The sequence below is a fragment of the Canis lupus genome, chromosome 25 (assembly GCF_048164855.1).
Source record: "Canis lupus baileyi chromosome 25, mCanLup2.hap1, whole genome shotgun sequence".
Lineage (NCBI taxonomy): Eukaryota > Metazoa > Chordata > Mammalia > Carnivora > Canidae > Canis > Canis lupus.
Window position 1 is genome coordinate 10,792,842 of NC_132862.1, and position 562,479 is coordinate 11,355,320.

General features: G+C 37.7%; 2 long non-coding RNA genes and 3 pseudogenes across 8 annotated transcripts; 3 read left to right on the forward strand and 2 right to left on the reverse strand.

Annotated features, from left to right (window-relative positions):
* The first annotated feature begins 6,165 nt into the window (after nucleotides 1–6,165).
* LOC140617250 (uncharacterized) lies at nucleotides 6,166–138,258 on the forward strand. Of its 2 annotated transcripts, none has more exons than XR_012017478.1 (3): nucleotides 6,166–6,303; nucleotides 81,095–81,191; nucleotides 138,079–138,258. It is a non-coding gene; the product is annotated as an uncharacterized lncRNA (long non-coding RNA). The 2 variants fall into 2 exon arrangements; XR_012017477.1 differs by lacking the exon at nucleotides 6,166–6,303 and adding an exon at nucleotides 72,716–72,841.
* LOC140617249 (uncharacterized) lies at nucleotides 31,254–358,164 on the reverse strand. 6 transcript variants are annotated; one of them, XR_012017474.1, is made up of 9 exons: nucleotides 334,321–334,633; nucleotides 294,082–294,237; nucleotides 212,633–212,709; nucleotides 95,832–96,017; nucleotides 90,207–90,318; nucleotides 59,366–59,854; nucleotides 39,234–39,338; nucleotides 34,684–34,781; nucleotides 31,457–31,742 (listed from the first exon to the last, which is right to left on the reverse strand). It is a non-coding gene; the product is annotated as an uncharacterized lncRNA (long non-coding RNA). The 6 variants fall into 6 exon arrangements; XR_012017472.1 differs by lacking the exon at nucleotides 334,321–334,633 and adding an exon at nucleotides 358,034–358,164 and having other exon boundaries at nucleotides 31,458–31,742; nucleotides 294,111–294,237; XR_012017470.1 differs by lacking the exon at nucleotides 334,321–334,633 and adding an exon at nucleotides 358,034–358,164 and having other exon boundaries at nucleotides 31,458–31,742.
* Nucleotides 110,077–112,333, forward strand: LOC140616912 (serine/threonine-protein phosphatase 4 catalytic subunit pseudogene; annotated as a pseudogene).
* A 12,585-nt stretch (nucleotides 358,165–370,749) lies between the features above and the next one.
* On the forward strand, nucleotides 370,750–371,093 carry LOC140616818 (large ribosomal subunit protein eL33 pseudogene; annotated as a pseudogene).
* Nucleotides 371,094–437,115: 66,022 nt separating this feature from the next.
* On the reverse strand, nucleotides 437,116–477,731 carry LOC140617035 (dnaJ homolog subfamily B member 6-like; annotated as a pseudogene).
* Between the last annotated feature and the right edge of the window lie 84,748 nt (nucleotides 477,732–562,479).

Sequence of the window (562,479 nt, forward strand, 5' to 3'; positions counted from 1 at the left end):
TAAAAGTCAGTTGTCATATAGAATCTGAAACCATATTCGTAATTTTTTTTTTGGTAGTCTGTTACACTGGCCTCTCTTGCACCTTGAATATGTTTTTTATCCACGAGTGATTTTTATAACATCATGACTTGTTATTTGGAACATATTGGTTCATTCTTTTATGTAGATCTGCCAAATGTACAGTAGAAAACTCCACTATACACTCATGAGAAAATGGGCCTTTATAGGCAAATAATGTACTAGCATTATTATAAAAATTATTTGACTTCACAGATTCCCTGAAAGAATGTGGGGTGCCCCAAAGGCCCATGCTCTTGGCTGATGGCACCCCTATGCCATTTTTATTTCCTCTACAGAGTTTAAACCCATTCATTACCCCTTCTACTCTTATAGGTACCTTGCTATCACCACTTTGAACTTCCTTTGATTCACAATGTCACATCTCATTTCAGAATCTTTTAATGCCTAGTTGGCCTTCAGTAAAATTTTAGTTTAGATGCTATTTTTTTCTAAGCATCCTACTCGGACTTTCCTTAATCTGAATTAGGTGCCCTGTACTAGAGGTATTACTAAAAATGACTTTTCTACTTCCCTGATTATTTCTTAAATAGATTTAAACCCAAGGGCAAGAATTGTAACTGTCTGGATCATTATGTAACTTATATTTTTAATAAAGCTGGGATTTTTCTTCACTTTGAAGAATAAAGACCAAGAAATAATGGTATGGGGGAGACGTAAAGAGATGTTTTTTATGCTACATTAAATTCTACTTCCTTTGGTCTAGTATTATATTCTTGAACTAATAAAATCTAGTATTAGATTCTTCAGATATAGCCCAACTATGTTATATGGAATTTTCTCTTTGTAGGCAAAGATAATCTCTCTCCTAAATCTTCCCATTCTGCAAGGCATAGGTCAGCTTACACAGCCTCTTAAAAAAAAAAAAAAAAAAAAAGAGTGTTCCTGACCACCTCCATCCTACAGCTATTGTTCATTCCTTTGAACGTATGTAGCTCTAAAATATTTTCATACTGCTTATTTGGCAACTTACCATGTATTCATTATTTTATAGCACTGGTTATTTTGGGTCTATATTTTTCCCACAAGCAGTGGGCTCCTTTATCTTTGGAGCCTCCCTGTATAATTCATACTTCTTGACACACACAGCAGATGATTAGTAATTGATTTTAACTGACTGGCTGATTTGTCATCGGGATCTCAGGCCTTCTTTTCTAAAGGACCATTCCAAAATAATATGTCATTGATTTTTGAACTTGCAGTACAGTCTTATATTACACTTTGATCTAGAGAACCTGCAAACTGCAGGCAAAAGTTGTCTATATAAAAAGAAAAGCACATTCTAGTTCAAACTGTTCTTGAGTTCATTCACTGAGTCCCTTCATTAAATTGAATAGACCTGTGCCCCAAATAAAGTGTACTTTTCTGGACACATCTGATTGTGTAAGTAACAGTTGCAAATGACAGAAAAGCAATTCAAAACATCTTAAGTAAAAGGGAAATTTATTGGCTCATACAATTGTTAAGTCCATGGGTGGAGATGTTTGCATTTAAGCCTGATTAAATCCAGAAGCTCAAACAATAATAGCAGCTTATCCATCTCTTGGATCTATCCAAACATCTATTTGTTTTTTCATCTTTCTTCCTGTTGGCCTCATTCTCTCATGCCTGAGACAGGATATCAAGGAAGGTCTGGTCTCCGTGCTTACAGCCTACAATCCTCAAGGAATAAACACACTCTCCTACATCTACAGTTGGAGTCTCGTGGAAATACTCTGATTGGCTTAGCTTAGGTCATGTGATCAACCCATAGCCTCATCATTATAGATAAAATATTGGAGTACCATGGTTGGATGAAGCCCAGTTTTATCCCCCACTAAGTTGTTCCCAGGCTAGCCATAACCAGACAGGATAAGGGGAAGGTAAAGCCTAACAGCAATTGAGATGCTAGACAGAAAAAAGATTAGAAATAGCGGCTGCATCAAGGTTCACAGATTCCCCCCCCCCTTTTTTTTTAAAAGATTCTATTTATTTATTCATGAGAGATACACAGACGGAGGCAGAGACAGGAGCAGGCTCCCTGTAGGGAGCTCAATGAGGGACTCGATCCCAGGCCCTGGGATCATGACCTGAGCCAAGCCGCTCAACCACTGAGCCACCCAGGCGCCCCAAGGTTTACAGATTTCTCTGCAATAATAACGAATTGGTATTTGGTCAAGGCAAGAAGTATTTAAAATTGGATAGAAAGGAAAAAGTTATGTTTGGTTTATCAAATGTTTTCTTGGGAAGAAAACAGTCTTTCCTCTTTAAAAAAATAACTAGATTTGAATTTGGAAGAGAAGAAATATGTACTTATCAACATATTAGCTTAGATTATAGGCAAATCATTTACTCTTTCCGAGTTTCAGTTTCCTTTCAGTAAAATGGAAGAATTTTTATTTTTCTTTTATGCTTTTAGGAGAAAATTAGATAATGTATTTGAAGTACCTAAAATGGACCTGCCATCTAACAGTTACTCAATACATTATATCTATTATTTTCCTTCTCTCTTTTCCCTCCTCTCTACTGCAAAAGATGAGGCATAAACTGGCCAGCTTTAGAGTATTAAAGGTCCAAATATACTAGTCTCCACATGTCCTGTTCACATTTGCTCTAAATTAGTGGTTTTTAACTTAGATTATACATTAAAGTCACCTAGAGAATTCTTAAAGCTCCCGAAGCCAGCTGCACCCAAGACAAATTAAGTCAGAATCTGGGATAGGGATGTGAGTAGTACTTTTACAATTCTCTGGCTGATTCCAATGTATAGCCGTGGTTGAGAAGTCTCTCTCTAAATTCCTCAATTTCTTTCAGGATTTGTTACACCTATTAGTGATAAACTGTGTTGTTAATATTTACCCAGTTTTGGGTTGTTTCTGTGTTAACCATGTCTTTTATTTTCTGTGTTCTGGTGCTTTGACATCTGGGGCTTTCCTGACCCTGGAGAGACTGCCTCCCTAGGTTTAGCCAATTCCTAGAGGCGGTAAATACTCACCTGCAAGAGTGCTTTTCAAATACAAACCAACCAATTCCTTCATTGCGCTTTTACACTCTGAGCACCTTCTACCTATACCCCTGAGCCAGGTATCAGACACCTGGGGAGAGCTCCTACGTCTTAAATATGCTAAAATCATTCAAACTAGCCAATCCTACATCTGCTTACCCAGTCTCACCTGTTTCTTCCTGTAGAAACTGCGGTAAAGCTCCTGGCCCCACTATTTTGCTGCCTCCTTACAGATGCTTCTCGGAGTGGGCCTTCATGCTGTGTATGCCCTCCTTTGCTTGGCAACCGTGGGTAACAAACTCTTTTTTCAGTGGCAACTGTCTCCTGATCTGTTGGTCTTACTGTGCTGCAAAATTTCTATTAATACCCTATCTTTTAAAGCAGTTTCTGTCAAGTGGACTATAAGCATTTTGAGGGGAGTGACTACACTTCACAATTTCTTAGTATCCTCATAGTACTTAATTTAGTGTGGTTAGTGTTGGTTTTCCCAATAAATACCTGCTACTTGATTCAATTTAGGACCTATGGATTTAGAACATTGTGCTAAATTAAAAACTATTCACTGGGGCGCCTGGGTGACTCAGTCGGTTAAGCATCTACCCTTGGCTCAGGTCATGATCCTAGAGTCCTGGGATTGAGCCCCATATTCCTACTGAGCAGGGAGCCTGCTTCTTCCTTTCTTCCCTGCTGGTCCTCTCTCTCACTATCTCTCTCCCTCTCAAATAAGTAAATAAAATCTTAAAAAAAAACAAAAAACAAAACACAAAACTATTCACTGGAGAAGCCCAATTATTTACTTAATGTGAATTGCCATCTATGTTAGTCCTTTAGGAAAATTGGTACTGGGCAATATGAAAGATTAATATTAGGAGCCTCTAATGAACTTTCTGGTTCTTTCTTTTATATCTCTCATTCATGTTCCCTTAAAAAAAAAAAAAAACCTAGGCTCATGATTTGATGTTTTTAATAGCCTTTTAAAAACAGGTTCTCACCTGTTTTGAAAACCAACATCTATATGAGGCCAAGAACAGGTTAAAACCTGGTCACCTCATTAATACCTCTAGCAGGGGCCAAAATCAGGTTAGGACTTGGTCACCTCATTATTACCTTATTTAGGCACCTCCAATTTACTAGCCAGGCAAAGTATTAATGAGGTGGCTGAGTTCTAATCCACTTTTGGCTCTAGGAAAGGCACAGCGTGTAAGGCAGATTAGGGCCTGTTATGAAAAATCCCCGTTAGACATCAGTAATGCAGCCTACTATTAAAAATAGTATTAATGCCTCCTTACCGTGTTTCAGACTTGGAGCAAAGCATTTTGCTGGTAATTCATTTCGTACACAGAACAAATCTGTACGGAAGAGTCTATTAGCATTTGGCAAGTGAGGAAATTAAAACTCAGAGAGCTTAGGTAACTTATCCAAGGTCACTCAGCAGATAATTGGGAGAAACAGTCTGGCTGCTTTTAGATCAGTCACTCCCCATTCTCCCCTCTCCGGCCCTGGCTTCTTGTTTTAAGAACACTCTCCAGGTGATTTTGATGCACAGCTGGACGTGAAACGTAATGAACTTTGGCAATATTTTATAAACTGTGGGTCATGATGTATTTGTATGTAATGAAGTCAATTTGGTGGTCTGCAAAAACCATATAAAAATTAAGCAATATAATAAAATGGAAACTATCAGAGTGCATCACATGTACTAAAGGTAAATATTTTTCATGAAGCTCTTGCTACAGTTTTATATGTATACTGGATCTGGATGAAAATGGATTTCTTGCTGTGCTTATGTGTTCAAAAGCATTTGAACACTAGTCTCGGGGTTATGAATTAGCAGTAGAGGCCAAAGAGCAGGCTCTACTTTTCTCTTGGAGGAGAGCCCTGTATTATTGGAAGCAACTACCTAACCAATTTCTGGTTGGAGAACCTTTGAAGAGAGGTAAGGGGGCAATTAAGAGCTCCAGGAATAGGACAGGACAGGTTTCTGGGGTAGAAACTGCTCTGTATGAAGAGAATGCCTCCCTCACTCATTTGTCCTTGAAATGTAGAAAGCCTCATGGTTTTTGTGGTTACGTTTCTCTGCTTATTAGGCTGGAAGGTTTTCAGCTAACATGGCTCATGCAGAGACATGTGACTTTGATTCTTACATGATAAACCCGAGATAGTCTGCATGAAGCTGGCTTGCTGGGAGTTACACTCTAATCCTCTCATGGCAGCAGACGAGATGTTTCCTTATTTTTGCAGCTGCCACTGACTCTGGTTTGAACCCAACCGCTATCAGCTGCAGAACTGACACAACTGTAATTTTTAATACTAATAAAACAAATATGGTTCAAGAGGATGGGAAAAATAAGTTTTACCAAATGTTGCAGTTTTATTTTTTCTGATGACTATTTCCTGGTACTTGGGGAAGTTGGTTTCACTTTGAGCTTTACTTCAGGGAGTTTCTTTGAATTATTCCCATTTACAAGTTGACAAAGCTAAACTAGTATAACCTGACATACAAGCGCACACCGTCAAACTTGAGGTTTAACAAGGTAGCTGTTACTTTAAAACCAAACAAAACAAATGCCAAAGGCTTTGTATTTACTTCTTCTTAGAAGAAAGAACATTAAAAGAATTAAAAGTAGTGTTGAGCAAATATTGCTGTTGATGTTTCCCTGGAGGCTCTGTTGCAAATCCTATAAACATGTTGCCCAATACATGCTCATCTTGCCAACATCTTGCCAACACCCTTCTTCCAACAAGGTGCATACACATGCCCCCAAGACTGCCTACACATGTCCATTCTGACCTAATCGTTTTATTAGTGCTTGTGACTGGAGTATTGTTTCCTCAGCAATGTTCTGGCTGGCAAAAAAGGTACCCATCACACCGAAGTTTTCAAGTGGAATCACAATAGGCAAAATACAGCATCTTACTCTATTTTGAAAATCGTTATTAAACTCAGACATTGGGTTAAGGATTACAGAGGTAAATATTAGCCTGATCTCTTTCCACACTCTTCCCTGACTCCACCCCAGATGACATCATGCAATCCCTGAAGTTCATTAAACTATTTATTCCATTCAAAATTATTCAGTCTGCTAAAGGAACAAGTAGTCATTGAAGTTTTATGTAGAGACCTGTTTATGTAGTGTTTCAGACGTGCTCACACAATCGCATACAAGTAAAATGGGACTAAACCACTTCCATGGTATTTCCGGTCTTGCCCAGCATCTGATGAAGTTCCCAGAACTTAATAGGTCAGTAACTTTCGGTTACAAAAAATAGATTATAATCCTTATATACTAGGGCTCTTGGGTGGCTCCATTGGTTGAGCAGAAGACTCTTGATTTTGGCTCGGTTCATGGTCTCGGGGTCCTGCATCCAGCTCCACGTGGGGCTCTGTGCTCAGTGCAAGTCTGCTTGGGATTCTCTCTTCTTACCCTCTCCCTGTGCCCCTTCCCCCACTTGTACATGCACGTGTACTTTCTCTCTAAAAATCTTCAAATCCTTATATACTAAAACTATGAAGTGTTTTCTTTCTCTCTTCCTCCCTGTTGATGTAAATGTTCATAATAAAAATCCAAAATAGAATATTAAAAACAATAAATCCTTCATTACTAAGAAAAATAAAAACCTACCAAGATTTCTAACCTTTATCAAAATTTTGTGTTAAAATTGGGCAGCCTGGGTGGCTCAACAGTTTAGCGCCGCCTTAAGCCTAGGATGTAATCCTGGAGACCTGGGATCGAGTCCCACATTGGGACAATAAAATGTTTTAAAAAATTTGTCAAAATAAAACAACAATAATGAAAATTTGTTAAACAACTTGCATGTCTTTGTGTGTTTGGGGTTGACACTATTTGGATCTTTTGTTATGGTTGCCAACTGTCTGTGCTTATATAGAATTACAGATGCCAATATGAAAAAGAGTAGAATAAGCTTACTTCTCAGTGCTTGTTATTATGAATCTATAAAACGCTTCGTATTTTTTAAGTGATGGTCAGCTCACGTTTTGACAAATGGTCTTATTGAATGTACCAAATTGTGCCAGAAGTTTTAACTAAATTGAGCTTAAAAAAAAAAATAAACTTTTAGAGACCATATACTGATCCCCTATATCATCACTACCCAAAATGCAATGTATCCATTCTATTCAAGCTTTATAAAATATATTCTTATTTAGATTATTCCATATGCTTTAACTAGAAATAAAGGTGCAAGCACTAAACTAGAATATGTGTGCTCTTGAAATAAAACGATAACAAAAAACTAAAAACACAAAATAATTCTCTGTTGTCCGGAATCTAAGACATAAGAAGGAAATCAAAAGACCTATTCATGGCATAATTATGAAGCAAAATCTGCCAATAGTGTCAGGATTCTACTGAATTCGCCCCTTGGTTGTAAAACTTATCCTTGCATGTTGTTCCAGGTGTCTATATTCCATGTATAACTTGGGAACAGTACTTTTTTTCTTTTTTTGGAATAGTACTTTTCATATAGGATCACAGTTGCTTATATGATTTCCTACATTTCTTGAGAGATTGTTCCTTACTAACTTTTGTATCTAGTGGCTGGTATATAATAGGTACTCAACAGGCATTTGTCAATTAATGAGCTCAAACCAACACACACACACTTATATACGTAGTTACATATACATATAAGTATGTTATATACATGTGTATACAATACCATCCCATTCACAAATGAGATATCCCATGGAAAGCGTTGTCCCACCAGAAATGTGTAGGTTTCTTTTTTAACAAGAAAAATCGCCAGTAATATCAAGGTGTGGAGAACAGGAAATCACTTTGGGATTGCTGAAGGCAGTGTCCCTTTGAAGGAGAGTTCTAATAGTTCTGGGTATGAAGATTCACCAGTGGAATGCATGTGGTTGCCAGAAAGAAATAGAGTCTGAGGCTTCTAGGTTTATGCAGTGGGAGCTTCTGGGAAATTTGAACTAAAAGAGAGGAGTGCCTAAAGCTGGACACACAGGAGCTCATGCATGTGTAGGGCACTCTTTACCAAATTACCAAGGAAATGGAATCTTCCAATTAGTGGACAAATATTATCTGTCAGGATATTTGAGAAAATAAAACAAGTAAGAAAAGATAAGAAGTAGTGAGCCCTTTCAATAGCCCCTAGAGTTTTTAGATAAGAAGTAGGTAGGAAATGGGACTTTCTGCTACTGTTGCATGTAAGGATCAAAGAAATCTAAAAAATAAAAGAAAAAAAATAAAAAATAAAAGATCTGTGATTGTGTTTGTAACTAAGAAGAGTATGAAGCTATCCATATGGGGGATAAGTGTGTGTGTTTTTGCTACCAGTAGTGAGAAATATACAAATAAACTCTATTTATGACTCATAATTTTACTTGAAGAGGATAGTTTTGAAACTCTCTCATATTTGTAAAGAAGATGAAAAACATTTTATGACTGAAATATGGATTTTTGGAATATTGGAGTCTTACTTTGAATGAGAATCACTGACTCATCATTCAACTACGTGTTAATTTTTTTGCTAACGCAGAGAGCATACTAGGGAGGAAGCCTGCAGTCTGCTGGGAATCTTAATTCCCTGAGACAGAAGGGAGTTAAAGAGCTTGTGTTCCTCAATACGTTTGACATTCCAAGAAATTTTATAACAAAAGAGGAAGCAATTAATCTATGAAAGTTTTTTCATGAAAGGAAAAGCACTAATACTTTGAAGGGAAAAAAGGTTGTCGGGCTCAACAGTAAATGCTGCCTAGATAAAATACACTTGCCCAGGGAGGGGGAGCAAGTGGGAGAATTGGGAGCTGTGGTCAAAGGAGAGCAGTAAGGTCACTGCCAAAACCCCGGATCCTGGAGGGAGGAGGAGTCTGAGGCGATACGTAACCCTCCCCAAGAGAAGGGACTGGGTGATCCTGTCAACAGAACATTATCACAATGGTCAGCTGCTGCCTTAGATCAGCCAAGGCTGAGATGTTCACGTCCCAGAGTAAGACAATCATGTGACTTGTTCCCGTTTTCACTCTCCTGTCCTACTAAAGGAGAGGTAAGGGTGACATGTTCAAATCTGAGTTCCAAGTAATTTCAGTGAAGATGAAATAGTTACAAAAACCGAGTGCTTCCTGGAGCATAGCCCTCTTAGCAACAGTGACAGTCCTAGGCACAGGGCATAGCTCTGTGAAGAGCATTTGAACTGAATCAACAGATCACTGTATATTGAGTTACCTAATAAAATGAGGAATGGGCTAATGTCAAATCCCCACTCCGCCCACTATACATATGGTGCACTTCCAAAATATTTTGAACATTTGCCCTCGTGGTAAAACGATTACATGTTTATGGGTCCATCTTTTTTTTTTTTTTAGATTTTATTTATTTATTCATGACAGACCCAGAGAGAGAGAGAGAGAGAGACAGAGACACAGGCAGAGGGAGAAGCAGGCTCCATGCAGGGAGCCTGACGTGGGACTCGATCCTGAGTCTCCAGGATCACACCCCAGGCTGAAGGTGGTGCTAAACCACTGGGCCGCTGGGGCTGCCCTGGGGCCATCTTTCAACTAAAATTTGAGGCACAGGAAGATCAATGCTATGATTAATTATTGTATCTGCATTATCTCGCACAATGTTAGATATACATAATAGCTACTCGGTAAATACTTGAATATATTAAGATATCAATAAATGCATTAGTTTCTTTCCATCTCCTAGTCCTGCCTTCACTGCTGTGGGATAATGTAAAGTGACTCAAATTTGATGTGTTTAGAGTAATAGTAACTTGTTGGATTTTTTTTTTTTTTGGTCTGAAATGTCTTATTTTAGAAGACTTCTTTGAAGTCGGCTTCATTGATTTATATACAATAAAATTCAGTTTTTTTAAAAATTTTATTTATTTATGATAGTCACAGAGAGAGAGAGAGAGGCAGAGACACAGGCAGAGGGAGAAGCAGGCTCCATGCACCAGGAGCCCGATGTGGGATTCGATCCCGGGTCTCCAGGATCGCGCCCTGGGCCAAAGGCCGGCGCCAAACCACTGCGCCACCCACGGTTCCCTAAAATTCAGTTTAAACTCTACATTTCATTATATTTGGACAAATATATACAGATTTCTAACACTACAAAGATCCCTTATGCCCCTATTATAGTTAATTCCTTCCCTCCAGTTCTGGCCTCTGGAAACTACTTATCTACTTTTGTCACTAGAATGTGATATAAGTAAAATCATACAGTATATGCTTTGATTTAGCACAATGCTTTTGAGATTGATTCTTGTTGCTTGTATCAGTAGTTCTTATTGCTGAGTATTTCATTTTCTGGATAAATCATGATTTGTTCAGCAGTTGATAGGTATCTGTTATTTTGGCTTTTATGATAAGCTGCTATGAACATTGGTGTATATCTTTGTGTGAACATAGGTTTTCATTTCTCTTTGGCAAATACCTAGGAGTTGGATTACTGGGTCATTTTATAGGTGAATACTCAATGCTATAAGAAACTGCCAATCTTTTTTTCAAAGTGACTATATCATTTTGCATCTCCATCAGCGATGTATCAGAGTCCCATTTGCTCCCCATCCCTGTCAGCATATGATATTATCAGTCTTTTTCATTTCAGCCATTCTAATGAGCATGAAATGGTACTTAGTTGTGTTTAATTTGCATTTTCCTAATAACTAAAGATATTAAGTATGGTTTCATATGTTTATTTGTCATTCATTGATCTTTGGAAAAGTGTTCAAACCCATTTTTCATATTGTGTTACTTGTCTTATAACTGAATTTTGAGATTCTGGAATAGGTCTTTTATCATGTATTTTTTTTTAAGATTTTATTTATTTACTCATGAGAGACACAGAGAGAGAGAGAGAGAGAGAGAGAGAGGCAGAGACATAGGCAGAGGGAGAAGCAGGCTCCATGCAGGGAGCACGATGTGGGACTCGATCCTGGGACTCCAGGATCACACCCCCCGGCCAAAGGCAGATGCTAAGCCGCTGAGCCACCCAGGGATCCCCTCTTTTATCATGCATTTTGAATATATTTTCTTTTACTTGGTGGATTGTCTTTCATGAAGTGCCATTTGAAGAACAAAAGTTTTTAATTTCAATGCAGTTCAATCTATTAATTTTCTTGCTTATGGTTCGTACTTTTTATGAGCTATCTAAGAAATCTTTGCATACTCTAAAATTCAAAGGCTTCCTCCTGGTTTCTTCTAGAGAGTTAATAGTTTTAGCTTTTACATTTAAATTTATGATCCATTGTAATTTTTAGGTATGTTGTTAGGTAAAGATCACAGTTTCTCCCTCCCCTTGTTTCTGTCTCTCTTTTTCTCTCTACCTTTCTTCATTTCTCCATATTGATGTCTATTGTCTCAGCATCATTCAATGAAAGGACTATCCTGTCCTCACTACCTTAGAACATGTGTTGAAAATCCTTTTATCAAATACTTGTGGATCTATTTGTGATATCTCTGTTCCATCCATAACTATTCTTATGCCAATCATATATTGTCCCAATTACTAACTTTACAGTAAATATTGAACTCAGAAAGGTACATTCTCTAACTTTGTTTTTTTTTTTCAAATTTGTTTGGACTATTCTGTATTCCTCACACTTCCTCATGTATTTTAGATGCAACTTTCAAATTCTACAATATAGCCTTCTGGTTGGAATTGCACTGAATTTATAGATCAAGAGAGAGAGAACTGACATCATGACAATGTTAAGTCTTCCAATCCATATACATAATCTAACTCTGCTTACTTAGATCTTCAGTTTGTCTCAGTGATATTTTCTAGTGTATCATGAATAGATAGATCTTCCACATATTTTGTTAAATTATTCTTACATATTTAATTTTATTGATGCTGCTCTAAATGATATTTAAATTTTTTAATTCTAATTTTTGTTGGTACCTAGAAATGAAAAAGGTATTGATCTTATATCCTATGAACTTGCTAGACTCTCATTTCTAGTTTTTTTGTGAATTCTTTAGGATTTTATACATAGGTGATTATATTGTCTATGAATAAAAATAGTTTTATTTCTACCTTCCCAGTCTATCTAGGGATGAGAGCCCTCCCCTACCTCCTTGTTTTACGGTAGAAAACCATTAAATATGTTGCTGTAGGTTTGTGTTAGACGGCCTTTATCGGGTTGCAGAAGTTCCCGTGTATTACTGGTTTACTATTTTTATCATGAATGAGTGTTAAATTTTTCCAACCAATTTTTCTGTGTCTCCTGAGCAAATATGGTTTTCCCCTCTTGTTTGTTAATATGGTAAACTGTATTGATTTATTATCAAATGATATAATTACCTTGTATCTCTGAAATGAACTCTACTTGATATACTTATCTGCTAAAACTTATTTCTGGATTCCATTTGCTAACTTTTTTTAAATGCAAAATTCTTAAGTTTACAAAGTATATTGGTCGGTAGCTTTCTTTTCTTGTAATGTCTTTGAGTGGTTTGGTATCTTAGTATTTCTGGCCTCATAGAATGAGTAGGGAAGTGTTCCCCCCTCTTAGAGTTTCTTATAGAATCCTTTGAAGCATATAAATTCTATTAGTACCACAGATTTAGAAATTAATGATACAAAGAGAGATTCAAGTTCTGTGTCTCGTAATGCTTTACAATATACACACCATAATGTTTTATATAAAAGATATGTCATAATGTAAAAAGTACAGATAAGCATTAAAGTTAATAAAACATGTTATCTAAATACTTTTGTTATGCATTCTACATAAATGAATTATAAATCAAAACAACCTGAAAAGGAAGATTTCATGTATAAACCATTTAATAACAATATTTTAAAACAACACCCTATGTTACATCAACAAATAATGGTAAATGGGCAGGATGTGGAGAGGGAAATGAAAATATGTTGAATTTCTAATGTTCTATAGGATAAAGTTAAGCTAAACTTTTTCATTCCTGGATTTCAAATTTATAGAAACAAGGTTATGGAATGTTTTACAGTACTTAAATTTTATTATTATTAGAACTAAAAGCAGTTTATATAACTAGCAAATTTCTGCAGAGTTTAAAAGAAAATAAAAATGCTCCATATGTTTGTACATACACATATGTGTATCCATCCACATAGAGTATTAGTAAGTGAAAAATATAAAACTCAAGATGAAAACTATAATTTTAAATATAGAATTAATAAAAGAAAACAGTTTTAAAATTTATAAAATTTTATTTTATTTTATTTTATTTAATAATAATCATGTTTACTTAGAAAAGACTTTTTAAAGTAGAAAAATCTAAAGACAAAGTGTTAGAGAAATTAAATAACCACCAGAATGACAAAAAGATGCTCAAGAATTATCCAGCAAAAACAGAAGAAATAAGTGTGGAAGTTAAAACGTAAGGCAAAAATTAAGTGGGACTAGAGACCTGTCAATAAAATATTGTATACACATAAATGAAGAAAGAACAATAACCTATTTTATTAGAATAAATCACCTAATTTCAGGGTAAAACAAACAAAAAACATCTTGGAAAAAATTTAAACACAGTAGTTTGAATAACTTTACACACCTATTTCAGCTTTAGCAGGTCAAACCAGCATAGAAATAAATGAATAGAGAAATTAAGTTGAAATTAGTGAGGTGAAAGGTATTGATAAATGTATGTAAAATATACCACAAATCCTAGACTGCAACTTAAAATATTTTAAACCTTTTATTAAAAAATAGTGTGTGAACCTCTGTGTATCATGGTTCTTCTTTAATTGTTATCTTCACATCATCCCACTCTGGAATATTTTATTTATTTATGTATTTTTAAGATTTTATTTATTTATTCATGAGAGACACAGAGAGAGGCAGAGACATAGGCAGAGGGAGAAGCAGACTCCTCACAGGGATCCTGATGTGGGACTCGATCCCTGAACCGGGATCACACCCTGAGCCAAAGGCAAACGCTCATCCACTGAGCCACCCAGGCGTCCCCCCACTCTGGAATATTTTAAAGGAAATCCAAGTCTTCATACCATTCCAACTATTCAAATTTACTTTTTTACCTTTAAAACATAATTTTAATAACATTATTACATTTAAAACTTAACAATTTTTACTAAATGTGATCAAATATCTTTTCAGTGATTATGAACCAAAACATTTATTCAAATCAGGATGATTGTAGATGTTATTTTCATTTAGATTCGCAATCAGAAAACCAACTGCACACTCCATCTCCTAGGAAAAATGCTAGAATAAAATACATCAGAATGCTAAAATATTTATTTCTGTGTGGCAAAATAAAAGCTTTTAAAATTGTCTCTTGGGCAGCCTGGGTGGCTCAGTGGTTTAAGCGCCTGCCTTCATCCCAGGGCATGATCCTGGAATCCTGGAATCGAGTCCCACATCGGGCTCCCTACATGGGGCCTGCTTCTCCTTCTGCCTGTGTCTCTGCCTCTCTCTCTCTTTCTCTCTGTGTCTATCATGAATGAATGAATGAATGAATGAATAGTCTTTTTAAAAAAAATTGTCTCTTTATGTCATCTAAAAATTTTCTAAATTTCCTAGTGTCCAGGAGACTACTACAGTCATTCATGATCATAAATAATAATGCATCTGTGAATCTGTTTGATCAGTTAATAATGGTAACAAAGTTATTAACTGTTGCTGTAGTTTTTCTTACTACATTAATTTGTGAAGGATTTGTCTATGTGTAACATACAAATGAAAAGGGATTATCAATAAAAACATTATTTTTCACTATCCTTGTCTCTAAGTAGAATTGTAAAGCATGGTTCCATTAGCCATAATGTTCATTAAAGTTCAAAAAGCAATTCTCCTTAACCAAGTGCATTGCATTTTCAGATTCTTTGCAAAGCGGAGTCCGGAAATCTTAAAGTTAGGTTAGTAAAAAGTATGTATATTTGTATTACTATGCTATTTATATCCAAGAAGTTCATTTCAGGAAATAGTCTAGATACTCACTGGTATGTTTGAACCATAGGTCTGTTTCATGTCTTGTCCCTGCTGAGTTGATGTTCCTGCATGAAACTGACGGAGCTTAAACTCTTATATTTATTTTTCTGTCCCTGGGTGCTGTCTGAGGCTTCTTAAGATATTGTTACAAGGATCTTCTATGTGGACTGCCTAGAGGTGTCTCTTATTTCTGTGGTATTAAAAGGCAAAGTGATTTGGCTTGGTGTATAGCAGAAATTCAAATGTGTAGGCTCTGACATTCCTCTTTTTTCTCCTCGTACATGTCCTCACACCTCTCCCCACCACCCCACCTCCTACCTATACCTTCTTTGTTCTCTGAGGATCACTGATGAATCCAAGGATCTAAGGACATTTCATTTTCTACTGGGCTCAAAGCTTAGGCTGAGGAGAAATACTTCAGAGAGGAAAACAGAGCTGTGTCCCACATATCCCAAACCTTTTCTAGACACCTAATTTCTTCAGACTACTACTCTGTTGTTAGCAATCTAATTTGTCATTTTTCCTAGGTGTTTACAAATTTAAAACTTGAATTTGAATTTTCAGTGCAAAGAAGGCATATTTAATGAACTTTCAGTTCTAGAATTTGAGATTCAGTCACAAAAAAGTTGGGAAAGGAGGGTAGGGCGGGATTGATGTATTTGGGGCCAGCAGGAGGGGAAATTTGCATCATCTTCCCAAAATCATGCAACATCGTAAATAGCCAATTTTTTGGACCCGGGTAGGGAAATATTTTGCTATTGGACCCTCCAAACTGTATGTCCATTTACTCAAGGGCATATACCTTGTATATGGCAAGGGTTTTGATCAAAGAAGGGGTATTGTAAGGAGAAGCCCTGCTCAACACAGAAAACATGAGCCCTGCTCACTCTTTCTTGAGAGAAATTAAGTGTTTTTGCTAGCCTTGTTGTGGTGAATTCCATTCAATGTTTTTATCTCCAAAATAAGTTTAAAATTTGGTCAGGTTGTTCTAGGCCCATTCTCTTGCCACCTTCCTTTTCATTTCTCAGTATGTTCCTGTAACAGTTTATTTGTATGTTCTGGTGACTTTAAACCTCAGGAAATAGTTTGAGCATGGAACAAAGTAGAGGTCTTTTAGTGGTACAGACTGTAAATATTTCCAATAAGAAAAATGAGATGCTTTCATGTTTTGAATTCAAGTTTGATGTAAACTGTGTAACAAAATAGAATAACTTGTACATATAACACCCTTGCTTATACAATTGTGAGCTCTAAAGTTTTTTTGTATACAGACACACAGATCTTAGCTGAACACAGCGTTTATGTTGGCTTTTTTCTAGAATAGGATTCCCTTCCATCTGTATATCCTGAGGGCCTGAATCTGACTCTCAAACTCTGAAGAGAGAAATATGGAAAGAGAAGGAAGTTAGCTCTCCTGGAATCATGACCTCAACTACTTGTTTTTGATTCTTACTTAACATCTGCTCACCAAAGATTTAAACCTACTACAGTCCTTTGAAGCAGCAATGAGGATTGCTAGCTGAATATGGAAAATCTAAAATGCTGGTTCCTAACTCTGTCAACTCTTTCCCTTGAATTCCAGTTAAAATGTCCATGGATATATACATTAAAGACCAAAACTGGCATCAATCCAAAGAAGCATGGAAAAACAATGTGTCAAAAATCCAAGTGAAATTGACAGTAATTGTGTCCTTTTTGTAGTCATGGATATACCCAACCTTCATGATCCTGAATAGGAAAGATAGCCCCAGAAGGCAGCATTACTCTTTGACATATCCACTGACTCAAGTCCCACAGACTTTACTGGGTCATTTTATGGATTTTTATCTTTATCAAAAATGTTGTGAATCTATTGAAGGGTTTTAAGCAAGAGATGTTTACACTTTTAAATAATCACAAGGGCTGCGTTGGAGAGACTGGCTTGTAAAACAACAAGAATGTGTTCAAGACCAGTAGTAGATGGGAGAGGGCAATAGTATGGGGGATTGAGACAAATGGAAAGCTTTAGGAGATAATCTAGGGGGGTAAAATTGGGAACCCATGTAGATTGACTAACTGTAAGTGATGGCAAAAAAGGGAAATTAAAAGAAGAAAATAATAAATATATGCTTATCTAAAAGCTATAATAAAATTATTTAATCCAACATCTCCTCCTATTTAAAAACAACAAAATAGATAAAATTAATCAAGCTAGGAAGGGACGGAATCTTCTTCTTAGTGATAGTATTCTTAAAACAATAGCCCAACCTCATAAGTTAATAAAACATAGTATGATGCAGTATAGTTTCAATTTTCAAATCCCTATTTCAGAATTTAATATTTCTGACATCAGGTGTGTCCTGAAAGTACCAGAAGACTTCAACTAACTGGCCATCAATCAGAAGACTGTCATGTGCTATCTTAACTGTATAGAACAAATCTTTCAGGAGAATTTCTCAGTCTTTCTTCCTTATTTTTTTCTAGTTTGGAGATAAAATCCCCCATCTGAAGTAATGCTCCTCTAATAGACTCCCAGGACTATCTTCTTCTCATCATATTTTAGTTCTTCTGTCTAATGAGGTCATGTAGACATAGATTTAAGTTCTACATTTCCTTTTTATTAACATCACGTTGATTCGATAATTTAACCTATCAGAAGTTTAGTTTCATTGTCTTAAAATGGAAATGGGTGAATGTTTATATTCTGGAGTTGTTTTGATGTTTAGAAGGGATGCATCTTTAAAACATCTTACATTATAACTGATAAACAATGGCTGTTCAATAATGGTAGTTATAATTTCACCAGGATGCCTCTCTATCATGATATGCTACAAAGGAGAGAATGATGTTAAGTCCTATGAAAACCAACTTAATATGTACCAAGCTCTACTCATCATATCACCATTTAGACATTTTTTTCCATGACCACTTCATTTCCTGATTGCTTTATTCCCATCTGCCATGTAGACTTTCCATCATTCTTCAATTTCCCCCAACCCACTAGAATTCCAGTATCTGCTCTGTTGCTAAGTCTTACTGCCACTAACTACAAAGTATTGCTTGTGTTTATCTCTGCATTTCCACTTTCATTTATTTTTATTCAAGTTATCAACTCTTAAACCATCATCAACTTAAATCATTGCAGTAGCCACTTAATGAGTTACCCACTTTTACTCTCTCTCTATCCCCTGCCAGCATCTATCCTTCTACCTGTAGCCAGGTTGCTATATACTATATCAAAAATTTTAGAAGTTTTCCAATAAATAGTCAAATCCACCCCTTAAGCTATTCCATGTCCTGTTTATATCCAACTCTTATGATTTTATTTCCCGCTATTCTCCTACAAAAACTTCATACCTCAATGTTAGACTATCAGCTTATTCAAAAACACTCTGAATTTTCTTCTGAGTCTTAGCTCATATTTTCCTTCTGCCCAGACATCTTTTCTCATGATTGAAATATTATTTCTTTCTGAAGTTTGAGCTAAAGTATCTGTTCTTTTATGATGCTTTTTTCTGTAATTCAGTCCATTTCTGTAATTCAGACCAACTGAATAAAAAGTCTATTTTCCTTGGAAATTTCATAGCACTTTAAGTCTCAGAGGTACCTCTTAGCCTATAGGGTTTTGCATGAGGACTTTACATTTCATATATTATCTCTGTGACTAAGGGTTATCATAAAACTTGTAAATGCCCTGGGAAGCTAATCATTTTGTGCTTGCTCAAAAAGATACTCTTAAGGTAAGTTTTCACCATTTATTTGGAGAACAGCATAAGTGTTACATGGAGAATGGAAAGAAGTAAACCATCATCATTGAAACTGTGCTCTATAAAAATTTAGCCATGGATCCCTTAAATCATATCTTACTCCATAAACAAAGCCAATACACTTATCAAAAAAATCACTTGAATAGGAATCTCTTATTTAAGTATGCTCCTTGAGAGTGTTCCTCATCCTATACCCAAACTTCCTAATCAAGAATCCCTGCTGCCATCTATACTTCTCTCTATAAGGTTTCTGGTATACATATTTTCTTTATCTTATTACATGTATGATTATCCCATGGCATTTTATTTTTTTATATTTATTTTTTAAAGATTTTATTTATTTATTCATGACAGACACACACACAGAGAGGCAGAGACACAGGCAGAGGGAGAAGCAGGCTCCATGCAGGGAATCCTGACATGGGATTCGATCCCAGGTGTCTAGGACCATACCCTAGGCTGAAGGCAGCGCTAAAACACTGAGCCACCCAGGCTGCCCTCCCATGACATTTTAGTACCCTGTGTAGACTTGTGTCCTAAGCAGATGCCTGACTATCTTATTTATACTATATTTTGATCTCTAGGGAACTTTGAGTTGCTGAAAAAATAATTGCAAAAAAGATCCCCAACTCTTTGAGGCAAAAGAAATTATGTCATAAGTAATTGCATGTTTTTAGTTTATACTGACTCAGTATCTATTTGGGAGAAAATATGAGTTCAGTGAACATTGCAATAAGATATCTGAAAATAAAGAATGATGGAAGGGAAAACCAACTTAACCCCAAATACCAAATTATTGCCTCTCTTAATAAGGCGTAGCCCAACCTCGACACATCTTCCTTTTCTCAGTGATGGCTACCATTTTAGTTTTATTTTATTGCATATCTAAGTTTCTGGACATGAACTACTAAGAATACCAATGTTACATATAAATGACAAGCTCTTCTGAAGGATTTTTAACATGCACACGTACAAATTTTTTTAAATTGGTATACTGCAGTATTTGTAGTGCAAGCATGAAAACAGTTTAAATTAATGACTCTCTCATCTCCCATCTTGATAGCCCCCTTTTCAAAGCACTAGTATTACCCACTTAGAAAGTGGATTGATGCCAATGCTCAGAGCACTACTTCTTCCTTCAGCACACCAGATGGTACTAAAAATTCAAAATATTTCCTACAACAACTGTATCTTTGACAACAAAATTAATACCAGCTGAAATACCACTGCTACGTGAAGGGCATAATGATCAGGCTCTTCAGTCTAATGTAACTAGCCATATTCCAGGGGATAGAAAGAAACAAACAACAAAAAAAAACCCACCAAAACTTGATCTGATCAACTCTAGCAAGAGTTGCTAGCTGTCGATCAGGTGGTCTGTCATCTCAAAAACCAGAAGTGTAACTCCCGGTACATTTATCATGGAACAGCTGCTCCTCTCAGAATGTGAATTACACCTTCCCCTGGAGCAACAATTAATCCATTAACACATTTTCACCACTAAGCTTTCCCAAAGAGCATCATGTTTTTTAAGCTCTGTCTTTATTTGTTTGAGGAAATAAATCTTTTAAGAAGGATTTGACTAGAAATTAATCTTGAAAATTCCTTAGGTTATATAGTATCATCTTTTTTTATTGTAAGACTTAACAGATCTTATGAAGAAGTGAGGTTTTAAAGCCTGGTATAAAATAGAGTTTGAAATATATAATTTGTATCCAGCAGTTTGATGAAACTATATATCTGATTTGTGCATATCTACAAAAATATTAAAAAGGTTAAGAGTTTGAAAGTCAGAATCAGAAGGTAGGGATGATGAGTATTAGTGTAAGTGTAAGGGTAATTAATTTGTAAACACCTTTGATGGAGATGCAATAATATTAACAACAATACTTTCCTTCACTTAGGTAAGTAAAATAATGCACAAGGTAGGGGTTCTATATGGCTGTAAGAAAATACAGAATGCAAAATTATAAGTGTTAAAAGTAATAAGTGACTACTATTAACTTTTCAAGGGAAGTTTTGCTTCAACATAAGACTAATTGTTAGGTTAGTTAGCAATCTGCCCTTATGAGTTTAAAATATGCTTGTCTCACCTGAAGTCAAGCATATCATTGTGGTTGAACAGATTATTTTTAAACTGACTCCTATCCAATAGACTCTAAATACAAGAAATTTGCTGAGGGACTTACATAAAGTATAGTTTAAGTGTCTTCATTTGCACTTTTGTCATCAGGAGTCAGATAAATCAGATATCCTCAGATATATTTTGAATGATAATTAAGAAATAATAAAATATCCTTGATAAGGGAGTGAAGACAGTCAATTGTAAGCTTGATATCAAGGTCTCTCAGCAGTGTTGATTTGGTGGCTGGATGAGTTTTTGTTGTTGGGAGAGAATAACAACCCTGTGCATTTTGGGGTATTTAGCAGTGTCTCTGGTTTCTTCCCACTAGATGCTATTAGCATCCTCCAATTGTGACAACCAAAAATAGCTCCAGGCTTTATAAATATCTCCTAGTGTACAAAATCTTCCTAAATTAAAAAACAGCTTTAGACCAATAGATTTCAGTCCTTCAGTGTGGATTTTACTTAAGTGGATTAAATAATAAAAATACCACCAAACTAGAGACTCCTTGAGGGTGTGGACTATCTTTTTTTTTTTTTTTTTTATCATGACTTTCATACTACAGCTCTTGTCTAAAAGAGGCAATTAACGAAGGAGGCAAATTACAAATCAAGCTGAAAGAGAACTACAAAGAATGCTAATTTGTATCAGTAAATATCTGGAACGTATTTGTAAAAATGAATTAAAAGAACGCTAGACAAATGAGAGCGAAGCATTGTTTAGTTCAGGGTGAGTTTGCACATTGTGAGCACTTATCAGAAATTCCATGTGCTATTTAAACATGTAAAAGTAGTTCTAATTTACTTAGCTGGTTGACTAAAACCTGGATTCAAAACCATTACAAGATGAAGATGACAAGAGGATGCACCAAGAAATGGTCTCCCCCTCTAGACAAAAATCTCACTGGCAAAATCTGTCTGGTGTAATTATTTTGGAATTTTGCAGTCCAAAATAATTACAGGAAGGGTTTGCATAATAATTGCATTAATAATAATTTGGAAGGGTTGCAACTTCTAATGGAAGGCTTGGATGGTAGGTTGTAGTTAATTTTGGTCAATTTTAGCTCTTAGCACAGTAGCAGCTACCCATCAGCCACATGGTAGGCAATTGTGCGCACATGTCACAGAGTAGCAAATTCATAGCATCTGAGATCCAAGAAAGGTAAGAAGGACCCTATCCTCCAAAGAGCAGGGATCTGTGCTCTGACTGCTGTTTGCATCAGGTCACGGAAGTGCAGACAATGAGGCATCCATTGTTATTGTACCCCTCCCCCCAACCAACGTTGTAAGTCCTTTCCCTCCTCCCTCTCCCACTGAAGGGACTTCCAGGGAATTTAACAGCCAGCACTTTTTCCCCTTCCTTTTTTCTCTCTTTCCCTTTCAAGAGCCAGACACTGAAGATTAGAACATTCAAAAACTGCATATATAAGGAAAATTTGAAAGTGACCATATGTACTCAGGAGAAGGCTCAGAAAAGACTTTAAAAGACCTTACATTTATACCTCAGGCTGATCCTCGGCATGGAGATGCCATACAGCAACAATAAAAAACAAAAACAATAACCAGCAAACCCTAGGGGAAGGGGAGAGTCTGGTTTCTAGGGTTAACATGATATTACATTCAAATGTCCACTGGTCAACAAAGAAATCTCAAGTCATACAAAAAACAGGAAACGTTCATTCATTCAGAAGAAAAATCAACAGAAACTGTCCCTGAAGAAGACCCAATGGCAGATATACTAGAAAAAGACTATTAAACATTTTTTAAAAAGACATTCAAAGAACTAAAGAAAGATAAAGAAAATCAAAATAATGTGTGAACAAATAGAAGTATCAAAGAGCCAGAAAACCTAAACAATTTTGAAAAGCCGAAAAGTACAATGACTGAAATAAATTCACTAGAGCAACTCAAAGACAGACTTGAGCAGGCAAAAGAATCCATCACCTTGAAAAAAAGAAAATGGAAATTATCAAGGCTGAGAGCCAAAAAGAGACTGAGAAAAGCTAACAGAGCCTAAGGGATCTGAGAGATACCATCAATTAGTCCAACATATGCATGTTGGGAGTCCCAGAAGAGGAAGGGAGAGAGAAGGACAGAGAGCATATTTGATCAAAATAAAATACTGTATGAAAGCTCCCCAAATTTGATGAAAGGCATGAATATATACATCCAAGAAGTTCAATGAACTCCAAATAAGATGGGCTAAGAGACCCACACCACGACATAAAATCACATTTTCAAAAGCCAAATACAAAGAACCTTAAAAGCAGCAGGAGAGGTGAATCATCACATAAAAACTAGCTTCAATAATATCAACAGATTCCTCATCAGAAACTTTGGAGAATAGCGGGCAGTGGGACGATATATTCAAAATGCTAAAAACAAAACAAAACAAAAAACAAAACAAACAAAACAAAACAAAACAAAAAAAAACCCAAGACAGACAAACAAACAAACAAAAAAACCCCAGGCTGTCAGCCAGGAATCCTATATCTAGTAAAACTCTCCTTCAAAAGTGAAAGTGAAATTGAGACATTCCCAGATAAACCAAAGCTGAGAGAGTTCAAGACCCGTAGACCTGCCCTGCAAAAAATACAGGAGTCCTGCAAAGTTAAATGAAAGGACATGAGACGATGACTCAAAGCTGTATGGAGATGGACATGGAGCTATAGAGAAACAGGCTTCTTATGAATGTTATTGAGGTTAAGCTGGTATAAATTCAAGTTAGAGTGTTCTACCTTTAGGATGTTCAATGAAGTCTCCATGGCAACCACAAAGAAAAGAGCTATAGAATATACACAAAGGGCAATGAGAAAGGAACTTAAATATTTACTACCAAAAAAATCAACTAAACACAAAAAACAATCTGAGAAATGAAGGGCAAAACTATAAAACATATAAAAAACACAATGACAGGGATCTCTGGGTGGCGCAGCGGTTTAGCATCTGCCTTTGGCCCAGGGCGCGATCCTGAAGACCCGGGATCGAATCCCACATTGGGCTCCTGGTGCATGGAGCCTGCTTCTCCCTCTGCCTGTGTCTCTGCCTCTCTCTCTGTGTGTGTGACTATCATAAAACAAACAAACAAACAAACAAACAAAAAAACAATGACGGGAGTAAATCTTTCCATATTCATAATTAGCTTAAATGTAAATGGATTAATCTCTCCAATCAAAACATGGAGATTGGCAGAATGGATAAAAACACATGATCCAACTATATGCTGTCAATAAGAGCTTCACTAGAGAGCCAAGCAGGATGTAGGTACCGGTAGCTCACAGTATTAGCCCTTTAAGCAGTGCTCACAGGCTGTTTAAAAAAAAAAAATGGCTTGGCAGATTCGACCTGTGGGCTCTAGTTTGCCAATCCCTAATCTATATGGTTAGGGCATGTAAAGATGTCCCCTTTAAAGTTAGGAGGTTGCTACTCTGAAAGACAAATCAGTGAGTTTCTTTGCATTTTGGAAGTGAGGTGTATTGCACTGAAGTATAAATATAAGCTTTTTACCTTTGGCCTAAAAGGCCAGTTTTGATTGGACCCGTGGAAAAAGTGCTCCAGTGGAGGGCCCTCGGATTTCAGAACCCAGCCTTAAATTCTGTGGCAACTGTTTAGCTTTGAACAGTGTTAATCTAGTACACATTTAACACCTAAGTGACCATTCAACCTAAGGTTCCTAACATGAACCCAGTGCTCTATAATCTGCATAGACATACAGTCAGACATTCTAAGCAGTATTTCATCAACAAGTACAAGTGAAAAAAAATAGGACTAGATCTGGAATGGTCCTGTAGAAAAAAAATAAATTGCATAAACCAAGTGCTTACTTTTTGCCTTCCTATATCTGCTGCTTTGTGAGTCCTTATTCAACACCACTTATGGTTTCATGGAGGAATTCTCCAAGATGAGAAGAAATAATTTATTTTATAAATACAGCTTTATGTTCTGACACCAGCTGGAAATGGCCTGTGGATGCATTAGAGCCCATTAAGTATGATAATGAAGAAGGGATATTTGGCTAGTGTAAGAATAAGTAAAATATTTTTTCTTTCTTTTTTTAAAAAGCTTTTATTTAAATTCCAGTTAGCATACAGCATAATATTAGTTTCAGGTGTACAATTTAGTGATTCAACACTTCCGTACATCATCCAATGCTCATTATAAGTGTACTCCTTAATCCCTATCACCTATTTCACCCATCCCTCCACCCGCCCTCCCTCTGGTAACCATCATCATTTTTATTTTTCGGTGGAAGTAGAGATGATAGCTAAATCAAGCATACATACAAATCTTAAGTTTGTGACTCATGAATTTTTAGGAAGAATATGGAGATTAAAATTCCTAGAATAATCCTAGAATGTGTGAGTGCCCACCAAAAAGCCCACACTTGTTGACAAGTTCTGTAGATGCTGTTAAGCCTCATTTCTCAGTCATTGCCAATGGTTCATGGCAGAGTAGCAGAAGTTCCGAGTGGAATAACTTCATGTATTGCAATCTAGGCTAAGTAAAAGTCCTTTCCTTCTCTCGATCTGGACATAATCAAAAGTGATAGCCTTTCTGATCAGAGATAAAGTATTATAACTCTGTGTAACAGACATTGCCTTCAAATGCAAAAAAACTCCTCTGTTATTGCCTCAGAGTAGATGAGGGCCTTGATGGAAAGCATCATACTCTCAGGGATAAATGGCTTGCGTGGACTCAACAAAATGACTTGCTTTCACTACGATTGACTCAGCTACTGCCATCCCTGATTTCTCACTTTATAAGCAGTAGCAACCTACCAAGAGATTCCATAGTCTTAGAGCAACTAGTTAGTTACCCGATGGCTGGTTGATTATAATGGACTGCTTTCCTTATGGGTGGAAGCACTTATTTGAATTTCTTCTCCTTGGAAGATACTTATTCTAAATGTGAGTTTGCTTCCAGCACCATTATCAGTGGACTTACTAATGCTTTATCTGCCATTATCATATTTCATACCACATGTATTATCCTCATTTTACAATTAAAGATTCAAAGCCTAGAGCTGAGCCCTTAAATTTGCTGTTCTTATGAAGACTCCATTTCCTATAAGCAGCTGGCCTTATGAAATGGCTGAGTGCTTTGTAAAAGACTCCTATATTCCACCATCTGGGAACAATGCTTTGTGAGGTTGAGATGCTGTCCTGCAGGCAAGGGTATGTTCTGAACCAGTGACCAATATAATTATAATGTTTCTTCTGTAGACATGATATAGGAGTCAGAGAATAAAAAGGTGGACATGGTAAATCTCTCATACCAATAACTCACTCACAAAATGTCTGTTATTTTCTATTCCCAAGATTTTTGGCTCTGTTTTATTTTTTTAACCAAATGACACACAATGTCTCTATTGACTTGGAAAATAAAACTGCTAGCTATCATTTGGGGGTTTTTCACACCATCGGCTGAATAGGCAAAAACAGATTTAAGATGTTGGTTAGGTAATTGATCTTTACTGTCAGAGAGAGATGGGGTAGCTACTAGTCAGTGAGGATGAAGAGGACAATGGGTGGAACTCAGGTAATCTCTGGGGATACTTGCTTTTATTGCCACATCTGATACAAAATGTTGAAGAATACTACAATAGGATTACTATTAGATTAGATCCCAACCAATTGAAGTGTACATCAGAGTTAAAGGAACTTGGATTATAAAGTAGAAAAAGAACTTAAATATGCAGCTAAGACTTGACAAACCGTAGAAATAAGTTATAGTCACTTCTTATATGCTTATATATGTGTATGTTTATACACATACACATGCAGTATCCATGTGCTTGTGTGTGCACTTCAGTTTATACACGTGTGTGTGTGTGCATACATATACCTTCATATTTTTTTTCCTGTGTTGTCATTGTATATAGCATACATATTGGGATAGTTATTAACTTTATAATTTTGTCCATAGCTGGTATAATATTTAATCAGTATCTTGATGGAACTAGAGGAGGAACAGACCTCACTCTCAAATTCTGAACATGGAATTGAGCTCCTCCTAATGAGGAATTGAGGTGCTTCGTTTGTTGAGAGGGTAAGAGTGCTTGGATTTATATGAACAATGTTGCATTTTGTTACAGAGGAGTCATTCTTAAGGTTTCAAGTAGGAAAAAACCAATGATCTTACTATTGTGCCAAGATGAACTGAGGTGGCTGGTTGTTGGTTTTAGGGGGAAAGAAGAGTTCATTGTCTCCTACCATAGAATCTAAAAAACAAAAACAAAACAAAACAAAACAAAAAAACAAAAAAATCCACCAAACTCCCTACTTACTTTCACAGGCCCCTGTGCAGAGATGACGGCCAGTTCCTTTGGGGACAGTGGTGTTGGAAGCAGTGTTCAGTTTCTAGGAGTTAAGTGACAGGAGTGTTCAGAGTTGCAGGGGTGATGTCCAGGGCTCAGCATTGTTTGTGCTAGTGAAGCAAGTTGAACCTCCAGTACTCAATGTTGCAAATTTATAATCCTGCTGGTGTGTGGTGGTGTGGCCTGATTTGCCTTGAGTTCAACCCATCCTGCCTCCCTTTGATTTGAAGGCTCCATTCTCTAGCCTTCCACATGATTCGGAGTATCTTTCAAAATCTCCCACAGAAATTGTTTTGCTGCTTTAACAGGCCTAAATCAATTTTTGATAGTTGTCTTAGGACCCTAATAAGCATAACAACTCTTTGTTCAAAAGATCTTTTCTTACATGCTATGTCCTAAAAATTAAATCACAAAAGAATGTATTTGGGTTATTTTCCAGTTTTCTAGTAGAGACACTTATTTTCTATGTACTGATGTACTTCACAGTAAAAAATTCTTCAGAAGGAGAAGGATTTATATAGTTCAACTTTTCTTTGTCACAAACAAGGCATGTAAATTTTGAAGTCAAATAATCTTAGTATATCTGATAAGATATAAATCCACTCACAGTAAAATTATTAAATTATATTTCACAAATAATGTATCAGTCATCTTTTTCTGGTTTCTGGAAGTCTTGGATTCCTCATTAAAAAAGAAACAAAAAATAAGAATAAATTAATTCTACGATTTAGCAATTAAAATGTGTTCATTGTTTCAGTAGGTGGTCTGAGAGTAAGCAAAACAAGCTACTCATTTCTGAAAATTCTTGGCAGTTTTTCTTTGACTACTGCTTAGAAATAAATAGTAGCTCTTCTTGTCATCTGCTTTAATGCTCTTGTTTCCAGGGTCACTTTGTTGTTTTCACTGAGGCCTGAACTAGTTTGCTGTCATTACAGGGGAGGAAGTAGTCAACATAAACCTATCGTTGATATTAATGAGTATCAACTTTGTGAGGACCTCAAAACTGATAGCATACCGATTTTGAGATCTGGGCTATTGTCATCATTCCAGACCTAATTGCTTGGCTTAAATCATTTTCCATGAACATATAGGACCCCCACTCTCAGATTTTATGGGTTTGCACCAGTGACATAAGAACAGATTGAGCACTTTTCAGCTGGAGGATAAAGTGCCCATGAGAATAACACTTGCACACCTGCTCTCCATCCATCTAGACGACGGGCACTCTTTATAGGCTCTTTGGGGATTCAAGACAGAGTCCCAAAGGCTAAGGCAGAGATGAAGACATTGTTGTTTTTCATAGTGAGTGGTATTTGATAGTGGAGTTTCAAGGGAAAGATGAAACACACATATCCCCTCTTAAAACAGCTCAACAATGAAGGAATGCTATCTATATACTAATTATTTTTAGCCTTACTCATTTAATAGATTATGCCTCTCTCAACAAAAACAAAAAGCAAAGTTCTGTTGGTCCCTTAAGAATGTGACTCCCAAATGAGCAGATGGTGACGAGAACTCCATATGTGGCACCACTAGAAATAATTTGCTTTATTTCAACAAAAAGTAGAAGAACATTTACACTATTCATTTTCCCTTCAAATATTTTACTGTATTCTTTCCTGCTTTTAATCAGGTTGCAAATCAGTTGCCTTGACTACTTTAGGTAAGGGATTGCATAATATTTTGAACAATATGTCAGAGGACGGGTCCCCAAAATGTGGATGTCACTGTTTATTGGCTTATCTGTAACTGGCACATGGATGACTTAACTGTGAAATAAAACATTTGTGGGATTTTTGTTTTCTGTTCCTGAGGTATATTTATAATCAGATCGAGACTGAAAGTAGATATTTTATATACTTGATATTTTAATGGATCAGACTAATTTGATATTTTTAGGTCTGAGTTAATAACTGCTTTAAAAAACAACAGAGGTCAATCTACACCATCCATTCAGTTGGAATAAGGAGGCAACTATGTGTAACTTTCTCTGGGCCATTTTTAAGTTAAAGTCTGATGACAACCCTAGGAGTGAGGCTTATCAGCTCTGTCAGAAGCAGACTTATAAAAAAGGTTAAATAATTTATTCAAAGTTACAGAGCTGAGAAGTAGCAGAGTACATTCAATGTATTCAAACCTAGATACATTTGACTTCAACATATGCTATTTCTACTCTATCATTTTTATCAACTCTCTAAAATGTATTTTTGTTCCATATTTAATGGACTGAGTCATTGTTAAAAGAAGCAGTTAATTGTAAACATAAAGGATAAGAGAGGAAATTGTTGTGTTTTGAATGGCAAGGATATTCACATTGGTTTTGACCTATTGTTTCCTGTCTAATCATCACAAAAATCTTACAGATAACATTACTTTATTTTATAGATGAGGAATGAGATTCATAGTTACTTTCACATATTATATAGTTAATAAGTTAGAGACTAATAACTCAAACCTTATGTGTTTGAACTATAAAGACTGAGCTCTTTCCACTAATGGGATACTATTTTCATTGATTTTTCAAATGTAAGATAGAAGAAACATTTGCACAGGTACTGATACAGGACCAGTGTATAGAGAACTGAAGTAAATTGCTTGCAAATTTATCTTCATGATGTTAAGGTAAAATGTATAGATTTTAGGAAAGGACCCCAAAAAGCTCATACAGTATGTGGTAGGTTTTATCCACGTGTCTAGAATGGTTTAATTTCGATGCAATAAGTAGTATAAGAATGCTGAAGTTCTGCATTACAAGATCAAAGTGGAGAAATAAGAATAATCTAGTGCTGGGATCCCTGGGTGGCGCAGCGGTTTGGTGCCTGCCTTTGGCCCAGGGCGTGATCCTGGAGACCCAGGATCGAATCCCACGTCGGGCTCCTGGTGCATGGAGCCTGCTTCTCCCTCTGCCTATGTCTCTGCCTTTCTCTCTCTCTCTCTCTGTGACTATCATAAATAAAATAAAATAATTAAAAAAAAAAAGAATAATCTAGTGCTGTCACACAATTTGTAGTAGTAATGTGGACAATGTATAATTTCTCACTTAGTACTTAGATGTATATTGAGGTTCTTCTACATTCACATGTTACCCTAGTTAAACCTTACAACATCTAATGTGATCATAAATTTCAATACTGTTTATGGATATAACTGCAAGAGGCTGAGTTTGAATGTCCCATCTATTAAATCGCTAGCACTGTAATTAGAGTCTACTCATTGAAGCTCACTTGAAAATACAGGGATTGGTTCAAATTTTCATAATGGTAGTTTGGTATGTGTATCAAAATGTAAAAGATGAATACCATTTATATAAGAAATTTCTAAGAAGTTGCTCTAAGAAGTTAAGCATACAAGAACCAAACAAGAGGATATTAGGGTAAAAATTAACCCACAGGACATAATCCTACCAATTTTGAAAATAATCTACCCTTTAGGAAGGGCTGTTTGATAGAAAATACCATAATTGTTCTAGTTGGGTTGGAGGTAAGGTCACAATGAGAAAGCCATCTGTCAACAGTGGGAATCAACAGTAATATGGGAATGCGGGATAAAACTCAGAAGAATTGAAGAAGTGGCATGATGGAACTTTGAAATCTGAGTTTAAGAATGGCAAACCCATTTTTAACAACATGGACACATAAAATGTGGACTTGTCTGACTTGTTATGATACAGTTCCTTTCATCTCCTCAAATCTTCTATGCCTCCCACAAATGTAACTTGCTAGTAGGATATTTTGGAAGAATATTTAGGAAGATGAATTTGAACAGAAGAGAAAGAACACAAACAATGATGAAACGATCATTAAACCAAGTCAGTGGAAGCAGGAACTCAACCTACCACTAATGATGAAAGTAATACTCTATCTGAATATGTAGAAATCCTTGGAGAGGCACTGAACTCCCCATAATTTGTGGAATATAAATCGAATTAATTATGTCTAGATCTTAAGATGAAACTTGACACATGTTGAACTTTGAATTACAGATTATGCGCAAAGGTGATGATTATATACATTAAAACAACAACAACAAAAAATCACCAAAACTTCAAATTTCCATTCAGTAGGGAGTGGTAAAGACACTTATATTCAATTCCATGATATATGTTTATTGACATATTTAACAATTTTTTTTTATTTAACACATTTTTAAATAAAACGTTAATAAAATGTTAGAGTACTGGATTCATAGTCTGATCCCAAGTAAAAATAATTCTGCAAATTTAATTATACCTGAACATATGTATAAATATATAGACAAAAGGTGTTGCTCAAAATTTTAAGTGTTTATCTAGGGTGAGGAATATAACATAATCAATACAAGCTATTCTAATGTATATTTTTCTACATTTAAAATTTTAAACATTTTATAAACAGCATGCATTATATTTTAAAAATTCAGTATAATTATTTTCAAAAGTAAGAAATCTGAAAAAATTTACTTTTAATGGTTGCCAAGGGAATTGTATGTTTAATGAAATATAGAACCCTAGTACAGTTCATAATAGGTGCTCAGTAAATGTGAATTTGCTTTGCTCCTCTTCTCTGAATGATTTTACTCTCAGCTTCAGCTTTCTTTCCTATAAAATGGAAGAAATCAACAGTTATAACCTGGAAAGTTATCAGAAACTTCTGGGGGAAATTAAAGACCAAACCAAACAAAAAAATTTAGTTATAACAAAAACCACAAACAGTTTCCTGGAACTCTAATGCCCGGAGTTTCTGATTTGGGTAATTATTTATTTAGATGGGGAAAATGTTGACTCTGATGGTTCCTAAGATGTCACTCACCTCTAATATTCTAGAATGCATTTATTATATTGCCATCCTATTTGGCATGTCTGATTATTACTTCTACCTAGTTGAGCATTGGTGTTAGATTTTATCTGATGTGGAATGAAAAGGTATTTTAAAGTTTTGGGCAAGGGAATTGGTTGATACTACTTATGTTTTGTTCTAGTTTATTCTTTACTCAAATATTTCAAACATACAAGAATATGAAATTATATGATGAACATTTATGTATGCAGCAACATTTTGGTCAAATCTTGATCTATCAGAACTTAAAGAAATAAACCACTGTTGATGAAATAGAAGTTCCTGGGTACTCCTGTTTTCCTCTGTAAAAAGAAACAACTATTATTAAGTGAATGTTTATCATCATCATGTATAGTTCCATAATTTTACAACATGATTATGCACTAAAATTTATAGCAGTAGTTTTCATGCTTTAAAACTTTATATAAGTAGTACCATACTATAATGTTTTGTAACCCTTTCCTTTTTTCATAATTGCATTTTTGAAATTTATTTTACTGTGTATCTCAAGTTTGTTTGTTTGTTTATTTATGAGAGACACAGAGAAAGAGGCAGAGACCTAGGCAGAGGGAGAAGCAGGCTCCCTGCGAGGAGCCTGATGGACTTGATCCCAGGACCCCAGGATCATGACCTGAGCCAAAGGCAGACACTCAAACCCTGAGTCACCCAGGTGCCCCTCAAGTACATGCTTTTCTATTGCTTTATAAGAATCTACACTATATATTTTTAAAGGATGCCCTCCAAAAAGCATCCTTCTGCCTCACTCTAATAATCTACCAAATAAAAAATAAAACAAATTAATGAGTCATAGGGAAGATCAAAATATCATCCTTATTACTAATAAAAGCTGAGTTATAAGACAAAGCCTAATATGAGGCTCAAATGGTCCTGCTATTTTCTGTGTCCCACCTGAAGACAAATTTGAATCTGTAAAGCAGACAAATGGACTCAGTTGTTTGACCTGACCTGCTTGGGGAGAATAATGGAAAGAAAGAAAAAAAGACCAAACCCCCTGTGCTAGGACTTCAGATAAATTAGTCCAACTGAGGTGAGAAATGTTGACCCATGTTTATCATCAGTTACCCAGGTAACACAGCTCATTCCCATGGGGAAAAACATGAATAGGGTAAAATGCTATAGTTTTTATTAGTATCTTTTAATAGCACAAGTTCTTTTGATTACATCTAATTTTTTTCAATTTTATGGTTTGTGTTTTATGTGTCCTAAGAAATCTTTTTAACCCCAAAGTAACACATAATACCTTATGTTCTTCTTGAAGTTTTATATTATTAGATTTTACATCTAAAACTATAACCAAATTTTAGTGAATTTTTGTGTATAATGAAAGATATTTTTTCCCCATATGGGTATCCAGATGTTCCATCCCACAGTGGAAGATACTCCAATCAGAAGACATTTAGGAGAGAAGTGGCAACATGGATTGATCTTAAAAATTTAGGGCAGCCCGGGTAGCTCAGTGATTTAGCACCTCCTTCAGCCCAGGGTGTGATCCTGGAGACCTGGGATCGAGTCCCATGTTGGGCTCCCTGCATGGACCCTGCTTCTCCCTCTGCCTGTGTCTCTGCCTCTCTCTCTGCGTGTGTCTATCATAAATAAATAAAAAAATTAAAAAAAAAGAAAAAACAATCCAAATAATACCTTTAGTTTCTAGCATATGATAGAATAAGTTATCTGATTAAACTTCCCAACGGGAAAAATGCTGAATAAAAATATTTTAGAAATGTTTTTCTTTAAATGCATTGCTGATTAGCATGCAGAAAATTCTTCAGAAACCAAAAATAAAGCAAAAGCAAATATTCAGTAAGATAAGTAAATACCAAAGATTAATTTTGCTCTAAGCATTTCAGCTCAGCTCAAGGAATATTAAGTCAGCTCGTTAGCTGAAAAGGAAAAAGGACAAATGATAAGGATTAAGGCCCTTCCGGGATTAGGATTCTAACTGGAGACCTCATCATAAAAGCAGAGCCTAAAAGGACAAAATACTTAGTATCAGAAATAAACCAATTGTGCAGAAGATGAGGTGAGGAAAATCATTTTCAGATTTATATGCTGTAGAAAGGATAACAGACAGTCTCCTTGAGAATTCATGGCCAGAAGGCAGCCTTCTAATGAATTGATAACCTAAATTAATACTTTCTATGGGGTCTGTGAGAGGTGAGGATATAAATTCACTTTAGAATCCTTTTGGTTTAGTTGAAAGCCAATTTGCCAAAGCAAAGGTGAAATCTATTTGAGGAATGCTGTTTCTAAAGTTTAAGAAGTTCTAAAGAAAATGAATAGTTTATACTCAAAAATCATAAAACAGATGGAAATCATTAAGTGAAAGACAATGAAAAAGGCAAGGAATATCTGACTCTCAAATATAAAATATTGAAATCATGAGAAACAAATTTACCTAATCTGTTTGCAGAAATTAAAGAGAAGCAAGATAGAAAAAAAAAAAAGAGAAGCAAGATAGGATGACTCAAAAATGAAAACAAACAAACCAAAACCCCCCAAAATTCTAGGAATTTGAGAAGATATAATGGTAAAGTAAAATAACCAATGAAGAGCTAGTTATATTTGATATAGAAAATTGGAAATTATGCTTGAAGAAATTGTTCATAAAACCAAGTAGAAATGTTGATATAAAATTACAAGAACCTAAGAGTTGAAGATAATAAAATAACAAGGTTAACATACATTTTATTGAAGATCCAGAATGAGATAACAGGAAGCAGTAGTCATATCTGTACAGATAATGGTTGAAGATTTTCCAGAATTATTGAAAGTCATCAACACTGCAACACAGGAGCCCAGTGAAACTTAGGTAATAAAAGTAAATTTATTTCATAAAAAATCATAGTAAAACTGAAACAAAAAAGGCAAGGTCATAAAAGAATAGCAGTTATATTGATGACCAACTTCTTAATCACATCAATGAAAACCAACAGATTTTCATGAAAGCAATTATAAATGAGGAGTTCAAGCTAAAAAAAAAATCCCAAATAGTGTATTGGAATGCAAAAAAAAAAAAAAACAAACCTAAAGATATTGGTAAATATGTAGGTAAATCATAAAACAATAGTAATACTGCTTAATTTATGGAAAATGAAACGGGATAGAAAGAAAAGCTTTGGAAGATGGTGATACAAGCTAACAATTGGGATTCACTCATTCTTTGTTTTTTATAAAATCAACTTTATTTTTTGAGTATACTTGACACACAATGTTACATTAGTTTCAGGTGTATGACCTAGTGATCTGACACGTTTATGTATTATGGTATGTTCACCACAAGTGCAGCTGCCCTCTATCCTGTTACATCACTATTACAGGATCATTGACCATATCCCTTGAGTCGTGTCTTTTATTCCTGTGACTTATTCACTCCATAACCGGAGGCCCGTATCTCCCTATTTTCTTCACCCATTTTTCCCAGTCCCCTACTCCCTCTCATCTGGTAACCATCAATTTGTTCTCTGTATTTATAGGTCTAATTCAGCATTTTGTTTATTTATTCATGTGGGTTGTTTTTTTTTTTTTGTAAATTCTACTTATGAGTGGAATCATATGGTATTTGTCTTTCTCAATGTTATTTATTTCAATTAGCATTATACCTTAGGTCCATCCTTGTTGTCTCAAATGGCACAATCTCATCCTTTTTTATGGCTGCATAATATTGCAGTGTGTGTGTGTGACATTTTCTTTGTCTATTGATGGACACTTAAGTTGCTTCTATACCTTGGCTATTGTAAATAACACTGCAGTAAACATAGCACATGTCTTTCTGAATTCCTGTTTTCATTTTCTTTGATCTGGAATTATTGGCTTTACTGGAATTACTGGATCATATGGTATTTCTATTTTTAACTCTGTGAGGAATCTTTTTTTTTTTTTTCTGTGAGGAATCTTGATACTGCTTTCTATAGTGGCTGTACAAATTTATCTTCTACCCCAACAGAGCACAAGGGTTCCTTCTTCACATCCTCATAACTACTTGTCATTTCTTGTAATTTTTATTTTAACCCCTTTCTGTATAAGATGATATCTCATTGTGGTTTTGATTTGCACTTCCATAATGATTAATGGTATCAAGAGTTTTTTCATGTCTGTTGGCCATCTGGATGTCTTCTTTGGAAAAATGCCTATTTAGATCCCTTGTCTATTTTTAAATCAGATGGTTCTTGTTATTGATTTGAGTTGTATAGGTTCTTTACATACTTTGGATATTAATCCTTTATTGGATTTTTCATTTGCAAATATCTTCTATTCTGTAGGTTGTCTTTCTGTTTTGTTGATGGTTTCCTTTGCTATGCAAAAGCTTTTTATTTTGATGTAGTCCCAATAGTTTAATTTTCCTTTTGTTTCACTTGCCTGAGGAGACCTATCTAGAAAAATGTTGCTATGGCTGATGTTAGAGAACTTACTGTCTATGTCTCTTGTGGTTGTAGATCTCACATTTAGGTCTTTAATCCATTTTGAGTTTATTTTCGTGTATGGTCTTAGAAAGTAGTCCAGTTTTCCTGGCACCATTAATGGAAAAGTCTATCTTTTCCCCATTGTATATTCTTGCTTCCTTTGTCATAGATTAATTCACCATATAATTATTTCTGGAGTCTCCATTCTGTTCTCTTGATTTATGTGCCTATTTTTGTGCCAGTACCATACTGTTTTGATTTCTACAGCTTTGTAGTAGATCTTGAAATCTGAGATTGTGATATCTCTAGCTTTGTTCTTTTTCGGGATTGCTTTGGCTATTTGGGATCTTCTGTGGTTCCTAGAAGACTAAATAAATTTTAGTATTATTTGTTTTAGTTCTGTGAAAAATGCAGTTGGTATTTTAATAGATCTGTAGATTGCTTTGGGTAATATTGTCATTTTGACAATATTAATTTTTCTAATCCATGAGCATGGATTATCTTTCCATTTGTTAGTATCATCTTCAATTTCTTTCATCAGTGTTTTATAGTTTTTGGAGTATAGATCTTTCAACTCTTTGACTTAGTTTATTCTTAAATGTTTTATTCTTTTTGAATCAATTATATATAGCAGGGTTTTTAAATTTTTCTTTGTTACCTTTTTATTAGCATATAGAAATGCTACTGATTTCTGGGTATTTTGTATCTTACCACTTTACTGAATTTATCAATAGTTTTTTGGTGGAGTCTTTAGGATTTTCTATGTATAATATCATGTCATCTGCAAATGGTGACAGTTTCACTTTTTCTGTACCAATATTGCTGTCTCTTATTTCTTTTATTGCTATGGCTAGGACTTCCAGTAATATGTTGAATAAAAGTAGCAAGAGTGGATATCTTTGTCTTGTTCCTGACCTTAGAGGGAAAACTCTCAGTTTTTCACCATTGAGGATTATGTTAGATGCAAATTCTTTACATTTGGCCTTTATTATGTTGAGGTATATTCCCTCTAACTCCATTTTGTTGAGAGTTTTCATCATGAATGGATGTTGAATCTTGTCAAATGCTCTTTCTCATTGATTGAGATGATCATATGATTTTAATCCTTTGTTTTGTTGATGTTGTATATGAGGTTGATTTGTGAATATTGACCTATCCTTGCATCCCGGAAATAAATCCTACCTGATTTGTGATGAATCATCTTATTGTATTGTTGTATGTGGTCTGCTAATATCTTGTTGAAGATTTCTGCATCTATGTTCTTTGGGGATTTTGGCTTATAGTTTCCTTTTTTGTTCTATCTTTGTCTAGCTTCGGTATCAAGGTAATGATGTAGAATGTATTTGGAAGCTTTTCTTTCTCTTCCTTTTTTTTTTTTTTAATAGTTTGAGGAGAATAGTTATTAACTCTTCTGTAAATGTCTGATAAAATTCTCCTGTAAATCCCCCTGGACCTGGGCTTTATTTGTTGATAGTTTTGAAATTACTGATTCAGTTTCTTGTAATGAGTCTGTTCAGACTTTCTATTTCTTCCTGGTTCAGTTTTGAAAGATTGTACATTTCTAGGAATTTATCCATTTCTTCTAGGTTGTACAGTTTGTTGGCATCTATTTTTTTTTTTTTTAGTATTATCTTAAAGTCCTTTGTATTTCTGTGGTGTCAGTTTTTATTTCTCCTCTCTCATTTTTAATTTTATTTGGGGCCTTTCTTTCTCTCTATATATATCTTTTTTATGAATCTAAGGGTTTATCAATTTTATTTATTTATTTTTTTCAAACAACCAGCTCTTGGTTTCATTGATTTTTCTCTACTTTTTTTTTTCTCTATGTCATTTATTTCTGTCCTGATCATTATTATTTCCTTTCCTCTACTCACCTTGGACTTTGTTTGTTCTTCTTTTTCTAATTTCTTTAGATGTGAGGTTAGATTATTTTTTAAGTGTTTTTCCTGTTTCTTGAGGTAAGCCTGTATTGAAATATAGAACTATTTTGGCCGTGTCCCAAAGATTTTGGACCACTGTGTTTTCATTTTCATTTGTCTTCATGTATTTTTTAAATTTCCTCTTTGATTTTTTTGACTCAATGGTTGTTTAGTGTCATATTGTGTAGTCTCCACGTTTGCATTTTTTTCCAGTTTTTTTCTTGTAATTTATTTCTAGTTTCATACCATTGTGATCGAAAATGATATATGGTATGATTTCAGTCATAAATTTATTTACGACATTATTTAGATCTTTTTTTAGTGGCCTAATATGTGATCTGTTCTGAAGAATGTTCCATGTGTTCTTGAAAAAAATGTGTATTGTTTTGGGATAGAATGTTCTGTGTATATATTTCATATCCATCTGGTCCAATGTGTCATTCAAAGGCATTGGTTCCTTATTGATTTTCTCTCTGGATGATCCATACATTGATGTAAGTGGGGTGTTAAAGTACTCTACTATTGTATTACTCTCAATTTATTTCTTTATGTCCATTAATATTTGCTTTATTTAGTTAGTTGCTCCAGTGTGCTCAATATTTTCAAATATACGTGGAACTTATGAAAATTGTGTTTAGCTATTAAGATAGCATTACCAAATTTTAAAAGATTAATATCGCACAGAACTTATTTTCTAATCTTAGTATAATTAAGAAATCAATGACCACAGAAACCAAAATTAGGAAAATGCCATACATTTGGAAAGTTTTAAAACATATAAAGAACTCAAGGGAAGTTAAAATACATGATAAGTAAATGTAAATAAAAATTTTATGTACTAGAACCAAGTAAAAATATTGATAAAAAGTTTACTATTGGGGATCCCTGGGTAGCTCAGCGGTTTAGCACCTACCTTTGGCCCAGGGCGTGATCGTGGAGTCACAGGATCGAGTCCCGCGTCGGGTTCCGGCATGGAGCCTGCTTCTCCCTCCTCCTGTGTCTCTGCCTCTTTCTCTCTCTATCACAAATAATACATAAATAAATAAATATTTAAAAAAAGTTTACTACTTTAAACACTAGAACCACAAAAGAAGCAAGTGAAACAAGATTAATGTCTTTGTTTCCACTTAAATTTCAAAAACAGGCAAAACTGTACAATATATTTCATATATTAACAGGTTTGTCCAAGTCTGTAAAGACAAGTAAGAGACTTACTGATATAAACTGCAGAGTAGTGGATTCCTCTGTTGAGGGGAAAAGGGATGAATCTGAGAAGAGCTATGTAGGGATTTCTAATTCCTTATAATTCTCTATTTCTTAAACCAAATAGTGGATTCATGGATATTCATTATGTTATTATTCTTTAAACTATACACATGTTTACATATAATATGCAATAATTTATAACACATTTTAGAAATAGAATGCCAAAGCAAAATTTGAAATGAGAACACAAAGCAACTATTCTGTATACTAATTCTCCCTTCTTCCCTCCCCTGTTTTTCCCCTCTTCCCTCCACCTATACATACAAACACATGTCTAAGGAAACATCCCAAACACATCAGAGTATCTGTTTTCAGTGTAGCTGAAAAGAACATGAAATGAAATTAAACCATGAGCAGTGGAAGGACCACCAATGATATTATGTCATAAAGTGGGGAATATGTATCATTGAACCCTCAACCCTTGTGTTTCAGCAAAATATTAGAAAACAGAAAACTCAAAACAGAAATAAGAATGTAAGAAATTTCCTTTCAATGAGGCTTTGCTAGACCACCCTATTTAAATTACAGTTGAAATCAACTATCAACTACTGTCCTCTATTCACCTTGTTGCATTTCTCAACATTTCCTTTTTATTGTGAGTTTTTCTCACAGATCTTTGAGTAGTACCTGGCACATAATATTAAATAGTACTTAGTACAAAGCACACACTCAATAAAATTATATTTGAGTGAATGAAAAAAATGCCTTTTAAAATTTGGTTATGAAGTGAAATAGAGTAAGTAGGAGTCATGTAGGTCCAGGACTGATTAAAAAAAATAAATAAATATGGGAAGCACTAATTTTCAAGTGCTCATGGAAAGGATCCTTTATAGGGAGAGGTTGAGGAAGCATTAGTTAAAAATCAGCAATGAAAAAAAAATCAGCAATGAAGTGAGGTTCCTGATGACAGAGGTGGTGGGAACTTGTTCACATGGTAAAGAGTTGGCCTTTGAATAGAGAAGGGAAACTTCCTTTTATTTAAGAAAATTGAAAAAATGTGAATACACATGAGGGTATATAGATTTAACTGGTGTGAGGTTGAAGGACAGGGAGGAGAAGTAAGAAATTGCCAATTATGTCCTAAAAAATATAATATTTACATGGTGGAGCTTAGATTTGATGCCTACTTGCGGCCCTTGAATAAATTTTGTAAGCTGTTACAGAAAGAAGAATCAAAAAAGACAAAACATGTTTCTTTAGGAGTTTTTCCAATGGGAGAACACAGAATCATTCTCTAGAGCTGAGGAAAGAATAGTACCTATGCTAATTCATGTACCTGGCACTGAGAATTGTTCCTTGTGGATCTCAAACCTAATTATGTTGGTGCCAACCTAGAGTTTTTCTGGAATTCATTCTTACCATGGTAGTGATGACGTGTCACACCCAGAAACAGCAAGAACATCATTAGAAAGTAAGTACCTCAAATAGCTCAGGCTTGAGAAACTCTGAATTTCTTCAATTACCACCCAACGAGACCAAACTCATAATGAATGTTAGAAAATCGATTTTCATTTTTAATTATATGTTTGTATGAGTTTTATAATGATCTTTCCATGCTAATCATTTCAATTTTTTTGGATGGAATTTAGATTTTAGCTGGCTAAAATCCAAATAATGTCCTTGTTAAAAATTTCAAATATATTCAGTTCTTAAGAAAAAAAAAATTAAAAAGTAAACAATCCAATTTATAGAACCTCCCAAATCTTCTTTAGAAAAAGAGGTTTCTGAAAGAAGCCATTCATGAGACAGATAGTTCCTTATGAATGTAACCCCACCGCTAAGGGATTAGAGAGCCCCTCCCAATGCTGGAAAACAGGTATCGAAGAGCCCTAGGGAGAAAAGGTAGGAGGAAGGCTAAAGGAGAGACATCAGCAAAGCCTACCCTGAGGGAAAGAAATAATTCAAGGTACAAAACCATCCAAAAGAAATATCTAAAATTACTGTTTAATTTTTTTCATTCCAGAGGTGTTAGAACTCAACAGCAATCTAAAAATTTTTGTGCTGTTGGATCTGGAGTAGGAGTGTGGAACAAAGTTGTAAGCTTTAAAATAGGCACACAATATTTCAGAAATTATTACTCTGTGTAGGAATAAACTTTATAAATGGAATTAAATTTAGGGCAGGAGAGACTAATTATATGTTTTTCTCAGGCCCTTATATACTGTATTTTAAAAAAAAGTTTTTCCTCAACTTTTTGTTAAACTAATTTGTAAGGAACAGAGTAATCAAAAGAAATAAGTGTTTTTGTTTTAAACATGTTTGCTCTTCCTGGGTAATAAGTACCATATGTTCTTACATTTTTGATCTGCTTTGTCAGGATGGAACTATAGGACTCAAAAGATTTCCTTGTTTCCTGATGTTTTAAGTTTTTGAGTTGCTCGATATCAGTAAGGTCACATACTCAAGCAAGGCTAATTGTATCATATTTACTTCATTTGGTTCATAGATGATATCCATATTGATATGCATAGATAGAATAGAATTAATATACAGATAATGGCCAAATCACATATAAAAATAGAACTCTGACCCACAATCTTTAGTCATCAGCCCAGGAAACTAATCCATTATCTACTGTAACCAGCCCAAGTAGAAGGCAGACTTGTAGAATATTGGATTATTATCTATAGCTACTAGTCCAGGAAGCCAAACAATAACCCCTGCAACAATTGGCCCCAAATGGCCCAGACTTAATTAATAACTGATTTAATTTCCCTAATGTTTGCCCCTACTCCCAACTTGGGACCAACCCAAGAAAGCCAAATACACATTCCTAATCAATCACATAGGATACTCCATTTCTAATTAGCCTGCCTCCCACTTCCCCATGTCATCAAACCCCAATGAGAGCACACCTGAAGCCTTCCCTTTTTTCCATTATAAAGCTTTCTCCTGTGCCTGCCTTTGAGTCTCTGCCAAGACACCAATGACAGTAGCTAACTCTCTTGCTATGGCAAACTTGGAATAAATAGCCTTTGCTTGTTCTCATGTAGTTGTTCTTTGTTTATTTCCATTATGGTCTGTCATAATTTTCACTCCAACCAGTTCCTACATACCTGTTCTTTCTTCAGTAGGGCCTCTATACCTCAATCTGCAGATAGACTCTCCTTTATGCTTAACCATTACTCACACTTTAGATCTCAGGTCCACAGCACCTTCTATTAGGTCAAATCAATGTAGGCCATTCTTCTAGCACCAAGAACTTCTTTGAAGATGTTAGAATTGTTTGATTCAAATTGATATTGATTTCCCTTACTATACTTTAAGGTTCCCAAGGGCAGGAACTGTACGGTTTGCTCATCATTATATTCTGAGATCATAGCCTCTAGATAGTAGGTGCTCGATAAATGCCGACTTGATTCCTATACTACTGCTTTGTAAAAGAAATATACTACTTAATAATGGGACCTGGTAATGATTAACCTCAGGAGGCCCTAATTTTTTGAATTATTCACCTTTTGGGCAGCCTGGGTGGCTCAGTGGTTTAGCGCCGCCTTCTGCCCAGGTTGTGATCCCAGAGACCCGGGATGAAGTACCGCATTGGGCTCCTGGCATGGAGCCTGCTTCTCCCTCTGCCTGTGTCTCTGCCTCTCTCTCTCTCTCATGAATAAATAAATAAATAAAATCTTAAAAAAAATTATTATTCACCTTTTACATAGGGCTTATGAGTTTAGGCCCTCCACATATTGTCGCATTGGAAAGATCCCCCACGACCTCCTTTGGATCCACATGAGTGTTTTCATCTTTTCTTAAGTATCAGACAAACTTTTCATCTCTTTTAAGGCCCTGGTATAAATGGTGCTCCCTCAAATGGCTTTGATGACTCAAGGCTGGTTGGTGTCCTATATGGCCCCTTACCTTGTCCATATTTCTGTATATTTTGCTGTGATTATTTATTTACATCTTCTCTCCTTCAGTTCTGAACTCTTCAGAATAAAAGCCTTTATTCTATTCATCCTTCACAAAAAAGAAAACTCTACGTACTTCTTGTTAGACAAATTACTAAGCCACAGCAATCAATTAGTTTTTAACTGTGTGCTAACCAAGTACCAATTGATCACACTGTTATTTCAGTCAAGCTCAAAATAACCCTGTGAACTAAATAGTATTATCTTCCTTTTGTAGGTGAGAACGGTTGAGTCTGAGAAAAGTGTGTGTCTTGTTGAAGGTCACACACCAAATGCGAACTGAATTCAGACATGTTCAAATTGCATAATCTAAACTTCATGCTTTATTAAATATAGATTCTGTAATCCATTATCTAAAGTCCTAGTCTTGTCTAATTTCTTTTTGCCATATAATATAGCTCCCATTTATCCCTGAAAATCTCCTTTCATTGTCTAGATACCATGTGTAGGGAGCTCATAAAAATTAATAAACGAAAATGCTTAATCCAATATCATCTTCCACATTTACATTAAAAATATTGCCTAAAATATAACTATTTGAAAAGTTGCACTTTTCTAAGACATAAAATCATTCTTTAAAATTCTACTTCCTAAAGAAATGTATTTATGTTTAAAATATATATATGAACTACTTCATGTTAATCTTTACTTATTATATTCTTCTGCATTTTTTTTACAAAGTTGACATGCCTAGTCAATAAATCATTCTCAGATTTATTCGCTTAACTTCTATATATAAGTGGGTTTCTAGATGGTTCTATGATAAGTTAAGGCCTTAGAGGTGATTTAACATCATAGAACATCAAAGTTCATTGTTGACATTAATGTGATGAAATAAAAAGCGGTAATGTTTGAACTGTTCTCGGTGTGCTATTTGCGAAATGTAAAATACTCATTAAATGTAACCTAGAGTTTATAAATTGATTTATGTCAACACATGAACCAAACACTACCATTTACTGTTACATGCTTTTTATTAAACACATCATGAGATCAAAATGACAGTTAAAACAGTTTATTCTTTCATATTAAGTGGAGATATAAAGCTGTTGCCTGTATTTAAGAAGGTAATAACAGTCATTTTGCATTTCTTTTCTAAGCACAATACATCAGCTAGAGCTCAACTAGTATTTCCTACTGAAAAAAGACCTCAGTGTGAAGAGAGAAGCAAGGAAGAAGAAATAGTTCTTTCCTCTGACAGTAAATTACATTTCTTGGGTGTCCTTGTCCTAAGTAAAATGAGAATCATGTAGATTTTAGACTTTCCTCTTTAAGTCTTGGAATATCTAAAATGCATTTTAACTCTTTCTTCCCATTATTCATTTTCTTAGCATAGACAACTTGTAAATTTTTTAGATTTATGTAGTTTTTTAAACATCTGGTAAAGGCTATAAAGAGATAGTTTATAAAATCCTCAACAGAAAATAGACCGGATAAACTAGGACCGTATTTGCCAGCCAAAGATGTGATGCCAGACAAAGGTAGCTTGGTGATATTTTCCTTTCTTCTTTCTATTTTTTTCTATCCTCCAATTTTTCTTCATGATCAGAACCAAAGTAAAAGACCAAGCATCCGCATATATGCAATATGTAACATTGTGCACATACTACATGCTGTCAAAGAATAATGAGTTGTTGTTTGCTTTTGTTTAATATGACTGTTAAGTAAACTACCATGATAATGACTGTGCCACTCTGCCCAATGTTCATGTTTTAGCATTTTCATCGTAGGGAGGCATTAAAAAAAAAAAAAAAGAGACTAGAGGGATGCAGGGCAGTGGTATAAGAAAGCTTCTGAGTCAGAGATCCCATTGGGAACTGTTAATCAAGACAACGGTGTTTTGCTTGACCCAAACAGCATTTTGTGATTTTTATTTTTATTTTGTTTTGTTTTTCTTTTTTCATTTTATGATTTTTAAAACAAAACTTTCATATCCCTAATTTCATTGAATCTAAGATGTCAATCATTTATAAAACACATCCTGACTTCTGAGTTGTTAAAGTGTGAGAAGATATATTTTAGAAACAACGAAATATGGTAAATATCTGGACTTCTGGCTTCTTTCAACAAATTAAAATATTTGACCACACTAGTGCTGTGAACCCATATGGTAACCATAGCTTCTGTCAAGTAGCGGCTGCTCCATTTGGGTTTCCTTTCCCTCCCTCCCTCCTTCCTCGTCATGTCATTAATTCCACACATACTCATGTAGTGTCTACTAAGAGCAAAAGCATTATGCTTCCGGGAGACAGTTAATGAAATAGGTAACATCCCTGCCTTTGAAAGAGCTCACCTTTCAGCTAGGAAAGACAGGCTTTAAATGAGTAAATCAATACTGGGATCATTTCAAACATGGAAAGTGCCATGAAACAAATGAATGCAGGACATGGAATAGAGTGATTTGGGAAGTGTGTGTGTATTATTATATTTTTGTGTGTGTGTATTATTTTTGATGATGTGATAAGACCTCCTTGGAAAGGGGAACTTTGACCTAAGCATTTAGTGATGCAAAGGAGCCAGTCCTGTTGTAAAGTCTTTCTACCTTTCTGACTCATCTTTTTTTTTTTTTTAATTTAAATTCAATTTGCCAACATATAGTATAACACCCAGTGCTCATCTCCTCTTGTGCTCTCCTTAATGCCTGTCACCCAGTGACACTCCCCGCCCCCCCCCCCCCCCCCCCCCCCCCCCCCCCCCGCAACCTTTGTTTCTCAGTTGGGAGTCTCTCAAGGTTTGTCTCTACCCATCTTTTTGGGGACTATTTGTTTGGTTCCTCTGGAAGACCCTCTCTTTGAACTGAAATGTTAATATCTCCAGGCCTTTAACCTTAAGTCGTTTCTCATTTCAGTCTTTTTTTTCTTTTGATGATCTTATCAAAGACTTAACTATGACTTAACCTTTTCAGGATTCTAGTATTTTTATCTTAAATCCAATCTTAAATCCCAGGCTCTAGAACTATTTTTCTAACTGCCTATAAATAGCCATCTCCAACTGGAAAGTTCACAAGCACCACACACTCCAAGAAGATACAAACTGAATTATTTCACCCCTAAGTTTCTCCTTTTACTGAATTACAGTAATGACTATATTGTATGCACTATTTTAACAAACATTAATTGTTTTTACTATGTGCCTGAAACTATTCCAAACACTTTACAAATATTGTATGAAGTATGACTGTATATTCATTGAAACAAGGAACTATGTTTTTTTCATCTCTTTATCTCCTACTCTTGAAAGGACATTCAATAATGCTTGGTAAGAAAAAAAAATCAATAAGTGAACACAATAAATGTAGAGAGCTATTAAGAAGACTGAGAATGGTTGTTGATAAGACACAAGCTACATGATTGCCAGGCAGCAAGAGTCATGTTGATGCTCTGAATTTGTAGAGGTTCCAATTTGCATAGTTACATTCAGTTCTTTATCTGTGTCTATGCATAAGAAAAAATAATAAGGCATGTAACATTGATTTAAAGTTAGATTTTGTAGAGTACATGTAGTGGAAAGATAATAGCACATGGAAATAAAGAGACCTGGAGAAACTGGAGGTCAGATGCATTATTCTTAGGTCCAATCAGAGTGGGAAGAAACATCAAAATTACTGATAAAGAAATACAGAAATAGAATTAAGATAAAGGAACTGAGACAATGAGATCAGAATAGGATTAGTAGAATAAAAGAGATGTGAAATGTGTGTAAACACACACACACTTTATCGTATAATTATTATTGATTACAACTTGGATTATTAGAGTTTAAGCTTTCTCTAGAGAAATTGTTACCCTAAACTGCACGGTAAGATCCAGAGGATGGCTTGGAGAGAATGGAGATGAAACTCTAGAATAGTAACATCCATAACAAATATAATAATGAGTCACATATCTAATTTTAAATTTTCTACTACCACATTTTAAAAAGTAATAAACATGAAATTTGATCATATATTTTATATAATACAATATATCCAAAATATTATATATAGTGAATATATAACAGTATATATCATAAAATCATAATGAGGTATTTTACCTTCATTTGTAATCATGGTGTATTTTATACTTAGCACATCTTAATTTGAGCTAGCCCTGGTTCTAATGCTCAGTAGCCATATGTGACTGGTAGCTACCATATTGGACAGAGCAAATCTTGCTAGAACTAAGAAAGTCAGGGAATGATGAAGTTTGGGGGTGAAATGTGTTCACCACCTGGTTGCTAAAGTCTCCCTGAATCTTGATGGAATTTAGGTATCACACAAGAATGTCTCTGCCTGCCTCTCTCTGTGTCTCTCATGAATAAATAGTCTTTTAAAAAAATTGGGTTTTAATATATGATTACATCTACTCATTATCTTCCATTATAAAAGCTACAGGCCAAGTTCTTTCAGTACAGAATTTTAATTGACTCTAGGAAATGAAAATAAGTTTCTGATTCCTCAAAACTACAATCATGATTCCAAATTTTTAAAATGTTTTGATCTTCAAATGCTAGCAACTGGGAGTCACCTTCAAAAAAGACTTTAGTGTAGGGGCACCTGGGTGGTTCAGTCAGTTAAACATCAAACTCTTGATTTCGGCTCAGGTCATGATCTCAGGGCTGTGAGATAGAGCTCCACAGCAGGCTCAGCACTGGGTGTGGAGCCTGCTTGAGATTCTCCTCTTCCTCTGCCCTTCCCTCCTACCCTCCCCACGCCCGCACTGGTGTGTGTTCTCTCCCTCTCTTTTTCTCTCGCTCTCCCTTCTTCCCTTCCTCTCTCTCAAAAAAAAAAAGAAAAAAGAAAAAAAGACTTTAGGGTATTTGACTGGAAGCCACATAGAGTTTTCATGAGCACATTGTTCATCATTGTATCTCTGATGCCAATAATCAATTCTTGGCTATATGATCAGAAAGGGAACGAAAAGTTTCCAAAAACATGTTTTAGACAATTGCATCCATGCATTTACCCAATTCAAGAAAGTGTGTTAATTATAAAAACAAAGATGGGTCTGTTAAAATTCTGTTTTTCTTCACAAAAATCCATTCATTGCTGAACCACTTCATTGCCTACTGACACCAAAAAGAAGACAAAGCAAAAGCAAAACAAAAACAATAAACATTAAGACAGATTTTTGGGAACATTAAGCAGTCACTGGCTTCTGGTTTTGTGCTAGTACATTATGATAAATATAAACTATTATTTCTCACTGCTGGTATTTCACCTTATGGTGTTGCATCTGTGTTTAGCCAAAAAATGCCAGATGGCATTGAGAAACCAATTGCTCACTATGCAAGAACAATGACATATACATTACACATAAACTGACAAAGTTCCAGCAGTTATTAACAGAGCCAAAAATCCCTCTAACCACTTTTGTCAGGCTTTTACAATTAATGGAGTACAGACCCCTTGGAATATTCTTTGGAGATTCTTCTCTTAAGATAATCATATACCCTTAATTATGTAACCATGGATGCAGCTTTGAACTTTTCTGCCACCCACATCCAAGCTTAGAAGACTATAATTTCAAAAGCTCCTGCATTATATTAGGTCTTCAGATATTGGCTTCTGATTATGTTGTTCTTCTCCCATCATTTGGTAGAACATAACCTTTGCACACCATGATGATGAAATGACCAGTAGAACGACTACCCAAGAAATCAAGAATGCTACTTTTCAATCTGATTTTTCTACTCATAATTGACTCTGTTTCTTGGGAAGCCTTTTTTAAATTGGTTGTAGGAAATTATTTTTGTTAGATTGGCTATATTCAAGGAACATATTTAGAAACTTTGCATTAAAGCATTAAGAATTAAGTCTGGGGACTAAGAATAGACTAAAATATTAAAAGTGATATAAATGTTTATAGTATATGACACATGAAGATGCTTGAATAAAGGAATATTGTTCAACAACTTTGACTTTTCCTAAATTGTTCTAAAGGACAAACTATTATTATTTTAGATACCTTCTATCATTCATCGTAAACCTGACAGTAACAACCACAGGTGCATACTAATTATATACAGCATATGGATTATCGAGTGATCTTATTTGGGGGAATAACTTTGCATTTACTAAAATTGAGTCTTGAATTTTTCAAAAATTTGTGGTCATGGTGGTACTATGAATTTATGCTCTCCATCCCCAAACAAACATATGGCAATGATAAAATACTAGAACAAAACCAAAAAAATATATATGTACTTTAAGCTAAAGTTTTTGTGAACCAGGAAAAGAACAGAAACAAGCTACATGGAGAATAAAGCCATAGGCCTGGGAATCCCTGGGTGGCACAGTGGTTTGGCGCCTGTCTTTGGCCCAGGGCGCAATCCTGGAGACCCGGGATCGAATCCCACGTCGGGCTCCAGGTGCATGGAGCCTGCTTCTCTCTCTGCCTGTGTCTCTGCCTCTCTCTCTCTCTCTGATGACTATCATAAATAAATAAAAATTAAAAAAAAAAAGCCATAGGCCTGCTGGATCTTAGGTCAAAAGACCCTGGGAATTAGATATTTCCAGAATAACAAGGACAAGAAACATCTCACACAGTTTGAGGAACTGGATCCAAGTTCATGAAAGAAAGTCTGGGGCTAGGGTAGGACTTTTCTACCCTTGAAGAGATGGAAGAAGGTTGTGACTGCTGCCTGGGGCTGTGGTTTTGAAGGTGGCTGGAATGAGCAGATGTGGCTGAAGAAGCAGCACAGACCTGGGCCAAACCACCTGCTGATTCAGCCACTAAATTTACAATTTCTCCAGTGTTATCATGGGACAAAAATCCACCTGTGGGCACAGAAGGAGCATTTGGAGAAAGTGAATGGTAAGTAATTTCCACTATTATGGCCTCAACATGAATCTTCCAATTACATATAGAAAATGTAACATTAAGAAAGAGAAGTAATAAAATTAGCAAAAAAAAAAAGTGCTATATTCACTACTGGTAGAATGCAAATAATAGGGAATTTTAAAATGACTGAAATATATGTTAATCCTCAAACAGGTAAAGATAGAAAAATAACTATAAAATATAAAATATAAATAGCTATAAATTAAGGTCAGATCAATATGAAAAATAACCCTTTAGCAATCCTTGAAATAAAAACTATAGCCCCTGGATTGGAGAGTTCAACAGATAGGAATTCTAGACTGGATCTAGTCACAGAAACAATGTGATAGTACCTAAAATTTGCCCAAAATGAAACAGAAGAAAAATATGAAAATTGGAGACATGATCGTTAGATGGAAGAGTTCCAATGTATTGCTAAGAAAAGTTCCAGAAGTAGAGGATATGGGAAATTGTACAGACACTGTCAAAGAAATGATGGTTAGAATTTCTAGAACTGGAAGAAAAAACCCCTAACTTTTGAGGCTGAAATAGTACATAAAGAGAAGAATGAATGAATGAATGAATCAAATCTACATGCACTTACATCATAATGAAATTCCAGAACGTCAAGCATGAAGAGAATCTTAAAAGTTACCAGAGAGAAAAGACAGGTTACCTGTAAAGGGTCAAGAACTAGACTGCCAGCAGATTCTCATCAGCCAAAATATATTTCAAAAGTAGTTTGAGGTCAAGGTTATAATTTTTTAGTTTATTATTATTTGGTGACTTATTTTTTTTTGAACAGTTTAAATTAACAAGCATAGAAAAGGAAGTATAGAGATTTCCCATTTACCCCTTGCCTGCACCCCACCCCCCCAAGCATAGCTTCCACTTTATCAACATCATTCACCAGAATGGTACATTTTCTACCAAGGATGAACCTACATTGACACATCCTAAATAACACTTGTTATTTACTTTAGGGTTCCTTCCTTGTGGCTTCTTTCACTCCAATTGTATTTAAGTTTCTCCATGCCTTCTCATGGCTTCATAGTTTATTTCTTTTTAGGAGTGGATAATACTCCATTGTCTGGATATACCACAGTTTATTTATCCATTCACCTACTGAAAGACATCTTGGTAGTTTCCAAGTTTGGGTAATTATGAATGAAGCTGCTATAAACATATTTGTGTGCAGGTTTTTGTGTGCACATAAGTTATCAATTCCTTTGGGCAAATATCAAGGAATACAATGGAGATCTCATGGTAAGAGAATGTTAAGTTTTATAAGAAATTATCACATTGCCTTTCAAAGTGGCTGTACCATTTTGTATTCCTATTGTTCCACATCCTCACCACCATTTGGTATTGTCAGTGTTTAGGATTTAGGCTATTCTAATAGGTACATATTGTTGCTTAGATTTGCATTTCCATGATTATATATGAAATGAAACATCTTCTCATATGCTTGTCAGTTGTGTATCTTCTTTAGTGAGATATCTGTTAAGGTCTTTGGTCCATTTTTTAAATTGAGTTATTTTCTTATTGCTGAGTTTTTAGGGTTCTTTGTATATTTTGGGACACCTGGGTGGCTCAGTGGTTGAACATCTGCCTTTGGCTCAGGACGTGATCCTGGAGTCCTGGGATCGAGTCCCGCATCGGGCTTCCTGCATGGAGCCTGCTTCTCCCTCTGCCTATGTCTCTGCCTCTCTCTCTCCTTGTGTGTCTCGTGAATACATAAATAAAATCTTTAAGAAAAAAAATGAGTTCTTTGTATATTTTGGATAAACAGTCCTTTAATCAGTTGTGTCTGATATTTTCTCCCAGTCTGTGGCTTGTCTGGTCATTCTGCTGGCACTGTCTTTCACATAACAGAAGTTGTTAATTTTAATGAAGTCTGGCTCATCAATCATTTATTTTATGAATCACGTCTTTGGTGTTGTATCTAAAAAGGCACACCATATACAAAGACATCTACATTTTCTCTCATGTTATCTTCTAGATGTTTTAAAGTTTTTGCATTTTCCATTGAGCTATTTTTAGTTAATTATTGTGAAGGGTGTCAGGTCTGTGTCTAGATTCCTTCCTTCCTTTCTATTTTTTTCTTCAATCTGGATGTCTCATTGTCCCAGCACCATTTGTTGAAGAGGCGATCTTCTATTGTATTGCCTTTGTTTTTGTGTCAAAGATAAGATGACTATATAAACGAGGGTATACTTCTGGACTCTCAATTTCACTGCATTGATTCATTTATGTTATTTCCCCAATACTACACGGTTTTGATTACTATAGATTTATCCTAAGTCTTGAAGTCAGGTAGAGTTTGATTGAGATTGCAATGACTCTATAGATTGAATTGGAAAGCATTGACATCTTGACCATATTGAGTTTTCCTGTCTACGAACATAGAATATCTCTCCGTTTATTTGGTTCTTTGATTTTGTTCATCTGAGTTTTTTAGTTTTCCTTGTAGAGATTGTCTACCTGTTTTGTTAGATTTATACCTAAATGTTTTCATTTCTTTGGATGCTAATGTAAATAGTATTGTGGGGGGTTTTCCAGCTTAATTGAGATATAATTGACATATAACATTATATAAGTTTAAGTTCTACAATGTGTTGCTTTGATACATTTATGTATTGCAAAATGATTACCATCATAGCATTAACTAACACCTCCACCCTGGCACATAATTTCTATTTCTTTTTTTGTGATGAGAACATCTATGATCTGCTCTTTTAGAAATGTTCAAGTGAACATTACAGTATTATCAGCTATAATCTCTTGAATTTGTTAGTTTCCACATCAGAAGTTTATTTCCTTTGACCAGCATTTCCCCATTTTTTCCATTCCTTAGTCCCTGGTAACCATCACTCCACTCTGTTCCTCATAGTTTAGCTTTTTTAGATTCCACATGCAAATGATATCATATAGTATTTATCTTTTTCTGACTTATTTCACTTAGCATAATGCCTTCAAGATTCAACAAAGTTACTTGCAAATGGCAGGATTTCCTTTTTTCTCATAGCTTAATAATATCCATATATTCATATATGAATATATTGTATACAATATATTACATATGCTCAGATTTGAATATTTATTTACATTTCTATCTTTATTAATATATGTGTGGGGAGTGTGTGTGTATCATCTCCTTTATCCATTCATCTGTGGGTGGACATTTAGGTTCCCATATCTTTATTATAGTGAATAATGCTACACTGTGGGTATGAAGATATTTCTTCAAGATCTGGTTTTCATTCTCTTTGGACATATACTTAGAAGTGGGATTGCTGGATGATATTATAATTCTACTTTTGTATTTTTAAATTCCATGTATTTATTGTTGATATTACAGGGATGTGAGTAACTTTTGTATATTAAACTTGCATCCTGCAACTTTGCTATAATCATTTATTAGTTCCAGCAGAGGGTGGAAGTTGTTTTTGTTTTGCTTTGTTTTGTTTTGAGATCTTATTTATTAAGAGAGGAAGAGTGTGTGTGTGTGTGTGGGGGGGGAGTTGCAGAGGGAGAGAGAGAGAGAATCACAAGCATACTCTTCAATGAGCACAAAGCTTGATGTGGGGCTTGATCTCATGACCCTCAGAACATGACCTTAGACAAAACCAAAAATCAGATGCTCAACCAACTGAGCCACTGAGGAACTCCTGTATTTGTTTTTTGGGTTTTTTTTTGGGGGGGGGAGGTAGAATCTTGTGCATTTTCTACATAGATGATCATGTCGTATGTGAAAAACAACTATTTTGTCTTTCTTCCTAATCTGTATAACTTTCATTCCTTACATTAGTAAGGACTGCCAGTATGGTGTTTTAAAAAGGAGTGGTGACAGAGGACATCTTTGCCTTGTATTAGGTGTTAGTGGGAAAGCATCAGATTGCCTACCATAGGGCATATTGTTAGTTATAGGGTTTTGTTTTTCTGTTTTTGTTTTGGCTAGACTTTATCAAGTTGAGAAAGTATCCCTCTATTCCTACTCAACTGAGGTTTTTTTTTTTTTTTAATCATGAATAGGCATTGGATTTTATCAAATAATTTTTTTTTCTATTGATAAGATCCTGTGATTCTCTCCCCTTTTTAGTCTGCTAATGGTTTTGAATTTTTTTGAATCTTGCATACCTGGGGTAAATCCCACTTAGTTGTGATATATAATTGTTTTTGTACCTTTTAAGAATTCAGTCTGCCATATTTTGTTGAGAATTTATATTCTTGAGATCTAGTAGTCTGTAGTTTTCTTGTAATATCTTTGTCTGGTTTTGGTACTGAGATAACACTGACCTCAAAGAATGTTAGGAAGTATCCTTTCTGCTTCTATCTTTTAAAAGAGATTGTAGAGAATTGATATAATTTCTTCCTTAAATGTTTGGTAGATCAGTGAACCCATCTGGGCCTACCTAGTACTTTCTCTTTTGAAAGATTATTAATTATTGATTTGGTTTCTTTAATAGATATAGGTCTATTCAGATATTTAATCTTATGTGTATTTTTGTCTTTTAAGGATTTTGTATTTAAAAAATTAGTCCATTTCATCTAGGTTATTAAACTTATGGGGACAGAGTTCATAGTATTCCTTTACTATCCTTTTGATATCCATAGGGTCTGTAGTGATATCCCCTCTTCCATTTCTGATATTAGGAATTTTTGTCCTCTTTTTTTCCCTTAGGCTGGCTTCTCAATTTTACTGATTTTTTTCCAAAGAACATTTTGGCTTGTTGATTATCCCTACTGATTTCCTGATTTTAATTTCATTGATTTCTTCTCTAATTCTTATTTCTTCTGTTTACTTTGGATTTGATTTACTCTTATTTTCTAGTTATCTTACATGAAAATTTAGACTATTAATTTTAGATCTTTCCTCTTTTCTAATATATGCATTCAATGTTATGTTTCCCTCTAAGCACTACTTTCACTGCATCCTACTAATTTTCAGTTCTTTTCAGTATCATTTCAAAATATATTTTAATTTCTCTTGATTTCTTCTTTAACCTATGTGTTATTTAGAAATGTATGGTTTAATCACTATGTATTTTGGGATTTTTAAGTTATCTATTATTGATTTCCATTTTAATTCCATCATGTTCTGAGAGCAGACCTTGTATGACTTCTTTTGAATTTATTAAGGCATTTTTCATGGCTCAGAATGTGATCTATCTTGGTGAATGTCCTTTGAATGTCCATGTGAACTTGAAGGTGTGTATTCTGCTGCTGTTGGATAAAGTGGTATATAGACATCAATTATATCCAGTTAATTGATAGTACTGTTGAATTCAATCATGTCCTTACTGGTTTTTTTCCTGCTGGATCTGCCCATTTCTGAAAGAGAGGTGTTAAAGTCTCCAATTGTGATAATGTATTCATCTGTTTCTCCTTGCAATTCTTTCAGTTTTTGTGTCACACATTTTGATGTTCTGTTGTTAGGCACACACACATTAAAGATTGTTATGTCTTCTTTGAGAACTGACTCCTTTGTCAATATGCAATGGCTTTCTTTTATGCCCAATAATTTTCCTTGATTTGAGAACTGCTCTGTCTGAAATTAATATAGTTGCCTTCTTTTGATTAGTGTTAACATGGTATATTTTTCTTCATTTACTTTTACTCTATATGTATTTTTTAAAAAATATTTTATTTATTTTAGAGAGGGATAGAGAGCACAAACAAGGGGAAGGGCAGAGGGAGAAGGAGACAGAGAATCAAGCAGACTCTGCACCAAGCATAGAGCCCGAAATGGGGCTTGATCTCATGATCCTGAGATTTAGATTTAGATCGAAATTTATATTTATCGATTTAGATTTATTTATCAATTTAGAGCCTAAATTGATAGTCTGATGCTTAATCAACTGAGCCACCCAGGTACCTCTATTCTATACGCAGTTTTTTTTTTTTAACGCAGTTTTATATTTAAGGTGGGTTTCTTATAAATAGTTGAGTCATGTTTTTTGATACACTTTGTTTCTTTTAATTAATGCATTTAGACCATTGGCATTTAATGGGATTGTTAATATAGTTGGATTAATATCTACCATACTTTTACTCTTTTTTAATTTGTTGTCCTTTGTTTCTATTTCTGTCTTTCCTTCTTTTCTGTCTTTGGTAGTTTTAACTAAGCATTTTCTGTGATTCCATTTTGTCTCCTTTCTTAACATATTGGTTATACTTCTTTTTGTAATGTTTCTTAGTGGTTGCCTTAGAATTTGTAATATACAACTAATCCAAGTCCACTTTCTTTTTCTTTTAATTTATTTTTTTATTGGTGTTCAATTTACTAACATACAGAATAACACCCAGTGCCCGTCACCCATTCACTCCCACCCCCCGCCCTCCTCCCCTTCTACCACCCCTAGTTCGTTTCCCAGAGTTAGCAGTCTTTACGTTCTGTCTCCCTTTCTGATATTTCCCACACATTTCTTCTCCCTTCCCTTATTTTACCTTTCACTATTATTTATATTCCCCAAATGAATGAGAACATATAATGTTTGTCCTTCTCCGACTTACTTCACTCAGCATAATACCCTCCAGTTCCATCCACGTTGAAGCAAATGGTGGGTATTTGTCATTTCTAATAGCTGAGTAATATTCCATTGTATACATAAACCACATCTTCTTTATCCATTCATCTTTCGTTGGACACCGAGGCTCCTTCCACAGTTTGGCTATCGTGGCCATTGCTGCTAGAAACATCGGGGTGCAGGTGTCCCGGCGTTTCATTGCATTTGTATCTTTGGGGTAAATCCCCAACAGTGCAATTGCTGGGTCGTAGGGCAGGTCTATTTTTAACTGTTTGAGGAACCTCCACACAGTTTTCCAGAGTGGCTGCACCAGTTCACATTCCCACCAACAGTGTAAGAGGGTTCCCTTTTCTCCGCATCCTCTCCAACATTTGTTGTTTCCTGCCTTGTTAATTTTCCCCATTCTCACTGGTGTGAGGTGGTATCTCATTGTGGTTTTGATTTGTATTTCCCTGATGGCCAGTGATGCAGAGCATTTTCTCATGTGCATCACTTTCTTTTTTTAAAATTTATTTGACACAAAAAGTAGGGGGACCAGCAGAGGGAGAAGCAGGGCTTGATCCCAGGACCCTGAGATCATGACCTGAGCCAAAGGCAGACACTTAACTGACCAAGCCACCCAGGCACCCCCTGAAGTCCACTTTCTTTTTTAAATATTTTATTTATTTATTCATGAGAGACAGAGAGAGAGAGAGAGAGAGAGAGGTAGAGACACAGGCAGAGGAGAAGCAGGCTCCATGCAGAGAGCCCGACGTGGGACTCGATCCCCCGTCTCCAGGATCAGGCCCTGAGCTGAAGGTGGTGCTAAACCGCTGAGCCACCAGGGCAGCCCTCAAGTCCACTTTCAAATAAAAATATATCACTTCATGGGTAGAGTCAATAGCTTATAATAACAAGATAATCTTAATTCCTTCTTCCTGTTCCTTGTGTCATTGCTATACTTCATTTCACTTATATATAAGTGCACGCGCGTGTGCACACACACGCACACACACTGTTGTCAGATCAACTAAGAATAAGAAAAGTAAAGGTTTTATTTTACCTCACTTATTCCAGCTTCAATGCTCTTTTTTTTTTCCTTTGTCTACTGGCAACAAATTCCCTCAGTTTTTGTTTCAGAAAGTATTTCTCCTTCACTTTTGAAGGATAATTATGCAGAGTACAGAGTTCTAGGTTGATGGGTTTTTTTCTCTTAATATTTTAAATATTTTGCTCCACTTTCTAATTGCTTGCATGGTTTCTGAGGAGAAATCAGATGCAATTCTCATCTTTGTTCCTTTCTAAGGTGTTTTACCCTCTTCTCTTTTGGCTTCTTTCAAAATTTTCCTTTATTTTTGATTTTCTATATATTGAAAATGATATGCCAAGATACAGTTTTTTTCTTTTTCTCTTGGCATTTATTCTGTTTGGTGTTCTCTGAGCTTCCCCGATGTGTGTCTTGGTATCTGACATTAATTTGGGGGAAATTCTCAGTCATTATTTCAAACTTCTTTTCATTTCTGTCTTTCTTCTCCTTCTGGCATTCCTATTACATGTATGTTACATATTTCATAGTTATTCCACAGTCCTTGGATATTCTGTTTTTTCCATGTTTGTTCTTTTTGCTTTTTGGTTTTCAAGTATTCTGTTGGTATATTATCTAGTTCAGATTCTTTCCTCAGTCATGTCCAGTCTAATAAACCTACCGAAAGCATTTTTTAAAAAATTTCTGTTATAGTGTTTTGGATCTCTAGAATTTATTTTGGGTTCTTTTTTAGAATTTCCATCTCTCTGCTTACATTGCCCATCTGGTTTGTGCATGCTGTCTTTGTCCATTGGAGCCCTTAGCATATTAATTATAGTGGCTTTAAATTTCCTATCTGATAATTCCAACATCCCTGACATGTTTGGTTCTGATGCTTGTTTTTCCTCTTCAAATTGTACTTTGTCTTTTGTATGCTTTGTGATTTTTTTCTTGATAGCCAGACATGATGTGCTAGGAAAAGGAACTGCTGTAAATAGGCTTTTAGCAATGTAGTGGTGAGGTATGGGGAAGGGGAAACATTAATAGTCCTATGATTAGGTCTCAGTCTTTTAGTGAGCTATGCCTTTGGACTGTGAACTTCACAAGTGTTTCTCAGTACCTACCCCCCTGCCCCCACTTTAGGTAGGATGCGATAGCTAGAGTGGTCTGGAGTTGCTCCCCCTTGGAAAGCTAGAGCTAGCTGTAGTCAGGTATTTCTTTTCCCAGATTAGTTAGTTAGGCTCTGATAATACCCCAGAAAGTTAGGCTCTGGTTAACTAGTTTCCCCTGATGAGAGGCTTTGTGGAGAATGGAGTTCTCTGGCATATTTCAGAATGGTTTCTTTTCCTCTTCCCCTTTCAGAAACTGGAGGTGACTTTTCTCTGATATTTACTATGGAAATCTAGTCTAGCTCCTGGAAATAAATCTCAATATTGAAGGGACCTCTCTATGACTGGGTCCCTTTGGAGTTTTTCATTCTCCAACTTGTCCACACTGAGTCTCCAGCAATTTATCAATTACAGATCAGATTTTCTTACCCCAGCACTGATTCTGGTGAAGTTTTCTGCTCCTGGGTCTCTGCTCTGCTAAGCCATTACTCTCAGTTTTTCTGTCTGACTCTTCAACCATGGGGGCAGCAGTTTGCCTTGTGTTTTCTCCCTCTTATGGAACCAAGGAATAGCTCATTTTTCAGTCTGTTTAGCTCTTGTTGTTAGGACAAAATGCAATTTCCAAGCTCCTTCCATGTGGAACTTCCAATCTGAAAGTCTGAAGTCAAGTTTTCAGTCCCAAGAGACTGAGCAAAAGTAGTGGCATCTAGGCACAAAGCCAAATGAGCATGATATGAAGGGTAGCAGCTGAAAGGAAGGAAAGGCTTGAGGTGAACAATGATTCTTGGATCATTTCTGAACTGAAGCGAAGGCAGCTAAGGCAGTATTAATTAGTTCCCGCTGTTCTGAACATTGGTGTTCCTTCAGTGATTAAAGGAGACTTCTGCAAGCTCTCTTCTACAGCAGTATTTTCCAAACCTGTTCCATGGAACAACAATGAATAAATAAAAATTTGTTAAATGAACAGAGATTTTCCATTGTCAAATATTATTGGAAATTTCTGAGTAACACAAAATTAGGTTTCTCCACAATAAAATTTATCAGACCCTTTGATATCAATATGCCCTATACATCTCCAAGACAGGTATTTAGAATGCAGGGTGTTTAGATTTTCAAACTTTGAATTTAGGTGGCTATTTCCTTAGAAAGGCTAAGGAGATTATCCATAGGATGTGCTTTGGAAGACAAGCTTTATACTTAGCTAGACTTAACATTTTCACTACATCCTCTGATAAGTCTCTGGAGATACATAGTAAAGTAAAAAATTATTCTTTAGTCACTATAAAACTCACCACAAACAGCTTATCCCTGATAATTAAAGACCATGTTAGTTAAGGTAGAGTCCTACATATGCCAGGTTGACCTGTAGTCCAGTCATGCTTTTGTCCATTTTGCCTTCCAGACCTCTTTGCCTTTATTGATTCAGGGTGGAGTGGTTTTTGCAGCTATAAAGGTCACTCATTGAAGACTTGGTCATTCTTTACCTGTTTTACACCTTGAGGAACCTTCTAAAAGTATGATTGAAGGCAATCTCACATGTGTTTAGGTATACATAATAAATCTCACATGTGTTTATGTATACCTAATACATAATGGTTTGCTTAATAACACTTTGTATCACTAATGTAATAGTCTACCAATAGACTCCGGATAATGTAACAGAGTCTACCGATAGACAATGGATAATTCATCTGGTTCTCTGGTTAACAGCTTAGAAGTTACTTTCCTTGAACAAGCAACTAAATGCCTCTTGGAAAGAGTATTACTTAAAGGAACAGAACTTCTGTTTTTTTATCATCTTAATAGAAAGTGGTATTTTATACAATGATAACATATTTGGGATCCCTGGGTGGCGCAGCAGTTTGGCGCCTGCCTTTGGCCCAGGGCACGATCCTGGAGACCCGGGATCGAATCCCACGTCGGGCTCCCGGTGCATGGAGCCTGCTTCTCCCTCTGCCTGTGTCTCTGCCTCTCTCTCCCTCTCTGTGACTATCATAAATAAATAAAAATTAAAAAAAAAACAATGATAACATATTTGATACCCAGAGGAAAATATGCTTGGTTAGGGTAGCACTATATAAAATGAACCATTCATGTGATCTACCATTCTGGCCCCTAGAATGACAATTGCAAAAGTCAGTGGATATACCAGTCCATATACACTTGTATAACGAGTCCTGATGAGGTCTTTTATTTTTAAAAAGACTTTATTTATTTACTCATGAGAGACACACAGAGAGAGGTAGAGACATAAGCAGAGAGAGGCAGGCTGCCCACAGGGAGCCCATTGTGGGACTTGATCCCAGGAACCCGGGACCATGACCCAAGCCAAAGGCAGATGCTCAACCACTGGTGCCATCTGGAGAGGTTTTTTAATGTGTGACTTCCTATAGAATGAAAAAAAGATTAAAGCCACAATTAGGAATAAAACTAAGTCCATCCTTCTATGTAAATTACAATAATGTCTAGCACTTACATAATGCTCACCATGGCCTTGATATGTAAGCACTTTCAACACCTGAACCCATTTAACCTTTACAAACCACCTATGAGACACAGAGGTATCCTACTGTCTGGAAAAGACATTATAAATGACATATAGCTCTTATAGTATATGTGTTCAATGTGCTGTGTGAAGTTACAATGGATGTGGTATATTGATTCATTCCCATCAGTCTGCACATACATCTGTGATGTGTTGTCTCAGATGATGTTTTTTCATTGAATAAACCTGAACTTTTAACAAACTCCAGAAGTTCATCAGAGGGGTACAAAGTTTAAAAATGAAGTACAATCACATAATAGCATCTATGCTTCTCAATTTTATAGGTACTGTGTATTACTATCTCCATTTTATTTTCTTAAAAATTTATTCAAATTCAATTTACCAACATACGGCATAACACCCAGTGCTCATCTCATCATGTGCCCTCCTCAGTGCCTGTCACCCAGTTACCCTATCCCTCCACCCACCTCCCCTTCTGCAACCCTTTGTTTCCCAGTGTTAGGAGTCTCTCATGGTTTGTCTTCCTCTCTAATTTTTCCCCACTCAGTTCCCCCACTTCCCTTATGGTCCTTTTCACTATTTCTTATACTTCACATATGAGTGAAACCACATGATAATTGTCTTATCTGATTGACTTACTTTACTCGGCATAATACCCTCCAGTTCCATCCATGTCAATGTAAATGGTAGGTATTCATCCTTTCTGATGTTTGAGTAATGTTCCATTGTATATATAGACCACATCTTCTTTATCCATTCATCTGTTGAAAGACATTTGGCTCCTTCCACAGTTTGGCTATTTGTGAACATTACTGCTATGAATATTGGGGTGCAGGTGTCCCATCATTTCACTACATCTTATATTTAGGGTAAAACCTGAGTAGTGCAATTGCTGGGTTGTAGGGTAGCTCTATTTTTAATTTCTTGAGGAACCCCCACAGTCTTTTCCAGAGTGGCTGCACCAGCTTGTATTCCCACCAACAGTGCATGAGGGTTCCCCATTCTCCACATGCTGGCCAACATTTGTTTCCTGTCTTGTTAATTTTAGCCATTCTTAGCAGTGTAAAGTGGTATCTCGTTGTGGTTTTGATTTGTATTCCTCTGATAGCAGGTGATGTGGAGCATTTTTTCATGTGCTTGTTGGCCATGTCTTCTTTGGAGAAATGTCTGTTTCATGTCTTCTGCCCATTTCTTAATTAGATTGTTTTTTTCTTGGGTGTTGAGTTTGATAAGTTCTTTATAGATTTTAGATACTAGCTCTTTGTCTTCTCCCATTCTGAAGGTTGTCTTTTAGTTTTGTTGATTGTTTCCTTCACCATGCGGAAGCTTTTTATCTTGACGAAATCTCAATAGTTCATTATTGTTTTTGTTTTCCTTGCTTTCATAAAGGTGTCTTAAAAGAGGTGGCTGTGGCCAAGTTCAAAAAGGTTGTTGCCTGTCTTCTCTATGATTTTGATGGATTCTTATCTCACATTTAGATCTTTCATCCATTTTGAGTTTTTCTTTGTGTATGGTGTAAGAGAATGGTCCAGTTTCATTCTTCTGCATGTGGCTCTGCAATTTTCCCAACAATATTTATCGAAGAGACTTTTTTCCCTTGGATATTCTTTCCTGCTTTGTCAAAGATGAGTTGATCATAGAGTTGAGGGTCCATTTCTGTGTTCTCTATTGTGTTCCATTGATCTATGTGTCTGTTTTTGTGCCAGTACCATACTGTCTAGATGATCACAGCTTTGTAATACAGCTTGAAATCCGGCATTGTAATGCCCCCGGCATTGATTTTTCTTTTTCAACATTCATCTGGCCATTGGGATCTTTTCTGGTTCCATACAAATCTTAAGATTATTTGTTCCAACTCTGTGAAGAAAGACCATGGTATTTTGATAGGGATTGAGCTGAATATGTAAAGTGCTCTGGGTAGCATAGATATTTTCAAAATATTTATCCTTCCAATCCATGAGCATGGGATGTTTTTCCATCTTTTTGTGTCTTCCTCAATTTCTTTCAAAAGTGTTCTGTAGTTTCTAGAGTGCAGATTCTTTACCTCTTTGGTTAGGTTTATTCCTATGTACCTTACAGTTTTGGATGCATCATAAATGGAATTGATTCCTTAATGTCTCTTTCTTCAGTCTCATTGTTAGTGTATAGAAATGCCACTGATTTCTGTGCAGATTTTATCCTGCCACATTGCTAAGTTGCTATATGAATTCTAGCAGTTTTGGGTGGAATCTTTGTATTTTCTATATACATATCATATCATCTGCAAAGGGGATGAGTTTGACTTCTTTGCCAATTTGAACGCCTTTTATTTCTTTTTGTTGTCTGATTGCTGAAGCTAGGACTTCTAGTACTCTGTTGAACAACTGTGGTGAAAGTGGGCATCTCTGTCATGTTCCTGATCTTAGGGCAAGGGCTCTCAGTTTTTCCCATTGAGAATATTTGCTGTGGGCCTTTCATAGATGGCTTTTATGATATTGAGATATGTTCCCTCTATCCCTATACTTTGAATGGTTTTCATCCGGAATGGATGTTGTATTTTCTCAAATGCTTTCTCTGCAACTAATGAGAAGATGATATTGTTCTTGTCTTTTATTAATGTGATCTATCATGTTGATTGATTTATGAATGTTGAGCCACTCTTCCATCCCAGGAATAAATCCCACTTGGTTGTGGTGAATAATGCTTTTAATGTACTGTTGGATCCTATTGACTAGTATTTCGGTGAGAATTTTTGCATCCGTGTTCATCAGGGATATTGGTTTGTAATTCTCCTTTTTGGTGAGGTCTTTGTCTGGTTTTGGTATCAAGGTAGTGCTGGCCTTATAGAATCAGTTTGGAAGTATTCCTTCCAGTTTTATCTTTTGAAATAGCTTTAGTAGAATAAGTATTATTTCTTCTTTAAATGTTTGATAGAATTCCCCTGGGAAGCCATCTGGCCCTGGACTTCTGTTTCTTGGGAAGTTTTTGATGACTGCTTCAATCTCCACTCTGGTTATTGGTCTATTCAGGTTTTCTAGTTCTTCCTGTTTAAGTTTTGGTGATTTGTTGGTTTTGGGGTGTGCATCCACTTCTTTCAGATTGCCTAATTTGTTGGCATACAGTTGCTCATAATACATTTTAAAAATCATCTCTATTTCCTTGGTATTGGTTGTGATTTCTCCTCTTTCATTCATGATTCTATTGATTTGAGTCTTTTTTTTTTCCTTTTTAATAAGTCTGGTAGGGGTTTATCTATCTTTTTAATTCTTTCAAAGAAAAATTCCTGGTTTTGTCAATCTGTTCTACAGTTCTTCTGGTCTCTATTTCATTGAGTTGTGCTCTTATCTTTATTATTTCTCCTCTTCTGCTTGGTTTAGGCTTTATTTGCTGTTCTTTCTCTAGTTCCTTTAGGTGTAAGTTTATCTCATGTATTTCAGATTTTTCCAATTTTTTGAGGGAGACTTGTTTTGAAACGTATTTCCCTCTTAAGACCACCTTTGCTATATCCTGAAGATTTTGAACAGTTGTGCTTTCATTTTCATTAGTTTGTGTGAAACTTTTAATTCTTCTCTGATTTCCTGGTTGACCCATTCATTTTTTTAGTAGGATGGTCTTTAACCTCCAAGCACTTGAGTTCCTTCCAAATTTCTTCTTGTGATCGAGTTTTAGTTTCAAAGCATTGTGGTCTAACAATATGCAGGAAATTATTCCAACCTTTAGTATCAGTTGAGACTTGGTTTGTGACCCAGTCTATAGTCTATTCTGAAGAAAGTTCCATGTGCACTTGAGAAGAATGTATATTCTGATGTATGAGGATGGAATGTTCTGTATATATCTGTGAAATCCATTTGGTCTAGTGTCATTCAAAGCCCTTTTTTCTTTGGTATTCTTCTGCTTAGATAATCTGTCCATTGCTGAGAGTGCCATGTTGAAGCCTCCTACTATTAATGTATTATTATCTATGTGTCCCTTTAATTGTTAATTGGTTGATATAATTGGTTGTTCCCATATTACGGGTATAAACATTTATAATTCCTAGGTCTTCTTATTGAATAGACCCTTTAAGTATGATATAGTGTCCCTCTTCATCTCTTAGTACTATTTTTGGTTTGAAATCTAATTTATCTGATATCATGATTCCTACCGCAGCATTCTTTTGAGGATGATTTGAATGGTAAATATTTCTCCACTTCCTCATTTTCAGTCTGGGGGTGTCCTTAGGTCTAAATTTAGTCTCTTGTAGACAGCATATAGATGGGTCTTGCTTTTTTATCCAGTCTGATATCCTGTGTCTTTTATCCCATGGGATCATTTATCCCATTCATGTTCAGAGTAACTATTGAAAGATATAAATTTAGTGTCATAATATTACCTATTCAGTCCCTGTTTCTGCAGATTGTTTCCTTGGGCTCCCTCTTTGCTTACAGAGTCTCTCTTACTATTTCTTGCAGAACTGGTTTGGTGGTCATATATTCTTTCAGTTTCTTCTATCCTGGAAGCTCTTTATCTCTCCTTCTATTCTGAATGAAAGCCTTGCTAGATAAAGTATTCTTGGCTGCATGTTTTTCTCATTTAGTACCCTGAATATATCCTGCTAACACTTTCTGTCCTGCCAGGTCTCTGTGGAGAGGTCTGCTGTTAATCTGATATTTCTCCCCATATAAATTAGTAATCTCTTATCTTGAGCTGCTTTTAGGATTTTCCCTTGATCTCTGAAATTTGCAAGCCTCACTGTTATATGTCAAGGTGTTGATCAGTTTTTGTTGATTTTGGAGGATCCTCTCTATTCTTGAATATGAATGCCTGTTTCCTTCCCCAGATTTGGGAAGTTCTCAGCTATGATTTGTTCAAACATACTTTATGGTCTTCTCTTTCTCCCCATATTCTCTGGAATCCCAATAAGACAGATGTTATTCTTTCTCAACATATGACTTCATTCTCATAGTCTCTCCTTTTGGGCTCTTAGTTGTTTTTCTCTCTTTTCCTCAGCTTCCTTTCTCTCCATAAACTTGTCTTCTAAGTCACTTACTCTCTCTTCTGCCTCAGATACCCTACCTGTTACTGCATCCAGTTTAGACTGCATCTCCATTAAAGTATTTTTAATTTTGGCCTGATTAGATCTCTTCTGCAGTAAGAGATGGTCTAGAATCTTTTAATGCCTTTTGCAAGAGGCACCAGTAATTTTATAATTATAATCCTGAATTCTACCTTTGACATTTTACTCAAATACATACCCATTAGGTCTGTGGCAGACAGTATTACTTATAGTCCTGTCTTTTGTGGTGAATTCTTCCTTCTAGTCATTTTGTCCAGTGGAGAATGGCTATATGAGTGAGGAGAGTCAAAAATATCAACCACAACCCAAGCAAAATACACCTTGCAAGAAGTGGTCACTTTTTTTTATAGTGTTCCAGCTGTTCTTTCTTTATATCTCAGGTTGAATTCATAGGTGTTCAAGATGGTTTGAAAGTTATCTAGCTATATTTAGGGGACAAGAGGAAGACCACTACTCTTCCACCATCTTGCCTCTATATCTCCATTTAAAAAATGAGGATATGGAGGCTAAGAGGGGTTAAGAAATTTGTCCAAGGTCACAGAGCTATAAGTAGTGGGGAATTGATTTAAATTAAGACTGTTTTACTCTAGAGTCCATGCTCTTATTGGAACCATAAATAAATAAAACAACCTATAAATAATATATAGTAGAGTTTTCATATGAATTTGCATCATCTATGCTGGTCCAGTGCAAATGTCTTGTCTCTTATTTTCCAAATTACTTGTCTATTTATTTGGGTCCCACTCTGTTCCATAGCAGAGGAGTTATTTCTCTGTATCAGGTTTTTTTATTTTTTATGATTGCAAAAGTTTTTAGGCTTTCTCAGAGATAGTTCCAAGGATGTTCATAATACAAAATGACTGCTGCAAGTCACTCAAGAGCAATAGGACTGTCCTTTCCTGATACTTTGAAAGCTACTACAATAATATTCTATGTATTTTGTTTGGAAAGAGTAACTTCCAGTGGGGTTCAGGGTGAATAAGAACTGAGTACATGTGTGGATACCATTATAATTCCTGTCAGACTCTATTAAATGGCCACCAAGGTTCTGATATCTTAAGTTGACTATTACTTTCATGACTACTGTCATGCAGGTCACGCTATATGTCATTATATTCATTTATATGTACACATACATTTGTAGCAAAGTGGAAAGAATTGCAAAGAGAATAGTCTTCTGGTTCCTTTTCACATGTTAACATGATTTCCTAATTCTATTTTTTTTAATGGCAAATTCCTGAATGGTCTTCCTCTAAAGAATGATGCCTTAAACCAAAATAAATTTTGATGGCCCAGAGCTGTCAGCTTGAAAAGTCAATTTATTCGAATAGGATTTCTTATAGGTCCATGTACAATTATGAGACAATTACAATCAGCTGTTAAATTATTAGTGGTGGACAGTTTTCAAAAAAGATATCATCAAATATTTAAAATCTAAAAGGAGTATGAGTTGATGTGAGGGAGGAAGAAAGGAAGGTGAGAATAAAGGGACGGAGACAGAAAGAAAAGAGGAGGGAGGACAGATTAAAGATTTAGAGAGAAGTGATGGATGTCTATGGATTTGGGGGCGGGGAGTGAAGGTAGTACCTGGCTTCAATAGGGCACATATAGTTAGAAAAATAGAAATTGGGGGTATTGTTTTTAATATAGATATTTTTTATTAGTTGTGAAATTTAATATCTATGGCCAGAGAAAACTCACTACTTTGAATAAGAAGGAATGATGGGGCTGGATCATCTTTGTCAGTGACTTGACAGACATATTCCTAATTATCAGGAATGAGTTACAGAAATAGCTAGATCTGGAACAGGAGAGGGAGTGGGTATCCTCTAAGGAAGGTTACGATTCATGCTTAGATAACCTGTTTCAATAGCCTATTCTTGGATAACAAAGAATCTTAATAGGTTTGGACCTATAATATTTAATGCTATTTTAACATATATATTTGAATTTTTTATTTTAGTGACTGAAAATCTGGATGCTAATAAATTTCTCAATTTCTAGAGTAAATAAGTTCTATTATAGAGGGGATAGACATACAGGGATATGTTGTTTCTGAATTTAAAAAATCCTGAGTCTAAAGCATTAGTCAAATGTCCAAAAAATATTTTACGTGGAAAGTTTTACTCTGCAGTTTTAAAATAATGAACTATGTCTCAGCCATTAAAGTAGCGGCTTAAACTCATTTTCTTTTTTCATTAAGGTGAAATACTCATAAGAAGATTCTATGGAAAAACAAATATGGAATATTAGAACAATATTAGAACTATAAGGAGCAGCATAATATTTTAAGAAATGAGCATATTGCCTCTCAGCTTTGCAATATGGTATGATATGCATACCTGTGGTATGCAATATGGCTAATAAGAAGGTAGAAAATAATTTAAACTAGCAGTAGTATAGTAACTGTTTCTTTGGTTTTTATCATTGTTACTTTTAATTTACTGTTGTACCCCATATGTTTTATGATGTTACATATAACTTGCATTTTTTGATGTGTACATTCAGATATGAGACTGTGACTTAGTTGACCAGACTTGTCATTAAAATTCATGGGAGGATGCTCCCCTATGTTTATTGCAGCATTATTTATAATAGCCAAGATATGGAAGCAATTTGTGTTCATCTATAGATGAATGGGTAAAGATGATGATGATGATGATGTGTGTGTGTGTGTGTGTGTGTGTGTGTGTGTATGGGATATTACTCAGTTCTAAAAAGAATAAGATCCTGTCATTTATGACAACTAGGATGGACCTAGAGTGTATCCTTAGAGAAAGACAAATAATATAATATTTCACATATATGGAATCTAAAAATCCAGAGAGAAACAGACTAAAAAATATAGAGAACCAAACTAATGGTTGCCAACGGTAAGGTTGGAGGGATGGGTGAAATAGGTGAAGAGGATTAAGAGGTACAAACTTCCATTTATAAAATAAGTCACAAGGGATAAAAAGTATAGCATAGAGAATATAGTCAATAATACTGCAATAAGTTTAGATGGTAACAGATGGTACAACACTTATCATGGCAAGCATTTCATAAAGCACTTAATTGTTGAATCATTATGTTGTAAATCTAAAACTAATATAATCTGTATCAACTATAGTTCAATTAAAAATTAAAAAGATACTTGTGAGGATTCTTTCTTTTTGGATTACAGAAGATGATTTGGTTTTATTTATATGGTATTAAAGAAATAATTTCCGATCTTCTTATTGATTTGCTTTCCTAATTTATTTTGAAAATCAAAACAGAACACTAGCTTACCATTGAAAAATCCTTAACTTGATACTAATGACATCCACTTAATATGCAGACACACATATTTTCTAAGATTACTAGAAAAATTAGATTACTAGTAGAAAATTTTTCTTTGAATCTCCCAATCCCTGTTTCCCACAGAAAGTAATGTTTTGTGTTAAATTGTCCTCTCTTTTCCTTAATCCAATGACAAATGGGACAATTACATTAAGGCATGCAAAACTATTCTTGTTCTTCCTCTGCCATATCACATTTTCTATTTTAGGGATGGACATCAGAGATGTGTCTGTTTTATTCATGCAATGCCTCAAATAGCACCATATGCTTGTGAGTCTTAATACATGCCATTTGATGATTGATTTATACACTCCATTTACAAAGTGCTAATGTAACAACTGGCCAAATTCAGTCTCATGTCTCATATTAAAATAGTTTTTATGTTTATCCAGTAATGTCTTTTGTAAACAATACTAAATATTACTTTAAATTCACCAACAGCTCTTTATGATTAGCTGATATTCTATGACAATGGAATGTACATGAGGTATACAAATAAATATGTTCTGTGTTAGATGAACAATACACAGATGGTTTTAAATTTTTACAATGGATTCATGGCCTGTATATTTTATAAAGACTATTGCAACTAGTCTGGAGAGTTATTCTGAGAGCTAGAACATTACAAGCAGAATTTAATAGAGTTTTAGAAAGAAAAGGGAGAAGTAGAAACACTTTGCTTCATCAGTACAAAAAAACTCTTCCTTTTGCCTAGGATATATGTCCAACATTCATTGTATGCATTAGAAATGGCCCTAACTTTTTGCTAATTGTTTGCTATACAAATGATTATTTGAGAGTGAAACATTTATAAAGCACATTCAGGTGACTTTCCAGGTTTAGAAATATGGGAGACTGAAAACAACATGAGTTTTTTAATCCATCACACTAATAAACCTGCCACTGTCTCTGATATTCAGATTTGTCATTTGTAAAGAGCAAGAAATATTACCTCCCTCAAAGGGTTAAGAGAGTGAAATGAGATAAATTATTACACATGAATGATGAGATTTCAGTGGGTTAAATGAGATAAATGAGGTATTCAGTAATGATAGTTATTACCATTTTTATTATGTCAGTTTCTCTCTTTCTAAATATGTGGAACTGGCATGGCAAAGTCATGGGGAATAGAAAATGCAAAAAGTTGAATGTCAGATAAGAAACTTGGAGTTTTATTCAGTAGGCAGTAAGAGACCATTAAAAATGTTTTAGAAAGAGAAAATAACTTGATTTGGATTCTACCTTATAATAGCAAATCTCAAATTTTGGGGTACATGAGAACCATGGTGGTGATTGTTAAAAAATGCAGATTCGGGGATGTCATTCTAAGAAGTTATGACTAATCAGGTCTGAAATAAGATCTGATTCTACTATAGAAAACTCTGGTGTCACATTTCATAAAATACAACTTCAAAGAAATTAATCCAAATGTAATACTAAGGGTGTTTTAGAAGGGGAGAAACTAGACATAAGATCACGTAGAAGCTTGCTACTCAAGGCATGGTTGGCAGCCAGCTGCATTGACAGGACATGGGCACTTGGTAGAAACACAGAACCTTGGGCCAAATGTAAAACCTACACAATCAGAATCTGCATATTTTTCAGCTTTATTGAGGTGTAACTGATAAATTGTTTATACTTAGAGTGTACAATTTGGTGTTTTGATACACATTGTGAAATAATCATCACAATGAAGCTAATGAACATACTCACATAGCTACCATTTTCTCTTTTCTTCTTCTTTTGCCTTCCTCTTCCTCCCGCTCCTCCTCCTTCAGTGAGAACACTCAAGATACACTCTTTTAGCAAATTACAAGTATACTATACAGTATTGTTAGCTATAGCTACATTGCATTTTAATAATATTCCAACATAAATCCTCTACATGTTAAAATAGGAGATGATGGGCCTATAATAATTGATAGTATAGAAGGAAGCCACCAGAAACCTGGAACCGGACAGTGCCAGAGGGAGAAGAAAGGAAGAATTAAAAAAGAGAGGATGTAGCAGTTGATATTATAAATTGTCAGCCTAAAAATTCAGACCAGTGAGGTCCTCCCTCTTTGGGTCAGGCCCAGTTCATAAGAGAGGCTCTAGGACTCACCCCATGCTTTGTAGATAGAACTCAATGGATATGGAAGGAATGGATGCTTATCTTGGATCCTCCTCTGCTGCTCTTGCACACAGCAGAAGTGGAGTTGAATGGTCTCCCTAGCAGCCGTAGGAACAAATTTTAGATTTAAATAGAAATGTAATGGAGTAGATTTAGTCTTTTGAATAATTATTTTTAACTATATGATTTATGTTGAAGAATTCCTTAGTTGTTTCTCCTGGGAGCATATTTGTCCTTCTATTGTGGTTGTTTTGATTCTGGTGTTTAGCAGCTTTTTCTTCAAGGAAACTCTGCAAACCAGGCTGAGACACTTTCAAATAACCATCTGGCCTCACTTCCCACCCTGGTGTGGCATAAACATGGAGATGATCGAGAAGAGGCAATTATCAGATTCAATTTAGGGAAGCAGGACTAGATATCTGAGAGTAAACGAGGACTTGGCAAAATTTGGGCATGAGGTATTGGGCCCTTTTCAAAATGCTTTCTTGCTATAATAGCTTCACAGAAGCTGACAAAAGTATTCACATCTCTTCCTTTGACTCCTTGAGCAATTCTCATTTTCCAAACTGATGTTCTGAAGGTGCTAGGATATTGTTTCTATGACGATGAAATATATTACTGCCCACCGAGTTGAGCCTGGAAGTTTGTAGCTGTGCAGCTGCCTCACTAATTACTCTCCTAATGCGATAGAGGGAAAAGTACACTGTAATCCTGATGTATGGTTGTTTCATGAACATAGCATTAGTGCAGAACTTCAGGGGTGCCTGTATCAGCCAGAGAGTGAGGCTGAATTAAATACACAGTCACTATGGAGCTAGCAGAGGTGTTCTATTAGCTGAATGGCAGAGCATGCAATTTAGAAGCTGTAGGCTCTGAGTTTTCTCTCAGCAGCAATGTCTAAACATAATTAATCAGTTGCTTCTCCCAGTAAGTGACACTAATTAGTTGCATTCTAATTGCTGTGTGTGGCGTAATGTTACTCCATTCTAAGTGCTCTATAGAGCAGCGACATGAGATCTTTAATACATTATCATGGATTTCCATGTAATTACAGTCCTTTCCAATGGAGCAAAAGGAAAATATTGTAGGCGATTTCATCAGGAATCAATAAATAACTTATATCACCTCTATTATGAAATAGATTGAACCCCTTCCTTGTTACTAGCATGTATATGATTAGAATTGTGTGTAGTTGTAAGTGCCAGACCTTGGACTTGAAAATATGCCCTTTGCTAGCTACATTCTGGCTCAAAGATTTTCTCTCCCAAAGGAAATTATTCTAATTTGTCTTGAATTTTCTTAATTTCCTGAAATCAGACACATGGAATTGACTTGATTTGATAAATGGAGAAAAGGAAATATGAGCTTCCAATCTAACTTCAACCCTCGGTCCTTAGTCCGTATCTGGTTGTAGCCTTTATTCTTTGTGACACATTTTCCTCCTTTGTGGAAGATTAACTCACTTTATATATTATATTTTGTGCTTTATGCTTTAGAATTGAAATTGGCTAAGCAATCCTTGAGTTTTTTTCTCTAGAAACTTCTTCCAAGCATTCATGATTCTAGAAATTCATTCCTTAGAAATTATTTTAAGCAACAGTTGAAAAGGAAAAACGTTCTTGGATTCTCTTTGAGTTTGAATCTTATAAGGTAGGGATGCCTGGGTGGCTCAGTGGTTGAGCGTCTGCCTTCAGCTTAGGTCATGATGCGGCGGTGCTGAGATCCAGTCCCACATTGGGCTCCCTGCATGGAGCCTGCGTCTCCCTCTGCCTATGTCTCTGCCTCCCTATATCTGTGTCTTTCATGAATAAATAAAATCTAAAAAAAATAAATCTTATAAGATACAGAATATCATGTGTGCTCTAAAGAAAGAAATGTGTTGAAGCAGAAGAATGGAAAATATCAAAGGAAACAGAGCTTTATAAATGTACTAATGTATTAGAGATGAGAATAGAACCTTGAAATTGTATAATTTAGGTAACTTAGGTAACTTCTAAAAGCCTCCTTCATGTAGATTTTAATTATTCTGATTTTGTATGGATTTTTCTCATTCTTTTGAACAATTATTTTTTCATTATATGATTTATTTTGAAGAATTCCTTAATTGTTTCTCCTGGGAGCATATTTATTCTTCTGTTGTGGTGGTATTGAGTCTGGTGTTCAGCAGCTTTTTCTTTGAGGAACTCTTTTCTTCCTATATCTGTCAAGTCATTCCACAGATTTGAGAACTTTTCTTCAATTCTGAGATTTATGCTATGTACAAACTGTAGATTTCCTCCAAAATACATGTGACTAGTAAAGAACTTAGTAGATGGCCTACTGTAAGGATATTTCCCTATTAGGACTTCCTGTGGTTTTTAAGTTTGCTATTGAGTGGATCTATTTATCTCTCCATTAGAGATATAAATGACTGAAAAAACTTGCAAATTAAATTTTCTTTTCTAATTTTTTTTGGCTTTTGAAAAAGGAAAAAATGGTTGAAATTGTTGGTAGAAAACACTGTTTTCCAGCTTTTCATTTTCCTTAGTACTATTAATATATTTAAATCAAAATAAGTTTTAATGATTTCCTTTTCTAAAACATAATGCTGTCTCCAAATATGCCCCATACTTTTTTGACCTCAGGAATCTCTTTCCAGCTGTTTATATTTCTGTTATTCATTGAATATATGTATACCACAGTTAATGTTGTGCCCTTGTCCACTCACTGTCAGAATCGTGTCAGTATTCCTGCTAACTCCATTACCAGAATGCCCTTTTCTCCCTGTCCTCTAACCTGCCTCGATCCCAATCACCTCTCCCATGCACCATTACAGTTCAAACAGCATCATACTTTAAAACCACATTGGTAATGTAAACAATGTACATAAGGAGGAGAGATCAGGCCTGAAGTCCTCACTGTACCAGTGCAGGTCCCTTAGCTTCAGTTTCTTCATTGGAAACATGGAAACAACAACTGAGTAAAGTGGATCATTTTCTAAGACAATATATTACCAAAACCGACTCTGGGAAAGAAAGAAAATTCAAAAATTCATGTTTAATAAGGGAGGTGGAGAGAAAGGTTTCATGGGGCAACCCACCTAAAGCACCAGGCTCAGATGACTTTATAGGTTTTATAGGGTGATTCAAGTAAACCTTTAAAAGGCACATAACTCATAACTTTTTCTGTGTTCTGTTTCAGAACACAGAAAAAGAAGGAAAATGACCCCAAGTTTGAGATAGACTGTACAAAACCAATTTACAAGTCAATTTCATTTTTGAATTACAATGTCCAAATGTCCAAAATAAACACAGAATCCTTAAGCAAATTAAAAGAGTAACACGCTAGGACCACGAGGAATTATTATAGGAAAGTAAGGATGGCTTAGTGATAAGAAATCTGTTAATATAATCTATCATATTAAAATATCTAAGAAGAAATAACTTATAATACTAAAAAGGCTTAGCATCTTCCACAGTTAGAATTTAAAAAATAACATCAATAAAATAAGCTAAACTAAATACTGTAAACATAATAAAATATATCTTAATGAACTTTCCACTAAAGTCAGGAACAAGATAAGGATGTCCACCCTCACCTCTATTATTTAACATTTTACTGGAGATAATAGCCAAGATAAAGACAAGAGAAAAAAATCAGAAGTAAGCAAAATTTCATGGAAGAGATAAAACTCACTATTTGCAGATGTAATATATACTACAGAAGGCAGAGATGATCAAATTTAAAACTATTAAAAACAATGAAAGAATTTAGGAAGCTTGTGAAATGGAAAATAAAACAAAATGCAGGTATTAACTGTTCATATATACAATATAAAATTTAAAAAGTAATGGGAGGTATTGGCTATAGCATTCCAGTTTTGCAGGATGAAAATGTTCTATAGATCTATTGCAAAACAATGTGAATATACTTAACACTACATTTATATATATGAGACATATAAAAAATATATTAATATATATATATAAATGGAAGAGTAGTTACTATCCTGTTTTAAAAGCAATGGAATGTTAAAAATATAACCTTAAAAATATTGTATTTCTATATGAAAATAACTTAAAAATGCTATTTTAGGATACAGAAGACTTGGGAAAATGGAAAAACCATGCTTGGATATCATACACCTGTCATTTCTCCCTATATTAGTGCGTATATTTATTTATTTTTTTAAATATTTGTTTATTTATTTATTTATTTATTTATTTATTTATGAATGATAGACATAGAGAGAGAGAGAGAGACAGGAGGAGGTAGAAGCAGGCTCCATGCCGAGAGCCCGACGTGGGACTGGATCCCTGGACTCCAGGATGGCGCCCTGGGCCAAAGGCAGGCACTAAACCACCGAGCCACCCAGGGATCCCTACCTAGTGTGTATATTTAAATAATCACTGTAGTTAATGATTTTTTCCCCAATTTTATTGAGCTATTATTAACAAACTGTATATATTAAAAGCATAAAATGTGATTTGAAATACACTGTGAAATGATTACCACAATTTAACACATCCATTACTTTACATAGTTACCACTTTTTTGGTGGTGAAAATACCAAAGGTCTACTCTTAGCAAGTTTCAAGTATAAAATATAATATTAACTATAGTTACCATGTTGTACATTAGATCATCAAAACTTATTCATCTTGTAACTGAAAATTTATACTCTTTGACCAACATCTCCCCATTTGCCAGCCTCTGGCAACTATCATTCTACTGTTAGTATGACTGACTTTTTTTTTTTTTTTTTTTTTAGGATCCATACATGAATAAGATTATTCAGTATTTGTCTTTCTCTGACTTATTTCACCTAGCATAATGTTGTCCAGATGGATCCATGTTATTGCAGATGTCAGGATTTCCTTCTTCTTTGTGGCTGAATATTATTCCATTGTATATCCAGATATATACACCACATTTTCTTCATCCATTCATTCATCTATTGACAGACACTTGGGTTGTTTCTATATCTTGGTCTTGTGATAATGTTGTAAAAAACATGGGAGTGCAGATATTTGATTAAGGTAGTAATTCCATTTCCTTTCACTTTATACCTAGAGGTGGGATGGCTGATCCAATGCTAGTTTTATTTTTAAATTTTTGAGGAATCTTCATACTGTTTTACATAAAGGCTGCATCAGTTTACAATCCCACTAGCACTGGAGAAGAGTTCCCTTTTCTCCATATCCTCATCAGCCTTGTCTCTTTGATATCAATCATCTTAACTAGTATAAGGTGATATCTCATTGTGGTTTTGATTTGCATTTTCTTGATCATTAGTGATGTTGTGCACCTTTTCATATACCTTTGGCCATTTGTACATCTCCTTTGGAAAATGTTTATTCAGGTCCCTTGCTCTCTTGTAGTCAGATTTAGGAGGGGGGCAGCTACTGAGTTATAGGAGTTCTTTACACATTTTGGGTATTAACCCCTTATCAGATACATGGTTTGAAATTTTTTTCTCACATGTCATAGGTTGTCTTTTCATTTTGTTGTTTTCTATTGCTGCACAGAATCTTGTTCACTTGATATAGTCCCATTTATTTTAGTATTTTTTTGTCTGTATTTAAGGTCATGCTCAAAAAAAGTATTGCTATGAACAATGTCAAGGAGCTTTGTTCCTATTTTACTTTAGAAGTTTTATGGTTTCAGATCTTATATTTAAATCTTTAATCCAATTTGAGTTGATTTGTCAGTGGTGAAGAATAGAGGTTCAATTTCATTTTTCTCAACGGTACCTTAAAACAATCAGATACCATGATAAAGTGGGATGCAAGATGGTTGAACATATGAAATCAGTGGGATACAGCATATTAGCAGAATAAAGGATAACAGTCACTTGATCATTTCAATAGATACAGTAAAGGCATTTGACAAAAATCAACACCTTTTTATGAGAAAATCTCTTAACAAATTAGGTGTAAAAGGAATGTACCTCAACATAATAAAGGCTACATGTGGGAAGTCCATAGTTAACATCATACTATTTGGTGAAAAGTTGAAAACTTTCCTCTAAGATCAGGAACAAGATGAGGCTGCACCTTCTAGCCACTTCTATTTAACATAGCACTGAGGGTTCTAATCAGAGCTCTTACATAAGACAAAGATATAAAAGACGTCCTAATGGGAAAGAATAAAATGGGAAGAATAAAATTGCCTCTGTTTGCAGATGATGTGATCTTATATATAGAAGAGAAAACATTAAAGACTCCAATAAAAGGATGTTAAAACTAATAAATTTAGTAAAGTTGCAAGATATAAAATAATACAAAAATTAGTTGTCTATGCACTAACAATGAACTATCAGAGGAATTGAGAAAACCATTCCATTGACAATAATATCAAGTATAGTGTACCTAGGAATAAATTTAACTGAGGAATTGAAAGACCTGTACACTGAAAACTATAAAATGTTGAAAGAAATTGAAGATGACACAAATAAATGGAAAAATATCCTGTGTGTGTGTGTGTGTGTGTGTGTGTGTGTGTGTATGGACTGGAAGAATTAATATTTTTAAAATTCTATACAACCCAGAGAAATGTACAGATTCAATGAAACCTCTATCAAGACGTCAATGGAATTTTTCCTAGAAATAGTAAAATCAATCCTAAAATTCACATGGAATCACAGACATAGAATAGCCAAAGCAATCTTGAGAAAGAAGAACAAAATCACACTTCCTGAGTTCAGACTATGTCACAAAGCTAAAGTAACCAAAACAGTATGGTACTGGCATAAAAACAGACACACAGACCAATGGAACAGAATTTAGAGTCCAGAAACAAACCCACACATATATGGAACTAATAGAACTAATCTTTGATAAGGGCACCAAAAGGGAAAAGGATGGTCTCTTCAATTAATGGTACAGGGAATTTACAGGGGAATATTAGCCATAAAAAAGATTGAGATCTTGAGATTTACAACAACATGGATGGGCTTGAAGGATATAATGCTAAGTGAAAGAAGTCAGATAGATAAATACCATATGAATTTCCTTATATGTGGAATCTTAGAAACAAACCAAACAGACTCCAAAATACAGAGAACCAACTAATGGTTGGCAGAGGGAAAGGTGGTGGGGGCATGGGCAAAATGGGTGAAGGGGAATGGGAGGTATTGGCTTCCAGTTATGGGATGAATGAGTCACAGGGATGAAAGGTGCAACATAGTGAATATAGTCAATGGTATTTTAATAGCATTGTATGGTGACAGATGGTAGCTACACTTGTGAGCATAGTATAATGTATAGAATTGCTGAATCACTATGGTATACTTAAAGTTAACATTGTATGTCAACTATACTTCAGTTAAAATCAATAAAATAAATAGTATTGGGAAAACTTGGCATCCACAGACAAAAGAATTCTTGATTTCTTTATTGTTTTGTTTGTTTGGGCTGATACAATCTGACTCACTGGAAGGATAAAACAAATAGCCAGGAATAGTTTTTATTTTTATTTTTATTTTTTTTTCAGGAATAGTTTTTAAAAGGGAGCAATGAATGTGAATTAACTCTACCAGATATTAAAATACATTACAAAACACGACTAGAAAGACAATGAAAAAAATTGGAAGTCCAAAAATAAGCTGACATTTATATGAGAATTTAGTATTTCACAATGGACCCAGAAATGGGACAAAATGAAAGGAAAAAGTCCAAATGACATTATAATAAGACTATTAGAAACAAACATCTGAGAATTCCTTTATAACTCTATAATGGAAACAGTCTTCACACCTCTGCATCAAAATCCAGATGTCATAAAAGAAAAGTTTGGCAAATTCAAATACATGAAAATAAAAATGCATGGGGGAGAAAGCATTAGAGGCAAATGATAACCCAAGAAAGAACACTTGCAACCCATATTTCTGAAAAATAAGCTAATTTCCATATTTGAAGAACTCCAAAAATTTATGAGGAAAAATAACCCCTGCCCCTAAAAGACAAAAAATATAGACATCCAAAACAAATGGCTTTAAGACTGATGAAAAGAGACTTAATCTCACTCATGTAAGAGAATGGAAATTAAAATGGTAATGAAACATATATTGCTAATTTTTTATCTAGACCAAAATCCAAAAGTTGATGACCTCATACTCCGATAATAACATTGTGGGGAAATAGACCTTCTGCTATATTTCTGAAAAAGTATAAAATTAGCTCAACTCCCATGAAGGACAATTTAACAATATTAATAACCATTAAAAATCCATATATCCTTTAGGTATAAATAAATTAGCTCAATTCCCATGAAGGACAATTTGACAATATTAATAGACATTAAAAAATCCATATATCCTTTAGCTCCAAAGTTCTATTTGAATATTTGGGCTATTAATAATGTACTTAAACAACTGTAAAATAATGCAATAACTGAATTATTCTCCCCAATAACTGTTAAGACTATAATCCATCTTTATGTCCCTATGGAGGTGACTAGTGCGATGGTGTACCCATTGAATAGGTGAAAGGGAGCTATAAAAAATGAGCGAATTCTTAGTTTGATATGAAAATATATAATTTACATCTTTAAAAACAAATTAGAAGTTTTGTAGAAAGTATGCTATTTTTTGGAGAAAATAGTAAGTTTATTGTGTAATGAAACTATATGGACATAGAAGAAACTGACAGTAGTTTGATGGAGTGGCAGTGGGATGTATAGTCGGGTATGAACTAAACAGAACCATTAGCCTTGGATAAAGAGATTGAGAATGGGGCGAGGGGCATCTGAATGACTCAGTCAGTTGAGTGTCTGCCTTCAGCTCATGTCCTGATCCTGGGGTGCTGGGATGGAGCCCTGTATCGGGTTCCCTGCTCAGTGGGGAGTCTGTTTCTCCCTTTCTCTCTGCTTCTCCCCCTGCTTGTGCTTGCTCGCTCTCAAATAAATAAAATCTTAAAAAAAAATTAAGTATTTTGTTTAATAAGTGAGAAACTATTACTATAGACTTTTTAGTATGTTTTTATTTTTGAACCATGAGAATTAAATGTTTAAAAATTTAGGTGAAAAATTAACATTATAAAATCTTTAACATGAAAGAATGTGACAAGGGAAAAAATGTTAACTCAGTGATGCAAAATAATAATAGCAGGACCCCTTGGAAAACCAAAGTGGTATCATCAAGGAGCCTGCTGGGACTCTGTTAGCGTTGGAATCATCATGGTTTTCCCCATTTTGCTTTAGTGGCTGTTGGGGCCCAGAATGGAGATGCTGTTTGTGAACAGAACTGGACTAAGTGGAGAAAGAAGTGTCGTGGGATTAGAATATCTGCAAGAAAAGAGTAAGTAAGAGGGTCTCTGCTCCCAGGAAGAGCAGAGAGCTGTTTTATGTGCTTATTTTATTTTACTGAGCTATGGGATACCTCCTGGTAACTTCAAAATTAGTTGGTTTAGGCTAGGGCTGGACAAAACTGATTTTCAACAATTAAGATGACCCCTGTTTTTACTCTCATGCTCACTGGCCTAGTTAAATCTGGATTAGCAGGTAGAGACATGATCTGTGGCAGTGCAGAGAGAATAGATTAACCTCAAACCATCACAAATCTGAGGATCAGAAGTCCAAGGATCAGAGTCTGAAGCTGCTCAGAGAGATTTAATTTTCTTTACAAGATGAAGATCTGTTTACCAAGAAGTCACAGATGGTTCAGTTGGGACAATCTGCCTATTTCTATTTGACTAAACAGGAGCAGAAAGGAGGAAGGAGGTGTCTTTGTTTTCCTCCTTTTTTCCTTCAAATGCTCATTTGCTCCCTTCTGTGAAACTTGTATCCAGATCCTGGTGGTCTGTCTCCCTATGAAAGTCTCATCTCTTATTAATAACTTTTCCAACTACTTGATTTGGGTCTAGTCTTATTGAGGATGTGTGTGGGTCACTCATCAAGTTTTCTAGACATATTCTTCCAAAAGGATACCAGTGTTATCATCGCCAACCTCATAAGTGAAGAATAATAGTTTATATGTACACGTGCATCTTCAGTGCATATTATTGGCTCTTGATAAAAGGCAAATAATAATGATGAACCTTGAAGTACGCTTTTCCAAGATACCAGCCAGCAAACTGCATGAGCCATTTTGAAAACAGATTCAAAGGAAGATGTCCTGAACTTTCATTTCCCGTCTGCTGGGTTTCTTTGAAGTGGGAGTTAACCCTGACATGAAACAGCTCCAGAAACTGAGCCATGCCCAGTTGTTTTTGGCCTGATAATTCAACCCCCAGTGATGACTCCCACACACAACTGGGTGTCTTTGATGACTCTGTCTTCTTTTAGACATAGGCCTCTTACACATTTGTGTTTCCTATAGTCTGCATTACAGCCTCTGTGGAAGAAGAAAATAATAACTTCACTTAACAAATAAAATAAAATGAATTATCTGCTCCCTCTCTAACATGAGCCCTTTTAAAATAGAACCTTCCCTCCTTTGTTCTTGTTTGTACTAGAGCTCTTTCAACTCAGAGTCTGCTATTTGACTGAAATAGAGAACTCCCCTTGGATGGCAAAAAGCTGAAGGAAGATGTTGGTACGAATAATCTAGGAAGAGTGATTTGAAGCTGTTTTTCATTTTTTTAAGGACAAAATAAGAAAAAAAATGGTTTTGTTTGTAAACACCGTGGTATTTGGTAAAAAGTCTTTAAAACTGAAGCCTATTTTACTGTAGCTTTGTGGAGGACTGAGGTACTAGGGTGGGGATAGAGTGTTAATTTGAGAAGAATCTCAAAACTGAACCCCCTTTTATTGCTCCACACACAAGACTCTAAAAATTCTAATTACCTTCTGCTTGGAAAAAACAATCTTCAAAAAGCAAAATATGATCCTTAGAAAAGATCCACATTCTGTTAATCATTTTAAATCAGGGTCAAAGTGATTTCCTTTAGGAGAACTACATTACTCCTTTTGAAATACATTTTTATTTCCTTCTCCTTTATTAAATACTGTATTTTCAATACAAAAGGAAGTCAATGAACAGGAATCTCTAATATTATATTTCTGCCATACACACCAGGCATTCTATCTTCCTATTTCAGCCTAAAATGTATAAGATAGATATTATTTTAAAAACATGCTTATTTTTCCCTTTTTTACAACCATGTTGAATTTATGGAGCTTTTATTTTATGTATATGCTTTATTTGGCAATATGCCCCCAAATATTTCATTTTTATAAGTGAAGAAATTCAGTTTCTCAAGATAGAGGTTCTATATAGTCAAATAAAAAGTCTAGAGGTCCTATAAAATCTTCACAGATGCTCTAGTTCTGTACATTCTGTGTTTGGCCACTCAGCCAGAATAAATATTTAAAAGATTTTTCTTGCAAATGGAACACTGGATTTTAATGTGGCAGATTTTTACGTAACTCTCTATATTGACATATTGTTAACTATATATTAGTAAATATATATCAGATGCACACTTATTCTCTAATCATCTGATGTATTTTGTTTGTTTCCCTCCAAAGATGATAGGCCCCTGGGGTCAAAAGGCCATGTCTTATGCCTCTGTCTCTTAGAGAACCTGATTCAGTGCTGAATAGTAGACATTGAGTAAATATAGGATTACAATCCCTCTACTCAACTCCTAATTCTGCTCCTCACTACTGTTCAGGTTCCTTGACTATAAAATGGGAATGCATTTCCATTGCATACGGTTGATGAGACAATATATGTAAAAGGACCTCATGAACTGTAAAGCTCTACACAAATATTTGTCTGACCCAAAAAGGGTGAGTAGCACTCAGCTAGATGAAAGCTTTCGAGAAGAGAAGGAGACTCTGGGCAACACATAAAAGAGTGTCCAACCTTAGCTCTCAAGGCCCTAGTGTTTCCTGGCCAGTTCTTTCAGGGTAAATCACTGATGTTCATGCTGCTCCTCTGGCCTCTGCTTGGAATAACATCCCTTTGTCTCCAGAGACCAAAGCTATCAGCAGGTTTTTGCCAAATAAATAGATCAGTCTCCTTATCCCAGAAAGCTGTCAGGGTCCATGCTTTGCAACCATCTGTGTGTCCTTCTTATCCTTTCTTCTTCCTCCGGCATGAGCAAGGCTGATGCTCATGTGATTATTGTTCGTTGCCATTTCTTTCTTTCCGTGTTCATAGTTACCATCTTGTTCCAAGCTCTCATTACTTCATATTGAGGATGGGAGACATACCAGAGGACTGGAAATAGGCAAGTGTCCTCCCCAAAAAAGATGCAGAAAGATTCATAAATAATAGTTTGGTGATTTCAATGTCAACCCCACCCCCCAAATTATGAATTTATTATTAAAAAATTAGTAAGCATCAGTAGAATATGATACTATTTATCTCCTAGCATTATTAGGCAGCAATATGTGAAATGCTATGGAAACTTTGTGTGTGAACTCAACACACACAAAAACTCATTCTTTCAAGTCCTTGCATGCATTGGAGTTAGAAGTCAGTACTTATATTAATCATATACAATAGGCTCATAGACTAATGATAGAGATAGCTGCATTTGTGTAATATGGTACAGATTAATATAGTATGATCCAGAGTGTCAAGAATGGGTATGTGATATTGCAGGCAACCAGGAGAGGAGCAGCTCACTCTATTGGGACCAAGAGATCAGAGAACATTTTCCAGTAATGGGGATGCCTAAAGTTTGTCAGGAGATTGTTGATGGAGATAGATGTAGTCCAGCTGGAAGGGAGACCATGACCAAAAGCAAGGGGACAGGTGACAATCTGATGTTTGCAAATGAACTGCAAACAATTTAGTGTTTCTAAAGTCCACAGTTCCTAACAGGGCATGTCACATCTTGGGAGCAGGAAAGGCCTTACTACTTTCATAATATTCTGAAATCAAAATGAAATACATAGGATACAAGTGAGTAAAATAGAAGGAATTAGGAACCAGTAGAACACTTCTGTCCAAAGATGCTGATTAGTGGCAAGGATGAGGAGTTATATGGGGATAAACTACAGGACAGTTTTCCGCTGTCCTGTAGCGAAAATTATTAATTCTTATATTGAACCAATAATTATTTACTGAGTACCTAACCTGCTAACATGCACTAGACACTGAGATTAAAATGGCATTGAACCCTTGAGGGCAAGGATTCTGGAGTCTACCAAGATGCCAGTTCAATATAGTCTGAGCAGTGACTTAAATTGAAGTAATGAATGCAGGTAAAGTAAAACTGGAAGAAGTAATTCATATGACTTAGCAGAACCGGTGTCCTCAAATGTTCTGATGGGCTTCATTGACAGGCTGACTCTAGAATCAGCCTGTTGATAGTAATGTGTTGATTATTTCTGACTTATAGGGGATGATATCAATGTAGAGGGTGCTCTTTCCACCAAAACATTAGGGCCTAGGACTTCTGTATTCTCACAGAGAGACAAACACAGGGACATCATTCATACGGCACTTAGAAAGGAACTGAAGAATACTGAGGAGAAGAAAACCATTCTGAGGTAACATTTTTATTATCAATGTATATCCAGTATGATATCGTACATAAAAATGGTGACCATTTATCTAAACTAGAAAATATAACCTGCAATATTAATGTGCTTTACTCTGATTGATATGATATGGGTAAGGCACTAGAACCTAATATTTAACACAGCTCTTGGGTTATTTCTATGCAGGAGGTCTGAATTACTCATTGGGAGAAATATGGCTTAGGAATTATACCCTGAAGGTAAATTCGTTTTAAAATGAGCCAACAGCCTGAGTTTTTAGTTATCTGTTTATTAAGTTTGATATTATCAAGGCCTAAGTTATATACAATAAAATGCAGATCTTAGGTGGTATACTGGTCAGTCAGTTTTGGTAATTATAGAGCTCCATGTAACTGCCAGTATATAAAAATACAGATTATTATCTTTCACCCCAGAAAATTCCTGTGTGACCCTTTCAGTCAGTTACCACCACCATCACCACTTTCTGATTTTTATCGGTATGAGTTTTCCTTATTCTTGGGCTTAACATAAGTATAATCACACATCTGCATTCCTTTTTTTGTCTGGCTTCTGAATGTTTTTTGAGATTTATCCATTTTGCTGGGGGCAGTTGTAGCATTAAACATTTAATTTATAATGACTGAGTTGTGTATCACAATTACTTGTCTATTCTCCTGTTGATCAGTATTTAAGCTGTTTCAAATTTTAGGTTATTGAGAATAGGGTTTCTATGAATATTGATTCCCGATGGACCAATATCTAGATGTGGAATTCCTAGGTCATAGTATTTAACTTTACAAGAAACTGTTAAACAGGATTTCAAGGTGGTTGTACCATTGCATGTTCTACTAGCAACATGAGTTTCCTAATGCTCCAAATTCTCAAAAATATTTGTTATGGTCAGTTGTCTGGCAGCTCAAGCAGCTTTTATTTAAAAAAACACATAGTCTCAGGGGCTTTAATAGATATTTAATTCTTATTTAAATCATCTAAATAGATTGAATATGTTTATATTTCTTATTCATTTTACTATCTCCACTCAAAAGTTACATCCTCATTTTTTCTTTCAATCTCACAGAAGAAATGTTGACATGTATAGTTGACAAAGACTAAAGAGTTATTTACCCCACGAGCTTTAGAGGATTTTAATGCAATTACTTCCTTCCTGACTTAATAGAATCATTATCTAGTATTTTTATTTTTAGTGGTATGATTAATTCAATGCTACTATTATTGCTTTATACATTCATTTCTATTTGTTTAGATTCATCCCCCTGTTTAACATTTTCTTTGTTCTCAGAAGTTTCTTCTGAGACAGAAAAAATCATGTAGGTCTCTATTTTGATCACTAACACTTTTTTCCATATTCTTTAAAGTGTTTTACTCACTATTAAAATATACAGTTGCTAAGCTTTGAATTCTGGGTTTTCAATTTAAACATATCACTCCAGTGTTTCCTGGCTTCCATCTTTGCTATTGGGAAATAAGCTGCCAATCTAATTGGGATTGTTATTATTTTTTTTTTTAGGAAAACTCTTTTCTGGGGACATCTGGATGGCTCAGTCGTTGTTAAATATCTGCCTTGGGCTCAGGTCATGATCCCAGGATCCTGGGATTGAGCCCCACATAAGGCTTTATACTCAGCAGGGAGTCTGCTTCTTCCTTTCCCTGTGTGCGTTCTCTATCTCAAACAAGTAAATACATTTTTTTTTAAAGAAAACTCTTTCCTGTCTTCTTTAGTGATATTATTTTTGATGTATTGTACTTTCACTATGATATTTCCAGATGTGAATTTTTATTTATACCTCCTGTTTGAAATTCTTAGGACTCCTTGAATCTAAGGATTCATACCCTTTATCAATTTTGAATAAAATTTCCAGTGTTTTCCTTTTACATATTTCCTCCTTCATCTCTCTTTCTCTCTCTCTTCCATGTTCATAAATCTTTCTTTCATATTTCCCTTATTTAAATACTCTGCTATATTCTGAGAAATTTTGCGTGATGGTGTGGTTCACTAGTTTCTGGACTTTTTAAATGGTTCTTTTATAAATTTTCCTGCTTATTTTGTAAGCTTCCCTTATTATATTTCTATCTTTTGTTAATGTATAAAGCATAATTGTTTTTCATATTGTAAATGATAATCTCAACGCTGGAAGAGGTGCTTTAGAAGTTGTTTTTTGCAAGAATTTTTTGAAACATGAATAAGACTTCCTCCATAGATGAACTACATTTCTTTTTACTATGTGCTGAAGAGCATTACAAACCTTGATCTACTTTATAGTTTTTTGATCTGTGTTTTTAAAATCATGCAAATTATATTGATTTAGCCATTACACTCATATAAAGCTAGCCAGTGGTCCTGTAATTGATCAGAAGACTTTTCTTAATTGCTACCTAGAGTGAAGGGCAAGAAAGGCAATTTTCCTTGCAGTTTTGTGTTTTAGCTCACCACTTCATTGAAGATATAGTATCTGTTGGCCCAACTACATGCAGGACGGTTCCCAGTATGGGTCCAGGCACTGCTAAGTCCAAAGCTTTGTTTCCAGAATGCTTTGCTCTAGAAGATCAGTATATCCAGAAGTTTTAGAGCCTTATCTCTCGGCAGTTTTGGTCTTGTTTTGATCCTGGCACTGGCACGTTTTATTATTATCTCACAGGGTTGTTTATTCACTTGAAAGTCAAATTTTATCAAACGCTTTTATATGTTTACAGCAGGAGGCTTTCAGTGTCTCTGGTTTGCCATATTGCCAGTAATAGAAGTCTAAACTGAAGAATATTTTCCGTATTTCAGATATCATATACTGGTCAGTTTAAGTATTTTGTTTAACTCTGCTGCAAGATTACCATTTTGCTTTGTTTATAATCATTTTAACGTATTCAAAGTTTTATTAATTACTCAAGCTTTTGGATCATGATTGAAACAATTTCCTATGACACGTTTATAAAAAAGTTTTTATATGTATTTTCCTAAAAATGTTTAAAGTTTTCTTTCTTCATTTCAATCTTCATTCCAATTGAAACTGACTTCTGTGTATGAAATGAAGTAAGGATATTATCTTTCCATATAAATAACCAATTACCAAGTACCTGTCATTGAATAGTTCGTCATTTGGCCATATAAGTTTTCATATGTATGTAAATTTTTATTAGAGACAGGCTTTCAATTAATGACTAAATGTATTTTAATGGTTATCTTTCCAGGTTCTTTCTTTCTTCTCACATTAATTTTGTGCTTTTTAATTTTATTGGAAAATTGACTCTTTGAAGAAGAGTCGATTCATATTCTCTCTTTGAAGAATATGTTAGCATAAAGTCTATAGCAGTTTCTTATGACTTTTTAAAAAATTTGCATTGTTTTTCATAATTACAAGGGTTTATCTTCTCTCTGAATTCTGATATGTCTTTTTTTCGATTTAGTCTAACACTGCTCTGGGTTTGGGCAGTACCTTCAAGTTTAAACTGAGTGGGCCATTTTGACCTGAACTTCTTACTTTTTAAAACAATTGTACACCTTTATTGTTGCTAGGGAAATGTTTTCTTGATCCCATATTTTAATTTCTTTGATTATTACCGAAGATGACTATTTTGTTTCTTTTATGTACACTTCCTTGAACCATCTCATGTTCTTTATCCCCTCTCCTCATTATATTTTTTATTAGCGTCTTGGTATTTTTCTCATGAATGAATACATACTGTTTACATATTAAATATATTAACCCTTTATTGGTCATAGTGATTATTTTCCCCAGATATTTGCTTAATTATGTCTTTAATTGTACTCTGTACTTTCTAATCTGTATTTTATTCTTTGTTTGCATCACATTACCCATATCCACATATATGTGTAGTGTATATTTATATATGTGTGTGTATGTATACATATGTGCATGTGTATACTCTGTTACTGACTGAAAAATGTCTGGAAATGGATGAACTCCTTCAGGTAATAGACTGTTTTGAAAGGATTTTAGAATTCTTTAAATTAAACCAGATAAGATTTTCATTTAAAATTTCTCTGAGAACTTATTAAGATGCTATTATAACATTAAGGGTTTGTTTTATTTTTTAAAAATATTTTATTTATTTGTTCATGAGAGATATAGAGAGAGGAGGGCAGAGAGAGAAGCAGGCTCCATGCAGGGAGCCTGATGCAGGACTTGATCCCGGGCCCCCAGGATCACACCCCGGGCTGAAGGCAGTGCTAAGCTGAGCCACCCGGGCTGCACACATTAAGGGTTTATGTTACTATCTTACATGATACACACACACACACAAACACACACACACACATACATATTCATTTGGTATACCAGTTGATTTTGCTGAAGTTGCTATACAATAATGAGTGACAAAAGTGCTTACTTCCTAATTATTTTCTTTTGAAAAAAATTACAAATGTACAATAAGCTGACTTTGTTTGCAAAGAAAAATGTCAGAAGTGACATTTCCACATTTCAGTATACTAATGATCTTGGCCAAAAGAAATGTAAAATCAGCCAAGGCTACTGTCATTTTTAGGGGCTCACAATTGGAGGAATAAACAATATGTTAAGATTATTCACTGTTAACATATAATTATGATCCCTAAATATCAGCCTAACCATGTTGATTGAATCCTGCTAGAATGGGCAAAAGTGTCATTTAGTTAGCAATACAAAATTATCAACAAGCTAATAAAAATGGCATTCTAGAATGTCAGATTAGGAGAGTGGAAGGGGATGGGAAAGGTCTGTATATAAAGCTAAAGTGGGTTTGGTATGCAAACTGTAGCACTGACCCAGTCAAGGGATCAGTTTAAGTAAAATTAGTCATTGTACAGTACAGACTAATCAACGTATTTCATGTTTTCACTTCCATCTCATCATGAACCATTTACCTTGACCCCTAAAAGCATTCTCTCAGCAAGGCTGCCTCATAGAAGAAGCTGTTTAGGGTAGATGACACTTGATACTTCAGAGAATTCAAGGAAGATGTTTTGTTCTTTTGATCTGCAATTTAATTGAAACACAGTAGTACTTAACCTTGAAATATTATGCCTTGCATTTGTCCATGTCACCATCTGTAACCAATCATATCAATGTAGTTAATTCAGCAGTTCCCAAAATATTTTTGCTGAGTTAAAACCCTGTGATTTTTCCATATGAAAGTTTGAAATTATATATTATGTATATACATACATACATATGTGTGTGTGTATATATATAATTTATATCTCAATTTATCTGTAACAGTTCTTTTTTTTTAAATTTTTTTTTATTTATTTATGATAGTCACAGAGAGAGAGAGAGAGAGGCAGAGACATAGGCAGAGGGAGAAGCAGGCTCCATGTACCGGGAGCCCGATGTGGGATTTGATCCTGGGTCTCCAGGATCACGCCCTGGGCCAAAGGCAGGCGCCAAACCGCTGCGCCACCCAGGGATCCCCTGTAACAGTTCTTAACTTATTATTGGTTTGCACTTTTCCACCCTGAAGTATCAGATTAGAAAGTTGACATAGAAGTAAAAATTATAGATAGCAACTGAAAGAAAATTGCAAGTGCTTTATCTTAGAATGCCCAGCATAGGCAGTGATAATTCAAACAAGACTCCCCTCCTTTTTTTTTTTTTTTAAAGATTATCGGGCAGCCTGGATGGTTCAGTGCCCGCCTTTGGCCCAGGGTGTCATCCTTGAGACCCGGGATCGAGTCCTACGTCGGGTTCCCTGCATGGAGCCTGCTTCTCCCTCTGCCTGTGTCTCTCATGAGTGAATAAATAAAATGTTAAAAAAGAAAAAAAAGAGAATATCAACTGCTTGTCTCCAGTGGAAACTGCCCTCCACATCATCTGTACTACTTTGGAGTAATTTATTCATTCATTCATCTACTGTGTTACTGGCACTACACAGAATGCTAGAGATAATATGATAAATTTAAAGAGACACTGTTTCCGCTCTCATGAAGTTTACAGGCTTGTGGGAACACAGTCATAAATCAAATAATCAGGGTAATGAGTATGTAATTACAAACTGAGAAAAATGCTCTGAAGGAAAGGAACAAGATTCTAGAACATAAAAGAAGGACATCTAGACTGGTGAGGAAAGGTGGATTTCTCTGGTAAAGCAAACCTTGAGGTAGAGTTAACTGGGAAAAGGAAAGGGGAGCATTCCAGACAGGGAAACAGCCAGTGTATAAGGGCCATGTAACTAGAGGAAGCCCAAAGCCATTCCTCTACTTTCTCCCCTCCAAATCCCCAGGGCTGGTGGATTACGGCCAAAGAAGAGTGCCTTGCCAATGCTGTTGCTGCTGCTACTTAGGGTTTAAGGCTGAATCCATGACAAGGAGATTTCTGGTTGGGCTGAGACAAGTTGAATTGCCCTATGCCTAGGACTAACCACCTGTGCTCTTCTCCCAAAACATACCAGGAGAGACATGAGCTTTGGCCCTTGTCTAATAAGAATAACTCTTACATAAACAATAATTGAACATTAGGTGATGCCTGAAACAAAATTATTGAAACCAACAGAACAAAATTTTAAATATAATAAATATGTACAAAAAAGGACATTAGAAATCTAAAAGAGCTCTTGCATAGTATATGTTCTTTATAGACTTCTCCACCTTTATAAGGCTACCTTCCTATTTCTAAGCCTTCCCCCACTATTTGTAACAACCCTGTATACCTTAAGAACTTAGACACTAATCTCCTTATGTCTTCTATCTTGTTTATATTAATCACTATAAGAATCCTAGGACTCCCAGTTTATTCCACATATCCCATAGCTTATATGTCACTTCTCTGACCTGTTTCCCACCCTTTCCTAAAGTCTTGAAACCCTTCCATTGGGCCCTGCAGATATAACAATCAGTCGTCAGCAAATCACTCCTATCCTTGACCTATGATTCCCTTCTAAGTGTATTGGATTAAAATTAAAATGGTCTACATTTAAATACACTATTTCATTTAAATATATCAGGAAATTAAAAAGAGGCAGTACAAAGATAGAGATGATAATATAAACAAATGCTGGCTCACTGAAAAGTTTAAGATCGACCTTTGGTAAAACTGATAAGGAAAATAATAAAATACAGAATGAAAAGGCAGAAACAACCATAGACATAATACAAATAAAAAATGGTGAGAGTATTATGAATAACTAGCTGCTACTACGGATAAATTTCAAAGCTTAAATGAAATGGGTCAACTTGTAGAAAATTGTCAAAATGTGAAAAGTGTCATAAGAGGTTCTCCAGTAACTAATTAACACTAACAAGGGTGTGTGTGGAGCATATTTCTCTAGAAAGTTTATTTGCTGGTCAGAAGAATTAGCAGAAGTTGGGGCACTTGGGTGGCTCAGTTGGTTGTGTCCAACTTTTGATTTCAGTTCAGGTCATGATCTCAAGCCCTACACTGGTAGAGCCTGCTTAATATTCTCTCCCTCTCCCTCTACTCTCCCCTCCTCCTTTTAAAAAAATTAGTAAACATTGCTGTGAACAAGAATTGGTCTTTATAATTTAAGTAAAGCCTATGTGAGCTTATAGCAAGAGAAGGAGAAAGAAAAAGAGGAAAGAGCAAAGTCCAAAGACACTGAAATAGCAACCAAAAATCTCTACTTCCAAAAAGCTTCAGTTCCAGATAGTTTTGTAGGTAAGTTCTACCAAACTTGTAAGGAAGATTTAGTTCTATTTTGTGAGAAGTTCTTTCAGAAAAAAGTAAGAGTGAAAGCCTATCTAGCTCATTTTATCAGACTAGCATAATCTTATACAATGGGATAAAAACAATAAAAGTAACAGAAGATAAAGGTTAATTTCACTTATGAACATAGATGACCTAGGAATAAACTTAACCAAAGAGGTGAAAGACCTGTACTTTGACTATAAAATGCTGACAGGAAAAACTGAAGACAACACCAACAAATGGCAAGATATTCCATGCTTATGGATTAGAAGAATTGATATTATCAGAATGTCTATATTACTCAAAGCAATATACAGATTCAATACAATCCCTATCAAAATACCAGTAGCATTTTTCACAGAACTAGAACAAATTATACTAAAATTTATATGGAACCAGAGAAGATTTCCAAATAGCCAAAGCAGTCCTGAGAATGAAAAACAAAGCTGGAGGTATCACAATTCCAGATTTCAAGATATATTACAAAACTGTAGTAATCAAAAACTGTAGTATCAAAATACTTGCACAAAAATAGACACATAGATCAAGAGAATGGGATAGAGACCCCAGAAATAAGCTCACATTTATATGGTTATTTAATCTATGACAAAGGAGGCAAGACTATATAATGGGAAAAGATAGACTTCAACAAATGGTCCTGGGAAAACTGGGCAGCTACACGTAGAAGAATGAAACTGGACTATTTCCTAACACAATACACAAAAATAAACTCAAATGGATTAAAGACCTAAACATGAGACCTGAAACCATAAAAATCCTAGAAGAGAACATAGGCAGTAATTTCTCTGACATTAGACATAGCAACATTTTTCTAAATATGTCTCTTAAGGCAAAGGAAACAAAAGCAAAATCAAGCTGGTGGGGTTTACATCAAAATAAAAATACAACCTTCTGAATGGAAGAAGATATTTGCAAATGATATATCTGATGATGGATTAATATCCAAAATATAGAAAGAACTTCTATAACTCAACACCAAAGAAATCATTAAAAAAATGGGCAAAGGGGATCCCTGGGTGGCACAGCGGTTTGGCGCCTGCCTTTGGCCCAGGGCACGATCCTGGAGACCCGGGATCGAATCCCACGTCGGGCTCCCGGTGCATGGAGCCTGCTTCTCCCTCTGCCTGTGTCTCTGCGCCTCTCTCTCTCTCTCTCTCTCTCTCTCTCTCTGTGACTATCATAAATAAATAAAAATTAAAAAAATTTAAAAAAAATGGGCAAAGGACCTAAATTAGACACTTTCCCAAAGAGGACATACAGTTGGCCAACAGACACTTGAAAATATTCTCATCAGTCATCATCCGGGAAATGCAAATTGAAACCACAATGGGATATCACCTCACAACCGTCAGAATGGCTAGAATAAAAAACACAAGAAACCAGAAGTGCTAGTGAAGATGTGGAGAAAAAGGAACCTCCCTTGCACTGTTGGTGTGAAGGTAAATGGGTGCAGCCACTGTGGAAAATAGTACGGTGGTTCCTCAAAAACTTAAAAATAGAAATACTTATGATCCAATGACTCTACTATTGGGTACTTCCCCAGGGAAAAGGAAAACATTAATTCAAAAAGATATATGCACCCCCATGTTTATTGCAGTATTATTTTATGCAGAAGCAACCTAAGTGTCCATCAATAGACAAATGGATAAAGAAAATGTGGCATAGACACAGAACCCCCCCCCCCAACACACACACACAGAGTAGAATATTACACAGCCATAAAAATTGAAACCATGCCATTTGAGACAATATGGATGGACCTATAGAGTATTATGCTAAGTGAAATAAAGGAAATAAAAAAAAAAAAAGAACCAAAATGAGAACCAGAGAACAGATGGTTACCAGAGAGAAAGGGCTTGGGGATCTGGGCAAAATGGGAGATAGGGAGAGGGAGATACAGGTTTCTAGTTATGGAATAAGTCATGGGAATAGAAAGAGCATAAGGAATACAGTCAATGATATTCTAACAGCAATGTAATGAGACAGATGGTATCTATGTATAACATATCGACTTGTCAAATCATTAAGTTGTACACCTGAAGCTGATGTAACATTGTGTATCAATTATACTTAATTTAAAAATACATGAAACAATCCTTAAAATGTTAACTGGATCTTTCAGGGTATTTAAAAATTAATACATTTCAAACAGGAATTGAAGATCATCAGAATTACTACCAATGTAACTCACTATATTAACAACCATGTAAGAAAAATCATGTCAATGGATAGAAAATATTTCTAAAATTCAAGAACTATGATTAAAACTCAGAAAACTAAGAATGGAGGGCTTCTGTAGTTAAGGGCTTAGTTAAGGACTTCCTTAACTTGATAAGATTACATACAAAAAACCTACAGTAAATGTTATATTTAATAGGAAAACATATCTCTTCCCTCTAAGATGTGGAATGACATGGTTGCCTACTATCACTGCTGTTGTTCAACAGAGTGGATCCTGGATAACAGGATAGGAAAAGAGAGAAAGAATAGGTAAAAGCAGGACAGGGCAGATGTTAAACTTTCATTACATACAAACTATAAAATTACCTGCCTTTGGAAACCTACAAGTTTCAACAACTAACAGTGGTAAGAGAATTCAAGGGTATAAAAAAAGAACTCACAAAAAATCAGGAGAATTTATCTACCTCAGTAGGGATTATATATCAGAATTATATATCCATATCCTCTATTGTATAACTAGGCACTGTGATCCTCCAGTCCCATTATGGCAGAGGATACTTCATTCCAAAATTATGTTGGCATTGGCTATGGGACTTGTTTTGGTCAATGGTCTGTTAGTGGACTGAGAACAAAAGCTTTCCACCTACTTGAATGGTTCAGTTTGGTTCTCTTGCACTCCTGCCAGTCACCAAGAGAAGAATATTCCTTAGGTATCTCCCGTTTCAAGGAGAATGGAGAGCCATATAGAGTGGACCTGCAGCCAACCTGTAGCCCAGAGCCAAGATCAGTTGTTCTTCGTCCAGTCCTGAGAGCCCTAGTCAACCTAAGGACACCTGAGAGAGAAATAGACATATTTAGTTTTGTAAACCATGGAGTTTTGGATTGGCTTATTATACCACATTGCTGGAGTTACAGCTAATAAAACCAGCGATAAGTAATTTGAACTATAATCAAAAATAAAAACCAAGTCTCTATTATAGTCACTGAGCTTGTTGTTATTTAGGTTCTTATTAGCATTATTGTGGCAGTAGCTAAAAAAGCCCAGCCAGCAACAAATGGAAAATATAATAAAAATGAGATTCCAAACTTCCTAACAACCAAAAACTATATTACTACATAAAAAATAGAAAAATAAAAAAATATCTAGTCATTAACCTAATGAAGAACACTGAAACTTCCATCATGTAATTTCTGTCGTGTAACATTAATTCTATCATGTAGTATAAAAGATAATGAGCGGAGGAATGTTCATTAATTTAAATGAATAATGCGGGCCCACGTTTTATAAGAACACATCCAACTAAAATGATTTATATGAATGGTATTAGAATGGTAGCATGTGAGTGGAGGGAAGCAAATGGATGTGGGAAAGGGAGACAGAAGGCAATCAGTCCATTGAATCAAAGCCTTTCGTTGTCAATTGATGGTGAAAGTCATAAACCAAGAAGTGTGTCACCTCAAGCCTCCATACCCAAAGTCCAAAACAAAACAAAAAACAAAGGGAAAATTAAAGCATCTCTTCTAGAGAATACTGAATACTAAGAAGAAACTATCACGCGTAATGTACGTACACAGAATACCATTTATAAAGTGAGAGAGAAAGTAAGCTTACTTTTTGATCAGTTAAATGTCTTCCAAAGCAGAGAGCAATAAGAAAGGGAGGGAAAAAAGCAGTATCTCATTTCTGTTTTTTTTTTTTCCTTAAAACTTCTCATTCTATATTTGTACATATGACTATCTGTGTCTGGCTTTCCAGACACCTGGCTCTCTTCAACTAAGCACCAATAATTTCTACATCTGTACAAGTTGATGATAATCCTCATAATCAGCCAAATCCCTGTGAATGATCTTTGAGGATTGCAAGGGCCTACTTTACATCTGAGTTGGATTGCACAATCCATAATGGCCCATACAGCTGCTTAGGAGGAAGAAATATGTGCTATTTTGAAGGTGAAAAGGGATGAGAAGATAGGCCAGTCAGGAGGAGCACTGGGCAAGTTCCTTTGCATTCATGCTTTCCCCAGTGCTTGCTCACTCCTGGCTCTGGACCTTTAAGATAAAGAGGCTTCCTGGAACAGAAGTACATGGTGGGCAGTGGGCAGTGGGCAGTGTGGATCCTGGAATCCTGATCACATCACTCCTGCCTTTCCTTGGGAACCAATTTGCATCTACCTCGACACAACAAATACTTTCTCCCTGAAAAGTTATATATTAATAATAAGTGCAATGTAATGTGTACATTCTGTGCTTGGCCCAAGGCCAAGTACTCAGCTTATTCTCCTGTGGGTTTTTTACAGATAAAGAAACTGAGCTCAGAGAAGTTAATTTATCCAAGGCCTTGCAGTTAATTTTAAGAACTGGGGTATGTCTGATTCCAAGGACCCCGTGGGCTAGAGGATCCTGCCTGGGATCATTTACCATAACTGGTAAATGGCAGAAACCAGATTTAAATTGAGGTCTTGACTTCCACATTTTGGTTTTCACCACTCACTGAATAGTTGAGTTTATGAACAATGAGCGAAGCGATCAATCAGTGCTGTTTAAAGAGAAACATACTTGATTAATTTTGCCAGTGAATATTAAGAAATATGCTAATATCATGCTTTTTATTAGATTTGAGTTATAAATGTTACTGTTGCCAGAGGTTAAAGGCAGCATCAAGTCTTAAAACAACTGATTCAGAATAGGTTTTGGGTAGGGTACGACCCAGGGCAGGGACTGAAAGTAGGATGCCAAAGGGAGATTATAGCATAATCCTCCCACATAAAATATATTTTTTAAAAGATTTTATTTCTTTATTCATGAGAGACACAGAAAGAGGCAGAGACACAGGCAGAGGGAGAAGCAGGCTCCTCCCCATGGGGAGCCTGATGTGGGACTTTATCCCAGGACCTCGGGATCATGACCTGAGCAAGAGGCAGACACTCAACCACTGAGCCATCCAGGCATCCCCCACATTACCACTGTACATTAAGAAATATATTAGCTGGAATTAGAAACATGAATAGGAGTACTCTAAGATTAAATATTTTTCTGTGCCTCAGCTTATCCATATAATGAAAACAGTACTAGTACCTATCTCAGTGTTTAGGGGAAGGATTAAATGAGTTAACACAGGCAAAGTGCCTAGAACAGTGTCTGGCACATAGTGAGCACTTAATAATAGCTGTAAGTATTAATAATGTTATTGTTTCAGCCCTGCTTTAAAGGAACCAAACAGTAGGAGTCGGGGGGCGTAACAGTGAATAGTGCTTCCTGAAATGGCAAAGGGTACGTCACATCAAATTAAGAAATGAAAAAAGCAAAATTATATCCCCTCTTCCAAAATGTTTATTTTTCTAACATATGGATACCAAAGCTTTGAGAAACTAGTTTTTAAAAATCCAACAAAAATCTAAAGTGTGTCTCTATTCTTTAAATTCACAACCACTTCTCAGGCAGAGAGAGGAGTGGCTATATCCAGTCCTTGTGGGAAAAGCAGGCCTGAATGAGTGTCCTTTCTAAGGTTCTGTTCCACATGACCTTCTTGCGACCTGAGAATGTCACTTGATGCCATTTTTCTCATTCAAATCCACTGCGAATCTGGATAAAACCAGTTCCTTACAGAAATCCAGATGCTGCCTCTAACCCAAACTGCGCCCCATGAGTACATCATGGCCTCCTGCTCCCGCTCTGTAGTCAAGGCAATAGCAGTTGATATCTTAATTGCTGCTATCTGGCAGAGAAAGCATACACCTGTTGACGGACTGGCTCAAAACAATTTTCAAGAGGAACTTCAAATGGAAGACAAGATTCTTCCAGGCCAGCACCACCTCAGCTAGGCTACTGAAAGGAAGACCCAGTGCCCCGGGTTGATAGGATGCCTTTTCCAATGAGCACAGGTGCAAGTCACCATTTCTCCAGACTGATGTGTGGTCAGCACGTCCTCAGACAATATTAGAATAGGAAATCCCACAGAGACCTGCTAGAAATCCTCTCACTAGGACAATAGTTCCAGTCTGTGAATAATGCCTGGATAATATATTTATAAAAGATGTTGGAGATTTTCGACCTTGGCAAATGATATATGTTTAGAAATCCATCCTTAAGTGAACACATATTGTAAACAGGCAGGTCAGCTTAACAGGGATATCCTGTAAAATGTCCTTAATAAATATACAATTAAGGAATAGGGCTTGATGGCTTTTCTAGATGGAATTTTGTTATAGCTACCTTCAAATCCGATAGCTCAGGTTTGTTTGTTGAAGCTTCTTCTGACCTCAGGAGAATTACTTTATTTCCCAACTGCTACCACAAGCATTTATCTCATTCGGTTTTTTCTTGGTTTTCCAAAGTCTAATTGGGCCAGCTCTACCTACATGTGTTCAGCTTTCTAGTGATTTATTTCATATGTTCCTTCTGCTTATTTCAATTTGGCATTTGTTCCTATCATTCCCATATGTCAACAGGTTACTTTAAATTCAGCTATCTTATAGAGGCCCTGAAGATAACCATGATTTTCATACCAGTGAAAATAGTTATAGAAAAATAACTTCGGTATTTGGATGAGCTAATTAATTCCAAAGTGTTCATTTCCCACAGATCCTTAATTCCTGCACAAATGAAACTTGAGAAAACTTTCTCCCCATACAGGCCCTAATAGTATCAACTCCTTCTGTTTCTCAGACAGATCTTCTGTTTTCTTTTCTGTTCAACCCCAACTCTTTTTGGAAGAGTGATGATGCTGAGTGCTTCATAAACACCAGCAGCCAAAAGTGGAAGCATATGCTACTCAGAAGCCTTTATTGCCAAATTATATAGATCAGCTTCTTGACACTATTCTCTCACACGTATGGATCCCAGGACCAGCTGCACTCATTCATCTCCTTATAAAGGACTACCGTTCAACTGTTTTAATAAATGAAATGCTTTGAAATGCCCCTTTCTTTAAGAAAATGATATATTCTTATTTTATTTTTAAAAAAGACATAGCATCATTTAAATATGAAAATGTATTAATTTTACCAGTGAAATGATGACTAAATCTTCAAAAGACTTAGTTCCCATAAAAGATATAACACCAGCACTCTTGGTGGTGCTCAATTAATGAAGCATTTGATGGATACGGGGTACCAAGGCTATTTCAGCACAGAATAAGAACATCTGGGTACAAAGTGAAAAAGCCAAATATCATGATGCTTCAGTAGTTGACACCGAGTAGTCACATTTCGGGTAGAAATATTTCTCTTTTAACAAATCATTTCGTTATCTTAACATCTATATTAATAAGCTTATACAGCATTTGGTCTAAAGCACTTTCTAAACCCTTGGGTTCCCGTAACAGCTCTCCTGTCAAAGTGACATTAAATACATTTGACAGATGCAGCTGATGCCTACAGAGCCAGCTAGGTTTGACTGCCTCGTATCCCAGACCAGTGAGCGGGATGGCTTTGGCTTGATTTGTCACTGGAGCATCTCAACTTACTGCAGTATTACTAACAACGGGTATTGTACAACGTTCTGGTGTCCTCTTTTAAGCGGGGGATTTGGCTACACTTCAGAGCAAAGTAGTCATTTCTTTTCTGTGGCTAGGGAAGCTTTGCAACCATTTTGATTGCATCGTGTTACCTTGTTAGTTCTTTGACAATAGCAGACAAATATTGCATTTGGGCTTTCCGTGTTGCTTGTGAGTAGTTACTGAATCTGACCTGCTTTTTAATGCAAACATTATGCAGACTGCAACCAGACAATGGAAAGTCTGTTTGCAACCTGAGCAGGGCTGGATGCAATCTTTCCCAGTGGGTATCTATCATTTCAGGTGCTGCTGAAGAATTCATTGTAGAATTTTCATTTTTCAACTGTTTGTTAGAATCACATACCAAGTCAAATTTAATTAGTTATATTCATCCGGCAGATGGTACAATATTCTATAATAAAGCCTAAATTCCTTTACTTAATTGAGTAATGCATTTCATATGATCTCTTTCACAAATTTCAAAACTGATTCTCCTTAAGCAGGCCTGCACACTATTTGGATGCAGGCCCAAACAGGTTAAAATTGATTTAATACTTTCCCTCCAAAGAACATTATGTAAATGAAAGGAAGTCTGCCCTGAGTGACTTATTTTAATGTCTGCTTCTACATAAATTACATCTGCATCTGGGACAAAGAAGTGGGAGTAAGATTATGTGGGAACAAATTTCTGAAATTTTGAATGCAACATGTTACAGAGATGGTCACATTTAAATGAATAAAATTTGTTTCACACTGGAATAACTTAATGTCCATTATCAGTTTGTTGAAACCGTCTTTGATAATATTAAACACATTCGTCATAGCCATACCGATTTTGCTTCCAGGACAGCCAATTAATCTGAACATTAGAACTAGAGTGGAGGGTCTATCTCTATATATTATACATTATTATAGGCATTATAGGCATCTGTAGTGCCCAAACCATTTTTGGACAACACGGATCAATGGAATATTGCATTCTTGGTAGATCTTGAATTGCTGCTTTACCACCTAACAGTCAAAAGGGATTTCATTCTCCCCTAAATATTGTTACCATTACATCAGGCATCTGCCCACTTTTCCCTCAAGTGAAAACGTGATTTGAAACATGCTAAATTTTCCCAGCCTATATCAACAACCCATAAAAAGGTATGAGCTGATTCATCAAATGCCGGAAGTGGAAGAAATTTTATGCGTCTCTTATTCCAGAGACAGTAAATATTCTGCACATATGCTGGAATTGCTTTGCTCTAGCACCTACTGTAATGATGGTACATGTGGCTTCTCACCCTCTCTGCCAAAGCCCTCCAGTCACGAAGTGAATCCTATTTGCCATACTTTTCTCTTTTATTATGCTCATAAGGAAATTAAGGCACGGGATCCCTGGGTGGCGCAGTGGTTTAGCGCCTGCCTTTGGCCCAGGGCACGATCCTGGAGACCCAGGATCAAATCCCACGTCGGGCTCCCGGTGCATGGAGCCTGCTTCTCCCTCTGCCTGTGTCTCTGCCTCTCTCTCTCTCTCTCTCTATCATAAATAAATAAAAATTGAAAAAAAAAAAAGAAATTAAGGCACAAAGACTTGCAGTAGAACCCTTTAACTTAATGACAGAGGTGACTAAATCCAAGAAAAGACTAATATATATCTCAACTCCTAGCTAGATATCTTCCCCACTGCATTATGTTACCTCCTGAATGAAAAATTCTAGGGTCCAGATTGATGGGGAGGAAACATAACTTTCCTCTATGCTTTTATCTTGAGTAGCTGGGGCTTACAAATTAAACTGACACAAAACAGATTAATGGGGGAAAAGGTTGCAGGTTTTATTTTTATTCATTTATTTGACACAGAGAAAGAGAGTGCAAAAGCAAGGGGAGTGGCAGAGAGAAAGGGAGAAGCAGACCTCCCACTGAGCAGGGAGACCAATGTGGGCTCTATCCCAAGACCCTGGGATCATGACCTGAGCTGAAGGCAGACGCTTCACTGACTGAGCTACACAGGCACCCTGGATGCGGGTTTTATTGTTGTGAATATTTTTTTAGGTGCGTAGCAGAAGTAGCAGAAAGGAAGTGAAAACTCGAAGAACTGAGTAGTCTAGGAAATTATATACCATTTTAACAAAGGGCAATAAATTGTGGAGAAGTGGCTAGAAAGTGGAAAGGGGACTCTGGATTCTAATGGTGATAAATTGTGAGAGAGTGAGTAGGAAATACACAGGAAATAAGTATCATGGAAGATAAAGTTTGTTTATATGGATTTATCTTAGTATGACTCCCTGTCTCTGATTATAAGAGCTGGGCTCCTCTTCCTGGGTACCTTCCTCAGAGCAGAATTTCTGCCCCAATTTTAGACATATAAGCGGGGGGGCAGGAACTCTTCTTGCATATCTTTTAATTCTCAGTTGCCTTCAGCTTAAAATAATTATTATGCCAAAATGACATATTTGGGGATAGCATAGTCTGATCCCCTTTAAACTCTAGACAGTGAGGATATATAACCATTATGGTTTCAAGTTTCTTAGCTAACTTAGTGAACAAAGTAAGCAATCCTTCCAGGCACAACCACCAGCCATTTGCCTACCATCACACCACCACTCCATGCCACCCCCAGCCACTTAATCTCTGGGTTGTCTTTCTGGGTCTTGCCACTTAAAGTTTCTATGTTACAGCTTTACTTGTCATCTTTAAATTATCTATTACTTTTAATTCTTTTAGTTTCTAGATGGAAAAGATTCTACTTATCTGAGCCTTTTGTATGTCTCTTATGGACCTATTGCTTCAAGTTCTTCATCAAGCAGTTCCCTGACTCCAGGTTTACTGTATTAGAGTGTACTATACAGGCTGATCTCTGAGAAACCCAAGTGAAGTGCAAAAATCATGTATTTAAGGAGATACCTTTGAATCCATTCCTTGTTCTGATAAATACTGGCAGCAAGACTTTAAGCAGAACAATTATGGACACTAAATTTCCATGCATGGATGTCACCTAGGCCAGAGTTGAGGCTCAGTTAATGGTGCAAATTTGATGATGTTGTTGTTGATGATGATATTGACTAGTGGCAATATACTACTCTGTTTTACATAGTTTTCTCCGAAAGAACCTAGTTATAATTATCTATAGATTTCTTCCTTTCTCCTACTCCTTCCCCCATGCTTCCCCCTTATAAACACATCAGACACAACCATACTTAAATACTTACAATATTCACTTATTTAGGAAAGGCAACTCTGTCTAGGCCCAGAGAGATTTCACTGACTTTATTACATGCTAAGATGTAACATTTAAATATCTTACACAAAAGTCAACTTAGTTATCTCTTCCTCTAGGTATCAGTACCTAACAAGGTAGACGACCAGCACCTGGTGTCCAAAGGCTGTACTAATCTCTGTTGTCTCTTTAGTCATATTTCTTCCCTCTAAATTCTAATCTCCTTTGGAAAAGAGTTTGTGTTTAGTGCAGTGTGTCTTGCATCATAGTAGGCAATTATTTCTTAAAGAATAAGTGAATTAATGTTATCTGGGATGGAAGGTAGGGAAAAATAAGGAGGCCAATTCCCCAGCCACTATGATTTGGGGATAATGAATATTTGGAAATTACTTGGACAAAAAATGAAAATTATTAAATTTATAGTGATTAAATTGAAGCTATCTAATTGACCCTTTTCACTTTGAAAAACAAATAGCTGATATAACAAGTTCCCATTTAGTTGCATTTAAGCAAAAAGATGTGTTTTCTTTTCTTTTTTTTTTTTTAATGAAAAGCCAAAGCACTGGATGATTCATATTTCTAGGAAAATATTCCTATAGGCATTTTCATCTCTGAATAAACATTCATCTTCAAAAGTATGTTTTTAATAAAATGGAAGACCAGTGCATTTATTTTATGATGTTTCTTGATGAACAGGTTCCAGAGATTTTTTTAAAAAAGGTCTGTAGGGCTCACTCTAGGCAAACATGTGTCATAGGGAAAGCTTGTCTTTACTTTCTATACACAGAACCTGAACCAATCAATCCTACTAGCATTAGAGAAGATTGTACAATAGTGCTATGACTTAGAGAGATACCAGGAAGGGCTCCAGTGAACTTCTTGGCATAATGAACTGGTAATAAAAATCCTACCATTAGACTTGCATCCTTTTGACAACCCATTTATCTCTCTGTTACAATGAAGATAACTCTGTTCTAGGAGGGAAATATTTATTATGTTCTTTTTCAGGAAACATTTTGATTGAGGGCAAGTTCAAAAGCATGCCACAGACTGGGAGAGGGTATTTCCTATATGCATTCAATAAATAGTTCATAGATACAATGAATATACTAAAAATATTTAAGGAAACGTAGATAACCCAACAGACAAAAAGGGCAAATGGCTTGAACAGACATTTACAATACAGGCTATTCTGGCCAGGCCTATCCTAGCTTAATAGGAAACCTTCCAAAAGATCAAATTTGTCTCCAAGTCAATCACTGCATCCTGGAACAAACCTCCAAAGTAATTATAGAAATACAAAAATATCCAGCACTTGAAAGGCTAAAATTTATACTATCTAGCATTCAATCAAAAATTACCAAGTGTGCAAAGAAGCAGAAAAATATCCCTAATGCAGAGAAAATGCAACCAATACAAAAAGACCCAGGAATTAAATTGCTCAAGAGATAGTATAAAACAATATTGAAATAGCTTCTTTTTTTAAAAGAGAGAGTAGGGAGGGGCAGAGGAAGAGAATCTTGAGCAGACTACCCAGTGAGTGCAGAACCCAGCTTGGGGCTTGATCTCACCACCCTGAGATCATGATCCAAACTGAAACTAAGAGTCAGATGCTTAATGGACTAAGCCACCCAGAAGCCCCCGAAAGAGCTTTTAAAACTGTATTCCATATGTCTAAGAAGGTAAAAGAAAGCATAGTATGTTAATGAGAGACTGGAAGATAAAATAAAAATGAGCAAAATGAGAATTCTAAAATTCTAGAGAGAAAAAAAAATTGGGGAAAGAAAAATAAACCAAATGGGATTAATAGGATGTTAGGGGTTGCAGAAGAAAAAAAACACAGTCGACTTGAAGGCCTAACAAAAAACTTTGCAATAATATTCAACACAGAAAAAATATGGTCAAAACAAAAGTAATCTGTGGTACAACTTCAGCCACCACAAGAAATATGAAGAAATTGACACCAAGACATGTTACAGTCAAATGACTTAAAATGAAAAAAAAATTAAAGCAGTTAGAAGAAAAACTACAAACATTATGTACATGGGAACAGAGATATCAGTGATTGCTCTGGTGGAGGGGAGGAAAGGAGGCACAAGATGGAATAATTACAAAAGGACATAAGGAAAGTTTTAGCAATGATAAATATATTCATTGTCTTGATTGTGATGATGGTTTCATGGGTGTATACATGTCAAAACTTATCAAATTGTACATTTTAAATATGTGCAGCTTATATATCAATTATATCTCAATAAGGCTATTAATAACTTCATAATGAGAAATTATTACACAGCTACTAAAGTAGATAAAATTAAAAAACAGTACCAAGTATTAGCAAAAGTGAAATTCTCACAGTTATGAGAGCATAATAAATAAACTACTTTGGGGGTGACTGGGTGGCTCAGTTGGTCAAGCATCTGACTTGATTTTGGCTCAGGTCATGATCTCAAGGTCAGGAGATTGAGCCCCTCAGCGGGCTCTGCACACTGAGTATGGAGCCGCTAAAGATTCTCACTCTTCCTCTCCTGCTGTTCTCTTTCTCTAAAAAATAAATAAAATAAAACCACTTTGGAATATTCTTTGACTTTGTATCCTAAAGCTGAACTTGTAGCATATGATATCCGCCAATTATACTACTAAGGATATAGCCAGGAGAAATAAATGTATATGTCTACCAAATTACTTGTGCATGAGTAGGACTACTCATAATAGTTCCCCCCTTGGAAAATCTCAAAGTCCAACAAAAATAGAGCGGGTAAAGTATGGCATATTCATAATATAAAAAAAAAAAACGTACGGAAAGTGAAGGCAAGACTGCTAAACATAACCATCTGGATGACTCTCAGAGACATAATGTTTAGCAGTAATGAAAGAGTATATATCATATGATCCCAACTATATAAAGTTCAAAATAGGCACAACTAATTTAGGTGATAGAAATCATAATGATGGTTCCCTTTATGGGAGGAAGTAACTGGGAGGGAGAACTGGGGCACTTGGGGCGATTATGTTATATTTCACGATCTGGGTACTGGTAATGCATATGTGTCTAATTAAAATTTAAAAGTAAAATACATTTTATAAGAGATCCACAAAACAAAAGAACATAAAGTAGACATTTAAAATTTTTTGTTTATGGTGGGGAGGGGAAAGAGAGAGATGGAAATTTTTAAAAGTGGAAGGAAGGGATTTAACTGTGGTTTGTCTCCTTATGAAGAAGAATAATTCACATTTATAAAATGTACTGTTAGGTATGAAGTAGTATGTGCCAGGCATTCTTAGTTTTTCAGGCCCAAATCTATCCTTACCTAAATGTCTATGCTTGCTACATGCCTCCCATCCAATCTTTTTACTACCGTATTCCCCATTAACAATGACAAAAAAAAAAAAAAAAGTCACATTAATTATTTGGTAGTAAAACTAGATAATAGGTATAGTTTCAAACACATTTTATTATTTTTTATTTTTTTAAAATATTTTATTTATTTATTCATGAGAGACACACAGAGAGAGGCAGGGACATAGGCAAAGGGAGGAGCAGGCTCCCTGCATTGGAGGGAGGACTCGAGTTCCATTGATGTGGGACTCGATCCCAGGACTCCAGGATCAAACCCTGAGCTGAAGGCAGGCGCTTTAGCCACCAAGCCACCCAGGGATCCCTCAAACACATTTTAAAGAAATCCTGAAATCCTTCAACCAATTTGGCAATATCCCTAGAATTCTCATGTATTTAATTACATAATTTGTCCTCAAAATCCATACTCCATACTTTCATACACCTTTTTTATAAAATTCTGAAGCTACTACATGTCTCAATAATAGACAGCACACTAATTAGGAATTCCTAAAGAAAATTTCAGATTCCTGAAGAAAGTTTAACTGTGAGCCCCCTTAAAATCTATAAAGTGCACAATCATGGGTGCCTGACTGGCTCAGTTGGGATAGCATGTGATTCCTGATTTTGGGGTTGTGAGTTCAAGCCCCACGTTGGGTGTAGATATTAGTTAAAAATTAAAAAAAAAAAAAAAGGATGCCTGGGTGGCTCAGTGGTTGAGCATCTGCCTTCAGCTCTGGGCATGATCCTGGGATCCCAGGATGGAGTCCCACATCGGGCTCCCTGTGGGGAGCCGTCTTTCTCTGCCTGTGTCTCTGCCTCTCTCTCTGTGTCTGTCATGAATAAATACAATCTTTAAAAAAACTTAAAAAATACACAATGAGAAACAGAACTTATAAATCCTAAATCTAAACGAAGATTTCCTATTGAGAATGGAAATATTTATAACTCCCTAAATTTCTAGTGTACTTTTAAATGTTCAGACATGGAGAGCCTGGTCATACTTTTGACTCCATTCTCATCCTTCTCCACCATTCACCTTCAACAGATGGATAAGGATGTGTGTTATATATGAGTATATTATTTAATGGAATATTATTCAGCCCATGAGAGAGATTGGGTATGACAACATGGATGGACCTTTAGGGCATTATGCTAAGTGTGGTAAGTCCGAGAAAGACAAATACTGTATGGTATCACTTACACGTAGAATCTATAAATGCAAACTCCTAGAATCACAAAGTAGAAAGGTGATTATGACAGGATGGGGGGAATGGGGAAATGTTGGTCACAGGGTACAAACCTGTGACTATAAGATGAGTAAGCCCCGAGGATCTAATGTACAGCATGGGAACTGTAATTCATGATACTGTATTATGTACTGAAGAGAGTACATCTTAAATGTTTCACCATCAAAAAGAAATGATAATTATGAGACGTGATGGAGTTGTTAGCCAACACTGTGGTGGTAATCACTCACTTTACAAGATATAAACGTATCAAATCAACATGCTGTACGCCTTAAATTTATACAATGCTACATGCCAGTTATATCTTAGTAAAGCTGGGAAACAGTAGGAAAGCCTAAATACAGATAAATGATAGGAGATATATTCATGTGCTGATGGATCATACAGCCATTAAAAAAGAAAAGAACTGTAAAAAATTTAGAATTTTATGGATTATCAGTCGGAATACCAAACAGAAAACTAGAGTCAAATAATAATGGAATTTTTTCCTATACAAATTCAGCTGTGAACTTATTATGAGCATCAAATTGCAGAAAAGAATACTTAAACTATTATATCAAAGTTTGAAACAAGTGAGAGTAGGCTCCTATTCTGACAGAATCAGATTACATATTACAGTATCTTTAATCCTCTAAGGCAAGGCAAGAAGTAACATTAAAGAAAGGTGTTTGTACAGAATTCCATGGGAAATTTAACTCAAGTAATAGATTTCTATAATAAAATGACACTTTATTAAATTACCGCAGTGTTCACTGCCAGGCATGAAATACATATTCAATATTATAAAATCAGCTTAAATTTGGGTGCTATAACATTCCAGCACTGAAAATATAGTCGTGTCTGCCTTTGAATATAATCCCCCTATATAGATGTCTGCCATCTAGTCTGGCTTTAGATGTCAAATGCAAATATTTCAAATTTGTTAAAATGAAGGTTTCCCTAATGGTGAATGAGGTAATTTTGTCCTTATACTTCCTTGTCACTGATAATTAAACTTAGCTTCTTGCAAGACGATACTTTTAAAATGACTTCCTTATACCCACACAAAACACTTATTAATTCAGCTCAGAACATTTTATGACTTTATGTGAGCTCTAAATCCTAGCAGTTAGAGATACATAAACAGCACAAAAACCCATGTCTTATGCAGTGTTTAGCAAACCATAATTGTTCTCTCTTTGGCATTTGCTTCCTATCTTATATATCTCCTAATCCTTGATGTGCACATTGAAAATGTCACCAAGTCCTCTGAAATTAATCACATCTCCACACTTGAACCAGACAAACTTTATTTGCCTGAGTCACACATATTCAGAGACTTCCAAACTCCAGAAAGTTCCTTAAATTTGTATTAAGTGACTAAAAAAATAAGACAAAAAGACATACACTTGCCCTGGTAGAAACAACATTGTTTTGTGAGAAATGTTTTCTGGAAGATTAGGAAGAAACCTTTAAAACAAACATACTTTCCAACATATTGCAGAATTATTAGACTTTGGTTAGATTATTCTTTTGTTGGGGTAGGATAACGTATTAGAGAAAGTAGGCCTCTCAAGGCAGAGCAGTAAGAAGAAAGATCAATACATATTGACACTCTTCTGTGAAGATGGTATATAAAAAGAAGATGGGAAAACAAACTGTGGACCGAGACACCATCAATCTTTTTCATCATTGTGCCGTCAGATCTGGCCAAGACAGCAAAGCAAAGAGATGAGTTCCTCTTCTCTTCTGATGTTATGAAGGTAGTTTGCTTTTAAGCTATTTTGTTGAGTGCTAATTTATTCCCTATGTAAAGAACCTAATTTACATCATGATTATTTGTTATGCTCTAAAGATAGATAATTGTTCTCACCTTTTCTCTCCCTTAACTTAGCTTTTTAGTACCTTTTCTGGAGTCTCATAGATGATGTTGTCGTTTTAAAAATACTTTCAGGAAGCTATCTATCCATTTTGTGAGTCAAAGTCCATGAAATGTGTTACTATCAGAATTTATACAATTGTTTTGTCTGTATTTGGCTACCATAAATTTTGTCAACAGTCACTGATACTGAATGTGGACCATCCTAGACAAATGGTAGGTGCCAACTTCTAGTCCAAACAGTAGACACGCATACATGCACACATAGACCCTACTGAAAACATTTATCATAACAGTACAAAATTACTTGGCAGAATTAATTTCAATTCTCTGAAATTTTGAATTACCTATTAAACCCTCTTCCTCTGCAAATTAGCAATTAAGGAAAAGAAGAATGTATATGCAATGCATCATAATTCTATTTTTAACCTTCATTGAAAAATATGGCCGAACCCATTAATTCAAATGAGAGGAAAATTGTTCCATGCCATTGTTTATTTTCAGAAGAACTTAATATCTTCATTTAAATTCAAAACACGATAATGTAAGACAAAGTCTCATCCCTTATATTCATATATGTTAATGTAAGTTATTGCCTAATCACCTACTTAGGATTATCTATACATTTTTTTTTTGTTTTCTTGTTTCTTACAGGAAGCCATTTTTCAAGGAATACAATTCTCTGCAGTATTGGCTTTGATAAAATGCATAACATGTGTTCCTATCCCTTATTATTAAATTACCATATTGTATTTACTTATAATATTTTCATAAAATATAATATTTCCTTGTAGGTGGGCATCTGTAAATGGTTTTTAAAGAGTTATCTGGTTTTTGAGGGGAGATAACTTGATGAACAAGTGATAGAATATAGGACATTGAATATGGACTAATAACAGAACCCACCCAAAAGAAGAAGAAATGGTTAAACAAAATCTGAAGATGAATGGAAATCAAGAGAAGCAGGGTGAGGAAGACTAGAGGTAAGAAGGAAGAAAAACTACAAAAAGATACGAGATGGAAGGTTAAGCAACATGGCAAGGGGTCAAAGTGTAAGGAAGCAGAAGTCAGGGAGCCTGAGAGCCAGAGTCAGAATCACACACCATGGTGTGTGACAGCTTTGTCTGACCTGTGCAGAGGTTCCATTTGTGGGGCCAGGGTGAAGATCAGCGACCTTTATGGGCAGTCAGATGCCCTAAGATTATCTAAGAGAGTGAAGTCAAGAATCTGTGCACTAAGACAGGAGAGATCTTGGTAGAAGAGAGCAATGGGCAGAGGGCGGAGTCACCAGTCACAGTGTGGTGACGTCCTTGGACAATTCTGTGATTTTAAGTAGCTGTTTGGTGTGCATGGTGAGTGCCCGAGAGCAATGACCTTTCCTTAGGAGACTATGGATCATGGATTCTGGGCATTGAAGCATTCCTCCTGCTGCTGGTACTCAATGTTCAATGTGCTGACTATATCACCAAGATCCTGGGGAACCACAAGAGTCACCAGATCCCCTGGTCATATGGCTTCTATGATGAGTGCCTGCACAAATATGGCTTGGTCACCATGTGGTGCTACTGACCTGAGATCTTTGACTATCTTAGCCTCTCAGTCTTTGCATGCATGGGTGCTCTCTCCCTCCATCTAGACTCTAGACCATATTCAGATGACTGATTGAAAACAAGGGGTGCCTCACCATAGGGCCATGCTTTTGTCTGTGTGTGACCTGTTCTTGTCTGACCCTGAAGACAGCCCATGGGACTGGCTACCAATTTGGCAGTAACATGCAGCCAACAACATTGGCGTGATCTATTATGCCCACCAACTGGTGAGGGAAGGTTACAGGCAACACTTTAACGAAACTGTGCTCACTAAGCTGTTTCTATCATTGTGGGACTGCGGCAGCTATCTGGGAGCCAGATAAGCATCTCTAGAAAGACTTCATAATCTTTCAGGCTGCCTCACAAAAACATGGGGCATCCCCTCCTAGAAGCTTGTAGCCAACTACTGCAAGTGACCCTTTGGCCATTCCAGCAGGCCTTCAGACCACTGTGACTTTGCCTTTTTCTCCAGACAGAGGCTGGGCATTGGGACTGAGGGATTGTCCCTGTCTCTACCCTCCTGCTCAAAGAGGACACTTCAAGAACAAAGACTTTCTCTGGGGAGGCTTAGAGCCTCAAGTCCATGCTCCTCTCCCTTCTCCTTACTTGAACCATTAAGTTTCCAGTATTTTTTTCTTTTTCTGTTTTTAGATTAAAGTTTTGAGGAGAAAAAGTCATTGATTAAATTTTTAAATGAGTAGATTTAAAGGCAAATGCTAAATAAAAATATTTCAGGAGTTATTTCAATATGGATAATAATGAAAATGTGACTCTAATGACTATAATTCAGAATACCCCCATTCTGTTCCATACTTCTTTCTAATCAGGATCCCTGCTTTGAGATTCCCTGGCTTGCAAATTACTCTAGAATTATTTCCCATAAACTGTTAAATCTCAGTCTATCAGATAAATTTATTTAATATTTATATTGCACTTGGGAATACATATTTCAATCATCAACTTCATGATAAGCCCTGGTGGGAAGTGGTACTGGTTACTAGAGATGAAATAAAAGGATGTCTATAATGCTTACATCTACTTACAGATTCTAGCCTAGAGTCAGTTCCAGTGCCCACCTCCAATTAACTTTTACCTCTTCAACCACAAATTTGATGACTGTATTATGACATTCATCACATTCTCACTGTGGTAGTTCATGGAAATGTGTGCACAATAGAAGAATGAATAATCTTGTTACTTTTTAAAAAAATATTTATTTATTTGAGAGAGAGAGAGAGACTAGCACTGGGCGGGGTGGGGGAGGTAGGGGCAGAAGAAGAGGAAGAGAACCAGACTCCCTGCTGAGCAAGGAGCCCAATAAGGGGCTCAATCCCAGAACCCTGAGACCATGACCTGAGCCGAAGATAGATGTTTAACCTACTGAGCCACCCAGCTGCCCCAATCTTGTTACTTTTAATACATGTTTGAATGTATAGTTTTACAGGACTCTGCATAAGTGGCATACTATTGGTCAATCAAGAAGTATTTTGGAGTTCTATGGGCAACAAGTTGGTCACCGAACTTCCCATTTTTAATAACACAAGCATAACGTCTAGATTGTTCTTAAGGTGACTTCATTACCAAAATTCAATATTCATATCTACCTGCATCCTTTCTCAGATTGTAGCTTTCTCCAGGATAGGAGATTTTGTGATTGCAATGATGCCTTTTAGCTCAAGTGTAATTTTAGAGAGAATCAAAGAAATTCTGCTCTGGAACATACATTGTGACATAATGAGATTCAGTCTCTGGCTTAATTTAGCTTTGAGGTGGGGGGCTGAAATTTTCACTGCTTTAGTATGAGGTACAATAGTTTACAGAACTTTGAGATCTATGCTAGAAAATAATTGCGGAAGAAATAGGAGATATATCACATCTTTACCCTCCCCCATCCCCAAGAAAAAAGAGTTTAACAAGGCTAGGAGAGTGATATGCATAAATGTAAGAATAGTTTGTATGTAAAGAGTTCTAAGTTTGGTTCTGAATTCAAGAGAAAACCTCTAGTCTACATAAATATCAAGACAATTCAGAGAAAGGAAAGTCAGCATAAACCAAAGCAAAGAACAAGAGCTTTGGAATAAGACAACCCCAGGCTCACATTGTAACTGGAATTTTCATTTCTCCTCGAAGCATTCTTGCCTTCTTTTTTCTTCCTTTTCCTCCTCTTCCTTTTCCTTCTCCCTCCTTTTTTTTTTTTTTTTTTTTTTTACAAAATCTTTTGACAAAGATGAACTGTATTTCTTCTTATCCATACTGGTGTGTGGCATTTTCTTACTCTCCTAATAGGGCCAGGACAGTACTTGTAAGCTCTGGGTTTTCGGTAGGGGACTCAATTCCAGCTTTTGCCTCCATATGCTATAAGAGTCATTTCCTATGTCCTTTTCAATATTAAAACTCCAATGACTAAGATATAGAGTAAGTCCTGGAAGCAGCTAAAATATAAATGTACTTATCTTTTTGGCTTAGATTTTTTTTAACTTGCTTTCTTTCTTTTGAGTTAACCTATATAATTAATTTTTTTTAAATTGAAGTTCGACTTGCCAACATATTGTAAAACACCCAGTGCTCATCCCATCAAGTGCCCTCCTCAGTGCCCATCACACAGTAACCCAACCCTCCGCCCACCTCCCCTTCCACAACCCTTTGTCATTTCCCAGAGTTAGGAGTCTCTCATGTTTTGTCACCCTCTCTAATTTTTTCCCCACTCAGTTCCCCTCTTTTCCCTTATAATCACTTTCACTATTTCTTATATTCTCCGTATGAGTAAAGCCATATGATGATTGCCCTTCTCTGATTGACTTACTTCACTCAGCATAATACCCTCCAGTTCTAACCACATTGAAGCAAATGGTGGGTATTCATCCTTTCTGATGGCTGAGTAATATTCCACTTGTATGGAATTCCACTTGTATGTATATATATATGTATGCCACATCTTTATCCATTCATCTTTCGATGGACACCGAGGCTCCTTCCACAGTTTGGCTGTTGTGGACATTGCTGCTAGAAACATCGGGGTGCAGGTGTCCCCGCGTTTCATTGGATCTGTATCTTTGGGGTAAATCCCCAACAGTGCAATTGCTGGGTCACAGGGCAGATCTATTTTTAACTCTTTGAGGAACCTCCACACAGTTTTCCAGAGTGGCTGAACCAGTTCACATTCCCACCAACAGTGCAAGAGGGCTCCCCTTTCTCCACATCCTCTCCAACATTTGTGGTTTCCTGTCTTAATTTTCTCCATTCTCACTGGTGTGAGGTTGTATCTCATTGTGGTTTTGATTTGTATTTCCCTGATAGCCAGTGATGCGGAGCATTTTCTCATGTGCCTGTTGGCCATATGTAGGTCTTATTTGGTAAAATTTCTGTTCATGTCCTTTGCCCATTTCATGATTGAATTTTTTGTTTCTTGGGTGTTGAGTTTAATAAGTTCTTTATACATCTTGGATATTAGCCCTTTATCTGATATGTCATTTGCAAATATCTTCTCCCATTATGTAGGTTGTTTTTTAGTTTTGTTGACTATTTCTTTTGCTGTGCAGAAGCTTTTTATCTTGATTAAGTCCCAATAGTTCATTTTTGCTTTTGTTTCACCTTGCTTTATAGATGTATCTTGCAAGAAGTTGCTGTGGCCAAGTTCAAAAAGGGTGTTGCCTCTGTTCTCCTGTAGGATTTTGATGGATTCTTATCTCACATTTAGATCTTTCAACCATTTTGAGTTTATCTTTGCATATGTGTAAGAGAATGGTCTGGTTTCATTCTTTTGCACCTGGCTGTCCAATTTTCCCAGCACCATTTATTGAATAGACTGTCCTTTTTTGGTGGATATTCTTTCCTGCTTTGTTGAATATTAGTTGACCACAGAGTTGAGGGCCCATTTCTGAGTTCTCTAATCTGTTCCATTGATCTATGTGTCTGTTTTTGTGCCAGTACCACACTGTCTTGATCATCACAGCTTTGTAATACAGCTTGAAATCGGCATTATGATGCCCCTGGCTCTGGTATTCTTTTTCAATATTCCTCTGGCTACTTGCAGTCTTTTCTGATTCCACACAAACCTTAAGATTATTTGTTCCAACTCTATGAAGAAAGTCCATGGTATTTTGATAGGGATTGCATTAAATGTGTAAATTGCTCTGGGTACCATAGACATTTTCATAATATTTATTCTTCCAATACCTGAGCATGGGATGTTTTTCCATCTCTTTGTGTTTTTCTCAATATCTTTCAGAAGTGTTCTGTAGTTTTTACGGTATAGCTGTTTTACCTCTTTGGTTAGGTTTATTCCTTAGTATCTTAGGAATATCTAAGTATTCCTAAATATCTTATGGTCTTGGGTGCAATTGTAAGTGGGATTGATTCCTTAATCTCTCATTGTTAGTGCGTAGAAATGCCACCGATTTCTGTGCATTGATTTTGTAACCTGCCACACTACTGAATTTCTGTATGAGTTTTAGCAATCTTGGGGTGGAGTCTTTTGGGTTTTCTATATACAGTATCATGTCATCTGTGAAAAGGAAGAGTTTGACTTCTTTGCCAATTTGAATGCCTTTTTATTTCCTTTTGTTCTCTGATTGCTGAGGCTAGGACTTCTAGTACTATGTTGAATAACAGTGGGGAGAGTGGGCATCCTCGTCATGTTCCTGATCTTAGGGGAAAGGCCCTCAGTGTTTCCCCATTGAGAATGATATTTGCTGTGGGCTTTTCATAGATGGCTTTTAAGATGCTGTGGAATGTTCCCTCTATCCCTAAACTCTGAAGAGTTTTGATCAGGAATGGATGCTGTATTTTGTCAAATGCTTTATCTGCATCTATTGAGAGGATCATATGCTTCTTGTTTTTTCTTTTGTTGATGTGATCTATCTTGTTGATTGTTTTACGAGTGTTGAACCACCCTTGCATTTTGGGGATAAATCCCCCTTGGACATGGTGAATAATCTTAATGTACTGTTGGATCCTATTGGCTAGTATCTTGTTGAGAATTTTTGCATCCATGTTCATTAGGGATATTGGTCTATAATTCTCCTTTTCGGTTGGGTCTTTCGTTTCGGAATCAAGGTGATGCTGGCCTCATAAACAAGTTTGGAAGTATTCCATCCCTTTCTATCTTTCAGAACAGCTTTAGTAGAATAGGTATTATTTCTTCTTTAAATGTTTGATAGAATTCCCCTGGGAAACAATCTGGCCCTGGACTTTTGTGTCTTGGGAGGTTTTTGATGACTTCTTCAATTTCCTCCTTGGTTATCGGCCTGTTCAGGTTTTCTATTTCTTCCTATTCCAGTTTTGGTAATTTGTGGTTTTCCAGAAATGCATCCATTTCTTCTAGATTGCCTAACTTGTTGGCATATAGCTACTCATAATACATTTTTAAAATCGTTTATATTTCTTTGGTATTAGCTGTGATCTCTCCTCTTTCATTTGTGATTTTATTAATTTGAGTCTTTTTTTCTTTTTAATAAGTCTGGTAGGGGTTTATCTATCTTATTCATTATTTCAAAGAACCAACTCCTGGTTTTGTTGACCTGTTCTACAGTTTTTTCATGTCTTTTTCATTGAGTTCTGCTTGAATCTTTTTATTTCTCTTCTTCTGCTTGGTGTGTGTTTTACTTGCTGTTGTTTTTCCAATTCCTTTAGGTGTGAGGTTAGCTTTTATATTTGAGTTTTTTCCAATTTTTTTAGGGAGGCTTGTATTGTGATGTATTTCCCCCTTTTTGGACTGCTTTTGCTGTATCCCAAACATTTTGAATATTTGTACCTTCATTTTCATTAGTTTCCATGAAACTTTTTAATCCTTCTCTAATATCCTGGTTGACCCATTCATCTTTTAGCAGGATGCTCTTTAACCTCCACATGTTTGAGTTTCTTCCAAATTTCTTCTTGCAAATTAGTTCTAGTTTCAAAGCATTGTTGTTGAAATATGCAGGGGACAATCCAAATCTTTTGGTATTGGTTAAAACCTGATTTGTGACCCAGCATGTGCTCTATTCTGGAGAATGTTCCATGTGCACTTGAGAGGAATGTGTATTCAGTTGTATTCAGATGGAAAGTTCTCTCTCTCTCTCTCTCTCTATATATATATATATATATATATATGAATAAAATGTATATTTATATATATATATATATATATGAAATCCATCAGGTTCTGTGTATAATTTAAGGCCCTTGTTTCTTTGGTGATGTTCTGCTTAGAAGATTTGTCATTTGCTGAAAGTGCTGTGTTGAAGTCTCCTACTATTAGTGTATTATTATCTAAGTATGTCTTTACTTAGGTTATTAATTGATTGATATACTTGGCAGCTCCCATATTAGGGTCATAAATATTCATAATTGTTACATCTTCTTGTTGGATAGATGCTTTAAGTATGATACAGTGTCCCTCTTCATCTCTTACTACAGTCTTTGGGATAAACTCTAATTTATCTGGTATGAGAATTGCTACCCCAGTTTTCTTTTGAGGACCATGAATGGTAAATGGTTCTTCACCCCTTCATTTTCAGGCTGGAGGTATCCATAGGTCTAAAATGAGTCTCTTGTAGACAGCACAAAGATGGGTCTTGCTTTTTTTATCCAGTCTGAAACTCTATGTCTTTTGATGGGATCATTTAGCCCATTCATGTTCAGAGTTACTATTGAAAGATATGAATTTAGTGTCATTGTATTATCTATTCAGTCCCTGTTTTTGTGGATTATTTCTTTGAGCTTCCTTTTTATTTTATGGGATCCCCCTTAATATTTCTTACAGAGCTGGTTTCATGGTCACATATTCTTTCAGTTTCTGCCTATCTTGGAAGCTCTTTATCTCTCCTTCTATTCTGAATAACAGCCTTGTTGGATAAAATATTCTAGGCTGCATGTTTTTCTCATTTAGGACCTTGAATATATCCTGCCAGCCTTTTCTGGCCTGCCAGGTCTCTGTGGAGAGGTCTGCTGTTAATCTGATATTTCTCTCCATATAACTTAAAAATCTCTTGTCTCACGCTGCTTTAAGAATTTTCTCTTTATCTTTGAAATTGGCAAGTTTCACTATTAAATGTCGAGGTGTTGAATGTTTTTTATTGATTTTTTTTTTGGAGGGGGGAACCTCTCTATCTCCTGGATCTGAATGCTTGTTTCCTTCCCCAGATTAGGGAAGTTCTCAGCTATGATTTGTTCAAATATACTTTGTGGTAGTCTCTCCCTCTCAGCGTCTTCTGGAATCCCAATTAGATGTATATTCTTCCTTCTCAAGCTATCATTTATTTCCCCAAGCCTTCCCTCAAGGGCTCTTAATTATTTTTCTCTTTTTTCCTCAGTTTCCTTCCCTACCATCAACTTGTCTTCTATGTCACTCACTCTTTCTTCCACCTCATTAACCCTAGCAGTTAGAATATCCAGTTTGGATTGCATCTCATTTAATCTATTTTTAATTTTGGCCTGGTTAGGTCTCAATTCTGCAGTAACAAAGTCTATAGAGTCCTTTATGCTTTTTTCCAGAGCCACCAGTAGCTTTATAATTGTATTTCTGAATTGAATTTCTGACATCATATTGAAATCCAAGTTCTGTAACTCTGTGGCAGAGAGTACTGTTTCCGTTTCTTTCTTTTGTGGTGAATTCTTCCTTCTAGTCATTTTGTCCAGTGCAGAGTGGCTGCATGAGCAGGCTGAGTCAAAAATATCAACCACAACCTAAGTAAAATACACCCTAGATGATTTCAAAGAGGTCAGAAACCAGAAAATGAAAGAAATAGAAGAACAGAAAAAAGTAAAACAAAAAGACCACTAAAGTGAAAAACAAATTTTAAAACAAAGTAGTAAAAATAAAAATCCAAAACCCAAAAACAAAGAAGAAAAAAGGAAAAGAAAAAGAAAAAGAAAAAAGTTAAGAGGAAAAAGAGAAAAAAAATAAAGGGTGGTGGTGGTGATGAGGAAGTGGTAGTGAAGAGAGAATGTAATCTACCTGAGGGGTCCTAGAGCATGATTCTCTTGGTTCTGTGTGTAATGTGTTCTGTATGTTAGACGATGCTCAATTCCAAATTTATATAAACCAGCAATACTTATAAAAAGCCCCAACATGGGCCACAAAAATTTAAACAAGATAAAAGAGGGGGGCAGAATGGGAAGGAAGAGAGATTATAATCTCACTGAGTTAACAAACACAGTGTTCCACTTGGTTCTGGTTGTATGTTGGTCGTGTTTTATAAGGTCCTAACTTCTACCATTGTAAAACAAGATGAGGCAGAAAAAACAAAAACAAAACCCCATATTTTGTATATCTACCCAAATTAAATTGAATACATTCAAGGGAATCCAGAAGTGAAAAATATATCTAAGAGATCTATTTTTTTTAAGATTTTATTTATTTATTTATTTATTTATTTATTTATTTATTTATTTATTTATGAGAGACACAGAGAGAAAGAGAGGCAGAGATACAGGCAGAGGGAGAAGCAGGCTCCATGCAGGGAGCCCAACGCCAGGCTTGATCCGGAGTCTCCAGGATCATACCCTGGGCTAATGGTGGCGCTAAACTGCTAAGCCACCCGGGCTGCCCTATCTAAGTGATTTAATTGTAGAAATATGAAAGTCAAAAAGGAAAGAAACTTAAAAATGATAAAATACTCTAGTTAAGGTGGGAAAAGAGAAAAAAATATTGGAAATTTTTAGTCCAGTATAAAAACGAGTTGTAATGGGAAAAAGAAAAATAAAGGAGGAAAGAAAAGGACCCCCTAGTCTTATATACTATTTTCCCTCAGTCCTGGAGCTTTCCAGTGCTGCTCAGTCAATAAACTTGCTCTTCCCTTGTACTTTCAGCAATTCTTCTGGGGGAGAGGCCTGCTGTGCTGAATCTCAGGTGTCTGTGCCTGGGCGGAAATGGCCCGCCCCTTGCCAGGTGCTAGACTTAGTATGAACTGTTTCTCCTGTGAGGCCTTTGTTCCCCAGAGGCCCCGCCTCTCCCAGGCACAAGGTGAAACAAAGAGGAAAAACAACAGTGGTGGTGGACAGGTTTCTAGCTCCCCGTGAGTTAGTAACTAACCGCAGTCTCCGTGTCCACACTGGCCTTGATGCTCCTGGAGCTTGGTGCCGGTCCGCTGATCTGCACAGCTTTTGGGGCACCCAGCAGCAGGAGAGTTCTTGCTTTCCTGTGCTCTCCTCAGTTCTGCCTGCCCCAGGGGGATTGCAGGATTGCTGGCTTTGTCCACTTGTGTGCCCTGGGATCCATGGCCCTGTGCCACGGGAACCATGCTCCCAGGGACTGCCTCTCTCCAAGGGATCAGAGTACAGCCACTTCTGTCTGGATCTGCCCCCACCCCCCCCCCCAACAACTGGCTTCTCCCAAATGCCCCAGAGGGCTTCGGTGCTCCAGCCCTTTACCAATATTGGACCACAGTTTTTGGTGAGTTTTCCCCCTGGTGCACTTCCTCTTACTGTGACTCCAGGAATCTCAAGGCTTCACTGCCCCTCCTGGGATTTTGCCCCATTTCCCTGCTAAGCATTTTTCTGTCAGGGAAAACTCTGATGTGCGTTTTTAAAGTTCCCATCTCCCCAGGCCTGGGCTTTCCTGTCCCAGAGGCTTTCATCGCTCACTTTTAGCCCAGCTACTCGTGGTTCCCCTCTCCCACTTTATTCTTTTTTATATATCTATTTTTTATTCTTCCTACCTTGTTAGAAGTAAAAACTTTTCTCTCTCTAGTGTTCCAGCTGTTCTCTCTTTAAATCTTAGGTCGAATTCATAGGTGTTCAGGATGTTTTGAAAGTTATCTAGGTAAGTTTGTGGGGCCAGGAGAGTTGAGGACCCCTATTCCTCCACCATCTTGCCCCTCTGTAATTAAACTGTTTTTAATTTAAATCTTCTATTCATGGTTTTTTATGTGTTTGTGGAAGAGACGTGAGCAACTGCTTAATTTCCATACTGCCAGCATCTTCAGTAAGAGACATTTTGAGGCCTCTGTATTCCTGTTACACTTCTCTGCTTTTAAAATATTACTGCTGTCCGTTTTGTGGTAAACCTACAGTAGGCAGTTTTGTGATGAATGGGTATAAAAAATTGGAATCTGTCTGGTTTTAAGTGAATGAACCCATTACTGCAAAAGGAAATTGAGGCAGTATTTCGACTCAAATATTATTAACAAACCACTAAATAATATACTATATAATAAACTATATTTTATTGAGCAATGAACCTGAGAAACTTATTATCGAATTTTCATATACTGAGGAGGGCACTTGATGGGATGAGCACTGGGTGTTATACTATATGTTCGCAAATCAAACTGCAATAAAAGCAAATGAAAAATAAAGGAAATATGTGTTTCTTAAACTAAATATTGTCTGATACAATGAATGAGAATTCATAGGATGAACCTTGGAGGTGAAGAATAGCCTAAAAGATTCTCATAAATAAACCAATTTTTAGAAAAAATTATCTTACGATGGGAACATGGATTAGGAAATGCAAAATCAAAAGTATATATTTCTAGTGACTTTGAAATTAATTTTGTTACATCAGATAGTCTATTATAATTAAAATGATCTCTCCTAGAAAATATGATACTATTAAGATACCAAATTAGTACTTCTCTAAACAGGGTATTAACTTCATAGAATTTTTCACTAATTGTATCTCCTTGATTATTGTCTGGATTGATCCACTCTTTTCTGTGTCTAATCCCTATCAATAATATCTGGTTGATAATGAAAAGACAATCTCTTCTGTTTCACAAACAACAGCGAGTTTGATTTATTAACAAATTGACTAATCATTTTGGTAGTCACAGAACTGCCTACTTCTGCTGGATCAATATGTTGTAATAACCATCCATGAGACTCAGTTCTGATATTGTTAGTAACAACACAACTTAGTGAAGTATTTACATACTATTTTTTACTTTTATTCAAACTCCACAAATTATAGAAACTGTTCTTTTCATAATAACATGATCTGAATGTCTAAATAGTATCACAGCTTTAAGAAGTGTTTTTGCACACTACAAGTGTTTTGCAATGTACAAATATGAAACTATTCTTTAAATTTAGAACTTGTAGAAGATTGCTGAAACTCTCAAATCTATACTTTCTCTCTTGTCCAGGCTATTTGCATGTATTGATCAAGTAATTGAAAATATTTTCAGATAACTACATTTGACATTTTAAAAACCTGACTTCAGACTAATACACGATTTAAAAAACAATACACAAATTATGAGTTGCAAAATTATTAGCAATGGAGGATTTTAAATTCAACTTGCAAGTATATATTCTCCCATTAAAACCTCAACAAAGGGATCCCTGGGTGGCGCAGCGGTTTGGCGCCTGCCTTTGGCCCAGGGCATGATCCTGGAGACCTGGGATCGAATCCCACATCAGTTCCTGGTGCATGGAGCCTGCTTCTCCCTCTGCCTGTGTCTCTGCCTCTCTCTCTCTCTCTCTGTGTGACTATCATAAATAAATAAAAATAAAAAAAATAAAACCTCAACAAAATAAAGGCCATATAGAAAACACCCACTGCTAACATCGCACTGAATGGTGAAAATCTGAAAGCTTTCCCTCTAAGGTCAGAAACAAGACAAGGATGTCCACTCACCACTTTCACTGAACATAGTGCCAAAAGTACTAGCTACGTCAATCAGACAAGAAAAAGAATTTTTCCATATTGGTAAAAGAGAAGTTAAACACACACTATTTGCAGATAACATGATACTATATATATAGAAACTCCTAAAGATTCCACCAAAAACTAGAAGTAATAAATGAATTCAGTAAAGCAGTAAGACATAAAATTAATACCCAGAAATTGGTAGCATTTATATACACTAATAATGAAGTAGCAGAAAGAGAAATTTAAAAAATAACACCAATTATAATTGTACCAAAAAAGAATACCTATTAATAAACTTAACCAAAGAGTTGAAAGACCTGTACTTCAAAAATGATAAAACACTGATGAAAATAACTGAAGATCACATAAATGGAAAGATATTCCATGTTATGGATTAAAAAATTAATATTGTTAAAATGTTCACATTATCCAAAGTAATCTACAGATTCAATGCAATCCTTGTGAAAATACCAATAGCATTTTTCACAAAACTAGAACAAATAATACTAAAATTTATATAGAATCACAGAAGGCCCTGAATAGCCAAAGCAATCCTGACAAAGAAGACCTAAGCTGAAGGTATATCACATTCTCAGATTTCAAGATCTACTACAAAGCTATTGTAATCAAAACAGTATGGTACTGACATGAAAACAGACACATAGATCAAGAAAACAGAATAAAGACTCCAGAAATAAATCTGTATTTATATGGTAAATTAATCTATGAAAAGAAGGCAAAAATATACAACGGGGAAAAGATAATCTTTCCAATAAGTGGTGCCAGGAAAACTGGACCATTTCCTAACTCCATACAGGAATAAACTCAAAATGGATTAAGGACTGAAATGTGAGATCTGAAACCATATAAATCCTAGAAAAGAAGATAGGCAGTAATTTCTCTGAGGTTGGATGTAGCAACATTTTTCTAAATATATCTCCTAAAGCAAGGGAAACAAAAGCAAAGTTAAACTATTGGGACAACATCAAGGTAAAAGCCTTTGCACAGCAAAGGAAACCATCAACAAAATAAAAAGACCACCTACTGAATGAAAGAAGATGAGTATCTTCTTCCAAATATATCAAATGATATATAAGTGATTAATATCCAAAATACATAAAGAACTTATACACTCAACACCAAAACAACAATCTGATTTAAAAAGGGCAGAGGACCTGAATAGACATTGTTTTTTTCCAAAGAAGAGCTACAGATGACCAACAGATACATGAAAAGATGCTCAACATCACTCATCATTAGAAATGCAAATCAAAACCACAATGAGATATCACCTCACACCTGTTAGAATGGCTAAAATCAAAATGATAAGAAATGGTAAGTGCTGGCAAAGACATTAAAAAAAAAAAAAAGAAATCCTCATGCTCTGTCAATGGGAACCTAAATTGGCACAGCCACTGTGGGAAACAGTATGGAGGAATATGATACTATATCCTACTACATGTATTCTGATCATATAATATTCAATAGTATGATCTAATAATTCTAACATTGGGTATTTACCCCCAAAAATGAAAACCCTAATTTGAAAAGATATATGCAACCCTATGTTTATTGCAGCATTATTTACAATAGCCAAGATATGGAATCATCCTAATTGTCCAACAATAGACAAATGGATAAAGGAAAATGTGATACATATGAACAATGAAATATTGCACAGCCATAAAAAAGGATGAGATTGTACATTTGAGACAACATGGATAGACCTAGAGGGTATTATTCTAAATGGAGTAAGTCAGACTGAGAAAGACAAATACATGTGATTCCACTTATGAGTGTAACCAAAAAAAAAAAAAGAGTAGAAAACCCAAATGAATAAATAAACAAGAAGGAGAATTGAATCTATAAATACAGAAAACAACTGATGACTGCCAGAGGGGAGAGGTGTTGGCGGTTGGGCAAAATGAGTAAAGAAGAGACAGGAGATACAGGCTTCCAGTTATGGAATGGGTAAGTCAGAAAATAAAAGGCACAGCATAAGGAATCAATGATATAATAGCAACGTAATAGGACAGATGATAGCTACACTTGTGAACATAGCATAACGTATAAATCTGTCAAGTCACTAAATTGTATCCCTAAAGCTAATCTAACATTATGTGTCCACTATACTCAAATTGAAAAAAAAGAAGAGAAGAATTTTGATACATGTTATGAAAGAGGGAGACTGAAAAGAAAGAGAAGGGGAGAGGGAAAGAGGAAGGGATGGAATGAAGAAGGAGGGGAGGAAGGCAGGAAAGAAGGAAAGAAGGCAGGCAGATTTCTTGCCAAAAACTGACTAAATACATAAACCTTATCTTTTGGTAAAGCGCGTTGGCAAGACGAAGTGTCTTGGTTTTGATTATGTCTTCCGAGTAATGGCAATTAGTTGTGCTAACTTAACCACATTTCCTTGCTTTGTGACCAGTGATGTGCATTTATAAGGCAGAGTTGTTGTCCTAGTTAGCAGCCATAGAAGTGTCTTTGCTTCTTGGGATACTAGAGGGTTTTTAAGGTAATTTTAATCTGCTATGTGACCCTCATAAACATCACATTCACAAATGAATTAGCACATGAAACCCCACACCCTATTAACTCTGGAAGACAGAGATAAAACATGCTATGTTTTCAGTATTTGCAAGTATCCTATGCAGGAGTAGAAATTAATGGAAACATAACACAGAACATTATATTTTCAGCTTTGTCATCAATAGTTACCTTATTCCATTTGAGTCTGTGCTTTTATAAAATGGAAATCTCATTTAGAATATGAAATAGGATCTTCTAAATAGTGAGATTTCAGCTGCCTTATATCTGTTTTCACTTGGGGAGCAAACGAGGTTAAGGATGGGATTGGTGTGTTATGTGTATGTTATAGAGTGGTTCTCCCAAGGCAAGAAGTCAGGTCCAAACACAAATAAAATTCAAGAACCAAGAAGTTGAGCCCTGAAACTATGTTTCTAAGCCAAAGATAACTCAAAGATGACAAATTCAAATGGGAAACAGTGGGAGAAAGAGCTAATTTTGAGAATAGACCAGGAATATAGATTATGGATAATTCAAAACCTGGCAAGGGATTGATTTTACATTGTAATTTAGAATCCAGAGGTGTTGGGGGGGGGGGGGGAAGGTGACCTGTGGAAGAGTAGAGACATATATTGCACCAAAAGTATCAGTGGGGAGAAGACATTGACTTTAAAATGCTAAGCATTCAATAAAAATAAAGATATAAGACCTCAAACCAAAATGTCCAGGCTCTGCCCTTTTTTTTTTTTTTCAGTTAGGACCATAAATAATTTTCATAAGCTATTTGTACCTCGGTGTCTAGAATTCAAAAACCAAAATAATAAGCTGACTTCTGTAACATTGTGAGGATAAACTGGGGAAATATCATTAATCTATATCAGTATGCAACAAATTATTTTTAGTTATTTGTCATATTTTTCTCAAATTGATTGGGTTTCTACATATAGCAATAAAGGTAGTAAGCGTATACATTATTTTCATGAATTATTGAAGCAAAATTTTTCTGCAGCATAATGAGAATAGAATTTGACCTCAATAATATTGACTCACCCATCATGGTATCCTTTAGTTTAGGGCAGTGATTCTCAATCCTGATGACCAGCAGAAGTATTATGTAAGCTTTTAAAAAGTATCCATGCCTAGGTGCTAATCCAGAATAATGAATTTAGACCTAGATTAGGTCCAGGAATCTGCATTTTAAAAAAGCTCCTTCAGTGCTTTCAATGTACACTAAAGGTTAACAACTGCATTTAGGGATACTAACACATTAACCAAGGTAAGAATCTACTTATGTTAGCTGGGCTGGTCTACCATGTTTTCTCTACAATGCCTTATTCTGAGAAATCATCTGCTGCAGGATAAGAATTAGGAAAAGCAAACTCTAATCCCTTTAAATTCACTTTGGAAAATGTTATGCCAATCTGATGTTGCCAAACCTCATGAGGCATCTGAGACTGGCAAATTCTTCTGATATTAAATTGAAACTGCATTCTTTTTCTTGGAAAAGAAGCTTAGAAAGTACTCATGTAGCATACAGTCTACCACAAAATTCTAACAGAATTTCAGCCAAGCTAGGCAAAGAAAAATTCTTAATCTACACACATTTTCTATAGACACATGATATTTTTAGAGTGCTTTTTTGGCAAACACAAATACAGCGTCAATATACAGCCACTTTCTACTTTCCATCCTATATACAGACAGCATTCAAATAGATCCAGTTTCTCTTTACCTTTCAATACAAGCAAGAACTCTGTGGGAAGGAAAAGGCTGCCTGTAAATTATAAACATAGCATGCATGTGCCATTGCTTAATCATCAGAAGACATTCTCTGGTCTGGTCTTTGAAACAATGGGCAAGGCACTAACAATCCCCCAGGCAATTGGGAGTAAGCTGACTCTTCTGCATAAATCACTGAAAGAAAGTTGTATGCAACTCCAAAGGAAAAAAAAAAAAAAAAGCTAAAAAAGCTGACTGAGATGACCACCCAGGGCAGACTAGTAACTAAGTTTTGGGGGAGACATCAAGGCATGAAAAATATTCCTTCCACATAAATCTAGTCCTTTAGGTCAGTGTTACTCAGAGTTTGTGGGTAGACAAAGGTGGTGGTCCAAAAACTGTTGCTGATCGAAGTAAAGAAATTAAAGGAAAGCATTTAGAAACTTCATAGTAATTTGACAAAGGAATTTTACACCTATTGAATCTAATAAAAATTTGGCTTGTATTTTATAGATTTTATAGATTTTTTCTTCATTTCTTTTAATTTCTTTGGAATGTCAGTAATTGGCAAATTGGAAATGAAAAAATAAAATGGGTTCTTTACCACATGTAGTTCTAGAAACACTAGTCTATGCTTCAGTAGGAACTTTTGTAAAAGCTAGTGCTTAAATTACAATGTTATAATGAAATGAAAGATCAAAATTATGTAGTTGCAATTCCATCATGCTGTTCTTGAACTTTAAAGTCAAAAGGTAATTTATCCTGATTATTATCTTTATGAAATTTAAATGTTAATGCCTACACCACACGATAAATATAAAGGTTAACTTAGATAACAAAAAGTGGATCAGTCCCCAGCAGGAGATATATGGTTTTTCTGACTTGACCCCTGACTATCTTCACATCTTCATCCTTTGCCCCTTGCTCTACATGGATATAAAACTCAAACTATAGTCACCTACAAACAGAGTTCAGTTTACTCCGTGTCTTCTTTAGAAATATTTTTATGTAACAACATAAAAATATTCCAAGTCACCAAACTTAAGATGGAAATACAATTACATGATTCTAGTGACCATAAAATAAGAATATACCAATTACTCAAAAGAAGAAAGATTTTTACCTGACAGTTACACCAGAAAGAAATTTCTCCCATTATAACTTATAGAGAAAATACTGTAGTATAATTATTAAGCATTTTATAATATGCCAAATGTGGAGATTTAAATAAATGGTTACAGATTCTTTAACACTCCTGCCGTGAAAAGAAATAAATGGTTACAGATTCTTTAACACTCCTGCCATGAAAAGATGGGGTATATGACTGTTTTATTTCAGCTGGGACTATATCAACTAACAAAAGATGGAGAAAATGACATTTGGTGACATCTGATGTTTCCTCTTAGGACACTCCCTTTTTGAACCCAGCTTCTGTACTGGGAGAAGCCTAACCAACCTAGACAATTCACGTATAGGTGCTCTGGTTGAACACAGCTCTCAAATTATCTCTGCCTTGGTGCTACACATCTGAGTGAAGAAGCTTCCAGATGATTCCCAGCCATTTAAGTCAGCCCAGCTTTCCAATATGCCCAGTTCAGTGCCTGGATATCATGAAAGAGAGTCAAGCCCTCTCTGCTATTCTTCAAATTCCTGCCCTATATAATACATGGGCATAGTAAAATGGCTGTTGCTCTATGCCTTCAAGTTTAGGTGAATTATTTTGTTGCCATAGATAACTCGAGTAGCAAATGACATTTTCATAACGTCCTTTTGGGTAGAGATGGTGAGATCATTTTCCCCCTTATTAAACCTTTCAGTAGATTTTGTTGCCTAAATATGAAACAAAGCACAATCAACATTGATGAAAGCTCGTAAATGGAGAGGTGCTACTTCTTGAGGAAAAGATTCTTTTTAATGACTCTATGCCATTTTAGATAACTATCTTTCTGCCTGGACTACCCATGGTCCCACCTCCACCTCTATTTTCAGGAATTTTCCCTTTCAAAATTCATCTTAAGATGTTTCTCCTTCTGTGTTACTCCTTGAAAATTTCACTCTACTCCAGGAGAATTAGTGGCTCTCTCCTATCTGCTCCCAGAGCATTCTGTACTTTTTTTAATTGAGGTATAATTAACATGCAGTGTTACTATACAGTATAATAATTCAACAATTCTATCCATTATCAGTGCTCATCACCATGTGTATGCTCTTAATCCTCTTTATCTACTTCACCCATCTCCTCACTTCCTTCCTCTGGCAACCACCAGTTTCTCTCTATTTATGAGTCTGCTTTTTGGGGGGGTTTCTTTTTTTATTCACTTGTTTCCTAAATTCCACATGTGAGTGAACCCACGGTATTTGTTTTTCTTCGTCCAACATATTTCACTTAGCATTACACCCTCTAAGTCCATTCATCTTGTTTCAAATGGCAAGATTTCATTCTTTTTCATGGTTGAGTAATATTCCTGTGTGTGTGTGTGTGTGTGTGTGTGTGTGTGTACATGCCACATCTTCTTTATCCGTTCATTTATGGATGGATGCTTGGTTTGCCTCCATATCTGGGCTATTGTAAATAAGGCTGCAATAAATATAGTGTATGTATCTTTTCAAATTGCTGTTTCTTTTTTCTTTGAGTAAATACCCAGTAGTAGAATTACTGGATCAAGTGGTAATTATATTTTCACTTTCTCACAGAACTTTCATACTGTTTCTACAGCAATTGTACCAATTTGCATTCCTACTAACAATGCACAAAGGTTCCTTTTCCCAAACTATTGGAAACTATTCCAAAAAATAGAAAGGGAAGGAAAGCTTCCAAATTTATTCTGAGACCAGCACTACCCTAATATCAAAACCAAATAAAGACACTACAAAAATTTTTAAAAAGACTACAGGCCAATATCTCTGATGAACATAGATACAAAAATCCTCAACAAAATATTAGCAAACTGAATCCAATAGGACATTAAAAAAATATTCACCATGATCAAGTGGGGTTTATATTTCAGGAATCCAAGGGTATATCACATTAACCAAAAAAAGGATAAAAATCATATGATCATCTCAATAGATGCAGAAAAAGCATTTGATAAAGTAAAATATCCATTCATGATAAAAACTCTCAAAAGGTAGGTTTATATGGAACATACCTCAACATAATAAAGTCTATATATAAAAACCCCACAGCTGACATTATATTCAATGGCAAAATACTGAGAGCTTTTCCTCAAAGATCAGGAAAAAGACAAGATGTCCATTTTCATTGCTTCTATTCAACATAGCACTGGAACTCCTAGCCATAGCAATCAGACAAGAGAAAGAAACAAAAGACATCCAAATTGGTAACAAAGAAATAAAACTTTCACTATTTGCAGATGGTTTAATATTATATGTAGGGATCCCTGGGTGGCTCAGTGGTTTAGCACCTGCCTTCGGCCCAGGGCTTGATCCTGGAGACCTGGGATCAAATCCCATATCAGGGTCCCTGAACGGAGCCTGCTTCTCTCTCTGCCTGTGTCTCTGCCTCTCTCTCTGTTTCTGTCTCTCATGAATAAATACATAAATAAATAAATAAATAAATAAATAAATAAATAAATAAATCTTTAAAAAAAATATCAACGTGGATGGAACTGGATGGTATTATGCTGAGTGAAATAAGTCAATTGGAGAAGGATAAACATTTTATGTTCTCATTCATTTGGGGAATATAAATAATAGTGAAAGGGAATAGAAGGGAAGGGAGAAGAAATGGGTAGGAAATATCAGAAAGGGAGACAGAACATAAAGACTCCTAGCTCTGGGAAACGAACTAGGGGTGGTGGAAGGGGAGGAGGGCGGGGGTTGGGAGTAAATGGGTGACGGGTACTGAGGGGGGCACTTGAAGGGATGAGCACTGGGTGTTATTCTGTATGTTGGCAAATTGAACACCAATAAAAAATAAATTTATTATTAAAAATAATAATAATATTATATGTAGAAAACCTTAAAGATATCACCAAAAAAACTACTAAAACTAATAAATGAATTCAATAAAGTCACAAGATATAAAATTACTATACAGAAATCTGTTGCATTTATTTACACTAATAATGAAGTAGTAGAAAGAGAAATTAAAAAAAACAAACTTACAACTGCACCAACAAGAATAAAATGCATAGGAATAAATTTAACAAAGGATGTGAAAAACCTGTGCTCCAAAAACTATAAAATGCTGGTGAAAGAAATAGAAATTGACACTAACAAACGGAAAGATATTCCATGCTTAAGAACTAGAAGAACCAATATTATTAAAATGTCCAAACTACCCAAAGCAACCTACAGATTTATTTATTTTTTTAAAAAAAGATTTTATTTATTTATTCATGAGAGACACAGAGAGGGAGAGAGGGAGAAAGAAAGAGGGAGAGACACAGGTAGAGGGAGAAGCAGGCTCCATGCAGGGAGCCCGACGTGGGACTCAATCCCAGGCTAATGTGCTCTCTCCCCCACAACATCCCCCCCAAATAAGTAAGTAAAATATTATTTAAAAAATGGGCAGAGGATCTAACCAGACATTTTTCCAAAGAGGACATACAAATGACCAATAAGCACATGAAAAGATGCTAAACATCACTCATTAAGAGGGAAATGCAAATCAAAACTGCAATGAGATATCACCTCACACCTGTTAGAATGGCTAAAATACGATAAGGCATAACAAGTGTTGGCAAGGATATGCAGAACACTCATTTTATAGCACTCGTAACATTATAATGGAGTGTATGTATCTGCTCTCCCCTTCCCTAGTCTAAGGACTCCTTGAGAGTGAGGATAACTGTTTTCTTTTCTGGTTTATCTGTTCTACAGGGTACCTGTTATGTAACAGGTACTTAAAAAATGCATGTTGGATTAATTGATTGTGAAATATATTAGGTGAACATCCTTCTCTGACTTCTGATTCCTGGGTTATAAATGAGCCAGCAATGTTTTACATTTCCATACAAAGTATTGAGAATCTTAATAAAAGACCAGTAAGCCCAGATTTACCATATACAATGTTTGTTCAGCTAACCATTCTTTGCCATAATGATTCTTGAAAAGTTGTCCTATTTCTAAACAACTCTCTTTTTTTGATATAGTGATTTTTATTTCCTTTTTAAAAAAGATTTTATTTATTTATTCATGAGAGACACAGAGGGGGGCGGGCAGAGATACAAGCAGGGGGAGAAGCAGGCTCCATGCAGGGAGCCCATCATGGGACTCGATCCTGGGTCCTTAGGATCAGGCTCTGGGCCCAAGGTGGCGCTAAACTGCCGAGCCACCCGGGCTGCCCCGTGATATTTATTTCCTAAAGCACAGAAAGCAGATAAGCATAAGAAATGATATTTTGACATTGCTGTTTTTGACAAAAACAAGCTATTTTATGTGACTCAACAGTTATTAGTCATCAAACATCAGATGGAACAAATTTGAACTGTGCACCATATTTGGATAAACTAAAGATTTTATTTTGCCTAAATATGCCTAGTTAAAAGGATGAAGAGATAACATTTTTTATGACTTTTCATTCTCTATGTACTAAATAGACTATTTCATCTTTCCAAGTTCTCTCATCTTTAGCTATTATTTTGACTAAAGATATATTTCTATGCTATAACTTTAAGTGTACTTTGAGTGCAAAATAACCATGATCCTTCAAATTGTTGAAAACATTAGCAAAAAAAAATTGTTCCAAAGAACAACCGCCTTCAACACTCCTCCACCAACCAGCATCCACCATCAAGTCTTTTCCTCCTTTGTTGAGTGCAATAAACTTTTGTGTCATTACATTTTATCCACAATTTATTTTCAATTTGATGTTAATTGCTTATGCAGTGTTTATGACAATTGAATAATATTCTTATTGTTCAACTAAAAAAGTTCCTCTCTTTATGCATTTTGTGCGTAGTTGGGCTGCAATGAAATTCATCATAATTTTTCTATTAAAATTAATGAAAACACTCTTTCTTATAAGACAGCATGGTTTCACTTAGTAGCAGGGTTTTTAGGAACAAATTAATATTGCTAAACAAGGGACAGATCCATTATGGGAGTTTGGTTAACAAACTCTGAGACTACCCTTACTAATTAATGTGTTGAGGAGAAAAGGATAAAAACAGGCAGACTCGTTAGATTTCTTTAAATGTCCAGAGAAGAAATGATGGCAGCTTGGATGAAGGAGGTAGTAGTGGAAGTGATGAGTAGTGGTCAGATTCTGGAGATATTTTAAAGATAGCACCATGGAGTTTTGCTGCTGGACTAAGTATAGAATGTGTGAGAAAAAAGAAGAGCCAAAAATAACTTCAAATTCAGAGATATCCAAAGTTTACCTCATGCCACATAAAAGGTAGACTTGAGAGTTATAACTAGGATCAAGGACTTTTTTTGATGTCCATTCTAGAGTTCTGTTCATTCCCTCCTGCTACTTCAAAGGAGATCATTTTGTATTTGAGATGTCAATAGCCATTTTGTAACAAAAGAGCTGGAAGCCTTTTTAGTTACTGGGGAAAAGGTCTTTATCAGGAATTTTTCCTTGAAGGACTTAAAATATCTATTCTGGAACATTGAGGGCTTGCAACTGCTTTGAAGATTTGCTCCAAAGCATTCTAAAGCCTTAACCAGTTATTACTGAGGTCAGAGGAAGAAAGAACATTATTTTGATGTTCTTGCAGATTTTCTAGTTGACTCAAAATAACTCCATATGGAAAGAGCATTCAACTGGGAAGCAAACTAGTTTTTAGTTCTCAGCAGCACCACCAACTGGTTGTCATAAATTCTGAGATCCAGATTCCTCATATCTCTAAAGTAAGGAGATTGGGTGGGTAGGATTTTCCAACTAGGTTGATATCAGTCTTGTAGAGCACCCATAACCCTGCCTGAGAGCTACCTTCTACACGGTTTATGGGCCTATAGAAATGTCTCAGACACCTTGTTTTCCTGGTAATCTGAAGGTTCTAAAGACATTAATGTTGTTCATTAATGGAAGTTAATGTTGTTCATAAAACTGGAAGAAAGCTTTATATTCAGTGGTTCCAAGGGTCTTCTCATTCTCGAGCTCTGATTTGATGTTGCTAAGTCACTTCTTTCTTTTATGTCTTAAGATACTTTTTTGTAGTAGATGAGGTATTGATAATTTTCATAAAAGAACTTTGAAATGTTATGTGTCAGACAGTAGAATAGTACTTTAAAAATACCGGTATATCCTCACAATAAGTAGGTTTTCTTATCTGCTGTTTCAAAGATAAGGCCACTAGGACTTAGAGGAACCAACCCACTTGTCCAAGACCACACAATGGTGGAGTTGTAGTTCAAACCCAAGCCTCTCTTGGCTCCCAAACCTCTTCTATTACACCAAACTGTTAATAGAAATAATAGCAATTATAATTATTACTATAAAATATTACCAAAAAAAGAAAAGGAGAAGAATTTACACTTCTATAACTTTATTACTCACAAATTATACTACGGATAGTAATAGGACATATGGACCTTGCGTTAATTCCTAGGAGACAAGCATTTATGTCTGTCCTGTTCATTCTTTCAAGTTTCTGCCAGCTATCTTAAAGCCACACTCACTCTTGGCCATGGCAGTTGGGCAGTGGCCCTTTCCTAAAAGTTAAATGTGTGTGACATTTTCCAGTCTGAGGCAATTAATTGGGTGGGAACAGGTTATTTTCACTATAACTTGTATAGAAGTTTTTCTAAGTGTAGATAAAATTTCCTTTTAGATTTTTGGCCAATAATTGATAATTATATACTTATAATAGAAAGTAAAGAAAAATTTCCAAAATTTGAATGAAATATGAATTTAGAAATGGAAAATTATTTTGTTTTTAGAATTCAGGTAGTACTCACTGCAGAGTGGCATGAAAGAGACCATAGTCAGTTTAGACTTTAATAAGACATCAAAAATATTAAAGGACAGAAAATTCAAGATTTTAAGAAGTTTTAGGGAAAAGTGGCAATGAAAATGAGCCAAAACAAGGTAAAAAATGAAGCAAATGGGCACTAAAGAGGGGGAATTTGTAAAGAAAATAAGTCTAGAGTTATTTGTTTGGGCAGGGATATCTGAGCCACTTGAAATACAACTATAAGAAAGAATTTTCCTACATTTTAGGAATAAAGAATAAAATGGAGAGATATTGCTAATGGGGAAGTGGCATAAAGCCTGAAGGATTTTTTATCTGTATTTGACTAAGATTGGAAGTCACATAATTTTACATTATAATTTGCTGCATGACGACAGTTATGTTGGCTGTACAGAGACCCAGCCCATATGGCCTAGCAATATTATATTTGAATGTTAGTAGACCCTGATTGGAAAGTATTTGAGAGATAATTAAGTCACTGCCCTGGGCTGGAAAGAATGTATTCTATCATAAATAGTGATTATTGTTTCTTTCACTTGGAAAAAAAGAAGAGTGACTAAACTGTAGTGGTGGCAGTGGGCTCTGAGTTTGGACAGAACAGGGAAATAAGGGTGGCCCAGAAATGCTCATTAAGGCAGGTATGAAAATCTGCCTCCTTTGAGAACAGGCTAGACATCCATATGGAATGGTTTAGGGGAGAGAATTAGAAACTGGCAGGACTTTCCATCATGGTGCTGTGGCAGACTGTCTAGGGGACTTTGTTATATTTGCCATTTTCTCTTTAATTCCTCATTCCGTAACTGTAACTATTTTAGTGCTATCTCTGACTCAGATTTTTTGGCTCAGATATTTACTTCTGGTCTTCAAGATTCATTGTTTGATTTTTCTTTCGTTCCCATCTTATGTTCATTCTAGGTGGGGGAAAGGGAGTGAGAACAGACGCTGCATGCAGGCATCAAGAACTGTCTTCCAGGCTAAGTTCAATATAGGGAAGAGAAATGCCCTGAAATGTTTCCCACAAGGTGGGAAATTTCCAACTCACCAAAACAGATGTTTCATGCATTTGCTCACCAATGAAATGTTATTTATTACTTATTAAGAAATAAAGTTGGAACTAAATAATTTGGCACATTAAGACTGAACAAAAAAATAACAGAGCAACAATAGAGGATTATATTGGAACATATTTCAGCATTAAAAGATATTAAGGGTATTCATCACTTTGAATTGAAAAAAACCTGAGCATTGATGGTTTTCAATGACTTAAGTGAAAAAAGGATGAACCTATTGTGGAAAGAGATGTTAAAAATGAAGGAGATTTCCAGCTTCCTAGGAACTATAAAAGTCCATTTAGATAGAATGCAAACCAGACCCCACCCCTTCAATTATGCAGTTTTGCAAGAAGAATGCAATAGTGTGGTCACCAAAATAATACCAACACTTCTGGCTTTTAGTTAGTAGTTAGGCAAGAAGATTTAGAATCTCAACCATCTCTTTTATTACTTGGCAGCTTTGGGGTATCCGATTTAAGCCATGAATAATCCCCTTTGAAAACAAAACATCTCCTCCAGAGGGATAATTAGACTATTACTGAGGACAAACTATCCAACATCAAAAGCATAGACCCTAAGAAGTCACACAACAGGCAGTCCTCTCCCAAAATTAAAAGCATGCTTAGTATTAGAGGTCACTACAATAAATAAAGGGATGTGAAATAATTACTTAGCAGTTTCAGTCAAAGCACTACAGCACAAACTATAACAAAAAAGTGGCTTCTGAAAAGTGAATATGCTAATTATATTCAGTGTTCAAATTGGTGCTTGGAAGCCTGTCCCCCATTCTCTGATTAGGAGTCATTAATCATTCCTCTGAGGTCACTATTATTCCAAGGGATCCTCAATAACAGAATCAAGGATATTGCTGGTAACAGTGTTAGAAATGGGGAGGGGGGGGACTCAGTGAAAGGCCCAGATGGTAATAATTACATTAAGACTACCCCCCAAATTACAAGACTATTTTCTCTCAAGGTCAAGATGTGGAATTTTCTTTGTGCACATAATACATAACCAAGTGACTTATTAATCATAACACCAAGCCTACATCCACTTTATTCATCAATTGAATGACAGTAAAATAATCGGCTCTGCTTATGGCATTTTTTTTTTGAGTTGGCTGCTAAGTTATCCACAGTAGCCCATTCTTTGAAAACTGACTAATGAATGATCAGAGTGCAGTGATTTTCATTTCAGTATTTCAAACTCATCCTGCTAAAGGATTCTTTTATGCTATCAACACTCAGTTACTTGTGGCAATAGAAGATGATCACTAAATAAAGACTTTAGATTTCCTGAATATTTTATTTAGACCACTTTTTTTACATCTAACCATTTCCGGGGATCTGATAATGCACGAATGCTCACTGAATTTCTTCTTTTTTCCCTTTTCCCTTCTGAAGGAGATATTACACTGCAATGAAATCATCAAAAGGAAGACATTTGAAGAGAAGAGTACATATAAAAGGTTCTGGTCAAGAAGACACTGATTGTAGCACTCCTTAAAAAGCTACTCAACTAGAAATTGTCCTTATAAATTAATTGTTATCCATAAAGTTGTTATGAAACCTGAAACTACTGAAGTCAACTCTTTGGAAAGTAATAAAATTAAAGCACATTCCTCATTCAGTGGATTTAATTGGCTTTATCCAGCTTTAAGTAAGACTTAGATGTTTTGTGATCAAGATTTATTAGGCAGCTCCTCCCCATTCTACTTGTACCCTCTCTGCCTCAGTTTACTTCTCTATTAAATAGAAATAATAAGTGACTTTCTTACATGTGTTTGAGTATTAGAAGAGCTCATGTAAATCAAATGCTTAGAATAAAACCTGGAACTATATAATAAGCAGAAAACAAATGGTATCATCATTGGTGGCTATGCAAAATTTATGGGTAGAGATCATGAGAAATGTGTACTAACCTCAGTTTATGCACCACTCCTACTCAGCTCAGCCCTGCCCACTTCCTCATGAGTGTGACCCTAAAGATTGCTCACAGCATCCTTCACGGTCACAAAGACCCTGTTATGTCTGCTGCCACCCAGTGAGAAGCTCCTCACACGCAGCTGTCACCAGGACCTGCCTAGAGTCGCCCAGTAATACAAGGCAAAGTTTCAGGGGTGATAACACTCCACGGGGCCGACAAATAAGAGATATGACACTGGAAAGAACCACCAGATAAATGGTTTACCCCTAGTCCTCCTATAATGTATTGTTTTGAGATGCAGCATATGGCCTCTCAGATGTCCCATCAGACAAAGCAGTCAGCTGTGCCTTTTGTGACACTGTGGTCAGCCTGGTAACAGACATCCTGGTTTTTGTTTTCCCTCCTTCTTCTCTATCTCACTTTGCCTTTTCTCTAGCTCTGGATTTCTTGGAATAATGCCCTGTCAGTATAAGATTAATAGATAAATGTTTGCTCAGCTCTCTCCCTCTTTCCTTCCCTCCCTCCCTCCCTTCCTCCCTCTCTCTTTCTCTCTCTCTCTCTCTCTCACACACACACACACACACCCCTTCTTCAAATATATCCAGAAGCTCACTGCAATGCCTCTTGAGAGCCTTACATTTGGGGGTTTATTATGGACCTTTCCGAACACCCACTCTCATCCCTTGAGTGGCAAAGAAGCTGTCACAAGATAAATAGGGTTAGCAAATGAAGAAGAGAAATTAATTTGATTTCATTCTGTATTCAAAATAGACATAGCTAAGAGTCATTTCTCTGGAAATTTCTACTTTTCCTTGAATTTTATTTTTAAAGATCATTCTCATTTTCTTATTTTTACTTGTTTAAATATAGTGTAATTTTATGCAGTATTAACTTCACCATCAAGTAGTTTCTAGCTGAACATTTGTTAAATAAGTGATATTTAAATATTTTTCAATTCTCCTCTAATTCAGTTTCTATATATTTATTTGGCATACTGTAAAAATAAAATTACAAATAAAGATTTAGAGGGGCACTTGGATGGTGCAATCAGTTAGGTGTCTGACTCTTGGTTTTAGTTCAGGTTGTGATCTCAGAGTACCAGGACTAAGCCCCAGGTTGGGCTCCACACTCAGCGTGGAGTCTGCTTAAGATTCTCATCTCCTGGGATGCATGGGTGGCTCAGCAGTTGAGCGTCTGCCTTTGGCTCAGGGCATGATCCCAGAGTCCCAGGATTGAGTCCCACATTGGGCTTCCTGCATGGAGCCTGCTTCTCCCTCTGCCTATGTCTCTGCCTCTGTATGTGTGTGTGTGTGTGTGTCATGAATAAATAAATAAAATCTTAAAAATAAAAAGATTCTCATCCCCTTCTACCATTCCCTCGATCTCTCTCTCCAAAATAAAATCCTCACAAATAAAGATTTAGATTTTATAGTTTTATAAAGAAACACACATGCAAAATACCACGGGGGTAAATTCCTTTACTAATTGTGAAAAGCACCTTTCTAAATATTATCTTTCTTCTATGTGTTAAACGAAGATGTGGCTTAAATTCATTTTCTAACCTCCCCAAGATCTGTTCAATACAAGTACAAATACAGGCAACAGAAGTCCCCAGCTCACAAATAAATTTTGCTCAGAAAATTTGCTATTAAGGCTATTTAAAACTTAGAACACATTTTTCATAGAAATAACATCACAAAATTATGATTAGTCACTTAAGTTCAAAAATTATACTTATGTGTCTAAAATAGATACTTATACTTGTATAGATACCATATAGAGTGGTAGTAATATTTTTACCACATACAGCTACAAGTTAGAGCATTGTTTTTGTGGGAGTTGGAGTCCTTGTGCCAGGCTGAGGTGCCAGGAATCCCTTGCCCCAGGCTCAAGCAGCAGAATCAGACACACCCTCTGCTAGATCAGCAGTAGCATAGTAAGGTTTGTGGTTTGAGAATGGGATAAGATGTCTTCCCTACTCTCTAAGTTGCTAACCCTCTGTGACTACATAATTGCATAATAGAATTAGGTATCTCTTTTCCATGAGTCCTCCATAAGCATAGCTATATCTATTTACAGTACTTAAAAATAGTAATGATAATAATAATAATGCTATTATTATAATTATAATAATAATGCAAATAATAATAATGCAATCATATAATAATAATGCAAATCTAGAAGTAGCTACCTTATCCCAGTATAAGTGAAAAATTGACCAATAGGTCTCTTGCACATGCTCACTTAAATTTTTTAAAATTTATTTTGGTATTTTATTTTATAAATTCAATTAATTAACATATAATGTACTCTTAGTTTCATAGGAAGAGTTCAGTGATTCATCATTTGTATAAGACATCCAGTGTTCATTACATCACATACCTTCCTTACTGCTCATCACCCAGTTAATTTTCATTGATTTGTACCCCGTTATTGTTCTCAAAATGGTTTAAAGCAAGTCATGGATTCATTTAAAACAGCAAGATTATCCATGCTATCAAAATTAAGAAAAAGTGGGCAAAGGGAAAATAAGTTTACAAGAGTTCAGTGAGACCTGGAGTTACCCAAATGCAGATCATCTAATGCCACAAAGTCATTTAACACTTTGTAGAGTTGAGTCACTGCCTGTAAACTTGCTATTGGCTCACAGAAGAAAGAAATCTGACCAATCACACAATTCATGGTGTCCACAATACAAAAAACTAGTCACTTAGGAGTGAACAACTATGTGAGATTAAAGAGTAATTTATCATTTGATATGCATAGGGAGAACTTTGTATAATGTACTCAGCAGTCTTATTTTGTGGCAGGGAGTTTATAAAATCGCGTCTTGTGATAGGGAAATCTATGATTCAATATGATGCATTCTAAGACAGATAGTTTTAACTTGTCCGACTTAACCAACGGAAAGAGAAGCACATTTCTAGATGATAGGGTGGTGTTTTCCAGGACATCCTCCACAAATATTATTTCTTTCAGTTGAGCTTTTAAAGGTATTCAGTGGCAAGGGATAATATGTACTTCCTTCCAAGTAGCTGGAAACAGCTGTATTCTGTTGCCAGTTGAGTTCAGGTTTTAGCAACTGAGCTGTGGTAGGATTGATATTCTCCCCTGAAGACTGAGAAAACAAACAAATATAAGCCCCTGGATAGAAGACCACCACAGAACCACTGAATGGTGTTAGGGGAATAAATAGGCAGGGCAAGATTAACCTCTGAAAGTCATATGTGAACCCTTCAAACAGAGACAAATGAACTAACAAGAGCACACACAACTCTGTGAAGTATTGGCCACAATACTTTTAGCTAGGAAATATGTAAAAATCAGATATTCTTAACAGCACCCCTATGTATAGGCAGTGGAAAATTATCTTTGACATTTTCCCCAGAATTTTAATGAAAATACTTATGAAATGTGCTGTGTCCAGCATTACTCAACAGAATGCATCAAACATATTTTAAACTTTTAAGTTAATTTTCAGGAAACTTGTAAAGAAAATTTATAATGGTGAAAATCGCCTCTAAAATTACTAAGATTCTTTCCTTATTTATACTCCAAACTTTACAAATATACAGCTATAGATATAGATGATTTACGACATTGGGTGGAAGAGGTGCCACCGCTTGTAGAAGTCATGAAACACATAAACTTTATTAGTATTAATTATCAATTTAGTTAATCTCTTTCTTAAAAAAATAGAGGTTGGATACAAATATCTGTGGGATATTAAAGATAGTCAAAATCCTTTGCTTTTCTCCCAAGGAAAAGTCTTATAGGTAAATCTAATCCCCTTTCCTTGGAATCTCAGCCCGCCTTGGCTACTTGCTTGACCAACAAAATGCAGGGGAAGTGAACCTTGTAGTTTGTGTCTTTATTTTTAATAGCACTTTTTTTTTTAAGATTTTATTTATTTATTTGAGAGAGAGAGAAAGAGCGAGCACAAGTGGGCAGAGGGGCAGAGGGAGGGAGAGGGAGAAGTGGGCTCCCCACTGAGGAAGCAATCCTGGCCACCAGCTATTTCAGCCACCCCAGTGCAGGAGCCAAACGTGTCAATGAAGTTGCCTGGAATGCTCCAGACCAGACCAGCTATGCCTGGTCCCAGTTGATGTCACGTAGAATTTAACAAGCCATCCAGCTGAACTCTGCTTAAATTCCTAGCTCATGAAAATCACATGATATAATGATATAGTTCTTATTTTAAGCCACTAAGTTTTAGTCTTACAACAAAAGATAATTGGGACACGTGAATCACATGCTACACTTACATCATGACTACTTTCTAGAGAACTATTCCACGAATCAAATGCATTTGCCTATTCACTTGCACAACACACACTTACTTGGCACTATCAATATGCCAGGCAGCTTGCTAGAGACAGGGATGCAATATTGAACATGACATGATTCTTGTCCTTAAGTAGCTTTCTCTCTAGCAGGACAGACGGAAGTTCACAGTTATGGTTCGATGACATAAGCAGGGCCACCACGTCGTGCAACTCCAGGGGCACATTTGAATTCATTACAGGCTGTGCGAGTGATGCCCACGGGAGTTGAACACGCAGTTACTCAAAGGGCCACAGTGTGAATGCCCTATATAGTTGGGCAGGCAGCAAGGAGGCCATGGTGATAAGCATCAGGCTAGAAGTAGGCACAGAGTGCTAGAGAAGTGCAGAAGAGAGGCAAAATATGATCGATTGTATCTGGAGTTTTTTTTATTTTCATCAATAAGACATAAGGAATTAATGAACTCAGTGAAATACACTGATATTGATAGTGTCATTTAGGAATGGCGACATTTATCTTAATATGTATAACACAACTGAGCTTAATTACATTATTACTAAACACACATTTCATGTCCATGTTAACACACATGGAAAATCTCTATCAAGTAATAAAACCACAAGTTTTTGTTTAAAGAAAAAAATCTTGAAAACATTCTAATTATACTTTACTTTCATAGGGATTGAATTGTAATTTCAAGTGATCATTCTTTTTTTTTTTTTTTTAATTTTATTTATTTATTCATGAGAGACACAGAGAGAGAGAGAGGCAGAGACACAGGCAGAGGGAGAAGCAGGCTCCATGGAGGGAGCCCGATGTAGGACTCGATCCCGGGACTCCAGGGTCATGCCCTGGGCCCAAGGCAGGAGCTAAACCACTCAGCCACCCAGGGATCCCCTCAAGTGATCATTCTCAGTTGAAAACTATTTGACCACAGACAAACTATTACACTAAATTGGGAAGAAAACTCATTAAAAGTTGAAGAGAGTGGTACCAGTTTGAATTCCAACAGGTGAGAATAAAGAGTCAATAAACTCAAGAAGGGAGCAGGATTAATATCTGGTTGGTCAGAGCCTCACTGTTTTCACTCGGTTCATATATTATTCCTTCGTTTATTTATTCTTCCTCTCAGTAAGTATCAGGGGAAAGGGAAATGGTGAAAAAACAAAAACAAAACAAAACACCCCTACAAAGATAGGTTTCCTTCACACCATTTAGTACCTGAGGACACCATAAACTGGAGAATCCACTCTCAGTAGACAAAGCACCCACCCGCCCTATCCGATTTATGATTCTCTGGTAGAGCAGATCTTATTTTTGAGTTTTTATTGGGTTAGTAATAAATGTGTGTCAGGATTGGATTCTCCAATGTTTAGTTTTTTTGTTATAAATCAACAAACGCAGAGCTCTGGGATGAGGCCTACAAGCTTCTTCAAATATGTTAACCCAACTTAAAAAAAATATTTGGGAGCAGCTGCAATATTTTTTCTTGTGATTGTATTCATTTCAGTTAGTTTAATTCTAAGCGGTTAGACAAAGCATGTTTGTAAATTTGAAAGACTCCTCCAAGTTACATACCAAAGAGACCAAGAGATTCCTGTCTTTTCATATTTTGAGAAAAGCAACTGTCCCTGAAATTTTTTCCTAAAGTGAGTTGCTACTATCCTAAATCAGAGCGTATGAAGGAGCAGTAGTTACACCTGTCGTCTGTTCTATTCTACTAATTAATTTACACAGGGTCACTAATGGTTCAAGTTAAAATATATCTATGTGTATAAGATTGCTGTGACATTGATATTTTTCTCCAATGACCTATTTCAAATTTCAAAATATGAGGGACTGCTATAGCAAGAAGAAATCAATTCAGATTACCCATGGTTATTAATTGTGTTCAAAGATGTCACAGAAATCCATATTTACTAAACTATTCTAAGTCACGTAAGACTGTTTGAAAAAGAAGAATACACATTTAGTTTGAAATAAAGTGTAGTCACTTTTCCATCATCCATGCCAATGAAATTGGATCAACTAGCACAGACATATAGAGATATATTTCAAATTTCCCAAATTTTTATCATAGTCCATTCTTAATTCAAGACTAGTAACTTCAGGAGCTTATCATCCATCTATTTACTTCCTATGCTCCAGAGTCACCCAAAACTCAACAAATTTCTTGTTTTTATTCTTCCAGCTGCTAAAAAAAGAAATTCCTTGGTCCCATTGACTTGTCCCTCTTCTTCATTTCTTACAGTTAATTAATCCCCATAACCTGTGAACGGTCTCTGAAGTCAGCAGTTCCTGCATTTGCTTGCATTTGAGAAAACATATGAAGAGGGCTCTGAAAATGCTTATTCCAGGTACTCAAACCCAGAGATTCAGTGGGTTTTAGATTTATACTCTGTTTAAAGCTCCCAGATAATTCTCATGTATAGTCAAGTTTGAGAAACATGCCCTTAAATTTCTGATTTCTTTTATTCTCTTCATCCCTATTGGAAATACTTGTAATTCTTATCTCCTACCTAGAGTATTCCAATAGCTTGCTAATTTCTTTTTCTTTACTCATTCATCCCTTTCTATTTTGGTTGATCTTCTGCACTAATTGTCTCATTCTCTTTTTAAGCCTTTTAATACAATTGTGGCTACTTTTGCAGGGAGGTAGTATCTGGAGAGGCAGAGGAGGATTTCTGGGTTGTTGATAACATTCAGTTTTTTATTCTGTCTGTTGGCTACGTAGGCCTGCTCTCTGTGTGAAAATTCACCAATGGCTACCTTTAGATCTGTGCCTTTTTCTATTTATATATATAAGATTTATTTATTTGAGAGAGTGAGAGAGCAGGAGGAGGGGCAGAGGGAGAGGGAGAGAATCTTAAGCAGATTCCTCACTGAACGAGGGCCTGTCACTGGGCTTGATCCCAGGACCCTGAGATCCTGACCTGAGCTGAAATCAAGAGTCAGATGCCTAACCCACTGAGCCACACAGGCATGCCTCGATGTTATGTTGTATTTTTTTTTTATTTTTATTTTTTTATTCATGATAGTCACAGAGAGAGAGAGAGAGGCAGAGACACAGGCAGAGGGAGAAGCAGGCTCCATGCACCAGGAGCCTGACGTGGGATTCGATCCCGGGTCTCCAGGATCGCGCCCTAGGCCAAAGGCAGGCGCTAAACCGCTGCGCCACCCAGGGATCCCCGTTATGTTGTATTTTAATTACAAAGTTAAAACTGATAGCTCCTCTTCAAGTACTTCCTCATTCTCCTCCCTGTATTGCCTTTTGGGCTATGTTTCTAATATGATTCTATCCTTTAGGACACACTGTTTCCTTTCCTTAGAACATATTTTTTGCTTCTGCACCTGGTAGCTCTGTTAGGAATAGTCTTACTTTTAAACAGAGTTAGTTGCTTCGTACTCTATGTTTCCATATCACTTTACTGTTTTTATCACTTGTTATTGTGTATTTTTTTTTCACCTTAGTAGCACAGGTTATATGCAAAGTATCTATTTTAATCATAGTTGTGTTCCCATGGAAAGATAGTAATTTCAGGCACAGAAACTGTTGTATAGTATGGGCTCAACAATGCTTTATAAATAAAAAGGATGTCTGTGTGAATGAATGCTGTGGTTTTATTGACCACAAGATTTCCAATAGGAAATCTTGTATAGGAAAATAAAGAAGACCAAATCCTGTTGTTAGGCGTGAAGCTGTGATTCTTAGACATACGGATTTTGAATGTGGATGAAGCCCAGCACAGATAATGAGTTAAATGTGATGTATCACAACTACAATAATCTGAATTAAAGACATTCCAATCTAGGAAGCAAAAGACTTGGGTTATAGTTCAGGCTCAGCAACACAGGGCTGTGGATAAGCTATTTTTATCTAGGAAGTCCTCATACTTTTCCTTATCTACTTTAAAGTGGGAGTGGGGGAACGCCTGGATGGCTCAGTGGTTGGGCGTCTGCCTTTGGCTCAGTGTGTGATCCCAGGGTCCTGGGATCGAGTTCCACACTGGGCCCCGGCATGCAGCCTGCTTCTCCCTCTGCCTGTGTCTCTGCCTCTCTCTGTCTCTCTATCTCTCATGAATAAATGAATAAAATCTTCAAAAAAGGTGGGGGGGGGGCGAGTGGGGGTGGTGCTACACAAGATGATCTCTAAGATCCTCTGAATCTGAAGCATTTCATTGTGTCTGAAAATCTATAAGAGAAAGAAACCATCAACATTCCATAATTCATCATGTAAACTACCAGCTAAGAAGCATAAATGTGGTTCTTTTGATCCTTATTTTTTCTCATTTCTACTCTATTACAGTATACAAGTCATGAGATGAATTTCTAGCAATATATGCTAAACAGAAAAAAAAAATCATACGATTCTTGAAAATGTACTATATGCTTTAGCATCGGCTTTCCTCAACATTTTTTTTTAAGATTTTATTTATTTATTCATGAGAGACACAGAGAGAGAGAGAGAGGCAGAGACACAACACAGGCAGAGGGAGAAGCAGGATCCATGCAGAGAGCCTTATGTGGGACTCGATCCTGGGTCTCCAGGATCACACCCTGGGCTGAAGGCAGGTGCTAAACTGCTGAGCCACCCAGGCTGCGCCTTTCCTCAACATTTTTAAAACAGCCTTGAGATATAATTCATGCACCATACAATTCACCTTTAAACATATAATTCAACACTTTTTAATAAATTCCACAGTCGTGCAACCATCATTTCAATCAATTTCAGAATATTTCACCACTCCTCTCCTAAAACTCTTGTATCATTAGTAGTCAATCTCCCAATTCCACTTTTTCCTGCCTCCCTCAGGCCCAGGCAAGTACTAACCTGTTTTCTGTCTCTTTTAGCGTCAGTACTTTTTATTGGAAAATAATATTCCATTGTGTGAAAAAACCACATTATCCATTCATCAACTGAATGAATTTGTCTACTGGCTATTATTAATAATGCTTCTATGAATATTCATGTATAAGATTTTGTATGAACATATGTTTTCATTTCTCTGGAGGATATATCTAGGACTGGATATGTTGGGTCATATGTTAACTTTATATTTAACCTTTGAGAGGGTTCTAGACTGTTTTCCAAAACAGCTGTACCATTTTACATTTCCACCAGTAATATAGGAGAGTGCAAATTTCTCAATATTCTTGATACTGTCAATACTCTTTTAACTGTCTGTTTTTTATTTTAGTTATCATAGTGGATGTAAGGTGGTATCTTGTTGAGATTTTGATTTGCATAAAGGCTAATGGTGTTGAGTGCCTCTTCATATACTTATGGGCCATTTCTGTATCCTCTTAGGAGAAATGCCTACTCAGATCCCTTTCTCATTTTTTAATTTAGGGTATTTATATCTTTATTATTAAACTAAATGAGTTTTAAAAAATATTCTGATTAAAAATTCCTTATCAAATACACCACAAAAATTCTAGCCATATAGAATGAGTTGGAAAATACTCCCTCCTCATATATTTTTTTGGAAATGTTTATGAAGAATAGGTATTACTTCTTTAAATGTTTAGTGGAATTCACCAAAAAAGTCATCTGAGTGTCTGTTTTTCTTTGTGAGAAGTTTTAAAATACTAGTCCAATCTCTTTGTCATAAGTCTGTTCAGATTTTCTACTTTTTCTTGAGTCATGTTAGTAGTTTGTATCCTTCTAGGAATTTTCCCATTTCATCTAAGTTATTTAACTTACTGGCATGTAGTTCTTTACACTATTCCCTTGTAATACATTTTATTTCTGTAAATTAGTAGTAATGTGCCCCCTTTCATTTCTGATTTTAGTAATTTGAATATTCTCTTTTCTTGGTCGTCCACCTACAGGGTTGGTTCTTTGAAAAGATCAGCAAAATGGACAATTTTTTTTGTTTCACTGGTACTTTTTCTATTGCATTTAATTCTCTAATTAATTTCTGCTTTAATATTTACTATTTCCCTCCTTCAGCTGGCATCAAGCTTAGTTTGCTTTCCTTTTCCAATGTATTAAAGTAGAAGTTAGATCCTTGATTTGAGATATTTCTTTTTTAATATGAGCATTTATAGTTAAAAATTTCCCTCGAACCACTGCTTTAGCCCCGTCCCAAAGGTTTGTATTTTCATTTTCATTTATTTTATAGTATTTTTCTGTCTTGTGATTTCTTCTTTGACCTATTATTGATAATAAGTCAAGTAACCTATTGGTTATTTAGGAGTGTATTGTTTAACATCAACACAATTGTAAATTTTCCAAATTCATTCCATTTTGGTTGGAGACATACTTTATATGATTCCAATTCTTTTAAATGTATCAACTCTCATTTTATGACCTCATCTATGATCTGTCCTGGGAAATTTTCATACGTCTTCGAGAAGACTGTTTATTCTTTATTTCCAGAGACTTCTTATTAGCTCTAGTTGATTTATAGTTTTGTCTAACTCTTCTATATCTTTGTTGATCTTCTGCTTATTTATTCTATCCATTATCAGAAGTGGAGTATTAAAGTCTCAAACTATTATTGTTCAATATTCTATTTCTCTCTTTAATCCTATCAGATTTAATGTCATGTGTTTTGGGATACTGTTGTTAGGTGTGTATGTGTTCCAAATGTTATAATTATTATATACTACCTGACAGATTGACAATTCTATCGTTATAAAATGTCTTTTATCTCTAGTACCATTTTTTGTGTATATTTCTATTTGCCCAATAGCAGCATTGTTACTCCAGCTGTCTTATTGTTGCTATTCATATGGTATTTTTTCAAACTTTATTTCAAATGGTTTCAAACTATTATTAGATCTTTAAAACTAAAGTGTGTCTCTTGTAGACAACATATAATTGGCTCTTTCTTTTAAAATCCAGCCTGACAGGGCACTTGTTATGTGAGCACTGGGTGCTGTATGTAAGTAATGAGTCATTGAAATGTACATTGAAACCATATTGTTCTGTGTGCTAATTAACTAGAATTTAAATAAATTTTTTTAAAATAAAAAAATTCCAGCCTTTCAGTTTTTAAACTTTGATTGTTTAATCCAGTCACACTTAATGTTAGTATTGATGCTTGAATTTACATTTGCTATTTAATGTTTTATATTTTGTATGTCGTCCAATATGTGAGTCCAATAAATGTTATATTCCCTCTTCATTTTGTGCTACCATTGTTTTACCTTGTTATACATGGTATATATTCAATAATGCATTATTATAATTATTATTTTGTATAATTTTATGTCTTTTAAAGAAGCTAAGAAAAGAAAGGAGAATAATTATGTACTTAGAGAGTTTGTATTCAACCTTCTCATTTATCATTTTTGATTCTCTTCATCTTCCTGTAGATTTATAATCTGGTGTCATTTTATCACTCCAATGCAACTTTGCCTCCACCTAATTCCTTTGTGAATATATGGTATCACTATGTAAGTGCAACAAAAATAATTGCATATTGTTTTATATAACTTTTTAAATAAGAAAGAAAGGGAGAAAATTCCAAATATAGTATCTTTTATATTTACTTAAATAATGACTTTCACCAATACTCTGTCTTTTCATGTGGATTTGAATTAGTAATATTACTTGCCTTCAGCCTGAACAACTTCCTTTAGCATACCCTGTAAGACAAGTTAAATTACATCAATTTTGTGTATATGGGTATATCTTTTTTTATACTCATTTTTGAAAGATAGTTTTGCTTGACATAAGAATTTTGATTTATAAAATTTTCTTTCAGCACTTTGAATATGTCATCCTACTGTCTTCAGTCTCCTTTGTTTTGAGTGATAAGTTAGCTGCTAGTCTTATAGGAAATCCCAAATCCTTGGGAAGTCATTTTTCTCTTGCTGTTTTCACATTTTTCCTTCAGTCTTTGTTTTTCAACCATTTGACTATGATGTGTCTGGACATGGATCTCTTTGTATTCATCTTGATTGGAGTTCATTAAGCTTCTTGGATACATGATGCTTTTAATAAAATTTGGGAGATTGTAGCCATTTTTCAAAAATAAAAATTTCCTCCTTTCTCTTTAAATGTTTTCTGGTATTTCTGCTTTTTAGTACCCCACATTTCCCTGAGGTGCTGTTTATTTTTCTTCATTCTGTCTTCTATCTGTTTTTCGGATTTAATCTCTATTGATCTGTATTCAAACTCATTGATTCTTCCATCAATCTAAAGGTACCAGTTAGCCCCTCTAGTTAGTTTTTATTTTTGACATTATTCTACTTTTCACATCCAAAACTCTATTTAGTTCTTTTTATAAGTTATATTTCTTTATTGATATTTTCTATCTGATAAGACACTGTCATCATGTCTTTTATTCTTTACAGATTGTTTCCTTTAATTTTTCTGAACATATTTATAATAGCTGCTCCGAAGCCTTTGCTAAATTCAACATTTATGCCCTTTCAAATGTAGTTTCTATGGCTTTTGCTTTATTTTGGTTTTCCCATGCATGGTTCACACTTTCCTGTTTCTTTGCATGTCTTGCAAATTTTTTTTGTTGAAAACTTGACATAACAACTGTGGATACTGATCCTCCTGAAAACCTAGGGCTAATTGTAGTTTTTGCTTGTTTAGTTGCTTAGTGACTTGACTGGACTATTTCAATGAATTCTATTTCTACTTTAGTGTGCAGTCTCTACTGTCTCCTCTCAGATGGCATAGCCTTGGGCATATAGTCACCCTGATATCCATCTTGCTCAGAGATGACAGCGGTTTTAGCTGGGCTGTATTTCCTTGATCTTCATGCTAAGATTCAAACTAATCTGTCTTTGCCATGATAAGTTTCCAGCTTGTAAACTTTAATAAAAGATAGCTAATTGCTTTTGTTTTTCCTTGAAAAATTCTCTAGAGCATAAATCACTCCACAGTCTAAATCCATTAAAGTTAGCTTTTCTTTTTTGTGAGGGTAGTCTTGAAAACCAGTCTTTGGGACTTGACCATGCTCTGGGAGAGAACTTAGCTTCTTAGCTTCTCTTTCCCGGCTTCTCTTCATTAAACGTCTAGCTAATCTACCATTTTGCTTGTTACTAACATGGAGCTATCAGTCTTCCCTAAACTCATCACCAAAATCATCCTTTTTTTCTTTTTTCCAACAAAATCCATAGGCTTGAATTTACCCATAGTCTGTTCCAAATAAGCCCAGTCCTCTTGGGGTGAAGCTCTCTGTGCTTAAAGATTGCCTCTAATCTTTTGTAGAACCTATATAATTGTGTTTGTCTCCCAAAGATATCCATGCTCTATGAGGAGGGTACTAAGTGGGGAATTGGATAGAAAACTAGTAGTGTCTGTCACAGCAAGGCTGTTGAAAACTGGGATTACCTATACACTGCTCCTGGGAGTGTAATCTGGTACAATGATTCTGAAGATAATTTAGCTACAGGTACAAAAATTCAAAAAAAAAATCAATGAACCAGGGTACTGTTATTAACATGGGCAAATCTCAAAAACAAGTTTAAACAAAAAAAGTCAAGTTGCAAAACAATACATACAGTATGCCTTTAAAAAAAAAGCAATTTTATTTGTTTATTCGTGAGAGACACAGGGCGAGAGAGGCAGAGAGAGAAGCAGGCTCTATGCAGGGAGCCTGATGTGGGACTTGATCCTGGACTCCAGCATTACACCCCAGGCTGAAGGCAGATGCTTAACTGCTAAGCCACCCAGGCATCCCTACTGTATGCCTTTTGTATAAACCTTTATATACCATATGAGAACTATTTTCACCAAGAAAAGACTAAAAATGTTTCACTGGGATTCTGGAATATTATCCCAGATATCATTATTTTCTAATTTATTGCAGAAATTATGTCATAAAAAAATTAAAGCAGATCCCTTTGTGGGGGAAACAAAAAACTGTTTCAGGGGCACATTTTTCTTACTTATAAGGAGGCGGGTTGGTTTAGTGGCAAGAAGATGGGTTTGGGAGCCAGTAGACTAAGCTTGAAATCACTGTTCTGAAACCTGGGAACTCTGTATCCTCAAGCAGTTGCTTTATTTATGTTTTCTCCTTCTTCTATAAAATCATAGCAAGAATTCCTACCCTTCAGGATTGTAGTGAATATCAGGGAACAACAATGTGTCTAACCGTTTCTGATCCTTATTTGGTGCATGGTAAATTGTTGCTGTGGTGCATAAATTAGTTTCTCAGTTATTGTGCCATGAATGATTTCATGCATGACTCTGTTATCACTTGAAATTGCTATCAGAAACCCTGAAATTGTATGACCAAGACTTTGGCATTCCCATTACTATTAAGTACTAAACTATCCTTTTCAATGACATCTCCAGAACAAAATAAATTAGAAAGTGGAAGCTGAGTAGTTTGTTCAATAAATTTAAATATAAGGGGCCATGATATTTAAGGCATTCTAACAACATTTTAAAAAACATATCCTTTTTGAAGAGAGAAAATATAAGTAATTTGAATGTTTGGTATATCTTTTACCTTATATCATATTATAATTTATGTTCTTGAAATTATAAGATTTTTGGTAAATCCAATAGTCATCAAATTATAGGAAAAAGAATTTTTTTTCAAATGTATTATAAGCATTGTTATTATGGCTCATAACCTTTTTAGATGTTAAGAGAAAAGTGATGGTGAAAAGTCAATTGTTTATTAAAAAAATTCAAAAAGAGATGCCAATATAAACACATGCATTGGACAAGGGCCATTTGGACTAAAAGTTAATGCTGGGATCTTACGTGTTATGTGATAAAATACCATATTTCAATCTGAGTCCCTCATTCTTTCCTTAATGTAAGAGCAACATATTCCTCTGCAGTTACTTCAGGGGTTATACTTTCACTTGAAATGTTTAAGTGTTTGTAAAAGAAAATTTACGGAGCATTGATAGATGCTATCTAGTATTAGATTCTTTAAAAGTGATTCGATCTTTCTTAGATGTAAAAGAAAAACAAGGGCTGGGTGGTTCAGCAGTTTAGCGCTGCCTTCAGCCCAGGGCCTGATCCTGGAGACCCAGGATAGAGTCCCATGTCGGGCTCCCTGCGTGGAGCCTGCTTCTCCCTCTGCCTGTGCCTCTGCCTCTCTCTCTGTGTCTCTCATGAATAAATAAATAAAATCTTTTTAAAAATTTTTAAAAATAAAAAGAAAAATAAATAAAAGAAAAATAAAAGAATAAATAAAAAAATAAAGAAAATAAAAATAAAAATAAATAAAAGAAAAAAAATAAAAGAAAACTCCAATGCAGAAACATGTTGATGAAAACTTTCTTAAAGGGAAGATAGGGAAAGATCATTTGGAGGCTGAGGTTTTAAGTGGCAGGACTGAATCCATGACGGCCCAGAGAAGGCCATCTCTTAAAGCAAGGACATAATTGTTTATGGTACAAAACGGCTGCTTCTTCTTAGAAAGTCCTTCTCTTTCACTTGTGAGAGGGTTTCAAGATTTCATATCACTTACTCCTTTAGGAAGATTAAGCAATTTTAATATGTTATTATCTGCTATCAATAATGTATTTTAAATTATTTTACAAATGAACTGCTCTTGAACTTGAGAAAATGAGATTGCTAGCCCTACTGCATCTGATAATGATGATGGAGAAAGAAAGGCTTACAGTCCCGGAGGGTTTTCAGAGTGGGGACATTTTGGAAAAAGGAAAAGTAAGGGAAGTAAGGAAGGAGAAAAGAGCTGGCAATAGAAATGGTTTACTTTCTAACCATGTCTGAACTTTTGAAGGAGGAAAAGACAGGACAAGAAATGCTAAAGGTTTCAAGAGTGTAGGGGTTCTCATTATGTGCCATCTTGGACCTGTGTACTAAAGACTAAATGCAAATACTGGCAAAAAAGAGAAGAGATTTTCTTGGGAAATCTATAAAGATGCACATGCGCTCTGTATTACTCAATTACTCAGGGTTCTCCAGGGAAACAGAACCAATAGGATATTCTATCTATCTATCTATCTATCTATCTATCTATCTATCTATCTAATGACATTTATTGCAAGGCATTGGCTCATACAATTATGGAAGCTGAGAAGTCTCATGACCTGCCATCTGCAAAATGAATACCTGAGAAAGCCAGTGATGGAAATTCTAATTTCAGACCAAAGGCCTAACAATAAGGAATGGCAATGGTATAAGTTCCAGTCCAAGGACAGGAGAAGACTGAAGTCTCAGCTCATACAGTCAGGTAGGGAGAGTAAATACTCCCTCCATGTTTTTGTTCTATTCAGGCCCTCAGTGGATTAGATGAAGCTCACTCATATTGGGAAGGGAAAAGGGCTTTATTCATAATCTACCAATTCTAATGCTAATCTCTTCTGGAAACACTTTCACAGACACACCCAGAAATATCGTTTAGTCTATCTCCCACCCCCTACTCTCACTCCTCCCCACCCTGCCCCCAATGTCCCAATCAAAGCGACACCAAAAAGAACCGATCATATTCTCCATCTTCCAATGAGTCTTGTATGGAGTGGGGACTTCCTACTGAGGCCTGAAACTTGGGATTGATTTCTCAGCAGATCATGTTGAAAACTCCAAGTATGAAAAAAAGGCAAAGAGAAAAGAAAGGCTGGGAAAGTTTAAAAAGCTTAGGAGTAGGCACATAGGAATAAATCATTCTCTAGCTAACATACTGGGGGAAATCACTAAAGAGAAAGAAAGTTTTTAATTGGCAAGTTAAAAAAGTTTTTCTTTACTCTCTCTATTCAAACATTTTACTGGCAGAACTATTTAAATTAGAAATATACTGAGAACTGTACAAAGAAGTTAGAGATGTTTTTATCTTTTTTAACAAAAACATAACACAGACATTTTCAACAACTCAACGTGTGAATACAATTGCCCTACATACCTTTTTCCCCAAATATAAATGTTGTCTGGCTACCATTATTTTCCTGTCTTGATGGGATAACCTGCATTTATTCTTCCATTCATTTCTGTTTCGAATGGGCATTGGGTGTGTTGCTGTATCAGTTGAGCCCAATAACAAACTGTACATTATAAGCCCTCACTTTACAGTCCCAGGCAGGGAGGAAGTTCTGACAACCTGAATGCCGCTATTCAGACAGTCTCCCTGGAAGGAAAAAATGCCAAGGGCATGTCTAACCACAAAGAGAGTAGATGGCTTCCAAGAACTACAGGAGGAAAAACAAGGTTCCCTCTCTCAACTCAATTTAAAGCAGTTTCAGTCAAGAGGTATTTTCAAAAGATTTTGGAGTGATATATTGAGGTTTTTTTTCAGCAATCCTAAATCAGAAGGTCCTGATCTATTAATGTGATATAATACACAGTGTTCATTAAACGCTTTTGGTGTAACGTGTCCTGAAAGTATTTAGTAATCTAAACTCAAATATCAGTAAATGCAGGGGGTGGGGGGGAGCCTACCTTTTTTGTGTGTAAACTTTTTGTATTAATATAAATAGCGGTTCTTTCCTGTGCATTTGTGTACCTAGTGTTGAAAGTGCTGTGGTATATTAGAGGTTTGAAGCCAGCAGACTGAGGTGTGAACCCTGCCTCTGTGCGTATTAACTGAATATGCGCAACTCATTTCACATCCCTAACACTTTCCTATGTGTAAAGTCAAGATAGTAGAACTTACTTGATGAAGTTGTTGTATATATTAAATAATTTACAGGCCAAGTGGTAGCACAAGGCTTAGCACCTAGACTCTGCCCAATTAAGGGTTATTCATTTCTGTTTATCAATTTATGTTGCCTTATTTTATACTCTGTGAGACATGAAATAACGAATGAAGCTATGCGTGGTATTATTTTATATACTCAACATCTTCAGCCAATTTTACCTGATTAAACACTGCAATCTCATCTGAAAAGTAAAAATGCCTCTTTTTTAGAAAAGAAACAAAAATAAAACGAATACAAAGAGCTGGAGGTGGAGAAGCATATCAGGTAATACTTATTAAGCATTTGCTCAGTGGTAAGCCTATGCTGTCCGGGTGCGAAAAAGATAATTAGGAAATGGTGTATCTTCCCATAATTTGGTGACAGATATTTGGAGTAAGAATTTTATTGGCCTTGGTGGCACCTCTAGTCCTCCATTATCAGGCCCCTACCTCTCTCCAGCCTCACCTACCCCTCAGCACTCTTGCCTCACCCTTAATTCTGCATTCCAGAGCTTGTTCCCAGCTATTTATTTTATGGGCTCCTTTTCTTGATCTGGTTCCCACCTAGATATCCTTGAAGATTCAAGCCAAGCATTATTACCTCCTCAGTTCATCTTCCTTTTTACTCCCCTCCCATCCCATGACCCCCCACTCACACTAAAATGAGCTAAGTACCACTCCTTGGGGTTCACATAATACATCTGCACATTCCTATTACTGTAATTCCATATTATTTGGCAACTGTAAACTCTTTAGACTATAACTTATTTATCTCTGAATTTCTTCCTCCTAGCATAGAGCCTGTTGTTGAATGAAAACTCAAAAAAGATTAATGGGATAAATGAATGGATTAATGATCTCATGTTAGAAAATTTAATAGTAAAAAAAAAAAAGAAAAAGAAAATTTAATAGTAGTTGTCATACATTGAATATGTTTTTCCAAAATTCATGTGTTGAAACGTAATCATCAATGTGAGGGTGTTTGGGTTGGGGCCTTTGGAAGGTGATTAGGTCATAAGACCAAACTGTTGTGAATGGGATTAGTGCCCTGTACAAAAGGCCCCAGAGGGATCCCTTCTGCCATGTGTGGACATAGTGAAAAGATGGCCATTTACCAACCAGAAAGCAGGTCCTTACCAGACACTGAATCTGCTGGCACCCTAATCTTGGTGTTCCCAGCCCTCAGAACTATGAACAATATATTTCTGTTGTTTATAAGCTACTTGGTCTATGGTATTTGTTATAGCAACCATAACAACCAAGTAGGGCTAAGGGAAAAAAAAACAAGGTCCCTAACTTTGGGTTAAGATCTGCACTCATTAGAGCTCCCAGGACTGAAATTCCTTGGAGAGTTGCAGACACAACCAATTTAGTATCCTACTTTTCAAATGGAAAGATTTACGAATAAAATGTATGATTCTATCAGGAGTCAAGAATCTGGATTGAAATAAAGTCTACATCTCTCATTATCCCACTTGGATTTCTGTGATTCTGCTATGCACTCTCTTCCATAATAAAGACTCTAATAAAACTTCTTCAGCATCATTATTCAGTAGCAGGAAATTGTGATATGATACCTTAAAGTAAACGAATCTAAGCACATCAGGTTTAAGTTGAGTCTGGATGAGTTTAACAGAAAACCAATTTCCTCAGACTTTTTCTGTGACCTTGCAAGCTACCTCAAGTCTGAGGATATATACGTCCAGAGATTTGACAGGACTGTTTACAAATTCATATGATTTTATTGATTACATGACGGAAAAAATTTGGAGTTGGTTTTATATTGTCATTGGCATTAGCGAGGTTGAGAGTTTTTGTTTGATCTCCATTCAAGCTTCTAGGAGCTTGGAAATTGCAGACTGAAGCAATTCAAATTTATGCAGAGTTTGACAGTGAGTTAATTACCAGAACTATGCAAAATTGAATTTTGAGAAAACAATTCTGGCATTTTTGAATAGTTGTATGTTATGAATGTACTTATCCATAAGCATATGCAAGCTATCTGTCAACTAGCTGGCTCATTTTGAAGACACGTCCACTTACGAGAAAATATTATATTTCAAAGAGTCTTATGAAGCATAGAGAAAAGACTACAAGTACTTTGCCCTTTACCCTTGAAATGTATGCAGAACCCCAAACTAGAGTTGAACTCATTATAACTGAACTCCCAGGCACCATACTTGTTAAAATAGATACAGACACTAATCCAAACAGGCAGGGTGGTCTCTTCTCAAATATTCACATTCCACACACTGTCACAGACAAACGCAAATCAGAGCAAGCCTTAACATGGAGGAAACACAGGAGACAACCATCTCTGCAGTGATTTCAAACATGTTCAGGTTGCCCCTGAAATATAAGTCCTATTTCCAGCTGGAATTTCCCAATTCAAGATTTATTTTGTGTCTTAACATTTGGAATACTGTTAAAAGGGAAATTCTCAAAAAAAAAAAAAAAAGGGAAATTCTCTGACACATATGCATACATGATGAGAGAGAGAGAGCAAGCTTTAATTTTTTTTTTTTGCTTTGTATAAGTAAATGTATGAGATACTTTTCTGAAATTTGGTATAAGAGAGAGAACGATGAAAGCACAGGTCCCTAGGTACCAAAAAGAGAAGGTAGTAGCTCTATAAGCCAGAGAATGGATTAAAGGAAAGAATGTAAGCATCAAAGGCAAACTTCTAACTTTGATATCTGCCAGTATGGGGCTTGGGCATTACAACTTATATGGAAAATGATAGCAAAAGCATGAGTGGGGGCGGAGGGGGTGATGTTTTCCTTGCGCTTCACCCTGTCTCTTCAATGAGTCACATTTTCCATCTGAAAGTTTACTTGTTTTCAAATTCTCAATATGGTACAAAGAATGAGCCAGGAATCCTTTGGTTGCAAGACACATATGCCCACTTAAGCTATGAAAATTAGCAAGTTTATTGAAAAGATATTAGAGAATCATAAGGAAATAAAGTGCTTGCAGTTTACCTGGACTTCAGTAGATCTAAATGTCACCAGGCAGTCACCTTGCCTCTTTGTCTCTGTAGCCACATCCCTTCTCTGCTTTTCTCTGCATATCTGCCTTGTTTGTATCCTGTTTTCTTAAAAGCATCTTTACTTTAGGCTCATTCATAAATGTACCTTTTATTGACCTTGGCGCCAACTCAAAGTCCAGGTCCAGGTAATTGTCTAGTGCAATGTGCACAATGAACTGACTCAGTATGCTACTTGCCAATTCCTAGGGGAGATAGGGAACAGACAGGGAAGGAGAAATACCCCCAAATGAAGTTTCCACCTCAAATCCTGTAACTGGTTAGTGGAAAGCTTCCCAGCAGATATCTGCATTCCAGGGTTAAGATTTTCAGCAGACATTTAATGGGAGATAAATTATCTTAGAGCAATGGGTGAGAATGGAGACACTGACTAGACATTTCTAATAAATTAATATTGCAGAGATCGATGGACAAAAGGGGATTAATAAAACCATGTAAATTAGCTCAGGCCAGGTTTCTTCACTCCTTTGGCAGCTGACTTGAGTTTTCAGCCCTCTACACAAAATGTACATGACACTAGTAGCAGTAGCAGAATGAATGATTCAAAGGTACATCCTGAAATGTGTAGGCCAAATATTTTCCAAAACAGAGATTTTTATACTTACACTCAGCTTAGGTATAAATGGTTTTTTTTTTATTTGACATATATCAGTATAATGGTTAAGTGTTGCTTTGCTAATAAGTTATAAAAGCAGGGGAAAAAAAAGAAATCAATTTTAAATATCAGGACCTTCCAAAAAGTTTTAGAAAACAGATTATTTTGGAATACCTAAGGCAGAGATTAAATAGGGGATAGGAGAAATGTACAGAACCATCTGGGCAACTAAAATTTTCCTTTATGTACTATGGAATTTCTCCTAGAGCGTTTCTAGTACCGACAACAAGAAAAGTCTTCTTTATATGGTTTCTTCTCCTCCCTCTGTAAGTACAGTCTGTAGCTCCTTGGATCTAAAAATCAGGCTATAATAATGTAGTATTAGTTCAACTTCCATGTTAATGAGGGCATTTTGCCCAATATTATGAGCCTTAACCATTCATTTCTTATCTTGCATGACAAAATATATTTTTGAATCAAACTCATCAAACTTATAAATGAACTTCAACAACTATCTCTCAATTGTGAGCTCTCTCTGTACCTTGTAGAAACTTTAAGAGACTCCCACTTAACCAACTGACAGATGAATAAATGTTGCTCATCTCTGTGCTTACAGCTAGGAAATTATTTCCACTCTCTTGGGTTCAGCTATGTGCCTTGCAAGAGTTCAAGGTTTTAGTCCTAAGTTTCTTTATGCCAGGTGCACTTGTTTTTATAATTACATAATTAAATATTATATATATAGACTAATGATACGTGAATGGGGAAAATGTTATTTCTCTAGTAACTAAGTTGAATATTTTGGAAAAGCTAAGGAATTGTGAGTTGTTAAAAATTTCATTGTAATTAGAAGTCATTCACACCTGTCATTCACTCAACACTCAATGAATATTTATTGAGTATATTCTAAGTGCCAGCCTTTATTCCAGACATTGAAGATACAAAGATGAATGACACAATGTTTCTCCTCTCAATTTGCTCATATCGTCTCTTGTGTGAGGCAGACATAGGTGACCCAACACTCTCTTATTGTCTTTCTGTATGTACAGGTCCCCCATAGGAGGGGCACGTTAGATAATCTTGGGAGTTAAGGAGGACTTCCTGGAGAAAGTTACATCTGAGCAGAAACCTGCAGGACAAGGAGAGTTATCTAGCATTCAGGAAGCAGAAAGAAAAGGGAATTTCAGCTAGCGGGAATAACACAGGCAGATGCCCTGGGGAAGGGCGAAGCTAGAATATTCTGGGAACTGAAATGAAAGGAGGGAAAGATCATTGATGTCATTTTAGAAATAATGCAGAGACTCATGACTCATATCTTGTGTAAGGAGTTTGTATTTTATCTTGAGAGAAATAAAGAGTTGTTGAAGGGTTTTCAGAGGAGAATTAATTTAATTAGAATAACAATTTTGAGAGGTCACACTGACTATACAATGAAAGAAATGAACTGGAATTCAGGCCGACCAGCTAGAAATCCATTGTAAACAGTCCAGTGGATATTCACTGGTCACCCAAAAGAAGATAACATGAATTACCAAAACTGACTCAAAAAGAGACATAAAACTTAAATAGACATGTAACCAGAAATGGATAAAACTGTCAAAGAAACGTGTGCTCCTCAAGATCACAAAAGGTCAAATGGTTTTTTAGAAATGTTGTTTGGAAGTGCCTATGCTGGTGAAACTGTTTTCAGACATTAAAAAGAAAAATAGAAAAATTCCAATTGATTTTTTGAAGTCAGAATAACTTTGGTAATGATATGTTTGACAGTTACTTACATCAAATCAGCCCAAACAAATACATAGTAACCAAAAAACTCTCTTAAAAGCCTATTTGTTAATATATTTACAAAATCTTGAATAAGTCATAAGCCAACTAAATGAAAAATTATATTTAAAAACACATCTTGGCCTAGTGAAATTTATTCTTGGAATGAAAGAATGGTTCACGTAATTTATCATACTCAGGGGTAAAAGAAGAAAAGTCATATGATCGATCATCTCTCAAGATATGACTAGGGCCTATTAATAACATTCTAAAATGTTCCTATTTTTAAAAATTCCTCTTAGTAAACTAAGTCTAAAATTTTACTTAGTATGAGGATTCAAATTATCATCTAAAATTACATGTAATGTTAACATTTTTGAAGCACTCAGTATATGCTCTTAAATGTCTTCCCCTACACAAAGTAATCTCAATCTGTAATCTCATTTAATATTCTTGCATTAATTTTTTTTTTTAGTTTTTTTTTTAATTTTTATTTATTTATGATAGGCACACAGTGAGAGAGAGAGAGAGGCAGAGACACAGGCAGAGGGAGAAGCAGGCTCCATGCACCGGGAGCCCGATGTGGGATTCGATTCCGGGTCTCCGGGATCGCGCCCTGGGCCAAAGGCAGGCGCCAAACCGCTGCGCCACCCAGGGATCCCTCTTGCATTAATTTTTTTAAAAGATTTTATTTATTTATTCATAAGAGACACAGAGAGAGGCAGAGACATAGGCAGAGGGAGAAGCAGGCTCCCTGTGGGAAGCCCGATGCGAGACTCAATCCCAGGACCCTGGGATCAAGACCTGAGCCAAAGGCAGGCGCTCAACCACTGAGCCACCCAGGCATCCCTGTTCTTGCATTAATTAAATCAAACCCCTCTTATTCATCCCTGCCTTGGCACCTTGACCTGATTTTTCTATAATTCTGACTCCATTTTTGTGTTTTAACTTAAATGTCACTTTTTCAGAGAGCATTACTCTAAATTAGGGCTGGCTTCCCCCCCCCCATATCATCCCCCTTTTTTTCATTCATAACCCTTATCAAAAATTATAATTATGAGACCATATCTTTATAACCTTTAAAAATTTTTATCTCTCCACTAGACTTTAAATTATGTAACATCGAAAAGGGTGTCAAATTATTTCACCACAGTATAACCAGTACCTAACACAATGACAACACATGATAGGCGCTCAATAAATATTTATGAGATAAATGAATCTTAATAAATGGTGAAACACCAGAGACATTCCTATTAAAGTCAGGAAGAAGAAAAGGATTATTTCTGTAACCTTTGTTATTCATCATTATTCAGAAGTTGCACTCACTGAATAGAAGAGGGACAGAATGAGATTTCTCATTTTAGAAAGGAGGGATGGTCATTATTTGCAGAGGTATTTTTTATCTGAACAACTCCAGATAACAGATTTCAACATGGAGGCCAGACATTAATCCAGGACATTGAAATAGATTTATGTTGGTAATAACTAATTAGAAAATATTATGGGAAAATATCTTAATAGAAATAAAAATATGAAATACCTAGGAAAAAACTAACAAGAAATATAGAACAGTGTATATGGTAAGAAGCAAAAGAGGAAGAGGAGGAGAGGAAGATCACAAGTCTTCTGAAGACTTTGACCTTAATCATGCCCTTGACCATTACAAGCATCACTTTGTTGGTCAGTATTCTCACATGTTGTCCAGAATCATTTCAAACTGCTCCACAGTTTTTGAGAGGGGAGGAGAGGCGAAGGGAGAGGAAGGGAGGGCATCTTAAGCAGGCTTCACGTCCAGCACAGAGCCCAATGTGGGGCTCGATCTTAAAACCCTGAGATCATGACCTGAGCTGAAATCACGAGTCAACCTTTTAACTGACTGAACCACCTAGGCACCCCCCCCCTACAATTTTTAATCCCCCTCCCTTTCTCTCAGCAGAGGAGCCTGACTGCTACTTCACAAAGAAAACAAAGGCATCAGACTGAAACTCTTTTAAATTCTTATTATCTACAAATAGGTGGAGCTAGTTCTAAACCTTCTCTCCTACTTCCCTATTACATTGAATTAAATATCTTTCCTCCTGCCTAAAAGTAATTTAACTTTGCAATAGTCTTGGTGAACCTTACTGTATTATTTTCTTCTCCTTTGATTCTGTATCTTCCTTCAGCTATCATCCTCTTGTTCTCTCTTCACAACAAACTTTTTTAAAAAAGTGGTCTGCACATATCATCTCCGCTCCTTCCCTTTGTGCATGTCTTATCTCACTGTTTTCTTGTTTCTTCACTGAGTCCACAAAAGAGCCATTCAAGGCACTGAGAACTTTGTTGGGATTACATTTTAAAAATATCTTTTTAGTTCTTATTTTACTTGCCTCTTCTGTAGCGTCTAGTATCATTAACGGTTCCCTTCTACTTGACTCTTATTCTGGCTTGAATGATCCCAAGATCTCCTGGCTTTCCTCCTACCTCTCTGTATCTCTTTTCACTCTTCTTTCTCTCCCCACCTTTAAGGATAGCTGTTTCTCAGAAGCAGAGTCCTCATCTATATTCTCTTCTTACTCTTTACACTCTTCCCAAGTAAACTTGCCAGATCCAATGATTTCAGCTACTATTTATAGTGCCAGCTACTTGCATGTCTACATATTTCTAGCCCAGATAAAATTCACTGAGCTCCAGTCCTGAATGTCCTATCTCTTCCTGAAGTTCCTTTTTGATTCCTCTACATACACATTCATTTTAACGAAGGTAAAAGTTATTGGTCATCTTCTCCATGTAATCAGTTTATCCTCATGTTTTTTTATGAGAATGATATCTCCATCTTCTTTGTCACTTTAATTTAGTCACTGACTTGGTCTCTTCCATGTTTTCTTTTCACCCCCCATATTCAATCAATCACGAAACCCTATTGATTCTACCTTAAATACTTCCCAAATGGGATTTCTTCATGACACAACTATTATTTTTTGTAGATTTCTATAACTATCTCATAAATGGTTATCAAAACTCTCTTTTGTCACTCAATATCCATTCTTCTCGTTATTCATAATAGAATTATGATTTTATTCTGGACTGCAAAATACCCAGCTAAGAGATAACATGTTCCAGCCTACTTTGGGGATAAGATTAGCCTTACCCCGTGGACAGAGATATGCAGCTGAAAATGTTGACTAGAAGTATTTGCTGAATCTTCAGTAAAATCTGTTTAAAGATGGCTGACTCCTATGGGAATAAGGCTTTTGGTCCTTGGTCCCTTCTCTCTCTCTCTCTTTTTCCTTCCTTCCTTCCTTCCTTCCTTCCTTCCTTCCTTCCTTCCTTCCTTCCCTTCTTCCTTCCTTCTCTTTCCTTCTCCTTCTTTCTGTATAGAATACAGCCACAGCCATCTTGGACCATGAGCTGATCTCAAGGATGGAAGCCATAAGCTAAGATGATACAATGGGACTATAGAAAGAATCTGAATGATTAAGTTACCTCAGGTTCTGGAATCCTTACCTCCTGACTTCTTTTACATGAAGAAATAAACTTCTGTTTTGAGAAAGCCATTAATATGTTGTGTTTTCTTTATATGTAGAAAAATCAAATTCTAACTGATACAACATGTTAAATCACGTTTCATAACCTTAAGTGTGTATATATTTATTTACATACTCAGGCATCAGCTGTCAACTGCATACTCACTTATGGTGATATAAAAATAGACCATTACCGATATTACCAGTATTTGATGTTAAACAAACAAAATTTTATTTGGTGTCTCTAGTCAAAAAACAATTGCTGGTCTAGCTTTGAATATAACTTGGTTGATTCAATTGAGTTCCCACTTCGAACTATAGTTTTATGATGGAAAGGGATCTTTGTTATCATCTAAACTCTCTTATTTGATAAAAGAAACCAAGACAAAAAAAAAAAAAAAGAAAGAAACTGAGACCAAAAGAAGTCCACAGGGTGAATTATTGGTGCTATAGCATAGCGATTAAACAGACTCTGGAGCTAGACCACTTGGACTAAAATCCTTTTCCCCTTTTGCTAACTGTATGACATTAAGCAAATAATCTAACCTTACAGTACATGCTTTCATAGGACTGTTTTTGAGAGATGAATGACTTATCACATGGAAGGCACTTAAAATAATGCCTAGCATTGGTGAACATATCCCAAGTATTGACTAGAACCTTGACTCAAGTCTCTTATTTCCAGCTCAATGCTCTATCTATTTCTATGCTGCCTCCCTGAGCACTGGTTAGGAGTAGAAAACTGAGAGCATGAGAACAAAGATGGTTAAGGTGCAGTGGGTACAAAGAAGGACAGATAACTTTGAAGGCAAGAGCACTGCCTGAAAAGGAAGGTCTAGATTCAGCACATATGACAAGAGTTCAGGGCAGCCACAGAGCAGTACAGAAGAGCTCAGCTTCTAAAAGGTGGACACCTAAAGAGATGTGGGAGGAAATGGCTGACAAATTCTTTCCATTTCAAAAATTGCCAGAGACTCACCATACCTGATAGTAACAAAAGGTAATAATGGCTTTGTTTTTAAAATTAAAAATCAGTAGCTAATGAAAGATTATATGATGTCCTTCATTCTAAACTGAAACAGATATAGAGTTGTTCTCCCAGTGTTCTTAAAGCTGTTTGCAGAACAGTAAGCCAAAATACCAAATGCAGAGAAAGGACCTAAAAGGCTAATACTTTCAGAAACAAAATGTATATAGGATTTAGACATGCAAATTGCCTGTGAGATCTATATTCATAAGTTTCATCCTGTTCATAAACATCCTCGCAGAAGTATTTAAATAGGACTTTTATATCATTAAGGGTTTGTTTAAAGATTTAGAGCTATACCTAAATCATTTTCACATAATAGCTTTGAGGTGTATTTCTCTAGTTTTTGTTAGGAATTTGAAACCAAGTGAGATTTGTATGAGCCCGGATCAGACAAAGGATGACAATGCTGTGTTATTGTAGAATGTTAATGCTTAGGAGATTCTATTATGCCTCCATCACTCAAAATAAGCTGAAGCACCAAGTGCTTTCATATGTGGATTATCTTTCCATCATCACAGATAAAAGAATGTTGGTGCTGTTACTTTCACTAAACCTTTCACATGGAGGATTTTCTATCATTTTCTGTGGATAAGCAATGCACACATGAGAGAGAGCAGAATGCTGACATAGGGAAATAAATAGTCCTTTTCTAAACTGTTTAAAATATGAATAGATGAACAAGTAACAATTACGGAGATAATACTGAAGAACATATTGGGGTATACTTTAAGTCAGAAGAAATAACATTTTCTTTAGTTTATATGATGCCATGAACTTGTTCAAAGAAAGCCTATGAAATTTTAAGTAGAAAAGTGCTGGTTATTTTTCTACCTAAATGCTCAACATTAAGTCAATGTGTGACCTTGCCTGCCTATCCATCTCAATGAATAGTAGTTCATTCAGATTACTCTCGGTTATTTTTCCTTTAAAAAAGTTACTTTTCCTTTAAAAAAGAAAAATTGCTTTCTGAAAAATAATTTTTATTAGAGATGGACTGCCCAAATTGCCATGCAATTTCGTGACTCCATTTGTCATTCCACCGTTAACTCAGGAAGAGCATGTTGAAAAAGGCTGGCTAGCAACATAACTGACAGCAGTAGTTTCCAAGGGATCTTTACTAATCACAACAATAGTAAAAACAACAGCAACAATCACTGCCATCTACTGTGCTAGGTATCTTGCAGAGATCATCACATTTAACTCAACGATCTTGTGGGGGGACAATATTCTTATCCCATTTAACGGATGCAGTAACAGTCTCAGAGAGGCCCCCATAACTAACACAGTCACTCAGATAATAATTAGGTGGGTCTAGGATTAGAACATAGATCTGTGCAAAGTTTCTTGGGACAATTCTGCTATGTTCCTGTCATTCCTCATGCCACCTTCTTTTTCTTTATTGTGAAAATACACATGACTATGACTTCAAAGTCTAATGGTCAACTACTTTCCCTTTATGTTCTGGCCTAGAACATTTTCATATAGCACTCCCTACTTCAGCAGACCACCCAGGATCCTGAATTGGGAACTGGTGGGCACATGTATGAGCACTCAATGCCAGGCTTTGTTTTATACAGTCATACTCAGTCTTCTTCCAACCCTGTTATGAAGGCATTATTTTCCCTCTTTTGAAGATTCAAACACTGGAGCTCTTAGTTAAGTAACTTACTCAAAGACATATAGTAAGCTTATATAATGATTTGATACAATGCCTAACACCTAATAAATGTTAAATAAACATCTGTTAATGGATGAATGAATAATAGTAGTATCACATCTGGAGTATTCAACCCAGATCTTTTAACTTAAAATCTCTTAATTTTTTTCCATATATCTCACTGATTCAGGCCTGAATAGTTTATAGGATATGAGTAAAAACTTAACTGTTGACTTCTCTGATAACCCTTTTTAGATTCCACATTATAACCATTTTGCTAGGTATAGCAGATTCCTCCAGAAAGGAATATATATAAATCACACACATAAATAAAAGAAAAGGCTTGATCTTAGTCTATTATCCCCATAAAAAATACTGGACAATTCTCAGGAATCTTTCTAGATTTACAAAACAGATGTGGGTTAATCCATGGAAGCATCATGAGCTAAATCATTTGGTTACTAAAATTCTTAAACAAAAAGTAAGAAATTGCAAACATAAAATTTAAATGACTACTTGGCATCTCTGTTCCCCACAAAAAAACATACTTAATGTTAAAAAATAATTATGCAAAGATTTTTTGTTAGAGATTGAAGAAGACTTGCAATAAAAAATGTATGTGTAATGACTAAAAAAGGTGGAACACATCAATTTATTTAAAACCTTAAAATGTCTGTAACTTTATTCAGAATACCTAAATTGCCATAGACGTTTGTTTTTTGTAATAAGGAGTAACATAGTAAAAGAGAAATAACAGAATTTTATCTGTGGTGGAGAAAAATTTGGGCGTTTCCTACTTTTATTGGTTTTATTATGTATTTATGTCTGAAAATATCAGACCAAAAAATCCTTCCATTAAAACTGATTAAAATGAATTACTACAGAAAAAAAAATGGTAGAGAAGCATAAAGTAAGAGGCAATTAAGAAAGAAGGCTGGAAGCCGCAGCATGCCTTCATTACAGCCATCCAGCATTGCTCTACAAACAATTCTACCTATCAGAGTATACCACTGAGGTCTGATTGAAGAAGCAGTCAGTGATCATTTCATGAATTACCTTTTTGCAAATTATCCAAGAGGGCATAAAACTCTTACCTTTGAAATCCCTCTTTTGCACAAGGCCATTTTTCTTCGCAATATTTGTGCACTGGCATCCATACACACATTCACATGAGTTTGTTTATAATGTTAGCTAGCTCTTACCTGCTAAGAATAGGGCTAGGGGAAATGAGTCACTGAGCTATCAGAAAATGAAAAGCCAGTGAAATAATTTTCTTTTAATGTGAAATGATTTCCAAACATGTTTCATTCAAGAAGTAAACAACGCTCATACTATTACCTCTGAAATGGATTATCATTTTAGATACAGATCAGGGGTTTGTTTTTAATTAGAAAAAGACACAAACAAATGTCCATCCCTTGCTGTGAGAATACTGTGAATGTTTAGAGCATGGGGGCAACACGACATCATGAAGAAACAGTTTAACAGCACAAAAACATTCCTTCTTCAGAATCTTGTCTGATCAGAGCAGCTCTTTAGCATTTATTTTCTTAATGATAATTTTTGGACCCATCCTTAGAACTTTATCTTTTAAATGCCACATAATTCTTTCCCTTGTTCTCTACCCAGGGGCAAGAAAAAATAGAAATGGGACATGCATCAGAGGGTCTTTTATTCTATACCAGGATTCTAATCATGATTGAATTTTTTTTAATTCCAGAAGGTCTTTTTTTTTTTTTAATTTTTATTTATTCATGATAGGCACACAGTGAGAGAGAGAGACACAGGCAGAGGGAGAAGCAGGCTCCATGCACCGGAAGCCTGACGTGGGATTCGATCCCGGATCTCCAGGATCGCGCCCTGGGCCAAAGGCAGGCGCCAAACCGCTGCGCCACCCAGGGATCCCTAATTCCAGAAGGTCTTAGTAAGAAGGTTTAAATTAGAGAAATACAAGAGCATTCATGAAGTTTTAAAATTAATACTCTCAAACATTCTGTATTGATAACTCAGAAATAATGTTATTTGAAAGAATCCTATGCATGCTTCTAGCTGGTTGACAGAAGCCAACAGCTTATAATGGCTCTGGATTTCTTTGGTTGCTCAGTCATAGGACTGCTTAACAAAAGGATTTGATACTGGGGAGGGGGAAATGTTGACAGAGCAACCCATTACTCATGAGTCAGATAGGAGAACTTTGCTGTGGCTTGGAAGACAGAGGTGTGTATGCAAGAGATCTGGATTTCAGGAACAACACAACTGATGGAGGGGTAGTGTGCTTGCTCTAAATGATTCCAAATGGATCTTTAATATTTTTCTTTACAGTGACATCACAAGCAGCTATGGCTTCTTCCCATTTTAGTAAAATCTCCCTGTTCATGTAATGAAGCCCAATATTCCTAAATATTTCTGTCATCTGGGTGTTAAGAAAGGGAGTGCACTCAATATAGTCCTATACTTTGGGACCAGATCCCTTTTGGCAAGTGGTTTTAGAGACCGAGATGTATTTTTAGTAAAAGGTCTAGTCTCTTAGAAAAACAGAATGAAGTTTTGAATAAGTGAATGATAGATGCACAAAGAAATATGACTAAATTATATCAAAGAGACAATTCTAAGGTAAAGTGTATTTGAAAGAACATTTTTTTTGTAAGCGTGATATGGAATGCTGAAAGGATCTCAGATTCAATGTGAGACTTGATGTATTCCCCACCTTCAATGACTCTCTCTACATTAACAATTCCCAAGTCTACATTTCCGTTCCAAACCTCTCTTCCAAAATACAGATTCTAATTTCCAACTCCATAGAGCAAGACACTACTTGATTAAAACTGAACTCATAATTTATTTTCATCTACTTCTCATCCCACTGCATGTTGCCATTTTATCCAATCTCCTAAACTAAAATAGGTCAACATATATTCCTCTACCTCCCTCATCTGTAGCCCTAAACAACTGTGCATTAAATTTGATTACTTTTATGCCAGAAAATCCCTCCCTAAACTGAACTCTCCACTCTATTCCTATCTCCTCTATTAATTCAGACCTCCCTCATCTCATCCCTGGATCACCTCAGCAGGCTTCATATCATATCATAACTAGTCTCTCTGCCACCAGTCTCTTTTCTTCCCATTTCATCCTCCCTATTTCACTCTTGTCAATTAAACCTCTATTTTTTTTTCCAAATCCTCTTGGAACCTCATTCTCCTATTTAAAATTTCACCTCTCCATTGCCTGGATACATTCTAAGACTGCACTTATGACACTCCAACTCTGACCTTAGCCTAACTCTCTAGCCCTATCACTCTCAACTCTCCTCCACCCCGTCCCTCCTTTCAAAATGTACCTAGCCTCTCACAAATTCTCAACTTGCCATTTCTACTTGTATTTCAGAGCCTTTACACATGTTCACCCTTTTGTCTGGAATGCCCTCCCCAACATTTTCCATCTAGTAAAGATCTCCTTGTCCTTAATTACACATTTACATAATTTACACATTGCTTTCTGCATGTTTCCTAGAATCTCTACATGTAGGCTTAATATTTTGCTCTTCTCTTCCTCCATAAGATTTTATTCATGCTTTTATTATATTGCCTATTATAATGTATTGTAAAAATCAGTTTTCATGTACGTTTCACTTATTTATTCATTCTTGTGTTTACTAATTCAGCCAATAAATAAAATTTTCTGCTATAGGGAAGGTTCTGGAATATAACAAATTGCTCTGTCATACATGTACATCTTATTTAACGCCCTAGGAAATAGAAATTGTCATTATATAAATTCATTTTATAGATGAGGAAATTAGGGGTGCCTGAGTGGCTCTGTCAGTTGAGTGTCCAACTCTTGATTTTTGGCTCAGGTCATGATCTCAGAGTTGTGGGATCAAGCCCTACATTGGGTTCCTAGCTGAGCAGGGAGTCTGCTTGAGATTCTCTCTCCCTCTTTCTTCTGCCCCTCCCCTCTATTGCACATGTGCTCTTCTCTTTCTCAAACAAACAAATAAATATTCAAAGGTAACAATGAGGAAACTAAGGTTTTGAGAAAGTAAGTAGGTGATGATTATAGTGCAGCTAGTAAATAGCAAGAGCAATTTCCACACACACCTGATTGATTTCAAAGGCCGAACTATTTACATATTGTCTCTCTGGGCTGCATACTCCTCAAGCAAAGGGACTGAGGTAAGTAAGGTATTCATTATTACATCTCCAGTGGCTATTTGACTACACTGGGCATTTGACAAGTGTTCTTGAATAAATGAACAAATGAATGAGTGAATGAATAGATAGATATTGTGTATTTCATCTCACATGATAATCTCTGAAAAGTTGTACCTACTACATCGATTTTGAAAAACAAATCCTGTGTTAGACATATTACTTTTCTAGAAGTTCTCCTATGATGAATCATCTTGCAAAGTGTATTTTTAAGCTATATGTGAATTTTCACATACTGAAATTACGTAAAATGAGGTGTAGCCACATGGACAGAATGACATCAGGCTCATGCTATGTGCCTCCAATGAAGTAACTTCCTAGTTAGTCAGCACTGCTTAGGAGTCTATACCATGATACTATGACCACTGGGGGCCCACCCAAGGATAGAGAATTTGGAGCATGTCCAAAGAAGAGCAATGAAAATGATTAAATGGTTGGAAAATTGTCTCTCTGAGGAAAGGTCACGGGAACTAGGCCTATTAAGTGTAGAAATATGAAGAGGAAAACCTACCAATATATTTCAAGGATGTGAAAAGGAATAGGCAGAGGTAAGCAGCTGTTTTTAATTTTTATTTATAAAACTAAAAGCACAGGACAGTGGCCTCAAATGCAGCATAAAAGTTTAGGTTAGTCTTTATAAAGTCTTTATAAAACTTAATTAACTTAAGACTTAATTAACCCAAAAAGTTATGGTTTTTATTTCCTTGAAAACTTTTATGGAAAGAGTCAACTTCTATAGAAAAGAAATGTACTATGTCCAGACACAACTAGAAAGACGTGATATTTAGGAATGTGGTTGGAAAGAAAGGCTCTCAGATTCCCACATCTATATTGCTCACTTTGAAAGTAAAAATTCCAGCAAACTTGGCATTTAGGAAAAGTCTTAATTTTTTCTTCTTGTTTTTTCCTATCATTTTGAAAATTTGAAACCCAAGTATCTTATGAGTAAATTATTTTGGAAAATTTATTAGATATTCAGTGGAATACTTTTTGGCGAGAAACATTATGGAGTCATGAGCAATTTAAGCAATGATTTATGAACAATTATCCAGAGGATGACAAACCAATAATGCTAAAGAGGAAAGTGCCAAGGGTTATAAAAAAAAAAAATTCAGAGCTCACAGAGTAGCCAGTCTGAGTGTCTGCTTTTCTTATCTCTGGACAGCAGTGTTGGTGTTGATAACAAGACAGTTTATACTACTCAAAGGCACCCAGGACACTGTCTATTTTGCCTTTTCACAGATATAAGGTTTGTGAGCTGCAATTGACAGTAATGGTTTTCATCCAGTAGAGCCATGTGAAAGTCGTAGGGGGTTAGCAATGTTTCTATTGTATCATGTTACTGTTGCATTGCTCTAATGTAGTATTAATATTATACAGATGTATTAATTTATTATGGAGTCACAGATATTGAAATATATTGGCAAAAGAAATGTGTGGGAAGAGTTATCCAGGTCTGTTGAGACTTCCTCCATGCTCCAAAAGAAATCACTTCCCAGAAAGAAGCTCACTTACCAGAGAGCAACCACAATGTCTAGACTGCCTAAATTGGCAGCAAGGGGGAAATGCTACAAGTAGATAATTGAATCAAAATGGCATATACCTGCCATTTGGGTCGCCAAGAAAAAGAAAAATCATGTTAATTGTAAATGCCAGTGATCTAAAGTGTAGTTTACTCTGTTTTCTTCCCCAGAGACTGTTGTCTTCAACTCTGTTCTTCATTGGAAAAATAAATGCAAAAGACATCTTCAGCATACAAGGAATTCTTTGTTTCAGGCTGGCTGCTGACATTCCAAACAAACTCACACTCAAGATAAGGTTATCCTCTAGGAGAACTCAGACACTTTTTTCTTCCGCATCATCAACTTGCCAACATTAAAGGCAGTCCTTGCTTTTAGGCACAATGCGTTTGATGCGAATGCAACTTCAAGATTACTGCAAGGCCAAGCTCGGCTGGTCTGGTATTCCATCCTGATTATGGGAGTGCTGTCAGCTCTGAGGGGAGGCCACCAAATTAGTAGCAATGGTTGGTGAAAAGTGAAATGTGAATCTTCATGATTGAATGTTCAGTAAGAGGTGTGGTGAAAAGCAGGACCTCCAAAAAGAACTGGTGAAAAGTGTGAATTATCTGTACCTTCCAACAAAATAACAGAAACATTTCTTCTGAACATTTAATCAGCCACTTTTTATAACCATTTCTTAAACTGTGAAAAGGCATCTTTCTACCATTTTCGATTCCTAAGCAGGCTCACTTCTGCACTCTCTTTCCAAGTTTTCCATTCTCATTAACAGTATATATTGCTGTTAGGTTCACGTGTTGAGGGACCTTTATGAAGCTATTGAATTATTAAAAGCATGTAGTTTTTCACTGAACCTCAATTTAAGACTTGACTTTGGAGCTGTTTTTACTGAATTGGCAGGAGGAAAAAGGAAAGTAAGAGATCTTCATGGAAATTACTTCCCAGAAAGTTGGTTTTGAACAGCATTTTTTTGTCAAATAAAGATAAAGAGTACAAAATCTCCAAGAAGACAAATTATCTTGAAAATTTTTTCTCTCATATTTGTGGAATCAGCTGCTTATAAAGCCTAGGTAACTAGGTAACTTCAAAACACTTTGTGCATATTCACGCCACTGTATGGGCAAGACGGTGAGTATGGACGACCCTAAGATTATTTAGACAGTGAACTTTTCACCAAATCCCTTTAGTTTATAATCAATTCTCCTCTGATCTCTGTTGTAGGGAAAAATTACCTCATTCTTATGTTAATGCTAGTCCCTTCTGATACCAAAAATCTGGGAAATAAATGTTATCTTATATCCATGAGTGAGTATATTGGCTCACTCATGGATATAAGTGGCTGAGTAATTCTGGCCGCATATTTAATTTATCTATGTATTTTTTCCCGATTATATATTAAGTGCTCACTTTGGACCTAGTAGTAATAAATATCTGTAATATGTCCTTTTCCTCCAGAAATGTTTGATAATTTTAGGAGCATTTTCAGGAACACTCAAAGCTATAACCCAGAATGGGGACATCAAATGCTAAGAAAGCTAAACTTTGTAACATCAAGATACTTTTGTTGCTCAGTAAGAACTAAATCTCTAAAAGAGAATAGAATGATGGGTCCAGATTTGAGACATACTTTTTGGAATAAAATTAATCAAATTTAGTGACAAACTATTTTGAGTTTCAGGTGAGAATGGTAAAGGGGTATATTTTGACTTCTAGTTTAGAAGACTGGAAAAACATGATAACAAATATAGGAAGAGGTATACATTTAGATGATGACAAGCAGATAAAAGTAAGTCATAAGTTCAGTTTTAGGCAAGTAGTTTAAGGTAACGCATATTAGGGGATGAAGCTTAGAGCCCATGGGGACCAGATCATGAAGGGTCTTTAAGATGAACTAGGCAGGTTAGGTTGATTCAATAAGCAATGAAGAACCATGGCATGGTTAGATGCAGGAAAGTGACAGAGCTGATATGTATTTCAGATATAGCATCCAGACTGTTTGAGGGGTAATTTAATGTAAAGAAGCCAGTCAGCAATCAAGGAGAGCAAAGATTGGGTTAGCGAAGTATCAGGTGTGAAATGATGATGGACTGAATCAGGAAAACATAAGAGATGGAGAAATAATTATAAGGTAAAATTGGTAGGATTGGCTGGTTAATTGTACGTGGGCAATGAGAAAGAGGAAGTGGCTTAGGATGACTCCAATATTTCTGGCTGGAATAACTATATGAATAATGTTGCAATTAATTAACATAGGAAACACTGGAAGGAAGAGTGGGTTTGGAGAGAGAGAAATTTCAGATCTTCTTTGAACATGCTGTATTTCAACATGATGAGTCAGACATCTAAATGGATTTAACTAGCAGGTAAATAGATGAGTCTGAAGGGAGATACCAGAACTGTAGACCTTGATCATGAAGCAACAGGATACAGTGGTAGTTAAAATCAAGAAGGCAAATGAGTTTGCCCAAGGAAAATGAAGATAGATTAATGGCAGAGAGCCAAAGACAGAATCCAAGGGAACCACCCATATTTGAAAACAGAAATAGAGGAGTAGTACATACAGAAGATTAAGAAGAAATATTGGGGATCCCTGGGTGGCTCAGCGGTTTGGCGCCTGCCTTCAGCCCAGGGCGTGATCCTGGAGTCCCAGGATCGAATCCCATGTCGGGCTCCTTGCATGGAGCCTGCTTCTCCCTCTGCCTGTGTCTCTGCCTCTCTCTCCCTCTCTCTGTGTATCTCGTGAATAAATAAATAATTTTTTAAAAGAATAAATATTCAGGGAAATAAGGGTAAAAAAAAAAAAAAAGTCACCTCACAGATGTTAACACCATAGAGATTTTAAAGGTTCAATGCTGGTTGATAGTGGCAGTATTGAGATGTCCAGACAGGAATTGTAATAGTCCAGAAAATTTATCAGTAATTTGGTCCTTGTCCTACAGATGTCATGGCAAGCCATGTTGTCATTCAGCTAAAAGATACCCTTCCTAAATTGCTTATCTTTCTTCCCAACACCAAATACTCTGATTGTCATCATCCACATAACTAGGTTTTTGCCTTGATCATCAATCTATAAGTAATCTGTTCTCTGACTCTGCTTATTGTTCTAGGACCCTTTCATGAATTTCATCTAATAACTTCATCTGAAATGCCTTCCATGCCTCTCGCTCATTCATTTCTCTAAATTTGTTTTATATTTCCATATCCAATCAGGTATTGGGGACTTGTGAAATATAAACAGCTTCTTAGATTTCTACTCTTTTCCTGAAATCCCTAGTATTGTGTCCCTAATAATGTTTTACATCTACTGGTTTGGCATTGCCTCAAGTGAACATAAAATGACCATATCCATTGGACTCATGCCTTGAGACATTTCCAGCTGATGCTGTTGGGGCTGACTCTACAGAGGGGTTAACTCTCTGTGTGCCCCCATCCCAGTTAGGATTCTAGCTCAGTTCAACATATCCCAGACCTGCCTCATTATGATGATGATTTGAATTTGAGGTGTGGCAGGGTATTCAAATAGAGTTACTGGAGAGGCCATTTGAAGTATAGGCTGCAGGGGAGATATAAGGCCAGAGTTCATACATAATTTTGAGATATGGGATGACAGTGAGAAATCTTTAAAATACATTTGCTTCTTGATAGAGTTACTAAAGAGAAGATGTGATAGGGTTTATGATAACATTTTAAAGGACAGCCAGACTTAAGGTGTGAGAGGAGTTAAAGAAGAAGTGTGAGACAAGAAAGGAGAACTCAAAAAATGTAAAACAGGAAATAAGACAAAGTGAAGTGAACAAAGAGAATAAGGACAGAGAAAAGATCTAAGTCATCATTTTATCTTCATCCTTGAGGGAATGGCTTCAATGGATGCAAAGCCAGACTGTCAGAGATTTCTGAAGAGATGAGGGGGAAAGTAGAGGAAGTAACTTTAGGACTATATTTGAAATTTTTTTGAAGAAAGTAAAGAATTCAGTTGGTATATAGAAAAGATAGCAAGGATACAAAAATCTGTTTATGGAGTCTTATTTCCTTGCATCCTCTAAACGTACAAAAGTGCCTATACAGAATAGGTCCAGTAAATATTTGTTGAAGGAATGAGATTTATTTTTGCTTTTTAAAAAAAATTTAAAAGTATGTATGTATCTGTAGTTTGGGGATAGAGTAAAGATGTTAGAGAAAAAGTAGATACTTGTGATAATAATATCCTGAAAACACTGGTAAAATTGGGAGTCCAGAATATTGAGAGAAGAGTGAAGTCTCCACTTTGGAAAAGTCAGAGAGAAAGGAACATTGGGGAATAAAGATTAGAATATGCAAAAGGGGGCAAACCTCATACCCTTTTCTTCCCAAAACAGTGGGGGAACCAGATGCTGTTAGGAAATGAAAGAAAAGAACAACTACTAAATTGAATGCTAAAGCTGAGTGAAGACATTAGTTTTCCATACTAGGGAGAATTAAGAGTGAAAGTAGTGTCTTCAACAGTCAGGTGAACCTTCATATTTTGGTTCCTCCTTCTCTAAAACATTCATCTCAAAGGAAAAACAAATAGTGGCTGAGAGAGCAAGTGTTAGAAGGTATCTGGGGTTGAGATCTGATGAGTTGGGTAGGGAGAAGGATCAGAAGGGTGAACTGAAAAGCTGGCCATATGTACAAAGCTTGGTCAGAAAGGAGAGACAAGAGATGCTCTTGGGGCATGTAAAAGTACCAAAGGGACCAGAGAATAAATGTTGAGCTAAATGGGGAAAAGATGCAGGTAAAACAATTGTAGTCGAGGCAGGGAAGTGCTGGGTTAAAGATCTCAGAAAGAAAAATATTGATTTATGACAACTTTCCGTGTGTGTGTGGCTCAGGAAGCAATGAACTACAGGTCCATGGGGTCAGGAATAGAAAGGAATGGGCTCATGGAAGTTTCAGGGTCAGAAGTGTAAGTAATGAAATTATTGAGGAAGATTGCAGGGACTCAGAAAGGAAAATTTTGTGCCAAATTATTTATATAATCTGAAATAAATTCCAGGGTGTGATAAAAAATAGCAGTGATATTGTAAGGAAGGCCACAGAGAGGAAAGTAATGGCCTTGAGGTGACGAAAATAGGAAGTGCTTCAGAAGGCAGGGCCCCTTCATGCCAACTGTTACCATTTGAAACTAAAGTAAAATAAAACAACGTCCCTCTCTTTGGTTTATACCATACTTGCTCACACAGCTGGCTCACTGATTAAGAAATGATGCATCAAAAAGCCAATTCTCACCATAACCCCACTTAATCAGGGCCAGTGGGAGGTGAGCCCCCTGTGAAAATGGATAATGAGAATTCAGATTCTTAGTGAGAGAGCAACATTTTCATTAGGTGAGAAATACTTAAAAAAAAAAAAAAAGACAATATTGTCTTAGAGAGTAGGTTATTTCACTAGGTCCAATAGGACAGAGCAGTTAAAGGAAGAAAAATTGCTATTTACAGATTCAAAGAAGTAGATAGGAAAACAGACATGAAAGCACACTGCACACTGCCAACCCCAAACTCCACCACTAGAATGGAATGTCTTCGTGGTGGAGTTTCTACAAACTATCTCATTTGGTCTAGTATTTGGAGAATGCTAGTGTTGGTGTTTATTCATCTACGGCCTGCCTGGGAAGCATCAAGAAACAGGACCTGGTGGAGAAAGAAATGGCTCCCTTCACAGCATTTTTTTCAGCTTTGGAGAAGTCTGTCCTACTCAACCCACACAAGAGTCATGGCTGTAACAGTGCCTGGAAGCGTTCTACTATCAAGGATTTAGAAAAAGTTTTAGTTTTAGCCAAAGAGAAGCTCTAAGAAAGAAACTGACTGGATATGTTGTAATCTTAACAGATCCTGTGTAGAGTTTATGTCTTTGACCCAGGAAATGTAAACATGACCACAAAAAAAAAAAAAAAAAAAAAAAAATCAATCCCTCTTTATCATATACTTACTTCCAAGCTGATCTAACAAACTCTGACAGCAGTCACAACAGCAAAAACATATTTTTAAAGAAAAGAAAAATCCTGCTGCCTATTTCATCATCTGTAACTGAATTGTTTCTTGTTTGCTGGAATCAGTCAAGAGTTAAAAATGGCTATTTTGCTGTTCTAACATGACAGGGCAGGGTATTCACATGCAGCCTCCATTTGAAGGTTTTGCGGGAGAGGTAGTTTTCTGTATGGGCTTTGAAGGAGGGGAGGGGAATAATTCAGCAGATGGGGACTGGAAGATTTTTCTTTCATGTTGCAAATACAATATGAAATGAACTATGAAGTTAACCAGCCACAATTCTCTGCAAAGGTCAGCTGGTCTCCACTGATTTCATGTTCTTGCTGCAAAGTATTCTTGATCTAAACTGGATTATGTGGAAAAAATCAGATGCTGCTCTATCCATTATTAATTCATTTCAAATATTTGTTTCAATTCCAGGATAATAAACATAACCTCGACTGAGTAATTCTTTCCCAGTTATAATCTGTATTTATCTATGCTGGCCTTATAATGTATTATTTTTATTCAATTCATGACTGTTTGGACTTTTTTGTTGTTGTTGCTGCATTTTTTTGGCTTTGTTTTTTTTTGTTGTTGTTGTTTGGTGTTTCTCTTTTATGGGGCCTTTCTTTATTCATTTGCTTTTTGTTGGGCTTGAACAGAGTAGTGAGTCAAGCATAGATTTTTTTAACCTGGAAAGATGGAAATATGAGTATGTCAAGTAAATTATGAATATTAACAAAGTGTATTCACCTTTTTCTTCACAGTCCAGTGACATGTGTATACTTTTCAAAGCATGCAGAGGGAAGATAGTCAGTTAAACAATATTTATTAAATACCTATAATTTATTTGGTAAAGAGTTATTTAGGATATTCTATATGTTTGCATTAGTAAACAACATTGTTTTAATTATTGTGGTGAATACAGAGAAATACATAGGATACGGTTTCAGCCTTCAAAGTATTTATTTCCTTGTTCAGCTAACAAGATTAAATAACACTTGAAATAACAGGGAACAATTTAAGATAGTGTACAACTAAGTATTAATCCTAAAATGGAAGGTCCGTATGAGTTAGGATTAGAAAAAGCTTAGTGAAACAAATAGAACTGAAATACTAGAGAAATGACCTTAGTGGTTGGGTAACACACATATAGTTGGGATGAGAAGTGAAAAAAAAAATCAATAAAAATAAGGAGGAGGAGGCAGAGAGGAGAAGTAGAACTTACATTGACTGAATGTTTATTATGCTCCAGGAACAATGCTGAGTGTACTATATAAGCAAAAAAAAAAAAATGTATATGATGTTTTGAACACTTTTATTGTTTCCTGACCCACAGCCAGACATCTTTCAGTATTTTCCCACTAGTGGTGATGCTTTTCTTTGAGACATCCAAATCTCTTCAGCAGCCCCCCCTTTACAATGAGGGCTACCCACTCACAAGTATACCAAACAACAGGAAGGGTGAGCAAATGGGGAAATAGACATATTTCTCTTGGCATTCTCCTTTCCTCCAATCATAAATCAAGTCCCCACTTGCTTCCCTGGGCTCCATACCTCAATCACTCTCTCTCTCTCTTTGGAGACTATACTATAGTATAGTAGACTTTTCTGCTCCTCACCTTCTCAACAACATTACTACAACTGCTCCTCCCAAGTCATATTCCTCCACATTTCTGTATATAGGGGAAAGATGTGTAGAAAATGTTGAGGATTGGTGATGTCCTAATATTTGATGCCTTCCAAACTATGTTTATGTTTTAAGCAAAACTGTGTTACTTAGACTCATAGGAAAGAATAAAGAAAGACGATAGGAACAAGAATCAAGAAAATTGCCTGTGTATTTCTTGGGTTGGAATAGAAAGAGAGAAAGAACATTTCTACGCCTTTCAAATGAACTACAGTCACGAAATTACCTGATCAGAAAGCCGGTTAGGCTCTACACAGTTAAAGATAACTGGGAATCAGTGGGGACTGAACTTACGACCCAGACTTCCTTAGCATTCAATTCCAATGACAAAAAAACTGTAGTAAATGTGTCAGCTAAATCCCATGTCTATATACTGACTGTATAACTCTCTCTAAAGAGAAGCAGACAGGATTATCGATTGATCATATCACCTTCTCTTTTTAAACAGGATGTAAAGGTAGGAGCTAGGGGTAAAACGATGAGTTAATATGTGGGACAATACTATGGACTGTGTTTCACTCACAGACCCAGCACTATCTGATCAATGACCTAGGTCATATAACTATGTTGGTCCAAGTGAGGATTCTTACCCAAGTACTGGGATATGGAAGACAAACCTAAGACACACCCCATAGAAGGGAAAGTAGTAGTTGTTAACTTCCACTTCAGAAAGTGACCAAGCTACAGATTTTCTTTTGAAAGATGTGCTTACCTCGTGGAAACCACTTACCGATAGCTACTGAAATACCTTACAAACATTTTAAAGTCCAAGAAAAGAATATTCTCTCTGCAAAGGAATGATCCACAATGAAAAAGTTTGTTGTTTTTTTTTGTTTGTTTGTTTCTTTGAGATCCTCAAGACAGAATTGCAAAGAGGGCTAAAGTTGCTCTTTTTGTTTAGACTTTGGGAAACTAAAGAAAAATCTTTAGGGAATGGATTGGATATAACAAGGGTTATACTAAAGACCCTGTCTGAGAACCACACTTTAGAATCTCTGATGTCAACTACTTTGGATGCTTAATGATTGGTTAAAGACATTTAACCGGTGTTTTATAATATTTCTTTTTATCATTTGTTTTTGTATCTTCTTGCATTGCCAAATTCAGCTAGGACAGGTGTGGGATGGCTTGGTCTTTCATGGAACAACCCCTTGAGGATCCTCACTGCCTTTGTCTCAGCAGTAATACCATTAAAAAGACAGACTTAGGGGAAATGGAAGGAAGGAGATTTTCTCCTCTGTAGCTATTGTTGCTCTTGGCAGGGTGCTACCAGGAGGCCTAGATATGTACCACTTAAAGCTTAAATACTACAGCTCACTCTACCAAAGAGCAGTTTAGACACAAAAGCTCAAGTAGATTATGCTCCTTTACGAGGTGACTCATCTTGGATGATAAATATAGTGTGCCTCCCACACACAAAAACAGATGTGGCAGATATGTCGCTTATAGATGCAGCGCTTTGCAAAAGCTTTACAACTACAGAAATTTTTGTTCCTAAAATAATGCTTCACATTTCCACAGCATTTTCTTCCAAAGCATTCACAGCATTTGGGGTAGGAGTGAGGGGAGGGCAGATCATGCCAAGGGAATGATGTGAGGCTCAGCTGAAAGAAGAGGGTCCACCAAGTGTGCAGCCAAAAACAACTGCAATGGGTTGTTGACAGGATCTGGAAACTCTTCTCCTGGAGAGCCTGAAGACTCATCCACCCAGGGTGGCCTCTCTCAGGCCTGCCAACAACCCACAGGATGTATTAGCTGATTCCTGAGGCCATTTTCATTCATCAGATCGAAGGAGACACCTATAACGAATACCCAACAAACAAAATGGTTTGTCCAGTTAGTGTCACCAAATCTTTTTTTTTTTTTAAGATTTTATTTATTTATTAGAGAGAGAGAGAGAGATTGAGAGAGGGCAGGGGGGCAGAAACACAGGCAGAGGAAGAAGCAGGCTCCATGCAGGGAGCCTGACGTGGGACTCGATCCTGGGACTCCCGGATTAAACCGCTGAGCCACCCAGGGATCCCCAGTGTCACCAAATCTTATAAAATCTCTTGAATATGAAGAAAAGAAAAAATTTGTATCCTTTGTCTTCTTGTCTTTACATTGTTTATATTTACATTTAAACTCATTAATAGAAAAGAAATACTTATCTGACTATTTAAGCTTACTTAAGCCTTTAAGGGGACATTCAAGAGGATGGCTTCTCCTCAAAATGCTCCACCTGCCACCCTGTAGCCACTGCCTCTACTAGCTGATTTGCTGCCATAGTTAAGACACAGATATTGCCAGGCATCCAGGCTCAGGCTCTGAATCCTACATTCCAAAATGAAATCTGCTATCCGTGGTAGGCATATTCCATTCTCAGGAATTAACCCTTTCCAGATAATATGAGGATATTCAGAAAAGCATTTATAAAATGATAGAAAGTTAAGAACAATAACTTCTATTATTTATAAATCTATCAGAATTCTGTTCCACCTGTCTCCACTCTCCTGCAGGCACTGTATAACTCTCTGCCATGCTTTTCAAATAGCTAGGTCTAAACCAAAATGGAAAAGGCACTTTGTAAATTACCATTTCAAAAGTTTCCTGGAGGTTTGCAAGGTAATATTTCTGTTTAATGGTATCTTAATAGCTTTATATTTTTTAGAGCAGTGCTCCAGACTATTTTGATTATGATCCCAATAGGTGTATATTAATTTGTTTATAAATTATATATGTAATAAATACAAACTGGAAAATTTAAAGGGATGAGGTAAAGATGAAATAAACATATTTTGTGTTTTGTTAATCATAGTGGCTTTATACTTTAGGATATCAAGGAAAAATATATTAGGAGAAGACTCATTGTTAACTGGAGTAGACATATCTTTATTTTTAATAGCTTTTCTGATAAATTTGTTTTTTGACTAGCTTTTCAGATATTATCAGGTGGTCATTCTCTTTATCTACCAGAAGAATATCTTATTGGGGGAAAAGGTATCAGATCAACCATTTTCTTATAGAACCCAAATGCTTCTATTCTATTTACATTATCTTCAATTTAAGTTTGCTTTGCAGGAATATTTTAAAGCCATTTATCCATTTTGTAAAGATTAATAAAAACCGGATAATAAGTCATTCAATGCAAAATTATACACATATTAAACTATAGTGCATAACAATATCTTGGGGGAGAAAAGGTCTAAGTGGAGGTACCACAGTTATGTTCACCATCCAACTTCCTTTCTCAAGCCTGTTTCACATCACATGTATTTGGTGACCATCTTATGTGCATATGCGGTGAAAATGCCAATGTCACTCCATAAAACAAATTAGTAATGTTTCATCACGAAGAGGGTGAAAGGCCATGGAGATGAAGATATTTGTAATACATATATCAGCAAGAGATTGGTATAAAGAATTTTTATAAATCCATAAAAAGAGAGGCCCACAACCCCCCCAAAATGGACAAAAGCCTTGAACAAGAAATATCTAAATATCTAAATGGTCATTAAGCATTTGGAAAAATGCTATGTCATTAGTCATAAGCGAGGTAGAAATTAAAACCACAGTGCAATGTCACTATACACACAATGGAACTGCTATAAAAAATTAACTATATCATTTGTTGGTGAAGATATGAAGTACTAGAATTCTCCTATAACAGCTGTTGGGAGTATAAATTGGTACAACCACTTTGAAAAACTGTTTAGCGCTGTCTACTAAACACTAGTATTTGTTTACCCTAAAATCCAGGAATTCCACTCCTAGGTATTCATCCAACAAAAATGTTGGTAGATAATAATATTCATAGCAGTGCAAAGCCAAAAACTGGTAATAAGGAAACAACCCAAATGCTCAAGAGTAGAATGAATAAATCATGGTACATTCATACAATGGAGTAATAAAGAACACTGGAAATGAACTATAATTATATGTAACAGAAGTAAATCTTATAAGCATGCTGGTGAGTAGAAAAATGTCGGACAAAAACCCAATACACGTTTCATTTATGTAAAAATTTTTATAAAGGCAAAACTAGTATATGGTATTAGAAGTCAAGATAATGATTTTTCTCTGAGGGGTGGTCATAGGAGAGAGATTTAGGGGGAAGGATCTTCCATGTGCTGATGATACTTGTTTCTTCATCTGTGTTGGTTAATGGGTGTGTATGAAAATTTTAATTAAAATTTAATTTTGAAATTAACTATATGCCTTTTATTGTTCACTTTTTAAAATGTATATTTGATAAATTAAAAAAAACCTCAGAATGAGTAAAGCTAAGCTCATTTTCTTAATTTTTTAGATAAAAATAAATGACAGTTTTAGTTGCTTCTTTTCACACCCTACTCAGTGAATCAATGAACTACCTTGGAACACGCACAACTTTTTGGATACCACTATTGTAGAACCAGAGCATAGTGTGTAGAACAGTTATCTTCTCAGCCAGTAGTTTTGAATTTTGAGAATTCAAAAATAGTAGTCCAGTGGGGGGGGGGGGGTAAATGTATATTCAGGGAATATAGAAACTAGCTGTTGCCCATTCCCTGATGACCACAATTCCATTGATCAAGTTAAGAACATGCAGATAGGGGAAAAAAAACAAGCACTTCTAGTCTTCCCATTCCAATCTTTTTCTAGTTCCAATATTGGCTAATCAGAAACTCTGTCATTTAATTAAATCTTTGCTTTGTTTTGTTTAAAACCAACTTTCCTATTTTTTCTTCAGGGTACAAAATATACATTGCATATAAATCAAGGTTTCTCTCTCTGCAGGCCTCCTACCGTAATTCCTCACGTCTCAAATACGAAAATGAACTTTTCATTCCCCTCTGCTGATTTAATAACTAAACAAAAAATTTTATATTATCCTATAACATTTGTTGGTGCATTCACCAATTAATCCATATTCAATATTTATTGAGTTTCTGTTTTGTCCTAGGCATTCTGCTAGGACCTGATAATGTAATCATGAATAAGAAATCATGGTCCCTGTTCTTAAAGATCTATAAATGTTCATGTTGCAAACTTATGTGTTTAATTTTACATGTTCATTTATAAAAATAATGTAACCTATCAGACATCATTTACTAAGGATAGTGAACAAAATATTTTTCCATTTCTTCAGCCAAAATTAGTATTAGAGGTGACTGTGCTTTCAGGCCATCTAATCGGTTAAGTTTGTTGAATGTCAGGGAAAAAAATGTCTTAGGGGTTTATAGTAATAAAGAGTAAAGCCAAAAAAAAAGGCTCTTATTATCTACTACCAAAATCTTTTTAATGGCTCAAATGTAAATGAGTGAAGTAGAATAATTAAATTTCTCTTAAATACACATAAATTTACATAATAATAAGAAAATCTGGGTGGAATGCATTTTTATTTTTAATGAAACCAAAACATTTGTTCAAAAGATAAACTTAATACCCAGCAGGCTTTTCAGGTACCATCCTACTTAACTCACCAACCTTGAGGGTTAATCTTTATCTTTGAACAAGTGAACCATTTACCAGCAAGCTTACTTGATCACCTAATGACTCTACTTAACTCCTTTATTTTTTTCCTAAGAATAAATTCTAACTATTTATAAATGCAAATGGATTTTAAGTCTAATCATTAGTTATCAAGTTTTATATACCCAATTGGACATCATTTATTTTTTAAAGAATGAATTGAAACAAAAACTATACTCATAGATTCCAGGATTGCAACTCAGTATGATTTACAGTGATTTGACAGTACTTACATTTTAGTTACAGTGCTGTTATCAATATTGTGGAATTATGCAATATGAGTTGAGAAGACTGTTAAACACTCTGGAGTTTTCTAGAAGTCTATACAACATCGAAAGAGTAATCAGATGGGTGTTTCTTTATTGCACACTATGATATGACGGCCAAATAAATCAGAGATGACAATAATTTACATTTGTTCATTAATCCCCCCTTTTTATCTTTCAGCATTTATTATGTGCCTATTATGTGCGAGACACTGACAGGCTGTGGGTATACTGAATGAATTAAATAAAATGTTGTCTCAGTCCTTGAAGAACTCACAGTCTGGCGAGGGAGACAGACATGTAAACAAATAATTACAATGCAATTTGAGAAGTGCTATAAGAGAAAAGGAATGCACTCTTAGCAGAGATGTTAGCAGAGATGAAGGAGATGATAATCCTGCTGGAGGGGGAACAAAGGGGTGAGCAAAAAAGAAAGAGAAAGCTACAAAGAAGAGACATTTGAGTTTGAATCTTAGAGCTTAAGAGAAATTGAACTTAAAATATTGAAATATTTGAAAAAAGACTAATATATAATATATAATAATTAAAAGAAATATATTATAGGACCATAATCCCTTCTTCATTAGACTGTCCAAAGCCATATGGCATTTCCTTGTCTCTCATTGAATATCATGTGTCTGCTAAACCTCCTAAAATAAGCTACATGGTAAATATCAGAGATGATTCCTTCATCCAATTTTCAGTTTAGAAAACCTTGCTACTGCATTACTGTGGTAGGACTAATCCAACTGTCCTCAATTCCTTTATTAGGTCATAAATATCTCTAATCCCAAGTGTTACTGAAAAATACAAATATAATTACCTTATTGACAAGAAAGCTATGAACATAAATCCAAAAAAGTCAACTCACTAATTTCATGCTAATATCTAATTTATCCAGTAGCCTTATGCATTTCGAGGCTGCCTAGAATTTAGAAATCTTTTAGCACAAAAAGTGACAGGGGATTTTTACTTTTTACCAATGTTTTCACATTGTAGTATTACTTTTGTTACCAACCAAAGATTTTCATCACTTTTTTTCTCTTAATATTTGAAAGGTAATTTTAAAGCTCTGTCTAAACCCACCCCCAAGGTCATCATCTTAAAGAGGTTAAGTATCATTTGCTTATGCACTGAAAACACAACATAAAGGAAATAGCACTGGTGAATCGTCATTAAGCAGCTCATGCTAAAAAAAAAAAAGTGTATAACATAATATTTAAATATGTGATTAGTAACTTTTTTTTTGCAAATCTGCATAGACTTCCAATAAATCAAGTTATCAGTGGTATTTTCTAAGTGTCAATTGCATATTGGGAACTATATCAGCTACATTAGGAAGTACTTAGAAGTGCTTACAATCAAATATAAGGCTCACATTATATAATATGCTTAAGAGAATCATGAAGCGAAATAAAGGTAAGCCCTCAGGACACATGGACTAATGATATGAACACATGGTTCCCTCATCAACTCATTGAAACAAAATATCTAACCAGATCTATCACTTAAATAAAGTTTATAGATAACACCATTATCTCCAAGTCCTGATCTTACCTAAACAAAAGTAGCTAGATTTAATTTATCCGTTTGTGCCATTGTAACTAAATCAACAGTATCACTATAAAGCTTTGAGATCAAATATGGTCTGTGTGGAAATATTGAAAACAGCCTTCCAAACAACCAGCAATGTGTTAAAAAAAAAAAAAAAAAAAAGGTGGGGAGGGGGAGGTGGCTAAAGGGTTCTGTGATGCAGGTGAAGTCTTGTTATAATTAAGCTTGTTAAAGCCCCAATTCCACTTCAATAAAACAATATGAGGCTCCAGCTGGTAGCCAGCTGCTCCCCAGACCTTTTCCATGCCAAAAAAAAAAAAAAAAAAAAGGCTCCATGATATAAGACCCTATAGGTTTGTTTCAACCACATTTCACTTTTCTAGGTAAATCTAACAATGCCAGATCTTGAGTTGAGTATTCAGAAACTAATGACTTTCATCAATCTGTGAATATATTTACATTATTTTATAAATATCTTACTTTATTCAGATGTACCAATAGGAAGAGGAACATATGGCAAGATTTTATGTAGCTCATTCATGGAAAACTTGGACATATTTCAAAATAGATAACCTTTGAGAAGCTTGTACTCCTTTAGATTAAAAAATTCCTACCAGAGTGTGCCCAAGCTTTCAAAGTTGCCTGCCAGGACTGAGAACTCTAACAAAGAATTTTGAGAACTTTTAGATGGAAATATCTCAGGAGAATTGATTTTAGCAAAATCTAAAATTATGTTACCATACTCCTATAAATTTGCATTTTTATTGTTATTTGACCTATGAGTTAGCTCTATACAGGTAACAAATGGCTCACAGAAAATATTTGCACATCTTGATGGATAGGTTAAAAATGGAAGTGACTGGAATCCAAGGCTAAAAAATTGGTGGTGGGAGAACAAAAATAAAACCAGAAAAGTAGCATAGTGGGATCTTTGATTTATTCTTTCTCCTCACTCAAAGTGACATCTGGTCTTCCCAGAAGGTCTACTCTCAGAAGGCCACGGAGTGACTAGATTTTGTATTTACAAATATGGGATACACCCATAACTCAAATTAACTGTTATTCTTAGTTTCTTAAAAACATTTGAGAAAATAACAAGGGAGACTTGGAAACTAGCTGGAAGAAAGGGTAAATTTGAGTAAGGAATAGCCATCCATTCATTCACTCACTTACCTTTAAGTCAGTCCAAGAATAAATATTGAGCACTTACTATACTATAAGCCAGACACTAAATAAAACAGATGTGGTCTACTGTTCTCACACAGTTCACAGACCAGTGGGTGATAAAATTACAGCACATTAAACATGACACATATGCAGATGGAGGGCAAGCAAGGCACCATCGGGGCTGCTATGGAGAGGACCGGTCAGTAAAGGTTCCCAGGAAGTGCTGACACATCTGGTGAAACGTGAAGGTTGACTAAGAGTTAATCAGACAAAATGGTGGCTAGGATATTAAAGGCAGAAGCAGAGAACAGAGTGATCAGAAGTGAGACTGTGGCAAAAGTGAGGACGTGAAAGATGTTCAGCATGACTGTATTACAGATTACAAGATAAGAAAGTGATAAAATACAAGACCTGAAAAGGAAAGAAGAACCAGATCATGAAGAGACTTCTAGGTTATGAAGAGCATAATATGAATCAATCATGAGGTGTAGAAACAAATGACCCAAACTTGAGACTTACTAGCCTTATATTTTCCAAAATATATCCACATGCTTTCTGAGCCTTACTTTCCTGATTTATAAACTGTTGATACCAATCCTGTCCCACCTACTTCACATTGCTATTGTAAAGATAAAATGAGATAATGCATGAGAAATTATACATATAAAAGTATATTATGAACACTAGGTATAAGAGAGTCCAGTGGACAGAGGGACAAAACAAAAGTAGAGATGATTTAATGATATCTTTGTTTGTTTGTTTGTTTGTTTGTTTGTTTTAATGATATCTTTGGGTGTAAAATAGAACATGAATTTTGAATGAGTTAATTCTTCACCCTTGCTTGCATCAGCCATTGAGTTTATCTCCCCTAAATCTCCCCATTTTACAAACAAGCAATCCTACACTGATTTACACACTTTGCTTCCCAGAATTACTAGCCCACTCCCCACTTTCCTTCGTTCCCCATCTAAGAATCCCTTTACCTAAGTACTACTACCAGACAGGTAGGTAACTGGGAGGACTGTAAGGGGAGAATGGTGGTTTCCTGACAACTCTCGCAGGATGGTCTCCAGAAGCGGAGACCTCTGCTGGAAAATTTCCCCTCCTCTATTTTCACTTACTCCCTGAGACTTGACCACCTAATTAGGGATTTATTCCTGAGGGTTAAAACTTTTTAAAGCATTTGAAAGGAAGTCAATTTGTTACTTTAAGTTTCATTCTAACATAACCAACACATGTTCTCACAAGGGACTGTAACAGTAACATCCGTATGAGGAAAATGTGTTAAAGGATTTAAAATGAATCTTGTCTATATGGATGCCCTGAAAAATAACTACAGAACCTAAAATATGTCATAAGCAGCCCACAGTGAATACAAGAGACAGTAGATAACTTCGTTGAGGCAGCACATCTGGCCTTGACAGGAACTGCTGACATTAGGACCTTTACACAAAATGGGTGGTTTTGACCTTGGAAAGTAGCATATTTTAACAATGCGTTCATAATAGGGTAAAAATTTATTAGGTTTTATTCAATGATTCAAATTAAGCATTTTTTATCAGTATCTTGGAGGCAGATCTACTGCTTTCCTAAATTTCATTAAGCCTGTCAAGCTATCTCTTCTTTTAAAAAAAACTTTTAATTAAATATAAAGCTACAAAGATATGTAATCCCTGTCCTCAATTAGCTTAAAATCAGGTCTTCCAAATCTTCAAGCCCTATAATGAGGACAGTGTAACTTTGCACATAGTTAAAAGGTAATGAATTATTATAGCAGTGATAACCTAGAACTCAAAATTTATCAAATGTGAAAGACTGGGGAGTCTCATAGTAACTTCCAGCTGCCTCTTCCAGCTTTCACTGAATTCTCTTCTACCACATATAGCCATTCTCTAAACTTAGCTCTTTTTCCTGTCCCTTTCCACCTCCCCCAAATGTCACATGAGCCAAATGGAAGGCATATACTAAGCAAGAAAGATATTTTGACCAGATGGAAAATAAAGAAGAGAGAGAGGGAGGTGGAAGGAGTCAGCACTGTTAACCACATCAAGTTAGAGAAGCAATAGCTACTGTAAAAACAAAAACAAGATATCAGTGGCTTAACACAAAAGCTTATCATTCACATAAAATCTAAGGCAGATGTCCCCGATCAGGAGCTCTCCAAGGCTGTATCCTCTCAACTGTATTTTCTAGCCATGAGGATGGAAGAAGAAAGAGGACATAGTTTATGGCCAAGCCAAGAAGTTTACATCACTCTGCCCACATTCCATTAGCTTGAATATCATGATCTGACCTAACGCAAGGAAACTAGAAAATGTGATGCAACTATATGTCTATGAAGGAAAAGAATAGATTCCAGTAAGTGATAGTCTCCAGCAAGGCTGGGATAAAAAGCAGGCTGATTGGGGCCTAAGAGAGAAAAAATAGAACATAGGAAGATGAAAGAGGCAAGGCTCTAAGGGCATCCTGGGGAAATGGTCTTTGACCTCTCCCCATATCCCTCTAGGGACCTTCTATCTAGACTCTCCTTTTAATTTTTTTCTTATTCTCACAGTCCCTTGAAATGCATCCCAAATTATGCCCTACTCAACATCAAATTCAAAGACTGCATCTCTTAACATTTTAATTTGTGTTAAAATACAAATGCTTTATGTAATTAAGACATCAAATAGAATCACTCACTTCCTTAAGATCCAAATAAGATTAACTCAAGCTCCAAACTTCCCCATCTTGTCTCAAGTCTCTTTCCAGATTTCTGTAAATACTAGTCATGGACTGGGAAATCTCATGGCACCTCCCATCTGCCTCTTCTGGCTTCCACTGAATTGTTTGAAGGAAGGGGAAGGAGGGCAAGGTCAAAGAAAATCTAAGGTGAAATGCAGAACAGCGAGCAGTGGAACTGTTGATTCAATGTCAAGTTTGAGGTAAGACATGACTGGTGGAAAAGGTGAATTATTTTAAAGGAAGCAGATTAGAGGGAGCACTGTATGCATGCCAAGAAGTTTGGATTTAATCGTGAAATAGTTGATGAACATTAAAACGTTTTAGGCAGTAGAGTGCTGTGGTCTGACCCATGTTTTCAATAAATCATTACAGCCACTTTGCGGAGAAAGTATTTAAAACAAAACTAGAATGAGGCAGGCATACCTGTTAGAAGATGACAAGAACAGTCAGAGGGAGAGGATCCATCATATTAGGTTGTGGTATCTGAGATAAATATGATAGATAAGGAGGTAAAATTACCAGAATTTAGTTGTTAATTGGTTATGCAGAATGAGGAAGAATTCGTGGTAAGGGGAAACATACAAATTCTAGCTCGTGCTACTGAGTGTAAGCAAGAGAGGATGCTCCAATGTTTTTGCATTTCACTGGCACCATTGGTTCTCCTTCGTCTCCAGCCTGTCAGCCTACACTGCAGATTTGGTCTTGACAGCCTCCATAGTTGCATGAGCCAATTCCTCATAATAAATCTCTTTATTTCATACACACACAGACACCATCCTATGGGTTCTGTTTCTCTGGAAAGCCCTGACTAATACAAGTATGGAAGTGGAGCATGAACCTTTGACAGAGAGCCAGAGCCCACATTTCCAGCCACCAAATTCATGAGCAGATTACATACACCCTTTCCCTCTCCAAAGACACCACATGGTCCAGTATGGTCACTTCATCCAGCTCAAGTTTCAGGATCGCTGACATACAGTCTTCTCCAGCAAGTTCAAATATTGTTCCTGATTATCCAGCAACTAATGTACTTGAGGACAAGTTACCTCCCCTCTCATTGCTCTAATAGATAATGTTGGCACAGGGGCAGAAAGACTATAATAAAAACTTCCACTCAGAAAACAAAAGAAAAACAAACAAACAAACAAAGGACCAGAGACACAGAGCATTCATCACTCTATAGCAATGAGTTCCTGGCTCCACCTCTGGGAGATTGTTTTCTTGCCCTTTCTCCCCCATGGTTACATTGGAAATGAGTTTTAGGGCTTCTTAGTGCCTGCACAACTTTTATAGCTCCTTCCTGCTGGTGTCTGTTTGAGAATTCCAGTGTTAGTTCTAAAGTAACAGTATTTGGTTATTTTGACCTAAATAAATATGCCTGCCAAAACTAAATATGCATCTTATCTATTTGTTTCAAGTAATTTCTTCTTAGAGACACCAACATTTTTATATTAGGTTGTATGTCCTAGATAAAAAGATGGAAAGAGGAAGCAGGGTGTAGTGGAAAGTAATTAAAAGCAAAGAAATATTAATAAAGATGCTTAGTGTGGATACAGCAATTACCATTAATTTAAAAATCATAAATGTTTACCATTATGCTAAGACTCCCCATATTTAGGTAGTTAATCATGGAAGCAAATATACCCAAAGATTTTTCCTAAGTATATCCTACTCAGCCTCCTTTAATACTATGCTGCCTTGCCCTTACCCCAACCTCTCTCAACTTAAATGTGGGTCCTTTAGGCCATCTAAAGCAATTGCCAGAGATCAGGTAATGACCACCAAGATGAGATCTTTTGTTTTACAAGAAATTTTAATGGGACTATTGTCCTGGTAGCCTCTTTTTAAACAAATTATCACTAGATATTTTTATTTATTATCATTTGTAATAGGATTTATTCTTTTAGAGCAGTGTTGAGTTCATTGCAAAATTGAGCAGAAACTATAGAGAGTTTCCATATATCCCACACTCACAAAGCGTCATCCACTATCAATGTCCCCCACTAGGGTGGCACTATTGTAATAATGGACAAACTACATTGACACATTATTATCACTAAAAGTCCATGGTTCACTCTTGGTGTTGTACATTCCATGAGTTTTGACAAAGGTATAAGATATATATCCACCATCATATTATCATACAGAATAGCTTCATTGCCCTAAAAATCCTCTGTGCTCTGTTTATTCATCCCTCTCCTACCCCTAATCCTTGGGAATCACTGATTTTTATTTTTCTATAGTTTGGCCTTTTCAAGGAAATTGGAATCATACAATTGGTACTTTTTCTGATTGGCTTCTTTCATCTAGCAATATACATATACATTTCTTCCATATCTTTTATTTCCCCAGCTTTAGTGAGGTATGACTATAAGTAAAAAAATTATATTAGGTTGTACAACATGATTTTTAAGGTATAATATAACAACTTAATATATGTGTATATTATGAAATGATTATCACAATCAAGTTAATTAACACATCCATCACCTCACGTTAATTACCTTTTGTGTGTGTGTGTGGTGAGAACTTAAGTACTCTCTTAGCAAATTTCAAGCATACAGTATAGTATTATTAATTATAATCACCATGCTATACATTAGCTCTCTAGAACTTATTCATCTTATAAGTTTATACTCTTGACCGATATTTCCCCATATCTTCCATGTTCCAGCCCCTGGCAACCACCATGCTACTGTCTGGTTTTAAGAGTTTCAGTTTTTCAGATTCCACATGTAAGTAAGATCATACAGTATTTTGTCTGTGTATAATTTATTTTGCTTAGCATAATGTCCTCCATGTTGTCATAAGTGGCAAGATTTTCTTCCTTTTATGACTGAACAATATTGCAGTATATTGAATTATATTGCACTATATACACCACATTTTCTTTGTTCATCTGTCAATGAACACGTAGGTTGTTCTTTGGTTACTGTGAATAAACAGAATTGCAGATATCTGAGAGATACTGATTTTATTTTCTTTAGATATATACCCAGAAGTAGGATTGCTGGGTTAGATGGTTATTTTTAATTTTCTGAGGAGCCTTCATTCTGCTTTCCATACTATGTACCAATTTACATTCCCACCAACAGTGCACGAGAGCTCCCTTTTCTCCATAGTTGTCATCTCATGTCTTTTAATAGCTGTTCTAACAAATGTGAGGTAGTATTTCACAGTGGTTTGGCTTTTTTTTTTTTTTTAAGATTTTGTTTGACAGAGAGAGTGAGTGAGAGAGCACAAGCAGGAGGAATAGCAGAGGGAGAGGAAGAAGCAGTGTTTTTGATTTGCATTTCCCTGATTAGTGATATTGAGCACCTTTCATATACCTGTTGGCCATTTGTCCTCTTTGGAAAATGTCTATCCAGGAAATCTGCCTATTTTTAAACGGGGCTATTTGGGATTTTGTTTGTCTGTTGCTATTGAGTCGTATGAGGTCCTTATATATTTTGGATGTTAACTCCTTATCAGATATATGGTTTGCAAATATTTTTCCCCATTATGTAGGTAGTCTTTTCATTTTGTTGTTTCTCTTACTGTACAGAAGCTTTTTTGATACAGTCCCACTGGTTTTTGTTGCCTATGCTTTTGGTGTCATATCCAAAAAATCATTTGCAGGATATCAAGTAGGTTTTTCCCTGTTTTCTTCCAGGAGTTTTATGGTTTCAGCTCTTGCATGAATTTTTTAATCCATTTTGAGTTAATTTTTATGTATAGTGTGAGAAAAGGGCCCAATATAATTTTTTTTTGCATGTGAATATCTAGTTTTCCCAGCACCATTTATCGAAGAGCCTATTATTTCCTCCATTATGTATTCTTGGCACCTTTGCCAAAGATTAGTTGATCATTTATCCATGGATTTATTTCTGGGCTCTTGATTCTGTTCCATTGGTCTATGTGTCTCTTTTTATGCCTGTACCATACTATTTTGATTACTGTAGCTGTGTAACATAGACCATAATTAGAAGCTGTGATGCACCAGCTTTGTTCTTTCTTCTCAAGATTGCTTTGGATATTCAGGGTTTTTTGTGATTCCATATGAATTTCAGGATTTTTTTTTTTAATTCCTGTGAAAAATGCCACTGGAATTTTGATAGAAAGACTGCATTGAATTTGTATATCATTTTGAGTACTATGGGCATTTTTAACAATTCTTCCAATCATGAACATGACATATCTTTCCATTTATGTGTGTCTTCAATCTCTTTCACCAAGGTCTTATAATTTTCAGCATACCCATCTGTCCTTGATTAGATTGAATTCTAAATGTTTTATCCTTTTGATGCTATTTTAAATGAGATTGTCTTCTTTAATTTCTTTCTCAGATAGTTTTTAGTGTATAGACACATAGCTAATTTTTGTATATTAATTTGGCAGCCCACAAAAAATTGCAAGGATAAATCCCACTTGACCATGGTGTATGATCCTTTCTTATTATTGAAGTATAGTTGACACACAATATTAGTTTCAGCTGCACAACATAGTGATTAACCACTCTATACATTATGCTATGCTCACTACAAGTGTGTAAGATCCTTTTAATTTGCTGTTGATTTCAGTTTGCTAATGTTTTGTTGAAGATTTTGGCATCTGTGTTCATCAGTGATATAACTTGTAATTTTCTTTTCTTGTAGTGTCCTTCTCTGGCTTTGGTATGAAGATAATGCTGTTCTTATGAAATGAGTTTGAAAGTGTGCCCTCCTCTTCAATTGTTTGAAAGAGTTTGAAAAAGATTAGTGTTAATTCTTCTTTAAATTTGGTAGAATTCACCAATGAAGCCACTTGGCCAGGGGATTTATTTTTTGAGATTTTTTTTATTATTGCTTCAATCTCTTGTTAATAATAGTCTGTTCAAGGTTTTCTCTGTGATCCAGTCTTCGTAGGTTGTATGTTTCTACGAATTTACTGATTTCTTCTGGATTATCCAATTATTTGGCATATAATTGTTGATAGTACTCCCTTAGCATTCTTGGTATTTCTGTGATATCAGTTGTAAGGTCTCCACTTTCACCTCCGTATCTTTTCATGGTGGATATTTCATGTTCCTTTTTAAGCATTGAATAATACTTCACCATCTGTACCATTTATTTACCCATTCACCTGTTTAAAGATGTCTTGGTTGCTTCAGATTTTTGTAATTATAACTAAAGCTGCTAAAAACATTCATGTGCAGAAATTTTAATGGACCTAGATTTTCAATTGGGTAAATACCAAAGAGCAATATTACTGGATTATATGATAAGACTGTTTAGTTTCGTAAGTGACTGCCAAAGTGTCTTTCAAAGTGTCTATGTCATGTTTTATTCCCACCAGCAATTAATGAGAGTTCCTATTGCTCTATATCCTCACCTATGCTCTACATCCTCACCAGGAGCTAAATGCATTTGGTTTTGTCAGTACTTTGAATTTTCACCATGTTAATAGGTGTGTGGTGGTATCTCACCATTTTAATTTGCAATCCCCTAACGATATATGATAAGCATCTCCCATATGCTTATTTTCCACCTGTAAATCTTCTTTGGTGAGGTGTCTATTCAAATATTTTGCCCACTTTTTAATTGGGTTGTTCATTTTCTTATTGTTGAATGCTTAGAAGTTTTTTGTATATTTTGGACAATACTCCTTTATCAGATCTGTCTTTTGTAAATATTTTCTCCCAGCCTGCAGTTTGCCTTCTCACTCTCTTGGCCTTATCTTCCAAAGAGCATGTTTTAATTTTAATGAAGTCCAGATTATATATTATTTTGTTGTATCTTCTCAAAGCCTGTTAAAGCCTTATTTCTTTTTGATTTGGATCTACAAGTAATTAATGTCTTATCACCCTGAGAAATTCCGTATTTCAGAGCTCTCTCTACTTCTTTTATTTATTGATTATATAATGATTCTTTCCTGTCTGACCTCATTTTTTTCTTCTAAAACTTTGTTAAGGTCAACCAGTGACAATCAACAAACAGTATTAACATTCTGTTTTCCAATCTACAACTACAGACAGGAGTCCTGCATGCCTTCCAAATTATTACAGGGAATAGTTTTACCAAATATTTTACTAAATGTGACTTTATCAAAATCTTTCCATACTGTGATGTTGGTTTCCTTATTGCCTGCTACCCAAATACTCATCCAATTTCACATATTTCAAATTTTCAAATCATAGCACCACACTTCAAATGACCAATTTCTATATTAATGTCAGCTACTGTAATAAATAAATCTCCAAATCTCAATGGATTAATACAATAGAATTTTCTTTTGATTCACATTAAAGATTAGTTGTAAATGTTTCTGGCTAGTAGTTAGTCACATGCTGATTATAGGTCCCAGGTTACTTTCACTGTGTAGTTCCACTTTCTCCCACGATAGATGGCAAAAGTCAGAAGAGATGTTTGTTTTTGTTTTATTTTGTTTTGTTTTGTTTTTAATTCCATGGCCCAGAAATGACTTGTCCTTTCTATTTATATTCTTTTGTCATGAACTGATATTGTGCTCTCTCTTGGATTCAAGGGGGCTTGGTCTGAAAAATACAGTCCTTAGAAAGTCTACATTATGGAAGAGAGAACATGAATACTTTGTAGGAGACATAAGTTATTTATAGGAAAAAAAAAAACCTTTAAGAATAGAGGAATGTTGTTTTCTAGAAAAAGAAGTGAAAGATCCAACAATGAATCAATCTGTAGAGCATATCAACATTTAAGGGACTGGTTGAGGAAAAGAGACCTGGGAAGGAGACTTAGAAGGAATCATTAATCAGAATTCAAAATTCTAGCATAGTAGGGGAGTAAACAGTTTCAAGAAAAAAGAAATCAGGAGCTAAATGCAGAAGACATGGAAGGTAATAAAACGGCTCAAAATAGTTTTTTGTATTTGTTGCTGATTGCAGATAAAGTGGCGGACATGGAAATCAGTTTGTGGATTACATGGAGTGGATAGGTTTTAGATAAGGTTGTGGAAAAAGGAACTAAAGACTCTTCAAGAACTTTGCCAGCAGAAGAGAAGCAATCTAGAAAAACTCCTAGAGACGCAATCTAGAAAAAAACATCTAGAGTAATCTAGAAAAATACCTTTAACACAGGGTTCAACAAAGGGGTTTATTTTTGGTTCTGATGTAAAAAGCTTTATAACAAAAACACTTAAGTTTTTGTTGCAAAATAACATTACATTTTGAGATGGAAGAGACTTAACCATGATTCAAAGAACACTATTTCCAGCCAACATAAAAACAGCTATTAAGAATATGACTTCCCTCCTCTGGACTCCCATGGTATTTAACTGGACCATGATTATGACATAAGTACTCATATTCTTGACATATTTCCCCTCCTAGACTGTAAGATTCCTGAGGCAGAGTCGAGGTCTGATTTATATTTGTATCTACAAAGTGTCTTAGGAATGCTGAAGTGCTTACCTTCTGTATACACAACAGATGCTGAGAAATGTTTTTCTGCATAAATGTTGTAAGAAATCTTCCAAGCCCAAGATTATTTACTGAAATGATTGTTGTTTCCTAGAAAGATGGATGATGGCTTTTTAAGCCAACCAAAAGGTTTTGTGCTCCATAATTTTCTTCCTTTTCTCTATTCTCAGTTTTCTCCCTTGTACCACTGGACAATAGACATGGCCATCATCAGTATAATAAAATGCAACATGAGCTACTTTATAAACATACATTATTTTTGATTAATGTAATAAGATCAAAGATTCAGAAACAGCCCTATGGAGCCATCCAACCTCTTTTGCTATGATAGCTGCAAACCATGTCAATCATATCTGTAATACTTTATTCTCTTTGGTGGGTGAAATCCCTATTCCCTTTTGTTAAATTGTTAATGGCTTCCCTAATGGTTTGCTACTTGCTTTTGCCTTGATGGTTTTTTCAGTTTCTTTAGGACTTTCTCTTTACTTTTGTAAGTGGGTAACTTTATATAAATTTTACTTATGAACAGGAATCCCTTTGAAAAGCCATATATACATTTAAGTTCCTAAATTCACTGTACTCTCTAAATCTAATCTTGCCTACTTGATTAATAGTTAGAAGTTAAAATATAATACAGCATTGACTTCTAGACTGAATCCAAGATCTGAAATTAAATTTGCCATTGTAAAAAAAAAATGCCATTATAACTCCCTAGCTATAAAACAGAAACTAGATTTATAGCTCCTCTGATTAAAACATGACCCATCTATCAGTGCCTAACTCCATTCCTACCTTCTCCAAGAAATTTACAAAGATCTATCTTTTCTATATTTCCCACTATGAATTATGCCGAATAGATCATATGGCAGATCTATTTTTAATTTTTTGAGGAACCTCCACATTTTTCCATAGTGGTTGGGTTTATTTATATTCCCAGTGGTATATAAGAGTCCCCTTTTCACCACATCCTCACCCATACCTATTGTCTCTTGTCTTCCTGATGATAGCCATTCTCAGGTGTGAAATGATACCTCAGTGTGGTTTTGATTTACATTTTCCTGATGATTGGTGATGTTGAGCATCTTCTCATGTGGCAATTGGCCATTTTGATGTCCTCTTTGGAAAACTGTTCATTTAGTTCTTCTGCACATTTTTAAATAAAGTTTTTGTTATTAAATTGTATGAGTTCTTTGGTATTTTGAATATGAGTTCTTTGGTATTTTGGGTATTAAGTTGTATGAGTTCTTTGGTATCTGGTCTAATATATGCTTTGCAAAAGTTTTCTCCCATTCTGTAGGCTATTTTTTCATTATGCTAATTGTTTGTTGTTGTTTTTTTCCTGTACAGAAGCTTTTGAGTTTGATGTAGTCCCATTTGTTGATTTTTGCTTTTGTTGTGCTTTTGGCCTTATGTCTAAAAAATCACTGCCAAGACAATATCAATGAGCTTCCTCTTTACATTCTGTTCTAAAAAAAATATATGATATCAGGTGTTTAAGTCTTTAATCCACTTGGAGTTAATTTTTGTGAGTGGTGTGAGATTGGGATCCAATTTTATTGTTCTGTGGCATTATTTGTTGAAATTTTTCTTGAACTATTTGTTGAAGAACTATTTGTCCACCCTGGCTGTTCTTGGCTCCCTTGTTAAATATTAGTTGACCATATATGCCAGGATTTAAATCTGGGCTCTCTATTCTTTCCCATCGGTCTATATGTCTATTTTTGTTCCAGTACCATATTATCTTTATTACTATGGTTTTGAGTATAGTTTGAAATCAGAAAGTGTGATACATCTACCTGTTTAAATTTTTTTTTTCCTTGGGACTGCTTTGTCTATTTACAGTCTTCTGTGGTACCACACAAATTTTAGGATTTTTTTTTGTTTTTGTTTTTTGTTTGTTTTTCCTGTGAAGAATGTCTTTGGTATTTTGATGGAGATAACACTGACTCTGTTGATGGCTTTGGGTAGTATGGCCATTTTAAAAATATTTATTTTTTTGATCTATAAACATGGATGTCCTTCCATTTGTTTGTGTCTTCTTTGATTTCTCTCAGCAAAGTCTTGTAGTTTTCATTGCACAGATTTTTCACTTCCTTGGTTAAATATATCCCTAAGTATTTTTATTATATTTGGTGCTATTACGAATGGGATAGTTTTATTTCTTTTCCAATGCTTCATCATTAGTGAGAAGGAATGCAACTGATTCCTCTGTTGATTTTGTAACTTGCCACTTTACTGAAATCATTGATTAATCCCAACCGTTTTATTTTTTTTTTTTTTATTGACTCTTTGGGATTTTCTGTAAATAAGATCATATCATCAGCAAATAGCAATAATTTTTCTTTTCCAGCTTGGATGCTTTTTATTTCTTTGTCTTGCATAGTTTGTCTAGGTAGGACTTCTAGTACTATATTGAATGGGAGTGGTGAAAGTAGGCATCTTTGTCTTGTTCCTGATTTTAGAGGAAATGCTTTCTTAGTAATAATTAAATAAAAACAGCATCAACTGAAAGAGGTTTACAAATGGTTTTATGTAATAACAGATTCAGAATTAGAAGTTTCCTGCTCTCTGCTCTATTTTTGAGAATAACAGAATAAAAACATAACATGAGATTATTACTTAGAAAAGATTAACTGTGTAAGTATAAGCATTCAAACAGATTACAGAGAGACATACAGTGTAGGGATAATTTTTATTATGTAAGGTAATGGGTTCAAGAAAGTCAGCTAGTAACTAATAACCCTCAGGGGATTTTAATTATTATTTTCCATTTTTATGAACTCCTTTCTGAAGTCCAATAAATAGTTGATAAATCATTCAGTAGCTAAGGGGAAAAAGCTATATTAATCAGTGCCTTTTACAAAGAGTTGGATTTTTATTATGACACTGATGTTTCTGAGGGGCCAAGAAACAGTTCTCAAAGTTCTTTAATATATCTTACATATATGTGTGTGTGTGTGTGTGTGTATGTTTATATATATATACACACAATAGACTAAAGTGTGATTTTGAAACACTCAAAGGGAAAGTAGACATTTATTTTAGAACAGATAGTTGAGAAAGATATTATAATATATTTGAAAACTATTCATTGGTAAATGTTGAATTTTTAATACACAAGGAATGAAATTATTTAATAATTTATCCAGTAACCAGATTTCTAGATTCACTTAAAGAGCTGCAAATCACAATTCCCAAAGAATTGAGTATATAGTTCCCATAGGGTAGCATTCATCTTTGTTCCTTCTCATCCTAATATAGGCATATCTGCGAGATCCTGTGGGTTCAGTTCCAGACCACTACAATAAAGCAAACATCACAAAAAAGGTAATGAATGATTTTTTTTGGATTCCCAGTGCCTATAAAAGTTTATTTATTTATTATTTATTTATTAACACTGTACCATAGTGACCATAGTCAACTAAGTGTGCATTGTTTAAAAAAAATGTTCATACCTTAATTTGAAAATATTTCATTGATAAGAAACGCTAACCATCATCTGAACTTTCAACAAGTCATGATCTTTTTGCTGGTAGAGGGTCTTGCCTTGATGTTGATAGCTGCTGACTAATCAAGGTGGTGGTTACCATCTTATATGGGCACAATTTATGGTCCCCCAAAACAGTTATAATAGTAATATCAAAAATCACTGATCACAGATCACTGTAACAAATGTAGTAGTGAAAAAGTTTCAAATATTGCTAGAATTACCAAAATATGATAGAGACACAAAGTGAGCAAGTGCTGTTGGAAAAATGGCTGATAGATGTGCTCAATGCAGGTTGCCACAATTTGCCAAAACAACAGCAAGAAAACATGCGCACACACACATGATATTTGCAAAGCACAAAAAAGCAAGTGCAAAAAAATGATGTCTGCCTGTATTCCAAATCTCATGTTTTAGTTGTAATGTGTTCTAGCCATTTGCTATATCCTTCTCCAGAACCCTAGCCAATTTAAAAGGATAAAAAATTATGCTTCCCAAATTATAATTTTATCATCTCATGAACCTCATTCCAAAATCTGCCCAGTGAACATAAGTGTTTCTTGTGGTAACAATCAATTTGGAATGAAGAATTTATAGAGAAAAAGCAGTTCTATTTGTAAGACATATAATTGAAAACAAGCATTGAAATCAGTTGAAAAGGAGGCAATGGATTTTCTCAACTTAACCAAACTCATTCTTTTTTCAGAGAAACCTCAGGCAAAGCAAGAACTTCACAAGTTAATACAACAAACATAGCCCTAATCTATAACATCCAGTGAACCAGGTTAATCAGGCCTTGAAAGTCTCCTCTAGGTTATAGAGACAGAACCACCATGATTGATGGGAATATCCCACCAATTATAGGAACTCAGGAACTGAACTTCCCAAAGCTTATATCAGTGTTCCCTGTGTATGAAAGCCCAACTTGATTAGTTTTGGATTCCTTTGGATCTTCACAGTGAAATTTTTTTCTAACTGTGGGAAATTCTTTCAGAATTCTCAAGCATAATCCTATCAGATTTCTCAAAAGTATATTTTCATATATAGAACAAAGTAATATATTGAAATAGGAGTTTAGCTCAGAGAAGTGATAAGGGGTTCACAGAGAGGAAGCAGATATAACCTGAATGGTCAGGCTTCCTCACTCTGCATGTGGTCATCACTATAGATATGGTAATCGATACAAATACCTAAGTCCTAAACCTTGCAATAACCTTGGTGCATACAAAGACTTTTAAATCTTATCCATTTATATTTTTAAATATACTACATCTTTTAGAACAGTTTTAGGTTTACAGTAAAAGCAAGCAGAAAGCATACCCATATGCCCCCTGCCCCATACACTCACAGCCCCTGCTTTTACCACACCCCACTACAGTACTACATTTATTAAACAAGCTGATCATACATTGACGCATCATAATTACACAAAATCCAATTTCCTTCTTTTTCTGTCTCTCTTCTTCCTTTAAAGAAAAATCCTTTTTATTCCCTTGAGGACTACTTATACTTTAATGTTTCAGAAGTTTCTAATTATTTAAATAATAATTTTTTAAAAAAGATTTTATTTATTTATTCATGAGAGACACACAGAGAGAGGCAGAGACATAGGCAGAGGGTGAAGCAGACTCCCCATGGGGAGCCCAATGCAGGACTCGATCCCAGGACCTTGGGATCATGACCTGACCCGAAGGCAGACACTCAACCACTGAACCACCCAGGCTCCCTTAAGTAATAGATTTTGACAGCAAGATGAGATACTATGTGCCTCTTAGCCTTGACCTTATTATCCACCTTTTTCCAAACTAACAAGTGTAGAGAATTATAGGTAAGTTAATTCAGGATATAGATAATGACTGTTAACCTTCTGATTTGAAACAAAAGTGACTAGCCAAGAAACACAGTACAATCTATACATGTCTCTGGTCTTTATATTGTTTGATTGAAAAAAAAGTATTAATGTATTTTGAGTGTCAGATTACATCCTGAGGCCCAACTGGTTCTATGGTTCCTTATATGGTTCCAAAATGATAGAGGCGTCCTATCCGGCATTTAAATCCCATCACAAGGAAATGTGCCTCTTAATTTTCTCCTGCCCTCATACATTGGAGTGGGGGGTTGGGGGGAGTAGAGGGGGAACAATGGCAAAGCTCTTTCTGACATGACTCTGGAATGGCTTTTGGTTGTAAGTTACATACATTTCACTCTCTTGCATGGCCTCTCTGAACACAGATTCTTATCATATTCACTAATTCTATACACAACACAGGGCTGCTGGCTGATTGGCATAAATTGAAATTTGCATGGCCCACCTGGTAGACATGCATGGATGTCATTGACCTGCCTCTTCCCTCTGCCAATTGAACTGTGAACTAGGGTATCATCGCCCAATACTACTGACATGGGCAATGGCACCAGATTAGCTCTGTGGAAAAATATTTCATAGAACAATGAGTATGTGCCTTTCCTTTTCTTAGGTCCCAAATTTAAAATAGTAAAAAGATAAAGAAAACTATTTCTCCACCATCAAAGAAACACAAAAAATGAAAGTCTAAATCTGACAAATGCTAGTTGCATAATCTATGCCTAAATTACCTACATATGCTTAATCTCTGCTCCTCTCTTTCCTCTCTGCCTTTTCTCCTATTCACATATCTCCTTAGTGCTGTAGAGTGGACTGAAAAATTAGTGAAAAATAAAACATGTAGCACAGAGTGTAGCATATAATACCAGTTTAATAAATGAAAGTGGCTATAATAATAGCAGATCTGCCTGCTGGATTTCTGTTGTTTGTTATTTGTCACTCAGCTTACATCTGCCAATGGTTATAGAATTCTACATTCAATATGCTGGGATCCCTGTATACAACCACTCACTTATGCATTCATTCCATCTCCAGGTATTTCTTAAGCACCTGGTATGCCAGGCATTGTACCATAATCACTGAGGAAACAGTGGTAAGACAGATAGACATGATCTCTACCCTTGTAGAGCTTTAAATCTTGTAGGATAAACCACAAATCAAAATAAACAAAATAATTGCCAGAGCAGCATGGGGAAAGGCTAATTTTCATAAGATGGTCAAGAAAAGACTCTTTCAGGAAGAGAGTCCTAATCCTACATACCTTCAGAAAAGCTAAAACTATGAAAAACCTTTCAACTTCAGTACAGCCACAGGAAAGGAAGCTGCACACTTTCATGTAGAAATAAAACATTTTAGAAGCATGGGGAGCACAGTTTCTTGTAATCAACTCCTTTCTGAATTTATCTGAATATGCAGAAAATATAACAGAAATTGTTAAGGAAATTATATGGTTTAGCAAACTTCTGGTTACCAAAAATATGCATTATAAATGGCGAAAAGGGACAGTTTTTGATACTAGTAGGTTAAAAAATTGAAAAATTCCCTTTATCTTTCTGAGCCTTCAATCCTTCTAAAAATAATAAAGAAAATAAAAATATCGACTACATTAAGTCCTGAAGTTTTCATTATAAATAGAACCATGGCATACCAGTAAAATGTCTAATCAACTTTTAAATAATTTTGTGAGATATCTAGTCTGGTGATATTGGCTTGATTAGATAGAAAAGTATTAAAGAAGTTTTAGTTCGTTGTTACATATGATTCAATAAAAATGGAAATGTAACTTATGCTCTAATTGTATACCAATGCAATCTTACGCTCTCTCCCCATAAAGAGGAAGCAGAAGGAAGAAAATGTGCTGGTACATATTTGTTGGCCACCAAATCTTTTCTTTAAGAATATATTTTGAAGTGCTTTGGATTTATAGCAAAATCAAGACATCCATGCAGGAAAAGACATTGTGGTTGTCAATAAATCATGTGGTTTTGATGCCACTAATTATTTATAATCAATTTTACTAAAGAGAATAAAATAAAGAGAGAGCAAACACATTTCCCAGATCAGTTCTTGGGTGTTCATGGTCGTTGAATGAACGACCAACGCTCAATGAATTTTCTGGTTTGCCTTTCTTTTGTTTTGGTCATATGTCACTGGTCAAGAGGTTAGCCTCTAGCACAAGGTTTAATCAAGATTTAGTAATTAGGTTTTTCTTTCCTGTGATAAGGAATATTTTTAATGTAATTACATAATGAGAACAGGCAAAATGCTGCTGAATCCTAATTGATAAATACCCAGGAGTATGCAAAAGCACTACAGACCATATGCCCTGAATTTTGAATGACTACCCATTTCAGGTCTGCAGTTACAACCAAATCAATTCAAAGCATTCCAGGTTCTTACTTAAAGGACCCTCATCTCCACTGTCAAGTGTACCCTATTTATCTCAGTATTGTGAGCTGATACTAAGAATTCAAATGCTTGGATGACCTGTTTTGAGAGCCAGTGAAATATTAAATGTCTACCAGCACTGATCAATATAATTTGTCATATCTTTTTATGGAGCAAGTCACTAGCAAGTTGAGTAAGTTCAAAATGTATAACACTGTGTTCAGTAATGAAAATGATAACAAGAGTACAACAACATGGCTGAATTCCAATCCTAGGTCTAAACTCCTAAAGTCTTTGGCAAGTAACTCAAATTAGCTGTCTTCCTTGTAAAATGGGATTAATGAGCCTATCTTCCATGGTTCATGGGGACGTCTGCTAAAAGCATGTGCATCCTACAGTCTGGCATGGGACGAAATATACGGTTATATCAGCATCCCCCCAAGTTGGCCAGCCACACTCTAGTGTGCAATGTGCCCTGGCCTCTGAGTCCTGCACTGATCGATTCCTTGTGCCTCAGCAAGGACTCTGAAGCAAAAGTAGTCACAAGAAGGCAATGGATTAGTGTCTTTGGTTCCCTGGAGGTCTAAATTTTATTTTATTTTATTTTTAAAAAGATTTTATTTATTTATTCATGAGAGACACACAGAGAGAGGCAGAGACACTGGCAGAGGGAGAAGCAGGCTCCTTGCGGGGAGCCCAATGTGGGACTCGATCCCAGGACCCTGGGATCACAACCTGAGCCAAAGGCAGACACTCAACCACTGAGCCACTCAGGTGCCCCTGGAAGTCTAAGTTTTAAATCATGAAGGGAAAGAAAGGCCATGTCTTTACAACCACAGCAAAGTAGAGCATTGAAGACTAAATGAGCCAAATACTAACAGCACATTTTACGCCTGATTTACTGAGGTAATTGCCCACAACTACCCTGACTTTGGGCCGTGACTCCTACATTCACCTCTAACATCTAAGAATCACATGCTTCAGTTTGTTCAGGAGATATAAGCCCCAGGAGTAGAGGATGTCACAAAACAGCACTGAAGTTCTGAGTGAAAGTTCTTCATGGAAATCATATTTGTACCTATAAATGTCCACCACTAGAGTTTCTACAGTTTTATACACATGAAATTTCTGCATTCAAAACAATAATACTATGCATCTGCAGGAAGATAAATTGATATCAACATCAAAATGTAAACACAAAGTAATAGGATTTTATAAGTTCTGCTTTTTACATTTTCTTTTCCATAAAAAAAATATAGAATAAGCAAAATGGTCGTCTAAATCTAACTGCAGACATAGTTTTAGTTCTTTCAACTGCATTAATCCTTCAAGATCCTCTCTCATAGTTTATAATATCATTTAAATTTTACTCCAGACATTTACCCTTTCCATATGTTCCTAGCAGGAAACGTGCCTAAAAACAGAAATTCAGGGAGACATGTGATATTCAATAATGTAAAATATTTTCAAGGGGAACAAAAGGAACGCTCTAATGAAAATACTTATTGGGTTTGCTTTTACTCAAATATTATCCAAGTATCATTCCTTCGGTAACTATTGTTTTACTTTTAAGGGTTTATTTTTCCTGAGATTTTTTGCATGCTCTTATATTAAGATGTTTTGACAACAAAGGTTACCATTTTAAATTCTATTTTGAATCTTCTCTAACGAAAATGTATAGGAGACACTACTCCTCAAATGAGACTTTCCCCCATCATTTTCCGAAAATATAGGGATTATTGGATACAATAGAACAATTGTTTGGGCTATAGTGCATCACATTAGATTAGATGAGACACTGATGAAGTTACCAGAAGTTTGTGATGTGTCATATCACTTTAAAGATTAAAACCAACATAGTAGACTGAATCCATCAAGTGATTATTAAATGTTTTTTGACAGTTTGCATTTTAATCTTGGGACTATAAGTAGTGGTTAGTTTCTGAAAATTCCAGACAGTAATTTCTCTAAAATATTACTATTGGAAGCCTCTTTACAGCACAAATGGATGAATGAGAGACCCATAACGAATGTGGGCTGAAACTCTGGATTATACAGTGGGATAGAATGGGATGGGAAGGATTTAAAACATCTTTAGGAATAATGCAACAATAAAGTAAAATGTACATTTTTTGAAAACTCTCTTCATGAGCCTGAAAGTCTTTTTCTTCCTGCTTTTCAAATTTAAAAATCTTCAGGACTTATTTCATTTCATGCAATAATATTCTTGAAGTTTTGTCAATAAAATGGATTTTCTTACACTAAAGGAACATCTAAATACAACCAGGGTAAGGATGGCAAACACATGGCTGGAATGATGCCTCACATCCCTCCTTGACATACGGTAGGGGTTCATGGTCACTGTACCTTTCCTTAGTGTGATGGCCATTTTTTAAATCTAAGCTATGATACCCAGGTGTTTGGTCAAACAATGGTCTATATTTTGCTGTGAAGATGGTATTTAGGTATGATTAACATTTACAAAAAAATAGACTTTGAGGGAAGCAGATTAGCCTCCATAATATGGGTGGGCCATCCAATAAGTTGAAGACCATAAGAGCAAAGACTGAGGTTTCCAGAAGAAGTAATTCTGCCTCAAGACTGCAACATCAACTCTTACTTGAATCTCCAATCTGTTGGCCTGCTGTACAGATTCCTCACTTAGCCCCTACAATCACATGAGTTAATTCCTTAAAATGAATTTCTGTGTATGGATTTACACAATATCCTATTGGTTCTGGAGACCTCTAATATCCCCAGTGAGTCCAAGCATAGTCTTAACTCAATACTTGCCCCAGGTAGTCACTACCAGTCAATTAGAGATGATATACCTAATTAAATCTGTTTGCCATTTCTATATTAGAAGATCTTCTGTTTAAAATAGTATAAGGAGTACTTGTATAAAAGTGAAAATTCCAAAAAAAGGTAAAAATTCCTTTGTAATGTGTTTAATCACCTTTGTCTTTCATATATACTTTGTTATTTAATCAGCTTGCTTAAGACAAAACACATTTCACAGCTTTTTATTTTGTAGCAAAGTTTCTCACAACCTACCAGTAATAACAAAAAGCACAAAGATGTGTTAAAATCAAAGCCCATATTATAAAACAACCTAATTGGGCTTTTCATGTAAGTTAAACCTATAGTCTAACATATGCATTTCTAATCTAGCATAAAGCCATCCCCAGATGCATGTCACCTAAATGGGTCTTTACATGAAACCAGGTGAAGTCTTGGGCGAGACTGAGCAAGCCCATCAGCATCTCTGAGAGTCAATTTCTTCTTCAGAAAATGATGTGACAGGTTAGATAGCTTTACCATCACTGCCTGCTTTGGAACCTAGGGCTCACAGCAGATGGAGAATGTAAATTGAAGACAGTTGCATTTCAGAGACTCAAAAACTTCCCTAGGAGGTGACCCTATATCCTATGCTTTATTTTCTACATCATTTAACATTGCAAGAAACTCAGCGCTCTAGTCAATTCCAGCATTTACAGTGGTGGTTTACTAGAGTCATTAACGAATAAAGAAAAGAGTTTGTGAGACTTGGATTACCTAATGCTAGCATTTTATGAATGACTTTTGCAAAGCATTTCATAATTAAATTTTAAATGTTTGAAATTAACTGGTATTTCAAACATTTTTTAGAGTACAGAACATACAGAGTAGACATCTATGTACCTGTCATCTAGACTTATCAACTCATTTGTAATGTTTTTTCAGGACTTTTTAGAGATAAAACATTATAGATACAGCCAGACTTTCGCTAGTCAAATCTCCAATGTCAGCTTCTCCAACTCCCTGCACACTTTAAATGCTGGAGTTCCCAAATTTGATCTCAAGATGACTTTTCTCTTTCTCTAATCTCCCTCCCTAAATAATTCTATGCATTTCCTCAGGCTTAAAGGCCTAATGAAAAGAAGACACACACATTGTCAGGAGGCCTTCATCACAGGGCCTTCCCCCACCACCAAAGGAGTCAACCACCCTCTCCTGCCAGGCCCCTCCTCTGACCCCCAGATTCACTGTATGCAACCACTTAACACCACCATTGCTACCCACCCCTCATCTCCCACATCTCAGTAAACATCATCACCAGTGATGTGGTGGTTCAAGTCAGATATTTAAATCATTCTTGATTTCTCTTTTCTTCCACTCCCCACATCCAAACAGCACCTTATGCACCTTGTACTTGTTTCCGCCTGAAAGGTACATTGTGTTTTGAACACTATTTCCCATTTCCTGTTACCAGTTCACTCAACAATGCCACTATTTCTGACCTGGACAGGTGCAACTGCCCCCAACATAGTTTCCTTTGCCATCCATGCTCCCCTACCCCTAACCCATTGTATGAAATTAATGTGGAAGTCAGACAACATGACTACGTTGGTTAATCATGCAAAGGCTTCACATTACACTCAGAACAAAGTGCACATTACTAATCCCAGCTGACAAGTCCAACGTTATCTGGCCCCTCAATCTGATGCTATCTATTGCTTCAATCTCGTCTCATGCCATTTACCCTCTGCTCATTATCTGAGGCTCACTCTACTCCCTCCCCTACTCCCAATTATTCAAATAAACCCTTCCCCACCTCAGGGCTTTATCTCATGCTGTTCCACTACCTAAAAGCCACTCATCGCCACCCCACCCACATATACCTGACTCCTCTACTGTCAATGGTTCACTGACCTCTCACCCTAAACAGACATTTTCTATATGAGATGCTTAAAAAAAAACAAAACAAAAAAAAACTTTCTTCTTTGGTGTTACAATTCATGAATATTTGTTCGTTTATCTATTTTCAGTTTCTTACCTTCACTGGAATGAGTTCAAGTTGTTGATGGTATGTTTATCATATTCATGTTTGTGATCCCAGCAAAATCCCAATTCCTGAAACATAGCAAGCATTGAAAAATTTGTTTTAAATAAAGTAAAATATTCCATTCAGGGATGCCTGGGTGGCTCAGCGGTTTAGCACCACCTTCAGCCCAGGGTGTGATCCTGGAGTTCCAGGATCAAGTCCCACATTGGGCTCCCTGCATGGAGCCTGCTTCTCCCTCCTCCTGTGTCTCTGCCTCTCTCTCTCTGTGTCTCTCATAAATAAATTAATTAATTAAAAAAAATTCCATTCATCTGAAAAAAAAAAAGATTTCTTTAGCTGAAAACTCTTATACTATTCCCCGTGTGCTAGACCATTTCTCTAACAAAAACATTTTAAATTTTGAAACAGATAAGTCACAGGTATATAAAATATATATACACGTAAATAAAGTCACTGGAAAAATAAATATAGGATTTATTATATCTTCAAAATTCTATTCATGTTTTATATCTTTTACATGAAAGCAAAATAAGGACAAACTTCACAATAAACAGTGTTCCTTAAGGTTTTATAAAGCTGATCTCAAAAGCTCAATTGTATCATGCTACTGGTACCAGATATTTTACCGTCAATTGTTATAATTGTTTTGAGCAGTAGTGTATCAGGAGCCATGTTGTAAGCAAAACTGGAGACAGTAAAGCCCATCTTAGGCAAATTAAATAGGTAATTTTTCCATAAACTTACTGATATGTAGCCATTTGGTCTTTTATCTATTCCCAAAGCCAGTACAGCAAGAGAAACAAAATAAAATATAAGCTTTTAAGCCTGGATCCCATCAGTTAGGAAATGAAGACAATAAATGCTTTCTTCTTTGATGTAAAATTTATTATTTCCTTGAGTTAGAAGGAAAATAATGGTATTTTCATTTGAAACATATCTAAAAACCATTGACTTATTTTATGTTTCATTATTTAAGTCAAACATTTTGTGATGGGCATTGTATCACCCAATGGTCCACAAATATGGTGAAGTGCTATCCCTATCTTCATTAGAAACCATAGCAGACAGCATATCTTTGTCATAGGTGCTGCTGGTGCTATGGTTTAGGGCAAAGGGAACTCATAGGAAGGCAAGATGAGTCCTTCCTTAAAAAGTCCTTCTGGAGAAGATGACATTTGTACTGGCCTTTGAAGGATAGGTAGGGTTTCACCAAACATGGAGGAGAGTGAAAGAGCAACCAACATTGAAAACATGATAAATAAGGGCATGTGAAGTAGTTTTAAAAGTCTCATCATTCATCCTTGACTGGAAAACGAGGCAAAGATGAAAGAACTAGCATTTCCTTTTATATACAGAACTGACTTTTCCTTTAATGAGAACCCAGTAGTTCATTTGTTCAGTTATATAAACTTCATAATGGGCAATGAATTAAATTTACTGACTTTATTATAAAAATCATATTTTTGCTTATAAATTTCAGGCAAAAATATTAGTGGAAGGGGTCATAATATACTTGTGCTGAAAGAAAAACTTTACTATTACATCATGAAGTTTTAAAAATATATGCTTAGTTCCTAATAGCAATTCCTACTCTACCTGCAGAGTGACAGATAATTCTTTTGGGATTTATCTTTAAAATCTAATTTCAGCAGATTAATTTTCATATGGGTAATTGACTTGTTTTCCTTTTTAAATGTCGATGTCATCATTATATGAGACAATAAATGTTAGTTAAAAGTATAAGTAATTTTAATAGAGAATAACATCTGCTACAAGGCAGTTAGAGCCACTTATAACAAATCTTCCATATCTAATTATAAATACATGCCTTTTGTTATGCAGGTCCCTGCTTATCCAATATGGAAAGATCATAGAAATTAATGACCTTTTAATTTGATGTCTGTAAATGGACACAATGAAAGATACATACTAATTTCACAGCTATTAATAAATTCACAGAACTCTTCAGATACATATATATGATCAAAATGTTTATATTTTGGGAAAACTATATGTGAAATTTGACTGCCTGATAATTATCTCTTTTTCATTGTGCTTATTACACATGGACAATCTAACATCAGGCATTCCTCTGAGTGATTGGGCCAAGGTGTGCAAGGGTAAACACCACCACGTTCCTAGTCAGTGTTCCATGCTTCAGTTCCACAGAGAATGCCTACCTCATGTGTTTTTCATTTTAAGTTCTGCTTCTTTGAATGCTATTTCCTCTCTTTTGGCTTTCACCAAGGTTAAAGGAATCTCTAGCAACTAAAAAATGCAAACGTCCAGTCATGTATTGGATATCTGCCCACTCAATGTCTAAACAACCCTAACTTTAAAGCTAACATGTTCATTTACTACTACTAACTCAACATCAAGATTCAACACCATGATTTTTTAAAGATATTGTGATGACTTCAACTAATATTACTCTTTTTTGTTCGGTGTCCAGGGATAGCCACAGGAGTGGTCACCACAGAGGTGATCAATCTCTGAACATTAAACTCTAAACAGAATCCAGGGTAAAGAGCCTTTAATCCACCCTTGACACATACTACCCTCTCCTGACTATAGAGCATCTTGACTTAATGATGTGCCTTCAGAACATCCAGATATTGAACCATTAATGTTCTCATGCCAACCAGGCAAAACCTAGACAGACATGTATGAGCATAACATCAAGAAGCAATTCCACTCTTCCATATATAGGCCCTCAGAAGTAGTCCTTTCCTCTTCTCGTTCCTTAAAGGCCTACAGTGTTCGACGGCCAGAAAGACTAAATATTAGAAGTGAATACTGCTTTGCAGAAGCTTTTAGCAAAATCTTTAAACCAGCGCTGCCTTCAGCCCAGGGCGTGACCCTGGAGACCAGGGATCGAGTCCCGTGTCAGGCTCCCTGGATGGAGCCTGCTTCTCCCTCTGCCTGTGTCCCTGCCTCTCTCTATGTCTCTCATGCAAAAATAAATAAAATCTTTAAGGTAAAAAAAACCAAAAATACAAAAAAAAAAAAAAAAAAAAACCAATAAAACAGTGCCCTGGGAAAGAGAAGTACTAATTACTAGATAAAGAAATTACCAGGATTCAATTTTCAAAAGAGCTTCCCAATTATCCACACTCTTTGCTGCCCCATTACGAACACATATATGTTGAAGAATTAGAATCTTATCACTAGGACCTTAGTTTTATAAATTATAATACATTAAAGACCCTCTTTATTAGACCATCAATATTACAGTTTTCAAAGACATTTAGAAATGTGGTTCTTGCTTTCCTAAAAGCAAATAATACATGAAATTTCATTGTGGCAACCTTTTATATGCTGCTTCTTTATTTTGGTGTTTTGTTAAATGTTTATATGTTAAATCTCAGCCAAAGACCCATGTGACTAAATTACTCATTGTATAGCATTTTCTCACATAAAATGTGAAGAAACAGCCTCCTGGAAGTTATTAAAAATACATTTCTAAGTATATGTTTTTGATATAGATGTTCCCCCAAACAATTTAGTATAAAAAACATTGGACTCATTTGGCTTGTTAAAATAAATTGTGTGCTAATAACACGAGGATTTTTTTAAATCTATATTCCACTGCTGTTATCTCTTAATGTTTCTCAATTTTCTAACATTAATCATTTGTTCAAGAAATATTTTGGGTCCTTATTACACCCCTGGCATTGTACAAGCATAGAAGACATTAAGGTGCGTGAAAGAACAGAGTCCCTGTGGTGGGATCAGCCTGCAATGGTGGTAACTTCAGAGATATTTAGACAACATATCACCAGGATTTGATGACTGTCTGGATGGAAGAAGGGACAGAGAGAAGCTGAAGAAGACTCCTAGGTTTTTGGAGTTAATGGGAAGGCCTCTGGCGGTGCCATTCTCAAAGCAAGGAAAACAAAAGAGGGAACAGGTCCAGCGGAAAAGGACCAAGATGAAGACTTGAGTGTGATATGCTTGAAAGATATCCAGATGTCCAACGTGTAATAGGCAACTGAGATCAGGACAGTTATCGGGCTAGAGATATAATTTAGGAGACAATGGAGACTGCACAGGATGTGTGGGTAGAATGAAAAGAGGGAGTAGGACCAAACCCTGAGAAACACTAACTTTTAAAGGAAGGATAGAGGTAGAGGAGCCTGAAAAAGCAGCTGAGCAGCAGTGGCCAAAAGAGAGTGCAGGAAAAAAACCCAGCAGCATATGGTGTCAGAGACTCCAAGGGAACAGCACATTCTGAGAAAGAAGTGAGAGCTAAGAAGTCCAGGGCTGAGAAGTATCTCTTGGATTGAACACTGGGGAAACCAGGCTGACTTTCAAGGGGTCAGCTTCAGGGGTTAGGGAAGTGAAGGAGAAGTAAGGGAGACAGTGATTGCAGACGCTTCTTTCAACATGGAGAGAAAGAGACAGCAGAGAATAAGGGGGAAGCTGGAGTTTTCGTTTTAAAACCTTAGAGGAAGGATTTTAGTTTTGAAAGAAAGGTGAGCCTTGAAATCATTTAGTTTCTCTTGGAAGGGAAAGAAGAATGCAGAGATAAAAGCATGAAAGAGACAGTATCACCGACCTCACATAAAAAAGAAATACTTCCAACAATAACATGGATGAGACTTAGTTATAAATAAAAAAGTTTTCCCAAATCTGTATTACTCTCTCTCTCTGTGGAACACTTCCTGGTTGAATATTTACTAATATTCTTTAAGTACTGCCTCCTTCCACAAAAGGCCTGGAGTAGCTAACCACCAAACCATAACAAAAACTGAAATTATATTGCAAAATTGCAAGCTAGATGTAGGGATTTTGACTAAGAGGAATAGGGCTAAAGAAATAATTAGGCCACGTATAAGAAATATACCCAAAGCATTGCACAGTTGCTAGAAACGTGGCAAAATTTCGCCCCGAGCTTACTAGTGACCAAAGCAAAGAGAGAAACACAGTGTGTTACTTGGCTCAGTGTCTGTAAAATAAGAGACAAACCAATGGCTCAGAAGAGACATAGCATCTTCTCCTTAAATCAAGACCAGAGAAGAACTTGTCTCATTGTTCTCGTAAGATGACACAGTGAAGAAACCAATGCCTTCTTTACAACATGTCAACAACTGATAAAGCAGCAAATTTCAAACACCTGTTTCTTAAAATGTGCTCCAATATATCCTTTTTAAAAAATGATACCAGATGGCAATTAACTTGGGTTCCAAGAAGGCAGAATTCTAACATCTGGTTTGATAGATGGCCTAATTTTAGAATCTCTTATAGGAATGGAAAAGCTGCATGCCCTGCAAGTACTCATTCATAAATATTATTAAATAGCATTTCTCTCAACCAGCATTATAAAAAGTTTTATGCAGCAGAGATTTAAGGTTGTGTTTTATCGCAAGAACCACATATGAGTGTAACCACAGATGCAAAGCAGTCCATCAGCCATGAAGATGTAGCGCAAGATGCCCCACCAGCTGGGCATATGTGGAGATAAGACATCCAAGCTACCATACATTCTAGGTTGCCTAAGACAGTCCCAGTTTATGCCTATTTTACTAGCATAATTATTAATAGTGCCCCCTACACCTCTCAAATGCATTCCTATTTGAAAAATAAGTTATATGGTCGTGTTGTTTATCACTGTTCATGCTATCTACATCTGGAAAGTTATCAGTAATAGGCCCTTGGCCATTAGTTTGGAATCCAAAAGCCAGACTTCTATCTTTTGGCTAGTGGGCATATAGTGACATAGAGCCCATCAGATTTAGTCAAGACAATAGCCTGAAAAAACCACGTGAGGTGAAGCAGAGTTCTAGAACAGGTATTCCAAATTGGAGAAGCAGCAGAAACAGATTCCAGGATCAGAGAGCCTCAAGGATTCAAGGATGACTACAAACTAGCCAGGCCCATAAGGTCCATCTAGAGTGGCTTAAAAACATCCCCCAAATAGGCTCAAAGGCTGAGCCAGCAGCAATGATCAAGAAATATCAAGTGGCTGAGAGCCAACCACCCATTGACACACTCTTATATTAGAGGTTGAAGAAGCTAATCTCTAAGAATCTGAGTAAGGACAATTAGAATATATAAATCCCAAACCTTAAAAATATTTATATCATTTGACTTAATGCCTTACTTGAAGAATTGATCTAGGAAAATAACCTACTATATTCTCAAAAATTACGTGTAGAGATTTTCATCAAATAGAGTAAAAAAAAACAATCTAATTCTCCAACTACATGAACTCAGTTTAAGTGTGATATATCCAAATGATTAATATTCGGGGAATTAAAAATCATGTTCTTAAACAATATTTAATGGAAAAATGTTAGACTGTAATACAATAAGCTGTGTCTTTTGAATTAAATTTACACCCATAAATTTATATACATAAATATTTAAAAATAAAAACAGTGACTACCTATGGCTTGTAAAGTGAGACTTATTTTTATTTCATACATATGCTGTTTACATTTCCTAAATTTTACATAAGCATTTATTGCTTTTATAATTAGAAATTTAGCATTGCTATTATTATTAAGGTCAGATAACTTGTCTTTTTCAAAGCATTTTCCTAACGTTTGCTAGACACTGGTACTACTTAGGATGTTGTACATATCACAACTGAAAAGGCTAATTTTCTTGGTCCAAGATGTGGCATAAAAGTAGTTTCATACCTTCACTCAGCTTGTTTTGATACTTACTAGCTACTCAGTGAGGTTTTCTAGCACTATGTAGAGTAGTGCATCCTTAGGAACAGATTAGCAAGTCAGCGAATTTCTCTGGTGACTTGGCATTTGGCAGATTATGAGTGCCAGCAAAGGCCTAGGGTTATGGTTTCCCTGGAACACTTAAATAACGATAATTTAGACTTATGGAAGGAGAAAGCTTACACTGTCACCCAGCAGAGGAGTGGTTCCAAACTCAGGTTCAGCTGCTCGCTGCTCGAAAACCAACCTTAAACAGAGACAGGCATTGGTGGGAAAGGAAAGATGGTTTTATTCATTTATTCAGGAAGCCAGCAACATGGGAAGATGGCAGACCAGCTTCTCAAAGACCTTTTTTTTTTTTTTTTTTTTTTTTTTTTTTTTTTTGAGTCCAGGTGGAGCAGGAGGCATTTAAAAGGGAAGACATGGGAACTAGTGAAGGGGCAACATGCAGGGAAAGCTGGTGCTCAGCAGTTAATCATTTGCCTTGCACGGCTTCCAGATTTCTCTGCTCTACCCAGTAATCAAGACTCCCAGGGGACTCTTATTGAAGATACCAGGGTTAGAGGAGGCTGTTTTTGAGTGCAGGCTGACAGTCTGGTCCTTTGTTCCTTAAGGCTAGTGGTCTGCAGGATCTCAAGGGAAGTACGTTAGTTCCGCTACAAACTAAGGAATTTAGGTCAGCAAGCAATGAATGATAAGCTTAGGATGCCTGGGTGGCTCAGTGGTTGAGCGTTTGCCTTCAGCCCAGGGTGTGATCCTGGAGTCCTAGGATCAAGTCCCACATCGGGCTCCCTCCAAGGAGCCTGTTTCTCCCTCTGCCTGTGTCTCTGCCCACCACCCTCCTTTGCTCTCTCTCTCTCTCTCTGTGTCTCTCATGAATAAATAAATAAAATCTTAAAAAAAAATGAGTGATAAGCTTGAAGTGAGTTAACCCTGAAGACTTTAGTAGAACATTTTACTACCTACACACCATTAACTGAAACTTTTGCATTTTTTAGTATGATGACTGGTAATCACAATAAGACCTGAAGGAAGACTTTTAAGTACTCTACTGCCAATAACAAAAATTAAATGTCTGATATAATTATCTCAGATATTATTTATTACATTTGATTCTCTGAATATAAGATATATATAAAATTATATATATATGAAATATATATAAAATTCACTCAGTAGATGAATGTTAAGATTCACTCCAATCCTGAGATTTTCTGATTGCAACTTTGACATATGGTAAATCTCCTTTCACCAGATAGAATAAATGAAACAGAGATTTTTCTGTACAAATCTATTTTTATTGAACACACATGTGGGGATGCCTAGGTGGCTCAGTAGTTGAGCATCTGCCTTCGGCCCAGGGCATGATCCCAGAGTCCCAGGATCGAGTCCTGTGTCGGGCTCCCTGCATGGAGCCTGCTTCTCCCTCTGCCTGTGTCTCTGCCTCTCTCTCTCTCTCTCTCTCTCTCTGTGTGTGTGTGTCTCTCATGAATAAATAAATAAAATATTTTTTAAAAAATGAACATACATATGAGCACACATGCAGAAGTAACAGAAATTTAGAGTATATTATAAAAGCTTGCTCTTAAAAAGTTAGACCCCTCAAACAGATTAATTCATTATCAAATTATTCCTCCAATGTAGCTGGGAGTGTCTGTCATTGAGGGCTTTGCCAATAGACCTTTTGAAAGGTCTATTCAGTTATGTTAGAGAGAGAGAGCACAAGTGGGAGGGGCAGGGGGAGAGGAAGTCAGAATCTTAAGCAGATTCCCCACTGAGTGTAGAGGCCAATGTGGGGCTCAATCTCATGACCCTGAGACCATAACCTGAACCAAAATCAAGAGTCAGATGCTTAACTGACACACCATCCAGCTGCTCCTTGCCGATACATTTTTAAAACAAGTCTAAAACTTAGTTTAATTTGGTTCTTGGTAATTTCAGAAACTATGTTTTCTGAAATACTAAATTATCTTCATTGTTTCAATCAGGTTCAATTAGATGTGTAGTCACTTGGAGCTGAAATTACCCTGATACCATAGACATATTTAGCAAAGCCAGTATCTCCTTGCTGACTTGGGGGAGGTTTGTGTTTAGGAACATATTTATTTATATTTTACTGCCAACTCACACCTAAATATGCTTTATTTTACAAAACTGTAATGGGAAATAATTCATGTTTAATTACATTTTCACTAATCATTCTCGTGCCATGAAATCCATGAAACTGGCATTAGACCAAAGTGATTTGATGTAAGTCCAGAAACAGCAAGAGCATTTGATGAAATTGTCTGAATTACAGAACCAGTACTTAATTTAGTGGCTCAGCACTTAGACTATTTAATTACATATCTTTTGCATTAATGTAGAAATGAAAACAAATGGCAGTTAGGTTGTTTCCATTCTATAGTAAGAACACTATGACAAACTTCTGAACAAAAAGTTAAAAGCTTAATGGATCATTTTTGCATTTTATCTGCAAAATGTCAAAACTCTAAAACATTAAAAGCATCAAAATATTTATCACTATGTACTCAAATGTCAAATAAAGGTTTACTTCTTTAGTATCCACACAGTTGTTTTTGGTGTCACCATCAGCAGGACTATTACCCATTGAACATTATCTTACCTGGAAGCAAACTGTGAGTATAAAATACTGGTATGTGTTCCATTGTCACTTTTCACAGAGTCATAAAGAGTTAAATGATCATATCACTTTAATCAGTCTCACAATATTCCCAGGTCAATGTCTAGCAACTAAAAATTATGTTTGTCTACTTTTCCAAAAGTATGACATCAATATGTTATAAGCATAATGATTATAATAAAAAAATTAGGCCCCAAGATTATGGCAATTAAATTTGAAGGAATCAAAAAAAAATCATGAGTTATACAGCACAATCATGAGTTATACAGCACAATCCAGTTATATCACTGGATCATATACTATTGTTTGGGTTCAGTTAGGGAAACAGAGCCATTACATGTGTTGAAAATAAAGTGATATTAATGATAGAGGAATTAGAGGTTTTGTGAATGTGGGAAGAACTGGGCCGGAAACACGTGAAAAAGCAGTAGCTTGAATACTGGAGAAGTCATTACTTATGAATTTAGCCCACAGCACTGGAGAAGGTGGCCAAGTCAGAGTCACTGAGAAGGTCAGGAAGCTATCAAACTTGGCTTCCATGACTGTGGAGAAGGGGATCATGGAGACACGTGTCTAGCAGTCACAGCGATGAAATGAGACACGTGGAGATGTCCATAGAGCTTCCACATCTGTCAACATCTGTCAACATTCTCCTACCATGTCCTCCCAAGAAGATCAGCTTCTGCTCTATTTCCAACTTCCAAAACTCCCAGAAATACTTCTCATTGGCAAACTCTTACGCCAGAACCATACAGGGAAGTGAATTATTAGAAATACGGTTATCAGCCTTGGAAGAGTTAGTGTTTGGATCAACTCAACATGCTGACCTCCACAAAAGATGAAACACAAAATCCCATATTATTTTATTTATCTCTGGATGATAGTTACCTTTCTGCTATCAATTCATGCTCTCCCTTTGATACCATGTCGTTTAATACTGATACGAGGTTAGTCATTGCTAACAAGCCTTACATTATATGAGAATTGAGCAGAGGAAAAGATTGGTTAATAAAAATACATATATTTGTATCAAAGCAAGGAAATAATACACGTGACTTCTGTGACCCTTGTTTGTGAAGCCACTCACGTGATTGTAGTTGGTGTTTATAATATCCTTCTTCCACTGCTATTTTAAATTCTCTCTAACCTTATCAAATGTCTTGGTTCTTTGTCTGTTGAACCCACATCTTTATACCTGAAGGGTTTGTGTTATTACCGGTGTGGTCTATATTATTTTGCTACAGATCACAAGAAAACTGAGTAGCACATTCAGAGAATCTTCCAAGTTGCAATCCAGTTCATCTTTGTACCACTGTATCAGACCAAGTCAATTTCCTTTGATAATCGGCTTCAATATGAAATATATCTATTATAGAAATATATCCAAAAAAAATATCCATTTCTACATGCTTTTCCAGTGATACCCCAAGTGTCCAGGTGGCAGTCTCAACTTCCAGTTCCATGGTACTATGGCTGTGTCTCCTATAAACTAAAATCTCTAAACATATGGAGATTTAAGAACAGGAGAAGTGTCTTGATAGTAGATCAGTAATTAAATATTGAGAAATGTCATTCTCATTTTCACTACATTTTGTTCTTTTTGTATTAACACATTCACCTTGGTGATGTCTTCAACCCCCATAGTGAGAGTAAATTTGTAGGGGCAGGCTCCTCATAGTCCAAAGGACCTAATGCAACACTCTGATTGCTACAGTTCAGTGCCTCTGCTACCTGTACAATACACTGACTCCATGTCAGGTCCTGATGAACAAACGCACCTTTTCTGTTGACTGTCTTGCCCCACTATCTTTTATCTTACTTTTAGTCTCAAATGTTAAAATGAGAAACTGAGTCAACAGCAGCAAGCAACAAAGTATTATCCCCAAATTCTTTAAATCATTCTCCTTGAGTCTAGTTGAAAGCAAGAAAAAAAAATACATACTGACTGTAAAGGAGAAAGATTTCTTTTTTAGAAAAGAATTTCTAGATTTTAGAAATTTTAGAAAGATTTCTCTAAAATAGTGGCAGTAATGCATTCCTCTACAATCAGAATTCCTACTTAGTAAATATGAGCCATTTGAATAGAAATTCATACAAATGGGTTTTAGGAGACAGCAGTGAATATGAAGAAAAGGAGACAGTTAATGGCCACAGGCTAACTTAGCCTAGAGAAGAGAAAGTTATGAGGTGATAGTAATCTTCCTATATCTTTCTCATTTTCATCCAAAGTAACTAATGAGGAAATTTACGTTAGCAGAAGGGGAAAAATTCCTTGAGTACAAAGATCAAAGAGGCTGGAATAGATTATTGAAAGGAAACTTTATGAGACTTGTCTGTGGTTCCTGAAAACCAGTCCTGTGTTAAGAGAGCGATAAAGTGGGCAACCCATAAAGTCCTCATAATTTCTAGCTTTTTCATATTGTGTCTCATTTACAGAGAGGATAAGTGACCCCAAATGTCTGGCGATATAATATAAATGTAGCAGTGACATCATTATCTTATGTCCATTCCAGGGGTGGGAGGAAGGTTTGAAGAGGCCAACTCTGGCAAGTGTACGTTCTACTTTCTCCCACATAGCCTTCTCTTACCCCTCAAGAGCCCCATGAGATGTGTGTCATTAACTCCATGTTGCAAATGTGGTTATTTAAGGTTACACAACCGGAAGAGAAAGAAGAGGGCCCACAGAATACTTACTGAGCTCTCATGAATAGAAGCTTCCATGAATAAATTTCTTCCACACTTTCTAACCAGTATTAAAATAATTTGGCAGATAAGCACCAGCACAAGCATAAATCATAAACAAGGACATATGTGATTAATAAAAGAAATATCTCCAAAAATCATTGTTACTGTTAAATTTTCTCAAAGGTTGTCAGTAGAAGAGAGGCTTCTATGATGTATGATGTAGAGACAGTTTGTGCTTTGGAGTTCATTAGATGTTTTGAACCCTCTGATGGATATGAAGAGTGTTGTTACTTTGGAAAATTACCTAATCCCTCTGAGCCACTATTTCTTCCTCTGTAAAAATGGCAAAAACAACATACATCCTGTGTTCTGAGTAGAAATTTCCCTATAAAGTGTATTTTTTCTTCCTTTTCCCCCCCCTCTGCCTTTATTTGTTCATCGTCTACCTAATGTGGCTCCTCTTATTAAGACAAAATGGACTCCATCTTGCGCTAGAGTCAAATTTAAAAGACAAATTGCAGGACAAATATACAAGATAATCAGGAATTACCCAATGCTTTGAATCTATCAGGAGAATCTGCAGGCCTAATGGCATCCTCCTCATTGAATAGTACTTTTCAAAAGAAGTACCATATGAGCCACATATGTAATTTTAAGCAGTCTAGTAGTCACATTAGAAAAAGTAAAAAAAGACCAGCGAAACTAATTTTATAATATTATCATTTCAAAATGTAATCAATACAAACATATTGAGATATTTTCTTTTTTCTTTCATACTGAGCCTCTGAAACCCGGTGTGTATTTTACACTTACAGCACATTTCAACTCTTGCCACATTTCAGGTGCTCAGCAACCACATGTTGCTCATGACTCCACATTGAACAGCTCAGCACTAGATCTCAGTCTTTGGAGCAGAAGTAAGCATACATAGCAGAAGCCATGGAAGGAAGCAAACTCCCTACTCTTGTAGGAAATGACAAGTAGCTAAAGATTTTACTGCAGCCCAGATCTTAGGTCTGTGCAGAGTTCCTGGGACAGAAATCAAATGTCTTTTGGGCAACCTCTGACCTCCTCATGAGCTTCTTTGTGACTTGTTAGAGATTTTTGGTTATGGGCCTATGAAACAAACAAAAGAAATATTAGTCTTGAGACTGACAGGATAAACTCCCAAATGCTCAAAGCTCTGTTGGGAACAAAGGGATGTTGGGGTATATCCTCAGAGCTGCAAAAGCATTTTATGGTCCAGCTGTGAGGCCTGATGGCCTTGAGTAGGCTGGGAACACCCGAATCAGTCCTATAACCTGGCTGTGAAAAAAAAAAAGGGCATTTGGGGCAATTTATTGTCTTTCATTTGTTTGCAAAAATCAATGGAACCTCATTAAGGAAAGGAAAGGGGTGGTCTTTCCGCTAGTTCGTTTTATCTCTGTTGTTGTTTAAACAGGTGTGAAGGCTAGAATTATCTGGTGTATTTATAGGATTTGGGGACTGGAACAAACCATTATAAATTTGACCATCAAACTTTTTAAACCTAGCCAGTCAACAGAGAAAAGCTTAATTTGGGGACAATTTAAAAACACACACATCACATTTTATTTCTCATCTATAGAAGATATTAAAATGTTTGACACTTGACATTCCTGATGCTGATGTTCCAAGTCAAGCCGTCACTGGAGCTCACTTGGACTCTTGGTGTAGGCTCCAACTTGCTGTTTGAACTTAAATTTGACTCCCTCCTCCAGTTATTTCCCCACCACTCCTGACTATTGCCCATTCTTACCATAATAGCTGTCCTAAAGTGTACCTCTGATCAGGTCATAGTGATGGTGAATAATTATTTTCAGGTGCTCTGTTCCAGGTACATGCACTTTACCCATTTAAATCCTCACAATAATCTCTGGAAGTAGTGACCCTAATACCCATTTTACTGTTGAGGAACCCAAGGTTTAGATAAAACCCAAGATCAAACAATTTGGAAAGTAGTGGAACTGAGATTTGAACCATGGCAGACTGAGTCTCATTGTATAACAAGAAGCTACCACAAAAACACTCAGTGGCTCCCCATCCTCTTATAAATCTAGAGCTGTTATCCAGCATCCTGATTTTCACAACCCGTGCTTTTATTTCACACCATTTCCACCACCTGAAATGCCAAGTCTTTGTCATTTATTTATTTTTTTTTAATTTTTTTATTTTTATTTATTTATGATAGTCACACAGAGAGGGAGAGAGAGGCAGAGACACAGGCAGAGGGAGAAGCAGGCTCCATGCACCGGGAGCCCGACGTGGGACTTGATCCTGGGTCTCCAGGATCGCGCCCTGGGCCAAAGGCAGGCGCTAAACCGCTGCGCCACCCAGGGATCCCCAAGTCTTTGTCATTTAAACCATTCTCATGGCCCTCATTTAGTATCTTCATTTCTTCCAGCTGGAACTGGTCTTTCTTTTGTCAGGGTCCTCTTTACAGCATTATTAATTCACTTGAGATACTGTCTGGTCAAACTAGCTCTTTGACCTTGGCCAAGGCAACTATGGTATCTGGTCTTGTTTCCTCCTCTGTGTCCAAAAAGGATGATAATACCTGAGAGTGATTCCTTCCAAGGTGGATGAAAGATCAAAATGAATAATAAGTATTAAAGTACACAGTAAGCCATAAATGCAACTCAATGCAAGTAATTCTTGGTATTCACCCTTTGTATTTTCTATGGTGCTTAGCCCCATGCTTTACACTGAAATGAACCTACCTCTTGAACTGGCATATTTACCCCTAAATTATAAAAATAAAACAGAATAATAAGAAAATATTTCCTACCAATCTTTTAATTTGGTAGATTTAATTTTTATTTGAAATTATCTAGACACTTTTAGATGAATTTCCTTGGATATTCATTTTCCTTGCAAACAATCTTTTCACTTTGTATATGTTTCTAAAAAAAAAAAAAAAAGAAAAATTACAACCTTCCAGGTCAAGGTGAAATACAAAGAAAATCATTGTTATCAACAAAAATGCAAATTATTAATTAATTGTTAATCAAAACATTCTTTTTAAATATCAACATCAGTTACTGCCATCTGTCCATTTATATCCAAACCCACTGATGCCCAGCCTATACCACTGAGTTCCTTATTTTAACCAAAATGCATCTCAACCTGTGATTGCTATGATTTTTTTTTTCCTTACATGCTTATATTAATAGTTATCTCATGCAAGGAATCTTGAACCTAAAATTTTGGCTTTGATTCAAGACTAACCCAATGTGAGAGATTATCTTCTTCCACTTTCTCACATAATCAGATTTAAAAAGTTAATTTATAATTATGACAAAGTCCTGCTGACTACTTCAGCCTGAACTAAGTAGACAGATACCTCCTTAAAGCAGAAAACTGGGCTTTACTAGTGAGGGATTTGTAGGCCAATAAGAGTGCTCCAGGATGTGTTCTCTTAGCCTTACACAGAAAATACATGCCCCTGGTCATTTTCCCAACTCCTTCAAAGGATACAAAATTTTAAAAGCAGAATATAATTACATAATTATCTATTATTTATATATTCTTTTGTTCATAGGACTTTATAAAGTTACAAAGAGAGAATATAAATGAAAAGCCAATAAATGACCCACCAACGATGTTTAAGTGATCCCCAGACCAGACTTTGGCAAAAAGAATCAAAAAGGAGCTTGTGCCTAACCCATAGTATAAAAATCTCTCTCTGGTTTCCCACTGGGAAATGGGAGGATTGGGGAATACTTACGTCTTGATTTATGTAACTCATTCTTTTCTGAATTGCTTAATTTTTTGGCACAGATTTTAAATATATCATTATAAATTACATTTTTTAAATAATGAAAGTAATAAAATTTGTATTCAACTGGCTTTAATATTTTCTAAAGGTTTGCATATTTGATCTTGGACCAACCCCTGAGGTAGCTACTACCTCTATAGATAGGAAATTTGCAGCAGAGGGTATAAATAGTTCCTTTTACAGGACAGTTAATGCAAATTTGTAACTGAAGCCTAGATTTCACCTCTCTTGTCTTTTAGATTCTTTCAACTTACCTTTCTGCTTTCCCTGACTTATTCTAGCCTGTTCGTTGGGATTTAATGACAAGTTCAATGACACTGAAGTAAAAGATACCGTAGTCACTAAGATTGCCCCTAAGAAAAAACAACAACAAAGATAAGAGAGGTCCAAATAACAGTCTACCCAATATGTGCTCATGACACACTTGTGAAAAGAGAATGTGTGTGTGTGTGTGTGTGTGTGTGTGTGCGTGAGAGAGAGAGAGAGAGAGAGAGAGAGAGGCGGGGGTGAGGGAGAGACGCTAGTTTAGTTCTATATTATTTTGATCTAACCTGTTCATTTTACAGGATTAGTTTCATCGTTATTCTAAAAATGGATGTATGCTGCCAGGGGGAGAAAATTTAAAGGAAAAGTAGAAACAAAATTTTAAAATCTTTATTTTACAATTATTCGTTGAATGTTATTTTCTAAACCTTGCAATTCTAAAGAATGGAGCTGTTGGTAAGAATTCCACAGTCTAAATTTTAATTTCCAAGCTTAATATTTCTCTTTAAATAAGTTATAATGCTGTATGGAATCAAGTAATAAGAGAACTATACTGATGGCTTTATTATTCAGCTCTAATGATTACATTTGCATACACACTGGCTTTTTAGAAAAAAATCATAGTGTTAGTATTACCAGAATAAAATGTAAATCTCATTGTCCTAAATGAGATGTGTCTTTGAAACAGGTTTCTTGGGAATGGTAGATATCTAAATGAGAAATAGCAAATTTAACAGGGACTCTAAATTCTAGAAATAATTCGGTTACATTTAATTTTTTGAAATGTTAATTTTTTTAATATATAAAGAGCTCTAGATAGTCAATAAAGCATAGAAACAAAAAACTGAATAGAATTAGAAAATTAACAAAAAATTAAAAATGACTAATAAATATGTTGAAAGACTTTTCAAACTCACCAGCAATTTAGCAGATGGTTAGAAAACATGAGAGAGCCATACAGCCTAACTCTTCTTTATTATTCAAGAATGAACAAACAGAAAAAGATCAGCAAGATGCAAATGAACAAATCCTTCAGCACAAGTTGGCAGGGACGGACGAGACGATATCCTACAGGTTGGGTGGTAAAGTTTTCCTCTAATTCAGATTTTCATAGGAAATAAGAAATCAAGTAGAATTCCTGCTCTATCCCTGTTCTCTAGGAGGGAATGTAAGAAAACAGTTTCATTAGCCTCTATCATTGAGACCCTGCTAGAGCAGGAAGTCCCTGGAGGAGGTGATGCCAACACTGAGGATAGTATCCCCTGGCAAGGAGTGGGTGAGAGGACATTCTAAAAAGATCAATCAGTGTATGCAAAGAGCCAAAGTAAAAGATAACACATGTTCCTGGAACATGAGTACAAAAACCTCCTGTTTTCACCCCTATCCTCTCAAAAAAAAAAAAACACTGTCTCCCCGGCTTCAGTTATAAGGCAATTGATTAATTCAGTTTCTCAACCCAAAACCTTGGAAGCATTTTAAGTTCCTCACTCTCTCACATCCTGCATACAATCTATAAGCAAGTTTTATCAGCTCTACCTTTGGTAATTATCTAGAATTTGATATATTTTTTCTGGGTTCAAATATGGCTGCTTCAAGGGTTGTATATATGCTTTTCCTCTGCCTGAAACATGTTTCCCCTGAAAGCTGAGTGACACTCTCCCCCTCTCATTTGGGGGTCTCTGTTCAAATGTCACCTTCTCAAGGAGAATTGTCTTGACCATACTCAAAATGAAATAGTGACCCGTAACTCCACCCTGACACTCCCTCCTTTCACTCCTTTATTTTCCCCCATAACACTAATCACAATTTGACATTTCATACATTTACAATGTCTGCCTCCACTTCTCTACATCATAAATTCCACCAAGATAGGGGTAGGATATTTTGCGCATTGTTTTATTCTGATGCCTAACTCAACAACTGGAACATAGTAGGCATTCTGTAAATATTTATTTATCAAGTAATTAAATATGAACTACTAGTACACTGGTGGGAGAATAGTTTTTGTATGAGGGAGTAGTCCCAAAAAACAAGAATGGATAAGTAAGTAAGCCAGCCTTACTGTGGTAAAGACTGGCTAGCTTTTCCCAAACCTCCTTCCTGACATGTTGAGGGAGAGATGAGTAGCTCAGGTGGCTGTTGGCAGGATTCAGCGCCTCGTGAAGAGTTGGACAGAGGGCCTCAGTTCCTTGCTGACTGTTGGCTGGAGGCCTCCCTCAATTTCTTTCCATTGGACCCTCCAAAGGGAAATTTACATGACAGATGGCTTCTCTCAGAGTGAGCCAGCCAGAGAACAGAACAGAAATCAAAATAACCTGATATCAAAGTAACCCCTCAATCTTTTTGCCATATTATATTGGTTAGAAGCAAGTCACTAGTCCAAAGCATACTCAAGGGCATGAAATCAGAGGTGAAGAATCATTGGTAACCATCTTAAAAGTTACCGACCATTAAACAAATAAACACATGAGTAAATATATATTGGCAAGTTGTTAGTATGAGAGAGAAGATAGATGTGACATGTGAGGCATATTCTACATTCTGTAATCAGGAAAGGCCTCTCTGAAGAAGTGACAGATGACCTGTGACCCGAGGGAGAAGAATCAGTCTCATGAAGAATCTAGAAAGAACATTTCAGGAAAAGGGCATGGTGTATAAGAATCCTGTGGAAGAACTCAGAGCCTTAAAGAACTAAGAGGAGACCAATGTAGGCAAATGGAATATGGTACAAGATGGGTTGGTTGAGGTAGGCAGAAGCCAAATCATGAAAGGTTTTTTTGTTTATGTTGAAATATTTGGATATTATTTTGAGTGTAATGAGAAGCCACTGAATAATTTCTAGCCAGAGATTGATATAATTTGATGTCTAATTTGCAAAGATCACTATTGGGTAGCAGGTGGAGTGAGAGTGAAGACAGATATGCTAGTGAGGAGACCATTATAATAGGTCAGGCAAGCAATGAGCTAAAGTGGATTGGATCTCAGTGCAGATAGGCTCCTGATTCTGCTCTAAAATGGATGAAGAATCCAGAGTTGGCTAATGGACTGTATTTGTGGAACAAAGGAAAATGAGGTGTGAAGAAATCCCCTAAGACTTCTTGGGATGGTTTAGAAATGTCTACATATGGGTGGTATCTGATGCCACAGGATTGGATGAAATCATTGCCACATATTCGCCAGACTGACTTTTGCCTACATTGTTCAGCTCATCTATCACTTCCTACGGAGAAAGGGCCCAACACTTAGGCCTTAGGAATTCTCGCTTCAACATTCTGGATAGGACAAGATGCTGGCTAAGGAAACCAAGAAATGGCCAGAGGGGTAGGAGGAATACCAGAAGCAACTGGGGCTGTGGAATTTAAGAATAGTGAATTTGTCTTTTTCCGATTGATTTATTTCACTCAGCATAATATAAAATTAGTGAAAGGGAATAAAGGGAGAGGAGAGAAAATGAGTGAAAATATCAGTGAGGGTGACAAAATATGAGAGACTCCTAACTCTGGGAAATGAACAAGGGGTAGTGGAAGGGGAAGTGGGCGGGTGGTTGGGGTGACTGGGTGATGGGCACTGAGGGGGGCACTTGGCGGGATGAGCACTGGGTGTTATGCTATATGTTGGCAAATTGAACTCCAATAAAAAAAAAGAATGGTGAATTTGGGGTAGAAAATAGCTTTGATGTTGAGCACTCACCTAGTTTTGTGGGTGGTCTTATCTTACTTGTAAATGATCAGGAAATTAAATGTTAAAGTTTTTCTGAATTGAATTTCCAAGTTTTCTGTTGTTATAATTTAATGATGTCCACAGTTTTAAGAAATCATATGTATACCAAAATAGCTTAAAACTAATGTTATCTGCTGTGCAAATTTTTAAAAGTAAAAGTCAAAACAGACTGCATGTTAAAAGATAAATACAAGGTCAAGGAAATATAGAAACAAAAAGGTAAAAAGTGACAAGATTAGCAAGCATAAGAAGTTATATAGAATACATGTATTCATGAATACATGCAAGAGTGGCCAGAGAAGTACTAGTCAAGGAAGAATTTACAGAGGGAAAACATTAAATGGGATAAATAAGATCATTTTATAGAGATAGAAAATGCCAAAAAAGTATGACGATGGAGAACCTTAAAGCACCAATAGCGGTTCAAACGAGTTTGAAAGGCAAGAAGAAACTGACAAAACATAATTGTAGAAAGTTAAGTCTTCTTAGTCAATTATGGTAGAATAAGAGACAAGTGAAATGAGTTAAAGATACAGAATATATTTATATATATTTATTTATATTTAACTTATTTAATCTAAAAAAAGATATAGAATGTGTATCAAATGTTATAAATTGAAAAAATACACCATTGCCAACATTTATAATTGAGTTTATGTTTATGAAAAACTCTAAAATAATTCTAAAAAAGAGGAAAATGTGCACTACACATTTTCGGATAATAACATAAAAAGTAGATGTTATAAATAAAAATTTAAGCCAACAATAACAAAAATGCCAGCCAAAGCTATGGAAAAAAGTCAATTATTGATTCAAGTAAAAATGAAAAACAGAATAGCACACAACTTAGATAATTAAAACACAAATATAGTCTTTTATCTGAAAAGAGGTGAAAAAATAAATGACATAAGCATTTAATTCAAGCTGTTGGAATGAATAATCCTAAGGAAAGCAGATGGAGATAATTGACAGTGATAAAATAGAGATGATTATATTGAAATGAGTAAATGTATTAACAAGTAAACAAAATAAATGAATGTTTTTATTTCAAATAAACTATTAGCAAATCTATTGGGAAAAATAAAAAAGCAAACACGAGATATTTAAATATATATAAACTAAAGCACATAACACTTAAACAATAAACATATGAATAACTTCTACAAATAATTTTTAAGTGAATTTTAAAACTTAAACCATTATTTTTGAGGAAAATAGAAACCCCAAAGAAAAAACAAAAACAGAAAGGATGCATAGACCAATATCAGAGAAAAGAAATGGGAACAACATCAAAGAAATACTTGCCATAAAGGGCTCCATGTCTAGGTGGTTTTAAGGATAAAATTATTTCAAATTGCCAGGGAAGAGATAAGTTCTATGCTACATAAATATTTTCAGGAAACATAAAAAGATGAAATGCTTCCACTTCATTTTACCAAGCAAATATTTTTCTGAAATTAAATCTAACAAAAATAAACACCAAATAAAACTATAAAACCAATTGCACTTATTAATAGAGATGTGAAAAACCCCCAACAAAATGTTTAATGTAAAAATATAATCTGTCATGACCAAGAAATGTTTATTTTAGACATTCATGAATGGCTGAAAATCGAGATAAATAATATGTCATCTCATATCAGCAGGTTGAATTTTTCTGTGAGGTCATCCTTATAGAAAAGATTTATAGAAGATTTAGAAAAATTACCTGATGAAACTCCAAATCTATCTCTAATTCAAAAGTCATTTTTAAAATATCAGAATAGATGGATGTTCCCTTTAAATGATATGCAATATTTATTTCAAACCAGTAGTCAATAAAATACTAGTGGTAAAAACTTACTCATTTAACTAAAATTAGAAACAAAGTAATGCTAAAAACCACTGTCATTTTTAATATGAAAGGTCTGGAAAATGCTATAAGATGCAAAGTAAAGAAATGGAAAAATATCGATAGGGAGAGGCAAACTTATTATTTTCAGGTGATATGCTTATATACCTGGAAAAATAATTAACAGGAAAAACTTCTAAAATTTATTTTGTGAAATGGGGCCAATTCAAAATCAACATATAAAATTTTACAGTCTTTTTATAGAACTGAAATAATCAATTAAAATGTAATGGAAAAAAAGAGACTACAGTAACAATACCCACAAAAATAAATTTCTAAAATCCATGAATAACTAGAAATCCAAGAATAACATTAATAGAAATGGAACCCATAAGATCTTTTGTGCTTTGGAAGAAAGAACAGCATATTTTCAAACAGGGCAACTCCTCCATTCCCAGTAAATGCATAAATTTATTTCAATTGCCTGCTACAGAAGTTCTTTTTGCAAGCTGTCTAAAATAACTATAACCTTGCTCCAAATCTTAAACATATTATAAAATTTAAATGTACTAAATATTGACTACCGACACAAAAATGGCCACAGATCAGTGAGACATAATAGACGGTCCAACAACAAATCCCAATATATTTGAGAATTGAAAATATGATTAACAAAGAGTCCCAAATAAATGGAAAAGAAAAGAAATGTTCCAGATATGGCTTGGGGACATTTGGTTAAAATTTTAGAAAAAAAATTACAGGTTCTCACTTACTTCATACACTGGAATAAAATCCCATATGTACTAAAGTGTTTATGCAAAAACATTTACACAGAAAATATTTTAAAACACAAAATCTTAGAATATAATATGGAAGTGAATATGATTAAATGTTTGGGTGGAGTTGAGGAGCAGACAGGTAGTGAAAAAGTATTCTTTTGAACTTAAATTTAATAAAAGTAAAACTTAAAAAGATAAATGGATTTGATTACATAAAAAATTTTAAATCTATAGACGAAACATTCAAAACATAAACTAAGAGGAAACATATTTGCAGCAAATGTGAGAGTTAATGTCTTTATTAAATAAAGAGCTATAAGAAAGATGAAAAGTATAAAGACCCCAATATAGTAATGATCAAAGGACACAAAAAGAAATTCACAGAAAATCATAATATAAACTAATATTTGTAAAAATGGTCAGCTTCTCTAAAAATATAATAAAATAATGGTTTGATGACTGGTGATATGAAATTAGGGAGAAAAAAAATATATAACCAGAGCCTGTAAAGAATGAATGAAGTGACCACTCGCATACATACCCAGTTGCAATATAAATTGTACGTGTTTGAAAAGCAATTTGAGCCAATGAAATAGGATCTTTGGAAATATTCATTCCCTTTTTACTCCTATAATTTCACTTCTGGATATAAGTCTTAAGGAAAGCATTCTACATAGAGACAAGGTGTTAGGCATAAAGAAGTGCTTCTCAGAGCTGTTTTATTCTTCTATATGCTTAAATCACATTCTTAAATCCTGTTATTTTTCACAGTGACAAACAGAAACAACTTACAAGTATAACCAAGGAGGATAATTATTTTCTGGCCTACCCATCCAATGAAATATCATGCAAAATAGACTTCAACATCGGTAAGAGAAAATAAGATAAAAATTATATGCACGATAGAATAATTGTGTCCAAATCAAAGTTTTTTGCATAGATAAGACTGAAAGGAAATATATCAACATCTTCGTGACAGTGGTGATTGGCTGGTGAAACTGTATGTTCTGTGGGCTTTCTAACTTTCTCTACTGCCAAAGTTTTCTTTTTTTTTTTTTCTGCCAAAGTTTTCTTTAGTGAACATGAAGAATTTTTATTTTTGTTGAAACAAGGAAGAAAAAGCCAAACAAAGACAACTAATTTGCCTCACTGACTGGGTCAGCAGTTTTAAAAGGCCCGTAGGGAGAGGAGAAGGCTCCTGGGCCTAGTGGAGCTCCAGCACCCCACCCCCTTCTCCTGGGTAAAGCCCCTCCTTTGAGAAGCAAGCACAACCTCTGAGGCAGGAGAGCTTCAGGACTGAGAGAATTAGGAACAGCTGGGGCAGATTCAGAACCATGACATGCATGCCCCTTCAAAGGCAGCTCAGAGGCAGGCAAGGTGAGCGAGAGTTCAGAGCAGAGTCAGAGCTTACGAATGGGTGGATTAAGCTAAAAATGTGCAGGAGGCATCTTGAGGGCACTACTGGTGCTCAGACTGAGCGAAGAGAAGAATGTGGCATTTGACACCTGTGGACCAGCCAGCAGCTGAGTACAAGCTGAAGGAGCAAAGTTCAAAGCTGCAAAAGTGGCTGTATTCACAGATGAAAAGACAAAGGAAACAAAGCAGCAGTTAGAAGAAAGAACTTATTTTAAATTGTTAAAAGGGTACAGCATTTATAATCAAGCCTTTCTTAGAAGTTTTTATCGATTGTTCACAGTTCTGTGTGTTGTAATTGAGAAGGGATGTTTTTTAAACAAGTATTTAATTTTACATAATACAAGCTGTTTTCTTTTCCTTTCTTTCTTAAGGTAATATGTCCGAGTGGAGAAGCATTAGAAAAATCTGACCCTGGTTTACATTTGCTTTGCTAGATGAGTTAATTATCATGAGCCTTGGTCTCTTTTTTTTTTTTTTTTTTTATGGGGATAGGGTAATTCATTCAGCCAATATTTATTGCACCTCTTTACTGCAGCCTCTGTTGTTGGCACTGGAGATACGTGGTAAATAAAATGGATGAGCTTCTCACAATTCAGAGGACCACTGGGGAAAACAGAATTACAAGGCAGTGGGATGAGTGTCATGGGAGGTGAAAGAGGCTTCCCAGGAGTGACATCTCCCCAAGTCCACTGTCAATTTTATCCAATAATTCGCAGCAGAATCCTGACAATACCAACATTTAAGGGACAACCACAAGAGGAGCCTGAACAATCACTGGGACAGAATGGTCATAAAAGTAGGATGAAAAGTTTGTGGATGTGTGTCACAGAACTCAGGGAAGAAATGGTAAAGGATGCCTAATATTGAGGAGGATGAAATAAGGCAAAGGCTGAGACGTATCCACTGAGTAGAGCCTCAAGGGGCTATTGGTAAACCTGGTCAAAGCAATTTCTGTGGAATAATGAGGGTAGACCCCAGACTGCAGTGGTTGAGGTGTGAATGTCATGCCATGAAGCGGAAACGGCAACTGTAAGCAATTTTTTTCAATAAATTCAACTGCAAAGTGGAGAAGATAGGAAAAAAAGCTTGGAAAATTGCATTCGTTTCCTACGACTGCCATAACAAATTACTACCAACTATGTGGCTTCTAACAACAGACATTTATTCTCTCATGGTTCTGGAGGCTAGAAGTCTGAATTCAAGGCATCAAGTTGGCCAATGACCCTCTGAAACTTCTAGGGAAGAACCTTTTCTTTCCTCTCTAGCTTCTGGGCGGCTGGGGGGGGCGGGGGGGGGTTCCTGGCAATGATTGGCATTTCTGGGCATGTGGCTAAAGCACTGCAATCTTTGCTCTGACTTCACATGGCCTTCTTCCCTCTGTGTCTGTGTCTTCCTCTCCTTTCTCTTCTAAAAACACCAGTCACTGGGTTTAGAGCCCATTCTAATCCAATATCTTAGACAGCTCAGGTATAACAAAATACCATACACTGGGTGGGTTAAACAGCAGAAATCTATTTCTCACACTTTTGGAGCCTGGAAGTCTAAAATCAGGGTGCCTATGTGGTCTGGCTCTGGGGGGTGGCTCCTTTCTGACTATAGTGGGCCAACTTCTTGAATCCTCACATCTTGGAGTGAGCTAGCTCCCTGGCCTCTTCTTATGAGGGTTAATCCCATTCATAGGGCCTCTACCCTCATGATCTAATTGCCTCCCAAAAGCTCCATCTCCAAATACCACCACATTGGGGGTTAGTTTTCAAATATGAATTTGGGAAGGATACAAATATTCAGGCCATGACATCCAGCACGAGCTCATCTTAACCTAGCTAATTACAGCTGTAAAGAGCCCTTTTCAAATAAGGTCATCTTCTGAGTTCCTGGTAGATATGAATTTGAGGGGGACACTGTTCAATTCAATACAGAAATATACAGGGAAGGTGATTTTCATTTGTTTACTTGCTTCTTTGACTGATTAATTTCACCCTTGGTAAATAAATGATGGTGAGTTCTTTGTGATATATGCATAATGCTAATTTACAAACTTATATTCCCTGGAGATGACAATTACTTCATAAGAAGTTCTTGCAAAATTTCATGAGATTTTACACCAAATCTGTGATTCATGTAGAAAACTATCCCTGAGGGGTAAAATGGTAATACCATAATAACTTAGTTTCTCATGTGTCTCAACAACTGTTTTAAATCTACTGAAATTATCGTAATGTAGACAAGACTTCTGGGATAGAATAGAAAGAGATTTTGTATCTTATTCAATTTCAGATTTTCTCTAGGATAGTGTGATTTTAGAGTAATCCATTTCCATGAGGAATATTTAGGCCCTCTGTTTCTAAATCACCAAAAGAAATCTAGTTTACATACTGTTTAAATAAGTTGACCAGTTTAGGAGGATATCATGTAGTTACAGTTTGTTATCATTTTATTGGGATTACAATAATTAACTTATATACCTCGTTTCCTCATGGCATGACTAAAACAAAATAAACAGAACAAAAACAGATCCCTTACCTTAAGGGGGGAAAAAAACAGACAAAATTTCAAGACCAACTATAGCAAAGCTTTCTGACATACTGGAGTCCATTCTCTCTTTACTGAGTTTCTGTTACAATAATTAGAATTCTGAATATTAAATCCACATTGGTGACACCTATTAAAGTAATCAGGAACTGCAGAAATGATAGCTCTCACATAACATATTCACTCCTACTTTCATCTTTTATAGCTTTAACTAAAATGCAGCAATCTAAAAATACATACATTTTATTCTGGTGCCAGTGAAATAACCATAATTTTTATTTACTTTTAGTTTTTTTTCTGAAAGGAAACACCTGCAGACTCTGACCCTTAGTCTTCGGCATTTCCAGCAATGTAATCCACAGACTAGAGTTTGGACACCCTATATGTTTCTTTTCAGATGGATGAAGGAATAATTGTGAACTGCTTTCTTAAATGGCCACCTGCTCTTTTCCCCTAGTGGTAGCAACTCACTTTCCGCTGACTGCGCACACCAACGTTTTCCTTCCTGAGGCCTACCACTGGAGGCTCTGCATGGGTGTCTCTCATGACCAACACGTGGGGCCCACCATTACCTTTCTGGGATGCTCAGTGGAGCTGGAAACTGAATACTACCCCCTCTGCCCAAACTTGTTATCACGCACACTATAATCATTGCCTTTCTCCACTATACATTGATCTTGGGAACCACAGCAGATGAACATTAATAGTTTAAAATAACAATCAGTTCCCCCAAAGATCCCAGGAAAATGTCCTCCTATCTCTGAAAAAATTCTAGGCTAAATGCTAGCTAGGTTTAATGTCTTCTTTCTTCATGAGGTAAAATTATTTTGGTACATTCACTAACAAGCTCATGTTTTGCAAATTTGTATGTATATAAAGACTTGTGGTATACTAAAATTAACTACTTCTTTTGCATGAGTCAGAAACCAAAGTAGAAAATAGCCTTTCCATTGATTCAACAAGTAACATTGAGTGCCAATTATGTGCCAGGTGCTATGTTTAGCACTAGGTATACAATGATCAGCAGAACAAAAATGGTCTCTGTCCCTATAGAGTTTGAAGTCTAGTGAGGAAGACATATAATTCCACAACTAGAGAGCTGTAAACCCTGGTAAGTTCTACAACAGTAAAGAACAGGGATTTGTGAGAGCATATAACACTGTAACAGCATGAAGCTTCCTTGAGGCCATGACAGCAGAAGTGAAATCTGATGGATGAGTAGAAATTTTCAGTGAAATGCAGAGGGATGTCTTCCAGGTAGAAAAAGAGATATACATAAAGGTGTTAGGTAAGAAGAGAACATGATCATCCAAAGGTAAACAAAGTCAATAGGTACATCACAAGAAGGGTAGGAAGGTGGGAGAGTATTGGGAGGTTAGGATTTGGATCTTTATCCTAATCACAGTGGGAAGTCAGTCAAGGGTTTTGATAGGGATATCAATGAGATAAAGTTTCCATCTTAAAGAGATTACTTAGGTGGCAGTGAAAAAAGCAGATTCTAGAAAGTGAAGAATGAATGTCTGGGAGATCATTTAGGAGGCAACAGCATTAGTCTGAGCAAGAGATAATGAGAGCTTTGACCAGAGAGATGACAGTAAAAAGGAGAGGAGTCAGGACTAGATTTGGTCAAGGATGATGTCTCGGTTTCTGGCTTTCAAATCTCTGTGAACCATGATGCCACTCACCATGGCAGGGAGCACTGACGGAGGTTGCCGATGATATTATGCACTGGGTTGGGACATGTTGTATGTGGGGTGCTTGTGAGACCATCAGGTGAAGGTATCAAGTAGGTCATGCACACAGGTCTGAGATTCTGAAGAGACCGATTCAGACTAGAAATATACATTTGAGAGTCACTGACACAAAGATGGTAACTGCAGCAATGGGAGAGAGCTAAGGAGAAGATTCTAGAAACAAGTCTTAAGGAACTCCAATGTTTAAAGATTGGGTAGTATAAAATGAGCCAACAAGAGGAGTGTGCAAAGGGGAGGAGGGAATAAAACCCCAGGAGGATGGCTTTGTCCCAGAAGACAAGGGAAAAGACTGTTTTAAGAACAGAATGATTCGCTGTTGTGAAATTGGCTGAGAAGTCAAGTGAAGGCTGAACTGTATCTTTTAAATTTGGATGACTGGTGACCTTAGCAGAAGCTATTTCAGGAATGATGGGGGTGGAAGCTGGAGGAAGGGGGTTGAGGAATGTGTAGGAAGTGTGTTATTCAACAAAAATTTGCTGTTTTATGAGCCTTTTGTATATATGTTCATAGTCTAACAGGATGTTGGGATTATTAATAATGTTTGGTTGCCTGGTTACACTGTAGGTTTGTTGTAGATGAAAGAGAGAAAAAGGAGAGACAAGGAAAGAGAAAGAGAGAGAAGGGAGGAAATACATTAACTATTCGGCTCAATGGTAAAACGTGATGAACCTCAAATAGAGATGCTGGCAAATGATCTAAATGTACCAGCGGTACCTTTTGTTTAAGACTTGGGGACAAGTTTTCACCTGGACCACTGGTAACATGACCTATATAACTGCACTTGAAGAGCAGGCACTTACCTGACACAAATCCGTGTGGTGACATGGAACTTTCTCCAGAATAGACCGCACACTGGGTCACAAATCAGATCTGAACCGATACCAAAAGATTGGGATCATCCCCTGTGTATTCTCAGACCATAATGCCTTGAAATTAGAACTAAATCACACGAAGAAGTTTGGAAAGATTTCAAACACGTGGAGGTTAAGGACCATCCTGCTAAAAGATGAAAGGGTCAATCAGGAAATTAAGGAAGAATTAAAAAGATTCATGGAAACTAATGAGAATGAAGATACAACCATTCAAAATCTTTGGGATACAGCAAAAGCAGTCCTAAGAGGGGGAAATACATCACAATACAAGCCGGGCACTGAGGTGGGCCCTTGACGGGATGAGCACTGGGTGTTATTCTATATGTTGGCAAATTGAACACAAATAAAAAATAAATGTATTAAAAAAACCCAAATCCATGTGGTGAAACACTCTATGGCTTATTAAATACTCTGTCTTAAGGTTTTCCACTTCAGCATGGCCAATCAAAGAAAAGAAGAAAAGGCCTGTTTTAATTAGGAGATATGCTTGCCTTCCTGAGTTATTTTGCTTTTATCATATTAACACACATTATGCTAAACTTATAGTCACCTAGTAAAAGTTCTTTTTGGATAGATTCTACTTCCTTATATTCATTGCACATATAATTTAAAAGAAAATAGTTACATGTATAAAAACCTATGTTTTGTCTATCCTGATTTCTCCCTCCATTCATTTCTAAATTTCATTAATCCTTCTAGCTCTACTTCATCTCCTCCCACTTTATCTCCTCCGTTGCCTTAAATCTACTTTTGGCCACTAGATCTTCTGTTACTCTTGAGGTTCCTCCAATATCATTTTTCTCTCGGGCCCTCTATAATTCTCGATATTCTTCTTTCTCAATACTGCCTAGCGCCAGTTGGAGGAATCATTTACATTTTCCCCTATACGCTTAAAGCCACAGAGTACTTGTATATTTTATGGAACAAAAGAGTAGAACACCGGTGCCAAGAAGCTAACTAACAAGGACCTCTCCAGAGTCTCCCTCACACATTACTCATACTTCCAGGTAAACCAATCAGTCTACAAACAAGAAGTAACATTAGCTTATTTCCTCCCACATTCTATTAGAAATCTCCTCTTTTATACTTTAATTATTCTTATAAACACCCTCGAGCAATAAGTGCCCTCAGAGGGATTGAGTTCCAATAATCCAGATCCTTACAAATTTTAGACTTTGTGAAACTCTCACAGTAGAGGGTAAGAACTTCCAGAATACTATTTTCTTCCATCAGGAGTGCTGGGAGAGTGCATGTGGAGGGGAAAGGGAAGAAACAGAAAGCATAAGGAGAGACTTCCAGTTTTCTGGGCTTTCCCCAACTGCTCCTCCTTGAAACAGAAGAAGATGAAAAAACTAGACTGTTTCGAAACTGAAAAATAATAACCTTCTATATGTTACTTGAGCATTCACTATTTTCTCGATCCCCAACTTTGGCTATAAAAGATTTATTGCATTTGCTCACTTTCAAGAATTCCAACATCAATTTATGTATAGGCCACTTTTTGGAGCCAACGATTATAAGAGTAAAATCTGTGACTCTCCACCAAGACTTTTGTTAGTCTTCCTTCAACCACAAAGATTTAGTTCCTATAAATAATCAGTTCCCTGATCCTGAAGACCCCCTGCTGCTTATAAATTATAAATATGCAGCATTTTATATTTTTGTAGTCATTACTCTTAACTATTCCATGCTTCAGAGCTCATCAGCACTCTTGTTTTCCCAGCACCCTATCTTTACCCTACCCAACTGTATCTTGCTGATGTCCCTATTTTTGCCTTCATTCTCCCTTACTATTCAGGTCAAAATCTTGGCAAATTCTGTTGTTTTTCCTTTTCTCTCAATCATTCAGATTCAATCAGTTATCAAGTCCTACAATAATAGCAACCATTTTGTGAATTCTTATTCTGTATCATACTGTGGCTATATAAAATGGGGTCATACTTACTCACCCTGCACGCCGGCTTTTCAAAGAAAATGAAGATTTTTTGGCTGTTGTTCTCTAACATTGCTCTGACTTTTCCTCAAGAGTCCTACTAGAAAGGTAGAAGAAATAAACCTAAATATAGTCTTTATCTAGCTAATAGAACAATTTAAACAGTTTTGTTATATGTAGCCTCTTGGGGTAGAAATGTTTAATCTCCCATATATCTGCCTTTTTCCCTCTGCCCCTCTCCCACCTGGCATCTTGTTGTTATGTCCACATGGAGAGAGAGCTAGATGGGATCCACAGAGTGAACAGTATAGGCTGCCCACTAGTCTGTGATTTAGAACTCTGGCCCAGTCATTTTTCCTGATGCTTTGCTCTTGCTGGTTCTAAAGACTCTCTACTACTTCCAGTTCCTCCCATTGGCTGCTGGCTTAAATCATTCACCTGCAGGTCCTCTGTGGGTCATTGTGCACCTATACTGCAACTAAACCAGTGCCGGGACCACTGGCTGTCTACTCAGCGGTTTTCTGTGACCCCTCTGGGACATTCTGGTTCCAGTTCACAGCATACAGAAATCAAAAACAGCTCAGAAAAATGTAAACCCTGGTTCTCCTTCTGCCCAAACAGCCTACAAGGATGGAGTTGCTTTGATTGAGTGCAACTCTCAGACTCATGGGGAGAGCCCGAAGTCAATCATCCCTCCAGGGGAGAAAGAGGTAGTCAAGGATCTCCACCCTGGCCCTCCTGCCTTCCACCATCTTCTTCTCTTCCCACAAACCCTAGAGCTGAAGCAGTCAAGTCCCCTTCCCTTCCTCTTCTTGGTCAGATGGGACCTTCTTAATATAAAACTCCCGTTAAGCCATACCTGCCTCAATTTGTTAAGGCAGGAAATAAAGGAATTTTTAACTCCCCCCTCCACTAAAGCCTGTCTTCAATAAATACAATCGTACCAAATATTTTATTTTGGATACCAGATGCTGAAGAGTAATACTTTCTTTTGCTTTTCATCCCTTCTATAGATTCACCCCTCCCTATGCACACAGATACACACAAATACCACACAGCATGCTCATGCACGTGCGTGCATGCAAACACACACACACACACACACACACACACACGAGATGTATGATAAGCACTGATTAAAGAGACCATCATGTGCTAGAAAAGGTAAAAGGACAGGCACATTTGCATTTTTTTTTTCAAAATATTGCATAATTATGCTTATTGTCCTTAATCTTTACAACTTAAAAAAAAAGTTTTAATAAATAGAGCTATGTCATCAACCTGTGTTCACACAGTAAGTGACACAGGCGTAAAAGGCAGGTCTGACTCAAAGTCTTCTACTATACCATGAAGCCTCTCCAGTGACTCTCCCATTTATCTGCTCCTCTCCATGTTTTCTGTTACGCCTCTGATCAGAATCCTGAAAACCTCTTGCTTGAGTTATAGCAGTTGCCTGCAGTTTCCCCCATCCCCATGGCTGTCATCTCTCTTACGTAGCTACCTGGTAAATTCTCCTCAGCTCATTCTATGATATGGCAAGCATCTGCACAAAAAACCTTTACTGCCTCCCTGCCCTCAAAATAAATTTAAAACTCTTAACAATGTGCAGTAGAGTGTCTGCAAAAATGGTCATGACTCCTTCCATCCATGTGCACACCCCTTCACCATGACTGTACCACTCCTCCCATCAAGACATAGAGTCTGTTTCTTTACCCGTAGAATCTGGACTTGGCCATATGATTCACTTTGGCCAATGGAACATTAGAAACTGTGACACATCTGAGACTTGCAAAGTGTTTGCATATTGGGGCTTGCCTTCTCTTGCTATCTTTGGAACTCTGAATCATCCCCCATGAAGATGCCCATGCTTGTATATTGGAGAATGAGACCTTCTAGAGAATGGAGCAGAGCTGAGATCTTCTAGGCCAGAGGTCAGCAAACTCCAGCTTGCAGACCTGATGCAGCCTGCCATGTGTTTCAGTACAACCGGAGCTATAAAAACGATCTTTATAGAAAAACATTAACAAATGATTGAATAATAGGGACCCCTAACTTTGAATCTCAGTTAAGTATGAGGTTATTCCTCCCCACAAAATGTTCCATTTTCACTAGAAGACCTAGATCACAAAAAAAGTTATACTCAATTATTATTTTATTTGAGTCCTGTCAAAAAAAGAGAAATTATTTACTCTCTTTTTATAAATATACCTATATAATATCCTTAATTCTGTCTTTTGGTCTGCAAGGTCTAAAATATTTACTACCTCATTCATTATAAAATTTTGGCAACCCTTAGTTTAGAATAATCAGCCTGCCAGCCACCAGACATTTGAAGAAGGCTATTCTAGAACCCTCACACAGCCACACTGCTGAAAGGTATATTGTAAAAATCAGTTGGTCCTACCCCAACCAGGTGAACTACTCAGCCAACCCTCAGAATCATAAGAAATAACAGATGTTTACCACTTTGAGATGTATGTTTAAGAGTTTATTATATTAGCAAAAACTAACTTGTTCACAACACATGAGCAGCTCTATGATCTGGCTTAGGGTCCTGTATCCATGTCACCTGAAATCTAAACCATGTTTGGAAACCTCAGATTCCATTTTATTTTATGAACCCGTCCGTCTTCTTAGACTCTAGCCTCCTTCAGCCTAGAACATGCTTTCCCTTCCCCACCAACTTCTCTTGGAATCTTACTCATTTATGGTGGCCTTTTCTGTGAAGCTTTCACAGGTCTCCTAGTCACACTTAATTTCATGCTTCTATGATGTCTAGAGTAATTTTTCCCGGATGATAGGTTCCATATCTTTTTCATCTTTATGTCCCATATACCTGACTGTCTCAATTTGTTAAGGCAAATCTAACTGCACTATGTTAGATCATCTCCATTCTACCTTCACAGCTTTGTCTCCCATTAGCCCTGACATACAGGGACCTACATCACATAGTGTTTGTTCAGTTAACTATTTTATATCATAGAGGCTCTGGAAGATATCTATGCTTTTTGTTTGATGATATTTTAACCCTCCAGAAACTGCACTCTGAGAAGTGACGCTTTGACATTACTCTATAGGAAAAAGTACTATTACTTATTTACTTGATACCACAATTCCTGGCCTGGAACTATTACAGGGAACAAATTTGAATTATGCATCATATTTGGATGAACTTAAAACATAGCACTCCATGAGTGGGATAAAGAGAAAAAAACAGCAACTCTTACTCCACTTCATTCTCTTGTGTTCATTGGGCTACTTCCATATGTAACAAAACACTCTCAATTTTAACCTTTATTTTGCCTTGAAGATTCATTTTTTTCTATTTATTTTTAAATGTGGCTTAGGTACAAGATATGAGGCACAAAGAGGTTGCCTGCTAAGAGTGGACCATCTGACTCTCTACCACCTTCCAACAAATGACTTCCTCAATACCTAATCACCATCAATGCTCTCACATCCCTCTTCCACCTTTGTCGAGTACAATAAACCTTCCTTATGTGAATTTTGTGCCACAGGATTTTAATAAAAGGTATGCTTTTCAATCTATGAAGAAAATTTTATTTTTTTACAATTTTTAAATTTAAATTCCATTTGCCAACATATAGTATAACACCCAGGGCTCATCCCATCAAGTGCCCTCCTCAGTGCCCATCACCCAGTTACCCCATTCCCCCATTCACCTCCCCTTCTGCAACCCTTTGTTTGTTTCCCAGAGTTAGGAGTCTCTCATGGTGTGTCTCCTTCTCTAATTTTTCCCCACTCAGTTCCCCTCTTTTCCCTTTTAATCCCTTTCACTATTTCTTACATTCCACGTATGAGACCATATGATGATTGTCCTTCTCCATCAATCTATGAAAATTATTTTGATATCTTAGTTTGAGATGAAATGCATTGCAATTTTCCCATTAAAACTTTTTTTAAAGTCCTATTTTAATGGTTTTAACTTAGTGACAGAGTTTTCAGGAAGAAGTATTCTTTTTCATCTTCTTTCCTCCCTTCTTTCTTCCCATCCTTTCCTTCCTTTTTTTATTTTTAACATTTAGGTGTGACTAATATATTCACGGTGACCAACACCCTTCTTCCAAGGTTCTCTGTTGCTTTAGTGCAGTGGTTCTGAAGGGCTTAGGGAGTAACTTCGCCTCCCAAGGACATTTGCCAAAGTTCAGAAATAGTTTTGATTGTCACAGCCCAAGAGCCTGTATTACTGGCATATAATGGGCAGAACCTGGGGTTGCTGCTAAACATTCTACAGTGCACATGGTAGCCCCAGACAACAAGAAATTACCTGCCCCCCAAATGTCAATTGTGCTGAGCTGAAAAACCTTGCTCTGAGGTATCCCATATTTTCTGCCACAAGGTCATTGTTCACAGAAGAATATTTTTTCCTTGTCACTCCTTTTGACCTCCAGCTCAACCATTGAAAATTCTGAATCCCTGTTTTTATTTTTATTTTTAAATGTATTTTTTTTAAATTATTTTATTTATTTATTCATGAGAGACACAGACAGTGGTAGAGACATAGGAAGAGAGAGAAGCAGGCTCCTCACAGGAACCTGATGCAGGACTCGATCCCCGGACCAGGATCGCACCCTGAGCCAAAGGCAGATGCTCAACCTCTGAGCCACCTAGGTGTCCCTAAATCCCTGTTTTAAAAAGCCATATGAAATATTACTCTCTTCATGCTGCCTTTTCCCTTCCTGCTACCAAATATGATGTCTCCTTTCTCTTGAACCCCACATTATTTTCTCTGTGCCTTTCTCACAGATCATGCCACACTAAAGACCTCTGATCACATTGTTTTGCTCCATGAATTGAGTGCTCTATATTGGACCTTTGGGAAAGGGTCTTAATCTCACTGGCCCTCAATGTTATCATTTGCATAACAAAGGAGGGCAATGTGATGCCTCTGATTCTCTTTCCAGCTCTATTCTTCACTCTTTTCTGATCAATAGTGTGTGATCCCTGTCCCCACATACCAGTATTCAAATAAAGTCCTATCTCTGAAGGATTCTTGTTCTAACTTGTGACACCAGCACCCACCACCATCCATTAAAATTCTTTTCATAATAATTATAGAGCTCTAGATCAGTTTTTTGGGGAACTGAAAAAAATCAAAGAGGTGATTAAGAAGTTATTGATAGACACATAGAGATTACAGTGGTTTAAATAGGAGTACCCAAAGTGGTTACAAATATCAAGAGGAGAGGGCTACATCTCTATTTCTTTCTATATTTTTAAGTCCTTTAATCTGAGTGGAACTTGAAGCCCAGCTCTACCACTTATCCCTATAATCTGTCTGCTCAGCATGGTTTTGTGAACCTTGCAAACAACCTACATATTATGTAAATAATGAGGTGTAATATCATAAAAAGTGAGATAATTATATACTATTTTACAGACATAACTAAATTGTTTACATTTTTTAATCAAAGTAGCAACATATTTCAGCTTTATGTTTAGCCAAAATAGAGATTTGGGAAATAGGAGTTTTTTTATAGCTTGTCAGTCTATTTTAAATTTTTTTTTAATAAATCATTGCATGATTAAATATATAGTCTCTTTTCAATTAACTGCACCACGTAGTGTTCTTCAGAAACTCTAATTATACCTTAAATTATCATTCAGAACACCTGCTCTTGTGGGTTTCAGTAATTTCAGCCCTGAATATTTTGACATAAAGAGCTATAATCATTGAGAATTTTATGGTTTTTAAAAAGTATTCTGTGCCCCACCTTTCTAGCTAACTATAGGTTGCTTTATATGCTATGGCTTTTTGCTTACTGAAGCTATTGTCCTTCATCTTTCATCTTGGGTTCCTAACTTAGGAAACATGGATACCTAGCCTAAAAGCCAAGAGCATGAAGAAATTCAAGGTCCCCACTCACTGCTTATAGGACTTATACCATATTGGAAAACAAAATGGTTAAGTCTAAGTACTGGACTCCTGGAAAGCCCATTCTCCTCCCTTGTGGCATCATTAGGCAAGATATATCAAGTTCTCAGTGAGATAAAGAATATTATACATATAATGACATTTTATTTCAACATATCTAATTTAAATATAAATGTCCATATATAGTTTATGTGCACATCCTGTGTATTTTACCCTGCCAGATGGCACTAGTAACAACCGGAAGTCAGTTGCACATACTAGTTCTTCTTATGTCTAAACTTCTACTGTCAATCTCATTCATAACTTACACATGCTAAGTTCCAAATTTTTAAGTCTGTCTGATGACACACTGAAGACAGGTTAGAAATGTGGAATCTGGCAGTACTAATTTCCTTTGGTGGCTCTGAACAAGTTTGACGGGCATATATCTTAAGCCACCGCATTTCACCTAGGAAGCCGTACTCATCATTTAGTGCTCTAAGCAAATAAGCCTGATTCCAAAGGAGCTATGCATTCAGTAGTATTGATGATGTATTGCTCCTCTGGAATTAATCAGATGTGGATATATCTGATGGCATCACTCCTACCCATCCCCCACGACTCTATCTTTCCTTGTCTCAATTTTTTAATTATGAAGTTCAATATGTGTCTAACCACTACAAATTCCAGTTGATAAACTAGGATATTTTACTGTGCTAGTCTTAAAACTGAAGTTATGCAATTAGTATAATTAAAGGAAAAGGTTTCAAATTATATGTGCCAGGTGCAATATGAAAAACAACCAATACTAACAGCGGTATCAGGTGAGAAATTATGCATGCACTGTAGGCCATGAATCCAAAATTTGGAATTTTTATTACAATGACTCCTATATAAGTAGACTACATCTTGTAAAACTACTTGGTATGATTTAATAGCACATTAGATGTACAAAGCTGTTTTTACCACTTGACCTAGTTTTTACTACTCAGGACAGCAAATGTTAAATGAAGCTCCTTCTCTCCCCTGCTCTCATATTCCTCCCCTGACATAGATAGCATCAAAACAGATATAGTTTTTATTTTAGTTTCCTATGACTAGTTCTACACCCCCTTGGCCCAATCAGTAAAAAATTTACTTAATTTTTTTTTTGAGATATCAAGCTGTATCTTATCCCCAGGGTATAAAACTCAAAGGCCATCCATTTTAGTGCCAAAAGCGTTTTTGCCAAAAGCAGCATTAGTGGCATTTACCCCAATTAAATCCCAATAGTGTTCAACCTTTGAATCACGCTGCTGCCCTTGACCTTTGGGAGAAGTGATTTACCATTAGGTTTATTAAAGTAGCCCTGAAGCATGTTAGAAAAGCATTTTTCCTAAATGCAAGATGGATGGGAGTCCACATGTAATCAAGGATAGGTTCATTTAGCCCAGCTGTACAACTGAGATTTTGACAGAAGACTGATATTACAGTCACAGAACCATCAAATTTAAGAGCCGGAAGGAACATTGAGAGGATCTACTCCTTCCCGAAAAAAAAAATAATAATAAATAAATCTCCGCAAAGAAGCAGATGCAAGAGCTCATTATTGTGAGGAAACTCAACTTATACCAAAAGTCAACAATGTCAGATTTGGCCCTTATAATAGAGGATCAGAGAGAAAATGATATAAACCACTGCTCTCTGTACTACATCCATTTCTACCAAAGACAGTATCCTAACAAAGGAAATAACTTGTCTCTGGGAAATTTTTTTTCTAGAAAAAAAAAAATCTTTCTGGCCTTTCAGTTTTAAGATCTCTCTGTTTTTCTCTCCCTCCCCCCTAAATGGTAGTTATTTCTTCGCCAAAGTGAAGCAGACATTGGACATTGACTACTGTGACTGGAATGAGGTCTATACCACTTGGCAGAAATAAATGGAATAATCACTACATTTTGAATCATTTGGGGAGCTTCCCCAGGAGATGGGTGAGAATAGAGAAGTAACTATACATGACTTCACTGCTAAAGCGCACATCTAGACCAACAGCAGTGAAAAGCAGCTGTATCCTCAAAGACACATAGCCAAGGTCATATCTGCTCTCTTTCCTCTTTTCCTTCCCCCACTTCTTTCCTTGAGGACTCAACTAGAGCAAGCCTCTGGATTGGTAAGGAAGGGAGAGAAGACACGATGGCTCTGATGTGTCCCCCAAATCAGCTGCAGACAGATGGCATACCTGAAGATAGAGGATGGATCTTTTTTTAAAAGAAACCATAGAAAGTTGGACCCCCATATTCTTAATCCTATCCTTCTACCATAGGTCAAAAATTACCAGTGCTTTCTGTGGAACCAAGTCCATTTTTCGCTTGTATGCCTGTTTTAAATTTCAGAAGGAGAAGATTGCCATAGAAAATAAATATCTATGTAATCTTGGAATTCCTTCAAAATTTGAAGTCAGCTCAGTGTATTTCAACACACGTCTGTCCAGCATGTCCAGTGGGCAAGAAGGCAGGATGTTGTGGTTTAAAGAGCGTAAGGCTTATAATCAACAAGAATTGAACTTGAATCCCAGGTTAGCCAATTGCTGGCTATTTATATACTTGGGTCGTCATGTAAACCGTTGAGCCTCTCTTTCATTATCTGTAAAATGAGAAGAGTAACCTGGATTATGGGATTGTTGTGAGCACTGAATGAGGTGAATATGTTCAAAAGGTCATAGGAATGTCAGTTATGACCATTTTAGCTATAATAACAGTTTCCTCCGCTCCAAGAACAGGGGGTTATTGGGAAGGTACAGCTTGATTGAAGAAGCAGCTTAAAGGAGCACAATTTCTTAATGATTTCAGAGAAGGGGCTATGTAAAGGCCTTTTTTTTTTTTTTTTTTTTTATGATAGTCACATAGAGAGAGAGAGAGAGAGAGAGAGAGAGGGAGGCACAGACACAGGCAGAGGGAGAAGCAGGCTCCATGCACCGGGAGCCTGACGTGGGATTCGATCCCGGGTCTCCAGGATTGCGCCCTGGGCCAAAGGCAGGCGCCAAACCGCTGCGCCACCCAGGGATCCCATGTAAAGGCTTTTTAATGTTAACCACCCTGTTCTCCAGTAATCCATTTTATTTAGAGTATTTTTTAAATCTTTAATCCTCTTTTCTAAGCAGCTGGTATTCCAATTATGAATATTGCCTCCTGAATTTTTCCTGACCTGGAAGGAAAATGTGTGCTAAGGAAAAAAATTTCAACCGGTATATCATATTTATGATTTACCCTGATAGAAAATACAGGGAATAATTTTTATTTTCTCCATGGATCCAACATCTCCTTATTAGTCATTATTAATTTTTTTGTGTGTGAGTAGAAAGCTGACATTTAGATATATCCTGCCTCATATTGCCTGAACATTATTCAAGGGTTTTCAACAGACTGAAACCTAGATATCCTTTTTTGTTTAATTACATCTTTATCTTATTACCCCAAAATGTGTTTCTGGGTCATAAATTGTCCTGAGACCACTGTTATTGGGGTGGGGGTGGGAAGGCGATTAACAGAACTACAATGTAGTTCGTTACTGGTCCAGGGCACTTAGATCAGCATGCCTATTTTTGTAAAAAAAATAAAAAAAATAAAAAAAAATAAAAAAATCTTTCTGAGCTCAAAGACTTAACTGGAAATCTCTTTTATTCTTATGGACAGAAGCTGCAGGTTCTGCACCTTTTTTTTTTTTTTTCTTCCAATCAGGTCACTAGCTCAGTTTGATTTTTCTTCATTTTCACATCTTTTGCTATAGTAAAAGACAAGCTTAAATCTTTTGGAAGTTCATCATTCTTATGTTAAAATTTTGTTTTAAAAAAAGAAGTTTTGGAAAGCGTTCAGTTTGAAATGTACTATGTGTATTCTAGAGTTATAGTCACAGCTTCATTTCTCTTCTGTTGCTATGGATTGTAAATGACAAATGTATTGAGTCCTATTCTACATTGACTATAACTTTGATATACAAATATAAAGAAAAATAGAGAGTGGATTAGTCATAGGGTTTTTTCCCTTTATTTTATGATACTTTGGCATCTTGGTCTCTTATGGACCCAGGGAGGGACTGCCCCTCCCAAGGGTAGCTAATTTCTAGAGATAACAAACAACTTTCCTGGAGCAAACCTTTAATATGCCAGCCAACTAATCTCAAATCCATATCCAAACCTTGCCTCCTTTTACTGGGTTCCTACAATCCAGAATACTGACCCCCCCTGCCCTACATTGCCCTGGGGCCAGGTACTAGACAACTAAAGACCACCCCTATAGTGCAGAGCCCATTGAAATTTTTCAAACTAGCCAATGCTAAACTTGCTCACTTTTCTTGTCCTCTTCCTGCAGAAACCATAACAACGGCATTTTCCTAAGCTTTCCCCTGTTCCCTCCGCCTCCTGATTGCCATGCTCATCCCCCTCGGAAACTGTAACCAACTGTTTTCAAGGGCAGTTGTCTCCTGGTCTATTGGCCACCTAGAACTAAAACTTATACTTTAAAACAGAGAAAGAAAAAGAAGAATGAAAGATGAAGATGAAGGACGAGGAGAAGGAAAGAAAAAGAAAGGGAAGGGAGAAAGGGAGAGAGAGAACAAAGGAGAGAAGAAAGAGAGAAGTTCAGCCTCTGCACAGCTTTTAATCCAAATGGGAAGGATGAGACCTAGCATTGTGCAGAATAAATAGTAGACTGAAACTGAATATTTACTAAATAAAGGACAACAGTGTGGCCAATTAAGAACCTTCATAAGACAGCAGAGGTAAAAACCAATTAGATTTGTATGCAATATTGAATGAATGTAGACATCCACGGAATGATAATAGCAGTTAACATTTAACTTGAAATATGAAGGCCCAATTTTCTCATCTTTAAAGGAAGAGAATTCACGGAAAAGCACCTATTTTGCAGGGTCATTGTGAAGATCAAATACAGTAACACCTGTGAAAACAATCAGGACAGTACCAGGCACATGAGAGGTGCTCAGTCAACGTGACTTTCCCTTCGTTTTCTATCAACATCTCTCACATTAAGTTAAATATACAGTGTAAAGGGATTTCTGTCTATGTCCTTCAGTAGTGGGGTGACAAAACGATGCTGAAGGATTTTCAAAGGAAATAGACTGTATATTCCCCATCAGCAGTAAACACTGAATCAATTTTGAAGCTTATTGAAAGATATCTTGGAATTCTACATGAGAAGACCCTCATGTAGAGGGTAATTACTGCATTTTTAAAAAGCTCTACAATTGATTCTAATGTGAGATTTTTGTTGAGAATTGGAATACACTGTCCTAGGAGGCCTATTTGTTGTATGAAACAATGACGCTCTCCTATTTCTAATTATTTATTCTTCTGCAGTATACTCAACGAAATTTTATTTCATACCTACAATGTACCAAACTGAGTCAGGCACCAAAGATACAAAAAACAAGATGCAATTTGTGATCTCAGAGATGTCTTTTGTGAGAAACGCAAATGTCAAAAAAAATAACTATTATTTTGAGAAAGAGGTGCTCTTATGGTGACATATTTAATATCCACAATGGAAATTCAGAGGAAGGAGCTCTGCCATGGACCCTGCTACAGATGCAACTGCAATTCACTTTTTTATTGTCAAACATGAAGTACGAGCTATGAATCTTTTGCTTTCAAGCCACTGATCTTCCCTACAACTTCCCAATTCTTAATGGTTCCCAGTGCACAATACCATTGCCAAAAGGCCTGGTCCAAATCTCTGAGCACAGCTTCTCAGACTGGAAGATGCCCGAGTTCTAATTATGAATTCTTCTGTACCCTTAGTTATATTGTCCCCAGTGAGTGATTGCTTAATACTTAATACCCATGACCTAGTTCCCCAGTCTATAAACCTGGGACAATAATATTTATTTGCTTTTTATGATTTGGTATTCAGCATTTAGATAGCATTTTCTTTTAAAGGAGCCTTGTAATCATGGGTTAGTTTTTCTAACTAGCTATGCCTGCCTCGCAGGGATGGCATGAAGCTTAACGAGTTCATGTTGGCTAACACCTCTGACGATGAGAAGGTCTTTATGCCATTATACAGTAGCTGACTTTGGCATTATGAGGCTTCCCCAGCTTGCCTGCTGCCAGGGGCAGCAGCAGGGGTGCAATGCTCACTTATCCTATTTCTCTTAAATAGTTTACCAGCAAAACACAGCATCAATTCAGAGAAAAAAATTTTTTTAAGTTTTTATTTGAATTCCAGTTAGTTAATATATTGTAATATTAGTTTCAGGTGTACAATATAGTGAGTGATTCAACAATTCCATACATCACCCAGTGCTCATCACACGTGCACTCCTTAATCCCCACCACCTGTTTCATCCATCTCCCCCAACCCCTCCACCACCTCCCTGCTGGTAACCACGGTTTGTTCTCTATAGTTAGGAGTCTATTTCTTGTTTTGCCTCTCTCTCTCTCATTTCCCCTCTTGCTCACTTTTTTTGTTTCTTAAATTCCACATATGAGTGAAATCATATGATAGTTGTCTTTCTCTGACTTATTTTGCTTAGCATAATACTTTCTAGCTCCACCCATGTCATGCCGATTGCAAGATTTCATTCTTTTTTATGGTTAAATAATATTCCTGTGTGTGTGTACACCACGTATTTTTTTTTTTTTCCATTTATCAGTAGATGGAGGCTTGGGCTGTTGGCCCTTTCAATATACTTAGGTCATGGAAGAGAAATCCTTCTAGTGATAAGTGCAAACCAGGTGGGCAGAGCAGAACCATGCTTCCATGTATCCAACTGTTTCACCTTCAAACTCTTTTTAACAACAGTGAAATCATTAGTTGGAGCTAGCAATGTCAGACACTGATATTCAAATAACAGGAAATACAGAATTGAGAGTGCTTATAAGATAGGAAAAGTATATTTTTCTATTTATGTAGCCTGTAAAAATGTCTTACTCTATTTATTTATCCATTCACATACTAGGTAAATTGGAACCTTTTAGAAGATATGTGTTAAACAGTAGTATTTTTTTCCTTTATACGTAATTAAACCTTTGACTGGTATTATACTTTTGTGGACTCTGTGCTAAGGAAATAATAGGATAGTATTATTTATGATTTTGGAAAAAAGGAAATGACACAAATATCCAAAAACTAGAGAAAAATTTAAACATTTGTATAACATACATAAAATATTTAATAGGCATTTAAAATTATGTTTAAAAGATATATTGATAAAGGGAAATATTCTGGATAAAATAAGTAAAAAAATAAAATACATTTATATGCATTGAAGTTGGCTAACTGTGGATAGAATTATCACTGAATTTCAACAGATATTTTCATTTGATATTTTGACCTTGCTCAATTCTCCAATTTTATATAATAAGTAATACTGTTTAAATAATCTGAAAAATTACACTAGTTTAATGCCAGTTCTTTAACAATCTTTCATTCAGCTCCTCTCCCATCTCTAATGGCATCATTAGGAGACATGCTAGTATCTATAATGGTTCCCACTTACTAAGTATTGAGCTGGGTGATTATAGGTATCATCCCATTGTGTAAGGCTTTAAAAATGACCCCTTCACTGCAGTATGTCCCTGTGAACCTTGAAATAATTACTTGCTTATAGCACATTCTTGGAAAACCTAATCCACCAACACACATCTTGTACAACAGTTATTTGCAGAAAAAACTGTAGTTATTTTTATCTTAATTTGTAGTTATATTTTTATCTTAATTTGACTTCCATATTTTTAGGAGCAAAGAATATGTTCTATACATCTTGCATCCTGTTACTGAATAAACGTTACTATAAAGAAATGTGCTATGCAGTGTTAACTTATCCATAAGAACTAAATACTCCTCTTTTATGATTTTATCTTCCTGCAAGTCCTGAAATTCACTTCTTCAGGGGCAGGCCTGAAACCAGCTAAACTTCTCCTCTGTCAATTCATTCATTCAACAAACACTCAGTGATCACCATTATGTGCCAGACATGTTTGGCATGTTTCTAGGCACTGTGGACATGGCAATAAACAGAACAGAATCTCTCCCTCATGGAACTTAGAATCTTTTGAGAAAAACAAATAAAATACAAGGCAAGATTTATGCTATGGTCAATGGTAATAAAAACCCCAAAGCTGAAAAGGGGCATAGGAAAGCTCAGGAGAGGAGATTGAATTTTAGAATGACCAAAGGCCTCATTGTGAAAAACAAGACAGTTGAGTAAAACCTGAAGATCGTGTGGGAGCAAACTATGTGAATATCTGGGGAAATAAAATTCTAGAGAGAGACACTAGCCAGTGCAAAGGCCCTTGGGATAGGCCCATGACTGGTGTGTTTGAGTAAACAAGGCCAGTCTGGCTGTAGCTAATGGTATGGGGGAATAAAGCTGTAGAAGATCAGACATTGACAACATCAAAGTCAGACATTGACAAAAGTCCAGATTGCTTTGGACCTTTTGGCCACTGTGAGGAGTCTGGCTTTTTTATTCGAAAAGGAAAGAAGAGTCACCAGCATATTTTAAGCAAAAGAGTGGATTGAGCAATGTATTTTACCAGTAAAACTTTAGTTTTTGTGCTGAAGACAGATAAGCAGGGGAAGGATAGAAGCAGTGGAAGGCTTCAATCCAAGTGAGGGAGAACGGTGATTGGGAGAACGGTGATTTAGATGAGCCTGAGAACAGTGAAGGTGGGAAGAATTGGATTTTGAAAAGAATTTGCTGATGACGGTTTAGCGCCGCCTTCAGTCCAGGGTGTGATCCCAGAGATCCAGGATCAAGTCCCATGTCAGGCTCCCTGCATGGAGCCTGCTTCTCCCTCTGCTTGTGTCTCTGCCTCTCTCTCTCTCTCTCTCTCTCTGTGTGTGTGTCTCTATGAATAAATTTTTTAAAAATCTTAAAAAAAAAGAATTTGCTGATGAGTTGGATGTTAGTTGCCAAGGAAGAGCTGAATGCCTCCAAGATTGAAACATGAGCAACTCAAATTATGGAGTTACTGTTATCTGAGATGAGAAAGATTACATATGGAGTAGGTTTAGGGGAAATATCATGAGATCCAGAATGGCTTGTATTAAATCTAAAATGCGACTTCTCAGGGGAGATGTCAAATTAATATTTAGATTTACAAGTCTGGAGTTCAGGGGTGAGTTCTGGGATGGACATAGAAACACAGTAGCCAACAATGTATAGGCAGTGCTGGAAGCCTTGAGATCATCTAGCATTGCCAATCACAATTAGAAGATTGTAAAATAGTAAGTAAAATTTTATGAGAAACCCCTCTTCTCTCAAGTTAGAAAGTAAATAACAGTTAGAAAGAAATAACCTTTTTGCAGCAGGAGGTTCACCCCACTGGAATCCCAAACACACAGAGCTCCCCAGACCTCCGGCTGCAACTGTCACCACTGGTACCAGAATTTACCAACTGGAATTCTTTTGTAAATTTTTTTATTTTTTAATTTAATTTAATTTATTTTTAATTTTTAAAAAAGATTTTATTTATTTATTCATGAGACACACACACACACACAGAGAGAGAGAGAGAGAGAGAGAGAGAGAAAGAGAGAGGCAGAGATACAGGCAGAGGGAGAAGCAAGTTCCATGCAGGGAGCCTAATGCGGCACTCGATCTCGGGATCATGACCTGAGCCGAAGGCAGACGCTCAACTTCTGAGCCACCCAGGTATCCCACCAACTGGAATTCCTATTTACTCCTCACTATTCTGGCCTCACTACCAATGGCAAGAAGGTAGCAAAGCTGAAAATAAGCCTTTATCAATTAGACCAGAAGCTTCCTCATCAGTAATAGTTTATTAGAAGTACAAAATCCAGGTCCCATTCTAGACCTACTTCATATGTACACTGAAGTTTGAGAAGTCCCATGCTATATTAGGATATAGGAGGGTCCTATGGGCCTTCAGAAGCCCCAGGGAATCATCTTACTGTCTCTGCATCCAGGAATTATGCATATGCTCAATATCAGCATGTTTGTATGGGCACCTTCAACATTTCTAGGCCTGTGGGAACATGCACCACATCTCTCCCTTAGGGATGCCCAGCACGGAACACACCCACTGGGACTTTGCTGTTGCTGCCTCTAAAATGTTACCACCAGTCTCAGATCATGGTGGTGAATTGATTTACAGGATCTAGATGACTGTAAGCTGGTAAGATGAGTTGTAGCTTACATTTTGGGACAGAAAAACCCATAAATGTGAAAAATGTGTTTAAAAGATGCTGGTTGCCATAAATATAACAATTATTGCTACAGGCTGAAGCTAGATCCTAGGGAAAATACAGATGGGATAGGAAAGCCTGTTATTTGGGTGAAATTAGAGAAAAGGACATACCTAATTGAAATATGCAGACAAATATCAGATCTAAGTCAGATATTCTGAGTCTGAGGATAGATTCTGAGTCAGAATTCAGAGCCCAGAACTAAAGATAAGAAGATATGGTGGTTTCATTCTGTATCCCCTTGGCTAAGCTGGAACTCCGTTTCCCAGCATTGCCTTTCTCTGTGGTTCTATGTGAGAACTGGCCAAAAAAGAAATTGGCACAAGATTTGAGGGCAAAAATGACACAGCAGCCATTACTCTCTGAGAATCATGGTTGGTAGATACAATAAGAGATAGATGACCGGGTGCTGGGGTCCAGCTTATTGTCCCCCCTCCCATATCTACCTCTTCTTCCTGACAGCTGGCCTGATGGCTACTAGGAACTGTAGGCTCTCCCCCAGATGCAGAGATGATGGCCTTCCTTACACTTTTTCCCACCAGCTCTCTGTGCTCATATTTGGCAATGGATGGACCTGGCTTGAGGAGAGCGGCTTAGTGAATATTCTCTGATCCTACAGCTCCCCTTTTCAGACTCTCATGGCTCCAGCTTGTCTTATAATTGTATAGACAAAATTCCTGTATAAATCTCTTAGTTCATAATACTCATGGTTCTTCTATTTACCCAATTGAATCTTCACTAATAGTTGCTGCTACCAGCGTTGGCTCTGGAGAACAGAACAATAAGGGTGGGAATCTGGAAATACTGATCTGATAAATTTAGATTTAAGGCATTAGTGATCCTATGCCCACTGGTAGAAAGGACACTAGCAGGCTACAACAAAACAGTTATTTAAATCCTCCTCTATCATCACTGGTAATCAAATACTCATAGAAGACAAGGTGTTGAATGAACAAGCAGTAGCCACTAAATAATATTTTAGTGGCAATAAAGAATACATTAGCTTGACTTGTTGCTTCTCAGGGTCCTGCAGATTGGGGGAAAAATCATGAACACAACCCTTTAAAATCTCAGCTGCAGGTTCAGGGAGGGGACCTGAAAGCTTTTAGGTCTGTGTTGATCTGGCAAGTTGTAACTATGTTTCCCAAAAGGGAGAGTTGATGCATCAAAGGACAGCCAACTGGTGCAGGTGAACAAGTTATAGTCTACAAATGAGTCTGAGGCTCTAGGCTGTCCAGCTAGCAGAGGGAGCCCACAAAGGGAAGCTGGAGAAGTCTTAGAAAAGCTGTTGCTTCTGCACAGCCACTGTTTCTAAAGCTTCAGTTCTCAACACCAAATTCGAAGTCTAATCCTACAGATGGCTGAATTAAATGAAAACAGAATTCACAACCTCACTGGGTCCCTAATGTTCAATGTGCCTTGCTATTTGGTTTCAGTAGCAAATTAGCTGATTCACTACATTTTCCACATTTTATAGACTCATGGAATTTTAGAGTGGAAAGATGCTCTAAAGCTCTCTATTTTTTTAGAGATTCTTGTACTGTTATATTCCTGTTCTATTGCTTTATGTGCTTTGTTTGACTTGGGTGCTAAGTTTGTTTTGAAGACTTAGTGAATGAAAGTATAAAATCACAGTAGAAATGATGGGCACTGAATTTTGGGCAATAGTTGTCTCTAGGTTAGGCATAAAGTGGAGGGAAATACAACTGGAGAAGGTACACAGGGGATTTCCACTGCACTTATAATGTTTTATTTCTTAACTGAGTACTAGAAACACATTTATTTGTTATATTACTTTATGCCATTATTTTGTATGACTGAAACAGTTTATCAAAATAAGATGGTAAAAATAGATTTCGCATGGGCCTTATAAATACGGTTTTTTTCTATTTTATTTTTGGCACAAAGATTTTAATAAAAGACATTTTATGTTGGATAAAAGGTTTCTCCACAGCCAGCCAATGAATTATAGAAAGCAACTGTCAGGAAATCTGGTTTTTGCAGAAATGACTTTTCAAGATTTACATAAAATTTTATAGATCAAGAATTTTGAAAAAGATCTTATTTTAACAGATTCAAAATAAAGACTTATTTTGGCTGGAAGCAATGCATGAAATTGTCTTCCCTTTCCTATCCCCTCCAGAGAAGAAACAACAGTGACTTTGAATGATAAGAATTGGATTCTTGCCAGGACTCTGGCCTCTGCTAGCTGTAAAGTCCCCAGCTCAGGGAGGGCTTTGAAAAGGCTTTTGCTGACTAGAGAAGTGCCAAAGGGAAGAGGAGGGGACTGGCACTAAGAAAAAAGGGGAAAAAAAAATAAAAGTCACCATTGTTCCTTCTTACCATGAAGTAAGTATCCTCCAGGAAGAGAGAATGAGAAACAAAAATGGCTCTCAGGAACAGTTAGAGCATCTATTTTTTATGATAAATCAAAACAGTTCTAGTTTTTAGAAATGACGATATTTGGGTCACTTTTGAGCTCTGCCTTGAGGACTTCTAAAGGCAGCATCTCCTAAGCATGCCTCAAACAGCTCGCTCAGATACACATGGCTTTTGTTTATTCTTATTCGCCTTGGTTTTCACATTTTTATACATGGCCTTGAGGAATGGCTTTGATGCTGAAATTTTTTTGGTGAAAAAATGAATAAGTAAGTACAGAAGTCACATATACATAAAATATAAAAGTATAAATCAATCGGACCCTGCAGTGTTTTTCAAAAACCTATGTCTCTAATAGTTTTTCCAAGCAAGATTCCATTTCAACAGCAGTTTTGTATCTTTTGACTACTGAAAGATGCTAATTTCTGGACTCATGACTTGGGTGTTTAGGCACATTGTGCAATGTTATAACTACAGAGACAAAGATGTCTAAGAGGAGCAAAACCATTTTAATAGTAGCATTTACCTTTTCCCATGAGAAGAGGAAATGAAGTCTGGATCAAGTCTATGGCACATCTTTCTCAAGGGTGGCTAACTCATTAGCTGCTGTCCTGGAAAGTTCAATTATCTATGGGATTTTGGTTTCGTTTTACTTTTTGACCAGGGAGTTTTCTTTGACTTCCCAATTTATTCTATTTATTCATAGAATTTTGCTCCTTTTTTCTTCTGCTTGGGTCACTTGTACATCAAGGTGGGTGGGCACTGAGTCTCAATTTTCTTTTCAAAAAGCATCAAATATATATGATATATGAAAGCAGGATTTCATCTTAGCCACTAAGCTTAAAGAAAGTTGTAAGCAATGACTGAATAAATATTCTTCATATAATTTATGGTCATCAGGAGCTACTTGAATGAATATACTATCAATTTTAAAACTTTAGAAAATATTCTAATGGAAAGGATTATAATAATTAATGTTGAATGAGCTCTGCCCTGATACTTCCTCCTGCCTGTCCATTGTGCTCAGCAACTTTGCCAGTAAACCCCCTGTAAAGCTGCCACCAAACCAAATGCTGATTAAGGTTTACCAAAACTTTCAGTATTTGGATATAAAAGGTATGTCTCATAAAGTAGTGCTGACAAAATTAAAGCAATTCTGGGTTTTGAATCCTTTTTGTGCTATATCTTCATGGACAAGATTATTAATAATTATGATGTATGAAAAGGGAGATGAGAGGGGCAGAAACTGTTATCAAGTCAGAGTGGCTCAGACCAGCAAACACCTGCTTCTTCTCCTGCCTTCTCCCCTGTACACCGGCGCCCTTTTTTGGCTTATGATTTGGTTGGAATTCCATAGCCACTGAAACATACTCAGTAGAACTAGTAAAGCATAGTTTTAAAATCTTTGAAGAAGTTTTTTTTCAGGAAAGAAGTGAAGAGACATGGAACAGTAGGTAGGAGTGAAAGTAGGTTCTAGAAATGTTCTTTCTTTTGTTTTAACTGATATACATTATAGCATCTCTGTATCTTTGTGGAATTTTGTACCCATAGAAGGCAAAGTCTATAAATTCCCAGGAAAGAATGAAAAAATTGCTGAAGTGGTGTCCTTGAGGAAAGGACAAAAGAAAGCATGTATTTCATGATCCATAGTAATAGATGGATAATAACGGATACAGGTGCTAGTGGGCTGGTGGATTTGGTGGTAGGAATATATGATATGATTTTCAGTGATATAAAAAAAGAAAGGCCATCAAGTGAGCCTAGAGTTGGGGCAAAGGACTTGAGGGGCTTACTTGAGGGGCAAAGGACTTGAGGGGCTTACAGAAGAGAAAAAGCAATGCAATAATCATCCAGAAGTCTGATGGAGTGAATAGACTAGGGAAATGAGATGGGATTGCCTGTGGCTCCAAGAACCCACATGAAGATGGTGGTCATGAATTTACAGTGAGACCAGGCAGTATGGTAGGGTTTTTTTCTCCAGCCATTTCCAGCCACATGGTTGCAGGGTTGAATTTGTGCACAGTTTAGATTTTCTAGGTGAGCCCAGTGAAGAGAAAAAGAAGGAAAGAGGAGTAAGGCAGTGGAGGTGATGATAATGACAAAGATGAAGAAACCTGATAGGATGGAATTCGAGTAAAGAGAGGCATGGGGACAAGAAGTGAAGATAAAATAATGAAAGAGCAGTAGAATCAATGAATTGTCTCTTCCAGTGGGGTCAAAGAATTGTATCAGACAAGTTCTAGAGGGAGTAAGCTGGAAACAAAGGAGGAAGGAATCAGAGACTGTGATGCTTTAAATTATTATAATGAAAGAGGTGCTATTACTGGCAATTAGAAGGCCTATGGTATGTGTGACCATTGGAGTTGATAACTACAATGAGAGGGAGGACTAGAAAACTGGAAGAGAGGAACTCAGACTCAGGTCCTTGAAAACTGTCTACATGGATGTCGAAATGCCCAGCATTTTTGAATGGAGATGGCGAGCCCGCAAACAAAAGCTAAAATTCTCAAGTTATGGGGTAGAGCAGCCAAGGCTTTTTTGGCTTCAAGAAGGGGGCCTAGGTGGTATTATGAGGATTGGAGGAGAAAATCTGAGGTGTGTAAGGAAGAGGGAGAAAGAGTGAGCTGGAAGTGGTGATGCCAGCAAGAAAGACACCAACCTCAATCCCCAAACACAATCACATAGCAAATGCGAGAAAACCACATTTAGAATCTTCCTTGAGTTTCTGAAGAAATTTCAATATTAACATTGCTAATATGGCCTCATATATGCATCATTAGGACTTTTTCACTTTCCAAAGTTTAGTATTTTCTTCCTCTTTCCATAATTATGTTATGCTTACGATTGCATCATCTCCTAATACATGTCAGGCTATGGGAGATGGGGGATGGGGAATCAAACACTGGGATCAACCAACCAGTTTACATGTTCAAAACTCAGCTTTTTGTGTTTGGTTCTTGTTTTCTTAAATTGCTTTAACTTTCACTAGTCTTAGCACAAGGGGGCGAGGGCGAGGGCGAGGGGAGGCTTGAATGTGTGACAGAGTTTGAATCTCCCTAACTAAAATGAAATAATATTTTTCAATGTAGATGCTTGGCATTTCTCAATGTTAATAAGGTGTAAACAAAAGCATCTGGAAGTAGAAGCCTGCTATTTTAATTGATTTGTAACAGACATTCTAAATAAAAAAATGTGCTTGCCATGCAAAAGCAGCTCTCTGCCACAAGGTCCAGTTTTCCACCCCAATCCCCACTGTAAAAAATTCTGTAGTCAGTATTCACTATCCACATACTTTCACTAGTAGGTGGCTTGGGCGCGGACACAGCTTACATCTGGGATAGAACAATTCAATTTGTGACTATAAACTTGATGTATCTTGAATTTCATCCAAGAAAATTTTGTTACAAAAAGTACTGGAAGACTCTGTGTTTGTGCAGTGGTGTGACTTGAACCCTAAAATGATGTTATAATGGGGTTTCAGAACACTCTAATGTCTTAACAAATACTACAGATTGAGACCTTTGAAATATTTTTTTCTTTCCTGAAACTACGTGTAATAAGTTTACGTTTATAAATGGAATTGATAAATAGGATTCTCAGAAATTATAAATAGGGTTGATAGAATCAGCTCAAAGTCTCTTTCTGACATTACCTCCAAAATTCATAATCATTCTGAGGAAGGCTAGGGTAGTCCAAAGCAAGGGAGAACAACTGTCCGAATCTATTGGACTTGGCTTTGGAAATAGGAATTTAGGGAAACCATTGGCTGCCTTGCTTCTAACTGCAAGTAGGAGGAGGGGGTGGTGGTAGGTGTGGGAGAAATGTGAAGATGTGGAGGGAGAGGAGACCCAGAAACAGAAGATGGAAGACGAGTGGGAGGGAAAACTAAGTGCACAGGATGCCTTTCCCACAGTTCACAGCAGTTCACCACCTTCCTGAGCTCTGGGTGTGGGATTTGTTCAAGTGTGTGCTGAGAAAATGGGAGCTAAAATCAGACATGTGGGCTTCCCTGGTGAATGAATATGATAGACTGCCTTGGGAGTTTCATTTAGGAATTTAGAGAAGGAAGTCATTTGATTTCTCTATAGATCGTTAGGTGGGTCATTAAGTCGTTTATGGCTTAATTTCCATGTCAACTCCTCAATTTTACACACACGCACACACAAGCATACACAAGCACATACATGCACACACAGATGACAGAATAGATTTAATTTTTCACAGGTGTTTTAGTCAAAAACCTCCTAAGTGGTTAAAATACTGAGAATACATAAACTCTCTTTTAGAATATGTTGTGAAGGCAAAGAATTGATTTTTAATTCATTTTGTGGGTCTCAGAAGTCGAGTATGTAATGCAAAGGGACTATAAGTAACATACCACCAACAAGTTAATGACTAAATGCTGAACTAATTTAACAAAATATAATATTGAAATATATATATTGCATGTAAATTCCATATTTATGATTGCAATAAACTTATAATAAAATCCCAGGGCATGCTTGCAATATTGTTATTAAGTTTCATTTCCATCTCCAACTGCCTACTTTTAGAAATATGTAATATTACCTTGAGCCATTTGGATTTTATGTGGCAACTGCATTTACCTTAACTCTTCCCTGGAGAAAGATTGAATCATTTATTTCATTCTAAAGGAAATGGATTTCTGCATCAGAATGAAATAAAAATGATTAAATGTGAATTGGATCACTTAATCCTTTTTCTTTGGTCAAAGGCTATAATTATCAACCCTGCTAAGTGCTGTATGTGCAATCATGTACTAAAATTTAGTCTCATAAGTAGCTTTAAAATGATGAGTTGTGAGAACAGAGTGGCAAGACCCCAAGTATGTGACTAGTGGCAAAGGCTTCAGGTGGCATGTTGGAGGTATAAGCTCACCAAACCTGTATTAGTTAACCTGACATGTGTGCACCATCCATCTAGATTTTTAAAAGAACTGTCTATGACACTACGTAAGTCAACTTAATAAAATGTATTGTGACCACATGTTTCTAGAGTAAGGATTGCTTTGGGTATGTGTGGTTGAAGAAAGAACATGAGACCAACAGCCCTTTCTCGGTGCATGCTCATTAGACCAGTCCTTCGTGGAAAGTGCGAATTCAGACGCAAAAAAAAGTACCCCCACATCAGCTGGCTGCATGCCAGGGTGGCCTGTACCCAATATTCAAAACAAAATGGAGAGTGAGAGAATGGGAGAGAGGGAAATGGAGAGAGGTACAGGATTGGATGGAATAGGCTTGAGAACAGGATAACCAGCGTAGGAATCCACTCTTAATAGCTGGGTGACTTCCTTCAAATCACACTCTCTGGGTCTCATTTTCCACTTCTGTAAAATGAAAACAACACTTGCCTTGAAGAATATCGTAGAGCTTATGGGGCAGTAACTAGCACATGCCTACTGCTCAGACCATGATAACTGTTACTATGATCATGCCATGTGCAAAACAATGACTGCCAGGAATCGTGAGCACCATTTGTGGATATGCATCCATTCTAAACTGGGGATTCGCAAAATGGCAAGGGTAGGGAGGCCCTTCAGAATGTCCTCTGGTTTGTGCCCACTCTGTTCTCATGTGTCCCTGTTCACATGACAGATCATATAATCACCCTCACACTAGGAACTGTTGTATCCTTTCTCTGGGTAATTTTGTGTGGCCAGAGTCTCAAACACCTGCCATTCCATATCTGTTGTTCTCCTGAAGAGATAATACCTCCAAGTCAAAATTCAGGATGGAGTCAGTTATGGATGGAATTATGTCCCCCTGCCCTCAATTCATAAGTTGAAGTCCTAATGACCAGTACTTTGGAATGGTACCTTATTGAGATAGAGTCTTTACAGAGGTTACCAAATTAAGATGAGGTCATTTAGGTGGGCTCTAATCCAATATGACCGGTGTCCTTATAAAAGGGGAAATTTGGGAAGATGATATGAAGACACAGGGAGAAGATGGCCATCTACAGCTCAGGAGAAAGGCCTGGAGCAGCCCCTTCCCTCATAGCCCCTTCCCTCACCCTGCTGACATGCTGATCTCAGACTTCCAGCTTCTAGAACTATGAGACAATCAATTTCTGTTGTCTAAGGCCCCCAGTTTGGGGCACTTTGTTACGGCAGCCCCAGTCAACTCACACAGAGTCCCAGGGAGGAAGGGTAGTTCCTGCCTTTCTTGGTTTCTGAGCTTTCCTTCCCAGAAAAACCCCACTCCCTCCCAGATTCTGAAACTGTAGTGCTTTCTACGGACAATCCTATATGCCCATTGCTTGTAGCAATGTTCCATGCGAACTCTGGAGAGGAAACTTTAAAAATCAAACTGTGAATAATGACACAAATGCTCAATTAGCAATAACGACATATATCAGAGTTGAGGTTCCATTCCCTGAAAACACCTCAGGATTGCCACTCCAACTGCCAGGGAGTTATAAATTATTAACACATTTATCTAGAAAACATAACAGCATACTATTATAAGGAATCTGTGTCCATGGAATTTACTGGTCATTCGGAGGCCTGATAATTTACCCTTTGTTCTCTAAAGTAAATATATGCAAGTTACATAAATCAAACCTAGTTTTAAAGCAATATTTTTCCTCATAGAGAAAACAGCATGTTTCTCCCAGCAGTTGCCCCCTTTTATCACCCCCATACTCCCTCCAACATACATAGACACACAGGCAGGAAGACTCTAGAACCAGAAATGTAGTATTTGTATACATTTTGTAAAATTTTACCTTCTACCTTTTCAGCTGCCTCCAGGTCATAGAAACGTACATTCACTTACAGATACAAAGAGAGCATTTGTCATGTATGCATTTCCTTTGAAAATAAAACATCTTAAAAATTCTAATACATCACAAATGCTTCAACAAATTGCTTTTAATTAATGTCAGATTGCCCGTAAAGAGATACACTGGAAAATTTTGAAGCAAGGGCTATAGTTAAAATCAATCATGATTTTTCCCTCTCACAATGTGTCTTCCACATATTGTTAAGTTTTTCAGATAATCTGTTGTTCAAGGATAGCAAAAGTTTGGGGTGTATTGTTCTTTTCCTCCCAAAGCATCTGACTACCCCAATAACAGCCAACTTGTACACTGCCTACATTTAGAAAGTCTACGTTCCTGTTTACCTCATATTTCCAACTTGTTCCAGGGTAGACCAAATAATAATAATAATAATAATAATAATCAGTAAGAAGGGAAAATGACTTGTATTGTGTGGGACTTTCTCATTTCTCAAATGTGAACATATATTTATTTCAGTTTATATAATCCCTTATAATTTGCTAATTACCATAACAAGTTCAAACTAGTTCTCTTAAACACGATTTTCCCCTTTCCCCATATAATCTAATATAAAAATGTCATATAATGGAAGGAGTGTGGGCTTCAGAGTAAAACAGACCCAGGCTACAATCCTGGCTTTATCACTGTGTGGCCTAGGGCAAGTCTCCAAGCTTCCTCTGGCCTCAGTTTCTTTAGCTCAGAAATGAGAGTAATGTTTACCTTGCAGGGCGGTTGAGAGGATTGGAGACTATGTGTGTGAAGTATGGGCTATACTAATAAGGGGCAACATTGTTAAGTGCTGTGGCCAACTGTATTTTCTGAACATGACCACACCATTAACTCCCAGCCCACATGCTCTTCCACTGTGCCACCTTGACTCTCCTCCATCAACAGGTGGAGTGTACTTCCTCGCTTCTTGAATCTGGCCAGCCTACTAGTGGCTCCCTAGTGATGGAGGGAGTGTGGCCCAAGTGATGATTCACGACTTCCCATGCTAGGGGAAAAATGCCCCACAGCCTCCCCTGTTCTCTAGGAACATTCACTCCCCTAACATTTCTTCTGGGAACACTTCCTCTCAGAACACAGCTTCTACGTTGTGAGGAGCCCAAGCCACATGGAAAGGTGACATATGGGTGTGCTGGTAAATATATCCCAACTGAGCCTTGGAGTAATTCCAGCCCAGGTGCAAGACACGTGACCAAGGAATTCTTCAGGTGATTCCAGCCCCAGTCATTTGAGCCTTCCCAGCTGAGGCCCCAAATGTTGTGGGGCTATCTGATATGTGAATCTGTACCCACAGAATCGTGAGCAGAGTTAAATGGTTGTTGCTTATACCTCTAAGTCTGTGTGTTTGGGGGTAACAATAAGCAACGGGAACAATGCTGATAATGTGCTTAGAATTGTTCTTCAAGAGACTACCAAGAGCCCCCACCCCCAATTTGGGAGCCTAGATTTCAAGTATGCGTGATGTGCTCTGGAAACAAATACTCTCTCACTAAAGCAACAACTCCTTCTGAGCTGCTGGGATGCAGAGCCTCTTCAAAAGCAGGAGGAGGTAGCAGTTAATGATCTGTTTCTGCAAAGCTGACTCCATACATTTTTGTCCTTGAAAAAGGTAAGGTGAGCAAATGTGAAGAGCAGACTAGGAGCATCCAACCCAGAACACTATTTTCTATACTGTCCCCCATCACCTCACACTAGCTAGTTAGGCATCTGATCAATGTGCTTGTTTTTAAAATGCAAACACTTCTAGAAACCTGGGATTCATTCACATCCAGGGCAGGGATAAACAACATGGCCTCCTTAGAGAATAGGAGTTCTGTTTTAAAGCTAGAAAAGGGAGGGCATTTAGGAGGCTCCTGGTACCATGATAACAGTGGTTATGCCAATGGCTAGGGGAGTGAGGCTTTAGAAAAGTAGGTGGGACGGGTGACAGTGGAATCTGTCCTGCTCCCTCATTGGTTAAGTCAACATGGATGGGTGCCTTCTATGTGTTGGGCACTGATATCAACTGATATCAGTGGATGAATAGGATTCATTCCCTAGCTGAAGTAATAATGAAGTTTTCCCTATGCCCTGATTTACCTCTAAGCCTCTGAAACCTCCTTAGCAGAACTTGTTTGTCAAGCTAACCTGTTCCCAACCAGCCTTGGCTCCCTAGGCTAGATTTACTCATTCAGTGGGAAAGGCGGAAAGGGACTGTGAGGGAGAGAATGAAAGAGTAGTAATAATATCTAAGTCTTTTATCTACTCTCTACCCCTCTGGATGAAAAACCCTTAATTATAGGACTGGGTCTTATGCTAGCATAATTATTACACATAACTGATATCTAATAAATTGTTTATTAAATGGAATTAGACTAAACCTGTGCATTGTTTGCAGAATCTCATATTCACAAGAATTTATAGAATGTCACACAAGAATGCCCAAGGTCAGAGGAAGAAGACACCCATTCGGAGTTTACATGCTAATCAACCTTTTTTTTTTTTTTTTTTTACTTGGGACAAGATGTGACGTTTGGAATATTCATATGTGTACCATTACAAGTCAAAAGCCTAAACCTTCAACAGAAAACCCCTAATGTTGGAACAAAAGAAAATAAAATTCTAGCTTGTCACCAAAATCATTTTCAAGATGCTAATACACCAAATTCCCCTTCCTCAAACCTATCCACCCACCACATCACACCCCAGTATTCAAAATCCATTCTTTTGATTGGACCCATTGTGGAATCACTCTTAAGTTGGCAATTCCCATAGACCGGTAGACTCTCAACACCCCACATAACATGTCCAACCAAGCATCGACAATTTTTCACCTAAGGAGGATCCCTCCTCCCTTGGGGATCATCAAACCACTTATGGAGGAAGGACCCTTCTACCTCTCAAGGCCCTTGTTCCATGTTTTTAAAAAGATTTATTTATTTCAGAGAGGAGCAAGGCAGGCAAAGAGAGAAGGAGAAAGAAAGAAACTTAAGCAGGCTTCATACTGAGCTCAGAGCCTGATGCCAGGCTCAATCTCACCACCCTGAGATCACAACCTGAGCCGAAACCAAGAGTCCGTTACTTAACTGACTGTGTAACACAGGCACCCTCCATTTCTGAGAATCTCTTAACTCATAAAACTTGGTTTGAACCAAAACCCATCTCCCTTCTCTCCCAAATACTTTATAAAACTATCATTAATGGATTCATTCAATATTTAATTTGTTTCTATAGAAATTTACTATAAAAGTTGGGATATATTGAGCAAAACTAGATCTTGATTAACACTCTTTATGTTGTTCTATAGGTTCTAGACATTCCGTGGTTTTTAAAGAAAGAGGAAAGGGATAGGGAGGATTTAACCCTTAGTGAATATTTTTACTAGATTGGTGGTTATAAATCTGTAAATTACAGTGATGAAATAGGACAACTACAAAGTCCCCAAAAGACATAATCATGTAACACAATGAAATAGAACATAAACAAATACATATACAATATAAAACATACCTAATAAAAGCAAACATTAGTATGGATTTTATAAGAAACAGAATTCTGAGAACTTTGATTTATATACAAGTACAAAATTAAAAATCTCCAAGACAGCTCTATGTAAATTTTTATAATGCAAGATGTTTCAAAAATAAGTTTGCAAAGAAAAAAGTCAGAACAAAGCAACATCCTTCGTATTCTGTTAGTAATATAAAATAAAGAGGCCATTTTTATGCTCTGAGCATGTTTAGAGGTTGTGTAAGTTTAATTTATAAATAATTTTGAAACATTAAAAGAGACGTGGGGGGGGGTTGCTCTGTAAGTTAAACAGCAACTTGATCTCAACATCATTAAAAATAAACTTTCACCTGTTACTAATTTTCTTCTTAGTTACAAAGCCATTGTTTGTTTGAATGAAGGGAAAAAAGCATCTTGATGCTGTTTATACAGTCCAAATAAGAGAACAAATTGCAAAGGCCCATGTACGCTAAAAAGCAAATAAAAGCACTTTTCCAAGAATATGTTGAAAACGTGACCAGGGCTACATACAATTAAAAGCCCTATGTTCTGAACCTCAAACAGCACCCCAGATAGTGCATATTTGAGTTGCAAACAGTACTGCAATCCTACATCTGAGAATAATTCTTTTGTGTGTACTATCTTTAATTGTGGACTTGTAATAAACTCGGAAAATTGAGCCCAGTATTACAAAAAGCCTTCCACAACCTCCGCCAGCAAAGCAAAAAAGTATTTTGTGTGGTGCCTTTGGTTTCAGTTTTATTATTGCAGGGGGTGTGTCGGATTGTGTATGTATAATTGTGTGTTTGTTTATAGTTTACGAATATGCGTGTAATTTTGGCATTGGCTTCCATTTCCAAACGCAGCGAAAACTCATGCCCAGACACAAGCAGAAACAGCTTTTAAAAGGTACAGACTGACTTGATGGGGCCATACTAATCTGGGCCATTCACATGAATGAATAGGTCATGGTGATGCATTCAACAATAAGTTTTTATACTTTGGAACCAAACGTGTAGGTCTGTGTTTCCAACCTGGCAGAGGAGAAGCACTCGGAGGATACTCTGGCCAGCAAATGATAACAAAATAATAGGAAAAAGATCTTCTGTAAAAACATAATTTGGGGCTTGGCAAAAGCAGAGCTCAGGTAAACATTCCATACTCAAAAGATAATTCAACGTCTCTTATTTACTAAGCTCCTTTTCCAGGCCCTACTGGAAAGAATCAGAGGAAAAAATGTCAATGATTCTGGGATATTCCCAAATGCTCCATCCATTTTCCATCTCTGTCTCTTTTCTTCTCTGTCTCTGTCTCTATCCCCCCTTCCCTCCCTCTTTCTTCACCTCCTTCCATTCACCTAACAACCCATACAACCTCTCCTATCTGTAAGACTTTTTTTTTTTTTTTTTTTTTTGCAATTCTTTTAGCACCCATCAAGACACTATTCTCTTGGCTCTTAAATCTCCAAACTTCCAGAATTGGTGGATTGTACCACTTCCTCAATGTTATCACTGTGCACTTTCTTAAGTGTCTCTAATGAACTTGTTTTGGCAGAGATTTTTTTTCTCACTTCCTGTTGTTCACCTTCTTACAGCATCAGGAGCCATTGGACATGGACACTCGTTGAAACTCTCTCCCAAGGTTTCCATAATGCACGCTCCTCATTCTCTTCTGTCTCTGACAATCTTTCCTCCGCATTTTTCTCCAGTTCTTCTTTAATCATCTCCATAAATATAAATTCTCCTAAATGATCTTCCCTTGGCAAAATTCCCTGTTCATTCTGCTCTTGCTCATTTGGTGCCTGATTCGATTTTTACATCTTCAACTAACAACTCTATACAAATGGTTTCCAAATCTTTTTCTTATTCTGATTCCTTTCCCAAGTTTCACCCCCACGTCTCCAATTCTACATCAAACAATTATTCCTGGATAATCCACCCGCACCTATGATATGTCTCACATTCACCTGCACATTCTACCCTCATTATTACCACCCGGGTTCAAATGCTCATACTTTTGCCTGGCCCCCACGATGGGCTCTCTCATTGCCTTTATCCTCACTCTTCTCAAATCCATCACCTCTCCTACTGCCAAATGCATATTCACAATACAACCTTGACCTCTTTTGAAAAACTCTCAATACCTCTCCATCCTTCCAGAATAGAGCAAAAATTCCAACTCCTTTCTGTGATGAATTCAATCAATTTATCCTGATGCACATTCTCCACCTTACTTCCCATGCCCCCATTATGTAGCTAGTTTTCTCTTTAGCTGAAATGAGCTACTCAGTGTCCCCTACCTTTTTCAAATCCTCTCATTCATGTATTGTTCTTGACTTGGAATACCTATTTTATCCATCTCTGCCATTTCTAAACTCACCCTATCCTACAAAGCCTAAATAAAAAATAAATAGCCCTGTAGAGTCTTCCCTTACTACCCCCAACTTCCTACCTACCAGGAAGACACCATCCTCACCGTAAACTCATTGAGTAGGATCTATTCTGATACCATTTTCTGCCTTATATGGTTATTTATGAATATATCCTAAATCTCCTAATAGACTTTTTGAAAATTGGAGCTCTATGTGTCTCCAAAGCATCTAACATAGTGCCTGGTACATGAGAGTTTCATTTCTGTTTTAGTCACTTAAAAAATATTTACTGGATACTGTCCTGTGCATTGGGAATTCAATAATGAATGAAACACGGTCCTTGCTTTTATAGAGTTTACATTTTAGATTCAAAAAAGATGTTTATTGCATTTAAAAGAACTCTTAAGAATAATATAATTTTAAAAATATTTAGTTCTCTAATTGTCAATATTTTGTAGAACCAGATTTCTTCAGTACAAACGTTCTACGTAAACTGAAAGCATTATTATTCTGTTACAGAAGGCACAGTCAGCTTCTCCTCAAGAAAAGATGCAGGGCTTCCCCAGCATCCTGCCCTGGGATCCTCTCCCCTGCCTTTCTTCCTCCAACTCTGACCCTAATTTTTTCATTTTTGATCTTATTCCCAACTATGCCTTTTGCCACACCTCACCCAGCATTATTCTGAGATCTGCCTTTATCCTCAGCTTTGACCTTGTTCCCTCATAACTCAGGCTGCTTGTCTGGACTGCATACAAGTCCTAACCATTTTACAAGTTTGATTATGTTTTCTTTCTAAACAACAGATAAATGGATGGCCCTACACAGAGGACAATTCGGCGACCATCTGGTCAGAGACCTTGAACGCCCATATTGGCTTAATCAACAATGTCAAAAAAAATAAATAAACAAGCAAACTCCATTTCTTTTTTTTTTTTTTTTTTTTTTTTTTTTTGCAAACTCCATTTCTGAGTGCAACATGATGACATTCTCTGAAAATTGAACTGCAGAAGACATCACCATGCACTGGGTTCTGGCTGCTGCCTTTGGCCTTGTAAGCCAAGGAAACCATGTCTCCAGTTTGAGGTTTGTTCTATTTGCTTCTTTCCTCTGAATCAAGTCACCTCCCTCAAAACAAAAGTCTTATTCATTGCCTGAGAATTGGGGTCATTCCTCAGGCTAGCACAGTTTCATTTTCTGAGGTCCTGCTCTCTTTCTCCTCAAAATAGTTCTTTGCTTCTCAAGTTCATTTAGGGACTTACCGCCGAGTATATAGACTTAGAGACTGTCAGCAAAATTTCTAGGTGCTAATCAAGAATATCTGCCTTTCACTATGAATTTTTACATCATGTTTCAATAAGAGAGGCAGAAGCATCCCTAGGAGTTCTGAAATGCAGAAGATGCATGGTGTGTCCTTGATTCCATTTATTCTCTAGGATCAACAGAAAGCTCTTATACCTATTTTGAGTAAACTGTCTTTGGAGCCTGAGATGCAATTTAGTCAACGATGCTGCACACAGCAGGAATCTGCTTCAAATAACTAACCCTGTTACCTTCTTGTTTCCTGCACAAATTCCTCTGTGAGGGACAAAACAGGGCTTCTTGTTCCTTTTAAGGAAATGAGGTTTTTAAAAAGGCTTGCAAGCTCAAAATGGAATTCAAAATCAGCAGTCTTAGAAGTATTATCCCAGACTATAGATGGTGAGTTAAACTGGTGTGACGATCAGGGTTGAATTATTTCATAATATCTTCAAACCTTTTGCCACACATACTGTTTTATTGTGTTTGTAAACTAAATTTGGAAATAGCTTCTCCTGGGACCACATCAGCCCCTAGGACTATATAAAGTATTTTGGGAAGTTATATAAACTCTTTCTGGCCATATCGGGGCCCATTTAAGATTTGGGGGGAAAAATAATTTACCAAACGATCCCTGAAAACGACAAAACAACTACCAAGAGTTCTCATCTTATTATCCTGGGAGCCATCTCCCATGATGTAAATCTCAGCACAAATACATAAGCATGTTAATCACATTTCCTCAGGGCAATAATGGGACCAGAAGAAAAGAAACACTGATCTCCAGCTTAACTCCTACTGTGGAAATCACTGTCACTCAGCCCCCATTTCCATCCTACCTACCTCAGAATAATCCTCAGGAATTTTCACAAGTGTTCACAAATAATGAGTCTCTTGGTTTCATATAAAGTGTTAGTTAACATCTCATGTAACATAATTTGTATTTTGGCAAAAGCACAGTTCCATGGAGCTTCTAGTAGTCATCCATTCAATAAGTACTTTTTGAGCACAACAGACCAAGCAAATTGCTGAGTAGAAGTTAAGAGTCAACCCCTATTTGGCCCCTACCCTTGAAAAGTTTGTCATCTTGACTCTGCTGCTGCCCTTCCTCCTTGCTTGTGAAAGCCACGTGGCTTCTCCACTTTACCCCAAAGGTCTCCTCAGTTGGTGTGAAGACCCACCCCTCCCTACTGCCTCCTTTGTGCTTTGCTCAGTCACTTGGTCGGCAGAGTGCCTTGTAGCACATCTAGTGTTTCAACTTTCTATGTTGACTTGGCTCAGGTTCCCATGAAATGGACCTCAATTCCAGGGACATTAAACTACACTCAAAACTCTTACTTCCCTAGAAACTGTGACTCCTGACTACGTGTGTGTGATCACAGGATGACCTGAAGTTCAACATTCACTCAATCTGTTATAAGGAAATCAAGAAAGTCAGAAGGTCATGTCTTTTATGTGCTACCGGCAAATGATAGCCCCCAACATTTCTTTAATCTATCAATACCTAAAATTGCAATAAAATAGGGGGAAATTTAAGGACCCTCCATCAAATCAATCATTTCTTCTTATCATTTTACCTTATTTGCTGGATACTATCACGTTAAAATAGAATGGAATCAATTAACCACAATGCCAAATACAAAATTCACTTCTTTTTCTGTAATGCCATTTTCAACCACTTTAGAATACAATGTTTACAAAGCTAAATGCCAAGTGATTTGTCAAACTCATGAATTAAATCAACAAATATCTAATAGTCCCTGGAAGGAATAAAAACTAGTTCCTGTCCCTGCCCTGAGCGTGTCAGTATAAGGTAGAGCATGTTTGTGCAGTCATGCATACCTGAATCAAAATCTCCACCCTACTACTTACCATCCATGGGACCTGAGCAAGTACCTTTCAACTCTCTGGGCCTCAGTTTCTTCATTTTTAAAACAAGGACAATAATAGCTAGATCGGAGATGACTCACCAAGATTAAAGGAGATTAGATACAAAACATATGTAACACGATATCTGGCACATATCAATTTTCTCAGCAATGAGTGGCCTCAAACCCAATAGGAATAGGATAAAAACCAAATGACTACACTGGAAGGCCACAGAGGTAAATGTTATAGTGTGTTACGATCAACCTATATGGACTTCAAAAGGAGAGATCAGTTCTTGCCAAGGTGATCGGAGACAACTTCAGGGAATGACATCTGAACTTAAGCCATGTGCAGTGGTTAAGGTTTGGGTCAGTAGAGGTGAGGGAGGATGTTCCAGATTGGGAAAATTCAATCTCAGAGGTAGGTAATGGCAAGGCAGAGCATGAGCCAACTCACCTAGTCAGGTGTGTAGAGGGCAGAGTCAGCACCATGGTAACAGCTTAAGATCTTTGCACAAGCCATGGGTAAAAAGAATTAGAAGACTCAAACCAAAGCACTATTTTCTTGATAAATTAATGACCACAGAACATTCTTGTCCTGGACTTAGCAATCTGCTTCTGAAAGTTGAACTACTGAGTTAGAGCTGCCTTGGTCCCCTGTGGCCAACCTAGACACCTGTGTGTGTGTGTGTGTGTGTGTGTGTGTGTGTGTGTAACCTCTGCTAATTGCAAGGAGGTAGGTCAGTCTCACTTTCAGACTGACCCTCCTGTATGCCATTAAGCTTTCACTTTTCTCACCTATTTTCTGGTGGCCTTATTCTAGAACATTCAACACCAGTAAGAGGAAAATAATGACCCTAGAGCATGGTTCCTTTGCCAAAAATCTTTCCAAGGCCTTCAATGAAGTGAAGACTTTTTGTTTTGGCTATCACCTTCCAGAGCCACTTACTGTTCCTTCTTTACTTGTAACTTCTTCACTTTCAGAGAAGGTTCTCAAAGACCCTAGGCTGGATTCATATTGCAAAATCAAGCATTTCTAGGGTGCTGGTGCTGCAGACTGTCTATTCTCAGGGAAGTTTCAAGAGCCTCATATGAAGGAGCCAGCAATTATTACTCAGTAGGCAGTCCTCTCAATCACTGAGAGGATGGGGAAAGGCAGTCAAGCAACAGTGGGACCAAGAGAACTGGATCAGTCATTTAACTGGCAACAGAGAAAAAGAGACTTCCATGGCAAGCATGAGCCAGAAAATGAGGGCAGATCGGGCAAAAGCAGGCCAAAGCACAGTGTCCTCGAAGGAGCAAAACTAGGCCAGATGTCTACAAAAGACCTACTTGCAGACTATTTTATATTCTAGATCCACTACTTCAGTCATGGTTGCACTTGTAAATACCATTTGAAATAGTTTACTCCAGGTCCCCATTTAAGTTGCTTGTACAAAATAAAAGCTTTTTGTGTAGCAATCTTGAACAGCAAAAGTTACTGTTATTATCTTTATAATGAGAAGGACCATTCATATACAAATAAATAAATATATATATTTATATATATTCTTCTTTATTTATATATATTCTTGTAGAAGAAATGAATTTACATTGCAGAAAGATGAGTTTATTAAAATTCATTGCAATTCTCACACCATTATATTTTTTAATAATCATCTTGCTTTCCGCTGTGGCCCCCCTGCCAGTGTGCAGATGCATTTGGCCTCACCCAGGTCAAAAGTGATGCTTCAGTGCATCCTTGGGGATTAGGTCTGTATTCCAACACAATTCATTTTTAGTATAAAATTTGATTGAGCCATGCAAGTAAAAATACATTTGAATTTTTACATGGAAGACCCAACCTTTGCGTACTTTGAATTGAATATATTAGATAAGGTCAAAAAGAGAAGAGGAACACAATCACATGTGAAAAAAAAGAGATGATTGATGGTCCAGCCAGAGGTGTCCTGAGATGTAAAAGCCTCTGCCCCAAGGGCAGTAGCTTCATCTTGCAGATGCCAGTCAGTGTATAACATGAAAGGACATTTCTAAAAACTATGATCGAGTTTTTCAAATGATAGAGTAATAAGAAATTTTAATAAAGATAAAATTATTCCCACAGTTTCATGACATTTTTTCTTGTGAGAGTTCAAAGTAAGAGTCTAAAACATAGAAACGTAAAGTAATAATATATATACATGTGTGTATATATTTTTTATTTATAAATATCCTCTTTTGAGGATGTTTTAAGTCAAATCCTACCTAATGGTAAAGTAGATGAGTTATTGTATTTATCCCATATACCACAATTTTTTTCATCAAACCTACCATTTATTTCCACCGTTAGAAAAATATTCCCGGGGATCCCTGCATGGCTCAGCAGTTTAGCACCTGCCTTCCGCCCAGGGCATGATCCTGGAGTCCCAGGATCGAGTCCCACATCAGGCTCCCTGCATGGAGCCTGCTTCTCCCTCTGCCTGTGTCTCTCATGAATAAATAAATAAAATCTTTAAAGGAAAAAAGAAAAATATTCCCTCCCTCTCCACTGATTTTAGGGATCCTGAGAAGGAGGGGAGCTGTGAGTCGCTACAAAATATATGTTTATTTTCATTTACAAGACTTAGGTCTTTTTTTTTTTTAGCAATTTTTAAAACCAGATATTGAATTATCAACAGTGCCTTATTCTGGCTATCTCAAGGAATTTAAAAAACATGAATTTGAATTATTATTCTTGGAACAAGATTTTTAGAAATGAAACATGACAGCATTTTTAAGCTTTCACATTATTTTCTCTAGCCTAGAAAAGCAGGTGATTAAGAAAACTGCTTCAACTTTCTTCAAGGTGTTGACATGCAGGCAAGAACACTTTATGTTTTCATTCTGTTTGCATCTGAATTAAATCATTAAGTAGTAAATTGTGGATACCACAAATCTTTGAAAATGGCATTAGGAATCCAATCAGTTAAATTAAAAAAAAAAAAAAAGAGAGAGAGAGAGAGAGCTATGTACTTCATCTGAAAGTGTCATGCAGTGGAGAAAAAAAGCTGCCTTTGAAAAAATTATCAATACCTCTAGAAGTTGACAACTTAACCCAGATGGAGAAAACAAACTTCCAGCCCACAGCTGACTTTTCATGGGGCTTCCCTAAACTCCATTTTATGCACCTACCTTATTAAATCTCCCTAATGTGGCAGTTGTCTGGAGACTGGGCTGTAACCGAGTCAAACCTAGGGTGATGTGGCTAACAGTAACTGCTGGCACCAGCTTTCTGAGGAGTTACCATGTTTGAGAAAGAAAACATTGTCAGGGTGGTAGCATAACCCCAAGAGTAATAAAGTGGCCAGACACCTGGAAGCAATTATGTGCATGGTCGAGATTATCCATCATGCTTTGCTCACTGTCTCTCTTGCAAAGACCTTTGTTTTTACATTCTCGGTAGCTAACTTCTGGGCTGAAAAGCCTGTTTCACAGACGATGTTTTCCACCGAGGCCCTTCCACTTACTGCCATTCCCACATGATGTCGATCATTTGTTTGCACAGCCCAGCGACAAACCTCAGAGCTGCTGTAATAATAAGGTGGTCAGTAGGCTTGCACCAGCAGGGGCATCAATCACACTCCTGCCACAGCTGAAACAAACGCCCTTTGCCCACCAGCACCACTTACAGAGCGCAATCTGCGGCCCTCAAATGGAACCGTTCAAGCGCCGCGTTCCATTTAGGCCCTAATTTAATATTTTTCTAAATCAGATTATTGCTTGTAAGTCATGATTGTTAAGTTCCTTCTGACATTTATTTATCGCTCAGATCCCATTATTCATTAAGCTCTTGTGCTGCAGACAATCAAGTTAGCCCGGGTCCTAGAATCAAACACTTTTTTTTTTTTTTCCCTCAGATCAGGGGAATCAAAACTGCAGAAAACTATTGGGTCTCCGACTTCTGATTCGGTGCCCTGAAAACCTGGTCCACTTTTCAAATATTTCCTCAAATACTTGTTTAACTGAGTTGAATAGCATGCTTATAACGAATAAAAATCCTTGTGATTCAGATTTGTGTCCTTTGCCGTAGAGCCATATGCACTTCCTGCAAGAGAATCCAAATGCTAGCTAAACTGCCTTTATTAATGTAGTATTGATAATTGATCATTTCACAGACTAAATGCCCACTATAAGAAAGTCTGGGTTCATTTAATAGAAGGGTTTCCCCAGTTTGGTATTAAAGCATGTAAGAAATTTCTCTGAAACCCGCTAAATGCTCTTCTTAAAAAAAAAAAAATCTTACAAAATTGAAATGTTTTTAAGTTTAGGAAGGTTAATCTAATTTAAAGTTTTGAGTTATTTAGTATTTATGAGAAGTGCCCACATCCATTAACAAATGAAACAGTCCTCTCTCCTCTAGGATCTTACATTTGAAAGTTGACAGTATTTTAAAAAACAAACAAACAGCCATCACTTGGAGACTAGGGGAAGAGGGTGGAGGTAGAAGAGTCCAAATTAGGGCTGTTCCCCAGAAAGAAAACAACCCTTCCCTGCTGCTGCCTGTCTCTGATCTCCACTTAGCTACTCAGTCAGTGGCACAACTTGAAAGGGACCTGGAGTCAGACTCACAGAGCAGGACTCCAGGTCCTTGTGTTACCGTGGTCTCTGGCTTCCAGATGGTTTGGTCCATGCCATTTGGAAAACCAGTTTCAGTAACTTCCTCTCCAATTTCTGCAAAAGACAGAACAGCTCCTATAGCTCCAGTTTGGAGATTATGCGCTGCTTCTGATAGTGATGACCTAATAAAAGTCAGACTCCTTTCTGCTGTTTTTAAGATCCAAAGGAGATTTTTTAATTTTTTGTAACCAAAAATCCGTATTTGTACACCTACATGTTCTAAAACAAAATTTTTACATTTTAATGTTTATTCAGTTAACAGATTGTCATCCTTAGCAAGCGGGAAATGAGAAAGCTAGTATTTTCATTGCAATTAGCTGACAAAACCTGGGCGCAAGAGAATCACCTAATCCATGTAAAAATCTGTTGTCTCCAGCTCTTGTCAGCCTCTGTAGGGAATTCTAGCCCTCAGCTTCCTCCTAAATTTCTCTCCTTCTTCCTACCTTTCCCCCATTCACCCTCCACCATTCACTTCTAGAACAACATGCTGCCATCTCAGATGACTGCTTATATACTTACGTAGCCGGTACTCTGTTTCAATCTTTCTAAAGGCAAAGTCATCATAGATAGCATGTGAGATGCCTGCAACAGCTTAGCATCTAGATTGATATTCCCTCTCGTTCATCCATACGTCAGTCTGCAGGTGGGATAGCCAGATTTCATAAATCCCACTTCTCTGTTTTCTAGGGGGCTTATAACTTAGACTAATTTCTGAATTAAAACTCATTTCTGAACTTTCCTTCCCTAGGATTCAGAAACATCTACATGCTTCCACTGCCGCTATTAACACTAGAACTATTTCTGATTGCCGAAAAAGAAGTTCCAACATAGGTAAACTGATTTTGTGGGTAGAACATTGATCACATGAAAACAGTCTTCATCACATTGCAGCTTTGAGTCTCCCATGAATCTCTGCTTTGGTGCCATACCAGGTGGCTTTTCATCATTCACAATGCTATTCTCATTCCATCAATTTCTTCCTCATCTAGGGTAGTTGTCCAAACCCTGTCAGGGCACCAGAACCACCTGGGCAGATTTCTCAAAATACAGATATCTAGGCCCTGCCCCACCACACCCTCTCAAAACTCTGATTGCTTTAGAGCTGGAATGGGACCTAGAAATTTATATTTTGATAAAGCTCCTAGGTGACCCTGATGGGCTGAGCCATAGGAAACACTAACTTACTACCTGAAGCAGTGATTCTTGAGCAGCAGAAGTGGCTAATCACATGGCCAGACCTCCCCAGCCTGGCCCACTTCACCCAAGTCCAAGAATCTCAATGCTCAGCTACATTGAAGTTGCAGGGGGTCAAGGCTTGCATAGTTTGCAAAAATTATCCAGATGATTCTGATACTGTGCATTAGTTGGGAATAAGGATAGAGAGATGAATCAGGAATAAATAATCCCTAAATATAATATCATATGCTTTAAACCCTATAATCTAGCTTGCCTACATTTCAGTTGTTTGGAAGTAAGTACAACAAAGAACCCAAATCATGAAGCAACCATTGAGGGATGATATTTTCTTCACCTGTCTTCAAACAAGAATGCTTGGTCAACAAGTTCCCAGGCAGTAGAGTTTTCAGTTTATATTTTAAACCCTTGAGTGTAAGAAGGGCCCAAAAACTCTCTCAGGCATCCCATTCAGAATTTAACACCTTGATGTCCCAGATACCTGTCCTCTGTACAACAGCCTGCATCCTTCTTGGTGCACCTTGGTCTTCTTTGCCTACCCCCGGTGGAGATGGAGAACAACAGATGGTGGCAAATGCAGAAATCTGGTAATGGATGTAGGATCTGTTTGTGCCTTGTATTGCCGTGATCAACACCACTACTAAATCCCCTTTTTGCCCTCTACGGTAAGATCCGAATGACAGCCCAATTTATCAACTGTGAATATTGGTGTAAACAACTTCAAGGCTGGGATATTTTTCATACCCCCTTGAAAACTGTCATCAGTTCTGTAGAGTAGTAAGGAAACCGCTGATCCATTTAAGAAACTGTCAGCAGGTGTACAAAGAAGTGAAAGATGGACGCCTTCGAAAGGTCTTAGGAAAGGAGGCTCCAGCTGTCGGAATACAGGCCTTCTCATATACACTCAGACTCGCCATGGAGCAAGGGAAATTATGGGGCAGAGTGTAAGTCTCAACACTGCAGTTATCAGCAGAAGGAACAATTCACTTCAGAAGGAAATTTCCAGACACGCATTCCTGAGTTGTGAAGTATTTGAGTTATAGCACTGTCGTCTGTGCCACAGTTATCCAAAGTGCCAACTTTTGGATTATAAACGTGTGTCTCAGAAACTCTAAACTGAGACTCTCAGCCTCCACTTACTGAAAGTGATTAAAATCCCCTGCTTGGAATCATATACTGAGTCTAAATTTTGAATAATTTTTTTTTCAAAAAAATCAGAGATCATCATGCTGTCCACCTTAAAACTTGGCAGATCATCTGGGACTTCAAACTTCACAGGTCACTTATAGACAAAAAAACCAAAAACCAAAAACCAAAAAACCCCACCTTTTTTGATGTAGATTTTCCTTTTGTGTACAAAGATGTTTTGGTAATCTAGTGGTTTTGCTTGAGTATGGCAGTCACCAAAGAAACTTATTCCAGCCATGTTTGAAATACTTGTCATCTGATTAAAAAGTAGCCTCAGTCATTAGCCATCAGGGACACTGGTGGAAAGAGCCAGTTATATATTAACCCCCCCACCAATGGTAATAAAATCATTTGGTCTTTTGCATACTGGTTTTGAAATTTGTTAAGTGGCAGATCTAAAAAAATTTCAAAAATGTTAAGATACTATACAAATGTAACATTCAGTTAGGAGTATTGTGTGTTGTGGATTTATTTTTTTAAAGTAATGTGTTACAAACAAAAAAGATCAATTCAGGGCTTATTTTAATAGCGTCTCAGTAATGCTGTGCATTATTAAAATTAAGATTGATTTTTTTCACTACAGTGCTCTTTGTATTGCATGTATTTTTAATGGTAGATAGAATTGAATCTGATATAAAATGCTGTGATGTAGGGAAAGAATATAAATTCATCCACGGAATTAAATGGAATTAAACTGGAAAACAGAATGTTAAGGCCTGAAAGATGTTACACCCATTCATCAAATCAGGAGCCATTCAATATTATCTTCAACATTTGCACTCAATTAAATTGACTTTATGGAAACTAGTCTTTCTTTTATAATTATGTGACTAATATAGCACCAACTTATGCTAAAAGCAAACAAATTCAGAATTTCCTTATAAATGGTAGTTTCCATGAGAATGAAACAAAAGGACCAAAGCAAGGAGGGAAAAAAAAAAAATAGACTGAATTACTATTAGATCCCAAATCTAAGTTTCTTAAGTCTGGTCCTGATTTCCCTGAGTGCGCAAAACACTACTTATTTCCATAATGCACTAAGTAGTGCCCCAAACATTTAGAAAAGAACTGACTTGTGGCTGGAGTAAAGGGTTAAATCAAAGCCATTGGGCCAACCTGCTTCACCATAAAGTTCACTGTGTTGGAAGTGGATGCGTGGCTTGTGTTTGGTGTTAGTCTCAGATGGGTTCATTTATTTGCACAAAAATAGTGGGCTTCCTAAGACTTCTCACCCATGTCCTGGTTTTGTTATTTTGTTCATAATTTAGTATTTAGGTATTTAGTTTGGGCTAGTCCTGGTCGCTGAACAAACAAGGCAATGCATGTTAAAAAGTGCCCTACTTATCCCTATCAAAAAAAAAAAAAAAATCTTCCAACTCAACTCATGCCACTAGCTCCAAAAATAACTGCTTTTTCAACCTTTGGGGTCAGAAGACCAATGAGAGTTAAACCCAGCATCTCCTCTTTGTCATTCCCTCTCTGAACTTAGATATACAGACACCCGAAGCATGGGAAAAGCATCACTTGGAAAACTACCTCAGTGGAGAAGTATCACTACATGCGATTTGCTAACCCTAAAGAACATTCTGCCTCTTATAATCAGTCAGCTTAGATGTAAGTGACAGATTACAGTTTTTACAATAAAACTACCCATTCTGAAAAGTTCCTGAATAAGTACTCATGCTGAAGCCTTTATGTCAGAAAAAGGAAGTATTATAGCACGTTACAGATGGTCAAGACTGCAATATGCATTAGCTAGAGACAAGGCAGGAAATCACCCCTCCACCAAAGCCCCAATGTGATAATCATGATGATCCAGCACTCCTGCCAAAGCTCTTAAAATTGTCTGTGATGATTCCTTTAAACAGACATAAGACAATGTAGAAGAGAGATTAGCTTCCTTTTCTTAATTAGTAATAAGTCTTCAACCTATTATATTTGCCTAGCATTTTCCTAAAGCAATTATCAACATCACTTTGTTGACCGCCAAAACACCTCTAGATGGGAAATCAGAAAACCAAATCAAATCTGTCCAAATCCCAAATCTCCACATGTACTAGTGATCTAATCTAGAAGGAAAGCCTCCTGAATGCAGTCATTTTCCTGCTGCAAGTTCATGAGCAAATACAGCATAAAAAGTGTGTCCTTGGGCAGCCCGGGTGGCTCAGAGGTTTAGCGCCAATTTAGCCCAGGGTGTGATCCTGGAGACCCAGGATCGAGTCCCACATCGGGCTCCCTGCATGGAGCCTGGTTCTCCCTCGCCTGTGTCTCTGCCTCTCTCTGTCTCTGTGTCTCTCATGAATAAATAAAATCTTTAAAAAAAAGTGTGTCCTCCCCAAAATCTAGGCCAGTCAACATTTCAGAGAAAAGAAAGTAATAACAAAGATCTGAGCTAACTCCTATTCTCCACATAATAAAACATGGTCTCAGGGGGCTTGGATGGTTCAATAGGTTAAGCATCCAGCTCTTGATTTCAGCTCAGATCATGATCTCAGGGTCATGAGATAGAACCCCAAGTTGGGTTCCATGCCTGGAATGGAGCTGCTTCAGATTTTCTCTCTCTCTCTCTCCTTCTTCTTCTTTCCCTCTCTAAGAAATTCATTCTACCCTTTCCCTCTCTAAGAAAAATAATAAAATAAAATAAAATAAAACATGGTCTCTTTTGAGCAGAACCCCAAGTTGGGTTCCATGCCCGGAATGGAACTGCTTCAGATTTTCTCTCTCTCTCTCTCCTTCTTCTTCTTCTAACCCCCTCTCTAAGAAATTCATTCTACCCTTTCCCTCTCTAAGAAAAATAATAAAATAAAATAAGACATGGTCTCTTTTGAGCAGAAACAAGTTACAAGTTCTCTACCTACCAACATAGTTTTACATAATAGGATTGGAGTCTGAATAACTAAGAATCTGCTTAGATTTGTGTAACCGGCTTCCTTTCCACCACAGTGTCTTAATTCAATCTCAGATTAAGAGGAGTTCTACCCATAGGCGGGTGCTTCAACTTCCCACTCAAAAGAAATTTGATTCTGAAGCAATTGATATCATTAAGTTGAAGATAGAAAATAAGAAGCAAAATCTAAGAACATATGTCATTTTAAAAAGGAGGGCATAAGAAGGGCTGCAACAACGAGTATTAGACATTTTTTATTCCAATTTCCTTGCCCTAAGCCAACTCCTGTGGGCCACGTGTTTAAAGACAACGGCCCCACACACATACACTGCATTATCCCCGGCCCCAGAGACTTCAGTGCAGAACCTGAGTCAACCCTGACAAAGTGTCACTGCTTCAAAGTGGCTCCCCGTCAAAGCCATGCTCTGTACATCTGCAGGTATGCACTTTCTTGGTTGAGGGGATACTCCAGAGGACCCTCGAGCTCTGCTACCTGTGCTGTTTCGAGCACCAGTTTGGTTCATCTGTAGTCCCAGGAGGAAAAGGACAATAAGGGCAAAAGCCAAAGTCAACACTGCGGTTGAGCTTGGAGGCATTTTTTCTAGATACTTAACATGTTCACACTGAGGTTGCGGCAGAGGTGGGGGCCGGGTAGGGGCCTATAGATTCCCCTATAGTTTAATTATTAAATGGCAAATGCCTCCCCTTGTGGCCTCATATTTTTTCAGGTATCTCACCGCCTTCTGGTTTCGCCACAGCTGTGATTGGAAAGGATTGCTCATACTTATGGCTTAAGTGGACACGAGTTATCCTAATATGGAAGACCAATCTTCCCCATCTTCTGTGGTTTATATGCTGTGTTTTACGTCATAGCTAACTGCTGAAATCGTTGCTAAATAACCTTAATCTTTAATACTTTATTCCATTTTCCAGAGAGAATCAAAATCAGATGGCAATGCATCTAAAACCTTCTCAGCTCTAATAGTACGATCTAGGGATACTCTGCTGCGTTTCTTGTGCCATAAACTTAGTAAGTTTATTTTCAGGCAAAAAGTACTTTGTGTTCACATGCTATGAGGATTGTTTTTCCCACTTTCTCTTTTTCTTTTTTATGTTTTCCTTTAGAGTAAAATACCATATGGCAGACACGCATGTACACTGTTTGGTAGATTAATGAATTCCCACTGAGATCACATATTCTTCTCCTCTGGGAGTTTTTCTGCCTGTACTCCACATTTCAGATTTTATACAGTTCTTTCTTGGTAATACAACTTACAAATTGCATGTTTACATCTCTTTCTGGGGTGTGTACAACAGGAACCCTTGGAGTCCATGCTGATAGCACCTACTATGAAAATCATTCAGTGTGATTATTGGCGCCACCCTCCATACTCTAGACCAGCAAACAAGCAGGACCTATGTACAGCCTGTTGTAAAAGTTGGGATAACACCAAATCTGGTTGACTCACTGCCCACATTTTTATTTCTCAACATAAATATTTTTCATATGAACGAACCAACATTTTTCCCCAGGTACAAAGGGCTATTTTTTAATCCTTCTTTTAAAGGGGTAGGAGAAGGGTTTAATGCATATAGACAGCAGTAATAGGAATGCGGGCTTTGCACATTGCAGACTCACTGACCTTTTAGCCTTCTGGAGTTTAACCATTTCCTGATGTCTTTTAACAGTAATTTTCTTGTTGGAAAAGCCCTCTCTAAACTGATAGCATCTAAACAAGCCTCTACCTTAATTGGAAAAATTCTCCCATAAATATTTATGCTGCAGTGCTTAGGCCATTTACTAAACTCAACTGCCCATTATGGGTTAAAACAGGGAGCATTGTTTTGGGTTGCCTAAAGCTTGACATGGTTTATTGGAGGGGACCCGAAGCTGTAATTTATTTAATCAAGCCTCTGACCCCAGCCCTCTGGAGTAGCCAGTAATTGTGAGGGAGAACTAACCCAAGACCGCATTGACTCGAGTCAGTATTATGGGCTGTAAATTCTGTAAGCCTAATTTGGAAGAAAAAAAAAGAAAAAGTACAAAATATGTAGAAATGAAAGTCCTATGCATTTGTTCATTGTACTTTGGTGAAGATAAATATAAGATGAATAGAAGATAGATGGATGATAGATAGAAAGAAGATAGATAAAATTTTAAAAACAAAACCTTCAAAGCAGTGAAGATGAACCATCTAATTTCCGGCTGGTGTGATGTCTCTGTGGCTCCTTGCCCTCTTTATAGTTCCGAGGTCCCGTCACACAAGAACTCACACGGCATTTAATTTAATTTTTGCTTTTGAAAATATATCAGATTTGGGGAAGGTAGGGGTAAGGAAAGGCTTTTGTATTAAAATCTTGTTAAGACTCCTGCTTAAGCACAAATTCTAGATAAGCTGAGCTGAAGATAAAAATATGACTGCTGGTTTTTCTTCCCAATTGTCGAATTCGTATTATTTCTACACCTGAGGTCATGATTTTCAGGAACTACATGATGAGTACAAGTGTGTATTTATACGGTGTGTGTGTGTGTGTATACATGTATGTTTGTGTGTTTAGACAAATAAATAAAAATCTTCTTTAAATTTCCATTTCCAGGTGTAGATTTTCTCCTGATTCCATTTTTGAGTCATGATTAATTTATATGTTTACAATAAAAAAAGAACCTCTTCTCTATTGGCCCTTTGATCGCCCAGCTACAGACCCAAACATCCATTCCTTATTTTGAGGTATGATTTAAAAACGATACTGCAACCAAAAACATACTTTTTCTTTAAAAAATTACCTGGCAAAAAAATAAAATAAAAAATAAACAAAATAAAAATAAAAAATTACCTGGCTACTGCCCTCCAGATTTCTAGTTCAAGAAGAAATTCTAAGTCAAGAATGATAATGATTTATTAAACTATAAATCATGCTTCCTCTTTGTTTAAACTTGCATTTTGTTGAAACACCAACCCCCCCGCCCCCCGCATGTTTTTCTTTAGCCCTCTCGGAGCTTGGCAATACCAGCATCTCTTAATGGCTCCTCTTGTCCTATTTTCCAATAGCAAACATCCAGGTGGGGACCTATGTTAGACATTTAGGCTGGACAGGTCGTTGCAGTAACTGTCCAAAGGGCTTGCTATATAAGAGTATCATGGACAGATGCTTTTTGATACAGAGGTAGCACCTAATGTTTCAGCTTTATTCAAATCAGCTATAAACAATCCTCCAAGGAGCTCTGAACACAAAAGAAAGGGTTAATTTATTCTCCACCAAATAGATTACCTCACCTTTTAATTCAGAAAATCTCTTTGAAGAAGCTTATACCAGGATTCTAATTTTTCCTGTTAAATTATTCATTCCTCGTTCTACTTGGGTGTTATTATCTCTGTCAGAGTGATGGATGTTACAGAAACAGTCATTAGGTTACAAACTACACAGATTTTTGAAAAAAGAAAAAGGTAAAATTATGGCAGAAAAACAAACAATAGATGTGATTGTGCAGGTCTCTCTGTAAGAGTAATCCAGGAGCTGAGGATAGAGATTTCCTGTAAAAGGATGCAAATGTCCCTAGGAAAAGAAAAGGGGGGAATAGATCTGTTGCTGGGCTGGCTAAGAAAAGATGCCTGTGGATAGTGACATTGCTCGTTCCCACCAGTACCGTGCTCCGGAACTTACAGTCCCAGAACTGAACACTTCATCCCACCTAGGGTCATTCCCTTGACAGAGCATCCTATGCTCCATGACCACAGATGGCTCTTTTAATCCTAGCCAGCAAACTCGAAAGTATGTGGCACTGATTAAGAGCAAGCTAGACAATGAAACTAGAACCAGCCCAGAAAAAACTCAGTGGCCACTCGGCTAAAAAATTAGCTTTTTTCCATATTCATAATAATAGCGATAATAGCTCATTTAGTATTTCCTAAGGGCTCATCACAGAGTATTATTATTTGAGTATTATTATCAAGAGTTATTCATTTGAGCCTCTGAACAACCACTTTTACACCCCTTTTATAGATGAGAAAACCAAGAAACATAGAAGTTAATCCCACTGACTAAGATCACACAGCTAATCAGTGGAAGAGCCAGCATTTGAACCTAGCATGGCTCCAGACCCCATGCTTTTGGTTCCAGACCTAATAATCCTCACAACACGTAGTGCTATCGTCCTTAAAAATCACAAGGCCCTCATGCCTGCTCAAAGAAATGTGCTGTGGCACACTCTTCAAATCGGAACTCAGAAGGGACCTGTTTTGTTGGCTCTGACCACCCTCAGTCCATGAAAGGCATCGCTGCGGAAAGAAAAGCTCAAAATCAGTAAGGACGATCTCCAGATGCTGTCTCTGAACTCCACTGAAGAGGATCAAAACATACCACCCCAAAATATGCCACTCTGGCATATTATTTTGAGCTGCAGGCAATTGAGAAAGAGCAGATACAGGAAGGGCCCTTCCTACCTAAAAGCAAAGCAGGGCATAAATTTCCAGGGAGAAAGGTGCTCTCCCTATTCTGGGAAGAGAACATTCTTATGACCAGAGAAGAGGGCCCATGCCAAGAGGAGTCTGTACAAACAAAGCTTGTTAAAATAACGCTTCTCATCCATTAGTTTCCTCCATATATTGCCTCCTCACTTTTCCACACTTTACTGGCCCTAGCCCAAACCCCTTTTTCCTTTGTCTTGTCCCATCTCCATAATTTATTGCTCTTTGTTAAATGGTATATAAGCCTCCAGGTCTGACCGTCTCTTTGGATGTTTTTTTTTTCTTTCCTCTTAAACTGTCATTTGCCCACTTTAATTTGTAGTCCCCACGCACAAAACCGAAGAGTGAACAAAAGTCCTTTCTCCCCCTACCAACCCCTCACATGAGTATGAGTAAGTCTATGTATGACCAGAAAACTTAGATATTGAATGTTCTGGTTATCTGATTTACCAAATGTCAGCATATTTGAACTTTGAGATAGGCAAGGACATTAAAACCATATTGAGTATAATTTGACTCCTTGGATTCAGAAAGTATTTTGGTATCTTTCAGTGCTTCAGTGTTGTCATAATGAGCAATTATCATTTTTTATATGTAGTACTTTAGACATACTAGGGCTGTCTGTGGCATTCTCTAGATGTTGCTTTTCTACAAAATAAATTCCCCATGTCATCTTGATATAAAAAAAAAAAAAACTACTTCCTTCTCTCCCCTCATCCTGACTGAGCTTGCTCATAAAACGCAGTGTGACTCAGTTGCTTGATTCTTCCTGAGTCACCCAGTGTCGTCTCCTAATGCATCGAGTTCTACCACTCTCCCTTCTAGCACCCTACGTGCCTTTGCTCTTGACCTTCTGGTAGGCCCCATACAACATTAACGCGGACCCTCAATTCTGGGTAAACTCAACCACATGCTCTCTTGCTGTATGTTCCACATTGTGAGCACCCCCAACGAAGGCCAAATGAATCGTTGTTTCAGACTCTCTCACCTTAGCTGGGTCCTTTGTTCATCTTTCTTTACTTTACCACACCAATTGGTGTTGCCATTCAGTTTTATGTTTTCTTTTCTTTTTTTTTTTTTGGTTTTATGTTTTCTTATTTTCTACCAGTACTTGAGCGTCTAGTCCATGCCAGCGTCCTTAACTAATCATTTTCACAGAAAAAGAAACCAAGACTGAAAAATCTGGTAAAGTTGCCCACCATCACGCAGCCAACAGGCCATGCCAGGACTCACACCCTAGTCTGTCTGCACAGCCTGTACTTGGAATACTCCCCGCACAGTGGAACCCCATCTTGCATGGATCTTTTTCACTCAAGGGGCCCAGTGCAAGCCCACTCATCATTCTGGTGCTCAACCAAAGAAATGGCCATCTGTTCCATTGCTAGCGGAAAAGCTGGATCTGTCAGACTAATTGAGAGACGGGACCATAGACACAAAATTGTGTATACTGTACTTTATGAGAGACTTAAGGGATTCTCTTTTTAAGTCCCTTTGATGATTGTGATTTTTACTTTATGTATCAGAACTGGACTCCGAGTAATGTGCTCCTCCACTACGCTGTCACTGCTTCAGCACTGTGGCCCCAGCTGCTTCAAACCAGAGCCCCCACTCCATGCCACAAAGCTACCCTGGGCTCTTGTTACTTCGACAGATGATCTCTGTAACCAAACTACCGGATCAAATAGCCCAGAATGAACCTCAGGACTTCCTGCCACCCACACCCTGAAGTACCTTCCCCACCCCCACCCTTCCTTTTCCCTAGTCCCAGAGGAACACATTTTCTCCCTCCCCACCTTGTCTCCTGGTCAACCCCGGCACTTCCTGTTTTCTGCTACACCTGCCCTCTGTCCTCACAACCATCACCTAGTTTGACTCACTTTGTGCTACAAGCATGCGGAGATCTCACCTACTGCCCAGCATCCGGCTATGTTTTGGTATCATGTTTAAGACACTGCCTTTGTATAAACCCCGACTCCACCACATAGCTGTGTGATCTTCATCTCTGCGCTTCCATTCTCCCATTCAGGAAACATCTGTAACAGAAGGACCCATTTCAGAGCTGCAGGGGTTAACCTAGACAATCTACGCAGAGCTTTTACTAAACACTCGATAAATGTCAGTGATTATTAACAATTTGATTCCATCTTCCTCCAGTTCACCATCTTCTCCTTCACTCTCTCTTCACTACCCAACTTCTTAGAAGATTAGCAGACACAGATGTCTGCACTTCTCCCGCCTTCCTCTCCTCCACCCTTCACCATCTGGGGTTAAGTCTCGCTGCTCTGAAGCAATTTCTTTGGCAGCTGCCCATGACGCTTCATCACCACAGAGGATGATGCCCAAACCTACATCCCTAGCCCTTCCCTTTGAGCTGAGTTAGCTTCTGAGTCAGTCCACATTTCCCGCATCAGCAAAACACCTTTATGTCCATCTCACAGATACCTTAAAGCCCTGACTCAAGGCTCACCTTCCACTACATACTTATTCCTCCATTTTCCTTCTTTATCTTGGTTCATGGGATCATAATCTTCCGGGTTTCAAAGGTTTGGAAATTTGGAAGCACCCTTCCCATCTAATCGTGTTTCAAATGTTAATCCTCCCTCGGAAATGTATCTTCCTCTCGTACTTCTCTTCCATCCAAACTTCTCTGGCCCAGGTCCTTTCTAATTTCTGCTAAAAGGTCTTTCTACCTCACCCTTCAAATGTTTCTCCTCTGTGACAAGAGACAGATCTCCCTAAAATACAGATTTCATTGTGCCATTTCATAATCTATAATCTTCAGTGTTTCTCTAGCACACACACAACTAATCCAATTTATCAAATTTTGTTCTGTTTCCACTACCAGATACTTTTAAATTCTTTATTACCACCATTCCCCACAGTCTATCTGCACCTGCACACGTGTCCCAAACATGTCTTGCATGTCCCCATTTCTCATCTTTGCTGTTTCCGGCCAGCATAGCAGAGAGGTTAAGGACAAACTCCGTAATCAGATGGCCTGGGTTTGGATCCCACCTCTACCGCATATGGATTGTGTGACTTTAAGCAGGTTACTTGGTTTTCTTAATGGTAAAATAATGTTAATGAAAGGACTTAATCCATAAGATTGTTGGCAGAATCAATGAAAAAATATAGATAAAGCATTGGAGCAGCATCTGACACTAACAAATCGCTTTATATCATTTGATATATAGCTACTATGCTCTTCCTGCTCATGCTTTTATTCATCTTTTTAAATACAAACCCCACCTCTTTAAAAACTGCCAAATGTATGGGAGTTTTAAAAACATATCTTCATTGATTTATAGCTTAACCCAAGTGAGATTTGGTAACAGAATCTCTATGAAACTGATTGTTGAGATTTGCTCTATGGCTAGTTCACTGTTCACCCTATGATTTATTTTACCTATTTTTTTTATGCTTTACACAAATGGTGCCATTATCTACATACTCTTTTGTGTATTCCTTCTTTTGACACTAGCTCATTAGTGTAACATATGCTTTTTGGTGTGACTGTGTTTCCTTCCTTTTTATTACTGCACAGAATTTCATTATATGAATACACCACGTTTATCCATTGCTCTGATGATGGACATTTGGACATTTTCTAGTTTGAGCATTACAATGAGTGCTGCTATGAACATTCTTATATATGTAACCTGTGATACACATAAGTGAGCTTCTTTACTAGATGATGTCAAAGCACTTCCGAGAATGATGGCACCAATGTATACTTCCGCCAGCAGTATATAAATGTTCTGATTGCTCCACATTCTTGCCAAACATGGATTTTTTAAAAAAATTTTGCTACATGGAGGCTGGGTAAATGGTATCATTATTTTCATTGCCTTCATGATTAGAGTTTCAGCAATCTAGAGTTTCAGACATTATTATGTCTGTTCTTCCATCTTTTCATTTTCAAACTTTCTGAATTCTTTTAATTTATTGAATTTTGTTTCTTCCTCAGTCTGGCAATTTCATCTTTTGACAACAACAAAAAATCAGCTCATATGTATTTGTTATGATCCCAGATATATTTTAATTCATTTCTACTTTCTTATTTTTGTTCTTTCTAAATTTTCTGCTTTTTCTGTTTTTTTTTTCCTTTAATCTTTCTTGTATATTTTTGTGGAATTTTTTTTTCATTCTTGTCTCTGCCCACAACTAGTTTGAAATTATACACTCTTTATTATTTTAACCATTCACCTAGAAATTTTAACATTTGTATTTAATCAAAAAACCTCTAATTATCATAATATTTTAGTTATATCACTATTGTGCCCACAAAATTAAACAGTATTGTTCTTCTTTATACAAATGGTTCTTGTTAATTTGTCTTTCTTGCAAAACTAGGGTGTATTATTAATCAAAAAATCCTTCAGTGTTGTCTAAAAAAACTTCTCATGTGATTCTCAAGCTTGAAAGATAAGTTTGCTAAGTATACAACACTAGGTTGACATTCTGAAGACAGTTTTCTTTGTTCTTTTCATTTACACTATTGTTTCTGAGAAGTTAGATGTCACTCTGTTTCTTCCACAGATATCCTGGCTTTTCTCTCTATTTTTAAGGGTTTTGGTTTTGACTTTAGTATGTTTTTGATTTAAAGAAAGTTAATACAAATGTCTTGATGTAGATTTCTTTTAACTTGCTTGGAACTCTGTGGACTCTCTGCTCCTAAGGATTCATAGTTCTTTTATCATTTCTAGATAATTCTCAGACCTTATTATCTCAAACAGTACCTCTCTACATTATCTTTGCTTTTCTTCTGGAACCCCAGTTAGACATTTTGTTACATCGTCTCACTATATCTTTCATGCTTCTTGATTTCTCTTTTATAATATCTTAACTCTTCCTCTTGCTACATTCTGGATTTCCTCAAATATCTTCCTGTTTATCAATTCTCCCTTCAGCTTTGTTAAATGTTTTGTTTAACACCTATCCTTTCATTGGGTTTTTCATTTTAATTATATTTTTTTATTTCTACAATTTCTATTTGAATCTTTTCAAATTTGCCTATTCATTCCTAAAAATTCTTGTTCTATACTTCAAATATATTCTTATTTCTCTAAATATATTAAATATACTAATTCAGTCATCATAATATCTAATGTCTTTGTGGGTCTGAGGCTGCTTTCTTTTTAAGTTGTTTGGTAGTTTTATGCTTTTTTTGTTTTGACTACTTACGTTCTTGACTGCTTCTTTCCTTGAATTTTACTATTTTGTTATCATAAACATATGCTCCATAAACTTCATCTATGGGAATTTTTGAGGTCCAGATTTTAAAGGTACAATCCTTCAGAGGAGGCTTTATATTTTCTTCTTCCGAGCATTCTTGGGACACTACCAACATAGGGTCACTTTATAATAAATTCTCAGCTCAAGGTATCTCAAACACAAAAGTAGCATGAATTTGGCCTCCAAATCTCTGCGATGCCCAGCTGAAGGGAGAATTTTTCCTTTCTACCCAGAGTCAAAGTCAAGGAAGGAATTTTTATAGTTCACCATTTCCCTGACTATAACTTTGGACATCTGGACTTTTTTATCTCTAATCTGGTATTCCTTCTAGTATTTCTTCATGACCCACATTTATCAACAAAACCAATGCTTTAAGTTATGGGGAGACAGTAGATGATTTTAGAGGAATAGCTGATTTTCACCACTGGCTTACCTTTACGAATTTGTACTTCTGCTTTATTTTTCAGCCTCTTAGGTTTTTCTTTACTTTGTTTCCAGCTCAGCAATGCATTTTGAATATATATTAAAATATTTTAATGAGAATTTTTAGGTATGCGAGACCCTTAGAATTTCTAGTCTCTGATAATGCTTGAAATAGATGTCCTCTCAGACACAGAGCACTTTTTCAGTTATTTTAAAGAATCTATAACAGATTTGCTTAGGTATTATTTGAGTTATTTATCTGTGTGTTTGCCTCTCACAGAAAAGCATGTAGAGTTCCTGGAGGAAAAGAAACTTCTTATTCAGTGTTTCCTCTCCCCAGTTACAGGAGAAGGCTTCGCCTTGAGTAGATGCTCCATAGATGAATGATTTAATGGCCTTATTCTCTCTCCTGAGCTTCCATAGAAGATTTGCTTAGCACAGAGTACTTATCACACTGCAACAAACTGTTGGCATTTCTCCCTATTCAGTACATTAGAGTTCCTCATAGGATGATCTTGTTTTATTGTCTTTACATTCTTAGAGCTTACACACTAAATGAATGTTGACTCAGAGTCTCAGTCTCCGAGATTGCTATGTCAGGCAGAGAAAGCAACTGTATTCATTTCAAGAATGACACAGTCAAGCAATTCAGGTGGGCTGGGTCATGCCTGCCAAAGCTGAGACAGAAAAAAACTGAAAAGTAGTCTCTGTTGTCATCTTTTCTGAGAATTCTTATCTTAGGGGCCAGCGACCAAGGGAGAATAAAAGTAAATTAATTAATTTTAAAAAAAATTTAACAGAAATCAAAACCCTTTTCTTCCTATTGTAAACTTTGATGAGTTTCCCAAAAAGAAGATCTAATCCTTCTGTCATCCATTCATCTTAGGGAAAACAGATGTTCAGTACTTTAGCATCTTTGGTTAAGTTCTGTAAATGAGCTTAGACTGACAGTGTTGAAATATCCGAGTATGTGCTAGAATGATAGTCTCTTATAAAACTTCATAAATAGGCATTCGGATCTGAAATCTTCAACATTTTCTTAGGAAAATGTTCCTAAGACTATAAGTGCCTTGCAATACTTCAGATTTTATCAGAATCTTATTTTGACCTACTGGAGGTCATTTCAGTCCACAGAATGAAGGTCAAGGCCCACCAAGACAGAGACATCCTGATTCCTAATGAGGCTCCAGTGAGTTTCACTTGGGGGGTCCAGACTGCTTGAACTGGGCTACTCCCTTTTCCTACATGCCCTTTTTGGGCAGATCAGCTCTAGCATGTAGCCTATGACTGCCAAATGTGTAATTTGCTAAGAATTCAGTAATAGTCTCCTTGACCTGTACGCTTTCAAGCTTGCTCTGTTGCCTTCTACCTTCCAGTCTATCCTTCATCTCTTCCAGAAGTTGTATCACATAGCCTGAGTTAACTTTTGATTTTCCACCTCTGAAACAGAAATAATCATCTTTCCTACTGTCTACCTCAAAGAGATGATGTGAGGCAATGAATGCTTTGAACACTTCAGAAGAAACTATATTAAATAATTTCAAAAGTGAAGTGACTAGTTATTTTTTTCTCTAAAGTTCTTCAGGATTTCCATAAAACTTACTGGTATAGCCTGAAAACATGTGTTCTGTAAAGAGGGATATAAAATTTGACCTCAAAATTCATCTTCAGTGTCATCTCTTCTCAAAAAATTTATGACTTCTCTCACAATTTAAATCTGATAACTGCTCTTTGAAATGAGAAAATTTGTCATTTAAAGGATGCTTACTAAAAGCCAAAAACATAGTGTTAATGCTTTACATGCAAAGTCATGTTTCCATTCATTTGTCTGGTCGTTAAATATCAAATATTTAAAGTACATCTGGTGTGCCAAGATTTGTCCTGAACTAAGTTTATGGTGACAAACCCACTAGATACACAATCCTTACTTTCCTTGAGCTACTGTCTAATGAGGAAGATAAATACTATATAGATACAACAGAATGTATAATTACAAATTATGACAGGTTCTGGGTAAGAAAATAATAGGCATTTAGGAGAGAAGGTAGCAAAGGGCTTTATTTACATTTTGGGATGAGAAATATACTTGGGCCAAAATCTCAAGGATGAATCATCAGTAGTGCTGTAAATTAGGGTGTTAGAGCATTTCAGACAAGGAACCAGCATGTACAGAGGTCCTGAGGCAGTAAAAGCTTGGTGTACTCCAGGACCTGGAGGAAGTGTGGCTGGTGTTGAGGGAGGGAGGGAGGGAGGAAGAGGGTAGGAAAGATGAGCTTAGTGAGAGACAATAGGAGAACACAGTATGATGCTAAGGAGTTCTACTTTATCCTAAATGATTTCGTTATAAATATATCATATTAAGTCCTCACAAAACCTTTTGAGATGAATCTTTCTATTAGCTTCACTTTATAAATGGGGAACTTGAGGCTCTGAAAGATAGAGTAATTTGCCAAACATTACACAGCTAGTAAGGGTCATAAGCAGATGAGAAAACTTAAGTACAAAGTTCAAAATCCAAGTTTAGTCTCTTAAAAATGACACTAGTCTGCCTCCCTTTGTTGCCAGAGAACGCTGTGCCGATTGTCATTATAGTTTTACATCCCTGTATTTCAGCACATACATAATAACACTATATTTTAACTGATGGTTTATGTTTTTATTTTCTGGTAGACTAAGCTCCTTGAGAGAAAGAATCAGATCACTGCCTGGAACATAGTAGGACCATACCCTTATCTAATGAATAAACACTACCATCAGATGAGCCATGTTGGAAAGACTTTACGCTACTCAGAGTCAGATCTATAAGGCTTAGACTTAAAAAAAAAATAGGGGAAACAGAGAAGAAAATCTAACTTAGAAAAGAACTTTCAGCCAATTTCTTATGAATATTGATAAAATATTAGAAATAATTTACTTTGTTTTGAGAGATTTTTTTGGTAGGGTAGGGAGTGATTTTCTCATCCTCAAGAATTGTAGATTTGAGAAAAGTGATACAATTTCAAGGCATTTTAACAGAAAATCAACATGCTTTAACAGCATTGTTAATGTTCTTCCTCCAAAGTACTTTTTCACTGCATGGAAATAGTCCATTCATGATGATTTCAACCAAATACTAAAAAATACTAACAACTCAAACTGTACTTCATGCAAGCTAGTTTTTTTCAGCACTAACACTAGCTAAATAAGTAGCTAAATGGCATAGTATAACCATATTGCTATTTACTGGAGCTATATAAGTACTCCCTTGATAGTTATTCATTCACTTAATTTATAAATTTAATTACATTTTTATTGAGTGCTTACTATGTGCTAAGCATTCTTAACCTCATATATAGCTAACAAGGAATTGATACACCCAGATTCATGCTGTTCTTTATTAAACTGCAGGAACTAGTCAATATGTTATTCATCAAGTCATGAAGGCCTATGACAAAATGAGCTCAGAGTATCTTAGAATGGAGAATTCCAGAAAATACCTACCACAATTAACTTTCTATGGTTCTCAGCCAACATCTCAGGAGATTCTCTTCTAAAACTTCAAACTTAGATTTGTAGCCTTTGCTGTTTGTCTTCCCCAATGGTCGTGCTCAGATGGAGTGTGGAAGAAAGCCCAAACTCAGGGAGGCAGTGAGGGTGGGACATTTATTTTATTATATGCCATTAAATGTAAGTATACAGATTCATTACTCAATTCAACTTGGAACAACTTATTACAAGCTATTACATTTCCCTTCTAATCCCAAATTTCCTCCTATCCCAAATATAAACTAGAGATCGGTCTCTCTCTCTCTCTCTCTCTCTCTCTCTCACTCAATGTCTCTCTCTCTTCCTACCTCTTGTCCAATCAGGGAGGAAGCCAGGCCATCTCTTTGGTTTTTCCATCTGTTTAACTCAAGTTTAGGCAAGACTAACCCTCAGTTTCCTAATTTTTTGAGCAAGAGTACCCTCCAGATCTCCTAATTATAGATATGGATCTCTTTCCTGGACAATTTCTCCCTATGTAGGTAAATTTCCATCCATAACTATCCCTTTGATCACATTTCTAGCTGATTTGCCTATTCTCTGCTGTTATACTCTTTTCTGAATCATGCTTCATTGCTACAACACATGACAAATCACTTTGTTTCTGTGATGATTCTTTTAATTTCTGCCCCATAAATCTCAGCCACCAATCCACTAGGATGATATGCAAATCATACTTATATTCCTGATTCCTACATATACTGACTACAGTGCTATGTGTGACAAGCAGTCATGTTTTCTTTATAATAAAATGTAAATGTGTGAATATGCAGTGTTATAAAATAATATTTATTATTTAAAAACAACATACTATTATAATTGTGTGTACACACACACACACACACACACACACACACACGCTTCTCAATAAACTGGAAGTTATACAGAATTTTCACCTGACCTTGACGAATAGGTGGCAGAAATGGCCAGTTACCTACTCATTTAATGCACTTAGGGATAGAATAAGCTCAAATAAAGACTATCTTTCTGGGGATCCCTGGGTGGCTCAGCGGTTTAGCGCCTGCCTTTGGCCCAGGGCACGATCCTGGAGTCCCGGGATCGAGTCCCACGTCGGGCTCCCAGCATGGAGCCTGCTTCTCCCTCCTCCTGTGTCTCTGCCTCTCTCTCTATGTCTATCATAAATAAATAAATAAATATTAAAATTTTTTTTTTAAAAAAAGACTATCTTTCCAAGCTTTTCTTGTAGATAGAGGCATTAATGATATGTAAGCAGAAGCACTTACATATCATTGGACAATATTTCCAGGATAACATGCTTTGCCCTTCTGCTTCTGCTCTCTTCCTTCCTGCTATTTGACAGCCTGAAGCACAGATGGAGTATGGCTGAGCAGCCATCCTATGACCTTGAGTGGAAGCCTTCTACTAAGGTTTTGGCAGGGCAGAGAGACAAAAAGAGGATGAGTTCTGGTAACTTCATGGGATGACAACAAGGGCATGGGAGAGCCTGCCATAGGACAATGCTATTTATTAAAGTCAGTGTAGTCAAAGCTTAAATGATATTCCTGACCTATCCTGGGATGTGCACATGTGTGTGCATGTGTGTGTGTGGCATTCCTAACTGATGTGTGTATTAGTATGTGTTTGTGTGTATGCACACATTTACTACTTTGTTTGAAGCACTTTGCATGAATTGTATTACACAATAGGTATAAATCATTTAGTACAGAATATGACACAGAGCAAGCAAGCAGCCTATAAACATTAATTATTTCCTTTAATCCTCTCAACAACCATAGAAAGCATGAAGTATCATCACTTGCCACAGATATGGAAACAGAGACTTAAAGAGGGTAAGTAACATGCCTTGGATGATGCAGTTAGAAATTTGTAGAGTTGAGATATGGACCCTGGTCTGTCTGATTCCAGAAGTCAAGGTCTTAGAGGCAATTTACCCTGCCTCATCCAGCACGACATGGGATCTCATGCTTGGAGAGAAGCCAAGCAGTCACTCTGCATGCCGGAAAGACACCTCCATTACATGGATTCAAAGGAGAGAGCATAAACTGCGCATAACTGGTCCCATGGTAAAGTCCCACATCTGCCACTTGCTGGTTTTGTGACCTTAGACACCGCTCCCAGTCTCTAGAACACATTTTCTTCCCCTTTACAGTGAAACTTTGACTTGATTACATCTATGGTTCTTTCCAACCCCAGCATGCCATCCCTCAATGATTCTCTACGGCTACATTATTGGAATAGCAAAGAAAAACAAAACTTGGCTTTGAGGTTTGAATGGTATAATTTGATCTCTACACACTCCCTTTTACATTTTTTTTTTAAGTTTTTCTTGCCCTGTAATACGTAGACAGTTTAGCAGACTCTGGTGAGCACTTAGGAAGAGTTGACCATATTAGTACACAGTAGGAATAAACAATACGGGGACCAAAGGGATTAAAGGCAAGAAAAGGACAAGGAGAAGGACAAAGTAGGAAGGGCTTCACTTTTAGGGGATGAAGTAAAGAGAACCAGCATCCTGACACAGAATTATCTAGTTTCCTGAGTCTTGAGTTCTACCCCTAATGTCTTCTTCACTACTTTTCCCCTCTCCAAAGGCAGATACCTAAAAGATGAGTCCTTAACCGCAGTAAGGACAGATGGAATTTTGAATTAGAAAGGCCCATGTCTGTCCCAGCTCTGCCATTTGCTAGCTTAGTGACCTTAGACTCTGTCCATCTGTTTGTTACATGACTTCAATGAGTTATTCAACTTCCATTCCTTCTTTATGACCTGAGGTTAGCAATAATCGTCACCTCACAAGGTTGTTGTGTAAAGTAAGACATAGTGTGTCTAGAAGCTTAGAACAGTATGAGGTTCACAATGGATTCTATGCAAAGGTTTAGCCATATGAACCTAAGTCATATTCAGTTGTTGAGCAATTTTACAAAATCAAGCTTTAAAGAGCGCATTGTTGCTGTCATATTTTATGTGTCCAGAGGAGACTTTGCAAACATTTCATAAATGTTCATTGCTGAATTCGCTAAAACTTCTGAGTCAGGCATCAGAGGCCCCAAGATTTGTAGAGTCTAGTCTGGTAATAGTTTTGTGGTTTTCTTTTTAATGGTTGTTTCAGTGGTAGCTTGTTGTTTGCTTAGTTCTGAAAAGTAAGCTCCACTCAAAGACTCAGATTGTTATACCATTCAAATTTATTTTAATGTGATTTGTAGGCAGACAGACATGAGTTGGGAATTTGTCAAAAAAACTTGCAGAGTCTGGGCAGTGGTACTTCACTTGGAAAGCATTAGCCAAGAGCCAGATAAGCCAGCTGGCCTCAAATTTAGATTGTAACTTTTCTTTTCTTATGTAGCCTTTAAATATCTAAATATTTGGATTAAATTCGTTGGGATTATCATAAACACAAAACACTGATCCATCATGCTAAAGAGGGACAATTGTTGCCATTCCCATATCCCTCATATCACATAATTTAAATGTAATTAAAAGTAAATTTTTGAGAAACTTAGCCCTTTTAGAAAAGAATCAACAGGGAAATTTCACCTAGGCTGTTTCTCTTAACATGCTACTGGGCAGCTGTTAGTTTCAAATAAACTCAATACTAGATTTGCAACAGATGTTCCTAGCACAGAACAAAGCAGAGAATTGCTGAATTCTTTACAAAGAAAAATAAAACCTGAAAACTAAATTGAGATATAGCAGGGCAATCATTAACATGAGGAATGAAATTAGGCAAATTTAAAAAGTAGTTCAAATGTTTCTCAACTAAGGGGCAAGATGGAAGAGCTCTACAGTCAATTTAGCTTTTTTCCAATCAACAAATATTTCTGAATTTCACTTGGTGCTATTTCAATTTGCCACCATCTTCTTAAATTATATATCTGGGCATGTTAAAATTACAGCTTTTGCCCCCATCAATGCTTTCTGCTATATAAAAATCTCAGTATGCTGGAGAATCATCATTACAAACTTTCATAGATCAACAGCCACAATTTCTTTAACTTTGTCTTGTGTCTATATTACTGGGCTTTTTGCTATTGCTGTTGTCATCCAAAGTTTTGACTTTAAAAGCAAAATCTCAAGATAACTAGGTATCTATGGGTAGAAGGCTGAGTTATCTCTTCTCTCTTATCCAACTGTACTTACATGTATTTACTTGTCTATAACCTCCACAAGATTTTAAAACCCCACAGTCCAGTGACCTTGTATGTCCTGCTCTACCTTGTTATCCCAGACCCCAAGGTAACAGAGGACACTTAAAAGAGAGAGAAATATTTGTCGAATGTTACAAGTTGAACACAAATAGACATAAAAGCAAGGAAACAAACTCATTTTCTTCTTTGCTCATCTACCAAGTGACAGGCACCCAGTGGACACAAATGCCGCAAAGGAATCTAAGGATCACAGTTGAATTCAATTTCACTAAATCTAGAGCAGTTGTAGTTCCCCTTCTTTGTCCTAAACAGAAGAAGCACCCAACCTATTCTTATCCTTGTCCCCTAAAACAAAAGATTAAAACTAGGAATTCACTAAGTAAATATATTAAAAGGACCAGATGTAACTAATCACCTATTGCTAATATAACACAAAACTATTTTTTTAACTGTCTTCTCCTTTCAAATATCTAAATGGATGCCTATGTGGCCTTAGGAACCCAGGCCATAGAGGTAACCATTGTAGGTGATTTGGTGAGATACAGTATGGGGATTTAGAATGTGGACTCAAGGCCAGAACCCTCCACTTGCTACCTGGATGACCTGAGGCAAGTCTTACAAAACAATGTAAACTGGAGAATAGCATGGTACCTCCCTCATAAGAATGTGGTGAGCATTCAATGGTTCAAGTATATAAAATACCTAAAACAATACCTAAAAACAATGCCTGACAGATCATAAGCACTGGTGTAAGTTGTTTTTTGTTTTTATTATTACCTCATCATCAAAACTTCTTCTTTTTTTTTTTTAATCATCAAAACTTCTGTACCTTAACTGACCCTTTCAGTTGTTTGATCATACTCCAATTCTATCTCTGGTCCTGGCAACACTGTATCAACCCCAGGCTCCACCATTATGCTTTCTTCCAAAGTCATTCATGAGGCCAAGCCCAGTTGGATAAGCCTGCCTGGAGAGCAGGCAATGGAGGCCTGACTTCCTGTTGCTCTTTCAAGGGAGATCCAAGTCACATTTCCTATTTCCAGAAGAATGACTAAGATCTCCCAGAAATTTGAAGTTGCCGGGGGCGGGGGAAGGCAAGAAATGGTACAGCAAGAGTACAGAAGAGAACCTAACAGAATTCTGTGTGTTCTCTAATAATATCAGTGAATTGACTGCAGTAACTCATTCATTGCAAAGAGTATTTTATAGGGAGAGCATGAGATAAAGCTGAAAAGAATGAGATAAAATCACATGCATTTATTCCATTTCCTTCCTCTAGAGTTTTTCTAGAGAGAACTACCATTTTGAACTAGATATTTTGAAATGCTCTTTAACAATAAAAACCTAAATGCTGAATAAAATACAATTATTTTAAATCCTTTGCTGAGGATATATAAAAATTAGAAAATTCCCAAGCCCTTAACCCCCGCTCACCTCTCTCTGTCTCTCTCTCACACACACACAGAAAGAAGCAAAGAAAAAAAAAAGGTGTGGCTATCCTTGGGAGACAATGCCATCACTGGAAACCAGACATGGGGGTCTTCATCACCAGATTCCACATTTCAAAATAGGACCTACTTACTGGAGATGAAATATAATGAAAATCACTACAATGTTTTCATTTTTTTTTCCTCTGCAAGCCACCCAATATCATTATACATCATTTAATGCATAAGTCAAGCCTATGTGTTGGGGAGATTAACTGCTTATACTCAGCTTAGTGGAATTCTGAAGGAATGAAGAAGGTGACTATAGGTGTGGTTGATGACATACCACCAAGAAAACTTAGAGGTTAGGAACTCAGAATTCTTGGGAGCCTTTTTCTGCCAAGGAATGTGGGTGCAGTACTAAGAACTGCCAAGTTATACAGCTGAAAGGTCTAAGGTCGCCTTCTAATTTGGTGAGATAATATTCCCACAACAAAACCTCAAGGGCAAGTGTGAAGTTTTACCTACGAGATTCAGAAATGACTATGGATGACCAAATACAAGCCACTTTACCCAGGTATGCCCTTACCTCTTAATAAAGTGAAATGTCCACTCAATTTACATATCTCCATGTATTTTCATGCCAACAGCTTTATTAAATCTCTTGCTATGTTTTTATTCTATTTAATATTCTGGATTTTATTATTGATTAGCAATAGATTTTATTTCTGTCTAGCAATCTATTAGGGGAGGGCAGGTCAATTCTTATTTCCCTTTATATTATATCCTTTTAGATCTAACAATGATTTTCACACAATATGCATTCAAAAAGAGTTATTGAACTAGAAAAAGACACAATGTTGTTTGTCTTTTTTTTTTTTTAAATCATAGTTGGAGTCAACATTCATGGTCAAAATAACATTAATCCAGAAATCTTCTTTACTACCTATCTGCAGTTACCTCTCTCCCTTTTTAGTCACAGGCACTTCTTGATTGCCTAGTGATTGTGGATGCATTAAATTATATCCCAAGCCAGACAGTAAAATATGAATAGCCGATAAAATTTCAAGAGTTTAGTGAGGCATAATGGGCCCAATTCAAGACTGAAACTGGGCAATTTAAAGACCTTGTTGGGAGCAAAGTGTTCATTCCTGTGCCAAACCCTAGCCAAGGGAACTGCCCCTTCTGGACAAGCTTTCTCCCCTCTGGAGACTCCTTTACTCAACCTAATTTGACTCAACTTTGGATAAGTTCCAACACAAATATTCCCACAAAATATAAGGCTGAGGGAAACATCTCAATCTTTTTAGAATTAAGTCGCCTGACTCCTAGTTTTGTGTCTGTTCATTTGTGTCCATCAGCACACAGCACACTGCCCTATGCATCACTCACAAGAGCATTACTCAGGTGGAACCAAAGGGAGACAACACTGCTACTTCATTCACCTTCTCAGTTACTTGCCAAAACTTTTTTTTTTTTTTTGGAGGTCCCAAATGTCCTTATTTAATGTGTTGATGACATCACACTTGAGGGTGGCATGGCTGGCAGGACATTAAATAAATTATATTTTATAAGGTGCCTAATGCGCTAATACTGGGAGGGCTAAGTTGGGCTCTATGCCATCAACGTTCCTATCTGGATCTCAGAAATGAACCAAGAAACTTAGAGAAAAATTATTCCTTATTAATTTATTCAGCATATTTCACTACCGTTCTTCAGACAAAGAAGATTAAGCTACAAAAATAATATTTACTATATATAAGACCCCACACCAAGATAGACATATAATCTTACTTTCTCTAACATAGGAAGAAAGAAGTTTTCACTTCTGAATTTAGGGAGATAAGAGTGAGATCTTCTAAGTCCAATCAGAAAGTGCAAAATATTATTGTTGCAAATATTATAGAAGTATTCAGTAATCATAATAATTTGGTATAAACAAGTTCAGTTTAATATCACTAGTGATTTCATGTAGTTATCATGCACCTTCTCATATCTGGGTGAGAAGAGCATTCCACATCTGTGGTAGTCTTTCCAAAGACCCATACCAGTCTAATAATGAGTGTTGTCTGATGTTTATCAGACTCAGAACATTATACAGGCAGTTGGCCAGTACTCTTTAAGGTCATGTAAAACAAGGAAAAAACAGAGCAAAAATCACAGATGAGGGCATCTGGGTGGCTCAGTTTGTTAAGTGTCTGCCTTTGGCTCAGGTTATGATCTAGGGGTCCTGGGATAGAACCCTGAGTCTGGCTCCCTGTTTAGCAGGGAGTCTGCTTCTCCCCCTTCTCCGGTTCCTCCCTCCTGCTTATGCTTTTTCTCACACACACACTCTCTCTCTCAAATAAGTAAAATAAAGCCTAAAAAAAAAAATCACTGACCAAAGTAGACTAAGGAGACATGACAAATGCAATGTAGTATGCTGAATTGAATCCTGGAGAAAGAGAAAGAATGTTAATGGAAACGATAGTGGAATCTAAATAAAATGTGGATTTATTAAAAAAAAATGTGGATGGCTTTTAGTTGGGACTGCCCCAAAGATATCGGAAATAAACAAGATAGATAGGGATGCCTGGGTGGCTCAGTGGTTGGGCACCTGCCTTTGGCTTGGGGTCATGATTCTGGGGCCTGGGATTGGGTCCCGTATCAGGCTCCTCATGGGGAGCCTGCTTCTCCCTCTGACTATGTCTCTGCCTCTTTCTGTGTGTCTCTTATGAATAAATAAATAATTTTTTTTTTTAGAAAAAAACAAACAAGATAGGCATACATGTAAAATTTTTAAAGGAGGAAATGCAATATTCCCTTTTGTAATCCACATCAGTGATCAATGTAGCTATTATGAGAAGTTTAGATTTTTTAAAAAGATTTATTATTATTTAGAGAGAGAACACAGGAGCATGGAGGTGGGCAGAGAGAGGGAGAGAGTCTTAAACAGACTCCAGGCTGAGCACAAGGCCAACACAGGGCTCAACACCAGGCTCAATCTCATGACCCTGAGATTACAACCTGAGCCAAAACCAAGACTTAGATGTTCAACTGATGGTAGCCCTCGGGTGCTCTAGAGAAGCTTGGATGTTTTATCTACTCATTCACTCATTCATTCATTCGTTTGACAAAATAAACACTGGTACCTGTCATGAGCCAGGCCATCCTCCAGGGCTAGGAATATAGTCGACTATTCACCAAGATAAAGGAGGTCCCTGCCCTCTTCTATAACCTATATGCGTTTTGGAGCTAATTTCCCTTCTTTTGTTATCAGTAGAAATAGAAATGTTGTATTAGTCTGCTCAAGCTGCCATAACAAAATACCACAGACCGGATATTGTAAGATCAAGTTTCTGACCAATTTGGGTCCTGATGCGTGCTCTCTTTCTGGCTGTGGACAGCCACCTTCTCACTGTGTCCTCATATGGCCTCTCCTTGGTGCATGGGTAAGGGAAAGGGATGATGAGGGTTGGGAAGGACACACTGATGCCTCTTCTTATAAGGCCTATTGGATCAGGGCCTCATCCTTATGACCTCATTTAAACTTCATTATTTCCTTACTTTAAATACAGCCACATTAGGATTTCAACGTATGAATTTGGAGGTGACACATACAGTCAGTCCATAATAAATTTAAGAAATGATAAACTACTGAATAATCTGAACCCCAAATTGAGTAAAAACTAGGGTAACTCAAAAAGCAGAAGGCAGGAAATTTTAGATCCCATCTTCCTTCTGGGTTTCTTTTAAATCCTGCAGAATTTTAAGAAGTATAGCAAAGTCTGCATTTCACACAACGTATGGGAACTTCTGCTCCAGCTGTAGGCTGGAGCCAGATCACAGAATTGCATGAAAATAGAGGATACAAGTCACCTGAGCATTTTTTAAGGATCAAAAATCATATTAAGTTGAGACTACCGTCTAATTTGAAGCTTGCTTCAGTTGCTTCAATTTAAGCTACACACATATTCCATTTCTCAAAGTTCAGTTCTATTTCTAATGCTGCTTTCATTCACCGAGAGGAGAAGAAGAAATCTAAATATGTATATGGTAAATGCAACATAGATCTGGCTTATAAAAGGCTTTAGACATATCCAAACCTAAGCAAAAATTGAAAGGACAACAAAAATCAACACAAGAAAATAGCTCTGAATCTAAAATGCTCCTAGGCTGAAATTTATGATATTGCTAGAACATTTAATTATGAAATGAAGATATAAAAATGTTTTCAGGATGGTTAAGTGTGATAGTGGCCAACATTCATACTGCATTGGCTATAAGGCATCCTTGTAGTTCCTGATAAATATAGGATTTTGATGTGAATTATTGCAATAATCCTAATAGTCCTAAGTAGAACCCCCCCTTTTTTTTAATATATAAAAGTACTGTTTATTTGGAATAGGATTTGCCATTTACCTCATTCTTTTACATCGCTCTCCTTATCCCTGTTAAAGAGTCAGGCACAGTTCCCAGACAGCAAATTGTGGCAGATATTTTTTTTTTTTTTCCAGTAGCATCTGGTGTTTTGGCAGAAAAGTCATTGGGATAATCTTAAATATGGTTAGTTTTATTTTCCAAATCTTTTTTTTTCCCTTCAAACAGTGAGAGAAGCTGAATTTTCATTATTTTCAGGACTGAGTAGAGAAATACTCAAAAAGCATTTTTAAAGATAATATATCCTTAAACTCAGGAAAGAAAGTCATTCTGGGGAACAGCTAAGAAGAGAGCTCCAGCATTAATTCCAGTAAAACAAAAATCTAATTTTCCCAGAAACACATACATATGAATCCTAGTTCTTTTCCTTCCTTCTTTCTCCCCTCTCCTTTTAATTTGTCTGAGCACCAAAAACTGAAACAAAATCAGTATCAATTTACCCTGACTTTTTCAAAATGGAATTAAGAATTCCTTTTTTCTGAAATAATTCCAAATCTCATGATCAAACTCCAAGGTTCAAAATACGTAACCTCCAGATATCTCGGGGGTTAGCATAAGTAATGCAGTAAACAAGGCTGGATTTAAGTACAAACATAGAAGATCTCTAACTTATTTGAAAAAGGGCATTAAAGCCAGATTTCGTGAGGCCTTTCAGGACTTTGGTCTCTCAAATGATAAGCACAGAAGGTTTTTATACAACATGATTCCATGACCAAAACAGTGTTTTCAGAAGGTTAGTCTGGTTGCAAAGTGGGAAGAGACTGGAAGGGGAAAGACTTAGGACCACAGCTAGTGCAAAGATCAGAGAGGAGGTGCTGAAGGCAGAGGCTGGCCGGCTGGCCCAGGGGTGCAGAATGAACAGGGTGCTGGGAGAGCAAGTAAAGGAGAATTTTAAACAGAGAAAGGAGGTACTTCCCTGTGAGGCTCCAGAAGCCAGGCCAGCTCCTGTTTTGCAATCCTCTCCTCAGCTCCCAGAGGGTGACAGTCTCTGCCCTCTGCCCTGGGCCCCGGAACAAAGACACCATCAGTGCAGCCTCTACCCAGCCCTCCGTCCCCCCACAGAGAAGACCAGGCTGCCCTGAAAATGTTGCCACATATTCCACTTTCTTGAGCCAGTTCTCTTGTTTTCCTGTTAGTTTAAAAAATATATAATAGACTCACTAATCCACCGCATTTTTATAATTTTAATTTTTTCCCTACTCTTTTTTTTTTTTTTTTTTTTTTTTTTTTTGCCTTTTTAGTTCTGATTTCCTGTTCCAAAGCCTTAATCCCAAGGAATGGTCTGTTTTTAGATTTTCATCTCATAGGCTTTAGCCTTTTAGCCCAAACCATTATAGCTTTTAGTCATGTTTTAACCTTTTATCTCATTGGCTTATAGTATTTTATCTTTTATTTTTAAATCTCATGTGTTTTGTATTTTTAAACTCATAACCTTTTGCCTTTGTGGGGGTTTTAAATCTCCTGTTTTAGCTTCCACTTCATTTTCTTTTAGCTTAATTTTTCTTACCTTATTCTCTCTTTTTTAATTTTAACCTCTATTCAACCAACTATCCCTTTTAATTTTTTTTAACTTTGCTTCATTCTTTCCTTTTTTAATATTGCTTCCCTATCTGAACATATTTTTATTTTTTTATCAATTTTGCATTTTTAAATTTAATTTTATTATTATTTTTTTCTAAGTTGGGTTTCCACACCCAGCGTGGAACACAACACAGGGCTAGACACTGAGATTCAGATCTGAGCTGAGATCAAGAGTCAGATGCTTAACTGACAGAACCACCCAGGTGACTCTGAACAAAGTCTCACAATGAACATCAAGGGATAGTAGCATACAAAGCACCAAAACCATCATTACTGTGAAGTTTTGGTACTTCTTCCCCACCCTTACCTTCACCCTCTAGCTATCCAAAGTCTGCTTTTCTGGTCCCCCCCAGTGAATCCTCTAGCCTGTGTAAGATTGGACCAAAAAAAATGAAAGTAAATAAATAACATAATCAATGAAAAGAAAAACTGTGTTTTCAAATCCATGGCCTCAGATATATATATTGTCTGTGTATTTTTAGCAAAGGTCAATGGTATCATACCAACCAAGGAGACATGATAACTGGGATCAACAAAACTTAGTCCTTCATGTAACAACATCCCAGAACCAGACCTTAGTAAGGAAGATGAATGATGTTGAAAGTCCTCATAGGAGGAAGTAAAGTAAATGGCCCTTAATCGGACTGTCTGCACCACTTATAAACTTATCTGCTTCTAAAATACTTGTTCCCAGGTTGGTTTTCCCCCTTCTCAGCAAATTCAGGAGCACTTCTTCCCTTAACACAAAAAGTGAATAAAATGGCCAAAGTAGAAGTTATCACAAATAGGACTTTTAAACATGTATCTTATGTGCTCCTGTTGGAGGCTGCCTTTTTTTGGTCATAACTCAGGTTAGAAAAGTTAAGGACAGCAAAAGGGCCATTTCAGCTCCACATAATGGACATGAGTTTCCCTCACAAAGTTTTATGGACATAACTGGTGTTGTTTTCCCTAATATTTTTCCTGTCTTCTTAAGGAAGAACAGGAAAGGAATGAGTCTCCAAAGGATGGCTCAATCTTAATGGCCACACCCCTGCCACATGCACTCTTGTCCCGCAGCACCCCTATCGGGTCCTCACTCAAGATTCTGCTAAGAGGTACTTTAGAACTAATCCTGGAGAACTAATCCTGTCCCCATTGTTTCACAACTTGATAATCTATAGCTCTAATCCTTGGAGAACTAATCCTGTCCCCATTGTTTCACAACTTGATAATCTATAGCTCTTTTTCTGCCTCAGGAAGTAACATGGTCCTCCAATGTTTTCTGCTTATGGAAAAGGAGTCACCCTTCTCACAATTTCACTTGAGAATATTTCCTATTTTGCTGAGCCCCAAGTCTCAACTTGCTGTACTGACCTGATAGAAAAAGCTAACCAACTCAACTATTACAATAACTGGCCAGTCGTGCTCTACCTCAAATAAGATACTTTCCAATAAGCATAACCTTAAAGCTACTAGAGCTTACTGATGACATTTTGGCCATTTGTTCACTCATAACTTGATAACACCACATGTCATATACTGTCCTAGGCACTTATAAGATAGGAAGAAACTGATGTTCCTAATCTCATAGAGATCACCTTCTAAAGAAGAAAATGAACAATAACTAAACTAATAAAGATTTGTCAGCTTGTGAGCAGAAAAATAAAACATAGAAAGGAGACGCAGAGAGATGACAGCAGGTGCCATTTTAGATGTGGCCACCAAGAAAGTATGCCTCAGAGGGTGACAACTGAAAAGAGGCCCTGGGAAGTGAGGGGGTCGGCCATGCAGAAATATAGAGAAAGATTCTTTTGAAATCATTATTGGGTTTATAGTCAAAATGTTATTGAAAACAGTCCCCGTGTTCCTAGGTAAATGTCTCTTGAGTCTCAGTTCCAGGAAATGTTTGTTCCTCTTGAACAACAGATTTGTTTTTATCTTAAGGACACTGAATCATATAATCAATTGTTAAAGTTGTTTATGTAGCTCCTGAGAAACTAGATTCAAACTTGTGGCCCAACTCTAGTGAATGTTCCCAATTAGGTGTGACACTTTGTGTATAATCTCACCCCTGGCATGATCTTCATGATCCTATCTACACTGTTCCCTTTGTCTGTTTTCCCAACCAATTTTGTTTTTACATCATTTTATATTATTACAGGTATGTGTTCCTTTCTGAAGTGAGAGAGCACAGAGAAAAAGAAAAAAAAGGAGAAAAAAAAAAGAGTAAAAGAGAGGAGACATGGAAAGATCTTCAGCAGAGAAGGGGCAGTAGGGAGAAATGTGTTGAGTGGAGAAGACAGGTCAAAGAGACTAAGAACTGAGCAAAGGCCATCAGATACTAAATCACCAGTACTGGGAGGTCATTGCTAATCTCAAAGAAAATTATTTTAGTTAAGTGCTCTAAGTGAAAGCCAGACATCTGAAGGTACAGTTAAAGAAAATATAAGTGGCTACTATGAACTACTTATCTCTCTGACTACACATCTATAGCAACCCTCTCCTCCATGCATGCACGAGTCTGCACCAGGCCTCCGCACAGTAGCCAGCAGGGCTGCCTCTGCTGACTAATTAGTCTTTCCAGGACTAACTTCATTCCTGGGTTGTCAAATGAGACTGGACCTGGGGGGGGGGGGGGGTAATCGACTGCCGGTGCTCAAATTCTGTCTCACTAACTTTGTGATTTGGATAAACACTCTTAACTTCTCTGTGCTTATTTTTCTCAGTTGTAAAATAATATAATAAAGTATATATATTTCATGAAATGAATGGAACAATTAAATTACATATGAGAAAAAGAAAGCATAGCACCTGTCGCAGTTACTTGTATAATAAGTGCAGTAGATGCTTACCACACTTTAGCTAACATTAATATCACCACTATTAAATCTGTTTAGGAGAATGCATTGGTGGAAAGGAAGAAAAATAAAGCATCAGAGTCCCCAACATCTTTAGACTTTATCCCTAGGCTTTGGAGGTAACTTTAATCCTTTCTTTATCCTAGACCCTAAAGAACACCACAGTCCAAAATTCAGATTTTCCAGAAGTTTTACAACTATCTCAAGAATACTCTTGAAGTTTATGATGGCTACCTGACTTCTTTAAATATATGAAAGTTTCACCAACAACCAACTCCTAAATCATTCTCCAGTTAAAGGACCCCAGCTCTTATTTGGAGGAACTAATTTTCTTTCTATAAAGCCTGACAGGAGGTAATGGAGCACTAAAAACCAAGTTTCTGGAAGGAATAGGAAAAGATTTACCACTACTAGCTATTCTCCTATTGTAAAAGAAATTCTGAGTGTGTCATGCTCCAACAGAATTTGTAATCTTTCTGCTTGGGCCTGCAATCTGTTAGTTTAATGCACTCGTCTAATCTTTATCTGGACAAATTGAAAGCAAGCAATCTTAGGTTTTTTATTTCTAATATAAGATGTGGCTTCTGCTATATAAACACCTAGGACACATGAAGCTAGCTTTGTGGAGTAGGTCTTTCACAGGCACATGCTCTATAATGTCCTAGAAAGCTAGAGGTTTTCAGCTGCATTTCCTAAAGAGTTGGCCATTACTCAAGCAACCATGTATTTAAAATGGCCTCTTATTAATGTGAAAAAAGAATGAACTCAATCATATGATATTATTTCATTTTCCTGCCTGAGTTATTACTGAGTATTAGACTTTATTTGGCCTTTATCCTACTTCTCACTGAGGGAAGAGAAGGAAGTCCACGAGTTCCAAGACAAAATTTTGGAGTAACAGGAAAAATAAAAAAGGGAATATTCAAGATAATTTCCCAGAATAGAATTCATGAGTCTCCAGATTGCAAAGGCTCACTGAGTGCCTAAAATGAAGAGTGAAAAAGATCTATACCATGAAACTTTATGATGAAATCTTAAAGCACTAGGGACAAAGATGAGATCTTATAAGCTTAGAAGGAAAAGAAAATCAGGTTTCATACAAAGTATCAAGAATCCAAATGGTATTCAAAATTTCACCTTTGCTAGAATCAAAGTAAAATAAATATATATCAGATACTCAAACTCTACGAAAGTTTCGCATACACAATTTCTTTTTTTTAATAATAAATTTATTTTTATTGGTGTTCAATTTGCCAACATACAGAATAACACCAAGTGCTCATCCCCACAATTTCTTAAGAAACTATGAGAGCAGATGTTCTGCCAAAATAAGAGAGTAAACCAAGAAAGGATTATATAGAATCAAAGAGGTAGTGAATCCAAACTAGGAAAGAAGTGAAAGAAAGCCCTAGAATGATGGTCCAATGGAGAGTCTGCAGCAACAACTGGGCAGCAGATCCAGAGAGAAAGAGACTCAGGCAAGAACAGAAGAACAAAGGACTCCGGGGGAAACATGCTCAAAAGAGGAGAAGCAATAGAATTCCTGATGTGTTTTGGATGTAATAAGAATACTAACACTTCTGACAAAGATTTTTGGAAAGAATTAGTAATGAGTACATAGAAAAGAGAGTAAGTACCAAAACAATTATAATGTCCAGAAAGGACAAAAACTTTTCATTAAAAAATTAAACAACATAAAATTCTAAATGACTCTTAGGTGAATTACATTTGTGTGAACATAATAATGTAAATACTGAATACTGACTTAATCAAAAGTAAGGACATAACTATATATTAGAAGGAATTTAATGGATAATATCAATAAATGGCAGTCTAAGCCTGTTGTTTAAAAAAAATAGGAAAACACCAGAAGAACCAACTAAAATACTTTAAAATAGTTTACAATAGTTGTCCCTGTTGAGTAAGAATCTAATATGTGATATAGAGGGAAAAAACAAATTGCTCTGTTTTGTTTAAAATGAGGTAATATTGGTAAAGCATTTAGTAGAGTACCTGGCACGTAACAGCAATCGTAGTATTTGACAAGTAAATGAATAAATGAGTGAGTGAAGAATAAAATTCTGTAGCACATCTGCTAGAACTATTTGTCTTTCTAGAGTACAATAGAGAGAATATAGTCAAAAATATTATAATAATTTTGGTGAAAGTTGGTAACTACACTAAGTGGGTGAGCATTTTGTAATGCATGTAATTATGGAATCACTGTCGTATACTTGAAACTAATATATTATTATATGTCAAGTATACTTTAATTAAAAATAAAAACTATAAAAAAGAAAGAGAGGGAGGGCAAACATGGCACAGGGCCCTGCAAAACAAAACAAAAAGTATGTGTATACATTTGTGCATAAAAGTTTGAATTAAAAAGTTAATCTTAAAATGTATCTTAGAAATGAATAAAGTTTGGTAATAATATCTTAAAGTTATTTACCAAGTTTTTCAAGATTTGAAAACAGCCCACTTTTGGAGTTTTGTCTTCACTCACTCCCTCTTCAAAATCTTACTCCACTGCTCTGACAAAATATCCATCCTTCCTCCTACATCCCATGCAACTTTACATTGCTCTGCCCATACCAGTCCAGATGGTTGGAATGATCTCCTCAAACGCCATCCCACTTTCTACTCTGCAGTCTCTACTCTGAACAAAAGTCTAGAAAACCCTCTGTGAGGACTTTATACAAGTCAAACGTCACCTCAGCCCTGAAGCCTTCTCTCTCTCAAGCAGATTTAGTCCCTTCACTCCTCTTATTGAACCATAATTATTAGCATCAGTGGTTATACCTTGAGTCTAGGCACTGCTCACAAGCAGCATCTCCATTTCAGGGGCCTCTATACACCAGACATTAATGACACTATGTTCCCAATAAATACTGAATAAATGAGCTAGGAGTGTCAAATAAGCCAAGTCTTACATGACAAGAAATACACACAGGAAATAACAAATCACCAAGCTGCCTGAGGACAACCTTCCTCAAACAGAACAGTGATATTTTCCAAAAGATTTACCACTATCACAGTCTCTTTCACCAAACATCAAAACATCAACAAATTCCGGGATTATAAACATTTTCCTACATTTTTAGGAACTGACTTTTCTCTCTACATCTGCTGTGGATATAAATTATTTTTTCAAAGAGTTTAATTTTTTTGGAGCTTAAAAGAATGATCCATACAGCAGACTAATCATTGCTGGTAACTCAAGTTAATATGTGTGTATGTTCATTTTTAATGAACATACACAGTCTCCCTGGTGTTTTCAGAGAAGTTTCATGAATTGCACCCAGACTTGAAATAAGGCAAAGAAGGTCAGTGTAGATAATGATGGCTGATTTTCAACACCCTTTAAGTGAGATCATCCATATAGGATTGGAAATCACATGTAAATCTTGCCCTCAGCAGTAACCTAGGGCAAGGAAGTTACTATCATTTCCCTGTCTACATAAATTGTTCTCAGACTTTCTATTATTCAAGGTCAAAATATTTTCTACTTAATCTCCTTTGTCTTAAACTCATAATTTGTTCATACTATAAGAAGATATATAGATTATCTCCCAGTTTCACTTCTCCATTATTATTATTTTAATTGGCAGATGCCAAGTCAATACATGCCCTTCATGACATTATAGGGCCAGGCTGCACACCCCAGACCCTTTTCATTTCTAATTAGACTGGACTGACTCTCACCTTTCATAAGCAAACAGATAAAGATCTGAATAAAGTAGGTGAATATTTTTTAATGCTCTAAGTATCTGGGTTAAAACAAATGTCAAGATTGTATTGGTTATGAAGAGTTTTGTCTGAGCAGATCCAAAGTATTTGCAAATTGCCCAACGTATTGATGTGGCTATGTATTGACAATTATTTGTTTAGTCAACAAATATTTCTTGAGCAACTTCTGTGTTGGAAACTAGGATTATAATGATGAATAAGACCTATCCTTATACTAATGGAGTTCGCAGCCCAGTGAGAGAGACAAACATGCATTAGATCACCACAATGCTTGTGGTAAGAATCATAATAATGTATTCGTGGGACACGTACAAGGAGTAGTAACCCAATTTAAGAGAATAAATACATTCTTCCAAAAGAGATATTGTTTAAGTTAAGGATTAAACGATGAATAGGAAAAAATAAAGAAAGAAGAAAAGAAAGAAGGAAGGAAGGAAGGAAGGAAGGATGGAAGGAAGGAAGGAAGGAAGGAAGGAAGGAAGGAAGGAAGGAAGGAGAAAGAAGAAAGAAAGAAAGAAAGAAAGAAGAAAGAAAGAAAGAAAGAAAGAAAGAAAGAAAGAAAGAAAGGGAGGGAGGGAGGGAGGGAGGGAGGGACATTGAAGGTGGGAAGGAGGAGGTAAGTGGGAAACTAGAAAAAGAGAACACTGTTTTCAAAAACCTGAAGACAAACAATATGTCACTTTTAGGGGAAAAGCAAGTCATTCAGAATGGCTGAAGCCCTGGGGGCAGTGAGAAGAGCTGAGCTAAAATAGAAAGTAGGCACTATACCACAAAGGGCCTGGGAAGCCAGGCTGAGGAGTTTAGACTCTATGGAGGGTGGTAGAAATCCACAAACAACTTTGTGTAGGGCCAACACATGGTCAGATTTGCTTCAGGAAAAGTCATTCAACTCACAGTAGAGAATAGATGATAGGAAAAGACAAAACAAACCAGAGCCTTTCTCAGTTATCTGTGAGAAAAATATGGGGACCCCCCAGTGGGAGTAGCGGTAAAACTGGAGCAAAGAACAGATTTGCAATATTATTAAGGAGGGAGAATTAGTGGGACCTAGTGATATTGATGCAGGAGAGTGAAAGACAAGTGTTTCCAAATAATTCCTCAGTGGGGCATCTAGTCCCATCCATTCTTCTCTACAGTGTCAGGGAAGGACTTGGGGGTTATGAGAGGTATGCAAGCAGGCACAATTAGTAGGTACTCTGGGGTCATGGTAAGGGTGCTCTCTCTGAAGAGCATTTGGGGTGGCAGTTAAAGGCTGGAATCGTTGTTTGTAAATGGAAATTTAAATCTCTGATCTCCTGAGATCAGAGTTGAGAAATTGTGCCAATTCCAAGGCATTTAGTCATATTTATAAAGTAGATAATTTGTCAAGTTCCTTTTGGTAGTTCCCAGTTGTGTTCAAATATCTCCCCTGAAGACACACCACAGATACTCAATAAAATACTTCCCCCAAACACCGACGACACTTCCTGAAGTTTTCAGAAAGCATTCAGAAACAACACATTCAAAAAATTCTCATTAAGCACCCCTTAATTGCCAAGCACTGTGCTGGTGCTGGGACTGCAGAGATGAATATGACTCAGGCTCTATCTTCCAAATGTTCGCAGAGCAGCAGGGTTGACAGGCAATTAGCCAATAATTAGAGCACTGTAATTAGGATAAACAAGATGCTAAAAGAGCAAGGAGGAGAAATGCCGAAACAATCATTAAAGGCTTCATGGAAGTGGAGGCTTTTCAGTTCTGCCTTAGGAGGAATTCATCAGGCAGGTAAGATGAGTAGCTTGAAGCAGAGAAAACAGAAGCATCAGGAAATCAAAATAGCCTTGTACATTTTACACTTAGAAAACATCAGGCAAAAAAGAAGAAAGAAAGAAGAAAGAAAGAAGAAAAGAAAGAAAAGAAAAGAAAAGAAAGAAAGAAAGAAAGAAAGAAAGAAAGAAAGAAAGAAAGAAAGAAAGAAAGAAAGAAAGAAAGAAAGAAAGAAAGAAAGAAGGAAAACATCAGACAGCTCAGGATGAGGGGAGAAAGCAAGGTTTAAGAGGTCACATTGTAAACTGTCTTGTATAACACCATGGTAAAAAGCCGAAGGAGGAAAGCCTACTGGGAAGCTGCAAAGTTCCACGTGAAAAATTCTAACTAAAGGGACAGAGAAAATAGCTACAGGTTTGAGAGAAATGAGAGGGTAGAAATGGAACAATTAGAGATAACAATTTTAGATATATATATATATATATATGAAAATTATAACTGCATGGCAGCCACAAGAAATTATTTACATTGATGTTTATTACAAGTCTACTCTTATAGGAAGTTAGAAATGTTTGGGATGGGGTCTAAATATTGAAATTGATGCCAGGGGAGTCAACTACACACCCTACAGAACCTCCCTGGCTCTGCTTATCAACAATGAAGCAAGTAATGCACGAATATCTTACAATGCAGGATGTGGAATAAAATATGCGTGATCCTTTGAGGCTGGGAGGACTTGACCTTGAAAGCAGTTTGCACTACTATTTGACCTTGAACTCCATGTTCAGAACCCCTTAAACATGATACTGATGATGATCTTATCTTCCTGTACACCATCAGAGAGAAGGAAAGGATGTGTGTGTACATTTAAGCTAGATAAAACCACACAGAAGACAGTTATTTTTACAGGGAATTATCACTGTAGTGAACCAACTTCGAGTCCATAACTGGAAAATGGCTCACAACTCTTCTCTTACCATGCCCAGGGGTTTATCAAAACCAACATCCTTAAGTATTCCACAGTTGGTTTCAAGGACTGGATGTTTTAGTCACCCTAAAAATTGGGGGGATAGATTTGATAATTATAATGAAGCCACAAATTGGAGTTATATTTCCCAAAAGCCGTTAGAACGCAGGTATCCCATGGTCCTGTGAAGCACACAGCTGGATAGCTTGATTCGGCTCAGCTGGCTTAGAAATTAGAACAAGGGGTCTAAAATGTGGTATATGCCTGAAAATATGTTTTGATACCCACAATGACAGGCCAAGGGGTAGCCCCCAGACAGAGCCAAGATTTTTCTCAGAAAAAGATTAGGTGTCCAGGTTAAGATAAGGATAGTTAGATAATGATAGCCCCAAATGTTTATGTTGTCATTTAAATAACCCTTAAGATTTTTGCCTAGAAAAAATTAAAGCAGATTACCCGCATTGCTCATCTGAACCATATACCACCGGAGTGAGATTCCCATAAAGTAACATACACTTTAAATATATCATAACTGCAAGATATACACTTAAATAAACAAGTTTACTTGCTGGATAGAAAAGTTTTCCATAAGGGACTTAAACTTCAAGAAACAAATATGAGAACGTTAGTTGATAACAATTGTTCTAGAGCTCTCCTTTCTGAAACTATTATATAACAGAAACAATTGCCAATTCAAGTCAGTCCTGGATGTTGAAAATAAAACCGTATATTTGGCATCTAAAAAGTTGGGGGATATTAAATGGCTCCTTAACAAAAAAGAAATAAAATTTGAGTATATTGGATGACATATGCCATGAGGAGAATTAAAAGAGCTTTAATGAGCCCATGATTACAGCTTTATTCTCAAAGGATGTACGTGGAAAATCTAACTCCCATAGGCAACATAGATAGAAGTATGTTTTACGGTTCTTTCTACAAAAAGCATCAGTTGTCCTTACCAGAACTTACATGTGTAATGTCACCTACCGGTCCTTTACCTTCCCCATGAATTCAATGTATCCTCTCATTAAGAGTCTAAAAAAGTAACTGATGTTGGAAATACATACATACATCACATGTGTACACACACACACACACACACACACACACACACACACATACCTTCTTCCCAGTTCAGAAACAGGTGTTCCTCTTTTGCTGTTACCAGCAGCTTCTTTTTCTTCCAGGCTTTTTGCTTTCTTGGCCTTTCATCACTGGAGCTGGTGTTTACCCTCGAGCTGACATTTCAACGTCAACCCACCAGGTGTCCACAGTCCTCTCTCCCATGACACTCCTGTAGCAGATGGTGCAAATGGCCTGGCACATACATTCTGATTCATTGCAAAAAACCAAACTGCCAGACTGCTGACTAGTTTGGCAAGGAAGGGAAAAAGTCGTTGCTAAAAAAAACCTATTATGAATTATCCTTCATGTGGTGACTTTGGACTTGTCCCTGCTTAAAGATGATTAGTAATTTATATAACAAGATTAAACAAAAGCTTTTAGAGGAGTTCCCTATTTGCAAAGATGGCTACAGGCAGCAGGAACTTGTCCATACAGCAAAATGAGCAAACAATAGAAAGTCAAAACAAAATGACACCAAATGCAAAATATTAAACAAATTTTTTTAATTGATAAATGGAAACAGTAAAAGGTGTTTTGGGTTTGTGGAGTGGGTTTTTTTTTGTGGGTTTTTTTTTTTTTTGGTGTTTTTTACTTCTTTATACTATTCCAAAAATCTCTAACACAAAACCTTTTAATAATACTAGTAGTCTATGATATTAAGGTTTTTTTTCAAAAATATTTTATTAGTTATTTTGTAGAAAGTGCACCTGACTTTTTGCCCATTTGGAAACAACTTTGAAAAGGGAATGGAATTCTACTAGGCAGATCTCCACACAATCACGTGCACACAGATCTAAATGTTTGCTTTCGCTATATAGAGTTAGAACCTTGGAATTGGTTCTCAACTCCCCTTTATCACTTCCATTACTCTGTTCTACTCTAACTGCATTATTTTGAGGTCTGCCATCTGCTAGTCCTTCCAGTAGGATCTCTAATGCCTCCTTATGTGGGTTCAGCTTCACTCACTTCTTACCCCATGCTTTAGTCATTAGCTACAGAGTTCTAAAATGAGTCATGATGCCAGAAACACGGGGAGTTCTAGATCAGTGTCACCCTACTTTTGCTCATAGAGCCCAACCTGTACCACTAGACTCCTGTTTTGAGGCTCCTGCCCTCTTGACAGGATTCTGGCCCCCTTCTCTCTGGGGCAATCTGAATTTTACAGCCCACATCCCAATACATAGACCTGATTCTAGTATCCTTTGTCCAAAATGTCCAGTACACTAAAGTCTCAGCGTCCCTCACAGCTGAACAGTAGGGATAAACAGAAAATCTTAAAAGAAGCCACAAAAAAGTATAAATTATATAAAAAAGAACAAAGGTAAGGATGACAGCAGATTTCTCATCAGAATTTGTGGAAAGTGTGTAGCAACATCTTCTGAAATACTGAAAGAAAAAAAACCTGCCAATTTGGAATTCTGTGAAAATGTCTTTCAAAAACAAAGGTGAAACAAGCACTTTTTTAGACATATGAAAGTAGAAAGAATATACCACCTGCCAGCCTATAGTATAAGAAATGTTACAGGAAGTCTTTCTGGCATAGAGAAAATGATAACAGATGAAAATATGGATCTATATAAAGGAATGAAGAACACTAGGAATGGTAGATACATAGTAAATATATAAGATGTTTTAATATTACCTAATTTTTTTAAAAAGTAATTGATAGTTAACCAAAAATAATAACAATGTAACATATATAAAAGCAAAATGTATGCCAGCAATAGCACATAGGTTGAAAAGAGATAAATGTAAGTAGAGTTGACTCTTGAGCAACAGGAGTTTCAACTACACAGGTCCACTTACAATGCAGATTTTTTATGGTATAGTACTGTAAATGTATTTTCCTTATGACTTACTTAATTACATTTTTTCCCTAGTTTCCTTTCTTATAATAAAACTGTATAAAATATATATAACATATAAAATATGTGTTAATGGACTGTTTATGCTATTGATAAGACTTCCAATCAATAGTAGGCTATTGATAGTTAAATTTGGGAGGAGTTAAAAATCCATGCCCCAATGCCTGCATTGTTAAAGGGTCAACTGTATGCTATTAAAAAGTTCTTCAATAATTCATAAAGTAGTTTAATATCACTTGAAAATAGCCTGTGATAAGTTAAAGATGTATACTGTAAATCAAAAAACAGACACAGAGGGGCACCTGGGTAGCTCTGTCAGTTAAGTGTCCAACTCAGTTTTAGCTCAGGTCATGACCTCAGGGTCATGAGATCAATCCCCATGTCAGGCTCCAGGCTCAGCACCACATCTGCTTGGGATATTCTCTGCCTCTACCTCTCCCCTCCACTCATGCTCATTCACTCCCTCTCTCTCCCTCTAAAATAAATAAAATCTTTTTTAAAAAGAACCACTGAAATACTGAAACAAACTGTTATAGCTAATAAGCCAACACATGAGATAAAATAGAGCTTCAAACAATATTTGGCTAATTCAAAAGGCAGAAAAGAAGGACAAATGAAACAAAAAGCAGATAAGACAAATAGCGAGAAGACAGATTTAACCCTAATTATATCAATAGTCACATTACATGTAAATGGTCAAAATACCCCAATTAATGGGCAAAGACTATCAGGTTAGATAAAAAACAAAACCCAATTTGATGCCCTTATAAGAAATGCACCTTAAATATAAAGACACACAGTTAAAAATAAAGGATTAAAAAATGTTACACAAATCAGAAGGAGATTTCAGAACAAAGAATATCACTAGGGATAAAGAAGTTCCTTTGTGACAATAATAACCTCAAAATATAATAATCTCTTCACCAAGAGATATATAGACATTTAAGCACCTAATACCAGAGTTTCAGCATGAAACAAAAACTGATAAAACTTCAGAAAGAAGAAAACAGATTCATAATTAAAGAGATTTTATTTTTTTATTTTTTAAAGATTTTATTTATTTTATTCATGAGATACACACAGAGAGAGAGACAGAGGCAGAGACACAGGCAGAGAGAGAAGCAGGCTCCCATGCAGGGAGCCCGATGTGGGACTTGATCCCAGATCTCCAGGATCACTTCCTGGGCCGAAGGCAGCGCTAAACCACTGAGCCACCCAGGCCACCTGAGAGATTTTAATACACATATCAATAATTGATCAAAACAGGAGACAGAAAATCAGTAAGATTAATGAAGACTTAATAAGAGCATCAACAAACCTGACTAATCGACAGTTACAGAGCACTCCATCCAACAACAATATACATTCTTTTCTAGGGCACAGGAAAATTTTCCAAGACAGATTATATTCTGGGCCACAAAGCAAATCTCAATAAATTAACAGATTTTAATTCATACAAGGTATATTCTCTGACCAGAATGGAATTAAATTAGAACTCAATAACATAAATTATATGGTAAATCCCCACCTATTGAAGATTAAATACTATGTTTCCAAATAACCTATGGATCACAGAAGAAATCAGAAGGGAAATTAGAAAGCCTTGTCGACTGAATGAAGATGAGAACATATCAATATTTTGGGGATGCTACTGAAGCAGGATTTAGAGAAATTTATAGCACTAAATGTACACATTAGGTACAACATCAAAAGCATCTCTACAGAAGAAAATATTGACAAATTCAGCTTCCCCAAAATTCAAAATGTCTGCTCTTTTAAAAACACTGTTTAGAGAATGAAAAGATAAGCCACAGACTAGGAGGAAATATTTATAAAACATGTATCTGACAAAGGACATATAGCAAGAATACATAAATGACTCTCTAAACTCAAGAAAGCAACCTAAGTTTTAAAAATAGATGTTATTTGAACAGACACTTCACCAGAGATGTTATATAGATGGCAAATAAGCTCATGAAAAGATACTCTACATCATTGCTTGTTAGAAAAATGCAATCCAAAACCATAATAAGATAGTACTATGCATCTGGCATAATGACTAAAATTAACAAGTCTGACCACAGCAAGTGCTAGAAAGATATAGAGAAACTGGAACCTTCATATATTGCCAATAGAAGTGTAAAACAGTACGACAGTTTGACCATTTCATAGAAAGTTGAAGATACAGGGCCATATGACCCACACATTCCACTCCTAGGTGTTTTCCCAAGAAAAAAGAAAGCATATGCCCGTACACAGTATCTGAATGTTTATAGCAGCTTTATTCTAATAGTTAAAAACTAGAAACATCCAAAATATGCACCAACAGATGAAAAGATAAACCAGTACATACATTTAATGGAATACCACTTGGCAACGAAAAGAGAAATTACAGGTAGATGCTCTATAGATAAATCTCAAAATAATCCTACTGAGTGAAGGAAGCCAGACCTAAGATGAGCATCTATTTATTTAAAACTCCAGAAAATGAAAACTAATCTCTGATGGTAAAAACAGGTCAGTGTGGCAAATGGTGAGGAGGGTCACAAGGAAAGTTTTGAAGGTGATGGATGTGTTCATTATCTTGATTGTAGTAATGCTTTCATGGTTGTAGACATAGATCAAAACTCATCAAATTGTGCATTTTAAATATGGACAGTTTATTATATGTTAATAATACCTAAAGTTAGAGATAGGACAGATGTGGTTTAAAGGTACAAACTTTTAGTAAATAAGTCCTAATAAGAGATCTAATGCCGATAGTATAGTGAAACTAGACAACAATGCTATGCCATGCTCATCAAACTTGCTAAGAGACTAGAATTTAATTGTTCCAATCACTAAAAAGAAATGATCATTCTTGGGATCCCTGGGTGGCGCAGCGGTTTGGCGCCTGCCTTTGGCCCAGGGCGCGATCCTGGAGACCCGGGATCGAATCCCACATCGGGCTCCCAGTGCATGGAGCCTGCTTCTCCCTCTGCCTGTGTCTCTCTGCCTCTCTCTCTCTCTGTGACTATCATGAATAAATAAATAAAATCTTTAAAAAAAAAAAAAAAAGAAATGATCATTCTTAAGTGACAGAGATGCTAATTATCACTACAATGGCAATCATACCACAATAGATAAATATAACAAGATAACATGTACACCTTAAATTTATACAATGTTATACATCAAGTATATTTCTATTTTTTCTTTTAAGTAATGGATAATTATTTAGTTATTAAAACTGTTGATTATTGGAGATCATCCAGTTCTATGGTTTTCAAGCTGTGCTCTGAGGAGGTCCCTCAGGGAACACAGAGGGATGGGGGTGGCTCAACATAGCTTCATTCTTTTTAAACCAAGCATTTTGTCCTTTATCTGACTTCTATATTGGATTTCCTTTCAAGCTGTCATCAGAAAAAAAGAAATTTGTTGCTTCAAAGTGTTTGAAAATCACTGCCTTAATGCAAACCACTCATTACATGGAGGAGGAACTATGGCCCAGAATGGCAGAGTGACTGCTTAGAGGCACACAGAGCTAGAGCCAGACAGAACTGGAGGTTCCAGATCTCCAACCTCATGCTCTCTCTAAGGCATCCCACTGCCTCCCTTGAGAACCCCTACAATAATGTTGGCAAATAAAGATGATTCCAGCGAAAGAATCTCAAAACAAGACTCTTGTCTTTTCACATAAGTAGAAACATTATCTTGGACGAGTCTAAATGACGGAGTATTTCCAAAGTATCTTATAGACCTTTATATGGTCAATGAGGTATCAAAAAAAAATATGCTAGGGCTGTATTGAATTGTATTTCTTTGTGCATTTTTTAACTTCATGAAATGTCAAATGACTATTATTGAGTACATCAAAAATTTGCTTTAACTTATTTAAATAAATCGTGAGAAATCTAAGTGTCAATAGAAGTCAATGATTAAGAACATAGGCATTGGAATCAGTCAGGTTCAAATTCCAGCCCTGCAAATTCCAGCTCTGTTTGCCAATAGACGATTCACTTAACTCATCTCAGCCTATCTGCTGATCTTTAAAATGGAGCAAAAAAGCATTTGCTGCAGTGAGTTGCCATGGGAGTTAGAGAAAATGAGACTGGTGATGCATTTATTGTGATGATGAGAGCATGATGAGAGAGGCAGGCAAAGATCAGATGAAGTGGCAATATTAGACAGGGAGGCATGAGTCTGCTTGATTCAAAGTAGGTGCTATCAGTATTCCCCACTGCAGGAAGAAAAGGCAGAGAACAAGACTAGAAACAGATGTTTGTCTTACCTGTAAACAGGTAAAAACTGAAATGAAAATTTTCAACTTCATCTAGAATAATAGATATCTTAGAAACAAGACCCCTGAGAAGTTGGGACTCCTGACAAGAAGCTCCAAATACCTGTCAGTGTACAGTAGACCCTTATCCCCAGGGATATGTTGCAAGACTCCCAGGGGATACCCAGGACCATGGGTAGTACCAAACCCTATCGATATATACTATGTTTTTTCCTATACATGGATACTTATGATAAAGTTTAATTTGTCAGTTAGGCACAGAGTAACAAGAATAACCAATAACACAATAGAACAATTGTACTGTAATAAAAGTATTGTGAGTGCATCTCCCTCTTCTTCTCTATCAAAATATTATACTGTATTCACTCTTCTCCTGTGATGATAAAACGCCTACAGGATGACAGGAAGTGAGGTAAATGATGTAGGCACTGTGACACAGTGGTAGGCTACTATTGACCTTCTGGCAGTACGTCAGAAGTAGGATCATCTGCTTACGGACTGTAGTTAACCCTGAGAAACTGAAACCATGGAAAGCAAACTGCAGATGAGGGGAAACTACTATATCTCTTTTTTTAAAGAACAAAACAGCTAGACCTGAGGGTCCCTATGAAGTATGCCGGCCTGACCTTCCAGCTGAGATGGTCACGTCCCACTATCCGCTGGACTCCTCCACCTGCTGTCCCACAGATGCCCTATATGTGGACTTCCCAGCCTGAATTCTTTGTTCTTAATGCTGCCATAATTACCACCCCACCACACGACTCACAGATTCTGCTTCTCCCCATGCCTTCTCTACTTCACTTGTGGCTTCAGTGTGGCAGCGCTCGTTTCTGTATGACAGAGGGCTGAGTCCCCCAGATTCCCCCCTCATTCCCCACATTCAACCAACTCCTGAGATTCCATCCATTTTCCATCCAACATTACCCTCTCTTGCTTGTATCATGTCTTCAGTCTTCTTACCTACAGAAGCTACCATCTCTCACCTGAAGTATGCTGACAGCTTCTGAACTGGCCTCCCTCTGTCAATCTTGTCCTCTCCTAAATCGGCCTCTATGGTACTCACAAATGTCTCTCTAGAACATAGAGGAACCAACTCATTCTGCTGAGTGAGTCCTTTAATGTCTCCCCATAACTCCAAGATAGACACAAGCTCCTTAATGACATAAAAGTTGCTCCCTGGTGTGGCTTTTACCTGACCTCCAGCCACTTAGCTGACCGACCCTCACCTTCCCATCTTTATACTCCAATAATAATGAATTTCTAATTGCTATCAGGTCCTGTCCCACTTGTATACATGGGACATGTAATTCTTTCTGCCTAGAATGACCCCTCTCACCTCCTTTTGTCCACTTAGTGAACTGGAGCCTTCTATGATTACACATTCCCCTATTGGTTCCTCCACAAAGTTAAATACTTTGTGTTTATGTTTATACTGTTGCCCATATCATGCTGTACTATAAGTATTTGTTTTTTGGCTTTTTTAAAAGATTTATTTATTCATGAGAGACAGAGACAGAGAGAGAGAGAGGCAATGACACAGGCAGAGGGAGGAAGCAGGCTTCTCGCAGGGAGCCTGATGTTGGGACTCAATCCCGGATCCTGGGATCAGGACCTGAGCTGAAGGCAGATGCTCAACCACTGAGCCACCCAGGTGTCCCTATACGCATTTGTTTAAATGACTTTCCATCACACTCACTGTCAACTTCTCAAGTTTAAGTGCTGTGCCTTATTCATCTATATATCCTCAGTACCTTACTCAGTGCCTGTCATATGGTAAGAGCTTAGTCCAATTTGTTTACTGACTCTTGATTCTCTTCATGTTGAGACATATTTTTTTCAGCATCTATTCTGGGAGTTTTTACATGCACTGGTTACAAAGCCTAATAGAAATCAACTTTGGAATAAAACATCTTCTTCAGTTCAAAACAGAAGAATTTGAGGGGCTATGAGTTTGGGGGCATTGAGTCAGACATCAGGACAAAAGGCTTCCTGTGCTGAAGATCATGAGATGGGACAAGTGATGCCCATTCTGGCATTGCAGAGGTGGCAGGCAATGTGAGGGAATCCAAAATTCATCGGTGTTGATGCTTTAGGGACTATAAATCAGGCTCTGGCACTCTGTCTGGCAGGTGGTGCCCTTCATCATGAAAAGATGTTTCTGTCACAACGAGTCAAATGTTTATCGCACAGTCAGCAGCACCAACTCTTCCCTGTCGGTACTCAACTAAATGCTAACAACGTATCATTAACAAACAGCAAAACCCACATGTTTCCCTGTGACATTCAGCATCAAACTGGAAAATGCTCAAAGACAACTCTACTAAATCCAACAGGATTGGAAAAGTGCTAATCAGCTCCTTAATCTGCTGTACGACACACCACGGTTATATGATTGATTCTTTTAATGGCCCCCAAACTTAACATCCTCACTAATTTTAAACATCTCTTGTCTGTTTTGCCTTTCACGTGCAATTTCATTTCTTATCTCACTACTAGTCTAAAGAAGAAAAGGTTGCCTTTTCGTTTACCAACAAAAGCAAAAAAAAAAGCTAAAGTTGATTCATAGGGAACTGTCCTTGATGGCAAAACAACACTCAACACTCTAGAGTAGAATTCCTCATGGGATAAGACCTCAGTTCTGGAAATTTTCTTTCAATAGAAAGCTCTCTCTCCACTGAAAAATCTAACAGAGAATCCAGTGTGCTGTGGTCAGGCAGGAAGCTCTGTCTCCACTGACAAATATAGTCTAAACGTTTAGGGAACTCAGTAGAACGGGATTCCACTGTGATAATGCAGAAACTCCCAGAATAGAGAACATACTCTGTAACAGAAAACTCCATTCTGTTCTACCAAGAAAAATGGTATGGCCTCACTCATGTGCCTTTCACCAGTACAGATAGCTGTTTGGTTAAGTCTGTTTATGCCTGGCATAGCGTAAACCACATTTCTGTTTCTTTCATTTCAGCAGAATCCTTCACCTGAAATTAAATGCCAGCATCCGGATAACAGAATGTCATTCAGCACTAAAAATAAATAAGCTATCAAGTTATGAAAACATACAGAAGAACCCCAAATGTGTATGTATTACAATGTGAAAGAATCCAACCTGAGAAGACTAATGTTTTGGGGGACTCCAACTATAGGATGTTACAGAAAGGGCAAAATTGTGAAGGCAAGACAAAGGGCAGTGGCTTCCAGGAATGAGGGAAGCAGAATAGTGAAGGTTTTAGGGCAATAAAATAGTAGGACGTAGTATGATACTACAACAGTGGATATGGGTCATTTTACACTTGCCCAGACCCACAGAACGTGCAACATCAAGCATGAACCCACAACATAAACTATGGCCTTAGATGATAATGATGTATCAGTATAGGTTCAACCATTGTACCCTATGTACCACTCTGGTGGGGGATGTTGACAGGAGGAGGGCTGCTGGGGGTGGGGGCAGGGAATACATAAGAATTCTGCATTCTCTGCTCAGTTTTGCTATGAATCTAAAACTGCTCTTAGGATATAAAGTTTATTAATTTTTAAAAATTGCATACCCTGATTAAAAAGCCCTGTCCAGCCTGCTTATACAGGATACGTTTTCTATTTTATTGGGCCACTCCCTAGTCTTTCCTATGCAACCGAGAAGTCTTAGAAAACATCTCTTTACATTCCTATTTTTTGACTACAATCATCTATCTCCTGCCTGGTCCCAGGCAGTCTACATATAAGAGCTAAGGCTGAACTAAGAATGGTTCAGACATACCTTGCCTGATTTGCCCTCCTTTACCGGAGGATGCTGGGCTTCCAACGAGAATAAACAATGGGATTCCATTTTAATCAGTGTAATTGTTGCTGCCTTGGTACTGATCTATTATGTTTCATTCACAGATATCAATTTCACAGAAAATAAATTGCAGTGGGTGAAAAATGCTTTGGAACAACATAACAAAAACAGTCCTAGACCATCACGCACTATGCTGTTAGTTGCCATAGACAACCCTGCTCAGAGCATATGTGGCCCTCTCAGATCCAGATCCCCTTCACATCAAGATGAAATTCTTAAAAGCTAAAAATGTGTGTCCCTGCTGCATCTAGCTTCCTGCAACATAGTCAGTTAGCTCCCCCCTTCCTCTAGCACTTAACTCTGACCCACACTCAGTCCCACCTTAAAACCTTTGACTTCTAATAAACTACAGAATGAGTCAGAGCTCTAAGATAAATTGCCATGAAAGCATGCAGTGATAAAAAGAAGAAAGAAAGAAAGAAAGAAAGAAAGAAAGAAAGAAAGAAAGAAAGAAAGAAGAAAGAAAGAACCAAAAGAAAATTCTTCCAAGAAGATCTGGGTGGAAGCAAATGCAAGCCAAATTTTCAAGATTTTTACAAGAGTATGCAAAATGTCTTTTCCAGTGGACATGATGTTACTTGTCTCAGAACCACAAGTATGGGGGGCCATCCCATGAAAGATAGCAGGGAGCATTCATGCTGTTTCTAAGTTTTAAGCAAAGACTTCCTAATGGTTTCTCCACTTGTCTTTTGCTTTTGTAGCTTTCATTTGATCAGGTAGGGTGGAGCCCACTTCCCCTCTGGCAGCGGGCTACACAGTTCTCAGGCAATAAAACCTTGGACCTCCCTGACAGAGGAGCTCTCTCCATGTTTGACAGAGCTCTCGGTTTTCCACTCTTAATCAGCCCCCCCACCCCACCACCTACCCCAAGCACACAAACACGTATAGTTTATATTACATGTTCTTTCTTGTAAAAACAGATGCTAAGTGCTGTCCTACAATGGATTAAACCACCCCCAACTCCTCCCCTACCTCCATCCATGGGGATTTTCATAGCCTGGTAATCCATAAAGGGAAAAACATAAATGTTCAGAAACAGGTCCTGGTATATTAGCTTCAGGCTGATCGCTTTGGTTTGAGCAGTTGTTTTATAATTATTTTTCCCCCCTTTGGCACTAACCCAAGTGCTTGGGAAAAGTAAATCATATTAACATTTTATCTTCATGTTGCTACCCTATCTGCTGCGTTATTTGGCACCTTGGGGGAAAATCCATGCCATTTTCCTACTGACAGGAAGCTTTCTGAGCTGGTACCGTAGGTGGTCTCACACCTGCTTCTTGAGCCAGAGCACCAGCAGCTGTTATTCTAAGAGCTGATTTGAGTAGGTTGAATTTTGTTGACACATTTCCATGGTGCCGTTTATGAGGTAATGTTTGTGGCTTGAGACCATGTGAATTGCTATGTACCTGATTGAAGAAATAAAAATTTCATAGCATGATCAAACTCCTTTTTTTCCCATGTAGAGTACACACACCCCCACAAGACCCTCCCACATTTAAGTTTAGTCACAAAACGAAAGCCAAAAAAAATCAGTGCATTAAAAAGTGAAGAACAGCAATGTCCTTGCCTCTCCATCATGTATTTTCAGCTTAAATATTTCCAGCAGTCAACAACCTGTGCTATGCCAGCCCCCTCTGCCAAGGAGTTCACATGCCCCAGGTCTCCTACCTTCCAAGAGGGAACAACGTGTCAGATATGCATGAAGCGAGGAAAAGATTAAACAGCCTCTCCAAAACAGAAGTAATTCAACAAAAATCAATAAATCAAAACTAACCATTCTGACTGATGTCTGAAGTATAAGCCTATTATCAATCAAATGTATAGTGGTACAGACTAGACAACAGGTTCCCCCAAGCAAGCAGTACAGTCTTTCAATGCCAGAGACTTTTAATCCAAGCTATATAGTGTGAACTCCTTGTAAATTGTTTTATGTGCTCACAAGCCACCTGTGAGCTAACCAAGTGTGCATATACCTAAAGCTATCTAAATCCTATGCATGTGACATAAAAAATAGCTAAGTCAAAATGGGTGTTTCTCTATTCAGTGATCTTGATTATATTCCCCAAAACAGATCACAGGGCATTTGTCATGGCTCAAAGACCTTTCAGTGTAACATCATATAAGTCCTGACAGAGTGTTGCTAAGACCCATGAATTTATTCCATATCTCCAGGAGAAAGCACCAATTGGCTATTACCACCAAAGCTTTTCAGTCCAAAATACCAAATTCCTCATCCGGTCAGGATGAGGTCATTGTATTTTATTTTATTTCTGGTTATTTTATTTCTTTGCACGAGTGTCCATTTCTGTGAAGAACCAGCCCTTCCTTCAGCCCTTCCTTTCTTCCTCCCTTCATCCTCCTCACTAGCACTGTAGCACATGCACACATGGCTTATAATTTGTATTACACATAAAATAAAGCAAGATATTTCATGAACATGGAAACATTTGGTGAGACTAAGGAAGATCAATACATAGATGCAATCAATAGGATCAATCCATAGAGGGATTTACCCAGGTGTAGACTGTATCATCTTGGTTTCCTGAAGGATTCGATCTACTGACTTGCATTTTTGTTAAATCTTTAAGCAAAGAAGAAGCATTGAGAGCTTGATTCACTACTTCTTTCAGGGTTTTCTAGATAATGCCCCATATTGAGAAACATAGAACTAAGTCCTTGGGAAACTTTTTCTCTCGGGAACAGATATGGTTTCCTTTAGAAACAGGCCAGTACAATGGTTAAAGGCACAGATCCTGGAGTCAGATGGTCAGGGTTTAAAACCCAGCTACACCGATTGCTAGCTATACGCTCATGGGCAAATGAGTTAACCTCCCTGTTCCTCTTTATCTTCATCTTTAAATGAGGGTTGTTGTGGGGGATTCTTATGAAATAAGTATATAAAGCACTTAGAATGGTATTTATCTCAAACAAAAAGAAAAGAATGGTATTTATCTCATAAAAAATGTTGGTTTTTTTTTTTTTTCTTTTCTGAGTTTTGGGGTTTTTTTGAACAATAAGAACAATGTGATTACCTATGCTTGTCTTTTCATTTTGGTCATCAGTGGGTTATAACAATTGATAATACTTTGTAATCTAAATATCTATATTCTATTTGTTTTTGCCTCAGTCTCTTTTTTCAAATCTATATTTTTGCCATTTTTTATTAAGTTGTATATATTTTAATAACAGAATTCAAATTTATGGTGCAAAGAGGAAGAGACAAATATGCAAAAGTAGTAGTAGAAATTATTGAGAAATGCGCAGCTACAGATGAGTAGATATGGAAGTACCTAAGTCAAGTGAATAACCAGGACAACTGTGTGATTTAAAAGAGGAAATTTAGACGTTGTATTGCGACCTATCATGAGAAAGCATTCATCAATGAAGTTAGCTGACTCCTCTGAACTTAAGGTTCCTCACCTATAAATGCTGGGATTAACGATCTATACCCATCAAAGTGGTTTTCAAGATTAAAGGAGATAACTCACGTAAAGCACCAAGCACAATATCTAGCATGTAGTAGAAGCTTCTGGTGGTTATTTGCTGTTTGTTGCTTCACGTCCATTTTCAGCCCTTTTCTTGCCTCCTGAGTGCTCTGGAGAATAATCTTGATGGACTACAAACCCAGGTTCCTTAACTCTCTAGTTAAACCAGCAGAGTGGAGATTGGGAGGAGAGAGAAGATGAGCTTCCCCAATTCCATACCCCATTCTCCTTACCTCCCCCACCCAACCCCTCTCTGCTGGGCCTTGGTTTAGAAGCAGCTACATTCTGTTTCTCTTATGCCACCTCTGTCCCAGGGCCAGCTTTTGTTGGTCCAAGTCAAAACTCCCTCCTCTAATTAGAGTAACTAGCTTATCTCAGCTTTCCCAGAATTTTCTCAGCATCAGCACAAAAGTCCTATGTCCCAAGAACGCTTTCAGGACTGGGCAAAGGGAGTAGTTAGCAACCCTACCCCCTGACCCCTTCAGTCCCCAGATAGAATACTAACCTCTATAAGCCTCTCTCAGGTTATTCTCTAAAGCTCTGGGAATATGAATGAATTTTACTTTTCTCTCCAGTATTTTTCAAAATAAATAAATCTGAGCACAGCTCTGGAAGATAGAGGTCTTGTATTCCAGGCTGAACTCAAATTATGTGACCTTGGACATATTACTTAGCCTGTCTTGTTTTCTGCCCGATAATTTATAAACTGGGTGATCTAACTTTCTGCACTCTTGGTGCTGCCTCCTTGGAGAGGGAACACTAGACCATATCAATACCTACAGGTCTCTCAAGTCATGACCTGAACAAATATCTTGCAAGAGAAATAATTCCCTAGCTGTTGCTTGACCCCTTAGTTTGGTTTTCAGACCACTATTCTGTTGAAATTGTTCTGATCGAAGGCATCAATAACCTTTTTTGTCAAATCCAATTGTAGATCCAGTCCTCATTTCTTTGCCATTTGCTGTGATTTACTGCTGTAGGTTGAATTGTGATCCACAAAAACATATGTCCTAGTCCTAACATCTGGTACCTGAAAATGTAACTTTATTTGGAAATAGGGGCTTTACAGACATAATTAAGAATCTCAACATGAGAACATCCTGGATTAAGTGGGGGCTCTTATCCAATGACTGGAGTCCTTATAAGGAAAAGAGGGAGATACAAGACACAGAAGCAAAAGGAAGAAGACCATGTGCAGATACAGGCAGAGATTGCAGTTGTGCTGCCCGAGCTAAAAAATGTCAGGATATCCCAAAAGCTAAAAGAGGCAGGGAAGGATTCTCTTCCAGAGCCTTTGGAGGGCTAGCCTCTTGACTCCAGCTTTCAGCCTCCCGAACTGTGAGTGAACAAATTTCTCTTGCAATAAGCCAAGTTTGTGGATAATATGCCATGGCAGCCCTAGGAAACTAATACATTTGCTCTTCCTCGATTTTCAAGAGAGATTTCATTTTTGTTCCACTCTTACCCTTATACATATGGCTTGTCTTTCTTGGTCCCCATTCACTGGCTCATCCCTTATTTTCTATAATGAAATGTTCCTGAAAAGCTTTGTGCTTGGCCTTCTTCCATACACCTTACACAGTTTTCCTCAACTAAGCAATTCCCTACCACGATATCAGACTCCGTATTGGGTGATAATACCCATAATCTTCTGCAAGAACCCAGGCTCCTCTTCCTGGATGTTCCACAGTCAATTCAAACCAAATGCATCCAAACTCAAATTCGTCTTCTCACTCAAGCTTATTACTCCTCCCCTATTCCCTAACTCCGTGAATGGCATCATCATCATCTAACTATTCTTCGAAAGCTTCAAGGAAATTATCTTTACCACACAGAGTAGTCATTTCTACCTCAGATTCCTTGAAACCCTCCATTTTTCTAACCCCAAGCCACTGTCAAAATCAGTTTCCACTGACTCTGTTCACAACTACTACCACCAGCTCCCAGGGACAAACATCTTCCCGTTTCTGTGCATTTTCATCGTCACCATCAAAGTCATTCTCAATAGTCAAAAACATCTTCTTTTCACTGTTCAATCTCTATTGCATCCCTATTGCCTAATGCAGGGCTTGTCAACGTCTTTTCTGCCATACATAGAACAGAGGTCCATGTGAGCCACTGGGTCACAGTCCTCCACAATTCTCTGGAGGTTTGTCCTAGCCCCACCCTTTTTATCCCAATGAAGAAAACACATCAAAAGACAGGTAGAGATGACATATTTACCTGAATAACTTGAATTTTCTCTAATTGAGAGTAAAACCAATCATTTTAGAAAACTTCAGCATTTTGTCACTCATAATAAGGAACTTACAACGTATCTCACAGGCCATCTGCATCATAGCATCGACCTTAAGGACAAACAGCCTATGGAAAATATCTAGCTCTCTCTAGCGTGTCACACAAAGCCTTCACAATCTTGCTGCACTTTTTCTTACTGTCTCTCAAATCCCACATTACACCTTATACTCCAGGGACATTGAATTACACAGCATTTCTCGAAGATATCATGTTTATTAACATTGAATTTGCTCTCATATTCCTGTTCCTGAAACACCTTTCAGCCCCTTTTGCACAAGGCAAACTATTCTCTTTTCAAGACTCTGCTTAAATGGCACCTTCTCTGAGACACCCTCTCTGACCTAGACACAGGTGCCCCTTGCTCCTTCCTGTACCGTATTTTATACATACCTGTAACAGTTTCCAAAGGCTGTCATAACAAATTACCTCAAGGTTGCTTGAAACAACAGAAACTTATGCTCTCACATTCTGGAGACCCAAAGTCCAAAATCAAGGGTTCAGCAGAGTTAGTTCTCTCTGGAGGCTCTGAGGGAGAATCTCTTCTTGCCTCTTTCTGGCTTTTCATGGCTGCTGGAAACCTGAGCATTTCTTGGCTTGAGACTGCATTAATCCACTATCTGCCTCTGTCATCACATGGCCTTCTCTGTGTGTGTCTCTGTGTCTCAAATTTCCCTCTCCTTTCTCTAATAAGTACATCAGTAAATGATTTCGGGCCCACCCCAAATCCAGGATGATCTTGCCTCAGACCTTTAACTTAACTACATCTGCAAAGACTCTATTTCCAAATACACTTAATTCACAGGTACTAGAGTTTAGCACTTGGACATATCTTTTTGGACATAATTCAACCCACCACAAATACTTTTGTCAGAACTGTATCATAATAATTTGTTCTCCTGTATGTCTCCTTCATCTGACTGTGGGCTTCCTGAAGGCAAGAATCATCTCCTACATTTTTTTCTTAAATAATCCCCATGGCTTATCATAGGTCCCAGTATCTGTTAGGTACTTAATAAGTATGTTTGTGAAGAAGGAAAGGAAAAGCAAATGAGTGATGTTCTCTCTGTTTTCCTCACTTGCAGCTTCTCTCAGCTCTCAGCTGTATACCCACCACCTAGATCCTACCATTCTAGATTTACTAAGTTTGCCATACTTGCCTTCTATGTATCCATCAATCCATTCTTTATTTTCTTTTTTAGATGCATTACTACACTTCCCTCTAAATACTTTGGCATGCCCTATCATTATCTAGTGCCATTGTGAATAGGAGAGGTGATAATAAGAATAAGAATGTTGTGTTTGCTGCAGGTTTTGTGTAGATAATCTTTATCAAATTAAGATAGTTTCCTGATTTATTTTAGTTTGCTAAAATAAACATTTATATGGCTTCCAAGAATCCTCCACACCTAAGACTCTTAACTAAAAAGGATCAACTCAAAAGCGCAGAGCGATACTGAAGGTTTTCCTATCTCTTCACAGAGCTACAGATCTGAAAGTATTCAGAAGTCATTTAGTCTCTGCCTGGAGGCACATCTGCACAGTTAGATTATCCTAGCATCTGATAAACTAGATTGAGGAGAATCAGTCCTGCTTTTAAAGGCCAACAAAGATATACTTTTGAAAAACTCTCTTAATGATTCCATTCCCATCACTGTCGGTTTAGGAAAAACAAAAACTAATGTCTTCTTATATACTTCATGCTGCATTTCCCATGTTATCCTCCCTCTGTCAACTGTATAGAAGCCCACATGTTGAGACCCTCAAAAATCCTTTCCAGTTGCTTCCCTACTTTTGGAAACAGAACACAGATTGAGAATCAGAAAAATCTAGAGCTCTTAGCCTAAAGCACACCACTGAGACTTCCAAAGGCTCATCTGTATAGCTATAAAGTACAAAGATAAGCATCATACCACTCTTTAGGAATAGAGTAGTGGATCACCCAATTAATTATGACAAAAATTTCCATCTACGATTGTACATCTAGTACTCATCCATTTCTTTTCTTCTTAACCCTAGGCATTCAAGCTGCCTTTAAGGCCAAAAATATTATATCTTGCTATTGCAAGATTAAGTTTCATATTTGCCCCAGAAAGAAACCAAAGCAAAAAGGAGAGAAGGAGAGGGAAACACCTCTAAGCCATGCATAGTTAAGGATTTGGTTTCAGATCAATGTTAAAAAGCAGAGATAATTAGAAACATCATCTGATTTGTATACAACACAAGAGCTGCTTTGCTAACTAAAACCATAACTGACCTAATTTCACTGAATGTTCCAATGAAAATGACAGACATGCAAAGAAAGAAATATAATACGAGCAGTGGATGATCCATATTTTCCCCTTGGGTTTCAAACACATTCCTCAGACAGGAGACAACAGTGACATGTAAATGACAGCACAGACCCTCGCATGGCCAGCAAAAGGGTGTCTGCACATCAGAAAACCCACAAGATTACAGGTCCTTGACCCCGGTACGACTAAGGGTTTGGTTTGTTCTTTTTTTTCTTTTTTCTTTTCTTTTCTTTTTTTTTTTTTTATTAAACCTCAGTGTCCCCAGAGAATGGAACAGAAAGCAAGTTGAAAATCAACCCATCAGAAAATATTTCCCTTTTATCATAGCCATTAACAAAATGTAAAGGTACTATAATGGGAATTCATTTCTCCCTTTCAATATAGGACAAAATTAACAAAATCTCTATCTTCCTTGAAATGATTCACGTGTCTCCCACTGTACACTGAGGGATATCCACACCACACAGCAAGTGACATCTCAAAGTAATATCTCTCGCAGACACTTTCTCACTCCTTATTGTAACCATTCCTGCATGCAAACATGCTTGTGAAAAGGGCACATTTTTTAAGTTATCTCAGATCATCTGGCAGGATTTAAGCTCTAAGCTGGCATTTTATTTGCCTTGCTCTACTTGGAAATCCCTTACATCAGCCCTGCTTTCACGAAAGGAGTCAGGCTGCACTCCTTTCTCTTATTCTTTGCTGAATCCTGTGAGGCAAATGCTTATGGAGCCCACCCAATAAAGTGTCAAAAGGAGTACAATGTCAGCAATAGCAAGACTGAGGGGACCCAGGGAAAATTCTTGTAATAAATAAGACTGAGAGTACCAGCAAATTGGAACGTCCAACCTCTGGAACATCTTATCTCTATTGAGCCTGTGCTGCATTATCTAACACCACTTATCTGCCTCCCTCGTTTTGAGTAAGCACCAGACTTGCATTCTCAAATCCCATAGCTTTAGCAGCAAAAGACAGGATACCCTTGCTGCAGAGGTGAATGGGCTCACTATTGTTTACAGTAAGCTCATCTGTTAGAGAGGTGTTTCTCACAGCAACAGCAGCTAACAATATTAGCTCCCTGAGAACCCACTGAGATACTTCTCTTCAAGATTCAGGCAAAGAGGGATGCCTGAGTGTTCAGTAGTTGAGCCCTGCCTTTGGCTCAGGGCATGATCCTGGGATCCAGCATCAGGCCCCCTGCAGGGAGCCTGCTTCTCCCTCCGCCTGTGTCTCTGCCTCTCTGTGTCTCTCATGAATAAATAAATAAATCTTTCCAAAAAAAAAAGATTCAGGCAAAGATAGGGCAGGCCTGTGGCTCAACACCAGACTATTACCGTGGGTGACATCCTCTGATGGAGTAGGTAGGGATCGTAGAATCCTGATTTCAAAGGACTGCTAAGGCTTGTTACCTTATCACTGGAAAGCAACTCTGTTGTTACACAGATAGGGCCCTGTATTTGATTTCTAGCAATTGTTCTGCAGCCTGTGCACTCATTCAAAGAATGGGACTGAGCACGAGATGCAGAGCTCAATGCCGGGAAGCAGCCTGATGAAGGGCAACTTTCCCTCGCGTGTATGGTGTAGGGCAAAGGGCATGCAAGGGAATAATCATAATCTAGAACAACAATGGCTGGAGTGAATAGAGTCTGGAAGAACTGGGATCAGATTCTGGCTGTACAACATACCACTGTGCGATCTTCGATAATCTTTGATAATTCTAAGTGCCAAATTCCTGCTCAACATAAGGAGAATATTTTTTTCATAGATCTGTTTTGAGAGATTAGTGAGATGTATGTAAGACCTCACATGCTATGCTTAACACATAGGAGATACTCAATAAGAAGTAACTACTATAGTTTTGGACAGAGAATCATGGGAAAAGAGGAGAGAAAGACTAACTCTGCCCCTAAAATAGAACAGTTACTGCCCAGGGGGAAATACCATGTAAACCAGGTCTTGAAGGATATTGCTTCATGAATTTATTTTTTTTTATAACAAACTACACTAAAACCTATTGCCTTAAATATCTGTCTTATTTTGCTCATGATTTTGTTGGTCGGGAACTCAGGAAGGACAAGGGTGGGTGGCCCACCTCTGACCCATGTGGTGGCCTTGAGGCAGCTGGGGCAAAAGCATCCACCCCCAAGAGGCCCCTTTACTTGTCTGTCTGGTATGTCAGTGCCCCTTGGCCTCACCCTTTCTTCACATGGCATCTCATCCTGTAGGACCTCTCCATGGGGCTTGGAATTCTCACAAGTATGGCAATCTCAGGGTAGCAGACCTATTACATGGCAGCTAGCTTCCTCCAGAACTAGCATTCCAAGAGATAGTAAGAAGAAGTTGCCAGTCTCCAAGGCCTAGGCTCATCATATTCTATTGATGAAGCAGTCCCAGAGCTTAAGCAGATTCAGAATGAAGGGATACAGACCTATTCCTCAATGAGAGGAGTTAGAAAGCTTTGCAGCCATCTTTAATCTGTCACAGATGTGTGGGAAAAGTGGAAGGAAGCATGTCAAGATCTAAAGAACAAACTGCATGGACAGAGGCTGGCAGGGGACCCAGCTTCATCCTCTCCCAGTATGTAGTGTCTCAAGCACATAATTGGAGTAAGGGGCAAGATGATGGTAATTTCCTGGTGTTTGATTTTTTAAATCCTCACTTCTTGTTGCACCTTTGTAGAGCTGTGGGGCATCCTCATCTCACTGGAAGTAAGGAAACTGATCCTCTACTTCAGCATTTCTCATCCTGGTGATTCCGTATCTCGGGGTGATAGGAAAGTCCAACGTTCAGTGAATATAAGGTGAACTGCCCTGCGACCATTCTCTCTCAATCTTCTGCCTTTATAATCAAATGTTTTATGTCCCCTGGGTCATATAACAGAGTATTTATGGCAGTATGTTGATATCATAGACACTTTTTACTCATGATTCCCCACTGAACTATAAGCATAAGTTTGGATCTGTATCTTCCCATCACTCACCCTCGCACCATTCCTGATCCATTCTGAGTCAAAAACAGTTTTGGTTTGAGGAAAACATAATAAAATATAATTTGTGTCCTCAAGGGACTTTTCTTGTTGAGAGACAGTGAAGTGAAGACAAACCACCACAATACACTATGGCAAACACAGAGCTAGAGGAACATAGAGCCAAAGAGGAGATGTGCATAAGCCAGCAGGTAGACTTATTTGAGACCTTCAAAGGTCCCTGGGTGACATTATAAAAAGAAACATGTACACACGTGCACATACACACACACACAAACACACAGAAAGAATGAAAGAATGGCTAAGATACAAATTTAGGAGAGAAAAACATTCTCTGAGGAGCATTTTAGGGAGAAGCATATGTTTTAGGGGCGTGACATATGTTTACCATATAAATGATATAACTAAACCTTTTTTTTTTTTTTTAATTCTGGTAAACTTTTGCCTCAAATGACCTTACAGGGGATCTTTGGATTAGCAGGTATTTTTGTCTGTCTCATCTATCGCCACTCTGACCTAATGTCCCATCATCTTAACTATCATTTAAATACTAATGAATTTCAGACTAAGCTTGGCACTCTTAACCAATAAAATTCACCCCTCTTTTTTTTCAACCCACACCCAGACTTTCTTCTTGGTGTGAGATCATTCAGAGTGTACATGGAGAAAGTTATCGGAAACAGAGGGAGGAACAGGAGCCAGGCTGCTAGCCATGATGAGCCACCTTCCGGTCTTCCCACACATTCTCCACTCCGCTTTTTCTTCCTCCACTGTTCTGCTACTTTCCCCTCCATCATCTGTTTCAAAGAATCCTCATAAAAAAGCATAAAAACTCAGCTTAACCAGCTTTTTACAATTTCTGTATAATTTAAGGGGAACTCAAAGAACATCCCATTCAACTTTCCACTTTGCAGTGGAGGAATTGAGCCCCAAATATATTGAATGTCTTTTCCAGCATCACAGAGCCAGAGTTCTTGACTCCATTAAAGCAAGTGGACTTTCCAGCCATGTTCAAGAAGTAAAGAGAAGGAAATTTGTAGTCTTTACTACAAAGAATTGTGAACAAAGATCATAGGAATGGTATTATTTTTAAAAATATTACCTGTTCTGCTTATCTAAGTATAAATGGTGTTAAGAACAACTTAAATTTACTTAAATCCAAGGCAATAGACTTTCTAAAGAAGGCAGAGACTTCTAATGCAAGTCAAAGAATGAAGCTAGAAATGCATAATCCCTAAAAAAAGAACATACTAGATATGCCAGTGTCTTTTCTAATGGAAAGAACATTCATTCATCCATTATTTTGCATGAGAATAAGTTCTTAATAAAAATTCACCCTAGGAATAAGGCAAGTCTGTGTTTTTCTTTAGGAATAAAATTTCTATCTTCCTTAGAGAGGTAACGATGATGATGCTGATTAAAATTTTGTCCGTATAAAATGATGGATGAATCCTGAATGACACAAATAGTGTTTTATTAACACACAAGTGACATTGCTGAACTGCTGTTAAGAAAAGACAGTCTCTTCTTTAACCACCAGAAAGGAAATTGGTTTATATAATAGCAATTATATAATTAGGAGGAACTACAATAATGTTTGACTCTTCTGCCTTAATAACTGTGTTATGATAGAAACAAAACACTATTTATGTTATCCTCTCATTGTAGCCAATAAAAATTTTAAGGCAGCTGATTTTATTTATGGATGTCTATTTATTACAGATTTCTTTTAGATTTAGCTACCACAAAAATGACTTTTTGGCTATAAATATGGATGACTGGATAATTTAATACCATGCTATCTTAGCCAAATCAAATCAAAACATATTGGACTTCTATCTTCCACCAAGCAATTTTTCTTTAACTGTTTTTCTCCGAGGGTTCTTGATATGTTCTGACTCACTGCCTGCCTAACTTTTGGTTAGTGACCACAGCCATCCAGAATGACACTGTGCAGAACATGTAGGAGTCCGTCCTGCAGATACTTTAAGTCCTACAAGAGGGAAGTGGGACCTGAGAATAATGAGCAGCTGGCTAGGAGCATCAGATGACAAAGCTCAGGGCTAAGAGTGGAGGGTGAAAAGTAAAAAACTAAAATTTAATTTAAAAGTTTCTTATTTACCAGGTCCATAGATGGATGAGGCTGACAAAGTAAACCCCCAGTCCTGAGAACAGTATTCTTTGACAAGCAACCCCCTTTCTGTTCATGCACACGCAGGCCCAGGTGTTAGTGTAACTCCACATACAGATTTTTAGCACTTCAGTTCTGGTCCAGGTTGGATGAGACTGTTGGTGGCACAGTTTGCTGAGAGATATGACAAGCAGCAAGAAAAACAAAATTCCACAGTATATCCTGCCTGGGAATGAATTTTTGAGGTAGACAAATCATGGATGTAAATAAGTGAAATATGAAAAATAAAGGAGTGGTCCAGAGAACAAAGATTAATAATATATTGGTAAACACAAGGAATGGCAAATTCATGCACCATTAGGATGGAATTTTAAAGTTCTCAGTTAAAAAAAAAAAAATAATAAAGTTCCCATTCAGGGGACCCCTGAGCGGCTCAGTGGTTTAGCACCTGCCTTCGGCCCAGGGCGTGATCCTCGAGTCCCAGGATCAAGTCCCACATCAGGCTCCCTGCATGGAGCCTGCTTCTCCCTCTGCCTGTGTCTCTGCCTCTCTCTCTCTCTCTCTCTCTCTCTCTCTGTGTGTCTCTCATGAATAAATAAATAAAATCTTTAAAAAAAAAAATAAAGTTCCTGTTCATGGCTAGCTCGCTTTTTTTTTTTTCCTTAAAAGGCCACTAAAATATCTAGCTCAAATTTAGAATATCTTTTGGTCAGTTTTCCTTTTGTTTAGAATGTATTTTACCAGGTTTTCCTTTCTTCTTGTATTTTCACAACATGAAGATGAACACCTAGCTCTTTTTCTATTTGGTTCAGCTTAAAATAAGAATACAAGTTGCCTGGGAAGATGAAGCAAATATACTACTTTTATAATATCCAGGATGGTTAACATGGTGCTGAGGGCTTCATTGGTCCAAATGTCTTATTCTCAAGAGGTAACCAGGTGCCTTATCTTAAAAAAAAAAAAAAAAAAGTTATATATTATCACTCCAAGATAGTACTTACATATTAGTGCTCTTATTTGAAGACGTGAGTAATGGAAAATGTTTAGTATGATAGCTAGTGGAGGGTAGAAGAGGAGCATGGAGATATTTTGGGGCACACAGCATATGAATAAATCTTGAATCCCGGTAAGGAGGTTTTTGCTGCTTCCATAGCACCTAATGCCTGTTTCTGCTGTAGGACAGAAAGGCAGTGTATTTGATTTTTTTCCTTTTTTAAAAAATTTAAAGTCAATTAGCCAATGTACAGTACATACTTAGTTTCTGATGTAGTGTTCAATAATTTAAATTATGTGGTTGGCAGGAGATAGTCACTGTATTGCATACTGTCACTTGATCCCAAAAATATAATAGTCTGAGTGGCATAATCCTAAATAATGTCTAGTCAATGTTAGTCAGGATACATTAAGAATATGAGCAGTTTCTCCATGATAAAGAGCTCTAAAAAATGAATCCTGTTTTCTCTCTAATTAAAAGCATTTTCAAGTTAATCAGAGTTTTTATATTATCCCATCTCAGTGCAACAATATTGGACTCATGATATATCAAGGCTTTTCCTCTTCTGAATAACAATCATTTAAAGAGGGAAAATAGCTACTTTTTGTTAATAGGGCTCTGTTTTATACCATCCTCTATTTAAATTTACATTCTTATTGCCTTCTAAATATTTAGGTGGTTTTGAACATAAAAAAAATACTGAAATGTTAAATAGTTGGCAAGTGTATACAGCTTCATTAATATTAGCTCCTTTACTTTTTCTTGATGCATTATATTTGCTTGAATTACTTTGAAATGCTTTATGACTCTGATCAGAAAAATATATGGAGTTAGATACTTTGCAGTTGTGTTTAAAAAACACCGACCTTCGGACATTTGGTGACAGAAATGTAAAAACGGGAATTCTAAAAGCCCCTGAAGTCCCCAAGATTTTATTCCTAGACCATCAAGTATTTATCAGCACTAGGAAGCATCCAGAAAAATGAACACTTTTACTTTAACTTCTTTTCCCTATTGCTAGGGCCTAGTGCTTGATGGACGTGCTGAGAAGCAGAGAAATGACAAAAATAAAACAGTTGGAGAAATCAGGAGAATGGCTAACATAGATAACTACAGCCAGCCCCTGACTCAACTCAGGATCTATGTTTATGATCTGTTCAAAGAACTGAGCTTATTGGGATCCTAATGGTTTTTCTAGTCCCAGTTTTTAACTATTGTTTAACAGAGAATTTTTCACTAATTGTTTGGTTAATTGATGAATTAACTAATGACTTCATGGTCTGTTAATCTATAATTTACCTCTTATTGAAATAGTCTCTTTCCTAGCACTGGATTATTTCTAGTTCTCATACTTATTTGCCTGGATTTTTCCCAGCTTGTTTTCAGTTTATTAGCCTTTTACTTATGTTTCTCTTCTACAAATTAAAAATTACTTAGCCATGAGAACCTCTTATCTTTTCACTCTTCGATCCCTCCAGGAGCTTTGGATAACACCCATAGTGTTAGTTACCTGTATACAGATGACACCCAAATGCATATCTTTAGCCCAGACCTCTCTCTGAGTTCAAACCATATATCCAATACTTTACCCTTGATACCTCCATTTGGATGTCTAAAGAATCTATAGCCATGACTGCTCTACTCGGCCCCAACCGAATATGGTCTTTTGCCAGTGTCTCTGTCTCCATAAATGATACTACCACCCATCCACCACCCTTAACAACTTCCACTTCTTCACCTCCACATTTGGTATCTTGAAACCATTAAATTTTTTTGGTCACTGTCTCCTTTGGTACCACCTAGTCCAAGTGGCCATCATCTTTCATCTTCGCTTCTATTTTGTCTTTACTATATCCCACTTACCATAAAATACAGCAGGGCTGTTCCTCTAAAACCAAGGCCATGGCAATCACCCAATATTCCAGAATATCAGGAGTATCAGGTAACAGCCTTAATTTGCATGGTCCCCAGCCACTTACACTGATCCCTTAGACCAAAACATACATACGCATTAAGATTTACAAAACACCACCACCTATGGAAGGTTCAGTGTTTTTTACTGTAAATTGTTATTTCTGTTCTTCCCATCCACTGGTCTTGCAAACTTCCCAGTACAAGTTTGAATCACAAGGACCAGATCTGAGGTCCCTTCTCTGTATTAAGTACTTGCTCAAGGTGAATGCCAAGGAGTGCCAAAGCCATGATCTGAACTGATTTATTCAGAGAGGAAGTTAGGTATGATAGCTTTCACATTTTTATTTTCATCTCCCCAGATAAGGTCAACAAACAATGACATCCAGGAGATTAATTTATATATTGCAATATTTTGGAAGGCAAACTGGCACAGTGGACTTCAGGCTGTGAAAAACCAGGGTTGGGCAGCCCGGGTGGCTCAGTGGTTTAGCACCACCTTCAACCCAGGGCGTGATCCTGGAGACCCAGGATCGAGTCCCACATCAGGCTCCCTGCATGGAGCCTGCTTCTCCCTCTGCCTGTGTCTCCGCCTCTCTCTCTCTCTCTCTCTCTCTCTCTCTGTCTCTCATGAATAAATAAATAAAATCTTTAAAACAAACAAACAAACAAACAATCGGGGTCTAAGCCCAGCTCCACCACTTACTAGAGGGCTAATCTCAGGCAAGTTATTTAACCTTGGAGAATTATTGGGAGTTTATGTGGAACAATACAGAATGGCAACTAACATGATGACCTGTGCCTTTAGACTTTTGAGCATAGACATCAAGGACAGGTCTAACACTTGTGGGGACTTGGGAAAGTTTCTTTACCTTCTCTGGACCCCAATTTCATCATCTAAAAAATAGAGATACTTTACCTACTTCACAGGGTTGTTTCAAGGACCAAAATAGTTCATAGACAAATGCTTGGAACAGTGACTGCCACTAGTTAGGATTAAGAAGCACCTGTAGTGGTGAAAAGAAACTAGAAGAAAGTGAGACTCATGGTAAGTGAGCCTAAAACTAGGAAAAGGTGAGAGGGATGTGGAAGTAGGTTTCTGGGAACCAAGACAAAAAACATAAAGAGAAGAGAAGAGGAAAATCAGGAAACAGAGTTACCTAGAGCCAGAAATCTATCACCGGTTAGTAAAAAATAAGGAGAGATAATGAAGAAAACACCCAAAGTAAAGGAAATGAGAGACCATACAGTCCCAGAGAGAGAAAATTAAAGACAGTGGCTTCCTGGTGATTTTCAGTTCGTTTGCAACAACCTATAACTCATTTCTGTGAGATATCTCTGCATTATTTCAACAACAAAAAAACTTTTTGAATACCTTTAAAGCGAAGAAACTTGACAAAATTACCTCAGCCAGGCGATCACATTCACCATCAACAATAAGTCACGTTGACAGCATATAACTTTGGCGTGATGTGATGACCACGGAACTTTATGTTTGTGGTCTTCTTCCCAAAACATATAACCCCAAAGTAAAAGAAAAACACCAGACAAACCTCAGGTGAGGAATATTCTGCAAACTATCAGACCAGTACTCCTCAAAACTGCCATGGTTGTGAAAAACAAGGAAAGTTCGTGAAACCATCACGACTAAGATGAGTCCAAAGAGACATGATGGGTACATGTAATGTGGTATCCTGGATAGGATCCTCAAACGGAAAAAGGATATTAGGTGAAAACGAAGGAAATATGAATAAACTATGGAGTTTAATTAATAATAATGTCAACATTAATGTATTAACTGTAACAAATTATACTAACAGTATATTAGCAATAAGGGAAACTGAGTGCTGAATATAAGGGAACTCTGTACTAATTGCATAATTTTCTGTCTAAAGTGTTATAAAATAAAAATTTTATTTTAAGAAAACCCCCCTTTTGTTCCTTGCCCTAGACTGAGGTAGGTCTAAGCTAGCAATCAAACCACCGGTGGCTCTATCAGGTCAAATCCTACCATTGGCATAATCTGTCAGGGTGACTTTGAACAGGTTACTTAAAATCACTGAGCTACTTTACTCATTTATAAAATGGACAGAATGCATTATAAGATTTGCTAAAAAGGATTAAATGGTTCAGTGTGTGGAAAGAGTAAGCGTGTATTAAAAATAACTCTCATTATTATTTAAAGGCACATTACCTACTACATGGAAGGTACTCAACAAATATTATTTTTTTATCCCTCTTTATAACACACATATAACCACCTAGAGTATCAACAGGTTTCAAATTGTTGTCTCTACAATCTCTCTTTATTTAAACAAGCAAAGTATACATACTCTATGTAAAATGTTACCCTAGACTCAGAGTAATGCATCTGTTGAAGGAATCTGCTGTGGAGAGGGATGCACTACATCCCCAGACATATAACCAGGGCCCAGCAGCTGACAGTGTATCATGGGCTGGCCTCTGTCCCTTTTATCTTTTCTTCACCCCAGGTTGAGCTGGCCCCAGCCTTGTCCACTTGTAAAATATGCCAGTGATTCCACATGGTCTGGCCCCCTATTACACCACTAAACAAGGGGAGTTAAGTGGGGTGAGGGATAAATATGTTATTAGGACTGCACATGGAATTTGAATTTTAAAAAACCTTCTTATAATGATTTCTTAAAAAGCAAATGTCATTAATGTGCCTTTTGTATTATTCAGGAAAATATAAGCATAGAAAAGGAGGAAAGTAATATTTTACTACCTTTTTACTATTTTTATAAGGGAATGTACTTTCTTATAAGCACAAAACGTGATCTAGTTAACTCGTTTTCAATATCATACAAAATACACAGTGAACGAAAAAGAAAAATATTTCCAAGTTTGAAAAGTACATGTTCCCCTATCTTAACTCTGGTATTTAAAATTCTCAACATCATTTTGGTTTCTTTTATGTCAATAGACAATGTTTTTCGGGCTTGGTCTCAGCCCTGACCCTATCAATTCTAATGTAATTCAGTTTCATTTAATTGCACGAACATTTGGAGAATGTAGAATATGTACTTGGCACAGTGCTAGACCTTGAGAGAACATTAAAGAGAAAAGACATGATCCCTGTCTTCAGGTGGCTTGTTATACAGCAGAGGAAATAAAATGTGAAGACAATTATTATATGTCCTGGCTAGAAGATGATGAGGGCTATAAAGGATGCTTATTCAAATTGCCACTACAGTGCCAAGGACAGAGAAGTTATTTACAACCAGAGATCAAGAAATTCACGAATTAGTGTTTGTCCTGAAAAACGAGCAGTATTTTGACTCCTAGAGAAGGAGTAGGAAGGTCCAAAAAGAATCCAAGCAGTGTAAGGATCTTCACGGAGCCAGCAAAGTAGAGTTTTTAATCAAGTTTTGTTTTAACCGTTAAATAATTAAATTTCACATCAACAGCACTTCGTGCTTACTAAAGGCAATATCTCAATTTTGTTAGGTTTACCAGACATGATTCTTCTTTAACTATTATTATAACTGGGTGATGCTCAGCATTCAACTTTGCCTTAATTCCTGGAGAAATTTCCTTTCTGGGTCTCTCCAACCTTTTATAGAAGAGATATGTGATGTCACTGTGTTTGTTCCTGTTATTCCATTTGCCAGGTTCAAGTTGTGTTTGTGTGAATAATTCATCATGACTCAGAAATCTGACTTTTAAAGAACCAGTACTATTGTGAAACAGGCAGTACATGCTCACCAGAGTTACCTTATTTAACATGACACTTCTAAACTGAAAAATCTAAAAAAAGATGCCTTCATAGAACTCAGGAAACTTGCCCCATCATTCTCACCGTCAACTGTCCTAACAGGTTCCAGTTCCTATTTAGTGTCAACCTTTTAGAGTTGTAAAATGTTTCAGTCATTCAGATATGAGACCTTAGGCAGATGCTTGAATCCCCCTGAATTTCAGTTTTTCATGTAAAACAGAAACCTGAGATGTCAACATGGAGTCAGAAAATTAATAGATCAGAACTGTAGAATCTGCTGAGAAGTCTACTTAGAAGTATAGCTGAACCTTAATCATTTTAAGAGATGTGTCTCTTAGATAATTCTCAAATTTCCCAAAACTATTTTGCGAAACATGGGTGGCAAAAAGGGCTCACCTAGGACCTACGAGACTTCCTGTGATAGTGCTATGGTCTCTAGTATGGCCTTGGAAAAGGAACTGTCATGGCTAAGAATGTCTGTGGTCTGCCTGGGGTAGATCCTAAGGACTCCCTGCTCACATCTATCCTGTCTGAGGATAGCTCCTCTGGGTAGAAATGGTCTTCCCTAAACTGTGACCAGATTTTTCCCCACTCCCCTATTCTAATGTGAGATCACTAAGAAAAATATAATTGTATTTGTATAATTGTATTTCAGGGAATTGTATCACAAGAGCTATGATACACTAAAATATCAGATCTATAATTCAACCAGCTATCTGTATAATTACGCTCAAAGCATACAGAATAGAAGAGGGAACAAAAGGGTCAGATTGAGTCTTGCAAGAACCGAGTCTTCTCTGCCTGAGTTGAGAAAGACTTCCCGGAGAAGACAGGATTTACTATAAAAACCAGGGGGCTCTATCTGCAGAGGGCTCATCTGGTTAAATTGAATCTGGCCAGGACATGAAATCAGAGAAACTCAAGTGAGCTACAATATAGGAACTCCAGGCAGGGAGGGCTTGACGTATTCTCCTTTATGTAGAATTAGCTGCACATGTCTTGCTCCTCTACTAAAGGGCAGGCTGCTTGAAGGCAAGAACCCTTATATTATTGAGCCTGGTACATGGTACTTAGTAGGTGTCCATTAATTGGAGCAATTCATATAGCCCCAGAGCTGGAATGGTTTGGAATCAGAGCACTGTTATTCATTTTTCCTTCTAGGATAGCGAGACTCTCTTCCCAGTCATGACCCTATGAAAGGAGAAGGATAATTCTTATTCTTATTAAGACTAGAACTGGAGTTTTTTCTCATCCTTCCCAGGTGCAAATGAGCCTGAATAGAAAACAGAAAGGCAAACACACATTGGGCTCCTCAAACAATGCACACAAGAATGTGCTCTTTTCCTCTTCAGGTCCCCATCTCATCCCACTTCACCCCACCCTTGTCAGGAAAGTCTGGGCTATATAGACTTAAATAATAATGCTAAATTTAGTTCCATTCACATTTACTGGGTACTGTAGTAGATTTTATCCTGTTGTTCCAAACATTGGCTATTCTTCCCTGTGAGAGAACTATACTTTCCCCACTGGAGCAGACTTAGCAGTCTGATTTGCTTTGGCAATGAAATGCAGGTGGAAGTAACTCTCTCCTCTGAGAAGAAGCTTTAAGGGCCAGTCTGTGATCCCACATTATCTCCTTTCCCTCAGCCATGAGACCTGCCACCTTCCAGATAAAAACTGCTCGTTAGTCCGGGTTCCAGACTAAATAGGATGTGGACCAGAGCACAGGCTGACCAACAGTGGACATATGGCGTGAACAAGAAAATAATTGTTTTTCTTACACAGCACCAAAGTATGAGGGTAGTTTATATTGCAGTGTAATAGCCTACTGCTATTGATACAAATACACTTTCTAAACAGCAGGAAATGTGCCATATGCTAGGTAAATAGCATCGACCATCATTATTTCTTCTTTTTTTTTAAGATTTTCTTGATTGATGGGCACTGAGTGGGGGGGGGGGCATTCAATGGGATGAGCACTGGGTGTTATATGTTGGCAAATCAAACTCCAATAAAAAAAATCCAAAAAAAAAGATTTTATTGATTGATTGATTGAGAGAGCAAGTGTGTGCATGTGAGGGGGGAAGGGAGAGAGAAAATCTCGAGCAGACTCTTACTGAGCACAGAGCCTGAGGCAGGGCTTAATGTCACCACCCTGGGATCATAACCTGAGCCAAAATCATGAGTTGGATGCTTAACTGACTGAGCCACCCAGGAACCCCATGAATCATCATTTCTAAGATTCCAATCAAGTTATGGAGACAGAGATATTCTCAGCAAAATATTACATGAGTCAGATTTGTGACAACAATCTCATAATCTCTCCTGATAAACTACCTTGAGAGAAAGTGGTATTGGGGCACATTGAAACTGATTGGGTAATACGGTCACTGTGACCAAAGAGTGGCATTTGGAGATTATAGTATCCAGGAGATTCTAGAGGGTGCTTGTTATTCACAAAGACTGGGTTGTTAGCATGTTCAGGTTTATATCATTTGTCCTAGTGGTATTAAGAATAGCATCTCCTTTCATGCATCCAAGTATCCCAGCTTAGGTGACAAATTATAATCACCCTAACAGTACTGTGACTACAGTTAGTTGGTTGTTAGCAGTCTAAGAATGGCATACCGAACAGGCCAGCTGAACCAGATAGAATAAAATATTCTAGACTGTCTGCTTATACCCATAGATCCCTACTAAGAAAGCAACCCAAGTGTCTCTTTCAGGGAAAAAAAAAAAAGAAAGAAAGAAAAGAAAGAACGTTTATGCTTTTGCATTGAGACCCTAATTGTTCCTGATACCCTAGCCACAACTGATTAAACCTGAGAATATGCTGCCAAAGTTGACAGTATGGCCATACAGATCAATCACTTTCAGGTGATACATTCTGAAACTTACTTGTTCATTCATTACCTCTTTAATGAGTACCTACTGGGTACCTATTCTATGGCAGGTCTCCCATACTGAATGGTGAGTAGCACACTGGCCTTGCCATATGCGGCCTTGGGAAGTATGACAATGAGATGCACAGGGGGAGTGAAGCAGCACCAGAAACATTTGGGCTCCCTTCTGGAAGAGGTAACAAACAAGAGGGCACTTGAGCTGTTGTTAAATCAAAGCCCAATGGGCTATTGTTCTAACACTTCTTACTTTCCACTGAACAACCCAGCCATTGAAGTGTTGGGACCCTATGTAACCAGCTTTGGGGCTGCTGAGGTGGTTTAACATACCTCCTGATTCCCACATATATCCTTGAAACCAACCCGCATCTAGGGTTGCAAAAGGTAGCAAATAAAAATACAACAGTCACCCCCCTTATCTACGATTTCACTTTCCTCACAATCAATTGTGGTTTGGAAATAGATGGCCCTTGTGACATATCCTCAGAAGGTCAATAGTAGCCTAATGCTAGGTCACAATGCTTATGTCAGTCAGTCATCTCACATCATTTCATCACACAGGCATTTTATCATCTCACGTCATCACAAGAAGAGTAAGTATGGAAAGATAAGATATTTTGAGAGAGACCACATTCGCATAACTTTGCATATTATGATTGGCTATTTTATCATTAGCTATTGTTGTTAATCTTTTACAATGCCTAGTTTATAAGTTAAACTTTATCATACATACATATGTATAGGAAAGAAACATAGTACATATAGGATTCAGTTCCATCTGTGGTTTCAGGCATCCAGTGGGAATCTTGGAATGTATTCCCTGGGGATAAGGAAGGGGAGGGGGGGGGGACACGATTCTACAGGATGCCAGTTATATTGGATTTCAGATAACTAATGAATACTTTTAAAAATATAAGTATGCCCATGCAATATCTGGGACATATTTATACTAAAAAATAGTTTGTTGTTTATCTTAAACTCAAACTTAACTGGGTGTCCTGGATTTTGTCTGGTAACCTTAACCCCATCATATAAGCAGGCATGAGCAGGACAGGAGGGTAGGGCACAGGGAGCACGGTTAGTGTAATGCCAGTAGTGCAAGGATTTTTTTTAAGACTTTATTTATTTATTCATGAAAGACACACAGAGAGAAAGGCAGAGACGTAGGCAGAGGGAGAAGCAGGCTCCAGGCAGGGAGCCTGATGTGGGACTCGATCCTGAGACCGCGGATCATGCCCTGAGCCAGGTGCAGGTGCTCAACCGCTGAACCACCCAGGCGTCCCAGTACAAGGATTTTATAGCAAGTCAGCCCTCATGCTGGTTCTGCTTTCACCATCCACAGGATCCATTTGAAAAATTCCCCACATTGAATTCCATTTCCAGAATCTGGGACTTCTCTTGTCCCTTCATTCCTAAGTTCTGATTTAGTCCCCTGAGTGATATCATTTAATGTAAGTTACATTCAAAATTTGGCTTTGCAATTACCTGTATATGTGGCCTTGGGCAAGTCTCTGAATCTCTCTGACACTTGGTTTTGTTGACTGAAACATGGGATTAATAATATCTTATAGGGTTGTTGAAAGATGGAAGTTTACTCAATCAATTAGCAAGTATTTACCAAATGTTTTCTAGATGCCAGGCTCCCTGTTAAGTGACATGGGCCCTTTCCTCAAGGTACTCACAATCCAGTGGGAGACAGAAGTGAATAAGCAGATGAAATGCATTGTGATATGAACTGTGATTGGTGTACAGAATATTGTGAGCCAAGTGCCTGGCTCAGTTGCTCAATAAATGCTAGCTGATATTATTCTCCAGGGTCTCCCATGTCCAAGAGCTTAAGGGCTGCTCTGGTTCTCAGTCCTACAGTGAGCTCCACCCTCACCCCCAGCAAGTGTCTCTGACACCTTGGGCTACCTTTCCAGACCTCCACCCCTGCTGTTTTGTCCTACTCACCAGCCAGGAACTCCTGTTGCCTGCCTCTCTAGGGCCCTCCTGACACTGACTTCCCTGACCCAGTGGCTCCATCAGTCTGACTTCCAGGGACCAGGCATCCACAGCAGAGCTTGACCAAGTGAGGACAATTCCCACTGTACCATTTCACTTAGGCAAAAAATATGCCTGTGTCATAAAGCAGTTCCTGTTTTAGCAAGACCTTGTAAATGTGGGCAATCACTATGTGACAAGCATAGTGTTGATGTTAAAGATTTATAAGAGTGTCAGAGATGGAAATAAAATATGATCCAGGTTTTCCAACCGGGAACTGTGTCTATTCATGGAGCAACCTCTTTAATTCTACTTCAACTTTCTAGTTTCTGGGTTGGCTCAAGCAATGTCAAAACCTGTGTCTGCAGCACCGGCAGCTTGAGTGTGGGAGTGTCAGTGCAGATCTATTTCTGTGGCAAGTTCAGTACAGGCTGAATTTAAAATATGAAAAACAAAAGTGAGGCTCATGACTATTCCACCAAAAGAGGGAAAAGAAACATAGGACTTCTACAGGAGCCCCATCACCCTTCTCCCAACTGCAATTTATTACAAATGTTTCTCTATTCCAGCTCCTAACATGATGTGCCAAACTGAAAAAGAGGCAAACCATTGTGGGGTTTTACTGTGCCTGCTTTTAGTAGCCAGCTCTGGTCCTGCCAACCCTATCCTCTCGCCAAATATAGAGTTGCAACACAGAGGAAATTGTCTTTTGCTGAGTAGAGGAATGGCAAAGTCCCCACAAATGAATAGTTGATGAACTAGATCTTACTGTTGCTTGGGGTCCAAATGGAAAAAGGAGGGGCACAGCTGCTGTACTGCAGGGTTACTCAGATTCTCCAACATAGCAGACAGGCATGGAGGTGGGGGATGACCTGGAAGTAGTTGTGTGTGTGTGTGTGTGTGTGTGTGTGTGTGTTTTAACCTAAGTGCTCAGACGTATCTCTACCAATAGCTAGAGTCTAATATCAGTGAATAAGATTAAAATGACTCAATTATAAAATTAGCATTTCTAATGTTAGGCAGTCTTGTTTTGTGGCAGTTTGAGTTCTTCATACTTCATGCTGGAATGCTAATATAGCCTATCACATGCTCCTGATAGAGATAAAACTAGTGAAAATTCTGTTATATGATATGGAAGCTGACATGGCATGCTCTCCCTAAGCATCCTCACCTATTGATTTTGGCTGGACCTCTACAGTGACTTGATGCACTAAGTCATCTCACTGATACTGGTTTCAAGGAACATGAAGAAAACTGAGCATTCCTACTTATAATAAGCAAGGAGTTTATGATAAAACAGCACTGTGAACTGGGGATAAGGGAGGCACAGGAACTAGTTCCCTTTTGTTCCCTAAGGTCTACCCTTGGCCTTGAAGCGTCTTTTGTCTGAAACAACCTTCTGATCTCATGAGTTTTCATTGTTCAAGTGGTGATTTGTGGTGCATGGTTGCTGACTAATTTTCCTTTCTCTTTACATTCCTGTGTCTGCCTCTCTAGCATTTTCATCTTTCTACTCTTCCATGAGAGGAATGTCAAACAAAGGACAGAAGAGACAACATCCTTCCCTTTGCAAACATATAGAAAAAAATAAAATATAACAAAATATTTTAATACAGAGCTGAACTCGAAAGACGAACAGGAAAATCTACCAGAAACAAATCAGGATCTAAAGTCAGCCCATGAAGCTCATGACCTGAAATGATAATACACCCTGGGGGTATACTGGATCTGTTTGGCCATACAGCAAATATCCCAGCAGTGATAGGAAATATAGCCTTGAGGCCATGCAAGGTGAGGATCTGGAAACAAAATCTTTAACTGGGACTTGGGGGGTAGGGGGGAAGACTGTCACCAACTTTGAGAAAGTGTCAAGAAAGATTATATCTGCTGAAGGTTTTATGGAGATAAAGTCTCCCATGAGAAACTGAAGTCCTGGCCCTTTACCACACACAGGTGTGAATACAGTCTTGTATTATCTAAAGCCTGAGAGAATCTGCAAGATGACAATATTTTAATATGAAGATTGTTTCTGGATCAATGAAACCCTCGGAGCACCTAACAGAAGCAAAAGGAAGAACTACTCTATAGCAACCTTCCACCCCTCAAAGGATGCACATGATATCCTCACAAATAAATATATGATAAAGATGAGTTCAAATTCATCCAGTTCAAGAGAAGCTGGTTTGCCAAGAGAATCAGAAAATATAAGGGAGAGATTAACAGTATAAGAATTTAAGATAAAATAAGCTGGAAGTGACTATAAAACTACCTCTTTAAAACTGTTAAAAGAGTTAGAAAAAGGGAAAAAATAAAGAAGGGCAATAATGAAAAGAAAGGCAACTTGAAAAGGAGCAATTATAACATCATAAGATGAAAGTATTTATTGAAACTAAGAACTCAGTGAGCTGGGGAATGGCATATTAAACATAGTTAAAGAAATAATCAGTGAATTAGAATATGGTCCTGAGAAAATTATGCATAAAGGAGCACAGAGAAATGAAGAGATGGCAAATGGGAAAGAAAGGGTAAAGTCAGATCTCTATGGCGAATAGAATAGAAGGTTCAGCATATATCTAATAGGAATTACAAGAAGAGAGAATAAGGAGAAAGAGGGGGAATATTTGAAAAGATAATATCACTAAGAAACTTTCAGAGCTGACAAAAGACATCAATTCCCAAATTTAAGAAGCATACCAAAGGGCACAAATAAAAACAATCTCCCTCATACATGATAATGAGACTACAAAACATGAAAGATGTAGTAAAAATCCTAGTAGCAACCAGAGAAAAGAGACAGATAACTTAAAAAGGAATAACATTTAGTCTGGTAACATGCCTCCCACCAATCATAATAAAAGCCAGGAGATAATGGAAAAAGGGGTTTCATTAATGCTAAAGGAAAAATAACTATTTTAACCAGGAGGCAAAAAACTGCACGCTCAACTCAGTAATTGAGGAGAACTCAATGAAGGGGTTAGATACAAAGTATGAGTTAAAAGTAGGGTTTAGAAAAAAGGCATCAAGGGATGCTTAGTATCACAGGCTTCCTAAAAATGATACAACTAGACATGATACAACTCCTAAACCTGAAGAAATAAGAGACAGGAGCAGCAGCTGAAACTTGTAGAAGTTGGTAGGGAAGGCCACTAATGGTAGCTTCAGTCTTGTCAAGGGAAGCAGTCAATTTATAGTAACCCATCAGAGGGGAGTAGAGGAAACAAATACTCCATCTTCTTCACCTCCTTCCAATCTCTCTACTGCTAGTCCCCCATGGTTGTATACAATTTGAAGCCAGAGGAGTTGCTTCAGTCTATATAGATCAGTCTTTTGGGCACTGAGGAGGATGTAGAGGAGTGGAGAATGAGGACAAAAACTGTCACGATCAAATCCTGCATAAACCAAACTATCCTTCAAATCTGAGGTCACAATAAAGATTCTCCCAAAGACTGAGATAGCTGAACTAGCTGGCAAAGAATATATATATATATATATACTTCAAAATGAAGAAAGTAATAAGCCAAAAGAAAATAATAGGTTGAAGACAAATTAGTAAGCAATAAAATTGTAATTTTTTAGCAAACCTGCACAAGTACAGGCTGTATATACAACAATAGTAATAATGGCAGGGGAGGACAATGGCAGGGGAGGACAATGCCAATATCCCTTGGATATGGAAGGGAATGGTGATTAACATTACAGCATTAGGGGGGCCTGGGTGGCTCAGTGGTTGAGAGTCTGCCTTTGGCTCAGGGCATGATCCTGGGGTCCCGGGATGGAGTCCCACGTCGGGCTCCCTGCATGGAGCCCACTTCTCCCTCTGCCTGTGTCTCTGCCTCTCTCTCTCTCTCTCTCTCTCTCTCTCTCTCAGATAAATAAATAAAATCTTTCTTTTAAAAAAAACATTACAGCATTAAAGTACCTGTACTGGGCAGAAGGAGGATAGAGATACCGATTAATTTTTTACTTAGCCCCTGATGTCACTATGAAAAGAAGAGAAATTAAAAAAAGAAAGAAAAAAGAAATAAAAAAAAAGAAAAGAAGAGAAATAGAATGTCTAAATTCCAAGTAAGTAAAATGAAAACTGGAATAATGAATACATTATCAATAAAGGAAGGAGCAGGAAAAAAATTCAAAAGATATAGTAAATAAGAAAAATAAGATAGTAGAAATAAATTCCAGTACAAATATGAAGATAATTGTAAAATGGGCAGGATGGGAATTTAAGTGTAAGTGAAGCAATCTTTCTAGTTAAAAGACAAAACAAGTATCCTACTTACCATGATGGTTCCTTAATAGCTCCCTTAACACTTTTGCAACAGTATATGTGAGGCTCTACCTGGCTCTGAATTTTACAGAATTATTTTGACTCTAAGTGACAGAAATTGAACTCAAACTTGCTTAAGCAATAAAAGCAAAGGGGATTATTAGCTCACATAATCTAGAACCAGAAAGTGAGCGGAGCCTGGGTGGCTCAGATGGTTAAACATCTGCCTTCGACTCAGGTCTTAGTCTCCAGGTCCTGAGATCAAGCCCCTGCTCAGATGGAAGTCTGTTTTTCCCTCTCCCCTTGCCTCTGCTCCTGCTCAAGCTGTCTCTCTCTCTCTCTCTCTCTCTCTCTCTGTCTCAAATGAATCCACTCAAAAAAATGTTCAGAACAAGAAAGTGAGACATAACTGGACCAGAGACTCAAACTACACCAAGACGGTCTCTGTTTCCTTCTAGAATGCCAAGCCTGACTCCCTACAGAATTCAGTACTTCTCAGGGTGCTGAGAACTACTTGCACATAATTATATAATAACAGTTACTCCATCACTATAATCGCTTATTCACAAGTCTGTGCCCCTGTCCCAGTTACCAAATCCTTCAGGAACAAACACTGTGTTCTCTTCATCTTTGCATTTTTATCCCTTATTATGGATCCTGACACAGTAGTCAGCTAATACAGGCTTAATGGAAAAAATAAATGGGTGTCTCTGGATAGTTCTTATTTCTACACATATTCTCTCTCACCATCAGAATGTCAGCTCCTTCAGGTGGTCTCATTCCCTCTATCTCTACGTTCACCTCTGGTGCTTTATGTATTAGAGAGGTACCCACTCTGTACTGAGTGATTAGGCGAATGAGTAACAAGGACTTTATTCCTTCTCTTTAAATACAACTGACCTGTGCAAATTAAATGCTAGAATGTGAATGTTCAGCTTTAAGTTTTCAAATGCTACCCTGAAGTTATTACAAATGTGCTTTGTACCAACCGCTGCGGTCAGGACGTGCTGACTCAGCTGAAGCAGGAGTGAATGGAGCCGTGTGCTCCTTCTACAGCCCAGATCCAAGTGTGTCTGTGCAAATATGAGCTCACCCTCCACCAGAGGCTTTTTCCACCACATCGGAGTGGTTCCTCAGCATTCTCTACAAAGACACTTTCAAGCAGCATCAGTAATTTTTAATACTACCACATGTCAACCAACAAAAGATTATTACCCATTTACCCCAATACTATGAAAAAGAGGAAACTGACCGAATTTGACAACATTGAAGTAGAACCTTAATTTGTAAAATTAGCTAAAGCAGAGAATAAAAGGCCATCAATTAGCAGAAATGTAAGCGATCATATAAAAGATCAGTAAAGACACAGGTTGGCTAGGGCATAAAATGAATGAGGACACCATAAAACTTGTCCGGTAAGCGAATTCTCACCTTCCTTGTTCCTCCACCTTCCTAATCAACATTAAAAGCACTTAATTAAAACCAGTAAAGAAATTATAGCAAGGAAAAAAAAAATGGAGTGCACCAGATATAATTAGCATCAGTGCCTTGGAAAGCCTGCCTAGAATAGTCTTTTCCAAGCTTGTCAAGTTTCAGAGCTCACAAATCTCGTCACGCAGCTCAGCTCAGTTCTTGCTCTCCCATCCCCCATTCCGTTCCTCTTAGCCCCCTGAGAATGCATGGATTTCCATATGCTTATTGTGTGTCTCATAAAATGCATTGCCTCTATATGAAAAATGTATGAGACACATCATACTGTGCAAAACAATGTCTCCAAATTGGCCAATTATATTTTGTGCAAGTTCAGAATCGTTCATGATGTTGCTGATACACTGCGCTCCTGGCTGGGGGAACTGTGTTCTGCACAGTTAAAACAGAGGACTTGATAGCTTAATTGTGTTTAATGAAAGAAAAGGTGCTTAAAAATAACATGGAGAGGGATGCCAGTGTTTTTAAGGGTCTGCTTTAGCATTTACAAATTACATAACCCTTTTGAGGAAGAAGGAAGTGCATAATTTTTAAACTGCTTAAAGTGGCTAGTGTTCTTTCTCCCCTGTCTTTCCAAAATAGGAAGTAAAACCCCCCATCCAGTATTTCCACTTCTTCTTATCTGCTGCTATATTTATCCCCAGGTGGCTATTCCTCTCTTCTGACCCATCCTTGCTGTCTGGCTTCCATATGTTAATCTCAGCCATCCACTTATCCCATGGACCTGCTTCCTGTGTGTCTTTTTTCCCCCTGTCTTCTATTATTTAAATACACATTCCCTATTAACTCTTTTCCTTCTGATGCTTGCATCACGTTGACTTTGTTAGAGTTTACCTTATATTTATTTATTCCTTATCATAACTCTTCTGGTTTTTCCAACTGTTCTCTGAAGTCATCTCACTCAAAAGCTGTCACTAAATTGCACACCTATATGATGTTGATCTGAATGTTTTGTAAAGCCCTCTGGTAACAAAGCAAGGATCTTTTCATAAAAGGATTCTCGAGCAATAATCTTATTAATATATTGGAAATGTCCTTTCTCCGTTCCTACTGAAGACCGCCCAAGAGAAATTTGTATGAATACGGCAATAACTCCTTCTGTTAAACATAAAGAACTTTGAGACAGTTCTCCTCTTGCAACAATGGTTACTAAGATAAATTTAAACTCTCCTCTTGAGGAGTCCTTAAAAATAGAAAACCTTCTCTAACTCCATTCACGGGGATAACTTCCTTCTCTCTACTCCAGAGTATTTATAATCTGAGCCACTCAACTCAACAGCTAATTACATACTGCCTTATATCATTATCTGATTATTTTGTGGATATATAGCTTTTCTCTGTGGTTAAATTATAAGCTCTTTGGCACAATGGTTTTGTCTCTATTTATATCACCTTGTAGTTAGTGATCTGTAAATACTCTGACTTAATCCGAATACATTCATGATGGATGATGGTTTAATGAATACTGTGGTAGTTTAAGAAGCCATGGAACAGAGACAAAGATTTCTCAAGGTTCCTTCCAGTTTTATGATATTCTCCCCTTCTAGCTCTTTGGTGGGTTTCTCTCAAAATCACATGCCAGTCTACTTTGCTGGTTTCTTCTATTCCTTACACCCCACTCAGCTCCCCTCAGACAGAAGTTTATGCTAAATCTTCAGGGAAAACAAGGTGAGTTCAGATGCCACTCAGTTTACCTATGAGAACAATTTGTCATGAAAATAGTTAGACTTACACTGAAATTTTTGGAATAAAAAGTCCAGTGAATTCTATGGTTCAATGTTTTAAGACCGTGTTTTCCAAAATATGTTCCACAGGAAGTCAACGAATGTTACACACAAAATTTCTTATAGCAAAATTGAGTTTGGAAACGCTGATTGACAATGCTAATGGAGTTTCTTTTGCTATGGGATTTGTCAGAATCCTTTATATGAAATTTATTGCAGAGAATATCAAAGAAGCAACACAGTATGCAGAGGTGATCTAACCACAAAAACTTTTCTCAGCACACTGGTCCCCAGAACACATTTCAAGAAATGTTGAAAGATTGAATGGATGAATAAAATAATTATCGAATAAACTAGTTAATTGGCATCCTTCCTTTTCTAATGGGATAGGTATGTCTGGACAACACATGCTGCAACCAAACTTTCACTGCCACTTCCAACTCACTAGACCTCTTAAATTGATTTTATTTGTTAAAATTCCTCTTTTGTAGCTGTTAACCAGTCATACCTGTTGGGCATAAAGATACATGACAGGCATTGGGGAAAAAAATCAATATTTCATAAGTACTTCAGTGGTAGCAAGCACATTTTATATTTCTTTTTTATCTCTATTTGCAAGATAGACCTTGGCAATTGGTTCTGTACCTAGAAAGATAATCAGGATAGTGAGGGGGAAAGGAGCTATGCCATGTGATGAAAACTTAAAGGAGAACTGGGATTGCAAGACTGTCTTCAAATACCTAAAATGGATAAGGCTCTGTTTCACTCCAAATAACTGAACTACAGTGGATGACTGTAACAGAGAGATAATTAAGTTCAGTTTAAAGAAGAATCTGTCGCCCTACAGCTGTCCAAAAATCAAATAAAGGTTATAAGTTTCCGATGATTACTTCCTGACATTGCTATTGAGTGGATTCCTATTTTGGGAAAATACTTATACCTAAAATGAAATAGAAAATTATTCATGTCAGTAATGACTGCATTACCAATCATATATGTTCTGCTCTACCACCAAAAAAACAAAGAGATTTACTTAAAGAAATACTATGCTTTAATTATACTTTGTAAATACAGCAAAGCAACTTTCATATAGTACAAGCTCAGCAAGCAGGGCTGTTTTCGAATTGCTAGCTTTTAGTACTAATTTTCTCACTACAATTCTTACCAAAGTCTACTCTCGCCTGTTTAAATAGCTTTTATCTGAGGGACTTCAAGTTTCATTCCGGTTTTAAAATTCTATTGGTTCTCTGACTCCTAAATGCATTTCCAGGGAAAGCATTTCCCCTGAGAAGTCTCTGGCAAAGTTAACACTAAAGGAATGCATCTTGATTCTATGCTGCTCCCCTGCCTTTTCTGCAGAAGTTTTCTTCCTGCCTTTCATGTCTGTTCTCCAGCCTTGCCCTGACCCCAGGCCATTCACCCATCCTCCCCAAACCGCTCTCAGCTCCCTCTCTCCTCATTCTTCCTCACCTAGTATCTTCTGAATGGAAGCTCCACCATAGCAGGCATTAAAATGAAAAATGATCGACAAAGAGTGAGGAAGATTAAAAAACCTGCACCTTGGCATGTGGCTCACCTCGATCTCATCTTAGGTCAAACACTGAGTGTGGGTAAACAAATGCAATGTGTCATCAGCATAAAGATTCAGTTACTTACAGAATCAGTACCACGACTTCAGTTGTACCTCAATCACACACATCTCAAAAAAAAAAAAATGTTCAGAGAGTAAGAAATCATTTAATTTTTAACCTGTATTGAACTCCTTACATTCCAAGCTAAACAGACTAACTTGCTATTCTAAGCACTTTCAATGTATCAACTCAGAAGTATTTAGTTATTAGCAAAGTCTAGTTGACACACACCGTTACCTTAGTTTCAGGCATACAATACGGTGATACCTTATGCTATGCTCACTACAACTGTAGCTACCATCTGTCAGCATACACCGCTATTATAATACCACTGACTATATTCCCTATGCTGTGCCTTTCATCCCGTGACTTATTCATTCCATAACCGAAAGTCTGTATCTCCCACTCCCCTTCACCCATTTTGCCCTTCTTCCCAGTCTCCCCCCTCCAGCAACTGTTAGTTTGTTTTCTGTATTTATGGGTCTTTTTCAGCTTTTTGTTTTAACTCAGAAGTATTTAAAAACAAGATGATTTTAAAGAAAAATTCCTCTACAATTTTTGATGAATAATTTATCACTTTAATTGATGTCTTACTCATCCCAAGCTTATCCACACATTTTGCACAGAACCCATAAAAAAAGTGTAAATTTTGCAACTAAATTGAAATAACCCATTATTAAAGATAGAAACTGGATTTACTGTATATATGTAATAAGCAATAGGGTATGCCTCAAATTATCATTTTCTATTTCATATACATTTAAAATTTCCTAAAATCTCCTAAAGCAATGTCAAACTAATAAATGTGTTGGATATCTAGTGTTATCAGCAGGTATTGGAAATCAAAGGCAATGTGTTAAAGGGAATTATAAAAGAAATATTTCTAAAAGGGATTGATCTCTAGAATGAGATGCCTGGAGCATTATCAGGCTTCTCTTTTCAATCCAGATATTTTGATCCCTAAAGTAAGCTATGATAAGAGTTTTTATACTTATATGCTCAAATAATAAGTCCATATATTACTCAAACTTCTACTGTCAGAACCATAATAATGACAGATTACTTTTTAAAAGCTTGAAAATGATATGAAGTCCATGTCTTCACAAAAGTAAATGTCCAGCAGTAAATCCACTCTGGAATGATTTAGTACCAGTTGCAAGATTGCATACCTCTTTTGTTATTTCATTATTCAAGGAGCTCTTTCTTAACATTCTTCCTTAATTAACAATTTATAATAAATTTCTTCCATTTCTAACCAAGATGAAGTAAAAAGAACTGGACTTACCCTCCTGCTTAAAACAATCGGAAGGAAAAAGAAAAAATTTATGAAACAATGGTTGTCAAGACACTGGACATTGGAGCAGAGATGGAAAACAAATGAGGCGAGCCTTGTGATTGCCCCAACTTACTTACTTGAAGGAGTTTCCAGAAAGTGGTAAAGAAAAATGGGGAAAAATAGGTAGAGGCCAGTGGATTACTTGAGTGGAGGAGACAGGACAGATTGCCCATGGAGGAGAGAGTTGTACAGGAAGGAACTTAAGAGAGCCCCAGAGGTTACCTTGAGTCAGCAGTCCACCAATCAGCACAACTGTGTGAAAAAACTACCTCAGGCCAAGGAAAGAACTACCCAAGGGATGAGGATTGCACAGCACTCATGCACTCATGCAGAAATAGCACCTGTTCCCGCTAGCCAGACTGGAAAACCTTATTTTCAGAGGGCACTGAGTTCTCAGAAGGGACTTGGCATCAGCAGTGGAGAACAATGAGTCCTAGATCAAACACTCTTCTGGTCCCACCTAACAAATCTTAAAAACAAGATCCATAAGGACTAATTGATTATAAGTAAGTAAATTACACCACAGAACAAAGTTGAAGACTCTTTATAAGAATTCAAAAGTATCTAGTACCCAAAAAAAGCAAAATTTTTAATGTTTGGCCTCCAATCAGAGATTGCTAGGCACCCAAAGAAGCAGCAACATATGACCCATAATGAGGGGGAAAAAATCAATCAATCATAAAACTGGCTGAGAACTGATACAGAAGTTAGAATGAGTACATGAAAACATTTTAAAAGCTATTATGAAAAAAAAAAGCTATTATGTTCAGAAAGTTAAATAAAGATATAAAAGAGATTATTAAAAGATCCAAATAGAAATATAAGAATATCCAGCATCCAATGATATGTTTCTCAGTATCTTTCATCTAGTTAAAAATTACCAAGCATAGAAAGAAGCAGGAAATTGTGACCGATAATGAAGAAAAAAAATGAATTAATTGATATCAACAGTAACTGATACAGATGTAGTTAGCAGACAAGAACAATAATAACTATTATAACTTGATTCCATATGTTCAAAATTAAGTCATAAAAGAAAAAAGACATAAATTAAACTTCTAAAGATGAAAACAACTGTCTGATATGAATAATACCCGGGATGGGATGAATAGCAGGCTAGACAAGGTTAGTGAACATGAACATGTTGTAACAGACACTATCCAAATGAAACAAAAAACAGAATTAAAAAAAAAAAAAAGAATCGAGCATTAGGGATGTTGAAAAATTTTGAAGCAGCCAAATGTGTATGTAATGAGATTCCTCAAGAATAAGTATGGTGGAGGGGACATAAAAATAGTTGAAAACTAATAGCCTAGAATTTTCCAAACTTGATGAAAACTATAAACCCACAGATCCAAGAAACACAGATCCTAAGCACAATTTCTTCAACAAAGTTCAAAATATTTATAGAAATACAAAAGTATCCATGGAGAAAACTATTACAAAGTACATCATAATTAAATTGTTCAAAACCAGTGATAGAATACCTTAAAAGTATGGAGAGGGGGAAAAAGCATGTTATTGACAGAGGAATATAAATAAGAAGTCCAAAAGATTTCTCATTAGAAACAATGCAAATAAGAGGATAGTTGAGAAACATCTTTAAAGCACTAAAAGCAAGTAACTGTCAACTAGATATACAACTAGCATTGTATACCTCATAAAAATATCTTTCAAAAATGAAGGCTAAATAAAGACTCTTTTGGACATACAGAAGCTGGAAACCGGGGTCTGATGACTAGCAGACCCCTCCACAAAAAATGTTAAAGGAAGTTCTTCGGACAGAATGGAAATCATACCAGATAGAAATATGCATCTACGTAAAGGGACTTCGCACACTGTCAATAATAGCTGCATGGGCAAATAAATAAGTCTTGGAATAACTCCAAACTGAAGACATCCCAGGTGCCAATTAATAGAATGAATATTGACACCATCTTATAATCAATAACTACCAGTACAGCTTTTTAAGCAGTAATACAGTTATCATTTCTGAAAAGTACTATAAATCCAGTTTTGATTTCCTCTTTAACCAAAGAAATTATGAATATATTCACCTTCATGTCTTTAGTTTTTGAGATTTTAAAAATGTTCATTTCTGTTATTAATATTGCTATCTTTATTTGATGCTATATGCGTTTGTCTAATATATCCACTTACTTTTAAAACTATTTTTATTATAAAAGTGACCTTTTTCTTTCTGCCATCTTGTAGCCTGTGAAGGCCACTGAGAACAGGGCTCCTAAAACGACAAATATGTCTGAAAGGCTGTGGTCCAAGGCCATTTTTGTTGGCTACGAGTGGGATCTCTGGAGCCAGAGGGAACACATGGCTCTTCTTAAAATTGAAGGTGTTTTTGCTCCAGATGGAACTGAATTCTGTCTAGGCAAGAGATGTGCTTATGTGTACAAAGCAAAGGACAACAAAGTGACTCCTGGTGGCAAACCAAACAAAACCAGAGTAATCTGGGGAAAAATAACTTGTGCTCATGGAAGTAGTGATGGTTCATGTCAAATTCCAAAGGAATCTTCCTGCGAAAACCATTGGCCACAGAATCCGTGTGATGATGTATCCCTCAGGGATTTAAGTAAATAAATAAAGGTGCAGATTTGTTTATTTGTTCTCATAAAAAAAAAAACAAGATTTTTATTATACTTGGTAAATAAAAACATCAGAGTGCAGAATGGTATCAAATTAAAAGAGTCTCCATTCCATTAGCACTCAAATGTCCACTTCCTTGAAATAATAACTCAAAGATTTCTAGTGTTAATTCTTCTGGGGAGTTTCATTAATATGTTACATTAAATGCTTTTATCTCTATTTCTTGACTTATAAAACTACATCTATTTTCTTCTTTTCTGACAAACAATGCACTTCCACTAGGACCCACCTCCCAAATTTATTCTCAATCACTATTTCTATTTTTCATATTACCATTGACTTTTATTCATCATTGGAGGTATCCTTTATAACTGAATAATTAATCTGAACTATTATTATAACCCTTTATATAATAACATATAATAACTCAATCTAAGCTAATACACAATGCTTATTGCAGTTATTTATAAGATCTGTTTTAAAAATAGGTAAGATTTATTTGGAAATGTCTTTACACTTTATGAGATGCTGTACATCAAGATACAGTGTCTGGCATGAAACCAACACTAATTCCCAATCTTTTGCCTTTGAAAACTTCTACTGTACTGTAAAACTTGAGCTCGCAAAGAAGTTAGGGCTAGTATGAAGAAAGGAAGGGATAAGTGGAGGGTTGCCTACATGAAATCTCTGAGCAAGTATGGTATGGAGAGAATGGGAAAACAAGGGTAGGTGGATTAGTCCTGCACCATTCCTCACTGAGAATCTTGACAAGAGACCCTGAGAGAAAAGGATACAATATGTCTTAGACACCCCATGACATTCCACTTCCATCAATTATGACTGTCTAAGTGCCCATTTAGTGACGGTTTCTACCTTTGGGTTGTGTTGAGGAAATACATCTCTCTGTTTTACTGGCATAAAACTGCCAACTTCTCCAACTTCTGCATTGAGTAGCATATTCGCTAGATGACCTTGGCCCTTTAGGAGAATCTAGATTTTAAAAAACAATAAATACAAAATTCTCAAATACTTCTCTGCCATATTTTTACAAGTTTCAGAGAGATTATGTTCTGTATTAGGATAATAATAATACTTTGTGTTTGCATAGAGCTCTCCACTTTGCTCAAGCTTTCCCACATATGATCTAATTAGATGTTCACCATAATCTTCAGTATTAAGAGGAATAATTAATTAATATGATGTACAATAATCATATAGATTAGTAACTTTTTCCATAATGATGAACAAGCCTGTTGCAGACCACTCTTTCCATGGTGAAAAACAAGAGTTGAACTACATGTACATGTATTCCTATTTATATTATTTCTTTAAAGATATTAAATCATCTCCAAAGGGCAGCCCAGGTGGCTCAGTGGTTTAGTGCCGCCTTCAGCCCAGGGTCAGATCCTGGAGACCCGGGATGAGTCCCACGTCAGGCTCCCTGCATGGAGCCTGCTTCTCCCTCTGCCTGTGTCTCTGCCTCTCTCTCTGTGTCTCTCATGAATAAAAAAAATAAAATCTTTCTGTATATTGGCAATTTGAACACCAATAAAAATAAATTTATTATTAATAAATAAATAAATAAATAAATAAATAAATAAATAAAATAAAATAAAATCTTTAAAAAAAAAAAAACTGTGTGGAGGTTCCTCAAAGAGTTAAAAATAGACCTGCCCTACGACCCAGCAATTGCACTGTTGGGGATTTATCCCAAAGATACAGATGCAATGAAACGCCGGGACACCTGCACCCCGATGTTTCTAGCAGCAATGTCCACAATAGCCAAACTGTGGAAGGAGCCTCGGTGTCCAACGAAAGATGAGTGAATAAAGAAGATGTGGTTTATGTATACAATGGAATATTACTCAGCCATTAGAAATGACAAATACCCACCGTTTCCTTCAACGTGGATGGAACTGGAGGGTATTATGCTGAGTGAAATAAGTCAATCGGAGAAGGACAAACATTATATGTTCTCATTCATTTGGGGAATATAAATAATAGTGAAAGGGAATATAAGGGAAGGGAGAAGAAATGTGTGGGAAATATCAGAAAGGGAGACAGAACATAAAGACTCTTAACTCTGGGAAACGAACTAGGGGTGGTGGAAGGGGAGGAGGGGGGAGGGTGGGGGTGAATGGGTGACCGGCACTGGGGGGGGCACTTGACGGGATGAGCACTGGATGTTATTCTGTATGTTGGTAAATTGAACGCCAATAAAAAATAAATTTATTATTAAAAAAAATCATCTCCAAAGTTGTGAGGACTAAAGGGCCAAGATCCCAAAAAGAAGGGAAACTTCAAGGGGCAATGGCAACGTTTGGTACTGTTTTCCCTACTAAGCTACTAAGACATCAAGATGCTGAGCAAAAAAAATGGCAACTTAAGAAGTTAAAAACTAGCAAAACTTTGTACAGTGTTATAAGACTGAGGGACAAAAATTGGGAGTTCAAAAAGAAAAGTCCATATTAAACTACCCAGATTTTTATTTCAGACCACAAAAGTCCTTCATTTAGGAGCAGAGAAAAACCTAAATCTAATCAATGCTCACGAAAGACTGAATTCCAGACTTGAAGTAACTTAACCACTGATTGGGTTAAGGTTATTGACCCATACCCAAGCTGCCTAACAGATGCAAAATTACATTCTCTAGGGATGCAGAAAGCACATCCAAGGGCTCAAATTACCTCCACAATTGTTCGTATCTGAGGTCCTGTGGTCAATCAAACATGACTAGGCATATCAGAAAATAAGACTATGTGGCCAAAAACCAAGATAACTAAAACAGAAACAGACCCATGGAAGAAGACAGATATTAGACTATTAGACATGTACTTTAAAATATCTCATTTATATGCTGAAGAAATTAAATGAAGAGATAGATAATTTTATCTAAAAAGAGAAACGAATGAATTCTAGAACTGAGAAATACATTAGCTAAAATTAAAACTTTTGTTAAATGGGTTAACAGCAGAAACAGACACAAAGAGATGATTGGTGAAACTAAAGGTCAAAAGAAAATATTCAGACTAAAGCACAGGAGACAAAAGAATGGAAAATATTGGGCGGGGGCAGGGAGCAGTGGTAAAAGGGTATTCCAAGAAAATGTTTGGAGTCCCAGAAGGAGAAGAAAGAAAGAACAGTTCAAAAGTAATTTTGAGGAAGTAATGGTCTTAAATTTTGCAGCACTGAAAGAAGACATCTAGCCACAAAATTGAAAAAGCGCTTCAAAAAAGAAAAAGTGCTTTAAACCCCTATCAGGATAAATTTGAAGAAAACTGTATCTACAAATGATAGTGAACATGCTGAAAACCAAACACAATGAGAATTTTGAAGCAGCTAGAGTGGAGGGGAGGGAAGAAATATTTTCTTTTAAAAGAATCAGTAAGACTGAGGCCTGACTACTTCACAGAAATAATGGAATCCAGAGGGCAATAATGAAAAGTACAAGTGCTGGGAGAAAATAACTATTTACTAAGTGCTAATATAGAATCTATTTCCAACAAAAATGTTAAATGTTCATCAAAGCAAAGACAAGAGAAATTTTCAAGCCAATAAAATGGACTCACATTAAATGAAAAATTAAAGCAAGTACTTGAGGAAGAAAGCACCAGATGATGAAAATGCAGAGAGAAATAAAGAGCAATAGAAAGAATAGAAATGTCAGTACATCTAAGTTAATATTAAATGTAGGAAATAACATCTTATGAGCTTAAAAATACATAGAATTAAAATACGTGGCAATAATAACAAAAACTGGGAGGGAGAAAATGGACTTAAAATGTTCTGAGGTCTTTATCTGGAATATGGTAAGAGAACTAATTGGTTGAGAAATTAATAAATCAAGACTGTATATTGAAATATGTAGAATTAAATTAGAAATCATAACTAAAAGATTATTTTAGGATGTGTTTTAGGAACTTAAGCAACTTATTTTTAAATAACTTATAGTCCAAGGAAGAAATCATAATAGAAATTGGAAAATATTTTTAAACAAGTGGCAAACAAAAACCATGTCTCAAAATTTGCGAGATGAAGTCAAAGTTGTGCTTAGAGGGAAATTTATAGTCTTGAATTCATTTATTAGGAAAAAATATGGGCTAAAACCAATTGTCTAAATATCCACTTCAACAAGCCGCAAGAAAAAACTATTTAAATAGGAGAAAACATAGTAAAGACAGAAGGGGAGGGGATCCCTGGGTGACGCAGCGGTTTGGCACCTGCCTTTGGCCCAGGGTGCGATCCTGGAGACCCGGGATCGAATCCCATATCAGGCTCCCAGTGCATGGAGCCTGCTTCTCCCTCTGCCTATGTCTCTGCCTCTCTCTCTCTCTCTGTAACTATCATAAATAAATAAATAAATAAATAAATAAATAAATAAATATTTAAAAAAAAAACAGAAGGAAAAATTAATAATATCATATAAAACATATATAGAATAGAATCAACAAAGCCAAAAACTGGTTTATGAAAAAGATTAATAAAATTAATAAACTTCTAGTAAGCCTACGCAAGAAAAAAGTAGATAGGAATCAAAACTTATCAATGTATTAAGAATGATCATGCATCAGTATACAATCCTACAAACATTAATAAAAGGATGACAAAAAACTTTATACTAATAAATATGAATATTACAAGAAATTTTAAAATTCAATTCAATTCATAATGAAAAATCTTCACACAGACAGAGAAAGAGATTGAGAGATAAAGAGAGACTTACAGGTAGACTGTAATACCTCCAGGTCCAGATTACTTTACTGGTAAATTCTACAAAAAAAAATTGAAGTGAGGTGCCTGGGTGGCTCAGTAGGCTGAGCAGCTGCCTTTGGTTCAGGTCATGATCCTAGCATCCTGGGATGGAGCCCTGCATTTGTCTCCTTGCTCAGCAGGGAGCCAGCTTTTCCCTCTCCCTCAGCCTGCTGCTCACCCTGCTTGTGTTCTCTTTCTCTGTCAAACAAATAAATAAAATATTTTTTTAAATTAAAGCATAGTAGTCATTTTATTCAAATCTTTTAGGTAACAAAGAGGGAAAAAAATGTTTCCCTACACATTTAAAGAAAATATCATTGCCTTCATACCACAACCAGACAAAAATATTCAGAAAAAGAAAAATACAAACCAATATCTCTTATAAATGTATACACAAAAATTCTTAACTAAATTCCATATCTAATCCAGGAATAAATGGAAAGAATATACAATGTGATCAGGAGGGGATTATGCCAAGAATCAAAGTTTAGTTTAACCAAAAAATCAATCAATGCCAATTAACAAAAGGTAGTGATAACAATTATCTGATTACCTCAATAAATGCAGAAAAGCCATGAAAAAATTCAACATGTATTAAAAACTCTTAGTAAACTGGGAATAAATGGGAATTTACTTAACCTGATAAAGTTTATCTTTTACAAATCCATAAGAAACACTGTACACTGTACTGTTAAATGTTTTAATATTGAAAGATTTCCCCTTGAGACACTAAGATGTGCTATCAGCACTTCCATCCAGAATTGTGCTGGGGGCTGTAGCCGATGCAATAAAATTAGAAAAAGAAGAACTAAAAGATTAAAGATTGGAATGAAAGAAAAATGAACTTGTCACTATTCACAAACAAAATGTCTAGGTAGTCAAAATTTCTTTTAAATCTATGGATAAACTAAGAGAATTGAACTATGAGAAATTCATTTGGAAAGGTTGCTGGATGCACAACTAATATATTTTTTAAATCAAGTGCATGCTTATATACAAGCAACAAAGTATTAGAAAATGAAATTTAATACTAACTGCAGCATCAAAAATTATGTGCAAGAATATTATACTGAAAAATACTGATATAAGAACCAAGTAAATGTATAGATAAACCATATATACAGATGGGAAGGCTCATTATAAGGATGACAATCCTGTCTAAAGTTATCTATGGATTTCCTATCTCCCAGTTCAGAATTCCAACAAAATACAGAGCCACACAAACTGATATTTGAAAAGGGCTCAATGCAATTCAGTGGAGAAAAAATAAAGTCTTTTCAGCAAATGGTATTCAAATACTTGGGTGCCCATATACAAATGAAGGATGGAGACACATAACTCATACACAAAAATTAATTCAAAAGGAATCACAGAACTAAATATAAAACATAAAGTTTAAAACTTTTAGAAGAAAATAGAGGAGAAAAGTGTATGACTTACAACTAAATTAAAGTGATGTATTTTTTAATAAAACATCAAAAGCACAATCTACAAAAGAAAAAAAACTGAGAGCTTGGACTTATTAACATTAAAACTTTGCTCTGTGAAAGACATGGTCAAGAATATGAAAAGACAAGCTACAGATGAAATATATTTAAATCACATGTCTAACAAAGGACTTGTCTCCAGAATATGTAAAGAACTCTTAAAACTCAGAAAAAGAAACAACCCAATTTTAAAATGGGCAAAAGATCTGAGCAGACACTTCACTGAAGAAAATATATAGTTGTCAAATGAAAATGAAAAGAACAGATAAAGAACATTATACACTGTTAGGGAAATGTAAATTTAAACCACAATGAGATATCACTACACATTTATTAGAAAGACGTAAATCCAAAAACTGACAATAAATGCCAGCAAGGATGCAGATGAACAGGAACTCTCACTCAATGCGGGTGGAAATGCAAAGTAATACAGCTACTTTGGAAAACATTTAGTAGTTCTTATGAAGTTTAATACAGACTTACCATAATCCTCAGCAATCACACTCCTAGGAATTTACCAACATGACTTGAAAACGTGTATCTAAACAAAAGCCTGTATGTGAGTGTTACTAGCAGCTTCTTTCCTAATTGCTAAAAACCAGAAGCATCTCAGGGTGCCTGGCTGTCTCAGTCATAAGAGTGTGCGACTCAGGGTTGTGAGTTCAAGCTCTACATTGGATGTAGAAATTACTTAAATAAATAAACTAAAAAAACTGGAAGCATTCAAGATGTCCTTTAACAAAGGAATAAACTGTGGCACATCCATACAATGAAATCCAATTCAGCTATGAAAAGAAATGAGCTTTAGATTTACATACCAACATGGATGAATCTTAAATGCATTGTATTAAGTGAAAGAATTTATACCAAAGAGACTACATAGTGTATGATTTCACTCATATGACATTGGAAAAGGCAAAACTATATGGAATGAAAACAGATTAGTGGTGGCCAGAGGTTGGAGAAGAGAGAGTGCTTGACTACAAAGGGACTTACAGAGGAACTTTTTGGGAAAAGCTGCTGTTCTAGGGTGATGAACCCAGAACTCTATGCATTTGTCAAAATTTATGGAACTATACATTACAAAGAGTGAACCTTAATATATTCAAGGTTAAAAAAAGGAACTATCTGAAAAAATGATGTTTTGACTAAAAATTATAAAACCATAGGAAAAAAAAGAATGGTACATAATCACTGTACTCTAGTTGGTGAATTTTTTTTCTTGGAGACAGATACAGGTTAACAATTCTGAAACTCCTTTATTTATATACTAGGATTGAACAAATAGGTGAATAGTGGTGAGTGCCAGATTACTCACCAGAGGAGGATTACAGATAAACAAGCAAGGAAGGCTAGAATGTACCTGGTAGTACTAAATTAGTTATCAGTATAAACTCATGTTTGGCATATTATATTATATATTATATTATATTATATATATTATACCATATTATATTACATATACAGATAGATACAGGATACTTATAGATGTGCATGTGCACATGTTAGTATTCATAGGTATACATATGCATACATACATGTATATACAGATATTTGTGTATACATATATAAATGTATATGTATGCTAGCACAGCCCTCTGAGAGATCCTAGAAGCAATGGTAACAACAAGCATATCCAATGACCAGATCTTAGTTTCTAAATACCGTTCTCCAATAAAAGATCAAGGGCTCATTGAAGAAATCACTGATTCTAAGACTGGAATATAAAAGATGGGCTCAGATCATCTTGTAGTGCCAACAATGTAAGGAAATGCTCCCCAAACAAACATATAGGGACATCAAAGGGACATAGGAACCAAGCTGAAAAATTCCCCCATTTTCAAAGCTGGAATAATTTGAGCAACAAAATAAAATGGTATGGATTATAACCCAAAGTATAAAGTAAATATACATGAGTCCATACTGATATAAATGATTGGTTAAATATCAATTATATCAATATATATCAATATATATCAATTATATCAATATAATATTATATATTTTTATATATATATATCTTTCTAACAGAATAATTCTAAATAATATGTGAATATAGGGCATTCCACAGGAGGTAGATCTTAATGCCCTCCCCACCACCACCTCCAGGGCAGGCCAGACTTAATGACTCATTTCCAAAGAATAGAGTAAAAAAGTGGAAAAATATAAACTTCAAATGGAGACGCCTGACAAACACTACTTTAATCAAATGATGAAGGCTGACATCACCAGCAATTTCAGGAGTATATCATGTATCCCCTGATAGAATGTGATGAGAAGGGTAATTCAAATCTGTTGTGTTCTTTCCAGAAACTCCAGAATAACTGTAAGAAAAATAACAGAAAACTTCAGATTATGGACATTCAACAGAGTAAATGGCCAGTACTCTTTAAAACTGTCAAAATCATGAATAATAAAGACTGAGACATCATTATGGCAAAGAAAAGACAAGAGAGCCATGAAAACTAGATGCAAGGTTGAGTTCTGGAGAGAACGAGGACTGAATGGAAAACTAGTGAAATCCAAATAAAGTCTGAAGTTTAGTTGATAGTAATATGTCAACATCAGTTTCTTAGTTTTGATAAATGTACCATAGTATAATATATGATGTTAACAATGGGAGAAACTGGATGAGATATATGTATACAAGAACTCATTGTATTTTTTACACATTTCTGTAATTCTAAATTTATTTCAAAATAAAACATTTATTTAAAATATCCCAGGTTTTTTGAAGAAATTTATAAGATAATTCTAAAATTTGCATAGAAATGCTGGGGACCAAGAACAGACAAAGTAATCTTGAAGAAAAACTGGAGAATTTATGCCCCAAGGTATGAAGACATCTTAAATCTATAGCTATTAAGGCATTGTGGTATTCATGTAAGAATAGATAAAAAGAACAATGGAATAAATTAGTCCAGAAGCAAATTTATATATAGAGACCCTTGATTTATGATAAAGGAGGTACTAATGAACAAAAGGGAAATGTAATAAAGAGTCCTGATCAACTGGATATCTAAGTGAAAAATGAATCTGGACCATATCTCACACCATACACAAAAAATCAATTCCAGGTGGAATATAGATGTATATTTAAAAAGGAGAGAGGAAGCTACCAGAAGATAACATAGGTATGCATCTTAATGTCCTGAGACAACAATTTATTAAACTGGACATAAAAAGCATTAATCATAAAGAATATGAGTTATAAATTAGACTACAAATTAGTAATAAAAATATAGATAACTCATAAAGATAGATGAAAAACATGAACAGAAACTTCACATGATGAATGCTAATGACCAATAAAACCCATGATGAATATTTTTGACTTTATTAATCATCAGGTAAATGCAAATTTAAACCACAATGAGATAACACTACGTATCAGCAGAACAGCAAATAAGAAGATTGAGATTATCCAGTGTTGATGATGATATGGACCAAATGAGTTCTCATACAATGCTTGTGGTAATGTAAATTGGTACACTTTGGAAAACTGTTTTTGCATTATCTATCAAAGCTAAATATACATTTACCTTGTGTCCATGAAATCTCATTTCTAAGTATGTACTCAAGATAAATATACAAAAAAATATACAAGAGTCTTCATTGCAACTTTGGTAATAATAGCAAAATACTGGAAATAATCCAAATGTCCATCAACAGTAGAATGGAGAAATGAATGGTGGTACATTCATGCAATGAAAAAAATACTACAGCAAATAAAAATGAACACATTACTTCTATACGAAACAAAATGGATGTAGCTCATATACGTAGCCTGAGCGGGATAAGACCACACACATGCACACTTCAAAAATGGACAAAACTAATATAAGAGTTAGCAATGGAGCTAATGGTTACCTCTGGAAGGAGACTCAAGAGAGTATTCTAGGAAGCTGTAAATTTCTATTTCTTCAACTGGGTAATAGGTACACAGGTGTATTCAATTTGTTATAATTCATCAAATTGTATATTTGTGACTTTTGTACCTTTATATCTATGTTTATATACACTTCAGGTCAAAATTTACTTCTAAGTAAAAAACTAAAAGAATTGTATAGCCCTGTCATGTCTAGAGATCATCAGGGAAAGGAAGTACAATAATTCTGGAAAGAAATTCAACAGCTAATATTAATGAAAAAGTGAGATGTTTCTAGCTCAATTCAACAAATATCAAAGGATTATCTACTATATTAAAGCCCTATACTTAGTGCTCTAAAAAGCACTAAGGAAAAAAAGACAGGCTGTAACCAACCTACCCCTCTCCTGTACTACCCACTCCCCTCGTATGTTATTTCTAAGCCCTCAGATAGATAAGCCTTAAAGTAGGTCTTTTTATGAAGGAATATTTATCCCCCATTTCTACTCTAACCTAAAAGAAAGAAAAGTATATGACTCACACTAGCAGCTTCTATTCAATCCCCTGCAGAACACTGATTGATGAATTAGAAAGGAACAACTAGTATTTTACGTCAATCTAGCTCCTGTATCTATCTCTCTAGGTTTGGAACTTAGAAATGGGAGACAATGTTATTTAACAGCCCCCCATCCAACTCCAACATGCATAATTACAGGTAATTTACAGATAAAGAGTGAGATTCAGAGAAGTTGCATAACTACCAACACCAAGATAGGACCTATGACTACCCAACTCCAAATTCCATGCTCCTTCCAATGTATCACGCAGCTTCCAAAACAAACAACATGAGAGTAAATGGTGGATAAAGATTAATTCCAACTGGCAAGATCTGGGAAGGCTTCTTGGAAGAGCTGAGATTTGTTACCCTACTTTTGAAAAATAAACATGTCTTTAAGAATGATGATAAGCAGCCACCTTTTTCCTAACTGGAAAAATAACCTCCCTTTTTCTTTAAAACCGCACTGTTTTCTAAATTTGTCTGTGGGTAAAGACATCTGTTTATGTGGAAAAATGCAAGATGAAACATTCATTTACCCAGTTCTGGCCTAATCAGGGTAAAACTAAATGGTAGACATCATGGTGGTTTGGCAATCTGTGCAACCAAGGCTCCAGGTGGCCTTCTCTCTCTCCCTCAACAACCCAGAAATAGAAAATAACTAAAAGGTGACTGTTTGTTCACTCTACAAAGCTCTATCTGCCATAGACCGAGAGCATTATCTGGCTGTCTTTAAGTAGGTCATGCAATTCCACACCTTAGCTATATGTCTAACTCCCATGAATTCCGGCATGCAAGACATAGGACAGAATTTAATTTAAAAATAAGCATCTATTCATTCATCTATTCAACAAATGTTTCTAGAGCATCTTCTGCATTTGAGGCTCTGTTCTATGAGTCATGAAGATAGGATTTTTTTTCGTCACCAGTTTCTATTTTATTCAGTAAAAACTTATAAGGCTTTCCTTCTTTTACAAAAATCAGAAAAATGTTTGAATGATAGTGAACAAGACATGATTGGATCCATCCCTTTAGACTGAGTGTCTGGTTCTTGGTGTAGAAGGATCAAGCCTCTCATGCTTTGCCCTTTCAATTGCCTCTATCAGTTTTATAGCAGTGGCTTTCGTCTTTTCTCCCGGCATTCTTCTTTAAAATTTGATTCTTTTCCCATTTTTTTAAATTTAAATTCAATTTGCCAAAAAGATAGTATTTTTGTCCTTACTCTCTAAGAATTTGAACTCTTCCATTTCCATGTGTTTCATTTATATGCTAATTATTCCTAAACTCGGACTTCTTTTTACACATGAGGTCAAGACTCATAAACACAGTGGCTACTAAAAATCTAAAAATACAAAATAGACACCTCAAACCTACTAAGTCCAACATTAAAATCACCTCCCCTTCTCAAACCTACATGATCATCTATCCAGATGTCACATCTGAAATCATGGAAGTCATCTTCTTCCTGTCTTATTACTAGCAGTCTCTCAGTCACCAAGTTCTTCCTTTTCTAAATATTTATCAAATTGATTCTTGCTTCTCTACCCTTAAGACTCCTGTCCTAATTCAGGTCTTCATTACCACAGGCCCACAATAGGGCAAAGATCACTTAAAAGTCTTCTCTGGCACCCTTTGCCACACTGAGTCTAGTCTAAAATGCAAATGAGGCTGATTCTCCTATCTTAAATCAACTCAAAGACTTTCTCACATGACACAAAGAATAAGTTCCTTCCATGATATTTAAAGTCCTCTATGACCTGGCTACTACATATTTCTTTAGTCTTCTTTGCCACCCCAGGCTTTAAACTTCATGTTCTAGTAAAGTTCTTATCATTTCTATGCTATTATTTGTCTTCACACCTTTGTTCATGCTCTTTCTTTGTTCTGCCTTTCTCTACCTTTCTTTTCTTTTTCTGTGCTACTTCTTATTCTCTTGAAAGGCCCAACTTATTCTAAAGGCCCAGACATATTGTATTTTTTTAAATTTTTATTTATTTATGAGAGGCAGAGAGAGAGAGAGAGAGAGAGAGGCAGAGACATAGGCAGAGGGAGAAGCAGGCTCCATGCACCGGGAGCCCGACGTCGGATTCGATCCCGGGTCTCCAGGATGGCACCCTGGGCCAAAGGCAGGCGCTAAACCACTGCGCCACCCAGGGATCCCGACATATTGTATTAGCATCATCTGTTTACATAAAACTCCAGAAGTATCAGAACTATATGTTAATTAATCTTTTTACCCCCAAGACCCATGACAGGCCTAGGATATAGTAAGTGTTTAACATATGTCTGCAGGTAATGAGGTTATTTTTTAATGAAGACAAGTAGCACAAAACAAATCATCTCCATAAAACTAAATACTCAAAACTATAAAAAAGATTGAACTATGACACATGCAAGGATAGGGATAGCTTTCTTTTTTTATTTTATTTTATTTTATTTTTATTATTTTATTTATGATAGGCACACAGTGAGAGAGAGAGAGGCAGAGACATAGGCAGAGGGAGAAGCAGGCTCCACGCACCGGGAGCCCGACGTGGGATTCGATCCCAGGTCTCCAGAATCGCACCCTGGGCCAAAGGCAGGCGCTAAACCGCTGCACCACCCAGGGATCCCCAGGGATAGCTTTCAAAAGCATTATGCTAAGGGGAAAAAAAGCCATACATAAAAGACTACATACTGTATGATTGATTTATCAGACATTCTATAGAAGGCAAAACTGTAGTGACAGATCCATTCTCCTAAACCCTGCATCATGCAGCATCTATGCAATGCCTAATCAATCCATGCTTTGTTTCACCATAAAAGTACTTCCTTCCTAAGATACTTTAAAAAAAAGAAAGAAGAAAGAAGAAAGAAAGAAAGAAAGAAAGAAAGAAAGAAAGAAAGAAGAAAGAAAGAAAGAAAAAGAAAGGAAGGAAGGAAGGAAGGAAGGAAGGAAGGAAGGAAGGAAGGAAGGAAGGAAGGAAGGAAAGGAAAGAACTCTGGAGACAGAAGAAGAAAAGATCATTGGTTGCTGAGGTCTTAGGGTAGAGGGAGGTGATTGACTATAAAGAGGCTTGAGGGGACTTTTGGGGATGATGGAAATGTTCTTATCTTTTTTTTTAATGGGTTTTATTTATTTATTTGACAGAGAGAGCACAAGCAGGAGGAGTAGCAGGCAGAGAAAGAGGGAGAAGCAGGCTCCCCACTGAGCATTAAGCCCAAATGAGGCTAGATCCTAGACCCTCGGATCATGACCCAAGCCAAAAGCAGAGATCCAACCGAATGAGCCACGTAGGCACCCCAGAAATGTTTTGTGTTTTGATTGTAGTAGCAGTCCTATGAAAAATGTACACATTATATCAAAAATCATTAAAATGTACCCTTAAGAAGAGTGAATTTTTTTGTATGTAAAATCATAAAATCTACATCATAAAATGCTACAGTATGTATATAAGTAACATACTGTAGGAAATCAAAAGAAAGGATAAATACTTTGACTTGAAAAATTAGAAAAGGCCTCACCAAGGAGAATGTGTAGCATTTAGATAGTAGGATAATGGGAAGTAGGACACTCCATGTCAATATTCAAACTATTATCATTTGGTTGGATAACCATTATATAAAGTAGCTGTTGCTTAGAAACTTGTATGTCTCAGAAGTTTTCTGCTTCTAATTGTTATAGACACTATACATGCCAAGTTTTTCAGAAACTAAATGCAGTGGCCTGCTTTCTTCTTCACTTGCTTTCCTTCAGATCAATTAAGAACATATCCCTGCCCACACCTTCCCATGCACAGACATATAACCACTAACTACATTTAACTGATATTGCCAGATTCTTCCTCTTGCTTTGACTCCTCATGAGGCAAGTGTTGGTTCCTTTCCAAAGCAATGTTCTTAGATCATTTTTTGACCTTTTCAGTAAACAGAGGACTGGTCAGGCAAGTTATAGTTTCAAGATAGTTCTTATTAACTGATTAAAGGGATGCCTATAAAATCACAATAATTACAGTAGAAATTTTCTTTAGTTTTACAGAGAACAGGCTACGCAAAGCACACCTAAATGTACCACAGATGGCCCCAACCCATGATTCTTTCATTAGTAGGTAGATGCTTCATAGGAACCACATCTGTGTGGAATTAAAATCCTGGTACTTAAAATTTAAACAACACATTTTATGGAAGTAATATTGCCTGTGTATACCATAAGTCCTATATCTGAAGACATTTTTCTAAAGTGAACACAATGGGGACAAATGTGTGATTGCTCTTAGAAATGGCTAAGGACATAATGGAGGTAGAGAACTATAATAAATGTTGTTGGTCCAAATTTCACTTCTTTCTTAGGAACCAACAATATGTTCTTTGTCTATCAGATTAAATCCAAATTCTTAACACTAAGATTTATAGAGCAGGTTCACTTGGTCCCTACAGTATAATACAACACCATTGCACTCCAGTGAATCATTCTGAGCTGCTCATTAGACATCATGAAATATTCCTGCTCATCTTGGATCAAGTTTCACTGACACCTGCTCATATCAAGCACCTCAGTCGCAAACCCATGCAGGTGACCACTCTGGACGCTAAACTCATTCAGGTGCTTCCCACTGGGGACCCCACCACAGGTCTTCTATTTTATATCTGACTACCCAAAAAAACCCAGATTTGGTGTAAATGTGTCCAGTCATTTCAACATAAAGCAAAGATGAACTCTTTAATTTTATTCACAAATTATTCTTTAAATTAACCCCACTGCACCAGTGACCTAATGTAATGTTTTCATGCCTAACTCCACCATTGTTTGCAAACAACTTCAATCCTTTTATTATATCTTACATTCTTCTCCACTGTGCCTTGATATGGATTGCTGTAAGATCTAAAAACCCAAATATTTGTAAGAAAAACTGATGACCGTGTTTTCTAGAACATGAAATGTTCTTATACTACTATTAAATAATAAGTAGACATTGTTTCATTCTTGATATGATAGATAAATACAGGTTGAAATATTACATTTTTAAGATAGCCATTAGTTATACAAATACGGAGCTCATAACTTCCAAAGCAGTGAAGAAAAAAGAACTAAGAAAACCTAATCAATGCAGCAAGGACAAGAAAAGAACAAAAGACAACATGCAGACATAAGACGGCAGAAGTAAAGCTAAATATATCAGTTATATATCAGTTATTATGAGAAAAGTAATTAAGTTACACTTCTCCCATAAAAGCCACTCTCTGTGTATATAAAATATACATATCTGTGTGTATAAAATAAAACACACACAAAACCACAACTGCTATTCACAAGACACACTTAAATTAAAATGGCATAAAAATGTTCAAAAAAAAGAAGTAGCCCAATTAATATTAGAGTAGAATTCAGTCAAAAATATCAAATAAAGAAAAAAAATCAAATAAAGAGAATCATTCTATTTCAACAAAAGATATAATCTGCAGTGAAGATATTATAGGACTAAATATAGACTTGTCAGATATCAAATATAAAGCAAAAACTACTGAAACACAACAAATAATTTTTAGGAATGAAATTATAAGTGGGCTTATCTTTCACAGATTAAATAGATGAAAATAAAAAATAAACAGACAATAAGTAAGAATATCAAAGTCTTAGATAACATAAAAGCTTTAGTAAAAGATGCCTGCTAACCTCTGCAAATTGAGAAGACATTTTCTTCCAAAATGGCTTTGGAATGTTTACCGAAACATAAAATAAATTACTGTAAGGAAGATTTCAAAAAATAACATAATATGAGCCTCATTGTGTGACTTTGTAAAAACGTTTTATATTTCAATGACAACACATAGCAATTTTAAAATAGTCATAAGTAACTTGAACTAAAATTTAAAAATGTTTACATTATCAGTATAAGCTACTTAGGGAATAACAACAATAACTATCATAAGGTATGGCAAAAGCTGCACTTGAAGGAAAATTTGTAGCCTTAAGTGCTTTATTAGCAAATAAGAATAAATGAACATAAAGTATTCACTTCAAAAAGCTAAGGCAATTAAATTAAGTATCTAATCTTTCACTTCTCATAGTGACAAATATTGGAAAGAATTAGGATAATTATTGGCAACTATTTGAGGGGAAAAAACACACTATTGACCTTACAATACAATACAACCCTGCTAGATGGCAGGTTGTTGATAAGCATCAAAACCCCTAGAAATTGCCTTTTACAAATTTATTCTAATGATGGATTTGCTCAGTGATGTAGCTTGGTACTTAAACCATTAAGCCTAAGCTTATGAACAGTTAGATGTTTAACAGGGAATTAAAAAAAACTAATATCAAGAACAAAAGAATAAGCCAATACTGTTTAATGTTTCAGGAATCTATTATCATAGTTATCGTGTACCATAGTTACACTGACATTTCTTCTAGAACCGGGACTGCAGAAGAGAAGTTTCTCCTCTTTGTACCCATAAGATGTTTAAAGATTGGTCTCTGGTCCCTGAACACCCTGCATATCCCACCTCAGTCTCTCTAATAGTGATAGAAACAAAACATGGGACATTGTTCCTTCACTCGACTACCTTCCCAACCAAGGCTCCTCTTAGCAAAGAGGTCTTCAAAAACCATATCAATTCACAGTAATCTGTGTCCTACTGAGTGTACTTTTTCCCACATCAGTGGTACAAAGAGACACATAAGATCATATTATTTAACTGCTTTCTTTATCCTCCTATAGGACAACTATGCTAATAGCCATTGACACAATAATTGTAAAGTGAAATATTACAAAACCCCAATTTCCATTTTATTCTTTCCTCCCTGAAACATAGCAACACCCCCCCCCCCAAAGGCAACTTTCTACCTTTCTCAGTTTTCATCCTATTCTCTGGAAAGTTCTTAATAAATTTAATCATACTACAGCAAGAATAATAAAGCCTATGCATTAAAACAGTGGCCAGAGTGACTGCTGGAATTTTAAGGTAGGAGGGGAAAACTTTCTACGGTACCTAGAAACCCAAACCACACAATATGTCTGGAGAAACATCATGCCAGTCACATAAGGTTACAGGACAACTTTGAATTCTTCAAGTATTCTAGCTTCATAGAAGAAATTAAATCAGTAGATGGTAGATACTAATCTTGTATAAGACAACAAATTTGATCTATTTATGTTCTCTTCTCAAATGTTCTGACCGTTTCTATTATCTTCCCAAAATGAAAGTGTAATTAATTAAAGATGACAATTTTAGATGAGCTCTCAAAATGGCCTGAGAGGTGTTCTGGTTTATTTATAAAGTCTCTGCGTGAAGGACTCCATTGCTTACGACATACTCAGTTATAATATGTAAGAGTCTCTCTTTACTATAACATCACCTAATTTTGTATCTCTTGTGGCCCTGACACTAAGCTTCTTGAGTTTCCCAAACCATCCTCCTTTCATCTGCTGCATCATCCGAGAATGACTGAGGCTCCTGCACCTTCACAAGGAAACTCTACACAAAGATTTTTTAGCCATTCATACAACATACATGCATTTTTAAAGGAAATGAAACTTCCCATTTAATGGTACTTCCATTTTCTACTATTGATGCTTGCTGCTTTTATTATTAAGCCTCCATCCCCCAGAAAATGGAAAATAATTTTCTTTTTCTGGCAGCACATGCCAACCAAGTCCCAAACCAGTTTATTAGTTTAACCAAAAAGTAAACAGGTGATGGAGATGCAGAAAGACAAGCATGTGAGCAGCTAAAAGCATTACCCAGCTGTCCACCAGGAAACAAATTTAAGACATTTAAAGTGGCATTAAATAAATGAGGCTATGTTTTATCTACTTGGAATTTCCATTGTCTTTAAAAAAGGAAAAAATATATATTTTTTACATTGCAGTATATAAATCTAGACTCTACATATACAGTATAATACATAGGGTGAGCACACAGGCACAACATGTATGTCTTTGTAGCCACACCCTAAACTAGGCTAATGGTCCTATATTTTGCGACCTTCAAACCAATAAATTCAGGCTGAGGCTACATTTACTTCCATCTCCATGATGTCTAGCACCCTGGCCATCTCTCCTCCAAGCACAGAAGCACAAATCGGACGAGCCTTGCAAATGGAAGAAAGTGCTTTTTGACTAGCTGAAACCCAGTTGGTCTTCTGACTTACTAGCATCTCTCATAGGGAAACCCATGATAAATCTGGATCATTTGGAAGGTGTTACAGAAAACCCAGCAGGGTTGACCATATGAGGGACAGTGTCTACTCATGTGTTGGAGGCAGAACAAATGCAAGAGTCATTGCTCTGGATTTTTCCTTTCCCTCCCTAACTTACCTAATCTTATCAAAAGATTCTAGGTCAATAAACTAATGAAAGAATCACTATCACATATACCTTCTGAAGGAGATAGAATAGAAAAAGAAAGAGAAGAGGGGAAGGAGAGAAGGGTGAAGAAAAGAGAAATGAAAGGTTTGATCCTCTCTGGTTCCTCTTTGGCTGGGACTTAGTTCCATGTGGCCTTCTGGAAGGGAGTAACTCCATTGCATGGAGTTTACCTTCATGAAGGAGCAATTGGTAGGGAATGGAAAGGAGAAATTGCTGGGTGACAAAAATGCAACATGTGGGGAGACATTTTGGAACAAGGTAGATTCCAAAATGGAACCTAGTTATGGTCCTTTTAAGCCATTGCCCCTAGCGTACCACCAGCCTGTCCACTGACTGGTCAGCTGCACCATCAAAAGGCTTTCTCAAAAAAAAAAAAAAAAAAAAAAAGGCTTTCTCTGCTGTTCTTCAAAGATTTCCTATCTACCTCCTCTAAGGAAAAAAAAAAATATATATATATATATATATATATGGGATTTACAAGAAAGACATAAGATGTATTTCATATCCTCAAAGAGCTTAGAGTCTAATTTTCCACAGTGGAAATCTCATATGTTGAAACCTACCTAATGTACCAAAAACAGATTTTTCAACAAAGGGCAGATTGAAAATCAATTTGTAACCCTACTTGCTCAAGTATTTTGTTTTCTCCCACCTTCCAAGAAATTAAACACCCGCCTGCTCCAAAGGTAATGGTAAAATGAGCCCTAAATCTTCAGACCAACATTTGGGAATTTGGCTCATCCAGGCTTTTATAAAAAGTAATGGAGGGAGAACCTCAAATCACACACAAGGCTTCGGATGTCCCCACCCCATCTTTAAGTCAGCTCTAACTAGTGCTTAGGTAAGTATCTGAACAACAGAAGTTTCAAAACAATGGGTCATTTAATTTCCAGTGTGTATGTTCTGTGATATGAAACCCTAACATTTCAAAAGTTACCATGTATTATAATATACAACTCAGCTTTTTTATGCTTAAAACATTCCCCACATTCCAGAGTGCTAATTTGAGGCCAAATGCCTGGAAAAATGTCCCCTTTAACTCCTTCACTGACACAAGCCCATTTGATATTTCTGTTGTCCTTAGCTGCATTGTTTTGGCTGATACATCAGAAGCTCTAGGACCTAAAACAAAGCCAAAAAATTACAGAAGCGGGATGAAGGAAGATCATGAAGAGCTGGAGTTGTATAATCCTTTTCCCAAGCAGATAATGGCCCAGCCAACTGCTGCCTGGTGAGGCTGACTGGAGAAGGGGCACTGAGGAGGTGCTGGGGGGTCTGACCCACTTCAGTGGAATTCCTGTGGAAACAGCAAAAAGGATCCCTGCTACCTGAAAGGCCTGACAGGATGAAGGCCAAGCTGTCAGTTTCCATGGGGAGTCATCACAGTGGAGGAGAAGCTTCATAAGTAATTAATTTGAAGCTACACTGTTAGATTTCCTGATTTTTCTTTCCAATGCTTAATGATGTCGCTTTTCATTCTTTCACCAGCATTTTATAATGTGGAGGTCGCTGGAAGAAACTGTGTGCAGGCTTTTTTCTATTTTATGAAGCTCAAGAGGAGAGAAAAAGTCAGTAAAGTACTCAGGGAAATTTTCTTCCAGAAGTCCATACATTCTTCTAGAAGGCTGCTCCCTAAGTTAATTTAAGCAAGTTGTTATTTGAAAACTATGTTATATCTTTCGAGGGTAGCATTGCCTTCTTTTAGTCCTCTATTGAGAGAAATTTAAGTGTGCAAACATAATTGCCCCTTTTCTTCCCTCATCCCAAAGCAGATGTTTCTTCATACTACAGAGGAAATCACCAAATATTCAAAACAGTGTGAATAAGTTCTTGCAATCCGCTATATAAACTCCATGATGCTGGCTTGCACATTGTCAACTTAGGATAAATAATGCTTAAATGAGTATCCACTTTCTCAGCCAGGAAGACTATTCCCCCACCAGAATCTCCCAATTTGATTTAATTATGCCCTAAGATGCTATCAGCAACGTTAAGTGTGTTATAAAATTGGAATTGGAATTGTATCATAGTTCGTGTTCATTAGTATCCCCCTTTTGCTTTCTGAGAAGCTTTAGAAAGATTTCACACTCTTGCGGTTTAAAGAAATACTTCGTTACAGCTTCTGGAATAGTCCTGAAGCCAAGAGTGTACTGGGAGTCCCCCCCACCCCCGCCCACCCAACAATGTCAGTGTTCTAACTCGTTTCAAAAGAGCTCATTAAATCACACTTTCTCTTTACATTAACATCTCTTACTGTTAGTCATTCTCATATATTTTACCAATAGACTGCTTTAACCACCCAAGAACATGATGTCCCCGGAGATAGGCTTTAAAAAAATAGAAATCAGAAAGTCATTAGAGTATAAATCATATCACTGGAAAAAAAAAATATTGTGGATTGGTGAAACTGAGGTGAGTCTTCTAAGGCAAAGGCAGGTTGGAAAGCCCAAAGGAGAATAAATGTTTATTCATAAATCCAAATGGAATTAATTGAAACAATCTAGTGGAGGTTTAAAAATAATGCCATCCATTGGAAGTGCTACAATTGTCTTTCACAGTGGACTCATTAGCCAGCACTATATTTTGATTACTCTTCTTCAGGGACCAGCTTTAGTCAATTAAAAATGATTTATGATTCTGGGTCTAAAATGTAGTTGTTTGGGGGAAAGTTCATCCATCTATGTAGCAACATATCCATCTAACTCTGGACTGAAAATTTTTCAAAAATTCCATAATCTGATTGGTTGACATCAAGAGGTGAAAGAGATTTAAGAGCCTGTAATAATCAACATAAATGTTCTATTGATTCTTAAAACCAGGAGCACATTCCTTGCAGTCAAGCCTGTGGAACCACAGCCCTGCCGCTCACCCTACACATTTGGGTTTCCCTCTGTGGGTCCGGTACTGCTCTATCAATCTCTTATTTGTTTGATATCAGGGAGTAGTGACAGACCATTCTGAGCTTTAAATTAATCATGTGCTTTTTTAGCTAATGCCTGAGTGCTTATGGATTACAACATGTTCTATATATCCTGCATCTTAAACCTGCCTTTTAAAATGAAATATGTAAGGAAAACATAAAATTTTTTAAATAAAAAAGAATTTGAATGAAAAAGATTTCGCTCTTAAAGAAAATGAACAAAATGAATGAAAGAGCTTTAAGAAAAAAAATCAGCAAAACAGCCCTTCGACTCTTTACACTTTTTTTTTTTTTTTAAGATTTATTTATTTGAGAGAGAGACAACACAAGCACACAAGAGGTGGTGGGGGGGAACAGTGAGAGGAAGAAACAGAATTTCAAGCACACTCCCCACTGAGTATGAAACCCAATTTAAAAAAAAAATTAATAAAAATTGAAAAAAAAAAAAAAGAGAGAGAGAGAGAGAGAGAAACCCGATGCAGGATTGGATTTCTGGACCCTGAGATCAGGACCTGAGCCAAAATCAAGTCAGACACTTAACCAACTGCGCCACCTAGGTACCCACTTTTTTTTTTTTTAATAAAAATATTCTTGTCCGAAATACTTATGTTCTCCCCTTTTATAAACTCTTTACTGCCAACCATTGACCTTTGCTTAATTCTGCCCTCACACCCACCTCTTGCTATTTGTCCCACCTGGAGCAAGTCTCCATTAAATCAAGCTCGGGCCCCTACAGGGCCTAGTGGCTGGCTGTCATTTGCCTACTCAATCTCTCTTCCTATCATCCTGCACATCGAGTCTAAAGAAATTCTTCTAGAATACCCCATTTAGTAATACACTTTTTTTTTTTACATTTTTTCTAATTTAAATTCAACTTGCCAACATATAGCATAACGCCCAGTGCTCATCCCATCAAGTGCCCTCCTCAGTGCCCATCACACAGTACGTGGAATATAAGAAATAATGAAAGGGATTATAAGTGATACACTTTCTATTTAGAGACTCCAGTATTTCCCATGCCAACAGCCAGGATTGTCAACCTGGGCCCTTGGAGTGCCATAGGTGAATCTCCAGGGCATTGGCCAAGAGAACAGCTAACTAGGTGGGATTCACCTACTTACCCACTTCAATCAGATCATGTTCACTTTTATCTGTTAATGGACTCAGTGTCCCTATTTAATATACTAACACTTTCACTTCTATCTGTTCAATACATTGGCAAAATGTCATGTGAGAGAGCATTCTGCTACCTTTAAAGTGTTTCCAAACCATTGACCCGCATAGGGAAGAAAGACTAAAATAAATAAATAATTGAGTATAACGTTCAAGACCATCCATGGTCTGATCTTATACTGCCAGTAGAAGTGGCCACACTATGAGAGCTGAGTTTAGTCCCAGGTTGGATTGCCTGTGCTCGGATCCAGGGCCTACCCCTTGCTAGCACTGTGATCTTCACTTAACCCATTACTTATCCTCTCTGAGCCTTTAAAGTGCCTATAGGTACCTAGCTAAAAGCTCGCTTTAAAGATTAAATAAAATTATGCAAGGGAAGCACTTAGAACGGTACCAATCACAAGGATGAGGATCAGGGTAGTAGCCATCAGGATCTTCTTTCAAACCTTAGATCCTATTAGTCTGCCATATGAGCTCTCTATTAGAGAAATGAACTACCCTATCCCTATTCCACAGATACTCCCTGGGCTGTATTATGCCTCACCTCTTCCAGGCTCATGGCCCCACCATTTCTGGAGGCTGCTGCTTGCTCCCACAAGCAAGAGTGGGAAGGAAATAGGAGAGGATATTGAGGAAATATCCATTAAAGCACCTTAGAAATATAGTCTTATCTTTGCACATCCTTGTTTTTACTGATGGACCTCAGTTGCTTAAGAAGCCCTGAGCATGTATTAACAGACTCCATCCCAAAGCCAAGTGCTTACAAAGTCATTCTGATCTGGAAAATTATTTAGATTTTAAAATGAATGCTCCTTTTGGCCTGTTTAAACACTAAATATCCCCTGGCCCTTTCAAAGAACAGGAGTCAAGTTTCATCTTCTGAGCCAAGTTTCTTTCCCTTGCTTCATTCTACTCTGTGTTGGTTTCTTTCACAAGGGAATGTGTTTTAATATTTTTATATGCTTCCCAGAGCACTTTGAGAAGGAGAGTACCTTATGAGCATAAAATAATATATTCCAACACAGACATTCTGCTTGTAATTACCCATGTAAAGGCATCCTGAATTTTGATCACTAGGAGAAGCATAATGAAGCACATGACATTTGGGAATTTCCTTATCTCTGGGATTGCATCAGGTATGTTTGGGGAGTGGGAGGATTTTAATCTTGTCAAGTCACAAGTACCACACTTAATACATTTCTGTTTCAGTATGTTGATCAGTTCTATGAAATTTTCACTCCTACTTTCCATGCCAGCTTCCTTATTAGATTTTCAATTTTTGTACCATTTGTAGTTAATCAGATAATTATAACCCTAGATTTAATATTTTTCTAGTTTTCCATTCTTTAGTAACCATAGACATGCCTTATTATGTGTCTGCCAATTCCAAAATTCAGTGCTTAGAGGGCAAGGATCCTTTGCTTTGGCTCCTAGAGCTGTAACAAGAGCACCATGGATTTCCTACAAATACACATCTGGCTTTTTGCCTTTGTTGTCCAGGACAAATAAGTTCCAGGAGACTATCCATCCCCTTGAAATCTTTGGCTGCTTAAAGAACACCAACTGAGTTGGAGACTATTAGCCCATTCTATACTCTGGCATAGGATCAGGGTAGGACATATTACTGTATTCATGCTAGTTCTTTCTTAGTGACCTCATGCAATTGAAGAGGAAGAAAGATTATGAAGTTTCTTGGTGACCTGCTACTATGTGCCAGACACTGTGCTGAGTCAAAATACAAGTGCCTTTTTCCTCAAGGAATTCACCTTCTACTGAGGGACACACAAATGAGCAGATAAAGTCACCATTCTTGGTTACTGAGACAAAACAAACTAGAGGAAAAATTTACTAAATGGTCATACATCTATATCAGCTGGTTGAGTACCTCCAAAATCTATAGGCAAGGCCTCTAGAAACACTGTATTTGGTTTCATGGATGGGGCGGGGCAGAGGGGAAGAATCAACATTCATAATTTACCAGGTATAGTCCCATCCTAAAGATAATTCCAATTATTTTCTTATTTAGGAGTATAGAGTCTGAAATCCTCCACCGTAACAAAACCAAGTGAACCAGTCATACAAAATGCTCCTTGTCACCAAGGGGTTATATTCCAAAAGAAAGCTGAGTTCCATTTTGTGAAATGTGACATGCATACCACCGACGTGGAAGACATGTCACAGCTGGTGATAACAGGCCACAGCTGAGGAGGCCTTGCAACATGTCTTTAACTTTCCTGAGAGGCATGCCATATGTTTAAAAAAAAAAAAAATACACAAAGTTAAAACTTGCCCTTCGCTCTCAGGAACACTTTCCATTCAGTTGTGGTCTCCACATGGGGTTGGGGTAAATAAAGTCAAGGATATTTTAAACTTCAACTGAGAAACCTGCCTATTCTATGAAATTTTAAACTATTTCATGATAATAAGAGCATATTTTTGGATAAGTATCATCAATTACTGATGGATAGTCCCAAGAGAAGAGAGAACTCCTCAGAGAAGGTCCCAAATCCACTTACAGCTCCTTTGCACTGGGCTCTATAGATTTGCTTAAAGATGTGTAAAATTTCATGTAGTTTGACAATCCCCTGAGGACTATCATGTGTGTTGTTTATTCCATTCTGTATGTGATAGAACATTCACTCGCAATTTTCTTCCTGGACAGCTTTAGAGGCTTGGAAAGACTGTAAATATTTAGTTCTTAAAGTCAAAACTATCCACTTTTGTTCAAAATACCTCTGTTTGGGAAAGTCTCAAACATCTGTTTAGAAAATCTTATAGCCAGTTTCTAACCTAACACAAACTATGAAGAAAAACACAACATGATATCACCTATAAGGGAGTAAGATGTGGAAGATATGAGAGTGGAATATGGTCTGGAGCCCAGATGTATCAATTAGAATATTTTGAGCTAAAAAAAAACAAGAAAACTCCACTCAAAATGGATAATCAATTGGGTACACTTATTTTCTCCACAGTAAGACATTTAGGGGAAGGGAGTTTCCAAGATTAATTAATGTAGCAGCTTAATGACCTTACAAGTACTTGAGTTTTCTCTGCCCTCCTTAATGGGTTTTTTTTCTTCAATCTTATGTCTTCGTGGTTGCAAGCTGACTGCAGCTGCTCCAAGGTTCATATCTTATCCATTGATCTTAAGAAGGGGAGAAAAAGTACATCTCTTATCACTTTTTTGGAGGAAAGTACACTTTTTCAGATGCCATCATGTACAATTATCATTATGTCTTATTGACAAGAACTCTGTCACAAGACCATTCCTAAACCAATTAATAGCAAACTAATGAAACTGCCAGTCTTGGCTTAGACTAATAACTAACTTTCTGAGGCAAGGTCAGTGCTTGAAGTTCTTGGCTGCCTAATACCTGAACAAAATTGAGTAGGGAACTGGAAATGACTGTTACATAAACAACCAAGTGTCCTTCACACCAGAGAACAGAAGTGCTCTGACTTTGCTTTTGCTCCAGTCTCTGCAGTGACCTCTCTATTGGTCAGGAAAGAAGGCACCATGAGGTAGCAGGCAAGACCATGTCTCCAGTCACCATGTCTAGGTTCAAATCCCCAACTCTGCCCTTTGCTAGCTGCTTAGCTTTAGGCAAGTTACTTCACTTTTCTGTGCCTAAATTTCCTCATGTGTACAATGTCAGAAAAAATAATACATACCCCATAGGGTAGATTAAATTGAATAATGTTTATACAATGCTCAGCCAACTATCTAACACCTGGTATCAATAAAGATTAGTAATTGGTATTAACATAATCTCACTCCAGAAACTACATCTCAATGCCTGAAAGGACTTAAGAATGAATCCTCCTTTCCATACTGCATTAAAAAAAATTTAAAAACTCAAAACTGCATGGCCCTAAAAATCTCTGGAGGTAGGGAGAGGAAGATAGCATAGTTTAATTGCATCAGTAAAGGCACAGTAGTGCCTAAGCAACCACTTGACTTCTAAGTTCATGTTTGATACCTGGGCTTATAACCATTTTATTTATTTCAAGAGACAAGAAGAAAATCATATTTAGCAATAATAAAATAGAATGTACAAATTCAAGAATAAGTCAGCTATCTCTTCAGAAAATATAAGGGCAAGATCACATGTTTAAAATGATATGTATTGAGTATACAGTCCATATCTCTCCAACATACTCTGGTTCTGGTTTTAATTCCTTTTCTTTAATTCATTTGGTGACTGAACCCTCTAAAAATGCTTAAAATCAAAACCCTTGCGTCTCCTCTTTCTTTCCTTCTCACAACAACATTTGCCAAGAGACTTAAACAAGTGAGCAAGAATTTATAAACTCAGCTTTAAAATGAGTCCCACCTAAATAACACATCCAGATACTCAATTAGACACTGTCTTCAAATTCCAGCTTTGCTAATTCTCATAGTGAAGGATCCCCTGAGATACATTTAGGTGGCTCTAGACCATCATCTTCTCAATCTTTGTCATACAGTAGATACAACTACTTATTACAAAGACTGTCTGATTTACTTGGTTCAATATTTTTGTTCTAATCTTAAATGGATTTGACACCCTAGGACAGAAAGCCGCAAAGGTCTACCAACCAAAACAAAAATATGAACAGGTTCAATAAGTACTGCTCACTGGTTGCTCTTTGCCCCAAGATCAAAACTCTGTTACCTCTCTGACATATGACTAACACAAGTTACAACTTGTAAATTTTATTTGTACCTTTATTTGGAATCTGCTCTGAGAAACTTTTAGTCCAACACTAAGCTATTAAAACTTCTGTATGTTTCTGGTTTGAATATGACAAATGAAATGGCAAATCTCCCCTCACATTTTTATAAATCCTTGAAGCAATTTTTGAAGGTTGAAAAATGATTTGGGAGTTTTTCATAAGCTCCTTATGAAACTTATTCTATGACTTCCCTCAGTACCAAAAGAAGCTCCTAAGCCAGATGGATAGGAAGAAAATCTAGAAAGAAAGCATACAAAATCTAAAACAAAAGTACAAATCTCTGAATCATATAATACAACCTCCAGTTTTCTTTTGAGTTTGCCATATGGAGATAATAAGGAGAAAATACCAAATACAATCTCCATGGATTCTTTGTCTCTAGGGGCCTAAGATGTTAGTCCATCCTTACAAAAAGAAAAGCTCAAAGGGTAACTAATATCATACATATAGTTAGTTGTTAATTGAACTCAGAAGAAGACAAATAATATTTTGTATATAAGTAGACAGTTAAGAAAACTTGGTTGTTCCATGTAGAGGTAGTATTCACCCAACACACAAATAAAATTGGGCAAAAATTCATGGGAATCTGAATAAAAAAAAATCAAACAATATCAGTTAGGGAAAAAATTGAAAATGACACCATCTAGGTCTGTTCTTGTTTAGGAATAATGTCAAAAGAAAAGATCTATAATACTTGTCTGGCTTTTCTTTAAAAGAACATTTTTTCTTACTCCTTTGTTCTGCAAAGAAAAAAAAAAACAGTAATTAGCAAACCACAGATGAGAGTGAATTCTCTCATTTGACACAACAAAGTATGCCACCCAAGACCACAATTGCTGCCATCTTAACCTAGCATGCCCATGTTTTTCCCTTGCTTTTTTTTAAAAAAACGCCAAACCTCAAGGAAGATACAGTGAGTTGTCACTTGAAGTACCCTAGGAAACCAATGAAATGAGATGAAATAAGACTTTGGGGGATATTATTGAGTTACTCCATCCAGAGAGACAACAAATTCTTAACTGAGCATCAACTTTGTACAGCAGTCCTGGCTATGCTTTAAAGAATGATAAGTATATGAGCTAAGTCCTTACTCCTGTAGAGATTACAAACAAGTAGGGGAATAGCAATTATATAATGTTCATAAATATTACAACAAAGCTGTACAGAATTGCAAAGTTTCAGTAGGACTTATTATTTCTTTTTAACGAACATAGTTTGTTTCTATTTGATTTTAACTCTCTACTCTCTCAAACAATGACAGTAGAGGTAAAGCCAAATCCTGCCTAGGAGATGGTTAGGAGGGCCTGAAGACCTGAAGAATCCCAGCACTAACAAGAACCCCTGGAAAAGTGTGGAAGACTTCCCCTTCAGTGTCAGACTCCCCATAGAATACAAGCTCCATGAGGATGCATAGCATATCTGCAATATTTACAGCTCTTTCCCTAGAATCTAGCAAATGCCTAGAACCTTGCCCATGCTCAGTTAAGATTATTACCATCATTATTAAGCCATTCAGTGGAGGAATTTGGAAAAACCAAATTGCTTGATATAGGATTGCTTAAATTCACTGCTGAACTTTCCACTGGCCGGTCCAGTTGTGGCAGAGAAGGGGAGGACAGGGTTCTGTGGATCTGAGGCTGGCAGAGGAAATCATCTCATACTTGGATCTGGAGGTACACTCATGCCTACAGTGTAGACAGAGGCAAAGGTAGGAAATAGGACTCCAATGGCTTGTCTAAGTAGACTAAATAGAGTGCCAAAGCCAGGATGCAGATAAGGCAGGGAAGCCTGAGTAGGAAATAGTGCAGGTAAACAGGAGAGAGGCCTGGGAAAACGTCTGAGAGGGGGCTGCTGTTGTCTGTTAGTGTACAGGTGTACTATCTATTGTTAAAGAGTCAAGGATCAAGTGGGTATTGATAATCATTTTGTAACTTATCCCACATCAGGCCTAAAGCATTCTTTAAGAATCACAGGGCTCCAAAAGCATCATCTGAGCTATTTCAAGAAAAATTAAAGTGTGTATTAAGATGACTGATTCCAAAATAAATATATGAAAATCAGTAGTACCCATTGGAATATAAAAGTAGAAAAGATGTTTTTAGGGATCCAATTCACAATACCAACAAAAATTATAAAACTAACAAAAATGTTCAATTTCTATTTGAAGGAAACTTTATTGAGAAAAAAGACCAGAATATATGGAGATAGCATACTTCTTGTTAAGAAGACCCAGTACTTAAAAACTATGAATTCTCAGGACACCTGGGTGGCTCAGTGGTTGAACATCTGATGCCTTTAGCTCAGGCCATGGTCCCGAGGTCCTCGAATCAAGTCTCACATCAGGCTCCTCGGAGGGAGCCTGCTTCTCCCTCTGCCTGTGTCTCTGCCTCTCTCTCTTTCTCTGTCTCTCTCATGAATAAATAAATAAAATATTTTTAAAAACCTGTGAATTCTCTCACAGTAATCTATAATTTAAATGTAATTTTGATCTATATACAACCAAATATTTTTCATACATGGCAAAATTTAACACTTATCTGGAAAACAAAAATGTAGAAGAGAGTCAAGAAATAATGTTAAGAAGAACATTAAGTAGACAATTTAACACACATTAAATTAATCAAAATACTTTGCTATTGGTACGATAATGAATAAACAAAATACAGAATTCAGAAGGTGACCAATTTTGTATAGAGATTTAATAAATAAGAAACATGGCATGTAAACTCAATAGAGAAAAGATAAATTATTCAAAAAATGGTCTTAAAAAAGACTGTATTTGGGAAAAATACAGTCAGATTCCTACCATACAAAAAAGTAATATCTAAGTAGAAAATTTAATGTAAAAGACCGCTTTAGGGCAGCCCCCGTGGCTCAGCGGTTTAGCACCACCTTCAGCCCAGGGCCTGATCCTGGAGACCCAGGATCGAGTCCCATGTGGGGCTCCCTGCATGGAGCCTGCTTCTCCCTCTGCCTGTGTCTATGTCTCTGCCTCTCTCTCCCTCCCTCTCTCTCTCTCTCTCTCTGTGTCTCATGAATAAATAAATAAAATCTTTTTAAAAGACCACTTTAAAAGGATATTTTCAAAATATTATAGTGAGGAAGACTTTCCTATGCAAAACACATCACCTTAAAGTCAGGAAAAGCATGAAGATCTGAGTACCTAAATATTTACTTCTGCACAGTTAAAGCCATAAAGTCCGAAGGTGAACTACAGACCATGGTGCAATATATACTATACCAGCAACTAGGGAAAAAGTATTCAGAGAACGGTTTCTGAAAACCAATATGAAAAGTTAAGCAACTAAGAAGAAAAAAAGTTAAACGGCAATTCACAGAAGAAATATAAATGGCTAGTAAAGATTTGAAAAGATTATAAATTTTACCAATGATCAGGGAAAAATAAATAAAAATAACATCATATCATTTTTCACCCACTCAATCAGGGGAAATAAAGTTTACCATCAATCACCAGGATTGGAAAAAAAATAAAATAAAATAAAATAATAAATAAATATAAAAAAAAAAAATCACCAGGATTGGTCAGGGTGTTAATATGGGAAAGACTCACACCATTGGTAGAACTTTAAATTAGATCCATCTTTACTAGTGATAACTTAGCCATCTATATCAAAAGTTTAAGCATATATACCTTAAATTCTACTTCTCAGAAACTACCCTGAAGAAAGACTAAGTATCTATAAGGAAAACTGCTGGTGTATTATTTGAAATAATAATTTTTTTAATTTTTATTTATTTATGATAGTCACATACAGAGAGAGAGACCGAGAGGCAGAGACATAGGGAGAAGCAGGCTCCATGCACCGGGAGCCCGACGTGGGACTCGATCCCGGGTCTCCAGGATCGCGCCCTGGGCTAAAGGCAGGCGCCAAACCGCTGCGCCACCCAGGGATCCCTGAAATAATAAATTTTGTAAGACTACTTCATTATCCAACAAATAATGAAGTCTATTAGGGTCTCTCCCTATACTGGATGCCACAAAATAATTTTAAGAGGTAAGTTTATAAGTTCTGACATGCAAAGATGACCATGATAAACTGTTATATTAAAAAAGTTACAGACTGGGCATCTGAGTGGCTCAATCAATTAAGCATCTGCCTTCAGCTCAGGTTATGATCCCAGGATCCTCTGATAGAATCCTACATTGGGCACCCTGCTCAGTGGGGAGTCTGCTTCTCCCTCTATACCTTCCCCTTGCTCATGATTGATATATCTTTCTCTCTCTCTTTCTCTCTCATTCACACACACTCTGATTCTCAAATAATTTTTTTTAATTTTTTTAAGTTACAGGCTTAGAATATAAAGTATGATTACATTTTGTTTTTAAAATTCTTAGAAACTACTGTGTGTACATGTTAATCAAAGTATGAAGAAAAAATAATTAGGAGAATAAGTATCAACAATGTGGCTCTCAGTTTCAGTGCTTTGCACAATTTAATATTATTTTATCAATTGAACCTATCTTCAAATTAGATCTTACACAAAAATTCAAAAAGTAGAAGAGACAAGAAAGCAGAGTTTCTATTACAGAACCAACCACCATACTCCCCACAACAGCCCCAAAGTTCCTCAGAAGAACCCTTAGGTCCCTCAGAAGAGGGTTTGAAAACTACTACATTTGGCTAATGTTGGTTTACACTAGCAAATCCTTTTTGGTGTTCTTCTTTTCCACTGCTCCCAACAAATATTTTACAAGAGAATGACACTGCATGCATTTAATAATATATTCATATTCAACAACAACAAAACCAAAAGAAGTGAGTGAGGAACCACATAACCAATGCCATGTGATTCTGCTGTCCACTCTACAGACAGGAGCCAGGGCATACAGAGGGAGCATGAGGGGAAAGAGACAAAAATGCAATAGGTTATTCAGTCTTGGTTCCCAAATATTCTCGTGGTATAAGTATCTTGCCATCGTAAATATAATTCTGGTATTTAAAAACCCATCCTTGAGATACCTGGGTGGCTCAATGGTTGAGCGTCTGCCTTCAGCTCAGGGTGTGATCCTGGGGTCCTGGGATCGAGTTCTGCATCAAGCTTCCCACAGGGAGTCTGCTTCTCCCTCTGACTATGTCTCTGCCTCTCTCCCTATGTCTCTCATGAATAAATAAATAAAAACCTTTTAAAAAATAAATAAAAACCCATCCTTTTCTAATTGAATTCCAGGAGTGTGTCCCATTATTGGAGAAAATGATGACTGGATTGGCCTTTGTGAAAGATGAAAATACCAGTCATCAGCTAGCTGTTTCATAGGAAAATTTCAAGAGAATATTTGACAATGTAAACTTTTGCTTATCCCATTGACTTGAGAACCTACCTAATTCCCATGGAATATGCAATCCCAAATGTATGAAAGGTGAAAGTTTTGATGCAAGCATCAAAGTGGAGAGTTACTTAAACTAACTCAGATGCGACAGGCTTCAGGGAGACAAAGCTATATCAGAACAAAAACCCAAGGCTCAGTCATCAATACAACAGCACAAATTGGAAGAGATGACAAGCAAGATGTGATAGAGTTGGTGACAACAGTCAGAGGAAGTCCATTCAGGGAATTGAGCACAAAACCAGAGACCAGAGTATCTAATGAGAATTTGTGATCAAGTTGGATGGCTGCTGACACACAACAGGTGTGGTCCAAGACAGATACATGGTGATGGGGAGCCCAGACCAGAAAAATGCACGGATTCCAGCAAGCAGCTGACCTCAAGGAGCTGGGTGCTAAGACAGCACAGGCACAGCCTCGACATTCAGGACTACAACTTAGCACAGAGTAACAAAGAGTGACCCATAAGACAGTCACAATCTGGACAGAACTAAGCAACCAGCACACTACCTAGTCAATGGCTAAACATCCTACAATCAACAGAGCTGCATCCCCCAACCAAGAATTATTGGCCCAAAATAATGCCACTGTTGAGAAACTCTAGCAGAGTCAGTAAGATAAAAGCATAGGAACTATGACACAAAATGTAGAAATGGGAGTTAACTGCACAAACAAAGCAGAAATGCAAAACTGGATTAAGACTTGAAACCATAGAGAAATTGAGTTGAAATTGAGTCACTAGAGTTATCAAACCAGGTCTTTAGTTTCCTGCTAATTAGGCACCATGAAGGTCTTAATATCCTGAGTGCAAGGCACTCCAGCAGTTGATCCCTGTTCCACCAGCCGAGGGACCCTGGGCAATTTATTTAATCTCCATACCTCAATTTCCTTTTCTATAAAATAGGGATAATAATAGCATTTGCACTCAGAATTGCTACAAAACTAAAATAGGATAATGCAGGATAAGTGCTTCTAACACTGTGGCCAGCTCACATTACACGGTTGATAATTAATAGTTGTAGATGAGGGTCAAATAGCTGTGCTTGGAGGGAATGTTGTTAAATAGGAGAAGGGAGAAAAGAAATGAAGCAGGGCATTGCTGGCCCATTTCACCCCAAAATTATCTGGCAGAAGGCTTTCAGAAAAATAATTAAATCAGGAATTAGATTTACATAAAACTAGAGTTTCATCATGGGTTAGTGAAAACTAAAAAATGAGAACACCAGAAGGAAATTTCTCTAATATACTCGTTTAAAGCGTTTCAATCTTTAATCCCTATGAAAGACTAACCCCGTCTTTCCCAGAGTGACAAATTGTAGTATTCTATACTCAGCCTTGTATTCTGGGTTTTATTGGGGGCAGGGGAGGTATTTTTTATTTTGTTTTATTGTTCTCAGCCCTGCATTCTGAAACATTCTGGGCCTGATATTTTTCCCTTATTAAAGATATCCTGGGATATATTCAATCCTCTTTCTTCTCAAAGCGTTAAAATATAACACTGGACTATGTGTTTGAGCATCTAACAGAGATGAACTAAGGACTCTGACCAAAAAGGCCCTGCTTGTCCTATTCTAATGCATGATTAATTTCCTGGAATTTACATAATGAGAGGCAAAGAAAAAAATAAGAGGAAGTGGAATATCATTATTCTGTACATTTGTTCCTACAAGTGGCTTGGCTAGGGTTTCCAACCCCCTGCTAAATCCCCAGACAGATCAAAGAAAAATACCAACATGTGTTGAAAACTCATCTTCATGAAGATGCCAATAGAATGTCAACGATACTTCAATTAAAAAAATATATATATATGTCAATAGAGAAAAGTCACATCAAAGTCCGGTACTTTGAATCCCCTCTAGAAAGAAGACCAAGCAAAATTCTAAAAGACCCTTTCTTTGAAATGTTTTGCCTTGCCTTCAGCATGGACCCCCAACGACAGCATTAGATGATCTAAGTAGTATCTCCTGCGTTAGAGGAAATGGATATTGCCAATCACCAAAGACAGAAGTTTTTATATATTTGAGTAAACACAGGCATTTCAAAATTCATGAATTCACCCAACTGGCATATATATGTATCCTTCAATATGATGATTTAAGATCCAGGGCAACTGGAGCCGTATCCCTGCATCATGATCACCATATGAGCTCAACTGGCTCAGGTGGCCAGCCCACCTTCCTTGGAGTGTTAAGAGTGAGAGGAAGGCAACAAGCTTTGTGGTCTACTAATTGTTTCCAGGAAGAGGAAATTAGCATAACATTGGATGACATCTTTGATAATAATAGCTAACATTATGTAGTTTTGCCACCTATTTTCATGTTATCTCATCTGAGCTCAATGTGCCCACTTCACAATTTTTAGAAACTAAATCAGAGAAATTAAGTGACTCACCCAAGGTCACACAGCTAGAAAGTAATGAAAACCCATACCTAGAATTATTATAATTCTATATTATATAGAATATATATATATAATTATACCTAGAATTACCAACTGATTTCACATCCCATTCTAGTGATCCCATGCATCATGCTACTTTCCTACAACTCAAGAAATTGAAAAGAGGAGGAAAAGCAGGTATGTCTCAGCTGAGAGACTGCCCCACACCCTTTTTACCATACTGTCAGGAAGAGGAAATTTCCCAGCTTCCTACCTTTCAATCACCAACATGGAAGGACTTTACCATGTGATCCAGCCATCTCCTTACCAAATATTCTCCCCATTCTCATTCGCTGGGAATGATGATTTCTGGGGTTATTATTTTATATCACGATGTCATATCTAGTTCATAATGCTGTACCCTAAATGGCTTAGTTCCTCTTACTAGTAGTAGTTTTCATCTCCATACTCAGACCAAACGAAGGAAGGTAAACTTTGAATTGTGTCCATGTAGTTACAGTTGACCCTTGAATAATGTGGGGATTAGTGGTGCCAACTCCAGTGTAGTTAAAAACCCACAGGGTCAGCCCGGGTGGCTCAGTGGTTTAGCGCTGCCTTTGGCCTAGGGGTATGATTCTGGAGACCCAGGATCGAGTCCCACCACGGGCTCCCTGCATGGAGCCCTCCCTCTGCCTGTGTCTCTGCCTCTCTCTCTCTCTCTCTCTCATGAATAAATAAACTCTTTTTAAAAAGTCCTCATATAACTTTTGACTCCCCCCAAAACTTAACTATAATAGCCTACAGTTGACCAGAAGCCTTACCAATAACATCAACAGTCAACAAATACATATTTTGTATGTTACATGCATATAATATATATGCTATAGCCCTACAATAAAGTAAGCTACAGAAAAGAAAGAAAGAAAGTATTAAGAAAATCATAAGGAAGAGAAAATATGGGTGCCTGGGTAGCTCAGCGGTAGAGCATCTGCCTTTGGCTCAGGGCGTGATCCCAGAGTCCTAGGATCAAGTCCCATGTCGGGCTCCCTGGATGGAGCCTGCTTCTCCCTCTGCCTGTGTCTCTGCCTCTCTCTCTCTCTCTTGAATAAATAAATAAAATCTTTAAAAAAAAAAAAGGAAGAGAAAATACTGTCTTTATTTTTAAAAATCCACAGGTAAGTGGACCTATACAGTTCAAATCTGTGTTGTTCCATGGTCAGCTGTATCATATTTTGAAAAACAACTCTTTAATATTACTATATATGTGAAAGAATTCACCTTTGGAAAAAATGTGTGCTTGTGCATGCACATGTGTGTGTGTGTGTGTGTGTGTGTGTATGTAGAGAAAGGGGCAATCCACAAATTTCACAATGCAAAAAAGACTTCAGAATAAAAATTCCAAAGTTCAAAGTGAAAAATCATTTGCTTTTAATCAGAGTAGTAATGACAACCTCTGACATGCCAAATACAGATAATTGTTTAAGAATTTATCATTACAGTGTATATTTAGAATAGTTTTTCTTAATTGAAGTTATATTTAAACCTCTAAAGTATGTTCTAAGTTTCCTCTGGTGCTAAATTATGAAATAAATATGTGCAATTACAGGCAATAGCCAAGCTGCAGATTGTAATTGTTATGGGTAATGATAGATTGATAATCTTTGACATAATTTTTGTAACTTCTATAGCAACATCCACCTTCAAAACACTAGCTATTTAATGCTTTAAAAAAAATCCTCACAAACCATATAAACGCATAAATTCCTCATGCCCTATTGATGCTTTACATACTTTCCATTAACTGATTAGCTTTTATTTAAATAACCCAAAAAACATCTGAGAACTCATCTAACATGAAAACAAAATCTGAAGATCATTTTTCCTGGCATTAGGAAGACAACTTCTTTATTATTCTTTGCTTAAACTGCCTTTATTATTTGGGAAGTACACTCTCTAGACCCATCCTTCATTATCCTCATTGTCTGGGCTTACATTAGATAAGGAAAAGGTCAGTTCCCTCAACAACCAAAGGGAGAGGCAAACTGCTTTAGCTACATAGGACATAAACTGCTGGTCCAACTACTACCAAACCCATATCCCCACAACATATGTAAAGTGGGTTAGAAGGAATAAGAGGTTTTTGTATCACATCTTAATTCAAAATGCCCCTCCCACTTCTCCTTGTATTCTCTATTTGTACGACTATATTACTGTTATGATATCATCAATATCTATAGAAAGATAAGATATTGAGGCTCAGGGAGGTTGAATAATTTGCAAAAGATGAAACAGAGCCAAGAGAGAAAGCCAGATCCATCTGATCATAAAGCCCATTACACTAAGCAGTACACCAGAGGTTCTCAAACTTTGGCAGGCATCCGACCCACTGATAAAAAATATGGATTCCCAGGCCTCACCCCACAATTTCTGATTTAGTACGTCTGGGAAGGGTCCCAAGAATTTGCATTTCTAATGAGTTAGTTCCCAAGTGTCACTCATGAAGCTCAGGGATCACACTTTGAGAAGCACAACAGCACCCTAACTGATGCTAAAATATTGATACTCCTTCCCATAGATGGCCCTGTCAAACACATAACATGAAACAGAAATGTTTGTTTTAGTGGATGTTGGCCAATGTTCTAACAGGGGGGAAAAAAAAAACAGGTGCTGGTACTCAAATGGGTATGTTTTATCACAAAAAATACTAGTCCTGTGTAAGTTGTTTTTTTGTTGTTGTTGTTATTGTTGTTTTACAAAGTCTCCTGTCTTCATTTACCAAATCTATAGAAGAGATAGATATTCCCCTCAATTCCTGTCATTCTTACTCTTTAAGAAACCTTTAGCCATTTCTTTATTCCCCTGAGGACAAGAGCATCACCTATGTGTTCATTTTCTGAATCCCATCCTTGGACCTCCCCAGTCTGGGTCTGCCACTGATGTGCAGCTCATGTACAAAACTAACAACAACAAGGATCCTGCCACCCTCTCACAAACCTGCAGGGGTGTTTCCCCGTCACTTACCTTGGGTTCGCTCCTCATCTCATAGGTTCAAGAACTGAGCACATGATTTACTGCTATGGTAAACCTGCTTATGCTAAAAACTATGCCAAGTCTAAGCTTGGAACAAGATTTTATAGGCCAAGTAGTAAACCCTGTAAAATCAGGGTTTAAAATGGAAAATATTATTCAGACTAATTATGGGTCATGCAATTGGGTATGGCTATAGCAAGCTTTCCTTTTCTTAAATGTTATCCCAAATGAGACCATCAGAAGAACATATGTGTTACAGACAGAGCCCAAATTCTTGGCCAGTAAGTAGAATAAGCCTGCAGTGGCAAGGGGGTGTGACTGCCACCAACATCCCTGTGGCAATTTCCTCATTAGACAGCCATATAGTGAGCCTTCTCAAGCCCTAGACAAAGGACAAAGGACACGGTCTTCAGTTTTGAAAGTGTGGGGTAGAGGAGAAAGGAGAATGGAGAAAAACAGAAGAAATAACTCCTAAGTCAGGAAAAAAGAACATCGGGTGGGAAATCTTTTCACAACCCCTTCTGAATAAAAATAAACTTGCTATGAATTCAAGAGCTGAAGAGATTTAATTTCTGGGATGCAAACAAATTAAATGTATGAAAACTGTTTACTATAATGGCTACAATTGATATGATTGTAATGATGGGCTATTATTTTTGTTCAACTTCATTTCAATTGAAATAATAGCTTCACGAACAAATCCTAAAGTCCAAAAATGACTGATTACTTTATACTCTGAGAGACTAAACGAGTTCTAAATTTGAAATACTCTTTCAAATGTACACTCACAATGTACAGATGGGGTCTTTGCTGATAATTCTTGGTATTTGTAACAGAATCAGGCCACATTTCCCAAGTAAACTTACTTTCATTTATGATATTATGAAAGGGCTTCATCAAAAATGGTGGAGGAGGGGAAGATCTTTGTTTAAGAAATGTTCCAAGGGCCAAGGCAACATCACAACATGCAAAGTAAGCTATCTGAAGAAACAATGCTATAAGGCATTTCATTCAACAAGCGTCTATTATCGAACATTTTTTATTTCTATATTTATTTTTTAAAAAGAATTAGTATATACCTCAAATTTCATCTTCTCATTGCACATCTTAATAACATAAAAAATACATCCTAAGAGAAAATGAAATTAATATGTCCTTGGAAAAAATCAAATTTATCACTACGTTCTTTCTCAGTATATAATATTTGCTTCATAGAAAATCAGAACAGCATCTAGAAAGGCAGCACAACCTAATGGCAACACATTCAAGGTTTAATAAGAACTCAAAATGGATTTGGTAAGACATTTAGCATTTGGTTACAGTTTTGGTTTGAAACCACTAGAGCTTCCCCAAGTGAAATCTGAAATTGGCCCTCATACCCAGAGGGCAGGGACCAAAGAAAGAAGCAGACCACTCCAGACTGGTAGGTGACAGGTTAAAAGCAAAGAAACTTATCTAGGAAGTTTGTCTTGGGTCACCACAAGACAAATAGATTTCGACCCCTGTCTGCCAAAATCTTAAAAGTTTATATAGTGGCCTTACCTGGATGAAGTCATGTATCCAGTCCAACACCTTACTCTCTGAAGGCTGCATCCTTGCAATGGCTGCTAGCATGGAAATAGTAGGCAGAGTGTACATTCCACGGACAGGGGAGGAAGGAAGGACCCTCCAATTGCATGGGTCCAGTTCAGGGTCAACTGGTGGTCATGTCCTCTCAATGACTTATTCCAACACTCCACCCCTGGTGACTGGCTTTTACAGCCTAATATGTCCTCTTCCTCCTCAAGAATGTGTCCTGAGTGGTCAGGAAAGGGTTTTAAAAGCATGGAGGTAGCTCTTTTGATGGCTCTCTTGATGCATCGGAGTCAGATGCCATGGCAACAGTCTAAGCACGTAGAAGAGAAAACACCGATTAAGATAATGATTCTCAATATAAGGAACCATTTGTTCTACCAAGAGCCACATCATCTGAACCATTGATTTCCTCTAGGCTGGGGGTGGGGGTACGTAGTCAGATCTCTCAGTGTGTTCACTTGTGTCCTCATATTATTTAATATGAATGATACATTAGCAGACTCATCAGGTATGAACACACAGGACTCTGTTTGGATAATGGCGCAAGTGCCTTCTTGGGAGGCAGTGATAATGTCCAAAGCCATCCTATTTTGGAGGACAACTTTTCTCATTGAGACATTTCAGTGTGCAGTGAAGATAGATTTTGTTGGCTATCATTTAAAGCTTCCTAGGTGAATTTGGAAAGGGCTTCTATATGTGCTCTCCTGTCTTCCAGACTCCAAAAGGGAACAAAGACGGCAGCCAAATGATCAGAGCAGTGGAAAACAATATGCCCACCTGGCCTTGAGGACAGGGAGCTTGGCAGCTTTAGGAGCTTGTCCACGATGTTCGCATCACACATGTTGGAGGCAGCACAGGCAGGTGTAAGGAGGTGGACTGGGGGCAGGAGATCCCAGACCAGGATCCCCACCTTCTCCCTCTTTCCATGGTGCAGGTTTCATTCCGAGCACAGTGTATTTCAACAGGTCCGGCTTGCAGCAGGACAACAGGATCCCAGTGGAAACTGAGGAGCAACTCCTCACCTAGGGGTTCAAAGAAATTCACCCAACTGGGTGGGATGCTGGATCACAAAAGCTGGTAGATGACACCTTTAGCAGGTATGAAGGGCTTGCTGTTCTTAGCAGCACTACACATTGGTCCACCGTTAAGAGTCAGGCAATGGTGGTCTCTCCTGACTTCCAAACCTTTGTATTAGAGGTCAGACAGCATGGGGCACTTCATCCATTTCACTGTCACCTACCACAACATCTTCCCCTTCATCCTTGACACCCAGAGTGATTCTACCTCTTAGTGTTCTAATCAGGCTAGGTCATAAGCACTAGGACCCTCCAGCTTGGCAAAATGGCATGCTGATTTCCACCTTATCCTGCTTTCCCACCTTGTCTGCCAGACCAGAAGCTAGCAGAGCAGCAGACCCCTGCATGTGCTTCTCTATCCTCAGCTCTTCTTCCAGCTTTCTACCTCGAGTTTCTGCCTCCAGCTGGGCCCAGGGGCCAGCCCAACTGCCCAAAGCTGAGGCCAGCCCACTGTGGAAGCCATCTGTTTCCCTTCCTTCCCTCCTTGCACTCAGCAGTTTCTGCAGCAAATGCACTAACCCAGTCAGGGTCTTTTGGGCGTGCCAGACTCCCACCATCGTCCTCAAACACCTAACACCGGGGCCACTCTTCTGCACACAGAGGTCGTCGACCAACTCAGGATTTCCCCCACGCATGCTCATTCTCCAGTTCCATGTCTTTAGTCTCCCCAGGGTGCCCTCCAGGTGTCAGTTCCTAACCGGGGGAGTTCTATGGGGTAAATAGGTCCCCTACAGAGAGGGCAAGGGGAGACCAAGAAGGAGGCAGGCCACTCCAGCTTGGACCAGGTGGGTTGAATAAGCAAGGGGACTTACAAGGCCTGCTCAAGCAGGTGCAAGATGGGCAAATCCCCACCCCCATGCCTCAGGATCTTAAAAGTTTATATAGAGGCCATAACTGGGTTCAGTCACGTTTACCATCCAGATGGTCTCAACAACACCTCAGTCTCTCAAGGCTACTCTTTGAAATGGCTCTGGCTGTGGGAAAGGTGGGCAGAAGGTATGTTCCAAAGACAGGGGAGGAGGTGAGGAGCCTCCAATTGCCTAGATGCAACTCAGGTGTCAACCTGAGGTCATGTCCTCTTGATGACCTCAACATGGAGTCTAAATTTAAACTTTAAAAAAAATAATTCTGACCCCATTAATTTTGTAAAGGCAAATCACTTCACCTTTTGGGGGGAGAGGGATCTATTGTTACCATTTTTATATAAAGATATTGACAAGATAGCGCTCTCAAAAATGCTAGAAGCCTATTAGCCCAGAGAATTGTCATTGCATCAGTTTTTTACCTGCGAAGACTAGATATGCCACAAATCTATTCCTTTTTTTTTTTTTTCAGCAAATACATGTGCTCACTACTAGGTGCCAGGCACTGTGCAAGATAAATAAGATACAATCCTTTGTCCTTAAGAAATATACAGTCTGGTAAAGGGATAGGATGACATACACAAATAGAAGAAGTGAAGTTATAGAACTGCTATGATAGAAGTTGGTGCAGTAAAATATAAAGAAAGGCATAATTAGTCCTTCCAGTTGATGGATGCAGAAGGTGAGGGAATTTGGGGGGAATTTTCAGCTTCACAAAGAATATGATCATTGAGTTAAGCAAAAAAAGATGCAATAGTCTTCCCAGGTAAGCAAGGGTATTCTCCAGAATTAAGGGATCCAACCTAGAGACAGAGAGTCCATAGGATCATACTGGGACAATTCAGGTTGGAGATAACAAGAGGCAAATAAGGGCAGTAGCTTGAGAATGGGAACAGAATTAGAAGGCAGGAGCAATCAGCTTTAGTGCTTGATTGGCTGAGGAAATAAAAGATAAGAAAGGGTGAAGGTCATAAATGACTCCCAAATTCCCAGAAGGATAGTGGTCTGTTTCCTAAAATTACAGCACATTATTAGCTTTGGAGTAAAATAACAATGGGTTTAGATTTGGCCATTCTGAGTTTGAGGAAACTGTGATCATCAAATATCAGGCACAGTCATTCACAATTAAGATATCGGGCCACAGTCTGTCAGTCCACCCCTACTAACACCCAAGCTTCTTCAATGTTAATATTTTTTTTAAAGATTTTATATATTTATTCATGAGAGACACACAGAGAGAGAGAGAGAGAGAGGCAGAGACACAGGAAGAGGGAGAAGCAGGCTCCATGCAGGGAGCCAGACGTGGGACTCAATCCTGGGTCTCCAGGATCAGGCCCTGGGCCAAAGGCAGCGCCAAGCCGCTGAGCCACCCAGGCTGCCCCTTCAATGTTAATATTTAAAGAGTGGGTAGCTAAGTTTTACTCTTGAAGTTAAAGAGTAAGGTGGTCTTGCTGAAGTGCAGATGAAGCAGAAGGGAAAAAATGTGACAGAAACATCCTAAGAGCATGCCTCCACCCACATATTCCTCTCTGCCTGATGCAACCACTTATTTTGGGTCACTTGAAGGCTAAGTGTATAAGAAGGCTCTTTTTTTTTTTTTTTTTTTTTCTTTTTTTTTTTCAAAAATTTATTTATGATAGTCACACAGAGAGAGAGAGAGAGAGAGAGAGAGAGAGAGAGAGAGAGGCAGAGACACAGGCAGAGGGAGAAGCAGGCTCCATGCACCGGGAGCCCGACGTGGGATTCGATCCCGGGTCTCCAGGATCGCGCCCTGGGCCTAAGGCAGGCACCAAACCGCTGCGCCACCCAGGGATCCCCTAAGAAGGCTCTTATACCATGAGACTAGACCATGACACTGACCCTGGTTAAGCCAGACTTTGCTTTAGTATTTGGTATCACACTATGATACTCTGGTCGATGGAAGCTTGACTTACCTTTTCTCATCTACCTATATTTGAGATCTTGAATCTGACTTCTAATATGTGATGGTCCCTAACCCTCTGGAGAGATCATCTGCATTCCCTACCCCATGCTCTAGCGAAGTGACTTGACTTTCCTAAACCAGTCATCTACCCAGTAAACCCTTCCTCCAGCACCACTCACAATGTTAACATAATCCGCACATTTTATAGTTAAAAACATATATTAAATAGCCACAATGAAAGATATTTGAGCTCAGTCTATAAAAAAGGCAAGCTAATTCTGATACCGTCCATTAGAAGTTTGTAGATGAATACAGCACACACAGACAAATGAAGCAGCACTAATCAAATAGACTTTAAATGTATCCAATAAAAAAATGCTAGAGACCACCTATATCCAAAGGCCACCTTCCAAAATAGCTAAGGGCTCTGAGAATAACATTTATTTCCCATCAGAGTAATGTGTTTTGAACTTGCCTTAAGAGACCACCTGCCTAACATGAATGCAGGCCCTTTACCCAGTGCATTAGGCTATAAAAAAATAAATAAAAATTTTTCAAAATTCTGAGAAGGAGTTAAACAAAATGCATTGCCTAGCCAGCTCCAGCTTCACATATGCCTGTCTCCATAAGCAATGTTTTTCTTAAAACCATCCCACGTGAAGTTTCAAGCTTCCCTGCTGTGTCCTCAGACCCCTGAGAATTGAAACAGGCTTTCAGCTGGTTCCATAAGCTGCAGTAATGCTCAGCAATGACCCTACTTAATGGTCAATGATTGGTGGAGAGGCTATGGCTAATCTTGCTGCAGGTTTCCTGGGCTCAGTTAAGAGGACCCCACTCCATACAAGAAAATTTGTGGAATAATTTGGAGGATGTTCAGGGCCATCTACATTGATGTTAGCATAATTATAGGTTATGAAGCTCTGAAGAATCATTCTACAAGTGTTAGAAGCATAAACTATAGGAAGCATTGTTAAACTGAGGACCACCAACCAGAAAGACCACTTAATTTTAGAACCCAGGGTGGTCTCCATATGCAGATTTCATAGTTTTATATTATGAGCAAAAAAAAAAAAAAAGGTTAAATACATTGTGCCAGGTGGTTAAGTGAAGAGTAAAAGTAGAGTTGGAAGAAATTTGCCACCTTTCACCTAATTATTTAAGAAAGAGACTTCAAGAAGTGTACAGCCTCAAAAGAAGGCAGTAAATAAGCCTGTCTACCATCAGAAATTAGAGCTGCTATAGTCTCAAATGCTTCTGACCTGAGGTTTTTCTTACGCTGGCATTGGAAGCCCCGGTACATGCTACCAGATGTCCCCTCTGATGTTGCTCTTGCCTACCCTACATGCCCTCTCTACCCTCGGGGAGGAAAAAGAAATCAGAGCTGCCATAAAGGAGGAGCTGGAGTGGGGTGCAAATGCTAGACCAATAAATATGGCAGGCTGTGCTCAAGAGCACAACTCCACATGTGAAGGATCTCTGTCCAGTAACACTTATGCCAGTTCTCTCTCAGGCTCTAGCAGTCAATGGAATGCCACAGAAAGGCTCAGATAAACACTGAACAGGCTGTAACCTTCAAGACAGGGATAAATATGACTACAGATACATACACACAACATAAACTTTACAAGTAAAGTTAACAACAGGAAAATAGGGAGGGGGTGACTTCTGGTGATCCTCTCGAATTTGGAATGTGCATGCCCATTAAAAAAAAAAAAAGAAAGAAGGAAAAGACTCTGACTATGTCCTTAACAAGCCTTCTTTTGCTCGTTTCTTTCTCCAGTTATCAAAGCTTACATAAAGTCTCCACCAAAGGAATTAAGGAAGCCATTTCTGCTAGGCTGCCAGCATAAAAGGAGCAGAATTTTCCACTACAGGTTGCTGGAAGGTATATTTATCACTGCTTCTTTATGCATGCTGCATGTGGGCTCTGAAATGAGCATATGGCAAAAAATGTTTCGTGGCAGGGATGTCATACGAACTTGGCCAAACACATTAGGCTTTATTAGGCTTTATAGCTGATCTTTGCACATTGTTAGCAAATCCTGTGAAATCCAGGAGCCCACCTTTTGAACAGGTATGAGAACTCACTGACTTCTAACGTCTCATTCTAAAAGAGGAGGATGGTTAATGAGATCCAATCTGAGCACTTTTTGAAAACTTAATTTTGAAGATACAAGCCCTAATAAAGTTAGATTAGCAGCTAGTTGATACAGTGTCTAAATTTTGCTTTCCTGGTTAAAAATGTGTATCCTATTTTCAGCACCAGAGGAGTTGGTTTATTTTCCAAGGGCTTTAAAACATACCATAAACTTTTTTGTTTTATTTGGGATATTCTTTGTTCAGCACGAGTTGGCTAATAGAACTCAATCTTTAGAATTCACCTTTAAAACTGGCCCTATATTCTGGGGGAAAAAAAAAAAAAGATAAGCCACTATTAAATGTGTACAGCATAGTGTCCCAGGGACATGAGGTATTCTGATCTCTGTTATCTCATTAACAATCATAAATAGATAGATAGATAGATAGATAGATAGATAGATAGATAGATAGATAGATGATAGATAAAATTGCCCACAAAATACCTCTTAACAATCAAAGTCCCAAATGTCAGAAGGTAAAGGGCATATGATAGGGACAATGAAACCAGCATTGCTGATATTAGCAGTTCCTGTCTCTGCAGCCTCACACAATTCCTTCATACTAGATCCTAGCAATGGTTTGGCTTTTTAGAAATCCCTAGATGCTTTGAATCAAATTTCAGAGACTATAAAATTTTAACTCTGGTTTAATGTTCTCAAACCAGGGATGAGAAAGACCAAGGCCTAGCTAGATTCAATCACTTGCCTAAAATCAAACTCATACTGTGAAATGACTAATACTTAGCTTTACTGTGCACTAGGTGCTATCCTAAATATCTCACAGAGATTACCTCATGTGTCCCTAAAAACAACCCTAAGGAAAAGCATAATTAGCATTCAGTATTCATTTTCTATTGCTGTGGAACAAATCACCACAAACTTAGTGGCTTAACACAACACAAATTTATTATCTCACCGTTTCCGTGGGTCAGCGATCTAGCACATTTTGGCTGGATTTTCTGTTCAAGATTTCACGAGTTTGAAATCAATGTGTCAGCTGGCTGTATCCTCATCCAGAGGCTGAACTAGGAAAACTGGGAAAAGATCTGTTTCCAAGCTCAAGTGATTAAGTAAGATCCTTGTTTTTTTTTGCTAGCTGTTTTCACATCACATAGAAACTGGGAATTTTTGAGAGTCTGGATTTTTGTTTTCATTTTTTTAGAAATGCAAGGATTTATAGTTCACATGAACTCTTAAGTTAGAGCGTTTATCTGTGAACTGGTGTACATGAGTCGGTTTCCTTTCCTAAACACCCACTTTTTATGGGTAAAGTATTCCTATTTCTTATTAGTGCTGCTATTGATTAAGGGCATATTCTAGTTTCTATGGAAACAGGAAGTTATTTGCCTCCTGATTTAATAAGTACTCAATTCCACATTTCTCTGGAGAACTAGATGGGCCAGACCCCCAAGGGTTTATGAATGCATGGGGCATACATGAAATAAACAGCAGAATAAAATTGTAAGATCACCATGTGAATGAATATAATGCATACTTTTAATTAGGTGAGGTCAAGGATGAAAACATTTTAAGGTTGAGAGTCAAAAAAAAGCACACAAGATGATACAGATATAGTCTGTTTTCTTACTGTGCATCACACTTGCCTGCTCCGTACTCCCTGATGCTACTACGCCCTGCAATCAAACTCTATGCATCTTTCAGATCCCAGCTTAGGCACTATCCATTCCACAAGGACTTCCCCTACCCTAATTCTAGGTTAAATGTCCCTCCTGAGAATCCATACTTGTCCTATCATAGTACTTATCATACTGTGTCATAATTACCCATTTTCAAATATATTTTTCCAAAAGTTCCAAATATATAGGACCAAAAAGGTCCCCAAGGGTGGGGAGTGGGAGGAAGGACTCTCCATCTTATTCCCTATTACATCCTTAGCACCTAGTACAGTGTCTAGTGGACACAAATTAAGTGTATGTTAAATATTTGAATTAAATTGAGCCTGGTATCCAAGAGAATCCCATAATGTGATAGAGTTGAAAGGAAATAATTTGTTCTTTGATCAATCCAGAAACCCTTAAGGGTAAAGATGAGGTTCCAGAAATCACCATTAGAAGTTTTCTACTTAATTAACATGTTCAATTCAAGTCCTTGAGTACCTCCCATTCATTGAGCATCCTCTATCTGATAGCAGGGGCCCTGCCAAGCATAAAGTTCAGCAGAAGTGGTCTGGGATTTGCAGTGCTGCTAGTGAGACCATGCCTCCACCTGGCCTCCACAGAAGGGGTCACCGTGCCTTTTGTTCTCTTGAGATCATTTCTTCCCCAGAAAAACCACCCAGTGGCTTCACATCTTCTCAGTGAATACCTAGGATAGGACAATAGCCTGATTGGTTACCTACATCTAAATGATTTTAAAACTAACCCCAAATATAAAAAATAGTGAAAGGGAATAAAGGGAAAAGGAGAAAAAAATGAGTGGGAACTATCAGAGAGGGAGACAGAACATGAGAGACTCCTGACTCTGGGAAACAAGCAAGGGGTGGTAGAAAGGGAGATGGGTGGGGGGTGGGGGTGACTGGGTGACGGGCACTGATGGGGGCACTTGGTGGGATGAGCACTGGGTGTTATGCTATATGTTGGCAAATTGAACTCCAATAAAAATAAATAAATAAATATAAATAAATAAATAAAAATAAAAAAACTAACCCCATCATGCCTTACAACTGTCACCCCCAAAATTTCACGTCTCCAAGGCCACCCATCAAGACTCATCATCATCTACTGACTCCCAATTCCACTTCAGCCACGCATGTCCAAGGTCATGCCCTTCATTTTATCTCAAACAATTGAAACCCCTCTGAGAACACAATTTCAATCATTCCACTCTGATGACCACCTCACTTGTGTTATTGTCCTTTTTCCAGAAAATTTTAAAACATATGGAAATCTCCAATCCATTATTATTACTTTGTTACTGTGTATCACCTCTCGTATCTTCCCAGCTGTGATATAGGACCTACAATTGAAGTTCAATATTATATGTGGCTTTGACTCCTGGGGACAATAGGAAGGGCCTCAAATAGCCTAATCAAAAGTTCCCCTCTCCACTCTACTGCCACAGATAAAGTCCCTTAGCCAAGCAACACTCTTGATCACGGGAACCAGATATAGTTCCTGCTTATCCCTGAGTAGTAGCTTTTAGTTCCCTGCAAACCTACAAAGTGACTAACGCAGACTAGTCACATCTTCCAGCAGGAACCAGGGGGCAACTTATTCTCTTGTTACCACTACAAAACCTGCTTCCAACAACCTCTGGTTGTTCACTCTGTTTCCAAGTGCAACCCTTGTGTGACCCTGCATAGCAACCAGCGTCCTCCTCCCTCTCTCGGCCATAAGTATATGTGACTAATAAACGACTGTAAATTTCATCTCTCCAGTGTTAAGGGTCATGTGTTCTACCCAAATACCCTGCCCCAAATATTTACATGATTACTGGCAATAATAATTCATTTCAAATGTTATCTCCTCTAAGAAAAGACCTACCCTAACCATACCAGCTACAGGAGCCCCCTATATTCCAAAATTTTCAGAAAAGGGAGAGACAGTAGGAATACTAGGTATTTCACACATCACATGGATGAGGATAACAGCTTTCCAATTTTATTTTTTTTGTATGGACTTTCTCTTATAATTTTTAATCATTTGCAGATAAATAGATCTTCATTTAAGCAGTCAGTCTGGACCACCAATCATTTACGTTTCCTTAACAGTCACAAATTTTATATACTGTATTTTTCCAAATACAGTATATATTAATAAATTGCATGTATTAGCTGGAAACTTAATAATATACATTTTAAATAATATAAATAAATAATGTAAGTATAAATAAATGATATAAAATATAATAATATATTAGATGCATAATTATGATAATATATTACATTATTATAATGTAATTATAATAATACCATCTAATATAATATACACTATATGTTATTATATATAATTATTTTATGGCAAAAGTCTAATTAAGAATTTGAATCTAGACCTTAATTAATATCAATAAATCCACGTATGTCCTATACCTTCAATCATGTATATTATACTGATTTGGCTTAATTATGGTTGGCATATTTGCAATAAGAGGAAGTAATTAACTTTTTCTAACATATATATTAGTGTCCTTTAATATTTTGTTCTCAAATGTTACCTGGAACCAATATTCTCAGCTGCTTAGATACCCTGTATTAATATGAACTGGTTAAACCTAATCTGTCATTCCGCTCTATTCCATTATATTCCACCAAAATTTGTGACATGTGATTAAATGTAAGGGAGACTTCATGGCAGGAAACGGTATTTAGAAGTCATTTAATTCCATGAATATTTCATGGTGCCAGGCACTGTGCCAGATGCTGCAGGGGATTCAAGGGAGAGTAAAGTATAACACCTGCTCTCAACACAGAGCTCTCAGAAACACTGGTTTGAGAGATAAGGGACATCATTGAATAAAGTGTTTCATTAAGGTTATCCAATTGACTAAAATCATCAACATTTTGATTTAAAAGCTGTGGATCTGATGACAGAAACTTGTTACAGCCAAAGGTTAAGTGTAGCTTGACGCGCATAATTTACCAACTGAAATTATCTTGTCTTTTTATATTTTCTTTTAAAGAATTTCAGGGGGATAATATTTGGCTTGAGTATAGACCCTGGCTGACTCCACAAATTGTTCTGGAGTATTTATAGATAGTTCTAATGTTGTTTTTCCAACCTGCATTCTCCAACAGAGGTGATAACATAAATATAACCAAGTAAAATGAACTTATTCAATAAAATTTGGCCAAAATCCTAATTTGATGAGCCGATAATTCAAGTTACCTCAGCAAACCAGTTACCAACAGACCATAGTTGACAAGTTTGGGTCACATCAAATTCTTCCTACAGCTCAGCAACTATTAGTAGCTCGAAGCATTTGTTACACTTTTAACTTTTTGTTAAAATTGTCTGGGCATACTGAATAAGGAGAGAATAGTTTTTTAGGGAGGAACCCACAACAACAAAAAAATTCCATTACATTGACTTCGTGGTGGGACATCCTCTATAAGCTTAGATAGGTGTGTCAGGAGTGATTTGACCTACACATCAACTGGGTTTTCGGTCCATGGATTTCGCCAGCCAGTTTGTGTTGAACACATAGTTCTGCTTATGGAAAGTAGGGAGAATAGTGGAACTCATTGACCCACCAACTATGCGGATTTCAATTCTAGGATGCTTTAAAAAATTGAGGTGGAGGGATGTGTGTTACTTAGCACAACATAGGTGTTGACTTAACGCTTAGATATATTTCTCATCACTTTTCCTTAATGGGAATGGAAAGAGGAAAAAAAAGGAAGGAGAAAGGATGGAGCTTTTTTAAGGAGGGGAGAGTTTTCTTCTTTACTTCTCTGTTACCCACATAGAAGTCTCCACCGATGTGACTCTGGAGAATGTGTCCTAGAAAGTCAGCAGTTAGAATATCGAATAGATCTAAAGAAGTCGACTCTGATACGAAGACCTTGACAGTGGCTAATTGAAATGATGTACTGAGAAACACATATATTTGCTACTGCAGAACTGGACATAGGCTCTCCTCGACCCACATGATCCTTGAATCCAGAATTCAAGGCGGCGCCTTGGTCCCACTGGGCAAAAGGAAACTTCTAGGCTCCATAGTCTTACTTCTTGGTCTTCCCTTCTCTCCTTTATGCCTGTATATTCTCTGTTTATCTTTTAAGACCCAGTCCAGACCCAAACTTCCTCTAAAGTGCCCCCCCACACACACAATTCCATCCCCCACACATTCTCTCTCCTCGGATCCTTTATTACTCATATTGTATATGTGACATAAGTTAGCATCTTATTATGTATTATATTTTCTAGCAAAAGTCTAACTTTAGTAAAAGTAAAAGGGCTTTCTTTCATTATACATCACAGGGTCTAATACCCTGTTAGCACACATTATGTGCTTTGTAAATGCCTGATCTTGTAATAAAAGAAAGGTCGTGAATGCCAAGCTGTTGGCAAGCTGCTCTCAGAATTATCAAGATCGTTTGTCTTCATACAGTCATTCATAGAGCAACCTACAGACAAGTAGCAATAAAAAGAAAAACATGCTTTTCTTCTCAAAGGGGTTGATTTGGCAAAGTAATGATAAAGCAAAGTAATCTCACTTTTAAGTTAGGCCCATATTTTCCAAATGACATCAAAGGCTCTTCCCTTTTTCTCCAGCTACCCCTGGTGTCACTGAGACCCATGGCCTGCTGATGACTTCTCTTGTGAAAGGCTTCAGGCCTGAATATCTCCTGCTGTTATTGAATGGATGCAAACAAGACTTGCCTTAGGGCTCAGGGAATCCAGATATTAGGGCTAAGGTTTATCTCTTCAGCAGGGAGGAGGCAAGTTCTCCTCAGGACTGGGATTTCATGCACAACGTAAGTAATAATGCCCATCCTATAGGCCTGCCTTAACCATGCTCATAGGCAGTGATGGACCGTTCATTGGACCCCTAATACCATCAGGTAGGAATTCCATAAGTGGGGAGCACGTTGCTGTTGTTAAATTCTTGATTTAATTGTCTCTCTTTAACTTCAGCACGATGTCTTTGGAATCTGATTTGTTCTATTGGTTCTCATAATTTTTTATTCAGGAACTCTTCTTGCCCTTGCCATTCCCCACCCCCTACAAATCCCTGTCCAGGTGATGCGGCATCCATTCTATCTGTTGTCCAAGACTAAGATAGTGTTAAGACAGTTGCAGTGACTGAGCTTTTTCCCAATAAGCTGGTTCACACCTAACAGTGGCAAGACTCAGATAATGTAAAATTTTCACATTTTTATTTGTCCCTCTTTCTGGCAAGCTGCTTTTGGGTCTCTTTGTACCTTCTAAAAACCACATCACTTTGGGAAAAAAAGGAACTAAAAATCAAAACAGTGTTCATGAGCTGTTTGTTGCAATTCTGGTAAAAGATCAGATGGGATGTGGGCGGAGATTAAAATTAATGGATGAAATGAAGTAATGAGGCTTGGAAAGTATCTGTTGCTACCAATTATCTACATTCTTTCATGCTCTCCTCCCCACTCATTTTCCTTCTCCCATTACCATGGGCAATTGAGAAATGAAATATGCAAATTCAGTGTTATCTAATTTGGAAAGGAAGAGTTGTACTAAGAAGGGGAAAATGTAGTGAAGGCATTATTTTCTCATTCTAGAATATCATCATTTCTTATCCAGAAACTCTGTCAAGAAAGACAGTTTTCCTTGTGTCTGACTTCCGTATCAATCCATGTGCCACTTAAGGATGAAGGGACATTTACTTAAGGTCCAGTTCATGTCTAATTTTAATAGTAAGAGTAACTTTTTCTGATGCCAAATAAAGAACAGAACTTCAACCTAAAACAAATGAAAATTTCCCATTTTGACAATTAAATCCAGTTGAATTTTAATTCTCATACTTTGTTCTACTTTCTCAGACTTGTGTGGTCCTTACATAATTTCCTGATTAGCCTATTTTATCTCTTCTTGCTCTTTTTATTTACCTAGTAATCTAAGGAATGCAATATTCTGAATTGCAATTAAGTACAAGGTATCCTCTGGGTAAACGGGTTTTTAAAAAATTATATTGAATTTGGCCTTTTGCAATGAAGAAACACAATTGGTAGGTTGGAATTTCCTAACCTACATTTATGCTTGCTTTATGATTTCTCCTTACCCCTTTCACCATTCAATCGCATTCAGCAAGAATTTGTTGAGCATCTACTCTGTACCTCAACATACATAAAGGAACACACATAATTCCTAACCATAGGAACAGGTGGGATTTATTAGTTTACAAGTCTAGTTGGGCTTTATTTAGTTTCTAATATGTGCAAAGTACTATGCTAAGGCATGCTCACATTCTATTAACATTTACATAACAGTACACAGCAGAATACTAGGGTTTATGAAAAATGGGCTTCAGTCTTGTCTATGCTCTCTCTCTCTCTCTCTCTCTTTCTCTGACCCATTTTTGAAATAAGAGATAAAGAGACTACAGTCAAGAACTTAAGTCACTTGCAGACAAGGCAAAGCCAAGTGTGAGGAGGAAGTAAAGAGAGAATGACCATAGCAGTAGGTCAGAAAAATGGCAAGATTCTTATTTCCATAGACAGGCACCTTTGCAATGTGACTTTGCCACTCTTCACGCCAAGGTGAAGTTTGTTTCTCCGTACTTTGAATCCAGACTAGGTCATATGGCTTACTTTGGGGTTTGCCCTCTTTTAGTGTTCTCTGGAACCTTGAGACCACCATGCAAAGAAGCCCAGCCCACTGGAGGATGAGTGACCATGGAGAGCAGAGATGTGCTGCTCGCTGAAGACTCTCCCCCAACAGATTAGACTGACAACTGCCAGCAATGTGGATAAGACCATCCCAGGCTATCGAGCCCAGCTGAGCTACCAGTTGTCGACAGGTATCAGCAGAGCCAATCCAAACCCACAGAACCTCCCAGGTGACCCACAAAATCAGGAGAAATAATAAAGTTGGTTGTTTTAAGCCATTTAGTTTGGAGGTATTTTTTGTCTGTTTGTTTGTTTCACTAAGATTATGTGGAATGGCTACTTTTTGACACCTTTGTATTTTCTTTTAATTTGGAAATGGTGTTACTTCTACATGGCAGGGACCTGTCGATCACATGACTCCCACTTTCCCACCACAGGGGTGCACATGGCATTTTGTCACTAAAATTCACAGGACTAGTGTCTATTGCTTGCCCTGTAAAGAATGTTAGAACAGGACAACTCTCCGCCAAGTATCTTTGCTATTCTTCTAGAAGTTGTTTCTGGGAGATACTGCAAGGACTCCATTTCTAAGAACAATGCTGTCCTTGTCTGTTCATGTGACAAGTATTTATTTATATAGAATATGAATGGCAATGATTTATGTCAAACCCATATCCAGTGGTTAAGAAGTAGATGTAGCCTGGGTACCTGAGTTGCTCAGTGGTTGAGCATCTGCCTTTGGCTCAGGTTGGGAACCTGGGAGCCTAAGATCAGTCCCACATCAGGCTCCCCGTGGGGAGGAGCCTGCTTCTCCCTCTGCCTACGTCTCTGCCTCTCTTTCTGTGTCTCTCATGAATAAGTAAAATAAAAAATCTTAAAAAAAAGAACTGGATGTGCCTTCTCCACCCTCTCTTTCCTCCTATGTGAATAAAGTAAATTGACACCCAGGGAAACCTTGGATGTCACACATTGAAAATAGTAGATCTTCTATCAGTTTGGCTCCTTGTGGACCCAAGAGTACTACTCCTCCCCTCTCCACATGACCTCCACCACCTCTTGGACTTCATGAGAAACTACTATTGTGGTAAGCCATGGAGATTTCAAATTTTATCTGTTATAGCAGCTGGCTATACTTCAACTAATACAAGCTCAGGCAATACAAATCAAAATGTAAAAGTATTTTTATTAGCATTTTGAAGATTCTGGAACAATTGGGGAAAGCTTATCTGGCAGGGGCAAGAGTCATCTGATACTTTTCCCAATGATCCAGCTGTCAGGATGCCAGACTCTGACCTTCTCACTCTCCCTGCCCCCCACCCCCAATTATCTCCTCACCAACAGAAAGTGACATTTTCTCTTTTCTCAGCAAAGAAGCTGCTCAATATGGATGTTATCCAAGATGAATTCAGTTCTGAGGTCAGTGTTGACTTATTAATGACATCTTTTGCCTTCTTAGTACTTTCAAAGCTTTCAAAATGAACCTGAGCCAGAAAGATGCAGGTTGGACAGATCCAAATAAAGACTCAAGTAATATGTCCTCTGAGAGAAAGAGCTTGTAAAAAAGCTGGAGAGCTATGGTTTCCATTAGTGTGTATAATCATACTCGAACAAGACTAAAATCTTTGAGACATATTCTTCAAAAGTTCTACTTTTCCACACCTGACTATATTAACACGAAGCAATGTTTGTCCTCAGTTTTGTTTTGTTTTTGCCTACAGACTTTCACTAGGATTATGTTACCTTATAATAATTTGTGGCTTTGTGGTATGGTCTGTGTGTGTGTGTGTGTGTGTGTGTGTGTGTGTGTGTGTGTAAAGGTTCAAAATGAATAGAAATGCTTATCTAAAAACTTCTTGAGTGTTGTCTGGGCACCTTCCTGAGCCCAACCCTCAGGTCCTGGGCCCCACTACTTGCATTCTTTGGAGGATATCTGCTTGGGGTAAGGGAGTAGGACCTGGGTTATCACAATCACATTCAAACCATGGGTCAGCCATCAGTCATATATAAACCCATAACTCCCTGTGACCACTTTTCTAGTTGAAAAATGAAGCTGTGATACTTTCCTGGCCTCTTCTAACAGAGATTGGGAGAAACAATACCAAAATGCAGGCATGAAAATTCATACTGCTCTGGAAGTCAGGGCTCAGATCAGGATGCTCCAGTGCCCTTCACTTTGTGTGGCCCTATAGACATTGCCCTAAAGTTTCTGTCCTCTAATCAACTTTTATCTGGAGAAGGAGACAAAGATTAAGTGTACTTCTCCCAGTTTCTCCAACTATAAAACAACGAAAATAATACACCCTGGCTGGTTTGTTGGGCCAACTGTATCTGAAGTGCTTAGTGCAGGGTCAAGGAATATACATAGTGGACCCTGAGTAGTGGAATAATTGTAAATATGATGCTTTGCCGAAGCCAAGCGACATCTCCATGAGGTCTTAATGCAGAGGATGTCCCTGTTTCGGACAAGATTTTTCACTTCCTTACATACTCCAGTTTCATCTGCCAGCTCTCGTACCTCAAGATTTTGTGGGGTCTTTTAGAACTCAGTTGGAGGGATTAGGAGCAGGGTCAGATTCTCTTCGCTCCAGAGACTACCCTGAAAAGTACTCTTTTGTAAGCCCAAATTAACCAACTCGGTTACCCTTGGATCACTGGAATGACTTTGTGGCCATAATTATTCTCTCTCAAGTTCTGTTTACCTTTACACAGTTCTTTGTAAATATCATTCTCTTCAGAGTACAGTACATCTTTATATAGAGAGATCTTTATCTTTATATATACATATCTTTATATATGTTTATATGTATAGATATCTTTATATCTATATATGGATATATAAAATTTCCATTTCTACAGTGTGGAAATGGTATTTGCAAAATTCTTCCTTGTAAGCTTGATATTTAGAGTTAAGATATTTTGGGGAAAGATTGCTAATGACATAAAAAAGTAAAGTGACTTACATTAACTGTGTGTGATTACATGTTTGATTTTGTATAGATCTTAAGATACCAGGTTTTTAAAAGAGCCTAAGAAATATTATCTGATGATAACTTTGATGGTTTTGAGGCAAATTATACATTCTAAGAACAAGATGTAAATTCTTGTCCCCTGGATGCCATAATGTCTCATTTTAAGCCACCTTGTCAAGACCTATTTATAACCTTCTTACTAGGTTCATAACTCTGTTCTTCCTCAGAGATTTGCTACCCATTAGAGACCATAAATTAAAGCACACAAAGATAACCATTTGAGGAATATACTTTCATTGTGAAAGATTCTTGGATAATACCCAGTATCCTTGTTTCCAATTCTTATAAAAACTTGTTTTCTTTCTCCAAAACCTCAAAGCTCCAATTCGCCTAAATGGTCAATGTCTCATTCATTTTCTATTTTCTATCACCAATCTCCTTTGAAGTGTTAAGATTAAAAATCACATCTACATTTTCTCCTACAATCTGAATAGTTCCAGTTTGTTTTAATATTGTATAAGGTTTTAACACAAATTATCATCAAGCTGCGAAATTAATACCTTGAAAGAACCAAGATTTAACCTTAAGGAATTTACTTTGAATTTTAGTTACAAATCTATAACATATATTCCCTGTTCTGTCTGACCATTCATCTGATCTCTATCGGGAGTATGTGGAGAAGGGCCTAGAGGAAGAAAGAAGGAAAGAAGAGAGGAAGGAAGGAAGGAAGGAGAAAAGGAAGAAGAGAGGAAAGGAGGGAGACTGAGAAATAAAGAGAAGGAAAGGGAAGGAAGGGAAAGAAAGAAGAGTGAGAGGAAGGGAGAAGGAGAAAGAGAGTGATGGAGGAAGAAAGATAGAGATCGTTGTCTAAGTTGTCAGGAAATTGACTTGTTTCATCTTTCAGTAAATGATAAGGCAAGCTCCTTTCCACTTCCCATGATTTCTGCTTAGGAGAAATTTCTACAGAGCATATTTCCCAACAGCAGAATAGTTACTTCTGTATCTTCACATTTTGGAGAAGAAAATTTGCAACTCTTTTGTTCTGTAAGGAAAAAATATATGTTGTGGGAGTCTACAAGTCTATTTTTCCCTCTGTGTATATGAAATATGATTCTCTCAGCCCAGATCGGAGATTTTAGCTGCTCTGATTCAACAATATAAAATGTGAAAAACTAGCTGTATTATACTCTGGAGTTGCATAGTCAAAATTCTGCCATTTTTGTGTTTTTGTCCACATACACAATCTAGCTGTAAATTACACTCACAGAGAAGAATTCAGTTAAACAAAATCTTCATTTGTCTGGGTTGTGATAACAATATAATAAGCTCAATTTACATAAACCAGGCAAGAAAATGAATCTCATAACTTAGTCATGCTATTACATGTAGATATCATGTTAAGTAGTTCAGTTGAGTTTTTCACTTTTGTGCTTATACCACAGCCCTTACAATTTTGCCTGGAGTACCTTCGTTCCAATGCTTAAATATAGGAAAGATATTTACATTTCTTCACAGAAAACACTATGCATTTGCTATTCTACTGACTTCCATTTCTCTGCCTCACCAGAAAAAGGGGAAATAGAGGCCCTGAAAACCTGCAAATATTGGTTATCAGAGTATGTAAAAAAAGGATTTGTCAAGAGGTCACTGACTTTCTCATTCCTACCTGCCAGATTAACTAAACCAATGAAGTCTTCTTCTTTGAATGCATTCTTGGGCTGGCTGGTCTTTGAAGAGTCCCTGAATATTAATATGTTTGGCTCTTTTTTCTGGCAAAGGACACTCTCTGAGCTCAACTTGAGAAGAAACCTTCTTTTCTTGCCTTCTGGCAGTCTGTAAATAGGTTAAATCAACTCATACATTTTTTAAAAGTCAATGTTCAATTGATAAACTGAGATTCTGATTTTCAGAGCCTCGGTGGAACATATACTGATTTTTTAATTTTTTTAAAAAAAGGTACTTTTGTTTTGCATTCTGAGTAAATCTTTTAAAATACAGTTCAAGTGTAATTTCAGCTATGCTACTTTTGCTTTTGGCTACATTGCTTTAATGAGAAATAAAGTTTAAGAGCCTCCCTGAAGCAGAGAGATGATTTTTAAATGGGAAGAAAAAGAGTACAGTAATCTGAGGATATACATAGATTCTGTACACCTCCATAATTGTAAATAACAGAACCAAGTATCACTAAAGAAGAGATATTCATGCAAAATCTTCAAAATTATTAACCTTTTTCCTTCCCATCTATATAGCCCACCATCATACCTACTCCTTTCTTTCCAGTGCATATTTTTTCTGCTTTCTGGGTTATGGATGTCAATCTCTTCTAACATCTTCAACCTGATTGAGTATTAATAGTCTTGCCTCCAAGCTGGGTAGAGAATTCAGAAAGTGCAAGCCACCGAAGTTCAGGTCAGGTCATAATAGACATCACTGAGGCTGGAACAGAAAATTTAGTCATGAATTAATGTCAGGTATACAATTAACCATCTTCCGTGGACTTTTCAATCTAAAACCACTATAGCCTTTAGGCTAAAGAGGCGAGAGGTAATGCTCCTCACTGGGAAAAAAGGCAAAAGAAGCAACAACTCAAGGAAAAAGAGATATAAAACCCTTTGTAAAGAGATGTAAAACTTTGCCCTCCTTGTCTGCATTCGGAGAGGCACTAAGGGCATCTTTCCACACAGGGATGTGCTGTTTCCCCAAAATCAGTTGCCCAATTTCATGACTTGGCTTAAAACTCTTTCCCACCCTCAATAGCCACCCCCCTTTCATCTGGTTTCTCTGTTGCTTTCCCTAACTCTCAATCTTTATGTCACTTTCTCTAAAAAGCCTTCCTGGTTTTCCAAAGCTACACTAGGTACCCCATCCAGTGCTCCCAAGGCCCTTCTCTCACTGTTTTTTTCAGCTGTCTGCCTGGAGTACCCCTGAGGACTGAGACATGGGCTAGTATGAAGAGGAGAGAGCAAAGAAAGAGCATGTGATATACAGTTGCTGAGTGAATGAATATCGTAATTCTATCTCCCCACCCCCCCCCCCATTTCTCTCATCATCTATTCCTTGTCTTTCCCAACTACCTTCATGATACCAAAGATAAGAGAGTTGTACAGAGGAACACCTGGGTGGCTCAGTCAGTTAAGTGTCTGCTTTTGGCTTAGGGTCATGATCTCAGAATCCTGGGGTCAAGCCCTGCTTTGGGCTCCCTGCTCAGCGTGGGATTTTCTTCTCCTTCTCCCTCTGCCCCTTCTGTCTGTTCATGTGTGTGCTCTCTCTCTCTCACATATATAAAATGTTTTTTTAAAAAAGAGAGAGAGAGAGAGAGAATTGAACAGAAAAAAAAAAAAAACCACTATATTTGGCTTCAAGAGCCTCAGAAGTCCTAACTCAGTTATTGTACTACCTGTGCTAGCCTTGACTCAGTTTTGCCTTCAGTATCATTCAGATTTTTTGTGAAGATAAAAAGATAACACACTGGAAAACAGATTGTAACTTTAAAGTGTCATTCAAATGTGAAAAACTGTTAGAAGTCTCATTTTCCCAATCAAGAATGTGGCTCACCACCAGTGGATGAATATAATATATTCATATGAATATAATGAATATAACACCTGTATGACCTAATGAAAGTTCTCTCCAAAATCTTCCTACTGACATGAGAAAATGCTCCGCATCACTTGCCATCAGGGAAATACAAGTCCAAACCACAATGAGATCCCACCTCACACCAAGGAGAATGGTGAAAATTAACCAGACAGGAAACAACAAATGTTGGAGAGGATGCAGAGAAAAGGGAACCCTCTTGCACTGTTGGTGGGAATGTGAACTGGTGCAGCCACTCTGGAAAACTGTGTGGAGGTTCCTCAAAGAGTTAAAAATAGAGCTACCCTACAACCCAGCAATTGCACTGTTGGGGATTTACCCCAAAGATACAGATGCAGTGAAAGACCAAGACCTGCACCCCCAATGTTTATAGCAGCAATGTCCACAGCAGCCAAACTGTGGAAGGAGCCTCGGTGTCCATTGAAAGATGAATGGATAAAGAAGCTGTGGTCTATGTATACAGTGGAATATTACTCAGCCATTAGAAACAACATATACCCACCATTTGCTTCAACTTGGATAGAACTGGAGGGTATTATGCTGAGTGAAGTAAGTCAATCAGAGAAGGACAAACATTATATGGTTTCATTCATTCGGGGAATATAAAAAATAGTGAAAGGGATTAAAGGGGAAAGGAGAGAAAATGAGTAGGAAATATCAGAGAGGGTGACAGAACATGAGAGACTCCTAACTCTGGGAAATGAACAAGGGGTGGTGGAAAGGGAGGTGGGCAGGTAGATGGGGTGAGTGGGTCATGGGCACTGTGCGGGGCACTTGACGGGATGAGCACTGCGTGTTATACTATATGTTGGCAAATCAACTCCAATAAAAACAATATACAAAAAAAAAAAAAAAGCAAAACCTTCCTACTGAATGTATTGGTCAAAAACATAGGAAAAGAACATGAGTTGGTGCCACAAATATCTGGATACCTGAAATCCAATTCGGGAATCAAGAATGTGGCTCGCCTCCACTGGGCCTGAGGCCATGTTCCTTGGTCCTATACCAAAAGCCTCCTGGATTCTAAACCTGCTTGTTATCCAGCCTTATCCCATTATTGTTCTCCACATGAACACCTTGCCTTCTCTTGCCCACACTTATTGTTCCAGTGGCCCTCCACATAGGCTGCCTTTCCCCTTACCTTTATCAACATCATTAATCCCCAGAACACATATTCCTTTGTAGTAATCTTCTTGCACTAAGTCACACATGAAGCCTATTCATTGCAGAGAGTATATTCATTCATTCATTCAATCATTTCATAAGCATTTACTGGCCTCCTACTATGTGCATAGCACTGCTCTGGATGTTATGAGGAATACCAAAATGAATGAGACCTACTCCTTCTTCAGAGGTGCTTACACCCAAACAGAGAAGACACAAACTAAATGAACTGTTACTTGATGTTCAGGGAAGAAAAAAAGGGAAAAGCACTCTAGAGAGGCTCAATCAATGCATTGTGGCAGCATGGGAGAAGGAGTGATAGTTTAATCAGGAAAACGAGGGAAGGCTTCACAGAGTAAGTTTATTTGAGCTGGGCCTCAGATAAGAGAAGCAAAAAGAGATTAAATTATTCTGGGAAAAGAGGAAATATGAATAAAGGAACAGGGCCCATTTGGAGAACTATGAGTGGTTTGCATAGGGCAGGTGGAAGGATGTAATAGGACTTTAACCCGGAAAAGTGAAATTGAAGTCAAACAAGTATCTTATAGCCATGAGATATGTAGTTGCTTTATGGGGTAAATAGAGCCCTAAAGTAAACTGAAGGGGTAGTAAATGAACATGCATTAACTCTACAGAAAGCAACTTTAGTTGGGACTGTGCCAAGGGCTGGAAATAGAGCAGGAAGCATGGAAGACACTCTACCCTTAGAGATTGGCTGACTGATAAACAGGTAATTGCAATACAGTGTGGAGGGGGTAATAGAGTGTGCTAGTCAATAGAGAAGTCAGTGGGGCAGGAGAGGTATGATCCAGATATTACACCCCATGAGAGAAGAGCTGATGTGTCTTATCAACCCTCTATCTCTAATGATAAGAAAGGATCTGGTCCGTAGTAGATATATGGTAAATATGTTGAATATGAAGTGAATATGAAGTTACACCTAATCTCAAATCATAAGAATAAATAGGGATGGATAGCCTGCTGAGGTATTGCAAGAAGGTAGCCTACCTAAAACTTTCAACATTAAAGATCAAGAGTTGAATTTTTCATCCCAATTTTTTAAATTTTCTATTTATCCACACAAATTTACCCTTGCAATTTGCTAAACCTCCACTGTTGACAATGGGTCCTAGCACAGGACTTAACACAAAGTAGGTGCTCAATAAAAATATATTAGATTAATGGTTGGGTAGGTGGGTTAATGAATGGATGGATGAAGGACTGCATGAATCATTCATCTACAAGAAGCCAGATATATTGAAGAAACTCTACATAATATTACCTTGCTACACGTATTTTTCTGGTCCATTGAGATGACTGGAAAAAAGTCAAAAAAACTTAAACCCCATTTTTAAAAAACATATGTAAATGTTAATAATGTAAATTCTTATACAATAATTACTGCTCTCATTAAAAGAAAAGAGCAAAACTGCAAATGCCATAACCAAAGTACAACCCAATACATCATATATAAACAAAGAGGGTTAAATAAGTCAAGCACCATTAGGAAAGAATAACCCCCTAAAAAATAACTACTGAAACCATGTGAGGACTTTTTTCTTTAAATATATGCTTCTTTGTTAAAAACATCCACATAATCTCGAAGATATTAGTCTCCTCCTCATGGCTCAGCACTTCAAATGCAAAACTTAACTGTTATCCATATAAAGCATCTGCTTTCCACATATGCCAATTTTTCCAGAAGTTCTTCAAACATCATATTTTAATGATATCTGAGCTTGCCACATGTTCGGGACTTAGAAAGGCCAGCAGTCAATGAACTTGCATGACATTCAATTAGACCTCTAAAAAGTCCTGGATTTCAATGATAATAATTATATTCGTAATAATGTATGCCATGTATTGACCTTTATGAAATTTTGCTCTAAGCTAACCACACAACAAACATTAGTTCTAATATTCACAATTTGTAGTGCACTCATAGTCGGCACTAAAAATACTTTCTCAGACCTCCCAAAATAACCATGGCCCATATATACCAATAATCATGGTGCAAATGCAGTATCAGCTGGAGAGCGCTATAGACTGTTTCAAAAGTCTCCAAATCAGCATTTGCTTTAATCCAAGAATTATAGAAATAGTTAACCTAAAAAAATAATTAAGGATAAGTTCAAAGTTTTCCTAAAAGGAAAAGATTTTCCAGTTTTAATAGTAGCAAAATATCAAAAAAATTTTTTAAATGGCCAACTACAGCCATGGGAAATTATGTGATGTGAAATAGAGTTAAGGGTATTAATATAGTCATGGTTTACAATTAAATAGGAAAAGTGGTTTACAATTAAATAGGAAAAGTATGTTATAAAATTTCAGGTAAAATGGCCCAAATGTGTGCAAGTGTATATGTGTACACATGGACAAGGGGAGGCCCTCCAAAGACATACTCCAGGGTATTAGCAGTGGCTGTTCTATAGCCGGACTGTGAAGGACTCCTGGTTCTTCCATTCACTTACCTGCATTTTCCGATTCATTTTTTCACAATCAACTTTTACAACTAGTTGCTTTTCCAACTTAAAAAAAGCTACTTTAATTTTTCTTGAAGATTTTATTTATTTGAGAGAGAGACAGAGATAACAGAGAGAGCACAAGTGTGGAAGAGAGGCTCCTCAGCAGGGAGCCTGATGCAGGGCTCAATCCCAGGACCCTGTGATCATGACCAGCTGAAGGCAGATGCTCAACCCACTGAGCAACCCAGGCGCCCTGCTACTTTAATTTTTTTTAAGTATAGTATTACTTTTAAGAAACTTGCTTATACTTCAAAAAGATTAGCCTACAATCTAGGTCTGCTGTCAGAGGTGGTGGGATGTTTCAGCCATTTTGTCTTAAGAAAGACACCTCAGGGTTATCACCTCAACATTTGACATCCCTGCAAATTCATAATGTGAGCTATTTTAACAGTTCAAAGTATTCATATCTTGAAAAATTATAATATGCCCCTTCCATTCCTTCCCTTTTTTCTTGGTCCCCTCCCTCTTGTATTTGTAGTTGGTTTGATGGAATTGGGTTAACTGAACTCTGAACTCTATCAATGCTCCAAAGCCTCACACACACACACATGTGATTTTTCATATTTATTATTTAGTAAGATCATTTCTAACTAAAATTTTAACTTGATTTATCAGTTTCCAAGGTGACATTTTGCCACCTAAAACAAAAGAAAATCTAAAACTTAAGTTGTACCTTTTTTTTTTTAGGTTCCACTCAGGAAAGAATGCACCAAACACTTTTACATTTCTCTCCTTTCTTTCCTTTTTTAAGGGAATGACAAAGACCTAGTTTACTGACTTTACTTTTTTAAATCTAAGCTTACCATTACATATTTAAGCAATTGTCAAAAGTTACTCAGATGTCAGTATTCATGCACAACTAGAAAACATCCTCAATTTGTATCAAATGAGAAATGGATTTCCACTAATGTATTAATATATCTCACCACTAAATACTGAAAAAAAAATTGAAATTATCTTTGGGGAAGATTCATCCTGGCAATGTTAACTTTACAGCACACTGACACTACTTGGCTCATGTTTCAAACACAGTGGAAAAGCAGGTCCACACCGGTGTTAGCAGACAAGAGTCAGGTCACTTTGGATCATGTTTAATAAAAAAGCAAAGTGCATAGAGAGATTTATGACCAAAAAAAATGGTTCTATTATGGGGTCCCAACAATAAACTCAGAAGTCTATGATAAACAGAGCTTCGATGAGCTGTGTATAAATAATTCAGGTGCAGTTATACTGAAAGTTGAATTCATTTGAAATCTTCAAAGACACACAAATGTTCCTGCTAATCCTCAAATGAGCTGGATAGAGTCAACATTTCTATTACATACACGGGTTTAATCATTTGTTGTCCAATCATAGCAGCTGCTCCTTAACATTTATTAGGACTTTAACTGGTGGTCTTCTCCAAGTTCTACTCTTTCTCCATCATTCTCGACAATTCCCTTTCTAGTGATTTTTCTGCCATTAACAATTTTAGTAGAACATGATATAGATTTGAAGTTGTGCATCCCCAACCACCAAAGTCCATGGAAGAAAATGAAGTGAGGCCCTCTTGACCTGGTGAACCAAAAGAAGTAAATCCTGTATCAATGAAGAAAATACACCCTCAAAAAAGACGGAAATCCACTGAAGGCAGAGAAAAACAACCTGTACCACAGAACCTGCTCCTGCAATTTGTGTCAAATGAGAAATGGATTTCCATTTGCCCCCCAAAAAAGTCCTCAAAAAAGTCCTCAAATGGGTCTTTGAAGAAACCCAATGAAAACAGTCCCTTCCACAAAAAAATGCCCTGAAGACCTGGTCTGGGCTGCAGAAGCTAAAGCCAAATCCAAAGGGACTATCAAAATAATCTACCTCCACCCTCCACCTCCACCCTCCACCTCCATTTAATCCTTCTTTGACCTATTTATCATAGACGTCCTCTTTTTTAACATCTGATAACACCTCATACGCCTCAGCTACCTGTCTGAGTTTTCCCTCCACTTCTTGTTTATTCTCAGGATGCCACTTCTGTGCCAGATTTGGATGTGCCTTTTTAATAAGCTCGACTGAGACATGTCCCTGCCCGCCTAGAACTTCAGAGTGATCCAGCAGGTTGAACCGGCTGTGGACCGAGTGTGAGGACAGAGCCACAGGGGGCAAGGGGGAAATGGGGTGCAGGGCCAGGACTAGGAACCCTGAGTGGGGAGGGGTGGGACCAGAGACTTGGCAGGTGCACCCCCAGACCTTCCACAGGAGGACTCTGGCAGAGCTGGGGGCCCCTTCTCACACTCTCCATTCTTTCCTTTCTCCCACAAACGAGCAGAAAGTAAGTGGTAACTTTCTTATTCATCTCATTCCAAAGAATAGATGCTTCTCTAATGAACCCGCATGTAACTCCATTTTTAGGAACAAACTTTTCAAGTATAAACGTTCATAAACGTCTATTCCATCATCTTTTTTAGTTTGCTGGGTCACATTTTCCAGAAAATGAAGAATATTGGAAGAAGTCCCAGAAAGCCTGGGGCAGGGCCACTATACATCATGAATTGTGACATAGAATTCTACTTTCAAGTAGTTTTCTTTTCAGCTTTTTAGTTTGGAAAATGTCATTTTCTGAGGTGTGCAGCTAAGATCTGCGAACACCACCACAATGAGAGATACATCTTTGAACTGTTTGCAGGTAAGACAATTAACCTCACTGTTAAAAAATATACATATACAATATGTCATATTATATATATTATATATATGTATTTAGTCAGACCACTTACCCAAGGATGGGATGAAAATTATACCAAATTATGCCCAATTTTACTCTGTAAAAGAACTGAAATAACAGAAATGTGGGGGAAAAGGTCAGTGTGAGTGTACAGGAATTTTGTATAGCATAGTGGCCTCTGAGTCATGCAAAACTGGGTTCATAGCTCCTACGTGGCCATTTTCTAGCTAGCAGTGTCAACTTGGGCTTGGTACTTAACCCCTGAAAAGCCTCAACATCCTCATCAGTATAAAGGGCTATAAATTAACCTACCCAACTAGGTCCTCAGGAGGATTAAATGAGATAATCCATGTGAAAGACTTCACAGAGCGCCTGACACATAGGAAGCACTCCATAAACACATGTCACCATCATTTCTGAGACATAGCCATCTGTTCCATAGGCTGGTTGTTATGAATACGTACTGGGTGGAGATTGTAAGACACCAAAAAGGTGGCAACTCCTATGAATTGCATGATGATTTTCAGTGGCAAGTAAAATGCTAATCCGCCCTCTGTGTACCACAGTCTGACCTTGAAAGTGTTTTCCAGACTCTGGTGAAAGTCATAGGAGCTCAGGTCTGCAGTCACAAAAGGAATGTGGCTCTTAAAAGCTTACGACAGACCACAGATATGGGGCAGTTAACTTATCAAGAGGAAATGGGCTCTGGTTTTCTTTGCAGGCCTCAGATCCAGGAGCTGCAAAGTTGAGTCACCAGCTTGCTATCTGACCCCAGGCCAGCCACTTAACCTCTCCCTGACCCCATTTCCTTGCTTAAAATCAACTCTTTGCTCGTGTTCCGTTCAAGTCATTATCTCTACCCACAAAAAATGGTAGTGACTAAGGTGTCCCGAAAATTTGGAAAATCAATTATTCAGTGAGTTGGGTTTGCAAAATAGAACTGTGAAGGATTGGGAAATGAATAAGTCTAGCTCGGCTTTTTGGTGTCTTGGTATTATTTTAGGAGTTCCCTTCCTGGAACAAAATCACCAATCCAGACAATAAGCTTTGTCTGACACTGTGACCCTAGTTGCTGATGAAGCTTTCTTGTGTTGGTATTTCTGGGAGTGACAGAATGGAAGAGAACAGGAGCCCTTTTGTCAAAAGGTAGTCAAGAGGGAAATAAATTTTAGTTATTTAAAGAGAATTTAGGACAAGTAAGGCAGTGTCATTTGTTAAAGAACTAGACCAGCAGCTTGGATTATTGGGTTTTACACTCAGCTTCTGTCTCTTTTACGTAACCTAGGACAATTTAAACAACTATGGGTAACCATAGGAGTAGTTCCTAAACTAATGAGCTGTCCCAACTACCAACTTAAATAAATTGAATGTATATATATATACCCCTCAGTACTCACTGAGACAAATTTCTCACCTTCCTGGGGTCTGCTCTGAACACCCTGAATACAAAGGTATATTGTGTTTGGTTTTTTGTCCTTACTCACACAATGACTAGCTCCAGAAATATCGTTGACAAAGGAGGTGATGAGGGAAAGTGTCTAAAGTGTCAAATCTAAAAGTAAATGAAGTTTACCTTTTTTGTCAGAGTTTTTTAAACATCAACCATCTTCCAAAACAAAAAATGCTTGAGATATTCTACACCTTTTCCTGCCTTCGTGCTGATTTGACGTCAGCCATATCACCATTAATTGACTTCCTGGCCTATAATAATTTTTTCTGTTTCCTTACTTGCTAACAGAAGCAGCCCTTCCTGCTTCTAATTTGGTTCTTTTAAGCTACTGAGAAATCAAATTAACAAGGCATATCAGTTCAAGTTAGGTTCAGCTGGGAGTTATAGAAACCCAACTGTATCAGCTTAAATGCAATAGGCATATTTGCTTATGTAAAGAAGTGTAGAGGGAAGCAGGACACCTGGATAGTTCAGTCCAGCAGGCATGTGACTCTTGATTTAGGCTCAGATCATGATCTCAGAGTCATGAGATTGAGCCCCATGCCAGGCTCCATGCTGAGCGTGGAACCTGCTTAAGATTCTCTCTTTCTCTCTCTAGTCTGCCCCTCTCCCTACCCCTGCTTGCTCTTGCTCTCTGCCACACTCTCCCTCAAAAAAAAAAAAAAAAAAAAAAGGAGAGGTAAAAAATCCAGGTAGGAAGACTCCAGACCTCCTTCTGAGGCCATCTGTCTTAGCTCTGTTCTATGTGACTTGTCATAGTTGGAGAGCTTTTGGAGTTCTAACCATTACAATTCCTTTGCAAGCAACAGAAAGAAGGAAGGAAAGAGTAACTAAAAGATACAACTCTCCTTTTGTTTTGTTTTGGTTTTTGTTTTTTTGGTTTTTTTTTTACCAAACTGTCCCGAAAGTCCTACCAACATTTTTATTACATTTTATGAACCAAAACTTAGCCACTTTGACTCCACCTAGCTAAAAGGGAAGCACAATTCTCCAAACCAGTATATTACATATATATTCAGATACTCTAAAGGCTTCTGCTTACTTTATTATTTCCCTGTTCTCAAGATGTAGAGATTGCCAGAAATCTTGCCTTCTGATAGGCAGCAATTGTCCTGAATTATCAGGAATGGAGCATTACAAGTAGAATGTTATCACTGGGTGCCAGTGCTGGGTGACATTTGGAGAGCAGGCAAGGTCTCATCCTCTTTGTAAGTTGTAAAACTCTGTTTTCCGGTCTCTTAAAAATACATGCCTTCTTTTAAAAACATAAAAATCATCTGACTTCTTTTATTGTTATTTGAAAAATTATATTAGATATTATTATTCAAGCTATGCAAACACTCCCATACACCAATGGAAATTCTGAATTCCACCACCTGCTTTGAGACTATTCAAGGACAATGTCAAGCAAAGGATAGACACAAAGTGTTGGTTTCATCGGATACTTGGGAAGACTGAGAAGATGGAAGGCGTCATGTCTCTGGATCCACATTCTGGTTATTTGGCCTGCTGATTTATTGGCCACCAAATTAGAGAGATAAACTGAAGATCTGATCCAAATTAACTATAGTACTTTATGGACTAAAATAGAGACATTAAGTCTAATGAGACCACATTAAGTAGGTAATGCATTCCAACCAAATGCAAGGAGATGTCATATTTAATGAAGAAGAGGATTGTGAAAAAGCATAGTTAGAGCTTCCAAGTACATGGAGATGACTTCTTGCACTTCGAGGACCCGGTAACTCATTGAACAAATGAATGGGCATCGTAAACTAGTAGGCACAGACCAGGAGATAGGAGACTGGGATGATGAGATGAAAGAAACATCAAATAGTTTGGTGGTTTCCAACCAGTAAACAGAAGATCCCAGAGGGAGGCCTAGTAGCTACTGCAAATGCTTTTAATCCCTTATGTCCCATAAGCACTTTTCTGTAGATTTAAAAAGAAAAGTACAATCACCTTCGTAATGGGGTGGTACAATGTGCCAGAATATATTCAAGAGTCCACAAAGCTTCTACAAGGAGAATTCACAAAAGAAAATCTTCTCAATCTCCCAGGCAAATGCTCAGAATCTGGTAGAGAATGGACAGCTTCAAGTTTCTAGCTCTGTGGAGCATTTCCTTTATATAATGCTTTCTGAAGGTTTCCACCAAAGTAGCCCTTGAAAACTGAGAAGAGAGGTTACCAAAGCCTGGAAGGTTTTCTAGCACATTCCAAAGAAGTGCCCAGCATCAAGCGTGTGATTCCTTAGAAGTTGTCCTTCAACTTCTATGTATTTACAATACATGTAAATTGTATTCTATCCAAGAGATAGTATTTGTTTTAATCTTTTAATTTTCACCAACATTAAAACATGATTGCCATATTTTCCATCTTATTATATCCTCCATGCCTTCTAATATCCTGAGAGTACACATAGCTCATTTTAAAAACTGAAAATCTGACCTGCGAATAACCCAAGGGGTTACTGTGCTTAACCTTGCTTGAATGTTTTCATGTGCCACTTAGATAATTTTTAATGGGGTTTAAAAATGCTCAGCCCTTGGGTATTTCTAAATTATATTGTGCCATCACATTTAGCTGGGCCTCCCCTCACTTCACCAGCTGAGGGTGGAAATAGGGAAGATTATAAGCTGTCAGATGATAGTAATCACCCACACAAAGGGAATAAAGAGATTTTATGGAATACAATCTCTGAAAGATCACTGACATGAAACCAGAACTATGTTTTTCAAACACAAGTAATATAGGAACTTCTTTCAGAGGAAAATGACCCATAATTTTAAATGCAGACCTAACCATTTTGACTTAAATGGTCTCCATCAGAAAGCTACTAAATGTAAATAATAATAGCATATAACTTGGTATTAAGTATTTCTGTTTATGTTCTTACACAACTACATAATCAAAACAAATTTACATGTTAAATAAGGGCAAAACCAACAAATTAACAGTTTTAATTTTATGTAACCTATGATGTTGTATAGGAAATAAATCAGTGTGAATAAGATTATTACATTTGATTTTTTTTAGTAACTGTAAATAAAAACTTGAGCACAGAAATTGCAGAATGTTAGTTATAAATCAGTCATCTAGATGACCAAGAATATGCTTAAAATTTTTTTAATTATCATCAAAGTAAATGAAAAATATTTTAATTACCATGGAAAATACCCAGCCTTCTAAGAGTATATCTGTAGACCTCCTCTCCTCCATGCCTAGTTTAAATGCATTGATCTAGTGGAAAGAATAAAGAGATATAAATACGATGAGAGTTCTTAGCATTCCGCGTTGTTCTGTGTATGCGCCTGTCTCCAGCACTAAAGAACTCTCTTTCAAAAATGCAGTCTGGCTTATTAGTGTATTCCTAGGTCCTAGTACAGTGCCTGGCACATAGAAGGCCCTAAAAATATATTTAGTGAGTGAATGAATACATTTCCTAGAATTCTACAAAAGGGTTTCAATCTAGGTGCTAATCAACAGAGTAAGGAAAAACTGCCCTAAAAGTTAATGGAAGATGTGCAGTGATAAAATTTTGGATATTGTGAATAGATTCATCTCTCCCTGGGAAGATGATCACAGCAGCTGCTGGGATGTAGAGGTCTGGGAAATGACTGGAGTTAATTGAGTTGCCAGAAGCTTTGGAGGAAATTATGGTCCTGGAGCTCGAGGTTACCAGTGATGGGGGTAGGCTTATGTTTTACTGTCTTAAAATGCTCTTTCTAGATCCCAAAGAGAGAAATAGGTACATTTGCAAAATAATTTTCGATTTATGTCAATATTCAACTCAAAAGGGAAATGGAACCATGCATTTAAATCTAACTTGTAAGTATGAATGACATAATTATGAAATACGATGATCACATGGTACTAATTTCATTTTCCTGCCCATCAAAAAGAAGCTGAGAAAAGCATTAATTAACCAGAATAGCAAAATTTTGTTTCTATTCTTTCTTTATTTGGGGGGGGGGGGGGCAGGGAGCTAAATTTCTTGAACATAAAAATAATCTTTTCTTTTCCTAAGTATGAATCATAAAAGTAAGTAAAATGACAAACTATCTTCTTTTAAAAGAGGCAGAAGATAAGTTTTGGTGTGCACAAAATAATCAGAATTCAAGGTGTAATTTCCAATCTTTTCCCCACTCCTAAGAAGATAAACAGAAATATTTTCTCTCTGCAAAGGCCCAACAACTGACAACACTACTGTTTTACCCATCCTAAAAGACAGGTGTGATAAAAGATACTGATCATATGGTCTGGCAAGAATGGAGGATATTATATAAAAACACTTTCTCCGTATAATTTAAGATATGAAGGAAAATGCATTTTAACCAAAATCTTTCCATATTGAAAATTTATAATTTAAATATTACTTTCTCATGTTTACTTTCTCAAACTCCCTTTTTTAATCTTAAAATATAACCTAATTACAGTGGTAAGTTTTTGAAGTGGAAATCCATAGTTCTAGAATGAGATCTATAAACAATGTGTCTTGGGGTTTTTTAATTCAATTTAATTAACATATAGTGTATTATTAGTTTCAGAGGTAGAATTTAGTGATTCATCAGTTGCATATAACACCCAGGGCTCATTACATTAAGTGCCCTCCTTAATGCCTATCACCCAGTTACCCCAGCCCCCATTGACCTACCCCCCAGCAACCCTCAGTTTGTTTCCTGGGGTTCAGTGTCTCTTATGGTTTGCCTCCCTCTCAATTTTCATCTTATTTTATTTTTCCTTCCCTTCCCTACGTTCGTTTTGTTTCTTAAATTCCACATATGAATGAGATCATATGGTATCTGTCCTTCACTGACTTATTTCACTTAGCATAATACCTTCTAGTTCCATCCATGTAATTGTTAATGGCAAGATTTCATTCTTTTTGATGGCTGACCAATAATCCAGTTTCTTTCTGGGTTCTTTCCATATTTTGGCTATTATGGACATTGCTTCTATAAACATTGAGGTGAATGTGCCCCTTCCGATCACTATGTTTGTGTCATTTCGATAAATACCCAGTAGTACAATTGCTAGGTCATTGTGTAGCTCTATTTCTCACTTTTTAGGAATCTCCATACTGTTTTCCAGAGTGGCTGCACTAGTTTGTATTCCTACCAACAGTGGAAGAGTGTTCCCCTTGCTCTGCATCCTTACCAACATCTGTTGTTTCCTGAACTGTTAATTTTAGCCACGCTAACTGGTGTGAGGTGATACCTCACTGTGGTTTTAATTTATATTTCCCTGATGCCAAGTGATGTTGAGCATTTTTTTCATGTGACTGTTGGCCATTTGTATGTCTTCTTTGGAGAAATGTCTGTTTGTGTCTTCTGCCCGTTTCTTGACTGAATTATTTGTTTGTTAGGTGTTGAGTTTGATGAATTCTTTATAGATTTTGGATACTATAAACATAATGTTTTTTGCTGGGTTACCACATGCCTCTTACCTATATATTCCTTGATTCTGAAATTTTTATTTTTAATTTAACATTTTTAGTATTACTTGTAATACTTGTAAGTTCCCTCACATCCTTGAAGGAATAATGTGGTGGGTAGATGGATGAATGTTGGATGAATGCACAGATGGGTGGGTGGACAGATGGGCAGATGGGTAGATGGATATACAGAGAAAGAACTAAAAATGCTATTAGCACATAATCAGTAAATATTGTAAGACAATATATAAAAAAAAGCACAAAAATGTACAATACAGATCCTGGTGCTGCAGAAATTCAGGAGAGTTGATAATTATGGGATTGATAGAAAAATGTTTTATATCTTTTGGTCTCATACACTCCAGAAAAACCAACACCACATGGAACACCCAGATGTTTCTTCTTTCTGTTAAGTCTGCTCATATGGCTAGGGAAAAATCACATGGTGTCTCTCCCCTTCCTCTCAGCAAAGTGTCCAGCTTTCATAGCTTTTTTTCTAGGTCTCTAGTCTTCCTCACCCTCATTCTCAGAAGACTGCATCTCCTACTTCCCAGAGAAATGTGTAGAAATCAAATATGAATTTTCTCAATCTCTTTGTTGTCAAATCCAATGAATACATTTTGGTCCTTGACTTGCTTGACCTCTCTGAGGCCTCCGACACTGACAAAAGCTTTTCTCTTGTTGAAACACTCCTTTCTTGGCAACCATGAAGTTCCCCTCACCTGAATCCTCTTACCTGTCTGGCTCTTCCACCTCAGGTCCTTCCACAGATGCTTCTTTGTCAGTTTAGATAGAGTTGCTATTTATATTAGTTAGCAATTGCTACAATAATGGTGCCTGACAAAAAAACATTCCCAAATTCAGGTGTTTATGGTGACAAGCATTTATTTTCACACTTTCAAGTCTGCAGCTGAGCTGCAGTTCAGTCAAACTAGATTGGGCTCTCTGCTTCAGACTGTGTGTCAGCTGAACTTGACTCCAGGTTGCAAGTCAGGCTCAACCTGGAGGCCAATCTACCAGTTTTTATTCTGAGGCCAGTCTGAAGTGACAGTTGCAGCTGGGGGCATATTTCTCTTAGAGAAGATCACCAGAACATGAGAGAGGAAGCCGAACTGCATGCGTATATTTTAAGTGCCTGCTCATATCATGTCCACTAACACTCCATTAGCCAAAGCAAGTCATAGAGTCCTACCCAAAGTCAAGGTATGGGTGTATCATTCATCCACCATGAACCCACTGCAAGGATGTGGCTATATAATAGAATTACCAGGAAGTAAGTAGTTCTGAATAATCATTCAATTTTGTTTCCCAGGGTTCTTTCCTCATCGCCTCTCCCTTCTCATCTCTTCTTGGGTTCTTACCCATAGTCATTTCATGTTAACAATCCCCTCCCTAGTCTATAGCTTCAATCCAGATTTTCCTGCCAGTCTCCAGATCTATATAACCAATTTCTAAATCTCTGGTTGGAATTACCACAGGCATCCGAAATGCAAGACAAAAGGATAACTTAAGGAACTGCATGCCTCATCCTTCTATAGATAAAAAACCCAAATTATGACTCCCACCCAGTTAATATTTAGCGAGTGATTATTATGTACCAAGCACTCACTGTCCTAGGGACAGGAGATAGAGCAGTGAAGAAGAGGAAGAGGAGCATGGGGAGGAGGAAGAGAAGGAGGAAGAGAAGAAGGAAGAAGAGGAGAGGAAGAATGCTACCTCGTGTTGCTTATATTCCACATGCTTGTTAAATAATTCTAAATTTTTAGGAATCAGGGTTGCATCACTGTATCCCTACAAATAATATAGAAAACAGTTTTATTCTAGGGATTAGACCATATGCAACTGTGGGAGTAGTCTCTACAGATTGATGGAGGAGTCTATACAGATGGTTTTCTCTGTGACTAGAGTAGATCCACTATAGCTAATTCACTCTGGATCAGCCAGACTGGCAATAGGGAGAGAAAGCTGAATATAGATAAGAAGAAACACAATCAGGGATGCCTGGGTGGCTCAGTGGTTGAGCGTCTGCCTTCGGCTCAGGGCGTGATCCCGGAGTCACTGGATTGAGTCCCACATCGGGCTCCCTGTGAGGAGCCTGCTTCTCCCTCTGCCTATGTCCCTGCCTCTCTTTCTCCTGTCATGAATAAATAATAAAATAAAAATCTAAAAAAATAAAAAAGAAGAAGAAGAAGAAGAAGGACAACCAGAAACTGTGAGGATGAACTGGGACCTATGTCTGCCTCATATCTCAACTTTGGTGCCCTGCCCTATGGAGTTGCACATTCACTTGGCTTAGCACATGGGGAAGCCAATGGAGCACCTGGTGAGAGTTGAAGGAGCCATGGACCTGGGAGCTACCCTGCACCAACTAGGTGAGCCAGCAGACTTGCAACTAAGGGGGTGAGTTGCTGAGGTGGCTAGTACCCAGCACCGACCTTCAAAACTCAATATGGCTGCTATTTCACTTGAACTTTCCAAATCTTGCACAGAATGTTTCCTGTGGCCAATACTAACCAAAAATCATCTAGGGAAGAGAATTCTGGAAAACACAGTTCCAGGGTAAATAAGTTGACAATGTTCAAAGCTGTCATAGTTTGTTACCATATATATGTATATTTTTTATATATATAATATGTAATACATATGCATATATTACATAAACACAAATATAATATATATATGACTTAAATGTGACCTGAGTGGTGTGTTGAATTTGTATTATCCTAGAAGTGAGACAATTCACTCAAAAGGCAAGTATCAGTATAACAGTTTTTCATGGTAAACACTTGGGCCAAGCTTCAGAGGCTTATCTTTTAGAAAAATGGGATTGATAATATACTTATCTGCTTAGGGACCTTATTAACATTTTATGGAACCTGATCAAAAGATGCTAGTAAACCAATATACAAATCCCATATGTTAAGTGTGTTTAATTATTTGGAGGAAAGGTATTACATAGAGACAAGAGAACATGTTCTTTACTTGTCCAAGAACTTCCGGCCACACAGGAGCCATATAGTATTCCAAAAGAGTAATTTATTGGGGGCCTAAAAAAGTAAATGCACCAACCCCATAACTAACTCACATGCAGGTAGTAATTTACTCTCCTGGAAGCATCTGGCTCATCACTTTTACTATAGATTTCACACATATTCTGAGGAAGGTGTCAATCACTGGACTATCTGGGTACAGTTGACATAATTTAAAACAGATGTCACGTCTCAATAATGGAAAGAAGGCTCTGGTTGGAGAACTGCTGAAGGGAACAAAAAGTGCATGCAGCCGGCAGGCCCTGAAGCTGAGCCCATGGGCACAAATGCTACTCGGCAAAGGTTTACAGAAGAAGTTGGCCTACGGTACACACAAACATCCACTTTCTTTACCCTTTTTTCCCTTTGTTCCCTCTCTCTCATTGTCTATTCATCATGTTCCCTGGATCTAAGGAAAGAAGCCAATAAACTAATTCACACTAAGGTGTAAAACCCTGATAAGACAGCTATGGGATATTAACAAGGTCATAAGCCAAGGAAAAACATCCAAGCGATGAGAGTTGAGGGAATCTTGAGCCAATAAGAGAGGACATAAACCTTCAGATTCTCTCAGATTAATCCCTCCACTTATTTAGAGCCTGCCTTATTCCCTATCACGGTGGACTCACAGATGGTAAGAATGAGGACTGTTTTTATTCAGCACTAGTGCTTCTCCACACACTCCAGATGTAGGGGAAACCTCAGCCCACCTTTGGTGCTTGTTTCTTATGAGCAAGTGAGGTGTTCTAACTAATAACAGGCCAGCACTCTCCCCTCCTGTACGCTCCTTTTTCTACTGACTGAAACTCAGAAGCAGTATGCTCAGAATATTTTTCTCAGTATTTATTTCTCTCACTACTGAAATGTGTCTCCAAAACTCATAGGATAGATGGAGGGTGAGAGAGAAAGAGAGAGAGAGAGAGAGAGAGAGAGAACTTCAATAACAGGGAAATGTGAATTCTCCAATAAAAGAACAAAAGGAAATAAAATACAAAGTAGCCTGAAAAAATTACCTTTCTCGTGATTGGAAAGGCTTTCAAACCAACGCTTAAGTTTACACACTGTACAGTACTGTACTTGCAGCCTTCTGGATTCCTAAAGAAGCATTCTTAATGGCCTTGCTTTGAATTGTCCCAGCCTGGTGTCTGCCCTCCCCACTGTGCCAACCCTCCATATCTCCAGCCCTTAAACAGCTCAGATCCATGTTAATGCCAAGAAAGCACTGCATGGGGGCCCCAATTTACTGGAGCCAAGGGCAAAACTAAAGCTATGAAATTGTTTGCAAGAGCTTAAAATAACTAGTCTGGCAAAGCTAAGCTACACTTTGAGAGAGACAATGGAGCTGCAGAAGAGAATTCTAACCATCCCACTGCCCATAAATGACCTCCTGCTCTGCCCAGCGGTGTACTTCCTCCCTATGAGAACATCTCCCCTAAGGCAATGGCCGTCATTCAGTTTTTGATTTTTCACCCACATAGCATCTTTCTAAACATCCACTGAATAGTAAAAGACCAGTAGCAATGAGAGAAGGGCTCTTAATGTAATTTCATATGACTTCAGAAACCACAGCCAGGAGACAAATACATCAGTGGATGCATTTTTCTTTTAGAATGACCAAAATTTACTCATCATGAATCTTCTCTTGTTAGCATGTCCCAAAGGATTGCAAAACAAAAGCTAGATTCACCGGCTTCTTCCTTGCTAAACAAGACTCACCCTGTCCCTTGGGGCAGCCAGCAACCAGAAAATGTCTGCACCCTGCCCCACAGGGCAAGCGACTGAGAGCAAGAAGGAGTCTAAACTAAGGAAAGCTGGGTGGAGGAGGTCCCAGCCCCACCTGCACCGTCCAGGGCATTGAACCAAGTCACTTGGATGGAGGTCCAACAATTGAGGACAGGTTAATCAACACCAATCTTGGCATTTCTCTGTAGCAGGCACAGAACCAACACGATGCACCAACAGGAGCACAGACACTTGCCTTCTTGCCAAACCCTCAGGCAAGCTGGATCCGGTCTCCATTATCTAATTTGATTCTGGGCTCCTGGCTACAATGGTGGATGAGGTCCAAGGCCTAGTAAATCCCCAAGCCCTGAGTGGTTCCCAGGAACTCAGGTCAGCTCTGGCACCTGCATAGAGTCAATGCCCAGGCTATATACCTTCCCCTCTCCTCCACTAACAAATAAACAGTTTTCAAGCTGGGCCCTGGAGATTTCCAAACTGGAGCTAGCCAGGAATTAGACAGGATATTCTTAAACAAACATGAGCAGAAGCTGCCATTACCAGGTCAGGATGTCTGAGATGCTAGGAGCCCTGGCACAATCCTGAGTACACTGACTCCCAGACTGATGACGAACGTTTCAAAGTTTTATATCTCCCTCAAATGTCTAATATTTTAAACACTAAAACTTGTCCTAGATATATCTATATTCCTCTATAGCTCTCACACCTTACAAGCTATTTTTTTATTGTTACTCTGGCCGCCTGATAAATTTCGGGGGTTTAGAATCCACTTTTGATTCATCCTGGTATCCCTAGAATCTAGCATTGAGTCTGGCACACAATATATGAACAACAAAACTTAATTGAAATGAATTATTCTTGCTGACAATGTGGTACATATCACAGGTCTTGTACTCCCTTGTATTAAAATATTTATATATTTACTTATATACCATATTATAAGCATGTAGAAGTCTAGAGGCATCATAGGTGACCAATAAATATGTTCATCAAATAAATGAAGTTGGAGAAATCATTAATTTCTCAAAACCAAGAAATTTTTAGAAAACAAATTTAGACTTATTATTTTGAAATATCTACCACCAAATTCTTTTAACCACCATTGCTAAAAATGTTATATATTGTGTTGAAGATTGGTGCAGAATGATATATATTGGCTTTAACCACCTCTTCTAATCAATATCCTAATGAGCACAAAGGGGAAAGGGGAAAGCTCCCCAAAATGTCAAAGGCTTAGTTAAAGAACAGAAAACTTATTGCCTAACATTTTCTATACTACAAGGATACTTAATCAGCTGGCTATAATGGGAGAGTGTTGGGCGTTCATAGTGTTGGTAGTCTCTGGGCATCAGCACTTGGTCTCTGGCTTGTTACCCCGCAGTTTGGAGCTAGGGGCAGACGTCCTGAAGCAACTTTCTTCTCTCAAACACACTAGACATTTAACTAGTTGAGCCAAATAGTTCTCATGGATACTTCTCATATCAAGAATTGTGTGATGTCTGTATATTATTTGGTTAATATATTTTCAGTGTTAATAAATTCAAATTGGTGGGGTGCCTGGGTGGTTCAGCGGTTGAGTGTCTGCCTTCGGCTCGGGCCGTGATCCAGGGACCTGGGATCGAGTCCCACGTCGGGCTCCCTAGATGGAGCCTGCTTCTCCCTCTGCCTTGTGTCTCTGCCTCCTCTCTCTCTCTCTGGGTGTGTGTCTCTCATGAATAAATAAATTAAATATTTTTAATTAATTAATTCAAGTTGGTGAATATTACTAGAAAACAGGAAATTCCTAAGTAAAGGTGAAAAATTAATGCACATCAACGTCCTACGCAATACTGATTATGATGCAATTCATTAAGTGAAACAATATTTCTCAAAGGGTCTAGAAGAATAGAACCTGGATGACATCTTAAATATACACCATTCTAATTTTACCCAAGCTAAATAATTGCATGTTATTACAATAATACACACAATTACTAGGTAATAATAGGGTTGTATTCATATACTAAGCACTTTACAAACTACAAGTACAATGGTATTTGCAGTAATGGTTACCATCAAGTTTGCAGAAAGCTTGCTGCCTCCGTTGTCACATGGTCACGTGCCCTAGTACAACTGAATCTTCCAAAATCCTTACAAATGTCTCAAAGGAGCAAGATAACCGAGGAAGAGAGAGGTGAAGGAGGTTTGCTGTTTGCAGAAGGATCTTGGTTTATGAAAACAAGCATGAATTTAGCAGTCAGACTAATCTGGATTTGAATTCTGTCTCTCATGTCCAACCTGTGTGACCTTGGGCAAGTGATTTAACTACTCTTTCCTAATCGGCAAGAACTATGACAAAATACCCTTCAAAAAACTGACGCAAAGATTAGGCTAGAATAATGTATGTGAAAGCACCTTGCATCACACTTGGAAGATAATACGTGCTCATAAATTTTTAGTTTTCTTTTTTATGTAGAGTGAATTTTTTGCTTAAAACCCACAGCCAACGCTAAGGAATATGGATAGCTTTACCCACCCCCATTTTCCCCACATTCTCTGCGGTAACCAGGACCCAACACATTTCTACCCTCATCCTCCCCTTCTTCTTCAGGTAAAATGAAATTTTTGGTCTCAGATAACTGAAATGTTAATGAGCTAAATCAAGATACCTTCCTATAGGCAATGGCGGAGGGGGGGATCCAGATTTTTGGTTCACCCTGGTATCCTAAGGCAGCATCAGATAAAGGAAGTAGTCTGTAAGGTTTTTCATCTAAAAATAAATAAATAAAATAAGACACAAGCTGAAAAATCTAAGTTCTCCTGTTCTGGAGACAGGGTGGTAACTAGTTCAGTGGAGACTGCAGGGAAAATACTATGTTAACCTAACTAGATAATTGTACAAGGTCCCTTCCATGCAGGAAACCCAGAGTCCTTTCATATCAAAAGTTCTGCTTGTACTGAGAATATATTTGCCCTACTTTAGAAGTTCTGGAACTCTCTTAGACCACTAAAGGGAGCAAACACTTCAAAACTGAAAGCTCCTCATATGGTTTCCCTTTAGGTTATATTTAGTTCACTAAAGGAAAAGTAATTTACCTGGAAGATTTATTATGCATTTCCAAAAGGTAGACATTTACTCTCTCCTCATCACCAGGATTAGGCACAATTATGTCATTAACCTTCCAAACATTCCTTCTGGAATGGTGGTGAATTTCCTAATAACCATTATGGTCAAGCTGAGGTCAGAGGTAAACAAAAGGTTAAGTATCACAGACCCTGGGGTCATATAACTTCAGAGGCAAAAACCATGATTGGAATCTAGGTTCTCTGGCTAATTACCTCACTGCTGTCCAGACTGGTGTGTCTCTTCTGATGCCTACAGAGACTGTTAGTTTCTGATGTTCACAGGTCAAGAGGAAAGCTCAAAAAAATTCGGGAAAAATGATCAAATAGCCAGGGACAGAAAGAGGGGCTCCTCAGCCTGCTTCATCATGGTTATTTATGGCCTGCCTATCAGAGAGACAGCTTACACAGCTAGGGCTTTATAGAGAAAAATCTAGACCAGATGAGTGAGTGCATTCAACGTGGTCAACTAATCTGGGACAGAGCAGCATTAGCTAGTACAGAGACAAAAGAGGGTTCTTGCTGCTGACCTTTTTCATGCTCCCTACCTAGGAAATAGGCAGAAAATTCTCTAATATTATCCTGTTTGCAGCTCAGAGCCTAAGTTTACAAAGTTAAAATAAGTAGAATTTACTGAGATTCTACTGCATGCTATACACTATGTTGGACATTTTATACACATTCTCTTTTTTTTTTTTAATTTATTTTTTTTATTGATGTTCAATTTACTAACATACAGAATAACACCCAGTGCCCGTCACCCATTCACTCCCACCCCCCGCCCTCCTCCCCTTCTACCACCCCTAGTTCGTTTCCCAGAGTTAGCAGTCTTTACGTTCTGTCTCCCTTTCTGATATTTCCCACACATTTCTTCTCCCTTCTCTTATATTCCCTTTGACTATTATTTATATTCCCCAAATGAATGAGAACATATAATGTTTGTCCTTCTCCGACTGGCTTACTTCACTCAGCATAATACCCTCCAGTTCCATCCACGTTGAAGCAAATGGTGGGTATTTGTCAATTCTAATAGCTGAGTAATATTCCATTGTATACATAAAGCACATCTTCTTTATCCATTCCTCTTTCGTTGGACACCGAGGCTCCTTCCACAGTTTGGCTATCGTGGTCATTGCTGCTATAAACATCGGGGTGCAGGTGTCCCGGCGTTTCATTGCATTTGTATCTTTGGGGTAAATCCCCAACAGTGCAATTGCTGGGTCGTAGGGCAGGTATATTTTTAACTGTTTGAGGAACCTCCACACAGTTTTCCAGAGTGGCTGCACCAGTTCACATTCCCACCAACAGTGTAAGAGGGTTCCCTTTTCTCCGCATCCTCTCCAACATTTGTTGTTTCCTGCCTTGTTAATTTTCCCCATTCTCACCGGTGTGAGGTGGTATCTCATTGTGGTTTTGATTTGTATTTCCCTGATGGCAAGTGATGCAGAGCATTTTCTCATATGCATGTTGGCCATGTCTATGTCTTCCTCTGTGAGATTTCTGTTCATGTCTTTTGCCCATTTCATGATTGGATTGTTTGTTTCTTTGGTGTTGAGTTTAATAAGTTCTTTATAGATCTTGGAAACTAGCCCTTTATCTGATATGTCATTTGCAAATATCTTCTCCCATTCTGTAGGTTGTCTTTGAGTTTTGTTGACTGTATCATTTGCTGTGCAAAAGCTTCTTATCTTGATGAAGTCCCAATAGTTCATTTTTGCTTTTGTTTCTTTTGCCTTCGTGGATGTATCTTGCAAGAAGTTACTGAGGCCGAGTTCAAAAAGGGTGTTGCCTGTGTTCTTCTCTAGGATTTTGATGGAATCTTGTCTCACATTTAGATCTTTCATCCATTTTGAGTTTATCTTTGTGTATGGTGAAAGAGAGTGGTCTAGTTTCATTCTTCTGCATGTGGATGTCCAATTTTCCCAGCACCATTTATTGAAGAGACTGTCTTTCTTCCAATGGATAGTCTTTCCTCCTTTATCGAATATTAGTTGTCCATAAAGTTCAGGGTCCATTTCTGGATTCTCTATTCTGTTCCACTGATCTATGTGTCTGTTTTTGTGCCAGTACCACACTGTCTTGATGACCACAGCTTTGTAGTACAACCTGAAATCTGGCATTGTGATGCCCCCAGATATGGTTTTCTTTTTTAAAATTCCCCTGGCTATTCGGGGTCTTTTCTGATTCCACACAAATCTTAAAATAATTTGTTCTAACTCTCTGAAGAAAGTCCATGGTATTTTGATAGGGATTGCATTAAACGTATACACATTCTCTTACTTAATCTTTATAAGAACCCTACAAGTTCTTTTTTTTTTCCCCCCTACAAGTTCTATATTATGCTCCCATTTTACCACTGAGAGCACCAAGTGGAGCAACAGAGCTCGGACATTTACTGACCAAGGTTTAGCAGACTCCAAAGTTTGTGATCTTTCTGTTGTATTTTAATTTTCTTGCAAAGAAACTATAAAGTGAAGGCCAGATCAGACCAGTCCCCCTTCTTTCTCTCTCTCTCTCTCTCTTTCTCTCTCTCTCTCGACCACTCACCAGCAATTTGGGGGATTTCTTGGAAGTAAAATCAGTTCCACCTCAGGAATCAGTTTGCCTCCTCCTATGTATGCCAAGGAAGGACTACATGGATATTGATCACAATACCTGATTAATCACAAGATTCCCATAACCCAAACTCTAAACTTCCATTAGAGGAAATGATGAGGGTTATATGGCTGCCTGACATGGCCGCAGATTCCATTGCCCCCAAAGATAGTAGTACTTAATATTATACCTGCCAGAAACACAGCAAAAGCATAAAAGGTAATCTTTAAAATAAACATGATCTTTGTCATTTCCCTCTCTTGTTGCCTTTTTCCCCCTCTACTCCTGATTTAGGACCTGCCTCTTCTCTTTGGAATCTAGAATATCTAAAGCAGGGCTTCTCAACCTCAGCATTATTGACATTTGGGGTTGGATAACACAGTGAGTGGGGACTGCCCCGTCCATTGTGAAATGTTTAGCAGCATCACTGGCCTCTACTCATTAGATGCCAGTAGCAACACCCTCCCCAATCATGAAAATCAAAAATGTCTCCAGATGTTGCTCAATGTCCCCTAGAGGACAAAATTACCCCCTGATTAAGAATCACTGGTCTCAATTATGGACTTAGTTACCAAAAAGCTCTAAGAAGCTCTAAATAGAATGTTATTGTACTGCCCTGAGATCATTTTCAGGACACAACACTGCTGTCATCTTAAAAGGCTGATATTCTGGACTCAAAAGAAAAGTAGATGGCATTCTCCAGGCATCACCTGCAGTGAAGAAAAATAAAGAAGTTCCAACCTTAGGGAATTTTGCAGAAAGTAGTCATCTGTTTCCTAGGTAGTAAGTGGACTCCCACTGCCCCCAAAAATTCCAGAATGAATAGACTCATTCTTCAAAATGTGTGCTTGTGTATGTATCTTTTCAGTGGAATCTTCTTAAACCAGAATAAGTTATGAGATTGTGAAAAACACAATTTTCTACTTCTACCTATAGTGTTATTTTTTTCCTTGGTGCAAATGAATCAAAGACTAAAACTTAAAGATAAAATAATAATAATAATTAATTAATTAATAAAACTTAAAGGTATTCGATGGGCATAAACAAATTTTCTTAAAAAAATTAGGAAAGTAATGTCAACTGTTACTATGTTGTTTGAGCCTTGAAATTATTTTAGTTCTATACAGTTTTTGTCTTTATTCCTTGGCCTTAATAAACTTATAAAATGAGGAAAAAGTGGCACAACAGCAATAGAAGCACTGATTTAGGTCTTCTTTCCACCTTTTTCTATTTTAAATTTTTTTGTGATCTGACTTGAGTCAGTTTTACCAGGAATTAATCATTGAAGTTCTTGTTTGGCTGTTAGATTTGTCTGTGAATAAACACTGAATAGTAGGTGAAATATAAGCAAATATCTGCAAGCATTGTAGTATAGAGCCAGCAATGGGAGGGTTGGTTTAGGAGGGGCTGAAGATAGAACGATTTGAGGTAATAGGACATATGAACTGTCTCAGTCATTCCATATTGTTAAATCGGTATACAATGTTCTAAACTCTTGGAGAAGACTCAAAGGAAAACTGTATGTAGATAAAAATATGTACACGCATAACGATTTAATCCTCACAAAAACCCCAGACTGTGATTATCCCATTTTTCTGGTAAGAAACAGAGGCACAAAAAAGGTAAGTAACTCACTCAACACCAAAAATAGTTAAGAGGCAGAGGCAAGACTTGAACCCTGGCAGTTTGATTCCCAAGCTCACTCAACTCATGCACACTCTTTAGGAGACTTAGAAGCAAGGATCTAGGAAGGAAATGGATCATTTTTCCCAAAGAAATGTAAAGCGATAGATCATTAAAAATATGGCTACACTGAAGGAAGACCTGGCAATAACTCTGTTAATTTGATCATCATATAGAGAAATTCCTCTGGAGTTAGGAAGAAAAGGGCCTGAACCATCCCCTTCTGCTATCTATACTCACCAAAGTAGCCATGTAATTGCCTAATGCCAAACCCACTCAGAGGATTCAGCCATAATGTTTCTTTAAAGAAAAACAGTTTTGCAAATAAGCATCTTCCCACTCCCACTGACAACTAAAAACCAGTCCTGTGTGGGAGGCTGAGTAATTACCTCAGATCTGGAGTGAGGGACTCCAAACCCATGAGGAGAGTCTTCATGGTTACCTCAGAAATACTGCTGGGAGTCTAATTGCCCTGCTCCCACCTGCTGATATTTCTCTTTTCTTAGTCTCAGAGGTACCCATGCTTTCCCACACATTCTCCCCCTGCCCCCGTCTCTCCTACCTCCACCTGCCCTCTCAACATGAACTATCCAAGGCTCTGTCCTCAGTCACCATCATAGATCCAAACCGTCGCTCATAAAGCAATCCTAAGGCTAAGCCTCCAGCCTGAACCCTCTCCTGACTTCCAGACCCACATTCCTAACTTCCTAGTGGACAGTTCATTCATTTGTTTAAAATAGGCTCACATGCTTCCCCTTTTAAAGAAATAAAATTAAGAAAGTCCTCATGTCAGAGCTAATAGCCAATAGCCATTATGTCTGTCACTCAGTTCTCCACACCATTCCTAGCACACACATCCCAACATTTACCTAATGCTGGTTTCAAGGCTTGTCATTTTTGTTCTCTTCTCTTCATTTTTATAGCCTGCCTAGATTTCTTTAATGAGTTTCTAACAGGTTACCCTGGCTGTAGATCATGCTGCCTAATACTGCAGCCATGAGCGACGTGTAGCTATGAGATACCCAAAATGTGCCTAGTCTGAAATGAAATGGGCTCTAAGTACAAAGGCGTGCTCCTTTTGAAGTCTCAGTAGGAAAATTATATATGGAAAATATCGCATTGGGGTGCCCGGGTGGCTCAGTCAGTTAAGCATCTGCCTTTGGCTCAGATCATGATCCCAGGGTGCTAGGATCAAGCCCCAGGTCAGGCTCCCTGCTCAGTAGGAAGTCTTCTCCCGCTCCCACTGCCTGCCACTCTGCTTGCTTGCACTTGTGCTCTCTCTCTCTCTCTCCCTCTGTGTCAAATAAATAAATAAAATATTTTAAAAACTTATTAATAACTTGCATAGTGATAGTGTGTTAAAACTATGATTGTTTTTATATATTATGTGAAAATACTTAATTATTCCACGTTTCATCCTATATTTTTTTAATGTAGCTGAATAGGGGCCTTCCAAAGATATCAACTTCTGAATCTTCAGAACCTGTGAGTTCTGGACAAAAGGAACTTTGGATATGTGATTAAGTTAAGGACCCTGAAATGGGAAGATTATCCAAATAAACCCAGTGTAATCACAAGGGTCCCTATAAAAGGGAGATGGGGAGATTTGACTGCAGGAGATATTACACCACTAGCTGGGAAGGAGGAAGCAGAAGCCATGGCCCAAAGAATGTAGGCTGTCTCTAAAAGCCGGAGGTGTCAAGGAAACAGATTCTCACCAGAAGACTCCAGAAGGAAGACAGCCCAGCTAATACCATGATGTTAGACTTCTGACTTCCAGACCCGTGGGAGAATAAATGCGTGTTGCTTTAGGCCACCAAGTTTATGGTAATTTGTTACAGTTACAATAGAAAACTAATGCATGTAGCTACAAGGAAATTTAATTTACATATGGCTCCCCTTTGCAGCTCACAGTTATGTTTCTGTAGGAGAGCACTGCTCTCGAATCCTCTCCATGTTGGTCCATTCCCAGCTAGAGTTACCTTACGGCATCACTCCTCTGTTCAAATGCTGTCGGGGCAATGTAGGTAGATAAAATGAAGCCCAAATTCGTGTTTACCTTTCAGACCTCTCTCCATCATTTCACATTTGCCAGGTTTTGCCATTGCATCAGCACTCCAACCCCCCAAATACACACACACACACACACACACACACACACACACCACAACATACATATATACACATGCATATAGTTGACACATCGTGTCACATTCATTCCAGTGATTAGACTTCTCTCTAGGTTATGCTGTGTTCACAGCAAATGTAGCTGCCATCTGTCACCATACAACACCATTACAATACTATTAACTATATCCCCTATGTTGTACCTTTTACCCCTGTGACTTATTCCATACATGAAAGCCTGTATCTCCCACTCCCCTTCACTTATTTTGCACATACCCTACCCCCATTCTCTCCCTTCTAGCATTTATAGGTCTGATTCTGCTTTCTTTTTTTTTCTTTTAAAGATTTTATTTATTTATTAATGAGAGACAGAGAAAGAGCGTGCGCAGCAGAGATACAGACAGAGGGAGAAGCAGACTCCATGTAGGGAGCCTGACATGGGACTCGATCCCGGGTCTCCAGGATCAGGCCCAGGCTGAAGGTGGCACTAAACTGCTGAGCCACCCGGGCTGCCCTGATTCTGCTTTCTTAACCTCTAATCTTTCAGCCAATTTGGTTTACCTCTATTGCCACAAATTTTCCTATTTTTACTCCTGTTTCCAGGATGCTCCCTCTACCCTAAATGCATTTTATTTTAATTTTAAGATTTTATTTATTCATTCATTCATTCATTCATTCATTCATTTATTTGAGGTAGGGAGAGAGAACAGGGGAGTGCAGAGGGAGAGAGAGAAGCAGACTCCCCACTGAGCAGAGAACCTGATGCGGGGCTCTATCCCAGGGTCCTACAACCCAGGCCAAAGGCAGAAACTTAACCCACTATACTACCCAGGTGCCCCTTTATTTTCATTTTTGATCAACAAAACCCTGTCCATCCTTCAAAAAGTAAATCCCAATTCTTCTATGTAGGCTTTCACAGCTCCCAGCCTTTTAGCTCCACTCTGCATCTCTTGTGTGCTATCACTTGTCCCACAATTATTGAGATCTGACTGAGGGACGTGGAGCTGGACTTTTTTTCCAGTGTTGGAAACATATCCAGAGACAGGAACCCACCTTACCAATCCTGTTCTGTGTTCACCAATAGTGCCCTTCCTGTGCCAGCAGGATCAATGCAGAAGTTGTGGGTTTGGGTCTTGAGGGGCAACCTGGGGTTTTTGCTCTCACTGCCAAAATACAGGTGCTGAGGATTGATTTCTGGGCATGGTGGGTCTATTTAGAGAGAGAAGGCTTCCAGGAAAAGACTGGACTGTCTTTGTGAACTGGTGGAGTCTCAATACTGGTAAGATTTGAGATTAATGCTTCATTGATACAATCGCAACTGTGCTTATATACTGGTGAAAGCTGAAGCATACTGGAGACAGAGATAGGCAAAAAAATCTGTGATATAAATAAAAGACTTTAAACAAACAAGCAAACAAAAACCGGGTTTCCCAAAGACCTTGGGTACTATTTCTGCCAACCTCCTCATTTCTGACAGAACCACAACCAGAGGGTGGGTGTCGAGGTTCCTGACCTGTCATCCACTCAAGTAGTTTACCTTGCCCAGTCGTTTTTCTGTGGTGAGGTCTTTGAATAGTTTTTTGTTTTTGTTGTTAATTTACATGAGTAAAATATTTTAATAAGCCTTAATTTTAAAATTGATTCATTTAAAAATATGTATTGGAAAAAAGTCCAGATGCAAACTGTTGTACAACTTCAACATTAAAGGTCCCTTGATTATATTCGTAGATGATGACAACTCTCTATACTTAGTTCCCTGAGTGACACCAGCTGCCCACTATGAAAATTCTGAAACATTTCCCCAAAGAACAGTGTGTTAGATTATGCCACTCTGGCTGCCTTGTGAGGTCCTAGCCTAGTGCCAGTGACCTGAAACTTCTGCTTTCTGATGGATCAAGATGAAATTGGACATAAACATAAGAAACGTGTCTTCCATTCAGAGTGATATACAGGCCATACTATTTTGGCTGATCCACATAGTAACTTTGGAAGGTTGGTAAAACAGATATTTTTATCCCTATTTTATAGCTGAGAAGGGTTCCTAAAGCTTGGATGTGGTGGAGAGAAAATTCAAGCTCATGTTCTCACACATGATCAGAAAGCATATCTTAAAATTACAACTCATGGACTGTTAGATTTAAAAAGAAATCATTGTTGGGACTACATCAAAATAAGAAGCTTCTGCACAGCAAAGGAAACAGTCAACAAAATAAAAAGGCAACCTACAGAATGAGAGAAGATATTTGCAAATGACATATCCAGTAAAGATCTAGTATCCAAAATCTATAAAGAACTAATCGAACTTAACGCCCCAAAAATGAATATCCTAATTCTAAAATGGGCGGAAGACATGAACAGACATTTCTCCAAAGACATCCGGGTGGCCCACAGATACATGAAAAGATGCTCAACCTCACTATCATCAGGGAAATGCAGATCAAAACTATGATGAGGTATCAGCTCACACCTGTCAGAATGGCTAAAACCAACAACACAAGAAACAGTAGGTGATGGTGAGGATGTGGAGAAAAAGGAACGCCTATGCACTGCTGGTGGGAATGCAAACTGGTGCAGACACTCTGGAGGTTCCTCAGGAAGTTAAAAATAGAAATACTGGATGATCCAAGTATCTTAGTACTGAGTATTTACCCAAAGAATACAGGAACATTAACTTGAAGAGACACATGCACCCCTACACTTAGAGCAGCATTATTTGCAATAACCAAGATATGGAAGCAGCACAGGTGTCTATCAACTGATGAATGGATAAAGAAGATGTGGTATATATACACAATGGAATATCATTCAGCCATAAAAAAGAAAGAAATCTTGCCATTTGCAACAACATGGATGGAGCTAGAGAGTATAATACTAAAAGAAGTTGGTCAAAGACAAATACATATGATTTCACTCATGTGGAATTTAAGAAACAAGCAAAGAGAAAATAAATGAGGGAAACAAAGCAAGAAACAGACTCTAGACTATAAATAATTTTTTATTGAAGTTCGATTTGCCCACATACAGTATAACACCCAGTGCTCATCCCATCAAGCACCCTCCTCAGTGCCCATCACCCAGTTATAGAGAATTAAGTGATGATTGCCAGAGGGGATGGAGCTGGGGGATAGGTGAAACAGGCCACGGGGATTAAGGAGTGTATTTGTTGTGATGGGTAATGTATAGAACTGTTGAATGACTATATTGTACACCTAAGACTAATATAACACTATATGTTAGCTAATTGGAATTAAGTAAAACTGAAATAAAAAATAAAGAATAAAGAAATCAAGGGATCCTCTAGTTCAATCCCCTGGTTTTACTGATAAAGGTAGAACTAGGAAGTGCTGTGCACCTCTTGTGGAGGACCTTTTGGCCCTGCTGGTCCCACTTCATAAAACTACTCTGCCAGCTGTCTTCCTACCCCTCAACCCAAATCCTCACACAGAGGCTTATTCTCAGGCAGGAAGCCTTGACTGACCTCCCTAACTAATCTAGATTCCCCTACTCAATGCTCCTCTTGCACCACTGACTTCCCCATACTACTTACCACTACAGTAATTTTGCTATTTATTCATGGAATTCTTTAATTATACAAGATTATATAATCAATTTTAATGTCTATCTTCCCTGCTAGTTTATAAGATTCATGAAGGCCCCATTGTATCCCCAGCATCTAAAAGAATGCTAAATTTGGATGACCATTTATACTAAATAGATTCATTTATCTTGAACTTATGTCTCCTGACTCTAGTCAGTCCTCTATCTATTGCATCATGGAAACCTGAGCTAATCTTTCTCTAGTTATATTCACAAATTGCTCTTGGAATCTTGACAATCCTGTTCCAAGTTGAGATTCTTAATTAAGAGAAAGTAAAAATTTTACACACAAACTAAATATTAATGCATCCCCTCTTCCAGCCTTAGGCGCCTATGCCTAATAGAACCTGCCTGTGGGGTGAATCTGGTTCATTAATCTTGTTATCCCAGATATACCCCAAGTGTCTCAGGCTTCACTAAATGGTGACTGGAGATAGATCCCCTGCTCGGGATTAATAACTAATTTGTCTTTGACTTTAAAAGGTATGTAAACTTTTAGAAAGTCTTCTTTCAGCCACAAATATGTGAAGGAATCTTCAGGACAAATATATCTGGCCATTGTTCCCTATTCATGATCAGGTGACCCAGGACAAGGCAATTTTAGTCCCCCAAAATCTAACTGAAGTCAACTCTGGGTCAGAGATTCTGCTTCTATGACATTGCTCCCTGGAAATTCTGTGGCAATGAAATTAGCATACAATATGAAGGCTCAGTAAGAGGAGACTATTTTTTACGTAGCACCTTCATTTGGGGTTCATAGCCATGTGGCTTGATGGTGGTCTTCTCCATAGGTTGACTCTTTCTCCCAGAGTACGTAGGTTGGAATGATAGTCAACAGCCATATTTCTCCCCTCTGACCTCCAGGCCAATGCTAAATCTGACTCTGTGAGCCAGCCTCTTTCTCCCACTTTGATGAGCCTCTTCAGGGGCCTTCTGGGGGCTCTAGATGTCCCAAACCCAAACTCCATATATATTGCTCTCATCCAACAGACATATTTTCATCAGTCTGGCTGAGTGCACATTTCTTCCCAGTAGGTCTTTAGGCCCTTTGTAAACTAAAGCAGGAAAATGTGCCTGAGAGAGGAACTACCCCCTAACTCCAGTCACCTGAAAGATCTGTGCCCCAGCTTCTACCCAACAGAAATACCTTATTTGAGTGAGAATGGACAAATAAGTCTTCTAGGTATCAGAGACACTTGAAAAGCTATCTGAATATCAGGGAATATCACAAGACCTGTGATAAGAGAAACCTTTACCTAAATCCCATCATTTACTGTCTAGGTTACCTCCAGAAAATGTCTTAACTTCTCTGGGCCTCGATTTCCTTGTCTATTAAATGGAGATCAAATACCTATCTCATATGGTTAGTGTGAGTATTAGAAACAAAATACTATATGTAAAATGGCTTGGCACAGAGAAAGTAAAACAGACATTACTGCCCTACCACCTCCCTCTCAAAGACATTGAGACTAGAATAAAGAGAGAGAGGATGGGGACTTTTTTCCAGACACAAAATAGGAGGAAGAGTCAAGGGCCCAACATCAGTGTCCATAGATTTTCTCAATACAAGAATTATTTCTTCCAAAATATATCCCTATCTCACCATCGATTTGACACCCATGCTTCTGAGGATTGATTGATGCAGCTACTGCTATCAAACTCTTGAGAAAATTGAGGTACAAGGAAGGGGCCTTCCAGATTCATGCAGGAAGTCATTAGAAGTGTGAAGTAAAATCAAAGTAATCATAAAGTATAAGAGAACAATATTAAAAAGAGCTATATTTTTAGACTTTTTGGTATTTAAAAAAATAATAATCTAATAGCTGCTCTTTACTTAGAACCTACTGGGATCCCTGGGTGGCGCAGCGGTTTGGCACCTGCCTTTGGCCCAGGGCGCGATCCTGGAGACCCGGGATCGAATCCCACGTCGGGCTCCCAGTGCATGGAGCCTGCTTCTCCCTCTGCCTGTGTCTCTGCCTCTCTCTCTCTCTCTCTGTGACTATCATAAATAAATAAAAAATTTAAAAAAAAATTTAAAAAAAAAGAACCTACTGTCTATCCCATGCTCTGCTAGGTGCTTTGTACAATATTTCTATTCAACAAATATTTGTGGAGCACTTTCCATAATCCAGGTTCTCTCCTACACACTGAGAATATAATGATAAGCAAAAAGAAACGTGTTCTCCATTCTCATGGAGTCCTCCATGGAGTCTCACGGAGCAAGACACCAAATTGTCACACAAGTAAGTGAACCATTACACACTGTGAGAAGCACTATGGAGGAAAGGTATAGAGTGTGAATCAGATGTACAATGGTGTATAAAAGACCGCTCTGGGAAAAAGTAGAAGTTGAGCTGAACTCTAAAGGATAATAACAAACTAGCGGACCAAGAGGGTGAGAAGTGTCCAGGCAGAGAAAATAACGAGTGCCAAGATTCTGGGGCAGAGTCTAATAATACTCAAGAAGTTAGGTCCAGGATGGCTGGTTCACAGATAGAGGTGAAGAATGAGGTCAAATGAGTCTGGAGATACCCTGCAGAGCTTGGTATCCAGCACTGGAAAGGTTAGGCTTTGTCCTAAAAGCAACAAGGAGTCACTAAATCCATCAATTAATTACTCTGTTGAGTGTTTCAGGATTTTTTCTGGAGTATCATCATATCACAAGCATATCTATATAGTATGTAGAATAGAATTCAAATCCACCAGATGATGAAATACTTTGTGCATCTGACTCATAATCCAGTAACCCTTGTGAGCTAATAGCTGCCAGATAGGCCTAAACCTTTTCATGTACAAACTGTGGTGCAGACTTTTGCAATCAAACAGGCATGATGTTATATATGCCATGCCACTCACCATGTGGATTCAGCAGAAATGGAAAACTTCTTCACGATGCTAAGGCAGGTCGCTGCCTCTCGTATACCTTATAAAAGTAAGACATTTGAGGTAAAAGCTGAATTTTGGCTTCAAAGTTTCTTGAGACAGCTACATCTGCACCACTCGGCATAAGCAATCTGGAAGTTCCCATGGTGAGAATTAAGCATTTCTCACTCAGCATAAACTGTGAAATGTATTTGAAAATAGAGTTTTCTATTAAAATTAGCATTTTTTTCATACTTGGCCAACAACTGCCAGCTTTTTACAAAGACATTATTTATAGCAGGCAGATTCTTAAGAGAGGCTGGTACTCTGATCTCTATGAGCTGTCACAGGCTTGGGAAAGCACATCAAGTGAAAATAAGTCCCCCTGGCTTTGAGTACGGTGGTGAGGTGGTATAAGATCAGAGCACAGTTCATCAGGAGACTGCTTGAAGGCGATGTTTGGGAAAGCCGAAATTTAAGCAAAGTAAAGTTTCCAGATGCAAGAAATGTCACAATGAGTCCATAATTTCTGAGTGCTTTTCATCTCCCACCCCCCTCTACTGAGGATTGCAAATATTTTCCGTGTTTCCAAGCCCATTTAGCATTTAGCAGTATCTCTCTTTTTCCCTTAAACTCACTTTATGTCTCATAAGTTCACTTCATGAGTGGCATGCCACTTTTTAAATTAAAATAAGTTTAATTTAAAAGTTTTCCGTTTTAAGAATTTTTAGATATCTTTAAGGCAAGCAGAAATACCCTAGGTTTTTTTTTTTTTTTTTTTTTTTTTTTTTGGCCAAAGCGTAGTTAAATAATCACTGCGCTCTATCTTGGTCAGACTAACGACCCTGGAGCAAATACATAAAACTTATAAGAGATGGAGGAGGAAAAAAAAATCTGTGTTAAGTATTCAGGGTCAACTGTTTTCAAGATCATGAATAGTTGAGCTCTTATGAAAAATCCGTGTCATTGTTTAGTTAATAATGCCTAACTTCTGAACTGGCAATTCATCCATGTCCTTTATTTTTTCCTGTCCACCTTTTAGCCATTATGATGATTATTACTGTTTCTCTCAAGATATTATTAAGGGAAAGGAAAGCAACAAGATCGACATAAATCTCTATGGTATCTTGTTAGCATCTCTGTGACAGTTTAGTCAACTAGACACTGAAACTCTCCAAATCCAATGAGATTTCTGCTTAATCTGAGGATGATCTGTGTTTCACGCTCACCCTGCCCACTGTTAACATGGCTATTCAATATCTTGACCTGCCTCTCCTTGGGGTTTAGAGAAGAACACAATGGAACAAGAAATTGTAACAGTTGAGTGCCCAGCACACTCAATCTGTACAACACAATTCAACACAGAAAGTTGTATGGTGTCATGGAAAGAGTACTGAGGCTGAGTCAGGAAAGTTGGATCCATGGCTCTGCCTCTGCCAGAAACTTGACTCTTGATCTTTCGTAAATGAAAATTCAGGTCACCTTCCTCCACCTTTCACAATGATCCCAAGAATTCTGCATGAGACATTTTGTCATTCTCAGTACTTCGTAAGCTCTCTTCCCACCTCTATCACTGGGTCTATAGTAATAGCTTGTAAACATATAATTGTCTCTTTATTCACCTACAGTCTTTCCTCATCCACCACCTTCAGTTTCCTTGGGAGCAGAAATAAATCATTCATTTTTATCTTCTCAGTGACTTGAATACTGCTTACACAGAAGGCTTTCAACAAATGTTTGCTAAAGAAATGAATGCCCATGAATGCTCACATGTGTTTTAACCAATAAGAACACTTTTTTTTCCCCTCCATCACTCAGCACCCCTTCTGAACTTCTCCTATAGATTGTGCTCTGGTTGTTACTGGATAACTTTTAGGCTATCTTAAATGAGAAGGAAATTCAGCACTAACTTTGAGCTATCAAATCCCTCTGGATCATGTAACAAAGATGGATTCTTAAATGAATTTGGCTGTAATTCTCTCAATCCCCAGTATAAGTGTAGCAAACAGCCGCAACAATGTTTCTTACCCCACACGTTCTTCTAGAACTTTGCCACCTCCTACCAAAAAGTAGAATCTATGTTCTCCCCACCAATGAAGGTGACTTTGTGAACACTTTGAATAGCAGAGTACAGGTGAAGTAATGTTATGTATCTCCATGTTAGTTTATAAGAGGAAATACAACTTCCACCTTGTTCTCTCCTCTAACATTTGCTCTTAAAATGTAGCCGCCATTCTGTGAGGAAGCCCAAACCATATGCGGAAGGCCACATGGAGGAGAGAAAAGCCCCCCACCCCACCTCCTATCCCAGCAAAGCTTCCAGCCAACAAGTGCCTACTTGCCAGCCATGTGAGTCATCTTGGAAACAGATCCTTCTGCCTTCAGTCTAGCTGCCCTAGCTGACACTGCAAAGAGCAGAGACAAGCTCTACCCAAATTATAGATTCATGAGCAAAATAAAACACTGTTGTTGTTTTAAGCCATTGGGTTTCAGGTGCTTTATTACATAATAAAAGGTAACTGGAACAATAATGCTATGGTTAGAGCTAACCAAGATGGCAAATTTCGCTCTCCAATTGATTCAAAAGGTAACTCTTGCATTCAAACACTTCATATCTCAAAAATGTTTCTGATGATTAAAAAAAAAATTACTTTTAAGTAAAAATAAATAAACTAACCTGAATCCAGATTCACTTTTGAACAGAGCCTTTGGCATGCAAAAGCATTCCCATCTTATTTCCTGCTACTTGGAGTCTAAAATAGTAAACTTTTCCCAATTCTATGAGTCTCCAAATTTTTAACTCTATTTGTATTTATATTTATAAACAAGTCCCAAGTTTATCTCTAATTTTCTAATACTTTTTTATCACAGCCAGCAATAAACAATATGCACTACCTACCATTTTGTATTTCAGCCACTTCCTTGGGGGATAGATGCTGCATGGGCACTTGGTCTGCTTTCCAAGTTATCACAGATAATTCTTTTACCAAGTATTTTGCACATGATGAGTCACCACCTTTCCAGTCTCTGATAATCCTTTTCCTTGATGCCCAACTCATGCGAACTTGCCCCCAACTGCTAAGCCAATCTCACATCTTTTAGGCTTTGTTAGGGCAAAACATCACTTTGAGTAGCAGTATATATATTATGATAAAACAAATATGCAAAAAGAGCTTAACAGTGGTATGCTAGAAAAATGATTCTCTAAAATAAAAGTCCTGGTTTGTAGCATTTGCCAGTTTCTGTATTGTAAATTCTGCAGTTATAAGAACTTCACGCTATCAACTTGATGTCAATTAGCTTACAAAATTCCTTAGGACTTAACCTCGGCTCTTACCAGCCAGTATAAGCCAGAGGTGGTACACCGATGTGTAAAATCCAGTCAACAGTGGGAGTTTTCTTCAAAGGAACTCAGGATGATAAAGACTCTATCATGCTCAACGCATGGGTTCCAAGGTCATCTTAATAACGACATTCAGACAGCAGATAGGGAGGAAGGAGAGTAGAAGGTCCCAAGGGAAGATTTTATGGGTCAGGCCTGGAAGTGATGTAAATACTTCCAGTCACATTGGCCAAAATTCAGTTCATGGTCACACCTACCTACAAGGGAGGCAAGGAATGCTGTGTGTCCTGGTGGGAAAGAAAACAGGCTTGGCAAACACCTCACCAGTCTCTGCTACACATTCTCCAGGCCCAAGCTCCAGCCTATAAGCAGTATTATTAATATCAGCAGTCACTCAGCAAACTCAGTTTTGTTAGCCACAGATAAGGAAATTATGGTCACCTTGGTATCAAGTATAACCTAATGTCGGGAATTATGCAATAATTGTCACTGCAAATGCTAAGCAAATATACCTTTTGATGGCCCTGGAGGGAAAGGTATGCAATATACACCTGTGTGGCCAATGATCTACCAGATTCATGATGGAGGTCACTTGTCCAAGTTATAGTAACAGAACCATTAGTTTTCTTATCTGCTCGTGCAACCTTGGACACCCAGGATGACAAGATAGACATTGACTTTGGAATGCAAGAGAGTCTCCAACTCTTTAAAAAGAGACTGGTTAGAGTGGTCTGAGGTTCCCTTTTCAACTTTGTCACCATCAGCTCTCTCTGATTCAAGTTCTTTAAAGATAGAATAATTATTTCTATTTTTATTATTTTAATTATTTCTGGAAAAATAGAATTACATCCAATTCACTGAATAATGATAATTAATTTAAATAATTTTTACAAAATACTGGCACATAACAAGCACTCAGTAAATGTTATTTCCTCCTCCCCGCCCTAACTAACAGGGCAACTCACCATGTCTAGCAAGCAAAATTAGTTGCTGGTGCTCTTTTTTAGCACCTATACTGCTTGGCACGATCTACCCCCACGTTCTTAAGTTTCTCTCTCTTCTCTTTCCCAAAGAAAATCCCTGTAGCCTTTATGTCTGGATCATGCATGGTTTTCTACTAACCTGGTTAATGTGTTAAGTAATTCTTGAACATTTTGGAGACATCGTTATAGCCTAAATAACTGAAGGGAGAGAGTCAGAGATGCTAAGCATTTCACTATACCCTGGAAATTCCATACAACAAAAAATTACCCTGCCATAATGTCAATTGTGCCTCCCACTCTAAGGAATTCTGAATAGCAGAAATTTCAAAATCCCTTATGACAGAAACACAGAGAAAGGCCTTTTCTGAGACACCATATGATGACCACTGTTCTGCCCCTATCTAGTCTTTGACTAGTCCATCTCCCTGAAGTGTTTCTGTGAGAGGATGAGACTTGTACTTCCAGTTCCCTCTAAGTAACTAGATCGTGTCCCCCGCCCCCCAAACTCTACCTCCAGAGTATCCTGCCCATTCTTTCTATGCATCTGACCTCATAGTCTAACTACATACAATAAACTCTGTGGGAATCATCTCATGGGTTAAGGCCATTTCTTTCCACTTAAAATGGTGATGATTGACCTGGGAAGCAATAATTAAGTCTGAGTATAGATAAACAATAGGCAAACTTGCACAACCAAATTTTTCATTACAACCCGGTCAAAGTTAAAACTAATGACAAGTTGTGTCAAAAATAATGACACACAGAAACCCCTCGCTCAAGTGTGTTTAGTTCAAAGACAATCACTTCTAAGCATAAAACAGGCCTCCTATTCATTTGGATGTCATGAAATTATAAAGTTTATGCTGCCTAATTTGGAAAACTGTTAGCTGATGCATATTTATATTTCTGTTTAAAAACTAGAGTGTTAAATCTTTTCCCCTAAAGAGATGTTGAGTTGATCAAAGATACAGGATTGTCCTAATTCTTTTCAAATGTAGAACATCTTTAAAAAGTTATAGCAGGAAACGTGTCTATGATTAAATAAAATTAAAACTCTTATGATGCTTGTGATTTAAGATTTTTATCTTTTTGATGGGACTAATCTCAAAGCATTTTATTACTGGGTCAAGTCCTGTTTTCCATAGCATGGGTTCTGTGTCCAGGACCCAGCAGGTCACAGGTTTGCCTCTCAAAATATACAATTTATGGAATAAAACTCCTCCAAGGCTGAGCTAAAAAGCACAGAAGGTTCTCAAGGGCAGCAGTCTGCCTTAAATCCTGTGTATTCACAGGCACTGGGCATCTGGCCCTCTGGCTCCAGACCAAGGAAGTTGCTTCAGAACTAGCTGGTTCATCCCTGGGGTCATTTAACCTTCACTCCTCAGGCAGAGCTTGTTTAAGTGTTTTGCTCTTCAGATCCAGTTTTTGGCCCCCTCGTTCTTGAGAGGCCCTCTAAACCCCTTGTTTCTTGTCTTATGACCCACAAAGGACCTCTCCGGTTAGAATGAAAGAAGCAGATGAAGCTGCACCTAAGCGCTTTTCCATGAGCCTGAAATCTCTACTGACATCTCCTCTGCCTTTCAGCCAGGACGTTTTGAATCAGCCAGAACAGATTTGATTTCCGCATTTCACATGATTACCTGAACATAGTGCATCAGGAGCCCTAGACAAGATGCACAGGGTAGTTACAAACTAAAACTCCTCATTCTTTAAGATTAAAAGATATATGCTAATTCTGCTTCCCAAGGCCTGAGGCATCAAATTTCTCTCAATACAGACTTCCCCCAAATTGGAAGGGACCTGTCATTAAAAACCTCATTAAAGATATCCTATTTCCAAGCGGGGGCCCAGCGGCCCTTAAGTCAGACACAACTGCTTTCCTGCTGCCTCAAGACCTATTTCTTGGAACCTAGACGGCATCCCAAGGGGGAGGGATGTCCCTGGTTGTGTTGTCACTGGGTCCTTGCCGAAGACAAATCCCCCACCATGATCTGCCCTGTGAGCGGCTGACGAATGTCGATCTTCTCAATGCCGATGACTTGATGGTGATCGGTGATCCCAACCACCGATCTATGAGGTCCACATGATTTCTGGCATTTTACGCTTAAGGAAAAACTGTGGTGTGGCCTCCATAAGCGACCAAGGGTTGAAGGAAGAGAGCAGAACCAAGGCTGGAACCCAAGCATCCGTCTTGAGGCTGTCTTGAGGCTGGCTTCTCTCATTGCCTCCCTTCCTGGCAGCAGCCAAGAGCACCCACTGTGCCTGAATTCTTGTTTACTGAGTGGTGCGGGTGGGTTGACTGCAAGAAGCTAGCAAGCATTAACTTGCAACTAACGTGGGTCTCATCAGCTATGTATATGAGTTTTTTTAATCACACAAATTTAAATAGGACACTAGTGTGGGTATTTTAATTCAGCCTCTGGAACATGACCGGAGAGCATGTTGCTGCTGGTTCTTAGCAGGTCAATTGGTGCATCCTCCAGGAGCCATGTCCTGCTCCGTAATATTTAGCTGACACATATGCCTTTAAATTCCAGGAATTGAACTATATAGCAGGTTACATACCCAGGTCCACACAATCCAAGGGAACCACCCTAGGTTCCATCAAAAATGGTGCACGTGGGGATCCCTGGGTGGCTCAGTGGTTTAGTGCCTGCCTTTGGCCCAGGGCACGATCCTGGAGTCCCAGGATCGAGTCCCACGTCGGGCTCCCGGAGCCTGCTTCTCCCTCTGCCTCTCTCTCTCTCTCTCTCTCTCTATCATAAATAGATAAATAAATCTTAAAAAAAAAAATGGTGCACGTAGGCCCTCAATTGTTTAGGTAGTTGAGGGCAAACCAAAGCGGCTTGTCACAACTACCCAGTTGCACGCAATTTTCTGTGTTCTGTAAACAAGCCCTTTAAACCTAAGTCACTCTTTCTTTACATACTTTAATACATGTTATCTTTGCAGGCTTACATGAATCTTCATGTCTGGAGCTGGTCTCTGGTGCACAGAAGAGACTCTAATGCCTGCCTGAATGCTACATTTTGGGAGAATGAGCTTCTCTGGCTTCGTCTTGGTCTTTTCTTTAGGTTTTGTTTTTTGTTCTATACCTGAACTTAGAAATGTCATAGTAGCTGCAGCATGTTTTAGAATACAGTCATTGCTGCAGTAAACTGAGTCAGGCTGCGCCACCACGTGAGAGCACTCAGGGCCAATACATTTTGAGGCACCAGGAGCCTCCTCCACAACAGGCTGGAATATCTTTTTTTTTGGGGGGGGGTACATGATGGTACATGACAAGGTAGGGTTCCCCAAGCCCCTCCTCTTCCTCGGGGTCTAGGATGTAAATTGGAGGTCAGGAGATTCTCAGTGTGTTGGAGGATTAAGTTGGGGCAGGGACTCCCCAGCAGCTGAGGGCCTCTCTCTTCCTCTTGTTCTTGCTGGGGCTGGTGGTCCAGGAGGCTCTTACTCCTTGGAGGCCATGTGGACCATGAGGTCCACCACCCGGTTGTTGTAGCCAAATTCATTGTCATACCAGGAAATGAGCTTGACAAAGTGGTCATCGGGTCATCTAGCCCCGGCGTCGAAGGTGGAAGAGTGGGTGTCACTGTTGAAGTCACAGGAGACAACCTGGTCCTCAGGGTCAGGCTGGAATATCTTGAGCGTTTTCTTGCCACTTGGGTTTGCAGCCTTCTCAATTCTACCCTTTATTCCTTGGTCTTCCCTAGACTTCTGCTCTAGGAAAGGGACCTAGCTTACCTGTTGCTGTGGAGATGAAATTAATGGAGGCTCAAGGGTAGACGAGCTCTCAGTTTCCCAAGTACCTCCTCCCCAGACTGGGCATCTTGGGCTTATTCTCAGATCTGAGGGGAACCATTTTTGGTGTGATAAAGACCCCAAACTCCCTTTTTCTTTCTTTCTTTTTCTTTTTTCTTTTTTTTTCTTTTTGAGTAGGGGGCAGGGAAGGGAGGAGGTGTGTCGGAATTCTCCTACCCTCCTTGAACTATTTTCCATCCTCAAATTGCTCCTCGTGGCGGGGCTTAGATCTATCCACCTTTCCCCTTTGTCCCAGGCCTTGGGGGAAAGGAAGGAAGTGCATGTTTGGGAAACTGGTATTACTGGAACTAATGTTTGAACCTCCTTGGCCACCAGCATCCCCCCCCTCCCCAAGGTGAAGTGGAGGGTGCTGCGGTGAGCTGGCCCACTCCAGAGCTGCAATGCCACTGGAGAAGTCAGACTACCATGACACACAGGAAAGGAGGGCAGATTTTTTTCTAGTTTTTAAGTGGGGGGTGGGGGTGGCCGGCAGGGAGGTTTTCTATAAACTGTATCATTTTCTTTTTTAAAAAAATATTTTATTTATTTATTCATGATAGACATAGAGACGTGGGACTTGATCCCGGGACTCCAGGATTGCACCCTGGGCCAAAGACAGGTGCTAAACCCCTGGGATCCCTCCAGTAAACTGTATCATTTTCTGCTGAGGATGGCATGTCCCATCCTTTTAATCAAGGTGATTGTGATTTTGACTAATAAAAAGGACTTTATAATCGAAAAAAAAAAAGTGAGCCTATATTTTATGGGCTCACTTGTTTCCATGGATATCGCCAGGCCTACCTGAAACGGTTCTTTCACAAACCACAATTTCAGCAAGGGTGAGGCACACCGCGAACGATAGGAGCAGACCCACCTGAAAACATGTCAGTTCACTTTTCTGCCCGAGATACTCGTGACTTACACAACCAGCAGCGTGTGCATCAAGTGTAAGACATGCAGAAAGAGGCTCCTCCAGCAGGAGAAGGACGAGACCCTAATTGTTACTTAAGTGGCCTTTGTCCAGTCACTTCATTTCTCTTGCCCCCAAATTGCAATTTCTTCCTTTCCCTGCAACCAAATCGTCCTGAACAGGTTCCCTTCTGGGACACTGACACCGCTGACATCCGTCGGAGGGGAGAACTATAATAAGCTACAAAGTGAGTGGGCCTGTTCTTCCCTTCCCTGTGAAAGTAACAATGGGATGTGTTAAATATTATCCTCTGGCTCTTTTTACTGTAATGTTTTCCTGCATCTAATCATGTTTCCTTCTGCTGTCTGCAGCTGAATAGACAGCTGGACGTCAGCTGCGTGGCGTCTAGTGTAGTCATTTTTTTAAATGTTTCGCCCTTAATTGGGTGACATTGTCCCTCATTCTGTTTTGTGAATGGCCTGTGCCGCAGGTACGCTGGAGCTAGGCAGGCAGCTCAGAGATGTCCCCCAGCGCTTCCGTAGATGAGCAGACTTGCCCTGTCATCCCTGCCGTCAAGGTTAGGAAACCAGGACATGCAGAGTTAGGGCAGTAGGGGGACTGAGACCAGTGCTGAGGCTCTGACCACGCACCGATGTCCCAAAGCATCAGCGCTCCCTCCAAAACCAGTGTCCAGTCTCATCCTCATTAACGGTTTCGGTCACCCATGTCATTCTTTTTATTGCCAGAGGTGGGGGAAAAAGTCTCCTTTTTTTTTTTTTATGATTTTATAACCCTGTCATTAGAAATGTTTGAAACAGCATTCCACCCTCAGGTTGCATTGTGTGGTTATGAACTTCATTTGATCACCGGGCCATCAAGTTGACGTTAACTGCTGCAATTTACAACTGCTCCAGCTTTCTGTCTATTATGGTACCTTCTGCGTGTGGAACCAGGCAGGGGGGTGGCGGGGGGGGGACCTCTGCTGCCCAGGGGAAGTTTAAAAGAATGTGATGTCTTGTTAAAACCTGAAGGGGCAATGAAGGGGGGTGGACAGAGGGGGGAACCTCTGAAGACAGCAGGCCGAAGAAGCCTGATGGTGAATAATGCCTTGATCCTGCGGGGAGCACGGGTGACCTGGCGTGTCCTGCAAAGCTGGGAGTGAATAATTCACTGTGCGAGTCACAGGCCTCCTGGTAGGCCACAGCATTGCTTGGTCTTACAAATATGTTCTCCCACAGAATCAGACTTGACAGGCGGGTTCGCTCAAGAAACGTCCAAACAAAAGCCTTGTGTGACGGGGAGAGCACCTTGTGATTTTGGCACAAGGCTCCCAGGGCTGGGGTTCCCGGGGAGCACTTGGCTGGCGAGCACATCGGCAAGCATCAAAGCAGAGGTAATCCAAAAGGGAACAGGTCAGAAGATGCCGAGCCCTGGTTCGTGTCTGCTGAAAGTGTGATGAAGTCAGACAAGAATCCATTTTCACCACACACGCAAATTGAAATCACAGTCATTGTGTAAGTTGGACCCACAGAATGAAGAAAGCATAATGCAGCTGGGAATCCCAGATGACTTCTTGACCTGGGCTGCAATTTAATTTAGAATAGAAGGAAAAAAAAAAACAAAACACCACCACCAATGTTTCTTCTTGAATGAAGAATCAGAAAGTCATCGAGATCATTTGGTTGGATTTACTCTTTCTGGGGGCTTGAAGGTAGATTCTAGAGCATTTTTGGAAAGCCAAGGCAGTTGGTTGGTCCTCTCATGTTTTGAAAAAAGGAAGGGATCAGCGTCAGATCAAAGAATAAGAGAGTTTGAGTTCTCGACCCCTCTTTCTCCTGTATGGGGACCCAAGCAGCCATGAAGACAGCCCCAGTGCCAGCAGTTTAGCACCGCCTTCAGCCTGGTGTGTGATCCTGGAGACCCGGGATCGAGTCCCATGTCAGGGTCCCTGCATGGAGCCTGCTTCTCCCTCTGCCTGTGTCTCTGCCTCTCTCTCTCTCTCTCTGTTTGCTGTCATGAATAAATAAATAAAATCTTTAAAAAAAAAAAAACAAAACAAAACAGGAAGTTAGAGCCAACATCAAAGATGAGCATCTCACCAACTTACCTCATTCATTAGGTTCCCCTTTCTGCTGCTCTGAGGAAATGTAGTGTCACAGAAAACTGGAAAAATGCAAAGAGATTGCCCCCAGATGCATTCTGATCTGCCCTATAGGTCAACATTTCTGTCACTTAGCTGATTTCTGAATACATGACTGGGCACATATCATGTTTGAACAAAGTTTACTCCGTGCTGAATTACCGTTAAACCATAACTAAATTGCTTATTGGTACATATCATAAACTGCAAAGTAAGCTAATCCAGCCTTAAAGCACAGTCTCCCCAGGCAACACTCCCATGACTTTCAGCAGAGACTCAGATCCAGGCCCACCTCATGAGAGACAGCCCTAAAAATCCTAAGACGAGGTAACACGTGCTTGGTAAAAACAGTCACCTCTCTCAATCTCCCCAAATAGGCTCCAGTGTGGAAGCGGTTCAAATTACCCATGGGCTCTTTCCCACTATTCAGGGTATGAGAGTTAGTATTGGCCCACATCCTTGCGAACCATTGGCATTGCCAGTCTTTTTAATTTTGATGTGTAGTGGTCTCTCACTGTGATTTTAATTTGTATTTCCCTGGTAAGTAGGGCAACCACAGAATGTATCATCTAAACCAAAAGTGAAAGGGGTGTTTTTAGAACTTTAGCAAGTAAAGCAGTGTAAACTGAGACTGTTACTAGCAAACGAGGATATATGGTCCCCCTACGGCCAACAAGCAAGGTTCAGTACCATGTTTATTGGCCATTTGGGTGTCCTCTTTGAGAATTTTTCCATAGGATTATCTGCCTTTTTCTTACGAATCATAGGAGTTCTCAATCTAGTCTCCATGGACTGTAATGAATATATGTATACATTCATTTTTATATTTTTACGTATATATTTCATAAGGATATGTATATTCTTATGAAATATGTATATCCTTATGAAATAAATTATATTAATAGCATGCCATTCATCTGTTTTATATATTGGAATTTGGCATAATGCATTACTAGCATGCTTAAAACTTGGTGCTCTAGAAGTTACCATTAAAATGTACTATCCTTTGTTTTTATCTGTATCACACAAACCTGTCAGTCCATGGTGTTATGTACTAAGTTTTTACTCAGAGTCCATTTTTCTCATTGAAAGTCTTTCCTATAAACAAGGGTTATACTTTATTTAACTATGAGGTATTTTTATTGAAGTTATAGAAGATAACAATAGACATTCTTGAATATTTGCCATATTTGCCTGCTTTGTTATGCTTTCCTTTGTCTGGAAATAAAACATTACGGATGCAGTCGAAAATTCCAGCATGTCACTCCTCAATCCCATTCCATTAATTCCCCTCCAGAGAAAACTTTTATAACGTATTCTATGTTTTTCATTTTCATGTAGCTCTAATAATATTACAATTTTATATGTGTCTCTAGTTTTATATAGCAATGTTTATGATATGTGTAACATATATATTATGTTTTATATCTATGATAACCACTCTGTACTTTCTTTTGGCTCAACAATTGCTTTTTAGGAGATTTATCCATTTTGATACACATGGTTCTAATTAATTCATTTTAAACTGGTGGGTTAGTAGTCTCCATTGTATGACTATATCACAAGCCAAGCACCTCCTCTATTAAAAACAATGCAACAGTACATGAGACTCCTTGCTCACAAGTGTAAAGCTTCTCTACGGGATATATCTTGAAGTAGGAGAGCTGCTTCATAGGACATATTCAGGTGGAATTGCAAGATATTACCAAAGTACTCTACAAAATGCTTTCTCTAACATTGTACATTCTTCTCCTCATAGTGTGAGTGTGACAACTGCCCCACATCCTCCACAGCACATGGTATTGCTCATTTTTACCAACCTGATAGGCTCGAAATTCTATCTCACTTTTAATTAGCATTTTCCAAACTCTAGTTAGTTTGAGCACATTTTCATATGCTTATTCTCCATTTTAACTCCCTCTTCTTAGAATTATTTCTTTTGCACATTTTCTTTTGGGTTGTTTGTCCTTTTTGTATTAATCTGTAAGATGCTTTATGTAGTCTCTTGAATAATTTTTTGTCAGTTATATGCACAACTATCCCCTTCCATTCTGTGGCTTGTCTATGAACTTAAATAGTGCCTTCTGTTGAACATTTTTTTTAATGTTTAATGTAGTCGAATATATCAATCTATTCCTTAATGCTTTGTGCTTTTTGTGATATCTCTACCAATTCCTTCCCTAAAGATTTATGTTTTATTTTATATCTTTATATCATATATATTTTTTATATTTTCATCTTAAACTTATTTTTTTTCACTTCATATTTAGGCCTTGAGTATACCTGAAATGATTTTTTTTTAAATGATTTTTGTATAGTTTGAAGTAAGGATTCACTTATTTGCATGTGGCTGATTCTCCCAGTAAAATTTATTGATTATTCTCTCTTTTCTTCTACTTGACATGAAATGGAACCCCTGTCATATATACACATGGGTCTGTTTCTGAGCTCTTTGGTTTTTTGATTGGTCAAATTGTTCATTTTTACAATGTGTAATAGGCCTTGACATACGACACAACAAGTCTTCCCATGTTGTTAATCTTCAGTTTCCTTATTCTTCACAATTGGCTGTTTAATGTTAATTTTAGGATTGAGTACCACAAAATTGGTGTTAACCTAACATTTAATTAGAATTACACTGAATGCATGAGTTAACTTGAGGAGAATTGCTGTCTTTATGATATTGAATTGCCTTAGTCATGTCCATTATCTGTCTCTTGATTTATTTAGTTTTCTTTTGAGTCCTTCAGTGTTTTATAATTTTCTCCATAAAGATTCTACATGTTCTTTGCTAGATTTGTTTCTATTTGCCTTCTTTTTTGGTTCTTATTGTAAAAAGGATCTTTCAACTTATTGCATTTTCTATTTGTTACAGAATGCTGTTGATATTTTTATTTTGATCTTATAGCCAACAACCAATGTTGCTAAACTCTTTTATTATTTGTAAGAATTTACTTGTGATCTTACTGCTTTCTTAGGTAATGAGTTCCATCACCTGCAAATAAGGATAGTTTAAGCTCTTCCTTTTTAATCATTTTTCTTTGACCTATCCTATCTCATTGGCTAGAATCTCTAGTACAAAATTGAAAAGAAATGTTGACTAAGAGCATCCTTGGATTCCTCCTTTTTTTTAAAGATTTTATGTATTTATTCATGAGAGACACAGGGAGAGAGAGAGAGGCAGAAACAGGCAGAGGGAAAAAGCAGGCTCCATGCAGAGGGCCAGACGTGGGACTCGATCCCGGGTCTCCAGGATCATGCCCTGGGCTGAAGGAGGCTCTAAACTGCTGAGCCACCCAGGCTGCCCTCCTCCTGACTTCAATAAGAATGCTTCCAAGGTATCATTATTAAGCATGATATTTATTACAAAAGACTAGTAGGTACATTTTATTAGGGAAAGGAAATCTGCTATCCTTATTTTATAATCATCAAATCAAGAATTATTTTTTTTAATAATTTATCTGAGAGAGAGAGAGAGAGACAGAGCGAGGACAAGCTGGGGAGAGGGGCAGAAGGAGAGGGAGAAGCAGACTCTTTGCTGACCCGGAAGCCCAACATGGGGCTCAATCACAAGACCTGGGGATCGTGACCTGAGCCAAAGGCAGATGCTTAGCCAACTGAGCCACTCAGGCACCCTAAATCAAGATTTATTATTAAATTTCTTTAGATACTTTTCCTATATCTTTTGAGATGTTTTTACATTCTTATTTAATCTTGTAATTTATGTACTTTATAATGTATTTTGGGCTGATAATTATTTTTATATTCCTGGCCATGGCTTTGGTTTAATTTTTACTGATGGAATCAGCTTGTTTAAGGTTTTTTTTTTTTTCAGTTGGAAATTCTGTGCATAAGTAGGAGTGATCTAAACTTTTTATTTTTATGCTATTCTTGTTAGTGTCAAACTTTTACTAGCATCATAAGTGAGCTAAATGGATTTTCTGGTTTTTCAATTCCCTGAAACTATCTATAAAATATAAAAATTATCTGTTCTTGGGGCTTCTGGGTGGCTCAGTCAGTTGAGCATTGATTCTTGATTTTGGCTCAGGTTGTGATCTCAAGTCATGAGCTCTAGCCCTGCTTTGGGCTCCACATTCAGGTCAGTCTGCTTGTCCCTCTCCCTCTGCTCCTCCCCTAGCTCACACGCTTTCACTCTCTCTCTCTCTTTTTAAAATAAATAAATAGAGCCTTTTAAAAAATTATTATCTTTTCTTGAACATTTTGTCAAAATTGTCAGTAAAATCAACTGGGCCTGTTTACTTGTGAAAAGAGAAGACTTCCAAGTTAGTATTGGCTGTCTGTAGTAATTGATATTTAAGCAGATTTTCTATTTCCTTTTATCAATGTTAATAACTTATATTTTTCTTTTTGTTGTCAAATATTTTAATTTTTTTGAGAGAGAGAGAGACAGCATGAAAGAGAGAGATCACAAGCAGGGAGGAGTAGAGGGAGAGTAGACTCCTCGCTGAGCAGGAAGCCCAAGACAGCACTCGATCCCAGGACCCTGATCATGACTTGAGCCAAAGACAGATGCTTAACCAATTGAGCCACCCAGGGACCCCTAACTTATATTTTTCTAAAAAATGCTAATTGCATCTAAATTTTCAAATTTATTAACACAAACATATTAATGGTATTTCCTTGTTGTTGTTGTTGTTGTTTTTAATCACTGTAACTGTAGTTATTTTCCTTTTTGTTCCTAACAATAATTAAAAGCACAGACTTTGGGTTCAGACTACCTGAAATCAAAGCCTGGTCCTACCATTTATTAGTTTTGTAGCCTTGAAAAAAATTACTTAATTTACCTGTGTTTCATTTTTTAATAACATTCTTCTTGTACTCCTATTAAAGATATCTTAAAACCTTTTAATCTATCTCCATTTTTCTTAACTGTTTTCTTTTTCCTTAAGTTTTTTTCACTTTTACTAGATCTTGCTTCATAATTTCTTGACATTTTTAATGAAAATTATTCTTTTCATTTATCTCTTTGAGCAGTCTATGTTAATGTCTTATTCAGACCACTGCATTGGGTAAACTCATATTCAGGTCATTGCTTTCATATCTGTATTACCCTGCTTATGATTTCTTTATGTTTTGGAAATTTGGTACATAGGCTCCTCTTCAGTGAATGGATGTCTCCTCTCACCCACCTCATTGTTATGTATCCAGTAGAGAGCATGCAGCAAATTTTCACTACATTCAAATTCATAAAATAAATTTATACCCATAGCATACATTTTTAACAGTTTACATATTAGAGTTCTGTCTAAGTTTTATGCCTGAAAGAAGTATCTTACTGCAAAAAAGAAAAGTTTGAAACCACTGTAATCCAGTCTAGGATTTCCAGCCCCAGGGAGCACAACTTTCCTTAAGAGAATTCACTCTATGAATGCTATAGTTAGTGTCTTAGGCATGTTTCAAACATTGAGACGCTCAAGGTTTCTACCACCTGGGCTCACTATCTCCTGAGAGGGGACATGGCAACATTGTGCTGAGGAGGTTTTATATAAAACGAAATCCAACAAAGGCAGCTGGAGATTTCTGTAGGGCCAGTCTCATGTTCTTTCTCACTCATGAGCATAGCACTCTCTCACTTTCAAGTCTGTCTGTAGGATTATGCTTTCTTGGCTCTTATTCCTGTTTATACTTATTTTACCTTGAATTATCTTTCAGCTTTTCATTTTCCACCTGAACCTATACCAGCGAAGGCCATGTTCACAGCTGACACATGTTCCAACCCACTGGAGCTTCAAGATCCAAGCCCCATAGCAGCAAACAAGGTCCATTTGCCCATACTGTGTCTTCTGCTTCTCTCTCTTTAGAACCTAAGTAGCAATTGTGAAATACTTGAACACTGGGGGTCTAGAATTAAATGTTCTATTTTTCTTCCCAGCTACCTAACAAATGTCTTCTTCCAAGCAAACACACTTGCCTTAGAAACTGAGCCAAAAGTCACCCCATAATTCCTTACTGCTCAATGATCTAGCAGAGCACCTGAGGAGCACTTGGTCCAGATCTTTTCCCAGTCCTAGAAAATATATTTGCAGAGTTCTGGCAGAGCCACAGCAGTGAAATGATTATGGGCATATTCTGGGGCCTTGCCACTTGATTCCTCACTCTCAAGTCAAGGAGTTGCTAAGAGTTTCCAGTCCTTTTCAGATATCCTCAATTATTCATTCCATGAACATAACTAAATGCATTATATTCACAGAAGTATTCTGTTCTTTGTTAACATTATCCCACAACACCCTCCATTCCCTAATCTCTCTCTGCACTCCAACAATCTTCTTTTCCCAGACAATATCCACGAGGTATACACAAATCTGTAACCACACGGCCAAGAAATTCCCACTTTCCTCCAAAACATTGAAGGTCTCCTACAGTTTCCCCAGAGTCTACTCCTGCACCTCTGATCTCATCTTACATGGAAACCCACAAGACACACCACAGAACCACACCTGCTACCTCAAGCAAGCAGTATAGGTCATGGTCAGAGACATTGTCTCCAAGAAGCAAGGGAGAAAAAAATACTCTCTAAACCCTAAACTGTTCATTACCCCAGACCTATAAATAGAGGTGGTGGTGTCTACCTGTCTGTGACTGTTGAAGAATTAGTGAAATAATATAAGTGCTTAGCAGTGGGACTAGAGCAGAGAAGATGCTCAAAAAATGGTATTATTCTCATTCCACCCAAAATCAGGCACTTTGTCATATAGTAGAATGGGAGACTGGACAATCCTTACAGCAGAGCTACCTGTCTATAGTGGAGAAAACATTTAGCCAGTCTGTATTAAACACTTCTTATTTGCCAGTCATTCTTGTAAGGACTCTGCATAGTGGTTATTATCTGCTACCTTATAGATGATGTCTCAGGTGCATTGAGCAGTTTATCCAATCATCCAAACCACCCAGCTAGAAACCGCAGATTGGTCAAGGTTAAGAAAATGGGTTGTAGATGCCAAAGTAAATAAAACTATGTGCAAAAGTTTGCCAAAACTATACATATGTAAGGGACTGAAGTTCATTTGGAGATAGAAAGGAATTAGGTGTGAGGAGTGGCCCAGATGGTGCAACATAGAAAACTTAGATATTTGGGTCAAAAAAAAAAGCATTGTAGGAATATACATAATGTGAAAAGGCAGTTGGGAATGTAAACACAGGAATACACATAGTTACAATCTGATCAGAGCATAAATAATGGACTAAGAGTTCAGTTTTCAGTCATTATGGGCTAAATTTGCTATAACCTTAAGACAAGGGATGATCTTCAGCATATTTAGACTGAGAAAAGTGCAAGTTTTACAGACCAATTTTCACAACATAATCAATTTTTGAAAACTTATGAGATTACTCATGAATATTTATGAAGGATCTCAAGAAGTTGCATTCCTGAACTTTAAAAGTTGTATCACAGCTTTTAATTTTTTCCTAAAATCCAGACAAATTACCCGTATCATTTAATGTGTTTTTTCTCTATACAGTCTGAATAGTGATCTCAAGTCAAACCCCCATCTCTTTTCCTACTACCCATTTAAGTCCCTAGCAAGCTGTGAATCACACCAGGAAACCAGCACTAGCAGGGCAGGAAAGACTCAGGGGGACTGGACTGAAACTGGCCCTGCCAGGTGAGGTGGGCAGTCACTTTGCCGCATGCAATGAGGAGATGTTCGTTTCAGGGAGCAAGCATGGTGTCCAAAACACCAGGCAACAGACAACAGTGTGGTTTAGTAGAGCGGTCAGCGTCAGGAAGCTTCATCAGGGAGGTGCCCCAAGAGGAGACAGAACAGAGCTGCAGGGGACACAGAGGGGATGGTGGGTGGCACTTGGCAATCACTGCAGGCACTGAGCATAAGAAAGGTCAGCCTTCAGACAGTAGAAGAGTGTTATATCTAAGAGCCAAGCCCCAGATGTGATTGTATTCACATCTCAGCAAGGGCTTAATGGTCTTGGGAAACTTAACCATTGAACCTCTTTGAACCTCAATTTATTTACTTATAAATGGGAATATTATCTACTTTATAGAGTAGGATGATGATAAAAATTAGGTAGGATGTTGTATGTAAAGCACCTAGCAGTCTTCCTGGTACATTATAAATATCTAATATATGTTAGCTATCATCTTTATTATTATTGTTGTTCTTATTATTAATCGGGGCTCTGTTCACCTGTCTGTGATTAGTGAAAGGCCCCAGGCACTGGAAGATAAACCAGCAAAAACAGGAAAGAACTCAGCTTTAGAGGGACCAGGGCTCTAGGTGACTTTGATCAGAAGACAGGCAAATGGGAATAAGAAGGTCTGGAAATACAGTTTTCAGAACTGAGATACAGGCTCTAAGTTAGACTCAAAGCCAGACCAGCAGGAACGGTGACTTGACCTGAAACTTCAGAGTCTGGGGTAGACCTTCTTCATGCCTCTCTCTAGGGGCAGGTTTAGTCATAGAGATCAGCAACAGGGTGGAGCTGGCAGGAGGTGGAGAACAGCCAGAGAAGACAGTAAAGGACAGAGATTGAAGCAGATGGAACTCAGGGGGGATCCTGAGCGAGACACATACACTCCCCAGGCTGTTTTTCTTCTTCTGCTCAATGCACTCACTGAGCAACTGGATTCAATTATCCACAATTCATAGAACGATGGATGTTCAGTATTTTTTTTCCTCTGGGGACATGTATCACAGGATTTCAGATCAAGTTTTACAATAATGAAGTAACCATGAAAATGTGGGTGTCCCAGATCTCCGCTCTCCAAAATATGTTATGTCTTCCAGACATGGTACATTCAAGAGTGGACATCAGAGTTCATTTTAAAATGTATATTTACTTAACTCTGTGCCCACAGGAAAGATTGCAGTTAACTTAAAGTGAAAAGTTTTGAGGAGTTCCAAGGACATAGCATTTCTCTCAAAAAGGCCTGTGTCTTTAACAGAGAAGGCTTATAAACAGCCCCAGGCAAATGCCTAGTGATCCAGAATCACAAGACTTTCCTTATGAAGTGTTGGCCTGGTTGGGTCAAGTCCTCAAGACAGACATAATTATCTCTAGCATGATGCTATTTCATACCAATACCATATATAGGTTTGAGGTTAGGCTCCGGAAAGAGCACACAGTGGTTTGGGGCCCAAGAAGAGTGTGTGATTACAAAGACCACTCCCTTACACCTTCTATTTTTTTTTTTTTTTTTTTTTTACAATTCCCCAGAACAAATATATAATGGTTTTCTGGCTGTCTAGCAAGAAACCTGGTGCCCCCTAAGCTATCCTGGCACAACCTCTGAAAAGTTTTAAGATGAGCTGAAGTTAAGGAAAAACCGATCTGGGTAATTAAAAGACACATAAACAGAAGATCACTTACCAAAATGACTTAAAATCCTTTAGTAAAAATCATTGTAAACTCTGCTTTGGGGAGAACGAAACAATAAAGTATTATAGCAAGTAGACACATTATTGCATTAAGTATAATCTCAGAGCTATGGACGTTCTCATTTCTGCTTCTATAATTTTCTATGTTTATTATTTTTAGTTTGACAAAAGCCCTGAGAAGTCAGTCTTCAAAACAATGATCCTTGTTACAGTGTAGGGACAGTGACACAATGCAACAAGTTAAAACGGGACCCACTACAGAATCTAAAGAGAACCCCCTCTTTCTTGTACCCCATTTATACACATACAGTCACACAATCTTTCACCTTTCCCCCACGGAGCTGAATGTATTGGCTTGGCTAACAAGGGCAAGTTATTGAGCAGGAAGGAAGGGTGTGCTTTGGTAGAACAAAGGAAAAAGCTATCATGTGGCAAGAGAGAACAGCAAGGAGGCCTCACTTACATACTCTACCCGCAGAGGGAGGGAATACACAAAAGCCTCTCATTCCCACCCACGGTGAGGGCCCCTCACAGTCCAAGGGCTGGGGGGTAGGGGGAAACCAACCTTTGAATTGAACTTAGCCCAGGGTCACCATTGTTTCAATCTACCACTGAGCAGACTAAAGCCAATCCCAAATTTAGTAGGGTGAGCCCAAGGTGTATCTCACTTATGACTAATATGAAGAGAAGTTTTCCCAAATTATAACGATGCTTAGTGAAACCAGGTAGGAAAAACACCAGTAACAGAAATACTGAACTTGGTTTGGAAATTCTCAAGTGGACAGGAAAGCCAGTATTTTCTGAGTTTCACTATGAGCCATACACTATGCTGGTCCCTTTACATGGCTATACTGTTTGATGGCTACATTATTCTGTAGCTATGTTACTTAACTCTGAAGAAGGGAACAGACCCCTGAATTCTATTAGAAAATTAAAAAACAAAAAAGTGCAGACTTCCTCAAGGGTACACTCACACCACGCCTTGCTCAGGAAATTCCAACCCAATGACCTTTTGGCAGTCAAATCATCTGTCAAAATCCCCTACACATGGGTTAAACGTTTTCTTCATCTTTCTTTTTGTCAGGTCAGAATGAGATACTGGAAGTCAGGACATCCTCAAGATCAAGGAAGTCCTACTATCATCTAATTGAAGAACCAGACTTCCTAGATGAAATTATAATATCTTCCATTTCCATTATACACTTTAGTCATTCACTAAACATTTATTGAGCAGATACAAAAAGGAGAGACATTTCCTCACCCTTCATAGAGCCGACAGCTTGATGTGGAATGTCACAGACAAGCAAGCAGGCAACCACAAGGCCTTGCCATAGAGGAAGGAGAAAGGCTTCTGGGAAGGGGTGTGACTCAACTCAACTTCCCAAGGAGCTCCCTGGGAGCTTCCAAAGATCCTCTGGCACCAGATGTCATTATTAGTTTTATAGATGAGGAAACCAAGAATCAGAAAGATTCAGTGCCTTGCCCCAGTCAAACATATATATTCAGAAGTGGAATCTTGACTGCATTATACCAATCAGCATCTAGGCATGAAATTTCTTATCTCTAATGCAATAATTTACTGAATTTATTTTTTTAAAGATTTATTTATTTTATTTATTTATGATAGAGAGAGGGAGAGAGAGAGGCAGAGACACAGGAGGAGAGAGAAGCAGGCTCCATGCTGGGAGCCCGATGTGGGACTCGATCCCGGGACTCTAGGATCGTGCCCTGGGCCAAAGGCAGGCGCTAAACCACTGAGCCACCCAGAGATCCCCAATTTACTGAATTTATTACTGGAAAGCACTGATGCAGTTTTCAAAGGTCCCTAGCTTAATCGCAGGGACCAGTTTTAGAACTTGAGGAATTTAATTCAATATTTTTAAGTGTCTATTTTAGTCTTACATTTTAGCCCCATAAAATAATGAACCTGGTCCAAATTCCCTGAAGAAACCACTGGAGATTCCACTTCTTTATGTGGAGGATCTTTACGATTAATACAAACTACAGTTGACCTTAGCATTCACAAAAGTTAACATCAGGAGAAATTTTGAATAATCATATTTGCAAATGCCTGTACAGCATATAATTTTCTCTATAAAAGGTAGCCTTTCATCTACTCCTTCATTTAAGAAACATTTTATTGAGAGCCTGCAACATAAGCCAGGCAATAAAATGTAACCAAACAATTTAAGTGCCTTTAGAGCAGAAAACAACACAGCTGGGTTGAGATGAGATACCAAGTCGTCATTTAGGCTCAGTTCACCAGTAAAGTGACTTATCTCAATGTATCAGCATCGCTGAAAGGGCATTCAAATCCCTGCTTCAGCAAAATTATAAATACTACATGCCATGGATTTTAGGTCATTGGTATGTAATTAAAACTATAGTCTACATCTATAAATGTCACAGGTTCCTAAACCTGATGCTAGTGACTTGGATTCTAGTGCAATGCGAAACTAGCCAATCCCTTGACTTCTCTGTGCCTTAGTTTATTCATCATAAAGACTAGAGTTGAGGTAGATTATCTCTAAGATTTCTCCAGCCATAAATACTAATTCCATTGACTAGGGCAGCTTTGGAGTTGTGAATTTTAATTTTAATGGTTTTCTTAGTCTGATTAGGCATCTATAGCAAAATACCATAGACTCAGTTCTGGATGCTGGGAAGTCCAAGATCCAAGCACAGATTTGGTGTCTGGTGAGGCCCCCTCTTCCTGGTTCACAGATTTCTTTTCACTGTAACCTCCCATGATGGAAGGGGTGAGGGAACTCTGGGGCCTCTTTTATAAGAGCACTCATCCATTCATGAAGGCTCCACTCTCATGACCTAATCACCTCCCATCTCCAAATATCATCATATGAATTGGGGGGAGGGGGTTTGCAAACATCCAGTCCACAGCAGGCACATTTATTTGTTAGAACTAATATACACATTATCACTTCAAATCATTTTCATAGAAAGTATATTTTTATTCTCTTCAGGGAATAATCTCTTAAATTTTGTCTTTGTTATATGATTATAAAATCTGGAAAGCAAGTGCTTATGATTGTGTATAATAGAGGATCAGCAGCTGCAGCAGCCATACCAATCAAGCAAATAAATATTTTGCTGTTTCCATGAAACCAAGTAGCCACTGTATATATTTACCCGTACTAAATCTTCATTGAGTGCAAGGTACTCCGTTATTCAAGCCATAGAACTTCAAAAACTAAAAAAAAAAAAGAACTTCAAAAACTATTTTAAAATATCCCAGCCCTTGGACCACACTGTAATCATATTTCTCTCTCCTTGCTTATAATTGGTTTTAAGTGTGCGAGTGAAATCTAATTCTAGATCATCATTTTCCAAAGTAGTCCCACAATTACTGTTGCAGGTTTGCTGCTAGAGGCTCCGTGATGCCTTTGTCAAGCCTGCATAATGGTGGTGATAAAACTGCTGCTGCTGATTAATATTCATTGGCTGCCCACAACATGTCTACAAAACCATATGTGCAGTGCAAGCCTTCCAGCATCACGGACTCAGAGACAATATGTTTCACATAGCGGGACAGTCCACTACAAATGCACTGATCACATTCAAACGGTAGTTTAAAGCACTGGTTACAAACTGGGCTTCCTGCACACAGGGTATAACTCATAGACGTGGGCTTTCCTTTTTTTTTTTTTTTTTTTTACTTAGATGACAACAATTTAAAAACTGGAATATGCAGCATTTAAAACTGAATTCTTTTTTTTTTTTTTTGATGGATTTTTTTGCTTCACTTGATTCCAAAGTCTGACACCAAGGCCCACGTAGTAAGGATGCGCTGGAATTGGCTGGCCTCTCAGAAGGGCATCCCCAGCTCCCCACTTCATTGATGTATAATATTTTTCTGATGAACCTTACTTTTTCAATCCTTGTTGAAACCTATTTTTAAATAACCTATTACAAAGAAATATGAACATTATGGCCTAAGTTAACTCAAGGGAGCATTTCCTTCATACGTGGTGCAGCACTTGTGCCTGGCATAGAGTAAACATGCAGAAATATTAGTGAAACCAAATTGAATTCAATGCAATGCACAGGAGGGAAAAAAATATCTTAGTTTAGCACTTCGTGACCTGTGGGAAAATTGGAAACAACCAATTTCAGTAAAGGGACATCGTAACCATGGGTATAGATGGACTCCTTTGCCACACTGGGGTATGATGGCAGCGTCCTGTTGCTCCCTCTCCCCAATATGCTGTGCACTAAAGAGCCTGTGTGTCACACCCAGGACAGAACACTCTTATATAACTAATGGCCTCTGTCAGACATCCAAAGGTCTTCAGTCACCACCAGTATCAGAGCCATGTTGCTGTGGGGACCAAGAGGTTTGGGATTATAAGTATGATCTGCTCCCTACAGTAAGTAGCACCTGCAATGATATGGGACACTGAGGACATATTTCAGGCACTGTCCCCTCAACTACTGAGGTGACTGACTTAATCCCCAAGTTCTACAGACTTGTTGCCCCCACAGGCCTAATGCAAGGGGGCGCCCATGCACGCATGCACATGCACAGCCGGCTCGTTCACACATGTGGAGATTGTAGGCTTGCAGAAGGGAAACAATGACACAGAAACCAGCCCTATAGATGCTCTGTTCATGGCTTTCCAGCCAAGAAGTTTTGAGAAAAAGATGCTATATTTATTACCTACTGTCTAAGCAAGAAATTCAAGTCTAGGTAAAAATCCCCATATTTGCAAGTAATGTCGAAATAAGATATAACATCTCTCTGAGCCTCTATTTCTTCATTCGTAAAAAGACAGGATCAGTGATTCTCAAATATTTTATTGGGAAAAAATGACAAAACCCTTTCTCCCTAAAGAAGTCCTACTTAGAAGCACAATATATAAAACAAAACCTGACTTGTTCGTTTTGAAAGGGACTGAGCCACCTTTCTGGCCCCCTTCCCCAACATACATACCCTGGGGAATCTTTGAAACCACTGCACTAAAGAATCTCAAAAGCTCGGCCCGACCCTAAGCCTCTATAAATCTAGAAGCTAAACTGGGTTAGGTATACTTGTAGCCCAGATAATATAGAATAGGATAGGACTAAACAGTAACACCTTTCAGCCAGTTTAGTCAAGTAATTGGCAGGAGGCTTCTTACAGCTTTTCATAGAAAGTATTAGAGCTTTCAGGCTTTTGCTCAAGGGAGGGCAGGTTTCAGCCCAGTTACCCTTGTGCCAAAAGTAGCGGATTTCAAACCTCCCACCACCAGAGCATGAGGAGAAGGAGGAGCTCGGAGAGCAGGAGCCCCAGGTGGGCCAAGCACAGAAGATGGGAGGAGAGAGCTGAGCCCAGGATGGGCCACACAAGGAGACAATATGCCATCCCAAACATTACCTTTTCAAGACATTTCTGCCTTTATCCATACCTCTCACATGTTTACCTATTTTCCAACATAAGGGGGGAGTTATAGCATATACTTGATGTTCATTAATTTTCAATCTGAATTTCCCACTTCTGAGGTCTGGATAGAGGTGCCATGCTGTCACTTTCATAGGAAAACCTAAAAAATAGCCATCTGTTTACTCAACCATATGAAGAATCAAAGGTCAGCTGAGCATACCACATTAACATAAAGACTCTAATTAATTTTTTTCTACAAATGGAGAAATTACTCTCAGAATATCACTGAATATTCCCTTCTTTTGACAGTAGCTTGGACGTGAAAACAATGAATGGATGAACGTACTCTGAGAATCCATTTGAGTAGAGAATTTTAAATGTAAAAGCATCTTCACCTCAAAAGTGGATTCTGCATAAAATATGCATTTCACATTCTTAAATGTATTATAAATGCAAAGTGGAGTATTTTTAAGCAATTGTATTCCTGATATTCCTTTTTACACTCAGAAACACTGTTTTTTGAGATGCCATTTAATCATTTGAAAACTAAAGTGTGAATCTCTAAAGGCAAAAATGTTCAAGTGTAATTTTTGCTATCACTTAAAATATGCTTTGTTTAAGCTCTAAAAATGAGGAAAATGTAAATTGTACTGTATTTTGCAGTAGACTAATAACCAAAACAATTTAACTGCAAATATTGTAATTAAAGTAACAACGTATTATCCCCTTTAGAAATCTCACTGTCTTCACATTGCTGCTTTGCTTATCTGCTTAATAAGAATTCCTACTCATTCACTCTGGAAATGCTGCACTTTAAAAGAATAACAAATAGAGGATATCATTAATGATTAAAAGAAAATAGGGAAATTTTGGATGCGCCTTAGATTGGAGTATAACTGCAAAGACCTTACTTACAAAGTAATAACATTAGTTTCTTGAAGACTATCAGGGAGTTAATTCTCACTCTTTTACCTTAATTCTTTTACGGCTTCTAAAATTTTTTTGATAATGATTTCAAAAAGTTGCCCTAAGATAGGTTCCAGTGCTGTGATTTTCCAGATTATGGATTTGTTGAAAACCCCCAGGCACAGACCTTAGAAATTATGAGCAAAGTCAGCAGTCTAGGGGCAGCATGCCAGGTCTCCACCCTGCTGGCTGCTGGCTCTGCCCTTCTAGCCTCAACTGCCAGGAACAGTGTTAAACTTCCTGCTAATGGTACTTGCTATCAAATGAAACTTTCAAAAAATTCACAAAATATATTACGGAACTCACAAAAATATTACGGAACCTATTATGCAGAAACAGTGGTTCCATCTTCTCCAGTCCACCTGGATGAGGAACAGCACATGTCCAGCATACATGGCAAGCGGTCTAGAGCAATTTCAGGGAACAGGTGGGTTAATGGTACTTGGTTGACGTTAATGCTGTGAATTCCTTCCAGCTGGTCATTTATCCTCAGAAAATGTCCTGATTCTCTGTCATTATCTTCTAAATCTTGGAAGATTATCTCTCTTAGGATCTTTGAGCTGTCAATACATGGAGCTCTTTGTACATTTACTTGGGAAATGGTGCCAAAATTTTTCAGATTTAGGAAAATCTGCTTTCTCCTCTAGTCTTGTGGGCACCAAGAAAGATTCAGAGCAAATCTCATCAGTTATATTCAATAACTCAAAAAAAAATCATGACCGCCTAATAATTATTTGTTTCTGCATTTCTTTTTTGTTTCTGCTTTTGTTCTGTTTCTTGCCAAGGTGATTGATTGACCACATAGACCTTATTGTCAACAATTTGTATAGCTTTCCTTATTCAGGACACATGTTGTAGTGAGATCTTCCTTCTCATGAGATGACAGTAGAGAAGTTTATGAATTTGTACCATTTCTAATGACTGACTTAGAAGAATCCATTTGGGGAGAATTCATGAGCCTAAAAAAAAAGATCAAGGAAAATTGAACAAAGAACAAGTTAAGACTTCCCAGGATGCCTGAAAACAAGTCAGATGTTGTTTTACCTCAGAAATGTGATAACTGATACATTGTAATTTTTTAAATGTTTACTATAAACAGCATTAAGAGTAGACTTCACTTCTTTCTTCTCTGAAGCACTTTGGGTTTTCCGTAAATGTCACTAACACCAAACCAGATTCTCTTACTAATGTGCTGTAGGGTTAGGGTTTAATAATATGGAGAAGACGGACTTATAGGAAAACAAAGATTATTTAGAAAATGATCACCATAAGAGTCTATCCCATGAAGATACCTCATTGAGGTAACTCCACACTACCAGTTGCTCTTCAGACATCACTAACTTATTCTCGTTGGATGAGACCTGTCTTTTGTGCTACAATTCTATCTTTCCCATGCCAGAAAATAAACTATGCCCTTGTATCATATAAATCCCTAAATGTTTATTCTAGGCACAAATACACTATTTGCTTCATTTGCTAAATGCTTCATCATCATAGGTCTTACCTTTGCCTCAAGGGGAAGCAGCAGATAGTCTCCCTAACTCTCTTCCAAACTCATGCAAGGAAGAAGAGCTTTCCCTGAGGAGCCAGACAGCATACAGGATTACCAAGAAAAAGATCTTCCTTCCAAAGAGTCCTCAGAAGAGCCCAACATGAAGCCCAATGGCATAATTTTTCTCATCAAATGGTACCCAGGTGAGAATTCCTAAGCTCCAAGGTCTAGTCTTTTTTGCATAACAGAATTGGCTAGAGAGAGAGGAAGCCCAGGAAAAAGCTGGCAGTGAATGGTCAGGAATCTTCCTTGAGACCCAGAATAAACCCAATACTGAATAGCTATTTTGGTCTTGGGCCAGGTGTGCCACAGAACAGGCTGGGGCTGACTGCAGCATGGGGATGAGGACTATTCTGTTCACTGAGCACATTTGGAGAGACATTGCAGCCCAGAGGTAAAGTATCAAAATACCTTCCTAAAATAGATGGTGCTCCTGCCAAAGATAAATGCTACAAAACCCAGGCTGCGGCACTGGGGCTCCAGACAGTTGTTGGAAGCATCTGCTTGCATCTCAAAGAGGAATATCAATCCTGCAGGGTGCAAATGTTCTGGTGAGTCAACCTATGACAGGAGCATACAAGTTAATTATAGTTATCACAGATTATTCCATATTAGCACGGCAGCAAACCTGTTAGCCTGGTCTTTAGCTCTTCTATTAACAGGGAAAGTAGTCCCCTTGCGTATTATGGTTATACGAGCACACTGAAGCTTGCCAAAAGATTTTAAAGAAAAAAAAAAGCCAATGCATAAAGCTGGTTGATTTTTGATAGCTGCTGTCTAAAAGCTTCAACAAAGCCTGCACTAATAAGAAAAGATTATGTTCAAAGTTGCGATCTGGAAACCTAAAGAGGAGACATGTCCTACAGTTTAAAAGAATCTGTGGACATCTTTCATCCAAGTATCACACGACAGCAATCAGAGCTTGAGATGCAATGCTAGAATCTGAACTCATCACAAAGATTGCCATTACAATTTTAAAATAAGGATAGAAACCACACATTAGAATACTAAAATATAAGCACATACAAATCAAGTTGCTACCTCTTGACACAAAAGGATAGTTAGTAGAAGTGAAGGATCACTTTCATAAAAAAAAAAAAATCCTGAATTGTCAAATTACTATGTTGTATACCTAAAACTAATATAACATTATACATCAATTCCACTTCAATAATAAAAATTTTTAATAAATAATCATGGTTGGGAGGGGGGCATAGGAGTCAGCTAGTGCGCCACTATCCTCCCCACTTCACCTCTAACCTTCCTTTGCAAATGAGGAGGCTGAGTCACGAAGAGACAAGGGAATTTGCCCACTGTCACACATCTACTTGGTGGCCAAAGCAAGAATCAGAGTACAGGCTGGCAGATTCTTGGTTTACTGCTCTTCCAACCTCCACACATTAGAGGTGCCACCTATATATTCCTAGCTTTTTCAAAAACTTCTTACAAATAAGACTATTTTGTAAAATATGAGACAAACCCAGCTCTAATCCTTTTTGACAATAAAACCATTAAGAGTTTTAATGCCTGTAATATAGATAACTCATTATTATATGTGATTAGCCTGGATAGAAAAGAAAACGGAATACTGATGCCAAAACATTTTTTCATACCGAAGCCCAAGATTAAAGTGAAGCTAAAGCTTCTCTTTGACTATATAAAATCCCAGATTTAAATTTGAGAAGATGATAGCATTTCAAAAAGTATGACCAGTCAGCAGGTGTCAAAATCATACTAGTAGGGGCATGAAAATTTGGGGTTGGTGGATAGTGAATGAGCCCTAGTTTCTCTCCCAAACCCAATTTAGCTCAACCCCAATCACAAGGAATGAAGCCATATCCCACTAATCCCAGCCCAAATCAACCCAAAGAGTGAAGGGAATGGGGCCAGGTCATCCCCCAACATGTAATCCCATCCAAGCCACAGCATAGCTCAAGCAGAACGGGTCCAAAAAATAAAAGTAGTAGATTTGCCAGGAATGGAGCAAGGCTCAGATTTTAACCAAAATTGAAAAACAAATCAACATCATGGAGTCATAATGGTAGTGTTCACTGCCGTCATTGCTGTGATACAGAGAAGTGTAACAAAGACTAGTGCTCTTGTTGGAGAGCCATAGTTGATTCAACGAGAGCTAGTGCAAAGGACCACACTTGGCAAAACTATGAGGTTGGCTGTGGTTTACCATCATCTCCCATTCCATGGGAACTCTCTCCTTCCTGGGGGAATCACAGCCCCTGGGAGTCTTCCCCTTCCTCTCTATCTCAGTTTTCCAGAGTCCCTGCTAAGACCTTGCCCTCCCAGCCTGCTGCAGTCTGCACCAGACAGGCATTCTTCCATAATCTCCCACCATTTGGAAGTTAGCTTCTCTGTGTCCTGCTTTCAGCAATCCCACACCCATGGAAAGATGATGACAGACAGACCCATTCGCACTTGTTAATGACTGAAGGTGATTTAATGCTGGATTGACAGCATTCTAAAGATAGAAAAAAAAAAAGTGGCAAATTCTCCTGTGACATGCCCAGGTACTTGCCAATAACTGTCAACTCTCCTAAATCAGCAGAGGGAAGGAAAAGCACAGCAAGTCCATAGCAAGTGTCCCTAAAGGCAAGAAGAGAATGTCACAGGTGTCAGGAACCAGCCCAGAAGAAAAAGAGCTATGGTGGGGGAGAGAGGTTGATTATTCTAAGCTTTAGTGTGTCTTAGTGTGTCTAACGTCCTTGCACAGACACTGGCTCTTTTCATCAGGGAAGCAAAGAGAGTCAGGGGTCAGAATTCGACCGCCTAAGCCTGAATCATCTTACCAGTTGAGACCGTGGCCAAGTTGCTTAGCCTGTCTAAACCTCAGCTTCATCATCTGTGTGTCATAGGGTGATTCTGAGGATCCCACGAGCTAATGAGTATAAGTGCTCTTCCTACTGCTTTGCAGAGAGTGGGCGCTCAAGAGCCCAATCATTACTATCAGACTTTTTAATATTATCCATTGTTGTCGGCACAACAAGCCTGTGCGGTTTCCATTTCATTGCACTTCCTCTGCAACCAGTGGCAGCAGCCTCACACCACCAGCAAGGGAAATCTGTAGTGCCAGCGAATGCAGACATTGCCATTACACGGAGCTAAGTCTGATTGCCCGCTCTGCCATTTGCAGGCCATGTGACCTGAACAAGTCTCATCAACTCTCTGCGCTTCCTCGGCTTCCTCATCTGAAAGTGGGAGTCATAATACCTATCTCCTAGGTTTCCTACCAAGATCAAATATGACAAGGCACATAAAACATTTAACACACAGCTGACCCATGGGAAACGCTCCTAAATAAGAGCTGATGTTCATGGTGATGGTCATCATCATCATCCTTATTCCATCAGAGGCATGTGTGCTGCAAACGACTCATCAATCTGCCCCAGTTCCAGTCATGACTTAAGCCCTTCCTCCATCAATTCCCAGCTCCACTGCCATTCCATGGAGTGGCTTTGCCTAGTCCTCACCCTTTGAAGTCTCTCCCTCCACATGTTATTTTGTTTATGTCCTTCATTGCAATCGTCACAATCTGTGATTACCTTGGGGGTTTTGGTTGACTTGTTTATTTTCTTTTTCTCCTTACTAAAATGTAAACTCTCTGAGAGAGGAGGGATTCCTATCTGTCTTGTTCATCATAGAGCAGAGTCTGGCTAAAAGAAGATACTTATAAAATATCTGAGGAATACAAAAAAGAGAGAGAGAGAGAGAGAGAGAAGAGGCCGATGAAGGGACTATTGCCAGTTTCGTTAAGTTATGTGACTAGATTGTATGACCCACAGAGGCAGAGACTGTTTCTATCTACCTAACTCCTCATCATATACCCATACCCAGAAGGGTAAACTCATGTTATTGTTTGTTATACGAATACAAGTATGGGTTCTACTCTTAGGCCCAGCCTTGCTAGAGCCTGTAACCCCAAAGGACTTGTTTTGAGGGTAATTGAAGGGTATCAGTGGGAAGTTGATCAGGCCAGTCATCAAGCATCTACTTCACACCTATGAGGCTATGGTTCTCAAACACCAGTGTGTAGGCATCACTTGGGGAAACTGTTAAAATCCATATTCTTGTTCTCACTTCAGCCAATATTAGATTAGTAAAATGGAAGGGGTCTAAAAATCATTTTTAGATGTTTTTACTTAGATGTTCTATTTTTACTTAGATGTTCTAAGTACTGCATTTACTTAGATGTTCCAGATGCTTCTGACATAATGTGTTGACTACCCTTTGAGAAATTTCCATTAAAGTATCCACCACGAGACACGCTGTTTAAGACCTGGTCCCTTCCCACCAGGAGAGCTGAGGCAATCTAGTTGAAGATATAAGACAGCAAGCCCTGAGAGTGTAATGCAAGACAGTTTAAGGGTTCAGATGAAGATGGGAACTCATAAGTACTTTAAGAGTCCAAAGAATAGAGAAGTCTTGTGGGCTCTGGGGCTATAGTTCACCTTTGAGCTATATAAAAAGAGAAGAAAAGGCCATTCCCTTCTCGGTGCCAGAAAAGTACAACTAAAGAAGTTTCCCCTGTGTATCAAGGCCATTTGCCTGAGCAGTGAGTTATCAATACTGTCAATTTCTTCAACATCTCGGGGGGGAAAAATGTGTCCTGATATCAGAAATCTGACTTCTTTCCATGGAAGGACCCACCCAACAGGCACTGCTAAAAGAAGTTTCTGGAGAAATGGGTTGATTCTCAAAGTTGTTTTGTTCTATCACTTCTGGGTTGGAGGGGGGGGGCTTGTTTTTTTTTTTTTTTAAGGTTTTATTTATTTATTCATGAGAGACACACACAGAGAGAGGCAGAGACACAGGTAGAGGGAGAAGCAGGCTCCCTCTGGAGAGCCTGATGCAGGACGCAATCCCAGGATGCCAGGATCACACCCTGAGCCAAAAGCTGATGCGGAGCCACCTAGGTACCTTATCACTTATGTTTTTAAAAAATGTTCTTTAAACCTGGCTGGCTCCATCAATAGAGCATACGAGTCCTGACCTCAGAGTTGTGGGTTCCAGCTTCACACTGGGGGTAGAGATTACTCAATAGTAAAAACAGAAGTAATACAGCAACACAACTTCAAAAGTCACATTTCTTTTTTTCTTAGCTTATTTTCAAGAGCTGGATGAACATAGGAGAAGTGGAATCAGGATGAGTATTTAAGAATTACATAAAGAAAAGATGACAGACTTGAGGGGGAGAAGTTAACAAGTTCTTACTTCATTAGAAGAAAAGCTGTGAATTCAATTAGTACTTATTTCATTTCTGCAGGAGGTAGGGCACTACTCTATGCAACGAAATGCTGAAGAAAAGGTTTTTACTTCATAAATTAGATAAATCCAATGTAATTAGCAATCACGATCACTTCCTTCCAAAACTGGATCATACTGCGGCACAAAATATATAACAACAATTGTGTTATATTCCACAATTAGAAAGTCACTTATTAGCTTCAAAGATTATGTTACCACCCAACTTCAACACTTAGGACAAAAATCATTTTAAAAAGTCATATTCAGAAATTTCTCTCTGTGTCTAACCATTTTACTTCATTTTGCACACTTACTTAGAATTTGACCCATGACCAGGATGAGGATGGTCTTTCTCCTGTGTTATTTTCTAGTAGATTATTCTAAAGATATTTAATCCATGTAAGAGAAAGGAAATAGACAATGTTGCAAGTCTGCCTGGTCAATGTGAAGTGTTGGCAAAATTCCACTCTCTGTTCTGCAGGATTCTAAAAAGATGAGCTCATGTATTTAGTAGAGTCTTTAATTCTCACTTCTGTCCTCTAAGGGATTCTTCCATTCATGGAGTGCCTTCTGAAATCGGGACAGAAGATGAGTCTGGGTAACAATACCTAAGAATGTATAGGGTGAAAGTAGGTGGTATGAAATAATCAGCTTAGTGGGATGTGGGGAGGGGCATATTCTTAGGATTATACTAAGGCTGGTTAAGTCTGGCTGGAGGGGACATTAATTTTAAACAGGTCAGTTTAACCACTTTGTGTACTTGCCCTATAATCTATAAATGATGTCAATCTTACTGTTGGATACTTAAAAGGTAGAAGGGAAGCCAAGTGGATTTGCTGCTTTCTATGTGATTCCAATCAACCAGGAAGAACTGATTAGCGATATGGAAGTGACTGGAACCTTGGAAGAGAATAACAGTGTTTCTTGAAATTGAATAAAAACAAATGAAGAAGGAATATGTATATGTATATTCTTGTAGACTCTACATAGGATGTTTAAAAATCAGAGAAAAGAGTTTATGGAAGACAGAAACTATAAAAAGAAGCATGTCTCAAGAAACTCTAAAAATGACAATCCCTGCTAAAAAACTTGGAGTGATCTTGGTGAGAAAAAAAGAGCTGAATTAACAATTGTGGTTGCACAGCCTGCTCTCAGAGATACTCCCAATTTTAGAAGAACTCAAATATGAACAGTCCCACTGACCCTACAGACTGGTTCATGCTTGCCCTGCCAGAGTGCCTCCTCCATATCCCACACCCCCACAACACAATTAAGAGCTATCACTTATTGAGCATTTATTATGTGTCAGAGAAAGATACCAAACCCGTCTTTACACATCATTTCCTCTGCACCACAACTCTGCAAAGTAGTATTACCGTCTCTAGTCTAAAGGTGAGATGACAGAGGTTCAGAAAGATTAAGTAAATTGTCTTAAGTCACGCAGCTAATGAGCAAAAGGGTTGGGAATCCCATAAATGGGGTTATACTATGCTGTAAACAACCTATGAGGAAAGTATAATGGTGAGAAGGGAAGATGACATGATGTTAGCAGGTAATAACTATATAGTGATGAGAATGAAGACTTATCATGCCGTTGTGCCACATATTTCATCTCTGTATATCTCATCCACGTGTGTTTCCCTACATATATTACTTCACTTAATCTTCCCAACCCTATGCAGGAGAAACTCTTCTTACTGCATTCTACATAGGAGAAAACAGATTCAGTAACCAACCCAAGGCTGCACAGGCAGGATTTCCAGTCTATGTTCTTAAGTAGTAGGTTATAAGGTTATAATTCTTTACAAAAAGAAGCAGCCATGGCAATTCCTCTTTACCTTCACTTAGTCATTCAACAAAGCTTTGGTAAATGTCTGCTGGGGGGCGTGGCACTTTTCTAGGCACTGAAGATACAGCAGTGAGCAAAACAAACACAAGCAAATAAAAAGTCTTGCTCTTGGGGAACTTAAATTCTTGTGGGAGAGCCAGATTTTTTAAAAGGTAATATAAAATATATGTTATGTCATAGAGTGATAAATAGTACTAAGGAGAAAAAGCAGAGAAGAAAAAAAGCAGGGAAGAGGGAGAAAGTATACATAGGAGAATGAAATTTTAGATAGCGTATCTATAAAAGGCTTTGCTGAGACTTTTAAATGAAGATCTGAAGGAAGGAAAGGCATGAACCATGTGACTATCTGGATAAAGAGAATTGGGGGCAAAAGAAGAGCAGGGGCAAATGTCCTGAGGCAGTAGTATGTCTGGAGAATTCAAGGAAACAGAGTGGCTGAAATGCAATGAAAGAGGGAAAATGGTAGGAGAGAAGGCCAGAGAGTAACGAGACATAGAGTTACAGAGAACCAGATCACACAGTAGGTTATGGAGAAGACATTGGCTTTTACTCTGAGTAAGCTGGGAAGCCACTGCAGGATTGTAAGTAGCGGAATATCACAATGGTCACTTTAACTGCTGTGTGGAAAACAGACTAAAACAGAGCAAGGGTGAAAGCAAGGATACCAGTTAGGAGGCTATTACAAATATTTGATAAGAGATTATGGAGGTTCATCCGAGGTGTTAGGGTGGTGGCATCTGGAGTGGCTCATCTAGGAGGCAAGAAGCAATTTGATTCTAGATATATTTTAAAGGCAGAGCCAATAGGATTTGTGGATGTTGGGAGAAAAAAAGATAAACCAATGACTACAACAAAAAGAATAGAATTTCCATTATAGAGATAGAGAAGACCATGAGGGTAGCAAGGAGAAAAGATGTATATCAAGTGCTTACTTAGTTTGATCTTATTCAACTTGTACTGTCTATTTGATATCCAAGTGGAGATGCTAAGCAGCCAATCAGAATATGAAGTACAGGTCGGGACTTCTGGGGTTTGGGTTAAAAACATAAATTTGGAAATCATCAACATAAAAATGTTACTTGAAGCTATGAGACCAGATAAGATGGGGGTGGGGAAACAGAAAAGAGAAGATGGCCAAAGACTGACCCTGGGGCATTCCAATATTTAGAGATTAGAGATGAGGAAGACCCATGAAGAAGTCACTGTAGAGAAAAGTAGGTAAGAGGAAACTTGAAGAGTAAGTGTCCTGAAAACTAAGTGAAAAAAAATATTACAAGAAAGAGACACTGGGCTGCTATGTTAAATGCCTTTAATAGGCCAAGGAAAAGAAGAATGGTCATTGATTTCAGGACTTGGCCACGTGGGTGACACTGGTGACCCTAACAAAAGCAGTGATGGTCGAGCAGGGAGATGAAAGCCTGATCAGAATCATAGAGCTCTCAAGTACAGACAATACATTCAAAGATATTTCCCATGAAAAGAAATAGAAAAATGGAACAGTAACCGAAGAGGGAAATGGGATCTATGGAGAGCTGTGTTTCAGACGAAGGAAAGAATGTCTATATTCTGCTAGAAATGACCCAACAGAAAGGCATTATTTGGTGATAAATAAGAAAACAGGGAGAATTCCTGCAGCAAAGTCCTTAAGTAGGCAAGAGCAATGAGATCCAGGACCCAAGCAGATCCCAAGCCCAAGCAGAAGAGAAGGCACAGCATATGGACACGGTACAGGTGGGAGGGTAGGTGTGCTGGGAAGAATTTGTCAAAGCACTCTTCTGATAGCTTCAATTTCCTGACGTGGAAAGTGAGGTCGGTCATTAGCTGAAACTCAGTGAGAAAGGAGGTGTCAACATTTTGAAGAGAAGGAAGAAGAAATGAAAAAATTATCTAAGATGATAGAAAATTCAATAAGAAAATACAGTACAGGGACGGCAGGGTGGCTCAGTAGTTGAGCATCTGCCCTTAGCTCAGGGTGTGATCCTGGGGTCTGGGGATCAAGTCTGCCCTTGGCTCAGGGTTTGATCCTAAGGGTCTGGGGATCAAGTCCCACATCGGGCTCCCCGCAGGGAGCCTGCATCTCCCTCTGCCTGTGTCTCTGCCTCTATGTGTCTCTCTTGAACAAATAAAAAATCTTTTAAAAAAAATACAGTACAACTGATGGGTAGAATTATGGCCAACTTAAGGTCCGTACTCATGAATTTGAAGGGAAAACTGGCAGCACAGGTGTTTTCCCTTGGCCATGTTAGTAGCAGAGCTATAACCATGCAGGAAAAATAATTAGTTGAATTCAACCAGGGATAGAGTTCAGCCAAGAGAATACAATGAAGAAAGAGAGAAAGTCGTGGGAGTTGAGATTTTATGCAAAGGAGTAATGACAATGATTGGTTGGGAAATAAAATGAGATGAAGACAGACACTAGATCCTGCGGATGCTGGAGAGGAACAGTTAAAATGTGATAGATTGGATGGATTGAAACAGGGCTTTCGCATACACTTGTCAAGTTTGTGCCCTGCTAAGAGGAGTGAATGGGGGCTGAAATCTACCCTGTGTCCCAGGCCAGGAGCCCTGGAATGGGGCTTTATCATGCAGAGAGGACAACTCTTTCGCATTCATCCACCCGGAAGAGTTGCCTTTGGTGTTTAACTAGTGGAGACACTAGATTGAAGGTCCTAGCGGAGTCAGGGCGCTACAGGAAGTGGGCTATAAACATGAAAATGGTGGTCAGAGGGGTGAATGTTTGAAATTAAGATTCTGGCAAGGTTTACGTTAAGGGTAAGAGCAAGGTCTCCCAGACTATGACTGACGATGAGAAGGAGTTGCTGAGACAGAACATTAGACAAGATAATTGGAGGAGAAAAAGTCGAGAATCCTCTACATGTACATTTAAATTGCCAACAATTAAGAAAGAAAGAATGATGAGGGAATGGCAGTGATCCAAAGCTAACATTTTCAAGAAATCAGGCTGAGTGATTCTAGTTGTGCTAATTGACTTCAACAAGACAGTGGGGACTACCGGGTGAGTCAAGTTGATGACGTGAGATTTGTAGCTGAGTGATTTTCATGACTACAGAATGTGGTCTAGAAGTGGAAATGAGAAGCCAAAGAATTCACCTACCTCACTTTCGGGTCCAGTAAGAAAAGGAGAGAAAACAGCAATTTCTTGAGAGGGCTGCAGGAGAAGCAGTATCTTGGGGAGATCAAGGAGGTAAAGATAAAATTCAGAGAAGCCTTGAGGATATGGGAGATTATGCTGATAATTTATCTTAAGTTCCAAGAGGCCCATGAAATCCTTTAAGGAGAAGAGGATGAGTCATAGAGAATTAGAGTCTAGGGATGAAGATTCCCCAGGCAGTCCTGGGCTTCGTGGATTAGTGACATGATGAGTAGTCCTGGTGGTCCCAAGGTGGCAGAGGAGGTAAAGAAGGTATGTGTTGGGGGTGGTTATAAGAACCTAATGAATTCGACAGTACTCTCTTGACTTCTACTGATGGATACCTCCAAGCTAGCAGAGGGGCCTCCTATCCTTTGGACCATCTAACCCAGGGCTGGACAATAGAGTTTTTTGTGATGATGGAAATGTTCTGTATCTGCTCTGTTCAATATGGTAGCCACTAGCCAGATGTACCATATTGGAGAGCACAGATCTAACCCCATCCATATCCCCAACCATGTGGCATTCCCTTCACTACTAAGAGGAAATCTACTTATTTGGCCACCAAAGAAAACACTCTTTCAAATTAGAAAGCATCGAGTGAACCACATAAAACAGCCCAGAATCCCAAGGGAGTGAACACCTATTCCCTTTGAATAAATTGAAGTCTACAGTTCCAGAGAAATTATTAGAGGTGATAATTATAAATGCACACACATTATTATAAAGCTTCAGCCTCGAAAATTCTAGAATAGATTATTACAGAGAGGTGATTTCTGACTCCTACTAAAAGATGTTCACCAGAAGCCGGCATTGGCTCACTAAGGAGATGCCATGGTAACCTGTCTCGGGACCATTTTCCAACCATTCAGTAAAACATTCTCTGCTGATGATGGCAGCACACCTTCTCCTCACGCATGCATGTCTGGCTCCGAATCAGCCTGGGGTCCAAGGGAGTCGAAAGAGAGGAAGGAAAAAAAATCTTTTTAAATAAAAAATAAAAAAAAAGAAAGAGAGGAAGGGTGACCTGCACCTGGGAGCTAGCAGAAGAGCAACCAGCAGATGATCTGAGTACCCCCAGACTCAGTAAGCAAGAAAAGTGAAGCACATCAACGGAGATTAGGAACAATCCAGTTGGGAACATCAAATGGAATAATTTCCATTCCCATCACTGCCTACATGGGACACCAGAGAGAGGGAGGAGAAAAACCAAAGCCAGTTATTTCCAATGCTTCATTGGAAGAGAGAATATAATCATATATATTCCTGCCCCAGTGGGTTTTATTCCTGTCCCAGCAGTGGCCACTGCCACACTGCCCCTAGGATGTTCTCCACCCCACATGCTGGGTCTAAGCAGTGCTCTTTAACAAATACAGAGATGAGAGACAGAGAACAAGGGATCGAATTTTGAGATGTCCTACCAATAACCCACAGGGAAAACAGCAAAGGGTATTATTCTCTTCTAATCTTTTAAGAAAACACATCTTTTTTCCTCATCTCTAGGGAACCACGGCCATCTGAGGATGGCGTGTGTTGTATCACCTGCCTCTCTCTCAACTGTGACATCTCCCTTTGTAAAGCCCTGGTGACGGCTGCTGGCCGAGGTTAACACAAGCGTCGCCACCGCTGACCCCCAAGCAGACACGGCTTAATGAGTCAATAAGGGTTAACCTTCGGGAGCTATTAAGTCCCAGAGAGGGGAAGCCGAGAAACATCTGTCTCCTCTGCTTGACAACGGTGTCATGTATGGGACATGTTTTCCTGGCTCTAGGGTTAGCCAAGCAGCTAATAAGCTGGATTCCAGTGAAAGGGAACTCGGTGGGCTGCTGATAGAAACACTCTCTGTCATTCAATCACGGTGTTATGCCCTTGACCAGAAAAAAACAAGTATTCTAGACAAGGCTCCAATTAAAATTTTCACTTACAAATGAGTAGTGTTTTGCAGGCAGTTCCTCTGTGAAATTTGCTCTCAGCGTAATTAAAATCATAGCTACCATTTATTGAGTACTTAACTGTGGACTAGGAGCCATAATAAGCATGTTAGCTGCCCTTTCTGCTAGCCTCCTAAAAATGCCTTATGCTCTTGACAACATTTAAACCATGAACAAACTGAGATTCTGCATAAGACTTCATCTGTGACCCTACCCAAGGTGATAAATGGTGGAGCCAGGGAAGTCTGACCCCAGAAGCCCTTCATCAGTTTAATACAATTGGATGAACGATGTCCAAAGTGAAGGCAACAATCAGCCCCCACACTCCGAATAGCAACCCCTGAGTCCTGAATGTTCTGTAATGTAGCCCACACAAATTATCCCATATAGTCTTGAATTTCTGTATAACTGATTTAAAAAAAAAAAAAAAACAACTATCGTCTGACTTCCAGGTTTAACTCGGTTCTTGCACAATCAGATTATTCTTCCCACTCCCTCGTACCTAAATTAATGATATTATTTATATTCGTCACTAAGCTAATCTAGTTCTCTACAGGAAGTCATAATTGCTCCCAGTTGCTACTTCAAACAAGTCTCTGGGCTCATTTCAAAATCATTGCCAATTAATCCTTTAAAAGTCTTCAGAAATGAGAAAGGCTCCAGAAGACCCAAGATAGGAAAATATGGTAACCATGATAACGAAATTTCAGTCTCTGTGATATCTAGTGGGTGTGACTGGGAGATGAAATAATATGAAATAACTGTCATTTATTAAGTGCTTACCGTTTGTTTGGCTTTGTGATTAACCTTTTACATGGTTTATCTTATTTATCTCTCACTTCAACTCTAGTAGGGAAATATCTCTCCCGTTTACAGTTGATGAACCTGACGTTCAGAGAGGTTCTATGACTTTCCCATTGTCTGTCTGCTAATGAGTGAAGAACTTCAAACTTGCCTGGCGTCTCAAGTCTCTGACTTGTAGCAATAGGTCAAATCCAAAAGCCAGAGAGCATTATTATTGTAGTCGGATGATGCTCTTTTTTCCTTTTCTCATACAGTCTCATGCTTATCAAAATTACAGATGGCACAAACACCTCTAATTGGTGAATTCAAAACTGTATCAGAGAATAGGTGAGCTGATGTTATTTAAAATAAAATCATGTAAATTGTTGCATGGAAGCTCACAAACCGAAATGCATATCTATGGGGTGGAAGAAACCTAGGTGGATAATGGCTCATTTGAAAATTTCCCTTTAGAAGCTAAAATAGTCTTAGGTTACAATAGTAGATGTAGAGCATCAAGGAGTCATATGCTACTTGCAGTGAGTTGCGGTCTTTGTGCCGCATTTTAAAGAGAAGTTTCAAGCCTGAGATTCTTCCCAAGAAAAGCAATCAGAATAGCAGAAAATGAGGAAATCGTGCCATGTATACTGAATGATGGGAATCTGGAACAAATGAGTCTGAAAAGGAAAAGATTTAGGAAGATAATATATGTCATTAAATACATAAAATAGAGATCTGACTTTTTATAAAACCAGAACAAGAACGACCAGCTGGAAATTGTTTGGCTAGATTGGCCATGCTGTCTGATAAGACAAGTAGTAAAGTCTCTGTAGCTCAATGAGTGAATGAATGAACAAATGAAAAAAAAAATGTTAGAACAGAAGTTAAATGGCTGTCTCTCAACATAATATCCAAAAAACCCTGAATTTGGATGAAAGGTTAGAATTTCTGGGAGTCCACAGTCCTCATGGTAGATGGCTGTCCAGTTGCTAAGCATCGCTAATTCTAAGGACGTGGACTCTGAAAACCCCACACTCATGCCAGCATTCTTCCCTAGAGCATCTTTTCCTGGGCCAGATATCTTAATCCCTCTCAGGCCTAGCATATCAGGAGAACACCGTACCTTATCATTCCTTCTGTTTCACAGCACTCAGCCTAGTGTGGCACCAATCCTCAGCTGACAGGCAGGCTGGGGATTAACCAAAGGCCATGTCTTCCAAGAGCAAGGTTGGGAAGTCACAAAGAGATAGAAGCGAGAAAGGCAAGAAAGTCCCTGGAGATGCGGGGGACACATTCCAATAACAGACTGAATAACAAGGCCCCTGGTTATCCCCAGCCCACCCAGGAGGACCTTGGCATTGGAGAGAAGCCACGGAGCAGCAAAATAGGTGTCCCATGTCCTAAGCTAGTGTTCCAAATACATTACCAATGCTAACTCATCTAATTCTTCTATCAACTCTATAGAATCTATCTTCTAGGCTTTCTACAGACTAGGAAACTGAAGCCCAGAGGCCTAGAAAGTGGTAGAACCAGGGTGAGAAGCCAGGCAGCCCAACCCAGACCACTAAGCAAGCTCTGTATTGCTCACCGAATTGTGAATTTGTGCCTCCACCCTTTCTTCTTCAGGTGAAGCTCCCTATAGGGAGCTTCTGACATTGAACACACATAAAATGTGATCAATAAATAATTATTAAATTCAATCCATACTTTCAGTCATCTGGAATCTGTTGACGGTGACCAGGGCATTCAGGACTGGAGATGTCCAGATACATCCTCGGGCTGCAGCTTAATCCCTGGCATAAAATCTGCTTGTTCTCCACATTCCACTTTGCCTTTGTGGCTTTTATTTTATAGGCATGTTATTGTTATTGAGCTTGGGACACACAGTCATTTATTTGGACTTAAGCAAACCAGCGATCAATGTTGAGACTCAAGGTTCTAGCACACTCACTTTCTGAAACACACATACACACACCCCAAAGCAAAAACACCTTAATCTAAACTTATCAGCTAATAATTTAGTAAAGAAAGTGACTTTCTTTTACCCAAACCTTTCCTTGAGACCAGCTTTAAGCCTCAAGATGGTGTATTGTTTGTGAGTTTAGTTGAAAGCCCCAAATTAAGAAAATCTCACTTTTCTTTCTTTTCTTTCTTTCTTCAAAAGTTCAGAGTTGAGGAGTCCTGAGAACTCCTTCAGGAAGATCTGGGAGCAGAAGGACCCACCCCTGCGCCTTCATCCAGCTGCGGCGGGGCCTGAGATTTGGCCCAGCATAGTTACAACAGCCTCAGTAGAGCAGCCAGCGGATGTCCTGGGGGAGGAGAAATGGACTTCATAGGAATCCACACAGCCCTGGCCTTCACTCTCGGTCCAGCTGGCTCACAATTGCAACAAGGCAAATTCCACCAGCTGAATGACCCCCAGCAGCTGTGGTAGCCTGAAGGCTCCATCCTGTACAATTCATCAGGCAGCTGGCCAGTTCTGAGCTGACTGCCTTCTTGTGATGAATCATCCCTGGGCCTCCGAAAGGAGGCATGTCAATATGTACGAGGTCTTTATACTGTACGTGTCCCTTAACACAGTCATCTTACTTCAATCTCACCCAGAATGTCCACTATCAGGCAGGCAGTGCTCTGGGCACTGAGAATTCATCAGTGGATAAACCAAACAAAAACCCTGCTCTGGTAGTAGTTACATTTTTAACCCTAAAGACAATAATCGGAAATGTACTCCAAAACTTGGCATAGAGAATTATTACAATAGCAAAATACTGGAAACAATCTAAATAAATAAGAATGGTAGATCGGTTAAGTAAGTTCTAGTACATCCATTTGAAGTCATATGAATAACTGCTAAAAGATCATGTTGTACAAGAATACCTAATGACTTAGACAAATGTGTTCAATAGATTAAATGAGAAAAAAAGGACCATAAAGCAAAGAGTAAGTTATAGCTCCAAAGTTGTGAAGGAAGAAAAATGCATATATACATATGAAAATAGACTAAAAAGATATACACCAAAATATTAACCACAGTTATCTTTCGGATGGTGGGATTAGTGATGGCTTTATATTCTTTGTTGAATTGTCTACAAAATTCTTCTTTGGCCAAATTTCTACAATAAATACATGTCTCAGACAGGGTCCAACTAGGAAGCCACCCCACATAGGTAGTTCGATGTTAGGAATTTAATACAGGAACTAGCTGCAAAGGCTTTGTAAGAAATGAAAGGTACACAGGAAACAGTGAGCCCAGCAATCGGCAGCATCAAGAAGTGGGAGGGGAAGGTGAGGAGGTGGTGTCACCTCAAAGCTAGGAGCCAGGGCCACTCCATGGGATCTGTGGCTTCTAGCAGAGAAACATGGCTCCTTCTGGAACACCATTTGAGGCAAAGAGAGAGGAGAGCAGATATCCTGGTTCTTTGGCACTGTACTTAGACCTTCCAATCAAAACTGAAACTCTCACCTAACCTCTGAACCCTACTCCCTTGACCTCCTCAAGAAACCTCACTCCATTATCATCCTTCTTTCTTCTTTAATGTGTCTCTTTCTAGTGGTTACTTTCCCTAATGTGCAAAACTCGCTCAAATGTTCTCAGTTTACAGGAAAAAGGCAAGAAAAAAAATATCTCCTAGTGTCCCACAACCCCTCTACCCATTCTATGGACTTTCTCATCAAGGTCCTAGAAAAGCTCATTTTTCATTTTGCTTTTATTTTCTGCATACTAGCTCTACCTTCACACCTCCCATTAATTTTTCAATACTCTTGTCACTTGACTGCCACCGAGAGCAGCCACTGAAATTGCTGTCATCTCTCTCTTTTATTTTTTTTAAGATTTTATTTATTTATTCATGAGAAACACAGAGAGAGAGAGAGAGGCACAGGCAGAGGGAGAAGCAGGCTCCATGCAGGGAGCCCGATGCGGGACTCGATCCTAGGACCCCAGGATCATGCCCTGGCCGAAGGCAGGCACCAAACTGCTGAGCCACCCAGGGATCCCCTCTCTTTTATTTTTGAGGTATAATTGACATATAAACATTATATTGGTTTCAGGTATACAACATAATGATTTAATATGTGTATATATTGTGAAATGATCACCACAAAAAGTCTACTTAAAATTTGTTCCCATAAGTTACAATTTTTTCTTATGATGAGAACTATTAAGATCTATTCTCTTATATTCACATATGCAATAGAGAATTACTAACTATAGTCTCCATGCAGTTCATTACATTCCCATGACTTATTTTATGATTGGAAGTTTGTACCTTTTCATCTTCTTCACCCATTCCCCCACCCCACCCCTTACCTCTGGCAGCCCCCAGTCTGTTCTCTGTATCCATGAGCTTGGTTTTGCTGTTTCGTTTTCTCTTATTTAGAGTCTACATATAAATGAGATCACACAGTATTTGTCTTTTTCTGTCTGATTTTTCATTTAGCGTAATGCCCTCAAGCTCCATCCATACTGTCATAAATGGCAAGATTTCCTTCGTTTTTGTGGGTGAATCATACTCCATCATGTGTATACACCATATTTTCTTCATCCATTCATCCACTGATGGATGCTTAGGTTTCTCCTGTGTCTTGGCTATTGTAAGTTGCTCTCATCTCTTTGTGGCCAGATCTAGTAGATAACTTTCTGTCCTTCATTTATATGTCCTTCCACCCATATAACGTATGTCAACCTTCTTTTCTAGATGAAACCATCCACATACTGCCTTTGCATCCCTAACTCCACTCCCTGCTGATTTCCTCCTGTCTCTCTGCATGCCTCACTCTCCTCTAGCTCACAATTCTGGTATGGATGCTCCCCACGATCCTATTTTTGGTCCTTATCTCTTCCCACATCACATACTTTTCCTTGCTAATTTCATCCATCCCCATGACTTCCATTACAACCTATATATGAATGATTCCCAAGTCCATCTCTCCTGAGAGATTCAGGACTGTACATCCCACTGCCTATTTGCACAAAAAGCACCTCACACTACATAAATTAATATCTCTTTATCTTTCCTCCACGTGTGCTCCTGTATTACATATCTTTGCAAAGGAGTCTACTTTCCATCAGACGCTAGAAATCATTCTCGATTCCTCCTTTTCTGTCAGTCATCATCCAATCTATCCTGCTTAACTTTTTAACACATCACATTTGCATGCCTTTGTCTCAAGTCACACTGCCATTACCCTAAACCTAGCTGCCAAGTGTCCCCTTACTACTCTTCCTCCGTCCAGTATTGCTACCCTCTGACCGGTTATCCATCTGTGCCAATGGAGATCATTATAAAAAGCAATGCTGGCTAAAATTCCTAGTGGCTTTCTTTTGTAAACAGTATAAAAACCTTTTGTTAGGATGCCAAAGCTGTCCATGTCTGCCTTACCCGAGTGCTCTGTACCTGTAATCTTACCTCCCTTTCTCCCCCAACTTCACCCTGGGGTGCCTCGCTCAATCCCTGGTGAACTATTAACAGCCTCTCTGTCACCTCTGTCTAGACTGCCCACCCCACCTTGTCAAGTCCACAGCAGTTGCAAGATCAGGTTCTGGAGTGAGAGAGCCTGGATTGGAAGCCACTCCACCACTTAGCTGGATTACATTGGGGAAATTGTTTATTACCTTGTGCCTCAGTTTCCTTATCTGTAAAATAGAGGCTATAAGAGCAGTATCTTTGTCATAGACTTATTATTACTTATTTGTAAATGGCATAATACATTTACCGTAGCTTCTGACACATACAAATATTCTATACATGGTGGTAGTTGCTGTTATCAATGTTTTTCACCTGATTATCTTCTTAAATATTTATATTTTTATTTGAGACAGAATGAGAGCACATGCATATGAGCGGGGCGGGGGTGGGGGGAGGAGCAGAGAAAAGAAGAGATGCAGAGTCCACGTTGAGCTTGGAGCCCAAGGTGGGGCTCAATCCCAGGACTCTGAGATCCTGACCTGAGCCAAAACTGAGAGTAGGATGCTTAACCAACTGAGCCACTTGGGTGCCCCACCTTATTTGCCACAGCCTCTAGAGAGATTTTCCTGACCCCTTGCTCTAGGTCAGAGACTTTCCAACTAACCTACACATTCCTCTATCATAGCACATTTCATACTATCCTGTTTGTGTCTTTGTCTTCCCCACAGACTAGGAATATTCTTGTGTAGGTAGGAACTCTCTCTTACAAGTCTTAGTGTCTGCAGCACTAGCTGAATCCTTGACAAATAGGTGGTACAGAGTCGATGTAGAAGAAACAGATGAATGAATGATATAATGGCACATCATTAACATTTGCTCACTGACTTACAGTGCAAGGAACACCTTGACACGTTTCTCTCGTTCATTCCTCACCTCAACCCTATACAGGTGGCAAAGCAGGCATGATTACCATTCTCATTTTAAAATAAAGACATTCAAGTTCAACCATATGAAGTAACTTGCTCAAGGTTATATAGCTAATAGATAAAGACGCCCAACCTGAGAGCTAGGTCTTCTGACTTCAAATTCCATGTCTTTTCCCCTCCAACAAACAGAAAATTGCTGGTGGAGAATTATGAGGTGAAGGAGTTTAGGACTGGGATGAGCAGAGCTGTGGATGGCATGGAATTGGCCAATGTGCACATATCAAAGAAAATGTCCCCAGGGAATGGAAAAAGCTAAATCTTTAGAAATGTCTGATCCTACTCACCCCTGAATCATTTAGGGTTGTTTTTAGATACTAATAAAAAGACTGAATACAATAGCTTCCATAAACCAAGGATATGTCTCTTATCTAAAAGAAGTTCATCTTGGCATGCCTGGGTGGCTCAGTGGTAGCCCATGGGTGGTAGGGAGGCTCTCTGGTCATTAAGAACCAGCCTCTCTTCATCTTTGTGGTCCGCTGTCTTACTCTAAGGTGGTCCCCAACATTCCTGCCCCTGGTGTATATTCCAGAATAATTCACTCTCTGTAGTGTGGGCAGTATCTTGAATATGATGGATCTCACTGTTGCAATTAGGTTACATTCTCCAATAGAGGTGAAGAGATTTTGCAGATGCAATTAAAGTCCCAACCCAGTTGGCTTTGACTTAATCAAAAAGGTAAGCCAGCTATTGAAATTCCAACATCTACATGGGTAAGAAACAAAGAAAGGCAAAAAATAAAAAAATAAAAAATAAGGAGTTCCTCCCACTCATTTACCTCCCACTTTTAAGTAGCCTTCTCAGCAGTCCGACATGGAACTCCACTTAGCTCTCCAAACTAGACACATGTAGGTACACCTCTTGCCAAGAAGGCTGGGAAATGTACTCATTTAATGAGGCACTTTATCACCCCCAATAGTATAAGGAAGGAACACTGGCCACCAGGTAGACCACTCTCATAGAGAGACTGAATCCCTGAGATGTGAGTGACTTGCTTGCCCGAGTCCTCAAGCCCTGTCTTGGCCAGGACTACAATGTTCTGACCCTGACTTCATGTGCCAGGGCTCCAGCAGCAGGCAGCTTTGTGGGAGGCCAGAGGCTTTGACCGATGCCCTGTGCCCATCTCTCCATCAACCCTATGAGCATCCTTTCCAATCGCCTTGCCTTTCCTTCCTCTCCTATGACCCCAAGCTCTAGTAGTGCTGATCACAGGACTTCTGCCAATAAAGACTAGGAAATTGGGTGCTAAAAAAGCCTGAAGGGGAAATCAGTCATTCTCAGCAGGAGCCAAAAGCCATTTAACCAAAAGGCATTAGAGATACAGCTAGAAATGATGCAATGATAGGGAAATTGGGGGTAAAAGGGTAGATCTGGGAGTTGTTCACATATAGAAACATGAGCAATGTCTGGGGTGCAATAAATGCTAACTGCTTAATTGCTCTGTGGGGTGAAACATTCAGCAAATGGAAGTAGGATATCCTTGTTCTATCTACACAAGTACAAAATACCATTTCCCTCACCTCTAAGAACTCTGGGTGAGTTTCCACAAGATTTACTACATTTCCTGGTTGTTGTGATCTTCTAACACCCAATCTTCTTTTAACTCGAGCCACTTCCTTCAGAAGGTAAATTCTTTTCATACAGCAAAATCTATTCCAGTGTAATGATAGAATAAAGTGATGCCATTGTTGCATGGCTCTGGAGAGGTATGGTGCAATTTTCAACAATTAAATGGCCCAATCATATCCCCATGACTTGTCTTCATAAAAAGTATTATGTTTACAAGTGCCCGTATCATTTGCTAGGCACCAGTAATAAGAGGAATTGCAAAGTCAATATTTTGAAATAACCGTATGACTAGCTCCCTTCAACATGATCACCACCACTACCCCCCAACAAAAGTAAAAATAACTTAGAGAAAGACAGCCAGTGGGTGTTTATGAAGATAGATCCTGGAGTCAGAGAGCCTGGGTTTGACCTCAGTCCCATTGCTTAGTAACCTAGCTCAGCGACTTGGTCCATTATTTAACCTCTCCAAGCCTCGGTGTCTTTATCTGCAAAATGAGGGCAATAATAGTACCTGCTTCATAAAGGTCTTGTGAGGATTAAGTAAGAATACATTTCAGGCCCCAGCACAGTGCCTGGCTTAACAAATGCTAGCTATTATGATTCAGAGTTGTCTCAACTCTGTTTTGCTGTGTCTTGGAAGCACTAACCTATAATTCCAACCTGTTCACTTCCTTCCATCTAACTCCACAGGCCACGGCGATTTCCAACAACCCACACATATTTCTGGAACCGGAAGGCATCTCATAAATCGTGGGTCCAGCCGGATACACAACCAAGGCTGTATCAGACTCTCTGGGCACCAGTGGTATTGAAAAAGCACACCCAATTGAGAATCACTGACCTAAGCTCTACTTTTCCTTTTCTAAAGGAGGAAACTGAGGCCCAGAAAGGTAAAGAATCTTCTAGAATCACAACACCATTTTCAGGATCTGCTTATTGGCAGACCTGACTCAGACCTGAGACTGGGAGCCAAATGTCTTGACTCCAATTGCACAATTTTGGCACTACCTCAGGCTGCCTTGTGGAATTCAACAAGTATTTCCTGAGAAACCGCAGTGGGGGTCATGAAGGAGAATAAGATGGTGACCCTGCCAAGAATGGCATTGAAACCTAATCAGGAATACAGGCATTCTGATGTCAAGAATTCTAATTAGAGAAGTGCCAACAAAGTGCTAAGAAGTTCTAAGTGCTGCATCTAACATATGACGCTTTCATGAAGAAGATATAACTCCTGCTAGACTTTGAGGGTTAGGGAGTGAAAGGAGACATTCTTGATAGAATAAACCACTTGAGCAAAGACCCGGAGGCTGAAAGAGAAAGAGAGCTTACAATCTTCTTGAACAGATAAGGAGATAGAGCTGAAGCCTCTGAGTTCAGGAAATGCCAATTGTCCAAACTCTCTTACAAAACTGTGGAAAGGAGAAAGACTCCCTATGCTCTTCCCCAAGAATCCACAGAGCATCTTCTTCCTGCCTTCTCTTCATTCTGAAACACGGGATGCCATGGAGGGTCGCACCAGAAACAACTCCCATGGGATTCCACTCTGAAGACATATGGGAGGATGAAAAGCTCATTTCTCATTCCTTGGAAAAGTAGAAACAAACAGAAATACATCCAGCTCCTCTATCCAAAAGCTCAGGAGATGATACTGGTGACTATGACTTATCATCATTATAATTGACCCTACTTGAAAAAAAGTTGGAACTCTAATATTATTAGGTCTTCTGTTCTACTCTGGAGTTCTAGTAAGCAATAACTACAGCTTTCCATCACCATGTAAAGCTATCAAAATAATAAAAATAACACAGTTCCAATTTTCTTTATAACCTTTTTAAGTTGTTAAGAATAGGTTTAGAGTAGATAAATCCTTCCATCTTGTGCTGGTTAGCTATTGCTGTGTAACAACTTACCCTAAAACCTGATGGCATGAAACAAGTGCTTTACTATGCCCATGGATTCTAGTAGATTAGGAATTTGGACAGGGCACAGCATTCATGGCTTATTTCTGCTCCTTGAGGAGATGCAGAGGGCAGAGGCTGGAATCATCTGGAGGCATCTTCACTCACTGGTGGTTGATGCTGATTGTCAGCTGGAACCTCAGCTGAGCTGTCCACAGGTACTCCTAATGTGGCCTTTCCATACAGGCTAAGGGAGGCTTTCTCCCAGCCTTGGGGCTGGGTTCCAAGCATGAGTGCCCCAAGACAGCAAGACAGTAGTGCATGGCATTGTGTGATCTAGCCTTAGAGGTCATATAGTAACACCCTCTAAGTTGAGGCAGCCATATCGCCAACCATGTCCAAGGGGGAAAAATGCAGATCCCACCTCTCAACTTCCATCTTGTGCTGGAATGCCAAGATCACATTGCAAGAAGAACCCATGGGATGGGAGATAGTACTGCAGCCATCTTTAGAACACACATTCCAAGGAATATCCTACGTCTGCCTGCCTGCCAACCTGAAACGTGTCCCATAAAAGGAGTAGCCTGTGGTAATCAAGTGTTTCCTCAGCAAGAGATACTCATTAAAAAATAAATAATAACATTCAAATAGCACTTTAGAGTTTGCCACTCCCCCTTTATGGTGTTCACAATAACCCTGTGTGGTAGGAATTATTCTCCCACCACTCTACAGAGGAGAAAACTGAAGTTCAGAGAAATTATATGTCTTCAGCAGAGACACATGGCAGGTTAAGGGTAGCCTCAGAATTTGAACTCAGAATCTTGGACTCTAAGTCTATATTATTTTCACGCTTCCTTTCAAGTAAGTGAAAATGTGTTTATCCAACAGATGACGGTAAATACATACATAGCAATCAATAAAAACCAAGGGAGTGAATAAATTAATGAACCGTAGACCCTAAAATTATTTTAACAGAGCAACCAGTCATTTACCAGAGAACTAAGGAAATGGGACACTAGCCAAGTGAGTTTTGATGAAACAGGAAAATCTCTTTTAGAGGGTGAGTCCTGAAAAATGCAACAGTAGAAAACTCTAAAAGCCAAAGCTGATTCTCCAACTGGGGAGGGACTCAGTCAGTGCCAAAGATAAAATTGTGAGTGCTTCCAAACGGCACAAAAAAGCTTGTGAGGGAAGAAGGTTTCGTTTCTGTTTTTCTTTTTAATAACAACTTGAACATGCCATAGACAATTTAAATAATCCCCACTGGGATCCAGGTAAATTCCTCTAGGATAACTAGATACCCTTGGAACACTGAAATAGCTGGTCTTCATGTTTAATTCTTTGGACCATGTTTTTCTTCAACCACAGACTGCTAGTTAGAGTATTGCTTGCCTGATTGAGAATTTGAAACAATTTCTTTTCATCTCTTCCCAACATTACTCCCCAATATTATGCTAGGAGGCATTGCATTAAGCTTTTGACGAAGAACATCTTGTGTCATTTCAGAATTAACTAAACCCTTCTTGGAAATTAATTCTCTGAATATCAGTTCTACTTCAATGAACTGAACAATGAAAAGCCATCAAATGACTTAATATCTCAGTGTTACCTTTAAAATGCATTCAGGGACCAATAAATGAGGAAGTAAATTCCCAGTTCCTCAAATGTTCTCAGAATTGGCAGAGTAAGCAAAAAAAAAAAAAAAAAACTAAACTAAAAATCTTCATGTACTCTTAGACATAAGTGAACAAAGAAGACAATAATTACCCTCAGATTTCCAGATTATAACTATTTTGCCCTAAAATGTTTTATTTCAGGATCCTTCTCATGAAAAGTTCATTAAAGGAGTTGAGCATTGGTCATCCAAATCATTTCGGTATCTATAAATCTGTCCCAGATAGGTACTGGCACACAGAGACAAATTCATATTTTCACATAATTCAATATGCTTCTTTTTATTTCTCTGCTGAATAGGAAAAAAGTAACTCTCATGACTCTAATCTCCTTTTTAAAATGGGCCATTAATGATTTACAAGGGTGGTTTGTTTTCTTTTTCCAACGGAAGGGAAATAAAACTTTGCATGAGTTCTCTTCTAAGCTAGCTTTTCAGAGCACCAATATGAAAAGTCATAAAATCCTGTGAATAAGTAGAACCAAGTCAATCTTTCCTCTTGGCACCCTAGGCCCTTTATAAACTTCTCCCTACTTGCTTTTCCCATCATGTCTTTCTCCATCGCCCTCTAGCCTCTCTACTCTTAAGCTCAAAAGAATCTTTCTCCGAACCTTTCTAAACCCATAACTGAGTCACACTCGTCTACTTCTCATTCTAAGGCACGCCTTGGCCTCTGCCAAGGTCCAGATCAAATACTGCCCTTGGCTGAAGCACCCTCCCCTCCACCCAGACATCCATAATCACTCTGACCTCACGTTACCTCATAAGAACAGTACAACCTCTACTTCATCCTGGTTGAGTTTTAAGTGGTAGCTCTTAATGTATCTGCCACTCTAGATAGATAGCAAATTGCAAACTCCCTGACAGTGGAGCCATGTATTATTTCATCATTATATTTCTGTGCAATGCCTTAAAATAAGCTCTTGGTTTTGTTAATGTTTATAATAGCCCATATTTATTGATCACGTACTATGTATCAGTCTTGGTAAAGCATTTTAACGTATCCTTTCAATTCATTTTCACAAGGACCCTGGACATAAGTACTATCATTTCTCATTCCCACTTTACAAAGGAAGAACTGAGATCATATCATTTTTAAGTACCTTCCCCAATGTCTCACAGTTAGTAAAACTAAGATTTGAATCTACGTGGTCAGAATCCATAGCTTAAACTCCTAAATTATATACATTTCCACTTGATCATTTCTAACTCACTTTAAATGAAGTTCAAAAAACACATAGATTCTATTTATTCACTGAAAATGAGGCTTGAAAACGGGCAAAAGGAAAAGCTCCATTTTTTTATGTGTTATCTTTGCCAGCTACAGACTACTATTCCCTGGGATTTGACCTTTCATAAGCCAACACCTAGATTTTCTTAAAACTAGGTATATTTTTAATCCATTAATCAAAGTGAATCCATCTTCTCTTAATATCATGACACCACCCTGAGTATTAGCAAAGCACACTACTATTCATTTCATTCAGATACATAATTATGGAACATAAAAGAGGAAACATTCTCTTTTTCTAATCTCTTATAGCCACTAAATGATAAAGAAGGGGATAAATGTCAGGTCAAAAATAAGGGTTCGAGCTGTGTCTACATGGCCAAATCACTGAGTCAAATATCCAGTAGGCTGATTGGTATATTTTTTAAATACTTTATTGCTCAGATTGGTCAAATCAATTGAATTGCTTCATGTATGCTGGCAATCACCATGTTAATGCTTTTTCCATGTACCTATTGGTTGTGTAAAACACATCCTAGAACAGTAAGAGATAAACTGAGAAATATTCAACCCAATTTTTTTCTCATCCCTTCAGTACATTCTCCACATTGTTGCTGGGGCAATCTTTCTAAAATGTGACCTTGAAGGAAAAGAGGTGAACCTCATGTTATAGCAGCTTTATTCATAATTGCCAAAACTTGGAAGCAACCAAAATATCCTTCAGCAGGTGAATGGATGGATAAATAAAGTGCAATATGTCCAGCCAATGGAACGTTATTCAGGGCTAAACAGAAATGAGCTCCCAGGCCATGAGAAAAACAACAATAGAAGAATCTTAAGTGCATACTACTACGTAAAAGAAGCCAGACTCAAAAGCTTCTATAGCATATGATTCCACAGATATGATGTTCTGGAAAAGGCAAACTTAGAGGAACAGAAAACAGATCAGTGGTTGCCTGGGATGGGAGGAGAGGTGACTTCAAGGGATCAGCAGCCTGAGGGACTGTTTTGTGGAGACGGAACTAGTCTACATTATCTGTGATGGTTGGCATATGGTTGGTCAGTATATGACTGTGCGTATTTGTCAAAACTTATAGAACAGTACACCAAGAAGAGCAAATTTTACAGTATGTAAATTTTTACAAATAAAAATTTTAAACAATTGTTTAAAATCCATCCATGTCTCCTCAGCACTGACAGGAAAGGCTCTACTTGCTTTTTAAAAAAATACTTATTTACTTATTTTAGAGAGAGAGAGAGAGTACACAAGGGGGGGGAACAGGAGGAGTGAGGTGGGGGTGCAGAAGGAGAGAGAGAGAATCCCAGGCAGACTTCGCCAAACATGGAGCCCGACAGGAGGCTGGATCCCACGACCCCAAGATCGTGACCTGGGCTTAAATCAAGAGTCAGCCACTGAACCAACTGAGCCACCCAGGTACCCCAAGGCTCTGTGTGCTTTAAATTAGCACTCCAGGCCCCTCCCAGCATGGCCCTTCCCTCCTGTCTAGTTTCTTCTCCTTCCTTTTCTTCAGACTAGCCAAATCACTTGTGGTCTCCAAATGACCCCACCACGTCTCACCTACTTGCTAGTGTGTGGCCCCTGCCCACTGCCTCTTCAGACTTTTCCATCCCTGTGCCACACAATAAATACCCAATCAGAACTAATCCCTTGCAGTTCTGCAAAATACGCAAGGCTATCTCAAGGCTCTCTGCCTTTGTGTTTGCTCCGCCTGGAATATTCTGTATCCCTTCACCCTCTTTCCTATCAGCTTATAAATGGTCACATGTCTATTAACATTCTATTCTAACATTATCACCTTTATGAAATTTTCCTGAAGCCTCCCCCAAAAGTCCATGTATAGACTTCTATCAGAGCACTTAAACACATCTTAGGCACTTGTTTCCATATCTTTTTTTTTTTTAAGATTTTATTTATTTATTCATGAGAGACACACGAGAGAGAGGCAGAGACACAGGCAGAGGGAGAAGCAGGCTCCATGCAGGGAGCCCGATGTGGGACTCGATCCCAGGTCTCCAGGATCATGCTCTGGGTTGAAGGCAGGTGCCCAACCACTGAGCCACCCAGGCTGCCCTTCCATATCTATTTTGAGCAGAAACCATTCTTACTCACTTTGTATTGCTATTATCTAGAATATTTCTGGCACATAATAGGTGTTTGATGTATGAATGAATGAATGAATGAATGAAAAAACAAGTGAATCAATTAATGAGTGAATAAATTTCCTTATCTCGAATGCCCTACTATTCCACTTAGGAAACTCCAAATTATCCTTCAAAAGACTGCCAATATCACCCCACATCTGAGCAACCCACTCCAAAAAAATGCTCTATGCTTTTTTGATATTTATAAATGAGTGTTAATATTATCTTTTTCTTGTACACATTTATGTAAATAGGCAACTATACTAGACTGTCAGTTCTTCCAGGACCTCCCTTAACCATAGATCCCCAGCATTCAGAAGACAATACCCGACTCAAGTAGTCACTCAATAAATCCAAGCTTTACGGATGAGTGGACTCCATGCTATCCTCACTCTCCTCTGAGTCGTGGGCCCAATGAGGCTGCAGTGATGCCTATAATGGGAAGTGTGTGAAAAGAAGGGAAGTTCTTTGCATAATAGAGTAAGTAAAAAGGCAAGAGTACTCCTTTTTACCCAAGAGTAATAAATATGAGGGATTAGAAATGACCTTGAACCACTCTTTCCTCTAGAAAAATAATCCCTGAAAGAAAGCAAAAGGAAAAATGAGCAATGGTAGGATAAGCAAAGCTGCTTATACCAAAAGAATACTTGGAACAGAAAACCTGAAGTGAGGAGATGAACATTAATTCTTCCCAAAGATCAGAATTTGTTTCAGGGCTTTTGCTCAGCACCATCCATCCCCCGGCATGTCTGCAAGGCACATGGCTTCACCTCAGCTGAGGTCTTCAGTGTCCCAGAAATGATGTAGAATATGCAAGGGGGGAAATGATTCCACTAATGAAGGAGGATCCCCGGTTCGAGTTGGCTATGGAACACTCTGAGTCCAAGTGCAGTAACACATGCTCTTCCAATCACTGTGAGAGGGAGTTTCTAAGAATTTGACCAAAACAAATATTTATGTTACAGAAGAGGAATTTGTGAATATTGAATTTTTCCAAAAGTCCCGTGCTGGAGGAGCACCCACAACTCCTCTCTGAGATCATTGGCTGATTTTTTTCTTTCTCTCTTTCTCTCAGAAGACATCACTGCCTTTTGCCCTCTTGGAGCTGATTAGTTCATCGCCCAACAGGTACTGCAACATTACAAGCTTAATGAGACTGCTCACCCCACAGTGCAACCCCAGGCTGCATTGTCCCTGAATATAAAAGCCAGTGTTCCTGCTACTCACCATAAAATCTCCATTAGTCATAATATTTTAAAACACCATAATTGTTATCAATCCTTTGATTTTTTTTCCCTAGGTATGTGTGTCTGTGTCTATGATGATTCTTTTATTCCATTAAGTAAGTCATAAACTTGATAAACAGTAATGCATGGCAAATCTAAAATGTGTATGTCCACATGCAGGGCCAGTACCCACACAAAGCTTTTTCATTGCCAGTCCTCCTTATCTGAGACCCTACAAAGTGAAGCCACATGCCAAGGTACTGTGTGGAAAACCTCACACACATCCTCTCAAAAAAATGCTAAGTGTTCCCTCCTCACATAACTGACTACTTCTCAAAAACTCAGACTCTAGCTCAAATGTCTCTTCCTCAGAAGGAACTTTCCTGAACACCTTCTCTAAAGTAAGCATTCCCTGTTGTAATCAGAGCCTTCTCTTATTTCTTCTCTGCATTTATCAAAATGTATAATTACTTCTTGTTTACTCTCGGTTTCTCATTAAAATGTCAGGTTGATTAGAGCAGGAGCTCTCAGTTTCTTGTTCACCATTATAGCCCCATTGCCTAGCACAGCGCCTAACACATACTTGACACGCAATAAAATATTTTTTGAATGAATGATACTTAACAAATACCTTTTGGGGACACCTGGGTGGCTCAGCAGTTAAGCGCATCTGCCTTTGGCTCAGGGCGTGGTCCTGGAGTACTGGGATCAAGTCCCACATCAGGTTCCCTGCATGGAGCCTGCTTATATCTCTGCCCCTCTCTTTCTGTGTCTCTCATGAATAAATAAATAAAGTCTTTTAAAAAGTCGTTTTTATAATGTTTCAAATTCAGTTATGACCTCACTTGTCCTGTGACTTTGGGTAAGTTGCTTAACGTCTCTATGGCTCAGTTTTCTGACCCTAAAATGAGGCTATTCATTGATCTAATCATTCACCTTGCAAGGTTCAGTATAAAGAAAAGAAAAAATGAATGAATAAATTGATGTCCATTTTCCCATTTGGAAACATAAGACATTATATGCTGTTCAAGTACATATGGCCAGTTTGCCAGTTATCTATGACTGTGTAGGAAAGCACCCCAAAACTTAGTTCCTATGAGTCAGAAAGTTGGGAAGGGCTCTGCTGGCCAGCTCTGGCTTGGGACTTCTCATTCAATCAGAAGGTGACCAGAGCAGAAACAGGCGAAGGTCTAGAGCAATGGAGGATTGGCTAGTCATCTCTTTATATATGTGCCAGCAATGACAGATTAGATAGATGGAGAGAGAGAGAGAGATAGAAGATAGGTAGATACATAGAGACACTGATAGAGACAGAGACATTGCTCTGGGCTCCTTTATGCAATCTCTACAGGTAGACCAGTTGGGTTTCCTCATAGCCTTAGGACAGTCAGATTGCCTAACTGCCAGCACAGGGCTCCATTGCAAGTGTGCTCGCAAACATAGCAGAAGTTGCATTACTATTTACCACGTAGCCTTGGAAATTAACGTAGCATCCCTCTGCCCTATCCTACTGGTTAAAACAGCTCCAAAATCCCACCTAGTTTTAAGAAGAAGTAACATAGACCAATCTTTTGATAGGGGGAGCATCAAAATATTTGCAAACATATTTTAAACCATTGCAGCTTACTTTCTGGCACAAATTATACAAGCAAAATATCCCTACCCCATCCTAAGACCCCTATAGTTTCATTACATTAAAGTATCAGACTTGAGGTTCAGGATCTGATCATCCAAATGAAATCCGAGAGTGGATGGCATCCCTTGGGTACAATTCTTTGGGTACAGTTCCTCAGGCACAGTTTCTCCCTATTGGAAGCCTTATGGAATGGAGTGATAAGTTGTCTGTCCTAACATACAACGATGGGACAGGGATAGGGTAACCATTATGGGCACCTCTCATTCATAAAGGGGAAAATGAGGAGCACATAGCAATCTCTGGTCCATGGCAATACTGAAGTCCAGAGGGGCACATGTTGCCAGTTTATTGCTTAAGGCTCAGTCCTACTTCCAGAAATGATTCTCTGTGGTTCTTGGTCCCTTGTTCTCAGTTTTACCCCCTAAGTCATTTTTACCTTTCAAAAAATATATATATCCTGTTTGCCACTGAGTAGGCTTCTCAGCCCCCTTCCTGGCCATATCAGTTCAAAGGAACAAAGGCCTCTTTTAATTCTGTCTTTGTCCTTTTTTAGTTCAAGCTGATACAATTCCTCTAAAAACTTGGTGGGATTTTTGTATGTTAATGTATAATCCACCCCATTAAGCAGAAGCTATACAAATCTCTTCAAGGAAAGCCTTCTCTGCCTTGGACTTCTGCAAGGTTGCTATAGGAAAATTTCTGTAAGATTCTTAAAAATTCTATTGTTTAACAGAGAGGGTCTGTGAGATGTGCCCTTAAAATCCTTAAAAGAGGGATCCCTGGGTGGCGCAGCGGTTTGGCGCCTGCCTTTGGCCCAGGGCACGATCCTGGAGACCCGGGATCGAATCCCAGGTCGGGCTCCCGGTGCATGGAGCCTGCTTCTCCCTCTGCCTGTGTCTCTGCCTCTCTCTCTCTCTCTCTCTCTCTCTGTGACTATCATAAATAAATAAATAAATAAAAAATAAAAAAAAAAAATCCTTAAAAGATGTTTTATCTGTTTGAGAGGATCTAGGAGATACCTACCACCCCTGATATCATTCTGAGGTCTTAATAAAGGATATTATAGGACCATTATATGATCATGGGTTTGACCTTTGCCCTGAAGTTATTGCTTAATTTGAGAGTTTTTTGCTCTCTGATTAGACTAGAAATGGTTTTATTTTCAAACATAAAGAGTCATGGCATCTTAATACTTCCTCTAAATTTTTGCTGAAAACTGAACAGTTGCATTTGTGACTTGCCTCTCTGTTTATCTTAGTACACAAACCTAAAACACATTTCAACATTTTTTTCAACATTCTGCCTACAAATTTTCTTAGCCAGATCCATCAGTTCATCTGGTACATTTTCTCTTTTCTACATTCCTATAGATGACAATTTTGCTAAACTTCCCATCACCTAATAAAGGTCCTCTTTCCCCCAGTTTTCAATAGTTTCCTCGCTTTCCTTTAAACTCTACGACAGATTCCTCAAGGCCATCAAGCTTCTGTTAACAATTTCTGCAAGGCTCTTGCAGCCTCTGCCTGCGGCCCAGACCCAAAGCTACTGCCACATGTTTTAAGGTTCTGTTAGAGCAAACCCTCACTACAAAGTTTTAAAAAGCTGCCCCATTTATCTTCCGATGTGCAACAAACCTCCCAATACCTAATGTCTGAAAACAACACACATTTTATTATCACTTATGGTTTCTGTGGGTTAGGAGCCTGGAAAGGGCTTCCTCGGGTAATCCTGGCTTGGTGTCTCTCGTGTGGCCCCCATCAAATAATGGCTAGAGCTGGAACAGTGGAGGGGTTGGAGAAAATCAGGAGGCAAAAGAGGTCAGTGGCTGACCAGGCGTCTCTCTCTTCCTTCAGGTAGTCCCAGGGCTTCTCCATGAAGTCTCTTTGCATGAGCCAGCTTGGGCCTCCTCGCAGGTGACACCTGGGGCTCCAGCCTGAGTATTCCCACAAGCAAGGCAGGCTCTGCATCACCTTCCATGTCCTCCCTTTAGAAGTCACCCATATTCTATTGTGCAAAAAAAATAAAAAATCCTGTCCAGTTTCAAGAGAAAGAGCCTAAACCCCAGCTCTTGATAAGAGGACTTTCAAGCTGCCACATCTAGTCAGTATAAAGTTGCAATGGAATTACTCACTTTCTATTACATTAAAGGAAATAGGCAGTTAGATTCATTCACTCATTCCATTACCCATTCATTCGTACTCCCCAGTCCTCTCTGTACACCCTGTTGGTGCACTGATCACATTGTTTTCAAATGACCTGCTTTTGTATCTGTCTCTCCCCTTCCACTGTTACATCCCTGTGGGTAGATGTTTTATTCATCTTTGTATCTCCATTATTTAGTGCAAAATCCGACTCACATAAGATGCTCAAATAATACATGCTGACTAAATGGGTGAATAAATTAATAAATTGCCATATTACCTTGTGTACAAACATTGAAATGGAATACCTCCTATTAAGCAATGAATCATCAAAACTACACTTATGTCTCTATTCCCTATTGCCAGAAAATTGTGTTCCCATTAAGAGAAGGCAATGGCACAATTTATGTGTATATTGGCTTTCTTTTACAAGTGCGCATGTTTACATCATTCTTGTACCGTTTTCGATATAGTCATTTACCTGCACATAGATGGCAGAGAATCTGGATTGCCCCAGGATCCAAACCACTGAGACAAATATCAAAAATACTTCCCACAAGCCAGCCAACTGAATCCCCGCACAGCACTGACTGCCCAACATGGGGAAATGACAAGGCAACGGACTGTTGAAAAAGCAGCAGCAGGAGCAAAAGAAGCGATCATGGCAGAGGTATGGGCCTTGCGAGGAGAATCACAAAGCTCTGCTCTAATTCTGGGTACACATCTATCTCAAGGAAACCGATCTCAGGAAGCCTCAGGGCTTAATAAATCTTTAAACACAAAAAATCAGATGGATAAGAAGCCAGGGTGGTGGGAAAAGATGTACAGCTCCAAGACACTTGATCATTAGGAACAAGGCAATAGAGCAGAGTATAAGGCTGGGTTCCTCCTCAGAAGAAGAAATCCAGGGGATGGATGAAATGAGGAGGAAGGACATACCAATTATGCATGTTTGGGGCCTGTGTGGGGGTGGATGTCAAGGAGGGGCAAAAACAAGAAAGGAAATAGGGAGTGCACTTAGCATGATGAGCGCCGGCTGATATACGGAAGTGTTGAATCATTATATCACACACCTGAAATTAATACAACACTATACTGGAATTAAAAGAAAAGGAAGCAAACAACTAAAAGATTAAGATAAAGATTTTAGCAGAATCAGACCAAACAGGCAGATTTCCTCCCTGAATCTCCACACCCTCACCTAAATTCCAAGTTCCTCCCAAGATGAGAGTTGCTTCCGGAAGCTGTCACGTGGTCATCATCACTGAACCAGAAAGATTTGGCTGCCAGCCCCTGCAGCTCTAGAGCTTAAAGGCAAAATGGGGTGTTTTATTGTTGTTGTTGTTTTAGCTCTGTTATAAAATGATCCATTAAGGCAGGTGGATCAATTTGGCTAATCAGTCATATAACTGTTTGGCTCCATCTATCAGCTCATCTGTTTGCCTCTGAAGGATGGTATGAAACAACTGTTGAGGAACAACAGTTACAGCAGAAGATGTTTTCCAAACTCCTCTTGCTAGCAGTAATAGGACCTTGTGTTTTCTCAAGGGCATAAATTCTGGGTTTGGGTGGGTGAGCCAGTAGGTTCATGGAGGAGGGTATTGAGAAGCTGAGAAGGAGTTAGAAGTGGTCAGGGATAAACAACTATGAAATTAAAGCATTTTTTAATGACAAATTCTTATTTGTTGAGAATTGGCATTTGTTCCTCACCCTTAAAAAAACCACATGTATTCTATTCAAACGTTTTATGGAGAATTATCAAAATTATCAAAATAAACGGATTGCATTTATAACATTCCTTTGGGGAAAAAACCTGAAGCTTATCTCAAAACACATCAAGTGTTGATACCATGAAAAATAATTTTGTTTGCCAGGAACATGATTGAGGTGGGGTTAGCAGAGTTCCCACATGGTCCTCTGAGATGAAGTTCTACATCCAGAGTCACTGGAGGACATCGCAATGACCTTAGCACTCACATCATTTGATTTCGGGCTCTGATCAAAATGGTGCCTGAGTCAAGTTTCCCTTTTTTCCACACTGTTACACAATGGTCCATTAAGGCAGGTGGATCAATTTGACCAGCCACCCATGCAACTGTTTGAAAACAAAATTTACAGTTCATTTGCAAAAGCTGGCATCATGCAGATACAATGCCTGAGAGCCAGTTTGGAATTTACTGTACAACACCATGTACCATACTATAAATCTTTTCCAGGGAACAAAGATGAAAGAGTATCAAGTCTTTAATTGCATTTCAGTGAGGACCCTTCTTATTTCCTTATACACACTTCAATCAAAGAACCTAAAGGCGCTACTGCCAAGTGAATTATTTTATGCTTGCATATGTAAGCCACTCAGTTTTTTCCTACATTTTGGAACAAGAAGCTTGAAACACTTCTAAGCTTCACCATATATTTAGTCGAGATGTGCCAGACAACTGCAGAGATGGAGTTAGTTTCTTGGCCAACACAGGATGGATGGCATGTGATTCGTCGTACCTTTTACTATAGCAACAAGCTGCAGGGACTGAAACAAGGTGGGAATACTGAATGCATGAGAAAATGATGCTGGAGCTCAGCATATCCGGAGTTTGATAATTATGAGTAGGAAAGCAATCAAGTTCTAGTATTATGAAGCATAAGAGTAATCTAAGTTCAAAGGTAGGCTTTTAAATTTTATGTCTTAGGAAGTTTCCCACCAAGAATAATACTTAGGGCACCTGGGTGGCTCAGTTGTTAAGGCTCTGCCTTCAGCTCAGGTCATGATCCCAGGGTCCTGGCATCGAGTTCAGCATCGGGCTCCCTGCGTGGAGCCTGCTTCTCCCTCTGCCTGTGTCTCTGCCTCTCTCTCTCTATGTTTCTCATGAATAAGTAAAAATAAAATATTTAAAAAGAAGAATACTTAAACAATGAATTTAGGTATATAGCATTCAAAATAAAAAGCCTTCAATTTCAAAACAACCATGAGATACTTTTCATCCAAATCAAAAAAAAGAATGGCAAGGATAAGCTGAAAAGGGTACTCATGTATTTCTGGCAGCATGGCATAGTGGGAAAACCACTTTTTAAAAAAGATTTTATTTATTTATTTGAGAGAGAGAAAGAGAGAAAACATGAGCAGGGGGAGGGGCAGAGGGAGAGGCAGGCTCCCCACTGAGCAGGGAGTCCTGTGTGGGGCTTGATCTTGACCTGGGATCATGATCTGAGCCAAAGGCAGATGTTTAACCAACTGAGCCACCCAGGAGCCCCATAGCAAAACCATTTTTTGAAGGCAATAAGTATAGTGAGCCATTAAAGTATTTGTACTGTTTGGCCCAGATTTTGCAGTTAGAACAATTAATCCTAAGAAATGATGTTTAAATATATGGAAGAAGATGCCTTCAACCATAGTATTTATAGCAATGAGAATTGGAAACCATTTTAATGTCCCCAAATTAAGGGAATAATTACATAATTTGGGATACAGCCAGCAATATGGAAATGGTTAAGTAAACTGTTGTACTGTTCTGGCAGTAAAAGCGAAAGGCATATTTTTCCTGTTTGGTAAGCTCCAGACTTGCTATAAGGTGGTTAGGACATAGTTACATCTCTTTTTTTTTTTTTTTTTTTTCATAGTTACATCTCTTAAAGAATTTTTTAAAGTCCTACGAACCTCACCAATGCACTCAAGTGCCATGGGAGTTTCAACAGGGAGAGTTTCAAGAGTTATTTTACAAATAACTGAAGAGTAGCCCCATCCATACCTCTTGACACTTTGATTTCTTTAGCAGGAGACGTGTTTCTCAATATGAGGGAAGCCATTTTAACAGATTTCAGGAAAAGAGCATATTATTACATATTTCTCAAATAATTATATTTATTGCATGCTTGCCATGTGTTCACAACCATGTTAGACATAGGAAGAAAGAAGAAATACCCCAACCCTTCAATGGCTAATGACAAATAATCACAAAAAAAGAGCAAGTCCTGAGAAAGAGCATCCCCCAGGGTAATATGAGTGCACATGGGAGCTGGATGAGGCAAAAGGGGTGAAAAGTCTCTTTCTGCACCATTTCTCCAAGGACACTACTCCTGGGCTGACGCTGGAAGAACAAGCACAGTTTCCTCAGGCAAACAAGTTGAGAAAGGACATTCCAGACCAGGGCCACCAAGCAAAGACATAAGAGCAAGAAAACCACAGCATATTTAAGTAGCTGAAACTACTTTGACAGTTGGAGGGAGTATAAGGACAGGAGGTTGGAATGTCAGGAAGAAATCCGGCCATAAAGAGCCTTGTGTGTGGTGTCATCACAAGGAGCTTGGGCTTCAGTTAGTGACTCAGACAGTTTGGGTTTTTCAAATCTTTCTACGTTCATCAGAATTCTAAGAAAACCCAAACAGTAAGCTTTGATGCACAAAACTGTGATGCATATTGTACTTTCAAATTCAGTTTCTCTAAGGTCAAACAATGAGAAAAATGGAGCTGTTTTGATAAAGTGTAAATATAAATCCAAACCCAAAAATATAAATACAAAAATCTGAACCTGTGGTCTATGGATAATAGTTGCAATCAGCAGCCTCGGCACAGAAATTATTTCTGTATTTTATTTTGATTGTGTAGAATCAAAAAAGAAAAATCCTAATTCAAAATGCTAAGAAGCTTCACATTGTAACAAGGTTTTTGTTTCGATTTGATTTGGGCTGCCCCCAACACTTCATCTTGCAATCTCGGGATACTCCTGAGATAAATGGAACCTGAATGCATTACATAAATTTTGTTTCAAATTTGAGTCACTAACCTATTAACAAGTAAGTCATATGCTTATCACAGATATAAATCTAAAGACTACATTCTGCTTATCTGCAATAAGAGATTAACGAGGCTTCTTATATTATAATTTCCCTTTTAAACTATATATATGGGGATCCCTGGGTGGTTCAGTGGTTTAGTGCCTGCCTTTGGCCCAGGGCGCAATCCTGGAGTCCCGGAATCGAGTCCCACGTCAGGCTCCCTGCATGAAGTCTGCTTCTCCCTCCTCCTGTGTCTCTGCCTCATTCTCTCTCTCTCTGTCTCTATCATAAATAAATAAATAAATAAATAAATAAATATATAAATAAATAAATAAATCTTAAAAATAAAAAAAAACTATGTGTGTGTGTGTTGTGTGTGTGTGTTCAGATGGCATAGGCTAGAGGAGACTGACTTCCATCACCTTCATCTCTCTGACTTGGCACCACTGAAAGTGAGCAACAGCCTTTCAAGTAGATTTGCTTTTAGAGCAGGGAGGGGAAGGGGGAAAAGGAGGAAGGGAGGGTAGAAATGGAGGGTGGGCGGAGAGGGACTCTTCCTTATAGTAGAATGTCAGTTATGAAAGTGAAGGGCACGGGAGATGCGGAAAATCACCATTTTTGCAACCATCACAGTAAAGACTAGTTTAAGCAAAAATCATCAATGGATGCTTAATCTATAGGAGAAAATTTGGTACAGTGCCAGCTTAGTATCTGTTCTCAAAGTGCCTTCCCAGGGACTGCTTATTAGTTACAAGGGAAACATAGTGACTCTGTAGTCAGTGAAGAAATACCATGACCAGATGATCGAAATTAACTTCAAATGCCTCTGGATGGGATGCCCTGAGAAAGACACAGCAACCATTTTTAGCATTCATGCTGGAATAGTCCAACTGAATCTAATCACAACAAAGTACCATAGAACTCACATTGAGAAACACTTTATAAAACTAATGGCCTGTTATCTTTTAAAAAAAAATCCCAATGTCATAAAGGACAAAGAAAAGCTGAGGGACAATTCTAAATTAACAGACGAAAGAAACATGACCCAAGAAAATGTAATACATGGTCCTGTATTGCATCCCGTACTGGAGGGGAAATAAATGATTCTGTAAAAGACATTATTGAGACAATTGATAAACACGGCACATGGAATATAGATAATGTATTATGATTACATAAGAGAATATCTTTGTTCCTAAGAAATGCACACTGAAGTATTAAGGAGGAAGAGGGCAGGGTATAAACAACCTATTTTCAAACGACTCCGAAAAAATGACCACAGACGTGTGTATGTGTGTGCACGCTCGCATGTGCTGAACGTTAATAAGCACAGCCAAAAATTGCTATACCAAATACTATTATAGGCATATTATTTACACAAAATCCGATTATTAAAAGAAATCAAAGAGCAAAAAGAGTGTAATGTGGTTTTCTGTGAGGAACAGAACTGGAGAGGGAAGGAGTAAGGAAAAGGCCTAGTGCTTTTCCGCACCATTTGGCTGTTTAACCATTTAACAAAAACTTAAGAATTTAAAGAAAATGGCAATTACTGCTGTAAGGATCAAGACTTGAGGGACTACAAAGAATCTGGGGAAAGATGTGACCCGACTGTGTTTCAGGAATAACCCCCCTGGTCGAGTCTGGAGAGTGGATCAGAAGGAACTGATCCTTCCCAGGGAGTGTTTGCTGGGGCCCAAAAGCTTTAATGATCATTCTGTACCTTTGTGTTGTACTTTATCGAATTCTTTTTAATCTGAATTCTTACGATTTAAAATGGCAATAGCGAAACATCAGATATCAGAGGAAAAGAGCATGTAAGTGAGAGGCATCACACAAATCCAACCCCCACTTAAAATCCACAATAAAAACACCAACAGTCTGCAGACGCCAGGAAGCTCTGGGCCACTTGGTGTTTCATGGCACGATCTGCAGGGAACTGTTTTCGATGTATCTGTTCCATTTTCCCTCCCCAAGGTGTCTTGATACTTTATTCTTATTAGACAAACTCACTGCTGTCCCCAAATGCCAGTCAGTTGTCCCATCTTTATCCTTAAGCTACCATATTTCAACACCCCGCTTCCCCCACTCTCAACCCCCCAAAAAGAACAAATGGTTAATAATGGCTTTGGACAGTGTTGTTCTCTATTCCCCCAGGATCTTTTTTTAATCCTGTCCAACTTACCACCCTGTCTGGAGAAAAAGAAGAGGCAGTTTCCCCAATCCAGGATGTTCCTCCCACGCAGGCTACATCAGCTCCACCCACCCACCCCCTCCCCAGGAAGGAAGCAAAGCAGTGGTTATGATCTTGAACCTTCCGTCTGGCCCTTGGGCAAGCACTTTACCTGCGTGGTTTTAACCGTTTCCTACAGTCCTGTGGGGTGGGTATTAGTGTGCTCTGCACTTAGCCAGGAAGAAAATAAAGCTAAGAAAGATATAGAAGCTAGCCAAGGTCACCGGGCTTGTTGGTAGCGAAGCGAGGGTTCAAATGTCTGGTGTGTAGCTCCAAAAGTTTATGCTTACGTGTTGCGGTAAACGCAGCATGACTCTTGGGTGGTCGTCCAGGCCACATGTCCTTCATTCCTTTAGTTTTCACTTAAAAGTAGAGAAGAGAAGCTTTGTGAAGCAATAGAATGCACCTGGTTTAAGGGGGCTTCGCTTCTTGTTACACCCAGGGGTAACGTGGTCATCTTATCTTAGCAGTTGCTTAAATGCACTAATTCAATTCCTGGGTTTTAACTAGTGTATAAAGACAGGCCTATTCCTGAAATGCTACGATATGAAGCATCTGAGTCAGATTATACCAGAGCATGTGCTGGGCTATTTTTAGAACAAGGCTGTATATAGGACATAGTTTTCTGGTTATGTCACAGTCTTGCAGGTGTGCTTTCTATTCACATTTTGGATAAAAATAGACGCATACATTGGTGATAAAAAGATAAATGCGACACAGTTTCTGCCCTTGAAGAGTTCCAAGCCTGGTGATAGGGACAGAAGAAGCAGAAATCAAGTGAAAGAATGTAAAAAAAAAAAAAAAAAGAAAAAAAAGAAAAAGGCTTGATGGAGATAGAGGAGCACAGAGAGAAGTAAATTAAGACACCTGAGCAGCCTGCATCATTTGCTCAACAAACTTTATTTATTATGTGCCAGGCACTGGGAAAATGACAGACACAGGCCCTGCTCTTAGGGCACGTCCCTCCTCCCCCTATGGGTGCAAAGCAGACCTGGTCGGACCGCAGCACTTGGTGGGGAGCAGAGAAGCTTCCTGAGTCTGGAAGCCTTCCCCTGTGTGTGTATTGGGGGGGGTGGGGGGGTGATTGTGGAGCTGAGTGGTGAGGAAAGGGTTAAAAGGAGGCCTTTACCTGAAGGAGAGGAAGGGGGTGGTGAGCATTACAGACCCAGGCAGTCACTTGCCAAGGCCCCGTTTTAAGAGAAATCGGAGCCTTTCCAAAACATTAGGTGAAACGCATGTGACAGAAGTGCAGACAGCAAGGGGGAGGAGGTACCCAGTGATGGGGGAAGCAGGAAAATTAATAACGGGGGACCTCACTAGAATGCAGTCGCAAGGTTAGGCAGGGGGACTTCTCCCGCCCTACCAGGGGTGGTCCGCTGCAAATCCAACCTGGAAAGACAGAACCTGGGATTGGACTTGACTACCAGAGCAGGAGGGGGAAAGGCTTTGCTCCCACCTTGGCAATCACCCAGCCAATGAGAAACCAGTATACTTCTAGCTCCCAGTTTACTCCAGTGGCCTTGTTGTTTAGAACAGCTTTCCCACTTCCCTCTGGAAAAGAGCGTGCCTCTCCCTTGGCCCGCCGAGTTGCCTGTATCCCAGGTCGCATTTCCCTATCCTTCCCGAATATGACCGCTGGTTGCTGGTAAAACAACTGGCAGCTTTATTTCAAGGTTAACAAAAACCATACAAGGGCCAGCCGCTGTAGGACCTGATCAAGGAAGGTAAGAACCTGGGTGGGAGATATAATAGTCACTAAGACGCGTCACTTCTCCATTCACCGCTTAGGTACCATGCCTTTAGCTACCTTTCAATAGCCACACACGGTGACAAAAGTACTCTCAGAGAGCACGATAAATGCAGGCAACTCCTATAAGCTTACTTAGTCTCTTCAATTAATACCAATCAACATGTTTGATTCAGATGAATGTTTTAAAATCTTTTCAGTTTTGTGAAACTCTTTGACATCGAAAACGTTTTCAGACCTTGCCCCCTGCCAAAGGTTGGTAGTACTTCCACTACATGCTAAGAAAATATCATGATAAATAGCTACTGTGCTTTCTGTACAGATGTTAAATGATTTTTTTTAAGATTTTATTTATTCATGAGAGACACAGAGAGAGACTGAGGGAGAAAGGCAGAGACACAGGCAGAGGGAGAAGCAGGCTCCATGTGGGGAGCCTGACGTGGGACTCAATCCTGGGTCTCCAGGATCCGGCCCTGGGCTGAGGGCAGCACTAAACCGCTGAGCCACCCGGGCTGTCCTGTTAAACGAATTTTAACAAAGTTAATCATAGAAGCATCCACATGCATTTGAAAAATTATAATGCACATGTGTGTGTGCCAGATATGTGCTCTCTGTCATGTAGAGGGCAAAGTTTGTGACAGAGGGATTGAAGGACCGCTTAAGAAAACTACGTGGCCCAGAGCTTGGAAGCCACCAGTCTAGAGAAATTCTAAAGTCCCTTTTAGCTCTGAAATTCTGATTCTTTCATAATTTTCAATAAGAATGGTCTTAATCCTTCTATATAATGAAGCAAACAGCAAAAATACTTCTCTTTTGGCTAACACTGCATCTAAAATCTTTTAGAACACACAGCCAATTGGGAAAATCTGCTTACGCTGACCATGATTTAGCGAGATTCTAAACATGTGTGTTCTGCAGCTGATTAACAATTCTCTTTAATGTGTTTTTTAAGCTTCCTGAACCTCTTAACCTCAGCTGTTCTGAACCTTGATGTCATCAGCCTTGATCTCTCTCTCTGTTCACATTTTCTCTGTGGGCTTTGCTTTTAGAAGGGCCCTTTCCACATGATGGCCCAAACAGCTCCAGGCTGGCATCCTCCAGCATTGCAATTCCAGAGAAAAACCAGCTTCATATTTCCAGTAGTTTCTATTTTAAAAAAAAAAATCCCTGCATCAAGTTCTTTGACCTGGATTATGCCCCAAAACCAATTACTGTAGCCAAGAAGATGGAATTGACCAATTGGCTCAACCAAGTGCCACCACCCATGCACTTGAAAGTGGGGGCAGAGGGTGGTGGCCAAAAAGAACCAATAGTCTAAAACAATGCCTTTTATGTTCTTCTAGACTTTTTTTTTTTTTTTTTTTTTTTTTTTTTTTTTTTTTACTGCAAATGAGAGAAACCCAATTTATCTAGTTTCTAGTTTTAGCGGAAAAAAGTCTTAATTGGCTCATATAACTTAAAACCTTCCAATAGTAGTTTGGCCTCTGGCACAGCTAGAATCAGGGATTGAGTTAATAGAATTCTCAATCTCTCTCTCCTTCTTGCTTTAGTTTTGCCTTCATTATCAGGTGTGCTTTCTCCACATGGAAGTCTATATACTCACTCAGCAACCCCTGATGTACATGATCCTAGCTCCGGAACTTTTCAAACTTTTCAAAGAATCCTAGCTCCCTCTCTTCCCCTCCATATTAGACTTTGAAGAAAGGCTCAGAATAGTGCAGCTAAGGACACATGTCCACCCAGTGACAAGTCACGTTGACCAACAGGGCATGATCTACTCTGCCTAGGAAGCTTAGAGCTCTTGTATTATAATCTGGGAAAACACTTATGCAGCACTTATAACTACCAGACACTATTCCAAATAGTTCACATATGTAAATCACTGAACTGAAGCCATAACACATAAGCGAGGTACCCTCGATATCACCATTTGACAAATGAAAAATTGAGGCACAGACAGGCTGTCACTCCCCCAAGGTTACCATAAGAAGTGTTGATGCTGGGATTCAGAGCAGGCATCTCATTTCAGAATCAGTGGACTCCTAACCCACAGTCTAAACAAAAAGGTAAATAATTTCAGATAGTGACAAGTACAATGAAGAAAACCAAAGGAATGGTGTAAGCATGCCTTGAGGTGTGGAGGCTCCATTTGATGCGTGGGAAAGATCTTTCTGAGGAGGGGACACTAGAGTTGAAACTGCGAGGATGAGATTTGTGGGAACAGTGTTCAGGCAAGTGGCCCTGAGGGGAGTGAGTTTGGTATATTCAAAAACAGCAGAACAGTCAGACTGAAGAATGAACAAGGGGTGGAGGTGTGATGGGCACCAAATCAGAGTCAGGCAGGAGCCAGGCCATGTAGGGCCTCAAAAGCCATGGGACAAAAAGTGTAGGTTTTACTATCGTGGACAGGGAGTCACTGAAGCCCCTGAATGGAGTTAATTCAATCATTACATAATCACTGAGTGGGCCATGGGGGTAAGAATAGGAGAGTCTCTGGGGTGTTCTGGGAGGGACAAATGGACAGAATTTTCTCTCCAGCATTTATAAACAAATCCTATGTAAGTGCATGAAAGTCCTTTATGGAGTTAACATGTTTTGAAAAAGCAGTTTTAATAACCCACTTCCAATAGCTAGAGTCTCTTGACCAATTAGCTAGGGCTGTTTTAAATGTTGATTGACACAGATCTGATCTTTATGGAGTAGGTGGTGTTGACATGGCTGCCTTGCCCCCTTTTTAGGAAGCTGTCCTCACCGGTGGCAGTGACCTTTGATTTTCCTAGGTCTCCTTCCATTGACCTCCCTTGTTCCAGCCTTCTCTGTTCAACAAATAGAACAGTGCTGTTAGCCCAGAATTCTCTGAATCTACTTCATCCAAGAAACCTCTTTCTTGCTAAAGTGTTGATGGATTCCTTTTCTTAGTTAACCTATTTATATTGGAATAACACAATTAAGAGAAACTGCTTTTTTTAAAGATTTTATTTATTTATTCATGAGAGACACAGCGAGAGAGAGAGAGGCAGAGACATAAGCAGAGGGAGAAGCAGGCTCCATGAAAGGAGCCCGATGTGGGATTCGATCCGAAGCCTCCGGGATCACGCCCTGGGCCGAAGGCAGACACTCAACCACTGAGCCACCCAGGTATCCCAAGAGAAACCGCTTTAAGCCTGGGTGAATGCTCTAATACTAAAAGTTTCAAGAATTATGGCAGGATAAGGGGTGGTGGGTGGAGAGTCATTGGATCCCTTTCAAATAGTATTCACACTAGATGGCTGCTGTGTATATCCAGAAGAATGGTGGCTCACCGGTTAACCAGATTTCAGGAGCAGCTGGAGAACTTGTAGGTCATATTGGGATCCACTGACCCCTGTCGTCCAAGTTTCCTCCCTGGACTGCTGTGTGCATGTGTGCACGCGTGTGTGTGTTTAAATTCACAAACAGTAAAATTGACTTTTTTGGTATACTAGTCTGTGAGTTCTAACACTTGTATAGATCTGTGTAATCACCACAATCAGAATGTAGAATAATTCCATCACTCTTTCAGTCCTCTCTCCTTGCCTGTAACCTCTGGCAAACAATGATCCATTCTCTGTTATATATATATATAACATATATATATATATATATATAGTATATATGAAATATATATATGCTGGGGTTTTTTAATGAATTGAAAGTTTAATTCTGAACCATTTTTATAACCACATTTTTCTCTTGAAGCTTCATATCACAGCAGGTTACAACAACTTTGGGATAAAAGGCAAATGATAAATTGTCCAAAACAAGGTTCCAAATTAACCCCTCTTACTGATTTGCCCTACCCATACATATCCCAAATAAAGTTTTTGATCAAAAACATGAAATAGATCCACCTGCTTATATTAAGCATATTAGAAAGGAAACTAATTGGACCATTTATATTTGTCTATTTTATACAAAAAGGCTACACAATGTTACACTTTAGATTACAGTTAAAGTGATTATGAATTAATGTTATATATAAATAAAAATAAATGTGTGTATGTGCGCATATATATCCATATGTTTATGCAAACATATTTGAAGAATGTTATATAAGTGGAGTCGTACAATATTTGACTTTTGAGACTGTCTTATTTTATTCTGCATTTAATTCCTTTGAGATTCATCCAAGCTGTGGCCTGTACCAATAGTTCCTTTTTACCGCTAACTAGTATTCCATTGGATGGAGATGTATCCATTCACTCATCTGAAGGGCATTTGGATTGTTTCCCATTTTGGGTGATTATGAATAGAGATGCACACAGCTTTGTGTGAATGTAAGTTTTCATTTATGTTGGGTGAATACCAAAGAGTGGGATGGCTGTACCAAATAATACAGAATAGAAATAACAGTAAGAAATTGCCAAACCATTTTCTTTTACTCCAGAGTAAGCGATGCTATAGAAATGGCTCTTCTAGTGCCTCTGAACTCCTCTAAAAGCAAAGCAAAAGAGTATCTTTCTTCAAAGAAGCAGACATTGATCATTTGTCTTACTCAGTGCTTATTCCTACTCACTGCTATGAGGAAAGGCAAGTACTGTGAGTGTTTCTCCACAAAAGTGGGCTGACTTGTGTTGAATCACAAGTGTGTATTGTTGGATATGGCTTCGGTGGGGGCACTGTCTGGGTCTCCAGAATCAAGGGGGAACCAGAATGAACTATGCAGGAGCAACTGCAGACCTGTATGCTTCTGCCTAAACCCAAGGAATCTGCGGCATAACACTCGGTGTATATTAAGCAACCAGCGAAAACAGTGCCTGAGTCCTTGTCAGCCAAACAGTATCATGGAAAGGGAAGCAGATAAAATGTGACAATACCATAGCATTTCTGCTGTTGGTTGTCTTTCCTTCTGATTGATCTGAGTGCCCAAAACAATTCCTGCAGCCTGCCTTGCTGGGGCTTCAGATTAGCCAGCATCACACCAACCCTCTAATGGAATCCATCAGCAATTGCACACAGCAAGGGGTTAAGCAAATCTTAGGAAAAGCTTTTTACTAATCACAGAAAAAGCCACACTTTACTTAAATTTTAACACATCCCACTGTGTTAAACCCACTGAAACGAATCAGAGATTGTTGTATCCAGGGTATATATACACATTTCAGAGGTAGTTTTTGTAAAAAAAAAAAAAAAAATCTTTTATTTTTCTGATTTAAATTCTATAATACCACAACTTGAAATAACTCTTAGCACAATTGTAAAATAGAAAAATTGATGTATGTGTAAAGAACATAATGGATCAAGGATCATATCAGACAAACCTACAATTATAAGAATTATGGTGAATGATAGGTAGCAATTGAAGAACCTCAAAAGGCTTTCTGGCTTGTCTTGGATGACCACCCAAAAGTTTCATTGCTCAAGCAAGCATTCTGTCTCTCTGGGGCCTGGAAAAACTGGACTGGAACTCTTATGAGAACCTCAATTTCCTCCTTTTGGTTTGATGACTAGGATTACCAGAACAGCTCAGGGTATTTAGCATTTCTGCTATGAACCCTCCCAGAAATCAGAAGTTTAGAGCTCCTACAAAACTTGAGAACAAATAATAAAATTGCCACTTACATGGTTGAGTGCAATGTTGCTAGTCCCTTTTCTCTCTCCCAAAATGTCTAGATACAGCTAACTTCCCTGAAGTTTCTCCCCATTCCTCCCAGTTTGCTTTCACCTTTCTCTTTTCCAAAGAACGAGGATGAGGTCCATTCTTTCTGTTTTTCCCCCCTCTGTTTTTTTCCCTGCTTTTGTTCCCTGTTTTTGGTTTGTTTTTGTTTTTGTTTTACTGTTGTTGTTTTCTCCGGAGTACAAACAGTAGGTGGAGATTTATAGTCACCCTCATTTGGCATCCTCTCTCCTTCCCCTGAAGGCCAATTTCCAAGTAGCTCATAGTCGAGCCTCACTCCTGTAATATTTAACCCTCACTGGCTTATTTCTAATTAGATTTGTCCATGTCTTTTTCCACTAGTAGACCAACCTCGTCATGGACCTGGGCATGTTCATTCAGTTTTTGCATGTACCTTAATATCTAGCAGCACCTTACAAACAAGCAGACTCTCAAGAAATATTTATCAAATGATTAAATTCATTCATTCATCAACAGATACTTGGTGAGCACCTACTATGTGCTGGGTACTGTTCTAGGCACAGAGAAGACCAGTGGTGAACCATGAAAGTAAGACTGCTGCCCTCGGAGAGCCTACAGTCTGGTGAAAGAGAAAGTCTGAGCTCTCTTGAGTTGCATATGTTACACGTTAAAAGAATTATTTTGTCTCAACACAGAATAGTCAGCTTCGGTGCTATTTCAGTCGTACAGATCTAACGGAGGAGTAGTAACCAGTATCCTACTTTTCTTCTATTTACCATGTATGCATCATTCCGAAAAAAGCAGTACTGACATTGAGCATCCTATCCAAGAACCACATATAGTTCTACCTGAACACTTTTGTAGAGTTTATTCTATCTTCAGGTCTCTGTGACTTCTTAAATATCCAAAATTGGTGTGGATTACTCATTGAATTTTGAAATGGTAATTTTTAGTCACCAAGTAGGAATGAAAAATGAAAAATGATTGCTTCAAGATCCTGCACGATGTTTTGCTACAATTACATACCAGGATTTAATAATGGTCCAGTCTGACACATACATTCCAACGTTCTGTTGAAATTAATTGAGGTAAAATATTTGTGGGCCTTTTCCCTCTTTTCTTCTCTCTCTATTTAAAAATCAAAAGAATGAAAGGAGCCTGATTGCTAACTGAAGAGAGAGTTCACTAGGTTGCCTTCTTTGTTGTTGTGAGATCTGCATAGGCACAAATTACAGATCCTTGTCACCGGTCTCTACCTTTAGTAATATTACCTGGCAATAAGTTGTACTAAGAGATGTTATTTTTATATAATGCCATAGGGCATACGCATAGAAGTTTTTCGCATCTGAAATTATGCAACAGAAAGACATTAGAACTGATTCCAAATAAAGCTTTTTGTTTAACCACTTTCTAAAGAACTCATCTTTTTAAATGGACCAGCTGCCTTGTATAGTTGAACCATTATGATTCTTAGAGGTCACTGTGTGTCCCATTTACCACATAAATAGCAGTGTGATGGTCCAGAGCAGTTCGGTTTCTTATTTTCCTTATATGCCTTCTTTCTGGTGTAAAAGCATTGAGGAATTTTGACATAATGATAAGCTGCTATTTAAAGTCCTCACTTTCGAGATTGGAATGCAGTGTATTCAGAAGAAATGTATAAGCTATGCATTCATGCTAGGCTAGAGCCAACAACATTGAGCATTTTTTTAAGTCAGGGACCAATTCACATTTAAAATTTTTGTGACCTTGATTACCTTGACTATCGAAGTGGATACCAGAGAAATTTAATACTGTCTTTAAGATGCTTATACAGTCACATAGGAAGTGAAATATCCTGGTGATAACTAAAATCATTTCGTTGCTATCCAGATGTTTTGCTTTTGTAATGCCAAACATCTGGATGTTAAACATTTGGATAATTGAGTGGGCTTTTAGAGTTTTTTTTTTTAATGTGAATTTATTCTTGCTATCCTGTGTTCATAGCTTCATAGTCAACATCAGAACATGACTATATTGTAGTTTTACATTATAATACTAGAACACAATCTCCAACTATATCTGGAAGAGATTTCTTTCCAAGGTAAAATCCTCCCTGATTTCTGAAGAAATTGCATCCAGTTGAATAGGGGATGTTTATAAAAATAATACATGGATGAGTGATCTTTATCCAATTAAGTTGATATTTTACAGAAGGGACCTCGCAAAACCAGGGTTACACATCAAGATGGAATTGAAGAAAACGTAGTTGAAACTCAAGGAACAGGAGAGTTAACAAGAGAGTTATAAAGATTCACAAGATACATGTGTCACCTAAAACAGTAAAACAATCTCCTGTAGGGCAGTTGGGACACTTTAAGTAATGATTGGCACATAGACTGAAATCTCCACTAAGGGAAATCACTATAAAAATTGATGAAAAATATTAATCTCCTTGGAATTCTTGTTATGGAAGTAAAGCTGTATTGATCTAAATATATATTAAACAAATGGAATCAAATATAAAAGTGAAGAAATTAGGAGCGCCTGAGTGGTAGAGGCCAACTCTTGGTTTCAGCTCAGGTCATTATCTCAGGATTGGGAGACCAGGCTCTGGGCCCAGCACAGTCTGCTTAAGACTCTCTCTCCTCCTCCTGCCCCCACTCCTCTCCCTGTGCTTGCTTGCTGGCTTGCTCTCTCAAATAAATAAATATTTTTTTAAATGGAAATGTGAAGAAATTAGAAGATACAGAACTATACCATAAGATATATGGTATTACATTTCTTTATATTTAAGCAAAAACAGTTGATAAGGATAACTTTTCCCCCATTTATTCTGTTTCCTTCCTTCTTTCTCCACAGAGTTTTATATACCTCTTATATACTGAGTTAAATGCTTGTTTTTTCTTAAAAGTCCCAAAATTAAACAGCCAAGACTTTAGCATTATGATTTATGAGCTGCCTACAGAGTAAGATAAAACATCTCCATTCTACATGCTAAATGCCTCCAGGTACTTTTTTCTCAGTTCTATCTAGATCAAAAAGTAATACAAATTTTTAAAAGCCTCCAAAAGTTCCTATTTCAATTATTCCTTTAACATATATTTAGTAATACTGTATGCAAAACATGTTGCTATGTACAGAAAGGATCTAAAAAGAAAAAGTAGAAAGAGAGAGGGGATAATACTTCCAGGAGAGATACAATGTCCCAGATATAGTGCCAGACATTGCATGTCTCTAGAGCTATTTGAGGACACGGCTACTACCTTCAGCAAGCTTACAGTCTAGTAAAAAGGATGCAATACAAGTTAGAATGTCAGCATTCTACAAGATAAGCACAAATCCAGTTGCATGTGAAAGCAGAAAAAAAAAAAAAGATTACTTTAACTGAAAAGATCAGAAATCGCGCCCATTGAAAAATTGCTAGGATTTCAACAGGAGGAGAGGGTATTGGTGGGTAGAAGTTGGGGAATTGAAAACATTTAAAGAAGAGTTATTACCTGTTCTTCTCAAACTTTTCCAAAAAATAGAAAGGAAAACTTCCAAATTCCTTCTATGAGGCCAGCATTGTCTTGATACCAAAACCAGATAAAGACACCCCCCCCCCAAAAAAAAGGAACTACAGGCCAATATCTCTCATGAACATAGATGCAAAATTCTCAACACAATATCAGTCAACCAAATCCAACAATACATTTAAAAAACCATTCACAATCAAGTGGAATTTATTCCTGGGCTGCAAGCATGGTTCAGTATGCACAAATCAATCAATGTGATACATCACATCAATAGGAGAAAGGATAAGAACCATATGGTCATTTCAATAGGTGCAGAAAAAGCATTTAACAAAGTGCAACATCCACTCATGATTAAAAACCCTTGACAAACTAGGTTTGTGGAGTAATAAAAGTCTTACATGAAAAATCCCAGAAAACGTCATCCTCAATGTGGAAAAACTGAGAGCTTTTCCTCTCAGATCAGGAACAAGACAGGGATGTCTACTCTGACCACTTCTATTCAACATAGTACTGGAAGTACTAGCCACAGCAATCGGACAACAAAAAGAAATAGAAGACATCCACATTGGTAAGGAAGAAGTAAGACTTTCACTATTTGCAGATGACTTGATGCTATATATAGAAAGCCTGAAAGACTCCACCAAAAAACTACTAGAACTGATAAATGAATTCAGTAAGATTGTAGGATACAAAATCAATGTACAGAAATCCATTGCATTTCTATTCACCTAATTATGAAGCAGCAGAAAGAAAAACATTCCGTTTACAATTGCATCAAAAATAATAAAATACCTAGGAATACACTTAACCAAAGAAGTAAAAGACCTATATTCTGAAAACTATAAAACATTGATGAAAGAAATTGAAAACAACACAAATGGAAAGACATTCTATGCTCATGGATTGGAAGAAGAAATATGTTAAAATGTCCATACTATTCAAAGCAGCCTACAGATTCAATACAATCCCTATCAAAATATCAACAGCATTTTTCACAGAGATAGAACAATCCTAAAATTTGTATAAGGCCACGAAAGACCCAGAATAGCCAAAGTAATCTTGAACAAAACTGGAGACATCATAATTCTGGACTTCAGGTTATATTACAAAGCTATTGTGATCAAAACACTATGGTGCTAACACAAAAATAGACACATAGATCAATAAAACAGAATAGAAAACCTAGAAATAAACCCACAATTAAATGGTCAATTAATCTTCAAGAAAGGAGGCAAGAATATGCAATGGGAAAAAGTCTCTCCAACAAATGGTACTGGGAAAACTGGACAGCCACACTCAAAAGCATGAAACTGAACCACTTATTTACACCATATATAAAAATAAAATGGATTAAGGGCCTAAAGGTGAGACTTGAAACCATAAAAATCCTAGAAGAAAACGGCAGCAATAATTTCTCTGACATTGGCCATAACGGCATCTTTCTAGATAACGTTTCCTGAGGCAAAGGAAACAAAAGAAAAATAAACTGCTGGGACTACATCAAAATAAAAAGCTTCTGCACAGCAAAGGAAATAGCCAACAAAATTAGAAGACAACCTCCCGAATGGGAAAAGATATTTGAAAATGACATATCTGATGAAGGGTTGATATCCAAAATACAGAAAGAATTTATACAACTCAACACCCAAAAAACAACCCAATTTAAAAATGAGCACAAGAGATGAATGGACATTTCTCCAAAGAAGACATCCAGATGGCCAACAGACTCATGAAAAGATGCTCAATGTCACTCATCATCAGGAAATGCAAATTGAAGCCACAGTGAGATACCACCTCACACCTATCAGAATGGCTATGATGAAAAACACAGGAAGCAACTGGTTTGGGGGAAGATGTGGAGAAAAAAGAATGCTCACGCACTTTTGATGGGAATGCCAACTGGTGTAGCCATTGTGGAAAACAGGAAACTAAAAGAAACTAAAAGTAGAACTGACCTGTGATCCAGTAATTGCACTACTGGGTACTTACCCAAAGAATACAAAACAGTTCAAAAGGATGTATGTATCCCTACGTTTTTTGCTGCATTATTTACAATAGCCAAATTATGGAAGCAATCCAAATATCCATCAATTGATGAGTAGATAAAGAGGATGTGGTGTAGATAAAGAGGATCTGGCTCTTGATCTTGACTCAAGTCTCATTCTTATGGTCATGAGTTCAATCCTTCTGTTGGGCTCCACGCTGGGTATAAAGCCTACTTTAAAAAAAAGAGAAGTTGTGGTATATAAGTAAATGGAATATTATTTGGTCATTAAAAAGAATGAAATCTTGCCATTTACAATGACATGGAGGGAGCCAGAGAGGATTATGCTAAGCGAAATAAGTTTGTCAGAGAAAAACAAATACCATTTGATTTCATTCATGTGGAATTTAAGAAAACAAATGATCAAAAGAAAAAAAATAAGAGACAAACCAAGAAACAGACTCCTAACTATAGAGAACAAACAGATGGTTACCAGAGAGGGGGTCGGTGGGGGATTGAGTGAAATAGGTGAAGGGGATTAAGAAGACACTTATCATGATGAGCACTGGGTAATGTACGGAATTGTTGAATCACGTATCGTACAGCTGAAACTAAAAGAACACTGTACATTAACTCACTGGAACTAAAATTAAAGACAAAATTTTTTTTTTTTAAGTCGAGAGATCAGGGTGCCTGGGCGGCTCAGTCAGTTAGGTGTCTGACTTTTGATTTCACCTCAGGTCATGATCTCACAGTCATGAGATCGGGCTCCATGCCCAGCATGGAGCCTGCTTAAGATTCTCTCTCTTCCTCTGCCTCCTTCCCTCTTAAAAAAAGTTGGTGGATCTAGAGATCAGACTATGTGGTGGATGATATAAAGGGCAGGGTAGGAAAGAAGTGGGAAAAGTTTGAGCAAAAAACCCCACAGTTTATCAGGTGTATAGGGTACATCGGTGCCTCTAAAACACATCAAACCAAAGAATTACTTGTGTGTACGTGCGTGTACCTATGGGGGGAAAAGAAAAGAATTCCTTGGCCCCACCTCGACTTGTTCTGAATCTCCAGAATATATTCTTGGCAGACCTTTTTCTTTCCTAAATAAGCACTCAGAGTGATGGTTAACATCGAGGACGTTTGGGAAACTCTGGAATGTGAGCTGTAGAACTGAAAAGGAAGGGCCTTGTATTTGGATTTTATGCAGGAGGCAATCTGTTTGCAAGTAAGAATTCTCACCTCTCTGGTCAATAAGCAAAATATTTCTAAATTTTCTTTGGCCATATCCCTTTGACTCTTAAGCCTCATTTTTTCCAGATATTTGGGAACACAAGTCTATCAGGTCAAATGCAACACCAGGCCACCACCCCACCCCACCCCCCACAGTGACTGCGTTGAGCAGCTGAGAGACTGAAGCACGGGTCCCCACAGCCCGAACTGCAAGGCAGCTGCTACCTTATGTGCTCTTACTGCACTGAGTTGAGCTATGTTCTCAGTGGCGTGTTTAAATAGCCCCCGGAAGGCAATTAAAAACAGTTTTATATTGCTCGTGCCTTCCTCTGGGTTGGCCCAGGAGCAGGGCTGGGCCATGTGTCGGGTAGACCGGGAATGCCCTTCCTCCAGCATCTCAGTGGTGAGCACTCAGGAGCCACTGGCGGAATGGAGGGACAAAATGAAAAGGCACCGGTGGGGGGTTCAGATGGTTTTTATTCTACTGACAAATGCCCTCATGTCTGTGTCGTGACATTGCTACCACGCTTTTTATCTAAGTGCTTTTATGCTCATTAGCAGAAGACCCTGGTGCCTGATGGGGTTTTGAATGCCCAAGGACAGGATCTTCTCTTTTCCTTTTGTCTTATTAGTTTCTATCTTCTCCTTCCTGACCCAAATCCCTTTTTCCTAAACTCCTCTCTCCTTGGCTCTAGCCCCTCGGGCCAGCAGCTCTGCACCCCTGTGCGATCCCATCCTTCTTGCTGCCTCCCACGGTCTCATCGGCCAAACCCATTCTCACACTCATGGAGCTGGGGCTGGACCTCGATACTCCCTCCAACCACAACCACTGTGCTTCTCAGTCTTGCCCACGAATCCCACCAGCCTGTGCCTGGCCTCTCTCTTGTTCCTTCCTTTTGCACCTTTTTGTGTTCAGCTGTCCAGTCTCTCTCCTCTTGTGTCCATGTTCTCCTCGAGATCTCTGCCGCTTTCCTTCCTACTCTTCCATTGTCCTCCCTCTGCTTTAAGCTCTGATGACAACACTAAATTTGGTGTGGAGGTAGGATTGGGGTGGGTGGAGACAGCGGTTAGGAAGGATGGTGGTTAAAGAGCACAGGTTCCTGGGCTCTGGGGCCTGGCTCCAGATCAAGACAAGCAAGGGCCTCTCTCAGCCCAGTCCTCCTCTTCAAAATGGATCTGTGGACAGGATGTTGGGCTGCTGTGAGGACTGACTGCATTCATATGTTGTCGAGCACCTCAAACAGGACCTGGCACATAGATAACCTATGTGTTCATCGTCATTGGCTTCTTTGTTCCTGACCTGTCACTTTGCCTTTTTGCATCACATCGAATATGTCTTCGCACATTTACCACCTTAAAACAATCAGCATATCATTTGTTTAAAAACGGATACAGTTTTAAAATATTCTTTGGGGCACTAGTGGGTGGCTCAGTGGTGGAGCATCTGCCTTCAGCTCAGGTCATGATCCCAGGGTCCGGATCGAGTCCCACATCAGGCTCCCTGGTCAGCAGGAGGGGCCTGCTTCCCCCTCTGCCGATTCTGTGTGTCTCTCCTAAATAAATAAATAAATACATACATACATACATACATACTTTAAAATAAATAAATAAAAGAAAATATTATTCTATAATTCAGATAGGAAATCTTAATGTTTGATTTTTACAGTATTTCTGTGTCTCTGTGCCATAGTGTACAGAAAAGACTGTGTAATCCTGGTCCTTTACACGTCTGCTCAAATAAATGGCCGATCTGTTTTTGTGGATCACAAGCTGATGCTTGGATTAATTCAAGTGATCTCTCCTTGCTAATGTATACTGAGAAATGGTGAGCTGTTCTTTATCTCTTCCTTATTTGTTTCTAACCATATTCACTAACCTACCCCTTGACAGTCTGTGTGATGCTCGTGGACTACAAATTAAAATCACAGAAAATAAGGAAGAGGGAACAGAAAGAGGAGACTACAAAGCAAGCATTTGCAGATCGCTAAAAGATAAGTGTCAGCAGCTTATTTGAAAAGATGAAATGGGGGATCCCTGGGTGGCTCAGCAGTTTGGCGCCTGCCTTTGGCCCAGGGAACAATCCTGGAGTTCCAGGATCGAGTCCTGCGTTGGGCTCCCTGCATGGAGCCTGATTCTCCCTCTGCCTGTGTCTCTGCCTCTCTCTCTGTGTCTATCATGAATAATAAATAAAATCTTAAAAAAAAAAAGATGAAATGGATTGCCAGTTGGGTTGGATCCATCATCTTCTAGAACGAAAGACCTGAAAAGTGGGCAGCAGATTCACCTGGAGCTTCTTTCCTCAGAGGCTTGATCCCAGGACCCAGAGATCAAGATCTGAGCCAAAGGCAGATGCTTAACCCATTGAGTCACCCAGGTGCCCCATGAGTCATTTATGAGAATGAATTCCAGGTATGCCCTGGTGGAGAGCAAGGTTTCTTGAGGAGGGTTTGATGGACTTTGAATGTGGCAGAGAGGAGATGGCTGGTGAGAGGGTAGGTCAGGTGGAGACAGGCTGAAGAGAAAGACCATGTAATACATGAGGAACTGCCTCAGCTACAGAGGGAAATCTATGATATTATCTCATTTATTTAATCTGTAAACTCAGGAGGGAGCCTGCTTCTCCCTCTGTCCCTCTCCCTACTTGGGCTCTCTGTCTCTGTCTCTCTCTCTCTCAAATAATTAAATCTTTTCCAAAAATGACTCAGATACCATCTAAATGTGTTGATTTTCTAAAGGTTGAGGTAGGTAATTGAACAGAGGTTTCATTTCCTCTCTTCTGGAATTAGAATTAGCATATTTTTTTAAACTTCACAGCCACACATTTGTCTTTTTTCCTTCCTTCCTTTTTTTTTTTTTTTTAACACTGCCATCAAAATATTCACTCAGCTGTTACAGAGATGCACCAGTACACGTCAGAAATGACTTTCTCTTTTAAACAGTGTGTACGGGAAGTAATACATGGAATTATGTCTGAAACGCGTATTAGCTGCAAGGTTTTTATTGAAGTACTAGCAGTTTTTACTAAAATTACATTTTTTTATGTATGTATGCAAAGACTCACATACACACACACACACACACACACACACACACAGGAACTTGTGATTCTGTTTGAAGACTTATATACTACCCAGAAGCATGAAAATGTTAAGCAGCCATCGCTAGTGCTGGCCCCAATCACATAGTATCTCTTTTCATTAAAACAGAACTTTTTTCAGCAGTAAGAGCATGGCAAGACCTGAAGGAGGTCCAGCCTTTTGGCACAGGAGTGCAGACACAGCTCTACTGTTTAACACTGAAATGCTATTTATTAGATAAACATTACATTGAAATAGCCAAAGAACACACAAGCCTATTACAAGAGTGGACTTTTTTTTTTTTTTTTTAACCACCACTTAGTTCTTTTTATGTTATCTCCTTAAAGGAGGACTTTTCATACCAGAGCAACCTTGGGGAAAATGAGACCACAAAAAAGGCATTCATGGTGGTGATTTTCTAGACCTTCCATTCTATTATTTTGGGTATTTCCTTTGAACATGGGCTCTCTTTCCCACAGCTATGCTTGGCCTCCTGGTTTGCAATGACGTTATGTCTGTGTTGGTGACTTCCCAACTGCCACTAGAAAAATTAGTGCCACAAATTCAACATAGCTAAGTTTTCTAGCCTCAGTTTTTTCCATTCTGATTCAAGGACCCTGACTATAAATGTAGTCTCGATAGGGACATTCGTTTTTTTTTTAACCTTTTATGGGGAAAGATGAGAAAAGAAAGGTAAAGAAAATCCATATGCCAGATATGTCACCAACACTTCAGCCAATTCCTCCCACCTCTATCAACAAATGTTTGTCAGGAATCTTCCGTTCCAGAGACAGCAAACAAAATTCCCCAGGGGCTACCGAGAGACCTAAGAACCAATGTAATTTTCAAACTTTACAATCTGGTGGGAATACAAAGGCAAAGCTACCACATGCTTCCAGATGTGTACCAAAAGAAAAAAATGCAAATAAATAGAAATCTTAGAAGAAGAGCCTGCTTCTGGAGGAGAATGAAGTAGGTAAATTAAAGAAGCTTTAAGGAAGGAAGATGATTTGAGCTGGTCTTAGAAGCATGGTTGGAAGTTCTAAAGGCTGAAATTGGTGAAAAGAGAGGAGAAGGCATACGCTACGGTTGGAAACAAGCAAATGAGGTACATGTTTGAAGAAGAGTGAATAGTCCATTTGTGTGGCCATGATCCAGTTGGGCAGCACCTACCAGAGTTTGCAATGGCAACGCCATCCACGTACTGCTTCCACACTGTTCTTTCTTCTCTTCCTCCTTCTGCGTGGCTCTCCAGCTCATGCCAGTGTCCCAGGTTTAGGAGGGGAGAGTCGATTTCAATTGTAATTGACCAAGAAAAATTAAGTTGGACCTAATTCTAATCTAAAGGATTAGAAGAGGAATGTATAGGGCAGCCCCGGTGGCCCAGCAGCTTAGTGACGCCTTCAGCCTGGGGTGTGATCCTGGAGACCTGGGATCGAGTCCCATGTCAGGCTCCCTGAATAGAGCCTGCTTCCGCCTCTGCCTGTGTGTGTCTCTGCCTCTCTCTCTCTCTCTGTCATGAATAAATAAATAAAATCTTTAAAAAAAAAAAAAAAGAAGAAGAGGAATGTATAGTTCTAAATAGGAATAAATACTTCAGGGCCCTAACGCTCATAACCATAAGCTGCAGAACCAACTGAAGCCAAATATTTTCTGAAATAATAAATAAATGACGGGAAGAATAAGAAAATGGATAAAAAAGTTTTACAGGTTGGTAAAATTATTAGTAAACTCAGATTTTGGTCAATTTATCTGGAAATGGTATTTATTTATTTTTTGAAGATTTTATTTATTTATTCATGAGAGACCCACGAGAGAGGCAGAGACATAGGCAGAGGGAGAAGCAGGATCCCTGCAGGGAGCCCGATGCCAGACTCGATCCCAGGACCCTGGGATCACGACCTGAGCCAAAGGCAGACACTCCACCACTGAGCCACCCAGGCATCCCTGGAAATGGTTGTTTTTGTTTTGTTTTCAAATTTGCCATATTTTTGTTAACAGGAATACATTGAAAACATGGTCTATCTATTCACAGATTGTTCATATTCAAATATCTAAACCATTTCCTTGGGCATATAGGACTCTTGCTTCCACAGCTCAAGATGGGGACAAATTCTTGGAGAAGCGCCACGTTTGATTTCAGAGTTGTTGAAAATCCTAGTCTGCTTCTTTTTTTTTTTTTTTTTTTTTTAACTTTCTCCCCAGGCCTCCACTTTTCAAACTGAAATGCTATGACGGTATTTATGTGTATAATTTCCTAACATGACCAAGCAAGATAGAAAATGTAAGACTGAGATCAATTGCTGCTGAAAATGCAACCCTATCACAATTTATTTCAAAAGCCCAGGACTAATGGAAAAAAAAAAAAAAAAGTTCAATCTATTTGTTTTTAAGGAAAAGCTTTCTTCGGCTCAGCGTTAAGAGATGATTAATTGCAGTGATTTTCTTGTGTGTTCCATGGATCTTGCTGGACTGCCTTCACTGAATTCAAGTGGCAGTTGGGGCTGAATGGTTTTATATCTGCTGGTATCACATGTCTTGCTTCAAATGTAATTACAAGTTTCTAGAAGCTGAATATAAAGAACTCATTTAGAACGGCTGTTCAGGTTGTTTACTATAGACCATACATACAGTTCTTCGGAACTGTAAACTCATTCAGTTACTAATAGGCTTTTTTAAAGAAATGAATAAACCTCTTGAAACAGGGAGGTTTTACTTTAATCAGTACCTCCATGTTAAATTTTGCCATTAGACCAAAGTCCAAAACTGGGGTTTGATTTTGTGCCATTATGGTATAAATCGTTCACCAGTCTGTGCGTTCGTGTTGACCTGGTTCTCCGACTCACTGAACAGCCTCAGCGTCTGGAAACCAGAAAAAGGAAGTGCCTCTGTCTGCTAAGGAAAGATGACAGTTGTCAACCTGGAGCTGTGAGTTGTAGAGAGGAACAGCTTCTGGTTCATTCCATAGTTTTAAAGCAACAACACCATTGGAACTCTCATGAAATTCTATCTATTTTTAATAAGGTCTTTCTGGAAACATTAGCCCAGTTGATCTGTCTTTTTTTTTTTTTCAGTCAGCTTCATTTTTCTCCCCAGGAATAAAATGGATTATCCTGGGTCTTTTTTTTTTTTTTCATCTGGTAGCTCCCAGATTGCTTGTTCACCCATGCCAGGAACAAATTATGGAAATCATCTATCTTTAAATACAGTATCTCCATGTAAAATTGTAAGACCAGCTATCCTGACCCATACATGATTGGCAAGATTGAGTTTCGTTACACAATAAATAGAATTTCTGCCATTTCCAATATTCTACTGTATACGTGTCTGTATGGATATGTAGTTCTCAGCATAATGGGCAAAAAAATGTTCAACTAATAATATCCCTGAACTAGGGCAGCCTGGGGGGGGCGGGCGGCTAAATGGGGTGCACAAGAGATGTCATTGCACCATATTGCTGTCCAATGGGGAAATCTATTTTCAATTGTGTCTCCCAGCAAAGAGGATCTTCCCCTGCCAGAGAAGGTACAATAGTCCCCTCCTGGTACCACAATATACAGAATGCTGATTCCATAAAGACAGCATGCAAATCAAAGTTGACAAAGATGCAGAGCGCACACCAAAATTTGCGAGGATGCTAACGTACCTTCATCCGAACAAACAGGCAGCCAGCATTTGCAGAGTATATGGATGAGAAGCCAGCAGATACCAAAATATCCTGGGCGTTGCAAGTGGTTTTGGGGGGACCAGAACTATTCCTTTATCAAAGGTTATTTAGGGGAAAGAAATGAGAGATTGCCTTCCAGGAGCTTACATTCGAGAAGGGACCAGGGAAGAGAAAATAAACACTCAGACAAGGAAGTGATGTTAGGTGTTTATAGAGGTCTGAAAAACAATCAGCCACGGTGCTAGAGGTTGACTGTGAGGGATGGGAGCCCTGACTTTAGTCAAGATTGCTGGGGATGGCCTCTATGGAGGAGCTATTTGAACTGAACCTAGAAGCAGAAAATTCAAAATAGAAAGTACAGAGCACAAGGTTCCTGGGACAGAGGAGGGCTTTGTCATAGTTCGCCAGGCTACCGTAACAAACAACACAGACTGGATGACTCAAACAACAGACATTTATTTTCTCACAGTTCTGGGGGCCAAATGTCCAAGATCAAGGCGATGCGTTGGCAAGATTGTTTTTTCTGAGGCCTCTCTCCTTGGCTGGTGGATGGCCATCTTCTGCTTATGTGCTTACATGAGCTTTCCTGTGTGTGCGTGTCTGTGTCTTAATCTCTTCTGATAAAGATACCAGTCCTGTTGGGCTTGTGCCCACCCATATGACCTCATTTTAACTGAATTACCTCTTGGACTTTCTTCAAGTACAGTTCCACTCTGGGGTACTGGGGTTTATGATGTAAATATAAATTTGGGGCTTGTCCTTCAGCACATCGCAAACTTGGGCTTTTCAAGGGGCAGAAAGAGCACTAGAGTGGTGACACGGTAGGGAGCAAAAGAGAGTACAGGGCACTAGTAGAGGGATCGGTGAGGACTTTAGAGTTTATTTGGTGTGTGTATGATTCCAGAGCTCGGCACAACTCATGAGCTAAGCCCTTTCCCCGCTTCATCTTTATTTGGTGTATCTCATTCCCAATAATTTTTGAATAGCTTATGTGTTGTTCAAACTTAGTGTATAGCTTGATATGTTTTCCTGTGTTATTTAGAAACCATTGTCACAGGGGCACCTGGGTGATGCAGTCGGTTCAAGTGTCCAACTCTTGGTTTCAGCTGAGGTCATGACCTCAGGTTGGTGAGATGGAGCCCCACATCGGGCTCCACGCTCAGCATGGAGTCTGCTTGAGATCCTTATACTCTTCCCCTGCCCCTCCCACTCATGCTTGCTCACTCTCAATCTTTTGTAAAAAAAAAGAAAGAAAGAAAGAAAGAAAGAAAGAAAGAAAGAAAGAAAGAAAGAAAGAAAGAAAAAGAAGAAGAAGAAAGAAAGAAAGAAAGAAAGAAAGAAAGAAAGAAAGAAAGAAAGAAAGAAAGAAAGAAAGAAAGAAAGAAAGAAAGAAAGAAATCATTGGCACAGAATGATTAAATATTTATGCCATAGTGTGATGAGTCTTTACCTAGATGCATGTAGGCATTTAGTGTCTAAGACATGGTAAGCACTCCAAAATGACAGCTACTTACATAATCCCCATCATCATCATTGAGAAGCGAGTCCTAGATCCCTATCAGGAGCAATATTCCCCTTAACTACCCCAAAGGAAAAGAATGTCTCCCAAACGAGCCTGCTCCAGACACTTCTTCAGCTAACTACACAGCAGCCCCAGAAGAAAAGAAAGCAATACACACACCATCTTTTGAATGCTGTGAGGAGATAGACTTGCCTGTGGATGGGGACCCACCCATCTGGGACCATGGAGGCTGGGCTGCTCCCTTAGACCTGCCACTGCCAGACCCCGCAGCAGAGCCTCTTGCCATCCCCTCCCTCATCCCCACTATCCAAGGCAGTTCTTTCTGCACAATCCTCTTCCGTTTGCACCTGTGTGTGATCCCTACACAACAGTAAAAATGAAGAGAACAGGAGAGAGAGGTCTGGTGGGGGGGGGCGGAATGGGGTTATCCCCTAATTGTTAGAAACAAAAGACCTCAGAAGACTCCAGAAAGGCTTTGGCTTGTGTGAACAGCTATAATTTGTTCCACAGTGAGTGAGCAAGTAAGAGCAGAAGCCTTCATTGAGACTAGCAAAGGGAACTAAAAAGAAAGTGTTAAGCCATTCACTTGGGCTCCTGGGAAAACTAAGAGATCCAGAATCTTCCCAGCATATCCCCCAAAGAGTTTCATCAGAAGGAGGTCCCACAGCTACCTTCTTTCACACACTTCTAATTCCTCCGCTGTCACTCACCTCCTGTCCCCACCCTGCTGGACCCCTCGCTACAGACCATGGGAGTCGCCACCACCTATGGCTTAGAAATAGTCCTCACTCACAGTTCCCAAACATATGAGGAGAAGAGAGCAGTGAGAATAAGGATAAAGGGAAAAGAGGAGGTTGAGAAAACAGGGGAAGGAGTTTGTTCCTAACATCCTATTAGGAACTCAAAATGTTTCCCTAACAAGATATTGTCATTCATGGGTTTTGTGTCAAATGGTCCCATTAGTGCTTTTAAAAGGTGGGTCACAGAAGCTCTGATGGCTAGCCTGGGTACGTGACCTCACATGTGGCATTGTTTCTATTGGAAAATAAAGTATGAATTCAATAGGAATTCAATGCATTGGGATGCCTGGGTGGCTCAGCGGTTAAGCATCTGCCTTCAGCCCAGGGCATGATCCTGGAGTCCCGGATTGAGTCCCACATGGGGCTCCCTGCATGGAGCCTGCTTCTCTCTCTCTGCCTATGTCTCCGCCTCTCTCTCTCTCTCTCTCATAAATAAAATATTTAAAAAAAAAAAAAAAGAATGCATTGTTCTCCTGACCGACTACATGTGGTAGACAGAATAATGCCCCCCCTCCAATGACCCCCCCAACCCCCCCAAAAAAGATAGCCATGCCCTATCCCTGTAACTTGTGAATATGTTACCTGGCATAAGGGACTTTGCAGATAGGATTAAAGTTAAGGATCTTGAGATGACCCTGGATTAGTCAAGTAAACCCAATTTAATCATGAGAATCCTTAAAAGCAGAGAACCTTTTCCAGTTAAAGCTAATCAGTGGGAGATAGGACTGGGGAAGAATGGTCAGAGAGATAGAACATTGCTGCCTTTGAAGATGCAGGAAGGGCCCCCTGCAAGCTGGAGAAGGTGAATAAGTGGGCTTGCCCCAGAGCCCCCAGGAAAGAAAGCAGCACTGTCGACACCTTGATTTTTGCCCTGTGAAATGCATGTTAGACTCTTAAGCCACAGAACCATACAATAATAGTGTCTTTTAGGTCATTAAATTGTCATAATCTGTGAGGATAGCAATATTAAACTAATACATCCCTAAAGTAATGGGTGTTTGAGGAACTTTGGAAATTTGGGGAAACATGATGTATGTATTTTCCATAGTAGTGTTATTTTGGCTACATAATATTCCCTCTTATAAGGTCAGGATTCTGTTTAAAATTCTTTTAAAAATGGGGCGCTTGGTTGGCTCAGTCAAAAGAGCACGCAACTCTTGATCGCAGGGTTGTGAGTTCGAGCCCCGTGTTGGGTGTGGGGATTACTTAAAATCTTTTTAAAAATTATTTTAAAATTGACTGCATTTACTAAAGTTGTAAATATACATTATATATGTATATATTTATATACTCTGCAGCTGTTATATTCACTTATAAACCTATACCTATACTTTTCCATCTCCTTCTCTCTTCAGTTCCTACTCAAAGACCTTCCCATTTAGAAGTTGCAGGTGTATCATCATGACCTATGATCAGTTGTGCATTGGCCAGCAGGTGTCAGGATAGAAAAGGTCAAAAGATTTATAGACTACCTCAGTACAAGCACACATGATATAATATGTACACACACACACACACACACACACACACACCCCCAGCTCTATCTATCAGAAAAGCTCCCTCTGTGAGATTTAGTTCAATTTTCCATCAAAATAGGAATCCATAAATCCATTGAACTCTCTCACAGAGGGCAATCCAGCCTTTAACTAAATATCCCCAGTGACTGGGGAGCACTCTATAGCATCAGTTTATTCATGTTAGGGCAACTCTTATGAATAGAAGATATAACCTACTAAACCCAATTTTGCGCCCCTCTAATTTCTACCCACTGGTACAGTTGGCCCTCAGAATACACAATAGAGGTACCTGAGTGGCTCAGTCAGCCAAGCATCTGATTCTTAGTCTTGGCTCACATCTTGATACCATAGTTGCGAATTCAAGCCCTGCTTTGAGCTCTACAATAGGCATGGAGCCTACTTAGGAAAAAAAAAATACACAATAACCCTATCCCTCTTCTCCATAAAGGGAGTTTTCCTTCTCCTTTTCAAATAAATGAAGGCAGCACTCATAACCTTGAAATGCGTGCATCTTATAAAGGAATGTTAGGATTTTGAGATCATGAATGAACCATAGTTAAGAGGAATGTCAAACAATTCACTTGTAACTGTCTCTTGGGGTTTGATTTTCTTAGATCTAAATTTCAAAGTCCTGGGGATACTCAAAAACATCCCAAGGAAGTAGGAATTAAAATTATTTTCTTCCTCTTGGAGGAAGACCAGGAACTATACAGAAAGTATCCTTCCAGGGGCCAAAGATGGGTTCAAAAAGAATGGGCAAAGCTAGTTTTACAGTGTTCCATTTCCACCTCTCATTCACCCAGCCTTGGTTGCAGTCCTAATAAAATATACCAATCCTGTCTCAACCCTTGCCACCTGGGTATTCAAATAAAGATCATGAAGCCCTTTTGGTGGTTGAAGGACGGAATCACCTACCTAGTAGCAGTAATTAGCAAGAGAGCTTTAAGGTAGGGATTGCAAAGAAGTGTCATCATTAATGCCAACACCAATCAATTAGTAATGGCTGCCTGGAACACTGTTGAGAAAAATTCTGAGGCCACCTCCAGATTCAGCAGAAAAGAATGCTTTGATCAATTACTGCTATAGATCATGAAAATGACAGAGGGAGTAGCAACATAGATGAATGATGAATACCATCCTTACCCTAAAGGAAGTTATTTATCAAAGAGCAAGGATTACAACCTTGGAAGATCTGAATTTTCTTTAATTAAGGAAGAAAATTTGGGGGCACCTGGGTGATTCAGTCGGTTCAGCATCTGCCTTCGGCTGAGGTCATGATCCAGGGTCCCTGCTTCTCCCTCTGCCCTCCCCCTGCTCCTGCTCTCTCTCTCTCTCTCTCTCTCTCTCATAAATAAAAACAATTTTTTTTAAAAAAGAACATTTTTATTATGAAAGAAAATGTACTAAGGAAGCTATCACCATATAATTTCACACCACAATTTTTCTAGGATATTTGCCTCTGTTTTCTCCAAATGTTCATCACTTGACATCGTTTTCAGATCTTTTGACATCCAGTTATCCTCCATGGGGCACATTTCTGTTTTATCTCTACACCTTCTAAAATGTCAGACCCAGGACTCCCTACCAAGTAGTAGAGTAGGGGACAGCACAGCCAAATATACCCCCCTCCAGGTAATATTGGAAACAAAGAAATAGAATGAAAACCACAAAGCAGCAAGATTAGTCTCAAATCCCTTTATCAAATCCAAGAGAAACAATGGAAGTGCGTCTCACAAGTGTGGCACCTCCAAAAAGCAGAGGCAAAGAACACAAGGATGACGCCCGCACCCTGCCAGAAATTCAAGTGCTAGGATAAGGAAATTTTTATTCTGCATTTTGTAAACTTTTGGTAATTTCATAATTATTGCAGAAATAAAAGGTGAAATTCCTCACTAACATTTAAGAAAGAAGGCTTATTGGCAGAGAAATGCAGTAGTAGAGTTCCATATATCGAAAGCAAAAGTACCTGCCTGAAACACAATTATCAATGTTCAACATTATTCTGATTTATTTGACCATGTATCTGATTATTTTCTCTATGTGCATGAAACCAAACATCACAGGACAGAGCAAAGCCGCGCAGTGTCTGGTCTTCCTTGAGAGAACCATGTGGCCTCTAATTAAAAGCTGTGTAGTCCAAAGATCTCTTCTTACCAGGCTGGTGTAGTCCCACGAGAGTCATGGGGCTTTATACCTGCTGTATTATAGTTTTCATTAATTCCAAAAGTTTGGGCGATTACATCAAGCTCTCTGGGAAAAAAAAAAAATCTCTCCAGGGGAAATCCAACAAGGAGCCAGGTTGATTCCTAGTGAAATTCTAATACCATTTAGCCTACCATCTCAATTCTCTAACAACTGTTCAGTCCAGCAGACCAGCTGGGAGGACGAGAATTAACCATGAGCTAGGAAAATTAAATTCTTTCTGCCCTGCTTCCATCAGATAACTTCTTTCTGTTCCCGACTCAGCCATGAACCAATATGTTCTCATTTATGCAAATTGTAGACGATGTGTCCAAAGTAGGAGGACAGGAGAGAAGCAAGGTGCCCAATAAAGTCTGGGAGGTCAAACGTGTACGTAATAAACGTATTTCTCCAATCCTGCTCATCAGTTTAAAGCTATGAAGACTTGGTTGGGGCAGTGCAGATGTTTTTCAACAAAGTATGAGCATTTGGTACGTTTTTGGCAGATGGCAAGATAAAGTCCATTTGCTTAAGAAGCCACTCCTCCTTTGATGTGGTTAATTATGACCTCTTGGGGTACATACCAACCTTATCAAAATCCATCTGGGGAGTGCTCTCTCTTGTAAAAATGCCTCCTGTTGCTTTACTATTAGTATTGCGTTCATGCCAACAGCATTCCTGACACTGTGTAATCCCAGGAAGACGGAGTTCCACACCAGTGACTTGAAACCTGAATAAGACAGACCCAGATTTTGAGACATAAAACTGCAGGTGAGAATGTGGGCAGATCTGAAGATTGTAAGCTTCATTTTCCTTTTTCTTCATCTTTCCTTTGCTTATCCATTAATCCATAGGTATAGATTTTTTTTTCTCATTTTTTTTTCCTGTGTCACAGAATAGAACTTGCTGATTCTATTACTGGCAAGGGAGAAATTTTTTTTTTTTTTGCCCCAAATGCCAAAAGCACATAAAGAAAAAAGTGTAAGTCTCCTCTTACCAATTCCAGTGTGCACAGGGATTGTGTGTGTGAGCCCAGATCTTTTTTTTTCCCCTATTTATATACTATACATGACTGTCAATGTTGCTTTTTAAAAAAATTCAAACTAAAATAAATAAATAAATAAATAAATAAATAAATAAATAAATAAATTCAAACTGTGTCACACACAGATATCCTCACAAATGAGTTTTATAAAGATTTTGAGGAGATAAGTTTTTAGTCAGCTTGATGGATTCAGAGGGCAA